The sequence below is a fragment of the Numida meleagris genome, chromosome 7 (assembly GCF_002078875.1).
Source record: "Numida meleagris isolate 19003 breed g44 Domestic line chromosome 7, NumMel1.0, whole genome shotgun sequence".
Classification (NCBI taxonomy): domain Eukaryota; kingdom Metazoa; phylum Chordata; class Aves; order Galliformes; family Numididae; genus Numida; species Numida meleagris.
The window spans coordinates 2,286,480-2,863,195 of NC_034415.1; the positions used below are offsets into that span (position 1 = coordinate 2,286,480).

At 39.9% G+C, this 576,716-nt stretch overlaps 11 protein-coding genes and 1 long non-coding RNA gene across 27 annotated transcripts in view; 6 read left to right on the forward strand and 6 right to left on the reverse strand.

Moving 5' to 3' along the window:
• NEK7 (NIMA related kinase 7) lies at positions 3,593-67,765 on the reverse strand. Of its 3 annotated transcripts, none has more exons than XM_021405150.1 (10): positions 67,626-67,765; positions 55,529-55,613; positions 51,497-51,637; positions 42,216-42,278; positions 41,557-41,667; positions 27,872-27,980; positions 25,490-25,597; positions 17,046-17,140; positions 12,382-12,495; positions 3,593-6,469 (listed from the first exon to the last, which is right to left on the reverse strand). In XM_021405150.1, exons 2-10 carry the CDS (start codon positions 55,583-55,585, stop codon positions 6,359-6,361), a joined length of 909 nt encoding a protein of 302 aa, XP_021260825.1. In that variant the 5' UTR covers positions 55,586-55,613; positions 67,626-67,765; the 3' UTR covers positions 3,593-6,358. The 3 variants fall into 3 exon arrangements, with proteins under 3 accessions (XP_021260825.1, XP_021260826.1, XP_021260827.1); XM_021405151.1 differs by lacking the exon at positions 67,626-67,765 and adding an exon at positions 67,036-67,165; XM_021405152.1 differs by lacking the exon at positions 12,382-12,495.
• On the reverse strand, positions 98,072-100,138 carry LOC110402748. Of its 2 annotated transcripts, XR_002441284.1 has the most exons (4): positions 100,042-100,138; positions 98,650-98,807; positions 98,364-98,557; positions 98,072-98,270 (listed from the first exon to the last, which is right to left on the reverse strand). It is a non-coding gene; the product is annotated as an uncharacterized LOC110402748 (long non-coding RNA). The 2 variants fall into 2 exon arrangements; XR_002441283.1 differs by having other exon boundaries at positions 98,072-98,557; positions 100,042-100,137.
• Positions 102,957-107,151, forward strand: LOC110402746 (heat shock transcription factor, Y-linked-like). Its single transcript, XM_021405154.1, has 2 exons — positions 102,957-104,270; positions 105,185-107,151. The coding sequence occupies exons 1-2, from the start codon at positions 103,758-103,760 to the stop codon at positions 105,545-105,547; spliced, it is 876 nt and encodes a 291-aa protein (XP_021260829.1). The 5' UTR covers positions 102,957-103,757; the 3' UTR covers positions 105,548-107,151.
• Positions 115,041-129,534, reverse strand: LHX9 (LIM homeobox 9). 2 transcript variants are annotated; one of them, XM_021405484.1, is made up of 5 exons: positions 128,777-129,534; positions 127,046-127,248; positions 125,906-126,261; positions 120,795-120,997; positions 115,041-116,439 (listed from the first exon to the last, which is right to left on the reverse strand). In XM_021405484.1, exons 1-5 carry the CDS (start codon positions 128,948-128,950, stop codon positions 116,383-116,385), a joined length of 993 nt encoding a protein of 330 aa, XP_021261159.1. In that variant the 5' UTR covers positions 128,951-129,534; the 3' UTR covers positions 115,041-116,382. The 2 variants fall into 2 exon arrangements, with proteins under 2 accessions (XP_021261159.1, XP_021261158.1); XM_021405483.1 differs by lacking the exon at positions 115,041-116,439 and adding an exon at positions 119,415-119,674.
• Positions 136,679-139,236, reverse strand: C7H1orf53 (chromosome 7 C1orf53 homolog; the record flags this gene model as incomplete). Its single annotated transcript, XM_021404937.1, has 3 exons — positions 136,679-136,913; positions 138,209-138,310; positions 138,889-139,236. Coding segments are annotated over 3 exons (522 nt in total), but the record flags the coding sequence as incomplete, so codon positions are not given.
• DENND1B (DENN domain containing 1B) lies at positions 171,441-323,130 on the forward strand. 3 transcript variants are annotated; one of them, XM_021404161.1, is made up of 23 exons: positions 171,441-171,781; positions 174,106-174,170; positions 207,176-207,219; positions 223,244-223,293; positions 231,328-231,447; positions 237,949-238,018; positions 239,558-239,638; positions 242,361-242,420; positions 244,165-244,218; positions 247,254-247,364; positions 260,932-261,032; positions 266,958-267,003; positions 268,450-268,551; positions 277,174-277,299; positions 286,301-286,402; positions 291,180-291,270; positions 295,189-295,229; positions 295,917-295,985; positions 298,425-298,481; positions 299,283-299,393; positions 313,338-313,417; positions 314,276-314,492; positions 315,617-323,130. In XM_021404161.1, exons 1-23 carry the CDS (start codon positions 171,765-171,767, stop codon positions 316,163-316,165), a joined length of 2,364 nt encoding a protein of 787 aa, XP_021259836.1. In that variant the 5' UTR covers positions 171,441-171,764; the 3' UTR covers positions 316,166-323,130. The 3 variants fall into 3 exon arrangements, with proteins under 3 accessions (XP_021259836.1, XP_021259837.1, XP_021259838.1); XM_021404162.1 differs by lacking the exon at positions 242,361-242,420; XM_021404163.1 differs by lacking the exons at positions 171,441-171,781; positions 174,106-174,170; positions 207,176-207,219; positions 223,244-223,293 and adding an exon at positions 227,462-227,607.
• On the reverse strand, positions 329,351-423,238 carry CRB1 (crumbs 1, cell polarity complex component). 5 transcript variants are annotated; one of them, XR_002441019.1, is made up of 13 exons: positions 422,828-423,236; positions 397,863-398,447; positions 391,624-391,819; positions 389,995-390,134; positions 389,390-389,569; positions 365,066-366,019; positions 361,365-361,915; positions 360,782-360,947; positions 357,593-358,496; positions 356,496-356,624; positions 353,371-353,497; positions 333,862-334,048; positions 329,351-331,238 (listed from the first exon to the last, which is right to left on the reverse strand). XR_002441019.1 is itself a non-coding variant. In XM_021404152.1 (12 exons), the coding sequence occupies exons 1-12, from the start codon at positions 422,901-422,903 to the stop codon at positions 333,929-333,931; spliced, it is 4,128 nt and encodes a 1,375-aa protein (XP_021259827.1). In that variant the 5' UTR covers positions 422,904-423,236; the 3' UTR covers positions 329,351-333,928. The 5 variants fall into 5 exon arrangements, 3 of the variants coding, with proteins under 3 accessions (XP_021259827.1, XP_021259826.1, XP_021259828.1); XR_002441018.1 differs by having other exon boundaries at positions 333,862-334,127; positions 422,828-423,235; XM_021404152.1 differs by having other exon boundaries at positions 329,351-334,048.
• ZBTB41 (zinc finger and BTB domain containing 41) lies at positions 435,647-454,349 on the forward strand. 2 transcript variants are annotated; one of them, XM_021404159.1, is made up of 11 exons: positions 435,647-436,220; positions 436,877-438,112; positions 439,397-439,604; positions 440,313-440,382; positions 442,503-442,650; positions 443,305-443,434; positions 445,305-445,400; positions 445,955-446,061; positions 447,513-447,618; positions 448,676-448,764; positions 449,432-454,349. In XM_021404159.1, exons 2-11 carry the CDS (start codon positions 436,993-436,995, stop codon positions 450,073-450,075), a joined length of 2,718 nt encoding a protein of 905 aa, XP_021259834.1. In that variant the 5' UTR covers positions 435,647-436,220; positions 436,877-436,992; the 3' UTR covers positions 450,076-454,349. The 2 variants fall into 2 exon arrangements, with proteins under 2 accessions (XP_021259834.1, XP_021259835.1); XM_021404160.1 differs by lacking the exon at positions 435,647-436,220 and adding an exon at positions 436,413-436,431.
• On the forward strand, positions 454,489-487,761 carry ASPM (abnormal spindle microtubule assembly). Its single transcript, XM_021404150.1, has 29 exons — positions 454,489-455,266; positions 457,710-457,853; positions 458,931-460,284; positions 462,624-462,725; positions 463,466-463,612; positions 463,791-464,036; positions 464,193-464,260; positions 464,796-464,937; positions 465,015-465,145; positions 465,697-465,872; positions 465,972-466,117; positions 466,194-466,279; positions 468,587-468,805; positions 469,770-469,986; positions 470,073-470,218; positions 470,305-470,433; positions 471,861-472,055; positions 472,959-477,584; positions 478,399-478,548; positions 478,890-479,056; positions 480,578-480,737; positions 481,255-481,464; positions 481,851-482,000; positions 483,608-483,799; positions 484,228-484,420; positions 485,158-485,312; positions 486,068-486,244; positions 487,218-487,390; positions 487,470-487,761. Exons 1-29 carry the CDS (start codon positions 454,955-454,957, stop codon positions 487,573-487,575), a joined length of 10,419 nt encoding a protein of 3,472 aa, XP_021259825.1. The 5' UTR covers positions 454,489-454,954; the 3' UTR covers positions 487,576-487,761.
• LOC110402272 (coagulation factor XIII B chain-like) lies at positions 487,897-533,175 on the forward strand. 3 transcript variants are annotated; one of them, XR_002441020.1, is made up of 12 exons: positions 490,757-490,948; positions 491,418-491,603; positions 492,031-492,207; positions 492,326-492,502; positions 494,125-494,304; positions 494,652-494,741; positions 495,419-495,601; positions 496,086-496,289; positions 496,783-496,965; positions 497,315-497,526; positions 530,628-530,790; positions 531,470-533,175. XR_002441020.1 is itself a non-coding variant. In XM_021404165.1 (11 exons), exons 1-11 carry the CDS (start codon positions 488,906-488,908, stop codon positions 497,524-497,526), a joined length of 1,875 nt encoding a protein of 624 aa, XP_021259840.1. In that variant the 5' UTR covers positions 487,897-488,905; the 3' UTR covers positions 497,527-498,708. The 3 variants fall into 3 exon arrangements, 2 of the variants coding, with proteins under 2 accessions (XP_021259840.1, XP_021259839.1); XM_021404165.1 differs by lacking the exons at positions 530,628-530,790; positions 531,470-533,175 and adding an exon at positions 487,897-488,987 and having other exon boundaries at positions 490,748-490,948; positions 497,315-498,708; XM_021404164.1 differs by lacking the exon at positions 531,470-533,175 and having other exon boundaries at positions 530,628-531,410.
• CFH (complement factor H) lies at positions 498,844-543,317 on the reverse strand. Of its 3 annotated transcripts, none has more exons than XM_021404156.1 (24): positions 543,193-543,317; positions 527,972-528,154; positions 525,994-526,099; positions 524,617-524,693; positions 523,334-523,528; positions 521,947-522,117; positions 520,357-520,536; positions 518,635-518,826; positions 517,214-517,393; positions 516,519-516,695; positions 515,579-515,758; positions 514,210-514,383; positions 512,622-512,804; positions 511,172-511,354; positions 509,125-509,301; positions 507,652-507,828; positions 505,632-505,838; positions 504,955-505,131; positions 504,119-504,295; positions 502,946-503,122; positions 502,179-502,361; positions 501,250-501,450; positions 500,257-500,451; positions 498,844-499,986 (listed from the first exon to the last, which is right to left on the reverse strand). In XM_021404156.1, coding segments are annotated over exons 1-24 (3,903 nt in total). In that variant the 5' UTR covers positions 543,242-543,317; the 3' UTR covers positions 498,844-499,984. The 3 variants fall into 3 exon arrangements, with proteins under 3 accessions (XP_021259831.1, XP_021259830.1, XP_021259829.1); XM_021404155.1 differs by lacking the exon at positions 543,193-543,317 and adding an exon at positions 535,436-535,501; XM_021404154.1 differs by lacking the exon at positions 543,193-543,317 and adding an exon at positions 533,186-533,400.
• KCNT2 (potassium sodium-activated channel subfamily T member 2) overlaps positions 544,129-576,716 on the forward strand; it is a gene marked incomplete in the record, with an annotated part of 121,230 nt that continues 88,642 nt past the window's right edge. Inside the window, 3 exon segments of the mRNA XM_021404158.1 lie at positions 544,129-544,361; positions 568,484-568,563; positions 573,759-573,858. Coding sequence (XP_021259833.1) covers positions 544,267-544,361; positions 568,484-568,563; positions 573,759-573,858 — 275 coding nt within the window.

The following is a 576,716-nucleotide window of genomic DNA, read 5'->3' on the forward strand; positions in this document are numbered from 1 at the left end:
TCTCAACAGATGTGTAAGGATAAAACAACCAGAAGTAATCAAAGGTCAGACAATGCGATCATCGGTGCATCTCTGCAAATATAGTCTTCCAAATCTGAAAGCCTGTTACAGCTGGGAAGGCTAACAGTATATGCGCACAGAAAAAAATGCACTGCACTGCAGACACATCTGATTTGACACTAAATTAGGGTCACGTGGATACAGAATTAGCACAGCACAGAGGCTCCGTTCCATCCCTACAGGGCAAACAGAATTTTGGCTTTTGGTAAGAACTTGCAGTACTGCAAGCAACCTCATTTGCAGCTGCCTCAATTTTATGTACACTAACCTGCAGTGCAACACAGTGTATCTGCAGTTAGGCACAATACTGAGAACAGCAAGTAAGAGAAACCACTGCAAGGGAGGGACAGTACCAAAGAGGAGCATCGTGCCATACACTCTGGACCCAGCCAGTGAAGCTGTGAAGTACATCCTTACTTGAAAAACAAAGATAAATGCACTGCAATCAGGTTGCTGTAACACAAGAAAATTGCTGTTAGATGTATGCGCAGAAATAGAACCGGACGAAGTTAGATAAGGTAGAGAAATGAAAGATAAAACCTGCAGTTGAAGTGGTAGAAAATTAACTCATGGCCCAAATTCAAAAAACCTTTCAAGTGCTGGAGAAATGGTATCTACTCCAGCTCTGAAGTGGTAACTTTGAGGAACTGAACTGTCTTAAAAACACAAAACGGTCAGTAATTCGATGGAGTTCCTTCTTCAGCACACGAAACAGCTAAAGGCCAAAGACCACTGTTTACTCTTGTCGATTTTGATACTTTGAAGGGAGGAAAAGAAGTGAAAAATGACACAGAAGTTACAACGGTAAAGATAAAAGAAAGAACACGGACAGTGAAGAGGCGTGGAATCTGGTATTGCTGACTTTAGAGACATATGACTGGCAGACATCTCAGAGAGAGAAAGGTTGTGGCCCTGGAAAATCAAGAGGCGAGTAAAATCACCAGGGATGCTGGAAAAAGTCTAGAGGGAGTTTAGAATGAAAATTAGATCTTTGAATCAACAAGTTAAAAACTGGCCAAAAAGTCAAGAAATCATCCAGAGATAGAACTATAGGAGAACCAAACTGGGGAAGGGAGCACTGGATCTTTGGGGCACCTGAATTACAGGGCAAAACAAAAGACACGAATACAAAGAGAGAGGACCTTCTGGTACACAAACTAAGGGGATGCTAAATGAGGAATAAAGGGCAAAGTATCAAACCAGTTAAAATGAGGGGAGCCACCCTCTTCAAGACAGGAGGAAAAGAGAAATTTGGTTGCTAGTGAAGGAGTCATTCGTGAAAGTAATTCTAGAAAAGAGTAAGAGATGCGCAAGAGCTGCAGAAATTTAAGGGACAGACTCACACAGGTGAGAGGCAGAGGCCTGGTTCAGAAACAAATTCTAAGGAAGTAGAACAATTCGGGGAAGAAAAAAAACCAACACCTAAAACCTAAAATGAAAAGCAAACCCAGAAGCAAACTCACCAAGAAAAAAGACACGATAGAAGTGGTTAAAAAGTCCATTTGGAAGGAAAATTAAAACAGGTAAGGCAGAGCTGAGTCCAAAGCTTTGTTGTGTTGACATTCTTCAGAGATATTCAGAAAAGGAGGAACAGAAATTAAGAAATTACATGAAAAGATGTCTAGGGAGGGTAAAAGAGACAGGGCACTGTGAGAAGCAACCAAAGAAACCACATACAGAGAAGCAGACAGAGATGAAAATAAAGACCAGCGAGTAAAAGGAGGTAAGGCCAGTGAAGGAAGGAGGCAGCTGAGAAGAGTAAGAGTCAGAAAGGTTAATAGACTGGAGATCCCAAAAGGAGTGAGTGACAGGGTAAAGGAGAGAGAAAGACAGATATGCTGAAAGAGAGCAGGTAGTGATCAGAGAAAGGGAATTTAAAAATTAGAGATAATAAAGCACACAGCATTTAGTACAGATGAGGTCGTGGGAATGATTGAGGCAGTGAAAACATCTGTCTAAAACCAGAAATTAAAGTGGCAGCTAGAAAAACTGAATGAAGAACAGTGGATCTAAGTAGTGATCAGAACAAAACAAAAATAGGGCTTGCCTATGGTGAGGGATAAAATACGAGAAGGCAGGAATGGGTGGATTTTAGCAACGTCATAAATAAAGAACGGAACTATTGGCCATTTGGAAAATAAGAACTTCGAGTTAGAAAGAGGGAAGAAGAGACAACAGGGAAGATGAAGCAGAGGCAATGGAAGAATATGAAAATCAGGAAAGAAAGATCTGAAGAGCAAGGCTTCGGGAAAGGAGTGAAGAGTGGAAAAGATCCTTTAAAATCTGTATTTGAATCACATTTGGAAATTAAGTAACACATCACCGGGTATGCCCAACGCCTCTATTTTCCCCCTTCAGTGATCTCAGCAGGAAGATTTAGTTATTCACCCAGACCAAACCAAAGATCAGAATCCAGAAGATCAGCACGGTCAATGGCTATTAGCTGATTATGGGTTTGTGGCAGGGTTGGAAAAACTTCAGATTGCTAAAATGGTATTAAAATGACGGAAAAAAGACCACATGAACTCTGCTATTCAGCACCTTTAATTCCAGACCGAACTAAGTCCCCACAAAACACAACCTGAAGGCCTTCGCTGCCTTCCCCTCACATAAACCTCCTATTCCTAAAAGCACAAATGCCTGACGCAGCATTTGCCACGGGCATTCAAATTCGGCCATTAAGATTCTCTTCTTTGGCTAACTGTCAAGATAGAGACCAAGTGGACGGTTCGTTGAAAACAAACGTCACTGCAATTTTGGGTCCCATTCAGAGATAACTGAGAACCGCTGGCAAACAGAAGTCCTTTTCCATTTCCAAGACTCTGTCAACAATTTCACTCTTTATGGCTTTCTTAATCGTGTGCATGAATAAAACACTAGCATGCTCAGACACATCTAATACTGTATTTCATCTTCCTGTATATTGGCATGTTTTTAAAGTTTCTGCTTTATTACCAGAACACATACTTCTACTGCCTGCTCTTACAATGAGTAACTGGATCATTAAAGTTGAACAGAAGTGGGAAAAATACATTAGTCTGTCCTACCAAAACAATGACATACAAAAATACAAAAAAAAAAGAGCAGTGTACATCATTTACAGATACCCTACCGATCCCTATTAATTCATTGTGTGCGCAAACAAGGTTCACTCGAAATTACAGAAATTCCTTAAAAAAAAAAAAAAACACTACCTGTCAGCAAGAGCTGACAGGAGCTCACAAAAGCTGGGGTCATAAATAGAAACTCTTCCTTATTCTTAGGTCTTTTAGATATTTTCATATTGCTTCAGAGTAATTTTATATAAAAGCACAGTTTATAATTAATTGTGAACATATCTAGTGTAGTATTTTTGATACAATTTTTGACAAATGATAGGAAAAAGATTTTTTTATGTACTTTCTGTCATTACTGTCTAGAACACTCACCTATAATTAAATACTGGAAACAGTAAACTGACCGCAAGACAGGCAGCAACTACTGTAGCATATCTGTAATAAGAAAAGTTTGAAAAAATATAATAGAAGCACTGTTATTTTTACACTATACTTAATATCTGTATGCTTTATTTTTATTAGGCTACTGCACAGCAGGGGAGCTTTCAAGATAGTAGACAAGATTTTAATGCAATGGCCTTCAAAGCATAAAGTTCAGTCATGAAACAATTTAATACCGTAGTACTACTGAAATAAAAGGGGGTGCAAGTCAGACCATTTTGCTTAGAAATATAACAGGTTCATTTTAAAGAAAACAAACATGTAATGCCATAATTTTAAATAAATAGTGCCAAATATCACCATCAACAACATATGAAAAATAGAATGGTGTTTCTATAACAGGAAACATTTTATAAAATGCATAGCACAGCACATATGGAATTATTACAACAGACATTATCATTTTCATACGTTACTAGGTGCTTTTACTTATGGGATAGATTCTAGAACCTCAGTTATGCAAGTAGTTCCATTAACCCATAGAGGCTACTCAAATACAAACTTTGGTACCCAAGTCATCTGTACCACTCATTCTACAGATTTTGAAGTAGAAACAACTACTACTTTTACTCAGCACAGAATTTAATCAGCAATACAAAAAAACCACCCACACCAATGAATTACACATCTGCTAACTTGTAACTCGTTATTTCTTTACTCCAAGTATCCTTCCAGAAAAGAAAAAACCTAATATTGGTTTCTTTTAGGAAAAGTAATAATAGTTGATGCATTAGATGCACATAGCCCAATTATGTTGGCTTTTTTTCAGTGATGTTTAATAGTCTAGTCCATTTCAGGGAACAATGATTTGAGTACTTGTGCATATTAGAAACTAATAGCAGCAATCAAACAAGTACCGTGCTGCCTTTTCCAATAAAAGCCATTTCACTCCGGCATCTGAACTAGAATGTAACCATCATTTGTTTAAAATACAGTTATCAGATAACACGTGAATGCAAATACAGAGGTTGTTAAACACAAACCAAGGTTTCTCAAGCACTTCCTTCCTATACCTTGTTCCACTGGAGTCCTACAAGACTAGATCAAGTAAACACGGCAGCAAGAAGGAAAATTAAGGACTTGTCCTACAAAGTCTGAAAATTAAAACAAAACAACAGAAAAACAATGTACTAAGATGAAGATCTGGCACAGACTGTTTAAAAGCCCCTGCATTTTGCTAGATAGAATTTCCATGGTGTTTCTAATTTAAAAAAGAAAAACAGAGACAAAAAAAACACACCTACCCAAAACACAACTGATTTGACTTGATATTTCCCACATTTGGACTTTTATTCTTTGAGCATTGCATCTAATAAAAAGCTGCACGGAGAAGAAAAGAAACAACAAAAGAGTGCAGGGAGCTGACCGCATACAGAACCTACACGTGGATGTATATATTGCTGATTTTCTCTAAACTAACTTCTTTTTACCCATATAATGAAAAGATTTAACTGACAGTAACAGCTTCTTAGCAATCTCACTGGTAAGAATTCTGTTTTGATAGTTCTGTGTGTTCTCTAAAGAAGTTCCATCCTGATATTCAAGAAATTTGAGTCCTATCTCCATTTTTAAATACCCTTTTTCCCTTAACAATGAAAACATTATTAAGCATACCAGAGAGGTCTTAAGATTTAACCAGAATATTGTGAATTTCCTTTTTAATAATAAAGTATCTGTAAGACATTTTGCATCAACACTTGTTTCGAAAATGAAAGTGGCAACTTTCTCTTAAACATAAATGCACAAATATACTTTTGCTAAATATAAAGATACTTCTTAGGATACAATACACAAAATCTGATATTCGTGAAGAATACATTTTGTGCTTTAGTACACAATCTTTTCCAAAAGATTTTGGTATTTTAAAAGCATCTTGAAATATAGTATTATAAGGTCAAATTATTTTAAATACAAAAATCTACAAATAGTGACATTTACAGAAACAGTCAGAAATTTGTAACTTAAAGATAACATCTTTTAATCAGATCTTCTCATACGTGCTAGCCCCAAAAGAACCCCATTCGCTACAAGAAGCATCTGCATGGTTTTAACACTCAGCTATGCAGACTCACATTGCCCCGGGGCAGTGCTGCACAAGGCTATTGAAAATGATCAAACTGCAGAATCAACACCTTAAATTTTCCCATAAAACCACCGACAAATGTTTTATGTGCATTATGACAGAATAGCAAAATGAAAAGGGACATTAAAGTAATTTCAGTGTAAGGCTTTTTTCCACTATTTTCCCATCACATTTGGCAAGCACAGAACTAATCGTGTCATCTGTCTACTCACGTGCTGAGAACTGCAAACTATAATTTGGTATAAAATACAATAACCTTCTATAATAATTATACCCCTTTTAAAACTAAGATTAAAATAAACATAACTGTGCTGATTCCTACTTCCTATAAATTACTAAAAAGGTGTGAGATTCAGACATTTTGCTTCTACATAAGCTTAACATCTGTATCCTGTGCAAAAGTGCAACTGTGTTTTAAAACTGAGGCCCAACTGAACACATTTTGTTAGTAAAGAAAATATACTTGAATTCAAAACATGGAAAACAGTGGTTCTCAGTATCTTTTAAAGTTATGCTTTACATACTTAAATCCGCTAAAACTGCAAGTTGGTAAAAAGTAAAAAAATAAAAATAAACAGAAAACATTGAAGTTTGTATATAAATGAGTTTACAAAGCACAACAGTAAGCTTCAAATAATTACATTTCTGCAAAACAAGGAGGTGGGATGATTTATTTAAAATACTTGAATATTTCTGATCTTCAGGATCTGATGTCTGTTTAGCTGCTCGCAGTGTGTGCATGCATACGTTTCGCTACATCATAGACATAGGTTATGTCTGGTCGCTTCTCCGGATCCGGGTTGATGCACATATTAACTAATTGTCGCAGCTAGGAGAGGAAAATAACATGTAAGAAAGCCAACAATCCTGCCAAGTAGTATTTGTGCATTCTCAAATTCAAACTGAAAAGACTGGCAACAATTAGCCCAGCACAGCAACTCTGCATAAACACACGCTCAGCACTCTCTCTCTCTCTCTCTCTCTCTCTCTCTCTTTCCACGTGTACTGCACACAGTTTTATGTAAGCACATATGCAACACTCACACGATTTTTTTTTACACTCTATACTATCACCAGAAAAAATGGTAAGCAGAAAAAGTAACGAGGAGACCTAAGTTCTAATCCGTCCTACACAAAACTTCAAACGTGCGTGTAACTTCATTATACGTCATTTAAATGGCAACTCCTATCAAACCCACTGAGGACTTCTAAAAATAAAAGCTCTACCTTTGACTTAGTAAAATTCTCAACTCAAAAATGGACGTTGGGAAAGTAGTCTGGGGAAGCATCACATTATGTTGGCCTTGGAAACATGATTCTGGAGTAAATAACCTTTGGTCTACATCCTAGTTTTTATTTGTAGGGTTAGGTCATTATTTTTCCTTTACAGAAAGAAACAAATAATTCACAAATATGTTCGCAGAAGCATTCTTAGGTGTGATTACTGAGAAAACCTAGTTCCTGCAACTAACACAGAGTGACCTCATCACCACGATTATTCAAAGGCAACACAGACAGCATATTCAAATGTGCCATCAGAGAGTTCTCTTCCTGCTTTGTATAACAAGATCAAGAACGATTTTAAATTCTAATTATACTCTTAGTTTTTCAGAAGATGAATTTCAATGCACTAGAGTAGGATGTCCAGAAGTTGAAGAAACAAACATTATACATAAAACTATTTATAATTTTGTTTGCACAAATTGTAAATGGTACACATTATACAGGTTTCCTCCACATTTAATAATACAGAAACTGTCACTAAAAAATTCTGCTTCCTTACTAAAGAGAAATTAATACTTAAATATGAGGTGATGAATTCTGAAGACAGCGATCAGATTGCTGGATCTGACCATCAATCAAAAAGGGAAACATAAAAGCAAAATGATGAGCAACAGACCTGCTGTTTGAATCTCAAATACATTAAGTTTATCTAATGGATTTTTAAAAGCTACCACATTCCTTCTGGCAGGCAATAAATAAAAATATCATACCACAGACAGGAAAAACTATGAGTCCGTAGAAACACCCAATTATTTCAAGAACAGAATGCTGGAAATTATGAACTACCATAAGAAATAACTACCAGAATGTAATAGAAAAGGTAAAATAAGCTCCCGTAGAAGCAGCAGCTGGGACATGGAGTAACTAATAGACACGGCGTGTTAGCAGAGAGCAACAGCTTGCTGTGCAACAGCTTATACAGCCTGCACGGCAAAGAGGAAACACTTAGGAACATCCCAAAACCCCAATCCTGAAATTACAACCAAATATGTAAACATTTTATAAAGAGAATACAAATGGAATTTATCTGGGGAATACAACATCGAATCTTGTACATATACATCTGTCTTTATCTGCGAAGAGTTCCATCTGTTCAGTAGAACTGAGTAAATAAAGTCTTAGTAAAAGATCTTGAAGGATTGACACCTATAAAGCTATCATTGAAGGAAAAACAGAGGATTCTTTCTCTTTCTATGAGTAAATTTGCTGTAGGTAGAACAGCAAATAGTAGATCTTCTAATAAATTTACCTGTGAAAAGCTTGAGAAGCTGTCTTTAGCTCCACCAGTCTACTTCATGTTTTTCAAATGCTGGCCTGTGGTAACTGATTTTGTTTTCTAAACTGAACTTTTCCATTAAAAAAAATAAATCCAATAAACAATTTGAGTTTGAAATTAAGTCATTAAACAGAACGCCTTCCTTTAGAGTTGCTTTGTTACTTCTGTTACAGTATATTACAGTTCAGAGCTTCAAAGATGGCCATAGAGATTCAATGGTTACAAAGACACTTTAGCAAAATGGCATCACTACCTTAGGTAAGACTTTCTCACCCTACTCATCCTTCTAACTACACCCAGAAAAACCCATCCATCCACACGATGTCTTGGCTGTCCGCAACTTATTCAGTTATTTACTAACCCTAACCAAAACGATTACGTAGCCACTACTACCCAGATGAGAGAAAAGGTTTACAAGAATATGTTAATAATAAGGGACAATCATGAATCAGTTTATTTAGAAATTTTTGTCTCAACACAGTGCAAGAGATGAACTCAGTCAGTGGTAACGATTCTTTGCAATTATCACAGTAAAATAAACCCTAGTCATCAACACCTTTTGGCTATGAGACTTACTACTTAAATGCTGGTGGTTGCTAGCACTGCTAAATCTCTTTCTCCCCCAAAATTTCAGTTGTAAACCAAGAGAGCTGAGCAGAATGAAAATAGTTTATGTACGGAGACAGTCCTCAACTGAAAATGGGTCCATGCTGGCTGCTAATACTTCACCATAGTATTACTTCTTAACCACCTACACGGGTGTCTATTTGAATGAACCTGAGATCCACTTGTCAGCCCCTGAAGTATTAATAAAATTCTCATGAAGCAGAAGAGCCTGACAGTACCACAGGAAGAGGCACTGGGGTTCTCAAGTCAGACTACTGCTAGAAACAAAGTAATGTTTTTTATTATTATCTGGCACAGACTGGCCAACCGGCAGAACAGACTTACGACTGAGCTGGAGGGACCTTCAGTTGCATCCCCAAGCTGCAAACTTCTTCGGCTGCTTACTGTTCTTAACCTCCTCTGTGCACTTAGCACAATGACTGTGTTTAGCCTGGAGCTTAGCCTGACACCGGAGCAGTGGGATACACTTTCTTTAACTTTAGCAGGTTTTTCAGCCATGAAATAAACAATTATCGCGCAAGTCAGGAGAAGGGGAGGGGGGAATACTAAGGACTGTGACAGGCAAGAACTTGGCACTGTCAGCCAACCGAAAAACTTTTCGTATAGGAAATTTTGGATGATTGAAATAATAATAACAAACTCACAAACCTTACTCTGAATAGGAGACCTTCCTGAAACTCAGTGTTGGAAGGAATGCTGGCAACCCACACTGCAATTCTAGACCTTCTGGCGCATTCAGCCTTCACATCTGGGCAGGGGACTGGCTATGGACTTGTGAGGGAATACACCCCAGAGGGAAGGCTGAAAGACTTCACCTACCACAAAAGCAATGTGATGCTAATATTGGCTGACAGGATTTTTATGAGTATTGACGGGGGGTAGCAAGGGAGCCCCAGCTTCCAAATCCCTCAAGTAAAACATTTTTCTGTAAATACTGAGTACTTACCCTGAACACCAGGGTTTCTTAAGGAATATTCAAGAACTGAGATACCTGAAGTTGTTAAAGATTTCAAAATCTTGCATTGTGACTCTTACTGCTCAACAAAGTTTGTGAAAACACAACTTAGACTACTAGGATTTCTAATCAAAGATTTAAAAATATATATATCCATCCATTCATCCTGGGGTGCATCTTTTTGTCACATTGTTTTCTGATGACATGAATGTGACACATTACAGAAAGTCTTACAGGGAGTTTAACATTTAGAGAAACTCGTTAAAATTTACTTATGTTTCTCCAAAAAAGCAATCGCCTTGCACTTTGTTATGAAAGTACTTACACTCCTACATCACAGGATGCAGCGATGAATGCTCAAATGAAATTATTCTTTCAGAAAATCCTTCGCTATAGAATACGTGTATTTGCGTGTTCAGAAACCCCTGAACTTTACTGCTCAGAATGTGCTCCGAACATGGTTAAAGAGTAGATAGCTAACTTTCCAATACTGATCATTCAGGAGACAAAAATAGGCAACGTTTGTTTGTTCCTGTTTTTTACAGTTTGTACCTGTACAGCATTTTTCAAACAAGATTTTGGTTTTTTTTTAAATTCTACTTTGGTGCAGTAACTAACAAACGCACATAGGCATTTTTTGTATACACCGTAGATAATGCAAGTTTTCACACGGGAACAAAAGAAGTGCTCTCAGTGCAATCTTGACAGTTCTGTTGATTACTTCTTTTAAGTTACTATTTCCACGTCTGTGACAGCTCTGAATCTCTCACTGTATTTTAAAGTAACTGGTGTATTTTATAACTACCTGGCTCACCCAAAGCGTAGAAGTAAATGTACACTTCCAAATGAAGAAAATGTAACTTGTGCTTGGCATCTGCTTCCGACACTGGAAACTACGCAGAGGTAAGCAAAAGGTGGAACATCTTTCCCTGTCCCAACTCTAAGACCTTCTATCTGGGCCAGGCTTTGATATTTGCCCCTTGGCTGGGAATCCGCATATCCAACTTCACACTTAGCTGCAGCGAAGTAGCCCCGCAGGCAGGCCAACTTCAACGAACCACTAGTGGTATCATCATTAAAATCCTGCTGAAGGTCACCATGGAAACCGCCTGCTGAGGCTTCACTGCTGCACTCGGCATCTCCTAATCAGCTACCATGTGAAATGCAAATGCAGACAGTCTGAAAATTAGTCAAGAAGAATAGAGGATGAGGATGCAGATATGTGAAATATTCATGCGCTTCATGGAAAAAGGAAGACAGCATGAATGACACAACAAAGAACGGCCCCTGACATTCTTGCTATCATTTTGCATTATTGTTCACACCCTACTGTATTTCTAGGCCTCCAGTTCTCGAGTTGGAGATATGAACTGCCATATCTATAGCCTACAATAAATAGTAATTAAGAACGGTCAAGGAAAAATGACTAATTGGTAAACCCACAAAGAGTTTTATTGCATAAATTACACAATAGATCAAAATTCTGTCCTTTGCAAAGTCACGGAATTATCCTTTTAAGTCTAGTTTTTGCCTCCATGAAGAGGAAAAATTGTCACTGTAAATACAACAAAACAAAACACTGGGCAGTTATCTTTTATTAACTGTCCAATCACTGTCTTTGAATGCAAAAAATTCAAGGTTAAGAATTACAATCCCTATTCTATAAATGAAAATGCAAAAAACCCTATGTTTATTAAAGGTATTTCAGTGATGGTCTTTATTTGTGTTTTCCAAGTAATCTTTAATTCATGTAGGCTGAATTCAATTAGAATTGGTTACTAATACGCATCCTTTGCTTTACAGCTTCTATCAGTTCACCCCATTCTTTTTCAAAGCGGGAAAGTTATTTCAAAACTAGCATTTTAGATCATTAACAAGCAAGCATTTATTTTTTTTTATCCTGTTACTTTAAGAAAAATATTTAGTTTCTTTTCATTTTATAGCTCAAAAAAAAAAGGAAGTATGCCCCTTGCATTAATGACAGTAAAGAACAGCTATATACCAACTTAAAACATACCCCACTGTGATGTGCAATTATATTATGTCTTTCCACATTTCTCTGAAATTTACTGTTTGTGTCCACCCTTTCTTGTAAAAGAACTGCCATTCAGTTGTATCAAACAGTACTTGGTAGTTGTATAATGCAGATAAATGGGAACTAAACAATTCATTTTTACTAGTGAGCTACATTATAATCTATTTTAATGCAGGCCTCTAGAGAAACAAGGGTAGTGCACTAATTTATTGTGAAGCGTAAACTTGTATAGTTGTGCTTTTAGGAAAGCATAATACATAGTTAAGACTCAATCCCACTATGACATGTAGTACATATCATTGCGTATTCTGGGAAAGCTTTTGTCATACTTGCAAAGAAGCTCAATGAAATTAATAAGATAACAGGATGAAGTTTCCATCTTTAATCGCCCCAAAATTTTAAACCGTATCAGGAAAATGTTTTGACAGAAACACTTGAGCAAGTTCAACTAGAAAACACAGCCATCATCTGCAAATAACACAAAACTACACAAGTGCATTACTTCACTGGAAGCGTGCCAGCACTAAAATGAGGATCTAGCCTATGAAAAGGAAAATTACTTACTTCTTCTGAATAGTGATCTGAAGGGAGAGGTGGATAGTCACACTGCTCTATCTTCTTGCACAGCGAGTACAAGTTCATTTTATCACCATAAAAGGGACTCTGCAGTGCAGCCATCTGTTTAAGGAAAATGTACAGTTTTCTTTTGTGTGTTTAAGTACACTTTTTTTGCCATAAAACCTCCAGCTCTAGCAAATCAAAAGCAAATTTTAACTACTTGTGATTCCCTGTCACAGTGCTAAAATCAGAAGTTCCTTAACTATCAGCATAACGGGTTTGTGTAGTTATTGTGTGCTGTACCTGTCACAATCCTTATACTGCAATGCTTCATTGTATACTGTAACAATTATATCAGTACAGTACGTGGAAAATTTGGGTACTTTCAGCTACCGCTGTGAGTTAGGACAGTCTCTGCACCACAGAAGGGGGACAAAAAATCCCACAAAGTAATTTTCCTCTCAAGAGCTTTTGGAAGAAAGCTTATCATTTATTTGAAAACACCATCGGATCTAAGCAATACTGTCTGATAAAAACTCTGGCTAACAGTAGCAGATTTTGTAGTTCGACTTGGATAAAGTGGTGCAGGGTTTTGGTGTTGTTTTGTGTGGTGTTTTTTTTTTTTTTTTTAATTAAAAGAGGTAACAAAGGTTAGAGAAACACACCCTCATAATTCAACCTGCTATTCCACATTATTTCCAAAATTAATATGGCCTCCCAAAACATCATCAGAAGTGCAGAACTGACATCCGTAACTATAACTTACAATGGCAATAGAAGAATGCAGGAACAGCTACTGGAGAACACTTACATAAACAGCCATCTTCTAGGCAGTATTAGTAAGCCTAGGCTTGACTTCCAGACAATGTTAAAACTTGACGTTTAAGGTGAAAACAAATGCAATGGCTAGCAGGATTACAAATTTTAAAATTCATTTAAAATCTCTCCATTCTGTTCAAAGCCTTCCAAGTCTTTGAACCGCAGCAGCACGAACGCTGCTTTGAGTGCAGCGCTGCCCCAAAGTCAGTCACCCTTTTCTACATGTGCTAATAAGTTTGATTTTGGAAGGACAATGTGTACATTCCCCAGACAGGCAGAGTGTGTGTGAAACACGCTAGTCCATGCTGTGCTACTCAGTGAGCTTCAGCAGGGACAGGACAAGCTGAAAATGGCTCTCATCTGTCTTCTGGTCTTCCAGATATCAGCTTAACTCTTTCGTGTCTAAGCATCAACATTGCTGGGAAAAACATATGAAAAAAATTTCCCCAATTCTCTTACATTCACTTAATACCTGGTTAAAAAAAAAAAATCTCTCAAGTATTTAGTACTTTTTCATATAAACTTCAAGTAAGAATAAATCATTTTAAAGCTTCCCAAATGGATACAATGCTACAGTTCAATTCTACACTCCTCCCAAACATTCCATAACCGCATTACCAAAACGCTGTTAATTTTGGGATTTGCATGCTATTGTCTCTTACCTTAAAAAGAATGTTAAAAATGCAAGCTAAAGACCAAAAAAAAAAAAGAAAAGAAAGAAAAGAAAAAAGAAAAGAAAAATCAACTGCAAGGTCTGTACGCATGCAGAAATTCTAAATAAATGCACAGATACTCATTTTTGTACTCTAGGTGTTCATTAAAAAGTACTTTTGTTTGAATGCTGCAGTGTTAAAAAAATTTCTGAATGTCCCCTAAGGAGTTAAAACAGGAATACTATATTTTCATGCATCTCCTGCTTTGACAGATGAAAAATGTCAACTGTCCTGTTTTTATTTTCAAGCTTTTGCACTATTCATCTGGTTCATTAGTGCATCTCGCTGCTGCCCCTGACAGCTGCTCGCCCTCTCCTCCCAGCAGCTGAATTTTTCAGGCTAATTTGATCCTCCACACTGAGACGATCGCTAGAATGATTGACTTGCTCCCTGACCTCCAGGGTCTGACTTCCCTGATTAGTATTCTGGGGGTGTCTGAGGGACGAAAGCCCACTGTCTGTCTTCAGGGCTGGTGGCAGCTCTCTCTCCTCTCTTTTTTTTTTTCCTCCCTTTTTTTTTTTTTTTTTGAACTGTAAGCCACCAACCTACAACCCTGTAAGGATGCAATTGCTACGCTGAACAATAAAAGGAAATGTGTAAAACCTACTTTTCCATGTAAAGGTCCATGTAGCAAAAGCACAGCATCTTGATTTTAATTAGTAAAGTCTACTTTGTTGCATATCAATTAAAACTCCAGTGGAAGTGTTTTTGAGGCTTCAGAACTACCAGGGGCTCTAAAATTCAGTCTACAATATACTTTTTAATGTTCCCATAGTTAGCATTGAATAACGTACTATTATGTAGGTTAGAAATAATGCTTTTAAAAGAAAAAATATACGTTATAGCAAATTAGTCTAAACTCAAATGAAAACATAACTGAAAAAAGTTTATCAGCAATTAAGCATTTATTGAGAGGTGATAAACATGCCACAGCTTTACTCCAATTAGCTAGAGAAAATCCAGAGCACATCGCCAAATAAAATCAATAGAATAGAACACGTTAAAATGCAAGCAGTAGACATAACATGCATTGCAAAAAGATAACCAGCACAAAACCACACCGATAATAAATATCCTATGTATTAGGCCATGCGTGACTGAAGAACCTTAAGCATCTTCTTCCAAATAATCAAAAAAAAGTTAAGCACATATTGAGTTTAGTATACTTGAATTTCAAAATTACACCTCAATGATAAACACCAAAACAAAATAAATAAAATCTGGTGTACTGTATAATTAACTAAACGGGATAAATGTGTCCCAAAAAAGAAAAAAATCATATTAAAAATCTGTAGGTTTAGACATTGCCACATACTACAGTTATGCAATACATATCAACCGTAAGAACCCTAACTGTTTCACTCTAAAAGAAAAAAAGTACCATACCAACTTAAATATCATCCTGATAAAACATCAAAAAATAAAAAGAGAAAGGTATTTTGAAATGTTGAGGTAGTAAATAGAACTAGGATAAGGATATTTAGCCATTTTTAAATTATTCTCTAGAACAAAGAAAAATTTCATTTTTACAGAGGTTTTTAACACAGTCTATCCAGAATCAAACAAGCAATCTGGGAAAAATAAAAAGAAACTTTAGAAAATGACTACTGACTCTGTCCAGCAATTTCATAAAATTTCATAAAATGTAGAAGAAAATAATAACCTTAAAACATGCTTATTTTATCTAATTAATTCGTTGAGGTTTTTGCTTGTTTCCAGATTTAAAAAATATCCTCAGTAAAACAAATGAGGGGAAAAACTAGCAATACTAAAAAAATCTTCATTCACCTTTGTGCTACCTTTAGTCTTCTATTTGTGCAAGTGTGCAAACCGGAACGTTAAAATGGCACTTGCCACCACCAGTACCAGTGAACCTGAAGGAGTTTTGCATCTGTTCAGGATTTAAACTCACAAATATTTGAGCAAGGGTCACACTTAACTCTTCCACATTGTCCCGAAGATTCACAGGCAACAGCTACACATGGATCTGTAAACTCTTCAGGACTCCAATATGGCTACTCGCCCTTTTAATATTTACAGCAACATGTAATAGCCCTTTTAATATTTACTGATATGAAATAAACTAGTACTACGGGACACAATTCACCTAGTAGTAACACACTACCTTAATAGGATGACAATGCTTCTTCTACAAAATCCTAGTAAAAACGGAGGTGTGGAGTATGTGTTAAGCTAAGCTGAATCACTGAGGAAAACCTCACAGAAGAGGGAGGGAGTTCAGAATTTAAGTTTTTACCTGAAACTTTAAAGATTTTACTGCCTGTACTCTGATGGAAAGAATTCTTTCCAGCATCCTTCAACACAAGTGTTTAGCCTTTTGATCAACAAACGATACGCTAGAACTTTGAAGATGTAGTTGCCTTAGAAGCCTACCTGTTCTTCATGCCTTTCTTTGCCTCTATTTGAATTTGTCCCATATATTTATTTTCTCAGAATGTAATGAATATAATGCTATTTATAATTATTGGAGTGCCACCTACCAACCTCAACTGTATTAATAGAGGAATTACCCCGTACTTGTACTTTAGCCATGTGGGAAAAAGTAGTAGACAAAGTACTTATTTTTGCACAGCCTAAATTAACTCAAAAGTTAATCCAAGTTAGCAGAGATAACTACAGCAGTCTATGTGATTTTTCATTTCTTTACTTAGGTTTCCAACAATTTTTAAGAAATTGTGGATTAGATTTCAAAAGCATTAGTTGCATAGTCAAGTCAATCCTACTATTATTCAAAGCATTATTACCAAGATCATAAAATCCACACAGGCCACTGAAAGCATCTAGAAGAATTTTTCCATCTGCTTGTCATTATTCACTTCTTAACCCTTCAGTTATGTCCAGTCTTCCAACAAATGGTTGTAAAATCTTTGTAGCAAGCCCAGTAAAAGGACAGTCTCTAGTAACACGCAAATCAAGTCTTTCATATGTAGGAGTTACCTTAAGAATTCTCATTGCTAAGTCAGGTATCTAATAGCTGACAAACATCTTTTCTACAGTGCTACATACTTTCCTCAGCACCAAGAATATAGACATAGATCCTATAACAGTACTCAGTATACTGGGGAAGGGCACGGGGGGGGAATGGTGTTATTAGGTTTGTTCTATTATCAATATTACCTCATACAGCAGACAGCCCAGAGACCAGATGTCAGATTTGAAGTTGTAACCATTTTCATGTATTCTCTCTGGAGACATATAATAAGGTGTACCAACTGCAATAAATAAACAAGTATTTTTAAATCAAAATTTGTTATTTAACAGTAAATAGTTTTCCTGAAAAACATTTTTTTTTAAATATCTTCCACAGTTTTCATTTTCCTACACGTGCAATTTCAATTCATACTTACAACTCTCCAGTTTGGTGGGAATACCCGTGAATTAGATTCATATTTCATCCAGCAGAGCTTTATTTTCACTACAGATATCTAATTATCAGAGTTGTTCAGTTGCAGAATACTTCCAAGATTTACTTTTAAAGAAGCACGAAAGGTTTCCAGAGTGAGGATTTTCTCCCAAAAAGATCCACACCACACACACCTCCCTGCCTCGCTCCCCTCTAACCCGTTGGCACTGGCTGGAAATGAGAGCAGCTAGAAATTCTCGTCCATGGGCTTAGATTTTTTTTTTTTTTCCTTTTGAGAAAATATAAATCAGAAAAGGCTGCTTTTGAAACCAATAAGCACAGTTCAGTTTGAATATCTGAAACTGAGCCTTGAAATCGAGATCTCCAGCTTCCCAAAAAGGAAGGCTGGAAAACCTGGGGGGCCAGCAGAAGCTGAGGGGCTGAGAAGCGACTTGGCCACCTGCCACAGAAGCAGGCTCTGCAAGGCATTTCTATCTCCTGAACCCGCGGCTGCCCTGGCATAATCCTGCCTCAGAGCTGCGGGCTCCGGGGGCACCCAGCCTGCTCTTGAAAAGCAGCATTTCCTCAGACTGTCTCAGAACGCACTAACGTTAGATGCTGCAGGACGGCTCTCCTCCTGATTTTAATCAGACCCCACCCAGCTGTGCCACAAGTTAGTTGATAAATGCTGAGAAATGTTTCAGCTCTCAAAAAAAAAAAAAAAATATGAGCTATGGGTTCCTACATGACAGATCAATACAAAAATAATTTTTAAAAAGTTGTTGTGAAAACCAATCTGGGTGGCAGCTTTCATGCACCATCTCTAAACATTCTCCCTATATCCCTTATAATATTTCCGTAAGCATCAAATCTTGATGATGAAATCAGCACAATTTGACCTTTTTTCCAAATTAACCACCTAGCAATGCAGCCAGTGATTAACATCAACACTCTTACTGCAACCTACAAAAACAAACGCTATAACCTCACACTGTTTTATTTAACACACGTTCTCAAATCTCTTCACATTCCTGAATTAGCCTCATCTAGCCAGAATTTAACTCTACGTGAATGAGATGTAATGAATCTGTAATTCCAAACCTGAATGAACTGACCAGAGTTTTAATCAGATTAATTATTTTATTCTAATCATTTCCTAAAGATCATGGTTTCAACAACGTGCCCTGTCATTTATAAAGGCTGACATCTCAAAGCATACTACACTTTCTCAGGGGAAACACAATTGAAATCTAAAAAGCAAACAAATAAGCAAGAAGAACTTTCTCCAGCTCAGCCTGGGAAACGCAGGGCCATCTTCCCACAGGCCCGGCCACTGCTGCTGGAAACCTGCAACTCCAACTGACACCCCTCGCAGCACACTGGTGAAAGAGCCACTGAGAACTGATGCTGTGGCAGAAAGGCAGGGACAGAGCTCACGCACCGCACTGCAGTGCGGAATTGGCCCCGTAAACCTTTATGGGGAGAGGCTGTCAGTCTCAGGAGAGCAGGGGTGCCACAGCCCCGAGTGCAGGGAGGCCAAGCTAAAGAGCTGCTGGCTGAGACCGAGGAACATCAAGAGCTTAAAACAAGAAAGAGTGGGAACGGCAACTCAAACTGAGGGAGCGCTGCAAAACCATCCACTCTCGTGGGATTATGGCATTTATCCACAGGGGAACAGCCTAGAGAGATGGTCTTCTCCCCATGACAGAACAGCCATTGCGATGGGTGGAATGCAACACTATAATAGCTGTAGAGCATCTAGAAGCAAAACAAAGCACTCTGCTATTCCAAGATAACAACAATGGGATCTTAATAGATGTTTAATGACAGCTACCTTTAAACTGGAAACTGTAATTAAATCTCACTTGGCTTCGTACAGCTTTCACAGTTTTGTGGTCCATACTGTACCTCTCCCTTGAAACCTTGCTTTTCCTCCCCCAGGGACTTGTAAGCTTGGGCACCTTTGAAAATTTTTAGCTGTATTCTGCATCTATTAATTAATGCATGGTTTAGCGTATTCAGACACTTTCCTGGCAGAATTCCTCTAATAGAAATCAAATGTAACAGTAATCTGGTTCTTAACTGGTTACAGAAGCAGCGCCTTCCTTGCACTGAGCCATCAGCCAGGAACTGGCAGTGAGTAATGTGCCAGAAAGAGGCTTCACACAATCCACAGGGGGCAGCTGAAAACACAGAGGTTTGAAGGTTCAGAGCTTACCAAAAGCAAAGGTAATTTTAACCAGTAGCTCTGGGAAGCCTGCTGATACATTAGGGGTCTGATCTGACTGTGAAAGATTGATGATAGTGAAAAGGCAGAACAAATGCTATCATTTTACAGCGTTTAGCCTAGTGTAACACCTTAACTGCAACACAACCTGAAGCCCCCAATGACCAACAAGTGAAAGGAATAGCAATCGCAGTTATGTAGTCACTGAAACCACAAAAACAACCTGAAGATCTAGACATCATTACTACTTGTGAACTGTTTTCAAGAGAACATGGCACAAAAGATTCGTTACTCAGACAGTCAGGAATTACTGAAGGCATTACAACACATCGCAACAGCGAGCAATCTCAGTACAAAGTGCAAGCAACTGCTTCATTCATTTCATTACATGCTATTTTTCTTCCCTCGATCATGGTTTCTTTTTTTCCTGTTAAGTGAAATACAATATCACAATACAGTAAAGACATGCAATTTTCTTTACTGATCTGAAGAAACAAGCGGGATCACAGACAAAAAAAAAGACTTAACAAATTAAGGTGTTGGTGCTTCTAAAGAAAGCAATTTCTAATTTTAATACTCTGTTTACTGCATTTCCGCATCTCAAGTAAACCACAGCTTTTAAAGGTAATCTTGAAAATGGCCAGATAAACTGCTTCCTCAGACCCTGCAGCTGCTCTGCAGCTCCCTGCCCTTAAAGATGCTGCAAAACTCAAGAAACGTTTCTTGATGTAAGCTGTTATCGAGATGGGGAACAGAAATAATGCAAACAGCAGTTATGAAGGAGAAGGAAGTCGGATATGAGTGATCAGAGACAAATAAACATTTATGAAAAAGGGAATTACGACAAACAGTCCATCTTATTGCTTGCATAAATGCTTCACGCTAACAGCTGAGCTAGAGGAGAGCGTGTTCACTTGAAAAGTGAACGCATTGCGGAGGTGAAGCAAATACAGCTGACTCCAAGTACTATCAAACTTTTTTACCTGGGAGAAAAATCTGTCTGATACACTTTAATACTATTTATACAAAGCAATGTTGTTGGGGCGCAGTTTTCCCAACACAATGTAATAGTTGATTCAGAAGGTGTTCAGTAGACTAGCTTTAATATCCTTAATAATGAAATTCTGCTCATTGGAGTACATATCTGAGTTCAGGAAGGGGGCTGAAAACCACCAGAGTTACTGCAGTGATTTGATAGAACTGCAAAACAAGACTTCAGTTAAATGAATAAAAAAGCCTAATTTAAGTAATCAAAACATAAGGTTTATGAAAAACTTCATGCCCTGGAAATCGCAGGTATTTCATAATACAAAGTTCAACACAACACACAAGTGCTTAACAAGATAAACAGTGGATGCTGAATTATAGACTAACTAGGCTAGAAAAGCTGCAGTTACTGAACAGTGAGGGTAAACAAACAATGGAACAATTTTGATGACAAAAATTCTCATTAACTACAGGCTTTTTTTTTTTTTTTTAAATAAATGTAGCTGTAGTAGGTTTCTAAGCGTTAAGCTCTTTTTCAACCACAGATATGAAGTCTAAAATAGTACACTAATCCAAAGCAGTTTTGCAACCTAGCCTATATTATGCAAATAATCCAACTGTACAAATCTATCTAGAATTATTGGATTGCTTTATAATGTAGCACTGCAACATCACAATAATTCCTCTGCAGCTTTCATGTTACAGTAGGAGACCTCAGGTTTTTGTACACAAAGGCTGTTTTAATTCAGCTTCTTTGAAGAATGTGAGGCTTCAGCTGGAGATGTCCCCTGCTAGCACTCCTGCACAATGATGGTGCAAGTGGTCAGAACAGTTTGGCTGAGAATATGAAATCGAGCTTCACAGCTGAATGGTGCTGCGTAACACCACCTCAGTACTGGCTCTGACCCCTTTGCTGATTTAAAGATCCTTATATACAAGGAAAGGGAGAGTATTCACAAGTATTTTTACAAGGCAGTCGGTTTGTTGTTTTCTTTTATTCCCAAAATCTTGCTTGAGTTTACAATGAAATTTTTCATAACATACGAGGGCTGCTCCAAAAGTAATGCCTGCTTGTTTATTATATTGGCCCACAATGTCAGAAGCGGATGTTGGTGGTATGGCAGGAGAGGTCGGACCTTCCCGCCAATATCCCGTTACACGCTGTTGCTGTGTGACAGGCAGGAGCAGAGGGGCAGTCTGGCAAAATGGTGTCTGACATGAAAGTGTGTATGAAAAAAAAAGCGTCACTGAATTTCCTGTGTGGCAAAAATGGCACCCACTGGCATTCACTGACAATTGCTGAACATTTCTGGAGACCAAACAGGGGATGGGAGCACAGTGAGGCAGTAAGTGGAGAGTTTCAGCAGTAGGACAGCTATAAATAGGAGGAATTACTTTCAGAGTGACCTACGTAGTTCTGTGCTAGTGACACACTACTATAAAAATGACAAGTTGCCAACCCACTGAAGAATCACCAGAATGCAATACAAATGATGATTTGTTCTCAAAAATGTTAAGAGGATTACACAGCTGTTCCTCTGCCCTGCAAGAAGGTATTCACATCATGGCAGCAGTGACAGCATACTGTGCAGTCACCTAACACAATCGCACTGGAAAACTTTTTTTTTTCTTTCCCCCCCTAAGGTGAACCACTGAAACACGGGCTATCAATTTTTAGATGCCCTGAACAATTAACAAAATTATAAGCCCACATTTTTTCAAGTAATTCCATGAACTGGTCTCAGGACTGCCATTTCGAAGAGCATAAGGCCTGGCATTCAGCCACAAAAGAAAAAAACAACAAAAACCCACAACCATGGAGATCGTGATAAGAGCATTTCTTACTGTATGTTTCTTTCTTACTTGGATTCTCTTCCTGACGCTACTTTCCAATGTAGCATTTTCTGAAGCTAAGTAATCTGTCCAGCTCATATCAAATTGACAACACTAAATGTCTTCATTTCCTTTCCATTTTCATAGGATTTGTTATTGTTGTTGTCAATAAGGTGTGTACAAGCCATAACAGAACATTATACTGTTTTCATAGGCTGTACACAAAGAGTTAAGAACATTAACAGACATTGCCCAGTTCAGGTTTTATTTTTAACTCATTTGAATCAAATAGATCACCAGCAAGTATTTGAATTAACCCAGTACTATTCATAATTAGCAGTTAGAAGATGTAGCTAATGAAAATTTTAGTACATTTCTTTATTTCTGCAAGCCTGAATCTAGTTTGCTACTGAAATTTTTATAAAGCCTGTAAACAAGTATAAAGCGCTACACATGTTTGTAATTCACTATTTTCTGTGCACCAAAGGTTTATGGAATCATAAAAAGATGCAGCTTTGAAAGACAATTCAGGAAAAGCAGCATCAGAAACTGCATGAGAAATTAATTTGAAAGAACAGTCTCTGCAAAAGACTAATAAATCAGAGTGTGACTGCATCCATTGTAACCCAAGTAAGTAGCTAAACAAAACCTTTCTTCTAGCCTGAATTCTTACACTGGGTCATAATTAGGGGGAAAATGGGAAAAGAGATGGGGAAGGGAGGGGAACACAACAGTCCCTCTACCAAGACACAGCATTCAACATTAGAAACAATGGCTTTTGTTGTTGTTAGCTCCTTTCTCCCGCCTCCCTCCCTCTATGAATGCTTCCTGTATTTTTAAGAGATGAGTTTTAACACACTTGGGTGGTTTTAGATTGTTTTTAACAACCTGTCTTCACCCTGCTTTGCAACCATTCCCCTGCAACAGGCCAAAATAACCCAAGGTTGAAGCAGAAGTTTCCTCTTTAACTTCCTGACTTCTGCCTCAGAACAAGTCTAGCACTCCTACCTCACTGACTTCTACCTTCCTCAGGTGCTCCTATCTCAGTTAGGATTTACAGGTGCCTGCAAATGCAATACAGGAGCAGTTCCCTCTTCATGTCACTCATTAATGACCATGTTTCATCAACAGGCAATAGAAGGAGCCAAACTATGACTAATAAGAATTACTGCCAGAGATAGACACCAACCTGTCCAAGCAGCACAAACAGCAGCACCACTTTCTCCATCATGCACTGTGCCACAAATTCATATAAAATCTTCAGGGTTACATCTGAACTTTTATGTGAAACCCAAGCATGTTTCCAGTTTAGGCTCAATGCTGCTTCTCTGCCTCTTTACCTCTTCTCTAATTAACACAAGATTACACATCTGTGTCACAGTTTCACCTCAGTCCTATTCAGACCTTGTTTAGACTACAGTAATATCAGAACGCACCACATAAAGAGAAAAACTGGAAGGCACAAAGGCATGCCCAAAGACTTTCTGAGAGACAGGGAAGTAGGAAATACATTTTTTTTTTCCTTTATAAAATAGTTGCTGTGGTTGTTAACATAAGCATCACCCACAACTGAGATGTGCTACAAACATGGTGAACTTCGATCCTCTTTTTTTCCATGTTGTATTGATAACTTGGACTAGCTGAATAATATTATACTAAGTGGTGAGGATAAAAATGGTACATTTTAATTCAAGAAATGCAACATCGCATAGTGTAATTAGAACCATCAGCATCTGAGCAAACAATTCTTTGTGGGTCCTCTCATGGACTTAAGACAGAGACTGTAATTATTACCTAATGTTTATGAAAGCCAAGTATGGTTATCTTCCTTACCTTGGATATTTTTGTTTCACTAAAGTGCATAAGCACCTCCATTTGTTAAAAATTCTCACTGAGCTGTATCTGATTTGATTTTACCTATCTGTACTCCACTACTGATAAGGTCCTCTGTCTGCCTCAGTGCCCTTTAAAACAAACTGGAAATAATTTCAGGTGTTACGACCCACAGTCCTGCTCTTCCTGGGTCTGGAAGTTCATTTCACACCCTTTGCAGTTAGTGACCAAGTTTGAATTCAGCAACCACTAAGCAGCCATTTCAGGGACAAGATTCTGCCACTTGTCCATTCACTGCATTAAATTTGAAGTATCTGCCAGATTTTTTTTTTCCCTCTGAAATCATTCCAGATTCCAAATGCCCTCATGCATTACTCAAAAGATGCAACTTCAATTAAAATTGTGTTTGGAAAGTATACAAGGTTTTTTTTGTCTGTTTGTGTGTGTGTGTGTGTGTGTGTGTGTGTGTGTGTGTGTGTGTGCGCGCACGCGCACGTTAACAAAGAATAAATTTGGCATTTCAGAAACTTTCTGGATATCTATAAAAATTATATTTCTCCCTTTTAAAAAAAATCTTTACAGTTCATAAAGCTCAATTCAGCTCTCTCCTCAACTTATTTAGCATAAATTGAGAAACTCTATCTTAAAATATTTTTAAGAATTATCATAATAAAAATAATAACATATAGCACCTGTCAAAATTAGAATAGTAGTCCTTCCACACGTCAATCTTAAGTTTGTAAGGATAAGAAGGAATAAAGTAAGAAGTCATTATGCACTAGACCTTTTTACAAGCTGATCAGTAAATATTCAATCAATTTCTACAGCCATTTGGAAGCTGATACTATATACCTATATATCAAATTTATACATATATATGTTTTAGGTTAGCAGGCACTCCTCTTTCAGATTTTTCCAATCACATCATCAACATGCCTTCAGTGCTATCCATACAATATACAAGCATAAGCAATTACTACATTCTTTGCATCACAGATTCAAGTTCACTCAAATTGAAAAAGCACGTCAGTATTACTGATTTTATTTTCTGCTAACATCTCTAGAAAACACTACTGAAATGGACTTGTTTGGAGGCAGGAATGTACATTAAATGATTCAAAGAAGAAAATATACAAATAACTTTTTGCCTGAAAGTGACAGTGGCTCAGTGTTACAGCTTTCCTGTATTTAACATGTCTCTGACCATTCCAGTTTTTTTTTTTTAGATAGCATTAGCTGCATCTAACACCTTTTTTGCCTCCCCTCAAATGAATGGCCACAGTATTTTCACTATGTAAAAATCCACCTTCCCTTCACCTGCCCCTCAGAAAAGCTTACCTAAAGAATGAGCAGCTGTGGTTTTGGAACTGAAAAATCGGCCAAGACCGAGGTCTCCAAGCTTTACTACTCCCGTAGCTGTAATGAACACATTAGCTGGCTTTATGTCTGAAATAAATAAATAGAAATAATATTTTAAAACGATGAAGTTGCATAGAAAGCTACAGATCTATCAGTAAAAAGCTGAAAGATATTTTTAATTATGGACAACACTATCAATGTTTGACAGTGCTGTTCAGAAAAGTGAATCTCTTATTGCAAATTTCACAGTAACCATTTTAATTGTCCAAACAGCACTCAAGCTAAACATTCAAGAAAATGAAAAATATTAAAAATGAAAACAAAGCATAATATGACCCACCTGATAACCACCAAAACATATACAGGAAAGTTCATTACTACTTTATGTAAACTCTATACAATGAATTCCATTAGAACCAGAAAACCTCTCAATATGCTTAAAATAACAGATGAAAATGTTTCCATTAACAGTAAATTGCATTTTTCATCACTTTCGCCAATCAGATTATCTGCAGTGGCAAGATGTTATTTAATTGAATTGGGGAACTGACTGATTCTCCTTAACAGCCAGCATTAAAAATAAATAAATAAATAAAAATATGTACTCCGGAGAATGTTTATTTGAACTCTTCAATGGAATCAGGCTAATCAAGTAGAAACAAAGAAAAATAATGATGTATACCCCAGATAGTTATTTTTCACAAGTAATATTCTGCTTAAGTTTTAATCTAATCCTCTAGAGATGAGAGCAAAGATTTTTATATTATGATTTTTTCACCGAATGCCTAACCTGTCAGTCTTCTAAATAAGCTGACCTCATACTTGTTTGGCAAGCGTCCCCAGCTCTTACTGAGCTTATAGGCACAACACACTGTGGCTCAAATCTTAAAAGGAAATCATGGAAGTGTGAGGAGATTGCAGTTTGCATAAGATATAGGTATGGTTAAAGTGACTGTTAATAACCCTCCAAATGCCAGCACTCCCACGTTAGTAACGTTGTGAAGTTACAAGCTTTAGAAAGGAAGATAGAGGAAACGTTCTTTAATTCCCTAACCTAGTTTTCAGGACTTCGGACCATCATTGGCACAACAGGTCAATACAGACCTCTTACAACTCAATACAAACACCAGCTCAATTTAAAAACCCTTGTCATTGGTTTTGGTGTGTAACCATAACGGATTTGCAAGAAAATTTGGAGATACTATTTCAGTTTAAGGAATTTAAACTCTTGAATTTTGAGCCAAAATAAACTGAAATATACTATTTCAGTCACAAAAGCATTAGAGAAAGATAACTGTATTTTATAGAAAGAATCTACAGTTTTACATCCCCCTTCGTATAATTTGCACGTGCAGATACCGACACAAATGCATAGGGAAGAACAGAAGAATCACAAGGAAAAGTCATATAGGGAGGGGGTTACTGTGGATCTAAGTTTATCTTGCTGAAAGGTACAGCAACATTGGCTGCAAGTGACACAACTCAGCAGAGACAGAGGGACTTGGCTTTTAGGCAGCTATTTGCATCCCAGGAGAAGGAAGCCACCAAGCAGAGACACGTAATTTCACCTCAAGTCCATATACAACTTGTAAGTCACAGACAGAAGGACTTCCAAGGCTAAGAAAAAACTGCACATCTGAGAAACAGCTATACTACAATCTGTTTTCTTTGACTCAGAGTTATAAAGCAAAATGATGACAACATACGGAGGAGACAGCCATACAGAGACTTACAATGGGTAAAAGAGATTAAGTACCTGACAGGGATAGTTGGCAACTACAGGGGCTGCTGGGACACACTACTTGACACAGAGTGCGGAAAGAGCAGAGAGGAGCAGAGAAGGGGGGAAAATGCTCATGCCTGCACGTAATCCAGCAGGTAAGAGAGAAAGGCCAATACATCACTGGAAGGATGCACGGCAGGAGGTAAGTACTTGTGGAAGAAAAAAAGGTGGAAAAGGTGAAAAAAAAGGATGAATAGCTGTTTGAGAATGCAGGTAAGTATACTTAGGAGGCAATGGGCAAACAGAGGAGAAGAGGACAGAAAACAAGAGCCAAAAAAATGAACTGAGCAAGAGAAAAGGCAGCAGCCGCAGGGTTTCCATTAGTTGCAGAACTAGCACCAATTTCGAACGCTGAGTATCACAAGCTGCTGCTGCAAACAAATGCCTACCACAGCCAAGTGAATGAACGACTTCTGTCACACTTGGCTGTTCCTTACAAAACATAACAAAAACATACATTGTGTCAGCTGCTGAAAACGATTCCATTGTGATTTTATTCGGTGTAATTTGCATTGAACCAGCTTAATTCCCCACGCTGTAAAAGGTTTAGTAAAGACAAATCTTTGATCCTGTATTACCTCTATGCATAACGCGACGAGAATGCATATGTTCCAATGCACTGCAAAGCTGAACAAAGTACTTCCAAACTGTTCTTTCAGGAATCAACCTCTTCTGTTTCTTAAAATGCTTAAAGAAAAAATGATAGCGAATAAATAGCAAAATTTAAGACGTGCATAAAGTAGCTGAACAAAGGAAAACAGAAAATCCTTTAGCTAAAAATCAAGTACAGGAGGCTCCCAAACTAATTTAAAAGGTTTACTGAAAATTTATTGACACAGAAAGATTTTTCCCTAAGTATTAAAGCATCTTTCATCAATCTACGAGTTTAAAATCAGCAAACACATATAACCGTAATTGCCATCAGCAGAATGAAACTGCTATTCCCCCAGCCCTCCACACTCAGCACCCATTAAAGAACGTATTTACGTGGCATGCAACAATTCTTAGTGCAGAACGAAATGTGTCCAGCCTAGGGCTGAGTAAGTGACCATAGAACAAAGGTCTGATACAAAGGTGTGTGCACAGAACTTCCTGTACCTCCCTAACAGAAAAAAAACGGTGGCACACAATCACAGGAAGATCACATCAGAGTGAATGAGATTATCTATTGCAGAGGTTTCTGAGACTAAAGGAGTACCGATCATTTCTGAAAATTTCACGCCAATCAAACGCTTGTTCAAATGTTTTCCATTCCATATGAACAACCATCACCAATAACTGGTAACAGTACAACAGCCTGCTAGAACTTATGTGAAGTGTAATTACGCTCTGCCACACACATCTTCAAATCTAATGCTCAGCAACTGAAATAATACAGACCTCCAGAAATACCTACTGAAAACCTGGAATTCAGCCAACGCTAGAACATGCAAGTTCGATCACTATAAATTTTGCAGCTAAAGGTGAGAAGATTGAATAACTGCTGCTCGTTTTTTGTTGTTTTTCTGAAGAATTCCTATTCTGACAGATTTTAAACAGATGAAGAAAATATATGAATGGTATTAGTTAATTCACATAGAAAGTAAAATACTCAGACGTATTTTAATAGCTCGTATACACACGTACGCACACATCACAATCATGCACACCCTAAGTTCATACAACAAATGCTCGTTACCCTAGGAAAATAGAAATATTTTCATATTCCATGTTAAAACGTGCCACTGAGAAGTTGACAGCTGCATCTACACATTACGGAGACGCGCAGGAGTACAAGCAAAATGTTTTTAAACTAGCTATTGCAAAATGCATCAGTCGTACAAAGGATCACAAAATTTCACCAAAGTGATTTTAGTTACAGGGATTATTTCAAAATGCATTTTCATTTAAATGAGACAAAGAATATAAATCACTTGTTTAAATATAATTTTCGCAGTCTTGGACTGAATCCAAACAAGCCCTGTGTATCTGTTCTCCCCATTGCAGGATTTGCATATCAGAGGATTGTTTGATGTCAACAGGAAGATGGAGACCAGGTTTCTTTTCATTTAAAAACAAATACACAATACATGCAAGTATATGCACATGAAAGCATAGTTCCTTGATTTGAAATGCATTCTGAAATTACCATAATTATAACTAGGTATTTTATTTAAACATTCCGATTTTATTTATTTATTTTGACTTAAATCTAAGTAAAAGCGGTGATGAAACACCATTCACAACGTGACTGAAACGGAAAGATCTTCCATTATGAATTGCCCTATCTATGTACTTAAAAAGAAGAAATACACTCATGGCTTCCAGGACAAGTAGGTGTGCCAACTGTAACACCATAGCTGACTGTACACCACAGAATCTGCTTCCATCCTCACAGCACAGATGTGCAGCAACAGCTTTTAAGATGCAATCTCACTCTACAGAAGCATTTCAGATTTTGCACAACTGTAATAACTTCTCTTTCTGAAAGCACCAACAACATTAATTTATTAGCCCTGTAGATTGAGTCTCTATCAATGTAAAGATATCACCAGTGTTAAACAATACGAAGTAATAGGTATCTTCACTTGCAGATATTGAAAAATAATCCCGTGCCTTTAAGACAAACTCACTGAACATTATCTTGCATAGTAATTGCAACGTTCCCAACGAAACACATATTTTCACTGGTATCTTGGGCTGCTGTCCACCAACAAGCGAAACACCGATGAAAAGACTCAGTTACTGAGAAGTCAGATCTTACGAAACTAGCAACTGAAGCACATTTTCCCAGATCTGTATCCTGAAGATTTACAAGGAATCCCATTTGGAACTTTACCTTCTAACAAGAAATGTAAATTGATGGAAAACATGGTCAAATTTAGGAGTATTTATAGCAAACAGCATAATGAAATTCATATTGCACATATTATCTGTCATCAAAGTAGGATCCGTTGCTCTACTTTATTTTAAAATAGTATGAAATGAAAAAAGCAGTTCTAATAGTTGTGTGCTCAGCCATCCTCTAAAGGGAAGTCAAAATGCAGAAGACACGACAGCAAAAGATTAACATCCTTTATTGTAGCACCATAAGCAGTTCAGTATTAAAACTAGTTCCATGTCTAGCGCTGTCGTTTCTTAAGTAGTCTAAGGTCCAAATATACAAATAAATCTAAATGTTTTCCCTCACAGCACACACGCTGCTGTGACCTGCCCCAACTTCACCTCAAAGGAACACACCCCGTCATAAAGCCTTCACAAAAGCGCTCTTGCCATCAACAGTTTACTATTCTGGCTTTTTGTCACACCTAAGGCTCAAAGGGCAGTCCTGTTGCCTCTCCAACCTCTGATCTTCTAGGGTGTGACATAAAAAACAAAAAAGGAAAAAAAACACAACACAAAACCCGTTTGAGGTGAAAGATCATTCTCAATACAGCAGGAACAGGGCAAAATAAGAACTGGTGGTGCGCGCGCAAAGATAACCAGATTATTTTTTCTGGTCACAGATCTGTTACTCAAATGCCTAAAAAGAGCTTTAAGGTAGGCATTTACATCACCAGTTTGCCTTTTAGTCACTTTCCCACGCCACTCAACCCCACTCCCTCCCTTTTCTTATTTTCTATTTTTTTTTTTTTTTTTTAAAACCAGTCTTACTGAGCAATTTCATTATAGGAAAATGGAACTCTCTAGGTTTTCCTTAATTAATTGCTAAAAGAAAAATGAAATACTCTCCAAATGTTTCCACCCTAGTAATGTTAAATATAGCTACCTTGCACATAAACAGCGTATGCCATTCAGTTTCTTGGAGACAAAAAAAAATTAAGTGAAGCATTGAAGGGGAATAAAAGATTGAAGTCAGTACAAAAGCATGAAAGTATATTATACCGAGTTTCTAAACGACAATGCTTTAAAGGTCACATTCCAAAAGCAAAAGCGACAGCAACTAGCAAATGGTCTTAGCTAGGCTCAATGAGGGCAATTGAGAGAATAATCCTTAAGGAAGGGTGCTCGACTATGTTTGCTTTTTGGAAGGAAACTAAGAATTTCCTGCAGATGAACAAAGACAAGTGAGAACAGATGATATCAACAAAAGTGCAGATTTCAGGTATAACTGCTTACATCTCAGTTCATTTCACTTTGGAAAAAAAATTGGTATTCGGTTCTGACGTTAGTGTGACTGAGAATTTTAAGGTGTGATTTAGGTTGCTTCAGACCTCACTAAACAGGAGGATTTAAGATCCCAATTAGACCGAACTAGAAATCAAGAGGTTTGTGAACACATCTTGTAGAAAGACAAACTGATTAGGTGAACAGTTTTTGCAAAGTCAGTACTAAGAAGAAGTTTTTTGGTCCTAAATTACTGTGAAACTAGCTTCCAAGACCATTCGCTGCTCTTCTGCTGCGCATGCTGTAGGCTGGAGTTGCCTTCTGGAAGAAAGGATCTGGGTAAAAGTAAAATGAGAATGACCATCTCCTTGCCTTACAGAGATACCTTATTCCTTCTTTCACACTTCGATAAGGATTTTCACAGCAACTGGAAGCACTGTTTGTTCTCATGTCTTCAATGGCAGCTTACAAAATCAAGAAGTTATTTTTTTTATATTTGATTACATAGGCTTATTTGAACACAGTGAATCAATAACCACATACTCGTGACAAAAGATGTGAATTTCATCAAGATGAAAAGGATGCAGGAAGGATTATTACAGGGAATCACTAAGTAACACACAACAATGTTCTTAGCAACTTCTGCTTGTGTTTCTCAGTGATTGTTTTAAAATGTAGAAGCATCTAGGTTGGAAAAGACCTTCAAGATCACCACATCCAACCATCAACCTGATTTACCAAGTCCCATCACTAAACCACGTCCTTTAGTACCATATCCACCGATCTCTTAAATACCTCCAAGGATGGCAGCTCTACCACTTTCCTGGTACCAATGTTTGAACACCCTCTCCATGAAGAATTTCCTCCTAATGTCCCATCTAAGCTCCCCCTGTTGCAACTTGAGACTATTTCCTTGTATCCTGTCACTTGTCATTTGAGAAGAGGGACCAACACCCTTCGTCCTGCAACCTGCTGTGTGGTAGGTGTAAGGAATGATTAGGCCTCCCCTAGCCCCAGTTCTCTCAGTTTCTCCCTTCCCCAGTTTCCAAGCTCTTCTGCATACCAGCGCTTCGTGGCACTGAGTGACATGGTTTAGTGGGCATGGAGCTGATGGGCTGATGGTTGGACCAAATGATCTTAGTGGTCTTTACCAATCTTAATGATTCTATGCTTTAGCATCTCCATATCCTTCGCGTAGTGAGGGACCCAAAAAGGAACACCATGTTCAAGGTGCAGTCTCACCTGTGCCACACACAAGGGTACAATCACTTCCCTAGGCTTGCTGGCCCCTCTAGTTCTGATGCAGGCCAGGATGCCACTGGCCTTTTTGGCCACCTGGGCACCCTGCCAGCTCCCAGAGAACAGAGGAAGGAGCAGGTTAGACAGCTGTGATAGGAAATTATGTAAGTACGGGCAGAAGTCTCACTGAGTGAATACAATAGAGACAAACCAGAACTAGCCAGGGCTTGCTGGGTCACAACAGAAGGGTAAAGATGGATTCCAACAGCTACATGCTTCTGAGAGACTCACGTTTTCAGAAATGGAGATTCTACTTAAGTTATTTTCTATTTAAAAGGTCATATCATTCTAGCAGGAAAGCAGTGTTCCGAAACCTATGTTTGGGTCTGCTCACCAGAATGCCAGACTACACAGGTCCTTCTTCTCAAAGAAATAACAATATCAGACAAAAAAAAAAAAAAAACCCACACAACTGAGAAACTTCTTCTCAAACACATTCTCCTTTCAAACACAATCAAAATAAAGACAACTACTTAAAGAAACAAATCTTGCAAGAAAAACACGAGTCAAAACTCAGGTATTTCCACATTTAGTGTATATTTTTATGCTAATCATCTATTAATTAGGCTGCTAATACAATTCCTGATTAAATTCCCTAAGAAATTTTGGACAAAAGTCACTACAAACCCATATTTATACCCACCCAATCCTTTTCAAGGATTCATTTCATGTTTCCTTATCGTCTATCAATAAACACTGTGCTCCACCTAACATTATTGCTCTTGCAAAAAAAAAAAAAATCAAGAACCTGCAGCATTCAGAGATAAAGATCACCTACCATAAGCAGATCTACTTGCAGAGCCACTAAAATAAATTTCCAGCACTGAACCACTTTCATTGTCTCTGCAGTTACTGCTGAGCAGGGCCTTCTTGAAACACATAGCTGCATGTTTAAATCCAGCAGTATTTGTTTACATGCATTTCTCTTCAATAAATACCCTTGGGAAAACTGGTACTGCATGAAGAAGTGAAATTTGTGTTTGAATCATTAACTCTACTTCCTAATAAAAAGCAATGGCATGACACAGTAAATACAAAGGTTTCCATTTTAGCGTTTTTCTTTTTTTCATTTTACTACAAATAAGGCAGACAAGTCTGAAATCTTCGCATGCTCAGCAAGTTAATTACGCAGCACAAACACTGACACTGCAAATTTTGCAAATAAACTCGCTGAAAACCTAAAAAAATGAATAAGCCTCTAAATATTGTTTGCAGGACATCAAACAAGAAGAGCACTAAAACCTATTAGCTATCACCTTCCAATTCTCCCTTCTCTCACAAGAACAGTCAGGCAGCCAGGCAATTCTGATAGCAGTGGGCAAAGGCAGAGACAAAATACCCCTAGCACTTGGACCTACTTGAATAGTTACATGACGTTTGATACCAAGTTCACTTTTTATGGATGACTGACACCATCACGCTCCTTGAGAAGACCACCAGCATACACAACAGCTTCAGACGCGTGGCGTCTGTGAAGGGGACCATCGCGAAGAGAGAACAGTGCTGATAGAGTAATCAGTTTAGCAGAAAATCTGCCCAGTCACTGTCCCAGTGGCAGACACCGACAACAGCTCTCCCTGCGCAGTGCTCACATGCAGGCTGCTTGCAGGTAGCACGCTGCTGCTCCTCTTCCTGCCGCCTCAGCACCTGCCAGACTGCCCCACAACACACGCATATGGGGAGTGGGAGCTTACCAAAAGTAACAGCCTTCCTACCTCATCAGGGCTCTGCCTTTTCTTTTGCCCCTACTTTTTAAAAATACTTATAAAAAAGAATGGACAAAAGAACCAAAAAAACAAAGAACAAAAGTGACACAATGTTAAAGAACATTGAGAAAATAATACGGAGATATTTGAGGCTTTTATCAATGACATAATTTCAGGAGAATGCTAATCTGTTCTCTAATATAAAACAAAAACAGGTGCTAAACAAAAATACAAGCCCAGAGTCACTTTTTAAAACTCCTGCTTGCCCATCTTAATAAATCAGTACGATGAAAAGGAAATACACAAACATGCAAAAAAACCCCAACTTATAGAAATGCTCTGTCCAAATCATGACGTCAAGCATTTGGAAGTAAACACGTGTACACAAAGCCCTTGGAATTAAAGCCAGCATACTTTCTCCTCCTCAAGAACATGTGCAGTTGTCAGTTTTTGTGTTGTTTGGTTTTTAATTATTATTTCAAAAGACCATTTTCTCATTCATTCATGACACTCAGTTAACGAGCAGGTTCAATATGTCTCTAGGCTTCATTTAGTGCACTATTCAAAACCTGTTGTTAAGTACAAGTTGGGAAGGAAAGCTTCCTGCTATACATCCTCGGCGTATCAAATTAATAAACTTTGTGAAGTTTATCTTCACAAATGGCCTTCAAAGATTATGAGATGGTAATATCCCTATTTTACAGATTAGAATAGGGAGCAAAGAATTAAGATCAAACGTGTTAATTACTTTTAGCACCAATCTTAAGCACCTCCTTTTCGACATACTTTGCTTTATGAAACAGTTCATCATCAAAGCACAGTTTCTGCTCAGATCAGATAGAGCTGTGAACACTCAGTACTTCTACAAATCAAACCCCAGTTCTACCTCGATTATCAGAAGTACAAGAACAAGCAATTACAGTTCCCATCAAAAAAGCAGCTCAGGTAGTTTATACAGTATCCCTTATGAACAGCAGCATGAGAAAGAACTGTCTTTGGAAAGCATTCAGCTGCATTAACCACAAAAACCTCAGTCTTCCTTGAATTCCCTGCCTTGGAAACTATCACTACAGCACAGAAGGCAGCACAAATTACAGCACACACTGCACAACCACAGTTCTCTCCCACAGTAGCTGCATCCTTAACACTGAATGGTGGTTCATCAAGGAAAAGCTAAACCTGTAAATTGCTGGAGCATAAGATACTCAGTAATATTATTTTCTAGCTTTGATTGCTTGATTTTGCAGATTCTACATTGCTTCCTTAGGTTATATGCAATTCCCTAGACTTAGAAAAAACAAAAACAAAACATAAAAGTAACAACAAATGCAGGCTCTCCATCACACAGCAGCTTACCAGAGTTGGTACTTTTACAGCCACAGCTAGTGCTGGAGCTGACCAAGCAACTTGCAGAGCAAGTATCATCACTCAAACAGGGAACATCTGGGCACCACCAGCGGTTGTCTGCATTTGCCAACAGCAGCAGAACAGCCAGGCTCCTCACCTCAAAGCCCAGTCCACCCCCCAGGTGGCAGTGCCCGGCAGAACAGGTTCCTCGTGCCCCCCTTACATTTGGACTACCTGTAACCCCTGCACAACCCGCCTCTTCTCTGCATCCCTCTCAGACCTGTCTCCTGATTTCTGTCTGTTCATCCCATTTTCTCTGCTGTATGCAATTGCAGCCTGTCCCCAGCCAGGCCACGTGGCCAAGTTATCATAGCCAGGCTCTCTGCCTGCTGACAGCTCGTTAGCCTCCCCGAGGCCCCTGCCCTGCCTGTCCTACTCTCTGGCAACACACTGCTCCTTCACTCAGCTCACTGGGTTCAACACTGGACTCCCATTTCTCCCAGTGCATCACTCTTACTCTCACTGACATACTCACCAGTCTTTAATGCCTTGTGCCTTAACTTCCTAGTCTGCCTTTTCCCAAGGACTGCTCACCAGCTGCTCCCGGTTCACTTATCTTCCCCCAGTCCCAGTCCTACTTGCTCTCCCCACTTCAGGAGAACTTGGTTGCTTGTCCGAACCAACTCTCCTCTCCACCTGATCTTTTGTCTTTTCTGCATTAAGCTCAGATTACTCTTCTCTATGTTATGAGAAAGAATAAGTACCCTCTGAGAAACTGGAAAGTTTAAGCCCATCCAAAACATCTGGAAAAAAGCTATTTCTGGCAAAGCAATTTCACTTCAGTCACCCGTGCTATAGGTTGAAGCATTCAGTCACTCATGTGGTATGCAATGCTGTCAGCACTAGGAGATGCAAGAGGTTTGTGCAGCAATCCATGGAGGAACGTCACTGCCTTGGCTGCTGTGACCCAGACATTTTTCTGAAGCACATACGAAGTCTTCTGTTAGAAGCATTCAATTCAGGTGAGTTTTCACAACCATCGTGGTAAAAAAAAAAAAAAGAAATCCACTTCGCAAGTTTTACATCTGCTCCAATACACAGGGGGCTACAGCATTTCAGACAAAACGGTGACTAGATTTTAAAACAAACAAACAAAAATCACATCTTGGCAGAATCATGGATTTTTCCTTAGCCACGTACTAAATCATGCTTTCTGGAAACACACCGAAGTGGTCAGCTGGCACGGAACATTTTAGTATGAACTTGTTTTGTTCTGACAAACCAAAGATGTGTTCTTGCACAGCTGAATCTCCACCAGCCCTAACAGCGAGTGCAGCTCCTGCCCTGCTACAGCACAGCTGAGTGTGCAGCAGATCGCAGCAGCTGCAGCACTGCCACCCAAACTATACTGGAAACAGCACGGTTGTCTCATCAGCCTGCCAAACATGGAGGCCAACAATGTCCTACAGCTGCTTCAACTCTAAATCAATACTTTGTAAAACCAACAGATAGCCAACCCATCTAGTCAGTGCATAGTCAATAGTTTCCTGAGACACTAGGTCATGCCCTGGGAAGAGTTAACGCCTGACCTGCTCCATTCTGATACTGCATCTCTTCCTTACCCAACTACTACCCTAACTTCATACTACTCCCCCAAATCCTCCAATTAGCACAGCAAAAGAGATTTGTCACTCTTGCAATTAAGAAAAGTCAACTTATCTCTAGCGTGTGCTATCAACATTCACCATTATCTACCCTGGTACAACACACCATACAGTACTGGGGTAGCAGTCATGAGGAGTCTGCAGTAGATTTGCAGCAGCTTCCCATTAGCAAGAACAGCACTCTGGGCTGAAAGAGCTGTCCATCACTGAAGCAGAAATTCCACTCCTCACACTCTCAAGAAACAAAAGCTGTCCCATAATGCAGTAGAAGCAAAGTAGCAGACCAGCTCTGTTCTGAAGTGCACCAAAAAGCCAGAGGTACACCCTTAGCGCTGCAAATATGCTCCCAAGAAGTTCACTCCTAACATATTTTGGCATGAGGAGAGGGTGCGCATCCCACTTGCCTGACGCAATTTCATGTAGCAAAGTCCCAAATAACCAGCACAGGTGAAACGTCAAAATGACAGTAAGACAATAAGAAGTCTAAACAGAGGACAAGCTACAACTACTCCACAACCAGCAATTTAGATGTGCTACCTATGAGTAGCACTGTTTTGATTGTCCTATTAAATATATAAATGCACACACACCTTTGGTCAAGGACAGAGTACACTGTTTCCAACTACAGAAACCTGAGAAACCAGTATGAAGCTCATACTGCTTTAAAATATTTCATTAAGTTTGAAAATACTTGCTTATTTTATTTAGATAGCTGTGCTTGTTTTTTCTAATTATAACAGTGAAAAAAAAAAAGATTCCCTGAATAATGGGTGAAGTGCATAGGTGACATTTTGTAGAATTCGTCTCTTACTGTCTCTTGAGAAAGCTGCTAATATGTTTTCAGCTTTTAGATGAAAGCTTTCATGCTTGTTCCCAAAACAAGATTAACTTCCAGAAGATCAGCATGACATATTCAGTTTAAAGTTTGCATTTTTTTCTGGTGCGCTAAGATTATTTGCCAGAAAAAAAAGCTAAAAATATCTACAGAAGGGAAACAGACCTAGAAGTTTTTTGCTTTAATCTTAAATAAAATATCCTAATTATTCTTCAATGTAGTTCCAGTACTATCATTTTAGCATCTTCAGCACAGATTTTACTCACTAGTTTTGGTTATTTTCGTATTATTATTTATATTGTTTACTGAACCATTCTGATGCATTTTCTTGGATAATGCCATCAGGTTCCTACTTGTTTATGGTATTTTCCTTATCCAATATGTATCAGTTGTCGCTTTAAGAAAAATAAATTTGAAATCACTAAGTCCGTAGTTTTGCAACCACAAAACAATCTTCACTCTGTGCTGGAAGAGAACAGTCACTAACAGGATAGGAGATCAAGCCCCAAACCTGCTTTACAACACACTTTATATCGTAACAGAAGGCAGCGTTACACAGCAATACCAGGACTCTGTCTACCCTTAATCCTAGGAGCAGTATTATCTTAACATCACCACATTCCCCAGTAGAGATCACAGGCTCTGACAGTCAGTAGATCGCGAGGAAGTGGAAGCAGGGACAGCAGTTAATAATTATTTACTTGTAAAGTCTTCAACGCAATGCCATCCAGCAGTAGTTTTACAGACACAGAAGATCGGGACTTCTTCCTCCTTTCACCATCCCTACACAAGGCTTACTCAGTTTAGAGCCGTACACGTTGTAGTGCGAAGTCAAACAACTGTTTCCCAGACTGATGAGGTTTGGTTTTCTTTCCGCATTACTAACATGATACTTTCAAGAATGTGGCTATAAAGAATAAGATGAAAAAATTCTCACTTTTGGACATTCTGCTTTTGAGAAGTGAGGCTGTACAGAAATGTATCTGAGTGACAGAGAAAACAAGAGCGGGGAGGATAAAGTGAGATTCTTCATGAATCCAGGACTAAATTGGAGTGGGTGGGGGAGGAGGTGCAGGGAGAAAAGAGAATGCGCATGAGATGCTCCTGATTTCATTACGAGATTCGTAAATGCCAATACACAGCTTCTTTTTCCCCCCTCCATACATCAAATTCTATGAATTCTATTAGAATCCATTATTGGTCCCCAGTATGAATGCATCAAGTGATTTTCCTCAGTTGTCTACTCAATGGGGACAAAGAGAGTATTATTCACAGGTAACAAGAGGGACAGTACAAAAGCTGGACTGGGAGGACGTGGTTCATTAAAGGAAGAACTAAAGAATTCATTAAGGTGCACTGTGAGGCACCACAGCTTTGCAAGTGTTCTCTGATGTGCCAATAATGTCATAACAAATACCCAAGTAAACCAGTTAAGTAGTTTTCCTTGACGTTAACACTAGTTTCAGCGTCATTCAAGCCATGGTCATTTTTAATTTCAAAAACACGTTCCATCCTTGTTTCTACAAATCACCCAGCAGCCAAATACCCAAACGCTCCTCTGGGGGTGCCTTTACATCCTCCAGCAGACTTAGAGCAACAGTCTAGCAATACAGGAAACCGAAGCATGGCTCGCTTGCTTAATAACACAATGTACTTACTTACCTTAGTAACGTGACAGGCAGACATCATGCTAGGAAGTTTTCCACACCACTACCTATTATTTATTTTTCAGGCAATTTTTAAAATGCTTTGTTCAGAAGACGTTGTAACTGATGCCCCTACACTTCCACTGATATCATCCAAACAGTCTACCAAATCATTTTCTCCACAAGCAATATGAAGACTGAGCACATTGTGACACCTCATACATATTTAATAATAGCCTGATAGGTTGTCATTAACATCAAACAGCAATCTAAGTTTGCTACATTAAACATGATCCCTGTGTTAAGAGGACAATCACAAACTGCCTCCAAGATCGAGTCTGTAAGAAATACCCACCGACTTAGACAAGGTGTAATGAGGCCAACTGCACTGAAGGAGCCATTATTCACACCTTGGATTTAAACAAAAAAAAGTGAAGGGGGAGAAAAAGCTTCAATGGGTCATGAGACCAGACATGCCATAAGGCAATCTCTCACGGAATACTCATATTAATAACTGTTGTGTCAAAACTGAACATTCAGAAGACAAGACAAACCTTCCTTTATGTTTTATGAAATGTAAGCCCACAAATTAATAATTCATGAGATGAAGAAAAATATCGGATTTGGATATAAATATTAACAAAACAATGTCAGTCTGTTTAGAACCAATTTTTGACTGTCTTGCTGTACAGTTATCAATCTAGAAGGCAACATTCTTCAGGAGTTCAAAGGAAAAAAAAATCAGTAACAAAGTCATTAATGAAGAAATTACAATTCTCCATTTATGTAGGTCCTCAATGAAATAACGGAACACTGTCCTGTACCCAGCTGTTGCTGAGAGAAAGTTAACTGACTGGTGTTTTTCATTCCCAGAGTTATGCCATGTTGACAACAATAATGTTGGTGCACAGACAAGAAAGTACACCAAAGGACATAATAAAACTGAGACCCACTGGAAAACAGGTAGGGAAACAGAGGAGATGATTGTCAAATGACAAACAGATAAAAAAGGTGGTTAAAAGTTAATGTAAGCTTCAGCATGTGAAGTTCAAAAAACAGCTCTTCTATAAACATTCCCAATCAGGTGAAGAGCTGGCGTTTAAGTAGTACAAAAGAAAGCACTTAACCCATAACCCACAACCACATATCAAAAAGCACTATACATGACTTCAAGCAAATCATGAAATACATTTTCTAAACATGTGTTAGTCTCAAGATAAAGAAGTATTTAAAAAGACCTAGAACATGATGCAGTCATTTCCATTCAAATCATTATTTTGTTTGCTAAAGTGACTGGCAGTCAGAGTTCAAAATAAAGAAGCAACCACTTCCTCCTTTTGACACCAGCCCTTTCTGCTTTCAGGGCTATTATAAAGTAAAGAAAAATGCAACTGTGCCAAAAATCAGGAAAGCCAGGCTGGTGGTGACAGTGCTTTTCGTTAGGTTTTTCCTCTCCCTAGTTCTAATACACGCCAAGTCTAGTTAAGTCCCCCATCTACGCTTACATTGTGAGCAATAGTGTTAAAAAACAATACTTCCAAGCAAATCAATATTGGGCATACATTAAAAAAAAAAAATCCCACTTTTCTCTACACATTCAACCCAGCAATAATCAGGCAGAACGAATAAAGATGTTGAGTATTAATATATTTTAGTAATGAAAAACAAGTTAATTCCTACCTTTATCATTCTTGAGAGATCTCCAGCATCAGCTAATTCCAACACTATGTTCAGTTCGTTGTCTTCAATGAATGATGCATAGTATTTAATTACATTTGCATGATTCAGTTGCTAAGAAAGCAGATTTATAATGCACATCTTAGTGTCATGTCTTATCTTTTATGAATGTAACATTCTTATTTAGGCAAACAAAACACCTTGAAATTTACTACAGTAAGATACAAAACATTTGTGCTTAAAAGAAGCATTTACAGATGAACATTTTGCAAGAACATGAAAGACTGCAAGAGCATTGTGGCCATTTTAGGTAGAAGTTGCACTGAAAGAAAAAAAGACTTATAATTGCATCTATGGAATAGCATGCTAAACTTAGCTGAAACAGTAAAATCAATTTTTAAAAATCAGTACTGCACTGTACACAAGACACTTATCTAGAATACGGTATTTTTAGTAGCTTCTACTTGAAAAGTTACACCGTTTTCTAGGATTCACTTCTTGATGTTAACTTTTAAAGCAATTAAAGATTCCTGAAGTGAGGCTTATAAAAGCTCTACACAAGTAGCAGTGGACACTTTCAAATGTATCTGTGGAAAATAAAAAAAAAATGAGGTACTTCAATGATAGCTGCAAATTTTTTTTTTTTTCAACAAATCTTTTACCTTAAGAAGATCTATTTCTTTGATGCAATCAGCACGGGCTTTGGCATCCATTAAATCAAATATCTGTGCACAAGAGATAAGACACATTTATTAACTGATAAAATAGGACATTGAGTGACCATTTTTCTTACCTCATAGCATCTATTCAGCAACTGAAGTTACACACTACATACATGGCAAAACTTAACACTGTAATAAGAGAGACACGTAATGCTCTTTGTGCAATTGTAAACATTGCACCCTCCAAGTACTGGTTTGCTGCTCCACCAATTCTTTTAGGCCCTTTGTAGGAAACAGGTACATTGAAAGTACAAGTTCTCTGCCTGGCACTTCTGCTTATCTGTTCAAATACATGGAAATAATTCAGCACCTATCCTTCAAGTCAGTTCCAATCCGGATGTCAGCTTCCTCTCCCATACCTGCCACACTGTTATCAGAAACTGATTCTTTCTAGGGCTAAGCTTGCCCTTCTCTCCCAGTCTCTCACTACAGCCCTCCGTTTCCATTTTAAAGATGGCATACGCTTCTATTCCCTCAGGATCAAAACTTCACTGTCACCTCTGATTCCTCCTCTCCCATTTCTTGCCCTTCAGCAAGGGAAGAAGTGATTTGAGTTCTGTAATTTGTTTACTGCAGCGCTTTTTTCTAAACCCTCATCTGTCACCTTGACTCTTACAGCCTTTTACAGTTCACCATCTCTGCTCTTCATTTTTTTTCCACCTCCCATCTGCTCCAAATTACTTTGCAATGTATCTCATCTTTGCCTCTTGCACAGTTAACCACATTACCCTCCACTAATTTAAATTTTTGTTCACAGTATTTTTTTTCCAGCCATTTAAGAGTCCTTGTGTTCATAATACACACTTACATTTGACCTACATTCCTTCCCTTTTTACACCTGAAAACTTCCATGTAATCTCTTACCACTAACCCCAGATACAAAGACAGGGAGTAACCGTCCTTTGAGTACCAAATGTGCACACAAAGGCACTATGCTAGGAACTGAAATGTCAAACCTGGAGATGGGAAAGAAGAAACAAGAGAGAAGGAAAGATAGGAAAACAGAACTACCTAGAAAGAAAGGGAATAAAACATTTCACATCTACTTGTATATTAACGCCATGACGATAGGCAATAAACATACTGAGCTACACGTAATTATTCAAGGAGGAGGGTCTGGAGGCCATAACAGAAACAGCAGGGTAAGTCGCAAGAAAGCAACGCTAACACTAAGAAATAAAGCAATTTCAGATGTAACAGAAAAGATTACTGCACATTAAGTTATAGGTGCAAGTATTAAAAGATAAACAACACTGATGGAAAAGACAGCAGAGAGTTTACTTATTAAGGTTGGGATCACATTTAGCCTAGGAGATAAAACAGCCTGCATCGGCTATAGATCTAAACTCTGAATGAAAAAACATTGCTCTTTTAATCATCTTGAAATACTCTAACAGTCCTACTATTTGCTACAGTCATGAAGGACTGTAATAATTTTCCCAGGAAACACTCGGGAAGCTTCTAAATACTAGGGGCAGCACATTAACAGAGAGTCACCAGGAAGGCATGAGCTCATAAATGGCTTTCCCAGCAAACTAAGAGACTAGCAAATGGAAAAATGTACACCTCTCCCAAAAACAATCAATGAAAGTGTACCCTGAGTAGCAGGGAATATAGAAGAGGATCAGTACAGGTACACGCCTTCAAGATTCACGCTTCTGCTAAGTTCTAGATAATGAGTTAAGAACATTTCTTATGAGTGATGCAGAGATCCAAATGCAGGCATGGCGAACTCAAGCACACCGGGGAATCAAATCAAAGCTGCAAACAGAATTTGAGACTGAAAACCGTACACAAACGAGATCTACTCATAATGCTTAGAGAAATTATTCAAAGCACAATTTCAAGATTTAAAACCCAAAGATCGTCACTGCATGAATAAAAAGATAAAAAAGGCAGTCTGCACCGCTAACGACTCTCCCAATTCAATCTCAATTCGTCACTTAATTCGTTATCTGGCATTTCTGCTCCTTTTACCATGAGCAAGTTTCATTAACTCTTCTCAGGGTGCAGAGTATCTCTAAGTGACTAAGCATTTTTATTCTCTACTGAGTCTACACTGGAAATATACACTTCAATTTCCAGTTCATGAACACAAGATAATTAGCCCTAAGCCAAACCTCTGCATGCTGCTATTCAACATTACAAGCCCAGACATAACCTCAAAGGACAACAAAAGTCACCTCCCAGAAGCCAAGTATTCCAGTTTCAAAGATGTTAACTGTCTCCAATGAGGAGATTAAGAACAAAAATCAAGCCAACAAAAGCCCACCAAACCCACGGCCTCTGAAGACCCCCTGCCCCACCATACCCACCAGCTGGCAGAGACCTTCTGAACACACTGCCCTTCCCTTCCACCAGGCTGCTCAGAGCAAGAGGCCCCCGCTGCACTAAGCCAGGTCAGCTCACAAGGAGCCTTACGTGAGCACAGCAAAAGCCTTCTTCATTTCAACATCAGGCGATTCAGCAATGAAGAACATCTCACACCAAAAAACAGAAGCCCCAGTGAAAGAGTTTAAAAGCTTAAGAACACCCTTTCAAGTGTAGGTCGAAATTAATGCGTGGCACCTGGTAGCAATCAGAGCACCTGTTCTACAGGAATTGCAGGAGACAGATTACCATGCAGGAGTAGCACTTCCCTCAGCTCTTATTTTTTTAGCTCTCTTTTAGTTACAGTAGCACACACCCAGCAGGCGAGTGACTGGTCTTACCTGTACCTACATTGTTCCAGCAAGGTGACCTATTTGTGCAATACAGATCGAACAAAACCAAAGCGATTAAACTTTTGGACCACCAGAAAGCATTAGCAGCAGGCAGCCTGGAAGCACCCAGCACAACGCGAAGCGGAGACGTGCTGAGGAGAAAGGAGCTGCCAGCCATCCTCTTCCTCCCAGCAAGGAGCTCTGGGCATTTGCGGTGGAAGCCCGTGAGAAGAAGGTTTGCACAGCGACTGCTGGGAAGCAGCAGTAATTACAGCAATGCTCACACACGCAGTCTAACTGACCAGTAATAAAACTTGCTGCACACCGATGAGATTGTTAGGACATTCATCAGGCTAACAATAAATTCTAACTCTTGACTCCACTTACAACACCCAGGATTAGGGTAATTCAGGCTGTGGGCGTGTTCTCACTAGCCTGCACAAATTGTACAAAGTGTAATGCAATCATACCTAAAATTTGTATTATTTTACTCTAATTTTTAAGGACTATGATAAGATTAACATTTCTACAAAGTAACTATGTTTGCCGAGGAAAACCTATTAGTATGCAAAAATTACATTTAACATTTTTACGGTGCGCCAGTTTTCACAAAATGTCATCAAATATCTCATTCTGACAGGGCTGTACCCTATCTAGCAATTACCAGGAAACTCCTGAAAGCAGCTCAACAGAGCTGGAGAGATCTAAGAGGAGCTTTTAAAGCCCTTACCAAAACTGTTCTTTCAGCATTCTGGAAGCATCAGCTGTAGGCGCTGTCAGGAGATACCAGTACTTACAAAACCACTTGTAATCTATTTTAAGGCACAGAACACAAACTGTTCCCTACGCAGATGTGTAAACTAAACAAAAAGGCTGCAATACATGAAATCAGCTTCCTGAGTAAACTTCTTGCATGCAGGCTCACACACGCACCTACTGCTCCTCAAAACTCCGTGCGCAGCAGAAGGCTAAAAACAGCCACCAGATGGAAAACATCAAGCCGTAGCTTCTAAGCGTAGACTGCATTTGCCCAATCATCAACTACCAATTTAACTTCAAGTAAAATGAATGTGTCAGTGTTAATTTCAAATAGTACCGCTTTCAAAATATTCTAAGGTGGGAGCCTACTTCATCCCCACTGCTCTAAAGAGGAATGCTTGCTCCTCCACCACTTTTGCAAGAATTCCTCTTCAGTACTAAGGTCTTTTTAATCTCACTATTTAAATGACAGTTTAACCTATTTGTTTAAAATTTGGTGTAAAACAAAAATACCTTAACAAAAATATTTCTAAAGCAGAACACAAACATTTCTACTGCAACATAAACCTACAGACAAATAAGCAAAATGAAGACTTGAATGCACATAAAAATTAGGAGAGAATACTGAACAGCAACAATGAGTATTACAGTATTTTGCCACCGCTGTGCCAAGACAATAGTGCTTCATAAAGTGTGAAATTACAAGCGCTTTCCTATGATTAATTATCTCTAATTCAGGCCTCAAGTACCAATCCACTGACAATGCACAATGAATAATGAATGTTAAGTGCTGGATAAAAGGATGCATTGTTTAGATCTCTACCATAGAGGTCTCCGATTTTTGAATGAAAGGGAAGAAAAGGTGGAACAATGTGAGGCAGAGATGTGACAAATCCGCAATTCTGTTGAAATATGCCATTTCACAAGATATTTTGAGTAGCTAAAGTTTATTTTAAAAATACCACATCAAGCAAATATAGCCTTACAGTCACTGACCAGATATTTACATTCTTAAAATACACTATTTTAAGCAGCTTGTATTTAAGTTCATGCCAGATTCACAGTTCACATCCCCATATAACAAAACCAACTGTCCATTCACAGACTTGCCTGTACTGTAATGATTCACCAGTTATCAAAAGACAACTGACATGCTATTCTAAGGACAGAGACTTAGTCTGATAGCAAAGGCGGGGGGGGTTGTAGACAAGCAAAGGTTTTCAGACACACAGATCTTTCCTTTAGGTCTGAAATAGCTGGAACATTTTACTAAGCCCAGTACCACTGAGAACTGTTCAAAAAGTTGGTCCAGCCTAACACCTTTGAAGGAAAAGGTGGTATGTCAAACAGCGGGGAAAATGAAAGTGGAAGAGGTGACTAACTAATCTAACTGATCGTGAATGTACTCTGTGGGACAAAGACCGGGTTTGTTATGTGCCATAAAACCCATCTCCTCACTGACTCCCATCTTTGGCATTCTGTAGCATTCTAGAATTTAATTTCCAGTCTTGGCTCTGGAGCATATTTTGTAGGCTCCTCGCGAGAATCAAGACAAAGAGATCAGAGATAAAACAAGTATAACTGTAGAACGTCATCTGTAGACCACTGACAGCTGAGAAGGTTTTGTCCTTTAAGGGTGATTTGTCAAGATTTCTTCCAGAATCCAGCAGTTGCTTCCTTCCCTCTTCTAAGGGACTGCTGGAGTTCTTACTGCCCAGAATGGCACGTAGCACCTAAGAGAACTGATGGTTCTCTTGCCAGGATTATTTACAGCAGTAGACACGTACTGCTTCTTCACCAGGCATGGCCTGTTCAGTCCGTTTTGAACATCACACTTAAGGAACTTATCTATAAGCTCTTCAAATTTAGAGTGCTTTGTTCAAAACTTACCTGTGGTTGATCTTTTCCGATATTTCCTTGGCTCAAAGTGTTACTTAAACATTAAAGAAAGTGAAGCAATAAAGTTAAGTCTTTTAATTCTGGTTTTACTTCGGTAATACTTCAACAGCATCTCAAAAATAGGGTTCCATTGAAAAAGACAGAACCAAATTACTACATACACCATTTCTCTAATTATGAGGAGGCTAAACACACACCAAGAGATGAAACACAAAAGGGATCAACTAGAGGAAAGCACTCAACATTTTGTGTTTTCTGTTTAAATTACTAGAAAGCAATTGCAAGTTAAATAGTTTTCACACTGCTACATATTCAACTGGAAACCAAACCAAGATTACTATTCCTCCGTATCATCTGGACTCCGAAGCAACGACAAATTCAGTAAGAGTGGGTTTTGTCACCATCTGCTTGTCCTTCCTCCCACAGCATCTTACCGCCACTTGCATCTGCGCACACTGAGTTCCACAAACATGCATTTTGCACACATTAATATAACATTTATCAATATTGTGCATATTTCAGCCAAATAAAATTTTTATAGCAGAAAATAAACATTCTCGTTGGAAAGCTTCATTAAAAATAAATAAATAAAAATCAAAACTGGCAATCTTTTTGGAACAAATAACGGCCTGAGATCCAGTAACTCTAAGAAAGGAAAAGAAGAATAAGTTACAGCAGACCTTGTGGGCTAAGAGGAACAGGGGGAACCACAGAAAGGGATTAACTACAGGCTCAACCTTGCCAGGAAAATGAAGCAGGGGTGGAGGTCTAAGACTTGCAAAATCAGAAAGGCACACATGCAGTACGTAAGATGCAAGATACTTAAGGAAAAAGAATGGGAAAAGAAGAAGGCAGCACCGATCTCCATTTGATTTGTTTCTTTGTTTTCCTAAACACAAAGTACAGGATTTAAGAGATACTGTCTCAATGGCGAAAAGTGGAAAATCAAGCACAGGTCTAAAATACGGAGAATACAGTATGCCTCTCATGATAAAAAGAAGCACTTCTCCCACTTTGTCTATGCTAAGCTTCCATTAATGAAACACCAAACAAACAAAAAAAAGGTGGTGTTTTAATTAAAAAACATGACTGAAATTAAAAGCAAGAAGCACCACTGTAGAGTAGACCCAGGATCTCTTCTAAAAAGTAATCACTTCTCACTAGAAGAGAACATCTATTGAAACAAATTTCATAGCAAATAGACAGTGATTATATAAAACAGCATTTCTAGGAAAATCTTAAGGAAGGCCACAGAAGGAGAGTAAGAAGTTGGTATCTAAAGCTGTTCCATTTGGACAGGAGACCAACTATTCAAGCTGAAACAGCCATGCCAAATGGTCAGTGACACAACTGACATACCATGACACATTTGAATTCCCAGTAATATTCCATGATAGTTAATATTTATTTTTCTTCCCCCATAGGTTACCCAAATCACACCTTCCATTCATATAACAGTCTTCTACACGGACCCAGCCTTCGTAAGGAAAGCCGTTTTACAGATAACACATCATCATCCCTCCTGAGGCACACTAGTCAGGAACATTCACAAGAAAAAAACTACCGCTTACACTGGATACTTATAATACTACGATGAAGCCCTTCGAACGAGCCACAACACTTTATTCTTATTTCCTACTAACCACCAATTCTATTTTTAGATATTTATTACATGATTTCTATAGCAGAGAAGCTACAAAGGCTGCTCTCTAAGTAATGCCTTCTATTTTATTGTGCTGGCCCAAGCCATGATAGGAAGATGTTGGTTGGATGGCGGTAGAGGCTGAACCTTCGCAACAATATTCTATTCCATGTTGTTGCTGTGTGACAGATGGCACCAGAGGGACACTCTCACAATGGCATCTGACATGGAAGTGCATATGAAACAGAGGTGCGTCACAGAATTCCTCCACATGGAAAAAACTGCACCCACTGACATTTATTGATGCTCGCTGACCATTTATGGAGACCCAACAGTGGAAGCAGCAAAGTCAGGTGGTGGATGGTGTGCCTCCGGAGTACAGACAGAGGGTCACCTCTGCTGGTGCAGGCTGTTGGTCATCACCGGTGAACATGCATGGGTCGTGGTGATGACTGTACTGAAAAGAGTGTTTTGTAGCTCTATCAAGCAGTATAGTTGTGCTCTCGTCGTTTCCATGGAAATTGATAGGAGGCATTACTTTCAGAGCAACCTCATTGCTCAATCATCAGCTGTGTATGGACAGCATGATGTCTTCTTCATAGACGAAAAATCTTTTTTTTCCTGACATGGAAATTCAGCTTCACAAACTGACTTGAAATATCATTAATAGTACACATTATAATGCCTCTGTATTCTTAACACAAACATTGTTATAAAAATTTCATAGTTAACAGTGAAAGGCTGGATTTTATGACTGTCTTCAAGCACCAAGGCATTCATATCCACCTTAATTGACATGCATTTCGAGTCACATTTGACCTTTTTGGTTTCTCATGCACTGAAAATGAACGAAGAATTAGCCTAATGTTTTAAGACTGTTGATCAAAGTTCTTAGAATATATTTCAGCTTTTGAAGTGGTATATATCTGGCAGTCTTCCCAGAAGGGGGAACCAAGCCTTTTTTTTTTTACCCTCTAAATGACTGCCCATTCTCGCCCTGCCTCCTAGTTCTGCAGAGCAGAGGAAATGATGGAAATGGAACAGCAAGTCAAGACACGGCAGAGAAGCTTACAGCACATGCATTAGCACAGCAAAATGAAAATAATTACAATCCAGAAACACTAGAAAATGGTCTATGAAACCTGACACATTGTTTCGCAATAAACTAGCATAACTAAACACCCTTCAGGATTGATCGCAAGCCTCCCTCAAGTAATAAGCTAGGTATCTCTCAAGAGATGGGAACTGAAGTGACATTTTAAGTTTCAATTTCAAAATTACACAAATTGTCAATGAATTTTCAAAGAAAATCCAGTCAAGTATTTTTAAAAGGTAAGAGTCTTAGAACAAAAACCAATAAGCAACTCCAAGCAAAACAAACAAGATTAGAAATAACTCTGAACAGAGACTCAGGACAGTCTTTTGCTTGCATGACAATTAAAAAAGCAAGACTTTTTCACTTAAATCATCAGTTTGGGTTAAATTAATTAAAAAAAATACGAACTGCAATGAACAATCAATCAGTCCTACCAATGCCTTATGCTAAAACTTACAGGGACATCACGTTTCCTGGCATCAATGACTTCATCAGTCTGCTGCCCTTTCATCTTTTCCAACAGAACTGCTGTTTCACTACCATTTCAGCATTTAATCATGGAAACATTTGGGGCCCTCAAGAACACACAAATTTTGACCCATGTAATTCACTTAATTCCAATTTGCAGTTGCATTTAATTATTATCTAGGGTCCTGAACATACATTTATTATTCATGAAAAGAGTAGTATGAACTCAGCTGTATCCTGAAGAAAGCACTGAGCTATGACTTGAAGCAGTTTTGGTTCATTTTCGTTCTAGGTAATACTCAAGTCTTCTGAAACAAGAATTCGCTTCTATTATGACAAGGTTGACTACACATACACCTCATTTTATTTATGCACTTTTGGAGCATATTTGCTACCTGAAAATGACTTTCAAACATTATCAGCTCCCAACAACACTGAATTACAATTTCAGAACATTAGTTTGAATGGTTCTATACAAAGTCATGTCATAAATTTTGAAAGCTGTTAATTTCTTACTGTCTAGATGTTAAGCATTTAGAAATTCATTAAAGTCACATCCAAACAATGTATGTCTTTCAAATTTAACTGTACCCTTTTGAATATCTATAAATTACTGCTAAGCTTCTACTTCACATGTGCTAAAGCAAATCCTTACCTGAACCTTCTTCAGTGCTACCGGTACCCCATCCAACAGGCAGGTTGCTCTGTAAACTTCACTGAACTGGCCACGGCCAATCTTCTTCTCTATTCGGAAATTGGCAAGCGTATTATAGCCCATGTCAGGTCGCAAGGCTTTCTAGAACCAAACACGTTACAAACAAGTTTCCATCACTAGCAGAACCAGAAACTAGCTACACACAGATCCCAATCCTAAAAAGCACACAGAGTTGTAATTCAGTAAGACTAATCATATAAGGGTGTAAAGAGTTGTTTGAAAACATACAGTTTAAATAATTAAATTTGCTTTATCCAATTATAATTAAAACCTAAACTGTTCCAAAGTAATAATATGTTCTAATGAAAGCATCCATTATACTATTTTCTTTGATGAGAATTAAAAATTACGAAGTGTTGTAATGTATTTAAAGAGGTAATAGAAGCAATAAAGTATCAGTTTGCATAAGAGGATACTTATGTAGATACTTACGTAACTACACAATATGTTTTTTTTATATACTTCTGTTGCTCGAGGAATCAAAATATTAAGACTCTCATTTTGACAAAAGTGATGTAGCATTAATGCAAGAATGCATTCTACAACAAAAGACCTAGCTTAATGAGATATTTATACTGCTTTTAGGGAAAACGTCTCAAATTGCACATCGCTAAGATTTAAAATTCTCTACACAGTTCTGTAAGCCAGTTAAAATAGGCTATGTTTGAAAAGTATTGTGTACCTCCCATTTGAACTGGGAGTTGCAGCCTCTGTCTGCACAGTAACATGACAAATATTAGCGTGAACCACTAAGGCAGTGTGACAACCGCATGCTGAGAGCAAAGTCTCACTAATGTGTTTTGGCATGCAGGTTTGTAATCACACATTTACATATGCAATGACCTACATTTGCATGTCAGATCACACACTGTCTTGCTTTATTAAGACCGGGCACCTCCCTGTGCTTGGCGGCCAGAGTGGCGAGAGAGGGCCAGAGGGCCGTGTTTTTTGGCAGTTGAGGGATGAACTGCCACCAAGGATTAGGCTGATATGGCCTGAGCATTAGACACTTCATTAGAGGTAATCTGTTTAACAGTGGGCAGTGTATGTAAACTTCACAGCCCATTTGCGGCACCTTTTCCCCCCCATGGCCTTTCTTCAAAGGGCAGCGTGGCTGAGTGACAGCTTGTCTCATCTGCTCCCTTGTCCTGTCACACAATTTAGATGTGGAGAGCTGACATGAGAAGCAACATAGCTGCACATCTCCAACCACCACTGGGTCTCGCCCAGACCCAGCGCAATTTGTAGAGAAATGAGCCTGTGCAGGGGGAAGACTTCTTTCGGTCCAAGACCATAACAGAACAGATTATATACACTTCACTAATGATCACATTACATTTTATTCACTGAGTAAATCAGTGGGTGCTCAGAATATCACAACTCCCATGCAAGAGATAATCTATCATACAGTATTCAAATAATCAATGAGTTGCTTCCTCATCTCCAGTTCATTTTCAAACTTCAAGCCAGTGTACTAAAACTGCAAGAATATATATATATTTTTTTTCTGTTCTGAGTACCCCTCTGTACGTTTCATTTCTCAGCTACATATTTTATTGTAATCTTACGCAAGGAAGAAGTAGCAGGCAGGGAGAATATCAGTTTAAAATTTTCAGCTATGAAGAATTAAGAAAAACAAAGCAATACGCTAATTACTCAAGGCCTGAAGAGCTCATCTGTAGGACAAGTAGTAGAAGACAATCTTCAGCAGATAACATAGCACTCAGACTGGTTTCAGCCTCAGATAAGTGCCAGTACACAATTTAGCAGACCGCTGCCAGCAAGGCAAAGCATACTTGCGTAAAGGCCACTGTAACATAAGGCATTCACTTAACTTCAACACTATGCTAGAAAGGAGCTCTCAAAGAGATGTGCTATACAGTGTTTTTGTTTTTTTTCAAAACTTTCGATTTGCATGCAATTATCATCTCAAAGATTCAAAAGCATCTAACATCCCATAAGGTATCATCAAACTCCAGCAGTGATCAAGGGAGGCAGACAATAGGATAGCATATGCCAAAAATCTAAGACCACTGAAGAAACCAGTCAAGTCTTTATTCACCAAACTCTCCTATCATACAGTGTTCCCAGAGAACAACCCACACCGGTTCCTCTGCTGTGCAAGCCTCTGCAGGAGGTTCTCAACCTCCTTCAGGAAAGAGGAAGCTCGGGGAGACCTAATTGTTCTCTAGAATTCCCTGAAGGGAGGCTGTGGCGAGGCAGGGGATGGCCTCTTCTCCAAGCTAACAGCAACAGGACTAGAGGGGATGGGCTTAAGATATGCCAGGGGAGGTTCAGGCGGTATATTATGAAAAACTTCTCCCAAAGTGAGTCAGGCGCTGGAATGAGCTGCCCAGGGAGGTGGTGGAGTCACCATACCTGGAGGTGTTCAAGAAGCATTTAGACATTGTGTTGAGAGACATGGTTTAGTGGGGTTATTGGTCGTAGGTGGATGGTTGGACTGGATGACCTTGTAGGTCTTTTCCAACCTAGCTAATTCTATGATTCTATGAAAGAGTGATGGGGCACTGGAACGGGCTGCACGGTGAGGTGGTGGAGTCACTGTCCAGTCACTGTACCTGGAGGTATTCAAGAAACACTTCGATGTTATACTAAGGGTCATGGTTTAGTGGGCAATATTGGTAGTAGGTGGACAACTGGACTGGGTGATCTTGGAGGTCTTTTCCAACCTTGGTGATTCTATGACTACTACAAGCTCCTCAGAATTGTTCCATTACTGTGTGTGGCAGTGCACTAATAACAAGTCAAAGGCTGATCTGGATCAAACAATAAATACACAAATTCTAAAAGACTTACTAGTATTTGCAGATTTAGCTTAAATGCTAAAAAATAATTACGTTACAGCAATTCAAATATTCTAGTGATCAAGTAAGAAGGAAACTACTTCACGTAGATGAACTACACTCCTTTTAACAGTAAAACTGGAAGGATATTCTACTATCATGAATTCCTAAACTGAATTTGTAGTCAAGAGTAATATTTCCACATTCAGCCAGTCCTCAAAAAGCTGATGCTGGTGTTCAAACATGATATCTGTTACAATCAGGAAGCGTAAAACATCGGAAAGTTTCCCAGAAATACAGAAACCATGACCACCTGTGTTCTATTTTCTATTTTGTCAGGAAAAAAACCAATAGTAATAATAGGGACCCTTTATGATATCCGTAATGCGAATTTTCAATATTCTCTCATTCTTTTTTGATTTGAAGTTACAAATGTATTTTCACAGGAATATCTGTAGGCATAGGGTAATTTGTGTACTTCATTAGCTATGCTGGTAACAAGAACTACAGAACACAGGCTTCAGCTTTGGAATGAACAGTACAGCTTTTACTTCCTGAATGGTTGCTGCAGTAAATACTACAGGGTACACCACCACAGGTTCTTGCATTCTCGTACAAATGTTACCTCCTAAAACTGTCAAACAGCAATATCCCAGTATAATCTGTCAACAGATCAGCTTTATCCTCCTTTCTACCAACAAATATTCCAAGACTAAATTTCCTACACAACTTCTTTCTAATACAACTACATCTGCTGAGAATTTCTCCTGCCTGGTTTCAACAGGGAAAGGCTCTAATTCACATCACTGGGAGGTTTAAGAAGAGCAAGTTGAAGATAAGCCTGAAGTAAGCAAGGTAATTCTGTTATAATTTTGAAACATGGAGCGTTTAACACTTCACCATCTCTCAGGAAAACTACTGCCTTTATCTTTTCCTCTTTCTCCCACTGTACTCCAGTTCTTCCCAGGTGGTAATGCAGAAGACAGAAAATGTGGTGTTTTTTTTTTGTCCCTTCTATCAAATATATTTCAAGATCATATTACGCATTACAGTATACCTCTTCAAAGCTTCTTTCCCTCTCTGTACGAAATAATGTTTTCTAATTTCTCTATTTAAGAAATACTAGTCTCTATTCCTGATTAACTGTTCGGAAAAAAAAAAAAGATACCTGTGGCTGAAATGGCGGAGCTGTGGGCCCCTGCATGCCTTGTGACTGCTCATCCATTCTATCAGGCAAAAGTGTCCTTTAAGGCCTGAAAAGAGAAACATAAACAATCATTATGCTGTAATCCAATTATGCTGTAATTTACAAACAACAAACACCAGCAGTGAAATTGAAGAACTAATATTCTCATTAGCATTCTTGAGTTTACTAACATCTAACTTTTCCTGTTCTGCTGTTTGGAGAAAGAAATTCTCCTATTTCCAGCTGTTCTATAAAATTAAACAAATCTCCACGGACATATGTGAACTTACCGGACAGGCTTCAAACACTCAGAAGACCAGAGCCACACAAATGGCTCTGCCTCATGGAAGCTGCAACAACTCACCACTCTTAGGAGGCATCAGGCCCCTATCAAACTACAAACACCTGGGGCCTGCGGTTCAGACCTCTAGGAAGAGTGGGAGACACCAGATCAGCAGAAGAGTTACAACTGCACGCATACTGTTTGTGCTCTATTCATTTATCTGCAGATTTTAGGGGGTAGGCAAGCAGGGACTGGGGAGCAGGTGCAGCACCCTGCTTTACTGGTGCCCACAAAGAGCACCATGCTGTGTTCAACTGAGCAGAGACAAGAGAAACCTCACCAGCAGCCTTGAATCCAAACAACGTAATCAAGCTTTATATAAGAGGAACCCCACAACTGTTTCAACACATACAAAAACACAAAGCACCTCTATCTGCCACTTGGTCAAACTTGGCAAGGCCTCCAGATGAACAAGAGTTATGTCTGACTGCAAAACTATTCCAGCTTTTCAGTGTTTGACTGATTTACTTCCTGTTTCCAATCCTAGAAGTTCTCAAGACAGTTTGAAATAAATACTCTTCTGGTAACTCTTAAATCTTTACCACCAGGAAATTTCCTAAGATAATTTTGTTCAGATAAATCTGTATACTTCAAACACTGCAGGTGCACCCTCCTGCACACAGAGCTATTCATGTTCCACAAACCTTTCTCTACAATGATCACGCAGAAGTTTTTCATCTACAATTTAATTGAAGTTCGGCATGAAAGCATGCAAGCTACTATCTCTGTTAAAACACAGACACAAAATAAATCTTCCCAGTAATTCCTTTCGACACTATTATAACGGTTGAAATAGCTCCCAAGAGAAAGCAGTGAACCTCAGACAAAGTTTTTTAGAGCTCACTGCAAAACATTTAAGAAATTCTAACAAACCGCCTGTGTTCACAGTAACATCATTCTTACAGCATCACTGTGTTAACATAACTAATGGATAAAATAAACTTTGCAGCTTTGCAAAGTTTCTCGCCATGCTGCACCAGGGAGCTGCGCAGTGGGCAGGACGGGACACACGCAGCCAACCACTATTTGCCCTCACTCCCAACAAAGCAGGCATCCCGTCCATCTCAGTACCACTAACCACTCCCAACGCCACAGCACATATATCCTCCAGAGGGACTGGGGCCCTCAGCAGCCTACTCTTCCTATCCTTAGTATTTCTGCACAGAGAATACAGTGTGGGACTTGGGTTTTCTCTATTAGCTGTAATTAATCCAAAGATAAAAGAGATCCAAAAAAGCAATTTCAGGCAGGTCAGCAGAAAACATGTGATCAAACCGATGCAAGAGGCAAAGCAAATGAGGTAAAAATCGCAAAGATTTCTAAAAATATTAGACAGAGCAGGGAGAAATGAAAACAGCTGGTGGACAGATGCTGCACAACTCCTGCAACTTGCAACTTCCCAGCCAGCTGAAGGACGCCAGCGCTGACAACTTCCTCCAGGCTCCGCCACATCCCCCCTGCAGCCTCCGTGCCAAAGGGCAGAAATCCTAACGCAACCATGCTGAAAACCAAACTTAGCACAAGGCTGCACCTCGTGGCTTGCTTTTAGAATGAAATAAAGAAAGCTGAAGAGGTAACAAATATGTTCTACCACAGTAAGCAAGGAAGACGCATTAACTTCTGGTGTTTTTTGCTGCTTCTGCACAGGAAAGGTAGAGATCAACGGTTTAAGTCCATACATGGAAGTGCTATTATTTCTTTTACTAGATTTTGTCTTTGAAGACTGCATGAGAGATTTGTATTTTAGAGTAATTTGGCATTGTCATTATACAAAATGGCAAGGGTGCAAAAAAATGCCAAGGATGCAAAATCCATCCTTGTACTGTTTGTCAGCATAGGCAAGAATTAGATTTTGCTGCTTGAAGACTGTTTTCACAGAGAGGCATGCCTCTCAGCTCGACAGGAAACTCCAGAGGTCAAAATATAGCAGAGTACTACTTATCTTCAATTTAAATTCAAATAATAATTACTATTCTTCCAAAGATGTTTTTCATGTTCTAATTTACCAGTGAAACGTCACTAAAAATGCTGCCGTTATCACTCACTCAAAACTAAAAAGCAAACAAATACAAGTATTTAAATGTAACAATGTTCTCCTCTTGAAACAACTCCTAGGAGTACCTCCTCCTGCAAATCCAGAACCTCCCTACACAGCGGCTCATGGCAAACCGCCAACAGATCAAGTGAGAGGCAAGGCAACCTCCCCACCAGCACCCAAAATGCCAAATCCGACTAATATTTTCAAACGCGCTTACACTAATCATGTAGGAGGAAAGGCCTCCTTGCCTTCACCACACGACTTATGAAGACGTAGCCAATTGAAGAGTCTTTGTTCCTCTCAAAAAGCGATTTTCGTCATTCTGAAAATTCAAGTAACATGGATTCAGAGCAAGCGCATACAAGCGATGACTGGCTACCAGAACACAAGCATATACACTTAATCTTATCTTTCAGTTAGTGTTGCTAACACTTCGCAAGTCTGAGATGATTTTTGGCTCGCTACCAACGCTTCACATCCTTGTCTTTCCAGATGTTTTAAAACCTGGGTATACAGACAGGAAAACCATTTTTTTCCCCATTTGAAATTGCAATTGCATAGCAACTTCCTTAACCAACACTGTTTTCTCCACACATTGAGTCCACATAACAAGAAAACTGAGTCTTCATTAGTACATTAGATTATGCAAAAAATACAAAGTAGCCCAAAATGCAATTCTCATTCCTATGCCCCAAGCAGAAAGCTCAAATCACATCATCAACACTACTGTTTTTTTTTTTTTAAACAGAAGTCTAGAAATTGTGAAATTTCCACCTGAGACACTTATAAGTGCAGGAGCTGGGAGGGGAGGGAGGAAGCGGGGATGGGGGTGATAGAGCACTGGTGAACGCCATGCAGCGCAGCAAAGAGGTGAATGCTGTGCGGTGCAGTAGAGTGACATACCTGCGATCGGGAAAGCTGATTCACATTAAAATGATGTAATCGCAGGAAAACAGCGTAGGGGAGACAAAGAGGGAGACTACGACAGAATTTTGGTTTTAAAAATACTCTAGAGTTCCTGAGAAATTAAACAAAACTGCAGGCAAGTAATAGCTGGAGTAGGAGGAAGGCAGACATACAGCCTCACCTTCCACTTGAGCAGTACGTGCTTTCTGCTGTACAGCACTGCTAGTCTTCCAGTTGGTGCGCGCTGGCCTCTAACTAGCAGAGGAGACTACCAACGACTCCTATGGAAACCAAAGCAGACAGCCTGCTCCTCAGCAGGAACCAGAGTTCTTTGCTACATTACCCTGGAGGATTTTGTTTAAATAACATTTTTAGAAAAGAAAAAGGTATTGAGAAAAACATGAAATCCCTGCAACTTTTTTCTTCTCCACAACTAAGTCTTTATAAGCAGGGAAAAGTTATCTCAGGAGAGCAAGTGTAACGCACTGCCTAATTGCATGAAACGCAATTTTTCAAACGCTATCTTCACAGCTCAAAGTCCATTAAAGAAATGAAACATATTTCCCAGAATTCAGACTAACGTTTTTCTTTTAACAGATAGCAGTTCTACAACACAAAAATACAGTGCATTCCTGTAGAAAACATCACCAACAGACTCAACAATTTGCGGCTTCTGTACTACGTGCTACGGACCATGATTTTTCAGTTTCGGACCTTAGCTGGAGACATTCAGTAATCGATGTTACAGAATAGACAACGGCTACACTTTAAAAATATAAATAGACTTAAATCAAAGGATTATCGAGTGTTGAAAACGCTAGCCTTCTTTCTGCAGAACATAGATTTAACAACTCCACACAACTGCTAACACCGCAACACAAATTTACACTGCTCAGAAAATGCTGGAGAGGTACATGGTTACTTTAGTTCATTTTCGAAGAGGATGGAATGTCCTTTGCTTAGTTCTGGATTGTGCTGTCAACTAAGGCAGCTATTTAGGGCTTTTTTAGTTTTTACGTTTCTTTAGTTTTACTTTTCGTTTGGTTTTATTTGCTTGTTTTTCTAGAGGACCTCAGCCCTCCATAAGCAACCATCCATTTATCACCTTAAGGTCACGAAGTTGGATTCCTTCGCATCTAGCAAGCATTTTAAATGGCAAACTGTAGTTGCCTAATCTAGTCACCCTGGTTAAAACCAAAGAACAGCGCTCTGGAAACAATGGTTTAAGATTTCCAAACACCTACACATTGCCAGGCCAGCCACACAGGCCCACCTTCCTCAGCACCCGCCTACTTCTGACAGCATCAGAGGACAGAGCACAGCAGCACACAGGCAGTACTCCCACAAGCTGCTCTTAGAATGATGCTATGTCCAAAGCCCTCGTGTCCTTGCTCCATCCACGCATCTCCAAAAGGCACAAGAAAAAAAAACCTACCTAAAATTCTGTTCCCTTATTTCAATTTGGGTAGGTTTTGGGGTTCTTTTTCCCTCTCTTCCAAAACGTAATTGGAAGATGAAACTTGACTCAACTGTGTTAACATACATTTCAAGAAGTTATTCATCCACCTCCACGCCACCGGGATTCAAAGACTCATAATTAATATGCGTCTATTTAACACGAACGGCAGGAGATTTTCATTAATTTTCATGTGTCTTTTCAGTAAATTATTCCTAGTATAGATAAAGAAAATGAAATTCAGTTATATATGCACACGCTGCTACACGATCTATTCACAGAGTTGCACAGTCAGCATTACAAATGATTAAATATGCTGAAACAATTCAAATGTTTGGAAAAAAAAAAAAGGGAAAAAAGCCTATCAATGCTGTTCTACTGCAACTGGTTACGCTTGAGGCTTACGAACAAAATACAATCAAAAAAGCATCTCCTGTTTCCTGCTCACAGGCTCCTGGACAGTGGCCAAGGCTTGCAACACTTGCGCAAGGCATCTGATACCAGGCTCACACAGATTGTAACCCCCTGTGCCAAAACTGAAAACACAGGGCTGCTGCCACAGGAGCAAGACGTTTCAGCATTATCTCCAGCACCAGAAGAACCAGGTGTGATAGCACTGAGCAGCAGCGCTCCCACAGCCCAACCTGGGGGCTACGAGGCGGGCAGGCGCTTGCGGTACAGAAGGGCTGTTAAACAGCACCAAGGACTCTGCAGTTTCTCTTATAAAGACCAAAATGCACAACATGAGTACATGAAAATCCACATTATAGACAATATTTGCAATAAACCCATCAGGCTTCTGGACCAATTCATACCTAGACAGGTTCAGCAAAGAGCACATTTTCCAAGGCTGTCAGTCTAACCTGCAAACAATGACACTGAACACATCCATTGGGAACTAATTCTCCCCAGGGTCTTTTTCATACGTCGCTACTGCTTTAAGAGGCATCTTTTAAAAAGGATTAAAAGCATTTACAACAACTAAAATGTGAAAGAATTAACCATAAACAATTCGACCATCATCCTTGCCCCTTCTCCAGGTCCTCTGCCCTGCCCAGCTCACACTGCTCATTTCTCAAACGCACTACACTTACCACTGGTTTGCTGCTATTAACAGATTACGACATACAGTCTGCAACATGCTTATTCTGTGCTTATTATTTATTTTATTGCTTACTGCAATGTTTGTTGCTGATTATTTAAACTACTCATTCACTTGATTAATAAAGATTTGACCACACCGATTTCTTTTCTTCGCGTTCCCTAAACAGCTAAGTTAGATAAATGCATTAATAAAGCAAAATCCATTTAAGTTCACACTCATTCAAACTCTGCCAAGAAGATCAAGACCTTAATTGGCAAGGGATAAAGTAAACTCCAGACTGGAAGGGCAAGTTAATCATTAGCACAGGGAAGTCTGTAATTTATCCCAATTAGCATATATTATATACTTGAACACATACATGTAGACACGCATTATACATATGCATAATAATATAGAAATATACACATATACACGTCTATCCATAATTATTTATAAATTATGCATATACACACACACAATTACTATTATTAGTTGACTATTACCACTATTATCAGTGGTTAAAATGAAACATTTGTTTCACATTTATAAAAAATGCCTACAATGTGGCAAATACATATCCATTGGTAAATTCTATGCAGAAGCACCAGTATCAGAGAAAAAAAATATTTGTGATGTCTTAAGTGGTAAATATGATTTAATATAGATGTATATACACAAGTAGGATTACCTTAATTTTGGAAAGTGCTTCTAAAAGCATTCTATTTTGAATATACTATCAGCTGAATTTTCTCTGAAGGATGGCAGCTCTGTGAGGACAATCTTGAATTTGGAGGACAAAACAAATTCTCAGCATTTGTTGAGATAAAAGTGGTTATTATCTACCTATATGGAAGTAACTACTCTTCGTTTTTATTGAAAACAAAAATTAACAAAAAATTTACATCCAAATTCCCTGCTCATGAGCTGTGCACTCCAAGCTCTGCAGAAGCAGCCAAATACGCACAGATAGTTAAGCTGAGTTAACTGCTGGTTTAGCAAGAGCAATTTTAGCAGAAGTGTACAAATTAAATTACTTTTTAATTACTTTTTTAAAAAGTAAACGAACACAGTAAGAGTTCACATACAGTTCTGTCATCCATCCACCCACACAGATTCATCAGGCACCCTCTTTATTCTGACCCTGGAAGCACAGGTTCCAGCCACTGCCCATTTCCTAGGAGCCCCCTGTCGATACTGGCTAACAGGAGAAGAAAGGCCACACCTCACAGGTCCATCTCTCTTCCTCTTCACCTGCACAACGTAACAAGTTGTATTTTGTTTTCTCCTCCTCCTCCTCCTCTCCAGTTTCGTCACGCAGGTAGACTCCTTATCTTTCCAGATGCTCCTGAAGGGCTGTGCCTGCACTGACTCGTCCTTGTTCCAACTGTTGGCTATCTCATGGAAACCGATGCAGGATGTGTCCCTGTTTTCACTTTGCTTCTGCTCACCTGGTAAGAAATCTGATTGCCATTTCCTCATACCCAGTAGCAAGTTACATAGGAAATACTTCATTCCCTGCAAATGTTTTCCCTGTGATGCAATCTTGATTCACACATGGCACCTGACCACACTACTACCAGCAGAACAAGCCCTCGGCCGATGCAAGGACAGCAGCCATCCCTGGGGCACCACCACCTCCCTTCCTCCAGCCACATGCACCGGGCCCTGCTCCCTGCCCTGGGAGGAACCCTCGTTCCCTTACTGGAACCAGCCAGAAACCAACCCTGTCAGGAGGCTCCGTTTTTTTCTCCAGATCAGTTCCTCAAATCTTTCCATTTGCAGAGACAGGGATGGAACTGTGATGACAGAAAAGAGAGGGGAAGATGCAGCTGCAGACAGAGCAGCCCTAACTTACATCAGTTAAATCTCTGGTCAAATTATACCTCAAGCGTGAAGTTAGACAAGCCAATCTAACAGCTCACCAGCACCTAAGGTCTCCCTTTCTCGACCACATGATCCTCCTTAGCCATCCTGACCTCCCCAGAACTTCTGCTGAGCTGGTTCAACCCGGAACGCAGACAGGCCTGCGCTCCACAAGCAGCACAAGCTGAGCAAGGCACAGGGGAGGCTGCGAGAGCCTTCGGTCTGCTGAGCAAGGGCAGAAGTGGGAGACAAGGGAGGCATCAGAGGGAACTGAACACCTCCCTAATGGCAACAGTGAGTTACTGCATTAGCTCGCATTTCATTTTACTTCAGCCTTAGGTAGGGATGATAAAAAGTACCTAAATCCAATGACAAAAATGCAGCCAACAGAGAGAGAAAACAATTTACTCAATACAAAGCCAAGAGTTTTGTCAACAGAATACTGCGCGGGTATGTAGAAGTGGGAAACAAAACATACGGCAACAAGTCAAATTACAAAAAAAAAAAAAAGAAAAAAAACCCAAGATTTTCAGAGAAAGGAAGATAAGATGTGATTCGGAAACCCTTACAAACCAAACTCGCCCCAGGCCAACACATGGGCAGAGTGACGAGATGCCCTTTCCCTCGTAAAGGAATAGTTTTAAAACATAACTTCAAAACGTAATTTAAAACCTGAGCTACCCCAAAGATGATGAAATGAAGCAGCACACAGGATCTGAGCAGGAATACCAGCCAGCTTCCAGAAGCTTTCCAGGATCCTTTCACACTACCTCCTAGTCCCACAGCTATCCATGGCCACGGTGAGTGGTGCGGGATCCCTGGGCCCAGAAGCAGAGCACCGGCAGCCAGCACGCTCACCTCTGCAGGCCAATGCACAGCTTCACAGCTGTTTCTGTACTTTGCATTTAACCTCTGCCAGCAAAAGCCTGCAAGATCCACTGCTGTTTTTGGAGTATCCTCAATGACTAATTGTTCGTGCACCGCGGTGTGCGGAGGCTGCTCACGGCTCCTGCTCCCAAGCCCCGATTATCTCCATGAACCTCGCAAGCAGCCCACACACCTAACACACAGTTCTGAATTTCACTCGGGGCAAGTATTGGAAATTCACTGCTGCAAAGACAACTCCTTTTTTGGATCTGCTTTCAGATGAGGAAGAAAAGGGTACAGAAGAAGGGCCTCTACAGGCCAAAATGCTATACATTTTCACACTGTAAGCTTTTACTTATTTTAGAATGAATATTAAGTTTACCTGTGATACTTTTGAGTTCTAGATTTCAAGGAATCAATAGCTTCGTAAACATCATATACTGACAACAGAAATGAACTGAAAATGACTGGTTCATCAACACTGCAGCAGCTCGCTCCGCTTCTCCCGAAGACTTCAGCAAGCATCTAAGCTACAAGCTGTACTCTCATGACATTGTAAAGCAATTAATCTGGTCCTGCTACTAAATATAACAGTAATAACTGTGTTATAAGTCATCCCAAACAGATTAAAGCGAAGAGCCTTGACTGTAAGTTCCCAAATGCCATATGAAGTAAATAGTCTATTTAAATTGCTACCCATAATCAACAGTGAAGTCATTGGTATCAGAAAATTAAACTATGCACAGTAAGATTCTAATGTGTACTACTTCCTTACAAATTTCTCTTTTCTGTGTCTTGTTTAAATTTTTCTAACAAGCATCCTTGCATAAGCATATGTGTTCTGCCTGCCCAAAAGGCAATAATGGCACTTGAAAAACACTGTTTTCTAGCTACTGAAATGGAAGCTGAATTGCAGTTACATTCCAGACACAAAAACACAGGATTACCTTTACTAGAGAAGCAACTTTCTTTAGGAGTATTGCTTTTCTTCAGCTTTTTAGATAGCCTGACAAAAACAATCCTTTTGGTACTTTCTTAAGAAGGCAATGGAGAGTGATGTCGTACTGCACTGCAAAGCTGAAGTACTTCCTACATGGCCAGTGGGGTTCAAATCACAATAAACACAGCAAATGAGTGCTCTAAAGGTTGCCCTTATCACCACTTGGGATTTTGGCCATTTGTTTTCATCTCTGTTGCACAGTGTATGCAACATAGCTTAACTGAACAAGTTTTCTGGAACTTAATCACCAGTAAACTCCTATGACTATTCACAGCTTTAACCTAGATCTCCCTTTCCATGTCAGTCCTAAGCACTACTTCCTGGCAATCAGGAGGGATGTCTGGATAAGCCCCAAACAATCAAAAGATTCCCTTGAACGTACAGAAGTTATTGCAGCTTGATTTTTCCCAGAAGACTTCAAGATAACATGAATTCATCCGTTCAGCACAGATGTTTGGAAGACTGTAAATCTTCAGAAGAAGATTTCAAGATTTCAGAATGCTGACTGCGTTCAGCTCAACTTTGGCACAAAAAAAGAAAAGTACAGGTGGGCCTCACTGCTCCTACGATTCAGGGTTATAGCAAAGCCACAGGTTATAGCAAAGCCTCTGACTGACTTCATGTACTCTGTTTTGACTGTCTTTGGACACCCCTTTCACATGAGTTTCTCATACACTCACATGTCTTCAGCTGAACAACTCTAAAACAGTACTTTTCCCTCCTTCTTTGGAAGGAATTTCTACGACAGGGGTGAAAATCCATTTGTCTAATTCTTGTAGACCCTGGAATGCACTACAGTAAGTCAATCAAAAACAAATTTTCAGTTGATTAAAATTCCTTTTTTTATTTTACACTTCAATGACTAGTTTTTATGTTGAATACAAGGTATCTATAATAGAGGCAGTATCTCTACCCTTTCACTGAAAGTCTCTGAGCATGCTTTGAAAATTCATCTACCCAAACATCAGATATTTCTAAATAAAACACCCCGAGTATTTCAAAATTAAAGAATGTGCAAGTGTTCCTTTGTGCTATTTTCTTCCACTATCAAATATAGGTAAGTGTATATATATATATGTATATATACACACACACACTCACTGCAAGGCTTTAAGTTCTTACTTTAAAGCTGATTGATGCTACTTGCAAGCTTCCCTCTTTCCACAAGAAAAAACAAGTTACCCTTCTGTTTTCAGAGCCCAAGAACTAATTAGGGATTTCTGCTGCATTTCACCCCTTTTGCAGCATGAGTCCAAAACTTCAAATGCAGACACCTCTACAGTACTGCAACTCTGAATTGTTTCCAAAGCAGCAACAAATGGAACGTTTTAAAATTTCACTCTTATGATTCAGTGGAGTTGCAAAAATTCATGTGACATTTAACTATCTGAAGTGTCTGCCTTATGGAGCAATACGTTGTCCACTGTAACTTCTGCATCCCAGCCTTGTCATATAACTATACAGGAAAGACATCAGGTACATCAGTGAAGCTACTATGTATGCATGACCTGAGAAGTAATGCTACTGTTCCAATCTGAGAAAATTGCTTAACAGTTATATTGTGCAAGTAGTTTTATCATTTAAGAACTGATGGCTCTCATGAAACACAAAGCAAAAGCTCAAGTTCCAAAGAAAACTATCCATCCCAAAGGGTCAGTTTGCAGGGGCACGACATGATAGGCAGCACAGGTACATGCAGAACAGAGATCAGATACTATGTAACGTAAGCATGGAGCTTCTGGGATAAATACATACACTGACCTATCTGTCTATTTTTTTTTTTTTTTTTTTTTTTTGATCGTTGGAGGATACCCTGCTCCCAGCGCTTCTCAGTAGGCCTCAGTTCCTCCCGACCTCACGCGCTCGGGAGCCTCAGCACAGCGCGGCCAACCCAAGGCGGAGCTGGCAGGCCAACAGCGGCACCGCACCTACCCCGGGCAGCCAGGTGAGAGGAGCCGGGCACGTGCACGAAGACACCGAGCAGCACCACGAGCAGCAGCCCTTCCCGCAGCACGACCCCAAGGAGCCGAGCCCGAGACAGGCGCGCAACGAGCGGCCAGGCCGCGCCACCCGGGGCGGACCGCCCGCCGCTGGGCATGGCCCGGCCCCCCGTCGCTCCCCGGCTCCCTAGGGAACCGCCAGCCGCCGCGGGCCCAAGGGCCTCCGCGACCCCGGGGAGCCGCTTCCCCAACAGCCGCCGCGACGCCCCAACCCCTCGCTGCCCCGCGGAACGCCGGCTGAGCGGAGGCAGTCCCGCGCCGGGCACCCGCCGACGCCATCCCGCCCCCGCTCGCAGAAAGTTTCTCTCTCCGGCCCGCACCGCTCCCTCCCCTTCAGGCGGGCGGAGCGGCACCCGAGCCGCCCAATGGCGCCGCGAGAACGAGCCCCACCGACCAACGAGCGGCGGCGGGAGGCGGGATCCCGCGGTCCGCCCGCGCGGCGCAGCGGGGGGAGCGCCTCCAGGCGGGCGGGTACAGCCCCGCGCCCCCGGCCCCGCCGCGCCCCGCTCACCGGGAACCCACCTCCGCCTCCGCCCGCTCCCGCCGCGGGGCCTCGGGCGGACGTCGCCTCCTCCGCCCGCCGGCTTCTCCGCGGCCGGGGCCGGGCCGCGGCTCGCGGCAGAGAGCCTAGCGAGGCTGCTAGCCGGCGGCTCGGGCACCCGCTACGGCCCCGACCTCCTCCCCGCTCCCCGCCGCTCCTGCCGGGCCCGTAAACATCCCGGCATCCCCGCGGATAGAGGCGGGGCGGCCGCCGGGCCCCGCCTCGCCCCGCCGCCCCCCTGCCGCCCGTGGCCCTGGGGCGCCCGGCGGCGGCTCGGCGGGGCGGGCTGCGTTCCGCGGGCGGCCGCTTCCGTCGGGCTCCTCGGAGCCGGCCGGGCCCCGGGCGGACGGCCCTGCACCGCCGGCACCCGTGCGGGGCGGCTCGGCCCGGCTCAGCGGTAACGAGCTCGCGAAGGTTCTGCGGCAGGCACCGCTCCCCGCTGCGTCCTCGTCCTGTCGGGCACGCTCGGACCGGGGTGGGCAGCGGCGCTGAAGGCACGGCGCTCGCCGCGTAGCAGAGCAGTAGCAGCACACGCTCAGGCCCCGGGAAGTCAGGGCGCCGGTTCTGCAGTCTGCCAACAGCACACGCCTGAGGCTTTGGCCCAGGCTGCTTTGGAGCACGGCGATGTCAAACAACCTGCTTTTTATTTTCGTTTTGTGGTAGTATTGTCATACTCAAACCATGAGAAGTTGGGTACCGACTGGGCATGCCAGCAGCCAGTGATCAAACCCCTTTTGCTGTCCTTGGAGAAATAAAAGCATTGCAAACAGCGCAGCCCAGGCTGTCCACGTATCCTGGCTGTACTTCACATGAGCACTGTGCCGGGGTTACTTAGGAGGAAGTCGCTGACTTCCAGAACACCACTACTTTGTCAGGTTCCTGGAAGTTTATCCTGCTTAAGAATGAGGAAAAGCAATTTGTTTCCCACGGCAGAGATCGTAAGAACCAACGATGGGAAGAAATAAAGCACAAAGGATACCCACACAATTTCTCAAGGAAGGTTACACAGCACTGTAATGAAATAGCTCTTCCTAAGGTGAAGAAACTTTATGTAAAGGACAACTATTTTTTTTTCTTGTAACAGTTAAAGTTGTACTTACCTAAGTCTCTTGCAGAATAAATAAGGTACAGGCCGGTGTGTCTAGAAAAAGTCCATTCATCTCTCTGTGCAAAACTGCAGCCTGCTTCTGAGGCAGACATGAGCATTCAGATATCTGTGGGGTACGCACTGATAGAAACTCTCACAGATCAAAAAGAAATTATTTTTTGCTGTCTCTCATTTCTCTGGTGTTAATACATTTATTGACAATTCCACACATTTTCTCTTTATTGAAGCACTATGTCATTTGATGCTTTTAGCCAAAGGGGTTTTTTGTTTGGTTTGCATTTGTGCAAGATGTTATTTTTATACCCACGGCACTTAGTTTCATTTTTATTCCTCAGTTTTTCTCCATTTGTTATTTCACTGTAGCTACCATTACTGCATTTCTACAGTGTTCTGACGTCTCTGTTCAGCTGCCCGAACCCAACGGCTGCTTTAGCCTGATACTACCAACTGCTGCAGCATCTTCTCTTTCCTGTATTCCAGCCTCACTTGGTTAAAGAATGGTTGCTTCCATTTTCTTTTTGGTGCTTTGAGAAACCAAAGATCTAAATCTGAATACACTGCTTCATTTAACCAGCCATCATCACAATCATCAGAAAGAGCCTTACCAAAAAAAAAAAAAAAGGCTTTAATAAAATACTGGGCTAATTTTAAATAAAATACAAATTTAAAATTTGTAGGGTGACAAATCTGCCACGTGCTATGGAAGTCGGTCTTCAGACCTGTGCTGTACAAAGGTTTACTTATAAAGGGATATTTTCCTTTGCTTTTCAGTGCACATTTTCACTTTAATAAATCCATCTAGCATTCCTGGTAATGGAGCCTTCACATCAGACAGAATCAGAAAGGCAGAAAAGGCTCTGGAAGACTAGCCTAAGGGGTTGTTAAGGAGCAGCCTTATCTCTGGCAAGTGCTTCTCTTGGAGGCTGCAGGGGACACTGACTAACCGGCTAGCAAAGACTTAGAGAAAACAGATGAAGACATGCTGGAGTTCGGGATCAGAGAGGAAGAACACAGCTCTTGGGCTAAGTCTTACCAGCTGCTGGAGGTGTGGCAAACACTCCACACCTGGAATCAAACAGGCCAGGGGCAGAAGGAAGGAGTTAAGCGTACAATTCCCCATACTGGAGCTTGTTGACAAGTTTGATCCCTGTGGTTACCCTTAGGTAATGTTTGTGGAGATAGAGGGCTCTCATAGGACTCACTGACATTCCCATTTTGGTGACTGCTCGTATCATCTCATTCCACCTCTTTTTGAAATACCTGTTGGTTATATTTGCAGGGTAAGTGGACTAGTTTTGCATACTGAGAAAAGGGTCACTAGGTAAGGGAGAATGTAGAGATGGCAGAGAAAGATCCCGTGAATTACAGAAGGATCCTAAATAATCAACCATATTTTCCCTAGGTATTATACTAGATGTGAGTTCTCATGCATGCAATATATATGGGAGAGTTATAGCTGTCCCCCACTAATTCTAATTTGGGAGTTGATTTTGATCGTCCTTAACAGTCGACTAATGATACTGTAGCAACGCACAGACATGCATAATTTACTGTCAAATTTGGTAAACAAATATGTAGCAATGTTGAACAGCTGGTAACTACAGATACTCATTTACAGGTGTTTCCTAAGCTCTACTGGCTGATGTCACTGTCACTGATGCTGCACTTCACCAGCCTTGCTACAGTCAATTAGTTAATCAATTTAAGAAAGCTCCATGAGTCTTTCTCTGGTCACTGAAATCTATTGATATATATTACCTATAAATATGGCTACCATTCAGGATATCTGAAATATCAAATGATGACAGAAGATATTATTTGCAGTGGCAGTGTTGTGTGTTATTATCACTGAACCAGAAACTGGTGGTCTTTGCCAGGACTTGGGTTACCACACTTGAAAGCAGTTAGAGACTGTTAGGCAATGACATTTAAGGCAAGCAAAGACTCAGACATTTAGACCTATTCCCCAGGTGATTCCTAATGTGCTTCCTGCTACACCTATTATCTAGGACTCTGTGCATCTAGCTTCCTGAGATGTTCATTAACAGCATAAACTTAAGACTCAAGAAAAATATAGATTTCAAAACTTTAACGGTTTCAGGCAAAAGAGCTCACTAGGACAGAGAAGCATGGGAATAGATGTCATTGGGGTCACAGACGTAAGCGTGTAACAGAACAGCTCACTGGTTTGCAATTCTTCATGTTCTTCAAATCAATAAACTGCAGGAAATTAATCAAAAGGAACAACTGTTCGCTATAAAACCTTGAAGCCTGAATTTTCAGGCTTAAAGTTTCCCTCTGTCCCGGTTCTTTGTTACTAACAGTAAAAAAGCTCACATATCTACCTGTTACATGGAGGGGAAATTAGAAAGGTGTGATGGCCGAAGTGAAGAGAGATCAGTTCTCTCTGGGCTTGATAAATATTACAATAGGATATTATGCCAAATTTAAACTCAGTTCATTAGAGGAGCTCAGAGACCTCTCGCTTTGAATGAAGCAGGGCACCAGGCCTTCTTCAGAGCTTCTTTATCAAAGAACCATTCCAGAATTTTGATCACAATACACTCAAATTCAACACCCTTGTAGAAGTGAAAGGGATAAATAAATTTACCAGAGAAAGAGTGAACTTTGAAAAGAGGGCTACAAGACGTCAATGAAGCTTGTCAGAAGCAAATTAAAAGGAAGAGCCAGAGGGGAAAGTGACCTGCATTAGGATCGTTGAGCAAGTGTAGGTCACCTATCGAAGATTCTAGAACTCCGGAAGACCAGCAGAGCTCTGCGGGAGAGTAATGGATAGTAGCAAATAAGGACTCTTAAAAATATTGCGTTCAGATGAAGGAAACAGAAAGTAGCAAAAGCTCTGGCAATCTAAGCATAAAACTGTAAAAGGCAGGCCAAAAGCATTTTAAGGAAAATGTTGGTAATGGTATAAAAAGTTATTGTGAAACCTCTTCCAAAAACATCAGAAGCAGGAAACCTGCTGTGGTAGACTCTGTGAAGCCAAGTAATGACTGTGATTTAAAGACAAAGTTTTAACAGAGATAAGGCCAGAAAAAAAAAAACCTGATAGCTTCAGTAGGTCTCATGAGACATTCCTAGTGGGGAGTCTCACACACCACACAAACCTGCCAGAGTTTTTGGAAAGGTACCTGGAGAAAATATAACAAGATGAACAAGACTGCCAGTGATACAAGATTGTACAGGAGGTAATGTAGAAACGCAGGTACTTCAGAGGATCATGGACGTGATCGCTAACTGCTTTTTGCTCCAAATCCTATTAGCATTCAGACAATAAATACTGATGAATCAAACTGCTTTTTATTTTTTTTCTGGAGCCATTTTTTTTTGCTCACCATTTTGAAAAGATGAATTCCATTCTAATCAAAATGGAGTTCTTCCTTTTCATATACCCATTACAGTTTTTAAAAATGAGGGAGATGGAATATGCAATTATAAATTTAAAACCTGCAGGCTGACAACTCAGTTTTAAGGGCCACCAGAGAGGCCTGAACTCTTAGCAGTATCGCTGTGCAGGGCTGTAAAGACAAGTGTGAGAAATACTGAGCTTAAGGAACCTAAAACTATGGTGAAATTTCACTGAGAAAAAGGAAATACAGTGCTGTCAGTGAACAAATGCAATACCAAAATGTGCCTATTTTACGCCCAGACATACAAAAAATATATTGTTCTAAATTTTAAATGCAGTAATTTGGAAGATTTTAGTCCTTCTTTTATTTAGAATCCCAAAGCATTATTAATGCAATGTACCGTTTCTGATTTCTCCATAATAGTCACATGCAGAAAACTTTTGCCATACACAAAAAGCAGAGTAAGTACGCTAAAAGTAGCAGTAAACTGGAACTTATATTCTACTTTCAGATTGAAAACTACCCAAGACGGTGCATCTAAAACATATCCATCCAGTCAAAAATCACAGAATTATTTTGTGAAATATCACAAAAATAAAGCTTTGGTATAGGAGATTCAAACGACAAAGCATAAAGGGGGATTTTTTTTAAGCAGGCACTGGAGAGCATGGCAAGGCCTGACAGGGAGCCTAAAAGGCATTGTTTGGATAAGAATTGCTGTAGTAAATAACGCTTTCTTGGAATACCTGTTCCTATTTAACAAATAATCATATATGCTCTGACATATCAAGCTATTGTTGTTTGTTGGGTTTTTTTCCTCTGTTTTGAATCTCACTAATATGTTGGCCTCAGGAATTCTGTGGCAATGAACCTCTCATCAATGACGAGGTCATATTCCTTTTATATATGTTTAAGTTTTTACCTTGGAAATTGACTGATTGCCCTGCTCTGAATGCCAGGGCCTGGCTGCTAGTACTTTTTGCAGCAGCAGAAATGACTTAACTCATGTCCAGCAGTGGCCCTGCATGCATGAAGTTCTTTCACTGAAAACCAGAAACTTGTGTTATTCATATAAAAGGAACTCTTACAGAAGTTGTTAAGCCTTATAACTTTCAAATAATTGTTATGTCTGTTTTTCTGAGGCAGTAGTGTTTACGATACGACACAGGATTAGAAACTGTCCTAAAGTCTATAAACATGCACTTGCCAATAAAAACTATAAACAATATACTTGATGTCACTGAGGCCCAGATTCTTAGTTAGTTTAAGTCAGTATAGCTGCTCTGACTTTGGTGAAGTCACACTGCTTTGCGCAGCTGAAGACCTGGGCCTTGGCTGTTGGATCTGGGAATGTTCTTTTAACCAGAAAAGAAAAAAATCACCTAAGTTTGTCCTTTCCTTCACTAAGTCACAGATGCCACAAACTGTGTTCTGCTTGAGTCATTATTACCATGAAGTTATAGTAAATTATTGAAGAAAATCTAGATCTGCAACATTTTATGCCAAATAAAATAAATACCCAAGTGCTGAATCACATTAGCTTCATTGGTGCCTAAAAATTAAGATATTGTGTCTAGAGAATGTACTGACATCTCAACCTTAACTTTCGTTTCTCCTTCCACCTGACTAAATTCTTAGGTACGACAGACATCCTCACCATTGTACCAGTGTCAAAGCCCTGAGGAGTTCATGGAAGATATTTATGAATATGGTAATACAGGTAAAATTTAGAACAAAGTTTGTAAAACATGTGGGATTTCCCAGTGGAAAATGATTGATAGGATGAAGCATTTCCTGGTTGGTTAACACACGAGTAAATCATGAAGCCACTGACCTCATGGAAGCTTTGCTGTTCTCCTCAGGGAGGTCACAACGTCATCCCAAATGTCCACCTGTAAAGCTGGCAAAATCAGACTGATGTTAGTGAGTTTGGTTTGGGTTGCTTTTTTTTTAGCTTTTTTTGTTTCATCGGGTAATATACTCAGCATGGGATTGGGGTATTGCACCAGACACTCCTCTGTCATGGCTATTTAAAAAGCAGGATGGGTTATTAAGGGGAATATTCAGAGTTACTGTTAACTGGTGGTACAATAGGACAGCTATTCAAAATACACATTGATATCTTTTTTCCTACTAGAATTTAACAAAATGTACACCTTTAGAGAAAGGCAGCCTAAGGTTTGAAATTACTTAAACACCATTTGTTTTTCATATTTAGTACCAAATATTTAGTATTTACAAGATAAAAAGGTTTCTGTGTTGCTTGGAGGCTCTTTCCCCAGAAACTAAACTAAATCTTTGCAAATGTTCTGAACTGCAGTGTTAATTGATAAGCTTTCTTCAAATAGCTTTATTCACTCTTTCCATACAAGCTTGATCAAATTTTGCATTTCAGCTAGAAATAAAATGAAGAGAAAACAGCATTTGTTCTCCTAGCATCCTTTCTCTCAGCCTTTGTCACAACTAGTTAGAGTGTAACTTTTCCAAACAGGAATTGTCTCTCACCATGTCTTTGCACTTTGCCTAGCGGAATGGAGCCTACGCCTGCGCTGCAAAGTAAATGAATAATAATTTATGATGATGTTGGAAGGGTGTTGACAGAAGCAGAGCTAAAGGCACTAGTGGGGAATAACCGCATTTATAGTAAAAATAACTATTGTCAGTCAAAAAAAAGCAAACTTAAGTTCCAGCATTTAATCTTTATTAGCCAGAACTCTCAGTGGAGAGGAAATGATTTTCTATGGTAATTTTGCTAGAATAAGGACTACAGATTTTTCCCACCGACTTCAGCAGACTTTTGAGTCAGATTCAGAAGAAAAAAAAATCCACAGAACAAGTGAAATAAATATTGTTGGCATTTTACAATAAAATGTAAGTGCATTTTATAGGTGGCTAGCAGCTTGTAATTACCCTTAGTAAAACTAATCCTTTCCCTGTGCTTATTAAAATGTTTTGTGTTTCAACAAGCCGTGAAAAGGACTCGCTACCAATCTCTTAACTTGCAGTGAAGCTGAGAAACTTCCACCAGAGTCACGGTTCCCAGTGCCAGTCCTGCTTCTGTGCCTGCCGTTGGAATTCAAAGCCTCTAAGGGAATTAAAACTAACATATTAGTTCCTAATTAAATCCAAAAGGGGTGTGAAATGTAACCGAATAACTTTACGGTATTTCTTGGGAATACAGTCTCAGGAGAATAAGGAGAAGTGGCTTTCAATTAATAATTTTCTCTTCTAACACGCAGAAAGTATCTGTAATGCTCTCTTGACCCCTTTTAACTTCTTCAAGGGGAGCATTTGACTCTTCAATCTTCCTCTTACAAATGTATTTAAAGAGTTGCTGCAGGTTTGTAATAATTTAGTAGGATAAAGAAGTACAGTCATCACTATTGCAGTCCTTTTTTCTTCAATTAGTATTTCTAATCACATTAGACGTGTTTTCAGTATCCAGAGAGGATGCCTGATCCCTACAGCTATCGTGAACCATTAGCTTTAATTAAAATTTACAAGTCTAATGTTGTTACATCTGCTAAAAGCATTAACTGCCATGTTAATTACCAAAATGTTAATGTTGCGTTAAAATATGAATGTTCCCTTTTGACAGTTCATCTGTGGTTTAATTATTTATTTTTGATAGAATATGTCCTAAAAAAAGGAAAAGGCATAAAAGCATAAATGCAGGCTGAAATAACGAGACATAATGGGAAAACTTCATCTAAATGGAAAACTTAATACTTCAGTATACCAACTGTCAGCAGAAAATGAGCTGTATCTTTGCTAAGTGTCTCAAATAAATACGTAGCGCTCGTGTCACGTCTGAGATGTTATTTATAATTGCAGCGTATTCTTGTGCTATTACTTTATAGGGATGTGTAATCTGTGAGACATGGATCTTAAGTCCCTGCAGCTGAGCAGCATCATTGTTGCAGCCCTAGAGTAGAAGCTTCCCCCTAAACAAGATCTTAGGGTTTCACATCAAAAACTTACAGAATTGCTGAAGTTTCCACATATAATTTATTTCAAAATACTCATCAATTTACAAAGGAGCTGTGTAGAATCTAGTCCCCAAGTTGCTGTATTCCCTCTCCCAAGAATGCCGGATCACAGTGTAAGACTTCTAAAATTACTGTATTTAATAACAGATACAGCAAAACACTTGCAGTGATTCATTTAAAGAAAACAAGCAGAGCTGTCACTTGCTATATTTTATGGTAAGTTACTCCTCTATTGTAATATTCTCACAGACATACATCGTCACTGAAATGAATAAATGAGAAAATTGTGGCAAACCAATGTCTTTAAAATCTTTATCGGTGACACAGGTGATGGGATCGAGTGCACCTTCAGCAAGTTTGCAGATAACACCAAGCTGTGTGGTACAGCTGACACCCCAGAAGGAAGGGACGCCATCCAGAGGGAGCTGGACAGACTTGAAAAGCGGGCACACGAGAAACCAATGAGGTTCAACAAGGCCAAGTAGAAGGTGCTACACTTGGGTTGGGGCAATCCCACGTATGTGTGCAGACTGGGAGAAGAACTCCTTGAGAGCAGCCCTGCAGAGAGGGACCTGGGGGTCCTGGTGGATGAAAAGCTGGACATGATCCAGCAGTGTGCTCTTGCAGCCCAGAAGGCCAACTATATCCTGGGCTGCATCAACAGATTAGGTTGCGTTAGATGTCAGGAAAAAATTCTTTACTCCGAGGGTGGTGCTCAGAATAAAATATTTCAAATTATTATCCATTATTAACAGGTTTGGGGGCTTTTTTTTGGTTTTGAGTTGTTTTTTGTTGTTGCTGTGGTTTTGTTTCAAACAGAAGAAACTAGATATACAGTTCCTTCTTAAAACATGAAAAGGCCAGATTTGGATAGAACACTGCAAGTTCCCAGTGGATTGCCAGCTGGCAAGACAGCAAGTGTGGAGCCACCCCTCTTGCTTCCCCCCAGCTTGCCTTTTTCTAAGGACTGGATTTTCTCAGCTGTATGGGGAGGTCAGTAGTTCCACTCACGGAACAAGAATTTTCCTATAATATACTTGGAGCTCTTCTTTTTAAGAGGTAGGCATTGTACCATTATTATTGGCTTCTCATAACAGAAAAGTTGCATTCAGTGATCTTTTTTCAAGTTAACATGTAGGAAAAAGCTTACAATGTTTGGAGAAGTACCTTGCTGTCCCCTTGCAGGGCCGCAGAACGTAACAGCATGCGGCAGAGAAGCTCTGTGGTGCCCTGGGAGCTCAGGTTGGGCTGGGAGCACTTGAAATCTGTTCTCCAGCTACCCTCCAAACAATAAACAAAAAACCCTTTCAAGCTCTGAAAAGTGTTGTTCAAAATTATTCTTTGGGTTACATTTTTTTCACTCCTAAAGATTCTTTAGTGTCCCAAGTGATCATAGCACAGCTGACTGATCCCCAAAGGACTCCTTCTCTGCACATCTCTGTGGCTGAAATGCAGCCAGGGCCCTCCTGCACCTACTGCTTCTGCCTGCTGGGGTCCTGCCCCATGAGGAAGGGGAGCTCTCGGAGCACATCGAGAGTGGCTCTGCTGCAGCAAGCAATCTAGCACGGAGAAGCTTCACTCCTTTTCGGTTTGGTTTGGCGGTGGTGTGTTTTGTTTTTTCCCCTCTGGCATCCTAATGATCCCAAGGAATCCTATATAAATATTGCTAACTAAAGCACTTTGCATCTTTAATTTTGTTTTCCTGTAAGAAGCAGCGGAGTGTGACCAGGTTGATAGCACTACTTTGCACAAGGCTTAAACAGTACCAAACCCAAGCAACAGCTGATTCCGTTCCCATAGGCGTGAGTCATATGGCACTCACATACAGCAGGACTAGAGATAGGAGATACTCTGATCCCAAGGCTTTTCAAAACACTAGTTCAAACAGAAAATATTCCCAGATAAAAATAATAGTTGTTATTATTTTGAAGAATTGCAAGTTTGGAAGAAAATGCTTTCTAGTAGTCTGCCAGAAGGCAACCTACCTCCTGGGCTTTGTTTGCTTGTATAGATTTCACTGCCTGCAGCAATACTTCTTAAAGTCAAGTTTACAGAAACTTCTGTTTCTCTTGGGGAGATGAATACCTTCCCAAGCTCGTTATTTAGGAGCATTCAAACACCTCAGAAGAGACGACATATTTCAAACTATTGATTTGCAATTAATCTGATATTAACTGCTGTCTGGCAGGGCTCTAACAAAGAACTTCTTGCAAAGTTATGCATTACTACAATCCTGGAACATGAAAGTCACCCCTCTTTTTTGGAGTCTTCCAGTCCTTAACACTTACGAAAACTCCTTAACTCCTTTTTTTTTTTTCCTGAGAAAAAACTAGAAACACATTTTTTATTTGGTTGCTTGTCATTATAAAGCAGAATGTGAAAGACTGCTGTACAACCATGGAAACGCATGGACTGACAAGGAGGTGCCCTGCTCATGTCTGCAGTAATAATAAATCCTCCTTACGAAATGAAAGTTAATCCCACAGTATGATGGCCAGTCACAGCTCCAGCAAAAGGGTTGCCTTTTCTCAGGGAACACAGGACTTTTTTCAGGGATGGGACATTAAAAAAATAGTGTCTGTATTCACCAGGTTCTGATTTGTCACAAAAGGCACATCCCCCCAAATTAGTAATATTTTATGTTTAATAACAATCACTACCTTAAAATTTGCACATCTTCTTTCCGTACCTTTTTTTTTTTAACCTTTCTTTAATAGTGCATGTACTACTAGTTAAATGGAAACTAAAGGATTTCTCTTGCTTCCTGCAGTTCCCTTTAGGTGGAGGATGCTTGTTAGAATGTGCTATAATAGTGGCAACCAGCCCAGTGCACCATCCACTGAAAAACTGTGTTATTGAACTGTAAAAGCAGCAGAGTTTTAGTCATAGCTAATTAAAAAGCCAATGTAAGGGCATTATTTTATGGTCTCTTTCAAGATATGTTCACAACAGTTTTTCATCAGACCAAACATCAAAAGGCAAGCTGCACTGTTTTGCTGGGCATAGCTTTTTTGATACAAGTATCTAAAAAAGCAGTGACAGACTCGGCTTCAACAATAAACCTTTTGTTGACCTTTCTTGTGAACATGCATGCGTTCTCGAATAAACACAGTGCAAAGCACTGCACTTGTAGTTACAATGGAATTCTTAAAATCTATCCGTTGCAAAGTCACTTACTGTAAATCTAGATTTATTTTAATGAGAGCAAGATTGACCAACACATCGATTCTGTCCACAGAGGAGTTCCAATTTATGGGTATGTATGTCCATCCCTAGCATTCAAGTCCTGATTTACGTGGGAGCGTACAATTCACATGTTTAATTTGGGCACAGGATTTATATGTCTTCCAGAACAGTATCTGTGTCTGGTTTGTTATAGGCATGCGTTGTGTATAAATGTGGATCCCGTCCGCATGTATATGTCTGCTTATATTTATGTACAATATTCTGTATGTAATTCTAATTAGCATATCCAAATTAAATATAATGAAAGTATTCGATCAGGTCAAGGGATACTGAAAACAAAACTAACTAACATGTAAGCTAATGGGAATTTTCATTCATTTCTGTATGAGCAGAGTTTCCCTTCCAAGACTTATTCTCACCTAGCACCATCTTTTCTGTTCTAATTACTTATTCTCCTGCAATTACCTGAAATAACGTTCTAGTGATGGAACATGAACACTGTTTACATGACATCGAGCAGACACTTCCATCATTCCTCAGATCTATAGTTCATGCAACTCCATTGTAATTCTCAACTCTTGCGGAAACGTAGCATCACCTGCACAAGGCAGTGCTTTATTGTTTGGTAAACAAATCTTTTAGATCTTAAACAAATCTTTGTTCTCCAGATCACAAACACCGAAATGTTTAAAGCATCTCCTTATCTGCTCTAAAGTTCACAGCTTCTCAAAGCTAATGTGCAGGAATCATTTTACTTCTCAGGTAGAGCATACAAGAGTATTAATCATTCCTCTATAACTCTTCTACTCCCTGCATTCCGAAATGCTTCTTATTATTTCAAGGATTCCTGTGAGCTATTTCATTCTCAAAAACTAAGTATTTAAGATTATTGTCCTATACTATTTTAGAGTATATATTTGTTTTAATTATTGCTTCCTATATAGCTGACTGTAAGGTCACAGACTGCTACATACTATGTACTGAATTTCTAGACTTCCCAGAGCAAACGCTCCTGCAAGGACTTATAGTAGCTCTGACATCAGTGCTTCTCGTAAGGTAAGAAAATAACCGCATGTCCCGTTTTAAAACTAAATGTTGTTTTCCACATTTTACATATACTGAAGTACCTGCATAGTGACAATGTAACCAAACACATTATGGAAACAGCAGACAGGAACGCAATTCATACACAATTATGGCAGTCACTTACAGTGGGGTTTAACGATGACATTGAAACTGGATGCTCTTTTAAAGAGTCACGCACATCTGTACATGTATAATCTTTGTCATTTACTAATGACAGGATTAAAGTAGCACAATGCTGCTACACTTGCAGTGCTATTAGATGAGCCTGCACACACAAGCTTATCACAAATCGAAGGTTGATTTTTAGAACATGCATGTTACTGAATATTCTAATTAAACATTCAAAACGCACCATCCTTTGTTATATCAATGTCACCCCGATGGATGGACAAACATATTCAAGACCCAACTCTAAATGCCTTATGTTTCTTTTATCTAACAGGTTTCCCATCACTTGGTTGTTTCAATGGGTGGAAAACAGCTATCTCTGGTGGGTTTTCCTTTGTGAGGGAAAAATGGATCTATAGTTTTATTCCCGATATTTCCACAGACTGCTTTATCTGGCATGATACTACAGCTGAAAATGGATTCAGAGGCTTTCTGGTCCACTCTCCCTATTAAAACATATATTTATGAATGGAAACTTCACTCCAGAATATCCAATTCACATTAAACCAACCGTGTTTTTCCTACTCCTGTTGCCACTCACTTGCCTTTTTTCCCTAGTAAAAGTCATTTCAATTAGACCCAAGCAGCAGAACGAAATGCATACAGGTAGGCTGAGTATCCCCTGCTGTTCACTAATGACATAATGTTCACGAAGCATGTTGTTCTTCTTTAACACCTTGTTCCATCTGATTTCCTAAAGCCTGACAATTAAGTATTCTAAAAAACCTAGGTCTCCAAAGATAATTATTGTAGCCTATTGAATTACTAAATATGGCTTTAAATATATGGACCAAACCTTAATTATACAAACATCAAAGGATAGAACTCCAAAGAAATCAAACAAGGTACATTAATCTGCCCAGAAGAAAAAATATTCTCTATTGTCAGTATTTCACACAAGTGAGGACAAATAGCTGTCAATTCAGAAAAAAAATAAAAATCTGTTGTTCATTTTTTTCTTATGAAAACATGGCTTGGCATCAGTATCACAGCTGTTCTATTATTTTCTATATCTGGTCCTTCCCCTATCATTCCTTTCTAACTATAGCCAGACTACATCATAAAAAGCTGCCTAATTCCTCACTCCTGCTGAAACCGGGGAAACAGGTCAGATTTTTTATTTGACCGAAACTAAACAGAAGACACCCACATTCCCAGAACGACGTTTTGCAACAGTTCAGGTAAGCAAGTAGCTCAAAAACATTGAAGCGTGGAAGAATTGGCCTCACTTTCAGCTTGCATGTTCTCCTGTAACAATAAAATGAAAGGAAGACAATTTTGCACTGAAAATCTGATATTCCTGACTCAGTCCTGATTGTCAGTGAAAAGGACAGCATACAAGGCCTTTAATAAAATGTTTTATAGAAGTGTGGGACACAGAATAGAATTTTGTTCCCTCTAATGATCTTTTGGTTATTTCCCCCCACACAAACTTCAGTTTGCTGCTTATTTTCTTCGTAAGAAAATATATGAAAACTTTTTGTTCTGTTAAAAATTTACAAATGCTCAGCAAAAAGGGGATAAATCTCAGTAGTGTGGAATGGGAGGTGATAAACATCAGGAATAACAACAAAATCTTTAGGAGCCTTGGTGGCTGCTAATGTCTGAGGAGGAAAAGGACTCCAGTTTGCTCCTTGGCTCCAGAATGGCAATCTCCCAATACAATGGGATGATGCAGCACAGGAGGGTTGTAAGGCAGTCTGAATGCAGGGGAACAGCGCATTCAGAGATGGTAACAATAACCTTTTAATAAGTTAATACAGCCTCAGGTAGAACATTGCAAGCTATTCCTTGTCATCCACATTGAAGGAAGATTCATGGACCCAGATCAAGAGCGGCCACCAGCGTTACTAGGAGAGTAAATGCCTGGATTAAAGGGAGCACAAGAAGTGAAAATATCTCAAATACCTGAATAAATGGCTTCTTGTCCTGAGAGTTAAGTCTGGAAATCACAGCGAGGTAGGACTCTACTTAGAGTAATGGCAACATAAAGTAACAATTTAAAATATAGGAGTTGTGAGGGTTTTTAAAGCAACTGTGTGCTGTGATGCCATCAGGTCACTGAACCCAGACTCAGTGGCTCTTGAAAACTTCAGTACTCACACTCCCTCAGTTTAGCAGACCCATGACAGAATCAGATTGAAATCCACTACTGGAATCCTAAGTCGATCTTGCAGTTGCAGTTATTAACCTTAGTGTTAATTAAAACGGCCCTCAATGTTAGTAGTAGGCTGATCCTGCAACATAGGCCAAACTCTATAATTCTTCACAAAAATCCTCTCAATTGGTAGGACGATATTAGAGACAAAGAATACCAAGAGAGTTTAGGATCAGAAATGGTTATTAAATCATCTTTCTTAGCCTGTATAACAAGGCAAAAGAGAATGAGTTTCTTCCTTTTGGGCTGCTGGCTCCAAACCCCCCTCTCCAGTCATCTTGAACCCTTGCCACTGCCTTAATAAATCCCAGAGACCACTGGGAGCAAGGTTTGGAAACACTTCAGCAGATGAACCGCTTTCTAAAAATTGAAACCTTTGTTTCAAGAACATTCACTCCGATCTGACTCACGGAAGGGCTGAAATCAGAGCCCCGTTCTCTCTTTCCTGGACTCAGTTCAAGTAGAGAAAAGTTGGAGAGAAAAGGTTGTTTTAGTGGTCGAGGTACAAATCAACAAAACGTGTGTGGAACATTGGTATGCATCTGCACAGATACAAGAAAAGAATTAACATTCATTCAAAGCTTCTTCTACTTTCTGACAGGTAATAATGATTGTTAATGGGACTGACATTTCCACTGTACAATCAAAACATATTCTTCAAAACCTATTGCATAATTAACATTACTTACACACATTTCACATCAAATAACATCAAATTAGAAAGACTTATGAGGCTAGAGAATAGCATCCTGAAAACATCTCGTCCAGGTGTTAGAAGTGAGTGCTCATAATGTACCCAGGAGCACCGTGGGTTACGTTTCTCAGGCAGAGGTCCTCTCTGTGCTCTGCCACTGCTAACAGCAAAAGGCTGAACACAAGAGCACAGGAGTTACAGGGACGTTTCCTTTCTGGGCCTTTGCCCAACAGGAATATTGAGTGCGCACACAGGGAACATGTTGCTATGTTGGCCACCCGCAGGGATGGCAGGAGAGGCAGGAGCAGGGTTCGTTCGCATTACTTTTAGTATGGAATTCCATCACTTGGTGATCATTACATCATGGGACAACGAGCCTCAGCCTTCTTGGCAAACCCGAAGGAACGTGCGTAGCTCTAGGGCTAGGGGGCAGGGAGGCTGCCATCAAATAGTTGCTGGTATGCTAAATAAAAGATCTAAATACGAAGATGAACCTTCTTCTTGGAAACTTTGATGTTTCCAAACATCGATTGTGAATTAAACAAGGAAAAAAAAATAAAAGCAAGCTGAAAATATGCTGTCAGGACTTTTATAGCACCAAGCTTTTTTATGATTTTTTAATGCTCCGATGACAGATATATGAAAATGAGCGCAAACTGCACAGAAGAAAAAAATAAAAACTCACTGCAGAATTTGCACAGACAAAGAAAAAAGTATAATTTCACAGCACTGACGACAGCATAAGCACAGAGTAACTTTCAGGAGAATTATTTTCACAAAACACCAGCATGTTTCACATGCTTCAGTTTCTAATATGTCATCGCTAAATCAAAGAGTATTTTTTATTTTTTTTCGAGCATGTAGAAATGTTAAGGAATGTGAAGCAAATTATAACAGTACCAGCAAGGCTTGTAAAAAATATTAAATAACTTGCTTACGTTATTTCTCTTTATCAAGCCAACAGATAAAATAGCCTATAGATTTCCACTACAGTACACAGCCATACACAGAACGTGGTGATTGAATCTTGCATTGAAGTTTATATAAAGTGTACTTATATCTGACATTTCGGTTTATCACCTTGTGAGGATTTATGCAGATGGGTAGTAAACAGCCATATCTTCTTACAGAATCTGAGCTGGACTAAATTTCACTTCATTTCTTCTTTGATTCCTCTTCTTATTTTGCATTCCAAACATTAAAAAGCTCACACTAAATTTTAGGAGCTTCGTATACTCACAGGTTTTTTTTTTTGTTTTCTTTTTTAATGCTGAGGGCTTTTCTACAGGATGTTATTCCAGACTAGCTATAGAGTGTGATCCATGCAGGGATCTCAAGAATAAAAACACTGTGTTAGGAAACTATTTAGGATTTTGCTTATTTAAAATACTGCATTTGTATTGCATGGAAAGGGATCTCGACATATGGTTTTATTTGGATTTCTGCAATTAAATTGAAATTAAAGCCACTTTTTCTAAAGATCAAAATATTGCAATAATTTTCACATATATCAAATAGTTTTAAATTATAAGCTGCACGTCATCTAGGTAGCAGTTGGTGCAGCGTACTGTCCCTTGCCATCATTTATCCATACACTGTTATGAGCACTGTAGTAAAAACAAAAATACAGTACTCAGAATTAAACGTTAAAATCATATAGAAGCAGATTGATTTCATGGAGTGAAGCTGGAATGCCTTACATTAGAAGAACCGCATTTTCTTTGTTTTTAGAGTGGCAATATAAACACGCACCCTATTTTCCTCTGCATCTTATTATATTCACTTTCAAGTCTTCTCCACGAAGTACTTTCCTTGTAGTACCATAGCGCATAGCAATACATTACTAGGCTGCCTCTGCTCTGGATTTGACAATATTTGAAAATGTTCTTAGTAGATTAGCTGCATATGGGTAAAAATTGTGAAGACAGGCAGTAACATGAAGCTCACGTGCAAGCAGCTTCGATGACTTTCTGAGTGGGACACAGCCAAGTGAGAAATAAACAGTTTGCTAGGGTGAGGAATAGAGGGGAACAACTCCTGCATATGGTAAAAGAAAAAAATACGCTTCTGCTGATACAAAGAGTAATTTCCTACTTTTCTCATTTCCTTCCTGCTTCACCGTGGCTCTGCCTCTTCCATACAAGTTTCTCTTTTCTCCCATTACTCAGCACCAGAATTAAGGAACTTCCTATTCCTTTCAACTTTCTGCTACATGTTACCGAACAGCTACATTGTCCATTTCAGACTCAGGGGCATGATGCGTGCTTCCAGGGAACTCTTGCTTTTCGTATTTTTCATAAATTCCCGCTTAATTTATCCAATCAGATCCAACCTGCACCATCCCGTTGGAAATCCAAGAATGAACTAGTGATTATCACACAAGTGGGTTGATGGCTAACAGAAGTAAAAGACAAAAGAGTGCTCTCCAAGCAAGGAAACCTCCATTAAGTTGTTACAACGTTTTTTAAGTCACACTTTTTAGACTGCCATATTCTTTGATGGCTATTATGTTGCCATGGCAACTGGGAGTACTTGTTGTGGACCGCTGTGCAAGAAACTACACAAAACAGAAATGCTCCTCGCTGTAAATTAAAGAATACTGAAAGGGAGATGAATAATTGGAAGACAAAGCACAGGCAGATTATTGATCCACAGGACAGTACACGATATCACTGTATCAGACTAATAACTGGCAGATGTATTGTAGATATCAGAACAAAGGAGAGATTTGAAGAAGGGATGGAGCCTAAGGGCACAAAAATGATTGTTTGAATATATTAGCTGGTGTCTGAACATGCAAGTAGGGTTGTCAGAAGGCAGGACTGCCATTTTTTAGTGATTAATAGATTGATAGGATTGAACAGTTTTCTAAAAATCTGTGGCTAATGCTGAATATTTGCATTGTCCCAACACAATTAATTCATCATTGGTTGTGTTTCATTAAGTCCTTAAAAATGCTACTTCCTTAACAACTTTTTTTTTTAAACTTTGCAACACTACAATCAAAACAATATCAGAAAGAATTCTTCTACCATACACCGTACAATTTGCATGCTAGGCACCACATTTACCTAATTTCAGGTATTGATTTTGGGTGCACTGCTCTTGCAGTTCAACGGTTGTCACTGCTTTTCTGAATTTAAATTTGAGACTACAAAAAATCTGTCATTAAATTTTTAGATGTGCTTAGATTATTCAATTTCAAAACCAAGCAGGAAGTGAATTAAGTGCTTGAAAAAAAACTAGATCTGTCAGAATCAGAATTGTCAAATGCATCACTAGAAAGCACTGTTTTTGCCATTTTCCTGTTTGCCTTTAATAACTTCTTTGAATAATGTTCAACTACATTTTTGCTCTTTGCTTTGTTTTTCTGAGAGACAAATTAATCTTTTATCTTGAATTTATGGGCACAAATCAAACAAATCTGTTTGTGCAAGCATGGTACAGACAGAGAGGGGGTTCTCAGCATTCTACCACTGTACCCTGCAAGTGACAACTCTCCACTCTTCTGATGCTTCAATACCATTCAGATACTTGTTTCTGTATTTTCTGGCCCTATTCTATTATTATGTAGAGAGCAGCCACACTTTCAGTTTTTTGAAAGTTGTGTTACAATAGCTGCTTTACTAATTTGCACAACTATTTTAAATATCTGATTTTTCAGAGGTAAATATGACAGTTGCCATGGTAGAAGAGAAATCCATTTTCAAAAGCAGGCTTATTGAGAGTTTCTTATGGTTAATCAGCCCTAACGTCTTCCTTTTTTTCTGAATACCATCAAGATAATCAACCTCTGCTAACAGGCGATCTATTCGTACTTATAAATTCACTGTTTACACTGAGAATTTGGTGGGATTTTTTGTTGCTGGGGTGGAGTTTTTATTGGCAAATATACACATTTAAGAATTGAATGCGCAGTGGTTAATTATTGTCTTCCTGAAGAAAGTTGATCACGTTCTCCCAGTTGTCATGAATTTATCATACTAACTCCAGCCAGAAAAAAACATTGAGTTGGAACCACTCTTGCAGGCAGTGTGCAGCTATTTTGCAGCAATGCCATTTGCAAGATTAGAATAAGTCTGATTTTGTTTTCAGCAAGTATGAATATTAATATTTCTTAAGGAAAAAATGGCAATATATCCTATTCGAAAATCATTCCTTCCAGGAATACAGTGAGGAATACACAGATCAAGTTGCAAAGTAGACCAAGAGGATTAATTTAGATTCTTAGACAGCTTCTACATACCTTCCACCAAATCATTCTTGATAAATGCAGTTTTCATGAAGTGCCTTAAATTCCTCCGAAATCCTATCCAGTAAGAAGGCTTAAATAAAAGCCTAAGCTGAAGAATTATACTGCAGAACCTCTGGGTAAGAAGTTTCTACACGTACTGGTTTCATTTTATAAGGGGCATTTACATTAACCACAAAAGTCTCCTCAACACCGGTTCTTTCAAACACTCATACTCCCAAACAATGTACGCAGAAAATACACAGTTTTGCAGGTTACTTATTCTTCCAGGACATAAAAGTTATTTTTCTTTCTAATGAGAAAAAAAAAGTTAATTTAGAATGTGAGTAGATAACACAGGTATACAATAAAACATAGTTCCCACAAACCAGAGGATATACTGGATCATTCAAAAAAAACAGCAGCAAAATTTCCTTCTTGGCAAAAGGCTTAGGCATACGTCTACGACCGTGATTTGTCTGTTTTTTCCCGGCACTTAACAACATACGGGTGGCAGACTGCTAGCATTCAAATCTCTGGTTGCTCCTTCAGCATCTCAATACACACACTAGTAAGTGCAAAATACTTGCCTATGTCCTCTAATTTCTTAAATTCCAACGTTTTTTCACTACCTGGTATCCTAGTGATTCTAATCATCTCTTCACATAACTAACTGCAAGTTTTGAGTGCCTCACTCATGTTCCATCCTTTCTCTCATTATTCCACCCGCCCTGATTGAAGACTATCATGTAGCAAAACAACAGAGTTCCAAGAAACGTGACTCTGGATAAAAATTTAAAATAAATGCCAAGAAAAGGTACATATATTTATTTACATGGAATTGACAGGCTGCTTTTGTAATAGGAAATAATTACATGATATCCTATGATGCTGAGAACTATTCAACCAAACACGAGGTTAGACAGTGAAAGAACTTTAAAACGGTGGAAGTAGTTTGTATGTAATATAGAGGAAAATTGGAAATTAGATGAGTTTAAAGAACTGAGCAATAAGTTAAGAATCATGTGAATGAAAAGCATGTTTAGCAGCACTTTGGACAGATATAAGCAAGGCAGAATTTAAACAAATACTGACATAATCAAGGAATTTAACTGCAAGTTTCAGTTGTGTGAATGAAGAAAGAAAGAAATTTCAATTAGTTATGAAAAGATGTGCAAGATTTGTTCATCACAAAGGTGCTAGCATAGGAACACTGAGACGATTGCTGTGCAACAGTAAATGACAGGCCAAAGGTTAATTTTTTCACAATCACTGAGAAGTGGAGAGAATAACAGTATGATTAAAATACTAAGGGTATTATTTTAGCCACCTGACACAAACTAAAATCCAAATACCTATGAGATTGTGTTCGAAAAGGTAACACTTGAGTTTGGCTGAAGGGAAACAGCTGTGAAGTTGGAAGACATACCTGCTTGTCATCTGCAAAGCAGGTATTGTTAGAATACAGGTCCCCCAGTTACAAAAAGAGCTCAGAAAGAACAAAACCAAGGAGGCTACGTGGAACAAGTTTTAAAGGAAGCAATAACAACCAGGAGATTTTGCTTGAAGAAAGCTTGGCAAATGCATTTCAATTATGGTTAAGTTATAGAAGCGTACTGGAGAGGAACTAGGATGAGACAGGTATCTTGTTCACATCTTCTCCATAAAGAGAAAGAAAACCAACAAAAAAAAAACCGCTTGAGTATCCTTCCACATGAGAAGCTAATCAGTCTCACTGGCTGTATCTCAGCTGCCTTAATCCTACAACATTACATTGGTGTTTAAGGAACCAAGACTGATTATTGTTCAGTCCTATAATTTGAGAGCATTCATAATGAGCACCGAAGCCCAATAGTTAACATAGAACTATTTTCAGTGGGAGCACAGATGTGACAACTAAATGTGCCCTAAGACTTTTACTACAGGTTTTAATTTCTAATACTGTTCATGTGCTCATTTGCAGGTCTAGACCTATAATGCTTTGTTAGCTTGAACAGCTGTGTTTTTATGGCTGGACTAGATCTGAATGAAAGTTTAAAGGCTTGTGTGCAGTTATTGTATATGTCCAATTAATCTTCACTCTGCTAGAAAACAGTTTTCCCTTACTTTTTGCTACCTCACAGTTCCTATGCTTGCTTTGGACTGCAGACCTGGCTCACACTTGAAGTTAACAAGGTTGAGGTACTGCACTAATAATCCCTAACATGTTTAAACAGATGTTTATAGCTGCTGGGGAGCATAAGCTCTTGTTTTAATTCATGAAGTTATTTGTTAAACTTGAGTAAGATATGTGGTTTCTGGTGATGAAGTATGATATTTGCTACATTTGATTGCTGGAATAAAAATGCCAACACCTGAAGTGTCTCAAGCTATTTAAAACGAATGACTGGCACAGATAAACAGGATTTAAAAATTCATAGCAATAAAGCAGAACAACTACCTTGTTCATGTTATATGTCCAGAAAAGAGATCAGGACTTTGTGTCAGGTACTATACATGTTAGAACAAGGCGTTTTCTACAGCAATGGACTAACAGACAATGCAGATCCAAAGCCTCCTCCCATTATCAGGCAATAACTGAGATGTGGGCAGACTACTTGTCTCATGCTGCAGCCCATAGCTGAGTGCAGACAGAATACAGCCCTGGGCATATCCCAGACCATTTCATCTTTCTGCTGCTCTGCCACATTTGCTGCAGTATTTCCATTGCTCTTGAAAGCACAATTTATGCCAATAGACTTTAGATTTGTATCTTTGCTACCTAATGCGTACTCAGTATAGATGTTCACAGGTTGCACGCTCTAAGTGGATCAATATCTTCTGATAAATCACAGCACAGTTGCCGTAGTTAACACGGGGCAGCAGACTAGCACATCTGCATTTCTTCCATCAGATGACTTGTGTAAGCTCACATCGGTATTTTTACAATTTTATTTCAAATACTTGGGGTATCTATGTATATCAAATTAGAACAAAGCATCAGAAAGGAATGTCTACCAAAGATTGTCACCATGTAACAACTAATTTTTTAATAAATTTTCAGGGTAGAGATATTAAAAAAATCCAATGTTGGATTTATAAAATCCTTATGAACCTGCTTATTCAAAAAGGGCCAACAAAAGATTTAAGTAACTCATTTAATTCATCAGATTGCTCTGCAGATGGCGATAACATTTATTTTCCATTTAAAGAGTGTCTCGCCTCATCAGAATACTACACGCTCCAACTTAACCAAAAACTTGGCAAGGAGAAAACGCTGCTCTAGCACCAAGTAATCCCATATGAAAAGCCTGTCTCCCATCTTTCTGGTTTTTGCTATGCCAGAAATATTTTTAAAAGATCACAAAGTAGACTTTCTGTATTTTACTACGAAACACTCGCTCGCTTTGGACACATGTGCCTGGAGACTACAGCAGCCTGCTCAGCCTGTGCAGCAGCAACCAGAGCCCCAGCAGTGGCTGTGTCCCTGCCCACCAGCGGGTCCCTGGGAGGTGGGATGCGTGCAGCTTACACTGCAGCCTGCAGTGCCACGGGAACACAAAGACATGTTCCACACCTGTAGATACAACTGCTTCTAAAGGATGTGATGGCCGGTGGACAGAAGACCCGAGGCATCTCCCAGGGGACAGCAGGGAGCCGCAGATGGGCAGGCAGCCTGCGTGAGTGGCCTAAGCAGAAAGGTGAGCTGCCTCAACGCGAGGACATGGCTGCCCTTTCCTGGAAGCTCCTCTGAGCAGAACTGTAGGCAACACAGAACCACAAGCAGGTGGCACTCAGGCTTTGCAAGTTTGCTTCCCAGCTGTGTTCCTAGGGGTGAGAGGTTCACTGAGGTATGGTTTTTGTTGGTGCTCATATGTTGTTCCTGTGACAGCAAATTCAGGACAACCATCCTTACAGTGTTTTAGCAAAGCTGCAACTCCAGCTCTATTACCCTTGCTTGGAGCCCAAAAAAGGAACTACCTTTGCTTATTTTTTTTGTGAAGCTCTCACTTCCCAAAAGCATTCTCTACACAAACATTTTCACAGTAAAAATTAATGAGGATTCAACTAGCCTTCCCAAAATTCAAAATGTGTGCTGCTGCTGAGAACAAACCTCTTTGCAGGACAGAGCACAGGGGATGAGAGGTTAAAAATTAAACAAGCATATGCTTGGAATGGAGTTCACTAAGTTTTCCCCTTCCCGAGGAAGGAACCTGAGGATAGCAACCTAGATTATACGCTATTTTGAAGTCTAACTGTAAATTTTTATAATGCACCAAAGCCTTACTTAACACGAGCGCTGGGTGCCAGCAGCTGGCAGCTCTCCTTGGCTGGGCTTCTCTTCTAATTCAGTTGCTAAACAAACACAAAATGACAATCCTTAAAACAAAACTGCGATTACAGATGAAACTATTCTTTCGTTAAGGGTCTAGACAATACTAAGTCTTCTTTGTTTAAAATATCTTGAGAGATCATAGAAGCTTATGCCTGAGGCGGCAAAGAATAACAAAACTAAACATGAGTCCTTCCTGTAAGGGCACTGGTGCAGTGCACCAGCGATGCCTCCCTGGGACTGTTTGTCATCAAATATACATGCAAGAGCAAGCCCCCTACTTGACTATACACGGCGATCTAACATTGCCTCTTCCACCGCAGTGACATGATCATAAACAGATTATCAAGTCCTACGGTGTGATCAACAACAGATGTAAAATTAAGAGGTGACATTTTTAGCAGGTAGCTGAGCCTTACGGATCTTCTGCCAAACTTAATTTTCACTCCCAAAAACCTTCCAAACAAGTGTTTTTTTTTTTTTTTTAAAGATTTCAGCAAGTTCTTTTTTCTATTCCTGCAGTTAGTACTTGTGTTCTGAAAAGGAAGTATTCAGATGTTGTTTCATTTAGGACGATTTGCCATTCATTTTCCCTTACTTTTATTTTGCACAGAAAAATAGATCCAGGAAGCAGGTCGCCTTTATTCATAGTCGCAGCCTGATATTCGACGCATTGCATGAACAAAGGCAAACACTTAAAACAGTAAATGAGCTATTGTAACGCTCCCTTTTAGGAAATGTACCAGGAACAAAGATGTGCCCTAAGGGAACATTAAGGTCAAGAACCAGCTGCACAAGAAAGTGCAAGGGGAAAATCACAGCTAAGGCCTATCTGGTAGTAAAAGACATGTCACAGTGACTTAGTCCCCAGCTAATACCCAGGTAGCCTAACCAAGCTATTAGCACGGAGAGGATGCTGCATGCAGCTCTTAATCTTGGAGAAGCTCATTTAGTTTCACAGCACTGAATGATGAGAAGAGAAAGTAAGCTGAGCATGAAATCAAACTGCCTCAATCACAATGCTAGGCAGGCCAATTTAAATCTGTACCAAACAAATGCCCATCTAATCGCCCTTGGTATGAAATAATACCAATCTAGACCCCTAACAAAGCAAGAGGGATTGTGCGTGACTGTAAGGTGCCTGTCAGCCCTTGAAGGCTTCTGTGCTGCAGGAAATCTCACAATTCTTCCAATTCTTGCTCCTTCTCCACCTGTACCAGATAGTCATATTTAAATTGGTTCTTGACATTATATTCTGAAGACTATTTTGTCCCCCAAGTTTAGAAGCATAAGGGGCTCAGATACTGTTTGTGAATAATTCCAATTTGTGTAAAATAGACATAATAATTAAGCAGTAAGCCATGACAGGTGATGCACCCATTATGCTGTGATGGCTAACTGTTGTGGCTTTATAAAGCATAAGGTACCAATGAATGTACCTATTCCCTTTGGGTATAATTATATTTCGTAAGCCACATCCTGGAGTTGCTGGTATAGTTTCCCTTCAGATAAATGTTTCTCTATCTTCCATGGATTACAGCTGTATTTTTCTTGGAAAAAAAAGGAGTATACTATGATTGACAAGCATTGATCTGAGGATTTAGTTGTGCAATGTCAAGCTTCAAGTTTAGAGTTCAATCTATATGGCTTAATCATGACATTATTATATTGAAACATGACCATCAATCCTCCAAACCAAATTTTTATCTTAAGATTCTTTGCAACATTCATACCTGACAGCTAGATCTGTTAAAAACATATCTGTTCATTAAATTCTCTATAGGGAGCAGAGAGTAAATCCATGTAAAACCCATGTTAGTATGATAGAAATAAAGGTGGTACAGTACCACATCTGTGTGATTTGTTGAATATCTTTACTATGTCCAGTATCAGGGTAAACTTGTTTCAAAAAAAAATAGCTAAAAATGCCAAATCACAAGCATGGGAAAAATGAAAGAAGGGCCAGAGAAAAGTAGAAAAAGTGAACAGTAATAAGGTGCACTCGAAAGTGACGGGAATATTGAGCCCTAGGCATTGTTGTGGCCAAAGCTTGATAGAAAAGTAAAGTTTTGATAATTTTAGTGTTTGGAACATGTAAGGTAAAAAGGGGTTTTACCTTAAAGGGAAAAATATGTAGTACCGTTGCAGCTAAATAGCATCTTTAGTGAAGTCACCTTCTCTCAATAACACTGAACTTCCACATCATTGCATGGCCAAGAAGCGAGTAACAGAGCCACGCTGACAGCATGATCATGTCAACCATATGAACCTATAATACTACTTGACTTTTTTTAAAGCATTTAATTATCTTGCCTGCATTGTCCTAATATCTTTATAGATTTTTTTTTGGCTTTAGATGGAAAAACTATTGTTTAGGATTATTTGATTAGGATTCTGTGTTCAAGCATATTCTCCTTAAAATTTATCTTTATAATCTTGTGCCAGTCACTCCTCCGTACACACCTTTATAAATCTATTTTTCAATCTTGAAAAATCCTTGGATTTAACTACAGTTGAAGACTGCTCATGAAATGGGCCATAAAGTGCAATGAATGTTTAGATCATTTAAGTAAAAAAAATCAGGAGCTTGAAAACAAAACAGTTTCTCTGTAAGGAAAAATAATTATGGTTGTGTTATATAGTACAGTTAGTCAAGTACCAAAGCAGATCAAAAGGTTATAAAATCAACCATTATAAAAAGGTAGTGATAACTATAGGCAACTAGGAGAGAATATTGGAATGAAAAGGTGATAATCCTTTTTAATATGCTTGGAACAAAAACTGGGAATTGCAATTAATGAATAAAACAGAATTGAGGGGAAAGGGGGAAGGCATAGCCATAAAAATCACTTAACATGAGTTTGTCGTTTCCTCTAGTGAATGATGGGGACCCAGACAGAAAGTGTTAGGTTTGATCTGTTTTGCTATACTTTTTCTTTGCAAAAACAAAAACAGAAATCTTGCTGACAGATTCAGGGCACACTTTGCAGCAGTTGAAAGTGGTGATTGCTCTACTACTATTCCTTCCCATTTTGTTCTATTCAGTTATGACTTCCATGACCTCTGTCTACACCTCCCCAAAAACGATTCCAGGACACCTTGCGCAGGAAGGCAGACCTATCCAAACTTATTTCCAGTTATTAAATAGCAGATACTCTAAAGCTTCCACAATATTTCTTTTACAGTGCTTTTATACATTCATGCGCCTTATCTGTTTGCTTCTTATTTTTTTTAATTAACCATTTCTTGAATCACCTTCCATTCATCTCTTATATCTACTGTACCTCAGTCACTCGATTTTACTTTGGTAAGCCACAGCAGAAAGCTGAGACTAACCTTCTAATTTTCCGAGACATTTTACTCAGCATAAATTAAATCATTTGTGCTTCTTCACTCATTAACAATTCTGTGCAATGGCTGCCTACTAACATTTATGCAGTAGTCTCCCTTCTCCAACCAGACTGAAGTCACTCTCAAAGATCGCACCTCCGTTTTCATTATGAAACTGTTCTCTTAGAAAGCATTTTTCAAACTTCATCACCATTAATTGCTAAATTTCAACTGTTTCAAAACATTTAATATTACTTAAATGACAGTTTTGACTCAGTTCACATTTCCAAAAGTCAAAACTACAAAATGCCTATATTTGGTAGAAGAGCGTTACCAAATGGAATGAATCATAGATAAAAATGAAAACAACTAATTGAATTACTACTTCGTTATCTTTAGGTCTCCCCAGTTGTTATGGAAAAGAGTATACTAATTCCAGATCTCATGATCTGCCAATGGCTTTTATTTATAATTCTCATATTCTGTGCAGCATAAAGGAACAGCATGCTTTGCAGCTCATCTGCACGTAAGGAGCTCTGTGCACTGAAGCAATGTATATGCAGACCATCTTCTTTCAAGCTTGAACACATTTAAATACAAGTTTAGAAAAACACACTAGAAAAAACTCTTAATACTTTTACACAGAATAAATTTATTCCAAGACTTGCACTGAACACTTGAAAATCATTTTAAAAATCTCTTTCTCAACACACTGAAAAAGGCATCTCATTTAAATGATCGATTTAGTTTCACATTAAGGTATCAAGCAACGTTCTCTCCAGACTTGCTGTCTGGCATTAATAAGATTGAACAACCTAGTTCGCATCTCTAGGGCTGGAGACTTAACCATGTTGATGTTTTGGCCCAGTTCCCTCAGTTTGTCATGACAGAGATGCAGCACTCTGCCCTTCCTTCCTGCCATCTGCCCCTAGCTGTTGCAGGCCTTGCTACCTCTCATGCACAGGAGACAAACAAGTCATTGATTCTGATGAAAAATAGGTCAAAGTTGTCATCATAGAAAGGCAATAGCTGGCCCTAGCTCTTAGGAAGCTCCAAGGCTAAACTGCAGACAAGTCTTGTAACACCTCCTGTAATGCAGCTGGAGACAGAGCCACCCACCACTCCTGCCCAGCTGCTCCAACACCACACACTGCACTCCGGTACCACTCAGCTGGGTCCAGTCCTCACAGCTGCGACTGCACCTTCTGTTGTCCTTCATGTGCCTGCTAAATAGTAACAGACTAGAGCTTCATCATCCCTGCATTGCTAGCAGAGACTGCCTTTGTTAATGAAGAGCTACCACAGCTTCTTGTCAAAAAACTCCTTAGGAACCACAAAGGATTCATGGAATTAGAGTGCTTGGGGTGAGCTGGGTAACAAGCAAGATTTCACTTGCCTGCCTGCTCCCTCCTAACTTCTGTATACATTGCCTGGCAGAAAATAGTCTTCAATCTTGCTAATAACATGTAAATGCTGTAAAAATGGGTTGTTGAGTGGATGCCTCCCTCATGGAAAAAGCAGCCTGTGTGACCTCCATCTTTCTATATCTACATATCAGGTATTCACAGCCTGTTTATCCACATTCCTTAATTTCTTACATCATACCTGTACTCATATGCAAGCTGGGTAAAAGACTCCTCCAAGTGCAACAGCATTACATCAGTCAGTGATAACATTTCAGCCAGCGCCTGCTTCCTGCTAAAAGCTCTAAAATACTTGAATAGCACACATTCAATTCCAAGAATGCAGAGTGCAACACTATGTTGAATAAATATTTTGTTTCCGATACGCACATATTGTGATGTTGCATGCTATCAGGAATTTCAACAACCTGGATGTTGATACATCAGTATTTTATCTATTTGGTAAGGATAGACCTCAGACATTCAGCAAGGTTCTAAGCTAGGATGACTTTTAGTCTGTCTTGTAGAAGTCATCTTTCTACCGTACTGTCTTTTAACAAAGAGAATTTTAGCTTCTTTTCCCTAAAGTAAGCAAGAAGTGCCAATACAACTTGGCCGTCTGCAGTTGTAACATTTTTCACCTTTGAGTTTAGCTTGCACAGTAGATGGTTCCCTGTGAACAATTCAGTAAAAGAAACAGGCCCTTACATGCATTTTCATTTTTTTTAACTTACTAATCCTTTGTTTTATCTTTATGCACAAAATTTGTTGCTCAAGACATTCTCCCCTCTTAGTCTCGAAGTGTCAGAGTCAACAGTTTACTGATTTGTGGAAAAGGCATTACGTCTAAATTTTTTTTTTTTGAAAGCAGAGAAGTTGCCCAGATTCAGAGTGGTGAGTTTCCCCTCCGGAAACTTTTTACCTGCTGAACTATCTATTTAAATCTTTCTTCTACCTAGATATGGCAGGAATAAAACAGAATGAGAGTGGAAAATTGGTCTGTTGGGCTTCAGCGTCATGCCGCAAAAGAACAAACAAATGAGTAGAAATAGATTTTGAAGTTCCCATTGCCAGTTCATCATGTATAACTATTGGTGGGAATTTGGCCTACTCCTTTATCATCTATTTGCTTCTGGCAGTTGCATAAATCAGTGACTAAAACACATTTTGAGACTATTAATATGTGCACAATCTTTGTAATGTTATAACACAACCCAAAAATATGTGATAAATTCATAACTAAGGATTGAAGTTCTCCCCTCCTCCCTCCCCCAGCTTGTCTGATTCTTCCTGTCCCAGTTATTATCTTCTTATTTCTGAGACTTCTCTGCCGCCCCCGAGCTCTTAGAAATTTCATAGCTGCTGGATAGATGCTATTACCATATGACACACTCAACCTTTAAAACAAATAATTTACTTTGAAAGTTGAAAACTGTTAGAATGATTAATTAAAGTGTTTACCTCCAAGTTCTTCAAGCTTAAAAACACTGTCATACTCTAAAACATGCAAGTGTAACAAAATTATGCTTATTTGCACGGTCTCCGTAATGGACAGTATGGTTTTTCTGGCTTCTCAGTCCTGTAGTAGCCTGTCTGGATGGGTAGTTTGTAAAACAGCCTTCTCAGTTTTTTATCTGACAACCACATCTGAAACAAATAACTGAAAACCACTATGCTGTTACCTACCATTCCCATTCACTTTTCCGTGGACAAGAATGTCCGATCAGCAAACTCTGGTGGCCAAGCCACGCAGGCAGAAGAGAAGCAGGCCAGACAGGGTAAGAAGAGTTCCCCAAGCAACAGAGCAGGGAAGTGGCACCAAAGCAGCAGCCCTTCTGTTCCGAGTCAGCTTGAGGAACTGCTCTGCGTGGTGGGGGATGCTGGATGATGAAGGGAAAAAGAGTGTTCAAACAGCTGTTCTTTCCTGGATGCAACAGTGTTACCCAAAACCATATAAACAGCTCTAGTTTACCAGCTTGAAGCAGGCTGGAAAAAGGTAGAACTTTATGGCTCAGTCAGGCACGCCCCGGGTGAGAAGATGCCTTCAGTCGGAGCCGGTCTTGGGGAGATCATTTCCTCTTCTGGAGCCCCAAAGCCCCTCCACCACTCATCCATATGAGCAGAGCTCTACTGCAGCACCAGAACAAGTAGACAAATAATACCAAACTTAGATCATGAGAATGAGCCGTGCCTGAGCACTCCTCTCTCTCCTGGGTCCTTTTTCTTTTAGGAATTTTATTTCCATTTTTCTGCTAATCAACTTAAATACCACCAGCCCTCTCCTAACACCATTTTCAGGCATCAAACAAGAAAGAATGTCTTACAGCCTCAGGTGTTTTCATTATAGGAGAGATAAAGACAAAAAAAGCAATGCCTTAAAAATTGGAACGAAGACCAGGCTTTTTAACCCTGTTTTTTTTCTTTAATATCAAGTCACAACTCCTGCCTCTCAACTGAAAAGGCCTTTCTGTTAACAGCATTTTGTGATTGAATTTGATAGTAAGTTTTCATGTCATTTAATTTGGCATCAGGCCTGGCTCTGAGCCTTAGAAACCAGTAGGCAGCTAATGTCTAGTATTGGTGCTACAACAATTTGAGTTTAAAGCAAGAGAGACTTGCAATTTTCCAAGCTAGAACAGCTATGCTCCACTGTCAAAATAAAATAAGTAAAATAATTGGTATGGTATACATTCTTGCAGCACATTTAAATACCTACAAATTTTTCAGATCTTGCTAAGATACTAAATACTACACGGAATAAGAAACTGTGTTAAATATACTAGTGTTGGAAATAAGAAAACCACTTTTTTTTTTAGCACTTCATACTTTATGTAATATCCTGAGTAGCAAAACAATGTTCTAGCTGATTGTTCCATGTGATTAAATGTCTACCTCCCAGTAAAGGTTGAAGATAGGTTTGGGGTTCGAAATCTCTTCTGAAATGAAGGAAGCAGTCACTGCCTCAAACTATAAACGCTCTATTACTTCTCTGGTATTTAGGACACTAAAAGAAAAGAGCCCATAGTAAAGGGCCAGGGTTTTTTAATGTCAGCACAAGAGACCATCATCATTTGTTTCACTTAAAATCTTTGAAAAATTAAGAATAGCAAACTTAAACTCAATTATATATACCTTAAAAAAAAAAAGGAAATTTATTCTGTACTTTCTCTAAAATTATGTAAATATTGTGCAAAAATCACAAGTAAACCAATATATAAAAAACAGAGCAAGTTTCTATTTAACTTGAGCTTACTAGCGATATTTACTTCGAGAAGATCCAACAAGGGCTAGTGTAGCAACCAGAAGGACTAATGCAAAGGAAATAGCACTACAAAAGGTGGAAAGAAAAAAAAACAGCACTCACCTAGATCAGAAGATTTCAGGCTCACAGGCAAAGGCTCCCACCAAGAAGGGATCTCCAGGAAAATGATCCTTCCTTAAGGGCAGTCAGCCCTTAAATGAGGCCTAAGAGGGGTGGAGCCAGGCTCCACCCTTTCTGGTTGCACAGGCGAATTGCCTTCACCTGTGCTCCCAGGGCTGACTGGGTCCTTCCTCCAGGTGCTCACTCAGTGGTTCAGGCCATGACTCAGCAGTTCCCATACAGCTAGTTTTATGCCATAAGCATGCAGCCAACAAAATTGGGGCAGGGAGCAAAGCCAGGGCACGATAAGATTTCAGGCTAGAAAAATTCAAAATCCAGCATGTAACTTCACAAACTCACCAGTTAATTTCCCTAAAATTTAAATGCTGAGGATAATCACACCAAAAAAAAAAGTTTACAATAAATTTCTGATCCATCTGCAGCATGGAACTGTAATTACCTAAACAAAGATGGATGCTGCCCTTTTCTGACTAGAACTAGCATCTTGAAACTTCAGTGTAATTCTTGTCACAGCTATCTTTCATTTAACATAAGATGAACTACTAAAGTCTCCCAGGCAATAGTTTAGAACTGCCTACAGTATTCTTTGATTTTGTCTCTTTTACTACTGCTTAAAACGACTCTTAGTTTTGTTTCTCCTGACCCCACACTAAGCTCTTGTGGTGTGTTTTACAAGGTCAATATCAAAGTCTTTCTTCAGGAAAGAAAGGAGGCTGAATTGGACCTTCACTTTGCTAAAGAAGCAACAGCATAGTAGCAAGACACAGCACTGTCAAAACATTTAAAGTTTGAACTCTTCAGAGATCTTTGTAAGAGTGAAAAAAGAACAATAACTTGAAGTTACTGTACCCTGTGGGACTTCATTTTTGTTTTAAATCAGAAAATATTGTTCCTGAAGAAACAGCATATTGATTTGTATAATCCCTGATTGATCAATCTCTTTTATCAGTTGAAAGTGAATGGCATACTTTTTGTGTCAGTTAGGGAAGCCTTCAGAGAAAAGGATCTTCTGAGAGACTGCAGACATCAAAACTTACGTATAAAATGTTTTGTCAAGAAACATAGGGCATGTAGCAGGAACTAGTTACAGTTTTTTTGCCAGGACTACAAAACATGTGGCCGTACTTAACTACACAAAACAGAAAGATTTTGGAAGGTACACAGGGCAACTGCATCAGACCGTCTCGAAGTGATAAAAAAAAAAGTACTGCAGAAGTCAAACTGCAAGAAAACAACTATGAAAGCCTTCAGCATAGACAGTATTGATCAAAGGGAACTAGGCAGAGACCTGTTTTTCAGATTTTTGACTACAAGGGAGGGAGACATTCTAAGCCAAAAGTAGTTCTTTCTTGAAGCAGAAGAGTTGATTCAACACTTGAATCAAGATCAGAATTTATTTTTGTAACTCTGCCTCCCAAGACCCAAAATCTATAGTCTAGACAGTAAGTTTTGTTCCATTGTTGTTCATTATCACAGATTGTTCCCATATTTCTTTTCAGCACTGGATTGAAGCATATGAAATCAACAAAAAAATACTTACTCTGACCAAAGTATGCATCTTTCTTTCTGAAAATGAATATCCAAGGTAACGCCTGTGGTACTGTCCGTGTGTTAACTTACGTTTGTATCCTCTTCAGAAAGGACTTAGGCTTCAGTATTTGGTTTGTAGTTGTCTCACCCTCTAGTGGCAGAGAGGCCTTAGTTCTCATGGAGTGAGAAATGAGAGATTTTTTTTTTCCTACAAGTCAACTGTGCTCAATTGCCTATTTACAGCAAAGAAAATAGAAATTGTTTTATTTTTTTTTATAAAGCTGCAGATTGTTGTCTTCAATATGTGTCCGTCACTTATAATGGAGCAATGCAAAATTCGCTGTCCTGCAGGCATTGAGATGATTAAAAAGGTGTTAATGAAGGGTAGCTGTGTGCTCAGATGTACTCCTTCAGTTATGAGAATGACTGTTATTAAAACCTTCCTAGGCAACCATGATTAGTAATAATATTATGCCACTGCCTGAAGAGTCTAATAGAGAGGGAAGCTCTGCTTTCCTCTAAAAACTCAAATTCCTTATCAAATTATCATTTAATAACAGGAGACATTATTTTATTTTGATCCTCAAGAAAATAAAGTACATTTTTTAATGAAAATAGAATGCTGGCCAGATGTTAGATGAAAATTTAATATATTCTATCCTGCTTTTGGGAAAAAAAAAAAAAAAAACACCACAATTTTGAATAGCTTTAGCTCCTACAGTAATTGATCTGGAACTTTACAGGATTAGACTCTTTAAAAAGAATGAATTCAATCTTTACTGATTTCAGTTGGAAATAGTTTTTAATGCTATTTTATGTGTATGGTCAGACCAAAAGAGAACTGATAAGACTTTAGCTTTTTCAAAGAAAATATGTGGCATTGCCAATATTTAGTTACATGCAGCCACTGACAGAATGGAGAACTCTGGAGATGACTCATCAGTTCATGATTAGTTCCAAGCATAATTCATTCTATTAAGAATCACAGAATCGTTAAGGTTGGAAAAAAAAAAAAAAAGATCATCTAGTCCAACCATCAACTCATCACCACCATGCCCACTAAGCTGTGTCCCCCAGTGCCACATTTACAATTTCCTTGAACACCTCCAGGGGCAGTGACTCCACCACCTCCCTGGGCAGCCTGTTCCAATGCCTAAGCACTCCTTCTGAGAAGAAATTTTTCCTAACATCCAACCTGAACCTCCCCTGGAACAACTTGAGGCCACTACCTCTTATCCTATCTCTAGTCACCTGGGAAAAGAGGCCAACCCCCATTTCACTACCTGCTCCTTTCAGGGAGCTGCAGGCTGCAGGGAGTGATAACGTCTCCCTTGAGCCTCCTCCAGACTGAAAGATCCCAGTTCCCTCAGGGAGAATGTCTTTTGTCTGTTTGGCTTCAGCTCAGGAGAGCCAAGGGCCCCAGTCACCAGTGCTCCATTCAGTAAAACAGAGAGAAGGCAATCTGTGGCTAACACAAGAGCTCCACCAGCAGCAAAGACTACTCAGCAGCACATTGCAGTGCAGTCTGGTAATGGAACATTAGATCCTAGGATAAGACATCTGATCATACTTCTCAAATCAAATGTCCATATGCCAAGATGAAGATGGAAACATCCTGTTAAACCTGAACCAGAAATCAGCAAGCATTCTGGTTACTTTCAAAGAGGTATTGCTGAATCAATGGCTTAGACTACAGAAATTAGAGATCTTCGATAAAATTTGAAAGCTTTTCAAGTTTGCATAGAGTTGTCTAGAAGCAGATCAAAGTGGGAACACTAGTTCTAGTAAGGTTCACAGACAGAAACAAACTTCCTACAGAAATGTGCCCAGCAAAGTAACTAATGAAGAAGTCTTCCCCGAGGAAATTATAGATATCTTTTTGCCTATTGGTTTAGGTAGCATAAACATCTGGGATCATATTTGCCTACATATTTCTTTAATTAATAAGTATGTCGCTGCCACATTTTGCCAGGAAACAGTCACCGGTCTGTGATGTTACTGTGACGCAGCGCAGTCACCGTGGTGACGTTTGTGAATGTCCCAGCCCACTCCTCTCTCCCCACACCACGGGAGCTATTGCACATCATACTGCTGCTGCCAGGATAAACCTCATCAGCTAGAGAAACGTGGACAGAAATTTCTGTCGGAGTGGAAAATTAATAATTAAAATGGAGATATCTTTATCAGAAACATCAAATGGTTCTGTTTTGGACATGGACTCAGCAGTCTCAGCTTCTCCTGTCCTTCAAATACGTGGTAAAAGGGTAGCTCAGGATGCTGCCTCAGGATCTACAAAAGCAGAAAACGCTTCTCAAGGTTCACGTGAGGAACCCTGCACAAAAAGACTACGTCTTAATCGGTCTGAGAAGTGCTCTGGCAAAGCCAATGACCTGTCACCCTGCTCCTTTCTGAAAAAACTCTGGGAAATTGTTGAAAGCAACCACTTTCAGTCCATTTGGTGGGCCGATGATGGAAACTCTATAGTGATTGAGGAAACGTTCTTCAAAACGGAAGTGCTGGCAAGGACAAGACCTCTGCAAATTTTTGACATTGCCAGCATGAAAACTTTCATTCATCAGCTTCATCATCATGGATTCTTCATTGTGGAAGGAGATTTACCGAGATCTGCTTCACATGCTAAATTCCTAGCAGATGAAGCAGAAGTTTCCATGTTTAGCGAGGTACGTAGTCCTCCTACCCATGAAATACCTCTTGGGACTAGTGGGATTGGTGGTCAGTCAGTCCAAACTAAGATGTCTGAAAGTTGGTGGTATTTGGATTTCTAAACCAACTTTTATGCTTTTGAAAATCTTAAACCTCTCTGCTGCTCCCAAATGGCAAGAATGAAAGTAAGGGTGCTTACTACAAGGGCTGCTCTGAAAGTAATGTCTCCTATTTCATTACATTGGCCCACAATGCCAGAGGTGGGTTTTGGTGGTGTGGCAGTAGAGGCTGAACCTCCTTCCCTGATATTCCATTAAACTTTTTTGCTGTGAGACACGTGGCAGTAGATGGGTAGTCTGACAAAACAGCATCTGACATGGACGTGCATATGAAGCAAAGGTGTGTCATTAAATTCTTCCATGCTGAACAAATGGCTCCCATTAACATCCATGGACACTTGCTGAACATATTTACAGAGACCAAACAGTGGATGTGAGGACAGTGGAGTGGTGCGTGGTGTGTTTCAGCAGTGGCAACAGAGACGTGAATGACAAGCCAGGTTCTGGACAGCTGTGCAGAATTTTGTAAGTGCAGCGTGCAGGCTCTTGTTCATCCCTCGCAAAAATGCACAGATAGTGGTGATGGGTGTGTTTAATAAGAGTGTTTTGTAGCTGAGAATTTATCAAATAGTTTTATTGTGCTCTTTATATGTGTTGTGGTTTCCACTGAAATAAATAGGAGGCATTACTTTCAGAGACCGATGAACTTAACAGAGCCTTACTATAACATTTTATTCACATGTAATCATGTCTAAAATGTCCCTGAGAGTCCTCTCTGCTTGCCTTTGAGATTCTAATTACTAGTTATTGTATCTTTGTCTTTTCCAATCTTGAAAAGGTGGTGACTACATTTTCTCATTTGTATTTTGTAGTTTCTCTACTACTACAACCCCTATTTCAAGAGGGATTGTCCCCATCTGCTGAGAAGATTCAGGCGAAGTGCTGGTATAAAAAAGAGAGTACCAAGTGCATTCTCACTGGGCCCGCATTTGAAGGAGGGCCACCTGAGAAGAAGCCCTCTGATGAAACGATCGGGCTCTGCTGCGTCAGTGTGCAGTGAGCTCCCTGGCAGCATCCAGGATGCTGCTCCTGCTGGATCTGCTGCTTCTCCGTATCACATTGCATCTTCTGTACCAAATGGTCCTTTTCCACCGGGGCTGGGACCAGATAGCAGAGCTGCAGGTGACAGGGTTGGACTTCAACACAATTTATACTACAGAAAGTATAGATGCTAAGTATCAAGTGAATATAGTAGTTCCAAAAATAAATTTTGAAATTCGCAATTTTCAAATTGCAAATGAGCAGCTTCCAGCTGTGGGCAGCTCTTTGGTGCGAACATGGGTTTAATCCTGCTCCAACATAAGAGAGGCGAGCTCAGATACCATGCAGATGGGTGCTTTAGAAATATCCACACTAAAATGAATTAATCAAGGGCATCTGAGCTGCTCGTGTAAAAACTTCCAACATTCAGAGGCCCAATCACCATACTTCCAGCTGACCTAAAATATACCAAAACTAGCCTGTAGCCAAACTAATACTTGCTGTGCATTCCTCAGAGCCACATTGCTGAGCACAGCCAAGTGTGGCCAGAGACCAAGACAGTTCAGCAACTGCTAATCAAATGAGCCAAAGGCCTTTGGCCATATTTTAGAGGAGGATGTATGAAGTACAAAACCACGGGGAGCAGTAGCTTACTTGTCAGTGTGCTAGCACATTTGCTAAAGCAGTTGTTTTACTATTCTTAAAAATCTCTTAAAAATCTTAATTCTTACTTACACAGTGATGCTGATATTCAGATACAGTTCTACCATGTCACATGAAAATGTGATTTTTCGATTAGGTATAGATAACTGTGCATTTTTCTAACTGCCCTCATTGCAACTCTTCATTTCCTTTGTTCTTTGCAACTTGGCCAGGCCTTGGCCAATTGGAGTTCTTTCTCCACACCAATACAACATAAATATTTCTGAAGATAAAACTACAAAAAACTACAGCATTTTTTATACATCCTGAAATTCTGCTGACAAATGAGAAGTCTTTCTAGTGGAGCAAAAAAAAATTTGCGTCTGTCACAGCTATAGGACTGTGAAGCACCCATAAGAAGCATGACACTTTTTATGGCTGCTCCAGACGCCCAAATCAGAGCAACTATGCAGAAATTTGAACAACTTGAAGACTCACTAAATGTAGAGAGCCCATGTTGTAGAGTTAGGAGGAAAAATGGATTTAACAGCCCATGCAGTGCATGATGCCAACACTGCTATTCTAATTCCACATACACTGTAGCATGTATACAGCGACCAGCCAGGTCTTGAGAAACACCTTCTGGGCGAAGCAAGCCTTCAGAGCATAACTGAAGGTCACAGAACCCAAAGTTTAGGCTCTGACTGTATCTTTGACTTCCAAGTCAAAGTTTAACCTATTACCACACAGCTGGACGCAGTCGTTTCTGGCTAAGTCTGAAATTGTGCAGCCACATTTTCACACCATGTGATCTAGGGTGCAAATGCTGCCTTAGGTAAAACTAGTTCACTTAACCTACTGCCCTACTTACTGAATACTTTCTCAATTTTCCTGTGTAGTTTAAAAGTGTCTAATAAAAATGTTTTACTTAATGTTTCCTCACATATAAGTCTCAAAGCTTAGATAATGAGAACCAGATGACAATAGCACATACAAGCAAACTCATTTTGTAGATATGAAGTAGCTTTTGGAAAAGGGATTGAATTCTTGTGAGTGGGATGGGTTTAATTACACCACAGACTTTGATCCTGTTCGCAATTCCAGTGTGAATTTGGGCAAAGCTTCACTGAAGCGATTTGGTTACTGGCAAATTTAAAATAGGAAAAAGTGTTTCAAGATTCACAGCTGCAGCTGGAAGTCTCTGAGGAAAGAAGATGCTATTAGATAGGTGGTTAGAGCACACGTGTTGTACCTGTGTACCAGACTCCTACCTACAGTCTACACAGTGAGTATTCCAGTCAAATAAGTCCATTAGAGAACAGCAGTGCAGTATCAGTGCACAGGGAACAAGCCATTACATAAGAGCTCAATCTTATGCACTAATTTTAAGCATCTTTGGTACATTTGCTATCATATTAAGCACGTAAGAAACTTTGGATTCCTGTTTCCCAGCACCATATACTGGATTTCACTTTCAATAATGCCAAATTAATGATAATAAATGAACTGTAGCAACAGGACAGAAACACCCACATGCACAGGAGGGCTCTCCCACCATCAGTGAGAGAACTGCAACCACTCCCTGCTCTTAAGGGCAATAGACAGACACTTGGTTAATGCCTGTTGCACTACTGCCTTTCACGAGCTACTGAACTTGAGGGTTGCTGCAAGCAATGTTGAATAATTCCAATCATTTTCTTTATCTGTGTAACAGCAGACACTCACCTATGATCCTATTTCCCCTCCAAACAATACGTAGAGCGAAACCAGGGCACATGGATGAGGATCTGCTGGTTGGAGTCTATAGGCCTGCTTGTCTTGAAAGTTGCTCCAGTGTAATCATTGCCTAACTTGATTAACGACAGGAGTAGCACTGGTATGTGCAAGGTCATAGTTAGCTGACATTCACCACAAAGGAATTTGCACACTGGATGAGACTACCTTCTGCAGAGCTGAGCCTCTGAATTCTTCTGCTCATTACATGCCATCACCTGAATTCAAACATATAGCACTTCCTCCTGGGGAAGTCAGATATTTACCTGTTTGAATCACCTGTCACTATCATACTAAATCATGGAGGATTCAATTTTACACTGGATTAAGGTCAGAATAATTCTGCACGTATTCTGAATTTCATCTGTATGAGACAGCATAAATAGAACATTACAAAATATACCCTCCATGGCCACAGCTTCTGACATGAGTAACTGGTCAGTTATCCAAATAGTGTTACACGGGGGAAAAACAAAGGCTTTCTGGAAGATCTGAAAAGAAGCCTCTCTGAACAGGACTGCCATTAGCACTACAGGTGAAGAAGCACCTTAGGACACACTCTCCTATTAGCCAGGGAGGAGATGGTAGCCAGCATCCTGACACATGTCAGCATCAACGTTGTGCAGGGAAGCAGTGATGCGGATATCAGCATGTGTTCCCACCACTGTTTGCTCTCACTGCATTTTACAGTCAGAGTCAATTGACAGTCACCACACAAGGGAATTCATGCTCTGGGCAAACCATTATCCTTCTGAGGTGACCATGTGGAACTGCACAAGGAGGGTGGAACAGCGCTTTACATGCTGTTAGCGTAGTTGTGAAAAGATTGTTGGATGCTGCTTTCCTTCAGAAGCCTTGAGTTGCCTGAATGTGTTTACCTAAAGGGAAAGAGCATGAAGCTCCCTTCACTTGTGCGGAAGGAAATGAGGATTAAAAAACCACAGAAATATTGGCTTGACTTTGAAACCACAACCTTTCTGTACAGTATTCAAAAAGCTGCCAAGGCTGGTGATTGCCCATTCTTTAAAAGGCTCAGACAAAATGAATAAATAAATAAATATATAATCCTGTGCTTTTTATTCATACATTAGCAATAAATCCCAAAATCTATGCTTTCTTTTATCACTATCTGTCTCATATAGAGCTACTTTAAAGTTGTGTTGAGTGTTAAGTAACATCATTTGGAAGCATAGATGAAATAACATCTGCTGTAACCTGGAATACCAGAATTAGGCCTTTTCATTCCATGCCAGTCAGAAAAATAAGAACGTATGTACAGAATGCACTTCACATATATGACAGTGACATATTTGCAAAATATTCAGGTTATAGTCTCCTCTTGCAACTATTTGTACTCTTGAACATTTATACAACAGCTTCCAACTATTCTAATGCTAATTCCTAAGCAAATTTAAGCAACTGATAACAAAGCAAAATTCACACAGATACACAGCTATTTCACCAGTACTCTAGCAATGTGACAGAGAGTTTTTCTTTTAGAAAGAAATAGGGTTGATAAAAACTATACATTAAACTGATTTTTCAGGTTTATGCCTCTGTTCAGCCTTAGTTCTGCAAATAATTCCATTTAAATAAATTTCAGTAGTATCACACAGAACAAGGAAGTTAAAGATATGCATAAATGTTTCCAGGACTGGGGTCATAGCATGTGGATGCAAGTTGGAAGCAGAAGGAGGAAGTTAAGCTAGTTTTTCCATACCAGGGTTCTGCTGTATGTTAGTATTATAGAGTGATCCACAGAGCTGCACAAGGCTAGCAACTTTACCCAGATCCCACAACAAGCCTTCCAAAGGTTTAGAACAGAAAGAAAGCTTCACCTCCACATTTTTTGTCTGTTAATATTAGTAGAATGTGAACTTCAAAAATCCATTTTTAATATACATCAGGCTTAGGTTTTCCTGTGTTTGAGTGACACCAAGAAAGAAACATGGCCCTGGCCTTGGAAAATACATTTAGTGTGTGAACACAGCCGAGAATGCTGTGAGCACCATGTCAGGGCTCTCCCTGAGTCTGCTGGAAGTGCTTTTCTCCCACACAAATAGACTCAGATAACACCGGGTGAAGAAAATGTGTGTTACTTATTGCAAGTAATTTTAAATTGCCACTGTTCAGTTTGCAAAATGTTTACTCAGTTGGGCATAATCCCACAAACTGTTTAGCAAAGTCCACTGAACAACACCTCTGTGTGTTCCAGCATTCTTCATTTAGCATCTGACTTGTATTTCCTTATCTCCTGGGCAATTATGACGTTTTAAGCAGAAAGTTATTGACAAAGGCTTGCAGAAAATAAGACTTTTTCTTCTATTAGCATGTCTTTGCTTTTTTAATCTCGACTGAATAATTTTTTCCTCACTATATAAAACCCAAAATACTTCATACCTTTGAAATTGCTTGTTTTCTTTTGTGTTGTGTTTTACATGAAGACGAATTAGTTCATCAGAGAAATACCAGGAGAGAGACCCCAAGTGACACAGGCCGGCCTCAGCAGTGACTGGCCCAGTGCCACACCACGAACAGCCAGGGGCAGCCAGCAGCACGCCGAGGGACCTAGGGGGCCAGGAATCTTTTTTAGCATTTCCTCTTGAAGCAGCTTTCATCAGCTTCATTAGAGCTGCCCTGAGAGGAAAGGTGAGGGGACTCTAGCTGCAGAAAGGAGCCATGAAGCAAAAAGAACTGACCAAACCATTAAGCCTGCCTTCTCTTACCTAAAGTCTGCCTTGCCCCGCCGTCACCAGGCAGCAGCCGTGCTGGAGGCAGAGACACAGGCAGGCTGAAGTGCAGCGCAGCCCACAGGGAGCAGTGAGGTGGCAGGCCGCACTAAAATGGCGCCCAGGCTGTGGGTGGTGAGGGCCCGGGCGGGGCTGCTCACAGCCCCTCAGGTGGCACCACACAGGCCACGCACACCCTTCTTTCTTGTGTTCCGGTAACCCTGCGCAGCCTACAAAGAGATGTTGGTCTTTGCCCAGTGTATGAAATTTGGCTTAATTCATAGTTACGCCTCCCAACAGCTCTGATTGACTTGGAAACAGGGAAAGGAAGATGGATGCAGTGGGCGTTGGTTTGTGTGAGAAGGCGGAATAAGAGCCAGAGATATGACTCAGGAGTGTTTCATTTTCTACTCTCTACCATTGTGGAGCTTCTTTTTTTTTTTATCCTACAGAAGGGACAAGGCTGTGTGAGGAAAGCAGCTGGGAAAAGGTAAGCTCCGTTCTAGAGTGTATAGCTGGTAACGGCTCTCACAAACCTGTTGTGCTGAAGAGGCCGTCTGTGGGATCCTGTACAGACAGGTTTACTTGTGCAAAAATAGAACAGAAGCACAAATGCTCAAGTATACTGGAAAAAAAAAAAAAAAAAGAAAGAAAGAAACTGGAGGATTCAACCAACTCGAGGTAAATTTTTTTGTAAAAAAATATTTTACAGCAAAATTCTTCAGAGGCTCAAGGGAGAGGCCTGTCAGAACTGGTTGCTGGAGAGCCTAGTATCCTCTGGTACTTTTTGTTCTTAAAAAAATTGCAAGCAAATAAAACATAACAAACAAACAAAACCTTTGGGCATTTTTAGAACTGTTCTGAACTGAATCTGAGTTCTGTAAAACTGTTCTTTTCACTTCATTTTTCAGTTTTGCTAGAGACTAAAATGTGCATTAAAAGACTCTATGAGGAAATCCAAGCAAATTAATCAAAATGCTCTTGATTACATCAGATTTCATAAGTCAATTCTTGAAATCATACTGAATTTAAGACAGTTTGAAATAAGTTCAAGAACAGAAGCCAATTTGTAAGTTTTTTACATTTGCACCTATGATGTGATCAGACAAGAGGATCTCACTGTCTGGATGGTATTTATAAATGATCTAAGCAATCCAAGTCATACTGTCTTTTAACACTTCCATTTTAGTGGTAAGTTGTGATTTCGAGAGCTTGTCAGTTTGGGTCCATCCACAACAATTGCAGTAGTTTTAGGTTAGTGCTTTGAAGAACTAACTTCTGATTACTACATATTTAGCATCACATTAGTGCTCTCCTGGCCAAATGATAACCTCTTTCTAATAGTTCATAATAAACAGTAGCAGCAACTTCTTAATTTGTTCCAACATAATTCACAAAAAAATAAATAAATAAATAAATAAATAAAAATACCAGGGTTTGATTATTAAGAAAAAGTGTTACCAAATAGGGTAAAAAATTATTTCAGTTAGCATAGTTAAGGCTCATGTAGTCTGACACTGAAGAAGAAAGGAATCTTCAAATAAAAAAAAATAAGAAGCAGCAGCAGAAAGAAAGCAGTAGCTTCTTTAAAACTGACATTAAGAGCCTAAACTGTGCAGTATTTTATATCAAATATGCTTGCAGGCGCACAATCACATTCATCCACTTTAGAGTGTCCATTTCACTTCCTTTTCAAAAGCCCACTTTTTTTCATCAAGTCAAATAATACTCCACTGGATAACCAGAAAAGAAGATGTGAGATATAGTCTGTTCACTTGCAGCTGCTGCATGACCAGTAATTATGCAAGTATCTTTGCAGATGAAAAGTATTCACCTGTGAGCTGCCAAGTTGGCTAGTTTCTAAGTTTATCTTGCCTCTCCTGCTAACACTGCATGCTTCCTTGGTGTGATGGGATATGATTTGTTTGGTAAAATTATCATATTAAGATGTGATAGTGATGTCAGTTTTCCTGCTGTCATGTTTTATTTTACTGATATTAGGATATTGGATAACATAGTGTTATTTTGCTGAGATAATTATTCATGAAAATTTCTTGGTATGGATTGTTCCCTACTGCTTCTCAGTCATAGGGTCGAGTTAAATGTGGCCACAGAAAGTTAGTTGATCATTTATACTCAGCTGAGTACAAATTCCTGAAGGAAAATGGTGAAGTAAGGATTCATAGGATGATAAATCACCACATTTCCCTCCATGACTGCTTATATTTCTAGTCCGATAACCATTTCTTAGGCTGTTCACTCCTGTGTTCTTTATTTGCTATATGCAGCAGTCCCATAGACTCAAAACACCGTGCATCTGTTCAGACTCAGAAGTCTATACTGACGTGTGTAACTGAAGTACAAAAGAAAAAATCTCAGTTTTATTTTCTACCACTAAAATAATTACTGACATTATTCTCAGCCTCAGTTAAAGTCCAGTTTGAAACGAGAGCAGAACAGAAAATAGCGCTGATTTTTGTCAAGCTAAATTAGGACTTCAGTCTAGCCCTCTGTTTCTAGCAGCAGCAAATATCAGAAATTTCAAAGGACGCTTGCTCACAATTCCATTTCCAAAAGCAGAAACACACTTGTTCCAAAACTGAGTGCAGCCAAGAAGGTATCATTTGTAATATTTATCACATTAGAAAAAATAGAATGCATTTAATATCATTTTTTACGATTAAAACTATTTGTAGACTAGAACACTTTTAGAGAAACATGTAAGCCACAAATTCCAGTAAGTCTGCTTTTTGGGTAATACAGGAAAAGCTGTAGAGCACAATATTCTGTAAATGTTGATGTTTCAAGCACTACATTTTTTTGGACCAAAGCTATGGGAAGGAAAAAAAGAGCATACAAAAGTACAAATTCATAAACTAAAACTGCTTCCAATAAAATATTTTACTTTGGAGGAGCAACAAAGCAGAAATTATGACAACTGCTTTAGCTAGAAAGCCTGGAGAGTTACTTCCTGTAGGTTTGAGTGACTTAAATAGATATGAAAGTACTAGTTATCTGAAGGCAAGACAAGGATATGTATATAGGTATGTGTCAAGATAAGTCTTTGTCAAGTGAGAAGCGCAGAAGAATTGTTCAACACTGCAGAATAACTGAATAAAGTCTCCAACACTATAATAGCTTCTGGAATTTCCAGTAGTATAATTTGTGTCCTGTATTTGGTGAAGGAGGAAGAAATATTTTGAAGTCAATTTAATGCATGTGCCAGGTGCTTGGATTAGCAGCTCTGAAGAATGAAATCTAAAGAACAGAGCAGCATTGCTGTCCTATATATTCTGTCTCATTCTGAAGGTTATGTTTTCATAAGAGACAAGAGAATAATTTAGTCTCTATGTTCATTCAGCTCCTGGCTCAAAGCCCATGGGATCGGGGAGAGAAATTCACCGATTCCGTTGGGCTTTGGTGTCAGCCTTCTGTCATTTGACCCAGTCCTGCAAACCATTCCTCTGGTGAATAATTCTGACTCAGATGTTCTAGGAGTGCACAATTTGGCTTCTTTTTCAAGACCAGAAGTGAAAAGAAATGCTGCATCTAGGTGTGGACATGCATCCACTAGGAAGAACTCTAATGCATTTCACTTCTGACAAGTGAAAACCGAGGTTTGTCTGCATTCTCTCAAATCTTGCCTGAAATTATTCCTTACTTTTCTTTCTGGTATAGTGCTGCCCTTTCGACGTGTTTACTCTCTAAATGCAAGGGACAGATATTGTTATCTTGTGAAAAACCTTGGAATGGCAAATGCTTCTACTCACACGAATCAGAGCATTATGTGCAGGACTATCTCCAGACAAACAATAGCACTGTTAAGAAAATGAAACCTTGATACCACTAATCATGCAAGAAGACACAAAATTCCCCTGGTTGCACTTTAGTCAGTTAATTTAATTTTACCATTTACTTCAGCGGAGCTTGTTTTTCATCAGGAGTATTTAATTCATTTATTTTTCTAATTTAAATCGGATGAGAAAAGCAGCACATGGACAATAATTTAGGCTAGAAATATGTCTGTAAGTATTGCATTGGTAGAGAAGGAATCCAACTTACTAAAGAATGCAGTGATTTACATAAGAAAAATGATCATAAGTTTTCTCAGTGCCCTAAACACCACTCTGGATCTTTACTGATTTTAATAATTAATGTTCATAGTATTTTCTTGCGGACAACACAGCAAAACCACATTATGGCTGTGATATGAATAATCACTTTCCTGCATTTACTTATTTTCTGCAGAAATAAATGCACATAAGGCTCGGTTTAAGAATTTCACAGTATACTTAAATTTCTGATCAAGCTGATTTGAATTAAGTCCTCCGTGCTAACCTTTTTCAACAGAACTTTACAACAGACTATAAAACTGTTGTTTAAACAATACTTCCCATAATTGCCACCAATAAATGATACCTTTTTATTGCCGTTAGAACGCTCTTGGTTACCAGTTTCCAGAGATCGCTGCAGTAATCTGTATATAACTTTGTGTTACGTTGTTAATAATTGTAGGGTTTTCTTTTTAGAATTCAGAAACTGGAAGAGTTTAAGAAAACATGCAAAATGCTGAGGATACACGTAAGTGAAATATTTAATGTCCATCATTCATAAAAGTTACATTGTTTACATAGGGTTCATTAGTATATAATAAAAATGTCATCTTAATGAAAGATTTTCTGGCAAGTTTTTATATGTTAATTTGTTTAACACACGCTTTGGCTCTACAGCTAAATAGGAATATATTTTAAAAAATCTTTCTGCAAATAGTTGCTCAATGCTTACAAAACCTCATTACTAATAATTGGTTATTGTCGCACTTGCTTGCCGGCTTGTAAAAATCATCTGCGTTTTAGATTGGGAATCTTAGGAGCAGCTATTCGTAATGTACTTGCTCGTTGCATAGTGACCTTGTAAACAGCTCAGGGATCCGCAAATTATATCCACATATTCTTAAAGTCATTGAAAGTTTTACATACTGCTTATGTTTTCATATATTGATGAAGAATTTGGGGGTTGTTTTACTGCTGATGCTGATGCTGATGGGATTTTTTTTAAAAACATGTCGGTTTTATGCAGCAGGTTAAAAAAATAAAAAGTAAACACCAAAGGAAATACTTTTCGCTGTGTAACAGTATCGCTGCCTCATTCTTTTTGATTTTATATATATAACATGTTGGAACTGCACTGTACTGCTTCTTTTCAAAAGAAAAGTTTAAATTAGCTGGAACAATTAGCTAAGTGTTTACATAAAGTTAACTATGTTTGCATCAAATAAAATGTTTATTAATGAAAGCTATTATACAAGAAACATCAAAGAGAAATTCATCATACAGAAATTTACACTATATGTGACAGATGGAAAAGTGCATGCAGATTTGTCTCATTTAAAAAAAAAGGATTCAGAAACAATAGTACTAAAGTTACTGGGTTTTGATTCCTATGATTTTGAATGAGTGAAAAGTTCTCTTTGAATTTACAAAAATCCATTTAACAGATATGACTAGTACACATTAGCAAGCAAGTGGAATGAATGCACTCAGATTTTATTTTACAAGTACTTGTGCTTGACAAATGTGATATTTTTAAAGAAAAGTTTTCTTCAAATATGGGCTGGGTAGATTGCTGCCAGGTTGCTCTGGTTTTATACATAGTTTCTCTAAATTTGTTTTTAATACCACACAATTTGTTGAAGCCTTCAGTTCTGTTAATTAGACACCATAAAATAACATATGTTTTGTTAACATTCAGGAAATGACATCAAGTCTTTTATTTTTATTTTTTGGCTCGATAGATTTTTAAATGTATGATTATCATAACCTAATATTGTCTTTGTCTTCACTGCAGTGGATTTCCGATCAAACTTTTCCCCTTCTTTTAATACTTTAGGGAATTTTCAAACGTCGGGATGTTTGGCTGTAATGCCCCATGATTTGTTCTCCCTGAAAGAAATCATAGTGACAATTTATTAAACTACAGAGCAACCTGGCTTTTCGGGGTCTGCAATTCTAGTTTGTGTTCAATATACCTAGCATTAAATCTTGCTTCATTTCATCATATTATTTAGGTTATATTTGTCATGCAATTACTTTAGCCGCTAGCTTTCTGACTTTTTTAGAAGTCTATGATGGGGTTTCCTTATCAAATCAGTGGGGCATTACTTGGCATGTTCAAAAAAGGGGGATAAGAGGCTAACATCTAAATTGCACCAGCAGTAGCATATACATAGAATAGTGAGAAATTGAAAGCCTAAGAAGGAACCGTACTTTAGAATATTTAAAAGGCCGTGTTTCCATGTTTAATACCAATTGTTCGCAGGCACCGTAAAAGCAAAGAGACACACCGGAACATGTAGGCTTTAAATTAAAAAATAATAATAATAATAAAAACTGATGGGAAATAATACTCCTTAGATTCAAAATGGTTTATTCACACAAATTTAATAGGATATATCACAATTGTTTGGTCCATAAATATTTAGGGGAAATAGTTTCTATACAATGCATTTATCAATAAACAAAGAAACATGGACAATTTTGCTAGACCACTTACTGTACTATAAACACGAAGCTCAATATATAAGATTATTGGATTTATCAACTATATCTGAAAGAGTGCACAACTGCTTTCTATGACATGTTTGTCCCCTCTAACAGGATACACCATAAAAAGAGTTTCAGAAATAAGAGGTAAAACAGTACAAAACTAGTGAGGTGTCAAAAGGGCTTAAAACAGTTAATTTAACAAACAACACATATATCCTGATTTTTCACAAACTTACTCCCAAGGTATATCATAAGGCACATAGTAGAACTGAGTTTTAATTAGTCTACTTAATAAAGTAGATCTCTAGTACCATATATTGTTCTGTCAAAGAACAAAATTTATAAGTATCAATATTTTTACCTGTAAAAGTGTATTAATAAAGATCTCAGCCTTACCAAGGTTGTTTGGTCTGGTTAGTGGTAAATGCCCATAAGATAATAGAAATAGGAAAAGTCAAGATTTAATATCCGTAGAAGATGATAACCATACTTGCTAAATATATAATGGCAAACACACCTTTCTTCTATTACAGTGTTAACATCTCTCCCATCATCTTTTTTTAAAAATAAGCTACTTTTCTGTGCTAATTTTCTAAAAACCCTGAGCAAAAATTACAATAATGCACTTTAATGTGGGCAGTGAACTGTCAATATGTAACCACACATTTATACAGCCAAAAAGGACACCTTTAAAATATATTAAATAGCCACTTCAACCACCAAAAAAGAGATTTGATGGTGTCTAAAAAGTGGGGTATATGTGCAAAGTTATTCTTAACAATCCACTAAAAGCAAGACATAGATCTTGACTGGTTTTTGTTCAGTTTTGTTTCTGAGACTCTCCACAATCTAATTGGTGTTCAACTACGATAAAAGGATACAAATGAACATTCACCACTGCCCAGACCATTCAGACTTTTAGCTTAAATAAAATTAAAAAAAGAAAGTTTGCTATTGTAAACTAAGAAATGTATTGAGATCAGCATCCACGAGGCTTCTGAGTTTATCTGCTTTAAAATTATTTGCTGCCAATTCCCAATTTCGTAAGAATTTTTGCTAACATTTTTTTCCTTTTATACAAAGTTAAAAAAAGGTAAAGCATATGTTAAAGATAGCAAGGAACTAAAGATTTTAAGTTCGTGTGTTAAACAAAGAGTCTGATACAATCTCAGGAAACGGCTACCGTAAATTCAAAATAGTAATGAATAGATTGTACTAAAATCACGTTCCTTAAACACCTTAATAAATTATATTTTGCTTATTTCCATTTCCCTGAAAAACTGTGATTTATCAAAAGCTTCTTTTAACAGTGCACGTGCTTGTGCATCGTTGGAAATCGTTTTTGTGCTCGCTAATGTAGCTGGACGACCCCTTGTTTGCTTTAATAGTGTGGCATCGAGGCCGAGTAGCAAACTGCCCTCTTTTTTTTTATTTAATTCCAAATCAGTGCTGTTTGACTGCAGAATAGAACCCCTCCCTGTGCAATATGTCAGATCAGAGGGACTCCCACCTTGAGCTGTTGCTCTGCTTTAACGATACCCTTACAGCAGCAAGCTCATTCTGGAGGACATTTCCCACCCTTGCCCTCCGTAATTCGCAGAGGTGAACTCGGGGACCCACAGCCTCGGCTGCTCTCGATGGGTCCCACTCCAGGCCCCCACCAGGTGCAGCCCTAGGTGTGGGCCAGGCACAGGGCTGAGTGTGGGACTGCAGGGCAGCGCTCGGCCTCACAGGGCTCCCAGCGTGCCCGGGGGGTCGGCCTTGGCACTAGCGTGTTAGAAAGAAGCACTGGGACTTGCAGTCTGACTACGTCAACGATTTAATCCACGTTGTATTTATTTGTCTACATTTAAAAAATAAATCGTACAAAACTTTTAGATGCATTATAAAAATAAAAGGAAATCTTGGGTTCTGGAAGTGAACATACAATCGTGAAAGCAGCATTCTTTTGTCTATAATTATACTCATTTTATCTGGTTATCGGGGAGGGAAAAGAAACTTCTGGGCTTTGTAGTAGTAGTGGTAATTGGTTTTTTTTCAAGATTGTGGAAATAAGTAACATACAATTTTAAGAGGCACTTATTAGAATGATTCAGAACTTCTCTTCGGTTGTCTGATGAATTAAAAAAAATTTGCGTACAATTTATCAACAATAGATGTTCATTTATTATAGCAACATATTACTTCAAACTCATTTGCCAAGTGGCTGCAGATGCTACACATCAAGCTGTTTATTTTCCCAAATATTTTGTGGGTTTGTTATTTTGTTTTAAAAAAAAAAAGGCTTGAAAATAATCGAAATAATAATAATAATAATAATAATAAAGAAGAAGAGTAAGAATAATAATAATAATAAAAAAAAAAAACGGCAATGTTAGAAAAGGTTCGTTAAGGTAGTTTGTGAGGGGCTCCCGGGTTCGTGGCTGTCCAAGTTAGAGGTCACTGATGTCACTACAGTGATAGTGGGATTGGTCAGGTCTGTTAAAGTGGTCGCAGTGCCGGGTGGAGTGAGAGCGCCGCTGTCTGCGGAGGGCGGTGCCGGAAGTGAGGTGCCGTCCGCTTTATCGACACCCCCATTCTCCTGCCGCAAAAGGTTCCTTCTGAATTTGGCTCTTGCGTTTTGAAACCAAACCTGCAAACCAATCCCAATTGATTTCTTTACCGATGCTTGTTTGTTTGTTTGTTTGTCTTTGTTCTTGCTTTTACGTCATCTTTTTGATGTTTGATTAGCGTGGCAAGTTGCCCACGTCACTCTACAGCCTCGCTTGCTACTGGTGGTACCGGCTCACAGGCAGGTCCTGCGCAAGGCCCGGGGCTCAGTGCCAAGCCTTGGGAAATCTGCTCGCTCACTCACCCAACAGAAGGAACTCTTTGGATGGCCACTGGTGTTCACTTCGGTTGGGGAAGTTTACGATCGAGACTCAAAGACGAAGGCAAAGGGTGAATGAGCAGATTTTTGCCAAGGCTTAAAGTTTATTTTAATCATTTTAAAAGACTGACAAGGAAGGAGGGGAAATTACACCGTCCCTGTCATACAGCTTGTTGATGTGGGTTACCTAGTCTTTCTTTTCTGCAGGGTTCACTGAAAGTGTTTTAGGTGATTTGTAACACAGACAAGCAATCACTGCTAATAGATTCTCTTTGTCCCTCGATCGCTGCCCTTCTCTGCGCACAGCGTACAACACGTACCTCACTTTAACTTCACTGAGCTAGCACATACATTTACACACATTTTATTAATGTCATTTGCTGGGCTCTTTCACGGGGAAGTGACTTTGCTATGGAGGCCCTTGGTAATAACAGGGAATAGGCCTGTCCTGGAAGATTGTATTTGTCCGAGTTTGCCTCCTGTATACTGAGGATATGCTCACTGAGGGGCCACGTTAACGGCCTCACAGGAGCCCAAGGGCTTCACTCAGTACATGTAAAATGAGTAGATTTGCTACCTCTGTCCTTAATAAGGTCAGCACATAGAGACTACAGATCCCAGGATATCTCCCAGGTTGGTAGACTCTGGAGACAGTTTCCTCATCTTGAGGATGCAACTACTTATAAATTGCGCTTCAGTATTTGGCTGCCTTCAGGTATACATTTGGCACTCCTGTCGTGTAATACCATACCCCTCTGCACACCCACTAGGGACACAGCTAGCAAAAGTATTTATATATTGCTCTTGTTACACATATGGGAAATGCTATTGACTGGCAGCAGTAGGGGAAAATTCTGTCAAGCCTGTGATGGTGGCTTCTTACCTGCAGAACTCTCTTGGTCAGGCCTGTTTTCTGGGCAAGCTGCTTGAGGTCCTTGGCATCTGGGTTGTGGTTGATAGCAAAGTAGGACTTCATGGTACGAAGCTGGTGGTGTTTGAAGGAGGTGCGCATGCGCTTTGTCTTCTGGGATGGGGGATAAGGCTGTTGGTCTCTGTCCATGTGATCTGCCTCGTTCTCATTACAACCTGTTCGATAAACCAAGCAGTGAGTTAGTGGCCGTGCCTCATGCAGGATAAATTAATCAAGGCAACAGTTGTGGCTAATGTACAATTTGGAGGGAAGGAAGCAAGCTAGAGAGCAAGAAAGGAAGGAAGAGCTAACGTGGTGCAAGACTAAGTATAAATGTGATCATTAGATGAGACAAAAAAGAACTAGAAGATGACCTTTTCCTTCTTAAAACATGCTATGTCCCCTAGGCCTTTACCTAGTAAGGGCGGGCATAGAAAGTTATCTCTCCTTTGGCATTTATTTTCAAACAAGTCTTTTCCCTGTGGTGATGGTTTTGCTTTGGGCATCCAAAGAGTCATTTGAAATCTCATTCAGATTTTGAAATCTCACTCATTGAAACACTCTTAGCTTGAGAGAAGAATAAAGGTCAAGCCAGTATTCTGAATGTTCCTAAGCCTTCCTCCAAATCACAAGTACCTTTAGAAAAGATTTACAGCAGGAAAGTTTGTTATGACAGTTGATCAGGAAAGCAGAAAATCTGGACTTTTTTGCTGATAAAATAAATGCTTTTGGACTCTGCCTGAGAGTTTAAGTGAACTGCTTGGAAACTTTTCCTCTGTAAAGCACCTCTAGAAAGCAATTGATCAAGGCTTCATTCAGGCCCTCCATCTCAATCCCAACCAGCAGCAGCTCTTTGCTGGTACTGATTTATGAGATTTCTGCAAGCAACCAGGTAAATAGTGGCTCCAAAATTTAAAAGACTTTCCCCGATTTCTCTGATTCCAGATTTCCAAAGCATCTGTGAATGATTATTTTGTTCCAGACTACACTTCTAAGGGTGTGACTTGTACCCTAGTGCTGCAGCTGTTCGTGGACTTGTGGCATCACCTCTTCGCACTGGGGAAAAACATGACAATATTGGCAAAAAGAAGAAGAAGAGGAAGAAGAAGAGAAGACGAAGAAGGAGAAGAAGGAGAAGAAGGAGAAGAAGAAGAAGAAGAAGAGGAAGAAGAAAACCACCTGTATTTTTCTTTTTGGCTTAAAAACAATTGGATTTCCTTTAGGATACCATTTTGTAATGATAGCTAACTTACACGGGAGAAAATTGAACACGTAATCATAGCAAGGAGTGCTAATGACTGAACAGATAATTGAAAAGATTTCAGAATATGTGTAAACTAGACGAAGTTTCATTAGTTGCTCATTTTAATTTTTGAACAGCTCTTGGATCTCAGATAGTTAGTGGATCATTTACTAGGCCAAGGTGATCCTGATTTCTCAGAAAAAAAGAGGAGAGAAAGAGAAAGCAGACAATAGAGAGAGACTGATGTTGACAGAGCTAAAAACAGAGGCAAAACAACTTGAAACCAAGAGAAAATAGAAAGCTTCTTGAAGGTGTTTTCTCTTTTGAATTATAAGGCAAGTCAGCGTGAACAGATGCCGTTAAGACACTTTGACAGAAAATCAGGTGAATATTTAATTATAGTTAGGTTTGCTTCTAGTCTTGGTAAGAAGCATATTGGCACTTTCAAACAAAGTAAAGTGACACTTCTGAAAACACCACGAGTTGAAATTTACCTTAAAAACAATTTCAGGCTAGATTTGGATTGTATTTACTCCTTGTTTTCACAGGCAGTCACACTGCCTTCAGTCAAACTGTGTGGGCAGTAACTCATCAGCTGCCATAAAGCAGAATTACCAGAATTCAGCCCTCCAGTTTTCCATCAGACAGTTGTAAGCTGCTTGTGTGTTTCCTTTTCCTTGGATCATTCTGGTGTGCAGCAAAGCAAACTTCCTCACACTCCTCTGTCCTGCTTGCTGCTTTATTTATTTATTTCATTTTTTACATCTGTCATCTACTTGGTTTGGGCTTTATTTTCATGAGAAAGTGAGAACGGGGCTTGGAGCATCCTCAGAGAACCCTTGTTCGTACAGTGATCAGATCCATCTCTGTTTTACCTGGGTGAAACAGCACTGTGTGGCTTTGCCACATCATCCTGCAGAACTTTATACGATTGCCTGGAGAACCAGGAGAAAGCAGAAAATTAGGCAAGATATTGTTGCTTATTTCTTTGCAATGGGATCAGGGAGTTGCTAATTTAATTTTGCTTTGGAAAGAACTAGAACAGTTTGCTTTCTACTGCCAAGAATTTTTCAAGTGAAGTCTTCTTAGTTTTTCACACACACGTACTTATAACGAAGTAAAGTAAGCAGCTCTTTGAGCAACAGCTGTGCAAAATATTTTCCTAGGTAAATCTTCTTCACCATCTCATTTCTGTATCCTGTGAGCTGTAAGTCAACACAGTTCCCTCAAAATATATATTAATTCTATGATATAAGAGGTAATATAGAGAAAGCTTTGAATGTTCTAAGTACTTTTGAATAGTTTCTTCCATTTTTTTCCACATTAATTCCAGACAGTTCACAAGCATGAATGGCTTTAGCTCACAACATTTTGAGTTATTTATTGTTGTGTTTCCACTTTACAGCTGAGAAGCAGAAATCAAACTGCTAAACAGCATGCAAAATAGAAAAGCTGTTGTAGATGCGGCAGCAGAAGCCCGTTTCCCACCCTGGCCCCGTGCTTGGCTCCTTCAAAACAAAATGCATGCACAGATCCGAGCCTGATACTGGAGGCTGTTTGTGAATACACGGATTTGTGCACACAGCTCAGTGAGGTTGTTCGCTTAATCAGGGTCAGCTGCACCGGTTCACTTTAGAAGTCTGATTTGCTTCTGTAACAGCCTGCCGTACCAACACGGCCAGCTTCGCCAGGCCCGTTCTGCCTCACTTTACTAGGGGAGGGAAGTGCTCGGTTCCCAGGAAGCAGGGAGCAGTAGGAGCACACTCGGTATGAGCGGAGTCTGCCAGCATGGAGCACTCAGTCCCAGCCGGACACGCTGGGGGCTGCAGGGCGTTAGGCTGCGTGGGGCCGTGCGGGCGTGCAGCACGCTGGTACCCCGGGGACACAGGGATGTGCAAGGACAGCTGCCGGAGCGCGAGGCAAGGGATGGAAGGAAGTGGCTGCCAATTACTGAGAGACTTGTTTCTTTCTCCTCTTTTGAGAAACAGTTTCATCAATTGCAACTCATTTCATAACTGTCAGAGGCTTGTTTTCCTCTCCTTGGATCTGCAGCACAGAGGGTCAATGGGCTGGAGTCGTTTGCACCAGATGCACGCTTTGGCTGCAGGCTGTATTTTTTCGAGACTGTGTGTCAACACTGGACATTGCTAGATAATGCTTAGAGCAAAAAATATAGCCCAACCGGATCGAATTCCTCAGCCATCTACATTAAGTGCAAGGCATCAAATCAGAGCAGTTTTCTTTGTTTGTTTGTTCTCAATTATGTGAGATCTCGATGAAGTGGGCTATATCTTCATAGTGGGCAGTGGGTTTTAATCTCACTTCGCAGTCAGTGAGTCTTTCATCCCCCGTGGGTGTAATGAAGGAGATTTTCAGGACTCGCACCCGAAAACTATGACCGCGTTCACAAATAATATCTCTCTGGTGTACTTAAGGGGTGTCTTATCATATCCACAACTTTTCTGATCCTAATTCTAACGGTAACTTGTCCCTAGAAATATTTCCGTTCGGGGACCTGGGGAATTCGGGTGGCCGAGTAAGAATTCGAGAGAGTGCAGACCACAAAGCAGGCAGATGGGGACCCCCCCGCCAGGGGCCGGCACTGAATGAACCGGGGCTGTGCCACAGGTTCGCTTTTCTTTAGCAGCTTTCAGGATTGATTGGAAACCGCTCCGTAGCCAGGGATTCCAATGTCATCTTCAATTAACAAGGAACAATTAGCGCAGTGATTACCCCTGCTCCGAGGTCTACGCATCAGAGGAAATGAAATAGCCTCGCACAGCCACCCCGTTCCCAGCCGCGGCCCGTCTCACAGCAGCCCCAGAGGACGTGCCGGGGCGGGCTGCAGGCTGCGCGGGGGGAGCCGGGGGCTGCTCACGGATCTCCGAGCAGCGGCCCGAACTGGGGCGGAGGGAGGGGGCTGAGGCCGGCGCGGAGCTTCCCCGGCCGCCTCGCCTGGGGCGGCCGCTGCCCGCTCTCTGCCCGCTGCCTCCGCTGGGGCTGCAGCTCCGCCCCAAGCTTTTGGGGCGGCGGGGGCTTTACGTTCGGATTTGTCCTCGCTACTTTCGGCTTCCGTCTAACGAAACTCCTCTTAAAACGCCTGATAGCACGTAAAGCTCCCTTCCGTCCAGCATCTAGCACGGGGTGTTCGGGAACGGCGTGGGTACAGAAGTGGCCGGAGTTAGGGAGGAAATTTAATAGAGGCCAACACTTGTTTCTTTCCTACCGTTAAGAGAGCAGAAACCGTTCCTGTTAATTGCATTTGTTAAGGCTTAGTTACGGGGAACAACATTTATTCGTTGGCCTCTTGTGCAGTTTGATTGTTTATGTGCCAGTAAACCGGGATTGTTTAGCCTGGAGAGTTCAGTGCTTTGAATCGGAGACCTGCTCTGATTGCCTGCACACCGCGCTGGCCATATACTATACTTTTTGTCCTCTAAATTTTTTTTTTTTTTTTTGCCGATCTTTTTGGGCACTTACAATTTGAAGTCTAAATGATGAAGTGTTTTCGTTAATGAAACACAAATAATGGGAACGATATCTCCGAGGTTTCTATAGAGAAAGAACGGCGAGGTTTTCTCTGCTTTTTCTGTTGTTTTTGTCTTTACCCTGGGAAGTGGCTAAGTTTGGGTATTTGACATTAATGGGCAAAGACAGCCTTCGAGGAGGGCTGCTGTTAGCTTTCCTGCAAACGCTCCAGCCCTCAGAGGGCTGCTGGTTTCATTTGCCAATGGTTACGCGAGACGGGGCCCGGCTGAGCTCCCCTCGCACCGCCCGGCCCAGGGGAAGCCCGAGAGCGCTCCGTGCCGAGGGGCGGGGGGAGGCCGGGTGCGCTGCCCACCTGAGTTGTAGTTGACGATGTCCACTCCCAGGGCAGGGCTCTTTCGTTTCCTGGGCCTCCCCTTCTGCACGGTGCCCGTGCCGTTGAAGTAGGGCAGGGCCAGCCCTCCGCTCTTGGCTGCCAACTCGGTGTAGCTCAGCTGAGGGGGGTATTCTCCTTGCAAAAGGGACTCGAAGTGGGCCCTGCAGTAAACCAGGTTGTCCTTCATGCCAAAGTGATCGCCTGTGGTCAGAGTCTTGTTGCAGGTGGTGCAGGTGAAGCAGCTCAGGTGATAAACCGACTCCCTGGCTCTCATGACCATTTCAGAGGCTGAGATCCCAAGGTGGCAGCGGGCACATCTCTGCACGGAGAACCTTCTGAGGGAAACAAACGGTGGGCATCAACTAGAAGGGTCAAGGAAGACCTCTCCCCGGCGCTGGCCGCCTCGCTCCGGCCGCGGGAAGTCGGCAAGGAGCCCGGGGCCGCGCGCGTCCCTCCCCGTCCCGGGACGGCTCCCGCTGTCCCCGCAGGCACCCGGAACCGCGGCCGTCGGGTAAACGCCTTGCGTTTTCCGCCCGGTTGACCTATTCGCTTTGGTCGTGCGGCGTGCGAAAGCTCCCCGCCGCCAGTGCGCGGAGAGAAACGTAGGCAGAGAGAAAACGAGATGCCCCCCTCCTTTCGTTCGTTTAGAGACCAGAAAGGCCGCGAAGGAGAGGAGGCGGGGTCCCGAGCCCTGTGGAAGCCGAACCGTTCGAGCAAACGGTGCCCGCTCGGCCCCGGCAGGGCCCCGCACGGTGCGGGCTTCGCCGCTGCCCGCCGCCCTCCGGGAAGCAGAGCGCCGGGGAAGCAGAGCGCGGCGATTGAAGGGAAAATTTCCGCCGGGCCGCAAGCTGCATTCCTGCGCTTACCCTGAGCAGCGGGAGCCCGAGGCTCGGCTCCTTTGCCCCTTCCCGTACCGCCACGTGCTCGGCTCCCCGTGGCCGCCCGCCCGGTGGGTAATCGTGCGAAACTTTTCCGATGGGACGCGTGTATACAGTGAGGGAGTAGCTGGCCGCAAAAAAGCTACTTTGCGAGATTTCCGTGTGGAAGAAAAGAGCGGTTCGGTTCGTAATGCTTGGGGAGGGGACGTGATTTTGAACCCGTGAGGACTGATTGCTGTACCTGTAGTAATCCTCCTTGCAGTAAATGCTGCCGTCCTTGGCAAAGCAGGTGAGTTCTGACTCCAAAGCCAGTTTACATTCACAGCACTTAAGACACCTGAGGTGCCATTGTTTGTCAACAGCCAGCAGGTAATATCTGTCTGAGATCTTCCCTCCACACCCAGCGCACAAAGCAGGCTTCTCGGGGCTCATGGGGGGCATGTTCTGCAAAACAACCACAGTGCAGGGATCAGGCACGGAGCGAGGCGGCCGTGGGGCTGCACGAAGGGACCCGCCCGGGCCCGGGCCGCAAAGTTCTGCTCACCGGGATTCGGCTTTCGCATTTATCCCATCGCACCACTCCTGACCGCCTCGTGTCTTTGCAATACGTGAAAGCTGCTGATTAGGCCGCAGCGGGGGGAGGAAAGCCGATTCTTTGAGTTTCTGAAGTTAAAGTCTGTAGTTTCCCCATCACTTTCACGTTTTGATATTAGAACGCTCCCGAAGAATGGCGTTTTCAAGTAGAGAAACACCATTTTGCCGCACTGGAAGTTTATGGCAGAGGGTGCACGCTTGCATCAATTTTTTGGTAAATTTTCCCCATGCTTAGAACAGCCTAACCCCGTGCTAGACAAAACCAGGCCCTTTAAAGCAGAAATCAGAGAAAGGAGACAGGTGGCGATGCGAGGGGCAGTGGTGGCGGACGCTCAGCACCCTGCCGGGCAGGGACACGGATTGGGATCACCCCCACCGCGCGTCTCTCAGCCCGAAGCGGCGCGGGTTCCCGGGCAGCCCCGGGAGCGCCGCTCGGGACAAAGGCGGGTGGAGGAACCGCGGAAACAAAAGCTCGGCCGGGAGGCTCCGAGCGGCGCCTGCTGAGAAAGGGACGGGAAAACGGCCCCGAAGTTCTTGTTCTAAAGTCGCAACTGTTTTAAAGTTGCAACTCCGCGTTCATTTTTTAATTCGAAGTCGTTTTCCTCGCCTCCTTTTACAGCAATTGAAAAAGCGAATGGAATTTACATTGCAAATTCTCATAGAACAAAGCGGGAGCTATCTAAGAGAAGGGGGAAGATCCCACGGCCGAAGCGGTAAGGCGGGCTGCAGGCCGCTACTCTGTGCGCTGTTCCGCGTGCGCAGTGGGCGGAAGCCCTACAAAGTTGGGGAGAAAGGGATGCCGTTCTCCATCGGCCGTGACATTAATGAAAACCTCGGACCTGGCACTAGAAGGGAGACGTGCTGCTAAGTGGAATAACCGGCCGGCGCTGCATTCGGAAAGAGCGGTGCCTCCGTACCGGTCCCGCACTCGAGACCAAAAATGGTTACGAGCAGCGCGCGGCCGCGGGTTGCGGGTCCGTCCGAAGGTGCCGGGGGGCACGGAGCGCGCACAGCCCCGCAGCCCATCTGCAGCCCCGCTCCCACGGGCACGGCGGCAGGACCGGGGCCGCTGCTGCAGCGGCTTTACAAGCGTCCCCGCTGCGATTTCAGACATTGCCCCCTTACTCCAGACAGCACACGCGGCAGCAGTTGTAAGACAAATGTCTAACGGAGCCCCGCAGACACTGCACCCAGCGCTACAGCAACAGCGGCGGGACTCCACAAGCGGGGCAGGGGCAGGGGCAGGGGCAGGGCAGGACAGGGCAGGGCAGGACAGGACGGGGGTAGGCAGTTTCTCCCTTCCCCGAGGCCGGACTGTGCCCCATGTGGGCCCACGCTCGCAGGGATCCCTCTCCAGGGGGGCCGGCTGTTTTCTTACCGTTTCTCGGCCGTTCATTTGTCCCGCTTTGGCCAGGCGGGACTCGGTCTTGGATCGCCTCTCCATCTCCTCCATGATTCCTTGGATGTGGCCTCCGGAGATCCCGTGGAAAAGCATGGCTGGGGGACGGAAAGGACAAGTATTTTCTTCTGCTCTGCACCCCACTATTTCCATATACAGACCCCAGAGTCTTTAGATCATCCAAAATGTTTACACCGAGGCGCACGGCACAGGGAGGGAGGTTTCAATAGGAGCTTCTCTTTGCTCAAGCACCGAGGGCTTCCTGAAGGTGTGCGGAAAACAAACAAGGGGAAGAAAACGTAATAATAATTAGTTTGAAAAATCAAAGAAGAAAAGCGAGCTAAAGGATCTGTTACTGTTCTGGAAAGCCGGGGCTCCTGACCGGAGAGACTCGAACCTGGGGCAGCAGAACCGGTCGGGAGAGGATATAGTTTTGAACACAAAGAAAGCAAAAAGAAGTGCTATTTTCAAGCGGTCCCTGGTTGCTTTAAAGTTCCCAGTGCCTGTAGGTTGGATTTGGGACTGCTGCCTTCCGGAGCTCTGTCCAATTTGTTAAGAGACTAAAGCCAGCCCATTTTTGATAATTTAGTAGGAGGAGTTCTCTCCCTTGAGCTGCCACTGATTTTTATTCAGACAACAAAGACCTGTCATACTCCTCTCAACCCCTAGTGATGGGCAAGCAGTGACAAACATCGCAGCCGGGCCTGTGGGTGGGGTGGGCTTTACTACCTCCCCCAAACGCCGAGTCCCGCGAGGCAGCGGCGGGGCCGGGCTCCCCGGGCCGCTCGGTACCGCAGGGACTCCGCGCTCCCGGGACCGGGGCTCCGGGGGCGGCGGGAGACGGGCGCTGCTTGGGTTCCGGACGGTCCTCGGTACCGCCCGCCCCGCCAGACGCCAGACCCCCGCCCTCAGCCGAAACGGGACCTCGCCTCCCCCCGTCCCTCGCCCCTCCGGCTGCGAGCGGTCATTGTGCGCAGGGGTCCGGGCGGCGCATTCCTTCCTGGCTAATCTCTCTCCTGCTCCCCCTCCCCTCCTCTCCCCTTTTTCCTACTTACTTTTCACACCACTCTTCCTTGCCTTTCCCTGGAACAGCTGCCGGCTGTTTCCTGACACCTCGATCCCTACCGAAGGATCTTCCTGGCGGCAGCTCCGCGCTCCCCGCTCCCTGGGGGACGCTCCGCACCGAGCCCCAGCGCGGCTGCTGGAAGGAGTGCCCCAGCCCCCACTTCCTCTGCAAAGCATCCCAGAGCCATCCTCGGGGGCTCCTCGAGTCACCTCTTCCATGTAACCCAAGATGCAGGCAGCCAGTTTCCCCCCTTCTCTTTCCCCTTAAGTAGCTAAAATTAATGTTATTTGCAGATTGAATGTTGCTACATTCCTCCGAGTGCCAGAATACAGCTCATAAAACACAATTTCACACAAAGATGAAGTCAATCAAGTGAAATAAGCCGGGATTTTTTTTACTCTGTTGGCACACTAGACCCCGGACAGCAGGGCTGCTATTTACTGTAAGTAATGTAATTAGCCCTTTTGGATGGAAATCAATGCGTTGTATGCGTGTGTGTGTTTTAATAAGAGAGTAATAGCTATAAAATCGACGAAGCTCAAAGGGGTGAGGGAATCTCCCTTAAAACGGGCAGAAACCCCCACGAGCCGTGGAGTCCTGCGGAGCAGTCCCGGTCAAAGATGAAAAGGGAAGAAAAAAAAAAGAAGACAAAAAAAGGAGAAGGAAAAGAAAGAGGAAAAAAATGCGCGGAGGGGGAAGGAGGGGGGAAAGACGGGCTTTCCTTGGAGAAAACAAGTCAATTAGCACAACGAGCCATCAGGAAAAAATAAAGGAGGTGATTCGATCCGGGGCCGGGAGCTGTTCCGGGCCCCCTCCCTCGCGGTGCCCCGCTGCCCGGCGGCCGAGCCGAGTCGAGCCGGGCCGGCTCGGGCCGCGCAGTCACTTCGTGAAGCGGTGGCGGCCCGGGGGGAAGGAGGGAGCGGGGAGCGCAGGCGGCCAGCGCCGGGGAGAGGGCTGGGAGCCCTCGGCAGGAGCGCTCTCCCCGCGCACGGCGTCCGGCTGCGCACAGCCCTGCGCCTGCCCGGCGATGCCTGCCTGCCGTGCTCGCAACATCTCTTCTAGAGACGAGTTTAGTTTTAGTCATTGCGGTGAAATCTTTCCACTGTGGTGGCACGTTCTGGGTTTGGGTTGGTTTGCTGCTAGTGGGTTTTTGTTTGTTTGTTTGTTTGTTTCCTCCGACTGAAATGTTCCTTTATTCCCGTCCAGCTGTTTTGCAGGGGATCGCTGCCCCCGCCCCAGAGCAGAGAGCGGCTTCGCGTTGGCTCCGCTCTTCCCCCCGCGCCGTACAGCACAAGCAGTGCTCGCGGGTACCGGACACGGGCACCCCGAACCCCGTCCTCCCTGCGCGGTCCCTCCGTGTCCCTGCCGGGCCGGGCGCTCGGGGCAGCGATGTGCTGCAGGTGCGGGGCCGAGCGCCGCTCCCTGCCAGCACCGAGCCCGTCGGTGCGGCACTGCCACCTCTGCCAGGGCTCGGCGGCGCCTTTAGGAATAATTGGGCAGGCTCATAAGCAAAGTCAGGAACGACGGAACCTCCTCCAGGCGGGCGCGCTTAATTAATGAGAGGGCCCTTCCCTTCTGCTCCATCAGGTAGCGTTAGGGATCCGTCGCTCCGCTAACGGAGGCCGGAGGTTTCTAAAGCGCTTACTGATTAACGTGCTGCTTACCTAAAGGGACACCAAAAGTTTGTCGTTAGCATCGGATGTGAGTTCTCCGTTTCCGAAGGCCCGCGGCAGCTCACGGTATACCCGGCTCGCTGTCCTGGCGCGTCTCCTCTACGGGCACGTTGTGGGGGTGCCTCGGGCCGGGCTCTGCCGGGACCACTGCCCTTCGAGCAGCGGATGAGAGCCCGCAAAGGGGCATCTAAAGCCCAAATCGAGCTCTTCATCCCCTGTGAAGCCGTTCGCATTAGCACTTGGCCTCCGAACGCAGTTTCTCGTTGCGGGGTGCCGCAGCACTTTGGGAAGGCATCAGATGGGCAACGTTCGAGGCGTTTCAGGCAGTGCCGGCTTTCTCCTTTCCTTACACGCTCGGCCTTTGCAGAACTCCCGAACAGTGGGGCCGTGGGACCCTGCAGCCCTGGGCAGCCCGCGGCGGCCCGGCCCGCCCTCCCCGGCCTGGCTTTGCCATCAGCCGCCCCCCCGCAGTCCCCATGCGCTCCGGGCGGGCTGCGGCACGCGATGCCGGGACCGCTCCGCTTTAGAGCTCTCATTCTTCTCGGCCACGGGCTCCAGGCTAAAGCCTATTACAGCGTGAACGATCCTGCGCTCAGATCGGGGGATTTAGGACAACGTCTACATGCAAATTAATAATTGACCAGCAATAATTAGAAGAGAGGGGAGGGCACTGCGGCAGGGAGGGAGCAGGGGGCAGAAGGAGTTTGATTCAGCCCCCCCTGCTGCGAGCAGCGCCAGGAGCACGGCCGCGGGGGGGCACCGGGCTCGGCCCCGCTCGGACACTCGGACACCTGAGCCCTGCGGGCACTGCCCGGCTCATCGCGTTCGGAGGGTCCGAGCGCACAAACAGCGACAGCGGACGGCGGTGCCGCTGCCCGAGCCGGGCGCTCGGAGCCGGGCCTGGCTTCGCACCCTATCGCTATTTTCTGCTCTGCCAGCTCATTGCGGGGCACGGGGGCTGCTGCCGCTCGGCCTCATCGCTCTGTGCAGTTCGCGGCTGGGACAAGAGTCTGGGCACAGAGACAGAGAATTTGAGTCGAGTCGCATCTCTCTGTGGCGGGACCAAATGTAGCCAAGGTTGCTTTCTGCATTTAAATTGATCGCTTTATGTATATGTATAAATGTTTAATCTCGGTATCGTTTTAAATTCCACTCTGGTTTTTACCGCCACCGCCTCTCTCTAGCGCCGCACCCCCGGGGCAGAGCCGCTCGGGGTCACCGCCCCGACACCCTGCACCGCTGCCCCCGGCCGGGCCGGAGCTGCTCGGGCACGTGCGGGGCTGCGCTACCCGCACGGAGCATCGCACCTAGAAAAGCAAAGCTCGGAGCGCGCGGTAGTCTGAAAACCTGTGCATTAAGCCGCGTATTCATTCGCAGAAGGAGATGATATTGAAATTACCGACCGCGATGTGCTTAGCGTGGCACTGCCAGGGACACGTCCCCACGGTCAGGCGGCAGCGAGCAGGGCGGCGGATCGCCGTGTGCGCACAGCGGCTCTGCTCACCGCGACGGAGCGCAGCCGGGAGCTCCTCGGCGGTTTGACGGTAACCCCCGTCGAACGCGCGCTCCGGGTGTGATTTAGCCGTCGGAAAGTACCGTATTTTGCTGCTTTGAGGAAGGATGCTCCTAAAGCCTAGGTTTACAGACGGGTGAGGGGAGCCCTTCCGTGGGAAGGAAAAAAAAAAAAAGATGAGAAAGAAAAAGAAAGAAAGAACACACCTCCGTATTTATTAAACAGAATGGCTCGGACTTCCCAGGCTGCTGTTTTTCCAGATTAAAACACCCGCACCGAATGCTGACTGCGAATACACCTGGGGGAACGACCATTCTGGGCTGTTGGCTTTTTAAAAAACAACGCCACGGCAAAGAAACACCCGCAAATGGCATCGTGAGGTCTGAATCGCCGCACCGCTTACAGAGGATCACGCAGGACCTTACCTTGCGACCTTAGGAGCTTCTTCCCAAATTGTGCACTCCTTTATGAGCGCCGAAGGCTGGGGTCTGGGTGGGGAGAGGCGCGGTGCTCAGCCGGGAGATGGAGGTGGGTCCTTGTTCCTGGCGGAGGATCCCTATGTTAATTAAAATAAACAAGCTGCTGCGTGGAAGGATTGTTTCCCTCTCCCCCTCTCGCCTCTCTCCCCCTCGCTACATCACCTCTGATACGGAATTGACGCGAATTTCTCACCTCTGACCCCCGCAGCACACCCGTATTACCGGCCTTTTCTTTGCTGCCTGCTTCAAAATATTTATTTCGAAACAAAGCAAACAAATATTAATAAAAAGAACGAATGCAAACAAAAGCGGCTCCCACCTCTCAGCTCTGGCCGCTTTGCTGGGTTTTCCTGCTTAGCTGTCTCAGCTTCTCAGTAATCAGGTGAGGTGTTAATGGGAGCTGGTTGTAAATAAAACTAATAAAGCAAAGAGCATATTAGGAAATTAAAAAAAGGCGAGGGCTGGGAGGCTGCTAAAAATATTGCAGCGAGCGGAGCGGTTCCCCATCATGTCGCTTGGATCGTTCTGTGCTTATTCACAGCTGAGCAGCGAACCCCGTGTTGTTGCCATCTCTCCGCATTTTTTTTTTCCCGAATCGTGCTGAACCAGCCGCGGACTGCAGCAACCCTTCCCACTTCTACAAAAAGCCTCGCAAATGGAGTCGCTAAACAGCAAACTTCAGCCTGATCTGATGTGATATGATATACGTACTCGCGGAGCAACCTCGCTTTGCCAAACCCGATGAAATTGTGAGTTGTCATGCAATACTACGCAGTCAAACCTGGGATAATTGAAAAAGTGAACCCAATTTAACCCATTAGAATAAAATCAGATGCCAAGTTGAATCGGAATCATTGCTTCTTAGGTGACAGGACTGATGACAATTGATCCACCGACTCAAAACAACAGAAAAATAGAGGCTCCAGGCTCGCGTTTGACACCCGGAGCCGCTCTCCCCGCGGTCTGATGCCTGCCCGGCTGCGGGCGGCTCCCACCCGGCCTTCCCCGGGGCTTTCTCTGAGCGCCCGTGACAGTCTCAGCTCCTCTCCCCTGAGCCGTGTCACCGTCAGGTCGACGTGGCCAGCTTGGTGATCTATTCATACAAAAGGAAAGGGAAAAAAAAAGAAAGAAGGAAAGCCGGCAAGGGATGCTAATGATCTGCCCGTGGAAGGGAATCGGGCGGCGGGCGGAGGCAGAGCTCCAAGCAGCGAGCGGGGCCCCGCCGGGAGCCGCGCCCGGAGCCCGCTCCGCCCCGCGGGCAGTAGAAGGGTTCCGCGGAGAGGCAGCGCGCCCGGAGAAGCGCTCGGGGAGGTGTCGGGAGATGGGGGCTGTTCTGCTGGCGGAAGGAGAGCGGAGAAAGCCCCGCAGGGCGGGCTCTGTGAACAGGTGACACAGGGTGTGCCGTGCCGGCCGCTGGGCCGGGCCGGTTTGATCCCCCGGGTGGCGGTCAATCGCTCCTCAGCGGGAAGTTTAAGCCGGGGCGGCCCTGGGGATGGAGCAGCCCGGGCTGGCGGCGGGGCGGCTGTTGCGTGGCGGCTCGGCGCCCTGCCCCGCTCCCTACCGCGCCCGAGGCGTTGCCTCTCTCCCGGCTGCAGGGACACGGGCCGGGCTCCAGGACAGCCACCTGCTGCCAGCGCTGTGCCCGCGGTTACAAAGTCCCTCGCCGGAAGGTCCCGCAGGCGACAGGAAGCGGGTCGGGGGGACCGAGGGCCGCGGTCTGTCCCCGCTGCCCACTGCGGGCACGGCCCGGGCTGCGCCGGACCCACGTTCGAGAACAGCCTCCAGTGCCCCCGGGACTCCGGGCTCGCCCTGCCCGGCGTGTGGCCCCGCTGCTAACAGGGCCGGGGGAGACTTCAGCTCTAAAATGAGCTTCTTTCCCTTCTGATGGACGTTAATATACAAACGAAATCCATTTGGATGTGTTCTGTTACCAGAAGGCTGCGCTGACGTTCAAATGATCTAAATCTTAGCATCTGGAAGCCTGTACGAGCATCTTTTTGGAATAGGCTTCGAGACATTTCGTTCAACCGGAGCCGAGGAGGGAGAAAAATGGGACACCGAGCAACCGACAATAGTTTCCAGCCCAAACGAAACCGCGTGCTTCATCTGAAAGTAGGCAGATGAAAAACTCCTCCCCGCGTAGCGCGGCCCCTCGTGCCCCCTGTCCCGTCCCGCGGCGGCCCTGGACGCCGCCGCCAGGTCGGGGCAGCGGGCCGGGGACGCTCGGGGCCGGGCTCCTCCGCGGCTTTCTGGGCGCCGCCGCCCATCAACAACGCGGCGGGACGCGTCCGGGTGCCGCTCGGTCTGGGAGCTGATGCGGGGGAGATGCTGTGCCAGGCAGTAGGCGCAACAGCGCCGATAGCAGTGGCTGCAGTAAGAAATAGAGGGGCTGGCGTGTGTACGGAACAAAGGCGGAGGAGCTCCCGCTGAGGGTCCGTCTAATGCGAAGGAGGGCTCGGCACCTCCCGGCTGCTCGTAGATTTCTGTAGCGTACTTTACACTTCGTAGTATGCTTGAAAACAGAACATTTTTGTCTTCCAAAGCCTTTTACAAACTTGGACACCGATCAGATCGACGTTCAATCAAATACTAAGAACGTAAATTATTCAGGAGCCCAGGCCAATCTGCCCAGCCGATCCTCCTCCCACCCCCATCTCAGGGCAGGCGCTCAGAGCAGCGCGGATGTGTGGGAAAGCCCCGGGGCTGCTCCGGGTCACACCCAGCTGGGAGCACGGCCAGGCCCGGTCTGCTCCCCGGCACCCGGCAGGGACACGGCACCCCCGGGAGAGCTGCGGGTCGGGCTCAGCCCTCGGGGCAGATTGCCCCGGGCGGCAGCTGTCTGTGGGAGCACTGCCCGCATGCAGCACAGCACACAGCACAGTATCGTCGTCCCCTGAGCCCTCCAAAAACAACCAAAACTCCAGAATGTACCCAAATAAGCAATATTTCTTACATGTTGCACCGCATGCAACAGTGAAGTTAAATACACCTGAAGGATGTAAACTATTGCATACACCTGCTTTCTCGGCTTCTTTCCAAGTGAAATTCATCGTATGACCAGATACAATCTAATAATCGATAAACCCGTTACTTGTAGCGCAAAAGAAAGGGGAGGGGTGATGAATAACGCTGCGCCCAAACACACGCACACACGGTTCAGTTTGTGCTTTATTACAATGGAAGCGCATTCACCGTGTGCCGGCGGCAGGCACAGCACAGCGCCCGGCAGCGTCCTGGCGGTGGCAGCCACACGGAGCTACGGGGTGCGCGCAGGTCTCGCAGCCGTTCTTGCAGAGTGCAAAGGCATTCATGGTCACACATAGAAAAAAGAGTTGAAGCGCTTCTTTCTCGACTGGTCTTTTACGTTAACTTGCTCATATGGACACTGCAGAAGAAATAAAACAAGCCATTATTGCATCACTTAGTAATCAGTATGGAAAAGCCCGGCCCTGCTTATGGTTAACAGGAATTGTTAATGATATATAAATCATTTGATCTATTGTGCCCTCCAGACTAAAAGGAAAATAACGGCAACCCCAAGCAAATGGTCCTAATTAGCGTCCAAGAAACCACTTCCTAAATGTATCCTTCCAACTCATTCCAGTTTGACTGTCCAGAACGATCTTTTGTTCTTAAACTTCTTTATTTTGTACGTAAGTGCAGAAATGCTGTGCATACCGGAGCTCCCAGAATAGCTCAGCTGAGAACACAGCACGGCACCAGGAGCAGAGGGGGGACAGTAGGATCCCAGGCTCTCAGTACATCTGTAACTATGTCCTGATCAATTGAAATTCTTTGTCCCCCAGAGCCTTGCGTCCTCACAGCTCCCTTACAGGACGAGAGAGATCTCAGTGAAGAAACAAGTCTTTGCCACTCGGGCCACTTTAAAAATGAAAAGCTAAAAGAGGAGCCACAATCAGCTGTGCATATTTGAACTGTGTATCACGTGTGCTCACCTCCTTTTTCCACCGCTTTCAGCGGGATCTCTAGGTGAAATGGACCATGGCTGGCCCCGTATATACTGCACCCTGCGTGGTACCCACATGAAGCTTCAGGCACAGCTGTAATGAGAGCCTGGCTGGGGGATGACTATGGCCTTGGCCTTGTCTGCACTGGAAGCGACAGAACTGGTGCTCCTTGGGAATATGGAGCACAAATCAGCAGTTCTCATCAGCACTGGATCCAATTGCTTAATGACATTCACCCACTGTTCTATCAGATCCTGCGTCTTATGTCACTTCTACATCTTGCTGCAAAACATAACTTTTAAAGTTTTAAACACTGTTCTGGAAAACTGAGCTATCTTTGAGACAAATCCCACCTCCTGCCTCTGAAAAGGGAACGCTTGCTGGACACAGGCTTTGTGACACACTGTTTTTTTTTCCTTGGCTGATGGACTTGTGAAAGTGAACAGACCTTCCACAAACCAACAGTCAGTTAAATAACTCCTGTGCAGTACTCTTCATGCTATTTCTAAGAGATAAAGTTAATGGAAAATGCTCCAATATTTTAAGAAAATCCGGCAGTGACCTTCCCTGGACTTAACATCTTTGAGACCCACTCCAAGGCAGGGCAGGACACGCAAGACGTGCTGCCAACTCTTGCTGCCCCAGCACCGAGAACGTACAAGTCATAGTGACGGCGCCCAGGTGGGGCTGGGGGGCACGGCTTCGTACTCACGTGTCTGCACGCAGAGCCACAGCATTTACCTCTCCGCAAGTGGGCGGCTTCGGTGAGCACCTGGTAGCCTGTGCCTGGGTCCACGTAGGTCTGCCGGCCTGCCTGGGGACAGAAACACAGCTCAGCCTGGAGGGCGTCCAAATCCCCGAGGTCCCACACCGCACGCGGGCTGGATACCGAGAGAGCTTCCACTTCGGCTGCTTTCCCTTTCTGCGCTATTTCCTCTTCCCTTTCCGAATTCCAGCTTCTCGCATTTTACTTGTAAACGATCTCACGCAGTTATCGGACAGCATCTGACATCTTTCACCGCTTAAGATCTCCTCGATCCGCAGCAACGCCCGCCCCGCTCCGAGCCCCGGGCCCCGTGCCGCACGCTCCCGCGGGCAGAGCTCCCGGAGCCGGCTGCCGCTGCCGGACGGGCCGCACGCGGGAGGCCCCGGAGCGGCGCGGGGCGGGCGAGGACCCCCGCGGCGTCTGCGCGGCGCTGCCGGGAGGGCGGCTCCTTCCCGGGGGCAGCGATCAGCTCGGGCCCGGTGTTCCGCGCGGCTCCGCCGCGGCCTCCCTCGGCCCCAGCGCCGCCCGCCCGGAGCCCCAGACTGAGAAGGGACCCGCGAGTCCCTCCCGCGCGCCTCGGCGAGGCCCGGGCCCGACGGAGAGGCCCGGAGCGGCCCCGTTCTCACCGCAGTCGCCTCTCGGTGCAGTTCCACGATGCGCCTCTCCAGCGGCGTCAGCTGCGGGGCCGAGGGCTGCCCCGGAGGCGGCGGGCGGGCCGCGGCGGCCGCGGCGCTACGAGCGGCTCCCGTGGCGGCTCCCGGCCGGGCCGGGCCCTCTGGAGCGGCCGCCGCGCGCTTCCGGGCTCGGAGAGGGCGGGCGGGAGGAGAGCGGGGGCCGGGCCCGAGCCCTCGCTGTGCCCGGCGGGCGGCAGCTGCGAGGGACGCGCGGAGGAGCTCGTCGGGCACAGCACGGGCAGCGCTGGCAGCAGTGTGTCTTTGTGCCCCTGTGTCTGGGTAACTTTTAGAGATGGACGGTCACATCGTTCCCGTTCCGTGTTTCAGCACGGTCTCAGGTTGCATGCGGTGTTTGAGCTCAGTGACGCGCACTCGCCTTTCACACCCCTCTTCGTGCTTTCAGCCCAGCCACCACCAAGCACTTGCAGTTTCCGTGGTCCCTGTGCTGGGTTCTTTGGCTCTGACCCCACGGCTCTGGTTTTCACCGAGCTCCTTTCCTCTGGCCACTGTCACCAAAGGGCAGAGCGCAAACCGGAGGGAGCCTGGTGCTGCTTCCCCCCTTGCACCTTTTGCTCAGCCTTCTCCATTCCTACGTGCTTTGTCCCTCTTCTCCAGTCTCGAGGTGCCCCAGGTCCCCTCCTGCTTCCTCACCCATTGCCTTTCCAGGCAGCGCTTGCCTCTTTGCTCCCTTTTTTGGCCTTTCTAGACATTAGAGTTCTAGGGGCACCCCAACACAAACTGTTCGGAAGAAAAACTGGGGATAAAGTCTTGTATCACCCTGAATCTGAGCAGTCCTACTGAAATACAGCCGCCAGAGAGTCTGGCTGCACCTACACAGCTGGCACAGCAGGTTCTACAGGTACCTGTAAACAGGGTTTGTTACCGTTTATGACTTGGCTGGTTCTAGATATGTTCTCCCCTGTGTGGCACAAGGCGTATGCCCAAAGCACGTTGCTTCCAGCGTGTTGACTCCCTGCCAAACACGCTGCTGCTGCAGAGCAAGGGACACAAGTGCTTCCTGAAGTCACTGCAACTACTAATGTGATGCAACAAAATATTTTTCTCATATTCTTATCTACCTATCTAAAAAAGGCTACGTCTTTATTGGCTGAAATTCTTTATTGGCTAAAATTTTGCAACCCTAAAACAAAGAGGAGCCTGGAAAATAGGGGGTGAATTTTCTCAAAGTGGAGCATTTCCCAGGAGCTGAAGACAAGGGAGACATAGGCCAGCTTTAAAGACAGTGCACTACTAGCTCCACCTTTGCGTTTATGAAAAATGTATTTTTGAGCAGTAGTAAATAATTCTAAGTAATTATCTTTAGGATTGAGTAGCTGCGTTAGATCAAAATTTAATTTTATTTGTAAGTGCATGCAATGTTCAGTGGGTGCTTTTCAGGATCCGGCAGTATACACAAACATAGTGCCCAGTCCAGGAGCTTGTTTTCTTTCCTAGGACTGCCTTACATTCCATACAATAACTCCCTTATCATTCAACTCAAGAAAAACAATTCAGGAAGCCAGCAGCCAAACAATGCCATAATCTTAGTGTGGCGAAGGTTTAAATCTTTGTGAATGTGCCGCCACTGCGTTTAAGAGCCCAGTGACCTCACCAAGCTCAGTTTCACGTACCATGACAGAAGAAGAGACGTCACAGCTCTGCAGCAGCCTTTGGGCATCCAGCATGCCTGCTTCCTGATGGCTGTGGAGATGCGGGCTTCCCACTAACTGGAAATCTAAGCCCTACATTTCCTATTATTTGAATTATCCGAAAAAAAAAATAATAGTGGTATTCAGAATAGGTATTTCAGTTGGGTTTGGATGATGACTGAGAAGGAACTGTGTACAGGGAGTGTAGGTGGGGTGATGAATGACAGCCACTTACTTTGTTCTTACAGACTGAGTTGGTGGACTATGCAGTTTAGCACTTCTGAACATAAAAACAAATACTAATTTAAGGGAATCTGTATTTACTAAAATGTCAGAAATGGAAGATGTGTTGTTTCCCAGCTGAGCAGCCCATTTCACAGCTGGGTGAGCTGTACACTTCAGTTAACCAGTGCAATGAAACCAGGCTTGTTTTGCAGATGTTGGTTCCAGTTCTATAATCCTAGTATCGTGTAACTTCAGTAGCAGCTTGACAATATCTCATTTTTCAAGGAAAAAAAAAAACATTTTTGAAATCAGCAATCGGTGTTATTCATTTATTCAATACCACCAAACCCCTACATTCTGAGTGAGTAATGAGGGACTGGTGGGCAAGGCCCGTGTTGTCCACTTGGCCTGAAACGTCTGCAGCTGGCAGCACGCTGCTCTGCTGTCACAGAACAGCCAGTGACAGCGCGGCTGAGATACAGAGCTTCAGACAGGCAGTGGCGGCTGCTCACTCCCAACATGTGGCCCAGGGCCCCTTACAGCAGGAAGGTCCCACCAGCTGCTTGAGGGCTGGCTGGGAAACCCTGCGTGGGATGGGGCTTCTGCAATGAGGGCCGTAAAATCAGCTTTAGCGACTGAATTCAAGATGATGCATCACAACCAGATCTGAAATATGTATTTCAGTGGGAAGGTGTTGCCTGAGTTTGTTCTCACCTGGTAGTACCTCCTGCTGGCTTTGCGTAACTGTGCACGTGTATGGGAACTGCTGAGTCACAGGCTGAACCACTGATTGAGCACCTGGAGAAAAGACCCAGTCAGCCCTGGGAGCACAGGTGAAGGCAATTCACTGTGTGACAGGAAGCCTGGCTCCACCCATCTTAGGCCTCATTTAAGGGCTGACTGCCACTCTGAAAGGCTTTTTTTCTGGAAATCCCACCTTGTTGGAAGCTTTTCCTTGTGAACCTAGAGTCTTCTGATGTGGGTGAGTGATCTCCTTCCCTTTCTTTGTAGCATTTTGCTATCATGTTGGTCCTTCCACCTCTTTTGCAGCGCCTTTTCTGTTGTGTTGATCTTTCTGATCACTACAGTGTTGTGATGCATAGTGTGGTGGGAAGAGGACCATACCAGCGGTCACATTTGCAGTTGAGCATCTGGAGACTGTCAGCCTATAAACTCATTGCAGTGTAATGGTTCCTCAAGATGATTGGAAGCTTTGAGGAGACCGTGGGGAATTACATTCTCAGAGCTTTGGTATACATAAAGATCTTGAGCTTATTTAGATGCATTGCAGAATGCACTGTCTTTAGAGTGCATTTTGGGGGGGACTAGAAATGAGCATCACCTGTCAAGAATTATGTCCTTTGTATGGTTTCTTTTGTGGCATTTTAGTGGAAATATGTCTTTGTTTGGCACTTGGTCCTTTCACACACAGGGCTTCTCTTACAGGTGACTTGCAAGCCCCAGTGCTAAGCATTTTTACCTCCTGTTTGTTGTTTCCCTTTCAGCTGGTAGCCCCCCCCCTGCAGTCCCCAGATAAAGCCATGGTGACATCTTTCACATCACTCCATCCTCTTTGTGGGGCTACTCAGAGAGTTTCAGCCACAAGTAATAAGAGTGCTCCCTGCAGCTCTGCAGTTTGCTTGCTGGAGCCTGTTCCCTTCTAGTAGCTGGCACTAATTTCTTTATTTTTTCATGTATTCTGTGGAACATAGATCAGTATTTTTTCAAATCACTGTTACAGACAGAAAGCCATCTGTGACAGACATTTGGAGAATATGCAACATATAGAGTTTATTGCACATCTTTTAATAGACTCTGAATTTTGTTATGAACTAACCTTTCTTTGAAGAGAATAAGAAAGTTTAGTGAAGTTCTTTAGTGAACCTTCTCACAATACTGGCTCTCTGTGCTAGACAACACAGGGGAGCATCATGGGGGGCTGAGAAGTTGTCACTGCAGCGCCGAGTCCTCCCACTGCTAGTTTTGCAGGCAGCAATTGAGAAAAGGAAAGAGCATGAAGGGAGATGCCGCTCAGTACATGCTCGCTCACTGCTGCTCTTTTTTGCTCTCCTTATTTTTCCTTGTGTTATGTGAGCTTGCTGCCCGTGTCACTTAAATTAATGCACATTTGTGGTGCTTAGCTGCTAATCGGAAAATACAGCGCTAGATCAAAGAGCTAATGAATAAGAGGCACTTATTCAACAGTTGCTGATTGCAGTAATTTGTTATGTATGTGTGTGCAGTCACCAACAGACAAAAATCATAGTATCAATACAAATTGAAATGCTGTATGCAGTAGCATCCGGTGTGAAAGATGACTTGCTTCAGCCTTTGCTTTCTCCTGTGATTCATTGCTTTTTACCTAGAACATATGGAGAGAGACCATTACAACCTGTTTCTTTGCAAGGAGTCGTCAGTATTTTTTTTAGTATAAGGAAGTCAGGAATGCAGAGAGCTCCACTTTAGAGGAGCGACTCCTTTGCAAGTTGGATAAAGATTCTATTCCCTAACTGAAAAAAAAAAATCTTTACTTTTTAAGACTATTTCTTTAAAGATAGCAAATGAGAAAAATAATAATCTGGGGGCACTTGCGGAAGATTTACAGATACCACATAATTTTGGTTCCAGTAAGGATAATTTGCAGTACTTAATAGGTTTCTAGGACAATTTATAGGACTAAATTAAGCTAGTAAAATAATAAAGAATAAACTAATCTACTAAAAATCTAATTCCGTCTACTTCAAACTAGCATCAAACTTGTTATTCTCCCAATCCATAGCCTGAAGTAACATAAACCTGTTTTCTTCTATATGCAGATACATAAAATGATGCAACTGTGCTTATCGGATAGAGTAATTCTGATAGCGCTGACTTCTGCCAGGCCGGGAATATCATTTAGTGATACATACATCAGAGATATTATCCAGGTAACCTGGTGTTTGTTGGCTGAGGTCACCCTCTTAGAGGCTATGAGAGTGTGTAAGTTTGTCTGTTGAGCCCTTTAACCTCTCCAAAGCAGACAGGACTGTTCTATCACACGTAAAATCTCTTGGATCTCAGCTGCTCCCTCCAGCAGTAGGTTTAGGTGTGGTAGCAGTTTGTGCAAACCTCTCCAGCACTTTCGAGATCTTCCTGCTTTGAAAAATGAGTACTCTAATAGATTGTATGGAGTTAGGTCTCTTTTAATGGGTGTATACCTTACCTTCCCCTTAATGCATCTTGGTTACCCTTGTTGAAGCCCTCAATCTCTGCTGGTAGTAGAAAGGAAAAAGGGTAGAAGATGCATGAGTCAGGTCAGCTCTTCCATGTGAGCTGCTGCCACCGCCTGCAGATGGCACAAACATGTGCTGTGCCCAACTGAGCAGCACCCCTTGCTGCTCTTTCCCAGTGTGGAGCAGACACTCCTGGACCCACCAGGGAGCCTCTGCACTTGCATTACCTTTCCAATAGTATCTGTGCTTTCTTATCATGTGGAGTTAAGAATGGTTGCATTTAGGTCATTTTCAAGCATTCACTGATAATATGATGATTGATTTTTTTTTTCATAGCATTCTTCTGAAGGAGATGTCACTCTTGAAGCCTAAGGAATTATGAAACATAACTGTGGAGCCTTTCATGTACTTCTCTTTGCTCAGCCCGTGCTGAGCAGCAGTCCTGTGCTTCCATAATCTGCTGCGGAGCAGCTTCCTTTCAGCCCTCGTTTGTTATGGCTTGGCAAGAGCTGGAAGCAGTCCTTTTTGTGGGATTTAAATGATTAGGGTAAACATTAATAGACTCAGATATTTATTGCTTACACCTGGCAATAGTATATTAAGGAAAGTAGAGCTCTGATTTTTTTTTTCCCTGAACTTACTCAAACTGGAAAAAAAAAAAGCTTTGTATTCCTGTGCTCTTCAGGGATTTCCACCACTGTTGGTGGGAAGAGGTTTTTTTGAGGTCCACGGACTCCTTTTCCTATTTCTGTGGCAGTTCTGGTGATGTTTTCCCATTTGTACTCATGTGTGACTTGGGAGATCCACGATCTAAAATTTGCCTCTTCCCTGAATTCTACCTATGTCTGGCATGAGCGTTGCACAGCAGTTTAGTAACAAAAATCCCTTTTAGCCTGGCTAATCCAGTGCCTTGTCTTCCTAACCTCTGCAGCTCCTGTGCTGGACCTTGTCTCTAGAGAACTTTTCTCCCCTTCTGTGTTGCCAACGGGATGATAAGCCACCTGCCTGCCTGGATCAGTGAAATTCACTTAGTTCTCACTCAGAGGGATCAATATGTGCTAGTGGTGTATGGATTTAATGTGAAAACTGCCAGCTTGATACAGAAATATTTTTTTCCTTGGGGTAGTGCTCCAGGGTAGTATGCATCATGAGCTCTTTTGCTGGCTGTGTATATGGGGGGAAAAAAGCCAACAATATTTTTGTGTAGCAATAGTATTGTGTAACATAGGAAAGAAAAGTCTGTAATCACAAGGTAAATATTGTTTTCCTAAGAAGCACGGAGTGCATCTGACCTTTTTCCTGCCTCTAACTGTATGAAGACCTTACACTCTAGGTAAGGTGTAAGATTTGATTTAAATGGATACCAAGGAGCAGTATTTCATTTATAACTATCTGTGACCTTCCTGCTTGCTTTTTTTCTGTCAATACAAAAACAGAAAAGAATCAATTAAATAGGAATAAATGATTATTATCTTAACATGTGGCAGATTAGGTGTCCTACAAAACTATCTTCCCATGTGCCTTAGAACTGCAGCAGTGGCTAGGGCAGTGCAAAATTGCTTAAACACTAAAAGCACAGTAGAATAAGTAAGGCGGAAGTCTTAGTCTCAGTTCAATTAAAATTGCATAAGGAACTGTAAGGAAAAAAACACCCGAGTGATTTTCATAAGTGAAATGTCTTTTGCTAGGAAGATGCCTTGTTGTGCTTGGGTTTTAACAGGGATAAAGGCTAACAGTATCATGTAGGTGAATAGGAGAAATGGAATATCCTTACTCTTGTCTGGGCTTTGTACATACAGTGATACAAGTGGAAGGGAATAACTTTCCTAAGCACCCTCTTCCCTTTCCAGGCAAAGGGAGACCTCTAGGGCATAGAGCACTTGGAGCAGTGCAGTCAAATCCTGCTAGTGCCAAGGGTTTGGATGGGGTCACTTGCTGGGCTTTTTGTACAGGTGCTGGACAGTTGTATGGGAACTGCAGAGTCATGGCCTGAACCACTGATTGAGCACCTAGAGGAAAGACCCAGTCAGCCCTGGGAGCACAGGTGAAGGCAATTCGCCTGTGCAACCAGAAAGGGTGGAGCCTGGCTAGGCTCCACCCCTCTTAGGCCTTATTTAAGGGCTGACTGCCTCTGAGGAAGGTTCATCATGGAAAAAGCTATGTTACCCTGTCAAAGTTAGCTTATAAGGAGTGATTTTAAAATACCATGAAAAATACAGCTGCTGCAGCCAAGTATAGGATTTCTTGCTATGTAAGGGAGTCTTCCATGCTACATTGGAACTGCTTTAAATGATAGCCTGGGTACTGTGTGTGTAGGGGCTCCTGTAGGCTGTAGTGATGGGACTGATGTGAGATGGAGGAGGAGTGTACGGATTTAAAAGTATTCTTGTTTCTGGAATTCAAGCCCAGCCTCTGGGCCGTATGGCTAGGACTTGAGAATGGTTTGACAGTCATATAGGATGAAGAAAAACAATGAATCAATGCTTACACACTCTAGTTTTACATTATTGAATCTGCTGACAGTAGTGGGATTGGTCCTAAATTTTTGTTATGTAGCATCAGGATTAAGAGGAGTTTGTGCTTGAAATCTGGGCTTCTATACACTGTCAATTTGTATCACGAAGACTGTATTCAGGCATGAGTTTTCACATTTAATATCATGTTACATATGTCCCTTGATACACTAAGGACTGTAATGTAATTGGGTTCAACCATCAGGTTAAACCCTGAAGAGAACAGAGTTCAAGCTGTTAATAAATTGCTCCTGAATTCCAGCATAAAATTGAAGGTTGGCGATTCCATCTGTTGTTTTAATAGACATAGAGAATGATTACTTAAATATTTTAAAAGCTCAGCTGAGTAATGACTATAGAGATGCTGTGGGACATGATTATCTCCAAACCTCAGAACTACTAACTTACTGTGATGGCATGGTAAGACAAAAATGATGGGAGTGATTAAAAAAACTTGGCTTTCTTTTTCCTGTCTACTTCCAATCTTCCCCAGAAATCCTTCATTCTGGAACGATAAAAACCTGTGTGCTGGACAGAGCCTCTGCTTCATGTATGGAGGCATTATTGCTAAGATGTGGCGAGGCCCAGCCATGAGCTGGGCTCATCTCAAACATCCCGCTCGGAGAAAGGTTATTTCAGAGCTTCCCTGGGCGTAGAGATGGGTGCACTTGAAGTAGTGGTGGGATGAAGGAAAGGTAACTTTTCTTGAAGGCAGATGGTAGGAGAAGGGACGAATAATTGGATAGGCAAGGAGAACTTGTGCAGTAGGTGAAGTTCTTTAATCAGAAATATTTTCTTGTGTTGTAGGCATTTTTCTTCATTTTAGTTATTTTTTTTAGTTCATTTTGAGAATCAACTTGTGCTCAACTAAGCTCTTAGAATGTAAAACTGCTTAGGTATGCAGTGTGGAAAGTACAACTGCTGTGCTTGAAGCTGTAGTGTAGGTGAAGGCTGAGGGAGGCAGGTGATGCTCTTTTTCACACTGTTTTCCTTTTGCTGTGGGAGTGACAGGAGCACTGAGCACAGACCGTGATTCCCCTTCATGCTTTTCCTTCTGGTGGCAATACCAGTGACTCAGCTGCCCTGGAGGAATGCTGGCTGTGATGCCCATGAGCCATTTGCGTTTCGGCCACAGCCGAGGAGCCTCTGCTTGCTGCAGGACTAAAGCTCAGGCAGGCAGCAGAGGATACCAGCCACATGCTGCCTGCGTTACGAAGTACAAGCCTGCTTCCTGGGTGAGAGGGTGGCAGGATTTCTTTCAATTAAAATTGAATTTGTGTTTTTGTGCCAGGATGTACAACGTTTTTGCATAACAGAAGGCTTCTTTGTTCAAGTGTATTCAAAGATGTTGCAGTGTGAGGTTTAAAAATACATCGTATTGAATTTTCTAAAACCCCTGCATTTTTGTAACTGGGTCATCTATCCATTAATTCATACCCTTTATTGCAGAGATATTAGTATGGATTTTTTTGTAGCGTTAATCTCCTGTAATGGGAATCTTTTTGCTTCTAAAATAAAAACCCATTAAGCATATTTTGGTTCATCCAAAAACACAATAATGTGATAGCCTGATTAGAAGTTATTAAATCTGCTAATGGTGCACAGTGGCTAGGGGAGGACTGCAAGATAAATGAGGGAGAATTTCTGTTAAATAACAATTAATTTATCCCCCCGAATCTACCCTTAAACAGACCTCCCACTTCCTTGGCACCATTTTTGGAACAGATTAATGAAATCTGGGGAATGATTTACATATGCGAATTGCACATGTAATTATTTTTTTGTAGTCACAGCAGACGTAGGTGACAACACAACTGCCTTCAAGTTTCTGCCAAAATGTAAATATATCCTGTTGCATTTAGTAAGTTAATGTGCATCTGGAGGGAACGAGCAAGGATGGCAGAGAAGTTCAGCTGTGGTTTTTATACAGCCCCCCACCTTATCTGGTTGAACTGTTGGTTCCTGTGTCTCTATTTTCTCCCTCAAGTGTTCCCAGAGCTGCAGATAAACCCAGGCTGCACCTCAGCCACAGGTGCGGACCACAAATAAAAGGAATAAAGTATATTTTTGACATGTCTTTTGCCATTTGAAATTTTCCTATTCTGATGAGGTTCCAGCAACTGTCCCTTAAAGCATGCTGAGTTGCGGTCAGCCCTGGGTGCAGCTCTGCTGGCTGGGTGGGAGGTGGCATGGAGCAGCAGGGCTGTGGTGGCCTGGGCTGGCAGGGCGATGTCCTGACCCAGGGCTGCACACCTGCAGTGCTGAGCGTCTGGGGGGAAGTGCTGCAGCTTTGTGCTGAATGGGAGAAGTGATCTCAGCTCAGGAGCTCTGAGAGGTGTCAGGACAGCTTCTGACTACAGCTGTAGCTTTCTCTCTGCAGAGAGAATTACTGCTGCAGGAGGAAGTGGGGCTGGTATTTGTCACCTGTGGGTGGTACCGTCCCAGTGATAGAGATGGTGAATCTTCTCACATCGCTTTAGGCTTCCTACGGAAAGCAGAGCCTGTGTGTCCGTATGCGTTGCCATACCGTGCTGGGGTCCCTTGCTGGGGCGCAGCGTGCTCTGCTGATCTCTACAGCAAATTCGATGTGCTTCAGTGGCGTTGCTCCAATTTATGCCTGAACAGAATTAGGCCTTCTACATGGGTTGGATTCAAATTATTGCTTGTCACAGCCACTGCGCAAAGTCATCTGATGTTAATTCATTGGAATACTGGGGATTGTCTGTGCTCTCATCTTGTCTTTTACTGTCAAAGAAATATCCCAAACTGAAATGTATCCAGAGCCCTTGTGTAGCCGTTGCAACCTCTTTGCAGAATTCAGAGAAAAGGAGAATCTCATAGTAAACACTGAGCAGAAACTAGGCTGGAAAAAGAATATGAGCTGTAGAATGCTTAAAACTAATTCTGAGCAAAAGAAATAGCTTATGAATGCTTTGAAGATAATATTTGCGACCAGTTTGTGGGAGTTGTGGGGCTTAGGCAACTGGAAAGTATTGTTTACAGATATGTTTTCCATTGACTAATTACCCTTCCTGTAAGTATCTTTTCATACTTGGTTTGCTGCTGCGTTACTTCTTACACCATGTTAGGGACCCTTCTTCTCTGTTTTGTTTTTTTTCTTGGTCACTCATGGGTGAAAATCTTAAGGAAAATGGTAACATGAGACTGACTTGGCTCGTAGATCTATGGGGCTCTCCACAGAAAGAAAGATGGGAGGTGGAATAGGGCTTGCAAGTTCAGCTTGATGGCTGAATCCTGGGTATGACTCCTATCATTCACTTTGACAAACAAATGTGACTTGAGTGGCACTTCAGATAGTTATCTTAGTGGAAAATGATGTTGATGCTTTTCCTTCATTATCAGATGGTGTAATACCAGGAGGGTTATATACACACTAGCAGTTACAAACTCATGCTTTTAAAAGTTGATGAAAATTCTGGAGAAATCTTGTATTTGAGTCTTTTCAGACCTTCCCTATGTTTGCGTTATCATTCACATGCCCCTGGCCTGCTTTAAGGGACAGTTGCTCGAATCTCACAAGAGCAGGAACTTTTTAAATGGTAAAAGACATGTCAAAAATACACTTTTTCATTTCATAATGGAGTAATTTGTTTAAGATTTGTACATAGTGTAAAATGTATTTACCAGAATACATTGCTAGCTAATGGTAAAAATGTAAGGTTTTTGTATTCTCTGTAAGAATCTCTGCTTTTCTGATCCAACAATCTTAACAGTTTCTCACAATTAGAGAAGAAAACAGATATTCCAGGTGGCTTTCTCATGCCCTTATTGTTTGTTTCAGCCATGTTGTCCTGGGGCGTGGGCAGGTCTGTAAGCCGTGCTGATGTTAAAACAATGGTGAGTGATGAAGGGCATGGACTTTGGCAGGTGATCTTTTCTATAAATGTTTGTAAAATTACACATGTGCCAGGAGTTGAAGCTTTATGAAGGCTGGTCAGCTTTTGTGAAGTGCTTTCAGATTCTTCAGCATAACACACTGTAAAGATGCCTAGCATTCAGCAAACATCTCACAAAATCTAGTGTAGTAACTGAAATGACTCTAAAAATTCCGAAGTTACCTTTGTCATTAATGTTGTGTGGAGAGAACTCCAGTGGGATCGTTTGTGGGATGTGAACTTCTCTCTTTGGTCTACTGAATCTGAAACTTCTATTGAAGGTACTTTTCCTGGTAGATTGTTTATGCCTACAGGAAGCACTAGTGGATAGGATCACATATTTTGGGAGTTGATGCTTATTTACAGCCTGTTCCAGTCATCACCCCATTGACTCTCACCAGCCGTTCTGTCATGGATCTCCCGGGTTTTGTGGAGCAGTTAGTCATCCTGAATTAGCTAACTCTGGCTTGCTTCGCTGGCTGAGGTAATGATACTCAAGTTTCCCTAGTCCCCACTAACATGCTCGTAGGGAATCTTTGCCACTGGTGGAAAAAGTGAATCAAGAAGCTGACCTCCTCCTCTTTCTCCTCTTTTTTTCATTCTGTGGGCCTTTGGCTTTTTCCGTGGGAAATGCAGGTAGAGCCTGCACTGAGCTCAAGAGCTATAGTAACTGAGAAATTGAATGCCTCCAGATTTGGAGTATTTTGACTAGTAAATTCAAGGCTGGAGTCAAATCAGAAGCTTGCCTTGGGAGTGATAAAAGGTAAGGGAACTTCTGCTGTTTAGAAAAACAAACACAACAGTGTTACATGATATTCTACAGCAGTGATGATCAAGGAAATAAGTACTTTCTTAAGAGCCTGTTTAGATGTGCTCTCTGGAACTGCGGAGCAGTTACCTGTGCATGGAGGCAGCTAAGTGCCTTGAAAAACTGGACGCTGTGTATACATGAGTGCTTTTATTCTCATCTCTGAAATGATCTGGCAAAATCTGTTCAGTACTGGAACTGACAAGCTTTGAAGCTTTTTGAAGCATTTAAGTTAACTTTGGGTTGGAAGACAGAGAAAGTTTGATATAGGGCTGTTGTTGTTTAGATTAAACTAAGGTTGAGACACCAGTATTCATCTAAAAGGTGATGTTCCCATGCCATCTGGAATTAATGAATGCTACAGAATGATTGACAAAAATGTATTTTATCCAGCATCACTGGATTTTAGCACTATTTATAAAAATAGAAGTCCTCTGTTTCCTTTGAAATAGGTACTTGAGAGTGTAGAGGGCTCCCTGCTTCTGGTAAGCGTCTCTTCTGAATGGGGAGTGGACAGGGCACCTTCTCCTGTGTCCATGAGAAGGGCAGATCAAGCACAGCCTGCCAGTGGCCCAGCTTTAAGGTTAGAAGCAATGGGGATTATTCTGCTTCAACTCATGGATGAGTTGAAGATCATCTAGGGGAAAAAAGTTTAGTTGCAAAAGAAAATGAAAAGAAAAATGAAAAAGCAAAACACCAGTGCTAGAATCCTCCCTGGACCTCTGCTAAGTCTTTTAAAACTAAAGCAAATGTTATGGAAACGAGACAGCCCAAAACAGAACCCAGAGTTTTAAGGCACACCCAGCCCTGGGCAAAACTGAGTACAGCCTCAGCATCCGTTACACATTGCAGGGTGCTCACTCTTATGGCTGCAGGTGATCTAGGCACTCTATAGCAACAACCTTGAAGCATTTTAATTAAATGTAGCACTATTAAAAAGTAGTAGTTGCAGAATCTCTTCAAACACAAATGTAATTTGACAAACTATTTCAAATTTGAGAACTCAATTTTTTTGCTGTTAGACACTTGCATGACAGATTTTTTTTTTGGCAGGAAACATTTTTCCCGAGGTCGAGCTCCCAGCTGAAGGAGACAAGGGGCAGTGGCTTCCTTGCAGTGCTCCCAGGAAAACAGCCACTCTGCACTGCAGCGGTTGGCAGCTGAACGTTGGCATGAGGGGAGCTGCCCAGCCTGGTAGAGCGCTCGGAGTCCAGATACGAAAATTGAATTAGAGCTTATTAGATGTCAAATTAAGAATTTAGGGAGAAATCTCAACTGAAATTAGCAGCTCTGACAGTATTTTCCATTTTGGAAAAAAAAAAATGCTACTTAGATCATTATTAAAACAGCTGGCACTCGATAGGACCAGTTACACCTCCAGTGCTAGTGGTACTGAGCACCCTTTGTAGCCACCTCGATGACATGGCAGCAGGAGGTTCGTCCCACAGCTGTGCCCGGCCTGCCATGATGGGATTCTGGTGCCCGGTGACATGCAGGCACTGCCCCGAGGGCAGCTCCGCGGCTCATGGCTCCTCAGTCTGTCAGCCAGCGTGTAGGAAACTGACTGTGACATTTCTGCACTGGAACAGAATTAAGCAATGAAACTTCAAAGCCGCCTGTGAAATACAGTATTTTTGAGCTTTGCTGTGTTATATGTGAAATTTGCCCTCCCTTTGGCTGGCTCTTGGTGGGCTCCTCCTGTGGCTAGGCTGAGCCTGGCACAGCCAAGTCTATGCTGTGCCCAGCCTGGCAGCACAAGCATCTCTGATTTTTCTCCAGAGCTCAGCAGGACTCAGGAGGCTGGTTTGGAAGTTGATGGCAAAGTGGGGCTCTGGTGGGGCTTTGGGGTGATGCCACCAGGCCTTTTCCTTGCTGCAAGTGCCCGGGCGGGCTCCTCTCTCTGAGGACTATTCTAGTCAAATGCAAAATAAGGTGTTCTTGAAACAGTAGATCAGCTACTGATGGGACACTGTAATTAAACTATTTTATGAAGACACTGCTGAGGGAACTATCCTTTAGTCTCAATCCCACAGTTCTCAGCGGTGATGTTGAGTCCCTTCCAGCTCCTGTGGAAAACGCTCCTCACTGCTGTGAGAGGTGATCTTGTTGCTCCTCTGCCAGCACTGGAAACTGGCTGGCTGGGTGCTGGCTATGTTAAACAAGCAAACAAAAACCCTCTTGTTTTTATAAGCTGCTTCCACATGAGCATGCTCATTCGCTACCAGGAAAGCTGGAGTTTCCCTTCCTCCTTACCAGAACACCAGTGCCAGCACAAGGCTGCCAGGCTCCTCTCTCCTCCTCTCAAACCTCATGCGTGGTACAGGTGTGAGCAAACAAATTCATGATGCTTTGAGCTCTCTTCTTACTAAAGATCCTGGTTGGTAAGCATTAAGGCTTTTCAAAACTTTGTTTATTGGAGAATATGCCAGCACTCATCAAAATATCTATAGTCCAAAGCAAGATAGAAATCCTTACCAACTCGATGTGTAAGGATGCTGGCCTGCAATGTATGTGTAGGTGTGCTAAAAATCCTTGGGAATAAGGAAAATGAAATCTGGGCCTCTAAATCAGTGGAAGAATCTGCTGAGTGCAATGCAGACCTTTCACCATAAAATCAGAGGCATGCATTAAACTGTCAGGCTTTTGACACCTGGAGTTCGTAAGAATTAACAGCAATTTGCTGGTGCAGACTTTTTGGTTTTTATTCCTGATTTCTGGGGGCCTGGAGAAATACCAAGCCACATAAGCTAGGTAGGTGCCTTTTTCCTTCTTAACCAATGGAAGATTTTGGAATCTGATTTCTCTGTCTAGTGACAAGGAAGTCATCACTCAGACACTGAAATGCTAAGACAAAAAGTAAATGATGACTTAAAGGAAGATTAAAATCATGTAGTTCTCAAACAAGGTGGAAATCTGCATCTGTTGTAGTGGTAACAACCCCATGCTCCTCCAAGCTGCTTCCTTTCAAAATCTAAGGAGTCTATCTCTGGTTCTCCTCTCAGACCCTGGGATAAAAAGTGCTTACCCATGTCAGTTTTGTATTTACTTGCCTATGTTGCAATCTAGAAAGTGTGGCTTTGTTTCTAGTTTCTGAGCCTGAAATCCCAAGCTTGATCTTTCAGCTGGGCGGGCTGGCGTGCCTCATAACCGCAGGCACCGCAGTCAGCTTCACAGAGCCCCCCGTGACAACGCAAATGTGAAAACCTTTTGCAAGATTTGAAATGTTGATTGCGTTGTTATTATATAGGACACTGGAGACGTAGGAGTCATTTGGCATTGGCTTCATACTGGCATATTTGTATTCACATTTCTCTATTTATGATTATTTAGGAATAGGATCAGGAAATGGATATTGAAACATACTTGCCAAGAGCAAAGATGACTGAAACAGATGATGTGATTCTTCAGAGTCATTTTGTACAGTCGGGGAAGTAAAGGAGAAAAACAGTTTATATGTCAGTTATGTGAATATGGGGATAGAAAGGCCAGAAAGCAGAGTGACAAACAGGCTAACCCAGTCAGCAGCACTAGTGTGCTGTGAGAGGTGACGATGATAAACTTGGCTATGGAGACCATAAAAAAAATTCTGCAGTGTAAAAGATGACGATTCAGAGTTACCAGGTTACTGGACTGAAATCAGAACTGAAGCTGGATGCCAGTAGGATCAGACACTTTGGCTCCACAGAAGAAAACTGGGCAAGAATAAAGAGATTTTCATCCAAATGCCATGGCTTCAGTCCCTGGCTGGAAAAAAAAACCATGCACGAGAGCTCGGTTATTGTTTTCCCTGAAGACGTATTGTACAACTTGGTAAAGTGCAATAAAGTGTATTTACTTATTAGGGTATTTAAATATGGCAGAGCAATAGGCTAAAGATAGGAGCCTGGGATGGAGGTCTGGAATGACCCTTCTGTCACTGTTTGATGCCTTGTCTAACCCAGGCAGTGACAGTTGTTATCCTTTCATAGTTGATTACAGCACTAGTTAGGTGTTTGCTCCCTCTACCCCTATGGGGAGGGTGCTTCAAAACTCTTCAAGAAAACTTACTGCCTCTCTAAACCTACATGAAGCCTGTTTATTTTTAACCTGTCTGCTTTTGTTGCTGGTGTTATAACTTAAGGTAACAGCTGTTGTTGCTAACAATTTCCAGAGTAGTTGGGAAATTTTGATCAACTGTCCTCACAACCTTTGTTTTGCTAAACTAGATGAACCACTGGCCTGTCTCTAGTGGAAGGGCCTCACCTGGTGTGAGACCACCTGTATTGGTGCTGGTTGTTTTGTTTTATTTTTCACGGCTGTGTCAGCCTTACCAGTTTGTGTTAGCTTCCATGCTTACTCCTCAAATTCTTTTGGAAATTGCTATCATCTGACTACTTATAAAACCCCTACCCAAACTTTCCCTGCTTACAGGTTCCAGTCAGATTTCGCACATTTGATTTAAACTAATTCTAAAATTCTTTAGTGTGCATGTTTTTGCTTTCTTCAGGACATTTTACTCAGCTTCTCTTCCTTATAGTTTGCCCCCTTGAAATAGAAGTCATAGGTCTACATTTGTTTCCTTTTCCACTTAACCATAGTTAACGTCTGATTACTTAATTCAAAATTGTTATACAAGAGTTGCACATGTGAAACATCATTTCTAATGCAAAGTTGGAAATAACCTTGTTTGCCAGTTCAATAATGATTTCATAAAGAAATCACTCAGCTGCCATGTTCAGGAATAACTTTGACAAGCAATTGGTAGGAAGCAACGGTTCTTATAAGCTAAGATTGCATGTTACAGGATTCTGTTGGTATCTGCTTTCTAATAACAAGAGTGGATTTCAATAGCAGGTTATCACGGTCATCTCTCTAGAACTTCTCATACTTCCATGTTATTGTAAACGAAACTTTCAGTTTCCATTATGTTATCCTTTCCTATTTCTTTATGGTCTATTTCAGCATTGGGAGATAATTCTACCTCTTAATACTGTTCTTTGTTAAACACCATCTGTAGGTATGTGGCTGTGAGTTAGGGTGACACATTCCCTAGGTTTTGAGTAACTGCATATCACGTGTATCATCAGGAGGGGCAGCACTGATCTTTGCTCTCTGGTGACAGTGACATGAAGCTGTGGAGGGGAGAGTCAGATGGGGGTTAGAGTAAGGTTCTGCCCCAGAGAGCAGTGGGAATGGAGCTGCTGAGGGCGGTGGTCACAGCCCCAAGCTGCCGGAGTTCAAGGGGCATTTGAATAGTGCTCTCAGACATAGGGTTTGCATTTTGGGTGGCCCTGTGTGGAGCCAGGGACTGGATTCAAGAATCCTTGTAGGTCCCTTCCAACTTGGGATTTTCTATGACTCTGTGTTTAGTCACATTTTAACAAGTTTTACTTTATGTTTCTTCTGTTCAAGTTACTTGCATCATATAAATGACAGTAAAGGCAGGCATCCATTTAAGCCACTCAGAAACTTGATTTACAACCTGAGTGTTTAGTGTCTGTTAAGCAGTTAAGCTTGATTGCAGTGCTTCTATGCATGGCAATCAAGTGGGTCCATCAGACGTGCGGCCCCGCTGACTGCAAAGTGGATATGTGCTGCCAGAAGCTATCTATGCAAGTGAAGTCATTGGGCTAGGGCTCCAGCTAGCACCCTTAATCTCATCGTGTTATCTGAGGTGGCTTTAAAGTGCCTTAAAATCTATCAGTGTTAATTAACTATTTCTTAGCACTGACCTTCTGGGAAGACCTACTAAACACTGAGAAGCTTACAGAAGGAGCTGCCTAAGTAGTCATCTAAATTCTGTTCAATTGGAAGAAGCTGTTTTTTGGACAAAATAAAGCAGTTGTTTGTGATGGAGTTTGATGCTGACCTGAAACACCAGGGCAGAAATGGCATCAGTATGGTCTGCAGCTGCCCTGCAGCCCTTGCCCTGTTCTGTACAATGAATTGTTTAACCTCCCTGTTTTAGTTTTTCTTCTTGATGAGTAGAGTGTAATATTTGCTATCTGATAAAGGTAGCATGTTGGGATTAGTTTCTGTAGGCGGTGGAATTCAGCAGATGAAGAGCTTAATAAATTGGGCGATCTAGACATGAATTGCAATCTGGACTCCTCCTTTGGGACTGCTTTGAAAGGCATGTACATTGAGACATTTTCTCTTGGCTTATGGTACAGCAAAACTGCCGTACAAATATTAGCTGGTCTAACTTCTTTAGCATTTTTAATGCACCCATCTCTTACAGAGACTGTTATTGCTAACAAGATGATCAGAATGTTGGGCTCTGAAGCGTAGAATGGATGTTCCCTACTGCTGTTGCCCAGGGTTAGTACTGACTTGTTGTGATTGTGTACACGGAAACCCAGCCGCAGGTTTACAGTGGAGCTTCTGTACACTGGTAGAAATCTCTTGGAAAATACCTAATATATTAGTTTATATCAAACAGTGAGGACTGCTATTGGTGCTGCTTGTGGTCTTCATTGTGGCTGTCAGCCTGATATCTATTCAAATCAGCTGGGTAGAAAGGGCTCACAGCCTCAGGCATGCAGATGAAGCAGAGAAAGCCAGGCTCGGAGGCTTCCTGGCAGGACTGGGCTTCTCTGTGCGCTCACTGGGGAGCGGGAGCAAAGGCAGGGCTGCTGAGTGGATATCACGTCCAGGTTGCCAGTCTTATTGGTATTTTCTCATGGGCTTAAGGAAAAAGAAAGGTAGTGCCATAGCCTTTGCCTATGTTTAGTTTCGCTTAATAAAGCTCTGCAAACCCATAGCGTACCTCCTTCTCCATAACCTGTATGGGCAAGCTGAGATGCTCCAAACTTGCCCCTGTGGATGGTTTGTGTATGACCGCATTGCTCTGGTCCACTTTGAAAAAGTTTTTAATTAGTGTGACTAATTGGAGCCAATCTCTCGATGATCTCTTGAGGCAAGCTAAATGCTGAAGCTAAGATTTTAAATGTGTAGCTGTTTAGATAAATGGGATACTGGAGATATTCCTGAAAATACTTATGCATGTACTTATCTTAAGCTTGTGCATAATTCCATTAACTTCAGTGGGACTGTATGTATTTCTAAAGTGAACCACCTGTGTGTTTGAGAGGACCCAACTATTAAGCTTTTCTGCGTGCGGAATTTTATCCTGTGACTAAGTCTTTGTGTATCATGTTGTAAATTTACCCCGAAGCTTGCCATAAACTCAGTGCTTTTAAAGAGTATATTTGAAGAGCTCTAGTTGAGTCTCAAGGCAGTTATAATAGTGTGCATTTGATTTACAGCATGCCATTGAATTAGAAGGGTATTTGAAAAGGGATTTATGTTAAAATAATGTAGACAGTGATTTAGAGCGTGGATTGTGGCCATAAGTATGGGCAAAACAGGAGAGTTTATTGCAGAAAACAGCTCGTTGCCTTCTGCGGGAAAAACACAAGTAGAAAATGTGGAGATTGTCAGCTTGGCTAAGTATATCTGTCAACTAAAAATACTGGTCAACACATGGCTTTTCAAAGGAAAGATGATTTTCAGCAACATTCTGTGTAACCAGCACTGGATAGAATCATCAATGAGCTGGAACAGTGATTTGGAAGGGTGAACCATGGAATCAATAAACCAGTTTGGACAGCGAGTCCAAGAAATACACTCTTCTTGGAAAATGACAGAGTAGTCTGGCAAGAAGAGCTATAATCTAGAGTAGAGCTGAGAATTTTGCCAAATTCTTTAACAATACTGATGGCTCCTGAGTAGGCGCATGCCTTGACCCGATTAGTAAACATTTGGGTTTGGTACAAAAATGCACAAATGAAATCTTAAAATAATTCAAAATCTACTAGATCACTGTCAGAATTGATTTTTTTAGTTTCTTGTTGGAAGCTTAAAATGCAGAGCCAAAACATCAGCTGGCATAAATCACCTGACTCCTGGGAAGATAGACTGATGGTAGCGATCTGGGGCAGAACCTGTCTCCTTGGGCATTTCTCTGTCCTGCCTCTAAGTACAGTCTGTTATATTGGACTTAAGGTGATTTAAATGAAAACCACGAGGCTGTTCTGAGAAATGGAAAAATGTTATCAATGTAGCAGTGGTTGTAATGTTATCAGTGTTACAAGTGGATGTAAAAACATGTTCATGTGTGCAAAATGAAAACTATGAAAACAGCAAACAAATATAAACTGGTGTCAGGAGGGAGAGAGGAAGGCCACAGTGACTCATTTGGTAACAAAGCGCATCTGACTGAACACAAACTGTTTCCTGTTACTGCACAAACACCCTTTGGTGTCAGAAGGTGCAGCAGATGGGAATAGTGTAACCACGTACAACTTCCTGGTTTGGAATTCTCTCTCTCTGGTGCGAACAGCTAATTTTGGGGTTTGCCAAACTTAACAGTTGACCCTAGTTTTGGGTTTTTTTTATTTGTGCTAATGCTTAGAAAACAAACCATTAATGATCTTCGACAGGAATTTAGGCTATGATTGCCTGCTGACAGAATCTGGTAAGACAGCGTCGCCCACAAAAAGATCAGATTAATGCTTACAGCCCCAAGTTGCAGCTTAAATTCCACCGGATTCACTGGGGAAGGCAGCCCTGCTGTGTAACAGCAGTCTCACGGGTGAAGTGATTCACTCCCCAGGACTACTCTGCAAGGATACAGTGTGTAAAAACTGATAACAGACAAAAACTGAGGACAGAAAGCTCTGTGCAGTGGAATGATACATGGAGTATGAAGGGGGTGGGGGTTTGGCAGCCGTTGTTAGGAGGCCAGGGGAAGCATTCTGAGCACCAAGAAGGGGTAAAGGCAACTGTCTTTTGGAAACTTGACAAAGAGACCTTTGTGTTCTCCTCTCCTGTGCCCAGAAGGAGTTGATGGCAGGAGCACGGATGGCAGATTGAGGACAGGAATGGTCTGCCAGCAGTAGAATATGGAAGAAATAAACACACTGAGGAAAACTGTCAGTATTTGGGAAAAATATTCCCAAATGGGATATTTTGGGTAAGGTTGAATGGAATGGAGTCAGATCAAGATTCCTTCTGAGTGTTAAGATTGCATAAGAAGTTTAGTAATATACATTTCTTACTGCAAAATGATTGCACAGTTTATGAACATCAAGATAATATTCTGTGAAATGTAAAATGCCGATTGGCATTCTCAGGGTAATTTATTAACATGACAGGCAGCGACAACATTTACAGACTCTGAGTATTCCTTAGGTAGAGATGAATAGTGAAATCTGAAGGCATGCTAAGGACAGAGTAGTTCTTTTAAAAAAAAAAAAAAATCAAATGTACCAAATTTTTCTACTTCTGCATGTATTACTATTGTTTCTTGTCATATAAAAGCATACTGACTCTATTTTTGTCAGAGAGCTTTGATGAATTCCCCCCCACTAGTACTTGTTCTTTAGGATAGTCTGTTTTTTCCCAAGCACCCATTTGCTCGGCGATGTTTCTGCAAATCCGTTCTGTTAGGGGAGGGAGACAGCAGATGAGCAGTGAAGGAAGCAAGGCAGCAGAGAGAACTCGCGAGCAGGTCGCAGGTCAGCCATGCTGTCCCGGTTGCTCAGTATCTTATTTGCCTTGGAGTACTGCTGTAGGACATATGTTTTCAATACAGCTTCTTCTAAAGCTGGGAGGAGATTGCAGATTGGTTTTTACAGCATCGAGGAAAAGACTCTCTGTTGGCAGATATTTCCGTGGCCCGGTTCTGCAAATACTTACTCTTGGATGCTTGATTGTGGAAACAGTTGCCAGGAAATGGGGGAGGGAATTATCTGAAGCCCCTCGCTCATCCTCAGTTTGTTGGCTGGTGTCAGCATGGGTGACTGTGTAACGTTAGGAGAGGTCAGCAGAAATGCAGCTGTAGCAGCAGAGCCCTCATTGCCGTACCCCCATGGCTGTGCTGAGCTACACGTGTTTCTAGAGCAGCAGATGGTCTGGGGGACGGGGATCTGTTGTGCATGTTAAAGGTAGCCTGCATTGGTTCTTCTGCTAATGCCCAGATCTGTCAAATATGGGTTGGCTTCCTTAGCAGGCCTGGGTTACTGCTGTTACAAGTTGGTAACCACAGGATAAGAAATGCAAATTGCTTACTGATAACACGTAACAGGCAGTCTTGCAAAAGCAGCAGAAGGGATCTGTGGGCACTTGGATTGTTTTATGGACACCACTGAGTATTTCAAGCACCTCCTGCCATGTCCGGTATAAAATAGCTTATGTGACATGAGCGACTGATAACAGAACATTTTGCACTGCATGTAGTTTTAATATACTCTATAGATTACAAAACTGAAAACAAGCTGTGTTGCATCAGGATTACGGTATACTGTGTTTTCAGGCAAAGCCAGAGGCTCTTTAAAGAGATCTTGCAGTTCCAAATGTGTGTTATTCACTTAACTAGTGCCTGGGAGTATCCTCAAGTTTTACTATGGAACAAAAGATGAAGGCATTTATTCAGGTTTTAAAATTTTTTTTTTTTGCTAACCATATTGCATGATAGATGAGACCTAATTGCTATCCCAAGTTTATAATTTGAGGGAAAAAATTGTTTTGCAAGATTCCGCCTGCATTTTATAACATATTTGAGGAACTCATATGGATTAGATCTCGTGAGTCTGCTAGTGGCTGATGTGTTCTTCGAGAAAGAAAAATGACATATTGTTTTGCAAAACTATTCCCTGTGTCTTCCCACTTGCCAAGCATAGTATGTTACTTTAGGAAAAAATGGAGTGCAAAATAGTTGGTAATTTAATAGGAAAAGTGGAATGAATGATTGAAATTGTGGTGACGTGAATCATTAATGTATATGCTTATGTTAAGTGTAAATGATGGTACCGGGAATATTTATTAAGCTATCAAAAATATTTTCACTTGGCAAATTTCAGATCAACTGATCTATGCTCTGTGGAACAGGCCCAGCCCTGGTGAACATATACAAACTGAATGTTAATAATCAGTGCCAGATGAGATGAGCAAACTGTGAAGCCCTGAATGATGACAGCTTTCACAGTGCTTTTTGAAATGCTCATAAATAATTCTTTGACGTAGAAGTAAGGTAAAGCCCAGACACAAAACTCTGTGTTGAACAGCTAGCATCAAAGAAGCCTAGGCAATGGTGGAGAGGTAAGAACATGCTGTTGGACTATTTGATTCAGTGCAGTGGTAATACAGACAAAATCCTTGGGTGATATTGCTGCTTTGTCTTTTAAGATATTGCAACAGAACAAAAAATTGATTCTTGTAAATGAGCATTTTAAGATGATACTTTAATGTAGCCCATCATTTCTCATGCATTGCTGAAGCAGGTTTTGGATAGTACATTCAGAAATGAACTGCTTTGAGGATGGTAGTGATGAGAAGGTATGTGGTGACCCTACTTGTTCAGAGCCAGAACCTCATGCAGGACTTAAAAGGGTGCTGTTTTCTTGCTTGACATCTCAACATCTTGCCTTGAAGTCTTGGTCTCGCTGTGTCAGTCCCCACTGACATGCCAACTGCAGCTGCGCAACAGTTTTAGCTGCATTTCCTGCTCTGTGCTGCTGGGTGATGCTATAGCGTGCGCAATGAGTTCCGTCGTCTTTCTCCTGAAGTGTTTGTGGGGCGATGCGAGGCCTGAACGTGCAGCCTGTATCCCAGCTTCACCCAGGATGCAAACCCCAAGCCCTGCACTTGTGTGACCTCAGGAATGGGCAGATGGGCTGTGCTGGGGAAGGCCAGCTGGGAGCGGAGGTGGCAGCAAGGGGCAGGGCAGTGGTCTCAGTGACAGGGAGCAGGACATCAAGTCTGTGTCAGGGTCTGGATCAGGCCTGGAAGCAGTGACCAGCATCCACCTCCAAACTGGTCAGCAGAGCAGGTGTGGCAGGGACATGTGTTGGTGCAGTATCAGAGTGTAAGCGTTAGGAGAGGTTCGCGCTCAGTAGTACTTCTAACTGTCCCAGGAACGCATATGCATTCTACTCCAACATCTGTTAATAATATAGTAGAGTATGAAGAAAATGACATTCTAATTGAATGATTGAGAAAAGCAACAGATGGAGAATTTTGTGCAGAATAAGTAAGAACAGTATGATTTAATTTCTATGCTTGTCTGGGACTCTAAGAACAAAATGGCCTGATTCTGTGGCAGCCTTTCAGTGACACTTGAGAAGTGCTGAGTAGCCTGTATTCCCATCAGTGAGGGCTGAAGCCCTACAAGATGGTGAGCAGGCTGGCTGCACTGAGGTAGCTGCTGCCATCTTTCTGAATTCCCTCAAGTGCATCTTCCCAAAAGCCAAGTAGTGTGGAATCTTACCACTCTTCTGCTTTTAAATAGGACCCACAGCTCCAGTGGTTAGAGTGGGCAGCTGGACTAGTTCCAGTAATTAATATCATAAGCTGTACAATGCATGGCCATACTACCCAAGATCAGTCCATTGGCCTTGGTTTTCTTGAGCTGTCATGCCCTTCTGCCCATCTTATTATAGCTAGTAACCTTAGTCATCAGTAAGTATCCAGATAATCATGGCAGTTTACTGTGTTCATTAACTACTGGAGATTATGCTCACATCTGCTGTGCTTAGAATCTCTCAATCAGTTTTGTGCCTTCATGGTCTATCTGATCCAGTGGAGACTCAGTGTCAGCCAAAATAGATACGTAGGGATCTAAAACCATCTGTGTGAACTGTTTGTATTTATTTAGCACAAAGATAACCAGTACAGTTGTCCTAATAACTTTGTATGAAGAAAACTGCAAAAGATGTGTGCGACATTCCAGTGATTTGTGATCCAATTGCATAACTAAGAGTTACAGTAACAGAAGTGCAGAAAGTCTTCCACAGAAAGTTTGCTATACCCCTACATTACAATTCACACATTACACAGTGTCATTATTTTGTGTTCATAGAAACAGCATCCATGATTTTTACGTTATTAGAGGAAAGGTTCCTTTTCCTAAGAAGAAACCTCGCTGCTAAATTATCTGATGCAATTAATTATGAGTAAAACACGCAAAGTGAAACAAATTTGACATGAAACACGGGCGCCGTGGGCTCTGTGTTCTGTCTGCCACAACACTAGCATGTAGGCTGGAGAAGCTGCAGGACATCATGATGGGTAAACTTCACAGTGCTTTAAAATTCTTTGTAAGCAAATAAATATAACAGTTTGCCACCTCTGTAGGGTATTTTAAAGTCAAATGTTGCCTGTAGGCCTGGAAAACAGGCTTTTTTTGGTGTAACAAATTTCCATACAAAACATAAGTTGGTATATTGGTTTTCATAATGATACCACTGCTTACGGAGGGCCTGATCCATGATAAACAAGCAGCTGGAAACTGTTCTTTTAATATATAGTATTGCCTGATTTACTGAGTGTGTTTTTGGTAGATATAACAGTTTCCAAAACATCTTACACACTTAGACACACACATTTTATTAAAACTCAGTTCCTAATTTTATGTAAATTTGGCTTCAGTGCAAGAAGCCACATTCAAATTACAACAGTATGCATTTTTTATGGCTGATAGGAGAAATCAGTTTCACAAAATCCCAGAATCGTAGGGGTTGGAAGGGACCTCTGGAGATTGAGTCCAACCCCCTGCTGAAGCAAGTTTCCTACAGCAGGCTACACAGGAAAGCATCTAGGTGGGTTTTGAATACCTCCTGAGAAGGAGACTCCACAACTTCTCTGGGCAGCCTGTTTGAGTGCCTTGTCACCCTTACCATGAATAAGCTCTTCCTCATGTTCATAAGGAGCTTCCTATGTTCCAGTTTGTGCTGGTTGCCCCTTGTCTGGTCGCTGGGCACTGCTGAAAAGAGCCTGGCCCCATCCGCTTGACTCCTGTCCATTACATATTTATAAGCACTGACAAGATCCTCTCTGACTCTTGCCTTCTCCAGACTGAACAGTCCCAGGTCTCTCAGCCTTTCCTTAGAAGGAAGATGCTCCAGGCCCCTGATCATCTTTGTGACCCTCCACTGGAGTCTCACTAGAAGTTTCCTGTATTTATTGAACTGAGGAGCCCAGAACTGCCCACAGCACTCTAGATAGATGTGGGCTCACCAGGGCAGACTAGAGGGGGAAGATCACCTCCCTCGACCTGCTGACCACACTCCTTTTAATGCACTGCCGGATCCCCTTCACCTTCATGGTCACAAAGGCATACTGCTGACTCATGGCCAATCCGCTGACCAGCAGGACACCCAGGTCCTTCTCTGCAAAGGTCTTTTCCAGCAGGTCAGCCCCCAGCCTGTTCTGATGCATGCATTTATTCCTCCCAAGGTGTAGGACTACAGGAGCTCTTGTGGGACCTCATCAGATTCAGCTCTGCCTAACTCTCCAGTCTGTCCAGGTCTTGTTGAATGGCAGCACAGCCTTCTGTTGTGTCAGCCACTTCTGCCAGGTTCATGTATCATAGAACTTGCTGAGGATCCATTCTATCCTTTCACTCAGGTCATTGATGAAGATGTTGAGCAAGACCAGGCCCAGTACTGACCCCAGGGGAACACCACTAGTTACAGTCCTCCAACTAGACTCTACACTGCTGATCACAACTCACTGAGCTGTGCCAGTCAGCCAGTTCTCAATCCACCTCACCATCTACTCAGCTATCCCACGCTTCCTGAGCTAACCTACAAGGATGTTATGGGAGACAGTGTTTTCAGGCTTACTGAAGTGAAGGGACGCAATACCCATTGCTCTCCCCTCATCTATCCATCTGTCCCCATCATGACATCGTAGAAGGCTACTAGGTTGGTTGAGTATGATTTCTCCCTGGTGAATTCCTACTGACTACTCCTGATACCTTTCTCTTCCACTTGCTTGGAGGTGACCTACAGAATAAGCTGTTTCATCATCTTCCCAGAGAAGGAGTTGAGGCTGACTGGCCTGTAGTTTTGTGGATCCCCCTAGTCCTTTGGGAAGAGTGGAGTGATGCTGGCTTTCCACCAGTCCTCAGGTACCTCTCCTACTCTCCATGACCTTTCAAAGGTGATAGAAAGTAGTTCAGCAATTGCTTCTTTCAACTCCCTCGGCACTTGTGGGTGCATCCCATTGGGGCCCACGGATTTGTGTGCATTGAGTGCATTGGTCTCTAGCCAGATCTTCCACAGCCAAGGGGAAGTGTGCCTTTCTTGAATAGTACTTTTAATAAACAATTTTCAAATATGGCAAAAAAAAATCTTGCTCCGTGGTAGTTTTAATGAGTGCCAGATTCATCAGGTAGTGAACAACCCACAGCATTTAAAATATACCTATGAGAAGTGTGAGGAGTATATTCTTGCCTAAAGAGAAGAACTGAATTTATTCAGCAAGAATACGTTCAAGCTGGTAAGAAACTTTCACTTGCAAATGACCAGAATGAGTGATTTCCTTCTACAGCATATATGCATGTTGAAAAGTACTGTCTGACCCTACTGCTCCACTAAAACATTCATGCTTTACTAGACATGCACTTGACATCTTCTGTAGACTATGGGGCTAATAACAAAAGGTAGTAAGGATCAGACTGTGAGGATTTACAAATATTATCTGCGAACAAATCCTCAGTTAATACCGCTATATTTAACCTTTTGAGCATCTTAGCTCTGTAAACTCTAGTCTGAGTGTACATTAATGCAAATTTCCCCAGCCTCTTTGTTAAACTTACAGTGTGAAGTTTTGCTAATTACAATTGAAGCATCAGCTTCATGTTTCAAAATCAAAAGAAATGACAGTGACACTTGCTTTACAGAAAATGCATAGAAGTCAGGTGGTTTCTAAGCAATGATTTGGTCTGTAACTGATCATGGCAAAAGCACTCATTTTAAACTGGCCTACATGGTGAGTTTGACAGCGAGATCAGTTGGCCTGATTAAGAAGACTTGCTTTCTTGGGCTCTGTGCTAGGACATATTGATTACAAAGCAGGGAGTCATTATTCCTATCTAAGCAGTGATCTCTCCCTGGGTGCTCACTGGTTAATTAATGACTGCGTTTACCTGGGCAGCATGTTTGAGCAGACTGGCTTTGCACGTAGCATTGTTGAGGGATGCTGTCAGATACTAGGTTTTGGCATCCCTGTCTTTAAAGAAACTGTATCATGAAATGACTCAATGTATATTTCTGGTTCTTCTTAAGTATTTTCTTTTAATTACTGTCTCATGCTAGTATTGTGACTAAGAAGTTTAATCAGTTTGTGAATTTGTAGGTTTTAAGGGTTTTGCATAAGGAGATTACATTGTCTCTGCGTTTACAATTTGGGGTGGGTATGCATAAGATTCAGGCAGAGGGGTGAGAAAATAACCTGATTGCATTAAATAAAAAGCAAACTCTCTCTGAGGTCAGGACTTCACTCTAAAAGATGTTTTCCAAGTCTGTGAGGTCTCATCAGATGATGACATCCTTAGGAGATGCACTGGTAGCACATGAGATAGCATTAAAAAGAGTCAGTGTTTGTGGGGGCATGAAGACTAAAAGTGATCCCTGCATAGGCAGACTCTGTGGCAAATGAAGAAGTAATTAATTCTTGGTGCAAGATGTATACTGTTCATCATACAGTATGTTCCAGGAAATGTTTTGGTAAACCATACAATGGGAAATGTCATCTTTTCTGTTTTGCCACTTTTGACAAACCTGTTGATGTTCTCAGGGGGACATCTTTTTTTTTTTTTTTCCACAAGCTCTGCTAATAGTGTTCTGCAGGAAATCCCTTTATTGGTTTCAGTAGCATTTAAGAGGAAAACTTTTTTCTTTCTCAGTAGTAGTATGTTTTACTGTTGAATGAAATGCACCTGACCAAGGAAGACTTCTGTAATACTTCAGATCCCTTAAGTCATGAAACATGTGTTCTGGCTTATGGAGGTGATAAGAGATGATGAATTAAAAGAGCTCTCTTTTAACTCAGAGCAGGATGGGAAAAAAACAACAAAACTTTGATGAAGCCATTTGAGGCGAGGGATCTGACCTAATGCTGGATTCATGCAGTGATCCCTACACCCCTCCCTGTCGTTTTACAGTACTGCTGCCATTTGTAGGGTGAATCCTTTTCCCTGCGTTCCCTGCAAGCTCCTCCCATGAAGCACACTTGCTTGCAGTTCATGTTGGGAGGATTCAAATGCACCCCATGCTAAATGCTGAACAGAGAGCTTGTTGTTTCCTTAGGCTGTGATCTGTTCCCTTCTCTCTGTCCCCTGTACCCTGTCAAAATCACCATCTGTGTGTATGTAGTGGTTTCCACTTAAAAAAAAAAAAAAAAAAGTGGTGGGGTTCTCACATAGCTCTTCTCGCTTGCTCCACCATCCCCAAGTGGCGCGATGTGTGGCCGTTCCTTGTCTGTTTCTCATATCCCTTTTTGAGATCCAAGCTGCACTCTGCACAACTTTTATAGACCCAAAGCCATGTGGTTTTGATTTGGCAGAGAATGGCAGAGTGCTCCATGCTAGAAAGGATGTGGATGCTTGTTTTTGAATTCTGCTTGGTGTTTTTCAACTACATCTCCGTTGTTTCCATATTGAATTTGGCCGTAAACTAGAATATATGCTGTAAGTTGGGGTATGTTGATCCTTGAGCAGGAGCTGCCCTGACTCATTTCCATCCTCTTCTTATCTGATGTGGATGAATCAGGCTTCTGTCTGTTTTTCATGGAAGCTCCTACTTAGTGAGATGCGTTAATTAGTTTGGGAGAAAACTGAGTCTTGTAGGTCCAAACTGATTTACATCAACACCTCTTTTACTGAGGGCATAGAAGAGCTGAATCATGGTTATGTATACCTCCATGATCTTTGTGGCTCCTTCCCATTATTGCAGTGCTGTGAAGATGAATAATTAGTATTCACTACTAGGTTGCTATAGTTAAGGTTGAGTAGGAATCTGTATCTTTAAATCACATAGTACTTAGTTGCTCATACCTATGAAATCAGTGCTCATCCTCCCCCACCCTCTGCAAATCCTCCTACAGCAAGCAGTCCCTGCGCTGACCTTTTAAGGAGAACTTAGGCAGAGCTCAGCCATTTTAGAGTTATACGAAGTATAAAGAAAAATGCTTTGTATCTTCTGGGTTACCTGGTAGAGTGCTAACTCTGAAAAGCCCAAATATCACAGGTTTTGAGTTCTAATTTGGAAAGGGGGGTGGGGGGAAAATGTAAAGAAAGGTAAATGGGGTGTTCACAACTTCAGAGCACACTGCGGTCATACATTGTCTGCGTAGCTATTAGAATTTTCTTTCGGTTTCTCCTTCTGCCTTAACCCCTTCCCAGGGTTCAAACAAGGCAGGAAGAGGTGGTTTTGAACAGCAGCACTTCTCCTAAAACATGGTCTTTCATTAAAAAACAGTAATAAAGTAACTCTCTAGCTGCTGTGCCTGTAAGACAGTCTGAAAATATGACCTAAATGTAACCTGCGCATAGCCACCTCCTTCAGCTTCCACAGAGCCTGAAACAGTGGCTTGGAGAGTAGTGAGACTCATCTTCACAGTGGTCTGAGTCGTGTGCCCTCTCTTTTACAGGTGAACTTTGCTCTCCCCACTCCTGCAGGCAGGCAGGGTGTGAGGCAGCATGGTGCCTGCTGAAGGTGCAGTCATTTTCCTCTTAGTGCCAAGGAGCCTATTTACTCTGGGAAAGAAACCCTACCTATTTTGTTCCCAATTATGGTAAAACGCATTCTGAGGGGTCTGATCATCTCTGCCCAGACAGGCACCCATCCTATGGTTGGTGGGACCTTGCTGCAGATGTCCAGTAGGCCTTCAGGCTCTTCTGTTGGAAGCAGTGGCAGCGTAGGAGGAGAGAGAAACAACAGTCTTGTAAAATATTTAATGTCATCCAAAATACTGATTTACCAAAATCCTGGAACACAGTGTGGTGTCGTCCTTCTGGTACTGTTCAAAACTGAGTTACTCTGTGAATAAAATGTCTCACTGTTTGGATAATCCCCCAGCCCAAACTCTGTCTAGCTAAATTGTTGGCCATTCTGGGCAGCAGTAAATTCTAAATTCTGCATGCCTTGTGGCACACAATAGGGACAGAGATGGAGGGTGGAAAGGAGGCAGGAGATACATGCAGCGAGGTTCGGGTCCTCTCCATCACCACCTCCCTCCGGGCAGGATGTGGCTGCCCTTTGCCTCTGCACACAGGTCCCAGCCTCCTGAGTCCCGTCTCCCTGCCTGTGAGTCCAGACTGATCCTAGCAGAGAAGTTAAATTTTACAGCCATGTGCCAAAGCCACCTGCTGCAAGGGCCTCTCCTCCTGTGCTCTGGCGGAGTGATGTTTGTTCTAAAAACAACATGCGACATGGAATGCATGGTGATGTGTTAAGGACACAAAGCCCTGGACCCCTTTACGTACTTCAAGGGGTGTTGCAAATGCTGTCTGTTAAAGGTAGCCAAGAATTAATGTTAAATGAAGGCTGGTAAAGTAAGTGCTTGATTTTCAAGAAAATCCCAATGCTGAGATTTCTGCTGTAACCTCCCCTTGGTTTTACTGCACATTCTCTACGTTTTATTATTATTTAATCTATGTCCTGTGAGGTGTGTAGGAAGTGTAACGAAGCCAAGACAATATTGCTTTGGAAAATCCAGTATTTGTAATTTCCTGGCTTTTGGTTATTTGATTATTTTTTTTTCAACCACAGTAATGCATTAATGCTGTTTTATAAGTTTAATATAGAATTGGCCTGCATTTTCCCTGTTTCCTAACTGTTGATGCTGGGACTGGTTTTGGGGGAGCAGTGCAGTGAGCGGCACTGTGGCTCTGGCCGGGCTGGTGGTGATGTGCAGCTCGGTGCTGTGCTGGTGGGGGAGCGGTGCCAGTGGGAGTTTGGCTCTCAGAGCATCACAGGCAGACGCGGCTTGGAACGTGCTCAAGGAGAATGTTATTTTTTTCTCCCTTTCCAAATTCACTTGGAATACTCAGGGTAATAAAGCTCCACATGTGTGTTTCCCTCCAACACTTTTTCCCACTGCGTTACTTCTTCAGCAGTTTGGGAGAGCGTTTAGAACTTGGTAAAAAGCAAGGCCAAACGAATTACCGCGGGTTAAATTAAAAATTATGACCTTTAACATGGAGAAAATAATTTTTCCTTTGAGTGGAGTGAATTCAAAGGGACGGAGAAGGAAGGGAAGGCAGCCGGGCGGGAGCGGAGCGGGACCCCGAGCTCCCCTCGGGCCGCTGCCGTCCGCCGCGACACGGGCGCGTGTTGCCCACGGGGGCGCAGAGGCCGCGAGAGCACGGGGCCGCGTTCCAGCGCGCGGCGGCTCCGCGCGGGGCCTGCCCCACACACCTGCCCGCAGCCGGGGCCGGGCAGCAGCGAGCCCAGGCGGGCGCTGAGGCGGCCGCACGCCCGGCTGACAGCGGCCCGGGCGGCCGCGGAGCTTCCTGGTTCCCAGAGGGTGCCGGAGCCGCGGCAACAGGAACTGAGAGACGGGGGGAGGAGGCGGTGCCGCCGCTCCGTGCAGTCGCGGCCCGAGCCGGGGGAGCGGAGCAGCCATGGGCCGCCGCCCGCCGCCGCGGCAGCGCTGAGCCGGCCCGGGCCGCAGGGAGAGGGCCCTCTCCTCCCCGCCGGGCGCGGGGCTTCTCCCTCGGGGGTGCCGGAGCGGTCGCCCGGGCCCGCGATGTGACCATGGACAGCAGGTTCAAGTGAGTGGGGGCGGAGGCGGGGGGCTCGGCGCGGCGGGTAGGCCTCGCGGGCCGCCGGGCGGGGGGAGGAGGCGCGGGGAGCCCACCCGGCGGCGCGCGAGGGGCCGGGCGCGGCGCGGCCGCTGAGTGACAGCCGCGCGGGCGCGAGGCGGCGGGGCCGGGAGCGGGACTGCCCGCGGGGGGCGAGGGGAGCGGGGCTGAGGGGAGCCCCCGGCCCTCAGCGGCTCGGGGGGGAGGCGGCGGCCGCGGCCCCGCTGCCGCTCCCCGCCCCTCCGGCGGCCCCGCGCCTGCCCCCGGCTCGCCCCGCCGCGGCTGCCGAGGGGAAGCGGCGCTGGGACGGGCGGGCGGGCGCCGGGGGCGGGTCGCGCCCTCGGGAGCCTCCCGCCGTAAGCGGCCGTGAAATGGTGGCGGGGCGGCGTGCCGCCGCGCGGGCACAAAGGCTCCTCAAGCTGCCCGAGATCGATCTGCTCTGCGGCTCCAGCCTTTGTGCTGGCACTGCGCTGCGGCAGGTGTATGCGGCGGGTGAGAAACTGGCCGAGGCTGCCGTGCTGCTGCTCCGCTCCCTGCCCGGGAGCCGTCTCCTCGAAGAGCGGGAGCTGAGAGATGTTACACGCGTTTTTCTGAGTTGACAAAAATCTGGATGTGGGGGGGATGATGAATGAGTGGGTACAGAGTAGTAGCGGCAAAGACTGTCTGACAATTCTCAGATTACTCTTAACACATTTTTAACACTTCTGAGCATAGTGGGATGTGAAGAACAAACTTAGCAGCAGCTTTCTGGGGAGGCTGAGCTGGTGTGGTGTGAGATGGGGAGTGCAGCTGCTGGTGCATCCCTCAGGCTGTGCTCCTCACAGCAGTGCTGGCCTGCCTCCTGCACCTGGCACGCTGTGGTGAGGACACCTGGAAACAGGGAAGGAGTAAATAACCTCAGCTTGGGTAACGTCGTGGGGAAATGTCACTTCTCTTAAAGCAACGGTCTTATGGCTGCTTTTCCAGACAGCCAGGCCTCCTCAGTTCCATCCCCAACCTGCAGGGCTAAGAGCTGGCTGTAGTACTGGGGTACAGCTCTGAGATCCCAGGCTTGAGTTTCTGTAACTCAGAGCAGAATCTGTTCTCCTGCCTGCAGGATTTTCACAACTAAATACTTTAAAATATGATGCAAGGAAAGACTGTGGCATGGGTGGCTTACGTCTCTGTAACCTGAGTTAGACTCTGATTGTGTATCCCAGTAGATGATAATGCTGAGATCAGTAAAAGCGTGGCCTGAATCCATTAATTTTTGACAGCTGAGGTTTTCTCCTGCTCAGCTCCTGCATTTCACTCAGAATTCCCTTTAAAGAAACAACAGGGTATTAATTCACTGCGCCCTTCTCTTTAAGTTCCAGAAACCTGGGGCTAAATCCTGGAGTTTTCACCTACTTACAACCCTAGCTGACTTCAGTGGGGCGTTACTCACAGAGGGAGCTCATGTGTGAGCCTTTTATGTGGTTAAATAGCTAATTGATATGGGTGCGGTTATACCACTTGTTTTTAATATAAATAGCAGTACGCTTGGTAGACAGAGAGCTCAGTGGTATGGTAATGCCAGTTTGAGCTATTCCAATAAATACTTGGTTTGGGATTATGTTGGGCGTTCCTTGCAATTAGCACTGCAGTTGTTACTGTCAGGTGCGTGCTGCTGAAAGGCACCGGTGGGTGGGTGGCTGCTGCAGGGCTGAGTGGGGGCTGGGTCTAACCCTGGTTCCTGCAGCAGTGCTTCCTCACTCCTTGAATCATGTTTGCGACTCAACCTGCAAAGCTGTGGCTGATGGGGGTCAGCCTCTTAAGAAAGAGGAAGCTGGGAGAATCTCTGCCTTGTGGTGGTGATCAAGTGCATTAAAGACAGCAGCAAAATGAGTGGGATTGAAATAGAAGTGCCTGTTAGGTAGAAACCAAAGTTAGGAGAGGCTTCCTGGAACTCTGTTAATGTTTCAAATTGATCAATTGATAAGGATTTTATGAGTCCTTTTTTTTCCCCTTCACCTGTGAAGTATGGTACGATGTCAACTCCAAAAAAAACTATCTTGATGTTTAAGGCGGTGGCAACATCAGTTAGACAAGCGAAACAGTGCATTTATCTGCCTTACTGTTTTTTCTAAGGCTGTAGATGGAAGTGTGACTTCTTATTTCTAAGGAAGAACCACTGTGATTTCTAATTTCATTTTAATGGATTTTTAATTTATTTTAATGTATTCTGGACAAGTAGAATAGAAAAGATGTAACACCGTGGAAAACGATTTATGTTGTCTGAAGCATCTATATGATTAATTGTTTGCTTTTTCTAGGGAAAATCCAGAACGTACCTTTGATTTGGTACTGAAGGTGAAATGCCAAGCATCTGAAAATGAAGGTAATAATGTACTGTGTTTGCCAGTATCATAGAAATGAGAGATGGAAAAGGCTTGTTTGTATCCTTCTCTAGCTTTATTTAGTATTATGGATTGCTTTTGCATTTGGATTGCGTTAGAAAATGTGTGGACACGTCATTATTTTTTAAAATCTCCTAATGTTTTCATCGTTGTCATTTTTTTTTATTGTTGTGCTTTTATTTTTGGTTGTTTAGCTGTAAAATATTTTTGTTGTGACAGAGTAACTTGCAAAGCTTGGGCTTGAAATGGAGCTGCTACAGTTATTAAGAAAATGTTGATGTTATGTAAGATTTCATTTTATCAGAACAATTGACCTCTGCCTGTCAGTGGACTCTTCATTTAATCAGTGCCGCAGCAGGGAAGAAAGTTTCTCTGCTGGACAACAGGAAGAAACCTTTTTTGTAGCTTGTGTTTGGCAGATGCTTTGGCACGATACATGACGCAAGCGGCAGTGAGCACTGATGCGTGCTCCTGTTAGCCACTGGTTTTGCATCTCTGCAGGTGTGCGCTATGGAGCTCTCATACTGCGGGAGTTATCCGAGACAGGCTTTTTGCATCTCCTGTTAAGAGGTTGCTAGCGCTGAAATTGAAGTGACCTCTATAACTTGCTTTGGGGGAGCTCTGTTCATGCTATCATCCAAGGTTGTTGGCCTTTTAGAAACACAGGGAGCGAAGTCTTGTTGGGGTCATGCTGTAGTCCTGTTAGCCTGTGACAGTTGCGTCTTAATCACAGTTGTAAGAACAATCAATTACACTTTCAAATTGAGTGTATTTCTTATCCTGCTGTGCTAATGGATGCTATTTCCTGAGTTTACTTTGCTGAGTTAGAAGCCAACAGAAGCCCTTATACACGTACATAACCCCAAAGTACCCTTTTTTTTTTTCCCCCTTAAGCCAACATTTCCATTAGTGGTGTAAAGGGTACCTGCCTAACATGTCTATAAAGACTGTTTCTGTTGAAGCTAAACTATCGGAGCTATTTAGGTCTTTTCTTGGCAGTCCCAACAGGCTTTTCTGTACCTGCTATATTGTATGCTATCCATTACCGATGTCTCAGGTTCTTCTGCTCTTTGTTTCATTTTCTGTTCCTCATAACACTGTTCTCATTCAGCTGTAGAATAACATCTTCGTCCTGCTGCAACCCTTGGTTATTTTCTTTTTTTTTTTTTTTGTGACCAGCAGCATCCTTCCACTTAATGCCCACCTTTCTGATTTGCTGTTGGTACAGTCATGGTTTGGGGAATCGAGCTGGCTTCCCTAGCTTGGGTCATTGCTGTGCTGTGTTTTGTATCATGGTGCACACCATCTTCTGCTTGCTCCCTCCTGCAGTTTTTACCTTGGCAAATTCATAGATAGAGACTGTGAGAGCAAACTAGCACTCCTGATAATGTTGTTCCTTGCAGAGTGCCTTTAGCCAACATCTTTCCTTGGAGACTCACTCAGGCCCAGCCTCTCCCTGCAGGCTTTATTTAACTTCTCTTTCATCCTTTCCCTCCTGAGAGCCAGACTGCTGATAACCCTCTGCCTCAATGGCTGTATGGAGCTGCCTTGTGTTACCTGTGAGCTCTGGGCTGGCTCGCTTCTACCTGCCCAGGTGGCCACGTTGTGCTAGTTGTGAGCTGCCCTGTATGGAACAACTTTGGCTTGCGTGCAGCCGTGGCCGTGAGCTGAGGTGACACGGGGCTGCCTTTGTGGTTGTTCTGTAAGTGCTTCCTGTCCTACTCCACCTCTGACTGCCATCCTCTCAGCCCCGCTGGTCACCTGTGGTGGGGGGGACCATGAGGAGGGATGCCAACAGCATCTGTGTCATGTGCCCAGAGAGAGGTTTGTAGAGGTTGCAGCAGCCTGGAGGTTGTGTTGGTTCTTGTAAGAGTCCTCTAATGAGGACCTATGTACAGTTTCCTTTTGCCAACAAGATTGTGCTGGTGGAATGTTCTGGTTACCATCCTCCTGTACTTTGTGAGCCACGTGGGAGTCTTCTTAATTTCTTTTATTTTATATCTAATTCAGATAGTAAACTTTCCAGTGAAGGCTTGACGTTTTATTTACGCACGGTAGTGTGAGCACAGTAATGTATCAAATTAATATATCCAAACATTGAAGTTATTGAAGGGAAAGGCATAAGGGATACAAGTGCATTGTCTGCATGGCCCCTTTGGAAACAGAGCACTGTGGTCATGCTAAACAGGGAGCTTTCAGGGCTGGTTTATTATAAGGCCTAACAAATTTGACAGTTACCCTGCATTGTAGGTCTTGCCTTTAAATAGATTTTCATGCTAGGATAATCTTTTGAATATCTCATACTTGAAGATGTGATCCAGTCACCTGTTTCTTTGCTCGAGCCTTTCTTTCTTATGAAAGAGATTTGTGTTTAAATAGGGGCTTTCTCCCTCGCATCCCATCTGCTCTTGTACTTGATCCTGGAGCTATGTCAGGGCTGAATTTGCGACATCACTGTCATCAGTGTTGCCGTGGAAATATCACAGCCACGAAATGATGATCTCCCCACATGAGCGAGCAGCAGGGGAAGCCGACTTAGCGGAGGGGAAGACCTTAACATGACCTGTGCATCTTTGAGCCTTTTCTGCTCAAGCTTTGCTGTAATATGCGTTCTCCTGAATTTTAATTTCTCTTTGCCAGTGTATAACTGTTCTAACAAATAAAAATGGAGGTAGCTCTCCTGACTGTGTGACTGTTAATAAGATGATGATTTTATTAGCATGCTACACACCTGTGCTAATTTGATATGAGGAAAAATTTTGCAGTTAAAATTAGTATGCTCTTTGGAGAAGTTATTTAAGGTAACTTCTTAATTAAAGCAGAACTCTCAAAGAATGTTAATTTTTCCAGATCTGACAGCGTCCCAGGGCTTTTCCGGCTCTAAAGGATCGTGCATACATGAAATGTTGTAGGGTTTATTTTTATTATCAAATTTGATCTTAAATCATTCCACTAATGATTTGCAGTGTTTTCTATTTGGAGAAGACTGTTGAGAGCTTGCAGGTAGGTTAATATAAATGTATCACTCCACACATGGTAGATAGCTCCTCAGTGGCCATAGGCTTAATGGTGCTAGCGTGGCATTAGTTACAGCTGGACCTATTGTTAGTATTTTTGTGTTGGATGTCTGTTTTCTGCAACGTAAGTGTTGCTTAGTTGAGTATGTATTTCTCAGTACCTTGTTGTTGGCTGAGAGGATGATGCTTTGCGACTGCTCTCTCTTGCTCTTTCTTTTTAAGCTGTGGGGCAACACAATAATATCGCTAGACTTACACCATTTTACTACTTCTAAGCTTTTCTCATTTGTGGAGCTGGAGATAGGGATTCTTAAATCCATGTTCCTCTAACTGAGGGCTCCATTGAAGTAGTAGCGTGGGTTTTGACATTGTTGCTCTTGTTGATAATCTTTGTTCTTTGCTTGGGTTGCAGTAAAAAAAAAAATAAATCAGTTTATTAGAAGAGCTTAATGCTTTCTACTAGCACAAAGCAGAACATGGTTCCCTTACCAGCTTAGGAGATGCTGCTTACTCTGTTTTCACTTTTGATATTACTCCTCTTCTAAGAATCTTAAAGTTGCATTTCATCTTTAAGTTGAAGCGTGCATTCCGAAGAGGGGAAATAAGACTTCGGGAAAGTCACATTGTAGCCAATGTCAAAACTGCGAGTCCTCTGCAGCTGGTCAGAATTGTAATCCTCAATGTCATGGCATGTTGAAACATAGTAACTGAGCAGCGTGGCGGCTGCTGCTTTGGAAAATCTGTAAGGCAGCTCGGGCAGAATTTAGGGAAGTGCTGACCTCTGCTCACCTTGGTTTGCTGTGTGACAGCGAGGTGAGCGCCCGGCTGCTCTAACAGCCCGCTGCTTCAGCCGCAGATGTGGCTGGCAGCGTCGGTAGCACCGTGTAGCAGAAGGTCTGACATCGTCTCCCAGGCACCTGCAAGTTTTCATTAATTCTTTCCTTTGCTTCTCTTTGGGGAGCAACAAGCAAAATGACAGCAAAAATATCTGTGTGTTCTAACATCAGCAGTTGGCCTTCTGTGTTCAGGCTCGGAAACAGATATTATAGAAACTGTAGGGTTGTTTTAAAGACTAACATTGCTCTCTAGGCTGGGGTAAAAAGTTACATGATCTTTGCTCTTTGGGCTGAATCAGAAATAATAAACTAGAAATCAGAAATAATGCACTCTTATAGTCTTCTTGAGTGCGTAGCCTTGCGTAAGGCTCTTGGTCCAAGATGGTACGGCAGCATAAAGCAGGGTCATTCTGTCACTGCCCTGTCTCTTGGATGTTTTTTACTGTACCTGAGCATTCACATTGCTAACCAAAGCAGCCTTCAGCTTCTTTTTCCTCTTTTGTCATTATATTTTCAATGCATGTCCTTCCATGGTGGAAAGTAAACAATTTCTGGGGAAATGATGTTTCTGAGTTCTGAACATTGGATGTGCCCAGAGTAATAATTCCAGTGTCATCTTTTTGAGTGTTGTATATTTATGCATATGTAAACATATAAATGTTGATGCATGCGTACAACTGAACTTTCGATTTTGGTTAAATACATAAAGAAAAAGTTGATAATACAACTAATTTTATACACTGTACTCTCTCTGCTGATTTCATTGAAGCTGGATTGCAGAAGCCCAACACAGAGGCAATGCAAGTAGAGCAGCTAGAAGCAGAGAGGTGGCTCTATGCAACAGCTGCTCTGAACAGAAGGTCTTCTGCATTTTTGTCCACAGCTTCCCAAGAAGGAGTGACTCAAACTGCTTTTGGTTTGTGTGGTTAAGAGCACAGTTTGCTGCACCATTTTCTTCAATTATAGCACGTACGCAGAACAGCAGAGAGAATTCTAGGCTTGAAAAGGCTCCGCTGTGAATGTGCTGTTAGATTAAGGGAATTAAAGCACTGATAGTCTCAGTCTGAGTCCAGGACTCATTAAACCTGACTGAAGCTGTTCAAGTTTTACATGAAAACCCCTTAGAAATAGCAGTTTGTTTTCTGTTAAAGGAAAGAATGATTGGGTTGGAACAAGGTTTTGAGATTTGATTGCTTTTCTTCTATTTCCTCTTTAAATACTGCGGTGCCTCCTACACCCCTAGGGCTAGATGCATGATTTTTGGAGAAGGTGCTTTAAATAGTTGGTGGTGAATTGCATGAATAACTCCCGCAGCTTGCCTTGCCTGTACCAGAATGACAATAAATATTAGTGATGCAAGATCTTTAAATTCTTTTTCTTTAAAAGTTCTCCTTTTTTCTTGTGTGTGTGGGATTTGGTTCTTATCTATAAGGCACTAATAGGACAGATACTTCTAGGAAGGTCCCAGCTCTTGAAAAGAAGTTTAATGCAGTAGGCAGTTGGGTTCATAGGCAACCTGTCTTGCTTTGGTAGGATTTTCATTAAGCATCTTCCAAAACTGATTGCAGGATTGTGGTAGAGCAAGCTCTGTTTTAGTTTTTTTTTTTTTTAGTAATTGTTTTCTTCACTGTTGAGAAGTGCTTATTAACCACAAACACTGTGAGCCTGTGGGTGTAACGTTCTGATCAGATAACTCTTTTCCTCTGCTGTATTTCTTTTTTTTCAGAGCATCACTTGAACCTGATTACAAAGATAATTCTATCAGTGTAACGCATGAAGAAGCCTGCAGTATTTTTTTTAAAGAGTGACTAAACTTTTAATACAGTCTTTCTGCATTGCCAACCCTTTTCACTGCTTTGGCCTACCAAAATTTAGGCCTCCCTAATGTTTTCAAGTATGCTTTTCAGGTGACTATGGAGAGCAAACGTACGTTGCTATGAATTTGATGAACTTACTTACAAGTCTCGTATTTACTTGTAGACTTTCATTTTGAAATTTTCATAACACATTGGAGTTCATTTTACTCATTGGAGTTAAAGATGTTTTCTTAATTTGTACAACACCATTTCCCAACATGGACTATCTGGTGATAGTCCTAAATGCAGCTTTTGTATGTAGAAACTGAGGGCTTCCTTTCTGTGCTCGTTAGATGTTTCATTACATGTAACCACCCCGGCGACCCTCGTAACCTCGTGTGCTGGATTTTTGGGTTAGTGCCACTTCCACATAATGCTTTCTTAATTTTGCTGTTGCCTTTCAAATTTTCCAGTGGTGGTGCCCAAGAGGCTTGGAAGTAGCCACTTCATCTAGTCTGCTTTATCCACAGGATTATTGACTGACCAGAGTGTTGCTCAGTCCGTCGTTCAGGATGATGCATGCGTTTTGAGAGCGAATGCAGGTGTAGTGCTGGAGTTCGTGTGTTGTTTTCATCCGTGTTAACAAAACCGAAGCGTGTAAGCCTGAGTGTGGCTCAAGCTCTCTCATGTACGAGCTCCAAATGTAACTGTAAAAGTTTAATAACTGACAGTCTTCTGTATAATTTAAAGCTCTCCGCTTCTGTCTAAATAAGTGTATTTGTTAGATTCAAGTTTCTTCCTTTTAAGTTGAAGATTCTTCAGGGTATGAACAATGTCTTCCCGTATGCTTGGACTGTCACTAGCGAAGAGTGGGTGTTGTAGAATTATGAGCAAAAGCAATTAAAGCAACTATGGTATTGTATCTATGGTAAAGATGGGTGTTTTGATGTCTTTTCCACTTTTCTTTCATTCCTCAGACACAGAGAAAGGGAGGGTTAGTTATTCTAGCTTTTGGCTTCTCCTCCCAGAAGCAAAAATGTGGAGGAAAGTCAATGCTTTTCTGTGCTTTATTTCCTATAGATTTTTTTTGCCGACCTAAAGAGATTCTTGGATGTGTGTGTAATGTGGAGGTGGGCGCAGATATGGGCGGGTGGGCGGAGGAATGGTGAGTGAGGCAGCAGGTCAGGGGCGGGCTCCTCCTGCCTGCCTGCGTGCCTCGCCGAGGAGAGGAGCCCTCAGAGCGGGTGGGTGGGTGGGGGGCGCAGGCAGCGCTGGGGGAGCTGACCCCAGCTGCAGCAGCACGGGGCAGGCAGAGCCCGCTGACTGCCCTGCAGGCCTCTGCCCGGCTGTACCATTGTGTGACGTGGTGCTGCGTGCCGCTTCCAGCAGTGCGGTCTGCTTTGGGGCAGTGGAATGGGAAGGGAAAAATCTGAGAAGTTAACTAATACAAATCGTAATCTGCTGTAAGAACTTTGTATAGAACTCAGTAGAATTGACATTTAGTATTGAAAGTAAACATGAGCCCCAAATGACAAATCGTATTATGCGATGCAGTCCATCAGTATAAAAGCTGAAACTCCTCTGCATTTTTCAATTTTGATTTTTGTTTCATTTCGGTACTTAACTACTTGAGACGGCTGCCTGGGGGGCAGTTTGCAGGCTTTCAAACTGCCTGCATTCACAAGTGTTAAGAGTTCACAAATTTTTCTGGGCTCATGTCAGCATGCTTCTGCCCTCCCACGTGCCGAGCAGTCCCACTTGCACCAAAGTTTGTCATTTTTTGAGAAGCTGTGCTCTGCTGATAGCTGTCCTTGTACAGAGTTAAGTGGCTTGTCTTCTGTGTGTGTGGGGGGGATTTGAAATCTGTCTAAAAAACTTTGCAAACTTGTTAAGCTTTCAAGGTTTGTAATGTTTTTCGCAAGGCCGTACGACACCTCTCTCTAGCACTGACTTGTCAAGGCTGAAGTGTGGAGTTTCTGTTCTGATTCACAGCTATGTTCTTTTTAGTTCTTTTTCCTCTCCCACTTGTAACACTGGCAGAGGGATGCAGTACACACATGCTCATCTTGTAGTTTGGTATAGGTCATTCTGTTTGTAAATACAGTAAAACACGGTCAGGCCAACAAAGACAACTGCTACATGGACTACTAGTAGAAAGCTTGAAAACAAGCAAACCCTGAACAAAGCAAACTCCCTGAAACCAAAGTAAGTTTTCCCAGGGAAGTGCTAGTTTTATTCTTTGAAATAACTCCGTGTAGTAAGGCAATTTGCGCGTAGCACCTCTTTGCAATCAGTGTGTTAATAAAATCTATTTTTATAGTAGGCTGCCTTGCGATTACTCCAGGATCCAGGGAAAAGCATGATATTTACCGGCACGTACTTGAAATGGGAGATTCTGAGTGACAGGAAATATTAAAAAGCTGTAAACAGTAACTTATATCTGCTCTTGACATTTTCTCTGTATTTTGGAACTGTGGTTCTACAGTTGGAACTAAATAAATTGTGTAGAAGAAGGCTTCAGATATCTTATGGTTCTGGTTTAGGAGAATAGATTAAAACTTGATGCTGAACTTCATGTAGATGGAGAAGAGAAAAAGCAGAAGCGGTGGGGGGGTAGGGGAATGTCTGAACAAGATTTGGGGTGTGGTGTTGGATTTCCTGAGCTCGGGAAGCCAAAGCAGTGCCTCAGTCACACTGTCTTCCTCTGCGGAGCTTGCAATCCTCATGTGAATGGTGCTGTCCAAGTCTGAAACTCTTAATTAGAAATGAGACTTGAAGAACACCCTTGGTTGACATTTGTTGCAGTTTGAACACAGATCTGATTTCTTTTCACATTTGGGTGGGTATTCAGATGTAGATTATAATCTGGCTCAAAGTGCAAATTTGTGTCTGAAAAGAGCACGTTGGTTTCTGTGTTTACTTCAGATGTACTTTACAAGCTTGCAAGGTTAATGTCAAGTTTTAGTCATTACGGAGGAATAATCATCATAGCTGAAGTATTTTGCTGTAGACGTAACAGTTCACCGTTGCGTTTTTCCTTAAACTCAGAAGGGGAAAGAGTGACACAGAATGATTAATTCTGCTTGCATTCTAATAGAGAGCAAGAAATTCTTATTTGAGTTCAAATGCTGATCACATCAAGGATTTATTTTTTGTGCCAACTGAATCTGTGTGCGAACACACACCCAGCAACTGGCGCAGCACGAGCAGGAAGCTGCTCACATGTGTTGGGAAGCAGGAGCTGCTGGGATTTTCAGGCTATCCAATGGCTGTGGTTTCATCTCCCAGCGCTCATTCAAAGTGGTTGAGTTTGTTTATTTATTTCAAGTAAGTATGTTACCAGATCTAGAAACAAAATAAAACCCCTGAGATGCTGCTACTGTTGCCTGCCAGCTTCCCATGGCGTGCTTCTCTGATGGCTTTTGGACCCGTGCTTGCTTCAGAGTGGAGTTGTCTCTGGGTTAACTAACTCGGCTAAACTGCTGTCCCTTACTTGAGGAAATGGATTCAGCAATCTAGCTGGAGTCTTCCAGTTTTCTGTTCATGCAGTAAAGCTTAGCTCTTTGGGGAGAAACAGAACTGAAAGGTAGATCCCTATAATTTGTGGGGATTTTAAGGCATAGTGCATTTGGACATAGACTATATATTTGTGTTGCATATACAAGATCCTGTGTAACGATACTAGATAGGTATCATGCATTAACTTATAGAACTGAAAGCAGTTGATGATATCACGACATAATATGGGGCATTCTGAAAAAACTTTGTCCAGGAAAGAGTTTATCTTCTACGTATCCTCTCCCTGCTGAGGACACTGCCTGACAAGATGGGACTTTCCTTCCCTAGGACAGGTGAATTGTTTGCTCCTTCAGCTGAACTGAATGAGCTTTTTGTCATGTCACAGGTAGCTGTGATGAAAAAGTGCTTGTGCGCCAGGACAGATAAAACTTAATTGGTAAGGTGCTGAGTATTCAGTTGCTAATTCAGTTGAGCACTTTTAACTGGTGTATCTGAGTAGTCTGGGAATGGGCCTGCCTCATGCAATGAAGGTACGTGCTCACATCTGCTTCTGTGTGCTGCATGGGGTCAGAGCCCCGCGGTGCCTTGTAAGAGCTGCCCTAACCATGCCTATGTGGGTGTCAGCTGGGGAGAAAAGTCAGCTCAGGTGACAAGTATAACTAGTAAGGAAGCTGCTGAAAAAGCATTGCCTTTCTCGGTCTTGGTAGAATACGCTGTATTTTATAGAAAATAATTTGTAATGTATTTGCTTTCATACTGGTTATTGTGATAGAAATCAGTGCTATGGAAACTCAATACAAATTAAAAAAAAAAGCAAAAAAGACTTTGGGTTAGCTGCCTCTAAATGCCTGGCTGAAAAACATGTATTGCTGGCTGAAAGCATTTTCCACTGTCAATTTAAAAAAAAAAAATAAAAAAAAAAAATAAAAATTCAGCATGCCTTAAGTTCTCTGGCAACCAGCGATGGTGACTATCTTCCTCTGCAATAAACAATTCTGTGTGACGATGCTGGATGCTGGCAGATCCAGCAAAACACTTTGTCTTACGATATTTGTCAGGCCTTGCAGTCCTTGGAGGAAATCTGCATTATTTATTCAACGGTGAACAAAACAAAAATCCTTTCAGCTCCAATTATTGGAGAGAACGAAGGGCTCAACCAGATAAAACAATACTAAAAGTAAGCTCCCGGGAGTTCCAGTGCCCCTGGAATTGGCTGCAGGAGGTGAGCTGGTGCTGGCTGCTGGGGACTGCTCTCTGCAGCTCCCCTCCAGTGACAACCGTGCTCTCACAGAGCTGCCTGTGGGCTGCTATGCCTGGATTGGGCTGGCACTGCTTTCCTGTGCGTTGCAGAATGCTCTGTGTGCTATCCTACGTCCTGATGGAGATGTTCTGTGATGAACATTCTCTTCAGAAGTGTTACCCAGCAGATGCGTTGATGTGTCTGATGCTTAAGATGCCCAGTTGTTCAGTTGCAGGGAGTCAGAGTGCTCAGGATAAAAGCTTGCCCGTGTCTGAGGTCACCTCAGAAGAGTGTGGCCTGGAGAGTCCTTGTGGCTGCATGGTAACCTGGCTGTGGGGGCTGAGGAAAGTAAAGGCGGCTTCTCTGTGCAGGAGCTGCATGGTCTTAGGACGGGCATTCTGGTTTCTTGCAGGAACGTAACTGGGGAGTGTAGGAGTCAGATCAGAGTGGCTCACGTTGTGCCTTCAAAGCCAGCAGAAGTGCATCCTGTACATTCCTCTTGTATCTTAATATAACAGCAACGTGGTGCTTATGTATGTTACTTCTGCTCCCGGGCCCATCAGCCCTAGGAGTTACCCAGCTGAGCACAAGCAGTGTGCTTTAGTTGTCAGCACGTCTTGAAGCGTTCGTTGCTCAGCAAGTGAGACGCAAAGTCCTGCTAGGACAAAATGTGCCAGAACAGCGCAAACAATGGCTGCAAATGAAGCGATGTTTTGAAATGCTCTGCATGCAGTGAGACCAAAATGTTTTGGATGTTTTCTTCCTTTTTTTAAAAAAAATATATTTATATATATATGCACACACATATATACGTATATATATATTTATACACATATATATATTTAGACCTATGTTTAGTTAATGTTGCTTTGGAAATGTGGAGGAGGAGTGTATCTTAGCACAGCAGTTACTGCAGGTCCTCCATGCCTGAGGGTCAGAACACAACATGAGTCATGGAGCAGATACAGACAGCCTGACTTGAGATAAATGAGGAAGCAGCTAAGTGTTAGGGGAAGTGAGGAAGTACCTTTATTGATGGATGTTCCAGAACCCCAATATTTTTTTTTTTGAAGTCCCAGCAGTATGAATGCAATTAATCTATTTCACGGGGATATTAAAAGTCATGTCACGTATGAAAAGCAAATAGAAATTATGGTGTTTGCTCTGTGTTATCCTCAACTAATAATCCTGTGGCAGAACGCTAGTGATCCATTACAACAACATAATACATCTTAGAAGCCAAAGAAAGCACGTTTGAAATATAAATCAATAGTTCTAAAGTTTAATTACCCCATAATATTTGTGTTTTATTCACCAAGATTTCTGGAGGTTTTTCTAACTCTACACTGTATCAGCTAGACATAGCAGGATAATGTGGGCATTGCAGCTGTGCATGCTCAGGCTGAAAGCCAGACTCTGTTCTCAGATCCGCTCTGAACACCAGTAGCCAAAAGATTAATTTGAAATCAATATTTTCAACTTCAATTAAGCTCTTCTTAAGAGAATGTTTACTATATAGCACTGATGAGAAAGGGGTTTGTTCACCAATTGAATCTGAAGTTCTCAGATGTCATAATAGAATAATTATCTTCAAATGCAATACATAGCAGTGAAACAATGATGCATTTGCGTTTATAAACCTGTTAGAAGTTATTGGTGTCAATTTAATGAACAGGTATATGGGTAAAATCTGCTTTATGTATCACAAGCTGCAGTCCTTGCTATGGGAAATAGCGAGTGATTCCTGTGCCCAGGGAAGCTGATCACATATCCCCAAGGCACAGTGGTGCAGAACACTGTGTAATCCAGGGCATTAGCCACCTTTGCTTTTGAAGGGTATTAAGTAAATGAAGAAGTGTTTTGTAAACAGTAGATGAAATACCTTCCTAACTTGGGTTAGATGGCTGAGTAGATATTAATAGGATACAAAATCTTCCAGCTCTGGAATATGTTTACAGAGCTGGCTCTGATTGGTTTTTCTTTTTTTTTCCTTTTGAGCGTCCTGTTATTGTCCATGTTTCCTCCTTGCGTGTGTAAGGTTGACGTTTTTGTTTGACTTAGCAACACCGAAGGAAAAGGATCAAAACACTCACTGTGAGGGCCAGGCATAACCCCAGGTCTCTGCTGAACTTTGCTGATGTTGAGCTTCAGCCAAAGTGGGGCAATAAAAAAAAAAAAAAAAAATTGCAGAAAGGTAAAATGCATGCTATGTGTTATTGGGTGGTACAAGCACCAGTGACCCCAGGAGGGGAGCAAAGATTAGATATAAGAAAAATTTTTTTGCAGTAAGAATGGTGAGGCACTGAAACAGGTTGTCCAGGGCTGTGGTGAATGGCCTATCCTTGGAGACACTCAAGCTCAAGTTGGATGAGGCTCTGAGCCCCTGATGGAGCTGTAGGTGTCCCTGTTCAATGCAGAGGGATTGGACTAGATGGCCTTTAAGGGTCCCTTCCAACTCAAATGATTCTATGAAAGAAAGCCAGCATCGCATTACTGAGAGTCAAAAACCAATGAGCTTCCCTCGTAGCATGCATCCAGGGGCCAATTTCAGAAGAAAAGGGGGAAAAACGGTGCCACATCTTGGAATAGCATTTTCCAGGAAATAGGTGCTTTGAGTTTGCACTGAGTTGCACTGAGTGACTAATAACACAGAAACAATGTGTTTCTTGCCAGTAGATCTCTGGGGCCGGCAGCACGCGTTCCTGTGCTCCACTCTCTCTCTGCCAGCTAGCAGAAAGCAGCTGTTGGCATGGTTGCTGCCCGTGCATTGTGCTGGGGCAGCAGAGTCACACTGCGGGCAAGAGCTCCTGAAACTGGTCTTGAGTTTGGGCTGGTTCTTGTAGCTGGAAACTGAGATACGAGTGCGTGACAGGGAAACTCCAGGTGTTCAGGTCTTACTGGAGAATTGTATTCAGTAACCTTTTTCTTAAATTTAGCTACAGGGCTTTGCAATGCTTGGAATGACTCATGTGTTGTACCAGAGCTTAAAGTATTCCTTCTTTGTAAATTTAGAATTCTAACTTCTGTTTTTATAAGCAGTTTTAGAGGGTATAAACGACTAATTGAGATAAAAATGATTGAAGAGCCCCAAAAGGGATGGTAGATAAGTAATACTCGATACATCTGTCAATCTTGAGAGGGATTTTGGAGGTAAGACAATGAAATACACCTAAATGTACCTGTGATTTTTATAGCATGGTACGTGTATAATTGCAGATAAGTTGATTATGTGCTTGCACATGACAGATGAACTACAACTGAAGTAATTTTAGCTCTGAAGATAAGCATAGCCAACACTTCTCAACATATAGACAAAGAAGGGGACAAAGTAGGCCGACCAAATCATGTGTGCAGGGTGGCTCTTCAGTAAGAGTTCTGATATGTTTGACTTGTAACTTTCTGTTGAAGAAATGTTCTTACCACATCAGAAATGAGGTTTCAGCATTTTGCTCACAGCTTGGTGGAGTGCCCCCGTATCTTAGTGCAGCTGGTTCCTCGTTTTGCTGTCTTCTCATTTTTGGTTTTAATTTTGGGTGCAAGAGAATGTGGGAGGAAGTTGTGACTGAGGCTTTTCGTTAGAGATGCTGTATAATTAGATTTCTGTTTTCCTTCAATTCTTAAATTCTGCTTCTGTTTTAGCCCTGCTTAAAGATGAGTCTTAACTGTGAATTTTACTTATATCCAACCTAAATCTCCCTTGTTTTAGTTTGAAAGCATTTCCCCTTGTCCTATCACAGCAGACCCTGCTAAAGAGTCTGTCCTCTTCTTTCTTAAAGCCCCCTTTTAGATACTGACAGGTGCTGCTCCACATCACCCAAACAAGTAAAGGTTTTGTTTTTCATTGTGTACCAGTTCTGTGGGCCTTTCTTGTTCCTTAATGTACAAACGGTCGCTCTATGAATGTGCTTGCCCGCTTTCTTGCAATTATTATAATGCCAGTTGATAAAAGCAGCTGAAGCCAAGCAGCTGTTGCAATTCAGTGGTTTAGAGATGCTGGGTAGTATGACTCCAATTTGACAGAATCTTCTAGAAAACCTCTCCCAGGACATGCTGATCTCTGCACTCCAGAAGTGGCAGTTAAACCGGGTCGGACACTGCTGCTCCAACCTCTGTGAGCCCTCTTTGCAGGCAGGACTCCCTGCTTGCAGCAAGGTGCCTGCGTCCCCAGCAGAGGGTACCAGCCCTCTCCTGCCCTGCTCCTCGCTGCCGTGCTCGTGGTACCTGGGCCTTTTTGCTCCGCGTTCCTGCAGCAGCAGTGTGATGATGTATGATTTTTTGCCCTGTACTTGAAAGCAAGTGTTCCATCAGTCTTACCCAAGGGAAAAATGGGAGCTGCTGTTTAGTGGCACCCCTCTTTCTCATAGCAAGGTGATCAATGTACAGGGCCGTGAAACAAGCACCACCAACCACGAACCACAACTTTTTGGTTCTGTGTCTGTTTTTAAAGCTTCAGGTGGGTCGTTCATCTTGTTGGCTATAGTTTGTATAGCCATCTTATTGGCTATAGCAGGTTTCCAGAACATTTTTTGCCTGTTTGGAGTCAGGCTATGGTGCTAAAAGTGAGGTGAGAAAAGAGAACATAAAAATGGCTCAAAATGTCTTTTCAGTTTAGGGTGAAGAATTTCTGATCTTTAGATCTAGCTGCAGGGAGAATTTCAAAGTGTTTTGATTTTTACCATCTAATCTCCCTTCTAGAAACAAATTTGGCCAACCTATTTAAAAGTAAATAGGTGTTGATGTGTCAAGTTGAGCACTCAGTGCCGTTGTGCCCGGAGAAGTTCTTCTCTGTGCAGAACCGGAGTGCAGTGGATGCGGGGCAGAAGGCGTTTCCCATCCATGGTGTGGAGGGCAAGAATTTTCCTTTGCAGTTTTAATCACAGCAAATGCCCCTTTGTTACTATTTGTGTATATCGGTTCTGGAGATGAGTGATAATGTGATGGGGTTTATGTACGATCACTGCAGGCAGAAGCAGTTCAGTATGAGCCTGAGGGTGTTTGTGCCCCCGTGTTGGCACAGGGGCACTGCTGCTGCCGTGTGTGGAACAGCTGTGGGAAGCAGTGTGGGGATAGGGCTGGGGGAAGGTCCCGGCTCCCACAGCACACCAAAGGCTGCGTGTTTTTATTGCTAGAGGCATCGGCAGCTGTCCCACCTAGCAGCCTGTAGGTCTGGCAGCAGCTATCCTGTGTGTGATTCATGGTTCTCCATGAAAACAGAGAACATTACCGTTCCCGTTTTCTGCCTCCTTCCCAATTCTTCTGCCTTCTGAGGCAATTGAGGCTCCTGCCATTCCTTTCCTGTGGCAGTGCTGTGGTTTTTGTTCCCAGGTTCTCTAGTCCTGCTGCTTTCCACACATGGATGCTGTGACCAGGCAATATGGGGTAGGTGGTAAGGGATAAAAGTGACTACTTTTTTTCTGTTATGATTTCACAGTTTCTTGTTTTATCAGAAACACACATTAAAAAGCAAACATATGTAAAACAAGCAAACACCTTCATGCTCCCCCATCAAACAACGTGTACCAGGCAGCAATCCATATGCCTCTTATTTTGGGGCACTCTGACTCTTTCCAGAATAGGTTACTAAGACTGGTCAAACAGATGTGTATCGTGTCGCCTGTTCTCCTAGCAAAGTGCAGGAAATTCTTTCCAGAATACATGTTCAAGAGAGGCTATAGGAGATCCACAAAGATGTAAAAAAACAAAAAAACAAAAAACCAAAAAAACACCAATTTGTCTGCAGTAATAAATTCTTTCCAGTATTCAAGAATCATACATTCAAACACTGAAATGCTATACAGAAATAGCTGCTTTTTTTTTTCTCCTGGCCTGCTTGTATGTTTTTTTTCTTAAGAATGTGTTTTTATTTTAGTCCACTCCAGTAGACTTTCTTGCCTCCATGTGCTATTTGTGCAATAGAAATGAAAGAGTTATGAAGAAACAAAATATGAAAAAACACCACAACTATTTCCCAGAAAATGCCATGGTTTATTTGTACTCTATGGATTTTCTTTCTTGCTCAGAGTTCCCTTTTTTGATGGCAAGTAGCGCTGAGTGCTGTTCTACACAGCAAAGTGCAAGTATTTCTGTTGTCTTAATTGCTGAAGAGAACTGAGACCGTGGGCAATACTGATGCAGTGCTTTCGGTCCAGTCTAGAAGACACGCTTGTTTTCCTATGTCTTAAGCTTTGCCTTAGAGTGCCGTTAGTGAATATAAAGTTAGGCTCTGTAGATATCCAGAATGCTAGGTGCTGGGTATAATTTAATAATCTGTGTATTATTTTAAAGACACGCATAAGCAATAGCTCCTTGCTAATAAAATGCATTTACTGACCCATGAGCGAATTGATCCCTACAACTGTTTAAAGCTTAAGGCTCAAAGTTTTTCTCTTATCTTTCTGTTAAACAATGGAAAGTTTTACCGTATGTTCAAATAACGTCTTCATCAGGTTCTCCGCAGGATACCATAGTTAATTTTCAGTTGAGTGCTTTATAGGATTTTCTTTTTGCTGGCTGGTTGGGTGAAAGTCTAGACGCTGCGAGCCGGGGCGTTGGAGGCTTCACAATATAGTTATTGTGAATGGGAAGCAGGAGCAGCTTCCTCTGATGTACGGACTCGGTGCCCAAACCGGCTGTACAAAGGCACGGCTTTTGTTCCGGGGGATAGGGGCTAATCCGAGTGCTGCACACTGTGAAAAACCTTTTATAGAAGGGGGGAAAACTTGCCTTGGAGGTGAGAGGTCAGCAGTTTAACCTCTGACCATAGAATAAGAGACTGGGGAAGAATGGGATGAACAAGAGGGAAAAGTACTTGAAGTACTCTATTCTTTGTTTATCAAAAATGGGTCAAGCAAATGAGTGTCAGGAATGGTTACATGAGTTCTAATGGGACACGAGTGATTGTGGAGATGTGCACCAGCTTAGCTGCGTCTTGCTGCAGTTTGTCGCTGGCATCTGTTCTCAGATGCCTGATCAAGACATCCCCACGTGGAAAATCTAATCCACCAGCAAAGCTTAAAAGCACCACTATTCTGCTCTCCAGCATTTCTCCTTTTGACCATTTTCTCTGCCTATGGGCTGTCCTGGAGTTGATGAAGCAGCACAGCACTTCTGCCCCTTCATGCTCGAGGTGCGATGCCTGCAGGTCAGGTCGTGACCGCAGGGCCTGGTGGGCAGCGGGGGAGCTGGTTCCCATCTCCACGCGAAGGGAGCGTGCAGGCTTTCCCCTCTGATCTCATGTTGGTATTATCAGTGCTGGGACTTTAGTCACAATCCAATTAGAAATGATGGGATTCATGTTAACTAATGGTTAAGCCCTGTGTATTCCCAGCTCCACCAGTTGGGACCAATTGGTTCCGCTGCTCTTTAGTCGGGCTGGCAGAGATACCGGCAGTGATCGGGTGCCTTAATGCTCCCTGCCTGCTGCACAGCCATTCCTTGTGCTTCACTACGTCCAGCCTGTTGGGAAGCACGGCTTCCCTCCCTCTTGTCTCTCCCAGCATGCCAAAAAGCAGGGAGGACATAATGCCTTGCTGAGGGAAGTTTTATACTTCACTGGCCAGAGATGTGTTTTATATATGAGGTAAATTCCAATTCCTGCTTCACACAAAGGGATTAAAGCTCAGCTTTGTTGTTGACCATCTTCATGTGTCACGTCTTCAAACATCTGCTTATGACCTGGATAGCTTTGGGCTCCCACACTAAAGGAGGAGACCAGCAAGGCCCAGCATTCCTGGCCAGCAGCCGCCTTCCCAGCTCCCTGAGCTGCGTGGTGGTGCGTGTCGGATGTCACTTATGCTCGGGCACAGCTTCCTCTGACCCTTAGCAAGGCTCAGCCCTTTGTTTCTCCGTGTCACTGGCATCCTTCTTTCTTTTTATTTATATTGGAGTAAATGCCTCGGAAAGGTATTTCTTTCAGTGATCTTACACATCTTCGAATAAGAGAGATTTGATTCTCTTTACATTCTTTAGAAACCCTTTGGGTTCACCAGTATCAAACAACAGCGCTTGTCAAATATGCAGAACAGTTTAATAACTCAATTTTAAAGGAAGTACTTTGGGCTGTAGCTATTGCTGGGCATACCTTTCCAGACTATTTCTATAGCTAGTAAGCAAAAGTAAAACAAATAACCCATTGTTCTGTGCTCTTTGTCTTGCTATGATTAGTTCTGTGACTTTTTCAGCAAGTGGCCTATGATATGATTTGCTGTTACCTAGGCTTTTTGTATCTGATAGACTAAAATGATGTTCTCAGCCAAAATGACTGACATTTTTGCCTTTACAAAAGCAGCAGAAGTTAAAAGGTTTGTGCATTTGAGAGCAGGTGGCCTTCCAGTGTTTTGTATTTGAGTTTGGCAAACGAGGTGCAGATTATTTTCCTGTAGTTAATTCTTCTGGAATTATTAACAGCAATTTAAGCCTCTCCTGTACCTTAGGAAAGGTGACTGGTGTAATGCCCTATGCAGCGTAATGCATTTTAGCTCCTTGTGCATTCTGTGCGTCGATGGCTATTATTGCTATGCAGATGCGTAGATGCATTCTGAAATATTATCATCGGATTTATTGGGTAAATTGATAGTTTTGTTTGAGACATAACCTTAATATTTGCTGTTATTGATTGATGAAGTCATTCCTTATTCTTTCACATTAATAATAATATTAATATTATTGTATTTTTTCCTTTGCTAGAATTTTGAGTAGTAGATATCTGGTGTATATTTATGTATTATGTATGTTTTGCCCTTTCTCGCGTCACTTCTTTTTTTTAACTGAAATACTCTTTGGAAAGTAAAATAAAGGCCTCCGTTACTTAGGATGCAGAAATAGCCCCAACAGGTCGATGTTTGTCTTCCTGTAGTCAGTGCTTCCCCATGTGCACAGTTCTGAGCGGCTTTGGGCGCTGCTTTGCTCTGTGGCCAGCCCTGAATTCCTGCTCAGTGAGGGCCAGCTGTGCGCTTGGCAGGCTGCCTGGGCTCGAGTAGCTTCTTCCAACGCGTGTTCTTGTACTTTTAGAAAGCTAGTTTTAATGCAAACTGCTCAAAGCAGAGACTTCTGATGCTGCCTTCTGGAAAAGCCCAATTTACAGAGGAGGTGTTGGGCTCTGACCCCACGTGGGACAAGCGTGTTATTATTTTGAACTAGAGCTCTTTCTGTTCCCTGGGCTGCCGAGTGCCAGTGCCCCGGTGCTGCTCCTCGCATGGAGCCAGATTTGTGCGCAGCCGCTGGCTGGGCAACTTCTACGGAGAGCCTTTCTTAACATGCCATGTTTTTATGGAAAAAACAAGGGTTGGTAATTCTCTGTAAGTGGCTGGTACATGGCTAGTGTATCTTCAGTAGCTGTGCACATTGATACTGGAGGAGACCTGTAGCTTCAATGCTGGCAGGAAGGGGTTTTCATTTTTCGTTTGTTTGTTTTTCCTGGCCATTTCTACAGCATGCTAAGCCACCAGTGCTTCACGGCAGAGTGAGATCTCAGCTGACTGCAGGACTGTTAGCTGCGGGAGTAGCGCTGATCTCCCCGTAAGCAACCCCTTAACCTGCTTTTTGTGTTGTGTTGTTCTCCGAAGTTCAGTGTTGACTTTTAAAGATTGGTATGTGGAAGATGTCAAAACATTGATTTTCAGCGGCATGCTGCCTGTCATAGAGCAGGGCTGAGTGCACATGGGCCAGCCCTTGCATTTTTGCTGTTGTTGCTTCTTGCTTGCACGGGGGCCCATGGGACAGACGGCCCCTCGCTGTTGATGGTTCGATTACAGTGCTCACCCACAGCTTCTGAGGAGTGCGAAGAAAAGAAATTGCTTTCTTAGGCAAGGTGTTTTCAATTCAATTCTCACCCATTAGCTCTGTTTGGTTAAGTTTTGAATTACTCCATCAGGTGACTGATGAGTTTATTTTTTTTCTCGCAATGGTATTAAAATGGATTTGGTATAAGATTGAGAGGGAAGGAAAAAAATAGAAAGATAGATACTTATCAGTGCTCCTTTGTGTTTTTTTTTAAATGAATACTGAATCAGAAGGGCCTAACAAACAGCTATTTGACTATTTTGTATCTGTGAGCTGCTTGCATACAACACGCAGGCTGTGGTTAAACAGCACGATTCTTGTGATTTTAGAGCTTTGTGCAGATTGAGAATGTTTGATTGTTTTAATTTAACTTCTAGCATGACTGCCTTGTAGAATTATGAGATGGCTGAAGTAATGGAAGCTGCCATCCTTGGACATGTTTGGAGTCACATACCCAGGCGTGTGAGGAGCGGGGCACTGGCAGCTCTGAGCTGTGGGTTCTGCACTGCCCTGCTCTGCCCTGCCTGCTCCTCACCAGGAACACGTGGGATGAACCTCGCTGTGCTGCTCAGGCAGGAAGTAACGCAAATAGTAACAGAAGTAGGTGCTCATGACACCTTCTCCTGTCGTGAGGGAGTTCCCCAGCCACATTTGTTTTTTCTTGAAGGAACAAGAGAACTGGACTAATGTCTGCTTTGAAAAAAGAAAATGGAAGCACTGAGCTTTTGGTTAAATTCTTTGCTAATGTAATTTTTTTTGAGTGAACTTCAGTGCAATATATATATTTTTTTTTTGGGGGGGGGGGATAAAAATGATTAAAAACTCCAACCAGGGAGTTTAGTTTGAGATTGTGTATTATATCCTCAGCTTCATCTCCAGGCTGTTGTTAATAAGATCTGTGCTTGAAGGGAGGTAGGAAGCAGTAGCCCAGGCATCTGTAAGCTACTAGAGATGTGGTTGACTGAAGTACCAGAAGTGTTTTGTTGTTTTTTTTCCCTGTATGCACTCTTTATAGGTTCCATACAGCAAGTCTTATGTGAGGCAAACTGTGTGTGCCTGGCCAGCCAGCAGTGATGGAGCTGAGCAGTGTGACTGCTGTGCTGGGGCTTGCTGCTGCCTAGCTCGCTGAGTGAGTTTGTTGCTTAGTGAGAATGAATGCACTGGGTCTTTGCTAGATCTTTCTCAAAATTGAGCTTGCAGCAGTAAGTTAGGAAAACACCACATAGCCCACAATATTTTCAAGTTCTTTGCCTTCATTTAAAATAAGCAAGATGCAGCGTAAGGCGTTTGTTTCCAAAGGGGGTGCAGAGGGTTAGTTTCAAATCTGAGCTGGATATAAAACTTGGATTTGCTTCCAAACGTGAATGCCCTGAACCTAACTGTTTCCAGCTATTGCTCATCTCATTAGCTCACTGCGCCGCCTCTCTCACTGTCAAACTTTGAACAACAGACTCTATGACAGAAGAACAGAAACACCTTTTGTAAACTTCCCTTGAATGTTAGCAGTGACTTAAGGCAAACGTGGTGCACACTTTCTTGTTCTTTTGCTACCACATCAGTAAGTTCTTAGATCCTCAATGACATGAGCTGCAATTCACTCAGAATACAAGGGAAAAAATGGGAAAACGAAAAATAACGCTGCAGGTCCAAGTGGCATCCAGTTGTTCCCATGATTCCAAGGACTTAACAGGTGAAAGAAACCCCTGCTTATTTTGCAAAAAGGCCAAAAGGAGGCTGGACATACTCACTTGATCTGTGCGCTGTCTGTGCAGTGAACTCTCACCCTGATTAAGGTTTTACCCTGAAGCATGGCTAATAGCATTGCGGCCCTAAGGACCCTTCCTTTCTGTCCCTGGTAGCTGAAATAACTTTCTGCTCTGTCCTTCGGGGGTAACAAATTCTTGGGCAAAAAGGGACTGACCTGCAGCTCTGAAGGAAGCGTGAGCTGTAGCCAGAGGTTTTGACCATCTACCTGCTCATGAATGGGGAAAAAAACATTCCTGCTTCCTGCTTTGAGTACTGATGGGGAGCACTGTGAAAATACCGAGGCAGGTGCTTTGCAGCGTGGAGTGGGTGTGCATTGCTTTTTTGTTTTCCCATCCATTAGAAACAAGATTCTGAATTCCCACAAATGTGAGTGCTCCTGTCCTGAAGCCATGTTGTAAGATACTTACTTGTCTGAAAGAAGATCCTGTTAAATGCTGAGCTATTTGTGAAATCCATGAGTAATTTGGTGCACTTGTAGTCTGGGGTGTGTTGCAAGCTCAAGTCCTACAGAAACTATTGTAAATCATGATACAATTTTCAGCTTACTTGCAAGCCTACGTAACCCATGCTCGGCTGCAGTTAAAAGCAGCTTCTTTAGGAAAAGCTCCCCACCGGGAGGAAGGGATTTCCATCTTATCCACTCTGTAATTGCGTGTCTGAGAGTCACTGGTACCAAACTGTGCTGGCAAGGGCTTACAGGCACAACTGCTGGGAGGCAGCTGCAGGAGGCTGCTGGGTTCTTCTCCTGCGTTCCCTCAGGACAGCACTTAGTGTTTGTTTGTTAACGTTATTTTCAGTTAGTAAACGCTTCCGTTTGGTGTGAGAGAAGTTGAAAGGAACTACCAGAAGTGAGCTTTGAACATGTCTTCTTTGGCTCCAGTGGGAGCAAGGTACCCGCACTGCCTGCGCAGCTCTGAGGATGGCAGCCTGTGGTCAGCGGGAGGCAAGGTGGGGGCTGCTGGGGGGCAGAGCCGAGGTGCTGCTCTGGGGCCAGGCCTCGTGTGTCAGGGCAAGGCAGAACTCGGCACCTTGCAGAACGTGCTGCTGAGAGCACGGCCTGGGCGCTTAAACACCTGGAAAAATCTCCATATATTAACATGCAGGTGCAAAAGGCGGCAAGCACAGTGTCTGGAAGCGTGTTGTCTCATGAGTGAGCTGGGTGTGCCGTGTAGGCACCTGGCTCGTGGCCGCCCGCTGCAGCGCTGGGCACTGCTGTGGGGCCGCCGTGCTCTGTGTCTGGTGGCCGCTTGCTGGGGTGGTGGCCGTGGGGCACCGCATTGGCAGTTTGGGAATGAAGATCAGTAGCTAGAAGCAGGGTAAAATTTGATACAACTTCATAAATATGTTTTCTTTTGACTTTTTGAAAAGATGCTATGGGTGTGGTTGCCTTCTGTAAGAAGTTTTCTGTGAAAGAGAATAAGAAGAAACGGCATTCCTATAGAAGTCCCCTCCCCCAGTATTTCTTTGATAAGCAAAAAATACCCAGACTATGAGGTTTGAATAGAAGCATACTTTCAAGTATTTTCTAGTGGCGCCTTCATTTGCATGCTGTCTTTAATCTGTCAGGTTTCAACTGCTGGCGAAGCTAGCGAGTGTTCCTTAGTTCTACTCCTCTATGAAGTTTCCTCAGTGCATGTTGTCCTTGTTCTTTCTTTTGATGGCTGAGGCTTGGAAAACACCGCAGCTCCCTCACCGTGTCTGCAGCGTCTCCCTGCTCCCCGGCTGCAGCTGCTGGCTCCAGCTGGCCCCGAGCAGCGGGGGCTGAGCGCTGCTGCCCCGTACCCTCCTCAAGCTGCGCCCCGTGCTTCCGCTACCCTCCGGCCCAGTGCTTGCAGAGCTCCTGGTGGGCGGATTCTAAGCTGCTGTGTGGGAGTTGTCTTTTCCAGAAGTGATCTCTCCATGTGAATGCTCTTTTTCCATCAGGTTTTGTCTGTGGGAAGGCTTGCATTGCACCTTATGTTCATCTCCTATTTTGTTTCTGAGTAACTTGTAGTCGTGAGATACTGTATTGATACAAAAGCATCATTGGAATTCCGCAGCTTTCTGTCAAACTGTTCTAAGCATGTGGCAGCCTTTTGAATTTGAACAGTCACGGCATTATAAGTTTAGGAAACTTTTTATTACTGAGAACTACGTTTTCTGTCAAAATCAGTTCTGCTTATAGCTCAGATATGTTTATAAAGCAGTTCCCTGAGATGATGATTTCAGCTTTATTAAATGCATTCCTGTGTTGATGTAAGAACCGCAACCCGGAACTTCTTTTTTAGACCAAAAAGAACAACTATCTGCTATAAGCTTTGCTTTGCTGCCTGCCTTTTCCTCTCTGAGTTTTTTTTCCACAGCCCCATACCTCTTGACCCCATCTCTTCTTTCCCCTGTCCACTGGTGGTTTTTTTTTTCCCAATGTTTCTTTACAGTATCAGAGAAAATACAGCTGGAGAGATGCTGAGCAGTCATCTAGCCTATCCCTCTGTCCCAAGACAGGACAATTTTTGCCTATCCTGCTCTGCAAAACCCACAGGGATGAAGGTTGCACCTCTCCAGGCAGAATATTGAACTGCTTAATTAATCTGTTTCATTTTTACCTCCGCTCTGTTTTTCTGTCTCAAATTATTCTGGGTTGCTATCAAGAGAATTACCTGAGATGATGTTTCTCAGCGTGTGTTTGTAGTTTATGTTCCATTACCAAAAAGAATGTGTGCTAATTAGCTTACCGTGTTGTATTTTTGGATGGTGCTTATAATCTATGATCTTAATGATGTTGAAGGGCATTCTTTAGATTATATTAACTGCTGAAATCTTGGGAAAATTACCACTTGGTAAGCTTTGCCTCTTTTTATTTATTGTGGTTCTGAGCACACTACGTTTCTAATTTATTCAGCCATAGAAACATTACTTATATCTTTTCTAAGATTTGTTACAGAAATTAAAATGTATTAAAAATGGCTTCTCTAATTACAAGGATCATCTAAAAATAGTTTTTTCTTCCAAAAAGCGGGGGGAGGCTTAGCTGTTTCTCACTTTGCTCATGCTGCACGTCTGCTTACTCGGGGATCTCTCTTTAAGCTGGCAAAGGTATGTTATCATCAAAATTGGATTAGATTTAATTTCAATGGAAGAGAGAATTTAAAGCGGCGTTCATTTGAACGGAGGGAAGGATTTGGATTAGAAAGAAAATGCCGCAGTGTTTGCAGAACTGTTGCTTTTCCTTCGTTTGCTGTTCCAGGCTGAGGAGCACACTCCCTGCCCCCATCTCCTCTCTGTGCCACCCTTACAGGCCTCAGAGAGGAGAGGAGTAGCAGGACTGTGATGCGCTGCCGTTAGAGGCTTGTGTCCATCAGGGGCCCAATGCGCTCCAACTGATGAGTGCTAAATTTGAAAACTCACTATGTTTGTTTTTGACTTAGATCTGTTGGGAAAGACATAGGAATTAATGTGATCAAAAGAGAAAGTCTTCTGTACCACTAGATACTACGAGGTTAGGGAGCAAAATGATACTTCCTACTGTCTGCGATGGCCTTTGCATGCTTACTGACAAGGATACTTCACATTGCTTTGTGTATCTTCTCATGGGTATCTGTGTAACCATATAGGATCCCTCAAGCTCAGCTGCAGGCATCCGCTCTCTGGTCTAGCAGTGCTGTAGTATGGAGGACTTTGCCACACCTGCCCTGCATTGTCTGTAACTTACCCGTTTCCGTAGCTTCTTCGTTTTGTAAGGAGACAGTGGAGGTGCAGTGTACCAAACTGTTTTGGCAATCTAGGCTGAATTCCTTTCTGAAAGTCGGGAGCTCTGTGTCTTACCTGGCCATATCTAAAATATGTTTGTTTTCAGGGCTGAGCGTGAGGTACTGTAACTAGTACTGTGCTGAGTGCTTGGTGAGCTCACTCTTCCCTTCATTACTGCTAAGCATGTTCTGTTCCTCTGCCTTCCAGGATTCAGAAAAATTCTTTCTGCATTTCAGGAGAAGTATAGCAGAGGAACAGACTGGTGATTTAACCCATATCGCATTTCCTTCTGTAACATTAAAGCTTACTGGAGATTACAGGGATGCTGGAGAGTGTATTGATAATTCAAAAAGACGGAGAAATTGGGGGACTGCATTTAGGATGTAATGCTGTTCTGCTGGGACAAATATGAGGTACTGCACTTCAACAGAAATAATGAGTATGAGAAGCAGAACAACTCATGGTGCAACAGTTATCAGTAAGGAAATGTAACAAATTACAGCTGACCACAAATGAGGAATATCATGCTTATTAAAAAAAAAAACAACAACATAATGCTGCAATTTATTTAGATAACACAGAAAAAAACAAAAGACAATGTATCCTAGAATAGCTGTGATTAATCCAGCTGTTCTATTCATTGCTGATAGAAACCCTGGGTGAAAAGGTTCTGGAAAGCTGTGAGATGGCATTTGGAAGCAGTGCAGAGAAGGGCAAGAGTGATAGCTTATGGGGGAGAAAAGAGTGTTGTATGCAGACAGAGTAAAGGAATCTGTGGTTGCTTAGCAATGGAAAGGAAGACTGTGGAAGAGAGAGATTAACAAGTGTGTGAAAGATCTCTGGAAGGAGAAAGAGCATAGTGTTCTTCATGAGGAATAATGGCCTTAAGTTGCACCTGGAAAGATTCTGGTTAGATTTTACAGAGAATTTTGAGTACTCAAGAGGAAGCTTTGTAACGGATTGCCTGGGAAAGCAGAGGGGTTTAAAATAATAGGTAATCCTCAATGTCCCTTTTAATGCTAAATTTTTAAATGCAGGACTGCATGACTTTAAACACCTACTGACCAGATACCCAGTGTGGGTCAAAGAACCATAGAATATCCCACGTGGAACAGATCCACTAGGGTGGTAGAGTCCAACTCCTGGCTCCAAGCGGTGTGCGGTGTCCATGTATCTGAGAGCGGTGTCCAAATGCTCTTTGAACTCTGGCAGCTCGGGGCCGTGCCCACTGCCCTGGGCAGCCTGTTCAGTGCCCATTGCCCTCTGGTGCAGAACCTTTCCCTAACCCCTGCCTGACTGTCCATTCACAGCTCCATGCTGTTCCTTCTGTCCCTGTCGCTGTCACCAGAGAGCAGAGCTCAGTGCTGGCCCTCTGCTCCCTGTGAGGAGCTGCAGCCGCCTTGAGGCCTCCCCTCATCTCCTCTGCTTTGGGCTGATAAAACCCAGGGGCCTCAGCTGCTCCTCATACACCTTGTACTCCAGGCCCTTCCCCATCTTTGTAGCCCTCCTTTGGATGTTCTCTAATAGTTTTACGTCCTTTTTGCGTTGTGGTACCCAAACTGAACTCAGTGCTTGAGGTGAGGCTGCACGGAGCACAGTGGGACAGCCCCTTCCTTCACCCGGTGGCAGTGCTGGGCCTGGTGCTGCCCAAAGTACAGTGGGCCCTTTGGCTCAGATGTCCCTTTGGCAGGGACATGCTGCTGGCTCAGATGCAACTTTCTGTCATCCAGAACCCCCAGATCCCTTTCTGTGGTCTCAGTGATATTGGACCTGTCCTGTCTTCCCCTGCAGGGGCTGGCAGTGCCGTGCTTACAGACATTCACACTGCTTTCCCTTGTGGCACTCTTACCGGCTTTGGACAGCTGCTGGGCTGTGGACCACATTCTCCTGGATAATGTGCTTGTAGAGATGGAAAAAACATTTATTTTATGCATCTGCATGCAGATATATTGCTAAGTTACAGTTATTTGCATGAGGTTTATTAAGAGCCCTCTGGAGGCTTCTGAAAGAAAAACTTTTCTTTTTCTGAAGAGGGCAAAATAGTTCTGTTGGGAATAGTAATGCTGTGTGAGAGAGTGCTAAGCATGCTTCCTTGCCCCAGACATGGGGCTTCATTTAAAGACAGGCAAATTCTGGCGCTTAGAGGGCCTTGCAGCCCTGCTGCTGCAGAGGACCCTGAGAGAACCCCTGGTGATTCTGCCCTCATCCAGCCTCCTGCTGAAGCCTCCCGCTCTCCCTGCCTGAGCTGCGTCTTGCTTCCTGCACCACTCTTCCCCAAATCCTTTACTCTAACCTGTCCTTGCACAACCTCAGGTAGCGTTTCTCCCTTGTATTCCCCCTCCACCCTCATTCCCAAACACCACCCTTTCTGCTCTTCCTGGCTGATGTCCTCTGGAGGGCCGAAGCTCTGGTTCTCCAGTGGGAACTGCACTTACCAGCTCCACCTTGGCAGAGTGGAGAAGGAAGACTTGTCTGGTAAGAACAGGGGGTGATAAGGAGACACAGGGTGTGATCCACTCCCCTAATTCACTATATGTAGTGAACTCACAGTACGTAAAATATTTATCACCTATTTTTATATTTGTCAGTTAAAATGCCTTCTGTTAAGTTTCTAAGATAGGAATTAATCAACTTCTGATTTATTTATAAACTTTGACCCAAATTCACCCACGAAAACGATTTATTTATATGCGTAGGTGTTTGTGGAGGGAGGTTATTCTGCAGTTATTATTCAGCATATGTACTTTAACTGATGGAAGCCTCATTTGGTGCTTAAAGTGAATTCACTGTAAATCTTCTGTAGTTGTGTCCTTATTGTACGAGAACAGGGTTTTTCCTGAAACTTGCTGTAGAAACTGTAGTTCAGTGGTTTCTTTCTCATGTTTTTAAAGATTTTAAGTTATTTTTTTGAAATTGATCCCTTTTTCTCACATTTTTAAACTAAACCTGAAGGTATGGCACACTTGTGAAATGAGTTTCCAAATTAAATGGTTTTTTCAGAAGCCAAAACAATGTGCCTGCATTTCTTCTTATTCTCCTCTTAAACGTAGATAATGATTATATGTAATGTTACTCTGGCATCACTGTCCTAGAAATGTTATGACAGCAAAATTTTAATTAAAACTCATGACCTTTAATTAAAAGCTTCATTTTAGAAATTAGAGTGTGTCATGTCACTTCCTGCAGCCTTGCTGCAGTGGTCTTCCCCCTTGATGAAGGGCTGGGGCCAGAGCTCTCCTCTCAGCAGATACATAAAGGTTCCATGAGATGCTTACGATATGTGAAGTAGCTTGGAATGAGCGAATGCAGTGTGCAGCTGTATGGGCCCTGGTACCAAAGCATGCACTGCGTGGCTGCTCCATACACCAGGTGATGCACTTACAAGGCCCCACCGGGGAGTGGGTGGTGCAAATGAAGTATGCTCGGGTGTTTCTGGCTTGTGCTGAGTGTGTACTGGTGTAAGAAATGTCAGCCTGGGTGCAGCAGGCCTAGGAGGAAGTTGTGTGTATATACTTCTGTATACTTAAACATGCAGCACACGTACATTTAATGTGTGCAGCCAGCTCTTTCTTCTTCTTACCAGCAAACTTACTCAGAAGTGGTGCAAAGCGCTTCTCCTGGAAAGTCTGTCAGAAGGGGGAAACAAGGAGAAGTTCGCACTTCTCGGCTGGCTACAGCAACAGCTATTTCTGAGTGATTCTCCTCCTCTCACCCATAAAATCAGCATAAAATTGACCTAACATTGCCAGATCAGATGGGGTATCTGGAAAGTAATCCTCAGGGAAATGAAAATTCCATCTTTGTAAACCTGCAGAATCGGGTTATGTTTTCTCTTTTTATTTCTAAATCAGTACCCTTCTGTTTGTTCCTCTGAAGCGCTTGTGCGAAGTTGATGCAGAGATGTCAGATGCTGTCTGAGTCCTGTTCCAGAAGCAGAAACTAACATAATTTTCTGAAACAAGCCCAGTCCCTGACTCAAAAAATTATCATAAAATCCCGAGGCTTTTTAGATGTTCTGTGGTTTCAGAGGGTCAAGGAACAGACAGAATGCAGTCAGTTTAATTTTGAGGCACAGGCCACACCGGATTTTCTAAAAATAAGTATTATGTATACTCACTAAAATAACCAGCTAAAAGCCAGTAATAACAGCCGCAAAACTCTGCTTGGGGCAGGTGGCAAAGCCTTGGAGCACAGCTTTTTCTGTATGTGTAGCACTGAACGCTCTTCTTGAATTCAGATAGGACTGTTTTCTTGAATGTTGCCTGTTTTGTGCTTTCAGAAAGTATTCAGAACCTCGTTCTCTCTGTTTTGGCTTACCCAAATTTAATTGTCCTCCCACGATGTATAATGCCTTTTTGCCTTAAAGTAAAAGAAAAACACAGAATGAAAATAAACACTGTACTTCAGTTCGGTGAAGTAGAATATACTTTAAGGTACTTGTTTTTACTACTTCAAGTAGCATTAGAGAGCCCTCCTGTGAAATGAAGGCTGCGGAAGGAGAGGGACAGAGAGCTCTGGCTGCGGCTTTCACGTCTGTTAGCAATTAGGGCTCCCTAAGTGACAACCGGAGGCGTTGCCCTTTCTGCCACCATGCAGAGGGTGCTCCAGTGTGGTGCTGCTCGCTCCGTGGGCATGTCCTTACGATGTGGAGGCATTACCCCTCTTTCTGACCAAAAAAAAAATAGTTACTTAGATCCAAGTTTTGCTGAATTCTGAGGTTGTTCCTGATTGTGACCTTTTTAAAATTAAGCGGAGAGGTTTTACTTTTGTGATTACTTCCTTTTCTGAAGATTGACCTTATACTTCCCCTGAGAGCAGCGAAAGAAAGAAATTGCCAAATTTCTCTTAAAGTTTATACAATAACTGTTTTGCAAACTGAAAGTATTAAAAATCCCACACAACTCAGCTTTGGTTTTGTTATGATGTTGCTAAAATATTCAATAACTGTTGATTATGGAAACGCTGTTAACACCTGCCAAAACAATCTGCTTCATGCCTAAGAAACAGTGCTTTCAGCTGGCCACATTTCCGCAGCCGTGCTCCCTGCGAGATGCTCAGCACACCTTTTGGCTGAGAACAGCTCAGCCTTTCTCTAAAGGAGCTCTTGTAGGTAGTAGAGCAAAAGCTGGGCAGAAGGAACGGCTAAGAAGCAGCAGGACTAGCCACAGACCAATCTGGATTTCCATGGCTGCACCTTTCTCTCCCCTGTAATGCTCCATCTCCCGCTTTTCCTTCTTCATCCTGGACCCAAATGGAAGTTTTGGGGATAGTGGTTTATTTGGTGCAGACTGACCTGAAAAGCTCTGACTGGCTGGCGTGAGCTTGGGGGGTTCCCTGGCCTGGTTTGCTGTGGGAGCAAGGCAATGGCATGGGGTCGGGAGCAAGGAGCTGGTTTACCTCTAATGACTTTCTTTTTCGTGATGCTAAATCAGAATAAAAATGAGCTCACTAACACTGAGGCCCTCAGCCTGGTCATTATCCAGACATGTCTGTGAGTTATTTACGTATACAAAAAGTATGGGGAAAAGTTTTCTACTCTAAGTGAGAACTGTATTTATTAGCTCTTTTTTAGTATACTTTTAGACAGGGCACTCCTCAATTTTTCTCTTGTTTCCAATCTGCCTCCGGAAGTTCTTGTTCCCCATTGTATATGGAAGAAAATTAATTGTCCAAAGTATATGAATTTTCATAAAGAACAGCTGTAGAACCCTCCCCACTTGTTCGTAGGATCAAAAATCTGGCCACTTGACTGTGTATTGCAGAAACAGTTTTTTGTCCAAAATCAAATCAAAATTGTCTAAATAAGGTTGAGATGATTGATGAGATGAGCTTTGTGACGTGCTCAAGTGCATTTTGTGCCGTTGGTTCAGCGCCTGGCCCGGAGCAAAGTGGGGATGCTTGCAGCCTGCCCCTCCTCTGCGGCTGGCCAGTGCAGGTGCTGCAGCTGCATGTGGGGCAGTGGGATGTGAATTCAGCAACTGGGAGTGAAAATAGCATCAAGGATGTTTCTCTTCTTTTAAAGCCTCAATTTGCAGCAGCAACCCTATGTGTGTAGATGAAGATGAGTAGAAACCTCTGTACTTTGCCAGAAGTGGAGGAGTCTCCAGTTCTGAAATGAAGTGCGGCACTTGGAAGGATTCTGTTTGATCAGGCAGTGCTAGCTGTAGAGTCTGATGTGAGAAATGGAATTCCTGATGTCTCAAAGACCTCAGCTTCTCCAAAGATAGGAATCCTACAGCCCTCCCGCTGTAGCCCAAGGGCAGCAGTTCTCACTAGGTAGTTTCCCTGGCTCTTGCTCACTGCTTGCCCTGGTTTCTTGCCCCCGGGCATCTGGGGCTGCTGCCCACAGCACAGCAAGGGTCTGGAGTGCTCACCCAGCTTGGGTGGGGGCACTGGTGAGAGCTGCAGAACTTGCCCAGTTTCCAGGTGTTGCCATGGCTTGTGCCACGCTGTTAGGAAGACAGGTAATTTCACTGAGCGTGGGAACAGTCAGTTCTGCTAATGGAAGCACTGTGATGCTTCCTGAGCGTGGTGCACTTCAACGGGAGGATGCCGGAAAGACGCTGTATTGCAGGAGATGAGCAGCGTCTGGAGGATGAAGTGTATGTATAATTCAGTTGTTGTTGAAAAGTTGTGGTTCAGATTGGTGGTTAGGTGCATTCACAATAATATTAATTATTGAATAATGAATAGCCTAACCAGCGAGTGATTGTTTTGATAATTAATGGTAAATCTATAACAATCATAGTAGATTAATGAAAGCTTTAAGGTATAATCAAAATGCTGATTTTTAAATGGCTCAGAACGGACAAATATTCAAATGTGTCATCTCTTCAACCTCTTCTTTGAGTCCTGGGTATACTGGCACTATCTTTAGCATTCCAAAGATTCCATTTCTGTACCTCATAGAGATTTTTGTTTTCCTCTCTGTAGCACTTCATATCATTATTTTTTCCCCGCGGATGAGAGATTTTATGTAATTTCACTTCTTGATTAAATTAAAATGTGAAAATTGAGTATAGGCTTAATAAAAATGTAGTAGTCAGGTTAAAAAGAAGAGTTAAATATGGAAACAGTTCAGTACATCATACAACCTACTCACCTGTGTGAAACAATAAACATAGTTTCATAAATATGAAATTCCTTGTTAATAATCCAGTGTCTTCCATAGTTTTTACCTACGTTTTTGTACTTGCCTCAGAGCTTGAAGCTAAGCTGACCCTCTCTTTAATATTAATGTACTCTGACTGTAATACTCTGTTCCTTTGCCTCTGATTAATGCTGTCTGTCAATTATTTACAGATCCAGTGGTACTGTGGAAGTTCCCGGAGGACTTTGGAGACCAGGTTGGAAACACGAGATTGAACTTTTTTTTTAATGTTAGAATAATGATAAAAATGCTCTCCTATTCAGCTACAGAAAGGCAGATGCTAATGATAGCGGTAAGGAAGTCTTCACCCAACTGGTGGCTTGGTGATTAGAATGCCTTTGTGACTGGAATGCTTAATAGCAGGCTCCTGCTTCTATATATCATACTTCTTCTGTCACCCTGGTTTTTATATACATCATTTTATAAGCTGTTTCTGTTGAGTGCGTGCACTTGTTTAATCTGTTCTAAAATAGAAAATGTGGAAAATCTACCAGACAAACTTTGTTGTTAATATCAAGAAGCCAAACGTTGCTATGAATTGTGTCAAAAAACATCAAAACAAACAAAAAAGCTGAAGGTCCTCCACAAGATTTGTTTTGTCATTTTAATGTCAGAATCTATGTTCTGTTCCTTTAATCCTTTACAATGCAAAATTGTGTGTATTTATTTAATGTTATTGTAGAGATGTTGTAATTATTTGCTTAGGAAAAAAAATTGTCAGACCCCTGTAAGAGCCAATGCTCTACACCACTTACTGAATTGAATAGCACAGGAGCCCCAGTTTTTGGCTATAAATTAATCCTTAATGGAAAGTTTATACATGCAGTGCTGATGCATTATTTCACTCTTTTAATAATGGCTGAGCTGTTAACTGGGATTATTTTGCTTAGACTATTAAGATTATTAGTATTTAAAAAAATGAAGCTCAAGTTTCTGCGTGTTCCGTGCTCTAAATTTTTGTTTCTGTTGCGATTAAATTATTCAAAGCTCTTTTTGTTATTTCAAAAACTTGGAGATGAGATTCTTCAGTGGAAGCACTTCTCTTTTTCTGAAGAAAAACATATAAAAATAATTAGCAGAATAAATGTCTTTGCACTTCTTTTTAGACTGATACCAAATCCAACATATTCTTCATTGCTAGTATCCCTACAACAGATAATCTGGAAATAATTTTTTACACGAGGTCTTGATAAATTGTTAATTTTTTTTGTTTGTTTTTAGAATCAATAATACAAGATTCTATAAAGACAGCAATACAGTGATTCATGATGAAAGGAATAAATATACAAGCATAGGAGGTAGAATGTCTGGTTAGGGAATAGCATCAGTCAGAAACGTGCAGCTTGTAAGATAGTGATAAATGGTATGTGAGGAAAGTGTGCTGTTGTATGTTCTTAGCTTGACATTCAGCGAGTTTTGATAATTTTCCTAGCTGCAGGAGGATTATCTTCGTTCTGATTTAAATTCTTCTTTTCTGGTTTGTTTTGTTCTTTTTATGTTTCATAAGATAGACTTGATCTTAAAAAAAGAAAAACGGGGAAAAAAAAAGAAATTATTTATGAAGAAAAATGGAGCTTATTCAGTGAGTCGAAGGTTATTCAAAGAACAGCTGGTGTAGAACTATGATTGGGAGATGAAGCCCACTGAAGACTGGAAGGGAATCATATGGAGATGCGATAGACGTACCTAATCTGAAAAAAAACAAGAGTCCTCAGGCAGTGATTTGCCTTTGAGCTCTGAAAAGCCTGCTCTTGCATGCTGTCTCAGTGGTGTAGGGAATCCAATATTTCAGGTAAATTGCTTCTGTTCTTGGAAAACAGTATGTTTTAGTCGTCTTCCTTGCAAAGGAGATTTTCCTGTTGGAATCGCTGGATTTGAACAGAATACATTGCAGTTTCTGTAGCAAACCCCTGAGCCAAAAGATTGAGTGCAGTCAGCAGAGTCTACTGTGTGCATGTGTGCCTGTGCATATTGAACTCGGTAGGTTTGGTCTGGAGGTCTGTGCATCTACCAGATACTTATTTCATTTTTTAAAATGAGCTGTCAGTAAGACTATCAAGATTAATATCAATGAAAATTTGTTGGGAGAATATTAAAAAAAAAAATGTTCTCAACCCTATTTTGCTGCCATTTCTATTTTAAATGTAAAACGCGTGAGTTAGTTTTTGGATGTATCCCAAAGAATCATCTTTCCTAAATCCAAGGGCTGTCTGTTTGCACAGTGGTGTGATAACAGTGGGCAAAATATTTTCCTGTCTTCCTGCATTTTTCTGCAGTTTATCATGTCACCTTTTTGTTGCTTTCATATTGCAAACAAAACTTGTCTATGCCACTTTGATTTGTTCCTCCTCTTTTCACATTCTTGCTCTCAGTATGCCTCTCAGAACTTCCCAGTGCTTCCTTGTTCCTATACCTCTGTCTTATTCTTGTGGCTAACATACAGCAGATCTTGATAAACTGTCGTACTCCAAAAGCTGGATGAACGATGGAGTTGCAGGTGACCATTGCGCATGTTAAACGCGAGCTTGACGGTGTTGTAGGAATCCTGATTAATCTTATCGTTGAAGGAAAAATGGAGGATTCCTGATTTGAGTGTATACAGGTCTTCAGTTTGAACATTTACTCCTCACCCTGATGTGAGGTTGGGTAGTAGCTGTTTAATGGAGCACTTTTTATGTAAAATATATTTCCAACGTGTATGCCTACGGGCTTAATCTTGTGTGTTCAGAACTCCTCTTGGGCTCAGTGACATTTTCATGATAAGATGCGTTTTAGTCTTCAAATTCTTCTTTTGTTTATTCAGTCAGGTTAGACTGGTGTTGAATTTCAACGTTGCAAGCTCACTTTCTTAATAAGGCTTATGTAGAGAAAATTATAATGCTATAATTTCTGGAAGACAAAAATCAGTTCTTAGAAATGAAGTTGAAGTGCTTTTTCACGTTTTAGAGAAGCAGACCAAATTAAAGGAAAAGCAAAACAAAAAAAAAGAACCCTTTGCTTCCTGAATGAAATACTTCATAGCTGTTTAAAAATCAAGCATGTTTCCATGCAGAAAATGTCAACCCAACACAGCTGAGATCTACTAATGCAGCTGCATTCACCTGGCAGTGGAGGTGATAGCAAATGCCTTATTGATGTCAGATGTGCCCAGACACTGCCAGTATGCCTCTGTTCATAGCTCTTCTGGGAATAAAAATACTTAAGCTCCTGGTAACTTCATTAGGTTGAAACATTTCTGGGGAAAGCATAGTACTGGCACCAGGAAAGGTCAATGGGAGAGTGCTAAAAGTGCCAGGAGGTGCTAGGGGCCCTTTCATTGGCAGTGGAGGTTTCTGGTAGGTAAACAGCGTGTGCAGCTGTGGCTGTAGCCACCAATGGGGGGGACCAATCCTTTACCATAAGGCAGGCGAGGGCAGTTTGTACACATGCATGGTGCGTTTGATAGTACCAGAAATAGCATGCTGACAAGCTGTTGTAATGATGAATCCAGTTCACTATTGTCATGTGTGAGGCTTTTCAAGCTTCTGTGTGTAATTTTTTTTTTAAAAAAAGGTTTGTATTTATGAAAGGTGGGACAAAGATTAAGGAATGTCTGTACACCAGGGTTTTCTGCCTCCTACACTAGGCTTCATCCTTATGTTTTACCTTGTCTTAACCTTTGAGGCATTTGAGGTTTAATGTTTCTTAGCAGCATTAGCACTTACAACTGTTTTGGATATTATGTTTTAGCTGTGTAAGAATTCAGTAGCGTTTTTAACCTTGCTGGTTACTTTGCCAAAACGATGTCCATCTGCAGTAAGTCCCAGAGTCTGTAAATGGTTTTTAGAAAAACTAATTTACTGAGTAGCTTTTTTTCTTAATCAATCTTTATAGTAGCACAGTAGTTTATTTGTTTGGTCTGCTGCTTCTATGTTGGTGAAGAAGTGTCGCACCTAGGAAGACGATGCTCATAGCTAATGTAGCAGGAAACCAGAACCCACTTTAGTAATAGGAGATACGGCAAGGATGGTTGATTAATGAAGAAATGAGGCTCTGCATTAGATTGTTGTGTTGTAGACTTCATCCTGTCTTCTACCTCTTTGCTTTCTCAGGTAAGGGAACTGAAACTGCTTTTTTGTGTCAGGCCTTTCCCATAGCCTGCAGATGAGTATCTGGGTTAGGAATATTCCATCCCATGTGAGGCATCTCTACTGTTTCCTACCAAGTAACTCTCCTTGCATTGTTATCTCATATTTTATATCATAATGTCTGGTTTTTATTTTCATTGTAGCAGATTATGTAAAAGCCATTGCTGAAATGTGAGTAACAAGCCTTACTCCTTATCCTGTGGTGAACCAGCTACTGAAGCCCGATATTTGCGTTTACGTACATGGAGATCTGTCAGTTTCAAGTGTAAATCATCAGTTCATACATGCAAATTGCATGTATAAATAAACAGATGTGTGTCTGTAAATACCAGTTATTGAAGGGCTATATCCTGCAAAGTCATACTTTAGCCTTCCCTCAGCAGCAGGAATCTCACGCTTTACTTTGAGTGTGTGTGAACTACTGAAAGTTAAGCCTAGTTTGAATGAATGTGTGATTGGAGCCCGAGTGCTCAGTTTCTTGCAGGACTGAAAATTTCATTGCATGGATCATGATAGAAATTATATGAGTGAGGTCATCATGAAAGAGATTGTATTATTCTTTTAAATATATAAAGAATAGCACAGGTTTTATTACAAAAAAAAAAAAAATATCTCAGCAAGTCTTGTTGTCTGGGCCAAAATAAAGTGTGGAAGTGAGTTGTAATGACTTTGCGTTCCTGTGTGCTCTCCTGAGAGAGCAGCACGAACCCAGGAGGTAGGAGGCTGTTTACATTCTTTTCAAGGCTGCGGGCATGCTGTTAAGGGACACATCTCACAGTCTCCTTGCATTTGATGACTTTGTTCTGTTATTCTGATGAGGCATTAAATACAAGTTTCAAATGTTTATGTTAATTAGTTAGGTGCTTGCTTTTTTTTTATTAGGAAATCTTAAGAAGAGTTTTGGGATTTTGTTGCCTGTGTATTAATAAGCAATTAATATTTGGGTACACTGGTATGAGAAAGGAGGAATCAACTAGACTGCTAATTTTCAAAAGAATTTTTGTCTAAATGTTACAAGTCATTGCTTATTTAAGAATATCTAGGTACTTGAATCCACCTGTCAATATCAGGAAAATGATTAACCCAGCTGATGGCAACTTTGTGTGTTGCAAGTAAGGTTAAGGTAAGGTTAAGATAGTTTCCTGTGATTTCCTATTGTTAATTCTTCACGTTTGAAAAATACATTGTTCTTCTCTAAGTATATTGTGTCTGTATGGCATCAATGATTTCTGTATACGCAAATCAGTGGATAGACTACTAGCAGAAAAACATTGTGTATTTAGAATACAAGTGAATCGCTAAATTGTTTGAACAGAAAATGTATATCTTGTTCTGATGAATATTCGTTGGAATAACAACTCATCTAGGTGCGCTGGGAACATACGGAGTTGCTGATACTTCACCATCTCTCAAGCTGTAAATATTCCAAGATACGTTCTCAGTGACTTTTTTTAATTCATCCCAACAGACACACTAAGTCTTTACTGTGAGACTTTAGTTTTTAAAAGCATAGCAGCCCAGCACAGACAACTTGAACTTTCTTGAAATTCTGAGAACAGGTGGCAACGTCAAGTATACTTGTTGTCAGGATTGTAGCAGTTTTGTTTTATAGAGCTTTTAAGTTAAAGATGTTGATCAGCATATGGTACTGGCTAGCCGCATCTCTACCAGCTCTTTTGTTATCTTGTTATTGTTATAGGTCTTAATGACAGTTGTAAGCCATAGTTCGGGATGCAGGGGTTAGTCCACCCTGGGGAGGAGAGGGAGAAACAGCAGTGTGGATTATGGAAATATGAATTGATCTAAAAAGCAGCTCTCTTGTAACAGAATGGGACTCAAAGAAAGACTCGGGAGAAGCTGGTGAAAGGACGATGGAATATGATGTGAAAATGATCATTTGAATGCTTTCCTTTTCATTCCCAGCTGCTGTGTTCTGGTGAAAAGGCATGCATTTGTATATCTTAAGGCTGGGTGAAAAAGGGCCAGATGAATGGAATTACTTGTTAGATATGTTTTCATTTTGAGTCAAATTATGTGCATTTTAATAGACTGTATGCATATGTTAGCCATTTTTGATCATACAGCTGTGATGTTGGGGGACTACGTTTTATAAAAAAAAAAAAAAATGTTCCTTTCTGTTTGCTCAAATAAGTACAGTATTAATATTTGACTGTCCTTCAGATACAGCTTATCGGCCCACTGAAAATAACTGTTAGTGATTTGGCTTATTCCTGCATTCTTCAGTGATGTGCCAAACCAAAGAAGAAAAGATTAATTGATGGCTGAAACAGTGATGACAATCATTTGGAACAGCTTCCAAAAAGACTGCCAAACTGTCATGTGTGATGTCATTGTTGACTGACCTCAGTTGCCCTCAGAATATTCCAGTCTCGTGTCACCTTATTCTGTATTATGTGCTTCCTTATACTGTCTCATCTACTTGCTTAGTTCCTTCGGTACATTTTAGTCTTCCTTATGGCGCTTCAGTTATACTTCCAGCATTGTTTTTGTGTCTCAGGCTTACTGCTGTTCTTTGAGGAATATCCTAACAATCTCAGTCTCTTTTCATAGTAGGTACTAGATGTAATGTTCCTGAATCCAGTATTTACTTCTTAACGCTTAAGCTAATTGGTTTATATTTTGTCAAATGAAATAACTTTCTTTTACATAGTGCTTATATTAGGAAGGCGTCTGAGTCAAATATCTTGACCTAAGTGTGACGAAATCCAGGAACCAGGACACTCTGGTCCCAAAGAAGGAGGGTGGTAACTGGTTTTGTCTACAGCAAGACCAAGGGGAGGGTCATTTCTGGGCAGCTGTGGAGGGGTCCAGGCTGCAGCTCTTGGGGCCTTGGGCAAGGAATGAGAGAAGGTGAAGCAGCTCCAGGTGGGTGATCAGGATGGAAATACAACAATTATTGTTTTTATCTTTTATGAGAATCGTTTCTCATACTCATTTCTTCTGTATATGTTTTTCAAGGCTTTGTGAAATATTGCACTTGGACTAGTAAACTCCTTATTTGCTTTTTCTTAGCTGGATTTCTATTTCATCTGAGTCAGTCTGTGTATACAATCAGTAGCAGAAGTACATTTGGTAACAGAAGATCACATCTGAGAAATAATCATCTTTGAAGTCATAGTGCTTCTTGATGTCTGTCCTGTGTCCTTCAGTGGGTATGGCCACTGTTAGAGAAAACACTGAGCAATGCAGTGCAGCTCCTGTGTGTTAGAGCAGTTAAGGTCAGGAGCTGGGGAGACCTCCTTCGGTTCATAGAGAAGTCCTGGAGCAGGAACAAGACCTTTGTTCACTTTCAGTAAGTGTGGTTAATATTTGGGTTAGGTCTGTGAGTGTATTCCCTGTGCATCGGTAATTCTGTCCTGCATGTAAGGGAAGCAGGTAGTGACCTTCCTGCATGGGACAGCCTGTGCTTCCTGGCCTGCTACTGGACGTGGCTGCCTTCTCCTCAGAGCTGCTGGTGTTCTGCTGTGCTGCAGGCCTCGGCTGAGCTGACCACTTTGTGTGCACTTGCGGAAGCAGCGACCTAATGATGCTGCAGAATGAACCCTAGCAAAGGTGCAGCAGCCCAGGGTCCAACAGTCCAGATGCATTCAGCCATAAGTGAAGTGAATGTATGTTGCCCATTTCCTTGAGGAAAAATCACATGTAATTTTGTGTCTGTTGCTTTTATTTCTATGTGATGGCCATCTATTTGTATCTGGTGCCACAAGAGAGATGCTGCAGCTTGGTTGCTTTTTCTCTGTTCCTCCTTGGTGGTCTTGCTGTTGTTTCTTCTCTTTTGCTTTTTAATGATGTTAATGGTATTCAAATTTGTACTCAATAACACTTTCTTCCAATTGTCTTGTATTGCTACAAGTGATTTTTGTTGAGCCGTTTTATAGTAAGGCTTAGAATTTGACCTGTAAAATGAGACGTATGTTTGCTTTATAAAAATATCTTGCATAATTGTAATTATGAAACTATACTTCCAGCAGGTTCCTTAGAAACTGACTTTGTTTCCCAGTTCCTTTTCTTTTGGCTGTAGGTCCTTCTAGCCTAAGAAGTTCAGCCCATGCGTCAAACAGGTTTCACTACCCTTCAAACTGCAGTGTGTGGTTAATCTACTTCCTCTACTACTGATACAAACCAGTATGCGCTCCACTGCGCTGTAAATTTAGAGCCCACTCAAGTGTTTGGTTTTTAGAACATCTCATTTATCAGCATAAGTCACTACTACAGATATTCTGTTTAGATGCTATGCCAAGATAATTCGTTAACTTATGTAATATTTGGTTTATATTAACGGCTTCTAAGTTTCTGAAAATGATAATTTCATTATAGCTTGTGCTGTTCAGTCATTTTTTTTGGAAAAAAAAAAATGATGGAGAGTTCTGATCCTGGAAGAGCATCACCTGTTTGCTGTAACTCTAAGACAACATCTCTACTGAGTTTCCGGATAATGATGATGTCATTGAAATTGTGTATTAATAAAATGTCACACTTCTTTTTCCCAGCTACATGATGATATAAAATTTTCTGTCATACTTTGTGTCATCTTTGTACAAAATGCAGTGAACTTAAAGAGGATGAATGCTATCTTAAAAGTTAAATACATCCTCCATAGTATTTCATCTCAAGAGTGGAGATAGAAGAGCATATTTCTTTCCACCTTTTCCCAGCTCTCCCTGACCATGCATTTTATTGATGCATGCCATACCAACGTTATTTGTTTGCTAGGTCTGTATGCAGAAGTATTATTTCTTAAGCTCATTTTCATCACCAGTTGTATAGGTAGATGATAGTATTTTAATCTATGCTTATACTAATGAGAACTACTGTTGGGAAGAAGAACGGTGTTGATTTTTATGTTTTTAATCAGAGTTCCTGAAAAATCAAAGGTTCTTTTAGTTGTAAATTCATCTGTGCTGAAGTTCTTATTGCCTTGGCTATTCTGTTATTGGTGACTGGACTTTGGGTCACTGTACGCTACAGAAGACATTAAGATGTGATTTGTTTTTAACTGGTTACATGCTGAGATTCAGGAATGGTTAGACAAGTGGAGAATCCAAGATTTTGTAATTCAGTAAAAATCTCAATTTTGAAACCTTAGGAAGCCTCATTCTTCAGTCCCTCAGCATGGTAACAATGTCTTTTGCAGTACTCAGAGTTAGTTAATGAATTTGTTCTTCTCTCCTTCTAAAGTGCCTTTGAGGGATGCTCTGAAGCCACTAGAGTCCCATACAGATCAGTTGTGTCAGGATTCAATTAGGTGACCAGAAATATAACACTACCCACAACTTAATCTAAAAATCATCAGGTGAAAAAACAGGTTTGTTCTGAGAGATTGCCCATTATGGTTTTTGTTTGTTTGTTTTTTAACGTGGCACAGGAACTCCAGTGTCATGCAGTTGAGCTACCTCACCATTTTAAAACAGAGTTTCATTCGTCCTTGGTATTATGCTGCAAATGAAATGAATGAAATGGTAGTATATGACAAGTGACTTTCATGGGACTATCCTGTAATTACAACTAGCAAGCCAATTAGTAATAGCTATTAATTATTAAAATCTCTCTTACACAATTTCAGAGAATTCTTCATAATTTGCCTTTAGACCTAGAGGAAAATTTGAAAAATCTGAAGGCGAAAACCAGTAAGGTTAACTGCTTTGATCTTTCCAATGTACGAAGTGGGACTCATTTCTAAGCCTGGAAAATTTTGTTTCAAAAGATTTGTAAAAGTTGGAGTGATACTGCTTGTTTCAGAGATCGTGCACAAATCATACAGTGCTTTCCAATCTCTTTTTCACAAGAAACTTTGAAGTCCTGTAAATTCTAAGCCATATTTACACTTTATTTAACAAATGTAGAAATGGTAGCTAAATTACTTCAAACTGGAGATTTCTGAGTTTCATAATATAATACTTTCAAAAAAGAAACAAAAAAACATCCATGTAGTTTAGTCCAACAGTGAAGTGCTATACTTCATATATATGTATTTTTTCAATTATTTCTCAAAGAGATTTTGCATCTCCACCCTAAACCGTTTGCATTTGATTTCTGTATTCTTTGCTTTATGTGGGTAAGAGGAATGTTCCGAAAGCAGCTGATAAATTTCTTTTACCCTACAAAATTACTGGATAGTCAACAGAATGATGCGTATTGGAGGGAGGCACATAAAGGATAAAAATAGTTATGGAGGCCTTATAATGATTTCCATACTTTAAACTTTCGGATTTCCATGAACGTGATTTAAGATTAAATTTTTTTTGTTATTCAAACAGTTTGGGCCTTTCTTTATTGTAGCTACTATTTTTTTGATGAGATTTTTAGCAGAGGTAACATCTAGGTCTTTGAAATATAACTACTGCTGCTAGCTTCGCATGGGTCCCTGCTGTGGGTGTGTGCAACTTCAGAGAAAGAAAAAGGAAAAGTCAGCAGTGAGGACAGAGCAGCTTGCCTTTTCATGGACTGTTTTATGTAGGAGCATTAGAATTTCACCTTAGTAGAGCCGTAATGATGAAGGGCTCAATGCTGCAAGATGCTAAGCAGTCTGGCTTTGATTTAAGAATGAATCTAAATCTGTGCTTAACTTGAAGCATTTAAATATTCTCACTGAAGTGGCTGCTTTGAGTCAGAAATATCTGTCATGACAGTCTTAAATCTCAGGTAGTTTTCTTGTTTGTATGTGAACTGACATAGGATGACTAAAACCTGTGGTACAAAATGGTGAGAAAAAGTCTCTGAGAGTAGGTTGGGTTAAAAGTGAGGACAAGGACGCTAGAAGTTGAACATGGAGATTTCAGTATGGGAAACTGGTAAGAGAGACCTTCGCTGTTGGATAGGAGACATTTAAAGAGAGGTGAATAGGGATAGGAAATTCTTGGAAGAAGAAGATGGAAGTTTTGAAGGACAATTACATGAAATACTGAAGTAGAATAGCAAGCAGCTTTTGTCAACAAGAAAAAAATGAAAAAATTGTTTAATAAAGTGTATGCTACAAAGAAGACAAGAAAGAAGTTCCCCTTTTGGCGGGGGTGGAGGAGGGTCTTTACAGAAATAAGGTAGAGAAATAAGGAGGCAAGAACTAGGAAGCTAGGAAGAAAACATTTGAAGAAAAAGGATATTGGGGGGGAAAAGGCACAAAAATGTTTTATCTAGGTTGATGACTATTTGACATCTTATAATTCAAGATAATAGAGATAAGGATAAGTAAGTAGTTATTTGAGCACTGATTAATGTGAATGTTTTTGGCAGTCTTACCTGGATTGTGTCATTAAATAATTCAAATTCTGTTGCATTCTGCCTGTTTTATTTAGGCCTTTTCTTCCTGGGTACGCTCATATGTCTATGGAATGAACACAGCCTGACGGTATCTTAGGGAGAGACTGTTCCCTTCTTGAGAGGTGCTGTTTCCATATGTAGAACAGACTTAGGTGGGGATCTACCTGTTTGGGGATTGGTGTTATACTGAGGAGAAATACAGGAATGTTTGGAAGGAGGCAGAACTTCTAAAAAACAGTGTCTAAATTGCCATTTATGAAGTGATTCAGCATTCTGGATATCTTAAAATATTCCTATTGGAGAATATTTTCAATCTCTTAACAAAGGTGTGCTTGAATTTTTTCAAGTTTTCTCTCCTCTTCTCTTAAATGTGAACTGCGGAATATTAGAAGAACAAAAAAAATTGCTAGGGAGGATAGAGAGGGTCCAGAGGATTGCCACAAAGATGATCAGAGTGCTGAAGCACCTCCCGTATGAAGACAGGCTGAGGGAGCTGAGCTTGTTCATCCTGAAGAGAAGGCTGCGGGGTGACCTCACTGCAGCCTTCCAGTACCTAAAGGGAGCCTACAAACAGGAGGGGAGTCAACTCTTTACAAGAGTAGATAATGGCAGGAAAAGGGGAAATGGTTTTAAGTTGAAGGAGGGAAGATTTAGGTTGGATATCAGGGGGAAGTTCTTTACTATTAGAGTGGTGAGGTGCTGGAACAGGCTGTACAGAGACGCTGTGGATGCTCCATTGCTGGAAGTGTTCAAGAGCAGGTTGGATGGGGCCCTGGGCAGCCTGGTCTACTATTAGATGTAGATGTTGGCAGCCCTGCCTGTGACAGGGGGGCTGGAGCTTGATGATCCTTGGGGTCCCTTCCAACCCAAGCCATTCTATGATTCTTCTAACTTTAATCAGATAAAACTTCAATACTTAAATGTTTCAACAGTACAATATCAAGTGGTCAGCTTAATTTCTGTTGATTCATCAAGCTTTGTCTACATTAAAAGAAGTAACCTGTTGAAGGGCATAACTTAAAGTGGGAAAAAAAACCACATACTCACTCATAATTTGTAGAGATACATTAAATATGATGATTCTGTAACACACATATCAGAGCTGGTGAAGTCTTCCCATAGAGACAGCTCTTCCATTTTTCTCGCAGTTGCAGTGAGATACCCTCCAAAAATCACTGTGCTTTACAGTGTACACAGCTCAATGTTTGCAAATGAACCTGGCTGAGGTATCTATTTCCATTTCCACTTAGCAAGTTACAGTCAGAACCACGTATGTGCTTGCTTCCCTAACCTGACACAAGTTGTGTGTGTGTGTGTACCCTGTTCTAAATCATCACTGCTTCGTGGGATGGAAACATAAAAAGGGAAACACGTGGAGACTGTGGCTTCACTGAGATAAGCAAGGCCTGTTGTGGGGGGTCAGAATTCCTGCTATTGCCCCACAGTGTTAAGGGTGCCAAGTTTTGAAATTGCAGTGCTTTGAAATTCCAGCCAGGGGAAGGTGAATTTGTTCTTAGCTGATGATTGTAAAGCATGAAACAAATAATTGCTTGCAGTTCTGATTACAGACTTCTGAACAGCCATTGAAAATTTCCTATCAATTGAATGTGATATGAGAAAATATCTGATTTTTATTTATTTTTAATAATTAGTGAGGAATAAGTTGCATATCTGGAACCTACCCAGCACATCTACCCATTAATTTCACATAGGGGTAAGACTGAGTTGTTAGGACCTTTTTTCCAGGAAAATGGTGTGTGATTTCAGAAATGTTTTCTACTACCTTTTCCATTGCTTCTAAAATGATGATACACAGAACTTGCTTTCTGGGTATAAAACCAACCAAGGAACGCTGAATAATTCTTACATTTTAAGTCTCCGTATTATCTCTGTGTATAATCAGTGGGTAGGACCAGGCTGGAACTGTGTAGTGCATTTGGTGCAGTAATTAATAAACCCACTGGACCGTGAATGTGTGAGAGGGCAGCTTGCTACTGATACGCTATAGATATAAATATTTTCTTAAATACAATTTCCATTTTTGTTTAAGCTTTGCATGAGGGTAGCAGCGTGCTATAGTTTGTATGATACTGATTTTGTGGTTTTATTCTTTCAGTTAGAATTTGAGTAAGGAGTGAGATAGCAGTTCTTTGACTTAGCAATTAAAGCCAAATGTGTATGTGACTGTATTAGTTTATTCGGTGTTTCTAAGCAAATATGTGCTCTTTAACTTGTTTTTTTTTACAGCATCTTTTTAGTTTCCCCTGTGCACACACTTTATTTCCTTTCTGAAACAGCGACTGTTTCTGAATCTGTAATGCTGTGAGAGCCCAAAGTGGTGCTAATCGTGAGGCGGTGTGAATGAAGGATAGCTTGCTTTCTGAAGACTTGTGCAACCTTTTGTGTTCAGAAATAAACTTGTGCTTTTATGAAGCTTTTAAAATAAAAGATAATAAATGCATTATGCTTTTTCTGAGGATGTGCCTTTTGACTTGAGTGGAAGTCCTTGCTGAGTTGTGGATCGGTGAAAACGATGACCTGTTAGGAAGCAGGGCTCAATTTTGCTCAATAGAAAGGTTATTGACTTGAACTGTACGCTGATAGTGACTGCTTATGTGGATGTGTGAATAACAGCCATTTGCATTTTAAATCTGTCTAGAAACATCTTGGGGGCATCTTGTTTTCCTCCATTTTAAAAATCTGACTAACACCTGTAATTAAGAGAGAAAGAGGAGCCCTGGAAGCGAGGCAGGACTTGCAGCCATTGATCTGCGTAAACCCGGCTTACGCTGTCAGGGGAAAAGCAGTCAACTGCTGAGCTGCTTTGTCACTGACATAAGCTGGGAGAGGATTTTTTTTTTTGTCTATACTGTTTATACACCAGTCTATAGACCTGCTGGCTGCTTGAATTTTAAAGAGTGGAGAGGTTTAAAGACCGCTCCCTGAGGGATGCTGCCGCCAGTTGGGAAGCGAGCGGGGCTGCCCCGCAGGAGCTGAGCGTGTGCCGGGGGCGGCGCGGGGCCTCGCTGTCCTGCGGCCGGAGGCACGCGTCGTCCCCAGGTCACTGGCTGGGCTGCTGAGCTACCCCTTGTCTTGGGGCTGCCTCTTCCTGCGGGATCATTTATTCTGAGAGGATGCAGTGTGGGGGCTGGAGTGAATGCGTTTCCATACCCTGTTCTAAATCAGTCCTGAGCTCAACAGGCAGCAAGCCCAACCCTCTGTAGTTTGGAGAAAAGGACTTCCTATAGTTTGGTAATAGGTGCGGATTTGGAAGGAGTGTTTGAGTATGAGATCTTGAGGCCTCTTCCCAAAGCACAGCACGGTGCTCTCAGACTCCTCTCCATCTGTGCTGGGAAAGTTGGATTCCGAAAGATTTCTTGTCAACTCTCTTATATGACTTAGAAATTTGGGAAAATTGACTTCTTTATTCTGTACTGCTTGTTGACCTAGCGGGGCACATCATATACCTTTAAGATGTTGCAACTAATAGATTGTGTTGCATTTAGAGGATTCATTTTTGTTTTTTTTTCTTTCCCTGGCATATTCAGCCATCACTGATTAACTTGCATGGGTTCTTCGTGTTTTACACTTCAACTGATCCAGGCAGATGTTTGGAGCAAATAGTCATTATGGTGTGTAGGAATTTCAATACTTAACTTCCCCTAATGGGAACTGGTGGCTCAACACACAGTTAAACAGTGTTCAAGCAGGAGGGTGCTAGCATCTTTGATCCAGTTCTTAACCCCATCTGCATCTCTGCAATCCGTGTGCATTTTCCTGAGAGCACGCACCTTGCAGGATGCCTCGTGTGCCCCAGTATAGCCAGTATAGTCTTTTTGTTGTTCTCATACAAGGAGAGCATCCTGTAGCCGTGCTGACCAACAGCAGTGCCATAGCTTGTCCCTTCTTAGCTGATGTGTGCCACAGAAGATTTGTTTTCCCAGTTGGGAGTAACTGTTGGAAATAACTGTTTTTCTGGGATCCTGTAAGATCACTTTGATATTTTCTGCTAATAAATCTGGTAAATCACTTTTTTAATCTAATGGAAAATGTTGACTAGCTTGAGCGCATTTTCGTATTTTAATTCATACACTTTATTTGTCACTATACAACTTCTTAAATAAAATGCTGTGAGAAAGAGCAACATTATCCTTTTATATTATGGTACAAATGTAGCTCAGTCGGATTCCCTCCCTCCCCCTTTATGAATAGAGATGGTTGCTTGTGAAAACCAAAGGGTTAATCATATAAATATCTCCCTTGGACCAGCAGAAGATTTCCATCATTTTCAGCGTTTGACCATGAGACATGTATAGAGTCGTTATACCTCTCTGTAATTCATTCTGCTGCCAACTTCATTCCCTTTTCTCTGCCTGCATTTTAATTGAAACAACATTTGTATTTTTGAGCCAGGATCTGTCAGAAGTCCCTGTGGCTAGTCTGTGGTACAAGTAGCAGCAGACGTGGCTTACCCATATGGTGTGGTGCTTCTTGTAAAATCCATATGGCCTTGTTGAGGGGAATCCCAGCGGGGATGTGAAGGGTGTTAATACCCTTCAGGCCAGGCCTTTCCCTCCTGGGGCTTCTACGGCATTGTCTTTGCAATCTGCCGAAGCACAAACTTAATTCCTTTTTAATAATCAATTATTTCAGTCCAAGAACATGTACTGTATTTTTTTGCCGTCTTATATTCCTCGAGTTTATTATTTGCTATGAATATTTTTGGATATTTCTAAAAACCAATCTTTAAGGTAATTGCTAGCAAACAGAGAGAAGCCTTTTCAAACCTTAACCCTCTTTCACTTGCATTTACAGGAAGTGCTGAACAGCGTTCCAAAGTTCTGCTTTCCTTTTGACGTCGAAAGGTATGTGGCACAGTTATTGTTTATTTAAATATTTTTAATATGAAATGATATTTAGTATGATAACGAGGAAATTTTTAAAGAACAAGAAAAAACATAGTACAGAAGTGTGAACCCGTGGATGAGAAGAGCATCACAGCAAAACGCAACTTTTCCAGAATTTTCAGGGTATGCCTTTCAGGATAGAGCAATATCCTGCCTCTTGATTTTGTCCTGTATGATTGTAAACAGCATCCACATTAATTTCAGCATATAATACAGTTTTGTTCAAGCAGCAAGCAACATAAAAAATGTTATGGGCACTGGGATATAAATAGTCACTGACCGGCACTGAAAATGTGTTGTTTGAGAGTAAAGAAATTAAGACTTGAATTGCGTGAAAGTAACTGAATACGCAGTTGATTTTTCTGAGTAGAATTAAGATTATTATTTATAATTAATTAGCTCTTACCTTTCTGGTATCCGTTACGGTGTGGCATCCATGTAATGATGCAATAATTTAAATGGTTCATGTAAAACATTTTTATCAATTAAAATATTTATTTGAGCTTGTCAAAATGATTAATGGTAATTAATTTAATCAATCACACTCAGTTTCTAAAACTCACATTGTCCAAATCAGCCAAGATTGAGTTAAAAGCGTAATTTGCATAAGGAATGGAAGATGCAGGCGGTAGCGTGCAGGCTGAGCCGGCTTCAGGGCAGCGTTGGCATCGCTGTGTGCGAGAGCCCCGCAGCAGCGGCTGGCAGCGCAGTGACAGTAGCGTGGTGTGAGGCAGGGACGGAGGCTTTGCAGGGAAACGTGGCAAATACAGACTGTCATAAACACAACTTCTCTGAAGTAAGCCATGTTTGTTCAGCCATTTACAGATTAGTTAGTTGTTTGCATTTTGAACTGGTTGTGCTCGCTGCCCTTTAGGCTGTTTTGATGACTTAAGTAGTACTGTTGTTCATGTTGGCTGTAAAGCACTGAAGTCCTTAATGTGCTTGAGATGTATGCAGAATTCTGTTTAAAACTGATAATAAAGATGAATAATGGAAATTAAAATTGAGGATAACAGAAAAAGGTGAGGTTCTGCTGCTGCCATCCAGTGGCAAGAACACCATCAGTGGCAGCAAATAATTATTTTCAAATGACTACTTTTGTGTTGACTGCTTCTGTCCATTCAGAAGGCACTTAGTTGCTTATATGAGGCTGATAAACTTAATCAGAAAGCTGAAAGTGGGAATATACTACTTTGTTTTAACTTAGTATCCAAATGATGGGGGAAAAAGTGATGGAAGTTATGGGATGTTTGTTGTTTGCACGCCCTTTGTCCCCCTGACCCAACGTACTTTTTGACCTCTGTATTTGACTGAAGAGCAGTGCTCTCACAGACAGGAAATTTCTACAAAATCCACAGAGCTTGGCAGTTGGACAGAAGCTGGGGCAATTCTTGGAAGCTGAGATGCACTGTTGAGGAGCTGTGTGTTCCATCTGACCGCTGACTGCTCAGCCTGCACACGGCTGCTTCTGAAGCCAGCTGCTGCATGGGCGGCTCCTGCTTGGCTGGGGCTGGGAGCTGGGCTGTAGGGACTGGTGGGGGAGCAGAGGCAGCGTGGGGTCATGGAGAGTGAAGGAGCACGGGCCGGGAGGTGGGCAGAGCTGTCCTGGGCAAAGAGACAGAAGTACCGGAAGCCCATGTATAAGGGTGTGCTGCTCCTTACTAGCAACTGTATGTGAGAACAACTTATGGCTGTGCGGTGTTTAAACTACTCAGCTCAGGCATTTTCCACAGTAAAGACATGTTACCACTTTAAAACAAAGAAACAAAACAGAAACTGTATAGTTGTCTTCTGTTTTCCCAGAGTTTTTTTTTTTTTGAAAAGTATGGGACTGATACAGGCGAGTGGTGAGAAATATGTTGCTATAACTCCTTTTCATGTTTGTTTTGTTTTAATTTTTTTAAAGAATGTTGTAGATGTGACAAACACCAAGTTTTTGTCTAGCCATAAACGCTTTTCACTTGTCTCCTCAATATTTGTTTATTTTCTTGTCGAGAGGACCACCACAGACCGTTTACTGAGTGCCCCTAAGTATTTTACAGCCAGTTTCGATGGCAAGTTCTGCACAGAAAGCTTTCATTGAAGTGAAAAGCCAAGTTTCTATTTCACAGATTGTGCACATTGTACTTTAGGGAACACAGTTTCTCAAACTGTATTGTGTGAACTATCTGTATATAAACCACTGAGAGCACTGTCTGATCCTTGTAAGAGGTAGGAATTATCAGAGCAGAAGTGGAATTTCCACTGATGCTACTGATCAAGATACCTGGAATGAAAAAACGATGCCTTTGTTCTATAGATTGCTTCTGGGCTTTCTTGCATGCAGCAGAGTTTCAGGCAACAGTGTCCCTTTTATTAAATAGATAAATAAAACTCATTTAAGTAGTAAATCTGTGTTCATTAAATTATGAAAATAACGAAGTTAAAGCCCTGTCAAAGCACAGTGGTAAGTCCATCATCCTCCACTTTCCTCCACCTCACCTGTAGTTAATTAGTGAATGAATTGATAAGTGGATTAAGTGAGAATTTGTTTGATTTTGTTCTGTTCACTATGCTGCAATGATTGTGGACTAAGACCTAGATTTGATTCTATGTGATACTGCTTACATGATCTCACCAGAAATACTGACTTGATCTTTTGTTTGGGTATACTGAGTAGCTGTACGCTATTTGTTCTAATTATCAAAATGAGATACTGTCAATGGTGATTAAAATCTGTAGGTAACTCCCATTAAATTTAACCTGTAAGTCAAGCCAAAAAAGCACAATGAATGGTGTGATGACCATTACGTAAACTTAAAGTTTTATACATACATATATATATATATGAAAATTGATATATATACCTATATATATATCAATATATATATGAAAATGGATAGCAAACACATAATTTTGTTACTACCCAGGATAGCTTACATTTTATGTTGAAGGGGATTAAGAAATGAATTCTGTCATAGAAGTTCTTGAGCATTTATCCTAAGAACCTACATCTTTTTTGCAACTAAATTATTTTAGTCTTAATTAACATTTTTATATACCTTGTATACCTTTTTAACTGTTCGTTTGTAGATAGTTATGAATAAGCTCTCTTTTTGTCTGCTATGGAATTGCTTTCTCTGTTTCTCTTCATATGAAATAGGAGGATTGTGCCATTAAGGAATGTAGAGATTTTTCTTTTCCTTCCAATATTTGTTAAGCTAATTTTTATGTGTCAGAGAAAAACCTCATCTTCTGTCTTGTTCCTTGCAACCTTCATGCAAACTCTACATGATTTTCTTCACTTCCTTCCCCCACACCTCACTCTCTAGCTATGTTGGTTGTTTTGCTGGATGATTGAGTGAGGATGCAGATGTTCTTGTTCTTTTCGGTCACAACTCAAAATTAGTCCTAAATTGCACTATGTCACTGCTTGACTCCTCACTTTTTCTGCACTTTGAATCTCTTCTCCTTTGTCCCCTCCTCCATAAATACTTTTGCTCTCCCGTTCTGCTCTTCGGTTTTTCCCCTTCAGGTTGTATTTCTTCTATTGTGTGTACAGCACGTGTGCCTTTTTAGCATGGAGATGATGTTAAGAGCCTTATTGATTTCACCTACGGTGCCCACCCAATCGCATGGGAAGGGCTATGTTGCAGAGCGTAAAAAGTGGCTCTGCTGCACATGCTGTAGGAAGATTTCTCATTAGCTGTAGAATGTTGCTCCAGTATGTGAACTACTGTGCCTACTATTTAGCTCACAAACTATTACAGTCAATGAGTAATGACAGCAGAAATGATATCACTTTCAGTGTCCTGTTCCTGGCTAAACCATTTCTGTTGGTGTTTTGAGTAGCAGTCTCTGGCTGTGGAGATGATTGGATTTGTGGCTTACACAAAAATTTTTACTTTGAAAATAGATGAGAATAGAAAGTACATAGCTAAGAATATATTTAATACATTTCAAGCTGTATAGATAAAGATAAATCTATAACATTTCCTGAGAGCTTCAGTCATTCTGGTCAATTTGTAGGATGAGTTACAAACTCTGAAATAAAGTAGTAATTTTGTACAACTGAGTTCTTTCCACTCATGATCTCATTGTATTATGCATGTGTATATAATATAAAATGTAGGCATATGAGAAAAATCTGAGTAACTACAGGAGGAACCCAAGTGGTGGATCATGGATCACAGAGTGAGCGTGGAAACAATGGTTGCCTGTTGGGGATAGTAATCAGTGGAAGAAGATGGCTCAACCTGGAGTTGCTGAGTCCCCACTCCTCTCCATCAGCTGGTACCTCCACCTTGACATCAATTCCATCTTGAATCTATCTCTAATCTTTTCTCTGATTTGGGGAGAATTAGGGTCAATGTCTGGTGTGGTTTACTTTTCAGTGTTAGATTTGGAGACAAAATACACTTAAAATTTTCAGTTTACAGTAGCAGCTGCCTGTAAGCAGGAACTGAGTAAGCTGAATTAATGAGTTGGGTAAGAATTGGGCTTCATTGGCTGGTCAAGCATATGTGCACGACACCTTAAAATTAATGACACTGCTAACTTTGTTTTGTTTAAAAAATAATTTATTAAAATCTTTTCCCCATGCATGGTTTTCCATTGTTTTGAAACAACAAAATCTCTCTGAAATTCAGAGCCCTTTAGAAATTCCAAAATTTGAAGGATGGCACATATCAAACATACTTTGTTTCCTAAGCAGATAAAATTTCTCGTCTTCCAAGTTAAATTGAGAATTAGGGGTAAATGTGATGGTTAGACATCTAGTTTTTCATTGGAAGAGATTTAATTCCTGCCTTAATCAGCTCTCTCAAGGCAGCCTTAAAATTCAGCCTGCACAATGGCTATAGTGTAAACAGCAATCTTTAAAACAGCTCTTTACCTGCTCTGTGTGTACCAAAGAGCCTTTTCTGTATTCTGCAGATATTAGAAAATTTTCAAAACTACTTTTATTCATATAGTAAACTGTAATAGCCTTGAAAGAGCCCATTGTAGTCTGCAGAGTTAATAAGTGTTTTTACACACATTCTTTGCTATTGGTGATTTATTGTTGTTAAACTAAGATTAAATGTAAGCAGGCCATGCAGGAGCTGAAAGGAAGGGGAAAAAAAAAAATCAAGACACAGGAATGAGGGAGGAGGAGGTCAGCGACAGTTTGAGGCAGCTTGCCTATGCTGTCTCCCTGCAAGTGAGCAGGTCAGTCGTTTTGAAGTAACCCACAGGCCTGAGTTCTGCAAAAGGTGTTCTGAAGTTCAGTCAGTAATCCTGTGCTCCATTAGAAAGTACAGATAACACTTTGGTTAGAAAATCCTGGTAGGTAATAATTGCATTTTACCTATGTTGATTTTCATGTTAAGGAAAACTGGTAGAGGCATTTTGCTGTGGTTTGGTAGTGGGGCCAAAGTCAAGACTTGGCTTCAGAGGCACAAGCCCCAGTTGTCATAGCCAAAACCTGTCCACATAAATATACGCAACAGGTATATTAAAACTATAGTGCCAGCGCTTCTTGAAAGTTTTGTGTTGAGTTTATACATTGGGGCTATCTATCAGTGTATGGAAATATCAGCCATCGTTAGCTTGTTTTTCTAAGGTTTGCGCACAGTCAGTTTCAATTCTGCTGAAGAGGGGCAAAAAAGCAGGCATCCTTGCCACCCCCAGGTCCTGCATAGAGCTCTCAAATTAGCAACCTAGAATTAATTCAGTATTTGAAACTGATCAGAAAAGGTGCTGATGATGGTTGGTCGCTGGCTTTTGTTAGCTGTTCTTCTGAAGCAAGTGGGATCAAATGCAAACTTCTGGATTGTTTGTGGAGATTCAGCCTTGGAGTTTTTCTCAGCTTGAGCATCCAGAAAATGCTGCTTGCAGCTCCTCCTGAAGGCTGCAGGATGCAGCTTTCAAGCTGGGCTGTTCTCACACTGACTGTGAAAATGTAGCGTAGTGTCTCTTGAGGAAGCGAAGGGAAAGTTGGAGGTGGTGAGATGGCATGGGGATTGCCTCCTGCTAGACTGCCATAACTTGCCTGAGCTATTTTTAATAGATTCTCAGAATTTAAATCTTATTTGGTCTCGTGCAATGACATTTTTACATATGCTTAAATTGCAGTACAGTATATTCTCCTTTGTCTTATTCCACAGTTGGGAAGGGAGGAGATAAATGAAAAGAAAGGCTCCTTACTGTTGTCAGATTCTTTGGGCTGTGGAATTGTTTCTAAGCAGCAGTGGAGCAGAGTCATCCGGCATACGTGTACGCAGTACACAAACAGCAAAGACTGCATAGTTGGGCATTTATTAAGAGCAGCTTTTGTAAATCACTGATCACCTGTTTGGGTGAAGGACCGTAGCCTGGGCAGAGCACAGGGTGCTGGCAGTGCTGCTGCTGGGGGACTTGGCAACACCCCGCAGTGCCCTGACCTGAGGGTTTCGAGGAAGATTTGCCTCTTTATTCCTGAGAGCAGTGCAGAGGCTTGGATAGAAAACTGCATCATTGGCAGGGGAGTAATGACATACTGTCATTGATGGCACTGTTGTGTCAGCTGTAATACACAGGCAGCATCCTAGTTATCCAAAAGAACCTGAAAAAATTAAATGTGAGTGAAAGACATCAAGCATTTACTAAGAGTGAAGAGTGTACTACGTTGCTCCAATTTACTGAAGATAATTGAGGAAAATACTTGTAATGAATTGAGCTTAAAAACCTAACTTTTAAGAATGAGAAAGTCCATTAATGATCACGGATTTCTAATGATCGTTAATGGACTAAAGATATATTGTCCTGTTATTTATACTCAGCACAGGCTTTTATTTCAGGCTAGTTGCTGTACTCAGAAGGGATGGGACCAAATGGAAATGAGTGGGATATTGTAGAGTCTGGGCAGTAGCATCACTTGGCTAATCTTTAAGCTGTTTTCATCACGTATTAAGCATTTGCATGTGTCCCATTATAACTTCTTCATGCCTTTGATCTCCTACTTGTTTTCCTTCCCATGGGAAAATTTTTGTGTTGTGTTTTGGTGGAGGTTTTATAAAGATAGACATATTGCAGGGGACAAATGGGGAAAAAAAAGTGTGGTTAGTGGGAGATGAAAGATGGTTCTCAGCTTCTGCAGGAATACTTTCTCAGCCACAGATGACATATGTTAACCATATCACTCACTAGCAGGTGCTTAGGTATTCTGCTGAAGAAGATGATGCAAGAATGAGAAAATAAGAGGACAGCAGAATTACTGGCAGAACAGCTGCATGTTACCTTTTCAGATCTCCCTACGCTGCCCATTAAAACTTTGCTTTAATTCACTTCTGTCTATACCATACATTACCTGTCCCAGTTGAAAATGCTGAGTCTACCTAAAGCCAATTTTCACTGGAAGTTGTTGAGAAAGTGCAATATGTATTTCTGTGAGTAAAGTTAAGATGCAGTTTGTGTTCTGAAACGCTTACATTGAATGCATTTCATGATTTCTATGAAAATCACCAAAGTTTGACCAGACCAGTTTTAGAGCTTGCAATATATGCTTTGTTGTATGAAGCAATTATCTTCCCACTGTCTCTGTGATCTTGTAATATTAATTATATTCCCTCTTGGTCTTTTCCTCCCCAAACTGAAGTCCAACCTTTTTAAGTCTCTCCTTGTAATTCAGCAGCTGCCTCCCCTCATCCTTACCTTCCCTGCTCTGTGCTTTCTGTAACTCCTTTACCTTCTTTTCTGTGTTGTGGGGGTCTGACATGCACAAGGCCTTGAGGTGTGGGCTCACTGAGGTGCAGGTGGCCAGGTCTGTGTGGTGCAAAGATGGCAGCAGGAGGCATGGATGAATGAGGGAATGGGGCTCTTCAGTGCTCAAGGGAGGTGGAGTGAAGGAGGCAGCCTGGAGAGAAGGAGGGAAGAAAAGGGTAGTTTGAGAGGAAATACGGTGAGGTTTGAGTGTGAAAATGCTGGAGACCAGTGACTTTTATGCGAGTATTTTTCATCATTTGGTGTTCTTATGCTCTGTATCTTATTTTTCAGGGTGTCCCAAAACCAAGTAGGACAGCATTTTACCTTTGTTCTCACCGACATTGAAAGTAAGCAGCGGTTTGGATTTTGCCGTTTGACGTCAGGAGGCAAAGTCTGCCTCTGTATTCTGAGGTAAGCTGCATATGAAAAATTGAGAAGTGAATGTAGAAAAAATATAATATCTCTTGAAATCTGTTAATATTTTGTTATCGTCAGTTATTAACAATGAATATTTACTGTTGTTAGTACACCATTTCTGTACAATGGTGCTACCATTGATTTCAGATGAAAACTGGTCCCAAGTCCCATCCGATGGTTTCAATTTGGGTAACATGAGAACTTTACAAAGTAGCTTTTACAGGCTTTGAGCGTTGCATGGATATTTTTTATTTCTAATGAAATCTTTGACAAGTATCCAGTCAACTTAATGATGAAATCCACTATTCTGTATTCCTGTACTTGGAAGCATGATTTTCAGATGTCTTCCATCTTTGTCTTGTAAGAAACTCCAGAGTGAGATTAATCATCAGTGTACAGCATGCCACCGTGGTGCAGAACCGACACTGAAGATTAAAAAAAAAAAAAAAAAAATTGGCTTCAGTTAAATACTTTGTTTTTCTTTCTGGTTTTTCTTTATTCTCCTGTAAAATAATAGGTTTAGTAATGAAGGCGGAAAAATAAGTTTAGCTAAAGCCTTTTTGTATTGTGCTTTATTATAAGGCAAAATTGCCAGTTCAAGTAATAGCCTAGCAGCATGTAAGATCTATGGAGGAAATGGGGGCATCTTGTTTGGGATCCTCCTGACATCCAGGGTTTTAAGCAGATTCCAAGCTATTGTTGAGAGCTTGTGCAGTGGTATTCTGTGGCAAATGGAAGAAGATTCTCTTGGATATTAGTTGTCTCTCTGTGATGCCAATAATATTTCTGTAATAATACTGCATAAAGATTTAGTTCAGGATGTTGGAGGATATAATACTTAGCCCTTTTTGCTGTGATATCTTTTGTTGATATGTTTTGTTAAGGACCATAGAGAATGTATGCATATGCTTTTAGCTCGTTTTTTCTGAGTTAATTTTTTCTTCCTCCATCAAGCTAGAAACAAAATTTATTATTCTTACTCCTAATGCTGCCTGTCTAGCTTCTAATGCTGCAGTAACAAATGCTTAATCAATAACACGTACTCAAGTATGCATGTTTAAGTACTGCGTATAGTACTGCAAAGCAAAAGATGCACGTTCTCAGCTGGTGTAAACTAAGATATTTCTATTAACATTTCCACAGAGACATACATTCGTTAAAGGTTAGCCAATGGTCTGTTACTTGACAGGAATAACTAGGTAAATGAAAAGTGGCAAGCTATAATTTTTCACCAAACCATAATCAAAACATTGCCTGTATTGCTTTTATGGTGACAATTTCAAATTTACAATCCCTCACTGAATGCATAACAGCATTATCTGCATGGAATTGTACTTCTAGGTTGGTAGCCCTTTTCTCTCTAGTTTATATGTTAGTTTGAAATAGTGCATAGCTTGGATAGAAAGAATGCATCGATGTTTTCATTAAAGTGTTTTCATATCTGGTCTGGTTTCTGCTCTGAATCCAAGATTCATTAGGAATGACCAAATGAAAGAAGACCCACTAGCAGATTTCTATAGGCATTTATTCTGTCTCTCCCTTGTTCATATTTGTTTATCTTAAGCTAACCAATATGGAAGACATTTTAATGAAGGGTTGCTGTCTTTATGGATAAAGATTTTGTACGCATGTGCACAGTTGCTTTCTTTTCTTCCACATTTCAAAATACCATCAAGTACATTCACTACATATATACACATAAACACACTTCTGTATCGTGGAATCATAGAATGGCCTGGGTTGAAAAGGACCTCAAAGATCATCTAGTTTCAACACCCCTGCTGAGTGCAGGGTTGCCAACCACTAGATGAACAGCTTGTACGAACAGTTCAAACTACATGTGTCTGTCAGATATATAATTATACACAGATATAAGCTCCATAACTATTAATTATATATAAACACACAAATGCGGGCTTACAGAAATGCCATGTCTAACTACTGCACGTCTACATATGCACATACTTGTGTAACTCCGCTAAGAAGAGGACCACATTCAGCCTGCAGGCTGAGACTTAACACAGACTAGTGACTGTCGAGTATAAAAGACTTAACTGAATGAAATAGTAGTAGATAACTAAAATCTAAGTAAAAACATCTGAAAGGAAGAGCAGGAACAAGCCAATCACAGTGATGAGAATGAAATTCTATAAAAATTTGGGTAGGCTGATGAGAATAGAATACAGCTTCCATCTTGTGAATATCTTTTGTGGGTGGTATCAGTTCAGTGTTAACCTTTGCCAGACTGACAAAGTACTGGGTTTTGAACTGAAACGTGAAGAAAAGTCTACTCATCCTTAAACTTCACACAACCAGTGTAAAGCTGCTTATGAGATTAGGTCTTGTAGCTTATCTCTCTATAATTCATTCTTTTCTTTTACTCTTATCTGAAATGCTAATTAAAGGAAATCATCTTTGAATTTTCAGGCATGTAGTGCAGTGTTAAACTGGAGAATTTAAAGCACAAAATACACTCGGGTTGTACATAGAAAAATCCTCTAGATGTTTCGTGGTTTTGTATATCTTACATACACAGAATGAGAACAGAATTCTCTCCAAGGTCAGAATGTTTTGTACAAATTCTCTGTAAACGCTAATACAGTGAAATAATTACACCCGATGTCGCAATCCCAGGTGTTTTCATCTGAAGAACTTACTCGTGCTACAGTGTGGTCTAAAGTGATCATGCGGGATTTGACTGCATTTGCCAAATTCAATGTCCAAATGAGTGCAAAATCATAGTAAGAGGAGAGAGCAAATCTTGGATAGTTTTTCAGAAATGCAGTGCGATCCCTTTGCAATTCTTTTTCTTGTTTTTCTCTATTTTTAAATGACAAGGCTACTTTGTGTGAAGCTCTAGGTGTGAGTCCTGCTGTGTCACTTCCTTCTCCACAAACCATTGAGCTCATGTAGCCCCTAAAAACCCGGGTACCACAGGAGGAGTATTGTAACCTATTTTTGTTCTCATGTACTATACTGGATCTTTTCTTCTAGTTCAATTTTCTGTATGTTAATTTAAGTAACAATTTTGGCAGCTCAGAATTGAAGTGGTACAATAGAAATGTTAATGTTCACTTTGGAATAATAGAAGGAGACTTAATTCGTTTGAGTATTGTTTCTATACATCTCTGCTGTTTGTAGTAGGAATAATGCTTTGAGTTTACATTAAACTTTTTTTGAATTACCTGGATGGTTTTAATATGAAGTTCGAATAATTTGACTGAACTTTGTGTTGTTAAAAATCTTGAAACTGTGATGGAATGCGAGGTTGACCTTATGTATCTAGGAAATGCAAAATGCATCATTAAAATTTTCAGTCTTAGATTTCATTAATTTTATGACTGTAAAATTGTCACCTACGTTTCCAAATGAAATGCTATAATAAGGAAGACAGGTTTATGTGGTAAGTCTTTGTAGTTCTTCAGTTAAGGCCATGCTTGAAGCTTTCTCTCTCTTCCTTTAGGCAAATCCCTTAGAAGCAGAATGTTTCAATTTTACACATTTTGTGTCAATTTTCCAGACAGAAAAGTAGCCCCTAGACATTAGACATTTAGCTACGGAAAGGCAGTTTCCTTAGTTTTATTTGATTACTAGAAGTTAGATTCCTGCTGATAGTTCAGGACTGTTAGTGGTTACCTGACTATTTGACAGAAAACATTTCCTTTCCTTTATTTAACCTTTGACTCATGAATGTAAAAGTTTTATCAGAGCTATAGCAGAAGCACAAGTGAGGTGGAAGTCTACTTACTGCAACAAGGGTTATGCACGACTTTGAATAACGTCTGAGCTCCTGCCTTGTGGCTCATTTGGATTAAAAGAAAATGCTAAGTATGTTTCTAATTAGCCGTGAAATATCTTGTGCTTGTGTTTTCATGACAGGCAGTGGCTGTACTCTTTAAGACCACTGTATTCTAAAACAGGAAATACATATCTTTAAAAACAGTCTTGTATGTGTTTTGATATTCTTCTTTACTGTGCGAAGAATCTCTTGTGGCAACTTTATGGGAATAGGAGGTTGTGTGTTTGTCTCCTTTGTTTGTTTCTCCGAGGAGTATTGGTTGTAACATGCAGTCTGCAAAGGCAGTGTGTACAATTAAAGAAAAATGAGAAACCAATGATGGTCTCATTATTTAAGAACCTACATATCACTTTCGTGCCGCAGATGTTTTGATTTGTCTTAATTTTTTAGGTTCAAGTAGCATGCTGAAATTAGATTAACCTTGTGTCTATGGTGCTTAAAGGTTTAAAGCAATTCTTTATCCAGTTTTTCAGCTCAGAAGGAAGCTGACATTTTTAAACTATGTTCAAATAGTCTGTTTTTACAACATGTTTATGTGTGGTTTTGTTACGCATAGACGGGTTGTGCATCATCAACCTCATCTTGCAAAGCAAGCAAGCTCATGTAAGAGCAATCTGGTCAACATGCCTTACCCTGTGAAAGAAAAATCTTCCCTGGCTTTGCGCTTGGGTTCATTAATTTTAAATAATGAATTTTACCTCGTGTATATTCAAAAATTAAATTAAATTTTGGTTTTCACTATGAGAGGGGAGCTGAGATCATAGATATGAGAGAAATATTGTTAATATTTTATTGAAGTAGGAACACTTATAGCATGCTGTTCATAAATGTTCATTATGAAAAACAAATGATCAGACAAGATTTTAGAATATTCTACAGCAAAAAATAATATGCTTGGGTGATGTAGCCTGCTACTGCTGAGATGATGGCAAAACACTGGAAGGGCTTTAAATGTTGCAGACTACTCCTGTGTCCAGGCTTATAAGAGTATTTTGCAGTTTGCACCTTGTAGCTTGACTTGGATGAAATGGTTGAGCCGTGCTCTGACCTCTGCTGCAGCTGGAGGCTGGCAGAGCTTCTTTGGTGGCTGCAATGTCTGCAGGCCCCCTGGAGATTGTGCCCAGCAGTTTTGTTTTCCTGTCCAGAATGACGGTAATGTGATTTCAGAAGGTTATGGGACAGAAGTTCCGAATGGAATAAAAGTCCAAGACCAGTAGGTTTAGGAACTGCTGCAGTGAGTGTTTTACAGGGGTGTGCAGCGTTCAGGCCCAGAAGCAGTGAGTGGCTCTATGGAGGTGTAATTGTGTACACTTTTTCTTCACCCTGAGAACTGGAGTCTATTTCTAAAGCCTTACCAGCTACTTACTGAGAACAGAGGTATTGCAAAGGAAATGTAACCTCTTGCTCTGCTCGCTGGGCAAAAGTAGCCTTGGCTTCTGAACCAACCAAGATTTCCACTAGCGGCTTCTGCTTCCCTGTTAGGGAAAGCATAGGTATAAAATGAAATAAAAATGTCTCAGTCTTTACTTCCTCTCCTGTCCCTATCAAAATATGAACAACTAATATTAATCATACTTGTCATTTTAGTAATGTCTTTTTTTGTGATAAAATTCTAGAAAAGAAACAAGAGAAGGTATGTAATTTTATAAATAAGTTCTAAATAAATACAACTTATACTTGTAATATGTACTTTACCAGACATTACATCTGTGTCATAAGCTTAAATAGTGAGCACGGAAAGCTCTGACGATATCAGAGCTAAAGGTAACTATTCTGTAAATAGATGACCGAAAGAAAAAAAGGAAATAATGACACTATGTTTCTGTGTTTGTGCTTCTTTTCTCGTACCCTTCAGTTATGTCACATTTATCTTGGATTCTATTTAACTGGTTGAGAATATTGCACAAATATGGGTCGCAGACTTTTGTTAGGAGCTTTTGAAATATGTGTTAGTGTGTTGTGTGCTTATAATGTTGGTCAGTGCTCAGCTGTTTTTAGTAAGTACTTCTGTATAGAAATGACTTTAGAAATGACTAGAAAGAGACCAGTATTCTTGCATATATGTGACATCTGTGCTATTCTACAGCAGTGCACAGCTTGTTAGATATGGGTACTGGCTCTGCCCAGGTAAAAGGTTTTCAGGCTTCAGGAAAGCAGCCGTTGTGGCAGTTTGCCCAGGCACCGCAGAGTGTAGAATATCAAAATGGCAAGTAAAATTGCCAACACAGCTACTGAAAGCTGTAACGTTAAAAGACTATGGGAACGTGACTTAAAGCTGTTTGACAGTGCTTAAAGTGATTTTTCTGGTGCATTTGGAATAATGAGAAGCAAAAATATTAAGCTTATCTACATGTGCATGGGACTTCAAGTAGGGTTCCACCTTACTGTGTAAAGTGAATTGGTATACATAATGGATCTGAAGTACTGAGATTTCGGCTTTGTAATAAATAAAGCAAAACCAAAGCCTTACAAATAGGTATTGTTAGTAGATACAGTGTAAAGAAATAGAGCTTTGATACAACTTATCATTGATTTACCATCAAACTGAAATTTGTGAGGAACAGTTTTATAAGCGTTTTATTTATATGTAGAAATATAAAAATGTTCTGGTCAGTTTAATATGGCAGTATTTCATAAACAGTAGAAAAATGCACTTGTATCTTATTCAGTTTTCTTTTTTTCCTCTCCTTCTTTAGTTACCTACCCTGGTTTGAAGTATACTATAAGCTCTTAAATACCCTGGCAGATTATTTGGCTAAAGAACAGGTAATTTTACATTTTACATATTCTGTTTCTTTGTGTAAAAGATTTTCCTTGAAATAATGGTCGCTACTCAAGTGCTTTGAAGTGATTCTACCCTCTTTAATTTTTTTTTTAGTAAAATTAAGAAGAAAGTCATTAAATTTGTTGTACTGGAATTCAATCAATGCAAATGTAGGGCCACCGCTATCACTTGAATATCATGTTAATCTTAGAAAGCTGCTGAGAATCTACCTTTCTGAAGTGTCAGTCTTGGTATAAACAGTTCCTGGGTGAAGTGTGAGCAAAGTGTTACATCACTGGAGAACTCTATGATGCATTGATTGTAAACTGTAGATTTCTGGAACTATCTGATTATCAGTTAGAAACACTTTTTTTTTCAGAACTGCATAAAATATGATGTACTGTTTCACCCTTCACATTAACTAAAAACTACCTCTCGTAATTCTGTCATCTCAACTAGCAAGACAAAATTGCTTGCAACATTTGGTGAAGAATCATGATAGTTTAGTTTGCATATTCATGAGCAATTAGACATATTCCAGGATTATGCAGGGAAGGAAATACTGGCATCTGTCTTTATGGAGAACATTGAAGCCATATCTTTCTGCTTTAACTATATTAGACTACTAGATGGAAATTTAAAAAAGAAAAGGCATCAATGGATGGCCGTATGTTGCAGACTGGAAAAGCTGATGTTTCAAGAATATACAAACTATAGTTGCAGTTATTATGTGCAATAGTAAATGGACTACATGATGATACTTCATGTAATAAATATAAGCAGTAGGAAAGCTAGGTGTTGAGTTAGTTAACTGTATGTTAAGTGTACTCTGTATTTGTAGTCTCATCACTAGTACTCTGAATCTTTAAAATGAGCTCTTATTTCACTATAGCAGTAAAATTATTAAGGTTATATTTGACCTTAATAAGAGTAGGAAGGTAGGATTCGTTTTCTCCTCTGCTTACTGTTTGTTAGTTTTCGCATTGTACAGTCACTTTAAGATGCCAGATTAAGCTTGTTGTGCTGCATACTGAGGAATCTGTTTTGATGATCAGAAAGTTTTAGCAGTGTATGGAATATGTATGTTATTGTACTGCCTCATGCCATATACATTGCTGGGGAGGCTGTTAGAGGAACATTGCTGTCTCCCTTTCCCAGGCACTCTGTGACCAAGAGTGTACAAGTCAAGCATAGCTGCTTATTTAACAAAGCTTTCAGAAGGTGAATATCACGGCCAAGTGTTTTAGGAAGGTGATACCCAAGGTGTACAGCATAAATAACCATTTTCATGCTGTTTTCAGTTGCAAATAATGTAATTAATTTATGGAGTATATGGGGAAAATATAAGACTTTTACTTACATAAATAAATAAATTTGGCCTGACTTTAATACTTCGTATTTAAATACTTCATGGCAAATTGCAATTGTCTTTCTCATTAAATATATACATATATATATATATAAATTGTGTGCCATGTAGTAAATTGTAATAATTCTTTTTTTATGTAATAATTAATTGCTTTTAAAAATATTCCCTATAGGAAGATGACTCGAATGATTTGTTAAAATCGTTGTATAGCCATCCTGTGCCAAAGGCAAACGCTTTAGTCAGTTTAAGTGTGGTAAGTATTCTCTCTATTATTCCTACCTTTATTGCCTAATACAAAATGCTAACTATGGTAAAAACAAAAAATCTTTTGTAAACAGTAAACCTATATTGCTTTCCATCATTAACTGGCTTGGACAATCTTTTTAACCTTTCTTTTTTTTTTTTTCCTGTGCAGAATAGTTTGTCTCTATCTGGAGCTCTCTTAAATTCAATCAAAAAGGAACAGAAATTGGATTTTTGCTCTATGAATGAAAAAGTAAACTGCAGTGGGATCTAGCATTGCTAGAACAACTTTTTTTGTGCTTCTGGCTGTTTGTTGTAGATAATTCTTGTTTCTCCAACTGTGAATCAGGATACACTGACTCTATTTTGTTGCTTCTTATGTCCGAGTAGGTAGACTTACAGAACTGGAAACAAGTTTGTGTATGCTTTCCCATCTTCCTACCCCTTTTTCCTAGATTTGCTTGATCATGCAAAAATGCTCTAGGAAAGCTGATGGGAAAAGTGCTCTGCATTACATAAAACTTACAGCGGAGATAGAGATGAAAGAATGTGTCTGTGCCACTATGCTTGGTGCACTGACGCTTTGGGATGTGGCACTGGATGCTCTCAGTTTGGCAAGTTGGTTTTGCCATAGAAAGATCAAACTTGTTGCTGTAACAATTCATGATGATGTTAACAGAAAAAGCATATGAAAATGTGTTTGTATACACCTGTAGAGGCCATATGAAATGTAAAGCCATTTTTCACGTCCATAGCTTCCGTAGAAGTAAATGTATGCAAATAAAATCTTAGTTGGACTATCAGTTTGCAAGGCACAGAAAGAAGTGATAGAAAGTCTTCCCTTATGTACTGAAGGTTCGCTAAATTATTTATCTTGACCTTGCTTGTGACATTTCCTGTTATTTTTAACCCATTTATTTTGGAATTGAGCCCTGTACTTCAAGTAAAATAAGAGCAGATTCTGAAAAAACATCTAGCCCTCTTAGGAGGGCATACAGAAATAGAGAGACAACCACTGCCCACAGTTAATCTTGCTCCTTAAAATAATGCTGCCTTCATATTGGTTATTTTTTCAGATTTCACTTTCATTGTTATACTTTTTTTCAATAGTCTATAGAACCCTAATATTTTTATTCTTTGAACAATACTAATCCACTGTGTTTGGAAGGCCTTTCAGACTTGCATCGTCTTTTTCACTGGAACATATTGCTGGTTTTGGAGGCTATGGTTTGATTTTTTTTTTCTGTTGCTTTGCTGTGTGTGTATGTATATGTACATGTATGTTTGTTTAATTGTTTATTTGCTGTTGTCATTATAATGTACATAATTCTTCAGTAAGTAACAGAAATTAAAATTATTTTTTCAGAATGACATAATATTCCATTCTATCAGCCTATAGTTGTACCCTCTTGTATAAGAAATAATATTTTGCCACTGCTAACTGCAGTACTATAACCAATTCTAATTTGGCAACCCTAAAACACTTTGTAATATCCTTTAAAAATCCTCCTGTGTTTCAGTAGGACATCAATAAATTTTTAAGATTTTTTTTTCCTTTTGTTTCCTGGAAAGTGTTGCTGTCTATTGCTGTCAGTGCTGTGTTTCATCTTGTACAGAGCTTTCCTATCTTAAAATGAATGTTGTGGTGAACCTTGGAGTGGAGGATACAACCAGCAACATTGGGATGACAAATTGCTTGCAATTAAGTTGATGCTTGCTGGTTTTATTTCAATATTAGTTGACGTTTGAATTTATTTTTTTCTCAGCTGTCTCTTGTTCCCAGTAGTTTGTTCCATGAAAGAGTTTTGTTATCTTTTTAGCTGAACAATGATTATCCAAATGCAGGCTGCTTGCCAAATGCTTGGCTGCAGGCACAGTTGAGCAAGTACTGTGGGTTCAGGCAGGGAAGAACAGGATGGAGTAGGTTCCCTTGAATCAGAATGTGTTTTGTATCTTCAGGCATCTATTTTGATAAGCTCAGTGCTGCAGGGAGCAGGGAAATGTTTATGGCCACTTTCAACTTTAACTCTGTGTGTCAAGCTTTTTATATCCGTGTCTCTTACTGGCTTCTTGTGTATTGTAAATAGGCTAGAGTGGAACTGTCAGTGGTCATAGACTTAAGAAGTAGCTAGTCTGAAAAATAATGGTAAGACTAACAGCATGAGGTTGCCTTTCATTGTGCCAGGATGAGTCTAGTTCAAATTTCATGATGCAGAATTAAAAAGATTCATCTCCCCATTTACTCAGATATGCAGAGTAAGGTTCACAGGCGTTGAATTGGGGTTTAAATAGCAGGCCACAATGGTACTTTCGATTATAAGTATATAATCACGCTTAAATTATGCTTGTATCCAGATACATGGTATTTCACAGTAATCCTTGTTAAGTAGGACACCAAAATGCCTTGATCCAGTTAAGGACCACGTTCTCTTCTTACACCTCTGTCCCAGTAACAAATAATCCATGGCTGAAATTTGTGATGAGTAATCATTGGTTCTATGAAACCTAAGCTTTCTATCACTTCCATTTTACCCATGGAGGGCCAACGAAAGTGCTTTTTCTTTTGTTGGAAAAGTTAGCTGAGTCAAGACTGAACTCAGATGGGGATGAAACATAGAGAATGAAGCATATTTTCAGATTGTATTTTAGACATGGGAAGCATTGGAATCATCTTTGCTTTATTGGTTGAAAAGCTAAAAAATCAATTCAATCTTTCTCTCATATTGCATAAGAACCAAGAGATGATTTTTGCAAGTAAGCAAGTTTTGAAAAAACAGCCTTGCCTTGTATCGGTGAGTTTAAAAGGCACTATCTAAAACCTGTTGTAATTAAAGCAGTAATTACTTCTTATGGGATATATCTTCTGATTTCAGGCTTATTTATACTTATCCTTTTGGAAATTCTGCTATTGTCTATACCCTAAAAGAGCAGTATTAACCTACCTATTCTGTTTAAACCAATCTAATTTCAGAGCATAACCAAAATCAAACTCTTCAACTAAACAAAACTTTCTAGTTTTCTAGTTTTCCTTTTTTACAGAAGACTTTATACAGGACAGCAACTATAAATTTAGTATGTCTTTCAAGGTCGTATACATCTTCCTAAGGGAGTTCGCAAAGACGTGCAAGGACTGGATACCATGTCATTTTTGCTGCTTTACGGTTCTTAATGGGTGCAGTAATGTGTCTTTGCTTCTCAGAGTTCTAACTTCCTTTTCTGTTCAGTGAGTGAAATATTACTACTTCATAAATTATGAATGATTATTACTCCAAGTTACTAAATTCATTAATCAGAAAGTCTGTTGTTAAATTTTCTGCAACCTTGTTACATATGGAAAACAATTTTCTCATCATACTCTTTAAGAATGCGTTGCATTAACCTGAATATTCTCCTATTCCTCACTAGAGAAAAGACTTAACTTTTTTCTGTTGATGCAAAACAATATCCTGAAAAATGTATTGTGCAAATGCAACGATGTCTGTTTTTAAACCAGTGATGGTTTTTGTTTTTTTGTTCTTTTTTTAAACTACTGCCAAACGACCTAATATGTAGAGAATATTTTCTATTAAATGTATCAAGCTGGTTTAATAAGAACTTTCTATGCAGATTATATAATATTAATATATTTTTTTGCTTGAACACAAGACAAAATATCTTAGAGACTTCCTTCTTGTTTTGTTGTATCTTTTTTAAGTTTTGTCTTAAAAACTGTTTTTGTTTTGCTAATAATAATAAAAATATACTGTATAAAAGCAGACGTCTTAAGAAAAATGAAGAAAACTTAAAAAGTAACAAAAGCTAAAAATTAAATAATTATCACATTTAATATGCACTTCAAGGCTTTTTGTCCTTCAAGATTTAGACTCATTACGCAAAAATATCTTAAAATTACTGAGTTAAATCTGTATTTGACTGTTAAAAGCACTGGATTAAGGAGAATAATTTAAACTACATCTGTTTTCAGTTTAGTGCATTTTATATTTACTTTCTAAATGCCCTCAAACATAAGATTATAAAATTGTGAATGTTTTTCATAAATGATTGTGGAATGTCAAGCTGTCAGACCTTGGATTTCTGTTAGCACATTTTTGATTCAAAGATGTTTGGAAAGAGACAAGGCTGTAAATTAAGTAATAATATTTCTGTTCTCATTAATTTTCGTGTAAATGATTTTTCTTTACTCATTCTAAATTTACATTTTGTCCTTTAAAATTTATTTTTGTGCTTGAAACTTTAAAATCAATGCTGAAGCCTATGAATGCTACTCTGACATGAGACAACATTTAAAACTGGCTTAATTTCATTTTAACTGCAGTATGGTGTTTTGTTCGTTTGGTTTGTGTGCTGTGCTAAGCCAGAAATTGTGATTTCATCGTGTGTTCTGCTTAGTTCTTTGTCTGGTAATGGTAAGAATCCTATTGGAAACATGGGTATTTGCTTAAATGAAGATGGGGCTGGAAATCCTAAATGTTGGATATTAAAAAAAATAATTGTAGTTGCCGTGTACATAATTTATTATTTTTTCCCATTGATTAGCACTCGTATTTCATTACTCCTGATATAACTGGATTGCCAACAATCCCTGAAAGTGTAAGTATACAGTTTCTTTTTAAGAAATTTAGAAGTATAAGCCTCATTCTGTGAGTAGGGCTGTACTCTGCTTTTACCAATAGATTTTTTTTCCGTGACTGTTTTTAGAATATGATTGATGTCTATTATTATAACCTTTAGCTAGTAAAGTTACTGTTGCATGCATTGTTAGAGCATTATACAGGGCATTTCCAAGCACTGTTGTCTTTCTTTTGTTCATAATTACTCTGTTTGTTTGCATTTATGGGGGTTATATATGCAAAACATATTCTACTTACGCAGCTAGTATTGTTTGAATACCTGCCTTTTAAACACTGCTTCACTAAGCTGCAAATTTAGCTATCAAGATAGGCAGTTAATTCTTGTGTAAGAAGGCATTGTTTCAGGCTTTCTAAAACATACTGTACCTGCTCGCATTTAGATGGTAACCGTGCACCAGAAATGATTATTGTTATTTTTTAATGAAGGCTTTCGTTCTGTAGAAGCTACATTCTTGATAGTGCTGCAGTGCAAACGCAAAATGTCAGATCATGTCCTCTATGATGTGTTTAGATAGAAGCTATTTAATTGGTTGTTATCTAACTTTCTGCTTTCCAGTTCTGCATTAAATCTGGAATTGAACAAAGCTTTATAGGTTTGCATTTTTACACTTCCACATGACAACTTTCTTCTGAAAGTTAGATGTTTTGGCAGCTGTGGTGGGCTCACCGCAGTACAAACATACCATCCCTGGGGTGCAGGGAGGGATGGGGGGCAAGGCAACAGCCACGAAAGAGCAGGCTGAGAAGCCCAAACCTGTGAGGAGAGGGAGTGTGCTCCTAGCAGGGCTGCAGCCTGGTCCTGAGCTGGTGACAGGGGACCCAGGGGAAATGCTGGGGCCTTGGAGTGACTCAGAAATCCTCACAAAGTTGCTGGATTGAGATGAGAGGGCCCATAGTGGGGGTGGCTCTTTGGTCAGGACAAGGATTAGATTTTAGATGTTTATTTTCATCTGTTTCACCCTATAGATTGAATTCCGCTGTTTGTAAGAAATCTTCTGTTCTAATTTATTATTTGGGCTCCTACTAAAGCATAGCTTTGGAGCTTAGAAGGTATTTAGTATGCTCATCTTGAAGAAAATGAGGGGAGGTTTCATTCTGAGTCTCTGGCTGATTGAGTTCTTGCAATGGTGCTGCTGTGCATGTGCTCTACTGATTCTGGGGGAAGAAATGAAAAGTAATTGTTAAGGGGCCTTTCTATACTTTTTTTTTTTACTCTGCTTATGAAATTCTCAACCTTGCAGTTTGATCAAAATGGCAGAGGGTAGAATATGTAGGAGTTGAGATAGTTACAGTAAGTCAATAATAAAGTGACTTGTTCTTTGCTCTAAGTTTCACAAACTTCAGGAGCAGTATCTTTTCAGCTCTAATGCAGACATAACCATGACTGTCTCCCAGAGAGATGTTGTTCTCTACAGGATGGCAAACTTTTTTACCGTGGCTTTTGCAGTACAGACTCAGCATGTCATTATCAACTAAATTGTAAAGGCTGTCCTAGATAAGTAGGACTCAGATTACCATTGCACATCAGCCTCTGACAACCCGCTAATGGGAATGCTTGAAGGACCATTACTAAATGCTGTATTTGTGGTCTTAAAGCTCTCACTTTAGTTTCCAAATATCTAAGGAGCATGGACCAAGAGTAACTCCATGCTCCGTGTCTTTGAATTAATAATGCCTTTGTGAACTTATGTAAAACTGTTGAATTCATTGGATCTTCTGTCATTACTTTTCATAAACTTTTTTATTTAATATTGAAATGTATCCAAAAAGGAGGGCAACCTTCTGGTCACCATCCAGACTTTCCTTCAGGTTAGGTTTCCCCAGTTATGGCCTGCAAGGAGCTGGAAGAGCAGCTGCTCAGCAGCAGTGGCTCTGGACCACACTGTGTTCCTTGGCTGTCCGCCAGCCTCAGATGCTGCTGGTGGCAGCCATGTTCCACCCCCCGTGGCTCAGGAGCACGTGCTGTCCTCGGGCCTTCACCCCTTTGTCATGCACTCACTGTCTTTTTGGGCTAAATGCCCTTGCTGTCTGTGCTGACCCCACATCTAGTGTAGGCTGAGTTTCACTGCTCAGGATCCTGTCCTTGGGATGGTATGTGCCGCTGGTGGGCTCCTGCGTTAGCATTCAGGTTTATGCTGTTCCTGAGAGGTCAGTGGAGATTCTGGTTGCAGGTGTGATAATGAACGTGTGAAGTTAAAAAATCAGATATAGCTTTTGTATGTTTTGAGACAAATTGGTATATTTTTGTACATATTCCCCAGCAGTTAAGAAAATGTGCTGTTTTTCTAGGCATTTTTGCTGATGGCTCTTCTCACTAAATCAGAACCTGTATTTCTCTATCAGTCTGCCACTGTTAAGCTCACCTGGCACACAGAGATCCACCTGCCTGACAAACACCCTTTTTTTTCCCTGTTTCCCCCACTTCTGTATTACCTGACCTATGAATAAGAGGTGCTCGTTGCTTTGCTTTTCATTCAATCCTACAGAGGTACACTCACAGCCTTCTATGACAGCTTCTGGCTGTTTTGGGGTTTTTTTTCTTCCCAACAAGCTGCTTTGCTATTCTTGAAATGGGCTAAAATGTGCTCACTTTGGGACAGCCTGGCAAAACATTGTGGCTTTATTGTCATAATTATGGCAGAACAGTTATTGTGGTGCTGGGGGATCTGTTCCTGGGTTTGGAAGTTATAGTTAATAGCATACATTGGTATTGATATACCATGTTTCTTAGTTTTTCAGATTTGTAAAGTATGCAAATCTAAATTCGGAAGCATAATCAAATAAGCAAAATAATTACTTGCACCAGTTAGATCATCACTGGCTTTAAAACTCAATTGATTGTTTTTAGAGCTTACGTACTTTAATGCCGACAGATTTCTTTAATACTTTTTTTCCCCACCTATTAATTGGTCAAAATTTTTGGTATACAGTGTGTTCATGTTCCTCTTAGCTACCATTGTCACTATATTGTTAACATCTTATTTATTTAAACAGAGAAACCTCACTGAGTATTTTGTTGCTGTGGATGTGAACAACATGCTGCAACTTTATGCCAGTATGTTGCATGAGAGAAGAATCATTATTACCTCAAGCAAACTAAGCACTGTAAGTACTTCACACATCTCCTTTTCAGTAGAATATATTGAATGTTTCACAAAACGACCTACAGACCTTTGTGGTTTTGGATATGTTCCATGTGTACTTATAAGACAATATCTACATACTTTTCTGATATATGGTTTTAGTCTGGCTCTTGAAGTACAAAAGTCTGATTTATATAAGACCTACTCAGATACATTAAGTCAGGTTAATTATTTTCCTTATCAGTAGATGAGAGTTCTTTAACTCTCCTGAGTTCATTTCTGTGCCTTCTAGCCTAAAAAGAATTCTTAAGGGCTATTATAAGATCTTTATTATTCACTTGTGGCTTATTCCATTGGAGCTACTTGAAAGAAATCAAGGGGCCATAATAATAGCTGCTATCCTAACCTGGTAATAGGTAGATTCATCTTTCTTAGAGTGGCTTGGGAGTGCACACTGTAATAGCTCTGATTTGGAGCAGCTCTTCAGACTTATAATAGCATACAACTCAAAATAGCATTTTATTATTAATAAAGGTTTTAGTCTACTGCCACATTAAAATGTTTTTTCTTTTTTTTCCTTTTACCTGCTTAGACTGCTAATAAAAGAATGATGCATTTCATTTTGAAACTATATATAAAATATTCAGGTGTTAATTTTGTTTTAATATTTGCCGAATCTTATGAGCTTTTAAAATCCCCTGTATTTTGATTATATACCAAAGATTAATTTTGCATCACTATGAAACTGTCACTTTGTAACCTACTTTTGTCATGGATTTCATTTGCTACACACAGTCTTTGGCTTGTTAAGCTCAGTCTTTAAAAATATCTTCGTTTGTATTTTTCAAAAGTACCCCATAAAACATTTTGTTTTACATTGTTTCTATGGTGGAAAATCAGAGTTATATTTCTGAACACTGCTAATTCTACTACCCAATAATTGAGCAATTATTTTCAAGTAAATTTGACGTAGAGGGTTCAGAACCATCATAGAAGGCTGACAGTTTTTACAGTTCTAGTAGTAATTGAATAACAGACTTATATATACATAAAGAATTTTTTATGTATTATATTCAGTGTGATTCTTAAAATCACGTATCTAAAAATATTTAATATATATAATATACGTAGTATATACAGTATACATAATATGTAAACTGTATACGATATGTATATTACATATAATATAAATAAAATGCATACTACATTATCTTATATATAGTGATGATTTGCAGAATGTGGAAATAAATATGTCTATGTTACTTAGGGAATGAAGGAAAACTGAGGTCATATAAGCGGAAGCCAAATGAACAACTGTAAAACCTGAAAAATAAGCAGTGAATGAATATATTCAGTCTTGAAATTACTGGACTATGATATATTTTTAGGCACCAAAGATTTTACTCTATCTTATGAAATATCTATATTCTTTCTATTATTTCCTGTGGAGCTGGCCAGGGGAAGACTTGGGCATTGCAATAGAGTAATAAGATGAGCCTAGTGGGCACAGAGAATTTCAAGGGAAAGCCTTTTCGAAGAACCTGACTTAGTACAAGTTCAGACAATGCGGCAAAGGGAAACATGGAATCGATTGTATTTTATTATTATTTTGTCAATTTGCCAGTTTAGGACACATCTTGGTATGAAAAAATGAAAGAAAAAAATACACCGTTAAAAAAAAAAGAAAAAAAACCCTCAACTGTAATGGTACCCCAGTGAAACCTTTTTTACTGCTCCAGTGGTGAGAAAATAGGAATCATGATGGCAGGTCTGTGCCTGTGGAAGAGGGTTCTGCAGGTGGACACATGTCAGTCTGCCTTGCAGGATTTGCAATTGTACTCTCAGCCTATGTTTGGATCCTCTTAAGGCTTGTTTATGTTTGGCTCAGTATCTCGGCTGGTCTCTGTTTCTGTGAATTGACAACAGGAGTGATAGTATCAGGATTACACTGTGTTCATCTAGACCACCTTATTTCCACTTTCAGGTTCCAAACTACTTGAAAACAATGGCAGGGCAGATCAACGGGTAAAATGCAGTGTTTGTGAGAAACTTTTATTTTGTTTAAAGTTCACTTGTTTATTCTAAACCTTTTCAGGAAGTAATAGTAATCTTAGTGGTGTCTCCTGGACAAGGATTGTTAGTTGTATGTAGTGGAATTTGGATGTCCTGAGGGATGTCACCAAGCAGTGAATGTGAGCAGTAGGAATGCAGATCAGGTGTGAAAGGAGAATGCACACCAATGCTACTTCCTTCGGGTTATTTTTTCGGTCTCCTAATATTATGTAAGTTGTAGTGAAATGTAATTACTGCTACGTTATGTAGCACTTCGAATACAGGACTAGTTATATTTTCTCTTACACAAGTGAGAGATGATAGGTGAATAGTGCTGGCTTATCAAGAATTTCAGTGAGAACCTGCTTAACTCTTTCATAAACAGAATAAGAGCGATGCTAGGCTTCCTTCTTTACAGAACAATAGAATTTAAAAATCAAATTAAACACTTCTCAGTATCTCCTGGAAGAACTCAGTTGAATAGCCAAGAATAATTAAATACGTTTTTTACATGTTTCTTCTTTGAAGTGTTGGAATGCTTTATGTAATACAAGTAAGCACATGGTGTGTATGCTAGCTTTATGCTGTTTTGCAATTGTGTGTACAAAATACAGAAGACTAGTATGTTATGTTGCAAGAGTTACACTATAGTATTCCTAAATTACGGCTTGATACTTATAGAAGATAATTCATTCAAAAACAGTGCCTTAAGTAGAACTTTCTGTTAAGGGAGTTGTGCTTTATCTTTGAGGTTAACTGAATACCAAGTGTTTATGTCAGTTCATGAGGACTGAGTTGTGATGTCACCTCCCAGTTATCAGCTCTGCTTTGGTTCACTATCTCAGGGCAGTGACTGATTTAAAAAAAAAAAAGCATAATTCAAGGCCATGCTTAGTTTTTCTCATCCTTGTTGGGGGGAGGAGGGAAGTGTGGGGAGAAGAATAGAAAACTACTCCATAAGTTTAGCATTGCTGGTCCTTGAATTTCATGCTTTCATTATTCGAGTAAAGGATCAGTCCTGGAAAAAGACAAAAGAGAAAAAGAGGGATGCATGTTTAAAAAGGTTTACTTCAGTGGAAAAGGGAAAAACAGAAAAAGTTTCTTGCATTAAGCTGTTGAATAGCATTTAAAATTAAAAAAAAAAAAAGATAATTACCAATTTATCTGGCGAGGTTTTGAATCGGTTGTCAGCTTTTATTTTATTTCAGCCAAGCGTTCTTTCTTTTATAAACGTTTCATATTTACAACTGCTAAGTATTTTTTGCATCTGTCTTTAAACTGTTTATATCCCTTTGAGTACTCCTTTGATGGATATATTTGTCTACTTGCCATACCAATTACTACAAAGATATAAGTGGAAACTTCCCACTGCTCCTTTCTGTCATAGCTTCTGGGTCATTATTTGCCCTAACTGTTGATTCTTTTATTAGCTTGACTTTCCAGCCACTTTAATAATGTGATTATCACCAACCTCACAGCTTGCTTCAGGCTTAGTGTTAGAGTGGGATAGATTCAGCTAGCCTGAGGATCATGCTCTGTAAGATACGTTTGCGGCAAAAATTGCCATTTCTGGCTTTTGAGGGGTAGACTCTAAAAGAGAAACAAATTATCTGGCTTTGAAACATATGAAAGAACGAATGAAACAAAGGAATTGATTTATTCACAGAGCTGACTGTTGTTTCACTTCAACTGTAAAAGGAAAACCTTTCCTAAATGTCATACTGCATATTCTTGCACAGCACCATTTCCTCACACATCACAACATCTGCATGTGTTCATGTTAGTTGCGTGGAGCTGTAAGAGTTTCGGTACAAATAAGCTTTTAATTTAATCTCACTATAAATTATTAAAGTGCTGGGAAAGACTTTTCTAGGAAGGCTGAGCTACAACATTGATTTTATGCATGCTGGAGGCAGGCCCTAGATGTTGAGGCCCCAAGTGCACCTGCTGTGGTAGTCTACCAGAACATCATACCATACTCTCATGTATTCAAAGCAAAGGAATAAATCATGATTTTACAACAGTGCATCAGTTGACTTATTGCTGTTTTGTGACCGGAGGTAGGAAGAATTGCTGTTTAAAGCCATGTCATCGGTTCTCAAGTCACTCAAGCATGAAAGCTTGTCATATGCCTCTGTAATTGTACCTCACCAGCCTTTCTCTAACTAGTCAGCTGGGGCTGCGCGTTTTGTCTCAAACACCCGGCTGGCCAGTGTCTGACAGGAGCTTTCTCATCATCCTGTCAGTAATATGTTAACTAGAGTGTATCTTCTGCGGCCTACAGTGGCAGGTGGAAAGAATGCTACACTTAGCAAATGTCTAAGCGTTATCTCCATTTTGACCAGTATTTGTTTTAGGTAATATGAATCTGATGTGTCAGAGCTCTGTGGCTGCAGTGTTCTGCTTTGTGCTGGCTTCACTGATGCTCCCTGTAAGAAGGAATGTATATGTCAATAAAAGATTTTTTTAATGTGCTGAAAGAGCACTGAAAAAAAATCTACAGACAAGGCACATTTGTGAAAGTATTTTTACTGTTGCTTATATATAAAGAGAGCTTTCTGCAGTTCACTTGGTTGTGCTAGTATATCAGAGTGGTAGCTGCGTGTTCTTTGCCTCCATTGCCTTCTTGAGTACAGTTGTGTTCTCTGCGGCCGCTCAGGCACTGGAAAGTTGAGGATACTCCTTGGAGAATGCAGAAGAACAGCTGAGTGGGAGGACAAGCACTTCTCACTTCAACACATTATTTTTGTGAATCACTTCACTCCTTTTAGATCTGACTCTATAGAATCCAAGATTCTTGAGTTGATTCTGAAGTCCGTATGTCCCAAAACAGTAATACTATCAACTGATTCAGAAAACAACTGCAGTGCTTGTCTATTTCTTGCACTTCATTTAAATTTCTTTGTGGTGCATGCAGTGCAGATTGCTGGGTATACTCAGAAAATGAGCCAAGCAGTGCTTTGTGACTGGGCCAGATAGCTGAGGTGTGGTCTTGGAATGCAGTGCACGTTATTGTGGAGCCTAGAAAGATAGACAGTTCTTGTTTTGGATTTTTTATTTGAGTACAAAGCTGGCTATTTGTGGAGCTGCTTCTCTGCTGCAAACTGAAGAGCCAAAACAGGGGAAGAATTGGCTCTGTACAAGCCCTCTAGGTTGGGGAAAAAAATGGCATTGCATTAGGAGCTGTCATACAGCTGAGGGACAGCGTCATGTTGCCTTATGCTGGGGTGATACTCCCAGTTCTGATTCAACCACCTATAGCAACAATTTGTTTTTTCATTCTGCCCTGCAATGTAGTTGCAATTTTATCTAAAAATGTACTGAGTGTTTCATAGATTTCAAATAATGCTGTCCCAGTAATTAAGAAATTATAGACTTGAAGAGAAATTCTTATCTCAAATTCCTGTGAGGAAGTACATTGTGGGCAGAAATGTGTTAAGGACTAAATTTAGTTCTTGGAAAATATAAATGAATAGGAATTTATCATTAACTTGCAAAGCAGCACAGATATTCTGCTGATACTCACTGAGCTCCCAGAAGTATTGTTAGAATTCATTTTGAAACGTTAGGTCAATTAGATCATTTGGTCTGTGCACAGAAGAAGGGTGGTGGCATTTAGTAATTAAGAGTTCAGGTATAAGCAGTGTAAGATGAACTGGCCAGAGGTGAGGTAAGTTGGCCAGAGGTGGGTGCTGTGAGTGCAGCTGAGGTTCTATCAGGATGCATGCCCAGAATGTGCTGCTAGCAGTGGAGTTATGGGAGCAGGGATGGGAGATGTCAATATGGCATCAAAACTTGGCTAGGATTCGCAGCCAGACTTGGGAACTGGAAAACTCTGTCTGGAAGTTCAGAAAATCTGCAGATTGCCGTTACTTGTCACCTTGTGTAAAACATGCAGCACTGTATTATGAGTTTTCATTTAAACACAAATTCTGTGAAAGGAAAGCATTTTGACATACAGACTGATCTCCACATTCATTCCAAAAAAAGATTTTCACTTATCATCACTTTCAGGGAAAAAAAGAACAAATCCAAGATTAAGATATAGGCAAGAGTGGCTTTTTCTTTCACTTCATATAAACTTTGGCAATTCAGTAAATGCTAATAAAGTGTTGTGTAGAGCTGTGGGCATTGGCCCTCCAAAGGAAGCCTCCAAGTACTAGATATTTTGGGTTAGGCTGCATGAGAATGAGAAGTGAAGGGGACCGTATGCTGCTATGGATGACCAGCACTGTGCCATGTGGGAATTGTAAATGTGAAGAGGAGTTACAGAAGAGTATGTGAATGTAATGCTAGCTCTCTGTTCAGGTACGCCATTATGGCAAGATTTCTTCTTTTTCATAAACTACTGCCTTATCACTTTTTTTCTAAAATTCACCAATGGTGAGATGAATTATAACATAGTCAGTGGTTATCTCTAGTCTTGCTTGCAGTAAATAAGTTGTCTGTCAGCTATTCACAAGGAAGCTGTTCCCTGCTGCTTCTTAATTAGTGTATGGCAGAAGAACATACCATGGAGTTACTCTGGGGGAGGAAATGCTAATAAAAACTATTTTCCTGGAAACTTTCCTTTCAGAAGCAAGAAACATTTGCAGAGCTCTCTTATTTTATGAGAGGGTAGCTCTTCCTCCATAGAGACAGAGTCATAAAATAGAGGAGGAAAGAGAAGGGAGGGTTATGAGATGGTCAGGAAAAGGACATAAAGATGTATAGGCTCATGTTCTGTCTGTGTGGTTTTTTTTTTTTGTGAGAGGGAGAGATAAAGCAGCTAGGAAATAAATGAATGTCAAAACACGAATAAACAAGTTATTAAGAATATACAAAGATACAATGAAAAAAAAGGGGAAACTGAAATTATTAACATGGTGAAAAGAAGCATAATTAGATTGCTATAGAGTAAATGAATATCAGTAGGAGGCGTGTCAGTTAACCTAACCTGTAATGTGGTAGTAATAAAAGCTGATTTGACCAACTTGTAAACATTTCATTTTCTACATAAGTTGTTAGAAACCTTCGTTGGAATGCTGAAATTGAGTAGAAGTGCTTGTAGGTCCTTAGTGCAAGCACAGTATGCCAGCGATATTCCTGAGTGCTCACCTGTCTACTACCACTTCAATTTTATTTTCTGCTCAGCTTCCATTATTGAGAAACATGTCATTCTTGGAGCCATAGGCAAGGAACAAAACTGTGTCTTCAGTCTTTTCCTTTCCAAACTAATGTACAGGAATGATGCCATAATGCTGCTTTGTGAATCAAGAACTGCAAGAAAAGAATGAAATTGATTGTATATGAAGTGCTGTCAAATTCATGAACAACACTCTTCTCTTTCTCTTCTCCGGAATAAGGATAGAAGGAAGTGAATAACAAAAAAAAACAAGAGAAGTTTTTTTTATAATAGAACTTTCTTTTTCATATTTCATTTTCACAATGGATAAAGTTAAAATTTTTTATCTGTGGACTGGAAATATATTTCCCTTTTCCTTATGTGAGGAAGAAGTGCTGGGGGCCGAATCTTGCCAACAGGAGGAAAATACATTATGGCTCACTTAAGGCCCTCCCTTTTCTCTTCTTTGAGGTTATGGGGATGGCAGATGGGAAACTATTAGCCAGGAGCTAAGTTGAGGGAATGCATGAAAAGTGGCTTTTGTTATCATGGCTTGGATAGTATACTCTGGTCTCTGCTGTTGCTTAATTTTTTATCGGTGGCTTCTGTCTTCTTTCCAATGCCAGCAGAGTAGACTAAGGGTATGATTTAGTCCGACTATTTGTTCTTTAGAGCTGGGGAGGGTTATATGTTCTACCATAAAATGGCCAAAGCAAAGGCTCCCTTCCCATTTTTAATCCCCAGCAGCCTTCACCTGCCCATTCAATAAATGGATGAGAAGACTGGTCTTAGCAGGCGTTAAGTATCTGTTAGAGGTTTGGGGCCTGATTTTGTTCATGACCAAATAAGATTTAGATTTGGAAGTCTCCTGTGACAAAGCTGATAATCTTAGGAATTGTAATAATATAGAGGAGAGGCTTCCTTTCACCTTTATGAAGGCTTCTCCTTCAGGAAGCGGCTAGTGCTTTCACAGCAATTCTTAGAAGCTGGGACTGCAGGGGTAAGTGCAGTAAGAGTTGGTCCAGGTTGGTGGTAGCTGCTGAATAGGGATGGTGACCCTCTACAACTTATTGCTATAGGTATTACTAAGTAGATGAGTTAACAGAATCTTTGGCATCTTTCAACATATGTGTGGTCAAGGCAGTGGGAGGGAAACAGTTCTTTAGCCCAGTGGCACTGCGAGGGAGGAAGGAAAGAGCACACCAGTACATGTTTCTGGACATGGTGTTGACAGAGATTGACAGCGTTCGAAGGCTTTTCAGGAAATGGTTTTATCACAGTAATTCTTTAGTTACTTACTGTAGATTTTCAAAGGTTGTTTGGTGCTATGGGTTAATTTTACTTCAGCGTTTTGTCTAACTTCTGTTGCCATTTTTGGCTTTCAGACAAGATTCTGCTAATCAAATTCCATATTTCTAGCTTTTGCGCTGCAATGTGTGCAAGTCTTGTCACCTGTGCTCTGCATCTCTTTCTACCTTGGGTTATTGAATCTGCTTTAAATAAAAATATTTTTATATAAAGTAAGAGCTAGATGAGAAATAATACTTTTATACAGGCTATAAAATAATTGTTTTTATATTACTCATTGAAACTGTATGAATAATAGGTATCAAATAAACATAATATGTTAGCCTGTGGAAAATCTTTGTTCTAAATATATTGCTGTGATTTTAGAAAAACAAACAAATAAAAAAAAGACTACTCATTTTAAAATCCACAGTAGAAAGGTTCATTGATAAATTGAATAATGGAGTAGCAGATACACACATTAGAATTATTACAGATGCATGGGAGGGGAAGTGGTGCTGCCTGGGAGTGGGTAAGCTTGCTTTGATCAAGTCTTGAACTAAAGCTGTTCAGGCTGTTCCTGTTCAGCACGATGTAAATTTTGAACAGTCTCTCCTGAGCGGCAGCTCAGTGCTGTGAGGTGGAAGGGAACTCCTTGGTCTCTTTGGAATATGTACATCATCTCTGCCTTGCTGGAAGTTGGTATTAATCAATTTACTGTCATCCAATAATGAAGTTTGCTTACAAACTCTTTAATGTGTTCTTCTACTGTTTGGAGAGACCGCATTATCTGCTCATGCATAGTTCTGACTTTTTTTAATGGGGAGAAACAGAAAATTATTGTGCTGGAATCACTACAAAACTTTGGCAAAAACACTGCTTCCTTTCCTCTCCATGTGATGAAAGCTGAGATCGTGACACTGACCAGACTTATCAGAAGAGACCAGAAACAAGCTGAAACTTTCAGTTGTACTCTAATGTTAATAAATACATTAACTGATAAAATGGGACAAGATTTTTTTTCATGTCCTAGCAAAATGCTGGACATTTGAAATTAAATTTGTATTGACTCAAGTTCTTTATGAAATTTAAAACCCCTTTGTTTCAACACATTTTTAAAATTAGATTGAATAAAAATTTTAATCTGGAAGAAATTGTTTGAAATGAAGAAATATGCTCTAAAAAAATCAACAGTTGTTGGAGACATATTGAAAGTTCTGTTTAATATGGGGTTCAAAAGACAAAAGCTTTATTTAAAAATCTCCAGCCCATTTTATAATGGACAGTAACACAATGCTGGTAGTGTTCTCCAATGCAGTGGACTGTATATCCCAACGTCATTCACCGCTTCAAACCATGCAGTAAACTATCAAATTTGCAATAGATAGGCCCAGCAAGAAACATTCTACTTTATTAAAAATTTAAGAATGTTTAACAAATTGCAGAGTTGAGCACTGATGTGTTTGTGTGCACGTATAAAAATAGAGCAAATTTTATACAAGTTTTTCTGTGAAAGGAATCTGAGTTCCCTGATGATGTAACCTCCAGAAGTCTCGGGCAAAATAGAAAAGGTTTTACGAAGCTTTGAAGGCAACCTCATGATTTAGGATAATAAATGCCTGCCCTGAAGAAGAGATTTTTCAAATCTATGCCGTTACTCTGAAAATTTGTTTAAAAGTGGATCATGAACACACAGGCTCCGTGCAAATACCTTTTCCTATAAACAGTGCAAAGGATTGTTTTCTGCAAAAGATCTCACCAGTCACAGTTCTCTCCACTTGGTCAAGCAACAGATGCTGGTTTCTCCTCTTGGAGCTCTCTGCCTTCCCCTCTTCTCTGCCAGCTCCCTGCAGGTGCCTGTTCCTGCTTTCACTCCCTCTTCTCCCAAGCACAGCTACCATCAGATGTCCCCTCCTCAAATCCAGTGGTCACCTCTGTAGACCTCCAAGGACTGATACAAGCAGTTGAGCTTTGCTTGCTCTCTGTGCATTTACTTGAACGGGTTACTTTGGACTTGCAGCATTATTCTGAGATTTGCAGTATTGTGCAACTCCTTCTCTTTATATGTGGGAGTATGATAGTTAAAAAGATAGGTTGTTTAAATAGCTAGTGCCTTTCACTGTTGAAACACTGAAAAAGAAAATTTGCCAGAAAGTGCGAGTGTTTTGATGCGAAATCCATAATTATCGTATCAGTATTTGCTTAAAGACAGAGTTGGCACGGTATTAAAAATGTCACACGGTTTGAAGAGTAGCAGAATCCCATAGCTACTTGTGTTGCAGGCTGCGTACAGCAGGAAACTCTGAAACGTATTCCTGCCATGTTAAAATGTTTGGAAATCTACTGCAGTAGCATAAATGGAAATACTGAGATAAGATGCTTGATTGAAAATTATTTAAAATAAAAGCAAGGGCCAGTAGAGCAAAATGTTGATACGTAAGTAATCTTTACTTTTCCTGCTAGAAATGCTAACATTTAATTTTTTTTTAGTTAAATGTCAATCTGAGTGCAACACGAAAATACAGATTATGAAACAACAGTTAATAAAACTTCAGATGTTTTTAATGGAATTGTACCCTTCCTCTGTTAAAACAAGAGCTAAAATATAACACAGACATATGCCTAAGACAGAAAAATATTTCTTTATTCAAATTGTATCGTCATGTTAATTCATAATTTAAGAATACTTATTAAGAGAAGGAGGACGACGTATACATTGGGGGGTCGCCCATGTAAGTGTGTGCTCAGCTTTATTTCAGTCTGTGATTGAATTACATGCTGGTTTTTGTATAGGTAGTTGTGATTTGAAATTTATATACTATAAAGACTGGTATGTGGACATTATGATTACTCAGAGTGAATATGGAATTATTAAAGGACCAAAGCCCATAATATTGAGCTTGATTTGCACTATTAGTAGTAGTAGCTAAACATAGGAGGGAGGGAATATGAAAATAAAACTCATAAATCCCACTGCAGAGAAGAGGGGTAAGTGTTCATTTACTTCATCCCTCAAATCAATTAATTCTTAGTAACCAAACACTAATTATTAATACAGCCTTTTTTGCGAGTCTGAACTGAGAGTAATTGCAGCTGTTTGCCATGAAGCTAGGAAACGAAATGTTAATATGAACTGACCAGTTTAAGTAGGGGATGATGATATCCTTGGCTTCCTGCAGCAGAGCTGTCAGGCGCGGGCCGCGTGCCGGTCAATGGTGACATCCCGCGTGTCAGCGAGCAGCCTCCCGTCGCCTTAACCCGCAGCTCACACCGTGCTGAAGCTCCAACTGTCGAACGCTCAGGTCCCTTGGTACTGCTGCAGCTTCCAGCTCTCCTGACTGGCTCATGTTTCATTCTTTGGCAATTTGCCCTAATGATATCCCTCAGGAGCTTTCAGACCCTCTTCTTTTCCATATTTAATCATGTTATATTAATCTGAGTGCTGAGCAAACTATGCTGCACAAATTGTAATTGTCCCTGATTTCTGCTGCGGTGTTCTTGTAATGAATTTTTTCCCTTTTTAGTGTAAAAATATATATACAAAATTACAGCATAATTTTTATTTACAAGAGTAACTGTCTAAGGCAGCCTGGGTGTGAAAGCTTTAACTGCTGATCTGTTTCATCGACAGGGACTTTTTTTTATAAAATCCGTATTATTTTAGCACTTGCTATATGGGCAGGATTTACATTTTTTTTTTTTAGCTCTTCATTTTCTTACTGCAAAAGTACATGTCTAATAAAAGGCAGCAATAATCAAGTTAACCTCAGACAGTAATTTTGTTGTGATGTAAAACATGAGGACAGTCTTGTCGTCTTCCATAAGCTTGGAGTCTTCTTTGTGGGGCATTCCTTTTGTGTGTGCTTCTATGCTCAGCCTTCATTAGGTGATGCTGGCAAGTAAAGCAGAAAAGCAGAAGGACAACATAACATCAGTAGCAGAAATTGCTCTCTGGGTGTGACCTGCCAAACCTGTAAGAGATTGCGTTAAATCTTATGGCTGAGTTTCTTAAATTTTGTTTTGAGCACAGTTCTCATCCCAATTGATCTCAAGTGTGGGTTTTTATGTATATATATGTATACATATATAAAATATATATACATATAAATTTCTTTATATATATAATTTTTATAAGGTTTGTGGTATTTTATGTGCTGGTTTTTGGCTGCCTTATTTTTAACATGGACTTGGTATTTTCTCATTCTGTGGACTCTGTGGATGCCTAGTAACATAAATAAAATGGACTGATTCCCTAATAGTAATGCAGTATTTGAGAGATCAAATCTGAGTTCTTGATGTATTGCAAATTATTTTGTTCACTCAAGAAGCGAACAAGACCTAGCTAGTGATCAGTTCTGTAGCGATGCTTTGTTTAAAAATTAACTGGAAAATAAGCAAAAAAACCCAAACTAAAAGTGCACAGAAACCAACAAAGGCCAGCCATATCCACGTGTCCATTTTGAATGGTAAGCAGATTGTCGCACCTTCTTTCTTGCCCAGGGAGTTCTTCATCTTCTGGTGGTGTTGGCTGCCAGACTTGCCAGTTTCTGTTTTAGGGACTAGGGGAGAGAGGCAGGAGGTTTTGGAAAGTTGCAACATGGTTACGTTACTGTCACAGGGAACGTTCACTGTAGATTTATTTTATTTTTGCAAAGGTAGTTTGGAAACGGAGTGACAGAAATAGAACTGAATCCTGAGTGCAGTGCACTTGTGCGGCTTCATGCACGATCGGCTCCCCTTGTTCCAAAGAGGAACGTGGGCGAGTCCCTGTGCTGCCTTTCCTGCCTGGCCCAGCTGGTGCGGCAGGGCTGTGCTCAGGCTCTGCATCTATGTGACAGCACCTGCAACTGTTGACCATGACTAACATCAACAACTGCATGCTTGTTTTCTTCAGATGAGCTGAGCAGGGCTGACTTTTAATTGACTCATCAGTCCGACTTCTAGCAAAAGTTGTGTGCATATATTCGGTTTTTTCATATATATATATTTAAGGAGATAAAAGTAATAAAATGCTATCAAAGTGGTTTGAAGAGGTGAAGTTTCTTACAAATACAAAAGTTATTTTAAGATTTTGTATTTTTTGTTTATTCTTCATCTTATGTTTTGTTGCTAATTCTGTGTATACATCTTTTTTTTTTCTTTTTAGTTAACTGCTTGTGTTCATGCATCAGCTGCATTGTTGTATCCAATGTACTGGCAACACATTTACATCCCAGTGCTTCCTCCGCATCTCCTGGACTACGTCTGGTAAGATACAATCTGTTATCCTCGCTCCTGAGATTCTTACCTGTCTTAGAATTCTAAGTAACTCATGAAAACAAGATCTACTTATGCGACTAAATGCGCAGGATTTGATTCATAAAAACACTTCAGTCAACGCTTAAATAATGTCTTCAACAGAGATATTTCAACATGCCTTTACGTGTTTTTTTTAATTACCGTCCTGATTACTATCATCAAAGCATCTAAGAATCATATTTATAGTAACAGTTCATGTTTCATGGGTAGAGTTTTAATGTTCAGTAAGTTAAATGCAACAGTTTTACAGTTTTTGTTTCTTTAATGTTTACATTAACTTGTGGTAGATGATACTGATAGGAGCATTCAAAAAACACTGACTTTGCCAAATTTGCTTTAAATTTCCTTTTTGTACTTAGAAAATTTTTACTGTAGGAACTCTGATAACAATTACTTCTCCTGATGTGTTTCTGTCCACATAACAGACTTTATCTGTTTGCTAAATTTTTGAACTGCAAAAGGTCACTTTTTGAGTGACTTCTGATCCTTCAAGGGATGATGTTTCCTTTCTGAAGGTCATTACTCATTATACCAGGCTAATTTGAGGTAATTTTCAATTCCAGGTACCTGATTTTTAAGATTTCAGGTTAAGAAAAGATTTACTTCTTTTGGCAGCAATGCCAGTGTTACCAAATGAGCTTCCGTTAGGGAACTAATACAAGAGTATCTGTCCCTGGAGGCTTTCACTTCAGGTAGATACCACAAATCTGTGGTGGATAAATGAACCATTTAAAGCCATTTTAGAGATCACGAATTATTATATATAAAACCCAAGTCCAAGTCAGATGTGTAGCAGCCTAATTCTTGTATTTCTGTTATTATCATTTTTGCTTCACAGAAATAAATTATGTTTATGTGCTTGCAGGGCTTTATTATTTTTTTTCTGGAACCTATAAATATTGATGTTCCATTGCACTCCGCCCGCTCCACTGAACTTTTTGTTTTGAAAGAAATTCTCATTAAATTTCCTTGAGTCTTTGATATTTTTTCCTCAAGTTTACAATATTTGCCCATGGTGTAACTTTGTCTAGGATGATTCCTATACTTCATCTGTATATTCTTTTTTGTTTTTAAAAACATCTCTTCACTCTTGCTTTCAACAGTAGCTAAGCCTTTCATCTTTAATGGTAGTTTTCTTCTGGAGAAACTCTGTCCCATTTTTTTCCTCCTAGCTTTGATAAAATGCACCAAGATGGGAGTATAGCTTGGATGTATTTGTTTAGTTTTTGTATTAGTTGAACTTACTGCCAGAAGCTTTTTATATTCTTCAGTATCATCCGTAAGTGCTGTCCTCAGAAGGTAGATCAACACTCCTATTTAGGCTGTGCCCTGCAGAGTGCATCCTGAATACTACAGGATTTTTATTTGCCCTCCTAAGCGCAGATAATGTTTTGAGAAATAATTACGTTAGATGCTGTACACAGCTCCTTGTGATGATGATAATACTTGAGATTCTAGGTCATTATGACATGACCTGAGAATTTTTTTACTCATTAAAAAGAAGCATGGAGTTTCTTAAACTTGTAAAACTCATATCTCCTTTTCTCTTTTACTGCATGACAATAGAAGGGAAAAAAGTTTCCTTTTCTTCATGTTGTTCAAATGGAAACATAACCTTCCCAGAAGGAAATGCACAACTGATGAATTTACCACAGTAACTATAATTCAGACTTTTATTGGATTGTCATGTGTTTATGATTCTTTGTCTGATCACGTTTGGTTTGAATGGTTCTTTTCAGAGATAGATTGGAATAGTGTAATAAAAGCATAAAATACCTTTCTTCATACTTTGCTGTCTAACAGTGAATAAATGTTTTCCTTTTAGCTGTATAGTATGCGAGGTTAGAAAAACTTGATGAATTTATAGGGTCAAAGTATATGTTAGACCAAACCTAGTGTGTGGTTCAAGAAGATTTTGTCAATTAAAAGTGAATGAAATAATTTTCTAAATGTTTTTTGTATATTTTCATTTTGATATTTTTGACAGAATAATTACTTTTGAAAACAGTTTTTTTCTCTTAAACATCATGTATTTTCATGCTTAAAAACTATATTGTTTAACTTGCACTTTGTTGAGATGTCTCCCACTAACTCATTTTCTTCGCATTGTTCTGGAATGGTAGTAAAACAAACAAAGTAGGGGATTATCAGTTTGATAATGTTGGCCATTCAAAGGGAGCTGGAACATGTTTAAACAAAGATAAAATACATTTAAATTTACTGCTTTAAGTACAGGTCCTGATCCTGCAACGTACTTTGCACATTAATCATTCAACATGTTTTGTGAGAAATCCACCTTTTTTTGTTTTTGATGAGTTGAACTATACATTTTTTTTAAAATTTCCTAAAGATAAATGATATAATTCTATAGGGATTAGAATTTAAAAAAATGAACTGCTTGGCTGGTACATTTTGTGGGCATGAGAAAAGCAAAGTGCATCTTTGAGTTAAATCTGTACTAAAACACTTAAATTCATCGACTTTCCTTTGTAATCAAAAAACCTCTTTGGTTCTATCAAGCAATTTTATGTGAAGACAGGTTTTAAATGTAATGACAGTCCACCAGTGTGGACTGTAGTGCCATCAGGGTTGGTTATGAATACGTACAGAATCCTGTGTGGGAGCAGTACTATTAACTTGAGAGGATTTTCTTTCCCCATGTAACTTACATTGGCCTTAAATTCTGGTGACAGCTCCAATGTGAGAATTGGAACAATCATGTGGAAAAAAAGGAGATATCAATTCCTTTTTCTAAAGAACAGCAAAATATTAGACAGTGAAATGACTTATTCATTTTAGCTCTAGAAGAAGAGAACAGAGAGAAATAAGTTTCCTACAACATATTCTTGAACAGCATATTTTCTAAACACAGTTTTCTAAGTATTTTTAAAGATAACTTACTGAAGCGTACAGAAGAAAAGATCTTCTGTGGCCTCCCAACACAAGAAAGGTATGGAGCTTTTGGAGAGAGTCCAGAGGAGGGCTGCAAAGATGCTCAGAGGGCTGGAGCACCTCTCCTATGAAGACAAGGCTGAAGGAGCTGGTCTTGTTCAGTCTGGAGAAGAGAAGGCTGTGGGGAGACCTCATTGTGGCCTTCCAGTATTTAAAGGGAGATTATAAAAAGGAGAGATACCGACTTTTTACATGGGTAGATAGTGAAAGGGCTAGGGGAAATGGTTTTAGACTAAGGGAGAGGAGATTAAGATTAGATGTCAGGGGGAAGTTTTTCACTGAGAGGGTGGTGAGGTGCTGGAACAGGCTGCCTGGTGAGGTTTTGGATGCCCCATCCATGGAGGTGTTTAAGGCCAGGTTGGATAGGGCCCTGGGCAACTTGATTTAGTACTTGATCCAGTGGCTGGCAACTCTGCCTCTGGCAGGGGCACTGGAACCTGATGATCACTGAGATCCCTTCCAACCCAAGCCATTCTATGATATGGTTGCATTCATGCTGTTAGGGACTGGCTTTCAAGAGAGCTTTTAGAGAAATTAAGTTTGAGCATTCTTGTAGTAATTATATTTGAATAAAATCAATTTTTCTAAAGGGTAAAGCACATTTTATCGAATTTCTGTGTAATTTCTTGGCAAACTAAGTTGCTGATATAAGAGTATGTGACAGTTTAGTCTGTAGATGATAAAGCATCTGTTCTACTGATGCTGTGTTAAGAATATAATGCAATTAGAAAATTCAAGTTAGGATTGTAGTATGTCTTTTTATGAGATTTGATCTCTCCTGAATTGGGATATATGCAAGCCTGTTTTCATGAGAATAGGACAATTATTTTCCAATTAACATGCATGTTTTGCATAACATAGTAATTATTTTACGAAATGATGCTGTGGATTAGTAACATTTTTTCTAATAACATGCATAAGCAAATGAAAAACTGTATAGCAGCTCCCAGTAGTATCGCAATAACCAACTTTATGTACATTTTACAAAGATCTGTTGTTAGGGCTTCGGAGTCCAGCAGTAATAAAACTAATTCTTTGCTGAAAATCAAATTGACTTCCCATACCTGCATTTTTTATTTCACGCGTTTTCAAGATATGTTTATCTAATTAGCTTTGTTCTGTTAACTTTAAAAATGGAAAGATGTAGCTATTGCTTTGTTCTGCACACTATCCTTTCTAATGACAGATTTATTCATGGAGCAAATCAGCAAGTCAGTACAGGCCTGGTGAAGCTGCTAGAAAAGTGTGCATGAAACACATAGGTGATATAGCACTTCTTTTCATTGTAGTTTCTCCAGTTTTTGTGACTTGTAGCACTGAGGTGCTCTGATGTGATGAACCTGGGAAGGATCTCTTCTGCTCATCATTCAGCAGAAGAATCTGCACTTACGTGCCAGCCACGGTCGTTCACATTTGTTCACTCAAATATATTGCCTAGTGTCAGACACTCTTGAAATTATAGTGTCTTCAAGCTGTCTCATTCCTCACTGCGTATGAATGTATGTGCATCTGCTCTGCAGGCACATTCTTGGAGAGAAACCCGTTTGTGTTTTCATGTAATTTGTGTTTAGTCTGGAAGGCATAAGGCCCTAGCCTGGCTGAAGTGGTCATAGATTTTCAGTAGTTGGCTAAGAATAAGACATTGTGAAGATGGGGGGGGGGTGGTGGTTTCTGTTTCCCTTTTTGGAAGTCTGCACCCCACTGCCTAGAAGCTACAAGAATTTGCAGTCTCTCCAAACCTTTGATTTTTAATAGTGTAGACATATTGAAAACTTGTTTTGATCTGTCAGTTATTTCTTAGATGTATTTGTTTTCATTTGTTTTAGTCAATATTCTCAGGTGGGACATTCCTAATGAGAACAATTGGATAATCCATAGCATGCCCAGATTTTTCTACAGTATCTGTGGCTGTAGCCAGCTGCGTTTGCTCCTCTCACATAGCTGTGCCCACACTGCTGAGGCCATTGGAAGCAGCCCAGGGAAGCTCGTCCTGGATCTGAGCAAGTGGTTCCCTGAGCGGTCAGAGCCTTGTTAAGATCAGCTAGGTGACTGAATTGATGCACTGTTCATATAAGAGGTCTTGCCTTCAATTTATTTTTCAGTCCTTAATTTTATTTGATTTTTCTCTCGGCTCTCTTAGTATTTCATTTCCCATGGAGTTGCTTGAACTGATCTATCTATTGCTCACTTCTTTGGAGAAAATATTTTTAGTAATTTCACAGCACAAAAAAGCATAATGTTGATTTTTAGATTTTTTTCTTTAAAACTGGACGGTGAATATATTCTTCATCAGATCAGTGGAAGAAAGAGAACATTATAGAAAACCGTGAAAATTACTCTAACTAATTGACTTTCTTGCTTGCCTACTCCAGGAGGTCTCACTGTGGAGGCTCTGTGGATAACTGTTTCATGTTGAGAATGATTCCTTGTCTCATGCGAATTGGAAATGCGAAGCTTGCTATCTTGGGCCAAATATGATATTATATGAGATATTACACGAGCACTGCAGAAGCTCACTGACACCTCATTCTCCAGAATGGCATTTTAAAATTGTTGTACTTCTGGAGATTGACAATTTTTTCTCTCGGATAGGATAGGATTGCTTTCACTAGTGTAGCTCTGCCATATAGTACACACTGAAGTTAGATATGTGGGAGATTAGGAAGCCTTACACATCATTTCACTCGTATTTCCTTAGTTAGGATCGGTGTCCTTTATTTTGTGGTCATCTTTACTACATTGTAATAATGACGGTAATTTCTCTCAGCTAGTAATAGTTTCAAGACCACCTGCATACATTTAATACAAACTCACACAGTAAATGTTACCTGGAGACCATATAAGCCAACTTTTTAAAAGTTTTGATTTACAAATGCTGCTGTAGTTAAAAGATAATTTGATTGTTTCCTCTTTTTTCTTTAGTGCACCCATGCCTTATCTAATTGGTGTTCACTTAAGCTTAATAGAGGTAAGTTTCCTATACGCTTCTGAGTAGTCAAAAGCATGTGATATGTGTATCTAAGTAATAGTTTCAATGGAAATGCTTCAGAAAAAAATCCACGGTTATTAGCTCAGAATTACGAAAGTTAAGCTTCAGTGTTTTAAAAAGTAAAATTGTCTCTGTTTGAGATGATACTTCTGAAATGCTTTCTTGAAAGATACAAGCTCTACATGATGATTTATTTGTGTGTATTAAATAGCTCAATGATGTTTTTTTTAATGCTTTTCTAGAGGTTCAACAGCATTTCAGATCTTTCCAGTAATAGTAATTAAATTCATTTCTGGGTCATCATCAAGTGAAAGTCAGCATCTGCCTGATTTCCCAGCTGACTTGCATTCCTCTTCCACTGAAAATCAGTCTGACATTCATCCAATAAAATGTATAACTTTTATTTTAGAAAACAGTACATTTTGTTAAAAATCAAAAGCCTTTCCGTACTTAAACATACAACAAAACAATGGATTTCACCTGAGTGATAAGTAGCAGCAGTGTCATAAAATAAATTGTTTTGTCTCTTTCTATTACTGTTTGATGACACAGGTAGGTCTACATGTGTAGTACAATTATCATGCAGAGTAGGTAATTGATTCAGGAGCTGTTTTATTCTTCTACTAGAAGAATTCTCATCTGCAAAACCAGTGAGGTTCTCCCTGAGTCTGAACCCCTAGCACTTCTATGTTTCCAAAAAACAGCCTTCTGTCATGTACGTTTCCTAACTGTAGGCAAAATATTCTTTTCTCATCAACCAAGCTCTTATAATATATGTACACTGATTGTCATATCTAGACTAGGATCTTCATTTAGTCAGAAAATGACAAAAACAAGTTCACTTTGTAAATGAAACCACTGATATTCATTCTGAAATTATTTTCTGACCCATAATATTGCGTATTATTGTAGGACCATACACAAAGACTTCTATCTTCTTTTTTTTTAATCTTTCTCTCAAAGGAATAAATTGTTTAATTCTTAGCTGCTAATCAAGTCCAGTGACAAAAGGGTTTCTTCTGAAATACTAGTAGACATCACATGATCACATGCCTGGGACTTACATAAATCTGAAAATAATTACTTTGCTCAATTTTCTTCTGGTTATATGATTAGTATCTAATTTTCACAAATATGAAACAGTGCTTAACTGTTTTAAATAATTCTTAGTTTTAAGGAATTTATTGAATACTTGTGTATTTCAGAGCTATTAATAAAACTGTAGTGTTTGATGAGAAGAAAGTGTTCTAATAATCTTTGACTCCTGTGTCTAATTCACGGATCCTACATGCAAAAGCTCAACCTTGTTGTTGCCAGCATTATTCTTCATAAAATCATAATTTCTAATCTATCCATTATAGTAAAAAGACACTTCAAGGAGGATGCCATAGTAAAATTCTTTTCACTATTTTTTTGTCGTTGCAGAGAGTAAAAAACAGATCACTGGAAGATGTGGTTTTGCTAAACGTTGACACAAATAATCTAGAAAACCCTTTTAATGACCTGAACAACCTACCTGGTGAAGTGGTGAGTCTTAAATACATTTCTTGGGTTTTCTCTCTTATGTAGATGCTATTTTTGCCTGGTTTTGCTAGCTGCTGTAAAAGAAATAAGGGGGTAAAAAGCAGCAAATGTAGCCCCCTGTATTTGATATTTTACATTTCTGACAGTTGAGGAGATGTTGAATGGAACATCATATTTCTTATTGTAAAAGTAGGATCATAATTATAAAGCTAGCTGCATTCATTAGGCATAGCTGCTCTAAACGCAAGAGTCTCTTCATCTCATCTTAATCATTATATTACAAAGTAGGCATTTCTGTCTGCCTAGTGGCATGTCTTGCAAAAGAACGAGAGAGTTTTTGAAGGCAAAAAGAAGAAGGGGGCCAATTATCGGCTTCTCCTTCCCTGCCACCTGCCAGCGTTTTCCTTTTAATTAATGATCTGATGGCACTGGTCAATATAATAAGAAATGCTTGTACAGTTGGGGTCAGAAAATTCAGGCTTTGATCTTCTTCAACTTTCTGAAACATTTATTTGTTTTCGCTAAATTATTTCAGTTTTATTTTAATCTCTTCTATCCTGCTGAGGGCTGCAGGAATGAAAACCTATACTGTTTGTCATTTGCTTTGGCAGAGCAAAGACTGCTTACTTAGAATTCTATTTGTAAATTAAACTGCAAACCCAGTTTGTCATAAAAGACATCTGATCCTTTTGAAATGACGAAAACTGTCTTTTGTCTGTAAAGGATGATAAATTAAGTGCCAGTTCTTTCTGGACTTTGATCTTGCAGAGGGTCTCCCCCTCCTTTTTTTTCCTATTGCCTATAGGGGAACATGTTCTGTATATCATTTTAACTAGTCACAAAATTCACTTACCTCGTTTTTCCCAATAGAGCTCTGAAATAATTTTATTTTGAAATCACTGTTTTGATTATTTAGTTATAGATGCACAAACTGTTGTCAGCACAAAGAATTTTATATCAAAATTTGAAATCAAAGAGCTACCTTTTCTGAAATTGTAAATCGTAAAAACAAACTGTCATAAGCAAAGAAAGGCACTGAAGTGACATACTATTTCTGTCACTACATACGTTGTTTTTGCTGATAATTTGTATGTATTTGAAACAACAGAAATCAAACTCTTGATGATTATATTAATATGTTTCCTTTGATTATTATAATGTTTAAACCTAGGCTTTTTGTAGCTCATCTGGTCAGTCTTCCTCTTGATTCAGTATCAACTATAGTTCAGTAATGTATTAGAAACTGATGATATAAAAAATATTTTGATGTTATGCAGTTTTATGTTGGTGTATTAAAAAATATATACACATGCAGATTCACAGTAATTTTTCCATTGTGCTGGTAATTTTACTTGACCTTGTACTCAGTGTAAAAGGTTGAGGTTATAATGTCATGGAGGTACATGCCTCTTGTCAAATAATAGCTAGATGTAGAATTGAGAATTAGGCATCATCGTTTGGTCACATACTAGAGTAGCTGGAGGTCCTCTGGACCAGTGGAAATGAATCTGCAATGAAAGTAACCTCTCACATATTATACAGATCGGTAACAAAATGGTCTCTAAATGAATAGGGTAGTATGTAAGAAAAGTAGAAGTTACAGTTCTTCATACTTTTAGGAGTGTATTCTCCCTCAGGATATATATATGTATGTTACTATTCTTAGTGAAGTTTATCTAATGTGCAGACTATACAATAGACTTCACTGAGGTCTATTCTTCACTGAAGAAAATTGAAAAAAAAGCCGAACAAAACAACAACACCGTGTTTTACGCAAAATATACTCACAGAAGTTATTTTAGGATTTTATAATGAAGCTTTTGAATAATTTAATCTCCTTCTATACTTTAATATATAAAACAATTTAATCAAAAATTAATGGAAAACATAAAAATTATAGTTAGAAAACAAAAGACAGTCGAGGCTTGGCACAAAAAATGGCAGAATGCTAATCCTTCTGCGTTCATCAGAGACAATGCAACTGCCAACATCTGCATTAAAACTGTAAGAGGTAAGACTGTAGAGCCAAAATGGTATGTTAGACTTGAAACATTAGAGCAAATGTCAGATGCTATGTATGTGAAATATTTTGGCCTGTATAAATAAGACTCATAAGCTTATGTACAAAGGTGGTAAAACTTCTGATGAAAAAATATAATAAGCAGGAGTACCACTGAAGGGTGTTAAAATAGGATGAAGAACTACCCATGCCTTTGAAAAAATTGATTCCAGATAGATTATCAGCCTAACAAAAGGAACACAATATTCTCAAAGATTTTTCTAAAACTGTTTCTTGTCTCTGATGAAAACTGGATATTTATTTTCTTGATCACTATGCCCGAAGATGTCATTGTGGCATAGATATTTAATAGTATACCATAGTAAGGTGTCTATAAAGTGCTCCCATTCTTAATTTTTTCAAGATAAATTTAAGATTGAAAAATATTACTATATGACATTGTCTAATAAACTGCATAATAAATTAACTGAGATTTAAAGGCATTTTTAAATCATTCTTTTAAGTATTTAAATTATAGTTACAGGCTGGATGACTTTCTATGCATGTGAACTCTATTATTCTGTCAGACTGACCAGTGGTCTTGACTGTGCAAAGGTCAGCGGTCACAGTTGTCCTGAATTACCAGTCCTTTTTTCATGTGGACCCTCTGCTGTGTTGCATGCTGTAATCTTCTTAATGGCTTCATTCCAATATTCACACATAATATTTTAGATTTATTGACTGTTAGAAATACTACCATGCCAGTAGCAGTTCCGCTACTCCTAAGGTATTTAAAATTGGAAAAATAAATCAGTGCAAGACTTTCAGGAATCCTTTGTTTTCTTAGAAGGGGGAAAGACCCTCTTTTTCCTCTCTTCTGACAAGAACACTTGTTTTTAAATTTTATCATTTCACTGTGAATTTGTCTATTATTTTTTAATTAAAAAAAAGATGAAAATAAGTAGCTACTTCTGCAGGAGTAAATTTCCTAATGCAATAATTCTTTGATCACCACTTTAACAGTGTAAGAAGGTAGCAAAAAAACATTTGTGATGTATGGAAATTAATGTAGACTATAGATGCTTAGCTGTTTATAAACCTTGGGCCTGATTATGTAATACCTGCTTGCAGTTAACTCTATATGAGTCTTTTGCTCAAGTTAAGCTCTTTCAGAAAAAGCTGGGAGAATGGAGGATAGCCCGTTTAGCAACTAAGTCTTACTGAAATCACTACAGACTTTCAGCACAGCTTTTATAAATATCATCTTTGGAAGACAATAGGCTTCATAGGATTATTGGATCTTCTGCATTTGTTAAATATTGTTGACTGTAAAATGTACAGAGCTGTTGAAAAACGCACAGGCTTTATATCTTGTTGGACATACGCACTATGATACGATACAGAATTCAATTTTTTTCTCAGTTTTGGTTTTGAGGTAAGTCACAGTATTTTTACACCATAACGGAGGCGATGAACATCTCTGTTTTAAAGGTAGCATTTGAGAAGTAGGCTGTAATTCACATAGAAAATTTAACAGTTGTTTTTTAAAATAGTTACTGAGACTGAAAATTATTTCTGAAAATACAGTGTTTAAAAAAAAAAAAGCTTCAATGCTTCAATGTTTAATAGTGCAATAAAAAAGATTTTTTTTACATGTAAGTATCATAATTATGTTTTTCCATGAAAAAATAGGCAAAATGTTTCTACCGTCTATTAAAAGAGCAGTAAGCAATATTTGCAGTAGTATGAAATAGATATTTATGTTGAATCTCCAATGTGGTGCTTGAGATTCTGCTGAACCTAGATCTAATATTAGAAGCTAGACTATCAGATTGAAAAATGCAATTATTTTGGAAAACGTTTGCATTTAAATAGAGTATTTTTGATTAAATGCTGGAGGACTGTCTGAGATGCTGTGTATGTAGATAAGTATGCAGAAGCCCTTTCATTAACATTATTGATAAAAATAAACTCAGATTCCATTTTCTTTTAAAATTTTTGTTTTGTTTCTCTTCTCCACCATCTTCTTACTTTCTTGCTACAGAAAGTGTATTTTTACTTTTACAGTCACCTGATCTGATGGAACACTGAAAAATGATGTGCAGCCTGACAAATGTCACACACTAAAGAAATACCCGTGTATCTCTTTTTCAGAGTGTGATAGTCATTGGGAAGTATAGTGCATGGTTCTGCATTCCTTAGGGCACAAATCTTTCAAATACTTCCATACGTGCTTAAATTTATATGCATGCTTAAGCTTTTGCAGGAGGAAGGGATTGATTAATAGTTATATCCGTTTGTGATTCTTTTTAACTTTTTTTGTGCAGTTCCATTATTCTACTCACGTGAATATTGAAGAGATATTAGTCATGACTTATTTCTGATCAGGTTACTGTCTTTGGAAACATGAAGGATATACAGTGACTTTTTTTTTTAAAGAGGGCTTCTTTTCAGCGAGCAACACAATATGTTTTGGCATTTTTTAGTTACTTCATATGTATGAGAGCAAAACCACATACCAACCTTATGACTTCCTAATCTCTGAAAAACTATTCTATTGATTTAAACCTTCTGAAAGCTCTGATTGCTTTTCATTGGTACTGTTTAACAGCCCAGTGAAGTCACTTTCCTTTGAGAAGCAGTTGCTAGGAGAAGATAAAAACAGTTTGCTTCTAGTGTAAATTAATAATACTATTTCTGAGACAGATCATTAAGTGACTCCCAGAAAAAAATCTAACAGCATTCTAACTCTGTGGTTTTTTAAAAACTTTTTTAAAGGCTATTTCTGTTTAAGTCATGGAAAGAAGCGGAGAAAAAAAGTCTGGCATTCTTAATCATAGGTAAAAGGATTAAAGCATATATAAGAAAAAAAAAGATTGGTAAAGTTGCCACTGAGGCGTATTTTGGCTTCTTACCAGTGCCGTGTATCTCCTTTGAAATTTCCGGAGTGATTTATTCTGTCATGATTGGCATCACCCAAAGGAGTTTTAGGTTTTAAGTGATCATAGACCTGCTGTGCACCAAATCTTTACAAGGAGTTCAAAGTACCCATTCTCATGTATGTAACTGTGGTACTGAGTGCAGTAACTGCTCTGTCATTGTCTGTCTGGTTAAGCTGTGGAACTGGGAGGATTTGCAGCTAACCTACCCAAAGGGGCAGCCTGGCTTTGTGGTCACCTGGTATTTTGATAGCACACCGATGCTTGATGACTTCAGCTTGCAGGAAACCTGGGCAAGCAGGCAGTGAGGGTGCTTAGGAGTGCTTCAGCAAGGACTCCAGCTGTGCTGCTTGAGAAATCAGAGTTGGAGACACATTTAGAACTCCAGTATAATTGCTCTGAGGCCAGAACTCCCTCCAGGATGGCAGCCTGGTATTGCACTCCTCTCAGTGCAGTGTTCTTGCACATTTTTGTGCTGGAACCCTCTGCCTTCAAGCCCAGTCCATTGGAATATTCTTAGTGTTGTTAAACTAGTAATGTACTAATAACTCAGTGAAGTGGGAGATGTTTTGCTCTCTGGTATTCTTTTAAATATGTATTTGCCTAAAGCATCCTGATATTGTTTTATTTTAGGGTACGTGGATCCTGCCAGAAATGAAAAAAACTGACAATCTTTTCCCTCACTTGGTTATATATTTCCCCTCCTCTACACGCTCTTTTCCACCTTTCTTTTCTTCCTTTCTCTTATCACCTGCTGAAATTTTCCCAAACTCATCGCTTTCAGTGTCCGGTGTAGGACCTCTTTTCATTGAGTTGAAATACGCCCGTTCCTTCTGCTTGGTTTTTGTTAATCACGTTCCCTGTGCCCCAACCTCCAAGAATGACACAAAGAAGAGTGTTCAGCTATTTATCCATTTGGAGGGAAATAAACAAAATGCTGATTAACATACAAACAAGTGATCGCACACAAGTTGGAGTGATGACGCCTATTTTCTGACTGTTTTATTTTTGCTGTTTCCATTAATCCATCAGAAGATTCTTTGCTGACACAGTGTCACCAACCAGCAGTATGTTACCTATTGTGTGTCAATGTACATATGCATAGGTATAGCCTATGCTGAGGCTAGACTTGCCAGAATGGCAATTTAGAGTGATTTGATTTAGTCATTGTTGATACTGAAACTAAACTGCTACAGATGTGTTGCTGCAAAATTCAGGTGAAGAGGACTTTTGTGCCTCTTCTGTTTGAGTGTCCCTGTAGCTGAGTTATAAGAAAGGTCATGAGTTCCCAGTTCACCATTGCACTGTATGATGGAGCAGTTTTTTTCACTTGATTTGAGAACAGTCCTAAAAATGATAGTTAGGCCTTGTTCAATACAACATATGGACTCATGACTACTTAGAACAGTATTGCTGTACGTATGCGGTAACTTGAACACAAGATAGAGCTCTGAAACTCTTTATCATTTGATCGCGGCACACCATGTCACATATGCCTTTGGGAAATATGTGGTTTGGTAGCTGAAAAGTATTTTCCAATGCATTAGCTGAATTAAATTTCAGTTTTTGATTTATTCCTTGTATGTTTGAACAGATAGCATTGAATTAATTTTGTTTTAAAAAATAAAACTAAATGTTTCCTGTTTTAAAAAAAACCAACTATTGAATTCTAATTACTGTTTCACAATAATTATTTAATGCAACTATACCAGATTTAGTACATTCTACTGGAGTGGCTGTTTTTTTTTTTTTTTTTTTACAAGACACAAACTCCTGGTGTAAGTTAAGTAACAGTGTAAGGCTTGTTTTAAAACATGCCTTTTTTTCACATCAATGTATGCAAGATATAATTTAGAATAGCATAGATTTCCAAGAAAGTAGACGGTAAAGGAAATTTTCACATATTTAAGATGCTTTGTTCATCATGACAGAGATAGCATTCTAAGGCTGAGAATTCTTTTTTTTTTTTTTTTGCTATTGGTGAAACTGAGCTAACACTGATGGATAGATTTCCCTTCAACAAAGTACATGCCCCATTTATTTGCGCCAAAATTAAATAAACGTAATTTTTAACAATTTTAATAAAATCGTACAGCATTAAACAAAGAAAATAAAATAACATGCATTTGTTTTTCCAACCTTGACCTCCCTGTTTTTTGTACTAGGGATTGTACTCTTTTTTTTTTTTTTCTTTCTTTTGAGGTGTAAGAGAAAAACATAAATGAGCCTTGGTGTATGCTTTCCATGGGCTAAACGAAGCAGGCTCTAAACTTTTATCTAGATCTATGGAGCTTGGATATAAATTGAAAAGATCACAGCTATGGGGAAAAGACCTATACTGTAAAGGCCTTTCTGCATAGATTATGAACATCATAACTCAATAATTCTTTTTTCAAAACTATAGTTATAATTGGACCCAATGGGGGTCTCTCTCTTTGATCAGATCACAGTAACTGTGACTTTACACTGGAAAATGTCACTACTGTGAAGGTTTATCACCTGTAGAGCTGGTCTTTTCTCTGATGCCATGTTCAGTTCTCATTAGCATTATTCAAAGTTTAGTTGTTAATTAGGTTGACACTTCAATTACAATCATCATCTACAAGAACAGTCATGACTGCTTGCATAAAGAAACAAAAAGATACTCATTCTTGCATACATTTCTGAAAGCATGAAAGATGTTTTGCTGATGGTATGTGCTCATAATGTTCTGGTTAAAGAGTAACGGTACATGTTACTTCGTATAGCGTTCAGTGACATAAATATTGCTGTTATGGTTATGTCATAATGCAAAGGGAGGCGGAAACTTCTATTTATGGCATAATTGAAGTTGGCTCATTTCTCCAGATATCCCTCATGGTTATAATTAGGAGAATAAAACTATAACTGGGTGTAATTCCACATACCTTTAAGGAATACTGCAACAATTCCACACCGATAGGATTTTTTTTCCTGAAATATGTCCAAGTAATGGCCATCTATGCTAAGAAAAGAAAAGATAGATCTTAAAATAAAAAATTAAAAAATTCAAGCACAAAAATAAATGTGCATTTTTTTCCTTCCTTCTTTTTATTTCAAGCTACAAGTGCCTCATCTGACAGTTGTTTTTTTTTTCTTCTTTCACATGTTTTATCCTCAAGAACAATTTAAAAGACAATGTACCACTGAACTTATGCAAACTGTTCCCATTGTTAGATACTGGTAGCAGCTACTCCTATGGTGCATGAGAAATGCTGTAAGATAGTAATTTGATATTTAAAGAAATATCCCTATAACTGAGTTGAAGGTGAGCATCAGGAGTCCTTAAGAACAAACCTTTGAAATATAAATTTAAAAAATCTGTCTTTATTCAAAATGAGAAGACAAATTTTATGATTGAAAAAAGAGCTGCAGAAAAGTGGCTCACATGCTGTTTACTGTAAAATAATTAAGCTTATTTATGTCAAGAGGCCTTGGGAAAAAAAAGAGAGCGTAACCAATTTGCATTAGCACTCTACCATCATCCCCTGCCTTCATTTCAATTAACAGACCAGCAGGTGCTCTTTGCAGTTAAAAAGATAAGCTATCAAGGAGGAGGATGAATTTTTGGCTGACCTGTAGACACCATGGTTTGCCTGCTGATTGGGTTCATACCTCGCTGTACCAATTTCTGAGGTGTTAATTTAACTGTTCCACTCTGTCATGCAGGTCTCGGCCTTGAAAAATAAACTGAAAAAGCAGTCTACAGCTACGGGTGATGGAGTAGCCAAGGCGTTTCTTCGGGCACAGGCATCACTGTTTGGATCCTACAGAGATGCCCTAAGATACAAACCAGTAAGACAACTTTTTTCCATTAATGTACAAGAGCAGAGGCTCATACTTTTGCAAGGAAAATGTGAAATATTATCTCAATCTGAAACATTTCAAATCAACTGTTTTAAACCTTACTCTGAGCACACAGTGTGTTGGCAATTTAGAAGACAGTACTACCTCCTCATGGTGAATTGTACTGAAAAGTGAATACTTGTCCTGAGTCAACTATTTTTTATTTGTGTCACTTCTATAACTTATTTAGTATAAAATTTGATTACATTAACAAAAGTGTTTACAACTCACCTTATTTAATGTACTGAAGAACTGAAGAGGTTGTGCCTTTCAGAGACTGTCATTTTTCACTGTACAAGTCCAGAGACTTTGTTGTGTCTGAGACCAGAAGTTCTTTATTTCCTATCAGATGCCAGATGTGATGATTCAAACATGTATCTCTACATCTATACGCTTATCTTGATTCCACTGAGAAGATAGGAAAAATGAAAAAATCCAGTTCATCCCATGAGAGCTTCAGAACTTGTATTTCTGAGGTTTTGCTGGCACTTGGTTAATGTGTTTCAGGTGTTCATCCTTTCTGGTGTATGTAGCTGGCACACACTGAGCCTATTAGATGATAAAGTAATTTATCAGAAAAAACATGTGGATTAATTTCAGATTATTTTCCTATGATATTTATGAACTCCTGACAGTAGTTCCATTTGGTAAAAGTGCATTGAGATGACATTGACTGAATCAGTCTCAGAATGTGGCTTTTTTTGCTGTTCTTTTAAAAATAAAGACTGGTCTAAGTTCAGAATGATTCCAACAAATACTGAGATTTGGCAGGAGAAAAATCATCCTTAAGGCACTAAATAGGGTCAGTCTCTTACCCAAGTGGTTTTCTAGCAGGTAGTCTTTATTGCCATGAGCATTTTGCACCCCTGCTGCCTGTGCCTCTAAAAAGCATTAGACAACTATTGAGTTTAAAATAACCCATGTAGAAATGTTTAAGAGTTTAGTGTAAGTATTTGTGTTGACAGACATTATAGTTTTCTTTTGATATGGAAACTCAGTTTGCATATGATATTGAAATTATTCTACCTGTTTTCAAAATCGCTGAAGGACAACACAATATGAATTACATTAAAATAGATCTTTTCAATGAAACAGTTGCAGTTTATTTCATACTGGCATTACCTGACATTGCACTGGAAGAGGTTAACTAATTCGTCACTTAGTCCAAAGGTGAAGACACTGGCCATTATCAACCTATGTCAGCTTATATTACAAGCAGTTGTGTCAAAAATTGTCTTAAACTACAGTCAGTATATCCAAGCAAAATGATGTCAGTCTGTCTGATGTTCTTAACCTTTCTTGTGATCAGAAATAGGATGGAGTCAGTCCTTTATGTTATGGTAAGTTTGTTGAATGGAACGTAAGTTCTTCAGCATTCTGATTTGCATCTCTGTTGAATTCAGCTCTGCTTTCCATTTTATTTTAGTTCATCTGTCGCTGTATCTGAGATGTCTGCATTTGCATTGTATTGGAAGTAGTGCACCATACATCGCTTCTGCTGGCACACATGTCTAAATGACCTTTACCATGTTTAGTTTTGCATCATTCTTTTTTGCATATTATTTTTTTTAGCTCACCAACTGCATACAAGAGAAGATATTTATGAAATTGTTGTAGCCTGATTTTTTTTATATTTTATTTTTATGTTATTTCAAAATATTTTAACAGTCGGAAGTCTGCTGGCAAGTGTCAGCATATCTTAGACTGGCATCAATTTGTCCAAAGACCAAGTGTATATATATATATTTTTTTAAAAAAATGTTTTAAAAAATTGAGCTGTGTTCACGTTGTTAACTAATATAGTTTCTTATGGAATTTTTATTGTGATTTGTGAAAAAAGTTACTAGGAGCTGAACTTGTTCATGATTAGTAGAGACTAAGAGGAGTTGTTCCGTGATAGTTCAGCTCGTTTTACATGAGCCTTTTGATCTAAGTTTAGTGCCTTATGAATTAGGAAGTTCAAGAAATCCAGTCGCATTTGACTATATTAGGACCATTTGTCAGGAGTCTGAGGACATGTGAATTGTTATTGCAAAGAAAATACCATCCTTTGTCTTGGAGTCTGTGATGCTAGATCTCATAAAGAAAATCTAAACCAGAGTTAGGGAGTTTATTTATTCTCTTTCAGAGTTTAACTAGTATTCTAACAGAAACTTTATAAAGGGGTATTACTTAAAATATTTCCTAGATAGTTTTGAAATACTTTTGCTGTAAGTAAGCTTTTTGTATTTTCGGAAGCAAGAAGTGGGAGGCTTTAGGATACCATTTTTGGGATTGTAAACATCCTAATGAAAAATAAAATAATGTTTGGATAGTTATCATTTGCCTGTAAGTTTAAAAATGTGTTCAAGTGAACTACTTTACTTGCAGCAGAGCATTCTGTATGATTTTAACTTGAAACGCGAAACAACTGTCATTAATATTCACTTTGAGTAAAGAACAGCTTTGATAGTGTCTGTACTCATCCAACACTTCTCTTCATTCCAAATGCTGTTCATCGCACTGAACACTCATTCTGTGCAACTGTTTGTTTTCAGCATAGGACAGATTCTCCTTGGTATAGCAATATGTCTTGAACAAACGTCTAGCAATTATTGAAAATAATGTGGTTGGTGAAAGGGAAAATGGGAAGCTTCAGGGGTCTTGAAAGGAGTTCATGGGACTCCGAAAGACCATATGGAAAATTTGACTACTCTAATACTGGCAAGAAATATGACATGCAATAGATATAGGTGATAATATTTTTGTGTGTGTAATAAATGATAAGAAAAACATGAATCCAGTAAAGTTTTCAAGAAAATAGAAATAGGTGTTTGTTTGACTTAATCGTGACACTGATTTAAAAAAAAAAAATCAGTCAAATCTGATATTACTGCCAAAATTATTTTTTATAATATGTTGCAATTTACTTTAGCAACTATTGCATAATAGGAGTGTAGAGAAAATCAGTACAGTTGGTGATAAGGACCTGGCATCCACAGTGTGCATTTCTAGCTTTATGTGATGCTTATATATTTATTCTTCTTCATTCTTCTTATTTATTTTAGTGTTGACTACTAATTGTCTACAGTAGCTGAAGGTTGTTTTCTGGTTTACTTTAATACAGAAGGTATCTACTTCATGCATGGTTGTTGAGGAGTGACTGAATATATTGCTTTTATAGCCTATTTTAACATCTCATCACCATTCCAAGATTTTGATAGGGAAGAGAAAAAGAAAATAAAACAGATTTTCATCTTCATTGACTTCCTTATCATTTGAGAAATTACCCCAAAATAATCCATGTATTCAAAAGAAAATCTCCTCAGTGGAATATCAGTGTATTGTTGTGCTAGTCCTGGTAGCAGTTGCAATAGTATCCATTGTGTGATCTGCAGTGTCAGTAACCGTGAACAGTTTTGATCACAAGAGTCTGTCCCTGCTGTGACATTGCAAGGATCAGAGTATTGTGATGAATCCTTAAACCATGTAGATGCATATACAAATAGAAATTATTTGTATTTTGTCTAGTCACAACTTAGCCTTGAACCTTTTGTTGCTCCTATTTTCTTTAGGTGGTCCAACATTTGGGAACTTATTACAAAACAGTATTGCATGTTTCAGAATGTGCAAAGGTGGGAGTTAAACACAACGATTGCAATTATGCAGCTTATTTCACTTTATCAATCAGTGCACATGCAATACTATGTTCCTTTCTAGCTATTTTACTTTGCATATTCTTCATGGGTATTTTTCAGGCAGCCTTCTCAGATGTAAACCATGGGAATAAAACATTTTAGCAGTGCAATGGTGGCTAGGAAAAATGGACTTTATGCATGAACTTATGCAAACCTTGTAGATGATAGCAAAGAGTAGATTTTTTTTTCCCATTAAGTATATGCAATATAGTCAAATAATGAAATACTGAGTGGTGTAAAAATTTCTTAAACAGTCAGTGTTTCACTGACTATGTCTAGAAAGGAAAAGGTAGGTGAGATTTTAGGGGTAGAATAGGAAAAATAATAATAATAATAGAGATTAATTTTATCATTGGGAAAAGGAGAAACCGGCTTTCCTGCTTTGCTTATAACTAGCAAACATCAGGAAGAATTGTAGGTGTGATTTTTCAAAAGAAAAATGTAGTCCATCATGACAAGACAATTACATTTCAAATTTATTTCAAATAAACAAATCCTCTTTGAGATGTACCTATTAGAATGCTAGGGGGCATAAGCAACAATAAGTTATTTTCTGCTTTTGAAGAATTGGCTTTTCTTCAAGAATGAGCAAACGAAAGATGGTCATTGAGGAAAATCACCTCCCGTTTTGGGGGAAAAAATCATCGAAGCCATTGATGTTAAGCCAAAAAGAAATAAACCCAGGATAACTTTGTTTTAAGTTATGATGACTGTAACATAATTCATCAGAAATTAGGAAAAGAAGAGCAAAGACTAATGGCGTGACTTGGAGTTCTTGCCAGCAGGAGTTCTTAGTCTGGTTGGCATTCCGAGGGGACGGGCTCACCTCCGTATTGGAGGTAGCACAACCTGTCAGGCCTTCCTTTAATTGAATGTTTCTGGAGTGCTTTGGGCCTGTTTGTTTTTGAGTACACTTTTTAAAGTAGTTACATTAACTTTCAAACAGACACAGGTCTTGTATTTAAAATGCAAGAAAGCAAAATGGTGCAATTAAGTGTTATGTTAGGGAAAGGAAAGGATATTTTAAGGTTCGGAATGAACCTGAATGCATGAGAATGCTTAAGCAATGATTGCTTATAATCGAGTTTCAAAGTGAAACCTTTTGAGGACACAACTATCTTTAGAAATGGACATTGATTTGTTTGCCTTTTTCCCAAGTTAGTTGTAAAAGTTAAAGGAGACTAGAGAAACAGAGAGTAATAAAATGCCAGAACGTAGCTTGTGTTTATATACAGAACCACCCTGTATTATACCTGTTATGTCTCTTTGTTGTCACTTCTCAGAGAACTTAAATGTTAAACGCCATACTGTTACATTTATATTAAGAACTGTAATGGTTCTTTATTGAATATAGATGCTAACAGCAGTTTTAGAAGGGCTTGATTGTTACTGCAAGAAATATCAGGTCATCCGAATCTTTGATTATGTGGATGGTAAGAAATGGGCGAATTTTGCAGTAATTTATTTGTAATTTTAAATGGTACCTTCATGAGACGAACATGTAGTTAAGTCATACTCAGTTATTTCCTGGATGGTTGTCTTTCAATGTCAGGCCAACAGCTGAAATTTCATCACTTCCTTGATTTTTAAACAGAGGGATTTTCATATAGAAGTAAGAATGATGTTTAGAAATGGACTTTTTTTGATAAATGATACAATACTGAGGAATTTATATGTATCTTACACTCATTTTGTAATGAGCAAGAGTTGCCATGTGAAACTATACCGGTTATAGCAATAATACAAACAGTGTAAGAGTCATCTCATGTTGGAAAGATATGACTGTTTCCTGAAATAATTAAAATCTAGTACTTCTTGTTAAACTCACCTTCTAATCTACACTACTTTTCCTTTTAAAACCATCACACAGTTTTAGATCACTACTTTCCTGTTCTGTTGAGGTCTGCATAAATAGCTTTCTTAAACTGCGAATGTAGCTTGGAGTGAAAAATGCCTGCTGTGTGTGGTAAGCTATGAAAGGGGAGGAAAATTCTATAGCAACTGTTGTTAAAAGGACAGATAGCTTGTTTGGGCATAGGCTGTTTGGTCTGAGTATTAGCTGTCTACTTTTCAGTTTGGAGTCCCTACTGGGTTTTGATCGAACTTGTTTTGAAAGTACATTGTAGATCAATACGGAAGGGGCCATTTGATGGTGAAGTAGTTAAATATCAGCGGAGCATTCTTCCAAAACTCAGTCTCTAAAGGTACCCTGCTGTATTTGCAGAAACAAGAATGTTACAAGCTTCATGTCCAGAAACTTCTGGAGCTTTTTTGTTTATATTAGAGAAATAGCTTCATTTTTAAATAGCAGTCCAAAACCTGTCATGTTTACAGTAACGATCTTGAAGATTTGGCAAAGTTTTGTTAGGAAAACAATGTATTTGTTCAGAGTATGAAACAAATAAAGGAAAGAAGCATTAATAGTGTTTGTTATTTAATGCAATTTCAGTAAAGTTACAGCAGATACTCAAAAACTTGTCTGAAATTCCTACAAGTTTCAATAGATTTTCTCCCTTTCATGTGAGGAACAGGTAGGAGTGTTGAGCCTACTCAAATTTTTAATGCAACCTTACTATCAGTAGATTGCAATAATTGGATGGCTTTTGGATGTGAACCAAATTAGATCTAAATACATCTTCAGCCGAGGTATAGCTTTGGCTATTCTGTTTCTGAACTTTATTGATAAGGCAATAGATGCACCAGTGCGTGAGCGCTTACTAAATATCTGAAGTATCCAGTGATAAAGGGAAATATTTAGGAGAATAGCACAGCCATACACTAAAAATATGCGTTGAACTGCCATTTCCTGGCATTCTGCTACATGGCTCAGGCCAGAGAGGTACTGTCAAGTACAACTCTCACTGCTCTCTCTTCCTAGGCTTATATGAAGGGGAGAGCTGGAATACCTATTTTCTCTTTTACTGGGAGATAACCTCTCCTTTCTGTCTTTCATCTTTCCCACAACATTTGGGAAAGTGGCAGCAAAGGCTTTGCTTACTTTTAATTTTTCCAAAGAGTATGTCTTGAAAATAATACCCTTTTCTTTCTTTGGTCCTAAATTTAAGGTTTCATAGTGTGTTGTGAGTCATCTAGTCAGTTCTGCACTCCCACATAGCCTCTGTATTTTCAGAAATCATTTGTTGTGTAAAGAAATAAATAAATAAGGATTTTTTTCTAATTTGCTGCCTTGAAATTTTTTGGAAGAACGACAGAACTGAGAAGAGAGTCTGCCCTCAGGAACACCATGTCTTGTACCACCATATCTCACTGGAGACTGCTTCATTTGTTTTGAAGCACTTTGAATTTGCTAAGTAGCTTGAGGTCATCTTCTTAAGACAAGGGTCTTCAGGAGCTCAAGAAAAGCTAACGCAAAGTGGGTCAGGAAGGCAGTGCTATTTAAAGTACCACAAACAGTTCAAGCTCTTTGACAGATTCAGCGTGTCCTGCATGTGTACAGTGTTCACCAGTTATCTCTGGATAAGCAGTAGGTGGAGTAACTAGAATGCTCATCTTGGAGGTGTGATGGAGATACTGTGTTGAGATGGTTTTGCGTATCATTGCATTCCAGGTAGTTTGTGAAAGGGGAAGGATTGTGTTAAGTAAATTTGCTTAAATATTGCTTCTAACTCTTCCTGGGAGAATTCTTTTCTAAAATCAGGGTTTCCTTAGAGATGTCAGAATGTAAAACTTAAAAAGCAAGTTAAGCATGAACTTATGTGCTTTGCTGAATGGGATTGGACCTCTCTACAGTTTTTAGATACTTTGAATTTAGATGCTGTGATAAGATATCCAAAATTTGATTTCAGCTATGACAAGACGCCCCTGCAAATTGAAAAAGAGGGAAGCTTTGGGAGCATCAGGATAGGATTTTAAAAGGGTATAAGGGTGGTTTTAGTGCTAGATTTCATTCAGTCATACTTACGTCATTTGAAAACAAAATGCAAGGTATAAAAAGCATTTGAAAATGATTTAGAGCTGCGCTGACAAACTCACAAAGGTCACGTGCCAAGAATGCCTTGCTGTATTCTGGTAGCGTAGAAGGTCCCAGAAAGCCAGGAAAGTGTATGAAGTACCATGCACAATTAAAGTTAACCAGGGTACAGAGGAGAAGGCAGTGGTGTGGTGGTCATAGGCATGAATACATTTGTCTTCAAAGTGGCTAACAGTTGGAGCCTGACAGGACTCCTGTTTTAGTATCAGGAAGATCAATATAGGAGGTGCCTTTGATCTTTTTTTCTTCTGAGTGGCTGAGGTGTGTTAGTCTGTTGAGGGTATTTAGTTTTGGGGCAGTAAAACATCCTAGGGGCAGATTTAGGTGTGGAATTTTGCTGGATTCCAGTTTTTCATCTTCAAGTCCTTTGCTAATAGTTTCTAAGCTGATGACTTTTTTTGTTCTGTATGCTTGGATGGGAGGCATCTTGGATTTGTGATGAAATCAGTTAATGTCTCCATCACGACACAAACTTTTAATGTATGTATTATTTATTCATTTAAATCTAACAGCTTCAAATATTTATCACAAAGTATTGACAAGAATAACAATTTGAGAGAATGCCTGTCAGTAACTTCCAGTGCTCTGTGCACACTGAGGATAGCAAATTATAAATCAAATTAAGGGATAACATAGGAGCCACTTCAACTGTTTGTAAATCATCTTCATAAGGATGCTGTTTTCAGTTAATATGTTTTCAACTAATACTTCCTTTTCTATGAATACTCATTTTTTTAATCATTAAAATGTTTGTTTTTGTGGAGTTCTTGGTAAACTGTAGACTATGTGCTTTTCTTGTGCTGGGATAATATTTTGTTTTACCAAATGTTAATCTGGTCCATTTAGATTTTTCCCAAAAGCCAACATTTGTGGCTTTTGTTTTTGTGGAAATAACGTCAAAATAAATTTAAATTTATTGCAGTGTTTTTCTGTTAAATGAGAGTAATGCGTGTTGAACTGTTCAAAGCAAAGGACTTGCTATCCCTCAATCTTTGAACCACTTCCTTGAAATATTTAATGGAGAGTACTTTAGAGGTAATATGAGCCAACTGTAAACCACTTACTTTTCCTTGCAAAGTGTTTTTTGTAGACTGGTGTTAAAGCTTCATAAATGAGAGGTTCAACTGCAACTTGTATTTTGAGAGCTATTTAAAATGTATGAGGATTTCATTGCTGTTGTCTGTGTGTTTTTATTTTATGCGTGTATAGTGAGATGTTAAATAAATCAACACATTTGTATACTGTATTTAACATCCAGTGTTTTCCATTTAAACTCTTTTAGGGAGAACCTATAACTTTCTGTGAGAATAGTTTTGTGAAGCATCGTTCCAGTACTACTAAACAGTTCCTGGAAACTGCTGTTAATCTTCAACTGTTTAAACAGGTATGAGATGGTAAAAGACCCAAATTTAATGATTTTCTTTGGAAATACATCCATATTTAAATATATATCTCTTTCTGGCATCTTATGAAACTCCAGGATAAAACACAAGTATTTGTGTACAGGCAGTCATCCAAGTGTTGTTCTATTATTAAGATTTCAATTATAGTTAAAAAAAAAAAAAAAAAGAGCTGGAAAAAAAAGGTGAAAATAACTCCAGGGTGCAGAGCTAGTGCAGCACCTCTTAAGAGCCCGGCAGCAACTCATCTAGACAAGAAAAATCGTGGATCTCCCAGCTTGATGGTGGAACCTCATTTTCAGCTCCCTTGGCTTGTGACCAAAGAACCTAAACAGTGCGGTGCTTGCTTAAATTGGAGTTCAGTGGCATTTTATTTAAAAACTGGATTCATACTGCAATTACAGCTTTCAATGCTAGGGTTTCTGAAGTAGGCGTACAGAGAATGTTGCCAACCCAAGCCATAGGGGTACTCTGAAGTATATTGCAGCCAATTAAGGAAAACCTGCGACTGAAAGTAGTTATTTTCCTGCAAATATCTGGAATGATTGAGGCATGAGAGTTCATGTTCAAGTAATCTAATGGACCCCTTTGAAGATATACTACCATGAAAGATAAGGGTAATTCATTATATATAGGATTTTCTAATTTTCAAAAAATGTTTGGTGCTAATCAGAAGTTAATGTCTGAAGTCAAGATTTATGTAAGGATGATAGTTTGTATAAGTTCTCTGAAAACATGTTTTTCTTATTTGTTAAGGAAATATTGATCACAGAATTGGGCTCCTTCAATTTTACTGCTATATAATACAGTTACAAAATGTAAATAAAAATAAAAAATAAGGTATCTGAAACCTGTGGGAGTATCTGGGACAAGTGATTGAAATGGAAAGAAGTAAGGGAGCAAGCTGTTTACAGCTGTTTAAGACTTGAAACTTTGTTAGCAAGAAAGATGCTTACAAAGGAGGCTTCCAAATTGTTGTGCTGTTACTAAGCAAGGTCTTCAGTTGTAAGGAAAAGGTTTAACTTCACTGAAATTATGGGCTTGTCAGTATGGCTCTGAACTTACTCGTTATGTTTTAATATGTTCAGCTAAAAATAATCAGTTTATAGTTTGTTTATAGCTTGTTTTTAATTTTATTCACACTAAAGGAAATAATATATTACAAAGGATTAGGAAATAGTAACAATTTTGATGATGTGTGTGGTTTATAGTAAACATTTTTTTTTCCTACTTTGTTGTGATTGTTACTCCCACTTCAGCTAATCCTCAGCCCAGCTGCATCTTTTATAGCTTTTCCCACTGACAAATGAACTGTTTTCAAGGTTCTTATAAACAGAATAAACTGTATTCTATTGTGTTCCAGAAAATGACTAATTGTTAAGCAGAAAATAATTTTTAGAAGGAGTAAATGGGTATGCAAAGTATGTTTGGGTTTTTTTTTTTTTTTGCCTTGACTGATAAGTAAGCTTAACTCGTGCCATTTTCGAGAATTGTGGCTGTGTTTTTTTGTTTTTGTTTTTGGTGGGACTATTTTTTAAAATTTTCTCTCTTCCCTCCCCCTCCATTCTTCTTGGAAGTTCATCAGAGTACCAGGAAATCACCATAGGATGATATCTAGCTTCCACTGAAAGTGGGGAATCCATTCTTTGTGTTCTTCACATTCCAGTTATTTTCATCTTCAGCATCACCCATTTTAACCTTCTGTTATATTTTTACCTTCTATTAAACTTTGATGTGTTTTCTGTTAATACCAAGTGTATTGGCACATGCCAGTCTTTTGTATGAAAATCAGTAACTATCCTGTAAATAGGATCAGTCCCAACATTTGTCTTTAAATACCATTTCTGCTGACGCTTGCAGTCTGGTGCTTTCCTTTTCATAATAAGCTGTTTTCTTTTGTGAGCAAGTCCTCATCTGACTAATGTTCAGGTGCTGTTCAGATATTCTGCTTTTACTTCATCTGAACTAATATTCTAAGGTAGATGCTGTAGACTTTTCTCAGGTAGTTAAACTGCATTTCCTTTATCAAGAAAACTGTCAAAGAATATGTGAGAACTTGCTTTTTGATAATTCATGTGGTACATCATTCCATTTTCCCTTTCTTGCCCCCTCCAAATCTACTTGAAACATCATCAGACTGCTAAGGGCAAACCAACAGACCAGCATTTACCACATCCTTTGTTTTTCAAGTAACTTGTTAATTGCTTCCGCTGTGTTTCAGGCTTCAAGTGTAAGCAATTAATAGTAGCATCCCATGTTTCAAATAGTTCTTTCAAATGTCCATGGAAACTAGTGCTCATGCTAATTCTAAGAATGAATTAATAATGTTACAATACTTCATTAAAGAATAAAATTGTATGAATAATATAATTTGAGCTGCTATTGCGTGGAAATTCTTTGCTCCCACTAAATTCTTGTTCTTAGTAACTGATGTTTCACTTGGAATTTTTACTGCTCCCTGCATTCATTTATATGTTTGGGTTTGACTTGCAAACAGCATCCTCTGCATTCCCTCTTTAGCAGTTGTGCCACAAAGCCTTCTGAGTTTCGTATGGTCTATTCTTTACCTTTAGAATTCAAAAATATTTAAGGGGTGTAATAGGTCTCTTTAGTCTGATAAAATCCAAGAGTAGCATCAGAGTTAGTATTTTTCATTAAAAGTGGTAGTTAAGCATGACATCTCTGGATCTGTTTGAGAATGCTTTACTTGAACTGATTTTCCAGACACCATGGCTTTAAAATTGGGAGAAGAAAATGATGCAAGGCATGCATGATTCCAAATGCTACTTTTTTAGTGATTTAAATTTAGTGATTTAAATGCGACTCATGATAGTAAATTACTCAAAAGTAATGATTACTAATACAGCTAGTAATATTAACACTTCCTTCAAATAACTTCAGGGACTTTTTTTTTGACAGATCTATTTTTCAGTATTTACATTAAGTACTCCATTGAATTAATCTTCTGAAAACTAAAATTCAGCCAGTGTCTCAGCTTGCTGTTAATAGAATTTTACCAAATGTTGAGTATGTCCATAAATCTTTTGCTAGTTTATGGTATGGAATGAATTCATAACTTTCCCAAAGAGATAACACCTTACAGTTCAAAGGATGGCTGTTTTTTTTCTTTTCACAGCACTAGCTAAAGATTGTTCTTATCTCTCTTCTCACTGTGAAATAATCCAGTGATTCCAAAGAGGTATGACCATGAACCCAACCTGTTTGGAAAAAGGCCAATTTGGAGTAAAATGGAAAAACAAGGAGTTGAGACAAGAGGGAAAGGACTGGTTATCTTTATGCTTGTCTCATTATTGCCGCTGGAATTTTTCCATTCTTAGAATGTGATTTGTTTCATGACAATATTGTCAAGCATTAGATTGTCAGTGACATTGTTTGGATAATCTGTAGTAATATATGACATAACCAAACAATTAATTTTGGTCTATTTCTATGTACTGTTTAGTACCAGTGAATAACTCATATTTCTTGTTAGAAGATGAGCTGTGTATAATTACAAAAGTGCTTTCTCCCTTTATCTCTCAGATTTGAGTTAGCCTTTTCAAAATAAATAAGGAGGGGGTGCTCCTGGAAGGAATTTTAAACTTTTAAAAATACACTCATTGAAATTCTTTGAAGCTTGTTAATTCCTGGAAAGAATGGACCCATTTCTTCTGAGAGGTTTAATCATTAGTTATCTTGTTTTGGCTCTTTCTGACCTATTTGAGTCATTTCATTCTTTATGTACGCATGCAGATAGATTCAAATCCACATACTGATGCAACTGCAACAGGTACATAAGGATGATTACTGCAGTATGCACCTGTAGATACAACTAAATAAGTGTAACTTGCATTAGAACTTAAAAATCCAGTGGTGTCAAGCTTGAACTGTGCTCAGTCAGATGGAGAGTCTGCCTTGGCATCATGCCCCACTTCATTTTTGCACTTGAGTGAAATGTTCTTCAAGTTAGTTTGCTGCTCAAAATCCACTGCTGATCAAATCCACGCTGCTAATGCCGCCATTTCAGAAAAAAAGCCACAGTGATTCTCTTCTGTTTCAGTACAGGCAGTTTTGCTACGATTTCCCCACACTTACTGTCCTCGTAATGTCACTTCATGTAAAACATATCCATTGGATTTTTAATGGAGCTTGATTAGACATTGTAGCTTATCATTTCTTTGAAGTGCATGTGGTGAAATGTTTCCAGCTGTTTGTTCTATGTACTTCAACAAGTTCTACTTTGGACCCATTGATATGTAAAGCAGAAAAGGAAATTTGTTCGTCATTTTCTGTTTACGATAAGGAGGAACCTTAGGACTTCCCAACGTAAATCAAGGAATTCTTTGGCTATCTTTAATTGATTATGATAATGCAGAGTTAGCATAAATATACGCTAAAATATTTTAATGCCATTAGGAAAGCAGGAAGAGCTTGAAAAGTATTGAAAGTAACTCTGAACAAACTGTTGTAAGTTTATTGGCTATAAAATTTTACAGATTTTTTGGTAAATTTTGCATCATACGTGTCATTTACTCAATACACACACAAGCAGCAGAAACTCCAAGGAAGTACCGGTTATATTTTTGTACAATATTTTGACATTTCTGCTGTTCTTTATTGAAAAGTTCACCTAAAATAATGTACTATCCTTAAGCCATATGTTATCTTGAACATATATATTCCATCATAACGTACATATACATACGATTACAGTGCTGTAAAGAAATAGAGGGACCAACAAAATGTGACTTTCTTTTTCAGTTTATTGATGGTCGACTGTCAAAATTAAATGCAGGAAGGGGATTCTCTGATGTTTTTGAAGAAGAAATCACAGCGGGAGGATTTTGTGGAGGTACAGAATTAATTTGTGTTTTACTTGATGCTTTTTCTCTGAGGGCAGTTTAACATGATCATGTCCTCATACATTTTAGAAGTCACACGTATCTGTACAGTTTCAGTGTTTCCATTCATTCTTGGAAAGGCTTTAGCCTTTAACAATTGACTGCTCGTATGAATAATTGTATGTACCTAGTTACATCAATTTAACAAATTAAGGTATTTTGTTTTAATCCAGTAAAACAATACTTAGATATTAAGATGTCATGAAATATGCCACTATGTCACTTGCATTCTATCTGCATGCTTATACTACCTGTTAAATGCTATGCTAAGTTTTTAAAACTAATCTTCAAATCTGTGCTGCTCATTGTTTTCTGGATAGTTGGGTTTTCAAAAACTCTCCTAACTTTTTCACATCTAATTATTTCTGCAGTGCAGAAAACAGTGGTTTCTGTTTAGATAAGTTTATTATCTCTAGTGAACGTACTACTGAGGAAAAAAAAAATTGAACCTTGATATTGAATGACTATATATCATCTGAGAAGGAATATTGAAATACTTGCCTCCTTCATTAAAAAAAAAAAAGTATTATTCCTTGTGACATTTCCAACAGTTATATTCACTGACAATTATTTTAACACTTTTCACATTAGTTAGCTTACAAAGTGAACTCTTATGGAAGAGTGTGGGCTGAATCAATTTCTGATTATTGCAGGATTATTGAATGGTTTCCTGTTAGACAATTATATGCTGTGTCTGCTATATTGCTTTTTGAGGCACTATATCAGCTCTCAAAGTCTTGGATCACAGCATGCATGACAGAGCACAAGCACTACTTTATGAAAGCAGGGTAGAAGCTTCCTCAGTAAATTGAGGTTCTATGGTTTGACCAAATCCACCGAGTTGCAGATGGCAGTGACAGATGGACTTCCTTTGCAGGACCTCTCTTACAGGAGCATGTTCCCAGGGCAGAGAACCTGAGATCGTGGAGTGGTGCAGAGCCATCCTCACCTTCTGCAAAATGCCCTTGTTACACTCAGAATACCTTAGTCCTTTGAAAGGTTTTCACTGCCTTCTCCCACCCTCTGTGTCTTGTGCTACGATCTAGCACATCATTTATTTCTTGATTAAAGTGTGATTAAGTTAAACAGAGATTTGCTTCTTTTCTGCCATTACAGCGTAGCTTATGTTGCTCTGTATACAAATTTTAGCCATTGAGCATCTGTTAGTCAGATAGGTACTGTCAGTATTTAGAGTCTGTTTCCTCACTGCAGTTAAGGGGTCAAGAGTCCTCAATAAAACTGTATTAGAACTGAGATAAAGTTTGATTTTTGGTCATGTACTGGTAGCTTGTGAACCACGTCTCATCTGGGAGGGAGTGCTCGGCCTCAGGAGCCCTTCTCACTTGGATTGCACTGGATGCTGACTTTTCAAGTCTCACGAGCTGTATATTGCCAGGCTGTGGACAAATTGCTTAGGGCACATATTCAGTATTTACATAACTGCTGTCTCATTATCATTATGAAGTGCAGGGCTAACAATATGTATGCAATTGAAGGTGACATTTTTGACGCTAATGGTGTAGAACTATGATCTTTTTGCACAGTTAAATCCCATCCATTTTATCAAGTGGTCCAAAGTTTTAAACGTATAAACAAACAAAACAACAGAAAAGCAAATCAACCAGTCACAACTACCACCAACAAAAAAGCCCCACAGATGAAAACCCGGTTTTCAGAAAAGACAGAGCTATAGATAGCTATAAGCTGTTAAAAGGAGAGTTGAATGTATTCTAGAGTAGAGAATGCGTAATTTAAAAATTGCAGATTCAAATGGAAAGTATTTCTTTAAGTAATCTCTCCTTTTTTAATTTGCATTTTCCCACATACGCCACCATAATTAAACCAGTAGAGAAAATTACACTGGAAATTGGACAGTATTTTTATAAATAATTTTTGTTTCAGTAAGCCGAACAAGTTTTATTCCCCTAAACGTGAAAAGACCTTTGTTGTCTATCTTCTTTACGCTTACATTTTCTGATGACTTTTTACTTTCTGTTACATGTATTATTCTGCAGAAATAAGTAATAGTTCTGAAGAGTTTTAAGCAATTTTCAATCTGTATTGATTGTTTGACTAGTTCAGCACTTAGATTTCTTGTGGACTATATGGAGTAAAGTAACTTGTAATTACATGAATTTTACTGCAGCATTCATTTTCTTCTACCTGGTCCTAATGTCACTAATGGTAGCACAAGGAAAACAGTGGAAAAGTGAAAACCTTTTCACCTCTGTATTAGAAATCATTTATTATAAAGAAACAACATTTTCTTGGCTTTCATATCTGGCTTAGAGAATGCAGCGTTAACGTTGCCTTTCTGTAGATGATTGTGTGTTTTACTTTTTTATTGACTTCTCTTAAGTCTCTCTACGCAATTAGGAGACAGGCTCCTTGGTGTTTTTCTGTGCTCTCATTTACTGTCTCCCATAACTGCTGAAGTCATGGGCCATGAAGGAAACAGCTTGGATGTGGCAAGAGCGCAGCATAGTGTGGGCTAGATAAAAGATTAAAGTTATAAAATAGCATGTTAGAGAAAGCTCTTATAGTTCACTGCATTCATTTCCTTAACGTACAAGCAGCGTTTAAGTTTTACGTTATTACATGCTCTTTCACACTACCTTCTCTGGTAGTTCTAGAGAGCCAAATAGAGGAAGTAAAAACTTAGTAGTATTTGCTTTTGGTTTCTCTTTGATGTTCTTACTGAAGTTTAGATCATAATAGTCATGAATTTCTCTCCTTTCTAAGCAGGCATTGCTTTCACTCATGCTATCCTGCATGAGTGTCTGTCTCAAAATGGCTTACGTGGATTTTAGAGACATGGGTGAAACTTGTACTGCCCGGTACAACTGCATACAGCTCAGTTTCTTCACTGCACTTGGCCAAGACTTGGGAATACTTTTTACACTGATCCAGTTAGTTCTCAGTCATGTTCTAGGAACTGAGCGTGATTTGGTTTTCCATTATCTCATGCAATAAATCTACCCAGGCTTTAGTTTATTGATTTATTGCAAAGCTGAAGTTTTGCAATCTCATTTTAAAAGTCTGTATCATCAAGGATGTATCAATTTGCTCCTTGCAAAACTGATCAAGTCTCCAAAATTTCATCGTGTCAACATTCATGACTTGGTTGGGGTAGCTCACTGTACCAGAGTATTCAAGTGATTGATCTGCTCTAAAACTGTCTCAGAGTGGGGTCCAGTCTTTGGTGTTCAGCCGAAGCACATTTTGGAAATAGCATTCATTTCTTCATCAAGACCTTGATAGAATTTAACCCTGTGTTTGGTGGCATGGTAGCCCTACATAAGCCGGTAGCTATCACTTGCCTTATAGATATTCTTTTTGCCCTATAGAAAAAAAGTAGATACAGTTAGCATGTTGCAGTGATTTCTCCTATGCACGAGTCCATGATGATGACATAATCTTCAGACTTATCTCGAGTGCTTTTTCCTTGGGATGGAACCATCTACAGTCCATGTCATTGTCTTACTTGAAAGGTTACCCGGTGGGATCATCGTTCTTGAGCACAATTCATTTAGATATTCGTTAAGTCGATGTTTTCTTTTCAGAATTTTTAACACTATGTTATGCTACTGTAGTTTTAATTTCTCTTTGCACTTCAATTGGAGTTTAAAAAAAAATGTTGTGAAAAGATAGGAATTCACTAAGAAAGAAAACATTAAATAAGATTTTTTTTTCTTCCTATGTATATATTCTTATCTTTAAGTTCTTTGTCTCTCTAGGAAGAGTAAAATTAATGAATAATCCTCTAAGAGAATTTTTAATGCAGACTTTGAAGAGAGCTGAAACATTTAAGGTGTTGAATATATATGTTTGATTTTGTTTTTTTTTCTTTTTTTACATTTTTATTTCAGGAAATTCAAGATCCTATCAGCAATGGATGTATACCGTGAAGGTATAAATATTTTGTTGGCTAAGCAATTGCTTTTTGCCAAAAAATCTATATTCTTGACAGCTTTTTTTCTTTAAAACTTTGTCCTCTTCCTTATATGTATGTAATAGAAAATGTTTATTTGCAAAGAAAATATATAAATATAGCACGTTTACTGTGGGTGTGAGGGGGGAGACACAGCACAATGTGACATGGAGCTTATCACTTCTTGTATACATGCAATATAGCTAATATGGGTTTGTGCAGTTTTACTAATGGAAGACGCTTGGTATAACCTTGTTATTCTGCAAGATTCGTAAAATATATTATTTTAGAATTAATAGAATTCTTAGGTGATTAAACATGATAGTCATTTATTTCAAGTTGAAGTATTTTGAAGTTACATAATTTAGGATAGGAACACAAGATAAATAGTCATAACTTCTGAATTGATTTTGATATGGTAGCAGTGAATGAAGAATGAAAATACATCATCCTGTTAGAATGCATTGATAAAAGCGTCAGCTCTGATAATGACATACTGTAACCCTTGTGTGTCTGCGGACAGTAGGTTGTGGAAGAAACACAGCTGTGGCTGTTCTTGCCACTTTAAGCTGCTAATTCTTTTCAGCACACTCAAATTTTCCTGTTGTCTTAACTTTTGACTTAGGTTATAAATGTTATTAAAATGCTTTGCTTTGTGTGTTGCAGAAGGGTGGTGCACTGATCAACACAGCAATGACCAAAGCCACTCCGGCTGTGAAAACAGCGTACAAATTTGTAAGATATCTATTTCAAATAACTTATATCTAAAAATGCCATAACTACCTATCTTCTCTGATTCTTCCTGAATACTTAAAAACTTAAATGCTTTGTAAATATATTGCAGACAAACACTTCAGCCTGCCCAACACTTGCAGCTTCATTCATTTTCTCAGTGAGCACTAGGGTTTAGAACTGATTTGGTATCTCCCAGATAGTGCCGTAACAACAGACTTTTTCAAAGAGTCACTGTGCTGTTGTCTCAATCATAATGCTTATTTGAATATAATTTAGGTAGTTGATACGCAGCTCTGAAGTCATTGTAACATGATGAGAACGTCATCAAAATATGGACTCTGAAAACCGAAATTCTCATTTGCACTATGGTCTGGTGACATAGCTTGTGCATTGCAAAGTTAACAAGAGTCTAAAACATTTTGTAAATGTTACATTTAATTGTTAAGAAATTGTTACAGTATGTAGTTATATAGTATGTAGTCTTAACATGTGGTAGAAAGTCTTTTCTATTGAGAATATCATTCAGGACAAATGGAGTCCTCTCTTACACAGATGTGATTTCTCTTTGGCAGTATGTGCTGCACTATTGTAAAGACGTGGTAGAGCATCAGTAATGTGTGCAGCAAGTCTTTTGTATCATCTGCTGTTCTAAAAATTATGTCAGAACAGTCACATTTAGCTGGATTTATTGCTTATACCTTTGAGCTTTAAAATATCTCATTTTAAAAACCTGCCTAACCAACAGAGCATGTGAATTGTTAAGGTATAGCCAGTATGAAAAATCCCACAGAATGAAACAAAGCAAAGCAATAGTTTAAAACGAAATGGGAAGTATTTAGGGGTTAGATTTTAAACACGTGAGAAAAGACTTTTGGCTTCTTTTTTACTTTTCCAAATGTTTCATTAGTCGAATGCATAATAAGTAGTCCTGAATAAATCAGGCGATCAGTCTAAGGCAGCGTATTTTAAGTAAAGTTTTCAAAGAGAATTTTTAATTTACATTGGTTGAAAAACAGTAGTCATGAAGAGAGAAACAGGTAAATAAATTAAATATACTTCATATCTTGAACTCATTCATAATTTAAGAAATGGTTCATTAACAGATTATCTGGAAATTATTCTTCTTTGGTTTGCATTAGCTTAGACTGTGGTTACATGATCTTATCCCAGCATTCAATTTTCTTAATTGCCCTTGATAATTAAGATTTTTCAAATCGATCTTCTGGTCATTCCAAGGAACACTGGTAAATTTTTTGAGGATGTGTGTGCCTACGGTATTCTCATTTATTTTCTCACACACTTGCACTTTGTGGAGCCTACCACCAGAGAAATGGTATATGCATGTCTTAGTTGCTAGATAACTGTCCTTGAGTAAATAATGTGACTGGTGCCATCCCTCAGAGTTAGAACAAAGCACTCCTAAATGCATCCAAATCTGCAAATGTGAGCTGGAAAGTTTAAAGTGACTCTCGGGTTAGCATCTGCTACATGGTATCCCTCTGTGCTCTTACTGGGCTTGTAGATATGTATGATTTAAAGATGAAAGCAACTCTCCAACCTCTTGAATCAAGAAAATGTTTTTTTCTTCCAAATTTCCATGTACTGAAAAACATAGAAAAATAGATGATTTCTGCATATTTAGGCCACTAACTATATTTTAAAATGTTATATTTTCAAGACAACCATGAAAACTTTTCTAGCTTTTTCCTGTACTAGCTATATCCATCTAAGAAAAACACACTTTCTATTAGGCTTAGTTTTTCTTTGTTGTTTTGTTCCCTTCACCTCTCCTTCTCTCCCTTTTTTTCCTCTCTCCATCTTCCTCCCTCCCTCCTTCTCTCTCTTTTTACCACATAATTCATTTCTCTATTGAAGAACATTCTTGGTTCTGTTTTCTATGCAGCAGTGATCCTTAGCTGCCTATTTTAATACATACACAATTCTGCCCTAAATAGCAGCACTATTCTGTTCAGCAACACTGGGCAAAATCTCCATCTGCATATGAAATCACTTCATTTCTCTTAAGATTGATGTTGCCCTGCAAGTTGCCAGACTGGAACACGGTAGCAGTCATCTTGAAAAATCTTAACGTTTTTCCAACGTGCCTTACTGCTAAAACAGCCTTTCAAATTTAAAGGACCGTTTCAAATAAAGGAGTGATGTTAAAGACCATTTTCAGCCTGTCTTTAGTAATAGTGAAGAATTTTTGAGCACGTATGTTTTCACTGCATAGACACGCATGTACTGCAAGGACCCTATATATACCGACAAAGCATGAATATATCAAATATCCTGATGAACACGTACTAAATTTGTGATACAGGTCGTTGTCCTTCTTTATAGCACCATGTGTGAAAAAAGGAAATAAGTAAAATAAGTGTGGCATCATAAAGCATGTTGCATGACTATGGAGTTACATACGGCCTTTTAATTTTCTAGGCAAAAAACCACGCAAGGCAAGGAATAAAAGAAGTGAGGAGTAAGTTGAAACATAAGGTACGTAGTACACTTTCTACTTCTTACCTTGCTTCATGTATGCTTGAAGCTTATACTTTACAAATCACATGAGATTTGTGTTTTTAATGACTTTTGAAATATGCTTAGCCCTTTGTTCAACAATACATTTTTCATAACGAGCCCTCTGGCAACTATCTGTCATTCTATGCATCCACTGAATAATCTCTTTATTGTTTGCATATTTTATCATAGAACAACAGAGGTTTTCAAAGATGCATTAACAGGATGTATGTTTTCATAAAGTTGATTGCTTTGATATCACAATTGTAGCCTTTGCTTCAAGCTGAGAATTTGAGATGGAAGAGCCTTGCAGTGCAATGTATTTCAGAAGATGTAGTTCTCTGGATTTCATAGGATATGTGAACAATTGCGATGTTTAAAAATGAATGAACAGTTTCATTTTACAAAAGTAACGTTGCAGAAATATCAGAAAAGATTCTTTAGGCATTTTGCGGCTGCTTTTCCCATTGAAGATTTTGTTTCCACTTGAGATTTTTCTGTAGAGGGAAGGAACCATTTTTAAAATATATTTTATTCTATTTTAAGAAAACTTTGAAAAATATTTCCTAGACACTTGAACAATCCATCTTTTAAATGACAATGTTGATGATTTGGCTTCTCGAATAGCTAAATTTGATTTTCTTACTACAGATGGTATTTTCATGACAGTAATAGATTGTGGCAAGATAATTTTGAATGCTTTCTGCATGCATAATATGGAGGATACATTTGCAGATAATGATTATAAATGAAGGAATTTGAATCTGTTTTGTTGCATAGGAGAGTGAGGAAGATCATCGAACTTGCGGTGCTGTTGCAGTACAGAGTGCCCCGGTCTACACAGTGCATAGTGAGAAAAGAGGGAACTCAGAAAAGCGAAGACTTGCACAGGTAAGACCCCTGAAATGTCTGTCCTACTTCACATGGACGTGAGGAAATTTCTTCCAGTTAGAGTAAGGCATCAGTGAATCTAAGATGATTTTACTGTCTGTGTTTGAATAGCGTGATTAAATCACGATGTTTAAAGCAATACTTCTGTCACAGTATACTGCTATATACAGTATAATGCTCAGAAGGAGAAAAAATGCTATTCGTACTTCATCTCTGCTGAGAGGGGAAAACCCAGGAGATTTATCAGTATAGATCTGAGATTTAATTTGTCTTAAATCTGTTTCTGATAAAGGTTTCTCACAGCAAATACACTCTGCTCTATTCACAGACCTGTGTTAAGCTATCTATTTTAGTTTCTGGTAATGGAATACATCAATATTGTATTTGTCATAAATCGATTTGGCAGTCGTATGACTTTTAGCCCTGTTCAGATAGTTACAATTTGTTATTTTATTAATAAGCCAAGTAATTAATACGATGTCAATCCCATCCTTTTGTTCTCCAGTCTGTTGTAGTCCTGAATTGCAGTAACAGGTGTAGCGTCCCAACTTTGGCAAGTCTTTTAATGTCTCTGCGTTCATTTTGACAATTTTATTCCAGGGGTATTAATAAAATAGTTTTTGTGATACTTTTTTACTTGCAAGGAATGTGCATTTGTATGCGTTTTAATGCTTGGGTATAAATTTTGCATTATATTGTTATTGCATGTTTTTAATGAATGCAATGATTTTTTATGTGTGGGTTTTTAACACATCTATCCTCCTCAGATACAAAGTAAAGAAATTCAATCTAGCTGATTGTAATAACGTTTTCTTTTTGTACTTTAGTCCAATGATAAAAACTGAATTGCCTATATAATCAATTTAGTTTTGAATTAGCTTTATTTTATCCATAGTAAATACAAAGCTGGTGAAGTTCAACATAGAATTGATGCAGATAATTGCTAAATAATGTTGAAAGTGTACGTTAGCATTAAGTCATTATTTTTAGTAGGGTTATAAATAATACAATGATTTTCGGCGTTTAATTATTTAGGCAGTTTTTAGTTTGTGCATGTTTTCATGATCCCTTTAAAGCTAGTGATAAAGTGTCAAACTGTGTGCCCTCGCCATATTTTTACATCCAGGCAACTGGGGTGCCTCCGTTCTTTCAGAAACTTGCCTACAGCAGATTTTCTTCACTCCCTATCAGAACCGAAGATATTCTGTGCTATATGCGTGACTCTGGTGCTGTAATGCTAAAAACAAGAACGGGTTCTTAAAATATTTATTGCTAATGGATAACTCATTTTAATATATAGCAACTTCTTTCCCCTGCACCAAAATAATTTGATAACGTGAGGTAGTAAAAAGCTTTTTATGCAGTATAAGGAAATATACGCAGATTAGTGTAAGTGAATCTAAAATTGTATGTATCTGTGTAAATATGTAACAAAATGTACTCTTGCAGACATTGAATTCTCATGGGCTGTTTTTATTAAAGAAATGTGCAGTAATTTGCTGGTGTGGTCGCCCTGCCTACTGCTAAGTGCAGGAGGCGAGGGATTACTTTATCTCCGTGCAATTTAGCATTTCTTTTGAGGGCCTGTTCTGACAGGACAATTAAACCTATGTGTGTGTGATTGCTCATACAGCTGCACACTGCTAAAACCCTCAATATTATTGTTGCTATTCGAATCAGGCATTTTCTAGTTTTGTGAGCAAGACAGAGGGCATGCCATTCCATAGATTTCTATGCATATGCAGTTATACACGCATGTAAATATCTGCAGACATACAGAGGTACATAAAGGGTTTGTTTACTGGCAATGCATGGTAACTAATGGCCTCACATTCTTGCCCTGCTGCAACCAGAATGTCCCAGGTCTTCTTCCCAGATGCTGCCCGAGCCCAAGAATAGGGAAAGAGCAAGCAGCGCTCGCTCCGAAGTACTCTGATCTTGCACTGTTGCCTTCGCCTCTTGTTTACACTATTCCCCTTTTCTTCTTCCCCAAAAGAAGTAAAGATTTCTAAAATGCTACCTGTGAGTGTCAGCAGCAGTATAGTGGCACTGCTAATGTGGCAGTTCATGCACTTTGATAGGTAATTAATATAGGGACCAGGTATTGATTAAGTTGCGACATCAATCTGTTTGAATATCCACCCAAAACCTAAACAAATAACAAGCAGAAGAGAGAGAGCTTTTTAATAATCTTCTTGATTGCAAAGAAGAGGAACCTCTGCGCTTTCTTGCTCTCTCTTCCATATTACAACATTTAAAAACTTAAGTATAAAGAATTTGTTGTTACATTTAGTCCTGTCAGATGCATGCTTTGAGCTATTCATTCTCTGCTGCTTGGAAAGAATAAACGTGCAAGCCATGTAATAGTTGCCTGACATACTGTACAATATATTTCATTTGGATCATTGCGTATGATGCAAAAGTTTCCTTCATTGCAACAGACCGTTTAAAATGTTGGTTCACAACAGGATTTTGGGGACTGGGGGTTGTTTCCTTTACAATGTAAAATGAATCTACTTTTACCCCAATAAATAGTAGTTTGTACGTGGGTCTGCTAATTAGTATGGTTACTTCCTGTTTTGTTGATGAGGCTTTAATAAATGTCAAGAGTACATCCACGAAGATCTCCCAATTAGGCTTTGCGTTTGTAAAACCCAGCCCCTTTGCTTTTGTGTGAAGATGACAGTTCCAACTGCAGCCTCAGCCTAACAGGGCTCCAGGGAAAGGATACTTCTCTGGTTTTATTGAAAACAAGGCCAGTTTGGCCCGGGGAGAATACCAGCACTGGTCACAGTGCAGAGCCGTTTTTAACAATGAATATTTACTAAGCTTTATCACTGCTCTCACAGTGCTCTTATAATATTCTTTTTTGCCAGATCAGCAATAGGCTATCAGGAAAATAACAGTAAATCAAAACAAATTGTAGCATGTAAAATAGCTGTCAAAATCTAATCGGAGGACAAATAATTAAATGTGTTATTGCAAACGCTCGTGATCAGCTTGCCCTCCTCTAATTGGCATTTTGAAAGTCCTTCCTAAAAAATGAAATAACAGGAGCACGCTCGTATGTGCCTGCGTGCACGCGTGCGCACATACACACAATTAATCTTTGCCTAGGATGAATTGTTCTATCTCTGTAATATCCATTTGAGCTTACTCTTGCTTAGGTTAGCTGTTCTACACTTTTTATACGTGTACAAGATTAACTATATTGCAAGTCAACATTAACAGATGGATTGCCCTAAGCAAGGGAAAACCACAACAAAATCTAGGGAAAGTGGAGGATTGAAGCTTTTTATTGTTAAGCCTTATTAAAACCTTGGCATGTGCACTGCTGTTAACTGTTTCATGCCTTGATTGAATAAGTCTCTGTTTTATCTGGTACTTTAATTAGATATAAAAGGATATCTAAGAAATTACTGGCTATAAATTTTTAAAATAAAAATTAATGCAAGCATGAGATCTCTTCAACTCAGCTTGCAGCGTCTTGCTGATGATGTTGCTGAGTTCCTTTAAGTATTGATGAGGAGGGTATTAGGGCGCTGAGCGTTCCGTTTTTGCAGAATCTATTTTAATTCTGTTCCATTACCTACACGCAGGTAATGCTGATTTCTGGGTAGACAAGGGCCTAAATGCAGCAAGATCTCCACAGAATTGCTAAAAATAAGTAAATAATTGAAAAGACAACGTGCCTATTATGAGCCCAGAAGATCTGTTTGATTTCATGAATAAGGTCTTTGTAATTTTACTGTTTTATCAGGTGATAGGGTAGCTTATTAAAAAAGGAGCATTTGAGGATGTAAATAGTACTAATGTATTTAGTGGCTAATAAAATATCCTTGCAGATTTGCAGAAAACCAAGTAACAAGAAGGGGTTCATGTTATAATGAGTAAGTTAGCAATACCCCCTTGTCTCTAAGGAAAGGTATGTAATACCTGGGCCGTTAGGCACGCACCGGCTTGCAGACGTAATGGAAACCTGGACGTTTGGGTTCGAAGGGTGGATTTACCAGGAATCCCGGAGTGTCAGCGCTACTTTGAATGCTCGTATATTGAGAAGCCAGGCAAACGACTTCTCATGACTTAGCAAGATTTAAATGCAGTGTCTAAAAAGGTTTTAATAACACTTTTGCGTGAGGTAATAAAAGCCATGTTAGTCTGAACTTCTTTCTTAGTATTCTTGAGCAGAATTACCTTTTTTTTTTAAACATATCAAAATGTAGCTTTTACAGTTTTATTGTAGTGTATTAACTAGAAAGTATGTAATTAAGATTGGAGTAGGTACTTGGCTTCAGTTCAACAGAGACAGCGAGTGTCAGGGAAGATGTGTTCAGAAAAACCTCACCTTCAGGAGTGCCACATTTGTCAATACCCCTACAATGACCAGGAAAATAAATGACATCATCGTTAGCTACAGAGGGCCCCCAGTAAGTGATTACCCCCCTAACCTGAAAAAAGATGGTAAGAGTGGGCTGTTCTGAGGCGCTGTTTTTTTCCAAGAGCGTAAAAGACGAGAGAAAATGCTTGTGACAATGCAGTACTGAATATAAGTATTGTATATTAGGAGGCTGAATGCTGAGACTGAACTTAAAAGAAAAAGAAAAAAAGAGGAAAAAAACCCTCACAGACAGCCCAATAATAATTTCAGAACTATAATAACTCTGATTATGGAACTTCATCTATATTTGTACTCAGTTAATGTACTTGAGATCATATCCATGCCTTATGTCCATGGAAAATACTGGCTGTATAGCTGGAGGTATCTTTAACTCTCATTGACTAAAATATTAAAAATAGATTTCATAACCAGCAACAGTGAGTTTTTAATGGAAATTACATTTTGTTTCTGAGAAATATGGTTTTGAAGTAAGCTTCAGATGGTTAGTAAATTTTGTTTCTTCAGCTAAAATGGTATAATTTTAAAATGCCGTAAATATCATGAGCTTCCGTAATTTGGAGAAAAATCTTTTGTCTTGGTGCGTCAAATAAGATCTCTTCATTCTGTGAAACAGATTTCCTTTTAATTAAAAATGAAAACCTAGGCAGCAAAAATTCAAATTGCAGATTACGAGACTGCCCTCTCGTGGCTCCAAGAGTGTATCCTTTGCCTTGTAAAAGCCTCGCGTTTTGTGATGGCAGATCATTTAAAAATCAAGCACCATTTCCTTGCATCATTATTATTATTATTATTATTATTATTATTTAACTAAAAGATTAGCAGGGTTTAATGTAACCTAAAGATTTAGGTGCTTTCATGTATCGTGCATACGTTTATTGGCAGGAATGCACAGCACCAAGCAGAGCTGCTGTTCCCCCGTTGCTCAGAGCTTCCCCTCACCAGGTGATAGCAGACACTGCCTCTGCTGCAATGGTGGCTGATTTTCATTTTATCAGGGAATGCATTTAAATTAAAAAGAAGCAATATGGCTTTGTAAAGTGTTTCTCAGTGTTTTTGTTAGTGAGGGTCCTGCCCTCCTCTGTGCCCGCTCTCTTCTCTCCACGGATTTCAGCAAAGGGCTGTTGCACATCTCTGGCAGGGCTCTGTCCATTGCTCACCCATAAAACAAAGTAATCCTTGCCTGTCCTTCTTTGGGTTTTGCAGTGAAAACATCATTCAAGAAATCTCTCCACTAATTACCATGATTCCAATGTTATTAAAAAACGAAAAAAAAGAGTGGAAAGATAGTTTAATGGTCAGGAAATTGCTCTGGAATTTTTTGTTGCCTGGTGGGACATTTAATGGAACACTTATTTTTTCAGGGCAATATCACCAGTGCATCTAACTTTGATCTATCTAAGAGAGAAATTCAGGCAGTAAAAAGCTTGCAGATGCTTTTCCTGGCTATCAGGTCTGACTACTAGATTTTACTTTGTTAGCAAATGCAAGAGCAGCTTTTCCGAGGGCCTTTCTACAAACAAATGAAAGTATCTGAAACAAAAATGCTCTTTCACAAACAGGAGAGCTTGTGGACATCTTAATGTGACAATGCTATCTTCTGTTTAAATTACTGTTTCTTCTGTCTTCCTGAGGATCAGTCACAGGCAGTGTTCTGACCTCCCCTGTCCAAAGCAGGGGGCCCAGGGGTCAGTCCACCCATGTCCCTTCCAGATTGCTTTTGCCTTCTGGCCTGAAAGTTCAGAGAGCACAACGTTGTATCTAAAGCTTCAGCTCTGTCACTGTCTGTTCCCAAAACTTTTCTTTCTCTCTCTAATCCTGTAACTGAGTGGGGAAAAAAAAAATGAATAAAAAAGTTCAATTAAAAGTAAAGTTTGCCCTGGGGGCAGAAGGAGGGAGAAGTAGAAGAAACAGAAAGAGCCTTTCCTGCAGGGATCTCAGTGTCCCTGAATGTGAACGCCAGGATTCAACCCAGATAATTTTAGACACTTCACTGAAATGTCAAAGTTACTTGCAGTGGTATCTTGTGCTTTTTCCACAGTGGGTGGAATGAGAGAGGCGAGACCAAAGGGCAATTCAGCCCACCTAGGGTCTAGATTACATCCCAGTAATGCTGCTTTCCTGCTGTTTGTTGTGTAATCTAGGTGTGAGGGTAGCTGGAATTAGTGCAGGGTACCCAACTCAGAGTGCCATCCATATTCCGAGGTGCCGTGTGAAGACCCTTTGTGTCAAGCAGAATAGCCTTACTCGTGCCAGACGGGCGAGTGGACTGCTCTAACTGCCTAATTCTTCTGGTTGAGAGCATCGGGCAGAAGTGTATTTTGAATCAATCTTTCTGTTTTAGGGCACAACCACTTTTCTTTGTAAATGTGTCTGGTATTTATTGGTTCTTCTATTGTCCAGAGGTTTGATGGTCAGAGTACAGTGCTGTTCAGGTTTCACCTTATGTAATTTTTTGTAATATTTGAGCTTCCCATTAAATTTTGAAGTCTAAAAACATGTGACTTTTGTGTTTAGGATCACATCTGCTTAATGCATTTTACCTTCAGCCATTTCTGTTATTCACTTAACATGTTTGTGCATTTGGTAATTTTTTCTTTGAGAAAGGTTGCGTGTGATCTGCCATCGCTAATTCTAGGAGGGATTTTGCCGTGTGATAGTTCTGCTGATGTAAGACTATGTCATACATTTTAACTAAAAGATTGGCTTAACCAGTAATCTTGGTTTTACCTGCATAGGAATGATATCAAATAGATAACATATTCCAACCAGGTGAACTGGGTTTGCAACTCTTCTGAATCACTGAAGCTACACTCTGTGCTACGTTCTGGTCTGTGGGCTTTCATGCTACCTCAGAAACATCCTCTTTCCTGCCTTTCACATACCTTTGCACATACGGACATGGATTAATTTTTCCTTTCTGTTGTGTACTCCTCTCAGCCCTCCGTGCTGCTGCTTCCCTTTGCTCAAATAATTGAAAAAACCTAAGGTATTACTAACAATTAAAAAAAAAAAAGAACAAAATAAGCAGAATTTTTTTTTTAGTTTTCGTAACTAAAATTTCTGCCAGGTGAATCCAATAAATAAAATCGCCCATAAAATAACCCCGACCAAACCATAAAGAATTCTTGTTTATAAAATAGCTGCTGCCTTTAGTTGCAAATAGCACTGGAAATCTCAGATGTCCTATTTTAAAAGGCTAACACTTCTGCTTGCTGCCAACAGAAATGCAGCTCTGTGCAGCCAGGCTGCAGCGTGGCGTGGTGCCACAGCGTGTCAGCTGGAAGTGGCCGGTTCTGCTAAGAATGGCCCCTGTGCCACGGGGAGGGATGAGCGCAGGCTGGCTGTGCAGGACCATGCTGGCTGTGGGCAGTGCGCAGCCACGTTAACACAGAGGGGTGGGAGATGTCACAGGCTTCCCGAGAGAAACAGCTCTGATTCGTCAGAGAAAAGGAGATTTCTTGTTGTTTTGAAGAAAAACAACTGTGTCTGAAAAATGTGACTGCAGAAGCGTGATTAATCTGCAAAAATCCAAAGCAGTATTGTAAAATCCTCAAATAACATCTGTGTTCAGGAGTATGAATGTAGAAAGCATGGAGTTTGTTAATTTGTCACCACCCTAATTTGGAACAGAAATAGTTAGAATGTGCTTTCCATGACCAAGTACCTCAAGAAATGATCACTGCTGTGACAAATCCTGCCTCAGCCCTGATGTTCATGTTACCTTGAGCTTTACTGAGGTCAGTGGAGGTTTCTGTTGTGTTATAGCTCATTTCAAGTATCTCTGCCCATACTCTTATCTACAAAGTTTTGGTTGCCTTTATCTTTAAACATATTTTGGGAACTTTCCTGCTCTGGCAGACTCTTTATTGCCGCAGAAAGGATTTCTTTCTCTCATTGCAGACCTACTTCTTTGTGGATCTCCTCTTCTGTATAATTTCAGTTATCAAGATCTCAGAATCAAGGACATTTTTGTCTCATGGCATACAGTTTTGTGTTATCCAGCCACTTCATGCTCTTTCAAATACATCATCTGTGCATCTGAATTTGTTAAAGCAGAGAAGGTCTCTATCCTAGGAAAGATGAAGCTGTTTTTATATTGCATTAATACTTTGTAAAATTATCCATAGGTCCCATGTAATTCTACTACCTCTATTAATAAAAGGATATATGGCATCTTAGGTGGTGTCCATTTAGCTTATATTCAAGGCAACTTCTGTGATATCACACATTGTGGCATCATTACGTTACTTTAAGTGAGTAAAAACTTGCAAGGAATTTTTGAAGAGACCACTTCTAGAAATTCATCTGGAATTTCATTTTGCATCTGTCCTGGTCTGGTGCTGGTGTAGCTAATTGGTATTCCAAGCACTACTTTAAGCTTGTCGTTGGTTATTTGTACCATATCCTTGAAAAAGGAAAGGCAACGAGGAAGAGAAACGTTAGTATCTGTACTTATGTTTTATCTCTGTTCTTTCCCTCTTCCCTATCAGTCTTGGCTCTAGTGGAGTGCAAGGTGAAATACGTTTCCTGTGATCTCGTTACCCATTGCTTCAGTTCAGTCTTTAACTGGAAAGAAAGGCAGTGGGTTGTGGTTAACTAGAAAGTTGGACAGGGTCTGGTCTTTTGCCTCCCTACTGAAGGTGAAGCTGTAATTACTTCTGTTATTGTGTCGTAGAGGATAAATGAAATAAAAAACTGAAGCACAAGTAATAGTGGATTTCTGTTTATTTTGCTTTCTCATACTGAATGAATTATCTTTAAATTATTAAGAAAAAGCAAACACTACTTCGTGTATTTGAAGTGTAGTAGATATTTTTCTTTACTTGAAATTCTACACGTGTTGATATATTGAGTAGGCAGTAAATGTGAAGTTATATATGTGCTGCCATTACTCAAAAGATTATTTGTTTCTTACGTTGAGGACAATTAATGGCAGCAGCCTGGTTAAACTTCCTGCCTCGCTGCTGATCAATAAGCACTCGTTCCAGAAAGTCGTGCTTCTGAAAGGTCTGGTATTAAATAAAAAACTGACATTTCAAAGATTGACTTTCATGCCTAATCAAGAATGTAACCATCTTAAATTTAAACCCTTTAGCATTCCCGTATTTTGTCTGCATTTTTATGCCGAAGTAGTACATTTTGTGAGGCTACCAGGGAGCAGAGAAGAACAGTATAAAGACTCCTTCTCACTTTGTTTGGTTCTACCCATATTTATCCTGTCATCACTTTCTTTTTCTGGTTTCAGTGATCAGCATTTGTCACAGCTGTATAGTTAACAAACCACTTGCAGAAAGAGATTTTGAAGTCAGAAGTCAGGCAGAAACCGAAGATTTGAACCCTTAGCCAAATGCATCACCTTTATTATTGAAAGAATATATTTGGGATTAAAGGCAATTGCTTGCAGCCAGTGAAAAATGGAATGTACGGCAACAACGCATCTAGTCAGGAGCTTATCAGCTGCAGTCGTATGCTCCCACCAGAATGAATGAATGCCACTTCCAAACATAACTAGCACGAACCATTGCTCTCCACGGAGCTGGGTTGTCGGAACATATCCTCGCACTGACTGCAGTTGATCCTTTGCTCTATTTTTCGTGCAGGCTTGGGAGATGGTTCAACAGTGGCTTGTGGCGAGTGTGAGCTCACTGTGTGATAAATAGCATAGAATATGTTGAACTCTGCTATATTCTGAGAGAGGTGAGAGATGGTTTTTTGTTGTGCAGGGTGCTTGAAGATGGAAAAATATAAAATACCCAAGGCTGAATCCTAGCTAATGTTTAGATATAAAGTAGATATATCAAATAATAGATTTATTATGTAAGCAGAACTAGTTGAAATAAGCAAAATAGTTGAGTAGTTTTTAAGAAATTTGTTTCTTTAGTTGGTAGAGAAAACATGACAGCAGTCTATTAAGACTTTATAAAGTTCTGGTGCAGCAAGAAAGGAGTGTTACAATATCATTTCTTGCAGTAATAAATTTAAATGGTCTGGTTGTTATTAGAATGCTGATCAGGAAGGAAACAGAAGTCTGTCCTTTTTTCATAAAATGGGATAAAAAGGTTACACACTTCAAAATGCAGAAAAGACAAATTAAAAGCTTAAATAACTGCAAACAGCAGGGTACGTCAGTAATGGAAGGACTTCTTAAATGACTTTGACAGCTTTTGCAGGTGCACATACTATGTCACTTTACCTAGTGGAGCACTGAAAAAGATTTATGGATCTCCTTTTGCAATTTATTAAGAGTTTCTTTTTTTCTTTTTCTTTCTTTGCGAAGTAGTCTGGACATACCCCTCCCTTGCAGTCATTTTTATTACAGCTCCTAGAGGAAAGTCACCTATTCAAAAACATGTGTTGCTTGTTGTCTCAGTGGCGAGCTTGCAGAGCTGTAAACTCTGGACAATGTTGATATTTACAGCCAGATATTTTCCTTTCCTTCTCCTCTTTCTTTCTGTATATGGGTCTGATTTAATTTGGTTTAATTCTTGAATTTTTTTCTTGTTTAAACCCTAAACATCTAATTTGATAGCAAAAATCTTTTCAGAGTCTGACCATCAGGAACTAGAAGTTTTCTGGTTGTTTTTTTTTTTAAGGTTTGTTGATGTATGCTATGTTATACTCTTTTTATACGTTATTCTTGCTTTCACTAACTTCCTTCCAAAATACTATCTGAAGATGCCCCAAGGGGCCAAATATGTGTAACTGCTGTGACTGTGCTGTTTGCTGATTTTAACTAAGTTCATTCAGTTCCTGTTTCTCAAAGACGTGACTTTTTTTTTTTTTATTTTTTAACTTTCTGACTATGTTCTTTGAAAAATTACTTATTGCATTGGCAAATCACAGAGTTATCTTGTGGGAATTTATTCAGTTGACAGAGTTAACCCATCTGAGAATAAACAAGGATTTGGTTTGGTTTTGTTTTTTGGAAATTTTCAACATTTTTAAAGATTCTTCTTTCCTGAAAAATCTTGTCTTTATGTTAATAGAGGTAAAGATGGCAGCATTTAATTCTGATGCAAATTTCAAGTGAAAGAGGGTTTTGCCCTCCAAATGTCAGTTCCGGGGTTAGAGCTTTAATGGAAGTGAATGTCATGTCAGTCAGAATTTTCCAGACCAGGTAGTGAATTTCCCGTCTTACAGAAGTAAACTATTTTAATTGCTGCAGTGAAGACAAATTCAAAAAATTTAAATCACTAAGGTAGCCAATTAACAGTATCAATTAAGGTAAAGTAGTTAACCTTCCTTGTAGTTACTTGCAGTAATGTGATTGATTTTGGTAATGATGGGAATAATTCAAAGAACTCTCAGAGCCTGGAAATAACTTGAATTTGCAAAGGAAATTTAATTGACTACTGCTAATGAAAGGAATAGATAAAATGCTTTTACTTCGCATGGTGTGGTACAACTGCAGGTAACTACCCCGGTGTGTAGCCACAAAAATGGGCCATCTTCTAGTAATTTGCTTTCTTGACAGTCTATGCTGTATTTAATAGATCTTGGTTGCCTTCAATAAGTTTCTTGTTTCTATTTCAAATTTCTATTTCTAAATGTTTTTTTACATATTTTGATTCTTTGCAATAAAATAATAATAGTAAAACCATTTCTGTTCAAAGTTTTAAAAATATTCCTATTTCTGTTGTGCTAACAAATAATGAAGTACTATTTTGTTACTATTTTGTAAGATAAGTCATATCTTATGATGACTTACTTATTCAGAACTGTTTTACCTGATTTATCTGTTATATTTCCTATAACCCAGCTTCATATTTAATAAATAGTGCTTCATAAAATGGTCCAAACTTCTTAATATTGCATTTGAGCACTCTTTGTTTGTTCTGCTAAGCTAAGTCAATCTAGAGAGTATGCTCTGTAAGGCATTTATCTGTAAAATACGTAGGTCACTCTGAAAGTAATGCCTCCTATTTATTTCCATGGAAACTACAATGGATACGTAGAACACAATAACACTCTCTGATAGAGCAAATTCTCAGCTACAACACATTGTTTCAACATAGTCACCACCAGTAGCTGTGCGTTTTCACCAGCAGGGAACAAGAGCCTGCATGCTGTGCTCATAACAGTCTGCACCAGAGAAGCTGATACGGTGTCATAGTACTCTAACTGTGCTCACATCCACTGTTTGGTCTCCATCAACATTCAGGAAGCATCGATGAATGTCAGTGGGTGCCGTTTTTTCCACATGGAGGAATTCAGTGTCACACCTTTGCTTCATACGCACTTCCATGTCAGACGCCATTTTGTCAGAATGCCTCTCTGCTGCTGTCTGTCACACAGCAACAACATGTGATGGAATATTGGCGGGAAGGTTCAACCTCTACCGCCACACTGCTAACATCCATCTCTGGTGTTGTGGGCCGACATAATGAAATAGGAGGCATTAGTTTCAGAGCAGTCCTTGTACATTAGAAATATTAATAGCATGTTTGTTCCTCTGTGTTCCATCCTATATCTTTTGCTCAGTGTGAAGCTTAGTTTGGGTTCTTTCTTTGTTTGTAATACTGTAATATTTTTTATTATTATTTTTTAATCAGCTGTTACTTGGTTTAACACGTTAAGAACCACATTTCTTTTCTGCAGACAAAGAAGTATAGAAAGTGCTTGATCTCTTGCTGGAACAGAAAAAATATGTGTCAGACTGTAAAGAACATACATTGAGTCATTCCTGATGATAATGGAGAAAAAAAGTATAGTATGTGTTCTGGTACATGTAGAACACTGACAACATCTGTAACAGGCGACATATTGAAATCCTCACAATACAAGATCTCTAAGCTCCTTCTAGCCTGAAATCAAGGCCGTATTTCCTTCCCCTCAGAGGCTTGTTGTAGGCTTAGGCATTTGGTGAACTGTATGATGAGATGTGGGCAGTAGCACTTCTTTATACTTGTGTATGATTTTCTTTTAAGTTAGCTAACACTGTTTTTCCTTTGCACAAATTCCATCCATATGTCTTTAAATTATGGCCAGTCTTAGAAAGCTGGGAATCGCTTCTGTGGATGGATTGTTCTCACAGTTAATTTCTTGTGGGTTTTGATATGAAACGATTGTAAGAGATGCACAGGCCTTCAGACTATCACTTGTGTATCACAAATTTCTAACTTAAATGTTCTGGTCAAGATAAGAGATTTTTTTTTCCAAGTATAGTAAGAATCTTCAACCTGGTTACGTTTGCTAAATAGGAATGTGATTAAACAGTTTTATGTTTATAAGGCTTGAGTGATGCTTTACCTTGTATAGGCGGCCTTCTGCTAATCAAGGCTTTGCATAAATAATAATGCACTCCATAGACCATGAGGAAAAATGGTTTTCTAGCTCTTTAACTGGTTACGTCTGTGAATTTTGTGTTCCCTTATAACAATCTTTAGAAGACTGGATCAATATGTGCCTTTCCTCATCAGGTGCTTTGAACATCTTAATGAGTATAGTAGCAGCTAGATTTCAAATAATGCTGACATGCGTTTGGGTTTTGGTTTGTTTGTTTAAAAAAGACAAAAAATGTGTAATATTAGTTTTCTGTCCTCCAGACACGTTTCAACCAGCACCTCAATAATCAGGATTTTACCTTGGATGAAGATGATGATGATGAAATAGAGAGAACAAGCAAGTAAGAGGCCTGTTGGGATATATGTGTATGCATGGGAGAAAGAGTAAATAGCATCATTCAGCAAAGTTAAGTTCAAGTGGTCAAATAATTTAGGATTAAATCCCCTTTTGAAAGAGAGGCAGGCTACTATTCATTTTAATTACTTATGGTGGTTAGGAGAGTTTGATATAATCCTGAATTTTTACGCATTCAGGATACAAAGAAGCAGTGAAATTATATTTGTCAACGTGATGACTTCAGCTAACCTGGTCCTTAAGTTTTTGGTGTTATCACAACAATGCAAAGTTTTCTGAAGGGACGGAAAGGGAATTATTGCCTGGTGAGTTTTATGTGAAGGACTTGGTATGTATGAATTAAATAAAAATCTGAAATTGAGGATTTAGGTTTGTTGAGGTATTCTCTGAATTTTGGAAGATGATGTTTGATAATGAATATATGGATATTAGCCATCAAGGACACTGATGTAAAGTCAAGCAGCTAAGGCATGATGCGGTAGAAAGAATGGAGCTAGAAGTGTTTGAAGGATATGATTAAAACAATGAGCCATGGAAACAGCTTTTCTAGTAGTATTCCAGAGAGACAAGGGTAGGGAAAGACTGCAGTAGTATGGGAGTCAGAAGTAAAGTTATTGCAATGAGTGAAAGAGAAAAAAAGAGACAAAAACACCAATTAGCATTGCAGATAGGTAGTACTTGGGGTAAATCTGCTCAGGTGACAGAAGAAGAGTTGCAGGATGAGAGAAAAGTGGGGTTCATGTTCATTTTAAGTCTTTGAATGTATTCTGCTACTTACTTTCAGCAGTTTCTATAATAACGTGGATTTTATGCTCCCAACTGATGTAAAAGATTTTGTCTTTAGGTTATCATCAGAAGACAGTGAGGAAGCTTCTGCTTGCTTTTATGATAGTGATGATTCCGGGGACACTGGAATAACTTCTCAGCAACAAGGAGAAATGGACTTGCTTGGGGAGATTTTGGACACGCTGAGCACACACAGTTCTGATCAAGGAAAGCTTTCAGGAGCAAAGAGCCTGGACTTCTTTAGGTCAATGGATGACATTGATTACAAGACTACGGTTAGTCTCCTGCTTTCACTTGAAAAATAACCACAGTCCTTTTATACTGGAATCCTGCACTACTGAAATCAACAACATACAGACCAGTCACTACTGAATAGTCCTTAGAATTGCTAGCATGTCATTCTGCTGCTGCAAAACAGCACACCCATGCTGGCAACTTTGTGATGGATTTTCATGAGTCAAGATATTGGTTACACTTCAGTTTACCAAGTCATCTGGGGAACAGTATTTTTCCCTTTTAACAGTAACCACATACAGAACTGTGAATAATGTAATAATTTACTTAATCAGATAATTTAGTATTATATTTAGCTGTCCAATCTTGAATTCCCAGAGCTAGTTTTAGTCTATGTTGTGCGGTTTAGAAGGTATTTCCATTTTCACATTGCGTCATTACACTAGTCATATTGAGACAAAGACATTTCCATCTGAAGTCCTGGAATCCACAAGCAAACTGCTTTATTGGTCAGAGCTCTTGCCTACAATTTTATAAACCCTCCCCGACTCGCTGCCATGTTGTTAGCTGAAAAAATATTGGTGTTTTTGAATCCTGGCTTATATCAGCTGTCCAACATTTACTTTTGCTGAAAGGAATCCGATAGTCAGAGATTTGTCACTGGAACAACGAATTCTGACAAATGTTTAAAAAGCTTGTAAAATTTGATATTATGAATGTCACGCAGGGGTCACATTAATAAAACGCCCATTTTTGTTTGTTTAGCTAAAAGTTGGTATAATTAATTACTGAAGCAAAGAGGAAATACCATCTGGTTTTAGTTTTAGTCCAACTTCTTCTCATATTGTGGTACAAACCAGCTAAGTGTCTTTGTTCACTGTCAAAACTGCTTGTGCAGAGACTGAACGGGCGGGGGATGCGGAATCTTTGTACAAAAGGTGATCCCTAGGATAAAAGACAGTGTTCTGGCAAGAGAGCTTAAAAAAAAAAAAGAAAGAAAAAACCCACAACCTTGCTCTTATGTTGTTTCTGGAACTGTTGCTTTGTAATATTGAAACCCAAAAGCGATCCATGATTTAGGAGCCCACAAAATCCATTACAGTATTTGTTTCAAAAATGCTAGTGTTTCTTGTGACATGAAATATAAACACATTCTTTCTTTCAGAACAAGTCGAATGCACCTAGTGAGAGCAACCTTACCCTGCTGTGCAGCAGTGCTAACGACCAAGCAGACTGGAATCTCGGTCAGGATGACAGTGTTCTCCACGGGAAACAACTCCCTCCATCACCAAGGAAACAAGTTTCTTCCGGTGGCCATAGAGAGTCTCTCTCCAACCTGGAAGAGGAAAATAGTGAGAAAACCGTTATTACTGACAAGATGGATACCACTTGTGGCTGTATAGCTTCCCCATCTCCAGTACTATCAAGTGACCGTTTTGCTTCTCTAGAAAGTTTCAAAGTGGGCTATAAGTATGCAAAGCAGAATGAAACACTAAGCAATACCTCAGAAGATCTGCTCCCAGCAAATCTTGCTCAACATCCATCCATTCTGGTCCCTTGGGAGAAAGATAGGAAGGAAGGAAATGAAACTCCAGATGAGGGAGGGCTTCTTCAGGAAGTGGTATCTTTATGTAAGCTGAGTTCTGCTTTTCACTATGGTTTAAATATTTCAAAGGATAGCTTATCCAGCAGTAGCAGCGGAAATAAAACGTAAGAAAACTATGAGAAGAGAAACTTGACTCCCATAAGAAGTTTAAAGGGAGACTACTCAGGACTCCATATAACATGATAACCAAAATATGAAGAAGAAATAAGAGATTTTCCATCATAAAAAACAATTCTCTTCAATTCAGTATGCATCTTCTGCCATTGGGACATTTGCTTCTATGTTTACCCAGTTCATTTGTTGGCTGTAGTTAGGTCCACAAAATGGAACTAAATATATAAATGCACTCTTAAATCAGGTACTAGTTAGTCTCTGTGCTACAAATACAGCAGGTGTACGGTGCTTCCTAGCGTTTACTTCCTCTAAGCAGCAGGAAAGGTATCACCTAATAGGTAACCAGGTTTTGAAGGTACTGTATTAATCCCATTTAGCAGGAAATGAACCAAACAGTCTAGATTTGTCTGCAATGTACAAGTGTTGATACTTATAATTAATAATAATTGCCTTAATCTTTTGAGAAGAGGTTTAACTATCTTAGAAGATAAATGCAAATGTACGAAACAGCAATAATAATATTCCATGACAAGATTTTTTTTCAGCAAAGGGAGGGAAAAGGAAGTTTTTTTAGATTAAGGAATCACTAGTGAATATAACTTGGAACTTACTGCAAACTTAAACTGTGGCTCTGTCTTCCAGACATCAAAAAGGTAGCACGTGCTTTTCTCTTTTCTGCAAGGTACATGAAGTGCTGAATTATAATGTGAAGTTTGTTAACTTCTGTTTACAACTAAGACACTTTAAAGACATGTTATCCAGCTTCCCTACACAGACTATTTCATCTGCAAAATTTCAGAACGGAAAGTGTAAGTGGAATTGATAGATTCCTTTTTTATTATTATTATTTTCTACAATCTTTTAGTGTTTGGAAACTGATTTGTGCCTCTTCTGTGATATTTTCTTTTGATTAGTAGATACTTTTTGAAGGTAGTTTGAGTTACTGTTATTTGGAAGTCATTTTTAGTTAAATTATTAAATACTCATCACTGGGAATGTCATGTAACACTAGAAAATTAAAATTACTGATCAGTGTAAGACAGCTTATATCCAACTCTCATCTGAGCCATTTTCAACATCTAAAAATCTCTTTCCAAATTTTGTGACAGAGAATAAATGGACTTATTGTACATTGTATTTAGAATAAGCATTTGTCCTCCTTCTGGCAGCATTCCTGAAGAATATTTACATATTTAAAATCCAAAAATTACTACTCCTGCTCTATGGAGCAACTCCCTCATTTTCCTTTTCCTTTTTTTTTTTTTTTTTTTTAAATTCCCCACTTTCCTTTTTCCACCTCTCCACCTTACCATACATGCATTCCTTTCTCCAGAATAGCTCAGAATTGGAAAGGTGTGAAGTCGGTTTCAGTAGATTACCATTGTCAGCTTTGAAGGGTATTTGTGATGTAGTTAGCAGAAGTAACACGTGGGTTTAAAATGAACCGTGCCTGAGAGGAATGTTCTCCTGCTCTTCTAAACTGATGCCAGAAATGTTTTTTTCTTTCTCGTTTTGGCATGAATGTTTAGTCATAGCCTCAGTGTAGGCCTGAGTGAGCAACTTAATGAGGTCAGGAGTTGGATCAGATTGCGCTTTAATATCTTTCTAGTAGTTTGTAGCAAAATTTAATATCAGTCTCCGCGCTGAGATTTATGAATGACTTTTCCTTCTAGCCAGCACAAATGGAAAGGGTTTTCTTGACTGCTTTATTACAAGGCAGCTGACCTAAGGGAATGGATCGGTATCATTAGACAGGCAACGTTTGATGCTTTACTGAAGAGATGCAAAGGCATCTCTGCGTAAGGCTTTAAAGCAAAAGTTTCAACTATGTCTTCCAAAATTTTGGTCTGTTTGTGGAGAAGGGGAGGCTTAGTACTTGTCATTGAGGATAAGGCTCCAGAATTAACTTTTTCAATCAGTGCAAGGAAGGTAAAAGGTTGTAAAGGTAAAAGTGGAAATCTTAGGGAAACGTCTGTGTCTGATTAGAGCATGAGCATTCCTGAGGGCATCTGCAATCTGTATTGCTGGAGAATCTCAGTGTTTCTGAGTTAGAGGTTTTATGTGCTGAGCTCTGTACTCTGTCCTTTGGTTTCCAGTAATGTGTTACAACATGCTGCATAAGCTGGAAGTGGATTTTTTAAATTAATGTAAAAATGTTATTTGGCAAAATGTTTTACGCAATCAGAAATAGCAAAGATTTTAAATAATTTTTGTCGTAACCTTTCCAGCAGGGTCAGAATGTTTGACTCAGATTCTGTTCAGATTAGAATGGCAGGGAAACTGCATAGATGCTTGTGGTGACGTGATGATAATGACACAGTTGAGGGCATTCTTTGCTGGTACTAAAGATTATCCAAAAGTAGTGCTTCTAAGTGCATCTAAGGGAAGACAGCCGATACAAAGGTCTGCGTTCTTGTAGAACTTCTCACTTGTTCTCATCCTTGTCCTTGCAATTTGCTAAATGGAGTTGCAAAATTTGCCTTTTCTTTTCCTTTGTATCCAACACAGCGCTTCTGTCCACAGCTCTATCTAAGATGATCAAGTTATCTTTGTTTATTAAAGATAATATTGATATCTTATGCAGAAAAATGGAACAATTTCAGAACTTCTGGCCATTGTTCCTTTCAAATCCATCAAACATGCAAGTCCAGGAATGCTGCCAGAAAATGGTTTTCAAAAATGTCTATCTGATAGAATAAATCCTACTGGCTTTATATAAGAGTTAGGCACTGAACTCCTATTATCACATAGATTGTCCCATTCTCACCTTTGTGGAAAAAATATGGAAGCTATATGAGGCTGGTAATATTCATGTAGTTACTATATGGAAAATAACATTGAAAACTTGCTAGTGGAATTGCTCAGAATTGCTGTGTCACAGTAATAATTCGCTGTTACACTGAGTGAAAATACAAGCTAAAAAGAAATAGACAGCTGAGTTACAATAGATGGGAGATAAAATTCAACTTAGAATTATTTTTTATTTCAGTTGCCATCAAAATATTTCTGCTTTCTTTCCTTACTATTTATAAAGCCTGCAGAGTGTTTATAGTCACTAAGTGGTATGTCTTTTTGGTTTTGAACCCTGTATATGCTCAAAAAACTCAGTCTTATATCTGCATTGAATTTAACTGTAGGTACCTTTTTAAATGTGTAATGTTAAATAATCTTTTCCACTTACTATCAGTGATCTTTTAAAAAGGCTAATATTTGTGCCTTATTGAAATGCCATTACCAGTCACCAAATAGACAAAAGTCCAAAATAATATTTTTGATTCAACACTGTTCTCCTCTGTCCTTGTGCTAGTATAAAACTGTCTATTGGCTACATATGCAGTATTTTTATTACCACATTGGGTTCTATATTGAGATAAATTGTCCAGATCTGGTACTTTTTACAAGTTTTATACTTGTATGCTTCTTATTTGTGGAAATTCTTCTAATGTCTTTGAAAATCATCAGCGTTCCTCACCAGCTTCTGGTGAGAAGTGAATTCTGTTTGGTCAGAGCTCCTGTGGTGGTCGTCAGAGTCCTCTTTTTTCTAACTCATCAAGATCTCAAAAACCTCCCCATTCCTCCTGTTTTAGGGAGTTATCAGGTTATTTGATTAAGCTTTGTAGTCTGTTACTTACACTTAGGAACAAATTTCTGACATAAACAGACAGTTCATTTAACACAGATATCTGCCTGAAATGAGCTGTATTGTTTTGAAGGAAAAAGTAGAGTCGGTAGAAAGAGATTGCTGAATTGTTCCAATGAGATAGTGAAGCAGAGCCTGGGAGTCCCCAAGAAGGGGCTTTAAGGGAATCCAGGTTTCAGGATCTTGTTTAATATTCTAGCTCAGTTGTAGTGATTCCAACTGAATCATATAGGCAATAGTAGTACTGCCTATGGCATAAATCCCCTCTGGGATTCATGGAACGGATAATACGTTGTCCCAGTCAAAGCCTTCCCATCCATGCATACAGCATTGCAACGCTGTGGAAAACAGCATGGATATTCAGGGAAGAACAGTACTGTGGGCACTAATGTGATCCTTGCCTACCCTCTATGCATGCAGAGGGAAGGCAGTGGTGTGCTCTCCCATCCCACATTTTTGGGGATCATGCAGCTCCTAAAACTAGACTTGTTTTGAGGAAAAAATGTTGTTGTAGAAGTTCTCATATAACATTTTGACTGAAATCTCCATTGTCATTTAGCATTTCATTAGTAGTGCTGCTGTTTGGCGGAAGATGGGGTCCTCAGAAACCCCATCAGTAGCTGAAGTCTCACTCAGGCATGGTAACACAGACTTCAGATGGAATTTTTTTAGACACGCTGGGAGCTTCTGAAAATCTAACCCAATCTGTTAATGTTATAGATCTCAAAAATCTGTTTTAGATGTCTTTTTGGGCTTTAGAATGAGCGTGTTATAACCTTGTGTTCTTGTAAACTGTGTAAAGTTTTAGGCAAAAGAAAGGCTAAGCCAGGTTTTTAAAGCAGCTTCTATTTTTCCACCTACAATCAGTTATATTCAGTCCTACAGAACAATCTTTCTTCGGTGCAGCTGTCTAATTGAATTGCTAGGAGCATCTCAAAGCTTTTCTCTATGCATGTAATTTGAAGAAACATTTCATGCAATTAACAAAGTGCCAGTGTGAGGCCCTTTTGCAAACACACCCCTGTGAAATCCTGCCTGTGGTACCCTGCCCAGCAGAAAGCCTCTGAATTGCTGCCCTCTCCAACTGCGGGGAGGGGCTGGGCTGCCCTTTGTTCCCAAGGGTGATGGCTTCTCATCTCTTGGTGCCAGGCCTCCGTCCAGGTGCTGTGAGACTTCAGTCACCTTGCACCCAGCAGGCTAGAGCTTCAGCCTAAATAACTGGGGCTACCAAAAATGGTGTCCAAGGTAAGCAGCTTCTTTATTGCAAAGATCAGACTGGTAAAGGCTGCCTGTTCCCGGAGAGAATCTTTGCAGTGTGAATGTAGGAAAGCACCAGCAAAACCAGTGTGGATGGATACGTGACTTGTCTTCTGTAATGTCTTTGCTGCTATTAGATGTGTGCGTCTGCCAAGCACTGCTCACCTACTAACAGAATCTGGGCTGGACAGAATATGTCCTTGTCCCCACCCCAAGGGTGTGGGCCATGTCATGTTCTTCAGGGTGGATGAGAACAAAGGAATGAAAAAGTGATGGTATTTATTTACATGTAAAACCTTCCTTGATTTGCTTTGTAATGTCTGTTTCACAGCTTCATCTGGGGGCCGGCTGAAAGTACTTGTTAAGACTTTCCTGGAGGCTGCTAAACTTCCTCTAAATAGAGTTGTCAGAAGAGTCCATGGCCAGTGTAGTGTGGAGCGCCTGGTAGTTGGCAGGGTCGTCGTCATTTTCAGCTGGGTTGGAGTAAGAAGCAGGTAACACAGCTGAAAGGCATCCCAAGTTTTACTGTAGTAAAGGGTACTCAAATCCACTTATACTATTCCCAAGGTCAATACTAAAAATATTAGTATTTAGAATCCAGTAACAGTATTAGCATTTGAAAATTGAGTTGGGTTCAAGTTTGTTATGGTTCTATGTGAATTGATATTCTGTTTCTGTTAAAAATAAGGGAGCTACTTGGTTTCAGGGGGAATGTGTTGACTTTCAAATCTTCAGTGAATTTTGTGCAATATTTCTCCTTGTTTCAAAGTAATTTAGTAGTTTTGAATGTGCACATCTGCTTTTCAAGCAGATCTTCAAAATTGTATTTTTAGAAAATGTGTAAAATTACATGTAGCACTGAAATATGGTTGTAAGATAAAAACATGAAGAATATATTCTAATGAGGCAAATGTATATTTCCTATGACCAGGAATAATTATGGATGTCACATTCTACAGAAATAATGAAGCCTGAGCCAATGTTCATGTACAAATGAGTAATTTTAAAACTGTAACCCACTTCAGTTGAAGTAGGATTAAATATTAGAATTTGTAATCTCTAGTTATAATTTGATCATTTTTTCCTTTCGTTGTTACAAATAAATAAATAAGGAGTTAGGCACTGCTTTTCATTAGCACTGATGAGGGGACAGTTCAGGGTGATGACCTTATGGTTATTATCAATTTAGTTTGTGACATCCCTAATTATCATAAGTCATTACTTAAAAGATGAACTGATGTTTGCCAGTATCCTTTTAATTTTCTGTAAATTAATATCTTTGTATATTGATGTACATTTTGTTTTAACCTTTGGTTTTCCCTGGAGAGCTTCTTTAAATTAATTTACTTGAATGAGGCAATAAAGCACTGTGGAACAGCTAGTCTTGGTGCAGCTAATGCACAAGAGCATCGCATCTGTTACTTCATGGCTTTTGAGAAGGAAGAGAAATTTTAAATACCCAGATGTTTAGCAAACTGGTCATTTGTGTTTGTCTACTTTTTTAAGACCTGTCTCAGTTATGATGAGAAATCATCAACGTGGAACAAAGACATATTATATATCCAATCACTTCTAATTTTTTTCAGAACATTTTATTAGTGACTTTTGAAATCAATGTTAATGTCCTTATGTTTTTTAATACCTGTAGGAAAGGTATAAAATACAGGACATTTTGAGGTTTTATTGACCATTTTAATAATTTTGCAGACTTAAAGAAACCTAACGAGCATCATGCTAACAGGTTTAGCAATTTAGTTAATCACTGGCCTTTAATACCACTGGAACCACATCTAAAAATTTATTCCATGCTTTTGCACCCTCTGGACTACTGTTCAAAGTCATCTCAAGAATTGTATTTCAGACCTTAGACTACTCTTGGTAGTGCACTGTGTAATATGTAGTAAACGAGCTGAGGGTTTGTTTGGTTTTGTTTTATTTGGAGGGGTGGGGGTGGGTTTTTTCCTTCCAAGTTTATGGTTGTCAGTAGAAGTTGTTGGTGAACTCCACATTGCCATAAAGTGCCCAACACTGTATTATAAAATAAAACCTATCGATATTTAAATATCCTGGATGATCTTGTTTGATGGGTTGGCATTGATAGTGTTTTCATACTTACCAGGTATATAGAATAATAGAAAAGTACTATGTTTTATTGGGAGCTTTTATCTGTTGTTTATTTCAGTTTCTCAAATACAGAGAAAATTGCGTTTTCTCATTAAGTACAGTTTAGACAGTATATAAGTGAAACGCCGATGTCCTTTGTAATTCTAATGGTAGCTTTGCATCCTTTAAAGAGTGGTTTGTGATTCACTCTTCTGAATTAAGAGCAAATCACAATTAAGGGCAAATTGATGTCTTGTGCAAAAAAACCTTGGAGGCTGTGATTTCAGTACTGATATGCTCAATCTGCAGCTGATGGAAAAAAAATACAAATCACATTCATAGAAGGCAGTGAGGCTGTGGTTTTAACACATGGTACTAGACTTGCACCAGCTCCCTCTAGCTAGCAGAGTGATGCAAGCTGTGAGTAATGGTAACGCAGGATTCGTCACAGCTTGGTAAAGCATGGCACATCTTTCAGTCATTTTTTCATTTTCCCAATAGGTGTGCACACGTATTTATTCAATTCTGAAAGCAGATGGCCAAGGAAAGGAGCTTCTTCTCAAAGGTCCAAATTACGAGCCAATGGAGGAAGTGATGAAAAATTAAAGCCTTTCATTTTTCTAGAGAAAAACAAGTAAGCAGAGTGAGTGAGCATGTATGCATCACTGTGTTTCAGGTTAAGTTTGCACACTTTCCTTAGTCTGTTATCTCAGTGCTCTGAGAATGTATTTGCAGCTAGCTTTCGATGAGAGTAACGGTTCAAGTTCAGTTCCGAAACTGAGCATCACAGAGGATCGAAAAAGAGCAGGTAATGAGACAAGCTAGTCGTAAGTTGGCAAATTTTACACAGGTGTTGCAGCAGGACTCTATTCCTGTCCGTAAAACTATATCAAATGTCTGTCAATGAAAAATGAATTATTTCAGAGGGCTTTTTGGTGTAAGTCACGCAGTACCACCCCGAGTATGAAAGTTGGCATAATACAAAGAATTGTGGCACTTGGGGGAAAAACGCAGCTCCAAGTATTGTCATGTTTGGGACTGGATTAAGAGAAGAAGTCATAAACACTTCTCTCCAGTAGTGACTTCTCTGTTGCTTATGCTCCAAAGATAGCATTTGCAAGATACATTTATGCAGTAGAGCTGCAGTCATACCTGGATGATAGACAAAGCATTTCATTTTCTTTCCCAAACTCACTATATGTTAGCTTCATGTTCATGAAAGAGAAAGTAACTTTATCAAATTCATGAATTTAGATCTTTATTTGATGTGACAAGCGATAACAACAACAAAACCTTTTCAGTGCCTGAAGTTATGTTGTGGGTTCACTGGTAGCCAGCTAAAACAAAGTAGAGTCAGTCTGTAGATTTTCATCAATCAGAAAAGAATGCCAGCAGCTTCCTTCTTAAGCTTTAAAACCCAAATCCTGTTACAAATTCTGCATGAAACGTAAACAAGTACTTGTTCTTAAAGGAAAGTCTGGGAACTACATTTGGAGAATGCTATGGGTGTATATCATTTCCTTTCCATTGCTGCCTATTTTTCACATTTCCTCTAGAAGCTGGAGGACTAGAGTCCTGGCAGCGTACTGCTTCTCTCATTTTCTTTTTCAGGTCTACCCGCAGGTAATTGTCACAAGTCTGGGAACAATGCAACAGCAAAACCCAACAAACAATACTGAAAATCAAAGGAAAAACATGGGCTACAAAATACCTACTGAATTCAGGCTTTTTCCTTTCAGCTCCATTATCTATTTTTAACTGCTAAGTCCTGCAAAGTACTCAGTATCACTGATAACTTGTAAAGCCCAAACATTTGTCAGCAGAAGTTTATTCTTCAGGTGTGCACTGTTCCAGGAAGAGCTCAACTCATACAATTTCCAAGGTTATTGTTTTTACTGTGGCATTAAATCACCTCATTTGGTTTGTCTTAATGCATTTCCTGAATGATAAAGAGGAACATTTGTGTGTGCTCATGTGCATCTGTGAGTGCAAGAGTACTGCTTGAAGTTCAGACATTCATTTAAAACAAACAAACAAACAAAATTGAGGTAGACACGTTGAGTGATATGAGGGACTTGTGTGATCAGAGTGGCCAGCTGACCTCTTGAGTCTCAACAGCTCAGAAGGAGAAAACGTGGTGGAAATGCTGAAGAATGACCGTGGAGCACCAGATTGAGCAGCTGGCGGAGTGCAGATGTGAGCATGGAGAGGGAGTGCAGATGAAGGCAGTGAGGAGCAGTAGGACAACCTGGGCAATGAGGAAGTGTTGTGGGCTGAGATCTGCAGCACCAGGTGAGGAAGTCCACTGCAGAGCCATGAACGTGGGCAAGCACTGTGAGGAGAGGAGGAGGGATGTGGGCTGTATGTGTTTCACGTGGGTGCTCTGTGGGGCAGACCCCGTCTAAGGGCAAATAACTGTGCTAATGTAGGCAATGAAAGAGAAAGTAAAACAGGGTGGCAGAGCAGGCTTAAACTCTCCTGGGTTATGAGCATGAGAGGATACAATGCTGAAGCTTGATTCTGTGCATCATGATAGGAAGGGGTGTTTTTGTTAGCCTGGATGGCTCAAAGGCCAAAATGGAGACCAGATTTTTTTAGAGAGCATTTCAGTTTTGGTGACTGAAATTAAATTGTGGTAGATGACTTCTGAGACTGTGTAAAAATGGCTTGCAGTGCACCTTAAAAGTCAGATAGATACAGTAGAAAATTGCAGATCCCTGCAATCCTCAGTTCAGCTCTCTACTAGCACTGGCTTTGCATTCAGTAGTATAACATTTTGTAGCATCAGCAATTCTCTATTCACTGCTCCTTTTGAGAAAATTACCCGTTAACATAGTACCACCTGTTTAGCAATGGGAAAGATTATGTACTTAAGATGTTCAGCTGAATAATACATACAAACACCTGACATTTGGCCTGATCTGAGAATAGGCGACATGCTTATTTAACAATTTTGAAAATGTTAAAATGGCGAGGTAGAGCTAAAATGTCATTTTAATATATTTGTATTTAACTTATCTGATTCAGCCCTTTCCTGCTTTTCCCCTTGGCATATTTGAAGTGGGGGTCACGGCAGCAGTGTGACACTGTGGATACTTTGAACGATGCCCTGAACATTGTTGGCATTTCAGCCTAATTAGTTGCATCCTATTCTGTGATTTGTCTTTGGTCCTTTGGGTTGCTGGCCAAGGATTTTTTTTTTCAATTTCTTTATGCTCATCAGTGTCTCATTTTAAATGTCAGCAGACCAGTACTTGTGTAATTGGTTTATTTTCTCCTTATTTCCTTTTTTCCCTGGTGTCAGAAAATTTGAAGATCCATTTCTGGATCTCAGAAAGGCTACGTGAGAAAAATCCATCTCAGGAATGAGTGACAAATAGGACTTGATCTTGTCAGTGCAGATCCTGGGCACAGTCATGTATTTTCCTGTACAGTATCCACCATTACCCAGAGATTTGAAGTGGGACAATCTTGTCTTGGGCTGGTTTATTCACTTTTGCAGGCAATGGGCCATAGTGCAGACAGTAACGTAGCTAAAGGACAGATCTGCATCTTCCCTCTTGGGTACGCTTCTCAAGCAGAAAGCCCTGACCGCCTTCTCCTTGCTGGGGTTCCTGTTGAGCATGTTTATGTGACGCTGGGGTAGCTCATTCTGTAAATGCTTGCTGAGTTCAACCACGCATGGAAGGCTTAGGCATATAGTAAGGGAGGTGTCACTGGGCCTAGTTAGAGAAAGGCTGCCAGGCCTGGTGGGCGCGCCGAGACAAGATGGCCGCATGGAGCCACCATGTCGGTTTGCTCTTACTCCTCCCATGCTTACGTTGTGGTCACTGTTTTTGGATTTCTGCCGCAAAGTAAAGCCAAGCACCAGGTGCCAAATGAAACTAAGTGCCTTTAAATTGGAAACACACATTTTTGTCATCACTATTTATTACAATACATGCCAATGAAAATTGTGCTTTTGCTGAAACTACAGGGGAAATCGGAAAGGTCATGCACAATATTGAGCTAAGAAAAATGTCATGCTTTAAACAGCGCCGGGAAGAGCATAAAACCAGATGAAGGCCTGTGTAGTTGTTCTCTGATCAAAAAAGATGATTTAAAGTTATGACTGGGACGTGCCAGTCTTGCTGGTATCTGACACTGTTAGATGAACTGCTTATAAATGTAATTGCTTTGCCAAACAATCTCAGGGAAAGAAAACTTTCAGCCCAATAAAGGCAGAACTGAAAAGCAACTTCTGTGAAACCAAGCAAAAATACACCCAAAAGTTGCTCAAATTGGTTACAGTATAAAATCTCCAATACATTTTTATTCCATAAATATAATTTGAAAGAACCTAAACCCAGGAAAAATCACCACTAAGGTGAGAACTCTGTTTGGCCTTTAGGACTCCACCTGTGCCTTGATTCATAATTCATACTCTTCTCAATGTGCAAGAGGCCTTCACACCTCATGGCATGCATTATAGATGGAGGTACTTTAGGTTAAAGCATGCTTTTACTGTGAGGCATAGGGTATCAGCCATTCTCCACATCAAATTCATGTGTGCAATTTCAACAAGACCTTACTCTGCTCCCTGTAAATACGCACCAGATGTATCTTTTATAAATGTTAGGTTTTGCAGCATCTTTACACATGCCAGTAGTTTGAAGCCTATGCGTGCTTCACTGGGGTATGGAAGCCCCATCCACTCATCCATCTGTGATGTTTTGCAATAGGCAAAATTTCAGTGTTGTCAGCTACTTCTCGTTCAACTTTATTGACTTATGATGTCCAATCCGGTGCTCTGGTTTCGAGTTGTTTTCAAAGGTGTCAGTTTTCTTCAGCTGTGAGGTGACTGAATAGAATAGGAAAAGGAACTTTGCCAAAATTCTGATTCATGATTCCTGACATTATGTGACACCACAAATGTAAGATTTGTCCTGCACTGAGACTTGCAGGAGACTTGGGGCTTAAGTTATATGAAACATAGCTCAGAAATTTTTGGCTGGAAAAAGGACTTGGCTGTCTCATGTCTGGAGACAAGCTTTCTGCTATGGGCCTGCACTATTAAGGTTGTTTTAAAAGTGTATCACTTAAGTTCTTTAATTAAAACTATAACTTAGATTATCTTCATTATCAATTGGCCTATGCTTGAACAACAGTCACTAGCCAGACTTCAGCACCACTTCACTTGGTGGTGGTGTTTGTTTTCAAGAAAGCACAGAAAAGTAGTGCTTCCTGTGTGAAAGCCTGAAGGCTTGGTTATGGTTAACAGTGTTAACTGTTTTGGAGAACAAAGTTTTTCAGTGCCCAGTTACTAAAATAGTGGCAAAGCATGAATTTCATGGCTCTGAGAGATTCTCAGGTTCAGGCTTTAAGGGATACTGCTGATTTAAACTTCTCAACTTGACACGCTTGAGTACTCACTCTCACAGTAACTTGTGCATTTGAACAATAAATACAGTTTTATTTAAACTCCTGAAAAACAAAATATTTTCAGTTATTTATAAACAAGTAGTGGTGCTTAACATAGCCCAAGGAACAGAGCGGAGGGATTGCAGCCACTGCAGGTTTGGCTGCAGGGGAGCTTGAGGTGCAGTGAGAAACCTTACTATAGCCAAAAACATCCAAGGGGACCCTTTCAGTTGCCACTAGTTGCTGTCTTTGAGACAATAAGAATCTTGGTTTCTGAGGTCATTGGTCTTTATGGGAAGAGCAACAGAGAAAATGTTCAAGTGAGCAGATTGCTTGTTGTAAAAATGAAATTTGCTTTAAGTCAAGATGCTTGTTGCTGCTCTGCTGTTTTTCTACCTGCCCTTGTCCACAGTGCTGTAAGGTCTGCAGTAATGTGGGAAAAAAACAGAGCATGAGAGTCTTGGCTTGTATAAATTAGCTCCATGGTAGCTGTTCTGACCCACACCACCCTGGGCTGTGGCACAGTGCCTCTCCCTGGGATGAGCACAATGCTGGCAGTGATGCAGATGCCGGCACAGAATGGGGCAGTTCCTGTGCTCTGAGACACAAAACACGTTCCCCTCATTTCCATGCAGGGAAAATGTTTCTTGATCACTTGATTCTAATCTGCAAATTGGACATTTTAAATTGCAAATGCATTTCTGGTGTGAGAATAATTTCCTTTGTAAGTGCATGATTAAATAACCTCATAAAGCAAAAAAATATAGGTCACATGGGGCTCCATATAATCCTTATTTATTGGTCATTTTTATACTGTACACAGAAAATAGTAACATACACCATCAAAGCTATAAACATACTACGTACACGCAGAGAAGGAACAGTTAATTTTACATTAGATGGAGAAGGCACATAACACAGTGATACACAATGGTAATTTGGAGCTGGCCAAATTGTTGCAGCCACAATATTTATATTCTTGCTAATGTAAACTTTCCTCTAACTGTCTGAAGGCTCTCCTTGCTGCTTCACAGGCTGGGTGTCACCTCTTTCCAAAAGAAAAGGGAAGGGACTGTGAAAGGAGGGGGAGTCAATTGCTTACTCCTCTCCATGCTTCTGTGCATCTTCAGAGGGATATGGCACAGAGCAGGTCGTGTGCTTTAATTCAGCACCTTCTTATTTGCAAAGACTGGTAGACATAAAGAGAAAATTCAAATGTGTAAGGTTTGGGGCCATACTGTGCATTTGTTTCCTGAAAGGATAGGCTGCAAGTGATTATGAACAAATTCTTTTACTTTTGTCTTTTGAGTCAAATAAAGAGAGAGATTTAGAAATCGCATTTTCAGAGTATTTTAGGTCTTCTGCATGGAGTTACAGGTGCTCTCCACAACTCATAGATGTAATTGCTCCTCCTTGTGTGCTTCACTTTGTATTTAATTATAAACACAGTCTGAGAAACAGTAAATAGCTTGCCCACCTGCTTAATCCTTGGTTGAAATTTCAGTAAAGATGGTATTGGACGCTCTATATGATGTATTCCCCTTTGTTTTAACTGTTTTTTCTTGGCTGAGATATGGCCCAAAATGGTCAAGCTTCTTCACTATGGTCACTACAGCTTGCTAAGTAGCCACAGCTTTGGGATTTTTTTGTGCTTCTCCAGGTGCTGTGAGGCTTTTCCAACTGCAGAGTCTGACTCCCTGCCTTCTTGGGATGATGTTTCTTTAATTCAACTTTTCAGGAAGTATATTTGGAACAGAATTTGTGCCTTTGGGGCTTTTTCTTGTTTGTTTCCCATAAGATTGTAAATAGCAATTAAAATATTTCACATTTTAATCTCCACTTGCAATAAAAGTCACTCCCTCAAAGTTATCCTACACAAATCTGCCTCAATAGGCAGACCTCATTTCCTGACTTGCTACCATCCTCTCTATCTCTTTTCCATGACCTCACTGTTATGAATGCCCAGCTTTACCCTTGCTGCATTCAAAAGACCGTAATCCAGCTTTTGCCTCCACTCTCCACAAGTGTCATCTGCTTTCATCCCCTTTTCTCCTCTTACTTTTGCAAGAATTTTCATCACTCCTATTTTCACCATTTATCCTCCACTGAGACAGACATCAGTCACACCTGACTTATTCTAATCCTAGTTTAAGGGTTTTTCCCCTTGCTTTCTCTCTTCTTGACTTTCCTTCTACAAACCGCATTCATGTTTCACTGTGAGAATTTTCCATGTTTTGTGCTTTTATGGGTGTCTTTTTAATTCTTTTGTAGTGTATTCCTCCAGAGCTCTCTTTGGTCTTTATGAAAACTCTTCAGACTTTCATCTTCGTCTCTTTCTCTCTCTGTACCTTTTGCTGTGTATCTTTCTCAGCCCTGGAGATTCTCTATGTGACAACACTTTCCTGAATGTGTTATTACAGATTGTTTTCCCACTGTTTCCAAGATTTCATCCAGAAAGTCCATCCCCCAAGCAGGGCAGAATGAGTTTCGAGCCACTTCTTCCTCCTTGCTGTGTCTTTCACTGTGAACAATAAAACTTCCTTCACATTAGCTCTCCATGGAGACTGACCTCCATCTTCAGCTGCTTTCTCTCTGTTGTCCTTTTTCTTTGAATCATATAACAATTTAGGCTGGAAGAAGCCTCCTGAGGTCATCTACTCCAACCTCCTGCTCAAAGAAGGGTTGATTTCAAAGTTAGATCTTTATTACATCCTTCCACTGCTTTCACGTTTATTTTCTTTTGCCATCTCTGCTATTCACTTGAAATCTTTATCATTTTTTTCCTCCTTTTAGCCTATACAACCATTATCATTGAGCAAAAATGCAGGAATATAAAGCAGATATGTGGAAGCACATTCTCTGCATCTGCTTTACTGTTCCAAAGCCACTGCTGCTCTTTCCTTCCAGTTCCTGCTTCTAGATTCCCGCTCACTTTCCAAGCTCTCTTTCCCCAGGCCCTTCCCAGCCTGCAGCCTTCCATCTCCTCTTGTCCTCTTTTTGTTCACTCTCTTGGTCTCACAGCTTATGTGGTGCATCTTTGCCATCTGGAAAGCTGCCTTGACTTTGCATCCCTTGTATCTTTTTTGGTGAGCCTCAAGTCACATGTGTAAGAAACTGTACGAAACATTCCCACTTCACTACTCATCCTCACACGCAGTTCTTTGCTGTCTTTCTTGCTGAGAAGTATCTACCTCAAACTCAAGCTGTACACTCTTAGAATCAAGCTCTTTTTTTTTTTCCAAATATATATCCATTTCAAGAAATTATAATGCCTAACAAACTTTATAGCCTTCTTTATTATTCCTTAGCAGTGGGCAAATGTTGGGCTAAATGAGTTTTGACTAAAAGCTTTACAGCCATTGCTATGTAATGCCATATTTCAAAAGAACTTCCTTGAATCTCTCTCTTTTACCACCATATTTTTGTTAACTTCTTTCTTTCTTTCCTTAGTTGCCATTTGCACTCAGGATTTAAACTGCAACTGTACAACAATGACTGCGTTCAAAATCTTAAGCTTCAGTAGTAAAGCTGTAGACTGGGCTCAAGTAAAATCTGTTGTGCATTCACGCTGTGATGGCATTCCACCCTTAACGTCCTGCTCTTTTAACTCAGTCTGAATCCCACCATCCGGTCTCATTTACTATAGTGTCTTGTTTTGAAAGATATCTGTTCAGATTGCAAAAAGAACCAGAATGTGCTTACTATCAGAATTACTGATAATCAGCTAATAAGGAAATAAATGTGATTGACATCAATATTCAGTAGTCCACTTAGAAGTTCATTCAAAATGAATTATGAATTGATCTTTAAAATTAAAATGTTAAAATGAGTTAAAATGATCACTTAAAACTCTTGGATGCTGAGTGTGCATGCTCTATTATGCAACTCCTAGAATAGCCACTGAAGGTTTGATGCATGCATCTGGGATGTTTCACAATGGCAGGAACAGATAACCTGAGCCGCAGGAAAAACAAAATGCCCTAAAGAACTTTCCACTCTCTTGCCTCTTTATTGTTGGCTCAATTTGTGTGGGAGGAATGTGTTATTGCTTTCATTTTTTCACTGCATGTGAAAGTTAGCTGGATGAATTACTGCGATAATCTGCCCCTGCAGTTCAAGAAAACCTTAACCTAAGTATATTTTGGGCACGTTCTTTCCTCTCTACAACTAATCATTAAATGCTCTTGAAGATTCTCAAGTCTCTTTCATTACAGTATCTTTTCCAAACATTTGCAGTTATTCCACTCCTTTTTACACATTTGTTTCTTTTTCAACAAACAGTTGCAATCATTTTGCTACTGAGGGTTACAGTAGTATTACTGCTGTTTTGAAAGAGGAACATTCAGACACAAAAATTTATTTTCTCATGTTAACGTGAAAGTCTGAACTCCACGAGAAGCGCCGATGCTGTTGTCAGAGCTGAGTCACTCTTTCATCATTTCCAAGTTGGTGCATTACCTGTAAGCTGCTGCTTGTATTTTCTGTGAGCTTTGGAAAACTTTTTTAGCACGCTTGCCTTTTTGGCAGCCAATGTATTTTGGTAAAGTGAGATGCAATAATTTTATAAAATGAAGCATCAAGTAATATCATAATGAGAAAATGGCAGCATATAGCTTTGCAGAATTTGTTTAGGATGTTTTGGTTTTATGTCTTCTGTAAGGTCAGGTTCTGTCTGCTGGGTATTTTAAGACATAGTCTTTATATTCAGAGAAACGTGGATTTGTCAGAGGGGTAAACTGGAATTCTTTTCAGTGGAAGGTATTAGTGGCAGCAGGGAAAATGAAAGAATTGAAGGAAAGGAAACCAACTAAACAGGAAACATTTATTTTGGAGAGTTTTTGCAAGCTTCCTTTTAATCCCCGATTAACAGATGAATATGCTGAAACACAGTTCTAGTGATAAACCCTTAGATAACAGAATTATGTCTTTATTGTACAGGGTTGTTTGATTTGTCTGCATTGTCTTCTGCAGCGATTGCTGGGCAGGTAAAGGAAACACAAACGAGAAGCTGTTCCTCATGTTGTGTCTGAGACAGGCACTTATAAGTATCCCAGAAGCCATTACTGTCTGTAATGCTTACTGCAGATTACCAAGGCTGAAGTTTTCAGTGCAAATAAAAATTGTCCTTGGACAAATTGGCCCAAAATAATGATAAATGGCATTGGTTCACTTAAATTCTAGAAGATTTTAAATGTTATTGTACTTAAAAGGAAAATATTCAAAGTTCAAAGTCACTGTAATCTTGACAACTGGTGCTCCCAGTAGCAGAATGTGAATGAACATATCTAACCTGTGTACATTGTCCACATCCATTCATCTTCCAGGATGGAGGAAAGCTTTCCTCTAAATGAGTCTCTCTATTGGCGGTGGCTGCACCATGCTCCACATCTCGACGCGGGCGCCCTCCTTCTCTTGGCGGCTGGGGCTGTAGGTCCCTTGGGTCGACCTTTTATTGGCAGCAATGACCAAAACCACAACTGCCAAGAAGAGGATCAATAAGGCCAGCGTTACTGAGCCAAGGGAGGTGAATATGTTCGAGATCAAGTCAGTTGTCAACTGGAAGGATTGAAATAATTGCAATATAATTTATGTCAAGGGAGTACTGAGACACACTTGAGCTACTATCATGGAAGGAAAACAAAAACCCTCCTATGGCTAGAACTCTGCATAAAGGAGCTACTGCTGAAGCACAGTTTATTGGAAGATAAGTAAATTAGCCCCTCCAGAGTTTGTTCATTGGACTCTGGAAAATTACACACACACTGCGGGATATTTAACATATAAGGCAGAACTGGGTGAATTTAGCGTAATGACCCATTTTATTTGACAGCTTTCTGCTTGAAAATAGTCTATGAGGTAAAGTTTTGTGGACTTTAGTAGTAATTCAGAAATTATTTGCTTAATCACTTCAATAATAATTCATCTTCCTTATTTTGTTGTGAACATATTACTGCTAGTTTTTGGTACTGTGAGTTAAACATGAGATACTCTGGCTGGTTATATAGACAGTCATTTCTGTTTCTCTTGCTGGAGAAGACAAGTTTCTACCAATACTTGCATATAGAAAATTTGCTTACTGTAAATATTTGTGTAAATTGTAACTATTCTACAGCCATTCCTGCCAGTAAATTTTTCTACTAGCATGTTTGCATGAAATAAGCATATAGAGACTGCACTTGAGCACAACTGCAATCTACTCAGTGAGAAATGAATATCAGTATATTCTCACAAATGTTTTCAAATATTCATCTCGTTCTTTTTCTACACATACGTTTTGCAGAAACACAAGCAGTACAGCATAAGATGAATGTAAGGCTGCTATGACTTTTCTTCTGTCTTCATGTGGCAGTAGGAAATGTGATAATGTCAGAAGGTACAGTGCACATAAACAAATCTGCCAGCTAAAATGCTTTAGACCAGATAAATTTTATAGAAGATGAATGTTATATATACATCTACATATGTGGGTTTAGTTTATTAAAAAAAAAATAGTTTGTGGTGAGGAAAGCCAGTGAAGAGATGCAGATGCTGTAGGTAAGTGGTCACTGTGGACAGAATGATCCTGGAAGGAATGGAACTTCTGGGCAGATTCTGCCATCCATCATTCTGTGATTTCTATTACAAGTGACAGCTGAACTGCCATAGATGAACGTGTGCTTGAGGCTGAACTTTCAAATCCCCAAATATTTAGAAATAGAAAATAGCAGGTCAAAGCCCATTTTCCAGTTAGATGCTGTGTGTTACAGGATATTTCAGTGACCTTCTTACTCATCAATTTCTAAGGAAGTGCCATTATCGTCCTGAGAATGACTGTGTGTTCAGTGACGGACCTGCTGTCCATACGTGCTGTTTGTGTGGCAATACCCTGTGTGCAGTGCTCAGTTCGGCACTGCCAGAGGATGAACCATAAAACAATCCTGCCTCTTTTCTCTCCACCTCCACGCTGATGTAAAAGGTCCTGCTATAATAATGAAAGCAAGTTTGGCTCAGGGAATCTCTCTAGGGAATACATGACCGGTTGGGCTATTATTTTTCTCTGTCCTTGATGATTCCATATACAATTCCAATGATTTTAAAAACATTTTTTTGCAACAGAAATAATTCAGTGCCAGTGACAGACTATACGAGTCTGACCCTAAAATAAGGTGACATGAAACATTTTGGTCCTTTAAGCTGTGCTAGATTGAGAAAGTCATTCCATCCTAAAATAATGTTGCAGATATGTTTGAGATATGAGAATTTCTCTGCTCTCCTAGGTGGTATGACCCTCATTCCTGTTGTTTCAGAAAGACTGCAAATTTTTAATGGAAATTTTATTCTCAGAGGCTGTTTATTAAATATTTTCAATTTATGCTCAGGGAAATTGAAGAACAAGAGGCTAACTCTCATCCTAAAGCTGAACGTGTTGGTTATGAAAGAAATGTACTAAAATAGGCTGATGGATGGCATTATTGTAGTATTTGATACATGAACATTCTGCAATTATCTGTCTATTTTCTAGTCCATGCTCTTTTAATTTGTTGTAAATATGTTTATATCCATGCAGATGCTTTCATTTATGGTATGTTTCAAATACACTTTATTTCTTAAGGGTAAGTTTAGTGCAAAGGAGTTGGAGAGGAAAAAAAGCTGAAATGCAATCATGTATATAAGCCTCATTCTTAAGTTAAAATCATCCTAACAGGACTCCTTTTCCTTCCCCCATCAGTTGCTTACTGCAGAAACCTTACTCATAGCACCTTGCAACAGTCCACTAGACATTTTTTGCAGTCCTTATTTCTGTTTCATTTATGTTGAGTTCATCGCCTTTGGATTGGTCTGCCAGTAATTTGAACTTGAAAAAATTACTGAAAAGTGCACATATTGCCTATAACTGGCTAGACAAAATTCTTCCTCTTGAGCCAGTATGTTAGGAATAAATTAATATACTCCACTTTTTAAAATATGTTGAGGTGTTTTTTTTTTTTTTTTTACCATAATCAGGTACTTAGTCTAACCTTATTTCTGTGTTTATGTTGCTTCTAATTTCCAAATATGAAGAAGTTGACTTTTATGCATTCACTTGGGTAGCTTCAATTAATCCAAAAATTCTACTGTCCAAGTGCTGTGCCTTGGTTTATCAGCCTGCAGATCACTGCCCAAGTGTACAATGTAAGTAGACCCCTTAGCAAAGCAGGGAACTGATAGAGTTGCCAGAAGGCTCTGCAGTCTGGTCCCATCAAAATCAACTGCTTCTTTAGTAACTGATGACTGAGCAATTAATTTGGAAAATGAACTGAATGGTCTGGAAAAAGCATCAGAAAAGTTCTGTCTCTGATAGTTCAAGATCTGCTCATCACAGTATTTGGTGGTGATGTCAGACTGAACTGATGGTAACTGGTGGTCCCACAAAAGAATAATGCACAGAGCAGCATTTTCAGAAACATACTGCTGCTAAGACCTCTTGAGGGCTCTTCCAAATTGAGTGATGCTATGAGCCATGTTAAAAGGTAACCAATGAATGACAGTTGTGAGAGTTCACCTGCTCCCAGTATGCAGCAGCTGTTGGTAAAAGCTGTATTCTTAATGGTAATGGATACGGATGGCAAGATGGTGTCCTGTGTCATGGTAACACTGATAAACTGAAGTTGGCTAACATTAGAAGGCCAGTCTGCTTCTCTATAGGTATTTTATGTACCATGTTCTATACGTCTTTGGATGTCAGCAAGAGCAAGGTGAATCAATTACTGAAATTTTTAAGTTTAAGAAAGAAAGTTTTTAAAAAAACTTCTTTACTGTTGATTAAATTTTAAAGTTTATCTATTTTTCAAGTTTTTAAATTGTTTATCAGAGTTATTTTAAATATTTAGATAAAATTATTGGATACAGTTAAAATCCATTATAGCGCTAATATTTTCTTTTCATTTGGTGATTGAGATAGACTGATTGTTAAGCTTGGTTCCTTGATTTGTTTTGTAGATGAACTGTTTAGATAAAAAATGCCCAGTTCATGAGTCAAAGCTCAGTAGTGCGTATCAATCTCATGTACGTGTGGTTACCTTTAAACAAGATGTCTTCCAAACAGTTATTTTATGAGCAAAACATTAGAGATTTGCTATATATGAACTTTTTCACATGTGCCAAATGTCAAAGGCAAGTGGAATGGCACAAGGGAACCAGCAAAACACATAGTGCCTCTTCTTCTTGAGTGTTTTACATCAGCATAACTCAGCTGATCTAATACTGCTTTCTGTATGGGGGATGAGACTTATGGTCCCAGACACAAGCGCTGAGCCAGAGCCAGACAGGGAGGAGATAGCTCTGCTGCCAGAGAAGCAGCTGTCACGTGCCTAAGAGAAAAAGCACAAGATGCTTGGGACACCGCGGCATGGGCATGAGCTTGGCATAGAAAGTGTGACTGGGGCCACAGGTATCTGTCTTCAGGTGGTAAAAGGAATGGCGCAATGTGCACTGAAAGCAGATGTATGTCTCTGCTGCTGGGCATTAAGAATTAATCAGCCTCATTCCAGCATGGATTCTGGATGCTTTGCAATACAGAGACATCAACATAAACTTTAAAACATAGGAGCTGCCCAGCCTTGGAGAATTCCCTTCTCTGCCATGTGCAGTCCTTTCTGGGAATTCTGCAATTGCTCGTGTGCAGTAGAGCTCTCACTGGCGACGTCTCCAGATCTCAAGTCCTGACACCAGCCATGAGGTTATCACTTCATTTGCAGTAAAAACATCTGATCCAAGACATCGAGATTTACTGCTCCCAAATCAAAACCATTTGCTAAAGTAACTAAGAATGACTGGTTGAATGATGCTAGCCCATTTCAAAACTACTTTGGAAGGTTTTAGAAGTAAATAGGGATTATACTGTGTAGCCAAAGAAAAGCCATTATCACTCTTAGAAAGCCCACAGATATGCTGAATTTGTTTCAGTAAGGATTTACCATCATCTTATCAGCAAATCATCCTGTTAAAGGCTGATTTCAAATAAGAATCCCAGTAGCTCTAGAAGAAATTCAATGAGTCATATACGATCAATTATAATAAGATGCATTGATAACCTCAGCTTGGGGGACTACAATGTTTCAACAGCTATAAAGTGGCCATAAATCCATAGACTGACTTTCTTCCAATTTAAGTACTTTAAATGATGGTGCATTCAGACTGTTTTCCCGTTATTTGCTTTCCAGTTTCACAAGCAAGTGTCTAGTGTTCTGCCTAGAATCGCGTTAGAAGCAGCTGCTCTGCCTACGCTAAGCAGTAGCCACTATGTCTTGTGAGCTGTGCTGTCCTGATTGTTAGGCTGCAAAATTGAATCAGTAATCCATTTTGGACTCAAACACAGCAAGTTCATGTTTAGTTAAGCCAAACACTGCACTGGCCGTTGGGAATGACAAACTATTTTTTAAATTCTGTACCCATTAGCTACTTCCTTTAACTGCTTTATCCTCTTTATCCTGGCTTTCTTTGTGCTGCTGTCCATATGGGCACTCATCTCCGTTGAGAGTGCTTGTAACTGTTTCTGACCAGGTACGTGAATAATTTTGTACCTATGGTAACAAAGGAGGCAGCACCTAGAGTGTTTGGGTTGCACTTGGGCTGATCTTCCACTGTTAATCCCTGGCTACTTCTTCCAACTCCTTTTCCTTCTGCCCACTTTACTTGTCTTCAGTTTATCTTATCAGCTTCAAAAATGCATTTTCTATGGCTGTCACATTAGATAGCCATTCTTCTCTGTGTGAAGAAAGTCATTTGCTTTAAATGTATAATACTTGATGTACTTTAAAATTGGTGCCTAACAAGCTTCAGGAATATTTGATAGGAAAAGTATTTGATTTCTCTGTAACTGAGAAGCAGGAAGGAAGAGAAAAAACTGACCTAGAAACACTGCTGCAGAGTTGCTTGCTAGTTTTGCTTTCTTAGTGAATAAGAACAAGAAGACGGTAGAAGGCTCAGATTCAGACTTGGAGCTATAAACATCTGTTCAAGGTCTCCATTGCCAAAGGTGTGACTGCTTTCCTCTGCAACCACCCAGCTCATAGCTCCAGATTAGGCTGCCCTCATTGTCCCCTGCGCTTGGTCGCATTTAGCTCTGCCTTCTGCGTGCAGATGATACGTACATCATGCCAGGTAACCCCAAGGAGAGTGTAACTTTTTCTCTCAGATCTTGGGATTTTCTCCCTCTGACACCACATCCACTGGGAGGAGACCATCTATACTGCACATAGAGTCGTAGAAATTCTTGAATTTTCATAGATTATTGTTGTTTTTTCTGCAACCAATGTCTGAGATATTTTTTGGAGGAAAAGGCAATCCCATTGCTATAGGGCCTGAATGAGACCCCCATGTCTTGTTTGTAGCAGAATGGCCATTTCTGAATAAAGAACTTGGATGAGCGCCTTGGATATACACAACAGATCCACAGTACAGACAGCTCACCTTGAAGATGAATGTTTGTAGGTAAGCAACTTTTTAAATTCTATTTCTTCATTTTCTGGTGGATATTTATGTCTGAATATTTTTTTAACAAACAAACAAAAAGCCACAACCACCGATCTATTATACGTTTGCTAATGAACTGTAGTTTGAGTAGTTTGTCATAATTGAAATATGACAGACTGAATGAATTCCTTCCTGAAAAATATCAGCTTTTAGTTGTCTGACAACTCTTCATGAAATCAAGGCACGAATGTAGAGAGAATTAATTTTAGCAGCTATAATGATAAATTGATCATCTGGATTGTGCAGTTATGGATCAGGAAAAAATGCAATCTGTTTTATTAAGGAATAATTACTTCTCTGGTGTCCTGTGAGAAAATGAAGAAGTCAGAGATGATTGAAATCTGTGATATAGCTTCACTCGCAGGGATTTATGTGCCTCTTAAGAAATTCTGACAGCCTCCCTCCTGACACATGAAGTCTCACTGCTGTGACTGCTGTGACTCTACAGAAGGTAGTGACAAAGTTTATATTCTAGTTATAGTGGAACAAGAAATTGGAAAGTGACAGTGGAGCTCTCAAAAATGTTGCAACTAATTGTAAAGCAGCCTTTGGTTAAAACAAGGGTATCACATGGGCCTCGATATTCCAGTCCGATCAGCATGCAGAGACCTCCTCCTTCTCACATCACTACAAGATCATTCCTGGATCACTTACAGACAGCGCTGCATTTAGACCAGAACAACTCACCCTCTACACAGATGCTATCATGAATGGCCAGCTCACGTAGCCTTCTATTTATAGTATTAGCTTTTTGGATGTAGCTCTTCCAACTCAAATGCCCACTTTTAGGAATTCATCTCTGAAGAACAGGCTACGTACAGAAATTACAATTTCTTTAACTGCTTGGCATCTTGATGCCAACTGTTTAATGGAGGTGGCCCAGACACAAAAATGATGGCCTTTAAAAGGTCTGGGATGGTCTGTCTTAAGTAGAAGAAAAAAATACTTCTTTCACCACTGTACTTGATGTGAGCTGAGCTATGGATACAAGAAAGCCCTTAAGTGCCTAGGTAGTGCCTTAAAATCACCATTAGATATTTTGGTGGATCAGCATCATGTGAGACAGAGTATTAAATGCCTTTTCTCTTAGACATCTGAGCATTGGTTACACACAGAGAAGTGATTTGGCTGGCAGTTTGGGAGGTAAGCTGTCATTAAGCTGCGGGCTTTCAGAAGACTCCCTGATTGCATTTCTGCAGCAACTGACAGTGCTAATTTTGTAGGTGTACTCCAGATCTTTTTAAGATCATCTTGCTGGTGAAGCACAGATTAAATGTGCAGCTCCAATGTGTTGTTATGAGATGTCTTTTAAAATTCTACTGACAGCCTCTGGTGTAGAAACTTAGCCATCTGCTGCCGTCTGAAAGGATAGGAGGGAAAATCTATAGCTGGTTTAAATCCAGGCAAATCTTGCTGAGGAGGAGTTTGTCCCAAAGCTGCTAAACTGCAGACTAGACAAATACTATTACAGTGTTTTTGTAAAGGTATCAGTCTCTGGGGTGCAACATCCCTTTCCAGCTTGGGAAGTGCTTCGGGGTGTCATATATAATTATTTTTGTACATAGTTAACAGTGCAGTATATCAGGTGTTGTTTCTCCATAGGGGATATCTGCATTACAACTTCAAGATAGCAGATTCTATATGAATAAATCTTGGTGATAGATTAAAGCCTTGCCAGGCAAGCATCTTGCAGGAAGGACTAGGATAATATTTAAAATCAAAAGACTATTGCTGAAAACAGTAACTTTCTGTCATTGTCCTGCATCTAGCTGGTTTGAGTTCACTGCATCCGTATAGTTGCCACAGTAGAAATGACTCCTGAAAAGAGATTTGGAACTATGAGCAATAGTGGCCTTTTGAGGACCGTGCCTGCTGTCATGAGAGAATGAGGTGGATGAAGGGGACCCAAAAGCAGAGAAAAAAGAAAAGATGCTACAGTGCTGAAGATGAGGGCAGGACAGTTCTAGGGGAAAAGAGATGAGGTTGTTTTGACTAGGCACGATTCAGTTGTGTTCTGCATTATCGATTTCAGTTACCTTTAATGGATTTGCAGAATCTGAACTGCAAACACAGAACTACTTGCTCAAAACCTCTGCTTCTCAGTTCACAACAGCTAAGGTAAAAGAACTCTTCTTTAATGAGCAAAGCTAGTGGCAGATGCTCTTTTATTTCTGAAATCAAACCTCTGAGATCATCAGCACTTAGCAACTGTCAAAGACTAGTGTCTCACACAGGGCAGCCACCTGCCATGGGCTCTGGACCCAATTGCTGTGATGTGAAGCAGGATCATCTAGCCCAACTCCTGGCTCTTGCGAGGAACTGGTGCAAACTGTGCTGATCGTGGCAGTCTTGCCTCTTCCCACTTTCTGTGGGAATAAGAAACTGCTCTGTCCGATGGTACACAGTAAGGAGGTCAATAGAGTGCAGCAAAGCAGAAACAGAGTCAGGATTCCTGTCATAGTGGATAATTCCCAGATACTCTCCATCTCTACTTTTCTGCTACACAGCTAGGCCTACAATCTCCAAAGCATTCGGTGAATTTCTTCTCCCTATTTGGTACTAAGCTTCTGCAAAACAGCCATGTGTTGCTACCTAGCATTAATATTATGCTGTCAAGTGGTGATGAAGTAAGTAGTGATGTGAGTGTTTCACACTGTCAGACAAGAAGGTATCAAGTCAACAACAAGCCTTTGTTGGGTGCAGCACTTAGATTGCAGCCATCTCATGCTTCCAACTGTAAATATTAATGGTATAAGTTAGACCTTTATTGGCTACATAATACTTGCCTTAGCACACACTGTCACATTACTTAGTTAATTATATTCCTTGATAAAAAGTTTGAGTATGTTTATATCCTAGTGTTTGTTCTTTTTTTCTACCAGATGATGATTAGAGAGGACTGACGTCAGTACGTTTTATATTCAAGAAAGACTTTGGAAGAGATGCATACGTGGAAAGTGTAAGTGAAATTCTTATAAAAATCTGTAGACATGAGCATCAACAATCACTCCTTGAAATCCTATTTTAATCTTGATTCAAATGTTTGACAGTTTATTTACCATTTTCTTATAGCTTTTTTTTTCTTTTTAGTGTAATTCTTTCTCGTTGACAGGAGTGTTCGAGTCTGTCTCTACCCACAAACTTAAATTCTGATCTCAGGGTCTCCTGGATCAGTACTGCACACCTAGTGAAATATGTGGCCATTGTACTAATAGTGCCAGCATTCAACACTGAATGCGATTTGGATTAAGCTGAATCTACTCATCGCTTTTTGGTTTTCTGCTGAAGATGCAAGAAGTTTATGAAGTCTCTTTACGTGTAATAGCCAGCACAGTACATGTGGAAAAGGTCTCTAGAAGTACATTAGAGATTTCTCTTAACTTTCTGCTCCGTGCTTTTACCTTACTGCCACCTAAGGATAAGTAACAGAAAATACATTGTAGTTCACATTAGAGAAATTTACTTTAACATGTTGCAATTTAATGGCAGCCTTCTTAATGTCTTTCTTTTAAGATTTCCGACACTTTCAGAAGATTTTCTTGAAGTTCTTACTTCTTAGGAAACAATATGCTGGCTCACCTAATTGCATTTATCTCTGGTCCTCTAAGGCAAGGCATATTGTCTGTGAGTAACTCGGCTCTATTTCAGTCAGATGATTAATTTGGATCTGTGGGCTCCTCAGAACAGGCTGAATGTAAGCATTTTCTACAGTCTGTGGAGTCAGATCAAATTCACCTTTATCTGCAGATGCAAGCTCTTTCCAGTACAGCAGCCCCTTGCTGTAATAACCGTATCAGGGCTCTCATCCTACCCTGTCCTAAAACTACCACCAAGAGCAAGACATAGTAAAGTCTGGCTAGGACTTATCCCCAGGTCTCCACCTTTGGCCATCTGTCATTTGCTGCTGTTCGTACAGCCCTGAACAAGAAAGCTTGAGTCTGATGGGTATTCTTCTTGCTCATATAATGGATATTGTGGAGCTGTTGCAAGCTGGCATTGTTCCTGTACAGGATTTATTTTGGAGGGGAGTATGATGTTCTCCAGGGACAGAGCAGGTGCCACTGTCCATCCTCAGGCAGCTGAGCTCAGTTTGAAGTCTACAATGTTGTTATCTTAAGGCGGGGAATTAATCACGCTCAGATATAAGCAAAGGATATCTAACAACTACCGAGCTTAAATTATGGAGTTGAAGACTTCCTCAGACTTTAGCTTGCTTATAGGGAGTTACTGGTTTTGTTTTGAGCATTGGAATAACCAGGAGTTTGTACAAATGGGATACTCAGGAGTTCATTCCTGAATGCCAATATGTGACTTGTTAAGCACTAAAGCATCTATCTTCATGGATGATTTTTATGTGCTTTATTCAAACAGTGCAGTTAACTTTCCACATTAACATACTGCATTAATAGAATCTGTTGTAATTTAATCTGTTCTCACATAAAATGGGTCTCAAGTTCATTCTCCTCTGGAATTTAATGGTATAGAATTTGTTACACTTTTAACTAAAGTAACTAAGTTAGGTCTAGTAACACTGAGCAGCTAAGAAAAGGCAATACACTAACTTTATTTTTAAAGTTTCAGTGTACTACACCCAAGAAAGGCAGAACACATCGCCAAACAGATAACAGGTTATCCTGCTCATATAGTGCGTGAGATCATCATCTTAACACTACAGTTTCCCCCCCTTTTTTTTCCAGTATTCAATTCACATTGTGAACCTAAGGCCAAGTTCCAGAACAAGAAAGGTAGCACACCAGTCTGCTGTAGAGGATTTCTAGTAACTATGGGTGTTTTCTTCATGGCTCCAAGAGGAGTTAACTTTTTCACTTCAAATCATCTTTCTACTTAGTCACAGCCTCGCTTCAGCTGAATACAGGACAAAAGGGCTGAGCAGGGGGGGCCATGGCCAACAAGATAAAGCAAACAAGAGCCATGTAGTTCTTGGTGTGGGCCATGGAAAGTCCAGGTCATTTAAACTCCTTCCTTCATGACAGTGATATGGCTAACAAAACCAGGGCCACCTGTGAGCTGGCTGCACCACAGTGGAGCTGTGCAGGCACCTGAGTTGTGCCAAAGTCCCACACACCAGCAGCTTTGTTCTCTGTCTACTTTTTATACTACAAACTCTTTAATTCTTTAATGTGCTTGAGAATCTCTCAAATCCTTGCCCTAGCACTTCACAGGGCCTACCAACAACCAAAGCAGTCTGCGGTGGTGCAAAAGCTGCTCTAGCTAAATAATTTCAAAGGTTTGTAAAGGGCACAGTTGCTGATTCCCCTGTTCTTTCCACTGTAGTACAGCAGTATCACAGCAGTTCTTATTCTTCTTGAAAAGAGAACAATCTATTTTATCAAATAGTATTTGAATAAATTTGAGAGCTGTTGTTTTTACTGAGCAGTTTGGTACGCAGAATTTCAAATATTTAAGTAACAAGCTCTGCTTCCCATGTAAATGGCTCTGTTTTGAAACGTAAGTGTTTCTGATCATTTGAACACAAAATATTTTTCAGATCTTCAATAATAGGAATTTTTTTATTGCTTTTTAGTAGATATTCTAGAAGTCTAGTAAAGTGTGCAAAATACTTTCAGACACTATTAGGAATGGAGTTTCATAACAAGAACTGAAAAGCACTCTGCACAAGAATGTACTTCACAGGCAGAGCTCACCAAGAGATGCATAGGCAGATGAGCATGCCACCCTTGCTTTATCTACAAACATCATAATTCCATGGACCTTTCAATCTTAATTGTAAGCATATGATTCATTTCTGAGGCATTAGCACTATTCTGCCAGATGTATTTGTTATGCTGAGCTAGTATGCAGATAGGAGTAATGAACAGTCTAAATAAAGTAGTGGTTGCAGCCAAGGACTGTGGTTCCTATTTAAGCACCTGAATAAAAGTGAGTAGATTTTTTTAAAGTTGTTAATCTGTCATACCTGGAAAATATTCCTATTTCCCCTTTAGCTGGCATCCTTTATATACAAATGCATCTTAAATGCAGGTATCTTCAGATCTTTCTAATTGTCATGATGGTGGACAGGCTTCCTCTGAAGCCACCTTCTAATCTGGCAATAAATCCCATTTAGAGCTTTGCACTCATCTTTCAATTCTGTTCATTTCAGTGAAGAGGACAAACACTGAATCCCAAGAGGTTACTGCCAACTCCATGTAAGTTATCTTTTCCATCATGAACTCCTCATCTTCTGCCCAGTTTATTTTTCTTTTTAAAAGCATTCAAGAATAAGCCCAGGCTATATTTTTCAGTTTGAAGGCAAGGCTGGATTTTTATTTCTTTTTAGAGAAACTTTTGGTTAATTAAGTAATTTTGATTTAAGGAATTAAAACATATTTATGATCTGATTTCAGTCTGCTTTTGGCCAGCTTGCCCAGTGACATAAAGCATAATTGTGTGAAAGTCACTGGAAGACAGAATTATTTGTTTCAGCTTTAACAACAACAAAAAAAAAGTAGATAAAGATATTTCTGAGTTGATTGTTATAAAGCTCTGAAACAACTTCCCATGTTGCTAAACCTGCTGCATTACTGGAAGCCAGAAAAAAAAAAAAGAGAAAAATAAAAAAAGAACATTAATTCTCATGAACCATGTGAGAAAAAACATGTAAAATTTAGTATCTGAACAATGCAGGGATGGAGTGCTCAAATGTGTTATGAAGTGAGCAATGACTGAAGTAAATGCCCATGTGATGTGACTGTGAGTCTACAAGGAAAACATCAGAAGGTGAGAAAAGGAAAACAATGCTTTTGCAACATAAAGGATGGTGTACAGACAAAACATGTTAGTGTGAATACTAAATGTGTTATGTGAATACCCTACTTGAGCCGATTCCTATACTGTGGAGTGTTATGCTGTCATATGTCATCTGGGCTCCCTTTGCTGCTTATATTTACCACACACATTAAATATTCAGCTGCTTTGCACTGATGCGTGCAGTAATGCTGGCCTTGTGAGGAGTGTTCTTGTCTTTCCCAGCTAAGACACATCAGATAACCTTACCGTCTTTGCAACCTAATGCTTTTGTACCTTACGTTACGACACAAATTAAATATGTTTCTTGCAATACTCTTTTAGAAGTTTTAGTTCAATCCTGTGTTTTGAAAACAGACTAATAGAAAATAGCAGAGGATATTAAGGAGCTGCTCTGCTCTGAAAAAACAGCCATAAAAATGGCAATGTGACATTTGCAATGACTTTCAGAGCAAAACTGCTCATTTTACAAATCTAAAGATGTTTGTTCTTACTCCGCATCTGACCTGGCACAGGAATAAAGCTGAGCCCCCCTACCATCAGCAGCAGCAAGTCTGCCTTTGCGGCTGACCTACAGCCATGCAAATGACACAAACACGAATACATGCCAGCTTGTTTCCTGCTCAGTTGTGCTAACTCTGCTAAGCTAATAAAAATAGCAAAAAGTTACTTCCGTTGATGAACTACTGTTTCACCAACCAATCACGAGACTGCAGTGAGTTTACCTGCGCTGTGCTGCGTTCCTCTCCAAGGAGTCGGCGTGCCCAGCTGGTCTGTAAGGCACGGCAGTGATAACGCATCAGCAGCCCATCTCCTGCTGCTGCTTGCCCGTCCGGGCCCCACGAGCAACAGGAAAGCGGGCAGGAGCACAGGGGAAGACAAAATCCCCAGCAGGTGCCCTCGTGCTCGCTGGCTGAGGCCTCGCCCCCACCGCGCTGCCAGCTGGCCGCGGGGCCTCGCGCGCCGTGAGGGAGCGCGGAGCGGGCGCCTGAGGCGGGAAAGTGCCGTGTGCTGCCTGCAGGTCAGAGGCTGAGGGGAGCTGTGCGGTGAGCCGGGGCGCCAGCAGGCAGAGTTGAGGAGCAGTAGGTGGGTGCTGCTCCTCAGTGAGGGCGGCAGCACTTTCCAGTTTTGGTTGACTTTCCCGGCTGTGCTTCGTTTTACTACATCCCTGGACTAGCTGGTGAGCAGTACTGTCCTAGTGCTGAGCATTCGAACTTAGGCTGAGAACAAAAACGATAGTGCTGCCTTAAAATAATTGCATGTGAATATGATTTAAAAACAAAACAGAACCTGTCTTGTATTTCCGGTGTTATGTGGCTCTTTGGACCTTCTTGAAGCCTGGGAGAGCTCCCAGCTTACCTTGTACCACAGAGGCTGAAATCTGTGTGTCGGAGGGCAAAGGAGAGCCATCTGGGGCAGAACCGCTTGTTCAGATTAAAGGTGTTAACAACATGGCTGTCCTGCTTTCATAAATAAACAAGTTTTTAAGTATGGAAATGCCCTAACCATTCACAATATGAAAGAGTAAAATCCAGGGCAGGAGCAAATCCATACTGATCTCGAGGAGAACAAAGTAATTTCACCAAATCTTTTTTTGGTGAAAGAAGGTGATTTTTTTTTTTTAAATCATCTCAAAGAACATCTTAAAATTCTTCTAAATTGTTTTTTAACTGATGAGAGTACTGACTGAGAACTGATGCAGTGTGAGAACTAACCAGCACGGCTCTGTTTGTCACAGTATTGCTCTTTAGTTCTTGAAAATACTTTCCATCTCTGTGTGGGTACTGGCAAGACAGAAGTATATAAGAGCATGACATACCGGTAAAGCTCTGGTGAGACTGAGAAAAACTAGTCTCAATATTACATTCCTGATGTCTATGTCTTTTATTCGAATGATCATTATCCATTAATAGCTTCAGAAGTATGAATAAGTAAATAGGGAATGCATTATTCATGAATCACTAGACATTAATTATTGTAATTTAGTATCATTTGCTACGTTCACATTACTAACCCTTGCAGTTAATGAATACATTAGCTAATTGCTGTAGTGCAGATTCAATCAAAATTCTGTGTGCCTATGCTATGGAAGCCTGAGAGAGTTTTACTGAATTCACATTCAATATTGAACATATCTTACATGCTTATCGGTGTATTTTTAATGACACTAAATGTGAATTGTACCCTCCAGTGCATGATGCTTGTCCTTGTGCCCTGGAGGATCAAATGATACCAGCTGGAAGTGGGTACGCAAGCAACAGCAGTGCGCATCAGAGAGCACAGCAGTTGCTACCTTAAGCAGAACTTGTATTCTGGGATACGAAATGTACCGCTGCTTTCAAGTTTCATGTATATTCACATGTACAATAGGAGAGGGTATGCTTTGTGAGGAAGTGCTGTCCCAAAGGTACAGCTGATAATAATGCTCAAGAAACAATTTTAAAGCACATCCTGACCTGTTTGCTAGTCAGCGTAGGGATTACATTTGCCTTTTGCTATGCACAGCACAGGCAAAATGGGCTCTGGTGCCTAATGGGACCTCAGAGCACTCTTGAAACACAAAGTAAAAGGATCAACCAGACTTTGCATTTATTTTATTTTACTTACTGGAGATGTATTGCAGCTAATAGTTGTTGAAGTGTTACACAATGATGACCTGCTGGAGTTTTTTGGGGGCTATTTTTTTAGGCTATAGTAACCAGTGGTTCTTGAGGTAATATTTTGAAGAACTTTTCATTGCAAACATTTATAGGGAAAATCACTATATCAAACTACAGAAGTTCAAGTTCAAGTGCTAAAAGATGATTTACACAAGTAGAGTGCCCTTCCAGCTGGACCTTTGGGTGTAAGGCCAGGAAAAATATTTGCAATGAAAAAAAAAAGGAAACCTGATTTAATCGCTGTGAGTTCAAAGCAGTTTTCTTGATATTTTTTGTTTCACTAACATTCTGTAGTCACATGCACTGAGTAAACTCAGTATTGGATCTAGTTTCTTAAAAATTAAATGATCTGGGACTAAGAGAATTCAAATAAGTATTCAGCATCCAGGATTCTTTCACAAACACATGGGTTCTTTGTAGCTAAGACTGTGATAGAATGCTGCTGGCAGAGCTTGAATTGCACCAGTGGAGGAGCATCACTCAGAACCGGTTTTTTAAGGGTCAGAAGTAGGAACTATTGTCAATACAGCAACCTTATGTTTTCCATTCTCTGTGTACACTTCCCCAGTGCAATACCACTCCTTTGTTTCCCACACTCACCCTTTTGTTCATCCCACAGCTCATTCAGATCCCTTTGCTCTCCCTTTTAGTTCCTCCACCACTGCTGTATTTCCCCTCCTTTCAGAAATCATTTCTTCTTCTTCAAGCCCTGTCAGTGCTACTTCTCATTGCCTATATTTATGAATGACAGCTACTGACGTGAAAAAATATTTGAACCTTGGTGTCAAAATACAGAGGGATCCATTACTGCTAGTATCAGTGTTCATATCATCACAAGCCATACCTCCCAAGATCATGAACTTGCTTGTTTGCTTCCATTTGTCTGTGAAGATCTTGCTGCTATATCTCAATTTTAAACAATAAAGTCTTTAACCTCTTAGTTCCTAAAAAATCTTTGCAATTGGATGTATTTACAAAAACTAGTGCTTAGCAAAGTTTTTTTTTCATGTTTGCTTCTAAGGCTGTTTCCTTTAAAATGGCTTATCTTTCTTTGAAAATACATATTCAAGGAAGCAATTTTAGTTAATCTGGAATTTTTTCTTTTCTCTGTTTAACGTTACACACTAGAAATATGAAGTCTGTTCTCAACTGGAGATCTGTGCACAGGTCAGAAGCAGCCTATGGGCTAAGATGTAACTCAAAGGGAAGAAATGACCCATCACAATGCTAGCAGAGGCTTCCTAACACCCAACAGTTTTGTAAGTATTGACAGTACAAAAGGAGAAAGCAGGTAGTAAGAGTCACTTTGAGCCCTGCAGACCCTTTAAGCCCTTCTTCTTTGAGCTGCTGGTTTGGCTCTTGCCTGTTGGGTTGTACTATGCAACTGCCCTTGGCCACATGACAGACCTGCAGCTGGGGAGACTGCAGCAGCTGAACCGCTGCCTCGGGCACTGCCAGCAATGCAGAGCAATGGGGAGATGCAGCCTCTGCTGGTGTGTGTAAAGTGGTAATATCAGAAAACACGGCACACTTGAAGCAAATGGACAGAGCTGTCAGCAGGAAATGAGGAGCAGACAGAAAGACAAAGGCAGAAGGTTTATTTTGTGCAAAGACAGGAAAGTTCTGTACACGTACACGATGTAGTTGAACATATGGAAATACAGAGGGGAGAGGAATGCAGCTGAAGTCAGGAGATGTTTCATGATGACAAGGCATTAGAGAAAGGAAAGAATTAAACTGCAAGAACAGACAATATTTTTGTAGTGTGTACTTAAAGACTGAATTGCTGTTCTGCAGGATGTATGTGAATAACTCACATTCCTTTAAATCCATACAAAACTGTTTGTGCAGTCATCATATTTCTAGTCTTGAATAGAAAGCGTTTTGGAATCCATACAGATGTGTTTGTTGGTTTGCATGCTATTGCTTGTCAGGCATACTGCTAATACACATATTAATTTCTAGCTTTCTTCAATATGAATTACTTGCTTATAAAGAGGGAAGGAACTTTCACAGGAATAGTACTTTTTTTTTTTCTTGAGCAATCAACAAAAAAACTACCCAAATCACTTTTTAAGATAAATATAACAAAGATATTATCCTAATAAATGTAGCGATTACCTTAATAATTGTATTGTGCTTAACTTTTCATACTAAGGCAAGTGCTCAATACAGGAATGTGTGACATTTCACAGGGATGAATCATGGTATTTTCCACAAATGCACAAAAGAATGTGAGGGTTTTCTTCTGAAAATAGGAACCTTATTTAGTAATACCAGTGTTGCTGCAATCGTGCTCTGAATGATGTTCAAAAATAAAACCTGATTTGGGGACACTTCTGAAAGATGAGAAATAAGAAAAACTTGATTCTCAGGCAGTGATTTCTGCTGCATCTTGCTGTAGCAAAATGGGAACCTAAACATCTTACTTATCACTCGCTGGAGACATAAAACCTAATTTAAATAACTGTATTTAGTCTTTCCTGTAACTCTGCTACATGCCACTGTCATTCAAGAACTCAATTTTAAATGGCTAAAAGGAGTGTAGAATCTGTGCAAATACAGTATGATCATCAATGCCCAGAGAAATGTTTGCACAGTTCACAACTGGTTTTTTTTTCATTAAAGCATTGTTCAGAAAAAATCACTTTTCACTGTTGTTTTATGTTTAACAATGTCCTTCATTTGTGTCTACTCTCCCAAAGGCATCCATAAATTCAGATATTTTACATTTCTTACATTTTTCTTTGCCTTTTTTTCTAAATTTCCCGGTATTCATAATTTCCATTATTTAAAGAATCCATGTACAACCGGTCAACTGAACTACCTTGATTTTTTTCTAAGAAGGAACAAAAGGTTGCACTTTTGTCTGCTGATTCTATCTACTGATGAATAAGAGAGACTTACTGAAATTTGAAGGAATCTTTGAAAAAATACAGCAAACTGATGATTTCAAAATCTAATGTACTTACTGGGCTTTTCTTGGCAGAGGAATTGTAACGAAAATTGAGACAGCTGCACTTTACCTCAGAGTGATGCACTGGAGGTGTAGAGGCTAATGGAGCAGAGGTACAGGATTGCCACTAATCCAAATGGATGTACAAAGGGCCTCAGTGTGCTGCCAGTTGCTAATCCATACCATTATTTATCCAAAAGCACCGTACTTGATTTCACCAGTGGGAGACGAAACGGCCAAAAACTAGCAATAAATGTTGTATGTGGTGCAGAGATAGTGACAACAGTAAGATTTAATGGTAAAATTAACCTCTCTGAAGGCAGCAAACCTTTGCCAGCCATTGCATAGGGCTTGAATGCTACCATAGGTGTATCTTAAAGTTCTTCTTAAATGCCTTGTTTCCTGATCTCCTCCAGTGTTTGTGCTGATAGTGTGCACGTGGTGAAATGCTCATTTGAGTTAGGATGAGACAATTTTTAGGATTTGTTAGCATTTGTTCTAACATGAAATGAAAGCGCTAACACAGACCCAAAGTGGTTCATCAAACAGGCAAGAACTTCGACTGAGCATTGCATCACAAAGTTCTCATCATTCACTTTCGTATATCTTATAAAGTAACATGATGTTACCTGAAACGTTACAACCAGAGCTGAAGAACAATTGTATAAAACTGAATGTTTCACATAAGTTCAAAAAATATATAAAATGATTTTTCAAACTCAGATGCTTGCATTGCTTTGCTAAGCTCTTTGGTCAAGGCATCTTCTGTTTTGCTAAACCAAGAGTCAGAGGAGTGCTAATAGTCTTCCTGGTCACCCCACTCGACTGCTGGATCATCATCCATTCTCAAAATAAGATAGGAGAGAAGCTGAAAGAGATTCTGCCATAACAGTAAAGAGACAAAAAAGGAGAGGTCGCTTACATCGATCTCACAGCGGTCCCCAGCATAGTTCACATCGCAGAGGCAGTGGAATTTGTTGAGCAGGTTCTGGCAGAGGCCTCCATTCAGGCAGGGATCAGAGCTGCACTCGTCAATGTCCTTTTCACACCTACAGGGAAGAGTGCAAAAAGTGAAATCCTGAAATCAAGTACAAAATGCATGAAACTGGCACATTTTTAATTCAGAAACTTTTCGGGAGGAGGCAGCTCCATTTAAAATCTGTAGTATATTTCCACATGTGTTCATGGTCTTCAGAGAATCTTATTAACTACTTGATAGCCTCACTTAAATCTTGAACTTCCTGTGCTGCTTTCAAACATAGATAGTTAGGCCAGAAATTTAATTTCTGTGAAGCATTTCCTGGTTAATGTTGCTTAGCAAAGTGAAATGAAAGCTGGTGTGTGGTTTTAGAGCTGGATACAGTGCAAGTCCTGCTGAACGCTTGCTTGTCCATGTTCATCGTTACTGCAAGCCGAGGGCACAATTTCCTTCTCAATAATTCAGATCTAAGTCAAACAAAAGCATATTTTTTCACAACTAAGTGCCCCTGGGAATATTCACCCGTTTCTTTTCTCTATTTGAAGTGTCAGTGGATGTTCAGCGCTCCTATAAGGCCTCTCTGAGGGTGCAAGCACTGAGAATGTTAAGAAAGGCAGTTGCAGTACAAGGTTTTAAAAGCTTAAATTTATATCATTATATGCTTTTCAGTATTTCTGATGAGAAAAGAACTTTGAGCTCTAATAATTGCTCAAGGCAACCAACTGAACATTAATGAAAAGAAAGTGCAATTGTTTAAAAATCAGTGATTCTCTGTTCTGAGAATTCTTCCCCTGAATTCCCTGCCTCCTTTTTTCAAATACTGATAATGGTCAATCCTGTTTTTTCCAGATAAAGGATCATATTTACCATTGAAGCAGAATGTGTGAAATTCACTCCAAATTATAAGAAATTGTTTTGTTTAATCGTATCCATAACCACTCGATACATTGTTAGTGTTACATTAGAGAAGTGCTGTTCTTAGCATTAAACATTCTAAGCTGGTTTTCTTTATTAACCCATGAAAAAGTTTCAACCATTTCCTCCAATGATAAATTATACTTGCATACTTAAGAAAGCTGAAAATTATGTATTAATTCAATCTGTAAATATTATAGAGCTATGAACTTCCCTATGCAAAACTGAGAAACAAAATAGCGCAGGGAATTAGATACCTGAGTCTACCTGAACATCAGGAAGACTTGTAAGCTTAACTCCCTTTGGTAATTTTGAAAAGTGCATGAATTCAGTGAAATAAATGTTTTCAAGAGACAGCTACGTCTTCTTTTATTCAGAGTAATCTTTTCAAGTTTTCCTTTCCACCTATTATTTGCTCTTTCTTTTTTTCCTTGTAATCCCAAGTCAGTTGATTGACATAGAAAGACACCTTTTCTTTTTTTTGTTACACTGTACATCATTGGTTTTCTTAGGGATGAAATACTGTCTTGAAGCAAAATGCCTGCTTTACTATTCTAATCAATAAATAGACTGAAGGGTTTTGTTTTGAATTTTCTTGTTAACCAATACATTTGAAATTGTTCTGAAAAAAAGAAATGTCAAGTGTTTGGGGTGAAATTTTCTTTTTTGGTGTACTAAGTTCTGCAAACACAGAAATACTCCTGGTTTATGGTGTGTCAGCCTGGAGGAAAAGCGGACAAATAGTCAATTTTAGACATTTGAGAAGAATGCCTTACTTTGATAGTCAGTTATAGTGCAGTATGCTTGGTGCAAGGCTGCTGCTCAATATGAGGATCACGGGAACCATAAAACAGAGATTATTGCCAGCCAGTGGGGTGGATGTAAGCAAGGCTCATTCCCAAAGCTGCAGTTAGCAAGTTGCCTGGCAGGGGAAGGAAGAAGGAAAAAGCACTTTGCCTTATCTGGAAGTCCTGAAAAAAATACGCACTGAAGAACTGCCTGAGAATATGCTTTTACTTTATTATTATTTTATTTCTTAACCTTTTTTTGTGGTGTGGCACACAGGCCTTCTGGCTGAGTTAAACAGTACAGTGCAGATGTGTCAGCCAACTAAACTGCGCACCGGGTGGGTGGAAATTTTCATTTCATCTGTCCTTTATGTTTTACTGTACAGGTTCCACAAAGTCGGTGAGTTAATCAGTTTTTGAAAGAATGAAAACTGTTTGTTGAAATCTGCTTTGTGTTTGTAAAGCCAGCGCAGCTGGGTCCTGTTGAATGTCTGGATATTACACTCTGATGTAATGTTAATTGCACTGCAGCAAAAGTCATTAGTTTTCTGTTTATGTTCTGTGTTCCTTTTCTTACTATTCAGAAATTTGCCATCACTTCAGGCTGTATTATGACTGGGATGATGTCCTCCTATGTTTTTACAGCACCTGATGCACTGAGACTTTCAGACCTCCCTGCTCCGGAGCTGTTTGTAGAGAATCAACAAGTGGTAAGTGACATGCGGCAACCTGCTACAAGGTACAAATTGGGAAGGATGATGTCCCTTTCTCTTTCATACTATAATATGAAAGAAGTATTTCTCAACTTTAATTTTAAATAATAATTCTGTTTTTGTATTTTGGCATTCAGTAAAAAAAATAACATCACCACATATTTCGTGTCATGTCATCTTTGTAGGAGAATAGATTGTGTATTCGCAATAGATATGTGTGAAAATAGAACAGGTTGGCATATTTATGTGTCAGTGTATTGTGGCTGATTTTATACATATATGAAGAGGATATGCGTGTTTGTGTGTGCCTGTATATAGAAAAATAACATTCTAGTTTGCCGTATACAACATTGGCATTGAATCCAAAGAGCGGGCATGTAAAAGGAGGTGTACAACTCTGACTAAGAAATAAAGGCTTGTTCTGGCATTAGTGGTGCTGTACTGGACTGACCCTTGCTGAGTTAATTTGTAATTCTTGCCTAAGACTGCTATACTTTCAGGCCCTGAAAGGCTCTTTCGCAAAGAACTGCTACACTTGAAAACCAGCTTTTTCTGTATTTCTGCAGGAGGGTAATTTCCCTAAAGGTGGCACACCCTAGACCCTTCTGGAATGACTTTTGGAAGAGCTGTTCCGTACAACGAAGCATCTCACCGTTCTCCAGCAAATCCTGGCAGGCACGCACAGGCCAGCTTGCCTCCAAGATCAGTACAGTTGCCATAATTGTAACAGGTGAGATTTCTATCTTCATTCCCACAAACTGTATAGGGTAATCTTCGATATCTAGATAAATAGAAAGGTAATGACAGCTGTTATTTGCTCTTTCCTTGTTCACTTCTGGCTGTCTTGTGTTCTCACTTTTTACTTGAGTCCAGCCCATTGCTTTAGTGGAAAATGTTTAGATCTACCTTGCAAATTTCTTGTTTCAGTGCAGAACTTATCATTGCTAGTCTCTGAACAGTGAGAGCCGTGCTCCTGTTGGCAAATGCCATCCAATACAAACAGCAGAGGCATCATATTTTACCCATGGATGACCATACAGTTCTGGAGCTGCACACACAACTTTTGCCTCCATGGTTCTTTCCCTGGCAGGGAAACCCCACGCCTGTGTGCACTCACAGGCCAGGTGCTTGGGGCTGGCCATGCCTGCGCAGCAAGGGATGGACTGGGGAGGGAGTGGTGCCAGCACTCCACAAGGGCAGAGCTGGTGTTTGGTGTTCGGGACTGCACAGTGTGTGCTTGGGTCCACTTACTTAGGTGCCTGAATTTGAGGTTGCTTTGTCCAGGATGCGCTAAGATCTGCCCACTAAGACTTTCACTGGTTTGTTGTTATTCTAGTAAAATATAGTTCCAGAGATTCAAAAACTTTTCAAAATCCTTGCAATGCATCAGTCTCAGCTGTCCAGCTGACTTGCAACGCTGCCACTGAGGAGCTGTGTGACCTGAGCTGGCAGCAGAGCTCTGCCTTGCTCCCCACCTCTCCGCACTGTCTCATCTGTCTCTGTCTCAGCTGCTGCCTCTCCACTGTCTTTGTCCATATCTAACTGATCTCTACAGCTTTCTGTACTGCAGGCTCTTTACACATCAATTCTACAGCCACAATTAATACATAAGTAGATGCATATTTTATAAAATACAGGTCTGTAATGTACAGTTTATTAGATGTGCATTTAAGTGGAAGCATCAGTGGTGTAATAATCTCTAAGATGAGACCTGGAAAAAATCATATGGACCTACCTAGTCTGCATTACCTGCAAAGCTTTCCAGTAAAGTTACCAGCACACAGGCATGAATATCCATTAATCCCATCTATGCAGGTGGCCCCGTTTGCACACTGGTGACCACGGCAGTAGTCTATGTCCTCTTCACAGTTTAACCCTGTGTAGCCGGGTTCACAAACGCACTCGTAAGAGGTGATCCCGTCTGTGCAGTTTCCATGAATGCAGGGGTTGGAGAAGCACTCATCGATGTTGGTCTCACAATGGGTGCCCGCCCACCCTGGGGGACACATGCAGCGATAGGAGGTGTACAGGTCTTCACATGTCCCCTCGTGCATGCAGGGCTCTGAGCTGCAGGCATCCTCCTGCAAGCAGCCAGTAAGAGCAGGGTTTGCAGATATTTTGAGAAATTGTTCCTCTTGAGGTTTTTTAGTAAGGACGTCAGCATTTTCAAAGTAGGAGAGATAAATGCCACTGATTTCTATGGTGCTCATGCATCCTCGCAGGCCATCCAAATTGTCAAAAGCCTTGTCAGCCACATGGATGTCTGTCTCTTCCCGTAGAAAGTTGAGGCTTCCTGTAGCAGTTGTACTGGTTGTAGTGTCCTTGTTATCAATATCCATGTGCCACCTCGAGAACTGAGACAGGGGCTCCACCATGGAGACCATGACTTGGTGCCACTTCCCATCGCTCACGGGCAGCAAGCTAGTGAGGGTCAGCATGTAAAAGTTGTTGCCGCTTTGCAGTTGAAAGACCAGTTTGGAGTTGTGAATGCTGATGATAACAAACTCAGGCTCCTTCTCCGCATACAGCAGTATCACATTTGTGTCCCTAGTTCGAAAGCCAAACACGATATTGGTGAGGTCTCTGCTGATTTTCCCATTGCTTCTGTAAAATACAGCGCTGCTTCGGCCTCTAAACACTGCGTTAGCAAGACCTGTGCAAAGATAGTAATTGAGAAACCAGGCCAGCTTTAAACCAGTCTGTGTGGACAGTATCTCTTCAGTGCCCCATGTTCCCCATCATTTACGTCCTTTCGTTTCTGCTGAAAAGCAGTCCAATTCCTTCAGTGTCCCAGTTATCCTTGCTTGCCTCTTACAGCTGCAAAGATTACAGGGCAGTGCTACCTGAAACTCTAATCCTAAAGCTTCCAGCTCATTTCCCTTTAAGGTGAGAAGGGGGACAGTAACCCTGACCCAATGACTCTGGCCTTATTTACTGTAATGTAAATCAGAAGTAGGTCTACTAAAACCAGTGAGCTAATCTAAGTACGCAAGTGTAGATAAGAGTTGAACGTTGCTTCTTCTCATGAGGATAGCCCGGAATCAGCACTTAGCAAAGAAATAATAGTTAAAGACCAGGTTACCGTAGCCAGTGGTGCCGCACTGGTTTGCCTGAGGTGCTGAAGGGGCTTAATAGCTTTGTACAGGCTTATGGATGTAGCCAAATTTGACTGATGTAACTGTACCGTTGTTTTCTAAATGGTATTTGGGAAGAGGCTTTTACTGTCACTTGTGCTCCTGGGTGTAAGTTTTTGCTGTTACTTGAGTCTCCCTGCATCGGCTTCTTGTATACGCTTTCTCTCTCTCTGTTTTTTTTTGTGATTTTGTGCGTGTGTGTGGGAGGGGGGGGGGTGTTGTGCGTGTGTTTTTTATGATTAGGTTTTGGTTTACTGTGTTGATTTTTTTTTTTTGTACAGTTGGAGTTCACATTTTCCTAAAGTTCAAAAGTGAATTTTGAGAGAACATATTTGATGTTATCATTAAATATGTGTATTAGAGAGAGCACAATTATTTTAATTTCAGTGGTAAATATTTACAAGTGCTGCAGTACTGACTCTAACAATCTCAATGAAAACAGCACCATATTGATCAGCATGCAAACTGCCTATGATAGAAATCTTCTGTTGATGAACCTTCTCATTCCTAAGAATCAGCCATTCTAACAGACTGTATATTTATCTTCCTTCGTAGCATTGTTAGGGCTTTTATTTGGTAGCAAAAAGAGAAAATATTGCTTCAAAATCCTTACATCTTATATTTGGTTCCCATTCAGGGTGGTAAGGAGAACGAGAAGGAAAGATGTGCAGGGTGGCTAATGTTCAGTCAGTTAATGGCTATCAGTTTTCAAATGAATTGACAACTTGGCGTGCACGTGCTTCTTGCCAAGATACCAGTTTAATAACTGTACAGCTGGTATTTAGGTGACTTTCTACAAAGATACTTAACATTGAAGAAGATCAAGTGATGCAATGTGTGCCCCGTAGCTTGTATCTTCAAGAGGATGGAGAACATCCTAAGGTTGATCCGACACTGGATATCTTCTTATCTCTTTGCAGTGGAGGAGTGTGGGGTACACTTGCAGTCTGGCAATGTAGCGATCTATTCTATAACTTTGACATGCTCTCTTGGATAAGTCCAAAGCAAAGGTTACGTAAACAGTGGTGCCTACATCATGGGGTCTAGCTGAAAATTTCTGAGGTTGATATGGCAGGATCTTCTCATTAATATTACTTACAATTGATATTATTATGATTTCTGTTATTACACGGGGATGCTCCGAAAGTAATGCATCCTATTTTATTACCTTGGCCAGTGATGTCAGAGGCAGATGTTGGTGGTATGACAGTAGAGGTTGAACCTTCCTGCCCATATTCTGTTACATTTTGTTGCTGTGTGACAGACAGCAGCAGAGGGGCGTTCTGACAAAATGGCGTCTGACACAGAAGCATGTAGGAAGCAAAGGTGTGTCACTGAATTCCTCTGTGCAGGGAAAAAATGGCACCCACTGACATTCACTGATGCTTGCTGAACAGTTATGGAGACCAAGCAGTGCATGCGAGGACAGTGAGACAGTGGGTGGTGCATTCCAGCAGCGGTGACAGCGACAGTGGGTCACCTCCACTGTTGCAGTTTTTTACAAGCGCAGCATGCAGGCTCTTGTTCATCGCTGGTGAAAATGCACAGCTACTGGTGGTGACTGTGTTGAAGAAGGGTGCTTTGTAGATGAGAATTGGCTCTCTCAAATAGTGTTACTGTCCTCTTTGTAGCTGTTGTCATTTCCATGAAAATAAAATAGGAGACATTACATTTGGAGCAACCTACATAATATAGAAATAGCATTGAATTTTTAAAGTGAATATTTAGTTTTAAGGAAATATTGATGAAAATTCCAATTGTTTCTAACTTCCAAAGATGACAGGAATAACTGAAATTTACCTACATTCAAATCCTTGGTGCACCAGCTTGCATTGTGCTTCATGAGGACAGGGCCCAAGCTCACACCACTTAACTTCCTCACAAGCTTTCCCTGCTGTGTTGGGGGGGCATGTGCAAGTGAAGTCATCCCAGATTGAATAGCATACACCACCGTTGTGGCAAGGACTGGACTATGGGGAAAGAGAAGAGACAACCAAAGTATGAATAAATCTTGGTGGACTCACAACTCTAAGAATGTAGGACTTTTTGGCAAAAGAGGAAAATTCTATTTATATCTGATGGAAAGCAATAGAGATTAGTACTAAGACTGCACAGAATGTTTTAATAATTCATGAACAATAGTATTGTAACCTTAAAATATTTTCATTCTCTTCTACGCCAATACATTTTGCTGATGATATGCGTCATAATAATCAGAACTTTGCTATATCAAAACATAACAAAATCTGTTCTTTCAAGCATTTTTACACTTTTTGCTAAGATGTTGTTATCATGATATATTGTACAAAAAGATACTTTTTTTTTTTTTTTTTTTTAAATTCCCCGTAATAAACACATGAAAATGCTACAAAAAATGTCGTTCTTACCTTGCAGAGGTTGTCACCACTGCAGCCTTGGGTGACATTGATCAGGGTTCGGTTGATAAAAGAATTCATTGAATTGGTGATGGGGAAGAATTCCAGTGGCTGGTTGTTCACTCTTACATCCTGGATGCAGCCTTTGAAATACCCGCCATTTCTATCAGTTTCTCTGTTATCTGGCAGGCCTCCGATGTAAAGAAAGTCCTTACTTTTGGTAGTTAGTACTGGAGTAGAAATAAAGCCTAAGTATTGAGAGGACTGGAATAATTCCAGCATATTTGGTTCTATTTTTATTGTTATTAAGTAGAAATTTCCATCATTTATAGAATGTTTCCCTAATAACTTTATGGAATTTGAAGCTAGCATTGCGAGTTTCCCACCTTCTAGGTAGACTCTTATGTAGAGACAGGTACTGTTTCTCAAAGCCAGTAACAAGCCAGAAGCTTTGCGTGTTCGGACAAACATTGATATATTCAGATTTTCATTCTCAGTAGCATCAACAGAAAAAGCAGCATAGCCTGGGGAGTCCTCAGATCCAAACCGGCCTGGAATATACTCTTGGGATTAGCAACACGAGAAAAGGTAAAAAGGGAAAGAAGGAAGAAAATTAAAATAGTTAGGGCTAAATCACAGGGAAGCCAGTACAATGATCAAATAGCTACTTCTGATAATATACTTATGGTAGTAAGATGTGCTGGTATTTATGGATGAATAAAGACTTGATCCGGCCATAAATAGCTTTTATTCCAAAACTCCTGTCAGCTTCCATGGCCATAATATTAGGCCCCAGTACAGGACCAGATGTCCTATTATTGTGCAGTTTTCCCCTTTATCATGCTCTGTGTGATACTGTGTTTGCAAATGGTTAAAGAAGGACAAATTTCTACATTTTCCTGGATTGGTCATCAGAAAGATCATTTTGAAAAGAAGCTAGTTGCTTTGATCCTCTGATGACCAGGGAAGTTAACATAATTCTTGAACTTCATTGATTTTTTTGTGTTGCGTTGTCAGAAGCTGCTTAGCAAAACCCCCTTGTGTAAAGCTTCCAGGTAGCACACCTATTTTGCCTTGCATGGGATTTTCAACAGACTCAGTAAGTTCTAATATGGGTTCTGCTCATTCCTGAGTGCTTCTAATGCTACTGTGTCATGTGGGAAAAATGAGCTAGGATTGGGTGAGCCTTTTTATTTTTTGTGCTTATCAATTAAAATGATTAAACCAAAACCATCTGTCTCTCTGCCTTACTCTTTATTTTCAGTAATGATTTTCAGACTTGTAAGGATATAAAATATGTAGTCCAAAGCGTATTTTATTCTGATGAATCATCTCGTTAAAACACAACAAAGTGTTTCTATTTTTACACTTCAAGTTTCATGATCTTGTCCTCGGTATTATAGACTTCCTGCCTAAACACTTTCAAGAGCTATTTTTTAATATATCAAATTCATAGAAAGAACAAACCAAGCATTTGTTTTAAATGCTCACATAGCTGAAGAGTCAGTCTCCTTTTGCACAGTAAAACTCCTAGAGTGAGACCTCATAGGCCAAGTTCCTGCCTGCAGCACTACATTTTTAATTGACTATGTTAAAAAAAGCAATGAAAATAGGGTGCTGACTGTGAAGCCCCTAGCAGACCTTTAATAATCATACTGCACTACTATGTGGCACAGTAGTATTATTTGGCAACAGGAATAAATCCCTTCATTGTTCTTAAACAGTTTGATAAATTAAATTTCAAAAATTTTAGTGCTAAGAGTAAGATTACCTCTGTTTCTAAATCTGCTTGTTGAAAAGTCTGGTGTGTAGAAATAATTATTTGTTGAAACGGGTGTTTTGAGGCATGAAACCTCTTCTGATAGTACCTTCTCAGTAAGGGAGTACTACGGACTGAAGCATATTTTCACGTGGGTAAAAGTAAAATTTCTGCTGGAATTAGTTGCTATTAGCTCTCAAAAACGTATTTCATGTTTACAATTATTTTGTTCTATTTCTATTTATAAATATGTATATATACACATGATATACATATCATCAGTCTGATCTTCTGCTTGATGAGATGGCTAGCATCACCTTGGTCAGTATTAACCTCTTGGGTCACAACATCTGGATGTTGATCAAAATGAGTCAACATCTGTTTGTTATTTTGTATATGTAGAGAAGATATTGCCTCTTGTCAATTAAATACTTGGCAGCAACTTTTCTTCAAAAAGACACTAGCATTTCTTATGTTATCCTTTGCCACAAGTCTCCTCCACTCTGCCTTTTAAGCAACCTGCCACAGTCTTTTAAATATGGCATATATCTAGAACCTATGTATCGAAATGGCACGGTGCCATGATTTGCTAGGAATATTGTGGTCAGGAGAGAGAAAAAAAAAAGCAAAAAAAAAAAAAGCTTGCTTTCTAATCATTCTCAACAGTTGTAATGCCAGTATAAGCCTCTCCTGGCCCTGACTGGTTTTAATTTCACTTCATATAAGGAGGCCAACATATTTACCAGATGTTGTCCTATACTCCAAAGTTGCTTTCCAAACCTTTGGATAAATTACAGCTAGACTTCAAAGAAGTCTGTTACAATTACCTCTCAGACTTTGTCATTTTGCAATAAGGGAAAAAAACGCTATTGAAAAGTATTGATACCTATCAAGTATAGCATACAAAATGAAACTGTCTTTAAACATTTTGAAGTGCATTTCAAGCCACAGCTTTCTGCAGCAGTGCCTCCGGCAAGCCCCTGGGCCCAGCCATTCAGCTGCTGTAAGGCAGCGGATTGTCCTGGCCGCAGTGTGGCCGTGCCAGCCCACGCCAGTGCAGTTTGCCTCTTCTCATCTGACCACAGTGCTGTTGGTGCTGCTGAGATGTGCTTTATTCAGCTCCAGAGGCTTGCTGCTGCTCCAGCACGGATGTGGGACAGCAGGGGACCTCCTGGTGTCCTCTCACTTTGTCTCAGCCTGCGCTTAGAACGATCACTTGTAGCAGGGAATGCGCTACAGGCACTGGCAGCTACTGAATCCCTGCTTCGCTGCCAAAGAGGCTGTGTTCTGACATGTGCTCTTCTGCTCACTAAGACATGGGCACGTCTCCCTCTGGCCCCCAGCAGCTATCTGGTAGCACAGCCTTCATTAGCCGCTGCCCAGAGCTGTGTGGGACCCGGCTGAGAGGAACTGCCTCTGAGGCCCTGGCTTCTCCTCGGGCTAATCAGATTAAGTTAATAGGATAATCTCGTTCATTTTGTAAAATTGGAATCTGTATTTTTTTTTTTTTTAACTTGCAGTGCTTTGCTGGCCTTTCATGGCCTTAAAATGAGTTTCTTTATATCAGCCTAGAGAGGATAAAATTCTGAAAGAATGCTTTGAGAATAAGACTTGACTCCAAGTGACTTAGTTGCTTTCTAAATTTTACTCAGAGTGCATAACCTCCTGTGAACTGCAGTTTTCCAGAGTTTATGGAGTGCTAAGAGTGCTAAGAAGATTTAAAAACTGGATGAGTAGAATCCCCCAGTTCGGCCAGACTTTTTGTCAGGCTGAAAAGCAGCCTTCCTGGAAAATAACTAGAAAATAATGAGCATGTGCTACTACTAACCTCTCGTGCCTTCTTACTGGTGGGCAATAAGTTCCAGAGATCCCTAGGGTCATGCTGGTTCATCACTGAGGCCAAGTTATGTTTTCAACACCCCCTGACAGCTCTGACAGGATCGCATGCCCTTACCTGCTGCGCAGCTTGGCCCTGCGTACGGCCGGTAGCAGTCACAGTGGTAACTCAGCCACAGGTTGGAACAGCGGCCCCTGTTCTGGCAGGGGTCGTTTTCACACCAGTCCTTCTTCCTGCATCCTGTCTCGACATTTAAAGAGGATTCAGGTGATGCATTCTCTGGAGTAATAACATTCAAGTCTATTTCAATATCCTGCAGACAGCCTACAAATGAAGGTGTAGAATGTATATTACTGGTGTTAAGCAGAGAGCTGCTGCTAATGTTCCCCACTGGTAAGCTGCCCAAAAATGTGCTCTGAAATGCAAGCCTCACGTGATCATTATCTATCATAGCAGAAGTTTTATTGACACATGATTCTGCACAAGAGCTGTCAAGTAAATTAAGTGTAACAGCTCTTGCCAAGGTTACCTCCACTGAATGCCATTCTCCATCACTGACATTATGTGAAATATGCAAAAGAGCCCGTGGCTGGTTTTTGACTTGCACAGACAAATGTAAGTAGCCATTCAGCAACTCCAGCTTCACAAATGTGTCTTTCTCCCCTCGGTAAAACAGAAAGGCTGTTGGTTGCACAGTCTGAAACCTCAGGTTTATATTATAGGAAGATTCCTCTTTAGTGGTTGTGGGATTCTTCAACCAAAGGAAACCATTTCCTTGAAAAGAAAATGTAGTTACAGTTTCACAGTGTATTCCAGTATATCCAGGTGAGCATATGCAGCTGAATCCATGATGGCCATTTTTTAAATGTGGGATACATATTCCATTATTTTGGCATTGTTGATCAGTACAGCCATAGAGGATTTCTGTACAGTTCCAGCCGCCGTAAAAAATCCCTTCTTTGTCTGCAGGTGGGCAATGGCAAGTGTAATTCCCAGGAAAATTCTCACAGATGCCACCATTTTGGCAAGGGTTCGTGTAACATTCGTTGATGTCTTCATCACAGTGAATACCTGAAGAACAAAGAATTAGACATTCTGGATTGAACAACCAGAGGCCAGAATGGTGTTTTTAAGAGTATGTGCTCTGTTAAATTATCTTTAACTTAAGAATGAAATTCACAGATTGAGCAGGGAGCTGCTGGAGCTTAACCCGGCATCCTATCAGAGATCTGGCTGAGATGCAGTGAGATGCAGCACATCCACAACAAATGTGCAGTTGTCTCATTTCAGGAGTAGCTGCATACTGCAGTTCTTCACCAATGAACAACAGATCTCACATCTCCTAAAAAAATGGAAAGCAGAGGTGACTTCTGGCCCATCAGCTATGATCTCAGACTGAGACAAGAATTTACATGAGGATGTGAGAGAAGCAGTTGGAGAGATCTGAACCCATGTGATCCAGAAAAATATTCCTGGTACTGTGTATCTACGATGGAATGTTCTTTACCTGTACTATTTTCAAACTATAAAGTAAGAACGGAGGAACAGAGCATCTTCCCAAATACCCCAGGGTTGGTGGTTAAAGCATCAGTGACACGGGCTCTTATTTCCTTTTCTCCCACATAGAGCTTGGTTTCTGGTATACTGGGTAAAAGGAGAGCTCCTCATCTCACCTTCACTTCAGTTGGATAGGTGTGACCCAAGTACGTATACTGAGTCAGGCTGCACAAAGGAAGACAAATCTGTTCACCTTATAAAACTCATCAGCTTATCTCTCTGGACTATTGACCACCTACAAAATGCTAATTATAGTAACTTTTCTCAGGATCACTCAAGTGACCAATAGGCATGAAGTGGATCAGGGAAAACATGTTTCTTATCTTGAAAGCATTCAAAATATCCAACTGCTTTTTTGAAACTATATGCAAAGTACAACCCTTAATATTTGCACTGTTCCAGAGAAGAATATGAAATAGTACTTTGAAAGATAACTGCAAATTATCATCAGCACAAAGAAATTTATAGATATAATGATGCCTGTCCCTGCAGCAAAATTGCCTTCAGCAGCTCCTTGCTGGCTCACCATGTCAGGTGCCTGCAAGTTAGATCAGTGGGTAAGACGAGACTCATGGAGCCACAGCCAAGTACTAGGCACAACACCTAGTTTTATATACGAATTCACATAGAGCTTTGTTTTTGTAGCAAAATCCAGTCATTTTTCACGGAAAATTACAGAGCAGCATTCAGCTACAATGAATAGCTTCAGATAGCAGCAGATAAATGTATCTACTCAGGCTAGTTCCCTGCCTGTCCGCTTTATTCAATCACAGCTGTAACTAGACCCATCTCAGAGAGAGGTAAGTTATGAGAGAGCCAGAAGGGAACTCGGAGTTGGCTGAGATTGTTTTAAGGATTAGGCAAAGTGAAGTGGTCATAGCGCGTATGTAAAAGGCCCTCTTAGCAGTGATCCTCCTCATTACAGTGTGCTCCTTTATTACAGCACACTCGTTCCGCTTGAAGCCTCAAACACCACTGTGCTCTCCCAGGTCTGACAGTGGGGTTGTACTGCAGCAGTCTCTCTGCTTTCCAGCCAGGCTTATATTTATTCCAACATGAGATGTCTGTATACCTTAATGTGTAGTGGCATCTGGCAGAAATATGAATCATCAGGACTGACTTTCCCAGAGTGATGTGCACTTCCCAAACCTGTACTGACTGGGGGCCGGAACAATGCCTGCTCTGCCCAGTTTGTGGCAATTTCTGTGTTAGCGAATTGTCCTGCTTTTACCGCTCTGGTATATGAAAAGTGAAGTCACTGTGAGCTGTTTCCTGTTTCAGTCAATGTTTTAGTACATCTCCTGCTTTGACATCCAGAGCAATGCGTCCACAGGTCTTACGGACAGCTCGGTCTTACTGTGACAGCTGTAGAAATATGGGTCTCACTGGGTTTTTGTGTCAGAGAGAAAAATTAATTCAGCCTAAAAGCATTAGGATCAGGTTTGTACTTAGCTTTGCTACTGAGCCTCAGTGATCAGGGCAAACGTAAGGATTTATAGTCTGGGGGCTCCTATTAAACCTTTCATAGAAAAAAATAGAAACCCACCATTTAAAAAGATCAACCAACTGAATGGCATGCAATGGCGCCTGCCCAGATACTCTGCTGCTGTGTGTTCCGCTCTGTGCACATTTCTTTAGCAACCCAAGCCCCTGTGAGGCAGCGCCTCTGCCTGGCAGCCCGTGCTCTGAACTGCGCGTTGCAGGAGGGACTTGTACACAGACAGCTGAAACATGCATGGATTGAGTCCATCTTCTCAACACAGTGTTCAGTGTCTGTGTTGTTAACCTCACCAAATTAGAAGTAAAATTAACGAAAAGTTTTCATGAATGTGCTAAACTTGTGTGGGAATCATCTACATTTCTGTCTAACAAAGACGTAGCAGCTGTTTTTAAAGCAGAGGCATACTATTTTTGATGTATTCTTTTCTCATAGAATGTAAATTATATCAGCTTCTAACTGCAAAGTGACTATCACCGCGTGACTTAAGCGTTTCAGTGTCAGAATACAAATGCTTATTTTTTAAGTAATTACATTAATAATGTGTTGTGAAATAATGATTTTGGAGGTACCTATATATGTACTTGTTTGTATATACATATAAACACAGATTCAAACAGCTGATATTTTACAATAGGATTAGCAGAAACATAAATATAGGTCGCAGCAAAAGACAAGCAATAAACCATTTTTTCATATCAGGAATAAATAAATCAGCTGTTGTTACAAGTGGGTGGTTGATACTGCTTGTTATCTGCCAACTGCTATGCAAGCAAAGACCACTGTCACTCAAGATAAAAGCACTCTAGATAAAAGGTTTAGCCAATATTTATAGAACTGTATAAGCAGTTCAAATAGCTCAGGTTGGAGGAGAAGCTAGCATGTAAAAAAATGAACTCTGAAAAGCAACTGTAAGGAACTGTTTTTTTCAGGGTTGCGTACATTCGCTCAGCTAACCATATTTGTATTTTTAAAGTGAAATCATTCACCATTTTCTCTTCTAAATAAATTACATGCCTACCTAAAATTTCAGGAAAAGATATTGTGAATATTTTTTATCCTATTTCTATAGGTAATTATTATTTTTTCCTCCTACGAAGTTTCATTCAAAACAGAGATGAAGCAGCCCCTTTGACTCTGTTTGAAAACCCCATTCATAGCTTTGTCGCTTTTTTTCACTCACTACTACTACAGGGTAGCTATTCTCTACCCATTAATCTCTCAAACTATCCATTTCAAATTTAGCAGAAAAGCTTTTCTAACAGAAGTGGAATGACAAAAGCAATTTTTCAAGCATACTTCTGCTAAATGCCTCTAATTTTCATTTCTACTAAACCAATATAAAAGTGATACCCAAATTACACTTTTCGTACACACCTTTAGTTAGAAATCTCTTTCCCATTCCTTGACACTTAATCAATACCGTGCAAATACAAGCAAGCAGTCTGGACAGATAGATGTGATGTGTTCAATACAGCCTAAGTTAAGTGCACATATAAGTACACAAAAAGAAAATATTTACCTGTAAACATTGTCATTAAAGTGATGTAAACCTGTATCCTAGTTGCAACCATCTTTTTCTGAAGTAAAAAGATTTTGGTTAGCATTTACGCAGTCCACAAAGTAAGTTTCTGCAAAATTCAAAGCAGTTCTTGATATAAAGGCGTCTGTTCCAGGATTAGCTTGCTCCACTTCTGTACCTGCTGATGTAGTCTGATGGTGTATTTTGCCCAAGCCAGATCAACAAGGCTTAAAGTAAGACTCATTAAAGTGCTTACGCAATAGATATGTATTCTACTTACATTCTCTTTCAGAACGTTCCGTCCAAGTGTGCTCACACTAAACTTTGTTGGTGTTTCACCGAGAGGCGTATTTCTAGGTTCTATTGAACATTCGTCACTTTTTATTCTTCGATAGGATTTTTCTTTTAAGGGCCATATTTTCTTTGGTTTTCAGGAGGTTTATTAAATCAGACCAATCTTTTTGCAGTCACTGTCACTCAGAAATCTGTATATGTCAATAAGGAAACAGAAAAGACCTACGGTTGTGTCTGGTTTCTTTGTTTTATAAAGTGTTTTTGTTCCACTGGCTTTCATTGTACCACTTACTGGAAATTAACATCTGCGGGTTTTTGAGTGTGCTGAAGACAGAAAAAAAACATTTATTGAAACAGTTTTCTTCTTCCACTCTTGAGCAAGACATTTTGATTTGGCCCTAATTTAATGAATGAAAAATAATTATAGAGCTCTGAAGATTGAAGCACTTATGTCTGTGACAAAATAAATAGCAGACTTTCATATCACTTTATTTATATTATGAATTGCATAAAATATTGCTGGAGCAGTAACCCTGTGCAGTTACTGAAATACTTACAAAGCAAGACAGCTTTTGCCCAGGTCGCTATTTATACCATCCAACTGACATATGACAAACTGTTCATTCAGATCTGTTTTTTTGGTAATTACCCATTTTAAAACTTCAACAATGGATCCTGAAGTCTCTTTCAGACTGTCTTATTTACTCCACAATATAAAAATAATTTTATCACTGAGTGAGAAATTATCTCTGTGGTCCAGATCTTTGTTCACAAAGGTTTGATCGAGTTGTGAAAGTTCCCAGGAAAATGTTGATTTTTTTTGCAAACAGATATTCTTCAACTCCTACCCCTCCCTCAACTCATTTCTTCATTAATTAGGACATTCCTGACTTTGTGTTAAATGTGGTTTTAGGTTCACCAGAAGACCTGCACACAAGATACAATTTTGGATTCAATTAATCGACAGTGCATGGTTATTTCCATTGCGGTGCCCAGAAAACTGCTTTTTCATCCAGCCTATGATACAGAGTGATTATTCCTATTATGAACTCAAATATCATGGAGTAGGAATGTCATCCAGACTCTTTGAAAGGTAAGTAACTAAATTTTAAGCAAAAGGAAGCAAATGTTGAGAAGTTGTTATGCAGGTACTTATCAGATGTCTTGTGTTGCAGCTCCAGCTGTAGCACTAACAATGCTTTTTTATTTTGGAAATAACAAGAAAAATTTGGAGGTTCTCAGCCTCCTTTTAAAACATGACACTGACAAATGTTCTGAGGTAAGATTATGAACATATGCTTTGTCACCAGGTTGGGGTAGACATACATTACCACAGCTCAGTGACAACACTGAGTTGCTGACACTCCAAGAATGAAAAACCTCATATCAGGGTATTTAGCAAACTGCCCGAAGCAATGTCAGAACCATTAGCAGGTTATTTTGAACAAGTGTCATGAAAAAGTGAGTTATGGAAGATGGTGGTTACACTAATTACTGCTAAGTCTTTAATAACAGTAATGAATACAGTATTTTCTTTGATAAAATTTTCATATATAAAACAAGAAAACTGATCTATATAAAGCCACTATAAATTGGGCATAACAATGTGTAATCCCGACCAGAAATTAATTGTTAGGAGTTCACTGTTGTTCTGCTGAGTATGGTTTGAGACTGTCCTGCATTTGCTCTAGTTATTTTCATAAAAGATGTGGATGACGGAATAGAAAGTTTGCTTATTAAGTTGTCTGTTAATGTGGAGTTATGAGAAAATTTGAGCATTTTAAAGAAAAGGATTAGCTTTTTGCAGATGAATTTAAGAAATTGCAGTGATGGTCTGAAAAGTGCTGGATTAGATTCTGGAAGGACTAACTCAGTTTGTATAGTCTTCGGCCAGAATAGTCACCAGTAAGGTGGAATAATCACACTTGTTTACAAAGTCTTGATCATAGCTTAGCAGGAACATCAAGTTCACTTGTAGTTCTACGCTGCAAGGAAGGTTTGGATCAATTGGGAAGAGTTCAGAAAAGAGCAATGGGAATAATCATGGGTTTAGAAAATATAACTTGTGAGTAGAGACTGAAAAAGTGCTATTTGAGACAAGAGGAGCAAAGGGGACATGGTTACAGTCATTCAGCACAAAAAAAAAAAAACCATACTGTTGCCTGTGATCATCATAAACAAGCGGGAAGTGACACTGCATCAAGGGGATTCAAGTCAGACATTAGGAAAATATTGCTAATGGTGATAAGGTAACAAAGCTCTGGCGCAGGATATTCTGTCATGGCCGTAGCATCTAGTTTGGATCCTTTAAAATGGGTTAGTTGACAGAAGCACACAGTGTGACACAGGTCTGCTTGTCTTATTCTAGACAGATAGGCTGAACAATGTCTGCCCATCTATTCCTTCCCACTCTTTGTTTTCCTTAACTCTGTGATTTTCTTAAATAAAACAAATCCCAGCAACTGAGTTGTAGGTCTGTCAAACTATATATAAATACAGATGTATGTATACACATCTAGGTGTAGGATACAAGCGGGAGTACGTGCTTGAGAAACAAACTGTAGCATACCCTTTAGAATATGCTTCCTGGAAGACGAAGACAAAGAGTCTGCAAAAACACTTCCTCCACCTACATTTTACAGTTTTGGAAGTGCTTGTTACAAAATCCTACTTTAGGCAGAAACAACTATTTTACAGGGGGCTCATTAACACTGAACCCAGTGGAAAGATCTAGCAGTGCATATATTCTTCAGGCCTCCAGGTCTTAGCAGACAATCATGGAAATTCTAACTTCACCACACCTGTGCTGATAATTGTGAAGAGATAATTACTCTTTCCTGGAAGGAGGGAATGCACATTCATCAGTGAGTAAGCACAAGGAAATAAATTGACCATCTCTATGTCATCATAATTAAAATTCATGCTTCTGGGCATAAATCAGTTGTCATGGAGGTCAGGAAGGAGGTTTTTCTCTTACGTACATCATGATAGAGAAAGTGAGGGATATTTAAACGGATTGTATTCTCCTTCAGTAAAAACTGGCTTATGTTGGATACTGAACTTAATGTGACCAGTAATCTGACCTAGTATGGCAATTTCTGTTACTGTCTTAGCAGGAAAAGCTCATTTGAAACGAAGGGCAGAATACAGGGCAGAGTTGGAGCATATGGAAAACTGGATACTTTAAAACAGGAGGATAATAGGCATCCTAACATTGGGATAATTTGCGCATGATAACTTTCACACAAACCTCTAGTTTTGTAAAGTTGTAAGACCTTGCTAGTTATTCCTTTATTGCAGACAAATTCACTATTCTGCTATTTTTCTTCTTGCCATTTGAAATGTACATATGAAGTTAATACTGGTTAGGAAAAAAATATTAAAATAGAAATAGAGTGCAGTGACTTGGCTTAATCATTAAATATGTCACTCTAGCTGAGGAATATGGAATTCATAATGTGCCACATTCAGTATGGCATGCTGTAACTTAATCCTTTCAAATTTGCTGGCTTGAAGCTTCATAGACTAGTTTGAATTTTCAGTAAAAATGCTTTTCTTTTTAAAGCTGTTAAAAAGCCCAATCCCTTAATCTCTTCAATCATTAAAGTTTCTTTGAGAGCAAAAGTACTTGGAAATGTTTTTCCACTTGTTTCACATGTTTTGTCACACCTAAAACAATTTTCATTCAAAAAAAAAAAAAGAAAAGCCATGTCCATGATGCCGTAGGTGATTAGTTGTTTAGTGAGATTTGGAGTGTTTATTTTATTTTATAAATATTGGAAACAGCTGACTGATTTAAGCATTGGCTTTGGTTTCTGGGTAGATCAGGCAGCCTTTTCCACGTGCCTGCTTTGCAGTGCTCCATACGCAAGGTTGTGTGAGCGGCACAGCCAGAGGTCAGAAAAATATCGCCTGCAAATGGCATGGGGCCGTGTCCTAGACGGGCAGCATGGCAAAACTGCTGCTTGTAGCCTACACCTTTGTCCCATATTTCGATTAACACAGCCAGCCATGTGGATCCAATTGTAGGATTAGGGTCTGAATCTGGAGTAAAGAGAAACGTGGTGAAGAAATATGTCCCTGCATGGCACTCATTTTCCTTTAATTTCCCTATTTTTAGTCAGCGTTATATATTAGTAGAAGAAGCAGCTGCTGTTGTGGTTGACTGATGGAGGGAGGAATGAAAATGGAACAGTGGCAGCCTGGTTTTCCCAGGCAGCATCCTTCTTGAGTGGGCTTTCTGGCTGCACTAACGCGCATGCAGCTCATTGACATGAGCTAGGAAGGGCTGATGAGAGGAAGGAGAGCAGTGACAGACAGAGTGAGCACAGGGTGTGACAGATGACAGTGGAGAAAAGTGATAGATTAAAAAAGAAGGAAGAATAAAAGGAAGAAAAATTTCAGTGGAGAAAGATTATAGGGGATAATACTAAGAAATAAATTTCTTACTTAGCAAGTAAGATTTTGGAGATTGAATGGCTGAGAAGGCTGGACATCTGGTCCAGCCTTCCACTCAAAGCATGGTCAGGACATAATTCAGAAAATAAACTGGAATGGTTACTGGGTTTCATAGAATTTGATGAATTTATACCTGATTATGTAGTAGGTATTTGGAAATGAAGAAAGTTATTTCTTGTTCTGCTTCCAGACTATTTTCTGTGCATTCTGTTCAGGCATTTTTCATGCTTTACCTTACAGAAGACAACCGCTGCAGTAAGATTTCTGAATTCAAATCATTAATTACCTGATTTGCATTTTTTGTAGATTTATGAGCTTGTACATTCAAATGATGTGTGTGCGTTTGAACTGAAGTGTATCCAGAGGGATCTTAGAGCAACCAATACCTTTGAGTTGTTTAATTAGATCATACAAGGTCATGTTTCATTGACTTAAAAATCTGTTTGGAGCATGTGATTCACTCTGGAATTGGAGAACAAATGAATTTTCACCTCTACAAACACATAAGGGCTTTAAAAGAGTGCTTGCTGTTGATGAACGCTTCCATTGAGTAATGTGACTAGTCTCCCCTAAGAGAGATTTTCTGCTTTGTCTCTTGTTTGCTGCTTCTTGCTTGCTTTAACTGAGCTGGGCAAGCACAGCCACTGCGCTGCCTGGTGTGGTATGTCCTCTGCTTTGAAAATAGTCAGCCATCTGCAAGGTTTTTCATATTGCTAAAACCAATGCGAGTCTCCACAATGCACAAGAGTGATTGTATTTATATAACTTCATTGTCAGTCAATATTAAGAGAATCTGAAAAAGCCAGCAGGCTAGAAAATCATAGTTTTAATTGGGCCTGTAGAACTTAACTGGAGATGGAGACCTGAGAACAGAAAAACATAAAATATGTATTTGTGAACATACATAGCATGTGCATACTGTGTGCATTTGAAGCTGTGTACAGAATAGCTATATAAATTGTACAAAGATAATTTTGTTTATAGTTTGTAAAATTATGTTTCTCTGTTCCTATAGGATGTATTTGTACATCCTTTCTTGTCATTTTAAATGCAGAAAAGCAAGTATTTTACCTCAAACTATCCACTTCTACAATTTTTTATAAGGCAATTAATCTTCCTGATTGGTTTTCTTTCCTGTGTAAATAGCTGTGGCTTGCTATAGACTAGTTGTAGATGCAGAAGATCTTGGATTGTAGGCTGTCATCAAATTCAATAGCAATGGAAATGGCAGGAGATCATACTCTTTTGACTTTTTCATTTCTCTCATTCCCTTCAATGTTAGTTCTTTCGCAGTGTGAAAACTCGCCTAAACATTGTTTAAGTGAAATTGTTTATCCAAGACTTATATATGTTTAATACATCCTGAAGCTGGGAAGCAAGACACCTAAACAAGCGTCATTTTCACTAGGTCACATAACCATCCTTCTGGGAATGTGATGGACTTCAGCTAAAATTGCATGAGTATGCTGGTTCATGCTAGAGGTATGTGATTTAGCTAGTCTTCCTATTCTTGTGCAGACATACATCAGTTAAATCATTTTCTCTATTTGTTACTATAGCTAGTGACTGAACACAATGTTCTGGCCTTATGCACAGGCCTAGTAACAGATTTTTAATCCTCTCTGTTAAGAAAAAATTGTGCCCATACAACAGTGACTACAGTGAATACATAATAGTATTGGTCATTATGATACTCTGTAATAGCCTTGTGTTTTTAACACACCCAGACTCTAAGAATCACAGCAGTGGGAGAGCAATCAGAATCAGATCCACCGAATCTACTTCTGGCAATTAATTATCAGCACACATTAGCTGTCTGTACTAGGTTTCTTTTCTTTTATGAGACTGTTTATGAAGAGTGCAAAGTTCAGAGTCAGCCATGGAAAGCGTGCTTTCCTCAATCCATTTATTTCAAAAAATCAGCAGAAGTCCTTTTCTAAGTAAATTATTTTTTTTTTCTAAATATATAGGCACCCAGATAATCAGTAAAAGGCTTGCTTATATTCTTTGAACTTCACGTACCTATCGGTCGGAGTACCTAAACAGAAATGGTTTGTGCCTTATTTTAGCCAGCTCAGAGTTTATTTGAAACAGTGCAGGTGAGCAGACATAAGAATATTAGGTTTTATCACTTCTTTTCCTCCTGCTGGCAAGCCCTGAATAATTAAGAGCTAATGACTACAGGGAACAATTTATATAAAAGAGCTTTCATGTAGTATATCACATAAAATTAATTTTGGTGTTCACTTTACCAGCTTATTTTGATTATTCATTGTCCAAACATACTTTTATTTCCCTGAGAAGACAGTAGACCTGGGACTCATCAGTGATAATTAATTGCCAGCAAAGTATAATTCTCCCAAATCTGATCAAAGAAAAAGCATTAGCGATCAGTTTTTATTTGGTGATGGATTAAAATTGGCATATATACATACATACATATACACATATGTACACATATATAAAATTGGGAAGAGTGGTAGAGACATCAGATGGTTGTGTTCCCATTCAGAGGAACCTCAAACTCAAGAAATGGGTAACCTTCAAAACCTCTAGAAGTTCAACAAGGGGAAGGGAAGTACAACGCCCTGTGCTTGGTGAGGAGCTGCCTCATGCACCAAGCCATGCATCAGGCTGAGCGGCTGCAGTGCTGGCTAACAAGTTGAATGGGATTCAGCAATGTGCTCTTGCAACAAAGAGGACCAACAGCCTCCTGGGCTGAATTAGGACAAGAGTTGCCAGCAGGTAATGGAGATGGCCCATTGCCTCTACTCAGTAGAGAGATCACATCAGGCTCCCCAGATAAAGAAACATATTGTAGCAAGTACAGTAAAGGACGACAGTGATTAATGGTTTGGAAAATATGTCTGTGAGAAAAGGTTGAGAGAGTTAGGGTTGTTCATCCTGGAGAGGAGAAGGCTCAGGCGGATCTTCTCAGTGCATATAAATACCTGAAGGGAAGGGAGAAGACTTCACAGTAGAGCCCAGTGAAGACATAGTGTGCCTAAGCTTATCCTGCTTTGAGGAAGGGGTTTGCACAAAATGATTTCAAGAAGTGTCTTCCAGTTTCAACAGTCTTCTGATTATGTGGTATATGCATATTTAAGTATACAGAAGATATATATATATACATATATCGCATATCACATATATATATATATACTTATAAACCTAAGCATTCAAGAAAGGATGGTATTACAAGTCCACATCTTCACTGAGGAGAGTTGAAAAAAAGTAAATTTTAAAGGTGTGAAATAGCTTTTCGAAATAAAAAAAAAAAGAAGAAAAAAATTAAAGCTTCTCCCAAAACTTCACATGGCTTTTATCCTTGAAGAACCATCTATTGCTTGATCTTGCTAGCATGACTGCCAGCAATACAAGTCTACTTAAGACCAGACCACATATACGTGAGACCCAGCTACAGTGATAACCTGCTTTTAAATGTAAAATGTTGTATATTGTATACAACAGGAATAGTTGAGAAATCTGAGATGTAGCCATACTGTAAAGATTAAGAATGTTTGGATTCTTTAATCCCTTCACCCTGTATGTAGGCTTGGCTGAGTTAAGTCAAGAAGGTTTAGAAGATTATATGTGCATGACAGCCCTGAGGATTTCCATCATTGTGATTTTCCTCCCGACTATTCTTTTTTTTGAAGAGCGTAATGACCTATGACAACCAAGCTTTATTCTCTGTGGAGTCTGGCATTGCTTCTTTTTAATGGATCAGACAGTTTGTGATACATCAGTACAAGACACTTTCTTTCCCGTGTCAACCTTGGGTATCTCTTCAATATTTCCCATCTGTGCTGACCTGTGTGATCAAGGGGTCGTGTCCTGAAGTCAAACCCAAAACCAAAACACTCACTTCTACCATGGGCCAGACTATTAATGTAACCCATTTAATTTACGTCAAGTTGGAACTTGACATTCAATTTCTCAGTCCAGAAGCAATTACTTTTAAAGGAACATGCCAACAATATAGCTTGGCTTAGAATAGTGAAAGTTCAAAAGGGTAAAAAACATTTCACACCATAAATAAAGAATTGATTATACTTGGAAACAAAGTTTGTAATTACTACTGACATTTCTGAGCCTAGATGAGGTGCCTTTTATGCCTTAAAAACTGATTTCATTTATGCCACTGGCATTATGGGAACCTTATGTAAGGGTCTTTAAGTCTTTTGCTGGTGTTTGAAGGATAAAGAAGAAAATATTTTGCACAACACTTGGGTAAAATGTACTTTTTGTCAAAGGAGGGTGCAAAATTCATGGTGGGCATTTAACCTTTAGCAGGAGAGGAATTCCTCTGCCTCCTTTCACCTAAATAGATCCATCAGCAGAACCACTACCACAATCAGCAAAACCCAGAACTTTGGGATGAAAAATTATGTAGTTATTCTTGTGTGAAAGCCAACCTTCCAAGATGCTGACAGTTTTTAAGTAAGAGTAGCCCTGATCTCGATTACCAAATTACTTTTCTGTACTTAATACCTGGGTGCTTGTTCTTTCCCTAACTCTTACAGCTCTGAGTGGACTTTGTGTGATAGGCTGAAGACCAGTATCTTCAAACTCCATAAGAAGGTTCTGCTAACCAAACTGCATAGTGTGACAGCTGAAAACTGACAGTAAGAATTAGGTCTAGCAAACGGGGTTCATCACAAATACTTTGAGCAATAGCATCTCTCAGAGTGGGCTCTCATGAGTGTGTTGAAACACCGACTAAAACCAGTTTTTTGTTAATGCATAGCAGATGCTACATGTATGCAGTGTTTCATGCTCTCTCTACAGACTAAGAGGTACAGGCAGTGTACAGAGAACAGCGCTGGTACTAAAATGCTGATACTAGTTCAAATAAACTGTGTACTTTCACATACTAGGGCAACTTACACATTTTGTGGGAAGTACAAAGAGCAGTTTACGAAATAAAGCCCTCTGCTGAGGTAGACCAGAATGCCATCCCCCTGCTATGGGTTATCTGGAGATGTTAACATGTAAGAAATGGTATTTCAAAGGCATGTAAAATAAGCATGTAAACAGAAAAGCTAAGCTGTATAAAACCTGTGACCTTGACAAGAATTAAGTGATGAATGGTTTTACACCATTTATATTTAATGCCCTAGCAAGACAACAGCAGCCTGCATACTTCAATCTGAAATAAATTTACTCAAGCATCTTGACTTTTTTCCTGAATATAGGCCAATATTGCTGGCATATCAAGTATATACTGGTTTGGCATGCAAACGTTACACATTTCCCACTGTCAGAAACCATGCAGTTAAAATAATTAATTAGCGATGAAGACCAGCGTAAACTCTGCTTGTTATAAACGTATACATTGCATGCTGCAAATCTTGATGAAAGGAATAAAGACAAATCTTTCATTCTTGCCACAAAACAAACCAGCCAGAAAACTTTACACTTCAAAATCGAAAAGATGAAAGTTGTGGACCTTTTAAATTAGTGATCAAAGAAAGGCTTGCTATAAGCAGAGCAACAAAGTAGCCTGAAGAGCTGTAATGTATGTCTACAGATTTTTATGTCTGTGTACTAGTGCATACGTGCATGTGTACATGCATATATTGTTACATGTACAAGCATATGATTCAGAATTACTTGCCCATGTGCTATTTCTGAAGGAAGTCCTTCAGCTTCTTTAATGTCATTCTTGATTTCCTCTGTTATGGGGGAAAGAGAAGTAATGCCTTTTAAATGTTTGGCTGTATAATTTACCGTATTTCCAATAAAGTAGATTTTAATGGGCTTCACAGTGGTGAAATAATTAAGGCTGTTTTCAAAATCGTCTATTGAGTAAAACATTGAACTATTAAATTGGGTCATTTTGTTTATCGCTTGACATTTGACCTTAAGTATTCTTTTAATTACAATATAATGAGGAAGTAAAATATATTAGTCCCATAGCACAGATCTTCTCTTTACTATATACTCATTGAACACTTTCTCCAGGTTAGTGAGGACAGTACGTGTAGATTTAGAGTTTGTTTCAGTTTGAAGAACAAGTTGTGCATCTGCTTGACTTTGTAGCTTGATTGTAATTTGACCAGAATGATGTTGCTCTATAGGACACAGTGCTGAAAAGTAGTTCCTGAGATGGAGAATCAAATTTTTAGGAGGTTGAACAAAGTTCTGCTGTCAGTTTAGTATGCTGAATTCCTTTGGTTTCACCAGGTTTTGTGCACTGTTACAACTCAGAGCACAGTTTAAGCTCTGCTTTCAGTAGTGGTTGTGTTTTTCTCCAGTCTGCATACATCCAAAGGGGAGCTATGTGTATGTGCAGGAACCACCACATTTGAGGAAGTGTATAGGGTTATCTGTAATGCCATGATGTGCGAGACACATAGAACATTCTACATTCTGTCAGCACACAGAGCAGGAGATGCATGGCAGTTTCTGTTTATAACAGGGAAATGATATTACTGTGTTTTCAGTACTAGAAAGGGTATGGCAAAAGGAATACTATGTTTGGTTCCAGGCTGCAGAAGATATTGCCTGTTACGCTCAGGCCAAGCAGGCAAGAAATGAAAAGGCTGGAGAGACTTAGGGACTTCAGCAGGGAAAGATGGAACTGAGCGGGTTCTTAAGCTCAGCCAAGAGGTGGCTAAACTGGATTGTAGGTGACTTTAAGTATCAGAGATGTACCAATTAAACAGGCTAGGAAGAGTTTATTCACAGTATTCAGAAAGAAGAAAGTAAGTAGGCACAAAGCCCCAGAAGGAAAATTCTCACTGAATATTTGGACTATTTTTAGCAAGTAGTCAGTCCTATAATAGAATGACCCATTAGGAATGAATGCCACAAAAATAATGAGTGCTTGAAAAGCATTATTCCTGCTGCCAAATAATATACAACTGTCTTTTTCTCTTTACCTATATATATATATTTAAACAAGAGCACTTTCTGCAATTATTCCTTCAATCTAAGGATGCTTTTGCAAGACCTGGGAGCTTATGGCTGAAAATCCATTCATCCCCTCCTCCTCGCCTTCAAGGAAGAAAGCTCTTCATGCTAAAAATTGTTTATGTGCAACAATGTTTAACACAGAGAGATGTGCCAGATTTCAAAATATCCACTGCTCCCAGGCTCTGTCAGTCATGTCGAACTACATTATACAGTTTAACATATCGGTGTAACCAGAGAAAATAGATCATAGTAATGAAGGGTCAGCTGTGAGATTTTAAGGCATAAAATTCTATACATGTTCTGAAAATAACATTGGTAGATGCTTTCTAGCACTTTCTTTTCTATATTTCTAACTGAAAACAAACAAACAAACCCTTGATGTTTGTGCATTCTTTTGGTGCTGAATAATGCAGTGATACTTCTGCATTTCCAATGCAACTTGGAACAAGGAGAGTTATTTCTGAGAGTCATTTTCATTCCTCGTGAAAAAATATACTATATTAGGGCGCTAAGTATGATTCTCGGAGTTGCAAACAAATTGTCAGGTCTTGGGGCTAGTTCTGGAAATTTTTGCCATGAAGTTTTCCAGAGCTCCTTTCTTAATGACCATAGTTCAGCTTTAACATTTTGGGAGGTTCAGGGTGGATATTAGGAAAAATGTATTCTCTGAAAGAGTGGTTGGGCACTGGCAGGCTGCCTGGGGAGGTGGTGGAGTCACCATCCCTGGAGGTGTTCAAGAAAAGGGCAGATGTGGCACTGAGGGATATGGATTAGTGGGTGTGGTGGGGATGGGTTGACAGTTGATGATTTTAGTGGTCTTCCCATCCTTTATAGTTCGGTGATTATTTATTAATAGATCATCACAGTCAGTAGATTACTCTTCCATCAAAAGGTTCCTTCCTACAGCAGGAAGAATAGGAACAAGCTGAAGCTTGCAACAAAGCTTCATTTTATTTTCAAAGGCATCCTCTGCATAGCTGGTGCCCATGGTAAGTTCACAGTGTGTATCTAGGATCTGATACTATTTCAGTCTCAATTTGGAGAGGATAAAATATGGTAGCTGGATCTGATACTGATACACAAATACATCCTTAATGCATTGTTTGAATGCTTATGATCATATTGGACTGTAGCCTTTTTTAAATAATTCTAAAGTGGAGATAATACTTATGCACTTCACGGAAATTGTATGAATGGATTTGCTTGTGTTCATGAACTGTTCAGATTTCAGTGAGGTGAAACCCAAGTTGCAGATTATGGAGGTAAATACAGAAAGATGATCGAGTGATAGCAACATGATGCACAGACTTACACAATCTGTTTTCTGCAAAGTCTTCCACTAAATCAGAATTCTTTTACCCATGACAGTCTCTGGGTAGCCATCACAAAAACTCTTGCATTTAAACAGTTGCTCAGTCTGCTACCATGCAGAGAGGCAAAGTAAGTCATAAAATTAATTTTTGGAAAAAAAAGTGGTACTTCACAAAGTATCTCAAGATCTAGGTCTATAATGAAAGGGCTGATAAGAGTAAACAAGTCAGTCTTAGCTGCTTTGGTGGTTTATGTGGCTGAAGCATGTGAAAATTATACTTGCTTGCCCTAAATGGTATTTCTCGCAGATGTTTAAGAGCAGCACTAGCTGCAGGTAGGAATATCCCATGAGTTCTGGATGGAAACTGGTAGGAGAATGGCAAACTCATAACTTTCTCCAGTTATAACCAAACTTCCAGTATGCTGTGGATGTTTTGAAGTATGCTTCCTTCTTACAGCCATTATGGTGCAGTGTGCAATCTGCAAGTGCAGCCTCAGCCTTCTTTTTGGGGGCTATCCAGGGAGAGGCTGATCACACCACATGTGCAATGAGTTGAGTCTGGGAGCAAAGCACATGAGAAGTGAACAGTGCATATTGCAAAGAGAACAGCTTGATGAATAGAGAGTGACGGTGTTGCAAGAACACTGTGAGTGCGCTGCGTCCTGGATTCTGAAACTGCTTGCAAAGCTCTGCATCTTTCCCTAGAGTTGTGCACAGGCCAGGGCTAAAGAATACACACTGTGATTCAAGAGAATATCCTGACCAGTTCCAAACACCAAGAAGAAAGGGGAGATGGAAGAACTCAGTGACAAAAGTAGAGGAGGAGAGGGGAAACTCAAAAGGATCAGTTCTGATGAAAATGAGAACAACTCCTTACCAGGATGCTGTAGATTGAAGAAAGGTTAAAAAGTATTAGAGGACAGGATCATTAAAGCCTGTCCAAATGTTCTTTCAAGATCAGAGACTTTAGGAGAGATTGAAAAAGTACTTTAAAGTGCTAATTGTCTTTTTCCCTGTAGGGTTTTTACAGGCAGCGAGTGCCTGCCGGGCCCTGAGGGCATCCTGTGTTGATACAGCGTTGCTACACTGGTCCTGCAGTGCTGGGGCTGCAGGGGTTGATGGGAGCAGAGAGGGGGAGTCGCCCCTCCGCAGAGTTCTGAGCACAGGAGTGTAGGAAGAAGCTCACAGTCCAGAACAGGGATAGACAGGACAGAGCTGCAGAGGCAGCTCTAGGAAAACAGGAATTTCTTTCCCATGCTCAGAAAATGGCAACGCATTTCCCCTGTTTTGGTGCACAGCTGCACAATGCCAGCAAGCCCCGTAAACGTCTCACTTTTTAGGGATCCTTTCACAGCAGCCTAACAGTGTAGTGATGAATGAATTGAATCTGGATGGAAAAGATGGATGTTTGCGCTCCCTTTACAGCCTCTCTACAGTTCCAGGATGTTAAAAAGCTGATGCATACATCAAACCCTAATTCTTTATTTCTGTTTCATGTGTTGTACTTGTATTTGGAATTTCTCCTTAAACCAGCTACTTCCAAATGAGTGCTTGATAGTAGCAACATTTGCCTTCATGAACCTTTGTTTGTACAGGAATAATCACGAACCTCTTGACCTGCTGATACTGAACTGGGCCTAAGCCCCACCGAGACAGTGAGAGGGCTCTGGGCACCTCCCTGACTTGTACTGGAGATGAGATCATGATTGCAGTACACAGAACTCATGTGCCGACCATCACTTTCTCACTTTGGAAGAAATGGATGCTGCCGTGACCCACCCTACCACAGCAGTCTATAAACATGTATGCACAGCCATCATCTCCATCAGCGCTTCTGGCTGCACTTCTGCTTTGCCAAGCCCGCTGCCAAGCCATTCTGAGACACATGAGAGAAGTGCCACCTTGGACTCCTGGACCATTTATTTGTTTGGCAAGCCATAAAGCAAAGTTGGTGTGACCAGACATACTGATCACAGCACGGGTGGGATTCTGACCTAACCTGCTGTAGTGCCAGCAAGTTTGACTAACTGTTCTCATCCATTTTTGGCCCACAAAATACCGGGAGAAGGTGCATCCCTCAGCTTTCCTTCCTGATCAGTGGAAAAGCCCTCTCAGAGACAAAGAACCTCTGCACTAATCAGGAAGGACGTCTCCTTTCCTGTAGGACCTTGAGGAATTTTGCATTAGGAGGGATCCTAACCATTATTTTCACAAAGGAGCACTGGGAAGGGAGAAGAAAAAGCCTTCCAGCTCAAGCCAGCCCAGCTTCTCTCTTCTTTTGTCTCCTTGCAGTGAAAAAAGAGTCGTTTTTTCTTTGTATCTTCTTTTTTCTCCTGATCCTTTCCTTGGGCATAGAGAAAGAAAGCCGGTGAATGCCCCTTGAATAGCCTTGTCTTCTGTCTTCAGAATGAAGAGAAAATAACCTTTTAAACTGTGATGATGGCCCATGAAACACAGTTAATTAAACTGCTGTGATGGAGGAAGGCTTGACTGCTGTGGTGTGAACAGCTGAAGGATAGATGAGGAAATAGAGAAAAATGTTGGAGTTTGGGGACAAGATGAGAACACAGCTATTTATCTGCTTGATTTCCTTTTTGGAAGACTCAAATCACTTATGTTTTGTGTAGTACTGTCACACATAGAAAGGAGGCTAGAGGAGAGAAGTATGTCTGACTGAGACACAGGCAGCCCTGTCACCTGCTGAGTGCTCTGTCTGCAGCAGCATCTGAAGATGTGCAGGGAAATGGAAGCCCAGTGCTCTGTGTATGCCTGTGCTTCTTACATCCTGGCTGTGCAGAATGAGAGTCTAAATGAACCATTTTTAAGACCAGTCCCATGTATCCAGGTTGAGGTTTTCTTTGGTTAGTTGAGTGTTCAGTACTTTCCTGTACTGGCTGGCCATTTATCTGCCTCATCTTCTGGCTCCAGGAGACAGTTTCTTTCCCCCATGCATATGCCAGAAATTCAACACACATACGACTCCAGTCTGATCATATCATTTTCTCTTGCAGCAGTCCAACATGCTGGGAAAAGGGCCAAGGAGATTTAAAAGGGAAAAACAGAAAACACGACAAATAAAAAGGCCAGAAAACCCACTTAGGACCTCACGATGCCAAAGTGAGCAGCAGTGCTGCTGGCACAGCTGGCCCACAGTGGATAACAAGACACCAGAAGTGATCAGAACCTCGTCAGCCAGCACTTGTCTGCGTGTCAGCAGGCAGTAGACCCTGCCTACAGACTGGCTGGTGGCTTTGCTCCTTCACACTCCTACTGCAGCCACACGGACAGCCCCATCCCTGCTGGTGGCACGTCTCCTGGCAGCTCACAGCCACATAGGCTGCCCCATCCCTGCTGGTGGCACGTCTCCTGGCAGCTCACAGCCACATAGGCTGCCCCATTCCTGCTGGTGGCACGTCCCCTGGCAGCTCACAGCCACACAGGCAGCCTCATCCCTGCTGGTGGCACGTCCCCTGGCAGCCCATGCTACTCCCTCTCCCTCCTCAGGTTCCAGTCAGCGCTGGAATGTGGCACTTGACAGAGCCTGCAGGTTCAAGACTCCTTAATTCTGACATGGTGTTAAGTTTATTACAACCTGGTGAAATGTGTCACTGCCAAATTCATAGCTCTGCTCTCCTCCTTTCCCACATGTTTTCATGAGGAAAGTGAGAAGCTGAACCTTTCAAATAAAACTCTGTTTTTAAAAAGTGTGATGCTGGCAATACAATATATGCACAATATGAAAGGATGAAGTTCCAGGATAACCGCTGCCTGTAGCTAGCAGTAACAAATCATAAGACGTTTAAACGAAAGCCCAGTCTATTAAAAGTGCTTCTGTACTAGGGGGCCAGCAGACCAAGGTAATATCAAAAATGCTGGGCTTACTACTGCACAGTACTGAGACCTCTTGAAATCCGAGCGTCCCCAGACTCTCTGACTTAGAAGGGAGCTGGAGAACTTTAACCCTTTGTAGAACCTGCTCACAAATTTTCTGTCTTTGATATGGGACAAGGCAAGTGTCTAATGGGCTCCAAAAATTCCTGGCTGGGAAAAAATCACCATACCAGGATTTTTATTCCTTAGAATCAAATTGCATGAATAAGTCAGTTATTTGATTTACCAAATGGGGCAGATTTGATCCTCTCAAGACTTCTAGTAGTCTACTGATTATTTTTCAATTCAGCTAAATAATCACCATCAAGTGAATAGCGGACGGTATTTCTTCCCCTCTCCCAGCTGGGTGGGGCAATACTTTATCCTGACATAGGCTCCATTATCTCCTGCCTTTGGGTTGAAAACTGTAGCCCACTTTTTCAACTGACTTAACAGCAATGTGCCATCTTATCCAGTAAGGCAACGATGCCATTTTATACTCATTACAAAATCGACAAATGTCCCCAGATGTCATGACACCATTCTGCTGACTGCAATGGCTTTTGGATCTGGCCCTCACAATACAGGGTACATGGATTATTGTTTCTTCACAATACCCGGAACAGCGAAGTATGCTTAAAATCTTCTGCTAATCATTTCCTGAGGAAAGAGACATAATAAAATATTGAATGTGATATATTAAAGAAAATCTTTGTCCTGTTTCAGCAGGAACCTGAGGTTTTGCACCTAAAACACACAGACATTCAGATGTGGAGGCCAGAAGAACTGGCCCTCAGCTGCAGAAACGCAAGACTTTGGCATCAGTGAGATGTGCTGACACCCAGATGAAAGGATCTAACGTTTTGCCTTGCAGAAGGGCAGTTGGCATAGTTCACATACATGAGATAAGCACCCATAAACCCAGCGACCCTGATCAGGGATTCATCTGCTACCCAGAATCATACTACTGCAGTCAACTCTAGTCCTGTGTATTCCTTAGCTCCCATTAAAATGTGGTTAATTGATCATGAATTTGGCTGTAATTGGAGAAAGTGGACTTTCCAGCATCAGAAGTGAGTGCTTCCATTCCACCTTACAGGCTCTTTGTGTCAACGCTTAGAAATAGAAGAGCTAAATTGGAAGGGACTTACAAAGACCCTGTAGTCCACCTGTGTGACCATTTCAGGGATACCCACAAGTTCAAGCCGCAGCTCCAGCAGCCAGGTCGTGTCCAGTTGTTGGAGCACAGCCCAGAGCGCCAAGGATGCTCACCGCCTACTAGAGCAGTGCTGCTGTTTTCTCTGCAGATATCTGTTAACCGAGTGCCTTGTACTTCACACAGGCCAGGAAGAAAACAGTTTAAAATCTAACCCATACAGATGCATGCGGGCAGTGAGTGAGCCAACGAGCAGCACATTACCCCTGTCCTGACATCAGTTTGCAGCCAGGTGATGAAAGGCACTTCACCAGCAGCTTTAAGAGCCACCCCTATTAAAGGTTGCTCCTGACCCCAGGTGTCTGAGTGCGCTGTTTGCTAAGAATAATTATTTTGGAGTTATTTTGTTTGGTTGTTTTTTGTTGTTGTTTTTTTCCTAATTAAATGTACATCTAGCATCCAACAGGGATGTCAATAACTGAACTTACACAAAGGCTTCAGGTAAAATCATTTGCACACAGCGTTAGCAGGAGTGTCAGAGTCCCCAAGACCTGGAGCAATGCTGTCTCCAAAGAGCTCTGCAGTTTGATTTAGGAGGTTAGCTATTGAAAAAAATGGATTTAAGATTAATGGATTTAATAGATTCTGGCACTTGTTTGTCTTTCAGACTGATCAGAGCCTGCCTGCATGTGGGCCCATTGACTTCTGGGGAGCGAGGGAGTTCCCAGCGTGACTGAAAGCAGCAGAACCCTGACCCTGACGAGAACGATGCAGGTGAGGGCAATAGTTGGGGCAGTGGGAGGACAAAGGACTGAGCCTAACGAAGGGCCCGGCTCCTCAGCTGTCTCATAGAGCACGGGAGTTGTTAAGGAAGGGCAGGAGGGGGAGAAAAAGAAGCCCGACAGCTGGGTATCGCTGGAAAGAAGCGGAGAGCATGAAGCAGCGTCGGAAGGGGAATGTGTGGAGGTAAGGGCTGTAACCGGCCCGGCTGGGAGCCCCGCGCTGAGCTGCGCAGAACAGCGATACAACAGCAGCGCGCAGTGACGGGACGGGGAAGGGCAGCTGGGGGGGGTGGAACGGAGCCAACTGCTCCGCTGCCACTCCGCAGGGAAAGCCCTGGGGATTTCAGAGTGCGAGTTGTGCTCTCCGTATGCTGCTGAGTCTGCTGAGCTGCAGCGATCAGTGATGCGACCCAGCGGGACGCAGAGGGGTTGGAGCTGTGCAGACAGTGAATGAGGAAGGGAAGTCTGGTTCCGTGAGTCCAGCTACAGATGTTTTTTGCACAGAGAGAAAGGGCACGGAGTGGCAGGACCAGACTTTAGGCGGAGTTGCACAACCCAAAGCCAACGCGTTTAGTGGCTGTGCTGAACAGTACAGCTGTGTTAGACGCAGACCTCAGCAAGTCTTCTTTCATAGGATTATGATTCTCTCTTCTTAGGAGCACGGCTGTACACAGCACTTATTTTTAGTTCCAGCTATACAATCTCACCACACACCAGACTGCATTAATAACAAATTGGGCATCGTGCTCCCAGGGAGAAGCGATCCTTGCAGTCCCAGTGCATCTCTGGAGGATGCTGGGAGGAGTGCAGGGATGAGAACAGTGGGTCCGGGCACGGCTGCTCGGTGAAAACGATCTCTGGTTATTGCTTGTTTCTTTGTTTTTCATTCGTACAACTCAACACTTGCGGACAGTGAGTTCCAAACTCGTGGCGCTAACACAAGTTTATGCTTTAACCCAAACGTGGTTACAAACGACCATCCCACAGCCCCACGGAACGGCCGCCAGAGGGACCCCCGTGCCGTCCGGACACGCGCCCCCGTCCCAGAACCCGCAGTCCCGCAGCGCTCACCGCGGATGCCCGGCGGGCAGGCGCACACGTAGCCCTCGGCGCGGTCGTGGCGGAAGGGCGGCGGCAGCGCGGGCTCGTGGCCGTAGCGGGCGGCCCAGGAGCGCTCCAGGCAGCGGCCCGCGGCGCACGGCGCGCTGCTGCACTCGTTGATGTCAGTCTCGCAGCGGGAGCCGGTATAGCCTGGAAGGGCGAGTAGAGAACGAAAAGACCTGTAGGATCATCGTGTCCAACCACCAGCCCATCCCCACCATGTCACTAACCACGTCCCTCAGTGCCGCTTCTCCACGGTTCTTGAACACCTCCAGGCACAGTGACTCCACTACCTCCCTAGGCAGCCTGTGCCAATGCACCACCACTCTTTCTGAGAAGAAATGTTTCCTAATATGCAACCTGAACACCCCCCAGCTGGCGCTGTGCGGGGTCTCCAGCTGGGCAGAGTGAGCACTCCCCCCAGGCTCCTGGTGAGGAACAGAGCCCAGAGGGCACTGAGCTCCTGGACCACTTCTAGGGCCATGTGGCTTCATGCTTTCACTGTATCAGCAAAAAAAGGTGACCTTATCTAACCCAGACGGATAGGGAATGTTACAGGAGAACCTGGGGCTTACCTGGCCAGCAGTGGCAGGTGTATCCATCAGCACGGTCCTCACACGTGGCATTGTTGTAGCATGGCTGTGACCAGCACGGGGGTACGAGGGTGTCGCAGTGCAGGCCCATGAACCCGGTGCCGGTGCAGTTGCAGGTGTACCTGTACGCAGGATAAAGCGGTCACTGCAGGAGCACAGGCTCTGTTCCCAAACACACAGAGCTCCCACGCTTTTGTTAGGTTTCAATACAGAAATGTCAATTACTCGTGTAGTTCCAATAGTAACAGTAACGTTAGCTTCTCTTCGATAGCACTGCCATTGTTATGGGTTTAGACCTGAACAAACTGGGTAGTATATACAAATACAAGAAACTCTGCATCTGAAATCATGGGGATGAGCAATAGGTAAGTACACTTTGGTAATTTCTGTGTTTTATACCTCAATCTCAGACCTGGAGTAAATAAATGGAAGGAGCTGCATGCTGGACGTGAGGGAATGCCAGAGAACTGCTGACCCCTGGGTCTGGCAGACAAGTACAAAGTTTTCAGTGTTCTGTTTAAGTGTAAGTAAGCAAAAACGTATGGCAGGGCAGTGTGTTACTTGAGTATGAATTGTTCTTAAATTCAGAGAGAATGCAGTCCAGGTGCCATTTGGATTTAAGATATAAAATGTAAAGATGAAGATGTAAATCAGAAAAATAATTTTCATATTGGTATATTTTCAGACTTTAAAAATCTTGTGCTGATCTCAGTGAACAAATGACACCAGAGCTCTGGCTGCCTGGGCTGTGCTGGACCTCTGGGTACTGCTGTTCATGTTGGGTGGAGCATCTTCCTTGCCCTGAATTCTCTTTGTTTACTCTTTTTGGTTTTTTTTTTTTTTTTTTTTTGAATGGGCTGCAGGTAGTTTTGCATCGGGAGCTGTAGCTCTGTATGCCTGTAAAGTACCAGACAGGTTCCTAATGGAATCTATCGCTATGGTTACTCTTGTTAGTTTTCCTCTGCCTCTTTTCCAATGTTTCTGCATATCTACGGTTGGAAGATTACATTTTGTCCTGGTTTCAGCTGGGACGGAATTGATTTTTTTCTTCATAGTGCCAGGTATGATGCTGTGTTGTGGCTTTAGGAGAACATCACTGTTGGGAGCACACAGGTGTTTTAGCTGTTGCTGAGCAGCGCTGCACAGAGCCCAGGGCATTTCCGTTCTCAGCTTCTTGCTGCCCTGCCGGTGAGGGGCTCAGGGGCACAAGGAGCTGAGGCAAGACAGAACCAGGACAGCTGACCTAAATGGCCAAAGGGATATTCCGTACGGCATGGCGGCATGTGGGAAAAGCTATAAAACTGAGGGGAGTTCGGTGGGCAGTTGCTGCTGGGGGACTGGATGGGCATTGGCTGGCGGGGGGTGAGAGATTTAGTGCATTGCTTGGTTTGTAAATATACATATGAATCGTTAGTGTTATCTCTCTTAGTTTTATCTCAACCTGCAAGTTCCACTTCCCCCCCCCCTCCCCAATTCTCTCCCCCATCCCTCCGGGAGGAGACAGTGATCAAAAGGCTGTGCGGTGCTGAGCTGCCCGCCTACCCCTTCTCCTCCCCCCAACCCCCCCCACCCCGGCCGCTCTCCGGCGCTGCCCCTTGGCCCCACGCGCACCCCCCGGGCCGGTCGGCGCAGCGCGCTCCGTGCAGGCAGGGGCCGCTGGCGCACTCGTCCACGTCCGTCTGGCAGAAGGCGCCGCGGAAGCCGGGAGCGCAGGAGCAGGAGAAGGCGGCCGGCGCGTCGCGGCAGGTGGCGCCGTTCTGGCACGGCCGCGACTGGCACTCGTCCACCTCCAGCTCGCAGTTGGCACCTGCGGGGGAGAGGGCGAGCACAGGCTTAGCACGAGGCTCACGTGCTGGTTTGTTGTTTGGTGTGCGTTTGGTTGGTTGTTTCTCCCAAGCAACGGCGAGTTTCAAGTGGAAGTGCCTCAATGCGCAGCACTGCGTTGGTTTGTTTTGCAAAGCTTAGGAGCATTCACCAAAGGCCCGAACAACAACAACAAAAGTTTATCTACTTATTTTGTGCTTTGGGTAATAAACACTGATATTTCTTTTTAAAAAACTTTTACCTGCCAAGCCAGCTTGTTTTAGCAGCCATGGTATCAGCCCCAAAACACTCTGGCACATCGTAGTACAGAAGGTGCTTTTAGGCAGACCTCCCTGTCTGTTCTTTGGTGGCCAAAGGAGCGGTGATATTGTAAACAGTTCTCGAGGGCATTTCCTGATTGAAAGGGCATCTTCAGTAGGGGAGAAGCCGCAGGGATTTTTGGCCCTTTTTGGGGGCTGAGAACATCATCCCTCTCAGGTGATGGGGTAGACTTTCAAAAGATGGAATGAACACATGTTGCTTATTGGGATTATCTTAGCAGTTCATTTAAGAGCTCATCTCTATCTCTTTCCTGGTGCTGCTTTTCCATTTCTGTTCTGAAATTTGTACATTTTAACTAGGAACTTTTTTTTTCTTCTGAAAACACTGAGAATGCTGTTATTTAGCTCTGTTCCTTGATCCCTGGTTTATTTCAACCCTCTGAATGTGGCATGCTTGACTAAAGAAGAATAGAAATCCATAGAATGGATAAATATCTGGAAATATCTTGAAATATCAAAACAAAATGGGAAGGTGTTAGCTCATAACTATTTTCACTGCATTTAAACTTAATTCTCCTGAAAATACATGCACTTTTTTCATCTTCCTGGTAGTTATGAAGCACAGTTAGCGTAATTTTAGGGAATATATTCTTATAACTTCTTGAGTCCACACATAAAGCATGAGATGGGTAAGGCCACCAGTCTGTGTCCCTGGTCTGTGCCTTGGGGATTTGGCCGCCAGTGGGAGCACTGCAGTGATCCCGTGTGGATTTATGGTAATGTGCATTGCATCCAGACGTAGTGAGCGATCCCTCTGCAGTCGTTGCCCTGTGAATCCGCTGTAATTGTAAGCAATGTGTTTGCAGAAGTGTGTCTAGTGACCGTAAATCTGCCAGAGCGTGTTAACAGCTCACGGCAAGCGCTGCGAGCCATGTGACAAAACAAGCCCCGCTCAGCTGAGCCTCGGCCCGGCCGGCTTTCAGACCGTGGCGATTAGCAGGAGAGCTCAGCGCTGTTTTGTGCTTCACGTCTTTAATCTATCAGCCCAGCAACCTGCCTTCGGCAATGCTGCCTTAGAAGAAAACTTCCCTCCCTGATGTGCCCAGCCGATGTGATGTGCCGCATGAACGGGGATTCCTTCCCAGCCGCAGCGAGTCTGCTGTCAGGTTTTCTCAGATGCAAGGAAGGGAGATGAGAAGATTGGATCTGCATTTGCACCTCAGTCTCATGTTCTGTCATGAATATGCTGAGCGCCAAACATCGTGTGCCAGAAGGCAGGAAAGGAGGGCAGTGCCAGGCACTCCTTGGCCACTCCACAGGGCCTGGAGTCAGGGAGGTGTGGCAGTGCCATGCATACCTAGCCACACTGGTGCTCGGGATTGGGAAGATGGATGTAAGTGATGTTTATAACTTTTGTGGTTTCTTGGGAGACTACTTATACTGCTTGCTTTCCAGATGAGTCTCACTGTGCTCTTCTTTGACAATAAAAGGTAAATGCAGGTGAGGATGAAAGGCATGCGGCACCTACTTCCAACTTGCTGCCTCTAGGTAGGGTTGGACAAAGGAATGCGTGGGACCTGTGCACCCTGAAGGAGGGAATCCAGGCCCCCTCCCCTCCTGCACTGCAGTGTGGAGCTCAGGCACCCTGGGAATGGAAGAGCCTCCTAGAATTCCTCTGTCTGTGTGGAGTGAGGTTGTGCCCTACTACACCAGATGGAGTGTGTTGGATAGCCTTTCTGTTTTTCTTAATCACCAGATTTAAAAGAACAGGCAAAGAGCTTCTTTCTTCCCTCCACCAGAACTCATGGAAGAATCCCCAGTTTGGAAGGAAGAGCTCAGCTTCTTGGGGCAAGATGAAGTGATGTTTGGGCACAATGAGGCCAAGCACAGGCAGTCACAAGGACAGCAGCAGTGGCATTTTGATTCAATAAGATTTTTTGCCACTTAGCAGTTTTCCTGTATTTTTTGGCATGGCACCATTTTGAATAGCAGTGTGACAGTTTGTACCAACTACCAGCTTAGATGTTCCATGCTCGTAGCCTGACAACTGGGTGACTGAAGGCTGTGGGAATGTTCCTTTTAGTGCCTAAGGCATACAGTGCATCTGCTGTAAATATTTGCATGGCATGTATTTACTGGAAGGATACTGAGTGAGAACTGGGATTCATCAGATTATAATTTTCTCCTATTGTACAGAGTCCGCTTCAGTTACATCATAGTAAAAGGTATTGCATAAAGAATGGATGTAGCCCGTTGTACCTATCTCATCTGACCCTGAAGCACTTTCCCTATGCAAAAGGAATGCTGCTGTCTTGGGCTCGGGCTGGTTTTTGGCGCAGTCACATGTCCTGTGTAGTTCACAGCAAAGCGTTTGAGAGGACTGGCTTCCTTTGGAGGAGTGCAGCGCGGTAATTAGCATCCCCGGCTGTGGGCAGCCAACAGGCGCCATCGCCCGGCTCTGCTGGGGTGAATTAAAGCAAGTGTAATTAGGCCAATGGAGGGAAAGAGGCATTTGATTAAGGTAGCCGGCAAAACTTCGACGAGGCAATTGGGCTTCATTATTTAACAGCTGCATGACACATGTCTTGTAAATAATTTCACACATGTAGAACATTATCATAGAAACTGCAGATTTCATGCTAAATTTTCCAGTCTTGGGCTCTTGGTGTGTTCTAACCTCTTCCATTTGTGTAAGAATTACGTGTGACATTTCTCAGCTATTTTAGGAAGTGCTGCAGCGTAGCAATTGTACAGAATACCAGTCGTAGTGCGCGAAGCAAGTAGCAACGGCAGCCTGTAACTCAGGCATTTGGTTAATGTTACTGCCGTAGAATTTACTGTGCATTCTCTACCTCCATATTGGGAGATATCACCTTTTTAACATGTTAGGGAAATGAGATGAGGCTGGATGACTTCCCGCAGTAATTCATGGTGTCAGGCCGGGATACTAATGGTTGGCAAGATCCCCTGATGGAGTAAATGAGGGTTTTTATTACCAGTAGGGACACCTTGGGGCTTTAATCCAGTAATCCCCCTGGCTTGTGCATTTAACACAACTCGCAGCAAGGTGCAGAAAGCAACAAAAAAGAATGCTTCTGATAAATCATTTGGTTAAGTAGCCTTTAAAAGCTGCTGTTTTACTGCTGAAGGAACAGCCTGCCACTCCTGTACAGAGCAGTGATGATTCATCTCTGTGCTGCTGAGAGCGGCGTCGGAGCCGTGTGTCAAAGCACTGCAGCTCCTTCTCCTTTGTGTTTTAGACATCTTTTCCTTCCTTGGCTCTCTCATCTCCTAACTCTGCTTGTTCTGAGTGCTCTGCACTTGGAGTGACTCTGCTTGTTTTTGGCAAGACCTAACAGCATCCACCTGGAAACCTGCAGAATTTCGTGATGAAAGCAGGGCGACTCCAGCAGGGTGAGCTCCCTCCAGCAGTTTATTTTGGTCTAAATCTTCACTTCTCTGTCTGGGCTTTTATTATTTTATTATGTTTTCTCCCTCTGTCTCTAAGGTGTAGGTTCTGTCTCTCAAGCTGTGTTCTTGGTCTATGAATCCAGGTCCGGGCCTCACTGACAGCACAGGTTAAACAAATACAGTTTCCTGGATACCACAGGAGGTCTGGGCTGAGTCTAATCATTGCAGAGTAGCCATGCTGCTTGTTAATAGGCTTCTCCTTCCTCCTGCTTTCCCCTGGTTGTGCAGTTTCCCCCTCGCCTGGCCCTGGCTCAGACACCCGCTGGTAGCAGCGGGGTGGCAGGAAGGTAACAAGCTTCCTTCAAACGATGTTCACCCTGCTCACGAGGGATGCTAACTGAGGGCTGGCTTCCAACAAGAGCTGCAACAGAGCTGGAAAGCTGCTTTTTACCTCTGACTTCCCTTCCTGCATGGGGATTTTGGGATGGAGCTGCAAACCGCATCTCTAATTTCTTATTCATTAGAATCACTTGAAGCAATAGCTGTTTTTTTTTTCCCCTTCTTTTGTTGTGTGATTCTTCTTTTTCTTTGTTTACCTGGTTGGCAATTTATCACTATAACGCATCCCGTTTTCACTTTTTAATGATTCAGTGTGCACTCTCTTGCTATCCTATCTATTAATTCAGCTTTGAAATTTGAAGGGAACAGCCCCCTGCAGTGATTCTGTGCTCTCCAGTAGAGGAAGTAGGCAAGAAAAATCACACTTAAACCTTAAAAATGGGACCAGATAAAATGGAAGTTTATCCCCAAATGGGCAGTTTGGGAATCTGATCACACTTTTCCTTCTATGTAACTTACATGATGTTCTAGTTCCACGTGAATCCTCTGTTTCTGGTAGAGCAGGGGCAAGAAAGTCAAAACATTAGTCAAAGTTAAATCTACGCAAGGTAGGCGGTGAATTCAGGATATGTATGACTTCTGGGCAGGGGAAGGGCTGGCTTTTCCAGATCTTGTGGCACTTTTTTGATTTTCCTGATTCTGTTTGGAAAGCTAAAATTTGGCTGTAAAATGTCTATTTTTCTCTGTCAGCAGGACGTTTTTTCCCTAGTCCTCACTTTCTTACTCTTTTCTGGGCCTGAAAATCTTTCTTTCTAGGCTTTCGTTCTACACTTTTTGTTGCTGTTGTTGTTGCTGTAGCAGAGTTCCTAGTTCACATTGATACCAAACCTTCTAACTCAACTGGGAAGGCTACTAAATGGCAGTGTAAAATTTCATCAACTTTGAACTTCTAAAAACCTGAATAATAATAATAAGTCTAAGGATAATTGTTTCTGACATGGTTTTATGATTCAAACTGATAACCTTCCTTCTTGACAAATGTCCATTCTTCTAGAATGTCCAGCTGTAATCTTCTATATCATATGAAGTGGTCGGCAGATTTACTCTCTAGAGGAAGGCACACCTTTATGAATCCCTGGATCCCACTGCAATTTTGCTGCTTTCCCTCCCAGAAAAGAAGCCTGAAATGAGTTTTGGAAGCTTTTCCTCTGGCAAAAAGAAAAGAAATCTAACTGTGGATTCAGCCAGACTAAATCAGAAAACTAATAAAAGGGGAAAATTTGAGTTATAATATATGACATCAGTAGGACATATAGCTTAGAAAAACTTACCAGAATGAAACCAGAAAGGCATAGCCATTCTGAGAATTGATGTTGAGGAAAAGTGATAGAATAATCTATTTGGCCTTAAGGTCCAGTAAAATAGAAGAGAAGAAAGAGACCTGTTAGTGAGGCTGGATAAGGGAAATCCGTTAGAAGAGAAAGAAAGTCTGAATGGGATGTTTTGACAACCATTGAACAAGATACCTTTGCTCAGAAAAGGGGGGGAAATGAAAGAAGAATGTTTTAAAAGAAAAGGCTCCTGAAAAACAAATGCCTAGGTTTAAGAACACCCTTTGCTGTGATTAGCAAATCAACCAAGTCTGAGTGTAATTTTATCACGGTCAAAAGTTTTGTCTGTAGACCAAAAACTGCATATAGCACTCTAGGGGCATGCATTTTGAGGATGTTTCTATTAAAAGGAAAGTTAACCTGGGCCTGTGACACAGCTTGATGTTTGTTAAAGTGCTTTGTAGCTTCTGGAAGACGTGAAATTTCTCTGTGCAGGATCACTAGTCAACTGTGATAAAGTGTAACGCCTATTGTACCAACAGCTGCTGGTGCTGAGGCCAAAGGCCATGTAGTAATATAGGTATGACTAAATGTGTGTGCGCGTTTGTATGGGAGTAGATCTTGGATCATGGAATATGGTAGTTCTCCATAACACAAAGAAAAGGTTGTTTAAAACAGTGCTTACCTGTGTAGCCAAGTGGACAGATGCAGTAATACCTCCCTATGAGGTTGAGACACGTTGCTCCGTTCAGGCATGGGTCTGACACGCATTCATTCACCTCCAGGTCGCAGTGCTTGCCTTGGTAGCCTGGGACGCAGTAGCAGGAGTATTCATCAACCCCATCCCTGCACACCGCTCCGTTGTGGCATGGTTCCGAAATGCACTCATCAACATCCATTTCGCAGTGTGTACCTGTGTATCCTGCACGACAGAGGCAGGTGGGCCCAGCCAGGCCGTCAAGGCACGTGCCTCCGTGTTCGCAGGAGTTGGAGTCACACATACTGATGGCTATTTCACAAGTGGTCCCGTTGTACCCAGCTGGGCACTCGCAAGTGAAATTGAGGTTTCCAGCAGAACTTAAACAGGTAGCATTTTGAAGACAAGGGTTTGAGGAGCAAGGATCAGAGGTTCTGTTGCAGAGTTCCTCCATAGTGTCAAGTGACATGTCCATACAGCGGCAGATATCGTCTCTGTGACCAGTAATGCATGTAGAGTTCTTTGGGCAGGAGTTTGACAGGCACCTGGAATCATTTCTCATGGGAAGTGACTCTAGGAAGGAAACAAAAAAAATTCCTGAGGACTTCCCCAGCACTTGAAGTAAACCAGAAAGAAATGCAAGTCTTACCGCAAATCTGAATCTTGAAGAGGTGGTCATTAAAGGCTACACAGTTATCAGACTGAGGTTATTGAGTGATGCGAAGTTTACCAGGACATCGTATGATGATGATTTTTTTTTATCAAAAGTCACATTCCCAGATCACATGTGTGCTTCAGAAAATCCTTTGAGCTTGGATTCATAGTTTGAGAATCTATTTTCCACCTGTTTTCCCACCTATGTGAAACAAGTTGTTTATAGCACCTCCCTGTCTCCCCTGTGGACACTCAGTTTCCTTGCTGCTGTGGAACAGTGTGGAAGGATGGATTTGGAAACCTACTGCTGTTGAGAGCTACATGGAAACAGCAGAGGAAGAAGATGAGAGCATGTGGAAACAGAAACCCCCATGCTCTATGATGTAATGTGGCAGGGTGTGATGGTGTCTGATGGCAAAGTCTTGACTTTGTCTGAGCAAATGATTAAAGAGTATTTTATACTGCATTTGCAGAAAGGGTTATAAGGGAAATAAATGTTTTGGTGGTTTTGGTAGAGGCTTGGTTTTTAGTAAACTTGCACAGGGTTAATCAGGAAAGGCCTCCTGTGAAGGCTCTGGTAGGCAGAAGAGTTGTTTCCGTTCTTATGCATTTAAGATCACTTTGGCAGTGACTTGTTCTGACAGACATTCTTAAAACTTGTATGTTGCATCAGAAAAATGGAAACAAAACGCTGATCACTTTGGATTTACGTTGACTGACACTTGAGTTAATTATCAGTCTCTTTATAAACATTGATACATTAACCTAATTACTAGAGGAATTTGTGCCAAGCATTTTTACTCTGTGGTTAAATCCTTTTCGTGTAGCTGAGGTGTTTGGCAGTAAAATTCCTCGCAGTAAAGCTTGCCATCTACTGGGAAGTCGCCAGTACTGCCAGAAACGTGTCAGTATTCTTCCTCTTTTCAGAAGTGCTGAGAAAGATAAAGTCGTTTTTTTTTTTTTTCTCCTGGTAAGCTTACTTAAGTTAGTGATGCACTTGATTATATAATCTCAATTTTTCATATACCAGTCAGTACATAAAATGCACGATTTTTATTTTTTATTTTTTTGCAGCTCTCTCCTTAAACATCAGAAACTGTTGAAATCATAGAATCACTGAGGTTGGAAAAGACCTCCACGATCATCCAGTCCAACCATCCACCTACCACTCACTAAACCATGTCCCTTAGTGCAACATCTAAATGTTTCTTGAGCACCTCCAGGGGCGATGACTCGATGTAGTACAGATTGGTTTGGGATGCTGGAACTGCATGAACGTAGCATGACAAAATTAAGTTAATGGGAAATGTAACATAAGTAGGGTTGGAGTTCTGAGAAAGCTGAAACTGTTTGGCACAGGTCTCCTCACTCCTGTCAGGGAAACTAGCTCTCTTCAGTCAAGCAAGTGATATTGAGGAGCCTGATCTCAAATCTTTGCTGAGGATTGGATGGATTTTTTCTAGGTTCTGTTTGAATCAGAGCTAGAAGCTTCTTGCGTGCTTTTCAAAATATTCTGCTTTCTTAAATTGGTACAATTTAAAGTAGATTGCCAATTCCCCCATTCTGCGAATCGGATTAGCAATCAGCCATTCAGCGTCCACAAACAAAACCTCGCAAACCTTGCAAATTGTGTTGGGCTGTTTTTGGCAGAAATGTCTTTCAGCAAAGATCTGTTCTTCCTGTACGCGACTCTTCCCACAAGTTGGTGAAATGTTAATCGGCAGCATCATTTAAAATCAAATTTCAATCACCGCCAATCACATTGGTATGAGTTTGGGTTCACTTCAGTGCAGTTATGCCTCCACTTTGCTAATCATCACTAATCAGCTCATCATGCCTGGGGGCTCCTTGTGATTTGCAAGGCTGTTCTTCAAATGTGCCTTTTCTTCGCTGAAGGGAGGACTCTAAGCTTTACAGAGGCTCTCAGCACTAATGGTTTCAGGGCCTTTTTTACCTACACAGCGGAGATTTTTCTGAGCTTCTCAACAGAGGCAGTCCATTTTCTAAGGAGGAAAACAAAAATACTATGAGGAGATGCTAACTTCTTGATGCCCATAGTCATCAAGAATAGTTTTACTGTGCTTTGAGCTTTGAGGAGGGCTTTTTTTAAAAAAGAACTTTTGAATATAACATGAGGGTAGCAAGGGCTCAGGTAATCCAATGTCTAGAGTTAGAAATGAGCATATTTGTATTCTTTTCTTGTTTAAAATTTGCCCCTGAGATTTTAAAACTAATCTGTTGATGAAATATCAAGATCTGCAACTTCAGCATGATGTTGAAATAGTTAGCATTTAACTGGAAATATTCAAACGTATCTCAAAGCATCGAGCGCTGCATAGAAGAGCGCTTGGCTCTGGTGTAACTCAGCATATCTCTGTTTATCTACAGTGTGCTGTAACATGGAAAATACAGTTCATTGCTATGACAATAACTTCCTTGCAAGGGTAGTCTTAGAAAATTATGGATGCACATATATATTACATCTTGAAGAACTAACAAAGAGATGAATGCATTTGCATAATCTGAAGGGTAAGAGATTGCGATCAGATACCTTCATCATGGACTGGAAGGCAGAGATGCCATTCAAGGATCGGCATTTGGCAGATGTTGAAGAAAAGGACGTAAAAACATGCCATTCTGGATTAAACATTGCCAGGTAAGGGGCTGTCTTAGCCCTCAAAATAGCATTTCCACTGAGATTGTCTGTGAAGGCATCACTTAATTTTTTTCCACGCAGTTCTGATTTACAGACTGAAATCTCGAACTTCCAAACCGTCGCACTGACGCTATTTCATCCCTACTCAGCCCATCTCCCAATACGCTTGTGCACTGTCCTAATTATTGAAAGCAGTGAGCAGCTTATAGATACTGTGATGCGGTTTCTCCTTGTCAGACTTCACTGGGGACGGAAATGCCACTCCCCAGGACCTGCCCTGTGCTGTCCATTGTCGGAATTATTGCTCCATCTGCTCAGTGAGAAAGTGCACCTTGGGAAGGTAGGAGGGAACCTGTAACAAACAAACAGGAGCTTGTCATTGTGGTCTTAAAGAGTTAATCCCGAATCCCTAACTTCAGCTGTGTGTCCAAAATGTCCCAGCATGTTGTTATAGAAACCGCTTTCAGGCTTTAAATCTTGAATCATGGTTATAACCATAGTAACCGCCACCACACTCAGGCACAAAGGAAAAAGGGCAGTTAATTGAAATATCCTATTTATATTGAAAATGCTTTCAAATACATTTGTATCCAAAAACCAAGACAAGTAAATTAATAACATATCTGAAGGAGAGGTATTGCATATTGGCATAAGAATAACAACCAAATAGCATTACGGTTTTAAAATGTTGTTTAGGAAACACTTTAAGATTGAAGCTAATTGTGATTCAAATTACAGAGCAGGTTATTACGTGAGTGTCTCCCTGCCGATCATTTCTGCAAGCTCATGCTAACTTGTGCTGCTCCTCAGGAACGAAGGATGCTACCATTTCCTGTCATTTTGTCTTGCCATCTTCTTCTCGTTGTGTCACCTCAGACTTGCTTGTCTGTTTGATGTATGTTCTAGTGGGCTGTTCTGCCACAGCAAGGTGTGCTCGCTCAAAGGCACTCGCTTGGCACACTGTCCAGCTAGTGCAAGGGAGGGGTGGCTGCAGCCCATTAACTGGTGAGCTCTGTTGTCAGCAGCAGGCAAATGAAACATCTCCAAAATGAGGTAAATGCTTTCTTCCCAAAGCCCCTCTTCACTTCTATCCTCAGTGATATTAGCATTGATTAGAATCTGAGATAATTGCTGCTATGCAATCTCCGCTGCTGTATGCACTCACTCTATTGGAATATAACATTCCTCTTCCATGGTTTCAAGGTATATGTCTGTATGTCCTTATCTACTAAGTCTGGAGAAGAGTAAAGACAGGAGTGCAATTTGAGGCTGTGACAAAGTGATGAAAATAATTTTCAGTTTAATTCATGCAGCAGAATTTATTTTTAACACAACAGAGCTGGATTCCTCCACACAGGGACATGGGGGATAAGTGGGCAGGTGACGAACAACTGCAGTACACAATGGAGGGAATCCAGTGGCCAGCTTAAGATCAGCTCTTCTGTTATTTCCTCTGAGGCAAAAAAACAGAGGTAATCAGGTGTGCTCAAAATCTGAAACAAGTTTAACTAGGTACTAAGGATGCAATCCATGCCTTTCCTGCCTGCAGTGCTTTTGGATCTTCAGTAAAGCTGGAGGCATCCTCAGCATATAGCTCAGGATACAAAACCATATGTTTTCAAACCTCTTGTGAACCCAGAGAAAAATGAGAGCAATGCTTGCAGTTGGTGAGGTACCACCTGCATTCACAGCTTCCTAAAAAGGAAGGGAAAAGCATACACCTTGGAAGCAGGCATGTAGCAAACTAATGAGGGAAACAGCACCAGAGCCCAGAGCGGCTGCAGGAAGCATGGTCACACTTCTCTGCAAAACACAGACTGCAAAATTGACTTCAGGTTCAAATTCTGTCCCTGTGTGTTTGATTTTGAAAGCCACTAGAAGGCACCTTCTTTACCTTTGGTTCTACCATCCACTCTATTGCCTCATTCTTTTTTTTATTATTATTATTTTTAATATGAGAAATGCATACAGCAGTGATTTTGATGCACATTAGCAAATACAGGTGCTGTGATTTTAAAAAGTAACTGCAAATGTTTGTAACAGTGATGCAGGTGTAGTTTCTTTCTCTAAGTCAAAATTAGATATGTTTAAGGCCCTTGGTGTTAGAAATGCATCAGAACAATCTGTAACATGGGGCAAGAATTTCTTTTCATGCAAGCAACATTTTCACATCCACTTTGTTAGTCACAAATTCAGAATCTTAGATTTTCACTTCTGTACATTGTGGTTAAATTTTGGCTTCAAGAAGACGTGTATAAGCTCATTAGTCAATGAGCTGGTAAATCACGGGGAAAATGGTGTAGTCAGGTGTATTGCATAGGCATATGCTGATGATTCCCAGTTCAGCATGGTCTCCCTAAGCACTTGTCTTACAGTGTCTGGATAACCAGGAGATGCCATCAAGGCACGTTATATCAGATGCACCACATCCTTCCTGCACAGCAAAACCTCCAGCTACAAAATGCATATTTAGAAAATGATGTTTTTTAACATACACTAGAACAGGGGCGAAAACCATGACAAAACACATAAGGATTTCATAGATCTGTTCCTTTCTCCAGCTGGCTTACTGTGCTCCGCTTTGAAGTCTGTAAGGAAGCAAATGTTTTAAAGTTTGTAAGTGCAAAGCTGTGTAGTGATGTGTGCAGATGCTGGGATCGCCTCCAGTAGGTTCTCAGTAACACAGCTGAGGACTAAACTTTGCTGAAGCCAGCAAAATGCAGCAGAACAGCAAGATCAGCTCCAACTTTTGACTAGCGTCGCACTGATGACATAGCCACTGGAGTGCATGCTGTCCCTCTGGGCTCACTGTGTGCATAGTCCTTTTCTCACACAATTTGTTTCATACAATGTAGCAGTACTGTTGTATCAAAATCATGATGCTGCTTCTCCAGTCTCCCCAGACTTTAAAAAAACAATAAGCCCTGTGGCAGATTAGCATTATTTTGCTGGATATATAGTGCACTGTGATTTCAATGCTACATGAATCAGAAGAAAGCTTCAGTGCAGTTATGATGCGCAGAGTACGGGGAAATTGGTCCATCTTTATCATAGTGGTGAACTTTGTAGAGGAGTTCACGTTCCTGTCCTTTCTGTTATTTACTAAATTACACTTTGATTTAGAAATCAGCTATGATTTCTTCCCTGTGTGAGTTCATCGCCAACAGGGATGTAGAAACTGTGTGGGGAAGGTGGCAGCTCCTGTACCACTGACCAGGCTAGAGCCAGTTGTGTAAAAGGTGCAACCAGAGGCTCCACCTGCTCTCCATCTGCAATGCCCCAATGCTAAGGGCTGCTACCGGTGGAGCCAAAGCCACAACAGTGAGATCGGTGAAGGACAACAATGTGGTCATCATCTGCACCGGCTGCCCTCACTGACCTCTCACAGGTAAAACTCAGTCATAGACCCAATAGAAGGATGCTATAATGGGGTTTCCAGTGGGTGAGAACGCTACAGTTTCACATTATGATTGTCATGGTTTTATGATTTTCGGTGATTGGTATTCCACATCATAACATCATGTAGTGTATGTACCTGGTTCTCAGAAGAGAAGGACTACTACATTCCCCAGGGGACTTTGTGACCCTATTACTGTTTTCCAGCCAGAGGGAAAGATAAAAACTTGCAGATCACAAGACCTCTTTCTCTTTCTGCCCATCTCTCGTCGTGGCAGCATCTCTCTCTCGCTGTATTGGATTTTTCAGCTTAAATTGCAATTATATTGTATTATAGTGTGTTGTTTTGCATTCCAATATCTTATTTAGTAAATTAGTTTGTTTCTCCTCAGATTGTTGTCACTGTTTTTGCTCTCAGGTCCATCTCCCTACCCTTTTTTCCCTTTTTCCCTTTCCCGGGGTGTGGGTCCGTGGGTCCCCCGTCCCATTCATCACGGAACTGAGCCGAACGCCCGTAAACCGTTGACAATGATGAAGCTCCACCACGGGTGCTGCACCATGGCAGCTTCCCTCGCCTGCAAGAGCAACAGACTGCAGATGTGTCATGGCATCCTAAAAATCTTCTGATTTGTAACAGAGGAAGGATTTTTGGTTCATGGTTTTATATGAGGAGGAATATTTCAATCTGAGAGTAGGTTCAGAAACAGATCCTAAGAAGGCTTTAAGCTACGTGAAATGAAAGTTCAGGTCAGTTTAGGTCTGCAGACTACCATGGATTCCTCTCTGATTTCAAGAACTGTTTGCTGATTAATGTACATGGACCCACAACACACTGCGTAGTCTGCAGGGCTGTTGTTCCAGCTTTCTCTAAGAGTTACCACCCTCTCCTTGTTCATACTACGGTCCTGGAGAGTTCTGGCCAGGCTCTTTCTTGATGAAGAACCAGGTCTTAATAGGACCAGATAGCAAGGCAATGTAAACAAATTAAATTTTAAAAAATGATGTAAATTAAATAAAACTCATATTGTGTTTGAGGGACAACTGGAACTGCTTTCCTGTGGAGAGAGATGCATGAGACTTTGGAGGCTGTGAGGAAAATTAGAATTCTTAGATCAAGTCCCTGATTTGACATCTTCTATCCCATACAGATAAAGAGCTGGCTTTATCCCATGGCTATTTGTGCGGCTCTTTATTCTTCCTTTCACTCCAGAGCAGAGCATGATGACTGCTCTCAAAGCAAAGCGCACTGAGCTTGTGCTGCTGCCAGGCCAGTCAGGGCCTCTGCTCTCATTGGCTCTGGCTTGTTCCCTGTGGTAGCACTTGCCTGGCTGGCTGAGTCACCTGATGTTATCTCAGAGTTCATGGCTGTGTATGTCACACTACTCCAGATACTCTACTGAGGGGACAGTTCTCCTGCCTTGACTCCTACACAGTAACAGACAATGCAGGTCCAGGATGTTTTCTGCCACTTGTTGCCTGCTGGGCCCCAAGCTTACACTCCCAGCTGGAAATCTGGCTGCTGGGGCTCAGGGCTCACGTGCACAGGAGGAGCCTGAGCCAGAGCAGTAGCAAGGATAGGAACTGAAAATTCTCTCAGCAATTAGGGATGTCTCTGTGAAACCTTTGTGAGATGCTGCATTGTAGAAGTAAGGAAAAACAGAAGATTCATCAGTGCCAGGGCATGCCCAGGAGCCTTCTGTGGGGAACTCTAAGCAGTAAGCCTCTCACATTGGAGAAATATCACCAGAAGGCAAATTGTTTCAATAAGCCTAATGTGGTGGTGTGTTTTAGAATAAAAGAGCTGCCTAGGAAAAAAAAAAAAAGACAGATTTGATGGCAATAATTGTGATAAATATCTAGTGACTGGATATCTGCTCTCACCAGGAGTGTTTTTGGCAGAGAGCTCCATGACAGGACTTGTTTTATGATCCCAGAGGGCACCGTACAGCGTACTGTGCTGAGAGGCTGCAGAACAGATTGGAAAGTAATTCTCAGTACTTAGCACCTGGGGATTCTCAAAAGCCATTTTCTCTCAGGATCGCGTTTCCTTTGATCAATGAGATTATTAATTATGGACAGCCTTGAACAGAACAAGGCACTGTTACTGTGCTCCTAAAACAGCGTCTCATTTAAAATGAATAAAATATATTAATTAGAGGGTCAACTGTGGTGTCTTTTCAAGACACTTTGATATTGGTTGGACCACGGTAGCCTACTGTAACAAATATCTTTCCGTTAATAATTAAGGGAGTTTGTAAGCATAACAGTGTAGGAAGGAAGCACTAAAATGTTTATCCTTCAGCTTGCCAGGGCATTTGGACCATCACCATCCATATAGACTATGGATCGTATAGTTCAAAAGTGGTTGTGTTTGTGTGGAGCTATCTCCTTTGTGCCATATTTCTTTATTGGACACATCCGTAGTTAAGCCATCTCAGTTAAGTGATCTTGTTCACTTAACTAAGTGAACAACTGCATTTCAAGCTGAATTTTACTTCTGGATAAATGGAAGCATATTGTTCTTGCTAATAACTATTTAGACTAATTTTGCCTCTGTCCTGTTTTTGTCTGATCTGTACTTTATTCATTGTGTTTGAACATATGCGAATAGCCACAAAATTGCTGGCACTGGTGGCAATTAAGCACAAACTTAGGATCATCAGTTTGTAGCAGTGAATGCCCAGTTTACTCTTAGCATGGAATTTCTCTAAGTACATGTACTGATTTGTTTCTGTCAGCTACTATCAAAAGAAATTATATTTGTTGACTGGAGGAGGTTTGTTTCTGTAAATTCTGTTGCAAGTACCTTGTACTAACATTTACCTTCTCCTGTAACATTAAATATTCTTGCTATAGTTTGATGCAGTAATTGCTGTATTTTCCATGTACAGCATTTATGGATTATGTTTGAGAAACAGAAAGTTTAGTCCATTAGCAAGGTAGGGTAGGTTCCTGTTGGGGTGGTTACACAGAGCCAGCTGCTGGGCAGTCAGCAGATTACTAATTAGCACCTTTGCTCCCTTGCTCCTCCTTGGTTCCTTAGGGAGCTAATGAGGTGGAGGCTGAGCTTTCTTCTAGTTCTGGAGCCTAAGCCTGTATCAGATCACTCAGGCATCCATTGTCAGCCTAGTCCTGTAGTTTGGGATGCTTTGGTCAAGCACCGATGCTCTGTAAGAAGTCAGTGCCCATCTGCCAGCTCTGCTGTCCTCATGGTTGTAGTGCTCTTCTCTACATACGGCTGCTACTGGTTCACCTGGACTGACAGGCACACTGCTTCTCTGGGAAAGGCCTGGGGCTCTGCTGCAAAGGGAATGGTGCTTCAGACTGCTTTCCCTCCCTTGTTACCTTAGGGTGAGACTGCAAGATGCAGTAATGGAACAGAAGGCAGAGAGCTCTGCTCTTCCTTGAGCACTAGTACACGTCTGCCCTGCAGGAAGCACAGTGCATCACCTGCAAAGTGATGCAGTCTGCCCTGCTGACGAGCTGAGCTCTGCTCTGCTTTGCAGTGGACATGCTTTCACTACACTTTTCAGGTAAGAGTCAAACTGAATGCGTGCAAGTATAATATTGATTTACAAAGTGATTTTTATATTACCTGGGTGGTGTTCTTTTAAGAATGAAGACTTTGAATTGGTATCAAATTTGCACACGTGCAGAGATTTTTTTTGGGGGGGGGATGGGAGGAATAATGTGGTTCCTCATGATCAGAATTCCCATTCATATCAGTAGCTATTTTGTCAAATATCTGAAACACAAAGCTTTAGTTGCCAAACACATGCATGGACTCTAAGTACCTCAAGTGTGTTCCTACTACCTCTGAAGCAGTTAACAAATTGCTCTGAAGCTCAACTGAAGGAGCACTAGTGTTTTGCAGGTGCCTGTGGCAGCTGACCTATCCGTGCCGTGGTTCTTGAGTGAGCTGGCAGAAGTCAGTTAATATTCTCTACATCTGGAGTTGCTACAGTGACATAATTTATTTATTTTTTAAGTGTGTAGACTAGGCATTGGCTTCTGTGGGCGCTGAGGGCTTTGTGAGTACAAGAGATGCTGATACACTGGATGCTGAGACACTGGAGGGCTTGTTGTACACCTGCCCTTCAAATTTTTTTTTCTTTTCTTTGCACAAAGTTTCAGTAAAAGCAGAGATTGCTTTTCTTCTCCTCTCCTAGGTTATTCAGTATGTAACACTTACTGAACCTAACTCCATGCATGTTGATATCCTGCTACCACAGTATTCAGCATTTGTTAGATCAATGCTAGGTGATGCTTGCTTTCTAGGCTACTTCTATAAGTTGTGAAATAACAATGTGTATTTCTGCTTTACTATTAGCAAAGGGCAATAACACTCCAGGCACTCTGCCGCCTTTCTTTCCTGACTGTCCCAAAAAGGGCTGCAAATTAGTTTCTGGGGGGTTCCTCATGTCAACACCTTGCAGCGCTCAGCACGCTGCACTCGCCAGGCAGTGATGTGGCACTGCTTCTCAAAGGACTTGAGCTCTCAGCACCGAGAGGGCTGTCACTGGAACCCCGGAACTTCAGCTGCAGAATCCAGGCTTCTTTGGGCTGGTTTTTGCCAGTCTTGGCTGAAGTTTTTATAAAGCAGCTTTTATTAAAACCTACTTGGAATATGAATTTGAAAAAGCAAGGTCTTGTTTTCACTAGTCTGCTGTCCTTCACAGTTCTTAAACAATCTTCATAAGCCTTCTCTGCATTGTCTTGGCAGTTTGCTACAGTGATTGAGTTTTCATAAGTGTCAGAACGATGTCAAGACGATGTGAATACAGCGTCAAGGCAAATATATAAGGGTGATGCTTTGAAGGAAGGAAAGCACTGTCAGTGCTCCACAGAGACAAATATTTGGTAATAAAACCATTGTCACCATGAGCAAAAGCAAGTGGAGATATCTAGGTTATTGCACTATGAACGTGTCTGGTTGACAGCTTGCAGTTAGGCTGAAAAAAACAATTTGCAAGGATGCCTTTCCTGCCTAATTCTTATTCCAGGTCTTCTAGACTGCATTCCAGTTCCTAATACCCTATCAGTAGAACACGGTTCTGATCTAAGTGTGTGGTGCGCTAATTTGTAACAAGCACATTTTCTCAGAAGTCAAAGAACAGGAATTCCAGAAGGCTCTTTCAGGCTCTTTTCACCTTCAGAGCAGTTTCCAAATTGAGCACTGATCTCACAGTGAGCCCGTGAATTTGTTGTGTGTGTGTACTGTGCTTTTTCTCATTTCACTTCTGGGGCGGGGAACACTTTCAGTGATTTCTCAATGTCTTCATAAATCCCACTGATGAAATCCCACTGATTTTGAAAAATGAAAACAACTCCTTAGTAGCTCTCGGGGAATAATGTACTACAAACCCCTCAAAATACTTTGGGTGGTGTTTTCAGATATAAGAGTTAGGAGTGAACTATTTAAAGGTAAAAATGCTCGGTACTTCCTAAATAGGACATTCACATACATGCTATTATTTTATTTCAATAGAGGAGGTTGAATAGTTAGATTTTTGACCGGTATCCTGTGAAATAACTGAAAATAGTCATGGAAAAACTTTCTATTTTAATATCATGCTATTTCTGTATTGTCTATTTGCTTTGTGTAACAGCTTTTAATCTATAAACATCAACCTTGTGTGACTTTATTGAGATGAATTGCAAATTTTGCCATAGTTGCAGAAGCAATGCTCTAGGTAAGCTGTTTATGCTGCTTTTAGCCTAAGTTACATGCTGCTGAAGGTTGGCTCTTCCCCCTTGCCCGTGCAAGTTTCTTTAACCTGAAAATAATCTGCCATCTTGAATTGAGCATCAGCTAGAAGAGGTTTTCTTGCCTAAGGCTCAGATGCCTTCTCCTACTGGTGCTCACACCTCAGCCATTGTGTGCCTCTAGAAATTGCTGCGTCTCACCAGTTCTCCCAGAGCAAAGACTATAGGATGACATGTTAGTGACTACAGAGTGTGTTGATCCCTTTGTGGAAGAAGGCTGAGCGTTATCAAATGAAGTGATGTACAAAAGAAGTCCTTCCAGTTAACAACTGAAATCCTACTCTAGGTTTGCCTGTATTTATTGCAAGAATGAATAAATAATCATTATATATATATATATAATATATGCATAACATTGCTGTGGATGTCTCAGGCTCCTTACAAATCTGGAAAAGTGTGTCTCCCCTCTATATGTATAGGCGTATGTGTGTATAACATGAAGTGAAAAATGTAAGGTCTACATTAGTAGAGCATGGAACAGGGAGATTGTACTCAGCTCTCCCACTGCAGGAGAGGTATTTGCCTTGCCCTTCTCTAACTCAGCTTTTTCATCCCTAAAACTGAGATGTTTCCACGCAGTGGCACTCAATCTGCTTATACTTTGAAAAACACGTGAAACATGAGGAGAAGGCTGAAGGTGCTTTTTTGGAAAAAATAAAATTCAGCACATTTGCAAGGAGAAGCAAGGAACCTATTCCTCTGCCCTCACGTGAATGTGTTGGCTTTTGGCATGTTCACAACTTCAGTAACTTGAAAGTCAGTAAAATTCTTTGAGAGAGTCTAAGCTAAAACTCAGTGTACAGCTGCAAATGCTGGGAGCACAAATGAGTTTTACAGGGTTAAATGGCAGTCCAACCTTGAACATGAAAGCAAAGCCCTTGCTATTAGCACAGGAAAACATTAAGATTCCAAGATTTCACTTGAGAAGCAGAACTAATTAGAGAAGATTAACAGAAATGAGGCATGTAATAGCTGGAATAGGGCATGACTGCACTATGAGAGGCTGAATCACTGGACCTCTCATCAAGGTTAAGATCTGAAAAACACTAGACTTTTTTTTAAAGGCAAGTGGCAAGTTTTGCAGATGTTCCTGGGGCAGCTGAACAGTCATTGCCCTGTTCTGTACTTCCCCTGTCTCGATTCTGCCAGCCTTGATGTCAGGATATGTTTCTGTCTGTGGGGATTGTTTTCAGGAGTACATTTGCATTCCCATTGCTCTCCAGTGGATCTGAAGAGGTATTGTCACCAAGTCTGTACTAGATTGGTAACACAGCGGAGATCTGGGATTTTTGTATGAAGCTAGTAACTGATTTTTCTTGCACACTTTTTTTTTTCAGTTGGGATCTGAAATATACTTTGCAGTCTTCTTTTCCCATCTTACTTTCCATCTTTCAAACTTTCTGTCACTAACTGGCTTCCTACAAGGTCTAATAATCTCTTAATTACTGAATGGTAATTGTCATTCCAGAACTGGTTGGACACATTTTCTGATGTAGTCTTGTAGATGACTGCAACAGCAGCACTGTAGTTACAGGCTCGCTCAGATAAACTGAGAACGTTTCGCAGAACAGAATCATGGAAGAGGTGAGATTGGAAGGGGCTTCTGGAGGTCATCTGGTTCAACCCACTTGCTCAAGGAAGTATCAACTAGAGCAGAAAGCTCACCACACAATTTTTGTAGTGATTTCTTTTAAAATCCCTTGTTTTCCGGAAGCCAGATTTACTGTAAGCATGCATAACCTCATGCCTGTGGTTAATGGAAGTGCTGGTGCTCATGAGTGATTGAAGAAAAGATGCAGTCATCCATGAGGAACCAGCATTCCTTGGCTTGATTCAGAGACACAGTATAAAAGATGTTCAGGGCTAAAAGAAGACAGAGAAATCTGTCACTCAGTTTCTGAATGTTTATAATTAATAAAAGTAAGGAAAGAGTTCCTCTGCCTGTAGTAAAGATGACACCACAAGTCTCACTGAGGCATAATTAAATAGCATTGGTAAGTCGTCCTGTGGGTTTCCGCTAGAACAGCATGTTTCTATGCAAACCCAAAGAAGAAATGACACAACTCAGGATGCAAACATGTTTCCAACTGGTTGCTGTGTATGCTATACAGAAATCCTTGTGAAGTGCAATAACAGTGTCCTTTTGATTTTAGTAGTAATGAAGATTTTTCCCTCAAAGTTAAATTTAAGAGCTGAGATATAATGAACAAAGGTCATTGTCACAAGCCAGCTGAACCTTAGTAAAGACTAAAGAATATAGTCCTATTTATGATCTCCAGTATCTCAAAGAACATTGTTCTCAGTCAGCTTGAAATGAAACTGCTCTTGACAGCAACCACAAATTCCCTGGTGCTGTAAAGCAGAGCCATGCTGGCCCTACTAGACAGCACAGCACCATCTACACCGAAACCAGCAGGCTTTTAAAGTTAAGCCAGAATAATTAAAACTGGAATCGGCTCTGTTGGATGCTGTACGTGGAATATCAGAAGTACTGAGAACGTAGGCATCTCTTACTGCAGCAAGACAACCAGGAGGTGGGGATGAAGGTTGGGGATACAGCAGGTCCACTGTCAGCCATTTTCACAGGTCAGTGTGCAGTGAGAATGCTTACAGAGGTCTTCAAGAACAGAAAGTGCCCATGTGAATGTCATCAGGCATTTCCCCAAACAAAGTGCAGTATCTGAAGGATCTCATATGGCTTGCAGACTATAGTGATGCATTTGGTCTTATTTTGTTAGGTGTGTAGAATTACAACCTCTTCCTTCTTTCCGTTGCTTGCTGGATCGCTCGGTCAGTCTGCTGGAAAGATTCCTCAAAGGAGTTTAGTGCCAATTCTTCCTTCTGTTTAATCCTATAAAAGATTTACCCCTAAATACCTCTGATTGTTCACTAGCATGGACAAAGGCAGAAAGTCTGGAATGTCTACCTTTTCTTTGGGAAATTCAGTCTTCATTGGAAACAGCCATTTGAATACAGAAATAGCAATTGATTTTAGTCATCTTACTCTTCTTGCACTTGTCCATGCGCTCCAGAATGGGTAGATGTTAGACTAAATTGAATCAGACATTTAAGACATACTCAAGAGAGAACAGTACAGATAGTTCTTGTTACATCAAGCAGAGGGCGTTTTTTACACAGACCGAGTCTTGCAAAATGTTCGATACCATTAGTAGTGAATAAAGAACTACAAATGTCAGTTGTGTTTAATGTGAGTGAATGGATGCATTCAGCTAGAAAGTCTGAAATGGTGGCTCCTGCAAAATGTTGGCCAGATATTTTCTTTTTGCAGTTGCATTTTAGAGGTACTTATTTTCTTCCTGCTCCCATGAGATACGCTGTTTGAAATAACTACACTGGTAGTGAGCAAAGAGTTGGGTTATTGCTCCCACCAACATGTTTCTCATATTTTCCCACTATTTTAGGATAGGAATAAAGTGGAGCTTTACTTTCAACTTTAACTACTGTTTTGTAGGCTAAACAGGAACAGAGCCTACAGGAGCCATGCACATCTTCTAATCTCAGATATATTGATGTCATTCTCTGGCTTGGTGCATCCTTTCTCCGCACCACAGCTATCCAAGGAAGGTAAGGGCCTGCTGGAGAAAAGCAGTTACAGTTTGCACTGCTGTACATTATATCAGACATCTCCAGTGTTTTTGCCCTTCTTGCAATTCTGGGAGTCAGCAGACTCTAAGGGGAACTGTGTGCCACATGGCCTGTAGACTCAGTTTCTTGGCCACTGCAATTGAATTGTATCTCATGTGGCTCATAATCATCATTGCCAGAACTATGCATGTAATCCTCAGCTCTGCTAGACTCCTTTATCCCATCAAGAGAATTACATGCATAGTTCTGCTGACTTCTTGCTGATAACAGACCCTGCTCTCTTCTTTCTGCAGTGTGGGCACTTGACTGCGTTCAGCTGAGGTTCATGGATGGCCAGCCATAGCAAAGGCAGTGCTACAGTTGTGCCTACAAATTGTAACAAAGCTTAGCAAAATACATTTCAAGGTACTACTGCATACAGATGTCTTCTCAAGGGCAGGCTACTCTAATGGGAGTTTTGGATTCCCTGCTGTGATTAATCGCTCAGTGGAGGTTCCTTAACTTGCAGTCACTAGATCCTTACAGGCTGATGGCTGTCTAGCTCTCTCCATCCTTGCCTTGACTGTCAAACTGTTGTTTTCAAAGTTTTTGAGCTCACATTCAAAAAAGGAGGAAATGTGTCACAGTCAAATTCTGGGGCTTCCTTGTGGAAGGAAGAGCTAATGAAGTGCTGTGTACTATGCCTGCTAGAAATCCCAGCAAGGGAGAATGGGAGCTGTCAAGGACAGAGTGTGAGCAATGTACATTGCCTTTCATCTACTCCTTTAGCTCCCTGGGCAGCCTGGATGTGAATCAGAGCAGCTCTGAGCTTAACTACTTTGGAGAGCAGTCAGCTTTGGCATTCCCACAACAGAGAAAACACAGCAGTACCTCCGAGAAATGAGGTAAGGGGAATTTCAAGCCATCCTGTCCCTAGCTGAGTCCTTAGGCTGGGCTATGCCATTTAGTGTGCTTCTCACAGTCTTGCTCTCAATCACTGTGATTGAGGGTACTTTAAAGGAATGCATCCTGTTTTCAGACACCCTGACTAATGTAATTGAAGATGCTTTGTCTGTCTCTGTTACTCCAGGAAAGGTTAAGGGAATAGGATCCCGGTATTGTGAGCCTTGGGCATCCAAGCAAGAGCAGTGAAAAGAAGCAAGGACTTCTCCCCTAAGCATCCATCTAGGCCACAATTATTCCAGCACAGCATTTCCCAGCAAAGGCTGTACCAGGCAAGCGCCCTGCCTGGACACTGCCTCTGAGCCTTGTCTGCTGGAGCAGGGACATCGCACACAGCGGGTTAGCAGCCCATGCCCCTTTTCTACCCACAGAAATATTTAGCCCTAGAAATATTTTGCTTTCTGTCCCCGCTGATGAGATTTCAGGCAGGCGGAAGCTGCCCTAACCCTGAAGTTGCAGCAGCCACTGCCGCAGACTTGCTTTGTTGATGCCTGGAGAGGACCGTGTGCTGCCTCGGCCCCCAGGAGCCCCGTGGAGCTGCAGTGGCAGCTGTGTGGTGCGTCACCGCCTGCCAGGCTGCCCGCAGAGAGCCTTGTCACTTGGTGTCTTTGTCAAAGGGCAGGAGCAGTTTCTGCTGACCCATTTTATGGGTGAACAAAATATAATCAATATGAAAGTAAACAGAAGAGTCTCATTGGGAAAAGGCTTATCTGAGTGTTTTGCTGTTTGCTGGTCTGTCAACTTTCATGTATTATCACACTGTGAATGGCTGAAAAAACAACAAAAAAGTACAGTGGGAACTGATTGGTGAAACGTGTTGGTCTCTAAAACCAACAAATTAATCTGTAATGTCAATCTAGAAAACAATATCCGTACCTTGTCTGCTTGCTACCTACTCTCTGTGACTTAGTCACAGAGAGTCAATTAGGTTTAAAGGTTTCCTGTAGAAAGTAATGTTAATACCAGGCCCTTTCCTTCCTCTTCTGAGCCACCACAAAGAGTAAAAGGAATAATTAGGGTTGCTTGGAGATTGAGGCAATCTAAATGTTTTTTGTTTTTTTTTTTTTCATATTGGGATGTGAATTATAAAGAAAACAAAAAGAAATATTCTTGAGAGGTCCCTGGCCACACTCCCCTGTAGTAGGATCAAAGGCACTTAGACTGCTATTTCTCAAATGTGTTACTGGAAGGAATATGCTGCGTATCTGGGGTTGAGGGGAATAGGCTAATGTGTATTGCTTGGTAGTTGACACAGTAGATAGATTTGATTGTGTTTTTTTTTTTCCAAACTTCAGATTTTTAAAATATGAATTTATTGTCTAAACATTAAGCTTCTCTTACATGAAACATCAGAGTAAAGAATGATTATCTATTAATGCATGTCAGGAAATGTTATTTGAGTTTCCTAGGAGTATTCCTGGTATCTGTTTTGCTGCAGTAGGTTCCAATCTTGAATCCTGTATTTATAAGGAATGAGGAGCTGGCTGCAAAATTAAGGTTCAGAGGGCAATCAGTTTTCTGTTCCTCTTTAGGCTTTTTGCCACAAAAAATGTTCTGTTGGTAATCCATTTATTAGTCGTTCCTTGCATTGTATTGTGAATTTATTCAGTGTACTTAAATTGCAAGTAAAAGGATAAATAATTTGACTCAAAAATCTGGAAGTCACAGCATATGGTTTCTAGCACCGAGGCTATCTATCCCCATAGAAATGAGTGCCTTCGATACTTGAAGTGCCTATTTAAATACCAGAAAATTAAGAGTGGATACTTGCTATCTCAAAGGCTGGGAGTGAACTATTTCCTTGCTGAAATTTCAGCAGTAATGTTGTGGACTGTGCACCGAGCAAGGCTGGCACAGGGCTGCTTCTGCTTGGAGCAGCACTAATCCTCAGTGCGGTGCCATCTGCTCGCCCTGCCCAGGAGTTATGAACGGCTGGGCCTGGCCCTCGCATGGCCTGCGTGTCTCGGGGCTCCAGCACACTGGTTCCCTATAGACACCCAAGTTGGTGCTGACTGCCCCATCTGCGTCACACCAGCTGTAATCAGCAGTCTGGACACTCTCTGGCAGATATTTATCTAATCTATTCATCAGGGAGCTCTGATGTAGAGATTTGATTATCCTGCAATTGGAAAAGTTCACTTCAATCTCGCCACTGCTTGTGGAATCTATGGCTGGAGAGTGCCTGCCCTTCAGAAGGTCGTGGCAGCAGCCGATGGATGTTGATTGCTATTCTCTTTGGCATAGGAAATGCTGTAATCACACCGTCCCCTAGGCTTCTTTTGCTGCGACCCTTTCTTATAGGTCACATCTTTGTAAATATCGCCCTACTTCTGCTGACCCTCTTCAGCATTTCCCTAATTGCCTTTCTTTCTTACAAAGCTGGATGTAGTCAATACTGAAGGGTGCATTGATTGCTCACCCCTGTCTTGCCTATCATTTTCCTGTTACCACGCAGCAGTAATATATTTTGCCTTTTCATACAGCTTTTCAATAGAAAAGTATTTGATTTGGTCAAACAGACTGCTTGTTCAAACAATTCAGTTCTGCAGTACTTTAAAGAAAGACAATCACTACAGATATAGAAAAGTTCCAAAGTCTAACAGAAATTAATGACTGCAGATTCCTGTTTCTTGGTTCTGTAACTGAGACAAGGTAATAGGCAGGAAAGAAGCAATCCATCTATATCAAAAACATGCACTTTAACCCCAAAAGTAACTAATAAAACTAATACATTTTAGAAAATTGGGTTCCTTGACACTGATGTCGGCCCACACTCTCGCCCCCAATGAGATAAGAGATGGCAGCAGAGCCATCTTAAAAAAAAAAAAAAAGGAAAACAACTTTTTAAAAAAATGTTAAAGCTACATTTGTTTAGGCCTCCCATGACTGAATAGAGTATGGGGAGTTGCCCCCTTTTTTGTTGTTTTTTTTTTATTTTTTTTAAAGCAGCAAGTCTTACAGAAAGGTAAATCTTTGCGGATGGGCTCGAAGCTCATTCTAGACTTTTTGGCTTATGTGGGAGAGGCATGCATTTGCAGGTGGCTGATCAGATTGCGCTGCTGGGTGAATTTCCCACCACACAGTTGACATTCGTAGGGTTTTTCTCCTGAGTGGACACGCATATGCCCTGTCAGTTGGTACTGCCAGGTAAAGTGCATCCCGCATTCCTCACAAGCAAAGGGCTTGAGCCCCAAGTGGCTGCGCATGTGCCGTGTCATGGTGCCCCGTTGCGTGAACATCTTGCCGCAGATGTTGCAAGGGAAAGGCCGCGTCAGCCAGTGAGGGCAGCTGTGGGCAGCTGTGCTCTGGCTGTGGCTAAAGATCTGTCCTCATGTGTCTATGGTAACTTTGGGTCTTGAGTCATGTACATCTCTTAAGGACATTTTTTTTTTTCCCTTAAGAAATGACAACAAAACAACACCTGGGCCATCTGTATAATGAATCATAGAATGGATTGGGTTGGAAGGTACTTCAAAGATCACCTTGTTCCAACCCCTTGCTGTGGGCTGGTTGCCAACCATCAAATCAGTCTGCCCAGGGTCCCATCCAACCCGGCCTTGGGCACCTCCAGGATGGGGCAGCTACAGCTCTCCAGGCAGCAGTGCCAGGGCTTCACCGCCCTCTCTTTGGAAAAACTTACCCAACATCTAATCTGAATCTCCATCCTTAATGAGCTTTCCAAATTGTCCAAAAAAACCTGAGAACCAAGGGCCACCAAATCTCCTTACCAACGCTCCTGTGGCTAACTAGCTGTAGCTGTAAGCTTTGGCTGGGCGCATCTTTTGAATAGTTTATCTATTAAATCATTAAGTTTATGTCTTCTGTTCATATGGCACTTTAAGTACTCGACATCAGTTTCTTCTGTACACAGTGATGCCGCACTGTATCAGTATTTCAAGATCAGCTGTGGGGTCTGTGCAGCTAGCTGAGCACAAGTGACATGCACCCTTTTGCCCAAGCTCTTTAGTTTCCCATCAAACTCTTCCCTAGCTGATCATCTGTCACAGGCAGCATCCAACTTGGTAGTTGTTCTGTTGTTGAAATGGTAGACGTAGCCTTAAGGATGCTTGTAAGAGCTGGGATTAAAAGGCTCAAATACAAGCGTGGTTGGGATGTTTTTAATGTCACTTTTATGCAAGTGGAACAAGGTTGAAGTTACTTCCCTGTTTAAAAATGATAGGGCTTTCATCTCACTTAGGATGCTAGCAGGTTTCTAAATAAGATTTCATTTTTGATGCAATGTGGGAGCAAGGTACAATGGCTAGGACAGAGAGAAAGCTGTAGGGCTCCTGGTGCTCAGATGCTAGTGGCTGCAGCCCTGGTGCAACACTCATCAGTGCACTAATGAGGACCTGCAGAAGTACAGCGTCTGCTATGAATGCATCAAATGCATCTTAACGGTACTCTGTTGGAAAGCTACTTGCATCATTGATCGTTCAGGAAGGACTAGTGGTATGAGCAAAACCACAAATCTCTTTATCTGAAGAGCGCTATTCCTGATGCAGTAATTAAGCATTAACTGGAAGTTTAGTGAGTAATGGGAATAGTTGCAGGAAACTAAAAGAGTTTGTCCACAGGGAAAAATTGCATAGTGCCAGCATCTCAGAGGAGCAGAAAAGGAGTGCAGAGAAAGCTTGGATGTTTTGTTCACATTAACAGCAATCATAGATGAAATTCCATTCCTAATTTATGAACATTTTGGGGAAAAATTATTAACATATATTGAAGGCTTACATCCAGAACGACAGTACTCATAACCATGGTCACAAGGCACAAATGAATTTACAGGACTGTAGCACTATTCTCACACTAAGGGAATGGGAAAGACTACTTCACAGTTTTACAATAGCCATTTTAGACATCACCTCAAAGTAAAGTCTTTCCAGTTATTGCACTAATCAATATACCAACAAAGATAAGGGCTGCTTGAGAACCTTAACTTCCACAGTCATAAAAACCTACATCCAGATGCGATTTCAGTCTTGGGTTTTAACAGAACTATGCATACTTCAGAGCTCTTCTATAATAAAACAAAAACAAGTAATACCTGAAACTTTCTTCTTACTGTATTTCTTAGAACATGGTGCTTTCCGTTTTTGATTACGTCACTTGGAGGAATGGGTTTGGCTTTAGTTCCATCCCTGAAAAGCTCTTTTTTGTCAAGCACAAGTATTTCTGAGCACTCATATTTGTGCAGGTGTTGCACCTGACAGCATCGTGCTGGGGCTCTGGTAGACTAAATTAAATGAGTGGTCTTTCTAAAAGCACTTTAGATAATTAGAATTAAAGAAAAAAAATAATATTGCTTGTTGGAGGACTGATTTACAGGTTGAAATCCTGTTGCTGTTCAGTTTGATGTTGTGTCGCTACTAGTGATAATAAATGTAAAATATTTTTACAGAACCTGTGGTTTCAAAAGGAACCATGTATGACAGGGCTGTTATATAATACCTTCAGCTTTACAAAAGCATTGTTTGCAACTGGAAGTCTCTAATAAAAGCTTATCACCTATTTCATGCTTAGTATTGTACAGAAATTAAATAATATTTTCTCATCTAAGTACACAGAAACTATTCTACAAATAAGAGAGAACATATTTTAATAAGATTGAACAATTTGTTTAAATTTCTTTAGTTCAACCTATTCATTTTTTGCTATATTACTTAGAATATTTTGGTTTCATGTAAGAACTTTCCTGAAAAATGTGTTAATTTCATTTCAACTGTTATGAAAAGTCCCAGTACCCTGTAGTGTCCTATCTGTATGGGACACTTTTCAGTTACGCATACCATTCTTCATCTCAGGAGTGTGGATGAGCAGGAAGAAATGTTATAAACCAATATGTTTTAGATAGTCTCGCCTTCTAAATACTATTTATTTCCTGAGTCATTTAAAATAGGTAACTATGAGAGACTTTAAGCAGCACCTATGATTAGAATACTTTGGGGAAAAAACTATTGCAGTCAATTGACTTGGAAAAAACAATCTAAAAAATAGCAGTTGATACGATGTTTATACACATCAAAAAACATCTCTGTTTTGCTTCACATCCTTCTGTCTCAGTCTTTCTCAGCTTTTCAAATACTATTTTTCAAATAAGTAATTACAATCAGTTCTTCTGCATAGACCTGCTTTGCCTGCTCCCAATTAAGTTTTTATTAACAGAAACTCTCAGCGGTTTCAAGTGACATACAGACTCTTGATACCCAACAAGGTTATGACATGCACTGCCCCGATACAGATGCTCCTGAGCGTGATTCTGGCTGCTGCTGTAGCTGCTCTGTGCTGGTGTATCAAGTTGTATTGCATCAGTTTGTAACAGCCACAAATCTACCTAGGGAAAAGTGAGTCCACAAGAGTGAAAAGCCTGTAGCTGGAGACTGGCCATATGGCCATATCCCAGAGAAAAAACTCACACCACCTGAAATGTCACCCAGCCAGCTTCTGTGTTAAGGAAAAGGTGTAAGACAACATATCATTACTTTCTCTCCTTTGACATCCTATGTTGAGCAAAGTGCAACCAAAGCCAAGACCTGTAGTTACCATTTTTTGTTTACTGGTTCCTGGGGGGCTTTTTTCTTGTTTACATCCTAGCAATGTTTTCTTTGTGTGTGATGTTTTCAATGTGACCTTTTCAATTTTATAAACATCTAATTTGTTACCTCCCTTCCCATGGCATTTATTTTGTTCGAAATTCCATGCCTTGTGTATAAATGAAATTTAATTATCACCATTCCTGCTACTTCCTTGTAATTAGGCAGCAGAATCTGTTTCAGACTTTGCAGTTGTTCATCTTATATTACACAGATTTTTAAAATTGCTATTTATAAGTGGAAGATCTATTCTCTCTTTTCCAGAAAATATCCTCTTGTGAGATAACTCAGAACATTTTGGCTTAACGGATCCATGTCAGTATATCCCTAAAGAAAAGTGCAAGAATAAAACCATTTTTCTGTGACATCCTGTATGTCATTTTTACTACATTTTAAAGTAGGTATTTCTTCAGTGCCTGTTGATCAAACTGCATCTGTTTGCTTTTCAGCCTCTAATTTAGCCCGGGCTGTAAACTGTCCAAGTAACAATTTGAGTGATGCAGCAACAGAAGGTGACCCAGATTACACAACACTGTACGCTAATGCCAAGTCGTCTTGTTTAATGGCAGCTGCTCAAAGCTTTGTCTTATTGCAATTCACATTCAGCATACACAAATCAAACAGCCTCCTCAGACAGACATGCATCCTGCCTGTCTTCATTTTAAGCGTGTTTAAGAGCTGCTGCTTTACATAAACATACACCAGCTGAGGCCACTTAGCCTCTTTGGCTTGGATTTAGCCAAGATCTCTCAGCCCTCTGAGAAAATTGCCAAGGAAACCCACTGCCATTTCCAGCGCTTTGCGTACTTCTCTTTTTGTGGAAGTTTGCTGTAAATATTTTCTCTATTAAGAGTAGTTGAGTTTTTATACTCTCTCAAATATATGAGCTGTTTAACAACTGATTCCTTTTGAGTTTTAATCAAAAAGTCAGTGTTTACAAGATAAAGCAATGTGTACTGCTAAAATACATAACTTGTACAGATGCTGTAAAATATTATATATTTAAAACAGCTAAGTTTAAGTTTACTGGATGAACGGTATCAAAATGCAGACTTCATAGCTAGAATTTTATCAGAACATTTTACTGCCGTACTTCCAATATGTGAAACAAAATAATAAAAATGCCTTCATTCTTCTTTTAAGACAAAATGTAAGTATAAGGATGAGGATAGCTATCGCACAGTGGATTTATGCAACTTAGTCTCCTAGAACCAAATCTTTTTGGCGTCTCCATCAAATGTTTAAAGCTGTCTGACAACACAAGCTTCCTGCTGGAAGCGCGCATCTCCCAGTCTACCCAGAGGACATGTCAGAACAATAAGAAAAAGAACTAATCTTACTTCTTAAATGGAGGAGCAGCAAAAAACTGAGGTAGAAGATGAATAGAGAGTTAATTCTTGAATGAGCCATATTCATCCAGATAGGACATCCTCCGACAAGTTCTCTCTTCTCCGAAGGGCTGGTGCTGATCCTCACGGCTTTCTCCTTATCTCTAGCACTAAGGTGCTACCAGCAGCACCGAGCCCACCACGGCCCATCGTTGCCTGTGGCCCTCACCAGCCGGCTCCCTGCAGATTTTGATTCGGAAGGCAGTTGTTCTTGTTAAGGTTTTACTTCAGCAGGTCCGAGTGATTTTTCAAACCTGGTGCAGATTTGTGTGCGAGCCGGACTGGAGTCTTCCCTGACTGTCGGCAGTGGGAGCGTCACATACAGCGTGCGGTGTCTGGCTGACGGCAGGGCAGGCAGTGCACTGTGCTTTGAAAAATAAAGAGCCTCATGCATCTTCTGTTAAAGCTCCATTACATCGCGTTCCTTCTGATTCGGAGTATGAACCCTTTGTGCCTTTTTGCATAAAGTCTGCTAACAAACGCTTCATGTTTTTTTTTTTTTTTTTTAAATGAAAAAGCATAAAAACTGGGAGCTGCTATCAGGACCTGTTCTCTCATTGCAATTTTCAAGTAGGGAGGCCTTTAATTAGCGAAGTCGGGGAAAGACAGAGTTAGATGGATAAGAGAAGGGGATGTTGCCAGGGGCCAGACCACTTCTTTCTGGCCACAGCTGCCTTTAGTCAGCCCAGTGATGCACTGCCTGTGCTGGAAGGAGCCTCCCCTGGGCTGCTATTCCTTCCCTGTTGCACTGCATAGGCACAGGCGATGCCCTGTCTGCCCAAAGGTACCTCTGAGTCTGATGCTCATCAGCTGACTGCACCTTTGTTCACAGAATGCAACTATATTGTGTAAAAGTGTCCGCTGATGTTTCAGTTAAATAATCTGAGTTGCCTTCACGATAGCCGAAAGAGGATGCCGAAAGAGCTGCTTTTTCATCCTGTTCGAAACTTAGCTCTGCCTCTCACAATGCCTATTTCAAATTTTTCTTCTTTCGTGTGAGCAATTCGTATCCCACCATTTAACGATGAGCAAACTAAATTAACTTTCCACTGCTCCAGTTCCTAGATGTTGCTGACAGATGAGGGCTTGAATTTCTGCAGTGTTGGTACTTTGTGAACATCGTTCGTATGCAGTGAAATGTAACATCTGAATGTACTTTTGATAGTTTCTCAATATATCTTCATTTTGATGAGATTCTGCAGTTTAATAAGTTGTAGGCTTTGCCATTTTCTCAGAGAAAAGATTCTGTTCTGATTGCTTCTTTGCAATAATTGCAGTGCAGAGTGGTATCAGACTGTACTTGCCGGAGTCATGTCCTCTAAAATATTTTGCTGCATCTCTTAACAGGCAAACTTCATCATCTAATATCTTTTGTTGCCTGATACAAGCACAATTTTCAACTTTCAGATGACAGCAGCACTAATTAATGGTGTCTCTTTTGCCTGTCACTACTAGGTGGTGAGATTGTTTACTGCTCCAAATTTTATTAATGTGATTCCATGCCTTCTAGGTCAAATACAATTACAGGTGATTTTCTTAAGTAATTGATCTTCTCCAGTCTGCAAAATGCTACAGTATTTTTAATCTAAACTCTAAAGTGAACAGGCCTAGTGAAGTTAAATATTTCATATAAAATGTAAAATTCCCTTGAAAGGAGGTGAGGCAAGTTTACAAACCATTTGTTGCTGATTAACCTGAACTTGTTTTTAGTAGATCCTTTTTGGTCACTGGCAGTGAAAACACTGGTAATTAGTCAGAAGCAGATGGGTGATTTCATGGAAGAGTGAAACAATAATGAAGACAACGTTGCCTAGAGAGACTGTGGATATGCAAAACTCATTGGCACAAGGTCCTTTCCCGGCAAACTGTTTGAACTGGAGCTACTTTGAGCAAGTAGGAGGTCCCTTCCCACCCATGTCATCCTGTGATTCTCTCAATACAGGATTAGATTTTCTGCTCAAGCTCCAGCCTGCTTTAGATCAGTTCCCAGTTTTATATTCCTAATGTGGAAAACCTTCTGCTTTATAATACATTCTTGCGGTTGGATTTTTTTTGTTTTACTAGGATCTTTGGTTTTCTTCCTAGTATTCAGCCGTGCTCCGTGCTTTTATCTTCTGTTAAGTACTTGACAAATTTCATCACAGTTATATACCACTGTTCACTGCTGGTAGAATTTCACTTTCTGAAAAACCCATGAAACATGAGGGCATGAAATCACTCAGTCATGATGTCCCTTGGGCCTTCTAACCACTAGCAGACTTCTCAGCCTGTACTGGTTCTCTCATTCAAGCTGTCCTGTTGAATTCAGATAAAGATATGGAAGATGCTTTGAGGCTCGTATGAGAAAAATGAGCAGAATTTGATCTGTAGAACTATGGCTATGTCTAAGGTATGTTATGACAGATTAATTTTAAACCATACATTTCTAAGAGAAAAGCAGTAGAATTATATTTATCTCCAGGTAAATGCTGCTGCCCCCTGTAAGAATTTAAGAGCATGTATAGTTACCGTCACCATGTTTGAGGCACTAGGATGTGTTTCTTATTCTTCTTATTCTCTATTCTGAGTTCTTGGGAACTCAGGATAATATAGCCTGTTAGAACAGTGGATATGACCAGACCATCTTCCTGTTCATGATAGTTGCTTTAATAATCATGATATATGCTTTAATAAGCATAGCTTACATAATGTTTAGATTGCAGTTCTTAAGTTAATTATGAGTGGACAAACCAATATGAATAAGGCTAGAAAGAGAGTTGTATTGTAATAGAAAGTTGTTTTACTTCATTAACAAAACTGCTATAGATCCATTTTCGTTTTAGTTAGGCATCTTGCAACAAGAACAATGATATGTGCCTGGATTTCACACAACAGTTGCAAAGTTTACTGTCTTTAGGACACATGAGGAAATTTCTTTGGCCATAGATGCTTTTCCACAGAAAAATTCTTTATAATTGCATTTAACTTAGGTTAGTCTGTGAATATTATCTTTGAGCTTCCCTTTCTTTGTTATTAGCATGTGCAATTATTTTTTATCCTCTTTGTGAAGTCTTGCTTTGCTCTTTTGCTCCTCCTTGGCCTGAGCAGCACTTCAGAGCAGAACACACCCTACCAGAAGACCCAGACAGAGCATGGGCTTTCAGTTTTACCAATCTGCAGATTGGTTTGCTGAAACTAAAGGGTTATATTTTACAGTGCACAATTATTTTGCAAGACCTGCCAAGCCTTTTGCTTCCTTAAACACAATATACATTTTGACGTTATGAGTACTTTATTGCTTTTCTGTTTTCCACATCGCCATGTTCCAGCAAAGTAGTCTGAGTTTTCTACCTGTTAATGTAAAACATCAATGAACCAGAGATTACAGAATTGTTAAGCCAGTTCACTCAGATAAATCTTATTTGGGATGTGACAGAAATGGTGGGAGCAATGATCCAGCTACTGCTCCAATGGTGTATTCAGCCACAGAACTACAAGCTGCGATTGCTGGCAGCCAGTACATGCTCCTGATCAGCCACTAGTCCAGGTGCTGCTGTTCAGATCATTGCATTTCTGGAGAGAATTTTAAGCTGCTTTGTTTGAGTTTGATTGTTTGTTTTCAAACAGAGGCCTCCTGAGTATTTTACACTAAGTCAAAACAAATGATTCTGTATGGTACTGCAGGATTCCCCTGGGACTTGCAGGGCTCTGGAGCATGTCATTCACTTACCTCTATCTTTGATGAAATTTGCCAAATAACATCTATTTATTGTATAGCGTGTGGCTGATACCACCAGGGAAGCGGTTCCACTGGCAGATGAATGCTAGGTCAGGCACTGTCAGCGCAGATGAAAATTTGCAATTAGTATTCTGTATCTTACTGCTACCAAGCCATCTAATCAGGAAGTTTGTCAGTACCAGTAATCTTTCTGTGACCTCCAAGGTTACACGCGTGCTTGACAAAATGAAGCAAATGGTGTTTTTACAACAGCACTGATGTGGTAAGTGCTAAATAGGTTGCAAATTTATATTTTACCTCTATGCTTTTCACTCCAGCAGAATAGATATGGTGACTTCTGCAATTTGCAGTGGAAATGCAGAACGCAGTACTCATCAAAGAGAAACAATTCTAACAGGAAAATAGAGAAGTTTCTTAATTTTTCCCGATCTCTAATATCATTTTTTTCCCTTTTTCTATTCATTTATTGTATTGTGTATTTGCAGCAAGGTTTTCAAAAACATCTGATGATATGAGGCTCTTTAATTTACAGGTTACCAGTTGAAGGATGTGACTTCCAGAAAGTGCAAAGCAAAACCTCCCTGCAGGCATCTCTGAAGTCTCTCAGCATGGGTCTTGGCAAGTATTAAATTCCTCTTGAAAATCTTGGCCTCTGTGCTAAAGCATTAGACTACATTATAGTAACAATAGGTAGTAAAGTGCCCCAAAGGGATATCAAGTCCTTACTAAGTATTGGTTAAGACAGCATTCGTCTTAATGCCAATGCATTTCTTATAGGCTGCACTTCTGTACCAAACTACATCCTGAAAGACTGTCAGTTTGAATTATATTGTTCACAAGGTAAAATGAAATATTCTGGCTTCCAAACTTGTGTTGATTTAGAATATTTCACACATATTTTGTTCATTAAGGATGACACTGACTTCAGTGACAATGACGTACGTATAGGTGACATGATGTCACCGTGTTCCCATGCCAGTCGAAGGAAAATGTCCCCTGGATGGAGATGGCACAGCTGGACCTCTGAGCATCATGTTAGATGTGTTGGGGCAAAGAGTGGGTATTACTCTTTTAATTTATTTATGTTCTCGTAGTAGCCAGAGGCCCCCTTATGTCACCAGGTGGTTTCCTGCTGAATTCAGTCCCTTAACTGCATCTTAAATTTTCTGGGAGGATGGGAAGATATGCTGACATCTTTGCACATGCTGAACTTTATCTTTTCTTAGGTATCAAGATTTATTTTAGTAAAAAAAAAAAAAAAGGCATTTTTAATAGTAACTTCCTCCAGTACAGCTGTGGTTACTGTGGTTGTTTGTGCACCAATAGCTGCTGAGAGATTTTTTCTCTTAGCATCCATGACTTAAGCAGCTGTGTTCACCACGCACTACTTTGTGAGAAACAGACTTCTCCCTACAGGACTTTTGAAGACTTTTGCCTCAGGTCCTCAGCTAACCTACAGGAATAGCTCACAAGCTTGAAGAATGGTAGGTGCTGAGCTCTTCTGAAGATGTAGTCCTGAATGTTGCTAAACAGTAGAAATGAACTGTAGTTTAAAGACACAGCTCATACAACTCTCTCTTTTCTTAAATAAGATTAATCAGAATGAATGAAGCAGTCTGTGGCAGAATCTGACCTCTGAAGAAAGGGTCAAATGAGCCATGTCAACCTTGACCAACTCCACTCAAGTCAGACTTCAGTATTAATTTAGTGAAGAAGATTATTAAAATATGTCTGTATATAATGCTCTCTTTAAGTAAGGCAAGATATCAATATCTCAAAGTAAATTATTACCCCAAATTTCATTTTGATATGATCATCACAACTGGCTAACTTGTTAAGATATGGAATTAACTTTCTGGGGGCCGTGCATGCAGAACTTAATGTACATGCTGTCCATTGCCTTAGCAGCTGTGGAGACTAGTAGTCATCATTTGTGACCGATTAACCCAATTCTGTAACAGATTCTGTAACAATTTGGCATTTATTTAGGACCATATTGTTCTATGTTTCCGAAGTCCCACTGATTCTGAAAGTAGTTGTTGCACTTGTAATTCAAAATGGGAAAAAAAAGGTTTTGTACCTGGACAAAATTGATGTAAATCTCACAGGTTCTCTACTGATAGTAAGTAAAATGTATCCACCCATATTGATGCACAAAAGTAAGTGCACGTAGTTTGGACTCTCTGCTACTGTAAATGGGAATCGTTTTCCAAAAACTGAGCAAGAATATGAACATAGATGGTCATCTCTCTCAACAGTACAGTCTTTGTAGCAGAGCTGATGAGGGATTTTTGGAGCCTTTTAGAAGGAAGAGGTGGGTTTGTTTGTTTGTTTTAATGGTCTTTAAGAATGGCTGGAAAAATGTTTTGGCAATTTTAAAAATATAAACTTCTAGCTGATTTTTTCCCCCTTTGGGCAAGTAAAATAATTTTTCAAGTGTTTTCAAAAATTTGAAAACTAACTTAAGATTCCTCCAACCAAACCTTTCAACTAATCCAAGCCACTTCTTATGTGAAGTATTTTCAAGGTTATAAAGATTTCACTCTTTGGTTTAGGAACAGGAAAGTATTTCCAGAAAGAAAGAGAAGCATCTTGCTTTTACTTGGAGGTCTCTTCTCCCTGCCTGGATTCAATTCAAATGCACTACTGTAAGCTGAATTTCAAAAACGTTTGCAAGAAGGCATTAGCTGTGGGTCTTGAAGAAAGGCATTAGCTCTGGGTCTTTAAGAAAGGCACGCAGGCATCTGTCAGCCCTTTCACCACCAGGACAGCATCCACAGTCATTGTGGGTGAGACTGGTGAAGCTGCACTACTGTTAACAACAGATGTGTTGCTCAGAATTTTGCACTTCAGAGTGATCTGAGAGAATTCACATTCACTCTTCCAGAAGAATGCTGCTAGCCTTTTGTTTAGAAGTGATACAGGTGCTGTGTGAATTTTTCCTAGTAAAATAAAACTAAAACCTGGTTGTCTCCTTCAGCTATTTTTACTGGAGAAGTATACTTTCTAAAATGAAATAACATCAACCTTGGAAAACTAAGTAGCCACAGCAAAAGAGACATGTATAACTGTCCTGAATGCTGGAATGCACTGAAATTGATCTAGATCCATCAGGATCCCAGGCAGCATGTTGTGTTGGTTCTTTTTTGTTTGTTTCTTTTTTTTTTTTTTTTTTTTTTAATTTTGGAAGGCCATTGTAACAAGGGGATTCTTACAGAACTATTCCATAGCGTTGCACTTCGGAATGACAGAAAGATGGCATTATACTGCTATTGCATTTACGCTGACATTTTACAAACTGTTGTCATTTAATTGTTGTTACGGTTTTTGTTTTGGTTAGTATGATTTTGTTTAAATACCTGTTCTGTAGAGATTTCTTGTGCAAGCTGCTTTGGCTGTTGATGCATATTGGATCAGTACCTAAGCAGAATTAATTCAGTATTTCCAGTTCTTTTTAGTTATAACATTTTTCTTCTATACTGCTTGCTTGCACAGTGCATATGGCAGCTACTCCTTTTTTGACTTAAAGCAGGTTTGCTTTGCTTCAGGTCCTCACTTATACCATAGTGATGCTTCAGAAACAAACGTAATACATTCATTATGTGGCATTTTTTTTATCATAATGAGTAGAGTAATACATGACATAAGGTTTCTAACAGCAGCCTTTCATCCTGACTGTAAGTGCACTGGCAGTGCATCATAGCATATGCAAGTTGGGCTCGGGTAAATGAACACATGCAGCTAAAAACACTCATATAACCCTAAAATGTTCTTCAGTTTTTAGAACTGGGTATCATGGGAGGGGGAGGGAGGGGAATCTATTGTAAATCATACATACCCTTAACTTTATAATTCAGTGCAAAGACAATCTAAAAATTATATGGATTGTGATTAGGGAGAGTAGAGAATAGCATTGTAATCTCCTTCTACACCTTGAAACACCATGCTTCTATAACAGAGATGGATCTGGATTGCCTGACAACTGTAACCATGTGAGAGTTCAACACAAAGGAAAGGAGAAGGGCTCTGAAAAGCCCCAATGAACACTGAGCTGATAGGCCTATCTGACTACATTTTACCCCTAGCTGTCCTTGTAATTACATGTTGGATATTATCAGAGGACACAAAGGCTTAAATGCTGTTGGTAATTTGTCAGCTTTACATGCTATGCTTCTAACAAAATGCCACTGTCGTCCTTCTTATTTTTTATACCCCAAATTCTGTTTTCTGCTGGGCAGTGCAAGTGTGGTGCAACTGCGTGTCTGAATGGTTCAAATACCACAAAGCATCTGTCACATCCAGACCAAGCAGCCACAAGCTGGCTCTCATTGCACAACAGGTGCTGCGTTGCTTGTATAGCGAAGGTCTTTTTGGAGCTCGTAAAGGAATTCTGTTTGATAGCATGGAGAGGCATGTGAAAGAGCTGCTTTGTGGAAAGAAGCATTACTATTTTATGTGTAATTCAACAAGTTGTTTATGTCCAGGCATAAATAAACTAGATGCATTGCTACATACTCTAAACAAGCAATGCTGGATAACAGTTGTGGGGTATTTAGCTCACGTGAAACTTAGCAAAACATAGATGGACTTCTTATAACATTAAAAACGGACCTAGTTTAATCTTATTATAAACTTGGTAATTCAAAATGAACTAGTTCTGTACCTTTTCCTTTTGCTATCACAAGCAGTGCATTCCTTAGACCTTGGAGGGCCATGACTCAATACTAACTTGAACAGGAATTGGCCTTGGCACACTCAATGCCTCATTTATTCAGCTCTGCTGAATCCTTACAGTAAACTATTCAATCCCTCAGTGCATCAGTCTAATTCTATGTTAGATATGCCCTCAAGTTTCAAAGTAACATAAGAGCTGAAAACCCCCCATATCTTTTCAAGAGTACTAGATAAAAGAGTGTAAGTCAGCACAAGGCCTTCACGTGAGGCTTTTCATGACAGAACTCCTAACTTCATGTTCTCTATAAACCTGAAGAGCTAGTCTGACCTTAAAGTTTTCTGCAGTGACAGAGAATATATATTAAAAGATTACAAATTTTAAAAGAAAAAGCAACTACTTTTCTTAGGGGTGAAAAGCAATGTCCATGGACAGCATGGAGAGACACGGGTCAGAAAAGCTCTGACTCTTACTCTGTGGCCCAACAAACACCACCAGGTCTGACTGTGAATAAAAAAACCTCCAATTACTTAGTACTTCCTTCTACCCAATGATTTAATTGGGCCTGTCAAGTAGGGATAATTGGTTTCTGGTTGACTGAAAAAAGTGACAGTGACAACAGCTCTCTGCTTCCCTTCATTATTGAAATTCTTGTATTGTAGCAGGGCCTCGGCACACGGGGCACTCCTGTGGCACTTACAGGTCCCTCGTTGTGCAGGGCAATGGAAATGCAGCAATGTAAGACATGCAGAAAACATTTCAAGCTGTTTACCACATAGTTTTTCATGATGCAAGGATTTTTGAGCCAAGGTAATTTCTGTAGAATGAAGTCTGGTTTTGCTAGTTTTACTGGAAATTTGATAGTACTGTTGCAGCTGTGACAGTCCAAGGCTATAAACAAAGCAAGGTTTATAGGGAGAGGCGCTACCTTTTATTAATCCAGCTAATATGACTGGAAAAATAAAGATAATTTGGGGCCCATTAACTCTTCTTGAGGTCATGTACCCAAAGCTGGTCTGGTTTTACTTCAGATGGTCACATATGCTGTCTGAACTAATACAAGTGGTTACATTTCTCCCTGATTCTTGCCTTGCTTATAGGAAAATGCCTCTTTGATGCTAGCAGTGTATTACCACAGAAGCTTTAATTTGTTCTTTTGAAGCATGGATTAAAACAACTGATGTAAATCCTTGCTTCTTTGCACAGCTTCAGAATGGGGAGCACAGCTTTAAATGACAGCAATTTTTGTAGCAGTGCTTGAATTTTTACATCAGTAGAGGAGAAGACCAGGTATTTCTTCCATGGTTATTTTCTCTCTCTCAGCTTTTATCCCACTCTTCTCCTTTCCTGTAGGTTGTCAGGCACCAGAGGAACTAGTGGAGAAGAGAGAGATGGCAGTGCTACAAGCGCGTACACAGGTAATTTCTCTCTATCTTAAAGCTTCTATGGCTGGTATATTTTCAAAGTGCAAATGGAATGCAGCTCATCCGTAAATCTTCCTGTAGACTTTGAATCCATTGGTTGTTCAGTTTTCCAGTGGGCTGACTTTAGCTTTTCTCAGTTTCATAGTTCCTCATGCAAATCTTAAGTGTAAACAGCAGTGGAGCTATGACGACGGTGAGTCCTCATCATGCATCGATGTATACAACTACCATGTTTCCACAACAGAGCTCTAAGCAGAAACTGAGAACAAGCCTAGTATTGAGAAACAGTTCAGTACAGACTTTAAACTTCTGCCTTATTCTGTCAGCTCTGAGTTTCTTGTTCCTTTTCTGTAATAACTTTACCTAAAGTCTGTACTGGAGCAGAGTTCCAGGAGGAAATCTGCTTGGTGGGCTCTACAGTAGCTTTCTGCTGTGTCCATGCTGCATTGACCCCTCAGAAAAAAAAAAAAAGAAAGAAAAAAAAAAAGAAAAGGCCAAGATAATTGTTATTCAATCCATACCCCAATAACACGTTTGAGAGTGAAGTCCCCATCCTCAGCAGAATCTGGAGAGAGCCCAAGCAGGGGTACTGTTCTGCCCTTCTCAGATTCAGCTCCTTAGATGGAGTGAGGAAGGCTGATAGAGTAGGAGGCAAATCTGACCTCCTTCTCTACACATTTCAGTTGTTGCTCTTTAAAGAGGAGATGCAGAGGAGCCTGATCAACTGGATTTGCGTGCCAAACATCTCTAACAATATGATAAGCCTCCAGTTGATTAGTGCCCCACAGAGACCTGGATTGAAAGACTGGGGTGGTCATTTCATGGCCTACCTGAAATAATTTCTTGGCAATGGTTCCAGCTTTAGTCAGCACTGCTGGCTAGAAAAATTGTTGTAGACTCTATAGACAATCTTATAACCCTTTCGCTTGAAGACTAATTTAAAACATTTGTGTGTATGTGGTAGCTGTCAATAAAATACAGAAATATTTCAGACTAGAGGAAATATAGGTTTTGTGGGTTTCCCGTAGCCCACACATTACTGCTGAAAGGAAGAGAGCAAAGACACACAAAAGGATACAAAAAGTATGACTGACAGTCTGGGTCATGTTTCAGTAATGTCACAGGAAGTGAACCCACTGCAAAGTAGCTCTAAAATTCCTAGAGAAATAGGCACTTGCCTTAGATAAATGTCATAGCCAAAGTGAAGGCGGCAGTTCAGAATGTTTATGCTGCTAGATTTATAACTGGGTACTTGCAGTGGACAGCTGTTGGAAATAAATGGCAATGACTTAGCTAGGTCTTAAAACTTGCATGCTTTTTTTTGTGCAATTTTGTTTGTTTGGCAGCTACATGCTTAAAATTGGAGGTGATTCTCTTTATGCTTGTTGTTTAAATTGTTCCTGATTCAAGTATCTGTCATAGTCTCATATCTTAGAAAAAGATTTTGAGCTGAAGAGCAGATATTTCAAGATGAAATTTCCTCTTCTAACATCAAACTCTCTGCACAAAGCTACTTCATAATTTCCAATATTTTAAGAATATTATGTGATAAAAATACTGTTTTCTTGGAAAAATCTAAAATGTGTATTTGCAAATTACAGCCTCACAGACACGAGCAAGTCCTTATTCTTTGATGCCGTTTCTCTTTATTAAACATAAAAGTCAGTTTTTTTGTCTATGTGAATATTCTATTAAGTAGCAACAACATTCAGCACGAATAGGTATTGGAACAAAAAGGATTACTACAGTTAAATTTTGTCCGTACCATTTTAACCGCAAAAGAATTCATGCTGAAAGTACCATGATGACCTGAGAGTTCAAGAACATTTTGTTTCTAGAGGATAATTATCGTAGCAATGCCAGCCACTGTAATGGATCACTTAGCATTGTGTAATTTTCTTTGAACTAAATCCTTCAGGTAACATAAAACTGGAAAAAAGAAAAAGTGTTACCTATGTTTCAGCTAAGTCAGAGCGCGTGCTGAACTTGCAGGCTTTGACAATTAGACAGATGTGGATGCTTTGCAGACTTCCAAGAACCCATTTCGTGTTCAGCACGAAGTAAATAATGTTAACAACAAATATCTGAAAAGGTAGTTATCTAGAGGAAAAACAAGACAGAAACAAATGGCGTGGTAAAAGGCATTGAATTTAATTCTTAAAGTGGAATGGGAAGAAAATTCTGACTTTAGGCCGAAGTCAGAGGTGCAGCTTCTGCTTTGTTTAAGGAGAATGCTGGAAGCCAACTCTGAATTCTGCTGGTGAAAGGAATTATGCCCAGAATATTTTTGGTTGGCCATAGTACTTCATATGAGTACTATGAGTATGAGTTTATATGAGTTTATATGAGTATATGAGTACATAGTACTCTGAGGCCAGGCACTACTTTTGCTTTCAAATGAGACCGCTAATGTAAATATCTTCCAGTAGCAATCTGACTCTTTGCTGTTGAAACATCTCCCAGGAATATGCAGAAATACAAAATCTTACGTAGAAATAAGGACGTTGACTATCTGCATGAATTTTTCCATGCACAACAACAGGAATTGAAAATTCTGGTCCTTGACAATGCAGTAAAGACTGAAAAAGGCCTGAATCCCACTACCACAGACAGTGACAACCAAGCACAGCTCAGACCTGCTCTGCACAAGACTCCTGGCTTGGTTACTTCTGCTGGCAAAACAGCTCTCCTCAAGGAAACGTACTGCTGTTGGCTGCTCTTATGACTTGACGATGCTTATTTTTTTTCACTTCAGAAGCAACCATTGAAAGAACTGGCAGCCTAAAATGAAATAATTAAACTACTGACTTTAACTGACAGTGAGAAGTGAATTTAAGTGTTAAATAATTCTAAACTTCAGTTACAAAGCAGAAGGGTTATGAGTACAGCATAGAAACAGTCATGAGGTGACGAATACTTTGAGAATTTTCGGTATTTTTATGGGAAGAAAGAAAGCAATACGCTGCTGCCGGGTGGCAGCCACGGCTGACGTACACCTGCTGCGGAGCGGGACAGCTGCTACGCCGCAGGTTCGGATCCCGCGCCGCCTCCTCCCTCGTAGTAGCGGCGCCACCCCCGCAAGCTGCGGCCAGTCGCTGCCCGCTGCTTCTGCTCCACGAGAACGGCGAAGGAGCGCTTCGGAGCGCGTGGGAGACGCTGTACACGCCAAATGACGTTACGGAGAAAAGCTATTTGTAGTGTGGAAGTTTCAAGTCATGTGCCCCCGGCAGCTGTTGAAGCAGAATGCCACTCGCTTTTTCACGGTAGTTGAACGTTGGGGCTCTGCCGTCGGCACAGCTGTTTGAAATGTCACCGCGCCCGCAGCGGCCCGGCCTCCGGGGGGCGCTTCGCGAGAGATAGCATCGGCGCATGCTCAGTAGCGACAGCGTCACCGCCTCCTGCCCGCTGGCGCGGGGAGCGCGGCTGCGCGCTGCGCCGGGACCCGGAAGCGACGGAAGCGGTCGCGGAGCGGTGCGGGTGCAGCGGCGTTCAGCGGCCGAGCGGGTCCAGGGAGCGCCCGGCGCCGCGCAGGTGTGCGCGGCCGCGGCAGCGCGGGGGGGCGCGCCTGAGGGCGGGGGAGGGCGCGGCCATTTTGTGTCTCGCTCGGCGGGGTTGGGGGGAGCCGGCGAGGGGGGCGGGCCCGAGGCGCCCGCTTTGCCCCCGAGCGCGGTGCCTTGCGGTGCCTTACGGCCCCGCCGCCGTCCTTCGGGCGAGGGCCCTCGGCCCGGCCCCGGGCTCCGCGGTGGGTCTGCCGGAGGGGAACAAAGGCAGCGGGCCGGGCGGGGCCGAGCGAGACGGGGAGCGGCCTGGCATTGGTGGTGACAGGCGCGGGGACGGGGCCGCGCCCGGCGGGAGAGTCGTGGGGCTGTCCTCCGTGCGGGGCTGTAGTAATAATAGCGCGCTTCGGGGCAGTAATAATAGCGCGCTGCCGTCGCGCAGTATTTCACGGGCTATATGTGTCTGCGAGGACAGCAGAGCCGGCCGCGTCGCCTCCTCGTTCTAATAATAGGCGGCAGCAGCGCGCTCGCTCGGAGCCGTGCTGTGTGGCGGCCTGGAATGGGACGAGGATCTCGGAGCTCGATAAGTGCTTGAAGTGTTGGTAGAACTAAGGGCAACGCAGAAAGCATGAATCAAAAGGAAGTTCCGGCTAAGTGCTAAATGCTGCTGTTGTCGTAATTCTTTTGTAGATTATGAAATTGCTGTTAGGTATTTTCTCAAGGAGCTCTGGAGCGGAAGCAAGTCTCCATTGGAATTCTTCGTCAGTCACCTATGAAGCTCCTGGTTTTAAAGCTGCGCTTCTGCAATGAAGAAAAGGAGACGGCTCGCTGCAAATGTAAACGAAAAGGTTCACCTTGGCCATGAGAAAGTTGCTTCGGATCAGATTCTCGTAGTAGACTGTGCCCAAGAAATTGTCTCAAAGTCTGCAGAAATAGCTCCTGCAGATCAGCTTGAATCTGCCCCAGAACTTTCACCCTCGTCGGAGCAAAGGAAGCTGCTAAGCTCCTTACAGTACAACAAAAACCTGCTGAAGTACCTAAATGATGATAGACAGAAGCGTCCATCATTTTGTGATTTACTCATAATAGTAGAAGGAAAAGAATTCAGTGCTCACAAAGTTGTAGTGGCTGTTGGGAGTAGTTACTTTCATGCCTGTTTAAGCAAAAATCCAAGCACTGATGTTGTCACGTTAGATCACGTAACTCATTCTGTCTTTCAGCATTTGTTGGAGTTTCTGTACACATCTGAGTTCTTTGTATATAAAAATGAAATTCCGCTGGTGCTGGAAGCAGCCAAATTTTTAGATATTATAGATGCAGTGAAGTTACTAAATAACGAAAGTGTTTCTAGCATACAGTCTGATGTGGTAACTGACACGCCTACACCAGCAGAAACGCTAAATGAACTGACTGGTAAACTGTTGAATTGTCACCAGTGCTCTTTCTGCGGTCGAAGTTTCTGTTACAAGAAGTCTTTAGAAAATCATTTGGCTAAAGCCCACAGATCCCTTTCACTGGAAAGAAAACATGGGCTAAAAATGGTTGAGAAAGCAGGCTTTTCCACTCGACGGTCCACGAGAAACCGTAAGTGTCCAGTTAAATTTGATGACAGTGATAGCGAAAGTGATGATGCATCTGACAGCAACTTGGAAAAAGTCAGTTCTGACAAGGAGATATCTGATAGAAGTGAGTTTGAAGACAGTGGAAGTGAATGCAATGCTGATGAAGAAGGACAGGAGGAAGAAATGTCAGGTGAAGATTCAGACACTGAAGAGCAAAGTGAAAAAGAACACGATACTGAGGAGGGTTCCGAGGTAGCTGATTCGGTGGGAAGTATTCCTGAAGGCTTGGCTCCGGTCATCATTCAAAGCAGTAACAAAAAACTGCTGCAGTGTCCCAAGTGTGACAAAAAGTTTGATCGAATAGGTAAGAAAGAGCAAGTTCGGTAGCTCTCTCTCCTTTATTCCATGTGGTGGTGCTTATTGTATGGGAGATAAGTGGGGCTGTTTCTCTGAGGGTGAAGATCAGAATTTCTGGGTGGCACCCTTTAGATCACAGTAACTGGGAAAAAAACTGTTCCTCATGGTATTGGGACTTTTTTTTCTTATAATAGCTGCATTATTTCTTTCATCATTTTGAACGTTTATAAAATGAGAGGTTTGTGGTGTGTATTAGTTCCTACTTATGACTGTGTTTAGCTTGCTCTTGTTCAAAAAGTTGTTTAATATGACTTTTAGAACTGTTTTGTGTTCCTGTTGTGTTTTTTTTTTTAACTTGACTATAATGTAAAAAACATACTTGTGAATTTGTTTAACTTTTCTATACAGCTTTTCATTTTGAGAGTACTTTGGTTAGTTGAGTTGATAAACAGTGTTATCTTTAGTGTTATCCATATTTTATAGATGGGGATACTGCAACTGAGGTGAAATTAATTTTCCAAATCCCATGTTATGTAATAATAGCTATTCAGCATTAGAACAGTGGGGCTTATCTGTACTTTAAATGCCGTGTCTTAAAATTAAAGAAAATCAGGAAAATTGCTTAATATGACAACGGTGTTTTCAATATTGAAAGGCTGTTGTGCAGAAATGAATGGCTTGTGAAGATACAGTGTTTTAGTGGTGTGTTCTGAACTTTCCTGCATTTAAGTCTCTTTTTTCCATTTTCTGACTAAGAATTCTAGGTTTTCTGCTCGAAAAAGCATGAGAAATAGCATTAAATCAAGTGATATATACAGTAATTTTTTTTAAGCTTGTATTACCTTCGGTTTTGTTGCTTGAAAATACCTTTCTTTAAAAATACCAGTTTGCTGCAAAGCTGTTTGCTTTTCTGAAAAGGCACTTCAAAGTCAGTGTAATTAAAGTACTTAGTACTTCCAGTGCTTGGAGAGTAAAGCAGGCTGTAGGGTTGAACAAGAGGGATTCAAAACTCTTGCACGTATTTAACAGTAATACAGAGCAATTGTATTTTTACTCTTAATTTTACAAATAGCTATGCTGGAAGTGTACGGAGGAACCTTACATGAAATACATAAGCGATCATCGTGCAGCTTTCAGTGGTGTAAACCAATAGAGATCTGTAGATGTGTGTGGAATGCGCCTAGACCGTGCCTGAATTATTTTAGAATTTAGAATCGGATCCCAAATGTGTATTGTAGGTGATATCTGTGACAGTTTACGCTAACAGATACTTTTTTCTGTTGTTACGTAGGCAAATATGAGAGCCATACACGTGTACACACGGGTGAGAAGCCTTTTGAGTGTGATATATGTCATCAGCGCTATTCAACGAAGTCCAACCTGACGGTGCACAGAAAGAAACACTCTAGCGATACGGACTTTCATAAAAAGGAACACAAATGTCCCTACTGCAATAAGCTACATGCAAGCAAGAAGACGTTAGCAAAACATGTGAAGAGGCAAGTATGAGCTAATTTGACTCATGTTTCTGAGGAATCATTTATGCAAACAGCGTTCTTTGGCTCTATATATATAATTGGTTATAAGTATCCTTTCAGAGGACCTAGGGATTAGCAGTGTCAAACTAACTTGCCATGTAGAGTGCACAAGAGCTGACTAAATAGCAAATCCACAGCAGTTCTGTTGTAGTTCTACTGTAGGTTTTTACTGTAAATTTTAGAATGCTCAGATTAGCAATTAGAGTCAGTCAGAACGCAAGTCTTAATAATTACTTGTTTGTGTTTTTTTAATTTGAAGGAAGAATGAAAGACCTTTGGCTTTATATGTTGATACTATACTGTTGGTGATAATAGATAAACAGTTTCCCTCCAGATTCATTTAGGTGAATAAACTATTTATGACAAGTCGAATTATAAGGTATTCATATTTACATACCACTTTTTTCCTCTGTCTTTGTAAATATCCATAAAGCATTCTAATTTGAGCTGTCCTTTGTCTCACCAGTTTTCATGTGAGGTTCTAAAGGAGTCTGTAGTGAACACTGTTTTCTACTTACTTGTGCCTTTAGAATTGCTTAACTCTAAGTGTCCTGTTCTGCTATTTGATCAACTTTTATGACATACGAAGTTCAGAAGTGGATATTTCGTATTTGGGTGATCTTCATCTTAGAAAGTTAAGAATACTTTCAGCTGCTGTCCTTCCCCTAGGTTTCATCCAGAGAATGTACAAGAATTTCTTTCTATTAAAAAGACAAAGAGTGAAGGTTGGAAATGCGATGTAAGTAGTACTTCGGGAGTTCTGTTTTTTTCATGTAGATACTAAGCTGTTTTGTGACCTGAATGCTAAAGTGAAAATAAGGTATATGTTTCTGTGAAATTTCTGCAAGCTTTAGAAGTATAAATTTCTTGTTTATGCGTGGGTTTAGAGGCTGAATTTCTTTCTCTGTGTTCAGTTTGTGACTAAGTAGAGCACCAAGCTGAATTCTAAAGCAGTTTGAAGGGCCTATTTTTTTCATGTGATTAGCTATTACTTTTATTGAAGTACATCAATTTGCAGATGATTGAACTTGAGACTTATGAATACTTTATCAATGGAGTATTTGTTCTTCTATTAATTACACACTTCAAGCACTGACCGTGAAGTATATGTTTTGGGAAGGCTTTGAAGGTGTATGTTAAGTATGAGATGTTTTCTCATTTAGCTGCATATACACGTCAACAGAATTGTAAATCTGTATGAAATCTATCTCTAGATTTAAAATTATAGAATACTTTCCATTGTTTTCTGCAAAAGTGTGTGTGTGTATGTGAAATTATATCTACTGTAAAAAGAAGAGTGCAGAATTTCCATTCATTATCTGTCTGCTGCCAAGTACTGTGTTAAGGTTTTAAATGTGGTTTCCTGTTTTTAAGGTAATCAGTATGCATTTATTTTTTGATCGGGACAGTTGTTTTGTTTAGCTAACTGCTATATGTGCCTAATTGTCTAATGCTAGGTGCTGTAACATGATATAATTACTAGTTCTGCTTTGTTTCTGAACATGAACTTTGGCTTATAAGCGATACAGGAGGAGGTTGGGAGATATTGACTGTAGGGATCAGTAGTGTTCATTCTGCTGGTGGTTGCAGCATGGTTGGAGGTACTGTATGGCTGCCTAAGGGTGTTGTCTCCCAGATGAAGTTATGTTGTATGAACATACTACAGATTCCATTTGCTACTAAATAAGAAACATTTTAGGAGCAGGAATGAATCATACAACTACTTACAGGGAGGTGACTGTCCCTCTCTGCTCTGGCCTTGTGAGGCCCTGTCTGGAGAACTGCAGCCAGGTCTGGGGCCCCCAGCACAGGAAAGATGTGGAGCTGCTGGAGGGGGTCCAGGGGAGGGTCCTGGAGGTGATCAGAGGGCTGGAGCACCTCCCCGAAGAAGACAGGCTGAGGGACCTGGGCTTGTTCAGTCTGGAGAAGATAAGGCTGCAGGGAGACCTCATTGCATCCTTCCAGTATTTAAAAAGGGATTCTAAAAAGGAAGGGAACCAACCTTTTACAAGGGTGTACAGTGATAGGACAAGGGGGAATGGTTTTAACCTCGAGGAGGGAAGGTGTAGATTAGATGTCAGGGGAAGTTCTTTGCAGAGGGAGTGGTGAGGTGCTGGAACAGGCTGCCCAGAGAGGCTGTGGATGCTCCATCGCTGGAGGTGTTCAAGAGCAGGTTGGATGGGGCCCTGGGCAGCCCGGTCTAGTGCCAGGTCTGGAGGTTGGTGGCCCTGTCTGTAGCAGGGCGGCTGGAACTTGATGATCCTTGGGGTTCCTTCCAACCCAAGCCATTCTGTGATTCTTACTTCAGTAACAACTAATAATTCTTATTCCTTTAGGCTTTGATTATTTTAAAGTTGCAAATATTCTGTATCTCTAATGTATATTTTGGGGTTATATTTCTTTGTTGGCATTTGCATTTGCTCTTTAAAAACATGCTATTTCCAGACAATTTCCCAGTCAAAATAAGGGACGGGTACGACACTAGTTCTGCAGTGGCTTATACTGCAGAAGAAGCTTTTATCGCTGTCCCACAGAGGTGTTCTACCGTCTGAAAACAAACCCGAACTGTTTGCTTTTTTTTCTGGGTTGAGTTGATTTCTTTTCAGGAAAAGAGTGCTAAGCATTAGAGTTGGTAGAAAGAAGGGAGGATGGAGCGTGTGGCAGTTTACAGGATGCCAATTCAAACTGACATATCGATTTGATCTATGTCCTGATTTGCATAGCATAATACATTAGGGTTTATGTAGACTCAGGTTTTTCTCTGCAGAGAGCAGGTGAAGTAAATGGGTAAAGCTGATAAATAGGGAAAAAATCTGATTGTAGTGGAAGTTTTTTTGACAAAATATATTATCGTTTTAGATTTGTAAGAAGTCCTTCACTCGCAGACCTCATTTAGAAGAGCATATGATCCTTCACTCTCAGGATAAACCATTTAAGTGTACCTACTGTGAAGAGCACTTTAAATCCCGATTTGCAAGACTGAAACATCAAGAAAAATTCCATCTCGGTATAGAAACCTCCTTCTGACATGTAAACAATAGATTTAAAGTAAAACTTCCTCCACCATTGTATGTCCTGATCAGTTTGGTTTCTACCTCATCTACCCCTTCTTTTCCAATTCCTTCTCTTTTGGATTTTTTTTTTAACTTTCCCTTCAGCTGTCTTTTTGAGACATTGTATCATATCTACGTAAATAAAAAAATTGGGGGGTTGGGGGGAGAATTAAGTTTATTTCTGTTTTAAAAGTGTTTTATGTATATTGGTTCTCAGCAGTTGAGTCAGATTTTCCCTGAAGTTTTCCAGAGCCCTTTTTTTAATACCAAATGTTTACAGCAGTTCGGAACTGGGGAGTAGATCGGTGATAGTAATGGGAATTTGGGTTTTGAAACAGTTGAAGTGGGTGTGAATATTGTGACTAGTAATTCTCATTTTTGCTTCACGATCATGATACTTGCCACAATAACTGCTATTAGGAATAAATTAAGGGGAAATTGAAGGAATTTTAATTAAACTATACTAACTGTACTAAACATCAATCATTTATTAGAAGTTTTTTTTATTGCTTTGTAAATTGGTGAGGGTTTTTACGAGTCACTAATGCTTGTATCTTGTTTGGTTTAACCAACAGTTAATAATATTATGCGTGTCTGTTTACCTGTAGGGCCTTTTCCCTGTGACATTTGTGGGCGACAATTTAACGATACAGGAAATCTGAAACGTCATATCGAATGTACTCATGGAGGAAAGAGAAAATGGACGTGTTTCATCTGTGGGAAATCTGTTAGGGAACGGTAAGGAGGTGCATAACTGCTTGAACTTCAGCGTAGCAGAAATACTTAGTACGATTCTAAATATGTTCTAGCTTTGGCTTTTTAATGTAAAGGAAGCCATTTCAGAGCGCTAGTATATAAAAAAAATTAGTGTAAGAGGCACAGGTAACACATAATTTTCTGATGACCAGTAACAACTGTATGTAATGTAGTTGTGAGGCAGAATTTTATTAAAGATGTCTTACCTCTCCTCCACTCTAGTTAGGGTTCCTGTATTTGCCAGAACATCTCGCATTTGTGTGGGAGAGAGTTTTCTGCTGTAGATACCTTGATAAATATACTGATTAGGAAAGGAAGACGAACACTGGTGAGAGTGGCTAAGGAGTTGGAATTTTACAGTTTCATGGAAGATGGAATAATACTGTAAAACCTTTGCTGCTGTTTCTCTGAATGGAGAAGATTGGTGTTAATTTGGCTGTTTGAAAAACTGAAGTTCTGAATGTTGACAAATAAATTATATTTTTGTCCACATATGTAAGTGTTATGTAGTAGCAAATGCCATACGCTTTTAAATGCAGCTCGGTCCCTCAGTGCCTAGTTTCCCTTAGGAAACTGTAGAAATTAAACACGCTTTTCTATTCCAGGTTTATGAATTAAAAAATGTAAATTTTAAATAATCAATACCTTCAGTGCAGGTATTGATCAGTGCAGTGCTCCATAAATGATATCATTGAAGTGTTCCAAGTAGTGACTTATTTGGGTTCTGAAACAGTTATCAGATATTTTTTTCATTTGAAAAAAGAGAGCTTAATGTCAGTGAATGACAGATTCTAGTGAGTTTTCCTTAGAGAATATGTATTAAAAAGATCTGAGTTTATCTATATTGCAGCCTGTTTTCTTGATATTTTTTTTTATTTTTTATTTTTTATCTCAATGTCTTGACAAAATTGCCTGGAGTAATTACAAGAAGATGATTTGTCCCTAACAGATTTTTGTGATGGTGTGCCTGCTAGTTTGATCAATAGGGTATTTGTGTGTTAAAACATACTAGTGCAATAATGAAATAGTAAAGAAACAGTAAAAGACAGTCTTATAATTTCATAAAGCTCACTTTGAAGTGCAAGAATTTGTTTTTAAAGAAGTCAGTGTTTATGCATTTCAAGTTTAATTTATGTAATGCAGTTGAATATTGAAACGTTACTGCTTTAATTAGAAATAACGTTTTTTTTGTGTATAACATAGAATATCCTTGACTAATAATGTTTTTAATAGGAACTGGTAATAGAGTGAAGAATTTCCTTTTTTGTTTAGTTCATACACATACCTGTTCTGTGTCCACTGAATTTTATTTTCCAGTTCCTTTGCTTGAGAAGGATTGTTACCGGCGTGCACTTCTTTTTTTTTTTTTTTTTTTTGCATATTGCAAAAGCAGTAGTAAAATAAATTTGCAAACGTACGTACTTACCTACATACACAAGGTGGCTCTATATGTTTAAACAAGCTGTGTGAGGAATTAAGGTAATAGACTTCCATGATCTGGATTTCCTTCGAATTTGACATTAAAGCTTAGAGATATGTAGTGACCTGTTACATAGAAGATACTGTCAAAATTGATGTTTTCTTTAAGGTATGTTGTCCAAGTGTATGTTGGCACGATGTTTTGTTTCTTTGATGATATTGTGTCTAGACTCAGCTGGTTCAGTAAATAGTAGATGTTTGGGGTACTACCTTTTGAATGTATGCATGTGTGTGTATATGCATAAATTGAGACAGTTATTTGGAGACGCTGTGATCTGTCAGAATTAAAGAAACTGAGAACATGATGATCTATTTTACATCCAAGTGGCAGTGACACTGCTTAAAATTGAATTCTGTTGCCTTTTTAAAACAGAACAACTTTGAAAGAGCATCTGAGAATTCACAGTGGAGAGAAGCCTCATCTTTGCAGTATTTGTGGGCAGAGTTTTCGTCATGGAAGCTCTTACAGGTACAAATTTTCGTCAGATACAATGTTGAAGTGTCTCATTTGGTTATTTATTCTCTTTGTCAACATAATACTTTATAATCTCTGTTTTCATGTATTCTTACTGAGAGCATTAGTAGATGTTTTAATAAATGCTTAAATTTTGAATATATATTAATAAAATTCATTTTTGTTTTAATATAAAACATTAGTGGTTTCAACACAGAATCCCACAGGAATTTTGCATCAAAGTTAAGTTTCTTGCACTTGTAAAAACGCTTGAATCTTTGTTAATCAGAGGGAAATTAAGTGGAGGACTAACATACTGTGTTAAATTAATTTCAGATGTAAGAGTTTAGCTCTGTCCTCTGTTGCTTTTTAAGAGCCATTAAGAATATTTCATCTAAATGTTACTTCCTGATGTTTGTGAGAAGCATTAAGAAATGAATTTTCTGCTATTCTGCATTGAAATGGCAGTACAGATTATATTAACAAAGTTGTGTTTTGTGGCCGTTTGACTATACGTTTGCTATGTTGAGCGGTGATACGGAAGTAAATTTGCCTCCATTCTAACACAGACTTCATCTAAGAGTCCACCACGATGACAAGAGATATGAATGTGAAGAATGTGGGAAAACGTTTATTCGGCATGACCATCTGACAAAACACAAAAAAATACACTCAGGTAGGCGTGTTCTTTGAAAATTGTCTCAGAAACAGCTATTTTGAAATAAGAGCAAATAAATGCATTACGAATTTTCTTCAGCATATATCTGTGTGATGGTTTTGGCCAAGTACTTTTAAGGTCTGCTTCAGTAGGGTTAACCTTACGTGTTTTCAAATTTTATATGCTAAATGTTTCCTCCATGTTAACCTAGAAAGCCAAGGGACAGTCAAAAACATGTAACAGCGAATTGCTTTAAAAGATAATAATAATTAAAAAGCAAGAGTGAAAAAGGAGGATTTTTTTTAATGGGTTCAGATTTCTTTTTTTTCATAGCAATTTTGTGAAAATTTAATACCACAACACAGAAGAAGCTGTCACGGTCTCTGTCGTAGTTTGTACACTGATCACTTTAAAGTAAAAGCATCAAAGAGGTGTTTCTGAAGTTCTCTGTTACGGAGAAGGAGGAAGAAAGGTGGTTGTCAGCCTTCAGAACAGCCAGATAGAGATTATCAGAAGGAAGAAAAAGAAATTATAAAAACGTCTTCCTATTGCACTGAGTCTGGAAAGGTTACAAAATGTATAAGTAGAGTGAAGATTCACTAGGGACTTTCTTAAAAAAGGGTCCAAAGGGAACACAGCCTTCTACTAGGCAAAATTGTTTATAGGCAGCATGAAAATACGAAAGTGATCAGAGTCCAAGCTTCCCGAGCCTTTACTTTGAAGGACAGCTTCTTTTTTAGTGTTCAACATCATAATGTCTGCTATAAAATAAAGAAATCTTTTTGAAAACTCGAGTACAAAAAAAAAAAAAAATCCTCTTTTCTACTCTATTTGCTTTTTCCCCCTCTAGAAAGTTACATTCTTTGACTGTCCACACTCCTCCTACTTACATGAGAAGAAACATTCTGCCACTATTTGGAAGATCTCAAGATGACTAAAAAGAATCAAGATACTTTTAAGCAGCAGAATAAAAGAAAAAGGTAACTATGTAAAACAGGATAATAAGAAAAGATAAATGCTGTGGAGTGATTTTGAGTTCTAAAAATTAGTGGCTGAAAATAATTTGCTGTGTTTAAATAAGCTTCTCTTTTTTAGCTTCTGAATTATTGAATGTACTACATTTCAGGTTGTAAAGAAGAGAGTAGATTCCTAGTCATTCATTTGTGCCTCTTATACTGTGGGGGTCTGGTGAAGTGTCCCTTAACTCATGAAAATGAATTTGTATGTAGGAATGAGGATGAGGTCAGTTATGCTGATGAACAAGAAATGGTAAAAATCTTTACTCTGATAGAAATACCCTACTTCTTGAATTTTGTTCGTTGATAACAGAGAATCCTTTGGTATAAAGATCAAGTAAGGTATTGAAGACCCTTATGTGGATCTAGTTTATGTGTTACGATTAACAACTCTTAGACAGTTGACAAGTTCCAGAAGATTTAACCAAAATGTATTGAATTTTGCCTTTAAAGGTGAAAAAGCACATCAGTGTGAAGAATGTGGAAAATGTTTTGGCCGTAGAGATCACCTCACTGTTCATTATAAAAGTGTTCATCTAGGAGAAAAGGTTTGGCAGAAGTAAGTGTTGGCAACTCTGATAACTGCATAAACACATCTGTGACGTAACTGGTTTTGTTAAGACTTGCATCTTCATGCAGAGTTGTAGTCATCTATGTGTGTGTCATGTCCAGTACCTTTGTCCTCGATAAAGATACTGTTATGGTTTGAAATGGACATCAGAAAATTGCCTTTCCAGTTGAAGCAAGTTCTTTTCTTTGTAGTGTAATAAACTAAATAAAAAAAAATCAAATTATCCTACAGGACTCTATCAAATAATAGCTGTTGCAGTGTTGTTATAAGTGAATAGTTTGTTGTAATATTTCTTACTATCATTGCATACTATTTAAGACTGAATTATTAGACATTATTTAAGCACTGTAATAACTCTTGCACTCTTACCTATTTAAGAAGCTGGAAGTAGATTGTCAGTTCTGAAAGGAGGTAAATACTTTGAAAATATAGGTATGCCTATAAATTTAAAATGCAACAGGGTTTTTAAATTATTGAGTTCCAAAACTGAGCCTTTCAGAGATTTTCAAGTAAATTGAGACATTATTTTTCAAATAGTGTACTTCAGCTGCTTGTACTCAACACTGGGTGGAAGCCATTATTAACTTGTCTATGTTGGAAGCACAGTATATTGTCCTTTTATTTTATGCTTTTTTTGTGGGGAGTTTTTTTGGTCTTTTTTCGCTTTTCTTGGTAGCCAGTAGGCTAAACCATTCCTAATACTTAATTTGTGGCATAATTGTACCAGAGTAAAAGCCTTTTAAGGATGTTAGTCAAAAGTGTTACTGAAGGATATATCTGGGAAAGGGAAAAAAGTTTTAGTTGTCTTTGCTCCTTGAATGCTAGTTGTCAATCCCAGCAGAGAATATAAGTTTTAGTTTACAAGTGAAACTAATTGGCTTTATTGTTATGCAGATGATGGAAAATATGAACGTAAGAGAGGAAGTTGGGAAACTTCGATTTTCCACTGTTTTGCAGTTAAAGTCCTCAGAAAGGACTGTGCGCATAGTTTTTTCTTTTTTAGTAGTAAAGCTATCTAACATGAAGTATGTTTTCTTCTTTAAAGATATAAAGCAACTTTTCACCAGTGTGAAGTCTGTAAGAAAGTTTTTAAAGGGAAATCAAGTTTGGAAATGCATTTTAGGACACATTCAGGTGAGAAACAAAAATGCATGGGAACTTATTTTTATACTTCAAAATTGATGGTATTACTTGATTTATTACAGTTGTTAAGCATTCACAGTAAGAGTAGCAAGATGCTGCCAGGCTTATTCTTAGACTTGTGTGTTGGCTTTTCCCGAGCACTCCCTTCGGAATGTGCGTAACTTGAAATGTTCAGAATCCTCAGCGAAGGCTTGTGGCATATCTCCACACCCAGACCACCTGATCAGTTTAGTGGTACAGAGAATACTATATTTCTATTGGTAATCTGAACAAGGATTTGAAACCCATTTGGGAAGGTTTATGTCCTCAGAGAAAGTCATTGTCCTTTCAAAATGTGAAGTACAAACTAAGCTTATTTAATAGTGGTGTCTTAACTGTTGAAAGACTGTTGTGTTTTCTATTTTTAATTTGCTTTATGTTCTGATGATCTTTATGACAGAAATACAAATATTGGGAGAAGGGTTTGCCAGTATAACTTCTAAACTTTCAAGGGCTCCCTTGATTCCTAAATTGTTTCTGAACATATGCGCTTTGTTTTCAGTACGCTCATTTTATGCTGGTTCCGATGCCATATACCATTTACCATTTATCTATTTATGTATGTGGTGGTGTTGCTCAGAACAAATTACCTTCACATCTTTTCTCTGCTTCTTTATAGGTGAGAAACCATACAAATGTCAAATCTGTAATCAGTCTTTTAGAATTAAGAAGACATTAACAAAGCACATGGTTATTCATTCAGATGCTCGACCATTTAATTGCCAACACTGCAATGCAACATTTAAACGGAAAGACAAGCTGAAATACCATATTGATCACGTTCACGGGACAAAGGCTGCAGAGGAGGCATTGACATCTTCTTCGGAGGAAAAACTAGTCTCCTTACCAGTACAGTATACTTCTGATGACAAAGTTTATCAAACTGAGCCTAAACAGTATGTGGAACAGTCCAAAACATATCAATCAGAAGCCAAAACTTTGTTACAGAATGTATCTACAGAAGTATGCGTGCCTGTGACTTTGGTACCAGTTCAGATGTCTGATCCTCAAGCTGATCTAGTGCAACATACTACTCAGTCACATGGCATTCTTCCTCCACAGCATGAGCAGGCAGATTATCAACGTGCAACAGATCTATCATTTCTAGAGAAATATACTCTTACTCCACAACCTGCAAATATTGTTCATCCTGTAAGGCCTGAGCAAATGTTGGATCCTAGAGACCAGTCATATCTTGGAACTTTATTGGGGCTGGATACAGCTCCTACTGTACAGAACATTTCAAACAATGAACATTCGTGATCAGAGCATAACATTCCACCTGATTTACTAAGCCATTAGCCAACAGGAGGCTGATATGGCAATTAAGATTTATATTTTATATTTTATTTGGACTCGTGAGTCTTCTGCATAGTTTTGGAAAAACAGGTTTGTTTACATGATATTTGAACATTTAGGCACACTGATGTATACAGAGAGTGTTTCTTGTGATTTTAAGAGTTTATAAAATATTATAGATGGTCTTTTAAAAATTATGCTCTGAAGTATCTTTTAAGGATAATTGCTGAGAAAATGTAATTACATACCTGGCTATTAATTTAAATTTTTTTTTGCCTTTCAGCATCTCACTGAGTTAATGTTATAAGTGTAATAGAAAGCATACTGGAAGAAAAAGGACTGTATCAAATTCATTAGAAATGGTAAGCGTAGACAGTAATGCAAAACACAAACTTCAAATTATGTTTCATGTATAAATTAAAACTGAATCCTCAGGCATTTGTGGAGAGCTTTTAAGTTTCTAAAGACTCTGGAGCCAAGTTAATGGAAATGGGAACTAGGTAATTCTGAAAAGTGATTTAGATATTTAGTGAACACAAAATAGGGAACTGTAAAGAACACCAGAAGTATAATTAGGCTACCTGCATTTGGTCTGTTACTTTTTTCTTGGACTTAATATTGACTTATGTGTGAAGATGTAGACAGTACCATTGTCTAATTTACTACAGATAGCCGTATACAATTTCAGTATGCGTTTTTCGTTTTCAGTCATGTTTGTTTTCTAAAGTGTGCCCCACACTCTTTAACTTGGAAAGAAATGTCAGGTAGCCTATGAACAGTCATAAAGAATTGGCATGATTTATTCTTGCTAGAGCATCAGTTGTACCAGGATCCCCCTTAGTGTGTTCGTTTTCAAATTATCTGTAATGAAGAAATTTAAAGGCAGTTATTTCCAGAACAGCATTCAACTGTTTTCTTTAAAAAAAAAAATCAGTAATTATAAATCTTTTGTGAGTTGCTAGCGATTTTTTTTTTTCACTGTCTTGTGTTGTTTATAAAGCAAAGTCAAGCTCTAGAGAGTATTCCATGTCTTTAGTTATTTTTAGCTTTTTCTTTACTAGAAGTAAGGGTAAAAAAAAAAGACTATTTTGAACTATAAAGTCTAGTGTAATTTACCCCAAAATCTAGTATAATTTAAGATCATTAAGCTTTCTATTTTAAGACTAATTTAAAAGTTATTCTCTTTTCTTTGTATTGTGAAAATTATGCCAAAGAAGATTTTTGGATATCATTTTATAACCTTCATTATTACTCACAAGAATTACAGTCTGAGGTAAAATTTTCCCCAGTCTCTTCAGAAATCTGCTATTATTAAATTATTATATTAAAGTATCTTTAAAATGGGAAACTGGATGTATATGTATTACTTTAACTGTTGAATTTATCCAGTGACCTGAACACAACTAATCTGTGTGGAAAAGCTCTTTTATCACCCCTGTTCTGTAAACTCCAAACACTGAACCTTTTAAGTCCTATTTAAATACTTTGGTGTGAGATTCTTTTAATTCCCATTTACTTCAGTGTTCAGCAGTTTGCAGAAGAGGGGCCAGAGCTGCCTGAATGTTCATATTTTGAAGCTTGTGCCCTGTTGGATTCTTAACACACCAAAGATTTCTGTTAGCTGTTAAGTAGTGGCAGAGTTATAGTATTTTAAGTGTTACCGATATATAAATAGGACTTAGCCAAAGAAGCACAATAAAAGTCCTAAACTTTAAAAGTTCAGTTTTTGAAACAGGACTACATACGTTTAACTGTTCTATGTTTGTATCTCTGAAGTAAAATTTAGAGCTGTGCTCTGCGAATGTTCAGACTGACATGCTGTAAATGTATTCAGCTTCTTACCAGATATTAGCAAATATACAGCAATAATGAGGCCTTTGAATGCCACCTTCTGAAAGGACACTATCAAGTACTATCCTTCCTGCTTTCTAACTCCATCTTTATCTCCTTTCATAAACAAACCATTTGTCATCTTTACACTCCATGACTTGAAAACTGCTGTTTTATCTGTAGTTTTCAAGTTAGTGTGTACATGTCGTATTACCACATGATGTGAAACGTGAGTTCCATCATTTCTATTTGTATGATTAAAAGTAAACTGACATCAATGGGGTCAGTGCAGTTCTCAGAATAAGAAGCCTAACCCGTTTATTGTTTCTTGTCTCTTGTGGCCTACAGTAGAAGTAGGTATTGTAGGATTTTGATAAAGCAGTGACTTAAAATTAGTTGGTAACTATTTTTCTTTTGAAGTCCAGTCCTTTTGCAAGGCACTCTAGTAAAATACTAGAACAGAATTTAGAGCACATTTACTTGATAATGTCCTTCTAATTTTTTTTTGTGATCGTGCCTTTTACATATATTCTGAATAATGGCTTTTTCTGTACTTAGTTGATTATTCAGAAAGAGTTAAGGTCAATATCTTCCGAAGGGCTTCATGTTTTTGGATGCCCAACAAGGAACAGACTGTAAAAAGGACTTATTTTTCAGGAAAAAAAATGAGCTCGATCTTCACTGTTTAGAAGGCCAGAATTAGTAGTCATTCCTGGAAAAAAAGGATATACTAGTTCTTTGATGTTCTTTTATTTGCAGATAATCAGGCTAGTTAATGTTTTAACCTGCTGGTCAGGCTGATCATTGCCAGTTGACAGTGAAAGAAAATAGGAAAGCTTACATGCTAGATATGTAGTTTTTTATTTTTAATATCATGAGCTATAACACTTATGGCTTTACACCTATTCATGTATAAGCTAAGTAAATTTTCATGGACTGGTACTTCATTTGGTGGGTGGAAGTAGCTGATGTCTAGTGACAGATGGTTCCTTTTGAGAGTTCTGGAGTTCAAGGACAGAGCTCTGAACCTCACATCTGCCTGGGTCGAAACTCCTTAGGTGTCTAGTACCTCCATTTTAATATGTGTGCATACTCATATCCTGTTAACCTGGAGGGCATTTTTACAATACAAGCTATATTGTATCTGGCAGTAATTGATTCAGTTGACTGTTAATTGCCAAAGAAGGAAGAAGCAGGTCTCTCAAAATGTCTAAAGAATGATAAGTGACACGTTGAAAGATGTCAATCTTTTCCACATGCTGACCTTTGGGCAGAAGCATGGGCTCTGTGTTGGTGCTCCAAACTGCTGCGTAGTTCTGAGAACTTACTGCACTCATTCTGTAAACACTGAATTCTGTGGGTTTTGCTACACAAATTTAGTAATTTCTAACTGTTGACTGGATTACTGTCCTTTCCTTAAATGGTTTTTCTATTCAATTTTATTTATTTATATTGGAATTTACTCCTTGAGCACTGACACTTTTCCTACAGAGGTATGGCTGTCCTGGCTTCCTTTTATTCTGAACATCAGTAATTGTAATGGTGATATATCTTCTGTAAGGTGGTTTCCTTAAAACGTATAGTGCTACTTCAGTCTGGATTATAATTTGGGTAGTTATTTTTAAAGATGGGTCAGGCCAAAACACTATGGCGAAAGATGGGCTTGCCATCATCGAAGAGCTAAACTTATTTTCATAGTAATAAATATGAGAGTATTCAGGATGCTGAGGAATGACTCTTCAGTTCAATTAAAAAATGATTATTATTGTATCAGTGTAGAAACTCATACAATGAAAAAGGACTGAATTCTGAGATTATTGCTGATGATTTTTTTTCCCTTGAAAACAACAACAAATTGTTTTTTTTCTGTGTTGAGCACACATGCGTACTAGATTCCGCTCTGCACGTAGTACATTTATCATAGTGCATTAGTACATTGTCACCTGTAATTTTTTTTTAACAATATCATCTCACAGTGATTCCGTTGTTTCACTGTATGCATCAAAGAATAAAACTTGCAGAACATAGTGCAGGGCAGTCATTGTGTTAAGCCTATCTAATCCTTTGCATAGTTTGTAAGAAATGTTACAGTATAAAGGGATTTGAAGCATTAAATGACGCTTTTTTTTTAATCCCCTGGTACCATTTTGGTCGTGTTTAAATGTTGGTCTTTTTATATGAAACAATAAGGTGAAAGAAGCTCAATATTTTGTCACTGGTATATGAAATACTGTGTTTTAAATGTGGTCTGTATAGGTTGATATTTTAGATGGAAGTCTTTGAAGTTGTCTTTTTAGGAGAAATTATTTGCTGTAAGGAAAAGTTAGGAAGTGTACTGTAAATGTAGGGGTGCTCAGTCCAACGTGTAATTTTGTTTGTTATGGAAAAGTAAAGTTCTTTTGTCTTAACATTGCTCGCTTCACCGGGCTTCTTGCAGTGGTGCTTGGTCTGCTTCAGTTTCAGCCTTTTCACTTTGAACAGTATAGGAACACACTATGGAAACACAGTGCTCTGTGTGTCTTTTTACTCTGATAACTCCTGAAAGATAGACAAAGATGAAGCAACATTTTCGTCACTCTTGTGTGTGTTACTTTTTATTTTAAAATATTTTGTAAATTAAATTTATTTTAAAAAAAAAGTCTTTACTTCAATTGATTTTTATTTATTTATTTATTTATTTTTTGTGAAAAGGGGGAGACTTTAACGCCATGTTTTGTTGATTTATTTCTTTGCCTCACTTTTAATTAACACCTGGCGCTGGGCACGCTTCGCCCCCCTGTGGCGCCGCCGTAAGGGGCCTCGCTCGCGGGGCGGCGCGCGGCGCCGTCGACCGTTTAAATAAAACGCCCGGCGCTCATTGGCGGCGCGGCTGGAAGGGCGGGGATTGGCTGAGGCGCTGGATTTGAACCGGCGGGAGGAGGTGCGGCGGTTGGGGCGGTGGTGCAGCGTTGCATCCCGTCCCTGGTTGCGAGGGGAGCTCGAGCCCGGTCCCGCTGCGTGACCCTCGCAGGGCATGGCGGCGGGCTCGTTCCCCGGAGCGGCGGCGGCGGCGGCCTGGGAGCTGAGCCCCGCCGGGAGCCCCGGGAGGCGGCGCTGGGCCGTGCCGCGGCCCGAGGATGACTCGGACGAGGAGCCCGCCGTGCTGGTCCTCAGCCACTTTTCGCGGCCGCCGTACCTCAGCTTCGGCAGCCTGCGCGTCGGCGCCTCGCGCACTCGGCTACTGGGGATCGACAACCCCAACGCGGAGGATGCCGAGGTGGTCGTCGATCGCTTCCCGGCCTCTGCCAGGGGCTTCAGCCTCGAGCGCCGCCGCTTCTCTGTGGAGGTACGGGGCGGCGGGAAGCTGCGGCGGGCACGCGGGGGCTCCGAACCGTGCTCGCGGGCGGCTGCCGGGCTGGAGGCGGAGGGCGGCCGGGCCTCTCGTCACGGGAGCCTTCTCCGGTCGCCGTGAGGCGCGCCTGCACGTTGTGCTGTCATGCTGCCCAGAGAGGAGCTTCTTTTCCAACTCGGGATATTCTGGGATCATAGAATAGCTTGGGTTGGAAGGGGCCTTTAAGAGCGTCTAGCTCCAATCTTCCTGCCGTCTGCAGGGTTGTCAGCCACTAGCTCAGGCTGCCCGGGGCCCCGTCGCACCTTGAACCCCTCTAGGGATGGGACATCCACAGCTTCTCTAGGCAGCTTGTGCCAGGGCCTCACCGTAATTCTCTGAATGTCGGAATCCAGGATGAAGGTCTCTGAGATGTAAAAATAGTTGTTTTCTGAGATTGCGGTTTTAAAGACAGAAAAAATAATCATCGAATCACCAGGGTTGGAAAAGACCTCCAAGGTCATCAAGTCCAACTGTCCACCTACCACCGATGTTTCCCCATTAAACCATGCTCCTTACTGCCACATCTAACTGCTTCTTGAACACCTGCAGGGATGGTGACTCCACCACCTCCCTGAGCAACCTGTTCCAGCACCTGACTACTCTTTTGGAGAACAAATTTTTCCTAATATCCAATCTGAACCTCCCTTGTGCAACTTGAGGCCATTCCCTCTAGCTAATTACATGGGAGAAGAGACCTACCCCCACCTTGCCACAACCTGCTTTCAGGTAGTTGTAGAGAACTATAAGGTATGTACAAGAAATATTTTAATAAGTGAACTTTCAAAGAGTTGGAAGGCAACAGTCCAGTTTAGAAAAAAGTATGAAGAAGCTTGTGAATAGAACGCTAATTCATAATCCTGCATGTTAACAATAGAATAGATATAAAAGCGGGCATAATCCAGTAATGAATCTTCCGAAGGAAATACATTCTTAAGGAAAAATGTAATTCCTAAGGAAATATAAATTATGGTTAATTGAATCTGTGTCTGTCAGTTAAATGACAGTTGAGACAAGTGTGTATCTATTGCCATCTAGAGTTTATAGAATCCAATACAAGAGAAACAGGGACCTGTTGGAGTACATTCAGAGGAGGGCCAAAAAAATGACTCAAGGAATGGAACACCTTTCCCTACGAGGACAGACTGAGCTGGAAGTGTTCAGCCTGGAGAAGAGAAGGCTCCAGGGAGACCTGAGAGTGGACTTTGAGTATCTAAAGAGGGGCTGTAAGAAAGAGGGAGACAGACTCTTTAGCAGGATCTGTTGAGATAGGAAAAGGGAAATGTTTTCAAATTAAGAGGTGGAAATTTAGATTGGATGTAAGGAAAAAATATTTTTTTATGATAAGGATGGTAAAGCACTGGAATAGGCTGCCTAGAGATGTTATGGATGCCCCATCTCTGAATGGGACCCTGCACAGCCTGACCTAATGGCTGGCAACCCTATCCATGGCAGGAGGACTGGAGCTAGGTGATCTTTAAGGTCTCTTCCAACCTAAGTCGTTCCATTTTTGTGAGAGAAGGAGGTAGCTCTCTGAAGATCACATGCAACAAGGAGCTTGCAAAAGCAGACTGAACTGCTGCTGTGACGTATTTAAATTAAAAAGAACCTGTTGTAATTAATAAATATTAACTATTGTTGACAGGTCTTGCAGTATAAGAATGTGCTGAATTAGTGTGTTTTTAGGAAATGGATCTGCTCAAGGAGGCAGAACTCCTTGTTCAAATGCTCTAAAGATTGCTAGTTTTCACACTGTTTTTGAATTTGCCTATGGTATAAACGTTGTTTGATTTGTTAGTATTGACACCTGCAGGGCATGAATGTGATTTGGTAGGTCACTCTGCATGAAGAGTATTTATAGTATACGCAGAGCTCTGTGACTTTCGTTTTTATTTGCAGATCAGATCCTCAATTCTATTCAATGAACTTGTCTGTGAAATCCTACCTCTGCAGATCATTTGACTAAAAAAATTGATGTTTGTGTTTACATTCAGCTAAGGTCCTGAAACTTAGCTTCTGATTACAAGTCCAAATACCATTCTCTCAAAATGACCTTTTTTGATAAGTATGTGCAAAAAAATCATGTAATTTCTTCTACCTACCTTTATCCCAATCTTATCCTTTCTATTGTGTGTTACATTTATGTGTTCTTGCTTGCTTTCCATTATAACTTCATGAAGAATTATATGGCTCTTAAATAAAATGACATTTTTGATAGTTTGCTTAAATTAATATAATGAAGGTGGAGGAACTGACGTTTAGTGATGGGTTATCATTTCATAGTGTCAAAATATGCATTTCTTCTGTATACTGCTTCCAATTTGGCTTGATTACTCTTATCTTTGATGATAGAAAAGTTTACATAAGTGCTATACAATAAACATTTCTTCCTCTCCATTAGTCAGGACAAAGAATCTTTGTTTATGTAACGTGGACCCCATTAGAAGAAGGCAAGGTCAGAGAACTGGTAACGTTTGTTATCAATGGCATTGTAAAGCATCAGGCTGTGCTCTTGGGTGTTGCTGAACAGCCTCGGAAAAAAAAGGTGAGTACGTCTTACCTAATTTCATTACTTTAATATAGCTGAAACATACTGTTCTTATTAGTAAAAATTCAGTGAAAAGGGATTAAAAATTAGTAATTGTTGTTTGTGGAAGGGCACTTGGTATATAATTTCTTCAGCAGGCTTGAAAAATAGATACTAGTGTATTACTGTTTAGGGAATAAAATGTGACACCCCCCCCCAGAAAAACCCTATTTTCAATCATGGAAATAAGTTATAGTGAATTTTGGACTAGATGTGTTGGCTTTACCTTCTATTTTTGTCTATCAATTGTCTTGTTGGTACTTTTAGTACAGTGATGGATTTAGATGTCTATTTTATGGCAATCACAAAAAGGTTTTGATTGGAAGTGGTGTCTGAAAATTATTTGATCCAACCTTCTGCTGAAAGAAGGGCTTTAGACTAGCTTGTGCAATGCCTTGCCAAGTCGAGCCTTGATTGTTTGCAGTGAGGGAAATTTTAGCTCTACTGTGGACACCCTATTCCTATGTTTAACTTTCCTCACGGTGAAGATGTATGTTTTTCCTGTAGATGTGTATATATATATCTATATGTATGTATATATATAGATATATATATACACACACACACATACATACATACAGATTCAATCTTCCTCATAAGCAACTTTTGCCTGCTACCTCTTGCTGTACTACCGTAGGTTCTTACCACAGAATCACAGAAACGTCTTGAGATGAAAGGGGCCTTAAAAAGCACCTCGCTCCAATTTGCCCACCATGTGCAGGGTTGCCAGCCACTGGCTAAGGCTACCCTGGTCCCCATCCAACCTGGCCTCGAAAGCTTCCAGGGATGGGGCATTCATGGCTTCTCTAATACCTACTTCTTAGGTGTTAGAGAACTGCAAGTAGCTCCCTCAAGCTTTCTCCTTGCTAACCTAAACGTTCCCCATTCCATTAACCTCTGATCATGTCTGTGTTATATGCCTAGGTATTCTTTTTTAGCATTTTAGACTTTGAAAGAATGTACTAATGTTCACTTCTACGCATAAATGTATGCAGAAAGTCAGCATACTAAATATTATTTCTGGTTCTTTTTCAGAAGAGTCTTTGGGATACTATAAAAAAGAAAAACATTTCAGAAACATCAGTTTCAAGAAAAATTAATAAAAGAAATTCAAAAGTTAAAAATGTTAATAAAACCTTTCAAGTTTCCCAGAAGGCAGATAGACTAAGAAGCCCACTTCAATCATGTGAAAATCAGAATGCAATGCAAAATAGTACATCGCCAGTAAATGAATCTCTTGTTGGCTCAGAAAATAAATTACCTATCTCTCCTATTGCACCGGTGCTAGAGGAACTTCGTACTACTGCTTGCACGCCACTTTCAATGAGGAGATCTACTACATTCTCGGATATTGCTGCTGCCGTAAATGAGGGGTTATTGCCTGTAATGGACAGCCATAACTTCAATAAATTAGCCGATGACCACAATGAATTGAAATCTGGAAGTGCATACAGTTCTTCTGGATTAGAAAAACCACCGATTTCAGATAATGAAGTAATTCTCAATTGCACGCTCTCACCTGTTTGCACTCCAGAACATTCATCGTCTGTGCCCTTTTTAAGTACAAGGAGATTTTTAAGTCCAGATACTTTTGTAAATGACAATTATCAAGTTGATGGAGATACAGTAGAGCCACCCGTTCCAATTCTGTCACCTGATCAGTTTGTGAAAGACATGCAATCATATATGCAATCAAAGACTCCCAAACCTGAGGTAGCTTTAGTATCTTCTACTACAGAGACTTATGTGATGAAGGAATGTGTCCCCTCAAAATGGAAAAAAAATGGAGGCAGACAGACAAAAACACAGGTTCACGTAGAACACGTGTTAAATGAAGCCTTTGAGCTGCATAGCGTAGATTCACAAGTGATTCGTTATAACAAACCCAAAGAAAATCACTTCAGTTGTCCTGCTGTAGAGGAATTTCAAACACGTTCTTCTCGGATAGAGCAATCAAAAAAGCGCCCAGTTCTTTCTGCCACTGTTGTCAAAAATAAACCCAATGCCGATGAAAGAAAAAAATTGGAAATGCTTCAGCCCAAATCTAAAAAATGCCTTAATAGCGCAATAATGGCATGTGAAAATGTGGCGCCAGTATGCACAAAGGCTGAAATGTCTAAGCAGCTTCCAGTCATAGGTCCAATTTCAGCTGGAAATAAGTGTCCCAATGACAAAGTAAGCTCATCTACTGAATCAACTTCTTTGTGTCGTAAGAGGAAAAATGAAGTATATATGGAAAAAAATAGAGTTGTAGGCCCAGTGCACGTGGAAGAAGTGGAAAGAAAAAGAGCTCTTACGTCTAGCATGGATGATAAAATGCATGCTACCATGGGACCATCAGCCTTCAAACATACAACCCGAGAGAGAGTAGGGCAGAAAAAGAAAGCTGGTGAGCTGTACTTTCACTTAACACTTTTGGAAAATGCCTTTGTTTATAAAATTTGTGTAGCAGACTGAACTGTCTAACAACAGTCAAGGATATTTCATATCCCTGAAATGTGGGTGTTTGTAATTTCTTTTTTAGGTGTTATCTGCATTGTACAAATTTGAAAACTAGATCTAAGTTTTGATTATATTATTGGACTCAAATTTATTTCATTCTTTTGTAAATCTTGGTAATGACAGAAACAGGAAAGTTATCTGGCAATTCCTGAGCACGGTAATTCAAATTTATTAGAAGCTTGCTCACTGCGCAATGTTTCTGTTAGCTGTACACTTACCAGTGTGGATATTTGAATCCCTTGCTACTGCCATGCATTTTCAAATATGTTCCTAAGTCTCATTTGCATTGCTTGCTTTTTTACTGTCTGTAGTGAGTGTGACATCAGCATTCTGTAGATCTTTCTACCTGTGCAGTTTACCAGTACTTAGTTGCTTGAAGATCAGAGCAAGCTGACTTCTTGTATTTCAGTGTGCTTTTATGATTTCAAAAGGTTCCACTCCCAAATATGCTTAGGAATACAAGAGGAGTGGTAACTAAAAGAAGCATTTCATTTGAGAATCTTCCTGCTGTCTCTGTAATATAACTACCAGAAAAAAATTATCATGGCTTTGAAATTAAAATAGCATATGCTCCTTTCTTCCGTTCTTCAGATGACCTATTCTGTGATCTGGATTTGATGTGGGGCTTTCAGTAATGCAGTCTGAGTTCAGGCTCTGTGAGACACTTTACATAAAAATTCACCAGGTCCATGTCCAGGAGGAAGAAGCAGTGTTACCCACCAGGTTATTTCTGTTCATCCACAAGTGTAATTGTAGATGACATCATTTTTTAATTAATCATTTTTTAATTACGTTCTTTTTATCACTGTTTCTTTCAAAATATAACCTGTTATTTTAATAGCGCATGTAAATAATGTAGTACGTGCTGTTTATAGGCTTCACAACGAAAAATCATATTCCACTATAAAAAGTTACCTTTGCAACCTCCAGCCTCAGAATAATCCACATTAAACCCAACTTTCTTATTAACGCTCAAAATATACTTAAAACTTATGAGAATAACAGGAGAGGTTGGAATAAGCACGAAAAAACCACTTTAGCTGAACACATTAATGTAATCTGTAAATTACAATCTCTTATCTTTTTTGCTTCTGAAATAACATATCATCATTGGGTATAAGCCAGGAACCAAAGTCCATTTGCAACATCATACTTTTTTTAATCCTTCATTTGATGTCAGTGTGACAAAGCATTTGCTCTGGAAGAGTTTGTTTTTACACGTTCAGAAAGCCTAGGTCTATTTTTCATTGTGTTTTAAGTAGATAAAACTTACTAGATCATGCCTTGATGCTTTAACTAACATAATCGGGCTGCTTTGAAAGGAGCATTGATGTAGCATGCAATCTAACTGTGGGAAGAGGGAATCAAGCCCTAAAAAGCCATACCTTTTGGGCCAGGTATTCATGCAGTACACACTTTCATGTGTTCAAATGAATGTTTCTGGGCCTATGATAATAAACATAAAAACCTTTAAATGAATGTATTTACAAATGATGGTAGAGCACACTTTTATTAAAAACAACAAAAAAAAACAAACCGTAATATCTAAGGCCACCCTATGATTATCTCCAGATTACAGAGAATTTTCTGACTATTAACTTGTTTCGTTATGGTTCATTGTTTGAGTTGGCTGAAATCAAGATGCAAGCTGTGCAGTAGCTGAGGTTATATTATAGTAAGATTTATATTGTCACTGCATTTTAACTCAGCAACACCCACCCATCAATTTGTAACTGCTGGTAACTAGCCTTCCGTTAGCCTTCTGAGGAGGATTTGAGCCTCAGTGTGACTCGCCTTGGGGTTGTACAGAAACCATGCAGAGCAGAGAATTTATCTCTGCAAACTAAATGTGGCATTATCTTTCCTAGATATTAACCCAGGAATTCCTCCTCCTCCTCCTCTTTTTTTTTTTTTTTTTTTTTAATTCTTAAATTACAGCACTCAATCTGTCAAAGTTCTATCAGGATACATTAGGATCAATTTTAACAATACATTTCTTTGATGTGCTGAAGAACCGTGAAATAAAATAACTCTTACTTGCTCTTAACTGTTTTTCCTCTATTGATTATAGATGAGAAAGTCTGCTTAACTTTCATTATCAAGAGATTACTGCTATCTTATAAGGGTTCATAGGAAAGCACTCCAGTTCTCTGCTGTTACAAGAATTATGAATCCTAGTAAGTTTCACTGACATTTGTTATTAATATTTGTGGGTTTTCTTTTTAGGTTCTTCCCTTCAGAAAGCATCAAAAACTACCAATAGAAATAGTAAGCCCATTGCTGGATTGGCTCAGTCTCACCTGACGTTTGTGAAACCACTGAAAACAGGTGAGCAGAATTCTGATATTCAGTAAGTCAATATCCAATAACTGAACTTATTGCTCTATTACTGTTGCTTGTAGTTGAGACCTAACTGGGTAGAGTTGGGATGAAATAGAAGATTGTACCCGCAGTTAAATGACTAGTAGAAAAATGTGTACCTTTTGTGATGCATCTCGTAAGAAACCTGTTGTAACACATAGTCCTTTCCTCCAGTTTTGCATGCAAGAAGTAAGTGCAGAAAGGTACTTCACAGGTGTGTTCCCCACCAAATGGTGCTTATCGGTGAAATGCTTCTATATCTGATAAAATTTTAATACAACAGCATACCTAAGAAGAGAAATCTTCCCACTAAGCATGTATTGATTTAGCAAATCTGGTACTAGCAAGTTGATCTGATAAGAAAAAATGTGCGTATAAAATGGTTGTTCCTGGAGGTAATATAACTCAACTGGATTTTGTCCTAAGATACGTGTCAAAAATGGCCTGTGTTCCAGAAATGTCTTGTCTTTGTCCTAGTGTTCTAACTTTATCCATGTTTTGTGACTGAAATTTATCTAATGGTGGCTGATTCACAAGTCACTGGAGATTCTAAAAACCTAGATTTTTTTCTGTTCTAGTGCTAGATGGAGTGTCAGACATTAATCTTTTCCACAATTTACTTGTCATGCATTTCAAGGGCTGCTATTCTTTAAATATTGATTGAAGAAGGAGAGACTGAGTTTTTGATTTTGTTTATTTCTTTCAAGCCATTCCTAGGCACCCAATGCCTTTTGCTGCTAAAAACATGTTTTATGATGAACGTTGGAAGGAGAAGCAACAACGAGGTTTCACTTGGTGGTTAAATTTTGTACTTACCCCTGACGACTTCAGTGTAAAAACAAACACATCGCAAGGTAGGGTGCAAGATTTTCACTTTTTTCAGTTACAATGTTCTTAAATGTTTTATTCATGTTAATGAATATCTTAACACTAGTCCTATTTGTCATTTTACTTTGTGTAACAGTAAGCTCTTATATAACGAGTAGATCTGTTTATTTCACAGTTCTTACATTTTACATGCATTTTAAACAGTAAATGCAGCTGCTCTTATCTTGGGAGAAGAGAACCATCATAAAACCAGTGTTCCTAAAGCACCAACGAAAGAGGAAGCGTCTCTAAAAGCATATACTGCTCGTCGTAGACTGAATAAGTTACGTCGGGATGCTTGTCGTTTGTTTACATCTGAAACAATGGTTAAAGCTATTAAGAAGCTGGAAGTTGAGATTGAAACTCGTCGTTTGCTAGTTCGTCGAGACAGGCATCTCTGGAAAGATGTAGGTAAGAATACTAAAAGTTTTCGTACTCTCCTTTCTTGTGAGTAGGAAAAGGATTGCTCATACACTTGGTGGCTTTAATCTAAAATCAATTGTTAGAACATTTTTCTATAATATGAAGTATTTGCCAAATGTATTATCACAAAATGCTCTTTTGCAGGAGAGAGGCAGAAAGTCCTTAACTGGCTTTTATCTTACAACCCTTTGTGGCTGCGTATAGGTCTGGAGGTAAGTGCAAAACTTATTGTCTATAATCAACATTTTAAGAAAATCTAGCAAACTTTCTAGTAGAGAATGTTTCAGGTTTCTGTTTTATTTTCTATTTTATTAATCCAAGTAGCTTTGATTAAGCTATAGCGTGTTTACTTTCCTTTTGCTTTATTATAACTGACTTGCATTAAAAATTGTTTATTTAAAAAGGAAAATATTTAATCAAGGAAAGTTGGACTAATTACAGAAGAGCAGGCTGCAGGTAGCTTCACACCTCACTGAGCTATAGGAAAATGCTTCTTTTTAAGGGAGCTCCTGATCGATTCATCAGACGCAGATTATCAAACATGTTTTTACATGAAACAATATTCTGAAATTTCCTTTGGTTTTATCCTTTAGTCACTGTTTTAATAAATGATTTTTAGAGACTAAATACCACTTGCTATTACAGAATTTCAGTACTATTTCCTTAGTGTATGATATTTACAAAAACACAGAGTGTTTAAGGTCATTTTTAATGGTTCTGCTTTTTTTCTTCTTTCCTTCATGTTAGACTGTTTATGGGGAGCTGATAACTTTGGAGAGCAATAGTGATTTTATGGGTTTGGCAGTATTTATTCTTAATCGCTTGCTTTGGAACCCTGACATTGCAGCTGAATATAGACATCCCACTGTGCCTCACCTTTACCGAGAAGGTAACTAGTATTTTCAAAAATAGGCCACTTCAGCAATTAATTTTTGAACTGCCACTTAATTGGTTCTGTCATTTTAGGTCACGAAGAAGCCTTGTCAAAATTTACGCTGAAAAAATTGCTATTGTTAGTTTGCTTTCTGGATCGTGCCAAACAGTCCAGGTTAATTGGCCATGACCCTTGCCTCTTTTGTAAGGATGCAGAATTCAAGGTAAGAGAGATGTGATTTGATGTCTCTGTCTAATATTGTTCTACATGTGAACATACTGTGACTGAATGTAGGACTTTTTTCTTTTTTAATATCATGATGTATTTTTCTGTAATAAGTCTTGGCTGCTTGTGCTCGTGCTTTTACTTTAACATTCTCAGTACATGACCTCATGGTTATGAAAAAGATTTCCCAAGAACATTTGGTGTTGGTTCTTTTGGAAGGATTCTGCTATGTTGCATTACTTTGCTTCCCTTTCTAAAGCTAAGCTTTTGCACAGTTCTTACATATCATTCTAGCATACTGTACTGCAGCTGATCTTAAACTGCAGGCCAGTTTGATGGGTTTTCTACTTTTTTTCCTCTTATTTTGCTGTTATAAGAGAGTATGCAACATCTGTCATATAAACGCTTTAACTAACAAATGTATTTACTATATTGAAGGAAAATTTCCTGTACTTCTTGTATTGTGCAGACAAACTGAAAGGCATTTATCTTTTTAAATATTTGTATTTAATGTATATGTGTTTTTGTTTGTATGTTTGTTTGTTTAAGACAAGTAAAGACATACTGCTGGCAATTTCTCGTGACTTCCTGAGTGGTGAAGGTGATCTTTCCCGCCATCTTGGTTTCCTGGGACTACCTGTCAGTCATATTCAAACTCCACTTGATGAATTTGATTTTGCTGTAACAAATCTGGCTGTGGACTTACAATGTGGCATTCGTCTTGTGTACGTTGATACAGAATTATTTAGAACTCTTCATTTTCTTTATAAAATATTTAATATTAACTAAGTTAAGGTATTAAACTGTGAAATTCCCCTTGTTAGGAGAGCAATGGAACTTCTAACCAAAGACTGGAATCTTTCAAAACAGCTGAGAGTTCCTGCAATAAGTCGTCTACAGAAGATGCATAATGTTGATATTGTTCTCAATGTTCTTAAAGAGCGAGGAATTCACTTGAAAGATGACAGTGGTAAGGCCTAGAAATCAGTTTTTTTAAGCCCACTGCAGGATTAGTGCATGTTTTATCTCTTTGTTTTATTTAATAGGTGCTTCAATTGACTGTAGGGATATTGTGGACAGACACAGGGAACGAACGTTGGCTCTGCTGTGGAAAATTGTCTTTGCTTTCCAGGTATTACTTTTTTGTTTCTGTTTTTTTTTTTTTTTTTTCTAATTACAAGTGAAAGGTAATGAAAATGTCAGTCCTTCAGTAACTATTTGTTGTCTATGTAGGCGGACTGTAGAACAATTTACTTTGTAAATTCTAAGTGCCTTAGAAATTTTACCTAATACTTTTAACAGTATATTTTATCATTTTTAACCATGCTTTTTTTCTTGTATACAGTCATAAAAGTTTTTGAAGAAAAAAAAACCCACGCAAATACTTCTGAACGTATCCTGTTAAGCTATCAGAATTCATGGCTAGAAAAAAATAACTTTGGTTTCCAAAAGCTTGTAAGAGCTTATTAACTGAGAAGTGAAATTGGCAAATCAAATTTTGAATTGGCTTGTGAGGTAACTGACAGACGGTATTGAGTAAGCTCTGTAGGTGTGTCCTGTTTTCCATTTATATTGAAGCAATTAACTTAAACATTCTAGAAGTAAGATTGAAGGTTTCATAGGAGTTATTGTAAGGAGTTGCAAAGCCACTGGATAAATTCAGTAGAGAAAGCAAAAATAGTTTTCTTGACACTGTTTTCAAAGTTTACTTGAATGAGACAAAGATATTCTTTTTGACAAAGAATATCCAGCTGACAAACTATTTAGAAAGAACATAAAGGTAAAGAAAGATGTATGCCGAGGTGAAATTGACTGTGTAGTCAAAGAACATAAGCGAATTTAAGTACATCTAAATCAAGAATTCCAAAGACTAGCCACAAAACTACCAGAGAGCTGGAAGAACATAATAAAAATCAAATGTACTTATTTTCTTACTGAACTACTATGACAGTGTTGAGTAGTTAACTTCTTCCAGTTGCGCCTCCTGTATTCATGTGCCATACTTGCAGGAAGTGTCGATCTGCCTGGGGGTAGAGAGGCCCTGCAGAGAGATCTAGACAGGCTGGATCTCTGGGCTGAAGCCAATGGGATGAGGTTCAACAAGACCAAGTGCCGGGTTCTGCACTTTGGCCGCAACAACCCCAGGCAACGCTACAGGCTTGGGGCAGAGTGGCTGGAAGACTGTGTAGAGGAAATGGACCTGGGGGTATTGGTCGACGCTCGGCTGAGCGTGAGCCAGCAGTGTGTCCAGGTGGCCAAGAAGGCCAATGGCATCCTGGCTTGTATCAGAAACAGTGTTGCCAGTAGGAGTAGGGAAGTCATTGTCCCTCTGTACTCAGCCCTAGTGAGGCCCCACCTCGAGTACTGTGTCCAATTTTGGGCCCCTCACTTCAAGAAAGACATTGAGGCCCTGGAGCGTGTTCAGAGGAGGGCGACGAAGCCGGTGAGGGGTCTGGAGCACAGGCCTTATGAGGAGCGTCAGAGGGAGCTGGGATTGTTCAGTCTGGAGAAGAGGAGGCTCAGGGGAGACCTTATCGCTTTCTATAACTACCTGAAGGGAGGTTGTAGCGAGCTGGAGTCGGCCTCTTCTCTCTTGTAACTAGTGACGGGACGTGGGGGAATGGCCTCAAGTTGCACCAGGGGAGATTTAGGCTGGACGTTAGGAAATACTACTTTTCTGAAAGAGTGGTCAGGCGCTGGAATGGGCTGCCCAGGGAGGTGGTGGAGTCACCGTCCCTGGAGGTGTTCAAGAAACATTTAGATATAGCGTTGAGAGACATGGTTTAGTGGGGTTATTGGTGGTAGGTGGATGGTTGGACTGGATGATCTTGTAGGTCTTTTCCAACATAGCTAATTCTATGATTCTATAATTGCATTACTTTTGATTAAAGAAATTATTTCAGTGAACAGTGGCTCTGTCCAAGCCCTGTGGATCTGTTAATTGTTATCTGAATCTTCCCACACTATCACAACCCCAGCTCACATACTGCCAATGCATAATCTGGTGAGTGGTAGAAATGCAGAACTCAGTAGAAATGACGGCAAGAAATTGTTTCCTCAGGAAGTAAGGTAAAAATATAGTCTGTTTGAGGAAATTTCCCTTCCCTCCAGCTACTTATTTATGACATTATAAACATTCTTCGCTACTGTCTTCTGCCTGCCTCATTGCCCAGCTTCAGCACAGACTTCCCCTGGTAAACTTCTCTCTAACCTTTTCCCATGAAACAGGGATAGTGTGGGTTTAAGTTCTTTGCTTGAAGCAGTTTGTAGTGGGTGCTGCCACCTGTGATGGCAAGTCCATATTAATCTCTATTGACTTAGTGTGGCAGGTAGTGAGAGTAATTTCTCTTTCTTTAAAAGGCAATACCTAAAGCTTCTGCATCTAGCTGCTCTAATGATGACATAAATAAAATCTTTTTTTTTTTGTCTTCCTTAATAGGTGGATATTCTTCTTAATGTGGAACAGTTAAAAGAAGAAATCATATTTTTAAAAAATGCACATAAGATAAAAATGCAACTGGGTGCTCTCAAGCTTTTTTCAAGTTGTTGTAGAATACAAGAAGACAACAGTAGTAGCCCCTCACCTCAAAATCATAGTGAAAATGTGAAGCTGCTGATGGCGTGGGTTAATGCTGTTTGTGGATTTTACAATATCAAGGTAAAATGCTTATTCTTTAAAAGAGCGGAATTCTTCAAGCTATCAAATAATGGTGTTACAGGCAATGCTAATTAGTTTTAAGTGTCCTTCTCAACTTTATATAATCTGATTTGGAATAACCATCTTCCTGTGGATTGATCTGCAGCATTCCTTTTAAACAAACTTGAGCAAAAGGGTATTGCCTTCTAGTTAGTCTCATGCATAAAAATGCCTTTTAGGAAGATGACATTTTATTTGAAGTGGGCTTTTTTGATGTTGTTTTGTTTTTTAAATGAGTATTCATCCTAAAAGTATTTGTGTATAAGTTTTTCACCGTTCATAGTAACTGTGAGAATGAAACTAGTGTTTAGACCAAGGAGGATTCTTCTCCTCAGAGATGTCTGTTTAGAAGGATTATGTTGTCAGTTATTCTCTCTGAGAAGCCCTGTTAAGAAACTTGTCTTCTGTCAGAACACTGTCACACCTGATAACTTTTCTGAGGGGCAAAATATAGTCTTTGAAACTCATGCAAGTTCAGACCTTATTTCTGCACTGAAGACCTACTTGAGAGCAATCTGTAGAAGTTTCTAGAGATCCTTATGTAGAAACACTGCTTTCTTTTTTAAGTGTTTCCCTTGAAGTTTCATTGTACAGTAATTCACACTTGTTGCAGGTTTCTTACAGCTATATGCCAATGTATAGTCAATGTTCAAAGGAAGCAATAGTTTTGCAACGCTTTTGTTCAAAATAAATGATCAGAATTCATATCTGATCTAGAGCCTGATAATACTGGTTGGCAACTCTGCCCACAGCAAAGAGTTGGAGCCAGAGGATCTTTAAGGTCCCTTCCAATCCAGGCCATTCTATGATTCTGTGACCGGTCACTTTCAAAGGTGTAAGGTATAAACTAGGTATAGAATTGTCTACCAATTAACTGGTATCAAAAAATGAAGGGAATTTTATCTTATTGTATTTTATTAAATAGGTGGAAAATTTCACAGTCTGTTTCTCAGATGGTAGAGTACTGTGTCATTTAATTCATCACTACCACCCATGTTATGTGCCTTTGGAAGCTGTGTGTCAGCGTACAACTCAAACAGTAGAGTGCTCAAGAACTCATAAGGTGGGACTAAACTGTTCCTCCTCATCCTCTTCAGAGTCTGATATTTCTCTAAATGTTATGGACGGAACATTTGACCAAAGTAAGTTACTCAGTGTTCGGAAGCACTTGTTAAACCCACTACTCTTATGCTCGATCTAATTTGACAAATATTTTCTCTTTGCAAAGCTGTAACTGCTTCAGTCTTGTACAAGGAACTGTTAGAAAATGAAAAGAAGAACTTCCAGCTGATCAATAACGCAGTTTCTGACCTAGGTGGAATACCAGCAATGATTCATCACTCAGACATGTCAAATACAATTCCAGATGAGAAGGTGAGATAGCTGACTTGAGAGTTGATGTAAATGTATTCAGCTGTCTTGTGTGGTCCTTAACTTGGCTATATTCTATGTTTAAATAGGTTGTTATTACCTACCTATCGTTTCTGTGCTCACGGCTTCTAGATCTACGGCAAGAAACTCGAGCTGCTCGTTTAATTCAGTCTGCTTGGAGGAAATATAGGTTGAAAATGGAACTGAAACTTTCTCAGGTACTCTATCTGTGCAATACTTGGAGCTCCTACTTTGAGAAATACTAAGTAAAGAGTACAAATTTACTGTTTATACAGGTTTATTAGAATAATATTGGCATTTAAATTAATACAAGTAATACTATTATCAAATTGTACGGACTTGTTGGTAGCATAATCTACTAAAAGCTGGTTATAAACCATTCTAAAGTAATTACGTTTTTTAAAACGTGAATGCTCTTTAAAGGTTAGTGTTCTTGAGGGATTATTTTGTGTTCTAACTAAAATGTAGCTCCCCTCAAATCCTTTTCCCAAGTCAGGTATGAAGTTGCTGCACTGCTTCCTGAACTGAAAAGAGCTGTTCCTTTTAAATTCCTATTAATTATTTTTTTATTTAATTGCATTTTGTAGCTTGTAAAATTAAACTTTCATGTGGATTTACTATTTTAGTTTAGGTGCTAAGCTGCTAAACTTCTCCATAGTGTTTTGAGTCAAGTTGCATATTATTTTGTTTCTTGCTTTTCTAGTAGTTATGCCAGAACTTGTGATGATTGTAAAGCTGTGATACCATTAAGGTTGATAAACACCATAACTCCATCTGAGATTTATATTAGAAACTTGAACAGTGTCCAAGTGAAATATTTTAAGAATCTGTGGCATACAAAGGGGAATTTTTCATCTCCTGTTTATTTATCTGATGAAAAGAATACAGTCTTGATGCTAAGATAAAAGTGTTTCCTTTATAAATAACCTTTAAAATACTTAATAAAAAAGCTGACTGTAGGAGAATGGTGTCAAAAACAAAACCAACAGGCACTGCAAATGTTATTTTGGATTTAATCTTGCAATGTGAGTAACTCTGCTGTGCTGTATTGCAGTATGGATAGACTACTAGTTAGGATTCTGACTAGGTGAGCCTTTTACTTAGGTACTACATCTACAAGTTGCTTTTCTTGTTGCCCTGATGTATATCAGTCTGTTACTGCAGTCTTTGGGATGCTGTAAAAATCTTGGTTGGTCTATGCAGACGAAACTCTGGCTAGATGGACATGATCTGGTGTGGCTGTCTTTGTGTTTTTACGTTACCTCAGTATAGCTGGAAAATGTTCTGGTGTGTACCATTATTACGGATATCTTAAACTCTTGTGAATGAGAACTAAAATTGAGGCTTAAAAGTAGATTACTTGAGGAGCACTAAAAAACTGTAACAGAGAGGAAGTACTGTCAAGGCAGGAAGATGCAGATTTAGGTGATACCATACTTTTACAAAAAACTTAGTGCCAAAGTAAGCATTCTGTTTCAGAAAAGTTATTGAAATAGGATAAAGAAAAGCAATGGTATCGACAAGCCTAATTTTTATAAGATTGCTTTAGATAGTTATTTAATATACCAAAAATATGAACAGCAATCTCAATCCTGACTGTTCAGTTCAAATTCACTCTTTGTAGGAAAGAGACAGAGCTGCTCGGATAATTCAAAAATACGCAATAAACTTCTTGTCTTATCGACGCCTCATGAAGAAACACAATGCAGCAGTCATCATCCAGAAGCACTGGAGAAGATACATAGCTAGGATGAATTTTTTAAACCTAAAAAAGACAAAATGGGAGGAAGCCAGAAGTAAATCTGCCACACTAATTCAGGTAATTTGATTTGAGGTGAGATTACGCAGAGGGGAACCCTCTGAAACCTGGAAGAAACAGTATTGCTCAGGGTCATTTGTTCTGCTTACAGCAACAGATGTCTATTCAGAGAGAAATGGTAATATGGTTTTAAATCTGTAATTGTTCTTTCCTAGTAAATATTGTTTACCGGTATCCCACAAATATTAAAACACTGGGCCTTAAACCAGTCAGGACTAATCAGATCATTCTGCCTTGCTTCTCTGCAGCTGTTGAAGCTAGAGATGATTTCTCTCCTAATGTTATGACACTTGCTATTGGCACTTTCAGAATAGCAGAAATTAGTTACCAGTTTATAGCTAGTAATTCGATAGTTAATTTAAAAAAAAAAATTCAAAAAAAGATATTTTCCCCACTGTTAACCAAAGCATTCTTAAGATTCTTTGGAATGGATATTAAAGAATCACTGATTTAACACATATTTTAATAGGTCTTCTGTTGACAGGGCAATCCTTTTTTTTTTTCCCAAAATCTAAAGTGGTTAAAATGGCAAAGATTCAAGTAATGGGCTTTTAAAAATTGTTTGTTTGTTTCTAATATAGATATCTGGGCATTACAGAATCATAGGGTTAGGAAGTGACCTCTGGAGATTCCCCAGTCTGATCCTGCAGTCCAACTGCCCTGCTAAGGCATGCTCCCTAGAGTAGGTTGCACAGAAAAGCATCCAGGTGGATTTTGAATATCTCCAAAGAGGGCAACTCCACAGTGTTTCTGAGCAGCTTGTTCCCGTGCTTTGTGGATTAAGTAGGAATACAGAAACTTTAAGATGTCTGAGGTCAATAGTCATCAAATTTAGACTTAACTCAAGCTAACTTATTATACTGATATACTAAGAAAATACTAAATTTTCTGTTTTTCCTGTAGGCTTATTGGAGGAGATACTCTGCAAGGAAAAGTTATTTACAGCTAAGATACTATGTTATCTTTGTACAAGCAAGGATAAGGATGTTGTTATCTGTTGCAGCATATAAGCGAATTCTTTGGGCTACCATTACAATTCAGAATCGCCTGCGTGCATCTAAACTGGCAAAAGAACAGCGGCAAAGATATGAACTCTTAAGGTCTTCAGCACTTACTATACAGTCCGCATTCAGAAAATGGAGAAAACACAACATTCAAAAGAAAATTAGAGCTACTTTAGTGCTCCAGCACTATTTCAGAAAATGGCAATCTTCAAAACTGGCTAAAAGAAAGAGAGCTGCCCTTGTCATTCAGTCTTGGTATAGGATGCACAGAGATATGAAACGGTATCTATGTATTAAGCAAAGCGTTATCAAGATTCAGGCTTGGTACAGGTGTCAGACAGCTAGGCGTATTTACCAGGAATATAGGGCACAGATAGTGACCATTCAGCAGTATTACAGAGCTTATAAATTAGGAAAAAATGAGAGAGAAAACTATTTGCAAAAGCGTGCAGCAGTAGTAGTTCTCCAAGCTGCTTTTAGAGGCAAGAAAGCACGTAAACTATACAGGCAAACAAAAGCAGCTTGTGTTGTTCAGTCACTGTGGAGAACGAGACAAGCGAGACTAAGATTTCTACTATTAAAAAAATCTGTTACTATATTGCAATCGCATGTGAGAAAATACCAACAGGTAAAAAGATACAAAGAGATGAAAAATGCTGCTTCTGTAATTCAATCTTGGTATAGGGCACGTGTCACTTCTAAGAAAGCAGCCTCATCTTTCCAGAGGATGCGTCTGGCTGCCGTTGTCCTACAGTCTGCCTACAGAGGAAGGAAAGCTAGGAAAGAAGCTCGCATATTGAGATCTGTGATAAAAATTCAGTCAAGTTACCGTGCTTATGTCATCCGAAAGAGATTTAAAAACTTGAGAAATGCAACAGTGAGAATTCAAGCTTTAGTAAAGATGAAACTAGCACGTAGGTATTACTGTGCCTTAAGGGAAGCAACGCTTTATGTCCAGCGAAGGTATCGGTCTCATAGATATGCTCTTCAACTTAAAGAAGATTATAGGAAATTGAAGGGAGCCTGCATAAGAATTCAAGCTGCAGTTCGAGGTTATCTTGTCAGGAAACAAATAAAACGGTGGAGGGAGACTGCAATATTTCTCCAGGCACAGTACAGAATGAGGAGGACCAGGGCACGTTATTTAACTATCTACTGTGCTGCTGTTGTCATTCAGAGACACTATCGTGCATACCACAAGCAACTGTGTCAGAGGCAGGAGTTCCTGCAAGTTAAAAAAGCAGCTGTGTGCATACAGGCAGCCTACAGGGGTTATAAAGCACGCAAAAAGCTTGAGCTTGAACGTAGAGCCGCTGTCAAAATTCAGACGGCTTTTAGAGCTCATGCTGCAAGAACAAAATATCAGGCAGTGATTCAAGCTTCTATTGTAATTCAGAGGTGGTACAGAACTTGCAAGACTAGTAACAGGCAGAGACTGACCTTCTTAATAACAAGAGCAGCTGTGCTTACTTTACAAGCAGCTTTTCGTGGTTACCGGGTTCGAAAGCAAATTCGAAGACAGTGTGCTGCTGCAACTGCAATACAATCTGCCTTCAGAAAATTCATGGCTGTGAAAACATTCAGACTTATGAACCATGCTGCGCTCACTATCCAAAGGCGTTACAGAGCCAGTGTCATAAGCCGAAAACAACGGCGAGAGTATGTTGAGCTGCGGAACTGCGTAGTATGTCTTCAGGCGATATGGAGGGGAAAAACAGTGAGAAAAAAAATTCAAAAGAAGCACAGTCTTGCAACAATTATTCAGTCCTATTACAGAATGCATGTAAATCAATTAAAATTTAAAAAACTAAGGCAATCCGCTCTAGTGATTCAAAGATACTTCAGAGCTTACTGTATGAAAAAAAAACAGCGTGCGCTTTATCTAAAGACAAAGGCGGCTGTGCTAGTCTTGCAGTCTGCGTACCGTGGGATGACTGTGAGGAAACAACTGAGGGAACTAAGCAAAGCTGCTACAACAATACAAGCAGCCTTCAAATCATACCTGGTAAGAAAGGACTATGTAAGACTTAGATCTGCAGCAGTAGTAATTCAAAGGCACTATCGTGCAGTTATTCACACTAAACGGCAAAGGCAAAAATACTTATCTTTGAAAACAGCTGCAATCAAAATGCAAGCAATTTACAGAGGCGTAAAAGTCAGACGGCAAATTCATTCTATGCACCAAGCAGCTATTTGTATTCAAGCCATGTTTAAGATGCATCACATAAACATTAGATACCAGGCAATTAAAATGGCAGCAATTATAATTCAGAGACAGTACAGAGCATTTTGTTTAGGCAGAGTACAACGTAAAAAGTACTTGGAGCTCAGGAAGTCTTCCATTGTCCTTCAGGCTGCCTTTAGAGGCATGAAAGTTCGACAAGACTTAAAAATGATGCATCAGTCAGCAGCACTGATACAGTCTTATTATCGAATGCACAAACAACAGAGGGCTTTCAGAAACTTGTTGCTGGCAACCAGAAAGATTCAGCAGTGGTATCGTGCTTGTAAGGAGCGAAACACGCAAGTTCACAACTATCTGATTGTGAGAAGTGCTACGCTTTGTCTCCAGGCTGCATTTCGTGGCATGAAAACAAGAAGACTTTTAAGAACTATGAATGAATCTGCTGAGCTTATTCAAAGAAGATTCAGAACTTTTCTCAAAAGAAAACATTTTATTTCCCTTAGGACAGCCACTATTGTAATTCAGAGAAAATACCGAGCAACAAAACTCGCAAAAATTCAACGTCAGAAATATCTCTTGTTGTTTAATGCTGCTGTTATCATCCAGTCTGTCTATAGAGGCTTTGTGGTAAGGCGAAAAATGCGGCAAATGCATCAAGCTGCTACGGTCATCCAAGCAACACTAAGAATGCGTAAAATTTACATTTCTTACCAAGCTCTCAGACTTGCTTCGGTAATCATACAGCAACGTTATCGTGCTTACCGGGAAGGGAAGCGTGTCAGAGAAATGTACTTAAAATGGTACAATTCTGTTTTAGTTCTTCAGGCTGCCTATAGAGGAATGAAAACAAGATGTTTCTTGAAGAAAAGGCATGAGGCAGCACTTTTAATACAGAGAAACTACCGAATGTACAGGCAGTACCACCACTACAGGCGAGTTCAGTGGGCAACCCAGCTAATACAGAGGAGGTACAGAGCGAATAGCCTAAGGAATATTGCAGTACAGCGTTACTCTTCATTTAAGAAAGCAGCTGTTTGTATTCAGAGGGCTTTTCGGGGCATGCGCTTGAAAAAACAACGTCAAGAAATGCACCGTGCTGCTACTGTTGTTCAGAAAAATTATAAAGCTTTTCGAGAACATCAAAGATATCTCTCTCTTAAAGCAGCTGCTCTTGTCTTTCAGAGAAGATACAGAGCTTTGATTCTGTCTAGGCAGCATACTCAGGAGTATCTTTATCTTCGCAGAGCAACTATTCGTATACAGGCTGCTTACAGAGGTATCAGAGTACGCAAGAGCATTGAGCATATGCATTTAGCTGCTCGTACAATACAATCAGCCTATAAAATGCACAGGAATAGAAGGGACTATCAGAAGATGAGAACTGCAGCTACTGTTATACAAAACTACTACCGTTCATACGTTAAAGCAAAGGATCAACGGAAGAAATATCTGATGATTAAGAAATCTGTTCTTCTTATTCAGGCATCTTACAGAGGCGTGAAGGAACGACAGAAACTAAAAAAGATGCATGCTTCAGCAACTGTAATACAATCTAGTTATCGGATGCACGTACAATGTAAATATTATAAACAGTTGTGCTGGGCCGTCAGAGTTACACAGCAAAGGTTCAGAGCCAAAATAGCAAAAGAAGCTGACATGGAAAACTATGCAAAAATAAGAAAGGCCATCATTTGCCTTCAATCTGCTTTTCGTGCTAAGAAGGCAAGGCAGTTCCGTAAAACCAATGCTGCTGCGCTGTGCATCCAATCGTTCTTACGAATGCATGTGGAAAGGAAGCGTTTTCTTGTGAAAAAAGCAGCAGTGATAATGATCCAGTCAGCATTTCGATGCCAGAGAGCAAGGACCCGCTATAAATCCATTCAGAATGCAATAGTTACTATTCAGAGGTGGTATAGAGCATGTCACAGGGCTCGTTTACAGAAAGCTGAGTATTCTCTTCAAAGGCAAGCAATAATAATTATTCAGTCTGCCTACCGTGGCACGAAAGCAAGAAAACTAGCAAGACAGATAAGAGCTACAAGGAAGATTCAGTCTTTTCTTCAGATGGCTGTGCAACGTAGAAAATTTATTCAACTTAAAAGAGCAGCTATTACATTACAAGCTTATTACTTAATGCATAAAGCTAAATCACAGTATGCAAGCTATAAAAAAGCAGCTGTTGTCTTACAGCGATGGTACCGATCCCACTTGATTGTAAAATACCAAAGAATGACCTACTTGCAAACCCAGAAAAAAATTATCATTGTGCAGTCTGTAGTCAGAAGATTCATTGTAAAGAAGAGGTTCCAGAACATTAAAGAAAGTGCAATAAAAATTCAGGTACTTCTTATAAATGTTGAATTTAAATGTTGTTTGTTGTTCTTTGTTGTTATTTGTTTGTTTGGAGAACTGCTACTATTTCAAACAATGGTTCAAAGACATCTATCTTGAAACAGAATTAAGTTGCGCGGTATATTATGTTAAGCATGTAATGTTTACTACAGCGAGGCGCAGAAATGAGTATGGCTCTGTTTTGTCTTTCCTTGCTGAGGCATTCATCTTAAAGGTCATATTCCTTTTTTTCTTACCTTTCCCCTAAAATTTTACTATTTAAAATTTGATCTCTGGTATTTCTGTGTGTTTCTCTTGTCCTTTTAAGAACATTTTTGTCCTAACTGGGTTCCACCTGCTTAAATATTAATAGCTTAATGAATATTTTCTTTGGAATGCAAATGAAAGCTGTTTAGATGTGCTGAAATAAGTGAGCTCTTGTACTGGATATAAGGTGAAGTAAAGGCAGGAAAGGTATGACTGCTGCATTCGTTAAGACTGATTTACTTGTGCCTTCCTAAATATGCCACATTAAGCTGTGCCTTCGTTACCTCCCATTTTGGAGAGAGGGTGGAAGTGGCAGCTTTTTAGTTATTATTTGAATGTTTAGCTTTGTATATCCTAAAAAAGGTGAGTGTCATGATTTTGCTTGAAAGGGAAAAGTAAGAATTAACTGGGGAATCAGAACTGTTTCAAAATTTATTATGTTGTTGATTTTAAGACCAAGTTAGTGACTATAGCAGTACTTAAAAATATGCAGTTAGGTTCCTTGCCAGTACTGTGCAAGTGGGGAAATATTCCAAGATTGTCTTTGTCTTTCAAGGCATTTTTTCGTGGATTTACTCAGAGACAACAATACCTTCGGTGCAAGTTTGCTGCTGTAGTAATACAGCAGCACTACAGAGCGTATCAGATGCGAAATGTTGAACAACAAAGATTCAACCGAAAGAAAAGAGCTGCTATCAAAATTCAGGTAATCCGAGAAGGTGTTTTGTTTTGGGGTTTTTTTTGGAGGAGGAGCAGTTGGTTGTGTTTCTGTTCTGTTTTTTTTTCTTTTTCTTCATGTTTCTTGTACTTATTTTTTTTTATGACATTATTTTTACAGGTGTTAGTGGTATTTGTAGCATTTCCCTAGCTGCTTTTTCAGTTGTTTTAGAAAACAACTTCCAGATATGAGAAACTCATAGATACTTATAATACTATACAGACAGGAATCCTAACCGCCTTTCATGCTGAAGCGACTTTGTCTTTTATTTGGCTTGTTCCATTATAAAAGAAACAGAGGTGATGTTTTTGTTTTTTTATATTTAACAGGCCTCATATAGAGGATTTAAAGCCAGGCAGTTGGCTAACAAAGAGAGAGCAGCACAAGTAATTCAAGCCTGGTTTCGAGGCTGCAAAGCGCGAAAGGAATATGCATCTATGGTCGAAGCTGTGTGTATTATTAAGAGTCACTTCAGGACAAAACGGCAGAGGACCTGGTAATGCTGAATTTGACATAGACTCTCTCCTTCTAAAAGCTTTTGTTGTATAATTACTTTGTACTGCTTTGCACTCTGGCAAATACCTATAGATTCTCAGACTTTGTCCCTCAAGCATGTATATAATATGCTTGAGTGTAATCATGTTGATTTCAGTGGAATTATTCTTTTGCACATGATTTTTCTTACGTTTAAATATTTTTCTGGACTAGAAGCTACTGCACAATCTTAAATTTATGTATTAGGGATTGGGATAGAGTAGGGCTTGATCTTTTTTATTTATCTTTTTATTGTTTATTTGTTTTTATCATTAAAATGGTGCTGGAATGCCCAGGGAGGTGGTGGAGTCACTGTTCCTGGAAGTGTTCAAGAAACATTTAGATGTTGTTCTGAGGGACATGGTTTAGTGGGAAATATTGGTGATAGGTGAGCGGTTGGACTGGATGATTCTATGACTTGGTGATTCTATGATTCTATGAATTCCAGCATGAAGATAATAGGATGACACACTATTTCTTTATAATGCATATTGAAATAGTTAAATGAGCATCCGTTTACTTTATGGAAATGGCTTTACAAGAAATGCTCTACTAGATCAGACAACAGTCTGATCTAGTTTTGTCCCATTCAGATCCGTGTCCTGTCAGAAGCAGTAAAAAATGCTGTTTGGGGAGAGTACATGAACCTGAGCAGTTACTGAGACCTCCCTCAGCATCAGCGTTCTTTAGATTATGAATGTTAACGCTTATATCTTTGCTCATTCCCTTTATTATCATTCTTTGGACCTATTGGGTGTCAACTTGTGTAGTGCCTTTTTAAATCTACTGCTGCCTCCACAGCCTCATTTGGCCGCAAGTTCTGGGAGTACCTACTGTGGGAAAACAGAAAGTACCTATCTATTCTAAACCAGTCATTTTTGTATTGCAGGATTAGGCTGAAAACAGATTTGCCTTCAGCATATCTATCTAAATGATTTTGTAAGCCTGCTCTAGGCCTCTCTCTCATCCGAAGCACCCAGTTCTTCTAAGTTTTACTGTCTAATTCCATTGCTCTATCTTCTCTGTTTTAGTCATTCTTCCCTGACTTTTCTGCATCCTATCTGAGATGTAGAGATCAGAACTGCGTATTGTCCTTACGATTATTTTAAATAGCAGCAAAATTATGTCCTCTGAACTGTTCTTGGTGTTCTTCATCATGATGCCCTGGCAGGTTTTTGACTTCCATTGTTCGCTGGACATAAAATGAAAAGATTTGACCTGATGAAAGTAACATCTTTTTTCTCTTCCATTTAGTGTTTCTATTTTTTCTCAGACTATTCTTAATATTTCAGTGATTGCTGTTTAGCTATTGGATTTTTTTTAAAAGAGATTGCATATACGTATTCTATGGATATAATGACTTATCCAAGCTGTCACTTTCATTGCCTCACTTCCTGTCTCCAGAAGCTTCATGTTGCACTTAAACTTAAAAATCTAAATGGTCTCAACTTTTAGAAAAACCTAAAATGGATTTTCTTGTCAGGTTTTTGAAAATGAAGTTCTGTGCGCTTACTATTCAAAGAAGATGGAGGGCAACCCTTACAGCAAGAATGGTTCGGCTTCAGTTTCTGGCAACTAAGAACGCAGTAGTTAAGATTCAGTTGGCATATAGACAGTACAGGGCTAGAAGACTTTTAAGAAAGGTATGTTTTCACTTGCACTCTAATGTCATGGCTGTATTAAGTTCTCAGTGCTTTTGAGTGAGTTTTGTCATCAATATGTGGAAGTATAGAAAAGAAAAAGTGGGGCCAGAGCAAAGATTGCTCAAATCAAAATTGTTTTATCTTCAAAATATTCCAATTCCTTTTGTTTTGTGCAACTAGGTTGATATTTTCGAGTAATTCCAATTACTGCATTGCCCCAGTTATGCCAATAAGGCAAAAAGTATAAATGATCTATTGGATTTCTTGCTTACAAACGATTAAGTTGTGCCAGTATTTTGACTCCATTTAGGTAAGGGAAAAGACCTTCAAAGTTGTGAAAGTGGATTTTTATACAAACTAGTGTGATGGTTGTTTGCTTGTACTTCCTATTTTATTTTTGTACTTTTAAGTTTCAATTCTAGAAAAAAGTTTCCATCTTAAGAAAAAGACGTATATTGATTGCGACAGGAATGAACACCACTTCAATTATCAATGAACTCTTTAAAATCTTTTTTAGAAGCACGAAGCTGCATGTTTGATCCAAACAACTTATAGATGTTTTAAGGAGAGGAAGAAACTTAATCAACAAAAAGCTGCTGCTGTGACTATCCAAAAACATTTGAGGGCTTGGCAGGAGGGCAGGCTTCAATTTATGAAATACAACAAAATCAGAAGAGCTATCATTAAACTGCAAGCATTTATACGGGGTTATTTAGTCAGAAAAAAGGTTGGTATACTTCACTTTAAAACTACTCTTGTTCTAAAGTATCTCCAGAGCAATTTTAGCATTAATTTTGGCTGGCAAGAAAAGAACTCAAATCATTGAATGCTGATTCCTGTTGACTGCTTTGAGAATTGTCTGGGTCAGAGGTCAGATTACTGTTGCTTACAATGAAACTGTTCTTCCAATCACTTCGCTGTCTATTTGTTCAGATTAGAGATCTAGGACTGAAGAAAGGTAGCGTACTTAGTTCTGAGGTAATGACTTTGGAGGTCATTCTTCAGCATCTTGTTGAAGAATACATTGCTGTGTGCTGTGTTCTTCGCATAAATGATCAGCTGTCTCTGGGTATGAAAATTAATGATATTCTTTGATCGGTTTTCTTCTGACAGATTTCAGAACAGAAACAAAAGAAGAGTCTACTTTGTTTTATAGCAGCTGCATATCATCATGTTTCTGCAATTAAAATTCAAAGGGCTTATAGGATGCACCTCACCTATAAGCTTGCAGAAAAACACATCTCATCGGTTCTTATAATACAGGTTAGTCTATGTAACATAGTCTAATTTATTTTGTCTGCTGAGCTGTAGTACTAAGACACTGTAGTTCCTTAATTTGTAAAAACAAAGCGAACATAGAGATGACAGTTTATTAAAAAATGCTGCTTATACTCAGCTAAGCTTAATGGAGTGGGTGTTAACAGACAATGGAGGCTTAAGCAGCTCAAAGCTGAGGGTGGATGGGAAAGTTTGTTTTCTTTCATCCCTCAGTCTTGCTAAAGTAATCTAAGTGCTGTCTTAGCGTAGTGGAAGTAGGAAAGATCAGACACAACAACCTGTAATGCTCATGAGATGAAGTGCATCTACTGAAAGAAATAGCCCTTGGGATGAATTTGCAAATCCATATAGCACGGCTGAAATTACAAGGGACTTCTGGAGGTGAGCTGGTCCAACTCCACCTAGTAGGTCCACCCAGGATCACGTCTAGTTGGCTTTTGGTGATCTCCAAGGAGGGAGATCTACAACCTCTTAGGGCAACCTGTTCCAATGATTAGTCACCTGCACAGTAGTGTTTCATGATATTCAGAGTGAAGCTCTTTTGTTCCACTTTGTGCCCGTTTTCTCTTGTCCTGTCATTGGGCACCACAGAAAAGAGCCTGGCTCTGTCTTCTTTGCACCCTACCTTCAGCTTTATATTGACATTGATAAGATCTCCCCTGAGCCTCCACTTCTCTTAGGCTGAACAGTCCCAGCTCACTAAGCCTCCTCTCGCAGGACATGTGCTCCGGTTCCTTGATCATCTTGGTGGCCCTGAGGTGGACTCTCCAGTACGTCTGGGACTCTCTGTTACTGGGGGGTGCAGAACTGGACACAGTAGTCCTGGTGGGGGCTTGCCAATGCTGAGCAGAGAGGAAGGATCCTCCTACTGGTCTGCTTTGCCTAATGCAGCCAGCAATGCTATTAGCTTTCTTAGCAACAAGGGCACACTGCTGAATGATTTGAGTGAATGACAGCTAGGTGTCCTGCAGGACTCCTAGGTCCTTTTCTGCAAAGCTGCTTTTCACTTTGGTGGCTCTCAGCATGTACTGGTGCCTGGAATTGCTCCTCCCCAAGTCCAGGACTTCGCACTTCTTATTGAACTTCATGAGGTTCCTGTCAGCCCACATCCCCAGCCTGTCCAAGTTTGTTTGACCGGCAGCATGGCCCTCTGGTGAATTGACCACTCCCAATCAGTTTTGTGTCATCTACAGTGTTTTGTATGGTTGGATTTTTCTGATTTGTCAGTGGCAACTAAACATGGCTAAGTTGCAGCTGGGAAGTAGGAGGTAGAGTGGTGCTTTTTCCTGAAAATCAGCTGAGAGAAAATTGAATGCTTCCCTAACTGCTCCTCGTTCAGATTTCATTCTGCAGTCACACATTTCAGCTACCACTAGGCCAATCACAGCTGAGACATGATGGTTGTGTGAGCGCTAGGGATATTTAGAGCCTGTATCTGTCATAAGTTATGTTAAAATAGTTCTTCAGTTTTTATCAGTGCTTGTTTAGGGGGGGGCATGGAAGCTTAGGGAGAGGTCTTAAGTAAATATAAAGCTACTTTAATTTAATTAAATAAAATAAATATAAAGCTAATTTAATTTAATTTTAAACAGAGATGGTTCCGAGCAAAAATGCAACAGAAAAGATTTCAAAGAGATTATCAAAGAATCATTCAGTTGCAGCGTATGATCCGACACTGGCTAAATCACAGAAATGATGCAGTGACCATAATCCAACGAAATGTACGAAGATTCCTTGCCTGCAGACGTAAGAGAAAAATCGCAGCTGGAATAATTAAATTTCAGGTGAACACCTCTTACAAGAAAACTGCACTTCTCTTTGTTGTTTTTTTTTTTTTTTCCTCAGAAAAGTTTACTTTGGTTTGTGAATTTGTTAGTTATATTACAAGCCAAATCAGTTTCAATTCAATTAAATGCAAACAGATCGTGAAGTAATATTCAGCAGATACTGTTTGAGGTGGCTTATGAGGTAGAGTTTTTTAGAGGGTGTATGTATACATGCATGTATGTTTTGATCTCCCATCTTGCAGATCTAGTGTTTGGAAGATTAAACACTGAATGTGATTATTAGGCAGTTAGCTAAAAATGAAGAACCAAAGTATTTAAATTCTTGATTAGACTTCTGTAACATTGATTTGGAACGCTAGTGGAAGTTCCATTATCTGTTCTACTTACAACTCTTTTTTTCTCTTTCTGAAATTCCTTTTCTGTAGGCATTATGGAGAGGATATTCTTGGAGAAAGAGTAATGACACAGCAAAAACTAAAGCTTTAAGGCGCAGTTTGGAAAAGGCTAACAAAAAGAGCAAAGAAGAAAACAAGCTGTGCAACAGGACCTCAATCGCTATTGAATACCTTCTAAAATACAAACATCTTTCTTACATTCTTGCAGCATTAAAGCATCTAGGTTAGTATTTCGCTTCTTTACGGAATCATAGAATGGTTTAGGTTGGAAGTGAACTTCAAAATTTCAATCCCACTGCTGTGGGCAGGGTCATCTTCCACTAGATTAGGTGGCTCACAGTCCCATCCAGTCTGGCCTTGAACACTTTCGGTGATCCACATCTCTGGGCAGCTAGTTCCATTGCCTCACAGCCCACACTGTTCTTCCTTACTTCTAATGTAAATCTATTCACTTTTAGTTTGAAACTGTTATTCTCTTGTCCTATCACTACAGCCTCTGATGTAACCAATAGGTTTCTTGGATGACCGTAGGAATTACTCAGCTGGGAAAAGTTCATAATGACATTTATGCTTTCTGTATGATTTTGAAAAGTGAGTTAGATATGATAAAATAGATATGATTTGTTTTTCAAGACTAAAGTTAGATAATTGTGTTAAGAACAATATTAAAAGGCTTATGTAGAGAAAGGAAGTCCTGTATGATTGCTCTGATTTACAGGCAGTCCTTGTAATGTGTTACATTAAAGTCAGATGTATTTACTGTCAGTAAATGTTCTGTTTTGTGTGCTTAAATTTTAGTTGGGAATACTATAATTGTTCATTTAGAAATACTTGCTTAAGTCAAAATTGTGGTTATTACCTCTTTGTAAGTTCTATGTAAACATAAAAGAAAGCCCAGTTATTTTGAAAATAAATTGCTTGTGCTTCAGAATCTTTTGCAAGTTTTTCTCTTTGTTATAGAGGTGGTTACCAGGCTCTCCCCTCTCTGCTGTGAAAATATGGCCCAGAGCAGAGCAATCTTCACTATTTTTGTTCTGATTCGAAGCTGCAACCGGAGTGTTCCATGTATGGATGTGATCAGATATTCAGTTCAAGTTCTACTTAATGTTTCAAAGGTAATTTTAATGTTTTCTTTAGCAGATCTATAAGCAGCAGACTACTTTACTTTACTGCAATTTTTACTTATCCACAAAATTTCTGAACAAATTTAAAAGAAATATTATAATTTTGAAGAACAAAATAATTTCTGAGTTTTAATTAAGTTACTGAGAAAATTAACTCATTATATTTGGTAAAAGAAAATGCTTTCACGGGCAGGATTTGTATACAATTAGCATAAACTGTGAAATTTTTGAAGTAAAAACGTACATGTTGCTGAAAATACATTACTTTACCAAATTTGTGTCATAGAATTGATAATTTACTCAATTGATTATTTTCATAAATAATTAAAGCTGGAGTTGTTTTGATTTTGAAATTAAAAATGAACTTGTTAAACGTTGGTTTTCAATCTTATATCCATCCTACAAACATCTATGTTCAAATTCTTTTTTATTTCAGGAAAAAATAGAATATCGAGACTAAATTTATTCCTATATTATTCTATACCCATTCTAATTTATTATTATTTTTTTAAAATGTAGAATCTAGTTCTGGGGATCTTTACTTAAGTGGCTGCGGAGCAAAAAGGGTAGCTTTTTGTGACCTGCTTGTATAGTGTAATGTGCAAAAGTGGTTTTTGTCACTTGGATGCCAGACCAGCCACAAACTTAATCAAGGGAAGAATATAGATTTTGTTTTTTCCTCTAGTCAGAAAGTTAATTTGAGGATCGGTTTATATAAGACCTCTTATTTCTTTCTGATATAACAGTATGAAAGAACCACTCAAGCAGTATATGAAGTAGATAATTCTATAGATACTTTACTAGACCTGCTGCAAATGTACAGAGGGAAAGCTGGGGACAAAATTTCGGAAAAAGGAGGAAGTATTTTCACGAAGACCTGTTGTTTGTTGGCCATCCTTTCAAAGGACTCCAAGAGAGCTTTGGTAAGACCTAGTGTCTTCTTTTTGACGATTTGATTTATCCTTGTTTTTTGCTTTTCTTGTATGTTTTGGTGTTACATGTGTTTGTGGGTTTTTCCTCTCCTTCTTGCCTAACACCTATCACCTGTTATAACTAAACTTTGTTGGTGGGAAAATGCAATTCCAAGGTGGTGAAAACAGTCATTAGCTAGTGCTCTGTATGCCTTCATCAGAGTAGGTATGACACCGAGTTTTTGGTCCTGCAATATCTGCAAGATTATGATGTTGCATTTGCTGCTTTCAAAAGGGTTCTGATGAATTTTTATCAGTTACTTAGCATTACATAAAGTTTAGTTGCTGCTTAATTTACTTTTTTTCCCCTATTTCTGAGAGCTTACATTACTTTTCAGATAACGTTAAAATCTTTACTGTCAATAAAAACTAGCAATATAATTGTTTATGCCTCTGTGTAACATACTTTATTGTAACAGAGACATAGCCTGTTTTTGGAAAAAAAGAGTTTATTTGTTCGTACTTATTGATAGAATTGCCAACAGCTAGAGCAGCGTGGGTTCTGTGCTATATTAGGCATCATCAGATTTATCCAAGTTTATCCATCAGATGTGAGCACTTTTGGTTATTCAGTTACTTCTGACCACGGTGTTAATCTGTGATATGAAGATGCACAAAAACAATAAGTTGTCTCTCTGTACTGCTTTTTAGAGACATACACCAGTGACATAATAAAATTGCCTCAAATTGAGAAATTAGTAAAATTTGAATTGTGCTTCTAGAATTTTCTGAAGTCTCAGGTAGTGTTCCATGTATGTATTTTGATAGCAATAGTAGTGTGCTGGTTTTAAAACGCTTTCACTTTTGGGTAGAAGTTCAGCGTATGTTAAAAATGTTCAATTTTAATTGAACAAAACAGATTTCTTGGTTTAAGTTACTTTTGAATTTGTAGTATTAACCATGTATTGTTTTCGCCTTTTCTCAGGAAATCCGAAGCATGCCAAGAGTTGTTACATGCATTCAAAGCCTCTATAAGCTTACAGCTCGTAAGTGCAAAATGGATGCAGAGAGAACGCTTGTGAAACAGAAGACAAACTTTTTAATTAGTGGCACTTCCTTTATTCCAGTAACTCCTCTAAGAATAAAAACAGTTTCAAGGTACGTGCCTAAAAATTAGTCTGCAGTTTTTACAGTGATAATACACTATTTTAATGATAAACCACTATTATTTCCACAGAATTAAACCAGACTGGGTATTGAGAAAAGATAACATGCAAGAAATTGTGGATCCTCTACAAGCAATTGTTATGGTGATGGATACACTTGGCATTGCCTGCTACTGAAATGTAAATTAGTGTATTTGTACAGTATGTATGCAGCAGGCAACTAAATGATTTTAAAATGAAACAAATAATTGTCAAGCTGCCCTTGAAAATGTTTTTGTAATTAACTTTTTTGTATTGTATACAGCTTTTGAAATCCTGCCAGAATCAATTGTACAATAAAATCATATGTCCTTGTCTATTTTACTGTCGCATTAACGTGTTGTTCTTATACGGCTCTGAATCTTACCAATATCATGGTATTTCTCACTCTGACCAAGTGTTGCATTGTTGTTCGTGTGCGGCAGTTGTGTTGGCTTGTCTGATGTGGAGAGGTGTGAGAAAGAGGGATAATCTACTGACTTTAAATCTGGCTTGTGACTTCATGAGGCTTGAGATCACTTTCTAGTGAACTTTGAGGGATCATGCGTGACTTTAGGAAACTTTTAAAGTTAGTTTTTTAAAACTGCAAACTTATGAAGGAACAAAGGGTTCTTGTAGGGATGAATTATCTGACCTGCTATTTTAAGGGAGGTAATTTTGTGAGATTTCTTACTTTCATGTCATCAATACATACGAGCGTGCATCTCATCCAGCTGAATAGATGGTGTTCATCACAGCATCTCCCTGAAATTCTGTTCTGCTGTGCCTTGGAATTGTTTTCCTAGAGCAATGTCAAGAAAACCAAACCCATAAACCGATACCCTTCCGCTCTCTGTTTTGGAGATTATGCTTCCCAAGGTTGGAATATGATACCAAATCAACTGGTAGCCATTAATCTGTTAGTTAAGAATTTAATCTAACTCTTTTAGACAGTAGTGTTGTTCCATTTTTCTTTGCTTCAAAAAAGGTGAATAGCTATGCTACAGAACAAGGAGAGGAAAGAACAGTGGCTATGTGGCTATGTTCTCCTTAATGTAAGAGCTTCCAGAATGAATTATAGATCAAATGCAAAGGAGTGTGTGGGAGGGAAATTTTTATTTCCTCTTGCTGTAGCCAAGGTAAATAGTAACCTGATAACAGAGTGCCCTTTAAACTTGGAACTCAAGAGGTTCTAATGGGGACAGTGTTCAATTAGTTAAAATTGTTGCATTCAGTTTGTTGCCTCGTTTTGCTGTTATATAATAAATTCAATCCTCTTTACTGATATAAAGTATGTCCAGTGGAAGTAGAGTTCTGCAAGTCTAGTTGTAGTTTGTGGAGAATTAAAACAAAAATAAAGTTTTCGGTGAAGTATCTTGTGTTACAAAATACTCTGGGCATCAGAGCATTTGTGAATACCTTTGAAAATTCAGTTAATCATTTACAGAAGTAATAGTTGGGGTGTTTTTGCAGATGGTGGAAAGTATTGATGGAGACAGTAATGAAGATGAGATTTAAAAGCTGTTTTTTCTTCCTAGTTATGATGAATTCAGGCAAACTCTTTGCAGAAGGTAAAAACACTGAATTCTTTTACTAATAAATATGCATCGAATCTAGAACATGCAGTTTGGGTACCTTAGGTGGGGTGTTTTTCATTTCTTGACCAAGAGTAAACACCGCTTTTAAATACAGTTTTGTTGTGAGATGGCTGATAATCGTGGTTCAGTTGTTGCTGCTTATCTGAGCTGCAGATTCACACGTGAACTTTGAAGCTGTATAACGGAAAGGTTCAGATTTGTATTCTGAAGAGTTTTCTCGGGAAATGTATCTGAGATATTTTGGGGCATTGTACAAATGGAAATTTGCACTCCTAGACATTACGTACACTGACATGTCTCAGTAATTGGAGTGTTCTGGCCAACCACTGAGCAAAAGAGCAGAAGTTAAATGGTGCTTGCAGAAGTTAGCCTTGAGTGGTATTTTACATTTCCTATCCCTGTTTTCAGTCTATATAGTATGCGTACTTCTTGAACTGTGACTTCTCAATGCTGTGAACTGTTCCTAATTTAAAAGATTTCCCCCCTTTTTTTCATTTCCTTTTGTATTAGCTTGTATGTGTTTAACTCCAATATATTTGTTGCTACTACTTCTGTCTTCAATGGTTTTGTCCTCATGCAAAGCTATTGAAATGTCCCTGGTACCTTTTCAAAAATCAAACCAAAGTTGTGTAGGTATCAACGATTTCTGATTTTTTAACTACGTAAAAATCTTAATGGCTAGCATTTTTTATGTAGATATGATACAGTAGCTGTGTGAGGAAGGGATATATAAAACTAGATTATGGTGGTACTTTATTAAGTAAACATGAAGTGCAGGAAATTCTGGTGACTTTATGGAGGAAAGGAGAAATAGATTTTGTTCCAGTATATGTAGGCTGAATGCAGCCATGCCAACCTGTGTGAAAATTCTGCACAATTACATAGAGATTCATAAACCGTGACTTAGTTTCGGAATTTTGGCTCTTTGGGTTAAATTGCCTTGCTATGGCATGGTGAGAGTTTGAAATAACTGTGTAAGTAATCCAAACATTGCTGGTTCTTTTTTGTTTGTTTTTGATACTTTATTGTAACATTCAGCACTGCTACTTTTAAATGTTCTCTCCTATTACTGCTTTTTTTAAAAAATAAAAATTAAATAATTGCAGTTCTGCTTGTCTTTCCTTAGCTTCCATTTCTTCTCTCTTTTCCCTTACCGCTGTTCTTAGACCTGTTCTTAAACTGTCTTCCTTCAGCAAGTTGTCTGCTATATTACCTCATGATGGTTTGTCATGCTGAATGAGCAGCAATTGCATAGCTAATTCTTGACACTGTTTCCACTTTATTTTAGTCAGTGCATCAGAATGGCTTTTCAGTAGAAGGTGCTTATGCTTACATCTTCTAGGCTATAAAGAGTCAAATAAGCGTGCCCTGCATCCATTTTGCCCTGCTTGTATTAGGAAGTTTCGTTCTACAGATTGTATCCCTGTGAACCTAAAGAACCTAAGCAGATATATTTTTGATATATCGTAATTTCGGTGAGTGTTATAAGACACTTCAGGCCAAGGATGAGATTTAATAAAAAAAGATATAATAAGTATGATAACTTTAGAATATTTTTTTTTCATTTAACAGTAACTGCCAAGTACACTAACTTTGACCCGGTAAGCAGAATTTCATTCACTTTGTTTGAAAGCCTGACTCAATCCAACTGTTTTTAAACAAATTAATGCAAAAAGAAATTCTTATATGGGATGAGATTTTTAGTGAGAAATACATGTATTGTGTCTTTGCAGATAAACTTTGTGATTTGCCACATGTAGAAAATGGAAGGATTGCTCCATATTATTACAGTTTCAAAAGTTACTATTTCCCTATGCTTAAAGGAAAAAAACTTTCCTATTCTTGCGTGGCTGGTTATACAACTGAAACCGGGACTCAAGATGGAAGAATAACTTGTACAGCAAAGGGATGGTCTCCAGTGCCACAGTGCTACAGTGAGTTAGCTTCTTTATTTCATTATTGCTTCTCGCAGAAAACTTCTTTAGCTCAATTTCCTTAAGCGTATAGGGACAAAAGGTGCAGAATAATAGGGATAAAATGCATAAGTTAGGACAAGGTGAAATCCATTATGTATGTTCATATGTTGAATATTTTGACACTAGTATATATTCTAAGGACTCTTACCATATATGTTTTTTTAAGAGTTTCAAGAAAGCTGCTCAGTGTAACTTATTTTGGGAAAAATAATTGACATTTTAGTCCCAGATGTGCATCTGAGCCTCCTTAGCTCCGGATTCCTTGGTTGACATATTCCATGGTACTACTACCTGTTTAATGATTGTAGCATTTCAGTAAAACAAGAAAATAATATCGAGAGGAGATAAAAGCTCCCATTTTCTTGCCTATCAGAGAAAATATTACATTAATTTTTTCTTCCTAACCAAACTGTCTCTTTTCATTTAGAAAAATGTAAAAAGCCTCTTCTGGAACATGGCATTTTTTATAGTACAGAAACGTACTTCAAAATACATGAGAAACTACAATACAAATGTAATCAAGGCTACTACACTCCCAGTGGTGATACTGAAGATACAGTACACTGTCAATCAAGTGGATGGTCTTCCCAGCCAAACTGTACCAAGAAAGTTGGTAGGATTGTGTTTCTCTCTTTATAATTTCGTATATGTATATACAGTTCTGCTCTCTTTCCTGTACCTGTCGGGTCCAACTGCCTTTGTTAGGCTATTTCAGTATTCCTGAAGTAAGTTCCCAGCTGTAACTCATGCGATGAAATTGTCATATGTTTCACACTGCTTGTTTTGTGAATTGGTGTAGATGATAAAGTTGTGGAATCAGTATAGGTGAGATAATTTTGTTTCAAATAAACCCATTTCTGCCCAAATTTTGCTCCCAAATGAACACTAGAAAACCTATGTAAACTGTTGCATTTTTAATTTTTCATTATTTCCAAAGACTCCCTCAGATACAATCACTGCTTTTGAGGAAAATGTTAGATAAGTAAGTTTAAAGGAAAACAAAAAAATACAATATTACACATATGTCTTATTCATTTAAGAGTCATGCCAAGTACCCGAGTTACATCATGGCAACTATTTCACAACCCAGCGAGAGTTCCGAGTAAATGACGCGCTGCTATATAAATGTGATGAGGGATACCACACGGCAGGAGGAAACACTACAGAAGAAGCAGTTTGTCTCACACATGGATGGTCCCTTACTCCAAACTGCATGAGTATGTAGTGGGCTTGAAATGAATTCTCTTTGGAATGTGACATATTCCACAAGTGAATAAAACATCTGTATGTTTTATAAACTGTTGGGATAAAAAACTTTTTATGTTTTCTCCCTAGAAAAATCCTGCCCCTCTTTGGGTGGAATAGAACATGGAGGTTTCTATCCTGTGAAGAAAATCTATGAAGAAGGAGATGTTGTTCATTTTTTCTGCGAGGAAAATTATTCTTTCCGTGAATTCGACCTAATTCAATGTTATTACTTTGGATGGTATCCAGATCCTCCAGTGTGTGAAGGTACCTTATTTTTACATTTGTAATGTGTAAAATTCTCTAGCACTTTCTTGAAATGAAATGCTTTCTTTATGATTACAAAATGAAAATATGCTTTTGTACCAGTTTACAACCTGAGTAGAAATGAAGTGTTAGCAGAAGAGCATGAAGCCTAAATAGTTGGGAAGAAGAAATGGTGACTGGAATTAGGCTGCTTCTGCCTGTTCTAGGTGGAATCTAACAATTGAGCAGATACTGTTACCTACTGTTGCTTCCATGGGTTGTTTCCTGGAAAAGCAGGAAGAAGCAATAGCAGGGAAGTTCAAGGTAAACCATGTTCAGATTATGTGAAGGATTACTCAAGCATTTGTCGAAGCTTCATGAGGTGGGAGCATGCCTCTTGAGGTACTAAGAACAATTGTTTTACAGCGTTTCTGTCTGATGATTGAGGAGGAAAAAATATATATTTATTTCTCCTTTAAAAAAAACATGAATATTTTAAAAGTGCAGTTTTAAGTAAAATTGATGATTTTGAATCATTTATGTTGGAAGAAAGACCCTTAAGGTCACTGAGTCCAACCATCCACATAACACTACGCGTCCACCCATGTCCCTAAGCCCCACACCCACACATCTTTTAAATACTTTCAGGGGCTGTGACTCCACCACCTCCCTGGGCAGCGTCTTCCAAGGCCTTTCTGCTCTTTCCATGAAGAAATTATTCCTAATGTCCAATCTAAACCACCCCTTGTGCAACTCGAGTCTGTTTTCTCACATTCCACCACTTGTCATCTGAGAAGAGAAACTGACAATGCCCTTGCTGCAGCCTCCTCTCAGGCAGTTGTAGAGAGTGATGAAGTATTCCCTCAGCCTCCTTTTCTCCAGAGAACAACCTCAATTCCATCAGCCATTTCTCATATGTCTTGTTTTCCAGTCTCTTTTACCAGCTTTCAAGTAGCTCAGTATCCTTCTTGTGGTGATGAGCTCAAAACTGAGAGCAGTACTCCTTTGTAGCTAATGTTGTAGAAAATAACGCGATTGGTACAAAGACGAAATTTATGTTCCTTTCCTAGAAGATATGCTTGGGTTTAAAATGCACTAAAATCTCTCAAAAAAAATGACATTAGTATGTTTCTCAGGCCTGCATTTGTTCGGATTTTTTACCTAGGTGAGTGCAAAGAAAGAGTGGTGCTCAGGAGAAGTGAAAATGTGGCCTAAATCTAGTTTTGAAGTAATACTGATTACAAACTTCTTCTAAGGATAGGAAATGGGTTACTGCTTTCACTGCTTGTGTGGTATTAGAGTTGATACATAAGCTGTGCTAAATATTGTATAAATGGATGGTGTGGAAAATCTCTGTTACCTGAATACTTTGAAAGAACATCATTTTACTGAGTACATGAGAAATTATCAGTTTGTTTATAACAGTGCAATATCATAATACCTCTCTTTTATATCTGTTGACAGTAAAATCTCATTTTTGTTCTAAGTCTTCATTTGAATAAGTGAGGTGTGGAGGTAAGAGATTCCTCTGGATAAACCAGAAATGCCTTCTGAAAGCAAAGAGTTGCACACTGTATGGTAAAATGAATTGCTCTGCTTACAGTTTTGCTTAGTGAGAAAAAGAATGCATTTTTTATTTTCAGATGTAAGAAATAAATGTCCTCCACCACCACTTCCTCCTCATGCCCATATCATCGCAGTTAGGAGAACATACCACAGTGGCGACAGAGTTCGTATACAGTGTCAGAGTGCATTTGAAATAAGAGGATCTGGGGAAATCCAGTGTGAAAAGGGAAAATGGACATCACCCCCAATTTGTATGGGTTAGTACCTCTGGCCGCTGAATAGAAATAATTCTTCAAACAGTATCTTAATATTCCTAATAGCTGCAGTTTCCATATCTGCAAAGCTATTTGTCCTCTGATAAATGCTTGAGAGAGAAAGTGCTGCAGACAATCCATTGTTCACAACTTAAGAGAGAGGATGAGCTAGATCAGTTCAACTGGAATCCACGTTATATTGTTCTCCCCTGGAATGCTGATTTTACTACATCTTACAAAGCATCAATATCTAATTTGGGGTGTTTCTTAGTGTTTTTTTTTTTTTATATTTGAAAATGAATTATTTTTGTGAAATCTGGTTCTAAGTACGTTTGTGCTGCGACTTTTAGGATCTACGGATAAAAAGCAATCTGAGGCGCCAGCACTCGAGGCAGCTGGTTCAATAAGGGCAAGCAAAACATATCACAGTGAAGAAATGAGTAGGTGAACCTTGCTTTTCTATTTAATAGGAAATTCAGCGCTCTCTAATCCTGTTACAGGCATTTTATGAGTAGCCTTATTACTCTTTTGCTACACTGCAATTCCTTACTCTTGAAGATGTTTGCATATGCTTCGTGTATCAATGTAGCAGTATGACTGAATGAAAGACCATTTTTTCTTTTTTCTAGAGACTGTGAACTAAACCTATTTTTCAGTGCTGTATATGGAATTTTCTTACATGCATAAGGATTTAACTCCAATCATTTTGTATTGCTTGTTACTATTGTCTGAATGTGCAAATTCAGGAGTATTTTGCTGATCCCTTGTTTAATAGTTCACTGAGGTTTATTTTGAACTCCATACTGGTTTAACATTTCAAGCAACAAATTAAGACAGTCTCAGCACAGCCAAACAGCTAGATCATGTTGACTGTAAACCAGCAGGAGTCAAGACTGGACATAGATGAGAAGTGTAGAGGGAATAGAAATAGCCTGCACTTCAGTAGGGTAATTGTAGACTATCTGAAACTGAAACTTCAAAAAAAATAAAAAAATCAATTGTCAGACACTTTATTTGTATGTAAATTTTGGATCAAACACCGTTGCTATTCAAGCACTTTCACCAGCGTTAACATAATTTTAAAGATTTAATTATGTATTTTCTTACCTTTTATTAGAAATACAGCAAAATTGTACCTCTCCACCAGTGATTAAAAATGGTGTTCTTCTCAGCCCTTTATTGCCAAGTTACAAAAATGGTAACTCAGTAGAATATGGTTGCCAGCGTTACCATTTTTTGGATGGATCCAGTACTGTTTACTGCAAACAAGGAAACTGGACAGAACAGCCTACTTGCTTGGGTAAGCCTTACAAAAAAAAATGCAATAAATGTGTCTTCTTTCCTTCCTGTAAAGAAATGATAATGTTCCCACTGACATCCTTTTTGATGATCTTGAAGGTCTTTTCCAGCCTGAGCAATTCTATGATTCTGTGTAATTTACTTTAAGTTTTTAATCTACTGTGATAATGCAAATAACTATCTAAGCTTTAATTATTTATTTCAAAATGAAATATGCCCTATGTTTACAAATATTTGTAGAAAACATTGCATCAGAAGTTTGTGTTTTCTGGGAATTACTGTTCTGAGTTTATTCTTTTTTGCATATTACTTTTGTTATTTTAGTCCATTTCTTTACCTTTGTATCTTTTCTTTTTTGTAATATATTCAAAATGTTATTTCTCACAAAATTCCAAAACATTTTAGTACTGTTGGTTTTTATTTCCTTTTTTTCCAACTCCTACAAAAGAGAGTTAAGAAATCACTTGATTGCTTTTATTTCCTAGAGCCGTGCATTCTTAATGTAACTGATATGAACAGTAACAACATAGAATTGAGATGGATACAGGAAGAATTCGTCTTCCTACATGGTGATCTCATTGAGTTTGAATGTAAGCAAGGATACAAATTTGCCCACACTACCATGCCATCTCCTGGGAGGACACAGTGTAACCGTGGAAGACTGAAATACCCCAAATGTGTTTTTCAAGGTAAAACAGTACTTTCCATTCGTCCTTTTGATTTCATCAATCTAAGACCTATTTAGAAACATTTGCTTCAGCAGTAGAGGCCTAGAATGTCATGTAAATGGTAATAAAATGTTAGTTTCTGACAGATATCCTTACACAATACAGATATATTGTTAAATATGTGTTGAATATATAATTGTTAACTCTATATGTGCATAATAAAAATAATACACCTTCATCTGGTGGGAAGGCAATAGAAAGGAGGGATGAGCTGTTCTCCAAGCCGAGGGAACTCAAAGCTCTGTAGCAGGACAGCTGTAAACACTGAAATGCATACACGAGGTTTCTTGTGGTTTAGAATTACACAGATTTCACTCTGATTTGAGACGTAATGTAGAAGTATTGAGAATAAACTGAGAGCTGATATTTATGTAGTGTTGACAGGAATTTAAAGCTGCTGCTTTGATAGTTTCTTACGTTGAATGTTTCACAAAGATTTTTGACATTATTCCAGTTCCCATGGAAAAATGTGACTCTCCACCATCTATTGCAAATGGAGCTCTTACTCTCCCACCTCTGACCCAGTATGACAATGGTTCTTCAGTTCAGTATAGCTGCTCTGATTATTATTTCTTGCAAGGATCTGAGAGAATTTACTGTTCTGAGGGCCAGTGGACTTCACCACCACTTTGTATAGGTAGGCACAAGAAGATAGATATATAAGCATTTATTTCTGTTTGTAATTCAAATGCTTAATATTTATAGATAGAGTATTGTCAACTGGAACATCATTAAGATCTCAACTGCATTTTTCAGTTAGAGAGGAATGTATGTTTTAATAGAAGCATGTATAACCTTGTTTGGCTTTTTTATTAAGTAAGTAAGTAAATCTTACATGCTGGCTACGTGCAAAAATAAAGTGATTTCATGTATAATATCTTAAGAGAATGGGGAATAACCTGCATTTTGAGCGTCAACTATAGTCACAATAATCTGATTTCAAAAATAATTGATGTATTAACATTGAATATGTCTCTATTCTTTAGAGCCGTGCACTTTGTCAAAAAATGAAATGGAAAAAAATAATGTGCTGGTGGAAAGTTTTTATGAGAACCAAGTTTACTTTTACCATGGAGATTATGTTGGATTTTACTGCAAACAGAACCATTTTGGAGCAGAATCTGGTACAACTTTATTTCAAGTGCAGTGCAAGAGAGGACAGCTAGCATATCCAAGATGTGTTGAAAGAGGAAAATAAGTAAGTATGACTTCAGAAAATGTATAGGAAAGGCATGTATGTGTTCCTTATCTGGTATTAACAGATGCATTAGAATGGCCTCGTATCTTCACTATGACTGCAGTTGACTTTGAGAAATGTGTGTTCAGTGGTGTTGTTGAATCTGAATTGAAGAGGGAGGGAAATGAAAAAATTTTCTGTGGAATGGGGACTGAGTATGCAGCAGCACAATGCAATATGGGCAGATGTTATGTGGAAATTTTAGGAAGAAGAAGAGTTCTGTAAGGCTTATAGTGCTTCTGCCAGTGCATCTGTGCAAGAGATGCAAATATTCCTTTTGACATTTGTGGAACTTGGATTTTAGTTACTTTGTGTTGGCAGTACAGGTGATGAATTGTTTATCACTGCATTCAGCTTATCACTGCATTTTCACTAGGACTGTATTCATAATATTGGTTACTATTATTAATGTTGCTTATATATTGTTGAGAATTCCTCTCATTCTGTTGCTGTCATTGCATTCAACATTATGCATTTGTTTTTGCACCAGACCTTCAGCTCTGGCTGAAGCTGGGGGGGAGGGAGGGGTCCCCTTTGGCAACAGTAGAAGGCAGATGATGTCGTTTCTAAGGCTGTGAAGATGAGCACATAAAGTAAATAACAATGCACTGCAGTAGCCTATTGCTTTGCATTGAAAGTTATGGCAGTACTTTTCCTGTCATCTGGGTAAGGTTTTGCAACAAGAAACTTCACCAAAGTTGAAAAACAAACAAACAAGCCCAACACACACTTCTTCTCAATATGAACATTTAAAATACACTGTCTACGTCTCTTTCACTCCCCCAGTCCAGACAGCTAAATGGAACCCCACTGCAATATGGAGCACCAGCTCTTCCCCCAGGACACTTCAGTGCCTTATATGACCCAGGGTCCTCTGCCACAGAGACCGAGTGAGAGCACCACTGTCAAATCTGTATATTAAATGGCATTAAAGCTCAATTTCTTTTTTTTTTTTTGGTAGTATAAACAGAAGTTTTAATAGTTTCTTGCTACGATAAGCAATGGATTATCTTGTGCAGTTACTTGCACCCTACCCTGGAGCCCTGCTGTTCTAGTCTATGTTCAGCATTGATTCATCCCAGTCTTCAGCTGAAAGATTCCCTCTTCTCCAAGTTCCTGCTATGAATGACCTGTCTGTGCAAAGGGAGCCGGCAGGCCTTTGTTCTCTTGAGATCTTATTCCAAGAAATTATGTCAAATTATTTGGTTATGGAGTGACTAAAGCAAGCCTTTAGCTGTCCTGAAATTTCTCTTATCAGCAAAAGCAAGAACAGAAAAACAGGTACTACTTGCTTTATTTTCTTAGAACTCAACTCATATTAATACCTCGCATGAATACTGAGACAGATTGATAGACTCCAGTAACATTAACAGTACACAAATGCAGCGTATTGCTTTGATTCATTTTCATGAGCTTGGCTGAATTAATTACATGAAGTTAAAGAAAAATCTCTCTTTGCTGCAGGCATCTCAAGGTCACAGAATCATCCCCTGCTGCACAGAGCTGCGTGTGCTGTCCACACTAGCTTTCAAAAAATTCTTAGAAAAGCAAAGAGCATATCTTCTACAAACCTCTATCAAGTAGGGCAGTAAAACCCCTCCACAACTAGCAATACACCAATAGTACGTAGACACATTAGCTGTTCCTATTCATCAGCTGCAATATGTCACCATTGGATCAACTACCAGAAAAATAAAGCACAAGTGTCCCAGATCCAGCAAGATAGCCATGCAGGCTCACCTAAAAATGAAAAGGCTGGCAGGTCCCATTCCAGGAGCTGGACCAAAGGAGTTGTGCCTACCTACATTCAGAAATACTAGTTAGTTACCTGCAGCCCAGCATCTTGCCTTTCCACCAAATACCACGGAAGCTCAAGTCCTGCATAGGAATCAGGTTCTGTGATCCAGAGTCTCCCCTGAGTTGTTTAAAGGAGACTCACCCTGCCTCTGCCATGATCCCAGCCTAAGTTCCAGGCACGCTCACGGAGAAAAAGCTAGAAGCAGACAAGGCCAAACACACTCATTACTTGCTGATAATCAAATTACCTACAAGCTTTTTAATTCTTGACTCAGTATGCCACCAACGTCAGCCTACTTCAGGATGCAAATGTAAATAAAAATAACAGTGATCTATGCAGAATAGGCAAGAATTAAGTGAGTACAATCATTCGGATGGATAAAATGTAAACACAGTTACAGAATGTAAATAAATTTACAAAAAATGGTTAAATTTAAAGAAAATCATCCAATAATATAAAGAAAATGAATTAGCAAATTCCAACAGAGAACACTGTCTAAGCTAGAAAGCACAATAAAGCAGGAAACTCCAGGAAAACTTGAGCTCAGATCACTGGATTTGTTGAAGGAGCGTTCATTTCTCCAGCTGGACTCAGTCATGTTATTTCTGTCTATCCTAATGCTCCTGCAGTGTAAAGAGACAGAAGAGGAAATGGAGAAAATTAAGGCTGACATATTGCCGTGTTTCTTGAAAGCAGTGAAAAACAGTTGCCAACCATGCCCATTGCTTCAATTCAATTCCCCAGGACCCTTGGAACAGGAGCAGCTCTGTGACAGACACAGACTGGTATAGGATTAAGGGAAGGCCCCTGAATCTGACCCTCCTTTTACAATCCTTGGCTGTTGCCCACAGTTCTTTTACAGCTCACTGAGCCCTCCCACATGAACCACTTACATGCACATTGAGGATACTGAATTACTCCATCCAGACACTGTGGGTTAAATTCCTGTGTTCCTGAAACTGGCTTATAAAGCCATTGGCATGTAAAGGAAATATATTCCTTTGAGCGATAGGTGTAACGTTTATTCCAGAACGATTTCATTTTAATGTTCTTCTTATCCATTTCTGAGTCAAGCACTGTGCAGTCCCCTGGAAAACACAAACCACCACTAACAATGTGAAGTACTTCAATGTTTTGCCTGTAGATCTCACAGTGGATGGACAGACAAGTCTCTGAAGATGTCCAACTGAGTGCCTGAAACACTTGTTCTGCTTTGCTGCTTCCCTTTTGCAACTGTATGCTCCTGTATCAAAACATAGTGCAGACTAGGAAGGATAAAAGCTCATTTCTTTGGCAATGATCCAGTAAGCGCTGCTCAAGGAAACTGTAGAAGGAGGCAAGCACAGATTTCCTTTCTGAAAAGCCTATGAAGGCCTGCAATGGGCATCAGCTGCTGCCTACATACATATCAGAACATGGTATGAGCAGTGAGGAGCTGGAAAGGCCACAGAGGTACAAAGGGGGTACAGCATGGCAGCAACGGAGACTCAGGAGAGAGCTCACTGGGGCAAAACCCTGCCTAAACAGGCAGGCTTGGGAGAGACTGCAATGAAATGGTGTCCTGTCCTGACATGGGCGGGGAAACAATTTCAGAGATATAATTTTCAGGGAACTCACAAGCTCTTCAGTCGTGTTTGGAATTAGACAGGCAGTCACAGAACAAACAACCCTAGCATGAGGCTGGGTGATCCCTTTCCTCTCAGGTACTCCTGTCAGCAGCATCTTGGGGACACCACCTGTCATGTCCTACAGCCTTACAGGATTTCCCACACCCTGATGCTCTATTATTACTTCCCCAGGCACACTTGCTAAAGGGTTTCCTCTCAGCTTCTGCACTAAAAATGCAAAAAACAGCAGCCAAGCAATGACAAATGGAGAAAACTTACTTCCTGGGTTGCACAGTGGATATTCTAATGTGCCATTAATACATTGTACTCTGAACGGAGAAGATGCTGGGTCTCGCACATTTCCTATTTTACAATCAAATTCGATAAAATCACCCGATTTGGAATACAGCTTTCTTTCTCCCCTCCATTTCAGCTCAATGTTGTTTATGTTCATATCTTCTTCAGATGCTGTACAGGCCGCTTGGAAAAGGCAAGAGAACAGTGTCATCAGTTCATATTGATGCATCATGTGTAATTTTTTCCCCCTACAAAGGTTGTTCACATCATAAAATGCTTCCAGAACTTTGCTCTGAGCCTCTGCTTTTTGCAACAGGAAAGATATTTTCATCAAAACTGAAGGGAAAAAAGATGATGGCTGAGTCACCGTGCAGTGCTACGGAGAGGCCATTTCACTCTAAGAGTAACACGGGGCAAGGGGGAAGCAGGCCCTGGGGTAGGGGAACTCAGCAGGCAGCATTCAACTTCCCTGTATCTTTTTTGAGAATTCTCCTTTCCCTTGTCCCAGCACTTCTTTAAATTCATTTCCTCGTGGCCACGTCACCCCTGGATTTACTGCATTCAGACAGACCCAACCTCCCCATCACAGCCTGCAGACCATGACAGTGTCCTGAACTCAGGAGCCCAACACGCCGATAGAGATCTTCTCATATAGGCAGTTCAGCCAAACTCCCTTCCTCCCGGATCTGTTGGTGAGAGGAGGCAGGGAGAGACTGCAGGCAGCAGAGGGGGTACACAAGCTGACATCTGGAAGAAATTCCTTCTGGGCAAAAGAATTACTCATTGGTGTCAGCCACAGCACAGGTGCTGCTTCACAAGTGAAGCACACTGGAAACACCTTCAGGATCTAAGAAAAAGTCAGCGTGAGCAGTCACATAGCTCTTGGCCATGCAGCACATGCTTTAACCTACCTAAGCAAACTGGTGGATTTGTCCACTGCCCATTAATACATGTGATCTGCTGAGATCCTTCCAGAATGTAGAGACTTGGGCATTTATAATTCAAAGTTGTACCTCGTTGATATTCTTGCAATGGGAAGGAAAGAATTTCTCCATTTTCAATATCTGGAGGTGGGCCACATTTTCCACTCTTTCCTAGAAGAACGTTAACACTTAGAGAGAAAGCCATCAGAGTTTAATTGCAATGGTGGTCTAGCCTCAAATACTTTGGGACACTACCTTGCCTGTACTTAGACTCAGAGGAAAGCAGAAGAAATTGCCACCTTGACACCAAATATCTGGCAGATGGAGAAGAGTAAGTGTTTCTCATTTTTCCACTGCTGGGACTCATAATTACCAGTTCATCCATCTGTCATTTCTGGAGTGTTTTCTGCTTTCTGCAAGACTTTTGCTGGTTCTACATAATAGTGTAGGGTGTTTGGCACAGCTCTTTCTGAAGAAGAACTGTATGCCCACCAGCTCCCTGCACTGCCTGAGCAGAGACAACTGGATCTGTTTGCAAACTTGAACAAATGACACTGGACCAAACAATTTCAGTTACTAATGGGACAGACCTTGGGCCTTTTGGATCACTTATGGCCTCTGGGGAGTCCATATGAGCCAGAAGCATTGCACTTGCTTGCAGTCCGGAGACTGAAATTTGTAGAAGTAAATACCATGGAGCCAGCTTGATGGTAGTGTCACTGACAGGCAACTGGATGGAGAGACAGAAAAATTACCTTTGCACGTGGGCAGCTCTGTCCAGGTCCCATTCTGACAACTTACAGTGGAAGCTCCAGTCATCTGAAAACCTTGCCAGCACTGATAATTAGCTGTCTCCCCAGGCAAATACCTTGACTTTTTAACACCTTGAACTTTACCACCAGCAATTTCTGGAGGAGGTCCACATCTCATATCTGAAAAGAGTTATGTCTGTGGTCACAGTTACAGTGATTGAGGTGTTCCCTTATACCTATTCTAGGTAAAGGAATCAATCTTGTTACTCCCCAGCTCACACAATTTCTTTCCTCCTGGCCATGACAGTGTACTGGGGTAAAACACCATGAACACCAGGAATGTGAACAGGAACGTGAATTAGAATGACAGTGGCAGCAGAACACTTTTTGGGGGGTCCTCAGGAGATGGCAGTGTCAGTGGAAGAGTCTAAAAAAAGCCAGCATTTCTGTAGCTACACCTTATGGCACAAAAATCCTTTTAGTGAGGCCACAGCCCTCCCCAGAGAACCCTGGCATTTCTGAAAAATCACAGATGTAGCAGCCAAGCTGGCCCTCTGATGAACCGCAGAGCTGTGGAAGAAGTCATCAGCCTGCACTGTTCATGGACAGGTATGTGCAGTCTACTCCATGGAAGTATGTGAAAGCTAAGTAGCATTAGTTCACCCTCCAGCCATGCAGGTAGAGGAGGACAGCGCCTTGTCTTTTCATAGGAACACTTGTCATTTCAAAACTCTAGCAGATCTGCAATTTTTACATCCTGAGACTCTTCTGGAATCTCTATCAGTTAGAGCTGACCCTCAGAAAAAACGGCCGGATCTCTCCCCCACTAGCTCCATTCAGATATTCTCTGAGATGGTTCAAGAGAGCTGAGAAACCCTTACATTTTTCTAGAGAAGGCCAATAAAATGGTGCATTCTGGAGAATAACTAGCATCATAGTGGAGAATGAAAAATCATCACATTTTATGCCCTTTTTCTTTAAGATGTTTTTGCTTTTGATGAAAATATACGTAGTATTTCCAGAAGCAATAAGCTAAAGTGCTGTGCAAGAAAGCAGTAGTAGGTACAAAGCTGCAGTACAAAATTAACAAAATTAAAATATAAAGTTTTTCAAGTATTTAGGTAAACAAACGGACTCCTCTGTGCTACGGGGTAAGATGAAAGCACAAACTCCTACCTTTGCAAGTTGGTGTTTGTGACCATCGTCCATCTGAACAAGTGATATAATTTACACCTGTAATCTGAAAATTGCTGTCACATTCATACTGCACTTGAGCACCAGGCAGATACCTCTGCTGTTGAGTGCTGGTAATATAAGCATCGTGAACTTCAGGTGGGGCTCCACAGCTAACATCTGAAAGAGAGGTGCATTTAAGAATACTCGGACAGTAATGTGATGACCATAGAATACTGCATTCAGAAGCAGTATTATTCATGATGCGGACAGGTGGTTTGGATAAGGCAGGTTGTTTTCCACAGGTAGGAAAGGAAGATACCATGGTCTTTATTCTGCAGTGCTTCACCAGACAATATTCTTTTTGCCTAAAGTGACTGAAAAGCAGAAAGGAGTTGTAGAGATCAGCTGAACATGCAGGCTGGTGCAGCATAGCATTGTGCTCCAAAGGACTGGAGAGTGTTTTCTTTACTATTTGAAGGTAACTTTAATAATGAAAATCACATTCCTGGTGATGTGAAAATAAATACGTTAGCCTACTCAGTTATCCCTTTGCAGTTAGCACCCCTCCCTCCATGACCTTCCATCTGCTTGATCTAAGAAGCGAGTTAAGTTGTGGCTGCTAGCTTCAGCCCAGAAGGGGAAAAGCTTTCTTTGCTAGTCAGTTCTGCTTGATGATTCTGAGGAACCAGACAAAAGGTGTTGTAGCAGCCCATTCAAGTCAATCCAATGATCGTCTCTATTAATTTGACTCGCTTGCATGCATGGGTGGGTATTATTTTAGTGAATGTCTTAAAAGACTGAGAAGGATCATAGACTAGTAGAAGTAGAACACATACCTTCACAGAACGGTGGTGTTGACCAATTTCCTCTTCTGCAAATAATTTCTGGGAGACCAACAGCCTCGAATCCTTCATTACACTGGTAGCGAATTGTTTCACCAGGCTCATACACTTCCTTGTTTCTGCCTTCAATTGCAGAATCAGGAACATTTGGAATACTTCCGCATGACATTTCTGAAAAGATATGCAAACCTGATACTTGTGGTAATATGATACGCATAGAATGAGATTATTTTTCCCACAAAAAAGATGCTTCTTCTATCTGGCACAGTCAACACTACCAGCAGATTTTGTATAAAAGAGAGCATGCAGAAACGTACATGTTAGTCCCCTAAATAGACATAAACTTTAGTCACTGTAAAGATTTAGATCCTCTTTCTAGCAATGCCAGGAAAGTTTGGTAAAGGCTTCTGTCCCTTACTACACAGAAGTGATATCCATCGCTGAAGCGTCAAAGCAACTCGCAGTCACTAGTGGACTCTGTAGAAAACAGATCCTTGGATGATAAGGATGTGCTCATGGCTCATCTGGTAGAAACAAACACTGAACAAAGATTGCAAAAATACCACAGGAATATTTAAAATACTAAACTGTTGTTACCAGTCAACTCCAGTTTAAAATTATTTCAAATTCATTGCTAAGCACTTTTCAGGAAAATTATTGTTTGACATTACCTGTGCATGTAGGAGATGAACTCCAGTTTCCCATAGAACAACTTATCTCTGATGGTCCGTCTAACTCAAATCCAGAATGACAAGTGAACTTCATTACAGCACCAGCCAGATAAACCGTTTTCCCTTCTTTTTCTATTTTTAAGTGCTCATTTACCAGCCTGAGATCATCAGCGTGTTCTACAGGTTGTGGTGGCAAACAGGGTTTTTCTTTAAAACACAAAGATAAACAGTAGAAGAAAACAATTAATATTCCAAAACCTAATGCAGTCTAAAACTGAAAAGAGGAGAAAATCCAAACAAAAATGAAGTGTCTTGAAAGTAGGATAAAGAAATATATATGATTCACAAAGCAAAACTCCTTTCCTTTCTTACATTACTGTAGAGTGAACATAAATTATTCATTTTTAGTTACCGGTAAATAAGATTTATTAATTGACACATCAAGTTGAAAGCATATGTTCCCACTCAATTCTACAAGACAAAAGATCTAATTACAATCAAACTTCGTGTTCAGCAACTGGGACTGAAAATTTTATTGCATTAATATTTATTTTATGAACAGCTCAAACACTTTTCTCATTCTTCTCTATGTCTGCCACTTATCAGCAGAAGTGGAGACCCACAAGCAAGAAAGAGAAAAGAAACCACAAATCACCAGAATTTTTTAGTTTAAAGATACAGACTCACTTGGCATGTTGTGCACACGAGTCACCATCTTGCACCTCATTTGTCCTGTGCCTCCATTTCCTATCCAGTTCTGAAGACACTTTCTTCTATCTCTTAATGAACTCCTGCTTACAAGAGATTATCTGTATTGATAATCTTTTAACTGTTGGCCAACAGATTCCTCAGCATATGAAGCACAAATACAGGCTAAGTGGAGAATGGATTGAGAGCCACCCTGGAGAGATGTGTTGGAGGTGCTAATTAATGAAGAACTTGGCAATGTGTGGTTGAAGCCCAGAAAGCCTAAAGTGTCCTGGGCTGCATCAAAAGAGCAGCCAGCAGGGTGAGGGAGGTGATTGTCCCGCTCTACTCTGCTATTCTGAGACCCCACCTGGAGCACTGCATTCTGCTCTGAGGCCCCCAGCACTAAAAGGACTTGGACATGTTGGAACAGGTGCAGAGGAGGCCCTGAGGATAATCAGAGGGCTGCAGCATCTCCTGTGAAGACAGGCTAAGGGAATTGGGCTTGTTCAGCCTGGAGAGGAGAAGGCTCTGGGGAGTCCTCATTGTGGCCTTCCAGTTCTTAGAGGGGGCTACAGGAGAGCTGGGAAAGGGCTCTTTATCAGAGAACGTAGAGATAAGAGTGGTAATGGCTTTAAGCTAAAAGAGGGGAGATTTAGATCAGGTATTAGGAAAAAATTCTTTGTGATGGAGAAGAGGTATTGTACATTGCTTAGAGAAACGGTGGATGCCCTATCCCTGGTAATGTTGAAGGCTGGGCTGGATGTGGCTTTGGGGAACCTGATTTAGTGGGTGGTGTCTCTGCCCAGGGCAGAGAGTTAAAACTAGATGATTGTTAAGGTCCCTTCCAACAGAAAACATTCTATGATTCCTTTGAACAGATGTACAAAGTTATGTCATCTTATTTACACTTGTTTTACAAGAAGTCGTCGCAAAAAATAGAAGAAAAAAACAAGAAAGAATAAAGACAGAAAAAAACCTAAGTGCTACCACTCCATCCAAAATACTCAATTTATTTACCAGGATACTATTCAAAAGCCCCTGCTCAAAACTGAGACTCCACTCTGAAATAAACTACACGAATAAACACACAGCTCTAGAGGAACTGCCTGAAAGTTTTATGTGCCATCCCAGGTATATCTGCCTGAATAAAAAGGCCTGCTGCTTAACTGCACCTTTTTTTTTAACCAAGTTACATTCCATTGCTTATTCGCACCATTACCTGTTTGTGACACTCTTAACAAAAATAACAGCATCCTTTTTCTAATAATGACTGCAAGTGTGTAACACAGAAGTTCATAATATAATAAATAGAAAAACAAACACTACTGACCAACACAGTATGGTGGTGACTGCCATTTCCCATCTACACATGTTATTTCATTTGCTCCAATGAGATGGAAACCCTCCAGACATGAAAAAGCTATTTTACTCCCATTCTTGTAATTTCTTCTGATTGTTATCTTGTTAGCATTAGGCAGCTGAGGTGGAAGCGGGCATGTACTCTCACCTAAAAAAAAGTATTCATTTCATAACAGAACAGAAGATAAAATGTAACAATTCATCAAAGACTGCAATGCTAACAAACAGCAAAGAAAACACTGGCATTAGACAATTCTTCATGAGCTATCTCAAGCTTTAGTTAGTACCGTGATCATTTTGTTCCACCTGAAAAACACTAGAGCTGCTCTCAGATGCTTATAATGCTTTCAACATGTTTTCACAGAAAGCATGGTCAGAAGAATATACACCATCAATGTCTTTTTCTATCTCAAAATTGCCTTCCTATCATAAACTGGTAGTCTTTCTTTTTGCCTTACGCAGCTGCAGTAGCTTGTGCGCTTTTCCTAACTCTCTGTATGGTGAGCTACTTAAGGAAAACTGTCTGAGCTTCTGGGGGTTTCTGGGTTAAGTGTGGTTGGTTGGTTTTGTCTGATTTGGATTTTTTTTTTTATTGTTTGTTTTGTTGTTATTGCTGTTGTCTTCCCAGACTTAGCTAATAGTAATGTGAATTTTGCCACTCAAGGAATGAGAGGCAGCTTCTGCTATAGGAGAGCAAAACGAAGGGAAAGAGAGAGATCTCGGGAGGAGGAAACCTCAAAAGCTTGGTTAGTTGCTTCTCATGGTTCCAAAACACTCGGAGGGTAGGGACTTATTTTGAAAGGGAATGCTGTGTTGAATGCTAACCACCTGATATACTTTTCCCACCTCCATACATAATTTCCCATGCATCTGGCTTATTGAAATCAGGCAATTAAGCCATAATTGTTTTTACTCTTTTGCAAGCATTATCCTGCTCTGCCTATACTTTAAAGGCAGTCCTGCAGGCATCTGACCTTTGACACATATTAGATAACGGCAGTCTCCTCTAGGTCTGTGCTTTGTGTTGACCAACTCAGTTTTTTTCTCGTTGTTTCACTAGAAAATTATTGGGGGAGGGGGGAAGAACTTTGGCCAGAGCTTGAGCTATCTGTTACTCTCATTTCCGTCAAGGTACAGACCTTTTGGGGAATCAGGCTTACATTTATCCTTGCATCTTTTCTCACATCAGATGTGACAGTGACAATGGTTCCAATGTCAGAGTAGATACTATTAAGTCAGCGTTACTAACTAGAATCTCTATATTTAATTCGCTATTCAAATGATTCCCTTAATTAGTTCACATGACTATGTAATTATGTATGTATACAAGAATGTAAGTATTTCTATTTCAGATTAGTGGCACAGAGATGCTAAGAAACTTTAATAATGAGCATTTATCATTCTTACATAAAAGAAGAAATTGTATGCAAATCTAAAATCATACCTTTACATTGAATCTCTGGAGACCATTTTCCAGACACACAAGTTGCCTGTTTAAATTGGTTGTCAGCTGGTTTACATTTATACCTTATACGCAGCCCAGTCTCCTTTCCTTGCCTGGGAGAAGAACTAGTGCGTTCAAGCACAATATCCTTTGGAGGTACGCACTGATGAAATGTGTCTGAAGAAAATCAACACAAGCAGCTAAAGAATAGATTTGGTTCAGATAATATGTATGTATGCATTCAATAATGAAGAAGTCATCATTTTCCTAACACATATCCATATGAAAGCGTTTTCTTTCTTTTTTTTTTTTTAAACTATTGTGGTTTGAAGTAACTCTTAAGATTCCTTAAGAGCTGGAGCACCTCTCCTATGAAGAAAGGTTGAGGGAACCGGGCTTGTTTAGCTTGGAGAGGAGAAGGCTCCGGGGAGACCTCACAGTGGCCTTCCAGTACTTGAAGGGAGCGTATAAACAGGAGGAGGAACAGCTGTTTACATGTGTTGATAGTGATAGGGGAATGGTTTTAAACTAAGATGGGAGGTTTAGGTTAGATGTTAGCAGGAAGTTTTTTACACAGAGGGTGGTGACGAGCTTGAACAGGTTGCCCAGAGAAGCTGTGGATGCCCCGTCCCTGGAGGCATTCAAGGCCAGGCTGGGTGTGGCTCTGGGCAGGCTGGTCTAGTGGTTGGTGACCCTGCCCGTGGCAGGGGGGTTGAAACTACATGATCTTTAAGGTCCTTTTCAACCCAGACCGTTCTATGATTCCTGTATTACAGAAACTAAATGATTTTTTTCCTGCTATCTATTGCAGAGACTGTTACCACTAACAAAACAATTATTATTGTATTAACAAGATCCCCATCGCTGACTGCATTAATAGATAAACTAAGTATTCTTACTTAAAACTACATGAGGCTAGTAAGACGAACAAAAATAGAAAACTTCTGCTTGTAGAAACAGAAGCACAGAGGAAGTACTATTCCACACCAGGTATCAGTCTCCAGGGAAAGCGGAAAAAAGTCATAACCAGATTTTGTGTCCTTTAATGGTGATTCTGAGTCAGAACACAAGCTGTGTGTGAAAGCTAAGCAGATTGTTATAAATAAATAAATATAAATAAAGTTACAATGTATCCAAATCATCAACAAATATAAAATCACTTCTAAAGAAAGGGAGAACCAATAATATAATATCATAAACTAATATAATATCAAATACTATATTACTACTACTAATACAAATAATTTAATATAATTCTATAATACTAATAATACCATATCAATCTTTGTTAAAGTCTCAGAGTAATTTATGACAGGCAAGGCACTTGATTGTACAGTATCACTTTTTATCACTTTTTTCTTGTTTTAAACAAAATCACTGACTCAAATGCATCTTTTCCTCTTAAGGAAGAAGGTTTGTTTTAGATAGTTTGCTTTTAAAAGTTTACACACTGTGAAACTCTATGAGAAGATTAGAAAAAAACCAGAAAACTACTGACCAGAAATGCACTAAGCTACATAAAAATGACAAGGATAAGGTAAAACCAGCACACTGAGGCTATTAATATTATTTCTAATTTCCATTAGGATTTTAAAAAAGCAAAGTAGCTAGAAGAGACATAAATATCCATTTAATTAACACAACAGGCACCTGACTTTTTTGCTGGTATGTCTAAAGCTTTCTGAAGGGTCCTTACTGCTGGGGAACACAGGAGAATGAGTACAATACTGCTGTAGGGTCACTGTACATGGAGGACATGCAGTGCCATAATTGATGTGCTGCCGTATTTGATTTTAACCACTGTGTAACCATCCATTCCCTTCCCCAAACCTACTCAGAGTATTTACAGATTTGTTGCTCCATAGTCTTTTCAGGATAAAGGATATGTTAACGCTTAAAAGAGGAGTAAATGAAAAAAAACCACTTAGTTGAGATGTGTGAAACTACAGTATCTCTGGCTACATATTGTTTCCTGAAGTCCTTGAAACCATGAATATAACTGTTAAACTCATAACTGAAATATTATGGAAATACAGAAAAAGATTACCGTTACAAAGAGGTAAAGGCTTCCATTCTCCATTAAGACATTTTGTTCTCATTCTGCTAGCATTCCCAGAGCCTTGCCTACATCCATAGGTTACTTCATCACCGTGAGAAAACTGGGTTTGATCTTGCCGGTGAAGAACAACATTCAAGATAGAAGAAGGTGATTCACAAGGCATTTTGTCTTCTGTTGAAAAGAACAGAAACATTCCACAAAATATTGATGTCACACATGAATATCCAAAAGAACTTAGATAAAATAATTACATTTGCATTTGGTGAGTAAAACCTACTCCCATTAATTAGAGGAACTAAATAACCTTCTACAAAGCTGGGGTACATCTTACATTTAGTCAGTTTACTAAATTCCTTTCCTTTCCAACACTGAGAATTCCACAGCATACTCCATGAGTCATTTCAGCTAAGGTTAATTTCCCAAACTGTTTTACAAACGTGCATGAATCCTAAAGCGTAAGAATATCTTCAGTTAATCCAACTCATCTGGATCCTTTATTCTGGTCAATCAAAATTACATTCAATTATACACCTACAAATTCGTAATGTACACTTTCAATTAGCATTACCACAAGAACTGACTAATATCACTTAGAATTGATTAGAGGGCTGCAGAATTGTCTCCTCTGTGTGATAACTGTAGTTCCTGCTGTGGGCTGCCATTGTTGCTGTGCTAGGGACAGCAAGGGTTAATGGCTTGCAAAGATGAGTGCAGTGTGTGAGCAATCCTTCTGAGGGAGGAAAAGGGAGTGTAAATAGAATAGGGGCATACAACTGTCTCTCACTGGGGGAAAGGGAAGACCCAGGATAAACTCAAAAATTGGATTTGAACGACTCCGCACTCAAGCTTGAACCACGTTTCTCAGCTTGTGCACAAAAACTGTTCTCTGCAGATCAAGTATTGAAAAGATGGGAGCAGTCATACATTTTAGAATATCAGTGTTGCTCTTAGAAGATGTGTCAGAATCCGGAAAGTCAGAGATGACCAGATTTTCCAAGGCAATCACAAGACTTTTGAGACCTCTGTCAATACTGAAGATGTTTGCTAATAGATTCTAGCTCCATTTCTAAGGAGAGTTATCCACATGATGGCATGTCCCTCTCTGCCTGTTTCCAGACCTCCACCACAGTTAGCTTTAGAATCTCATTAACGGTTCAATAATATAGGGAAGATGATACGTACTTGTGAAAGTGATTAAGTTCTCCTGAGCTCTGTGAAAATTGGGGGCAGCTGTAGCAGAAGAATCCCTTGCTGAAGAAGTTTCCATATGAGCTCTTAGCACAACAGCTACACAAGGTTTTACTTGTTTTCACTGTAAAAGCTTGTTCTTTTTTTTTTTTTTTCCAGTGAACAGGTGGCTATAGCTAATTCACTTCACATTTCATTACCTTTGTATGGCACCACCATAGTTTTATATGCATAGTAGTATGTAGATTACCAATGCAAGAAGGAGGAGATGACCACTGCCCGTCCAAACATTCTATTTCCTTTGATCCAACCAATTTATACTGGATGTCACATTCATATTTCACTGTGTTCCCATGCTGATACTGTTCCAGAAAGCCACCAGTAATATTTCCATTGATGATTTCAGGTGGAGGTCCACAGTCTCTTGGATCCACTGAAATTAAGAGATCAAACATATACACTGCAATCAGGATGATTAGCACACTTACATATTAAACGCAGCAGCAACAACAAAAAAGAATTTATTGCTTAAAATCAAGAAAGAGATATAGAAAAGGTTTAACCGGTCATTATTTCATGCCTTTGACTGCTTAGATACATGCTGGGGTGGAGCTCACAGAGATGAGTTACCCTGGCTCAACCTACTCTCTTACTTCTGTGCATCATCAATTTCCTGCTATGGTAAAATAAGTGGTTCATGAAATCAATCCATTTTTAATAGAAGAAAAGTGTTACGTGGGCATCAACTCCAGTTGCCCATTATACAGTAGTCTCATAAAATAAAAAAAATGAATATTCTGCAAGTAACAATGACATGTTATTCATCCGTACAGTGGTATGTACTGCATATTAAAGGAATTCACCTCTGATGGAGTGAACTCCTGCCAAGAGAGCTTAATATGTTTTGAGCTGAAGAGTCAACTACACAAAATGCGCCTGTTTTCAAATGCAAAAGACAGTGACTGGAAAGAAGGATGAGGGCATGAAAGGCAACAGCATAACTGATTATGCAGGAAAGAAGAGGGATGAGAAATTTGAGATGCCTTTGTCATTTTGATCTTTCCCATGGAAGGCGCAGTCTAAATAAGTTATTTTCAGGTTCCGTTAAGTTGTACTCTGACTTCAGCACGGTGAGAAGAGTAGGGGTATATATCTTCCCTACTGCATGAAGCTGTTAATCCTACAAGATGAAACTGAGGAAATTTCTAGTAAAAAAAACACCACTAAGTTTCTTTCCCTTGGGTTCAGCTGTGTATCATCTCCAAAGTCATTTTTTCCCCCTTAAATTTCAAGTGATCAGAAAAAATAGCATAGAAAAAAATATTTGATGAGTATCAATGTTAGGCAGTGGCAAAAGTTATTTAGGGTACAGTAGGAGATGATTTTACTCAAATCATTTCCGTCTGCCATATCATGCCCTATTTATTCCTTTTTGGATAAGCAATATTTTACACGTAATCTGAGTGAAGTTTTATGTGAACCATCTACCAGCTAACTTTCAGTTATTGGAGACCTCTAGTTCACGTAAGTAAAGCTAACAGAATAAAGCCAACAATTAAAACATTTGGCCTGATTACAGACAGATGTTCTAGATACGTTCCATGTTTTGGCACGCTGAAAAGTGAACACTGAAAATACAGCTGTTCAGTTTCTTTCACATGAAACAGCAGAACACTACCAAATGATCTGAGGAAGACCAGTACTTGCCCTTTTAGAGATGAGAATGCATTAATTGTTCCTGGGTGCAAGACTGGCTTATAGAAGGTGCCTACAAAAGTCTTCAGGACTGAGGTATTTTCCTACATATCCCACCACAGTAAAGTCAACAGATGAATTACCTTTACATGTTGGTGGTGATGGAAACCATCCAAAGTAATAGCACTGAGCAGAGGCAGGGCCCACTCTTACGTAATTTTTTCCGCAGATGAATTTCACGACATCTCCATTGTGATATATGCCCTTCTTGGGAGAAACACGTGTATTGGACGGTACTGGTAGTTCACATTCTATTGCTATAAAGATAGAATATATTTTAGAATCTACAAAAATGTATGTGACTACTGATGGAAAAGGGGGAAGCAAAAAACTAAATATACAGAAACACAGATCTGACAAAAATAACATGGAGACAATGACAAGAAACAAGCTTCCCAGTTACACTGATTGACTGGATATCAGGAAACTACAGGCACCGCTTTTGTGATGATCGATCTAGACTTTGCAGCTGATAAGACTGTGAGCCAGGGGGACCCTGGGTAGGGAGTGGTGTGGAAATCAAAACAGCTATGCAAGTCCATGAAGGGATGTGCGGAGGGAAGTAGGAGCAAAGAAAATAAAAAGTGAGATAAACAGAAAAAGGCATAAAATGCACCAGTCAAGTGTAAAACTTTGCAGATCAGTATGCTCATCTGTCTGAGCCCTGAACCTGATCACCACAGTCTGTCCTATCATCTTTTATCTTCTTATTAAATCATTTCTTGACTATCTTACTGCATACTCCCACTATCTACTCCATGTGTTCGTGTGCAGCAAGGTCTAGGTGCTAGCTACTGGTGAAACATGTATGTGTGTGAGTGAAAAAATGGTGCCAGCTGCTTAAGTCAGACCAAGGAGTAGGCACTCCTGGCTTTGGGTGCCAGCTACTGCAGCCAGTGGGGGTCTTTAAATTCCAGCTACTGTGATGCCCCACAAACGAGCTACTGGAGGAACACTGGTGTGAGGGAGGGGAGTAAAGGCCTTGGGGAATCTATGAATGCATGTCTGCTTGTGAATCTAGAGTGCTGTGCTTGTGCCTTCACTAGTAAAATTCTGTCTCTGTCAGCTGAAGAGGAGGAAGGCATTGTTTTGTGTGAGTCCTGTATTTAATTGCTGTTGAAGGCAGCCCCCTTGTCTATTGCAATCTGCGTGGCTATGTCAGAGCCCTGGGTCTGTGAGCCTTTGGGGTACGTGCTCAGCTTCATTACTAGTTGAACTCACAAAGAGGAAAGTGACAGTTGCAGCCCCTTGGCCTGGGCAGAGACCCTGGATCCCTGGGACACTGGGCTGCACTCCAGCAGCCAGGCAGGAGAGGTACTGGACCAGAGAGGCAGGAAGGGGCAGCCACACTCTTATCATCACTTAACATTGATTAGAACAAAAACACAGGAAGGAATAAAGCGTCACAAAATGCATACAGTTACAACTGTTAGTGAGTACAAATGTATTTACCGACACAGCGGGGTGCTGGTTTCCATTCACCATTTATGTCACACCTTGCAGTACCAGTTGGCATGTTATCTGCAGTGTGAAATTTCTCAGGACATGTATACTCAAGTGTATCTCCAGGCAGGTATATATTTTTCCTTACAGAGCCAGTCAAAAAGTGAATGTGTGACGTTTTACATGATTCTGTAGAATAAAACAAAGTGCATTTTGTCATCCAGAAATTTGCTCTTTGGAACTACCATTTCTGTACAAACACTGGAAGATCAAGTATCTTCTTTTAGTATCCTATGCCCGTGTTCAGGAGAGGAAAGGACTTTTAAGAGAAAGGCAACAAGAATATTGAAGTATTTTCACGAAAAAGCACTCTAGTCTTTTTCAAAAATGTAGTTTCTAGCCTCAGGGTAGAAAGTATAGCCTAATCTTTTTTATGCACAGTAGTAATATCTTTCCAGATAATGAAACATGTTTCTTACTAGTCTGTTCACTTTTGAAGAAAGTTCTTGGCACGATCCCTTGGCTGATAGGCATTTCTTAATAAATTGTCCCTGACAAGTGTGAAAAGTGCTCATCTTCTTGTCAACAGGGTGGAAGAACTGGGATTAAATTTGTGTGTATGCACCTTGTATCATCTAAAAATCACTGGAGAGGTCGGTGACTACATACTTCATACCACTGAGGGTCCAAAAAGATAGCTCACCTAGAAGACAGGAGATAGTTTTTCCTGCTTACTCACTTCCATTTTGCTTTCTCTCTTTATTTATTGGAGCCCCAGAAAAGTTCCTCTCTGGAGGCGCAGTCCTGTTATTGACTCTCCTTTCATTCAGTAAGAAAACTATACCAGTACAGATGAAGAAAATCAGAGTACGTAGGACATCTCATTTTTACCAGTGTCAGCAGCAGGGAATTCAAGCCTGTATGCTACTCACGGATGTATGTTACTCACGGATGCACTTTGGAGGTGGAGACCAGCCATTCTTTTGACACTGTATCTCTCCTATTTCTTGTCCTTCTGGAGTTACAAAGTCATTATAACATCTATAGGTGACTGTTTCCCCTAAATTAAATGTTGCCTGTCTCATCATGAAATAACCATTCATCAGATCAACCTGCTGGCATGTTTCTGAAAGAGAAAGACAGAATTCCTTCCCAGTAAAACATTGCTTTCCTGTTCCTCCCTCCTTCCAGTATGATACCAACTGGAAAGCAAGCAAGAGAAACAGGGATCAAGTGGCATAGCTAGCTACTGAAAGGAGACAAGAAATTACAGAGAGGCTGTACAAAGGCAATGGTTACTATCTATTATATTACTCCACTGGTGTGTTATACAGCACTTCACTAATGAAGACAATGAGGCTCTGATTCCAATTCCAGACCTTACGTTCCGGAATTGTGGAATGAATCTGTTGTGGCCATTTTACAGAGTTAGATTCTGTATGCTTGTATAGCTACCGACTGCAGCAGTGTGCAGGGACTTAAGAGTTGCGTAAGACAGCTGAGACAGTCACAGTATTGTGTTTTAGTTGTAGAGCACCTAGACCGAGAGTTGCACTAAGCAGTGGTGAGGGATTAATGTGGGTGATGTAATCATGGATTTATTGGTTTTAGCTAGAAACTGTGACAAAAAATAAGCACACTCACCTTTACGGATACATCTTGGAGTAGGTGACCAGCCATTCTTTGTGCATGTAATTTCCCCATCTTCATTTTCAGTACGATAGTTTGCAGAGCAGAAAAATTTAGCTCTATCACCTTCTTTGTAAAAGTTTCTCCAGTTAGTTTGGATATTACCATTTTCCAAATTTCTGGCATGACATTTTTCTAAAGAAGAAAAGTAACCACATTTAACCACATGAATTTAAACAGCCAAAACTGTAGTAAAAAAATTCTTAGGAAGGGAGTTACCGAAAAAACCTCCTACTATCCTTGTGTCTATCCCACAATGACATCAGTGTTCAAACCTAAATCAAAGCATGTTTTCTTTCACTGCCCTGTAATCACTGTATCACAGAAATGGGAGTTTCTTAAAGCACTAAGAATTGGCCTAGTAAACCAAAGTCCTTACCGTAGTTCATAAGCAAGGCTGGCTAACTTCACTGCCTCTAGTGTCACGTACAACTGTGCTACGCTCTGCTAAGTCTCTCAAATTTTGATGTCTATGATGAGACGTATTAGCCATTTGATCCCAGGCAGTTTTACTATCAGCCTCTCAAACCAGCTCTAGAGAATTTATCAACAGCTAAGCATGCTGTTCCTACAGCATCCTGTATCCCAAGAGCCTAGACGCATGGAAGGAATGTTGCAGCTGTGTTATTGGAGTAAGTGATTGTTTCCTCTGGGCATGACTCTACTCATTCCCTGCACTGATCTCCTGTCCACCGAGGGCAACAGGAGAAAAATCAACTTTTAGTTGATCCTGCAGGTCCTATTGGTAGGTAGGAACTGTTCTGTGACTGAAGATTTGGGTTATGAGAGAAGTCCTCAGCTCACTGGTTTAAATTTGTTTCCCATAGTTGAATGATTAATTTGGTGTATCTGGATCTTTTATTGCAGACATTCTTACTCTCAGCTTATTTTAAAAGTGTTCCACCTTCCCTCAAATGTTATCCCGAGGGACAGGATAGTGGGTTCCAGAGAATAACCTCTAGGCGATGCATCCAAGCCACTGAAGGAAGAGTATATATAGATGGAAAAGAATTTATCTGTATGTGCCGCTGTGTGTGCAAAACAAAGCAGATACTTGCATGTGATCTAGACACTAGAGAGGAAAAACATGTCCTAATTCTTGCTCTTCTCAATTTTTCTTAATCTCATGGATAGCTGCAGGAGTAAAGAACGTCCCAAATTCAAATGCATCATTTCAGCCTTATTTGCTTGAGTGTCACTTTTTCAAGTGATTTTTTAAGCCAAGAAGATGGGATAACAGTCTAAGTACAGTTACAGAGGTCAACTAAAGCACTTATAATTTAATAAGCTGTTAAACAAGCTATACAGTGCAATTTCTCCTGCACAGACCTTTAATAACCATAACAGAATTAACCATATTTTGGAAATGTACTTACTGAGGCATGCCGGCTCTGGCTTCCAGCCTCCTTGAGAACAGACAATTTGAAAATGGTATTCTCCACTTGGGGTTGAGTAGCCTTCAAGACAGTGGTAGTAAATAGACTGCCCAATCCTCATTGGAAAGTAATTCCATCGCAGATTTTCACTCAACCTGAGATTTTCTATAGCTGGGTAGTCACATGGTTTCTCTTTAAAAAGAATTTAATAGCAACAATATCAACACATGCATGACAAAAAGCTCGGCATACAAAGTTCTAAATATTAGTCCAGATACAATTTCAGTGAGTGCTTCCTGTAACTAACTGAACTGGGACTACACACTCTGGTTGATCCCACCGAGTACAGAATAACTGCACTGTGCTTCTGATTTCTTTCTCAGTGTCTATAGCTATGCTGGTTGCCTGCTTACATTGCAACCAACAGAAAGCCTGTCCATCTTCTCTGTGGACTCCAGGTGCTGATTCTTGAAACCAAATGTAAGTATTTCTTCTATGATGAGATGACACAGTTATGTTAGAGGGCTCCAACTAAATTTACCATATTGACGATGATGAAAGCCCAGGTAGCTGGCTCAGATATAGGCACTGAACCATAGACTCTAAAAATTGCAATGACACCTGTTACCACTTTCTTTTGTCACTTTTAGGATCTTACACCAAAAGCTCTTCCTAGCTATTCTCTTTTTGCTGTTGTTGTTGTTGTTTTAAAACCATTTGTGTGATTTTTATTTTGCTTTCTCGATTCCTCAAAAGAGATTTTCAGGGACAAGTTGGGGATAAAATGGGGAGATTCCTAGCAGCTTTCACCCAGATTTTACCCAGGGTGTCCCATTTGGCCATGGCAGCTAGTTTCCTCCTGAAATGCCCTGACCCAAAGCACAAATGATAGAAGAGGGATCATCCTCTGAACAGACCACCCAACAATGAGTCAAGTGGTATGAGAAAAATAACTCAGTTTCAGAACACACAAATAGAGAAGTAATTAATCTCGATAAGAACAATCTACTTTTCTTGAATAGATCATATCATCTTACCTAAAGGTTCATATACAAGATTGACTTCATCAGTTTCTCTCATCTCCTTCTATTTTCTACCTCTTAATTCTATTTTTAGTGATGAAAGATCAAAGCTCGACAAATTATGAAATTAATTTTTGACTTTTGCACATACTGGGCAAAAGTATAATTGTAGTTATGGGAAATTTAAGCAAAAAAACCAACCTCATAATCAATCAATCGAGAATATTTTGTTTTGCTGCTTGATGGATTATAATGTTTTAGTTTTTCTTTACATACTAACATACAACTGCAAGTAAATAACAAAAGCTATGGTAAACAGGATTAAACATACCTTGTAACCATCGCCTATGCTTTGGTTTAGATATTTTAACATTCATTGTATCCTCTTAACTGATGTGCTACTTCACAGCTGTACCACAAATCTTCAGTCTGGGAGCTCACTATCGCAAATTAACACCATTTCACAGATACAGTAACAGACAATACTCATGTTCATAAACACAGTATGAATTTAGATTATGCCAATGTTTTTTAGTGCTTTTTCCATCATCGCATTAAGCTTTATAGCACTAAGAAACACAATGTATAAGCATTTTTATTTCCTACTTTTCTTAGGATTTTCTCTTGAGTTCTTTTTCACTGAGATATTTCCAAAATAACAATTCTGCATGTTGTGTCTTCGTTTATGAGAGCTACTTACCAACACAACCTGGAGCGGGCACCCAGCCACTGCTGGTGCATTTAGCTATGTTTCTGTCAGTCAGTGTGCTATAGCGATATCCGAAATTACAGTCTATTGTGATTGTAGCTCCTTCTGTGTACCTGTCTTTTTGAGGTCTAAAGTTTCCATTGCGAATTGCTGGAGGAAAGCATACAACTTCTACATGGAAAGAAAAAGATAGGGTTCCGATGTGAAGAATGCCTTTATATTTATTGCCTACGTTCTTATCTTGATAGTACATTGACTAAAACCACATATATTAACAGTGAAATATGGATTTCTTAGGGCAAAGATAAGGTTACACTTCTCTCCTACTCTTAGAAATATACAGCTCTGTAGGAATAGACTACTATGCTGTAGAACAATTTTTGAGAAATCTTATATTTGAATATGGCCTAGGCATCAGAGCCCTCTATGTCGGAGTCTGGAAGAATGGTGGGTTGTTGTTGTTCTGTCACTTCTCGAAGCAGCATGTTGCTAAATCATAGGAACTGCATATTAATTAATATAATTACTAATCTTGAAGCAGAAAGTTCAAGGACTGAGTGATCAATAGGGCTGACTCCTCTTTATTTCTAAAGAAGGCTTTCTGGAAGAGGTCCCAGGAAAGTGGGTGATACATAACATCCCATAACATTGCCCTGCTGCCAATATATTTTTTTCAGTTTAAAGCATCCTTTGACAACTTCCAGAACATTCAAGGCACTAAAGATTTTCCCCAATTTTACATCAAATTAATTCAGCTAGGACATCATGTGCAAATTCCTATTTGTGGAATTTGGAGTTCTAAATCGAATTCTTTAAGTGCTGTAGCCAAATGAAACTAAAGTTTCATTTGGAAATAGCCACTGACTTTCACTAGTTATGCTCATGTTAAACACAGTTAAACTTGGATTTCACTGAAAAAGGTCTTGATGTGAAGAAAGGAGGTCTTCAGTAACCATTATCACTTCTCTGAGAAGCTGGTTTCAAATTTTCCCATGCCAATAAAAATTACAGATTCTTCCTCTAGTTCTAATTTTTCCAATATTACTTATTTTTTTTCGCACCCTGCTTGCTTAAATATTCTTTTTAGTGTCTGATTTTTCAATTCCTTTGCTAAATCATTTTCACTGTATTTTGTAGAGGGTACTGAGATTCAGCATTATCCTTTCTATTTGCTCAAATTAGGAATTCTTTCTAACTCGAGCATATTTGCTATGTTTTCTCCACTAATCCAGATTTTCAGAATAAAAAGGAACATAGTAACTTTCTGCAGCTGCTCATGCTCAAGTATTTCAGCATCAATCAATTTCTGCAGTATACACAAGCAATTCTGTTTTCCTAGTCCCATCCATCTACACTCGAGTAATGAAAGGCTGAATTAACTATTTTTTCTATGTCCCTTCATGAAAAACTAATATCCAGTCATTTGGCCGTTTTAACCCTTAGTCCTGCCAGGTCTTCATGGTGTACTAGTCAGATGTGGATGAAATTATTATTTTTATGAGCAAACCAACATTTGACAGTACTAATCTCAGAAAATACTTCCAACACAACTTTCCAAAACAACTTAAGGAAAAGGCTGACCAATGCAATAGGGGGTTGGATACCATCCAGATTCAGTACATTGTACATCTGCTCTTTCACCATATGTGTATCCTTCGTTACAGGCATAATGCAGTTGTTCAGACTCCCTGTAAGTCTTCTGCGAGGCGCGTACAAATCCATTCGGAATTGGTGGCACATTACAGATAATTTCTGAAGTCGAAAAAACCAAAATCCATAAATTCATATTGTTTTATATGTTTTTATTTGCTGAGAAAAAATCCCTACTGGAATAAAATTTAGCGGAATTTTTTTCCCTTTTGAATTCATAGAAATTATATCAATAAAACACTTGCATTCAGAATCTGTATGGAACTTGACTAAGAACTCTTCAGTGACATGATTGTGAGTGCCAAGTTTGCTGTAGCACAGCAACAGTAGCAAACTGACTCATAAGACAGCTTTCAGGGCTATGATTTGTCTTTTAAAGGCTTTTAGAATTGGTATACAATTCGATATACAAGGTAAAGGATGTTCTAAACTAAACAACTAGGATAGCTAAAATTTAGGATTTTTTTATTTTTCTGATAATTTCATTTCCTTGTAATTTCCAGTAAATCTAAAGCTCTCTCATATTCAATAGATGATCAATAAAATTATGGCATTAACAGGAAAAAAGCATTAAAATATCTGGAGAACTGACACTGGAATACCTAACTATCTATAGAAGAACTCAGCATTCTCAGTTCCTTGCCAAACTCAGAAAACCACTGAGACCTTGCAGTTTCTAAAATCTGAATTCGTAAAGCCAGATAATATTTAAGATTTTGTTTCCTAGGCCATAGAGCAGGACACCAAAAGGGTTATCTTCAATTTCTTTGCTGGATTTACTTTATAATTAGGATAAGATAAATCTCAGTGGAATTGTCTTTGATTAGTAAAATTTACTATATTCTACAAATAGTACTAGCACATATGATTAAGTCCACTTTATCCTTGCCCTCTACTCAGCACTGGTGAGACCACCTCTGGAGTACTCTGTCCAGGTCTGACCTCTCCCGTAAAAGAAAGTCATAGACATTCTGGAGCAGGTCCAGTGATAGGCCAAGAAGATAATTAATTTGGTTAAATGAACACTGAAGTGACTGAATCTTTTATAGATACACACTGAAGTTAGTTTCAAAGAAATCAAGTGCAGCCTGGAAAACCACACAGTTCGTAGTGAAAATATGGAACAAACGTGGTACACTATGACTGTATTAGCATACAATAGTCTCTGATTTTTCTTTCTTATCCTACTTCTGCAAATATACAACAGAGGTTGTTTACAGGCAACCTATGCTTAATTGCTGTGGAATAAAATTAAAGCTTTGTAAGCAGTTCTAGAAGTCTATGAGAATACAGTTTCTTACACATAACAGTGTTTTACCTTGGCACTGAGGTACCTCACTATCCCATTTTCCATTGGAAGAGCAATGTATTGCTTTAGATCCAACAAGCTTGTAATGTTGACTACATTCAAACTCTACAACCTGGCCAAAGGAATACTCTCGGTTTAGCTCAAATGCACCGCTTGTAACTATTCTTCCATTTTCTGGTGCTTTTACAGGTAAACACTTCGCAACTGGAAAACAAAACAAAGCAAAGAAACCGAAGGGAAAAACCATCATTTTGAGGCCTACTCACTAAAAGAAATTAACACACACAACAACTTAAAATATAGATAAATAACTGTGATTACCTTAAACATTTTAAACAAACATACAGACTTGCTATGTATTCCGATACCATTTGATAGCATTCAACCAAATAAAAACTCCTCAGTCATGAGGGAAAAAGTTTATGAGGACTTGGAAATCGCAGTTTCTTGGTGACATAACAAAAAATGTTGGAAACCATTGCTTTGAATTAAGCAGAGAGCTAGCTATATGCCTAAATCTAAGAACACTCAAAATCCTGTAAATTGAATGTGGAATACCTAAGACCAGCTGTTAGGAAACATCAAAACTCACATATCTAATATCACAAATTACTTTTAAAAAGTTAAAAATTATCTCTGAGGAGAAAGGATGATTACTTCCATAATCATACAGGTTTGAAACTGATGAAAAGGTTTCCAAATTCAGTAACTGTGAAGTACCTAAGCCATCCAGTCTATTCAGGTCTGAGGACTGGGTCACTTTTATTCTCTTTATTTTTTTACTAAGGTTGAACTTCTAACAAAATCTTAATGAACAGAATATTCATAAGAATGGATAAGAAAATAAGCTGACGATACACGTATAAATATACATGTGAAATGTGTCATCCCAGCTGACTTTTATAAACATGTTTTGCAGATACCTACTCTCTATAGAGTCTTTACATGAGGTAGAGATTTAAGCTGCTTGGGAGTGACAAGACTCAATTTTGTGAGTGATTTTTGGTAAAAGTTTGAATAATTATTGGATTAAAAAGGCTGAATGGATATTGTACGAGTTTCACTACTCGTACAAATGTCTAAACTCAAGTTATGCACATCTACGCAAATTAATAGTAGGAGTTTAATTATTGAATATTTTTGAGTAGTTATTTACAACATAAGCAATCATAATAGTCACAATAGACAATAGAAGTGCCACAGAGAGTAGTGAGACCACAGACAAGTTCTAGATAGTATCAGACAGATAAAAAGTCAGTTTGATACGAAATGAAACATCAAACTCCATTTACCTTCACAGTGAGGGATGTCATTGCTCCATCCCTCTGCGAGACACTCACGGTAATTTTTTTGGCTAAGCATTTGGTATCTTATAAAAAAAAATAAACAAAAAATTACAGTCTTAGCAGTGCTACCGCTTTGGAAACAAGGGAAGTAGGTTTCAGATATTCTAGCATAGATTAACCAAAATATTATTTAAAAAAAACAAACAGTAGTTTTTCTGCCCGTCTTCCCTATCTTGTTTCTTTTACTTGCATATGGTAAAAATACAAAAAAATAAAATTCATAAAGTAGGAAGTAATTGGTAAAATATTTTCTTCATTACAGAGACATCAAGCTCTGTCTACATAACAAGAAACCTAAGGGTGATTTACACAATCATTAGCAAGTAGAGTAAATCCCTTGTTGTCTATGTTCCAGTATGACTGAAAGCCATGGGACAGCATCAAAATAAGACATAATCCAAGCCATATGCATCCCATGCTTCACTGAATTAATATTATCTTAGGCTCGAGGGCATCATAGACACAATGACACTACTTCTGCTTAGTCTGGAATGTATTCAGAAGATTACAGCTAGTCTAAAATAACAATGTCTGCACTTAAGAGATTAAGGAGAATATTGATTTTGTAACTCATATTTGTACATCTTCTAGCAACACAAAGTCTGCAAAAGCATGGCTAAAACACTGTACTACAGTGGTGGCTGATTTGTATTTCATGAGGAAAGAATCCAGTTACAAGCGTACTTACCTATACACAACACTATACATTTGCCTTGCTGCAGTTTTCATTGGAGAAGATGAACAGAGAGAGATAAGAGAATTTCTTCCAAGCAGTCAGTGAAGAGATGTTACTCAATCTACCAGGAGTGTCTTCCTTCAAACATTTTATTTCATAACTCACAAAATACTTTAAGCAGACTTGATGTGTTGTAGTTTAGAATAGGCAATTCCATTGTACAGCCTAATGACTTCTCCAACATAACTGCATAATGGCTACCTACTGAGAGTACTAATGGCAGTGTGCGAAGCTGCATTTCCATCTGAACTGGCTAGCTTGTCAAGTCACGAAACAACTTTGAGGCAGACAGTTTGTTTTGCTTTCTACTCAGGCAATCATAATTTCAAGTGAGCTACAGCCTTATATGAGACCTGGGATGACAGCTTGAAGTACAGTCATTCCAATACCACTAAACTTCTGACCAGACATAGGAAAGAATTATGTTTAGTATTATTGTGATTACAGTATTTTAAGTTCAACAATGATCTGATATTCTTAAATATGAGCAAGTTGGCAGCTGCTTTACAGGCAACAAATTTATAACCAATACTTCTCAACATTAAAACCTTAAGTTAACTCCTGTATATTGAGTTAAATTATGTTACCCATCATTACATCTGTATTCAACTCTGGCACCAAAGACAAACTCATTTCCAGCAGTGAGCTGAAAGGAACCAAACTCAGTATCTCCAGGATGTCCACAGGGCTTACCTGGTAAGAAAGAAATAGTAAAAAAGCAAGTACTTAACCACACATAGAGGAATGAAAGTATGAAAGATAGCACTTTTTTTTTAATTAGTAGAGGGTGTTTAGAACAGCATACAATTCAAAATGTTTGGCATTAGCTTGATTAACCTTCTTTTCTTTTTAGTCATTTTTTTCAATAAGAACATAGTAGAGTGAGAATTATTATTTTTTTTAATCTAAGTAACAAATTAGGAACCTTTGCTCCTTTACTGATCTAATTTTAAATTTTATGACACATTTTAAGGACAGAATGTAGCTTCGCTTTTACCTTTAACTTCTGACACAGACTGTCCCAAATCTTCCTCTACGGAAGCCATCCATGACTGGCACTTAAATTCTCTCAGTCTGATGGGGATTGTGCTGAATAAAGAGGGATTATCTAAGACCACAGGAGCTGTGTGGCTCCTATAGAGAGCCACAATCCCTAGGATTGTTCTTATGGTCTGGCCCCAACTGGATCTCAAAAAAAAATTGCAAAAAAATGAGTACATATTCTCTGTCGTAAATGACTTGAATGCAGGAGTTGAAGGCATACTGAGTAAGTTTACAAATGACACTAAATTGGGAGGAGCTGTTGACCCTCTTGAGGAAAGAGAGGCCTTGAAGAAAGATCTTGACAAACTGAAGGGTTGAGCAGTCATCAACCACGTGAAGTTTAACAAGAGCAAGTGCTGGCCAGGGCAGTGAACATGGTGCCAAGCTGCCAGAGTTCAAGGAGCTCTGGACACTGCTCTCAGACATAGGGTTTAGATTTTGGGTGGTCCTGCATGGAGCCAGAGGTTGGATTCTGATTTTTGTGGGTCCCTTCCATCTCACTATTCTATGATTCTTTAATTTTCATTCATCTCCTTTAGATATTATAATAAGGACTGTAAAATACAAACTTCATGGCTAAACTTTATTAGGCATCATCAGAAGAAATCCTTCCTGGTCCTTATCAAACAAGGCATTTTCTTTTCTTGGTACACATCAACATCCTTGTTTTTTTTTTTTCCCAAATAAGAGGTGTTTGAGTAGGATCTAAATTTGTTCCAGTGTGATTCAAAGAAAACAGATCTCTCCATGATAGATTTTGCTATCTAGTGTGGTCTCTCATGAAAAAAAAGTGAATACGAACATGTAATCTGTACCAAGTCATCCTCTTTTTCCTTCCATCTGTACCTTACCAGTGCCAGCATCTGTTCACAGGGTGGCAGTATTTACTAAAATTTGTAACTACAAAATGCAAGACTAATTTTTGTATAATTGGAAAGATCTCTGTGCACTAAGTGTTTCTGCAAATACACGTAGAAGTGAGAAGGTAGCTAACAAAAACAAAATAAAACTATAAAAGAAACTAGCAACAACTCAATCTTTACTTACAATTTGTATTAATCTCAGGAACTTAATTTTGTATTATTAAGCAAAGTAGTTGTATTCAAACAGACAATTTTTTTATGCTTAATATTCATTATAGAGAGAAAGTATTTTCTGATTAACGATAATAAAGTCCCACTTCTTCAGTGAATTCAGTATGAGACTGTGAGACACTTCTAAACTCTTAACAGGGTACGCCAGCAATAATAAGTAGGAGCTCTTATCCTCATCTGAATTTTCCTTCATAGATTAAAAGAAAAGCCAGGGAAAAATAATTTTGTATTAAAAAATTAAAAAATTAAGTCCAGTCAACTTCCAAGAAGTTGTGTCCTTAAGAACTAGTTGAGTAAACTGAAGAGGAAAAAAAATATTTTCTTTGACTTGCATTCAGAAGCTAGTTTAGTACTTTATTTTGCTTAGACTCTAAGTTTCATCAACATTAGACTTGTAAAATTTTGGAAGTGATCTCCCAATACTTACTCCTGCATTCTGTGTTGCCTTGTTGCTTCCACACTCCATCAGCACACTCCATCGCAATTCGTCCTATTTTTATATATCCAGGCCGACATTTGTAAGTTACTTGAGTACCATGTGGATAGGGAGGGTTGTTCCATGTTTCAGTAGGCACTTCTTTAACTCTCCTTGGAGGAGATTCTTCGCAAGCTAAAAATTGTAAATGAAACTATTGGTGATTGAGGCACATACTGCAACCTCCAAAATGTTTTTACAGTAGAAAACATAGCAAGAAATCCCGGGTACATTTGTGATCAAATGAGCGTGTATTTTCTGCTTCATTATAAAATGGGAAACTGCAAAGAATCCACATTTTGTAGGAGTATGAACAGACATTTCATAAGATAGGACAGAAAAACAGTCAAGCCAGTGGAAAATACAAACACAACACTGGACATCCATCATTCAAAATAAGTTTCAGTTACAAAGACTGCAACCAGAGATTAGCGCCCCAGTGCAAACCAAAAACATCTGTTACACCTGCATCTGCAGAAGCTCCTCCATGCCAGTCCTTCCACTGTCAGAGAGTACTCTTTTCCAGCTATTTTCTTCTGCAGACACCACCGTCCTTACTGACAGTAAGCTCATGCTCCACTTGGTCAAGTTCTGTCAAATCTCCCCTAAAGATCTGAGATCACCTAAATTTTCTGTTTGGCTAAAGTTATGATTTTCCAAAACATTTAATAAGGTTCTTATGACGTGATACTTCTTACATGGCGTAATTAATTCTGAGTATTCATTTTAATCTTTGTGAGCTTCAAAGTATTTCGACTCAGTTTGGAATGTCGAGTAGGATGTATGTGATGTTTCTCATTAACTCAGTATTACGCAGTCTTCTCCAAAAGCTCCTTATGGGGCCTTCTTTGGTGTCTATGAAATGTACAGCCCATATGAATTTTTAAAAATGGACCCAAATTAATTTTATTAGGAGATTTTTCAACAATTTAAGAATAAGAAAAATGAGACTAAAGGGGGAAATTAAAAAAAAAAATTGGGAAGCTGTTAAGAAACATAACAACTTAATGTCAAGAATGTTAAAAAACATATGCTTTCTGTGTTTATAATCATCAACCTAATTTCAAAGACCTAGTTTCAATCTCTGCCTACGTGACTGAAAAGTACTTCCTTCAAAGACTGAAGCTTTACCTACAGTAACAGACTCCGGACAGCGTAGCTGATTAGTTACAGTGTAGTCCATTTTATATCTGAACATCAAAAGTGAGAACAGATGAAAAGTGATCTCTGAGAAATTAAACCTTAGAAAAGAAATGGGAGATGCCCTCTCGAAAAGGCAGTTTCTTGGTGAGATTCATTGCGAAGTACAGAGCTGGAACCAAAACTTAAACTTAGTTTAATTGTAAGGCCACAGGTCTGAGAAAGCAGCAGCGCTGGTGGTCCAAGTGCTGCCTGAAAGTGGGACTACAGGAAAAACAGTTAGTGACTTCTTCCATGCAAGGAAATCAGAGAATCACAATCAGAGATTAAGTAGTGTGATTTCTAATACAAAGTGAGCACAACAAATCCTCCTTGAGGATTCTCCTTTGACAAATTCTCATTGAGAGCAGCCCTGCGGAGAAGGACTATGGGGTCCTGATGGACAAGAAGCTAAACACGAGCCAGCAGCGTGCGCTTGCAACCCGGAATGCCAACTACGTTCTAGGCTGCATTAAAAGAGGAGTGGCCAGCAGGGAGAGGGAGGGGATTGTCCCCCTCTACTCAGCTCTTGGGAGGCTCCATCTGGAGTACTGCGTCCAGGCCTGGGGCAACCAGCACAAGAAGGATGTGGAGCTCCTGGAGTGGGTCCAGAGGAGGGCCACCAAGATGATCAGAGGGCTGGAGCACCTCTGCTACGAAGAAAGGTTGAGCGAAGTGGGCTTGTTTAGCTTGGAAAAGAGAAGGCTCCAGGGAGACCTCATTGTGGCCTTCCAATACTTGAAGGGAGCGTCTAAACAGGAGGAGGAATGATTGTTTACATGAGTGGATAGCGATAGGACAAGGGGGAATGGTTTTAAACTAAGACAGGGGAGGTTTAGGTTAGATCTTAGGAGGAAGTTTTTCACTCAGAGGGTGGTGACGCACTGGAACAGGTTGCACAAGGAGGTTGTGGATGCCCCATCCCTGGAGGCATTCGAGGCCAAGCTGGTTGTGGCTCTGGGCAGCCTGGTCTAGTGGTTGGCAACCCTGCACACAGCAGGCGGGTTGAAACTAGATGATCATTATGGTCCCTTTCTACCCAGGCCATTCTATGATTCTGTGGTAATTCTTCTATATCAAAGTGTAAAAAAGTAATTCTGTAGCTATTGTATTTTGAAAGTATAAAGAAAAGAACGTTCATTGTGATATCTAATAATTTCTTTTGACTGGCATAAGTAGGTGGGAGAGGTAGGCGAGCTTTGAGGACACTGCTGAGGCGATAAATGAAGTGACAAACCTCCCACAGGTTCATAATTCTCCCAACTATTTCAGTTACTCTAAAAACAATTATGTCCAAACCAATCATTCTGAGAAGATACCTCTGTCCACTAGAGGGTACTACTCTACTATCAAAAGCAGTGGTAGAGACTTCCACTTTTATTAGCGAGATTTGTTCACATTTTAATACCTTTTTCCCCCCAAAATCTAGGAATCAATCAAATGAAGAGTACTTCTCCAGTTGGCACCACCTTGCAAATATGCTCAAAATGGTTGTTTTACCCAAGAAAGATTGTCTGCAGAGGCGAGACAAGGATTTTTTCCAGTTCTGCATATTTTTCATTAAAGCTTGTTGACGCTGGTGCTTTCAGTTTGTAAGTAGAGTCCAAATTCTATGTTTTCGAGAACAGCTTAATGGTTATACATGTAACTAACTTTCCTTATCTTCCAAGCCTGCATCTACTTGTTAGCAACCACAAGAATATTCAGACAACAAATCTCTGCAGCTCAATCATCTCACATCTCAAACCAACACACCATTTTCAGATCCCTTTTATAAAAAGTTTATAGAGAAATTGCACACGGGTGTCTTAGCTATCTCTCATTCAGACATCTGAATGTATTGCTTTCAACCTCATTTGTTAAAAAACATTTTTTTCAGGTTTTATACCTCAGAGTTTGACCTATTAACCTATTTTTCATTTCTTACCTACAATAAATGGTATGTAAGAATTTGGTCTATGAACCAACCTTTTGAATGTACTGTAATGTCCTTCACGGTACATGTAAGAACTTGCTTAAAAAAATCCACACACACAAAAAATCCACTCAGTTTATCATGACACAGAATGTCATGGCCTATTCAATGACATCATTAAATTTGCAGATGCTATGAATTCTTCAAAATGCTAAAAAGTTTTCAAGTTACAGCAAGTCATTCAGGCTTAAGTTGAAGATAGTACAGGGCAATGAATATCCACGCGCTATTCAGCAGAAAGGGAGCTTCTCTGCTGTATTCTCTTATTTCTAATTTATACTTTGTTTGTTGTGCAGGGTGGGGATTCCTTACATCTCCTTGTTTACGGGAAAAAAAAAAACAGACAAAACAAGACAAAAAAGATCTCCTGACAGTCTCTTAACCATTACCATTATGTTTCTCTCCGGATTTCTTTTCAACTCTCTGATTGTTCTTCACTACCACTGCTCTGATATCAGCGTATGTGACAGCAAGTGTTACTGTCAAGTGCGGTAATATGCATATGTATTTCTGACTACAGTTAATTATACTCTTTGTTAATGTGGTTTCTTAGTAGTTTGAGAAAAAGAAATCCCCTGGCAAGATGTACTTCAAAACTGTATTAATTACATCATGCACTTTGATCTGTGTACTCACCAGTACTGGGATTTATTTTTATATTAGTATGTATGGCTTAAATTTATTCCTTCAAATCCTTCAGTGGGAAACCAGAACAGCTGGAATTAATCATTTGTTAAACACGTATGATTTGATCTTGATTAAAAATAGCTCAAATTACTTTCTCACCATTATTACACTGGTAGAAACTTCCAGAAAGCCAAGCACAAACTGCAAATTCAGGTAGAAGTACTCAGGCCCTTGTGCAACAGTCTAGCTCCCCAACAACTCACGCAGTCTTCCAGTATGAAGACTGAAATAAGAAACCTGAAGGACACATCGTAATAGATGCCCCAGAGAAAGCAAATACTGCTACACTGCCATTCCTCTTCAAACTCTTTGAGCTGAAGAAAGCATTGTGAAAAGGAAGTGCAAATTCAGGCGAACTCCCTTTTCCAATTCCAGAATCTTTCTGGAGTACTTTGCAAACAAAACAGGCTTTTGTAGTTGCTTTGGAGCAGTATGTATATACTATAAGTATGTATTAAAAATATACTAAATTTCAATCACATCCTGATTTTTTTTCAGTTTTCAAAGTAAAAGACATCATATTGTTTTGATTAATAAAGTCTTCATAATCTTCACCCAAAGTTAAGAACAACCTGAACTGAGCTAAGACATACTAGCTCAAAACCACATGGTGCCTTTTCCCCAGTCTTTGTAAAAGAAAACAAACAAACAGACAAAGCAAAACAAATTACTAAGTGGATATTAAACAATATGAATACAATATCACTGACAATAAATTCAATGGTAAAGCAGAAAACATCAATGCAGCCTTCTGGAAAGATACCCAAAGTAAAAGCTACCTCTTTAAACAATTCCCTAAGTGTATCTGCATACATTTACCTTATTTAACGGATGAAAAATATCACAGACCACACCTGTCATTTAACAGATATTTTGTAAGCTTTTCAGTCAGTCTAGTAATAATTTCTTTTTCTCAGATTATCTCGCAGACTGTTTCAGACAGACAGAAATACATATTTATGGAATATCATCTATTTTAACCTACCAACTCTTTATAAGTTTTATATTTTAGAATAATTAACAAACAACAAATAACAACTAATTTGTCTAACTGTAGTTTATAGCGGTAATAAACATTAGAAAAAGTTGTGCAACAGTTTAGTAATAGCAGTAGTTATCCAACAAACAGATGAATTAATACCCACGACAAGATACTAAATACTGAAGATGCTAAATACTACCAGAAGAAATCTCAATTATCGTTGTCAGAACTTCATTAAAATAGGCTTCAGTTCAAGCAATTGGTTTACAGATTGTTTTATTAACTGTCTTTCCATACACTTTGTTCTTGGTTTTTTGTTTTTTTTTTTCAGATTAATGCTTACCTCTCTCTGCAGTACAATACATCCAACATAACAGGAGAGCTGCATAGCCCAGGAAAGGCATACTAGTGATTCAGGAACTCAGAAGTAAGTGTATTTAGTATTGTAGCCAACTTTTTTGATTAAACTGTGTTATATGCACTCCAACTTTACTCACAGAATGCCTCCAGGGACTGACCTTGCCCCATTTATACTGAGTGATTTCAGCAGTCACTTCCCCTAATCCTCTTGCAACACACACTAGTTGTTTTTTTTTTTTTCCTCTCCGAACTTTGCTAAATAAATAAATAAATGTCTAGCAAATTGGGGTTACATTGTCGCTCCCTGCAGTCTGCTTATTCTTACATCATGCCTTTTTGTTTTTTATAATATTAATCCCTTCAATGCTCAGCTAAACTTTCTTTTACTATCCAAAAGTAGTTGTACAAATATATTTGTTTTATTTCCGGTGTTTTATATGCTTTGTCAAAAAATCAAATTCACATTAAATGGAGGTAAAAATAAGCTTCTCCACTACACACATATCATTTAAGATCTATGTTGAAAATAATTGAAATAGAAAGGAAATAGAAAGCAGACAAAAATACAAAGTGATTTACTAACCCATTGGTTCATGCATAAAATAGCCAGCCACTCAGAGGAAAGGAAACGTACTTAACCAAATAATCCTGATTATTTGTGCTTCAGCATCACATGAGAAATTATAAGATGTAGAAGATGTGAATTAATATAATAATTGCAATAAGAATGAGAAACTGTCCAAAGAAAAATAATACAAACTGCAAAAAAGGAGAAACTATGTGGCAAACTGGGCTAACAGAGGAAATCTTCATGAATTCACATTAGCAACAGTCTTAGTAATATCTTCCTTAAAATGCCTTGGCTTTAGAAGCATGCTGCAGTGGAAATTTAGATGATATAAGGAGAATTATTTGACATTTGAGAATTTGGGAAAAAATGTTGGAGTATAAAATGTTCTCAGAAGATGGATACAAAACAGCTGACCTCATATTCTGTAGTAGTGGCATCTGACTCATGCAAAATACACAGGTTGATCTTCTATATGCTCCCAAAAGAGCACATAAGATACCCTTAAGATCACTGACTTAGTTAGCCTACTGATGTAGGTTAAAAATGAGTACGTTTAGAAGGCAGATCTCATATCAAACCTGAATTCCAAATCAGTGAATTTTTTTCCTTCTAAAAATATGGCTGGAGTAGGTTTATTTATTTGTTTTTACCTTTTTAGACTGTGTTTGCAGTTACCGCTTCAAAGGAATAGTCTTAGTGAAAACTAGCTTCCAGCTGTTTCACCTACAAGAAATCTGCCAGACAGTAAAACATCTCTTTCCTTTCCCTCCCCTCTTTCTCTTGCCAAATGACTCATAAGTGGAAGATGAACTCTTGCCCTGCTCCATGTCTCTGTGATGAGCGCTCTGAATAAATTTTGCACCTATTAGTACATATTTGATCAGTCAAGATAAATTTTTTTGCACCGAAGTTGAAGTCTATCAAACAACCTCTCGCAGGATGGCACTGAGCAAATCTCTAATTCCTGTTCTTTTGTGATACAGAACCATGTCCTGCAGACAGCAGAGCTCTTAATTGCACCAGGACAGTCCCATTTGTCTTCTCTGCACCAATCTTATTGCTTTCGGGTTACTAGCTAAAACATTATGAGCATGAACCACAGTCAGACAAGGATACTTTGAGCTAGAGCTGAACTGAACTTGGAACTGAACTGAAAATTTACCATAAATTTGTCAACTGCTCTCTATGAACACTGTGGATGTTAAAATATTTAAGCTGAAAGATAAAATCAGATCATAAAAGAAAGGTATAAACTTGCTACAAATACATTTAAACTGAAAATCTGAAGAATCACCTAAGAAGTGAGTCTCTGAAGAGATATTTTCATGTGAAAATGATGTAGGCAAAAGAAACAACACCTGATCACAAAGCAGGGAATGAGACTCAATTCTTTCCAGTCTCGTGCTCATGATCTTTTAAGTTACTGACTAATCTTATCCTAACCAAATGGAAATAAAACTCAGGAACTTAATCCTTTTTCCTTTCCATACCTCCTCCACATCACATCTATCATTGATTTAAAAACAATTTATTTTACCATATCTGACTTACAGAGTCATCTCTGGCCTCTAAGAAATTAGAATTGAATAAGCAAACACACTAAGCAAGAAGTAACAAGAGGACCTGTATGGCAGAGAGAAGCCATCTGTAAAGTACACTTACCTCCTGTTGATAACAAAGGCAGAAACATCCAAGTATTTAGGCAATCAAAGGCAGCTGGATTTTACCTCTAGAAGAAAAGCTATTGCTAGGAGAACTTATATAACTGTGCTCAAGTATTCTCGTGGTTATGGGCAGATAGCCAAGATCTTACCACGTGCTCCCTGTAGTAGCAAAAGCTCATGTCTAGATAAAGGATTATAGGAAAATTCAGGCTAGAAGAGACCTCAGGAAGCAATTTTGTCCAAAACTCCTTCACAGACCAAGTTAGTCAAGACTGTATTTATTCCCTACTCAGTTTGGGGAATTAAAACTACATGTCAGCATGTTTGTACAAACCTGATTTGTTTTGAAAGAACAGACCTGAGAAAGTCAGTCTTCCAGCAGGGAACTTGCAATGTTCAGTAATAGGACCTTAGTTTAGTCACTGCTGGAATAGCACTTCTGACCAGTATAATGTCAGCATGTTCTGACAGCATGCTTGCTATATCACCCAATTCTAATTATATAATTAAAGCCTGCAGCACTCTAGAAGGAGTCATTATTTTGCTCAAAAATCTTCACAAAAGAGCCCTTAATAGTGAAATTATCTTGCTGTTGTTAGCAGTTGTCTCTCCCACTGGCAGAAAACTCCAATTCATAATGACATTACATATCATGTAATATCTACAATTACAACATGTTGGTGTAAAAGGGAAAACATGCCCAGTTCACTGAGCTTAAACCTAATAATAATGAAAATTGTTTATTGATTTATTAATAGCACATAATTAACTAGCAATAAGTGAGCTATACATTCAGGATCAGCGTCATCAATACCACAGATAAGACGCTTAACAGAAAAAATACTAACAAACACCTAACAAATTTAGGTCTTTTCATCGCTAATCCCCCAAATTTATGTTCAAGCAGAGAGTTGTTGCCATCTGCCACCCACAGAAATATATGCACAGTTCCTCTCTCACGTACATCCTGTTGGAGATGTGGGGTCTTAACATGCGCCTGTACTGCTTGTTAAAATCTACTAATACACATACTGTCAAGTAAGTACCACACAAAGTCACGTGCACACACAGGTGCACATTAAGTCCCCACATCTCCAACTGGAGGTATGGGAGAGGAGGGCTCTGCACGTAACTCTTTGTGGGTGGATGCACGTAACTTTGCATGCATGAATAGAATTTTTAGGGTTAGGACTATTACCACACTGTACAGTTTGCACCACATTTTGGATTACTCTTAAGTACCATCTCATTCTCCTAGTTTGAAATTCTGTAGTCAAAAGAAAAGAGAAAATTATTTTTAAAAAAAATGTTCTTCACACACACACGCAAAAACAGGTCTATATATAAATATAAAAGCTGCTGCCACTACCTTTAGTTTTAAACGAAGTCCTCTTACCCACAGCCAAGTGGAGATTTACTGGAAGGCAGTTCAGAGGTTATCACCATTTCCTCCCACATTGCTTTACATTGCTGCAGTGCTGCCACTCCTCTAATTCTCACAGTTGCTTTACCAGTCAACACAGATGTCAGAACACCGGTGTACAAGGGCCAGGGTTAGCCCTGAAATGGATACACCTTCTTTTTGGATATGTGCTATGATGAAAACAAAGATCAGGTCATATTGAGAATGGTGCCTGAAACAGCCTTACAAGGACCTTGCTTGCATCATGCATGCAAAGTATATCTCAGATTCATGTATCTGAGACAGAGCCATACTCAATGAGCTATGGAGAACATGCCTTCTACCTTCAGTTTTATTAGACAATAAAAACCGAAACAACAAAACCAGAACTTTCTCCACCTAATTGATCCTTTCAGAGGAATTATCAAATTTAAAATTTCTCCGTTTTCTCCTTCTACCCTAGCTTACAGTGACCTTAAAACTCTGTTCTCACTTAGGGCTATTTCAGTCTGTTACTGTTTCTGAATCACTATCAAACCTTCCTTTCCTTCAGAACAGTCTGTGTACTTCACAAACATTTTAAAAATGTGGAAAAACAGGAGGACTCCAAGAACACTTTTTCTATGAAGTTTAAATAAACGTTTTCCTTGTAGTTTTTGTATCACACACATTGCAGCATTGTACTCTATTAAGTGTATCAGATAGTAAAAAGAAGATACAGGCAAATTTAACATGCAAAATACACAAAAAAAAGTAAACAGGATCAGTAAAACTTCAAAGATATGTAAGAATAGTCAGGTTTGTCTAGAAATAAATACCTTTTTTTTTTTTTAAATAACCTCCTGGAATAGTCTGGAGCTTATGCTGCTGCCTGTAGTTATGATTAACAGATTTTGTAAAGCTTCATGTTATATTAGTAATATTCCCCAAATGGCTGTGCCTTCTTGAAGGACAGTAAGAACTATCAGCAGCTATTCCCATTTGTTTGTCCAGCATACAAGCCAGCAACCTAGCAAAGACGTGTCACAGGCATATTTATTGTATAAAAATGTAGAAACTTACTGTACAACATAAGGATTATAAAAGCTACGTACATAGACTGTCTTCCTGCTCATCCTCCATACCGTAAGATTTAGAATAAGCCATAAATGGACCTTACATCTAACAGCTAAGAAACTAATAAAACATAACAAATGTACATTTAAACAAAGAAACAAAAGAGATGAAACCAATACGCTCGCGGTGACCTAACTTATCATCAATTTCTTTTTGAGAAAACAATGTGAAAGAGATCAGAGTGGTGTTGCTGAGGTACTTTGCAGAAAGGAGTAGTTAGAAAATGATGATGCTTTCAAATTATAATGTATGGGAACAAAGGCTATTGTTAGGGAAAAATGCAAGACAGAAGTAAATACTGGAATGGAAAATGACAGAATTGAATAAGGAATGGTCCAGGCAGTCCTTGGAAATGAAGTGGAAATAAGTAGTTGATCTTTTAACTAACAGACATGATGTTATGGTGGCAAAACTGGGGAAGGAAATCAGTGCTTAGGAAAAACTACTTAACGGAAAGGGTTGTTAAGCACCGGAACAGGCTCCCCAGGGAGGTGGTTGAGTCACCATTCCTGAATGTGTTTAAAAACCGTTTGGATGTGGTGCTCAGGGACACGATCTAGTTGTGGCTTGTTAGAATTAGGGTAGTATGGTTAGGTTGTGGTTGGACTTGATGATCTTGAAGGTCTTTTCCAACCTGAGCGATTCTATGATTCTATGCTGCCTTTACCTGAACAGCAACTCGCAGGTAAAATGACGGGCCCAAGAAGGAATTCATGCTAGATTATATGAAATAAATGTGCAAGAACCAGATCTAACTTGATCTAAAATTACAGTCTCAGAGTACTGTCGGCCATATAACTGGTACAGTGCTCAGTAACGTGTCATTTGCTTTCCACCAACCACAAGAAGAACAAGTATTGGGTAAAGGGAAAATACAAGGCTTCAACCAACATTTAAAAGTCATTTTATCCTCTTGCTACACAATAAGAATCCACTTAAGGCATTCTGCCCTGAGCTACATCCATCACTAAGTATTACAGTGGTGATATATATGCTTTTTAGACATTTAGTAAAAATTGCAGTCAACAAGCTTAAGTCAGGCCAGAGAAAACAACCTTTCTCTTGCAATGTGATAATGCCAAGCCCCATATCAGTTTGAAGACCATAGAGCACATTGTAAATCTTGGCTGGGCTGTTTTACTAAACCCACCATGAAGTCCAGATTTGGCACCTTCTGACTTCCATCTGATCAGGTCAATGAAAGTCAATGAAAGAGGGACCGCATGGGCAACATTTTCCTAGCTGTCATAACACTGTTATTACTGTTCCTAACACTGTCATAGCAGCCGAAACAGTGGGTCACCTCCGCTTGTGCAGATTTTTGCAAGTGCAGCATACAGACTCTTATTCACCACCAAAGAAAATGCATAGGGAATGGTGATGACTATCCTGAAAAGTAATGTTTTATAGCTGAGAATTTGATCAATCAAACAGTACTATTGTGCTCTTTGTATTACTTGTAGTTTCCATGGAAATAAATAGGAGGCATTACTTTCAGATCAACCTAGTGACTTGCATTGTTCCAGCCTATGTTTTACCTATACTCCACCAAAAGTATGAGTAACATAAAGAGGAGCTTAAACTCTTTATTTATCCTTTCGGTACCTCAGCAAGATCCAAGATTTCTACATAATCACTAGCAAAACACTCAGGAACACAGTTCTTTCTCCCTCTGCCTCCCATAAACTCCAGAGTTAAGTGCTTGGGAAAAGTTACTCTCCTGTATCCAGCCAGTTAATTTTTATTTTATTTTATTTTTTAAAGACACGTTCATTCAGTCTATTTTCAGTCCTCAAGTCAGTGCCACAGATGCTTCTGACACTCCTCAGGGCCAAAATAATTCCTTGAGAGTATGAACCTACATTTGTTCCCTGAAAGAACTGAGAGCAGCTCACAGCTTTTCTTTAACACGTAAGCATTGCAGAAGGAAATCTTAGCTTAAGTGTAGTGACCCAGTACAACATCTTGTGTATAAGAGTGTTTGCCTCCGAGCAAAAGACTCAGTGTCTCTTCAGCTTGAAGACATCCCCTCAGTGTTTTGTGTCACTAATCAAAACATGGAATTCAGCTAACTCAAATCCCATTTCTGCCCAATTTTATGCACCTAAGAGCATTGCAGAGAGACCAGGTCACACGCTGTAAGACATGAAAGAAAACAGTTCTTTTATAATGCAAACCGTTTATATGACTTAGGAGAATAAAATTAAGCTGCTTTATAGATTGCACAACTATAGTTTCAGTTATGAGTTTCCTTTCTGTTTACTCTGCTCAACTATTAACCCAATTGCTAGTTTACCGGGTCAGCTAATGCCATTTTGAAATGCATTTCCACGGCAGAAGTGCTACAGCTTCTATGGCTACTTAGCTCCTCAAGTATGAAAACAAATGCTAGAGTAATCAATTTGGTTGGAAAAATTAATGAGGCAGTTAGAAGAAACAGTAGATACACCATCAATTTCTCATTTGACGTATGATTTCTAGACTTCAGAAAAGGGCTGTAGCTAGCCTAAACCTCATTTCACTTTTGTAGCAAATCATTATAACAGACAGATTCCCCCCTGCCTCTAGTGAAGGAACAAAGACAGAGAACAAGGAAGTTAGGCAGGATGAAAAGATACTGGGGCAGAGTGAAGAAACAGTGTTTTCTAAGAAGAGACATCTTGTTCAACTGTAGAAACAGCTGAGAAAGAAAAAAGCAGCTGCACATAACAAATATTTTAATGGAGAAAGACTGTACTTTTTTTTTTTTTTTGAAGTTTTAGAGAGCTCTAACTTCTGAATGCAGCACAGTAAAACCAGAAAGAATGTGACAGCAGGGTAATTCATTATTTATTTTTTCATACCAGCCAAAGCAGAGAATAACTTACCTTTGAACTTTCGCCACGTATCTGCATCTATTTTGCTTTATCTAACACATGCTTATGAGAAGCACAAAGTAAACTCTGAATGCAACAGGCTCCGAAAGCCACACTTAAAAACCGCACCACTGTCACACTGTGTATGACTTCATTTTCATAAAGGAATTTCTGTTTACCAAAGCTGGTAAACAATGGTATTAGATACCAAGTATGACTATGGTACATATGACAATCTAGATTTTAGTGATTATAAGCAAATAGTTTTTTTTAGATTTCTATTTCCATTTGGACAGGGAATTCAAACAGGTCTTCTTATTGGTAATATATACTTCATCAGCCACTAAGAAATCAAAGCATTTCCAAGAGCATCTCCCAGTTTCAGTCACTGACTACAGAGTTAATCTTTAGGCTTCGGTTTTCCTTGCACCACTCAGAGGCTTTAAAGGAGCATAATCTGGTTTAAGACTAATGTTTGAAACTTCCTGGAGTTCAACAAATGCAACACTCAAATGTCACAGACTGATGTCACTCAGAACAGTCACCAACATAGAGAAGTATTTTGCTTGGAAAAAAAAAACACGAGTAGGACTGGATTTGTATATTTAATCTTGACTCAACCTGCAGGTGGAAGTAAGAGACCTGAACAACAACAACGAAAGGTGAGATGATGAGGAAGGTAAGATAGACTGCTACAGGGAGGAGCTACAGGATAGAAATGTTTTCAGAGCGGAACCAACTCAATTTGAAACCAAGCTTTTAGCTTACATGAGAAGGGAAAAAAGAAAAAAAGGAAAGAAAAAGCAAAATTCTACAATTCTACAGTCACCGTGTAGCCAAATTCTGAAAGAATAACTGGAAGACTACACTGAAAAACTACACAAAACAATGGCAAAGAAAGGTGCAAAAGAACACATATAAGTAAGAAGCATTTGGTTGATGCTGGTTTCCGCAGAAAACGAAACTGTACTTTAGACTCACACAACTCTCTTGCTGAAAGAAGTAGGTCTTCCCTACCTTATGGTTGGTTATGCTGCCTCACTACCGCAGAACAGTAGCTGCATCAATTCTTTTACCAGCACATATGTTGAACTCGGGTTTAGGAAACTTAAGGAAATGAAAACTAACCCAGAAAAGGAGGGGAAAAAAAAAAAAAAAAAAGGTTATTTTTCAGCTGCTTCCAGGCTCTCTGGGGGTGGGAATAAGAAACCAGGGAAATAATAAAAGTACATACGACCCCTTTGATAGCTCTGCCTATCTGCCTATTTGTAAGGCCTATCAAGTTAAGGTCTAGGTAATAAAAGGAAATCATTTTAAAATGGTTTAGCGGATACCAGGCACTACTGAAGAACCTCAGCTACTTCCTGAGTATCCCTGTGAAGGGATTACACCGGAAGTATGAAACGAGTTCATCAGCTTGAGAGGTTTCAGTCTTCGTTTTGTAGATTGACAAGGTCAAACTCATGGGTAGGTGGGCCCCTTCTGTTGGGAGTCAGTCATGTCAGCTGCACAGCTGCGCATCTAAACAACCCAGCTTCCCAAGATATTTATGGGGTGTGCCACCACTCCTGATATTCAAAGCAAAAACTCAAATTATAAACAGTGCAAACCAATCAATGTCTTATCATGTCTGCACCCGAGATTTCAGAGGAACTGACACAAAACAGCATCAGCCACGTATCACAGTACCATAGAACAGCCAAACTCAGAAGGGACACACAAGGATCACTGAGTCCAACTCCCAGTTCCAAACGGAACTGCCTGCACAGCAGTCCACGTATCTGTGAGCAGTGTCCAAATGCTCCTTGAACTCCGGCACTTGGGGCTGTGCCCACCGCCCCGGGCAGCCTGCTCCATGCCCACCGCTCTCTGGGGCAGAACCTTTCCCTAACCCTCACCTGATCCTTCCCTGACACAGCTCCGTGCCATTTCCTCTGTCCCTGTCACTGTCACCAGAGAGCAGAGCTCAGTGCTGCCCCTCCACTCCCTATAGGGAGCTCTAGGCTGCCACGAGACCTCTCCTCAGCTTCTGCTCTGAGCTGAGCAAAGCCAGGGGCCTCAGCTGCTCCTCATATACCTCGTGCTCCATAACCTTCACCTTATTCGTAGCCCTCCTTTGGATGCTCTCTAATATTATGTCCTTTTTACATTGTGGTTCCCAGACTGCAGCCAGTGCTTGAGGTGAGGCCACACGGAGCACAGCAGGACAGCCCCTTCCCTCACCGGTGGCAGTGCTGGGCCTGGTGCTCCCCAGGGCACAGTCAGCCCTTTGGCCATCGGAGCACACTGCTGGCTCAGATCCATCGTGACACCAGCCAGAACTGCAGGTCTCTTTCTTTGGAGCTGCTCTCCAGCCTCTCATTCCCCAGCCTGTATACGTACTCAGCGTTGTCTTGTACCAAGTGCAGCGCTCGCCCCTGTTAAACTTCATGAAGTTGGTGATTACTGAGCTGTCTGGTTTGTCATGCTCTCTTTGCAAGGCCTCTCTCCACCTGAAGGACTCAACAGCTGCTCCCAATTTAGCATCCTTCACATTGATGAAAACATTAAAGAAGACTGGCCCTAAAATGGAGCCCTGTGGAGATCCACCTGTGTCTGAGCACCAGTCTGATGAAGCCCTCCGAGCCTACCTGCCTGCCAGCCAGGTGCACCTGACTGAGCAAAGAGGAGCAGGAGACCAAGCTATGGCAGAACCAAGCAGGCGTGCAGTAACGTGGGGTCTGCACACAGGATCCTTAAAGATCGAGGACGTGAGAAAAGAATGAAATGAAAGAAAGAGAAAGAGCGACCTATCAAAACGCAGCTCCCAGAGATCAAACGCTTAACCTTTATTTCAGTGTTCGGGGCCTACGGAAAGGTACTTCTGAGGCAGCCTCAGCTGGTACCAAACGCGGCAGCTGTCCGTGCAGGCGCCGAGCAACGCCCGGGCCACGAGGGCGCCCGCCCGCTGGGCGAGCCCGGCACAGGCGCGGCGCGGCGCCACCCGGCATCTCCCGCAGCCCGGGGGCGAGCGGCCCCCCGCTCGGCACGCTGCCGGCGGCCCTTCCATCGGCCAGCAGGCAGAGGTTCCCGCACCGTCACCGGAGTACGCTAACCAACGCCCACCCCATCTGCCGGCCGGCCCGCGGCGGCTCCGAACGACGTTTGCGCGGCGCTGGACCGCTCGTTGCCGTCAACCGCGGCGGGCGGGCGGTGCGCGCTCTCGCGTGCTGTGGGTGGGCGCGCGCCGCCGCCGCCGCCCCCTGTCTCCCCCGCGGCGCGAGGCGGAACTTTCAACCCGGCGGCCGTTAACGGCCCCGCGGCGCGTGCAGGGCGCGGCGCGCACCTCAGGCGCCCGCCTCGGGCGTCCGGAGGCGGCGGGGGACAGCTCGCCGCAACCCGGCCCCGGCGCCGCGGGCCGGCGTTCGGGGTCGATCGATCGGCGCTCCGCGGGGCGGTCCGCCTCCTCCGGGCGGGATGGTGGACTTGGACAGCGAGGTGCCCCCGCTGCCGCCGCGGTACCGCTTTCGGGATCTGCTGCTGGGTGACCAGGGCTGGCAGAGCGACGACAGGTGAGCGGGGCGGCGGAGGGACGGAGGGCCGGGCCGGGCCGGCGGGGCGCGGCCGCGCTCCCGGGGCTCCGCGCGCGTCCAAACTTTCCCGGGGAAGAAACGGGGCCGGAGGAGCGGGCCGGCTGCGGGGGGAACGCGCGCCGCGCCGCGCTTTGGCTGCCCCGGGAGCGGCGCTTGCAGCGCGGGGCTCTGCGCGGCGCCGTTGTTCGACACGCGCCTCTTGCCCGGCGTTCTCCTTCCGCGCTGCGATCTCAGGCTGGGGCGGCCGTTCCCTTAATTTCGGTACGAGCTGCTTCGAGGATTGTCAGCAGCTTTAATTACTAGGCGAGTCAGATAATGCCTTAAAAGGAACAAACGGATCGCACGCCGGCGTGTGCTTCGTTTCCAAGCGCTAAGGAGTATTCGCGATGGCCAACATCGCGATGCCGCTAGGTGACCACGCGCCCTGGCGTGCCAGGGAGCAATTAGCGCGCCCCGTCCTGGAGAACCGTGTGCCATCCGCCTCGCAGTAGTAACTCACTACGGTTAAATGGCAGAAAAACAGAAATGTCTGCTTATCTGTAATGGTATGCTGAACTGATTTGAATTCAATACGCTCCTATTGCCAGAATGAGTCACGCTTGAGCTCAGCAGCCGGAAACTTTGATTTTAATGTTGGTCTACACTCTTGCAATTGCAGCTGCTTTCCTAACTTAAAAAAAATAGGCGTTCATTGTTCACTAGCTCACACGGATGCAAAATTTGTCCTTATCTTTGTTTATGAGAATGCGGTATACAGTGAGGTAATGACACCAATCATGTCTACTCACTGAAGAAATGGTGAACGACATCTTACGATAGTCACAAAAATAAATGGTGTTGATTGGAATCGATAGCACTGTATGTTGTATTAGTTTAACATAACGGAGAGGTGCTATGTCTGTCAAAGCATGGCTTTATATTTAAAGTATTAATTATACTATAAGTATATTCTGTATGCATAGTTTATGATGACAGCATTCTTTGAGGACCTTAGAAAAAGTAGATAATATACCTCCATTTTATTTTCTACTGGAGCGGGAACAAAGCCCACAATCTTTCTGCTTTATCGGCTGTTTATTTAGTTAGGGTAGTGATGGCTAACAAAAATAAAACATTCTCTGTGCCGCTCTTTGGACCACGCTCTGGGTTAAAACTTTTGCCGCCTCTAGTTCAAACTTCTGTTTGACTTGCTTTCCTAAACTTTATAACGTTACCTTCTGTGGAAGAAGCATGGGCTGGTCTCACATTGGAAATAATGTATAAGCAACTATAAACCGTAGTATCCGTTTAGCTATGGAAATTTCTACTGCAAGCCCATGTGAGCCTAACTAAATATATATAAATCCTTGGAAAATATTGATAGCAGAACTATAGCATAACAGCATTATGCTATTACAGAGCATGATTATTATTGGAAAACGACACCTACGGACTAGGGGAAAATGAATAGTTCTTTTAATTATTTTGTTAATATTCGTAAATGAAAGAAATACCTTTAGCCCTATCTGAACTATGAAGTGTGAACCCAGGACTGAAAACAGCTAGCAGAAATGGCTTTCCAGAACTCCAGGTGTTGCCCTCTGTTAGGGCTGGACACAGCTGCAGTGTGGTGGGAAGGCTGGGCAGCTGGCTCAGCTTTGCATGAGGCTGGCATAGCAGCACTCTTCTCCTCCTGTGCTGCAAGTTACCATGGCAGTCTCTAGGTACTTGCTTTCTGTTAACTGAACAAAGTCCACTCTTAAGAAAAAGAAAATCTGAGTTTGATTGTTTGCCCACCTTACAACATGATTGTGTTGAGATTCTTTTTGTTTGTTCTCTGTTGGAGGAGATCACTTAATACTGAAATATTAGCACAATCCCTCTGCTGGTATTTTGCTACTACCCATTGTACCAAAAGCATACTCTGTATAAAAATACTGTCATATTTTAATATTAGACACACTTTCAGGAAATATTTGGTTAAAGAGGCTATAGAGCTGGGAGGACTTTAAGAAAGTTTGAAATGATTTGCCACATGATTGATATTACATGAGAATCCCATTGTTCCATTTTATCTTATTTTTTCTTTGCAACCTTACCTAAGTGATCCAAGTTTCTTTTTGATGAAGCACATTTCTTGTATTCTCTTCTAATTCATGTGGAATACAGATATTGCCAAAGGTGGTGCTTTGCACCCTCTTCAGCTTAGTGGACATTAACTATGACTAGAATACCTGAAAACTAGAATGCACTTGAAGTAGCCTTATGGCGTGGCCACACAGTAGTACACGATGAATCAAGATGGTTCATTTTTGGAGGTTACTTGCCCTCGGTCAATATCCTGGAAATAATTGTTTGCATTTTTCCAGTTCACTGCAACTTCATACTTCCAATTGCTTTCAACTCCTGTGCACAGACTGGTATCAACGATTTCCACCTGCGATCGGCAAACTTCTCATCTGCTACCACCTGAACTCTTCTGTTGTAGGCTCATTCCCTTTAAAGGGAGAGTTTGATCAGATAATTATTTTAAATAATTCCATTTGTTTATAAAATGCATGCACAGAGTTCTTAGCTGAATGTAATAGGACTCTGATTAGGGATAATTGTTGTTACCTCTGTCCCTGTTTGCAGATGGACTTCTAAACTTCATTTTCTCCCTAGGATTGCTCTTACAGGGGAGCTTCAGTCTGTTTCTTTTTTCTTCTTTTCAGTTTCTAGTTCAGGGTCCGTTACTTACCTATACCTGTTCCCCAATGAAGTAACAGCCCGCTCGCTGCTTTTGCATTTTTCTCTCAGAAAAAAATAACTCGAATAGCTTAGATTCTTAACCAACCTTATGGTTGGTCTCACCAACAGATACATTTTGTACTGTCATATTCCAAAAGCCACCACATCGTACTGCGTGCTAGTTTCCATAAAAGAAGTATCTGTGTAAACAACAACACAGTGAAACTTTAGCAAATACATTTGTTAAGTAATAAGCTATTTTGCATTATATTCTTAACGTCCTTGAGTTTGTGGAGTAGTTTTTCCTGGAAAAAAAATAATTGTTATGTATGGCAGCTGAAATTTCCACAAAGATCTCCCACTTAAACAGGTATGATTAGATAACGTTAACTTAACAAGGTTACACTTCTGGACTGTGCTGCAACAATTTTTTCATACAGTCCCCATTTGGCTAATCCTATTTCATATGGAAAAAATATTAATTTACTCAGATCTTCTTGTGTAGTTTTCTTATTTAGTAAGTTGAGGCACTCCCGATCCTGTCACTATGTAAAATAATTGAATATTGTGGAAGCTTTTCCCATAGGTCCAGACAGGAGAGCAGGTGAAAGATCAGTCCAGTGGCTGAAGTACGCAGGTGTGACATGGGTATTTCTGCAGTAGGTGCCTTAATTCTTCTGGCCATGTAAATGATCCAGCCACTGGGCTGGGGTAATAGGACTGAATAACTGACTTTATCACTGTTTTTGTAAATATTGCTAATAGCCCTTTGGGAAGTTCACATTTTGCTGTCACTATTGAAAGTAACTGAAACTGAAGTAAATTGATTTACTGGATATTATGAGATGTTTTTCTTGGCCATCTGAATGCAGTCTGGCTGCCTTGGAAGGGAGCAGGAGTAAAGGGGTAACTCAGGGATTAACTCAAGGACAGCCATTTACCCATTAATTCAGTGAGGTTTCACTGAAGTGTGATTGTAACAGTAAGTTGCATAATACAATGTTTCAGCTTTCATAAAGCTACTGATAATCAATTCTCAGTCTTACCAGCTGAGTTGAAGAGCATCAAAAACAAAAGTAGAAAATATCCTTATAAGTGAATCATAGAATCACAGCGAAGACCAAGTGTGTTTAAAATCTGGCAAATAATTTGCTTCAAAGAAGGGAAGAAGAAGATATTAGCTTCAGGCTCCCATGCCAACTTTCAAAAAAGCTGTTTGGAAAACAAAAAACGTTTTGTTTCATATACTTGTGTACATAGATACTCACTATAGACTTCAAAAAAAGCCGATCCAGATGACTAGAAATTAGAAGAATTCTAAGTTAAAAATATATATATATATTTTAAAAGCATGTACATTTTGTTGATATGAGTGCTTTTTTTTTTTTCCATAAGGCCAGTCATAAGTTCAGCATTTAAGTATCTTGCAGAGTCAGGAATGTTACCCACTGCTTAAGTGTGGTTGCTCACACTAGTGACCTATTTGGATTTCTGCTGCATGCTTTTGGCTATCACCAGCTAGCCAAAGCTGTCTGAGCAGTGTCCAGGAGGGATCTGGCATTTAGAATGTCCAAGGAAACACTCCCACACTGTGCGTATATAGGCTGTTGTGTGTCATTTCATGTCAGTGCCTGGGCCCATTATCTTACTGCTAAAGACGTACCCAGAATTGCTCGTTGTCATTTCATGGTGGAAATAACGTCTACCCTTGAACACTGCATGCTTCTTCTCCTATCTGTGCTACTAAATCTTGTTTCTACGGTTCCCTATGTTTCCCACATGGTCACACATTCAGTTTATGTGTATATGGCAGCTCTGTTACATGGAGGTCCAATTATAACTAGCAGACACTCTTCAAACACACGGTGTAGCCTTACGTTTAAGCAGTAAATGTGTTAAAGAACTTGAATTTATTGTCATAACTCCTTTCCCACAGTATTGTAGAGACAGAAAAAGAACACATGTATGGATGTTTTAAAAATGTGCAGCGTGAGATTCTGTTGACCTCAAAATCATATATAACATTTTGTTTTAATGTATCTTTCACACTTCAAAAATCCCTCTGGGTTTGTGTAAGATTACGGAATATGTTGGATTTTCTTTGGGTCTTGCACACTAAGGTAAATTTTATCAATGCTGAATATTTCTAGCCATATTAATGAAGAGACCACAAGTACACGTTGCAGCACTGAATTGATATGGCCTGTCGTATCAACTACAATCCTAGACAAAACATTATACAAATCAAAAACATATATTTTGTATTACTATTAAATTCTACTGCCTGTTGGATTTCCAAGTTACACAGAGAAGCAGCATGTTCTAGGAAGAATCACCATGACTGTGCCACTTCAAAATCACTTACCAAAAATGTAAATAGAAGAGAACTCTAAACGTAACTCTAAACTCTAAACCAAACTCTATGCTTTGTAACCCCCACTCTCAAAGCAACAGATTTCATGACTTTCCATATACTGTTCCAATAAGTGTTTACAACTTCACAGTCAGAGAACCAAAATTTACATTTCTCAGTTCTGCATTTTTCTTCTTTTCTGTACCTAAGTAACAAGAGACATTAGCCAGTACTGGGAACACATTTCAAATACTGCTCCTATACCAAGATGAAGATTTGAGTCATTTTGCTATAGCATAGGCTTTCATAACACAACTATAGAGCCAAGTGTTATCTTTGTGCAAGAACTGTTCTTATATTGCCTACTGAATGGATTACATTAAAATCAGATTTCCCATCTAATCTGCTTACTACTGAAATGGACATTACCACCTATCTGGAAAGGAAAGAGATCCAGACGATAGGCAGCACCTCCACGCACCGCTTGGACAACTGTATGTTGCAGGCTGTCATTTGACTCGTTACTTTCAAGGAACGGCTCCTTCTTGAAAATCTCAGAAGGCACATTAGCAGTCATCTGGCAGAGCGTGTATCACAGAGCAAAGCCCTCCCTTTGCCTTACCTTTTGGAAGTCACCTGAGACTGTTAAACTAAAAGGGGTAAAAAGCCCACCCATTTCTGAATCAAGTGACTTAAGACATCTGAGTCTAGATTCAACTCGCATGAAAATTCTCATTTTTGTCAGAAGACTCCATTACCATTTCTTCAAAATAGACCTCCTCTTTCCTTCAAGAGATACTTCAGTCAATTTGACCTCCTCATTTTGGAAAATGTATTAACTTTTGAGTTCATCCATTTAACAGAGGTTACAAAGTAAAAGGTCTTAAGCAAATACTGCCAAATATATCTTGATTTGTTTTAGAAGTAATTCTTCAAAATAAATTAAGCAATTTAGAAACTGAAATTCTATTTTAGAAGCTTGATTTTGAATGAAACCCCTTAAGATCCCAATGGTCTAATTAACTAAGAAAGTAAATGTTTTCATGGTAACTGTGGTGAGACTGCACAGTAGTAGTTGGAAAGTTTGAGTTGCACCAAAAGCTGAAAAAATTAAGGTGTGTATGAACCAAATCTTCTATTACTGTGCAAAACAATCTAAATAAATATAGAAATAAAGAAAAAATACTAACGTTTCAAAACCACTGCATCAGCCACACCTAGTGCTCTGTACTTCAGGCAGAAGGCTGAGGAGCACAATCTCCATAAGTAAACTCATATCTCAGAACTCACCTTCCTTCTAAACTAGTTTTAGGATCAAGTCCCTTCTATAAGTAATCTTACAGGTAAAAGGAGAAATGTATTTGCTTATGCAGAAGAGAGGAAGAGGAGGCAATACTTCACAAAAGGCGGTTCTGGCAGCTTCACGCTAATGTCTGTTTTAGCATCATTCTTACAACCACAGTGGAAGCAAAAATGTATTGTCTCTATAGTTCACTTAACCTAGCGCAAACTGGAATTGGGGAAAAGACATAAAAAGAAAAGAGAGATAGTTCCATGTTATATCTGTACCTTTTGTAGAAAGACCTCAGTGGCAAACGTCTGCAGAAGTTTTCTTGTGCAGATAAAGTTCAAGTATCTCAGCTTCAAAACTCCAGAAGATCAAGTTGTCTTCCCCTGGCACAACGTGGTGAAGTTTGTAAGCGTACTTGGTATTTCAATCATTACTTACTTATTTATACACTTAATACTCAAAAGCTCTTATTTTTTCCATCTAGAGCCTTATCCATGCTACTTAACATCTGGCAGACACTATAACATTCCATGGGGGAACTGAAGCAGTTCCTTCCCAAATGTTCTCACTCTTAATTTTATGATTATTGTTCTATCACAGCCAATGATTATGATTTGTAACAGTAAACTTCTGTGATGCACTGGGATTACTCTCAGAATGACCCTTTTATAACAAATGGTAGCATTGGTTCCTAGTACCTCCTTCTTATCGTGTAAGTCACTTGGAACATCCAAGATGTCTGCAGCTCCAAAATACTTTTATGATAAATATTTCTTCTAAACATTTCAGTGCTATACATCCAATTTCTAGGCTGTAGTCTAGTAAAGGTGATCTTTTGTACTGAAGGCTATGGTATGTGTAATCCATCCAAGGACTTGTTCTAGTCCATTAAGGCCTTTAAAATTCGATTCCTTGTGGTTGTATTCCCCCCCCTCAAGTAAACGATTAAGTTAAGCCCTTCCCAGAGGCCTGTACATCATGGCCCCTTCATCTCTGTGTCACGGGGGAGACTATCATTCATCTACCGTGAATGTTCTGCAGCACAGAAGATTTGGTACAGAATGCCTTAAAACAGCCGTTAAAGATTTCAGCCTCCCCCATGCAATCATCTGCTAATTATGTTATCAGTCAACTTCCTGGTGGGAAGTAGCAGTAAAACAGAAACACTCATTAAGAGATAAAAACGGTGTTTATACTCACAGATAAAAACAGTGGTATTATTATTTACTGAGAAGTATCCCTTGAGGGACAAATCCTTTTTCCACAAATAGAGATGTCTGTGAGGAAGTGCTGTAGTTTTGTGGTGGAAAGCCTCTTGCTAAGTCTCATATCACTGTGCTTGACTTGCTGAGAATCAAGCCATGGTAGATGAGGGAGGAAGGCGTTAGATTAAGATCGATGAGTGCTGGGCAGGTTATCTACTGAGTTAAGAAAAAGAAAACAACTTCACCTAACTCTCAGAAAGGTCTGCTATCTTTAGCCATTAGTAACTGGAAATGTAACAGCCAGACAAGGAGCCTGGTAGGAGCAATTTACAAGATTTGAGCATCAGTCCGAGCTATAGATTAGCTCTGCCAGGAAAGTCCCTGTCTCCAAGATACTGTGTTCTAAGTCCAACCTCTTTCTGCAAAGAAAAGAGCTTGTGCTTTAGCTTTGTACAGTGTTAAAGCTAGTACCACTTGCATTTCAAGTATGTTTAAGTTACAGAGCTCCTTCAAAGTATAGCGATTACTGAGCTATTTAATAAGGAGTAAACGCTATAAAATAGCCTCTCTGTTATTCCAAATAGCCAGAACTGTTCTAGAAGGTTTTATGTTTTTCTCACTTTGTTTTCTCTTCCCCTTGTGACCAGAAAAGACTTCAGTTCAGATAAAAGCAGTGTTAAACCAAATCTGAAGCAAATACAAATGGGAAAAACGATAAGCTGAGTTGAGAATGGAACACCGTATTATATTTGTTCCTCACATAACAGCATCTGTTAATGCTCAACATTCCCTGACTCTGGAAGGGGTTTGGTTTCCCCTATTCAAATTGAATTCAAAATAAACTGGAGGCACTGGTTACTTATCACTATTGCCCTGTAATTCTCACCGTCAAGCACAGCCAGCTCTAGCAGAGATGGTATGAAGTCCAGCCTCTCTGTATAACTGAATGTACTCTTTTGAAAAGTAAGCAAGCTATGTTTTCACTGTGTACAACAATCTTGTATTTGATTAGCTGTTTAAAGTGTTTTAATCAGTTATATGAACCACTGTTTAAAAGGTGATTTTGTAGATATTACCTGGTTTTTAATTAATGTTTTGTTTGCTCAGTAGTCATTAAAAAAAGACTGTACAGACACACAAAGTGTAGCAGAATATTCTGTAATATACAGACATTGATTAACTGACCACTTTCTGTAAAGACTGTCAAAATCTTAAGTGATTTTTGTCACATTTAAAGTGCACTGAATTTTAAAGGCCCAATTAGTTTTTGTTTCCCATTTTTTCCTCCTCTTTGGCAACATACAGATTACAGGCCAGGGAAAAAAAAACAAAATACCCCACAAAGTAAATTTATAATAGCAGGATTCATCTTAATTGCTACAATTCGTTGTGTTAAATAACTGTTTATGAAAACTCAAGTGATGTCATTTTTGTGTCTAACCAACTCAGCTGGCCATTCAAACTGTTTCAGTGCAACTTTGGCACGGCATTGCATGTTAGGCAATGTGGGCTAGTCTGAGACTGTTGTGGAGTGGAGATGTTGAGGAGCTGGAGTCGTCTACCAATCTGCTGCTACTTGTCTTCAAGCTACGGTGACCTGTGGATATAGAAATTCCTTCCTAGGAATGGCAGTGCCAGTTTACAGGGGCAGAAGTGTTCATATGGAAAGAAGAAAGAGTTGGAAGTACTACTGTGCCTTCTTGTATTACCCTAGACATTTGACAATTCATTATCAGACCTCCTTATGTGAATACAGTTAATTCATAAACACATACCTTTGCTCATTGTATGTAGGTATTCCAGCTGTTACTAACTCCTCTGCCGTAAGATCTATATACAGCATAAGAACAAGATGATGGAACAACATCTCTCCAAATCCGTCTCAGCAGGACAGTTAGCTGAAAAGATCTTTGATAAATTGACCCTCACTAAAGCCATCAAACTCTGAAATTTCTGCCTTCATTTGGGAGGTCACATTTAAAGAAAAGTTAGTCTACATAGAACAAGCCAGTTTTCCAAAGGCACCAGCAAACTCATTTGGTAAAAATACCTGAAGCACGTTATGGAAGTTTGAGAATATTTTGAAAAATAAAATAGTGGGCACAGAATTCTACCAGTTAATCTACTGATGAGCAGCACTTTGGCACCGCAGTGTGTAAACATTGCGCTACTTTGTGAGAGTGCTATTTAACTTGAGCAAAGATTATAGAAATAAACTGCTAAAATAGTGTGAAAACATATTTTCAAGTTTTCTTAATCTAACAAAAAGACAATTAAAAATCATACCTCAAGATTAATCAGAAAGTGTGATAGCTCACTCCAAGGCCAATGAGATTTATATGAAATCCATAATTACACTGTACCTTGTTGGCTGTGAAGAACAGTATCGGACAGGTGACATCTCAAATATTGGTGACTTTCACTTGTTCTGTTATGTGTTCAGAGTTCTTGAATCATTGCAACTCCTTAAAGTATATAAATAAAACCTCTCTTTTTGTGGCCAAAAAGCTATGCAGTAGAATATGGGAAGACCTGAGATTGAAAAGTTATCAATATAGACCTATTTCCTTGCTATAAAGCAATGAGAATGGAAAAGTGAACACAAATCACAGAATTGTGACAACCGCTCTATACCTCATGAGATTCTAGGATGGAATCTCAGCCCACAGTGACAGTAAATAGCAATAGTGTCATTAAATGGTACAGGATTTTGCTTGCGTGTGAGGGGAACGAGGGTCTTTCAAGAAGTAGTAATTGAATTCTTACTTTTTCATTCCCAGTCCTACCCTTTTCAATACTTCTCAAGAATAACGTTTATTGTAACAGCTAACATAATTAAGTCTTTATCTTCTTTTATATACTTAGTAATAAATTCTTAATAGGAAAGACTATTTTCTTCTGTTTTTCTCAGTAAGCTCTATTTGTCTCAATATTTTTCTGAGAAAGCAATATCCTCATCTATTGGAATCCTTAATGTTCTTGTTTTTAAAAGTAAAATAAGCAAATCAAAACAAGCCACAAAAACAATCTAGAAAACATTTCCAGAATCAGGGCCCGAAGAAAACTTTATTCAGATAAACTGAACAACTGATGTTGCACCTTTTTTTGTGAGTAATCAAAGTATTTATTTGGCAGCCTGTTAATTTTATCGGTTCTCTTATGAGCATACCAAGTACTTTGCTTGCTGGTAGGTATATACACACAATTGACAGAGCAGACAAGAATACGTTTAGAATTATCATGCAGGTTAGCTGTGTGTTATTGAAGCAGTATAAAAACCAATATGGAAAACAGAAAAATAAGAGTAAATCATTAGGAATTTTGTTGTGCAGCTACATTTATCTGAACACCTGATATATCTATCTAGGATTATGCAGTGTCCTGATAGCCTGTTCCTACTGCTTTCCCACCTCAGTGCCAAAGTAGCTCATTCTACACCTGAAGTTTATGTCTATCCTGTTAGACTACAAAGGACTTTTATTATTTCTGTGACTGCATGTACATCAGCTAACAGTCTTGTTAATTAACAAGAATGAACACATTTTTGTCTATATAGCATGATGTCACACCACAGGAAGAGAATTATAATTTATGGCTTCTTTGCATTTCTTAGCATTGGAACTGAATACATGTGCTTAAGTTGCAAAATACTTATTCAGCATTACTGATTGCTAGAGTGCGCTTATTTTGATGATTATTCTATCTTGCTTAGGCTGCTTCTACTTTTTAAGTGCAAAAATCCTCTGCTTTGGTAGATCTCTAAGAAGTCACCTGGCTAATTCTATTAGGATTCTCTCAGTTCCAGCTACCGGAACTTAGTTAAATCACCTTCCTCCTCAGTTTTTTCTTTCCTCTTTGATTTTCAACCTATATTACTCCTATTAAAAAAAAAGATGGTATATTTCTGTGCTTCTTTGGCCACGTGGCATTATTATTGTACATTCTTTCCTGAAGAAAATGTCTTCTCTGAGGATAGGCTCTCACTTTATATTACAGCATCCTTTTTTTAAAGAAAAAGGAAAAACAAAACAACCTTTTTGGGTTGTTTACTTTCTTATAAAAATTATTATATTATTCTTACATGCAGTGTCAGTCTCCATAGAGCCTTTCCAAATGACTTACAAAAAATTAAGTACATTATGTTCGCTTCAGACTTCCCCCTTATCTCTTGCAATTATCTCATAATGGAGCAGAGTGCTACAGCTCATATTCTATTTATATCTGTCATTTGCTCTGCTCTCGGTTTGTTCCCAACCTAAATCCAACTTGAAGGTCTTGGCATGGGTGCCATTTGTTCTTTTTCATCTGCTATCAACTTTCCAAGTAGTACTTGTATTTTTATCAATCTTAACATATGTTGCAAACGTTTTTGTTGCTGTTGTTTCATTAGCATTTTGCCATGATTTTATTTAGTTGCCATTTTTAACTCTTTACTTTTCTCACTAATGTTGTGGTTACAACTTTGACTGGTTAAAATTCCAGTTTTCTGTTTACAGACAATTTGTTGTCTATCATTGTGGATATGGCTTATGCAATTCTAAAGAAACTGAAATCACTCCAAGCTGAGAATTATCTCCTGTCCTTTTAAGATATTAAGGCTTTCTTCAACTTGAGTGACTACAGAATAGGATCTTTGAGACTATTATATATCATTATTTTTTTCTTTAAGCAAGGCATTCGTAGAAGTTCATAAAGAGAAGTACAAGAGGCTAAGTACATTGGAAGGACAGCACTGGGATATATAAAAATCTGCTTTTGAACTTCATATACATTTGCCTTGTATTTTTATTATTACAATATAACTAAATACAATTATTAATTGTATTTAGATAAAATCCGGAGACCTTGAATCTAGGACAGACCATTGCAGAAAAGCCCTGTAGGGAAACAGAAGAGCATATGACTCCCATTTCAAGAAGGTGTCAGAGGTCAAGCAATTTGCAGCAACTAGATGGAGCACATGATCAGAGCGTCCTGATCAAATATAGATCAAATAATGAGGAGTTCAGTGTGCTGAACTACCTCGTAATCCTGAAGGCATGCAAAAGACCGATACTGAAGCAGCACTTATAGCATTTGAAGACAAAGATGAAAATGGAAGAATTATTGAAGGAAAGAAGCAAGCTTGCAGTAGTAACTGGAAAGCTGCTTCCCTCCAGACAGCACAGTGGCTCGGCAGCCTTCATGTAGTAGCTATGTATTTGTGTAGATGGAGTAGGATGGGAGGGTTCAGCTCTATGCTGCGGCTAGCTATTACTACTCAGTACCAACTTAATACAAAAAAGATAACCCATAAAACTCTCCTCTTGGGAATACTGTAGTTATGCATCCTCTTTCTTGCACTTCTTTCACAGTTGTAACCATTAATGTCAAGTGATCCATTTTGATTTTAAGAACCCTACAAACTCAAATAGGTAGCTATATCATCGTTTATTTTAGCAAGCTAGCAGATTACGCTGTTGTTTCAGTTAACTATGAATTTATACAGCTGAAATTGAACATTGTAAGCTTTTTACCCTTTTAACAAGAGATAAAAGTTCTCATAACATTAATCTTTTACTGGTCGTATTTGGCTTTGCTCAGCTAGGTTTCTTTTTAAAATCAAAGACTGTCTAGTCCGTTAATAGACGATTAAACCAGTCTGATTGGTCAGTTATTTAGTGGACAGTAGCAAGTGGTAAGAGGAAAGGCTTAAGAACAGAACAACTTAACACACCGAGTCTTGTTCTAAGATCATTCTGGTAGGTCTCCTTCCTGATTCTTCTCCCGATGAACTTACCTCATTCTCATGTATATTTCCATATTCTCTCCATTTTGTCCTTATGATCAATGTAGTTATTGAAACAAACCACAGGTTTTTTCTAATGATTGTCAGTTTCTCTGAACTGCAAACATGCATGCATTTTCCATATTACGTATACACTTGGCTGCTTTCTGATTCAGATAGCTGGAACTGATACTAGTAGAGCTGGATGTGCAGTCCAAGCATAGCCTCACGGCCTAGATGCTCTGCGCTGTCAGGCCTCTGGCAGCAGCCCTTTCTTTGTAGTACAAGCTGGAATCAAAGACCAATGCTTGGGCCTCTCCCCTTTCAGAGGAGCTGCTAATCCCTGCTCTGCAAATTGCAGAAGTAAGGAAATTAAGGTCCCACTCTGTTCCCTCAGTTTGAGCCCCACATTATGTAAAGTAGCTACTAGCTACATTATAGTCCTGAGCATCTGCTTCTATTTGCCACGGCTTTCTCTTGTGTTAATTGTAGTCTGTGCCTCCCTTGTAACAATTGTTCCTCTCTCCTTTTTTCTTAAATTCATAATTGGAGAAGTACTCAGTCCTATCATTTGGCCTTTGTGTATTACTATTACAGTAGTGGTTTAGACCATCACACTTGCATTCAATTGCACTATACAGCACCTGTCAAATAAGGGTTATTTTCCTTAACATGAATATCTTAGCTCAGCAGCCCTACCCTGTTATTTATGTTTACATTACTACATAGGTGTATACACGAATTCACCTTCCACTCAGCATGAAACTCACCCGAACTTCTTTGCTCTGTATAAACTCTTGTGAATGAGCCTGCTACATACCTCCCGGAGAGCAGCGCTGGCACTAACTCCACGCTCAGCCTTTTCTGGAGAGGATTAGGAGGTGACAAACCAAACCGTGTTAACGGCTGGGGGTGGGAAGAGAGAGTTGCGGGGATTAGGGATGAAAGGAAAGGATTAAGTGGCAGTGGTGGTAACAAAGTGACATTGAGCACTTTTCTCCTTTCCCATCTCCCAAGATGAAGAAACGTTCTTTTTTTTTTTGGCTGAAGCAAACATGCAAGGGGTCAATAATCGAAGAATCAAATGCGTCTATCTCACAGGAATACAGAAGTGTACATACATCTACATGTAATGTCAGTTGAGGTTAAAATTACCACCAGATTAATTTTGGTAAAGGTTTAAATATTTGAAGGTTATATTATCTCAAGCATTTCAGTGTTTAGTTTTTTTTTTATGACCTAACCAACAGTTAACTCCTCTATTATATGAAAGTAGAGTTTATACCTGGATTGCGTCTGCAGAATAAGCAAATGTGAATTATAGAGTGTGTGCCAAACTTTCACTGATTGGAGTGAGTTATATCTGCAGAGTTTCTTCCTACTGCAGCCAGGAAATATTTATCGCTATCTATATGGATATAAAAGCATCTTCAGTGTGTTCAGATGCTTTTTTCCTCATGGTTAATAGTTATCTGCACTTCAGATTTCTATTTGTTTTAAAGAAACAGGCTATATTTAATGCTTCGTATCTTCTCCAAATATCATTCATATGGCTATTTTATGAGAAATAAAGCAATATAGTTATGCTTAGTTTTCATCTTGAAGGAAGCAATTTTAGGAGAATGAAAACAAGACAAATCAGGTCTGAATGGCATCAGATAGTTCAGAGTGATTGGAGACATCAATTTGGTGACTAATTAGGAAAATAACTCTAGACCTGAAGTGTAAGATGTACTCACTTTTGGCTTAACGCTTAGAAGGGAAATGGGAAGATTTCCACATTTGAAGGACAAATGCAGTGCCGTTTTCTGAAACTGCACACACTTGCCATTTATCAGATGCTTCTTATAAGGCTTTCTTAGCGTTTTCAGCGAAGATGGCCTTATTTATGCTGTTTTCACTGCAGAGCTCAGTGGGAAGCTGTTGAACAGCTAAGACTCGTTATCATCTCCATGAAGTTATCTAGGAAGCAATTAAGACAACCAAGCTAGAGCAAAGAACTGAGAAGAACATAGCTCCCAAAAGGCTGGACACGGAATATAGATCACATCCCACTAAGCCAGTGTGATAAAAAAAGGCAGCATAATGTCTTGCACAGTAACTGTAGTTTTATGCAGGGAAGAACTTAAGGCTACAAAAACTTACAAGATTTCAGAAGTTTTTTTTTAGAATTGGGTCAGAAAACTCAAACAATGCCAAAAATAAAACCAGAACGAGACTGTTGATCAGCTTATCAAATGCACTTTGCTTGGAAAAAAATCAATAAATTTTCTGCTTAAATAGTGACAAGGGTAATCTAAAGTACAGTTACCTGCTTGAACAAAGCAATTTTCAGAAGAAAAGCAGTAATTTGTCATTTTGACATGACATGCTGATATTTCTACCTTAAAATTCAGAAGTCAGTTTCTGAAACTTCTCTCCTTAAGAAATGCTACTCAGAGAGTAAGACAAAATACAAATATCATTTAAGTTCTGATGCGGACATTGACTGGTGTAGGTAGTTTAAGACAATTTTTTTTTCCCCCATAATGTTATATTTCCTTTTGGGGAGTACAGTTAACTCTTCTGTATAATTTAATATGCCTTATATAAAAATGTAGGTTAAATTATTGAGCCCCCACATTTCATTTTTAGGAAGATCTGCAAGATCTGTTTTTCTGACTTGACATACTGTCCATTTTTCCAGGAAATATTACTGGTTTGAACGGAAAAGTAGCAAGCAGATCAGTACAGTTAAAAAAAACAAAAGCAGGAAAGTCACAGAAGTAATAAGAAATCCAGATGTCAACAATAAAAAGCTGTGGAGTTATATTAGAGAAGAATCAATATATGAGCTCTTCTGAATCTCACAGTGATCTCCAGGCTTACACAGTCTATGTTGTACAAATAAAATAGAAAAAAAATGCCTTTCATTTTGGGAGAAAAATATCAATGAAATACTCGAAGCAGTAAGGGAAGTCCAGTGTGAATATTTTACAATTTGCTTATTTTACTCAACTGTAAGTGGGGAGAATCTTTCCACTCATGTTACTGGGCATTGGGTCTGACCTGGGAAACTGGCAGTGGATTTCTGACACCATATTACTAAGTCATATCGAAAGTTATATTTTACACTTTGTCATGTGATGCTCTAAAAATGACAGATTGGGATTCACCCACAAGGTTTTTCGTTGCTTTTTTTGTATTCCTTTTTTCCCCTTTCGCATATCCATCTGCTCTTTTTGCCTTCTCCTTGTTGCTCCATTTTGAAATAGCTAAATCTTAATTTCCTACTTTTTAAGGAAAAATGTAACAGAGATAAATGATCTAATCTTTGAGGATACCATGCACTAACAGTTCTCAGCTTTGTTCTACTTGCTGCTTTAGAAAAGGTGCAGTTTTGAGAAATGAAGAAAAAGGTAGCTTGAAGAACAACAGAATAGTCAGATAAGTCTATGTTACAGACAGCAAGTGGAGCTTAAGTGATTTGTAATTTGAATGTCACTGTTACTCAGAAGCTAGCCTTAGAGACTTTCAGGGGACCAAATTTAAGAAGAAAGTTTGCTCAGCATTTTCTTAAAAAGTTAAGGCACTTTGGGCTTAATCTCATTAAACAACAGATCTATTCACACACAGTGCTTTCTGCTGTTCCAAATCTTGGGCCACTACAAAAACAAAGACCATGAAGGAAAAAAAGAAAGCCGCTATACCAACAAAGATGACTTGCTTTCTCATTTATAGGAAAAGTGGCCATATCTACAGGGAGCAATGAGACTGACATTCTTACATCTTGAGATGACAGAATCTACCAGGAGAATTTAAGGCTCCTATTTATCTGAATGCCTGTTTCTGTCTCTGTCTAGGTAATATTCATGACAGTGTCCGTCATAGTGTTGAACTGCTAGCTTTGTAAGAAAAATGTGTTCAATTGAGAGCATGGAAATTGTATCCATACTTACAGATTAAAACCTACTGAAAAATAGCATCATATATTAAGTGTGGGAGTAACAATGTTATAACTCCATCGCTGCCATCATCTATTTGGAACATACAATGGATATTATAATACCTGCTTGCCCTTACATTTCTAACTGGCCTGAGAAAGGTATATTTTAGGGGCTATATACCACCAATGGACCTGTCTGGCATTTATACAGTTCTGCAGAATTTATTAAAGCCTTGACACCTTTGGGCTGTCTCTACACGCAATACTGGAAGTAGGCTGAAAATTGATGAAATAATCGATGAGGAGAAGGAAGACAAACATTTCAAAAGACTGAGAGCTCTTAAGGTCATGAAATGATAATATTTCAGTAAGGTACAGAGATACCCATGGCACAGGTGAAGCTTTTGTACATTAAGAATTCAGAAGCAAAGGAATGACTTTCAGATTTATTAAGCTAAACAATAAGATGAGAAGAGGAGATGGATAATGAACAAGTTGCCAGAGGTAACACTAAATTAGTGTCACACCTGGTGACGATGTCATTGTTGACAATGACATAAAAGGAGACCTAGAGAGAAGGCGATGCATTCTGTCATGCCTGTGGTTAGAGCTAGCAGTGGTGGTGCTGTTGTGGTTTAAGCTGGCAGTGGCTGAGCACCACGCAGTTGTTTGCTTACTCCCTCCTCCCAGTGTGACGGGGGAGAGAATCGGGAAAAAATAAAGTAGAACTTCTGGGCTGAGATAAAACTATTTACCAAGAGAGAGAAAGAGAAAAGGATAATGATTATGACACATGTATGTATACGTATATGAACATACATAACAAGATGCACAAACAATTACTCACCGTCCCCTAGCCAATGCCCAGGTAGCCTCTGAGCAGCAGAAGAGAGCACAATGAATTCCCACCCCCCCTCAAAATTCCTTCCGCTTCATGTCATATGGTCTGGAATATCTCTTTGGCCAGTTTAAGTCACCTAATTCTGTTCCCTTGCAGCTCCTTAGGCCCATCACTGAGAATGGCCTTAGCTCTGTACCACACTGCTTAGCAGGCAACTATAATTTTTCTCCTGGAAACAGTTCAATTTCAGCTGAAACTAAGACAGGTGCTGTGGGAGAGAATGAGTTATTTCTGCAAAAGAAAGAGCTGAAGTAAAAATAAGAGAATGAAACACTTTCACCAAAAGAAGTTTCCAAAGGAAAACAGAAAAGGGCTAGGTACTGGGAGGAAGGAAAACAGAGTCCTTAGTTACATGTCCAGGTGATGAGTGTGTAAAGAAGAAGGGTCTATTGATAGTGAAGGTTGATGTAGATAATTAGAGCAAAGTTAAGAAACCATGTTTTCAGGTGGAAAAAATATGAAATTCCATAGTGCAAAGGAAGGCAGGACAAGGTGAGTTCCGCAAGGAACTGGAGATAAAGACAACGTAAGAAGAAATAGGAAAACTTTTACAGTTTGGATAGAGGAATAGAGAGGAGGGGGAGGAGGAATCGGAATGAAATGTAAACTGTCAACTGAGCATGGAGAAGAGAGATCTCAGAGGACCAAAGAAAGAAGTAGGAGCAAGAATGTGAGGAGATATAAGGCTACAAACAATTCTTGAAACAGGCTGCATGGCCAGGGCTGGTGTTTAGTACAGAGCTTTAGCGTAGACACAAGTGTATCTAGTGTACTTACTAAGATTTTTATTTATTTATTTTGAGAGAAAGCAAGAGAATGAGACAATCTTACTGAGGTAACCATTCATTGAAAATATCCTGCAGACAGAGGTTTAATAAACATTGAGAAATATCTTCAAACTGTCTATTTTCAGTATTTAGCAGTAAAATGCTTTGATGGAAAAGCAGAAAATAAGAGCAGTAATTTCCAATTTCTTCATGCAACATATGTGGTTTACCCAGGGAAGCTGCATGACTATGTATGCCTCGCCTAACTCAGAGAGGATAGATTCAGTGAATAGACTGCTGTAGTTGCAGAAATGTCTGCCATCTAACTTCTACTTTAGAATGTCAACAGGTGATAGGAACATTCAGTTGTGAACAGAGGAATAGAGTGTGTTAGGCACATGAATGGTCATCCTCCTAAGACAGTTTCACTCCTCATGAATCACCAGCTGTCCTGTTGGCTTTTGTAGTAAAGTAACTTTGACAGCAAAGAAATAGCAATCTCCAACCATGGAGTTTTAGCACACAGCACTCTCATTTAGCATATTTTAGAGTCATAGAAGCTAATTTACCTGAGACCCCCTAGCATCTGTTCCTTTGATGTTACAGAGTGGCTGTAGACATCCCAGGGGCATAGGAAAAGTCAAAAACCTGAATGTCAAAATAATATGCACAGCTTGAAACTCAGTATTCTACGGGTCTCGACAGGGAAATGAATAGATATAGGCAGTACTGTACAAGACAGTATCATACAAACAGTTCTGCAGAGCTCTTGAATATATTCACTGGTTTATTCATAGCAGACATGTAAAATCCCCTATCAGAATACCTATCAGCTTTAATCATTTCACTCTTGTTAGAAGTATTCTTTAAGAAAATAAGGGACGTTATTGAAAATGTTAGATTTTGTCAGCATAGTGATTTGTAAATAACTTCAGTAAAGATTTAACTTTAAAAACTGTATGCTAAGATGCCCAGAAAAGCATTGAGACACTGATTTCCACAACAATCTCATGTCAGTGTCACACTTCAAGAATGGACTAATAGTAACTGTCTCTCCTATTAGTGGGAGCAAGCAAGCCCCCATTCTCCCCAGATGTTTTGGGTTGCTCTCATTCAGTATGGAGAGGAAAAAAAAAAACAACTCAGAACTTCATCTGACCTGTGCAACTGAAGACTTATTGCTTTCCAGGAACAAAAATAAAAGACCTTCCCAAGCTAAAAATCAGTAATGGAAAATTACTGATCTTGTTGCTATTTCTTTCAACATTGGAAGAGGAGGTAACATTTGAAAAGTCAACTTGATGGGTTGTATTGATTCTGATGTTGTGATGGGGCTGAGGGGACCTGAGGGGAAAAACTGCAATGAATGCTGAAATAAGCCCTGTAATCCCACTGCCTCTTGGGCAGCAGGCCTCAGATTCGGTACCTCTTTAAAGTACTCCCCAGACTGAGCAGGGTCAGGCCACTCCAAATCTTATACATTTGCAGGCCACTCCGAAAGTAATGCCTCCTATTTTTTTCCATGGAAACTACAACAGATGCAAAGAGAACAGCAGCGCTGTTTGGTGGAGCAGGTTCTCTATTTTTCAACATGGCCACCACTGCTGAAGCACACCACCCACTGCCCCACCGTGCTCACATGCAGTTGTGTGTCTATAATCATTTGGCAAGCATCAGTGAATGTCTATATTTTGTATTACATTAAAACGTACTGCTCAAATTACATCTTGACTGAATTAGTAAGGTGTTATGTATACTTGTACTTTGGGTACTTGAAAATGTGTTTCAAAGATTCCGCTGACATCACTATTCTCTGATCTTCCAATAGGGAAGACCACTATTAAGGGTATATAATTTTAAACAGAAGCTTTAAAAAACCAAACAACCACAGTTGCAAAAGCCAACATTGTTTTCAAGAGAAGCAAATGCCTTCAGTTGTTTGTGCCAGAGATACATTATCTTGTTTTTGTGAATTTTCAGTAAAGCCGAACCAAGAGTCAGTAAAGCATTTGACCTGTTCTTTAAGTCCCTACGTCAGGTTTTCGTGGAACATTCAATTCCTACCGCATAGAAAAAGTCAGAAACGACCGAATAGCTATGTACACAAGATTCAACGTTCATTGAACGTTTCTATCTGTCATCAAGGATGAGTGTATCAATCCATCAGCTTGACTTACTTTTTCATCAGGGTGGACTGAACTACAACTGCTTTGGTACAGGGAGATTAAAAACATTAAGAACAGTCCAAACAGAGAACAAAACTAAGCCTATTTCATAGGACAGGTCATCTACATACACAGATACTGCCAGCCTGTACTGCATGTTTCTCATTTCATCAGCACCAGAACCACCCTTCCATTTGCTTGGAACCAAATTCCAACTAGCGTTTCTGCTGCAACACAATAATGTTTCATATAAGTAGTACACTGCAATGAATTTCGCTTACTTGAAACATCCTATCAAGTTTGTAACAGGTCCAGAAAAGCTTCTACAAGGCTTTCCCTCTTAATCGTAACACCACAAGTGAGGATCAGAATTTGTGTTCTATTCCAGAAATACTCATTTTCCAGGTTACACTTTATAGCAGGAAAGAGACAGAAAAGGGCAAATGCATGAGGTAAAACAAGAGCACAACATTGACTTAAGTACAATGAGTATTACCCCTAAAAATAAAAAGCAGAGTATTGAAAAAAAAGAAAGATAGTATCCAGAGGTTCCTGTCCTCATCACTGCCAGTGGCTCCTTCAGCCATTTATTCTCAGTAAATAGCAAACTAAATAAGTGAAATACTCTGTCCAGTAGCCAGAGTATGATGGAATTATATGGTGATTATGTGTGTGATAATGCATTTCCTGCAAACGTAGAAGGCTTACACAGTTTTTACTGAATTTCAAAAATAATCAGAGGAAGAAGGAAGAATTGAGCCATAGGAGTGGTGTTAGCAGCGTTTGTAATACATTTTGCCATGGAAACTACTGCAGGGTGGAATTCCAGTCTGCTGTGAGCACTGGTTGCTAAGGGAAGAGAGGCAGAAGCAGACAGCTGCTAGAGGGCTATCAGAGCAGTTCTTGCAGCAGTGATAGGAGCCTGATTAGCTCCCACATCCTCTTTCCTCAATATCATTAATGCACAGCTTTCTGTTAACATGTTGTTCTTTCATTGTAAGTGATGACTATAATTTTCTTACCTAAAATCTGAGATTAGTTTAAAACGTGTAAAAAAAGATCACCAATACTGTGCTTGCTCCTTTTAAATAACATCTCTCACTTCAGTAGATTATGCCACTTTGTTTACCTACTGAAAAATATCCTTGAAGATTATGTATATATATTTATCATGCCGCAGCTGCCAAATTACAAGAAATGTTTCCCAATAAAAGTGTCACTAATGCAGCGACAGTAAATACCTTGGGAAACGTTCCGTACAAACACAAGGAACAACTTCTTTACTGTTAGAGTGACGAAGCACTGGAACAGGCTGCCCAGAGAGGCTGCGGAGTGTCCTTCTTCAGAAATATTTAAGACCCATCTGGACACCTTCCTAAGCAACACAGTATAGGGAACTATATAAGCCATTTTAAGCAACCCCCCCTGCTTTATCAGGGGGGTTGGACTCTATAACCCCAATAGGTCCCTTCCAACCCCTACAGTTCTGTGATTCTGTGAAAAGAACTGAGGCAAAACTCAGGCCCTCACAAACCCACTCATCTTGCAGTTTACCACTGGACACATTGCCTTAACTTTCCTTAATGTTACCAATAATTTAAGCTGTACTTCTGCTAATGCCAACAACTCCAGCTGTCCTGAACAGCAACAACACTCTGTCTGTGTTTAATGTCAAACAAAGCTCAGAAATAGGCTGTTCATTGGTGGGCTTTTCTTCTAGATTGGTGGGAGCTTTTAGGGCATCCCGATGAGCCGGAACTCTTCTAAATACACAGTTGTGGCAACTCTCAATTTAGAAAGAGGAAGACAGATGCACTCCTTCTCTTTATTACCAACTGTTTAAACATCTTATCTCAAAAGAAGTAGAACCAGATGGGGGAGGAAAGCTATTATGTGGTAGGATTTACTCTTAACTTCATCGAACATTTCACTGCACAGAAGTTAAAAATCCTCTAAGTTACAGAATCTGGTTCCAATACATTAAGATGCTTAGAAATAAAGTTGTCTTCTATCATGCTTTGAATAGGAAGCAGTTTAATTCCCTATTCACTTCTATGCTGTCCCTTTAGGAGTAGTATGGTGGTTTCCAAACCAGGTACTGACTCCTCAAAAAGGAACAGAAATTGTCCTGGGGTCAAATGAATGAGGATTCATCACTGGAGAAGTAAGATTGGTGAGAGAAGTTCAATTGGTTGAATGTAGGACTTCTGTGAAAGCGGAACTTATGCTGCATTTATGTTAGAGTAGGCAGTGCAGCTCTGGAGTTGCTGAGGTTTCACTGTATGATTAGTGTACTCCACAATGCTGTTCTTTGCCTGTGTAGTTGGACCACTGCTGCATTAGTTGTGCTCAGAATGAGCTAAGGAACAGAGGCATGAAAGAGGTCTGGGCAAATTGTGAGGAAGGAAGGGAAAAAAAAATCACTGTTGGTTTAGTAGCATAAATAGGAAGGGGAGTTGTTCTCTGTATAATGTTGGATGACGGTAATATAATTTTACTCTCAGGTCTCAGTATTCTATTGTGACAATAAACAGTGAAGTTCAGAGAGTGGTTTGTTGGGGGCAAGAATATCTGATTAAAGGTGAAGACTCAGATATGAATGCTTAACAAATATATGAATAAGATAGGAAAAAAATCATTACAACGCCAACTTTCCAGAAGTAGTTAAACGGAGATGGAAGGCTTAACCTGAACATCAACGAAATCTTCCTTACATAGATGCAGATACGAGAGTAATCTTGCAGTGAAATTTTAAAAACATAGAAGCTTCCAAGTTCTTCAGTGCAGAGTGTCCAAGTATTAAGAAAATGATTCTGGGTGTGAAGGGGATACATTACATATGTATCTAATTCCAGGTTTTTTTTAAATGTTAAGTCATTCAAATCTGAGTGAGCCTTTGGCTGAACTGTACCTGTTACTCCAGTCATATAGAAATAACAGATTAGGGAAAGTTATTTTGAAAAAATGATCATTTGTTGTCTTCCATATTCAATTCTAATCCTTCTTTTTTTATTTCAGAGTGCAAGTTGAATTCTATATGAATGAAAATACCTTTAAAGAGAGACTAAAGCTCTTCTTCATCAAAAACCAAAGATCAAGTAAGCAGCTGGATTAATTTCTGTTAAGCATAATAGTAATACTTTGATTAGAATCCAATTCCATTGATGGCAACAATGAAGTTATTAATTTTCTTCTCAGCTGAGTTTCTCTGCCCCATAGGTGTCGGTTTTACATTACTTCCATAACACTCAAAAAGTATTTAAATTTAAAACAGATTTTATTGTTTTATAGTAACAAGCGTGATCATAATGGTAATGTCAGCTTCATCAGTGACTGTTGCTTGACCTTACTTCTAAGAAAGCAAAGCACATCAAAGATGTTTGAGTATAAAAACAAAAAACGAGGTGTTTTTGCAGTACTGTTTAGTTTTATGGAGTACTCCTAACCAAGCATCAAACGTAGTACAAAAACAATAAAAGAGTGATTTGTTAAGGGAACTAGCGGAGTACTTATACCAAATTCTCAGTCTTCATGAATATAGTAACTTTTTAGCCTAGTTTAGCAGTGTACTTACATTGACATACACAATTAAATTAATAAGCCATCACAAAAGACAATTATGTGGAGAAACTAAGATATCTGTGTTTACGTATGTCCAGGAAGCTGATCCAAGAGGGTTCTCATAGTGTATAGCAGATTAGCAGACAAGACAGAAAAGCACAGTGAACTAGGAAAGAGTATTGCTCCTGGCTAGAGAAGCCATCTGGGAAGCTGGAAGCAATAAATAGCTTTTTTAATTCCCTGAACTAGTCCACAAAACAGATATTTTTATGTACTCTTGTTTACTTAATAGGAACATCCATGAATAAGACCAAACTCATTATAGAACTCTTCTCACAGACACGATAGAAAAGTTACAAATACCTACTTACTTGAGATAAAGGCAGGTTTTTTTTTCCCCCCCTACTTAGATCTTAACAAAAAATGAAAACAAAAACACGTTTACGAATACATATTTTGATGGAAGAACTAAAGACTGTACATTTAAAAATAGCTATGTTAATCAGCAGCAGCACAAAAATAAAACCTGAAGATAGTTAACTGTTATGAATTCATGGCCACTACTTTGCCAAACACTTAACTTCCATCTAAGAACATTGAGAGACTTGTCATAAGTTACTCTGCTGGGACATCTCCTCACTGTTATGACTGGGTCTAGTTTAAGGAAAAGGATTGTTATGGAAGTTTACTTGAAATAAGGAGTGGGAAGCAACCGCTGATTGATCCTATTGGGGATTATGTTAGGTATCAGGGAACTGATGAAAACAGATATGGCCCTTTAGATCGTAGGTTTCAGTGAGAACACCAAAAACCTTCCTTCACATACTGTGTGTCTAGTTCTTGTCATTACCTATTCTACTAAACTATTTTCAAGTTCTCAGACAGTATTATATCAAATTACAGATGTTCTCCAAATAGCTTTCACTAGTCCAAGACTTCACAAATAGGCTTAGAACATCAGAGAATGAGAAGCAATATCACACGCTCTGGTGATGTTGCTTCAGATTTTATATGATTTTTTGATAGAATACTAACCTAATTAGACCAGAAACAGGCATGAAATATCAACTGCCTCATCCATTATTCCAGTTCTGAACACATTTTTATAAACTAGTAAAAGAAGATCATCTACAACTGATTTCAGCTTAGCTACCACTCAACCTTTTGCAAGGAAGTGTATAAGCAAATTAAAACAGTACACAAAGGACATTTAAAAAAAAGGTGCCAGCCAGCCACAAATAAATAGGTAAAAGACATTCTTATGACTTGCTTGTACTTGCGAAGATCACACACAGCTTTAAATCTCAAAGGAAAAAATAAGTGAATTTTCAATTCAACCGAGACAGTATAAAACAGGTAACTATCATCAGGATATGAATTAGTAACAGTATGTTTTGATCTGACTCCTGAAGCCAGTTGCTACCGAGATGATTGTGCTAAAAGCCATCAGTGTTTGTGATGTATGAGGAAATAAAAATGGAAGGTGATAGTAGAATTTCCAGCTGCTGTCGCTATCACCCCTGCTTTGATGTAGAACAGATTTCCCTACTGGAGGATTAATCTCTGAAAATGCTTCTGAGGGTAGTACCAAGAAGTAATAGTTAAAAAAAGTTTTAAAAAAATCAATTGCATTATACCTGATTGGTACTGATTTTATTACTTCATACTTAAAAAAGCTGGCAAAAAAGATGCAGCTACCTGTTTGTAGGAATTGGAAAGATCAACATGATGGAAAAGACATCACAAATTAGGTGGAATGACCAGCACGACAGAAGGGTGCTAGAAAGGAAAGGAAGAAGGTCACTCACCCGTATTAGAAGATTCTGGCTTCACAAGGAAAAGCTTCCACCAGGGAGAAATCTCTAGAGAAAGATCTTCCTCCGTGGCAGTCAGCCCTTAAATGAGGCCTAAGAGGAGTGGAACCGGGCTCCACCTTCATTGTCTTCACCAATTGCCTTCACAGGTGCTCTCAGGGCTGACTGGGTCTTTCCTCCAGGTGCTCAATCAGTGGTTTAGGCCATGATTCAGCAGTTCCCATACACTGTTTAAATGTTAATGTCTCCTTCTCAGTTTGATATAATTACACTTACTTTGGAAAACAAACAGATTTGAAACTGTTATTACCAATTTCTTCTTCTGAAGAAGACAACACATGTAACATCATGCTTACAGGGACAAGGTAAAATTATAATCTCATTGAACTATTTATAACAGTATGTGATTGGTGTAGCTGAATACAAGTTTTAGGCATCAATGTCAAAGCAGAGATGCGACCCTGCTAGTTGAACAATCTGTCTGTAAATGGAAAAAACGAAAAAGAAAATAAATCAAGCAGTCTATGTAAAATAGAGGACCAAAATAGTCAATCAGCAAATAGAAGTATGAAATACTTCCTTTGTAAGAAAGTAATAAATGAAAAACTATTTTAAATATCAGCCGTCCGGTAACTGCCTCCTCCTCTGATGTGAAATCTTAGATCTCCATAGCAGTGGAACAAACGTGTTTCTTCCAGCTCACAGATGACACCCCTATCTATGAGGCTACAGAGTATTTTGACAACCAAATATTTACTTATGTGAATTATTACAGCTTTGGCAGGAGTGACCAAATGCACTCCCTCTGTCAGGGCATGCTATTTCCACAAGCTGAAGCAGAGGATATCCCTCAAGTCTGTTCTACATTGCTTTTGTAATGCCTGAACCACTCTCACATGATAGACAGATCCTATTGTCTGCCCTGTCCATGTAACCCTGACTACCATATACATTCTATGTCAGTGCCTAGAGCCCTTTCACAAATGTATATAGTAAGTGAAAACCCTGCCTTATTCTGTGGGAAACAACCATTTCAGTTGAGATATCCAGAACCTGAAGCACTCTGAAGTATAGTATGGAGAGATCTGGGGAATTTTTATATTGCATATGTAAGCAGTTTTCAATCTTTCACGACCAAGACTTGAGAGTTAAGATTTAAGGCAGCAGCCAGGAGCATGGGTGCCAGGTACTGATTTGTTTTTGAAATCATAAAAGCACTATTTTCTTCTGGTATTTAGAACAACAATAAATTCAAATGATTATAAGAAGTTAGTCCATTATCGATACAGAAAAGAAGCATTTAACATCAAGGTAAACATTTACAGGGTTAAAGAACAGAAGAAACAAGTGATAAACTTTTGAACAAAGTAACAAAATTAGATAACACAAAATAGGTAGGAAAAAGAATTCTGTGTCTTTTTTTGTTGTTTTCTTTTGTTTTCAGGTTATCTGCTCTTTTTCTAATGGCTTGATTGTTACAGCAACCATTCAGAAGACTTCCATAAACCCGTTAGCATAGACAAATATTTTGTATCTTCTTCACCAGCAATTCACAAATTTACAAGATTATAGCATAGTTAAAAAAAAAAATACTTCCTGGTCATATAGTAGCATAGCAACACACGATAAAAGCTGTGGGACTTCTCATGGTCAAGACCTAAGCATAGGATGTTAACCCTTAGTTTACAGATGATGAGATGCTGTAAAAGTCCGTCTGGTTCTTGTGTGATAACTGTAGCTTCATAGGGCATGTTTGCGCACAGATTTGAGTATGCTTGATGAGACTGTCATTCTCAAACCATAGAAATAGTTATATTGAGTTCAGCAGGTTTGATATCATATTTGCAATTCAAAAATAAAATATACTTGTTGCAAATGAAACCAGGCATATGTGAGACCCAGTCAGTTGGTAATGTTCTGCTTTGGACAGAAGAGCTCAGCTGTACAGAACTGGATGCCTGGTTCAACAAAGCTGAAAAAAAGTAGCTCTTAAGATTGCCTTCCCTCATTAATTTTAAGACTAATTAATAACAAGACTGAGGATTTAAACACTAATCCTCTAATGACTCCAAAACTTCATTAAAATACAGTTAAGTTTTGTTGTAGTAGACAGTGGCTTCTATTAGCACCGAATTAAAATGCCTGTGTGATAGAACCAACTGTCCACGTGGTTTCATTTGGAGGAATCCTGTCTCTGTGCAGCAGACCTGTGTTTGCAAGACATACTGTAATATTCTGTGATAATATTTAGTATTTGAGAACTATTAAATAGAACATTTCAGTATTCGTATGGTCCATAGAAAAAGTTGTTGAATCAGTTGAAGTTGTGCATTCAGCATGACTTTCAGCTATCCTGATTCTTGGATGCATAATTATGCAACTTCAATATTAAATATCTACAGTTTAATATTTTATGTTAGGACAGTATTCTGTATTCTGTATGAGAAGCTACTACATGAAGACTGTCAGATATTAATATTTAAATACTTGCCATCGGATATCCTCTGCCTATGGTTGAAAGTATGTCTTCCTCATGTTACTGTATCTTGCATCTCAAATACTGTATGTCATACTGGTTCCCCTTTTGAGAAGAAATTTGTAAAACTACAAAAGATCCAAGCCTTGGGAACATCAAATGGCATAGAATAGCATTCAAGCAAATAACTGTCTAGGTCTCCACATTAAAAGGGACCAAATCTTAACCCAGAGATTTCTGAAAGTTGGAAAGGTGTATTTTATGTGTATCTGACAGGCATATTCATGTATTCTTCTGCCAAAGGGCAATATCAGATACAGGTTACTGGCTGGATAGACCTTTGCTCTGTTGTATCACGGCTAATTTAGTTCCTTTTAGTTTTATCTTAAAAGTGGATGAAACTATGAAGAGTCTAAATTCCTTTCTGTTCCTTTTAAAATAGGTCTGAGAATACGGTTATTCAATTTTTCGCTCAAGCTACTAAGCTGTTTATTATACATAATTCGTGTGCTCCTGGATGATCCTACACAAGGACATGGATGGTAATATTTGTTTTGTTATTTGTTCTCTCAAAGCGTTGTTTAACGTATATAAAATAAATTAATTTTATGAGGAAATGAATAAGGAACAATATTTTGGTGGGAACTATGAATGGTTTCCCAGAGAATAAATCCACTGCAAAATTTTCTATTTTTTGTGTCTATGAAACATAGGACAGGAGCTATGCAGAATTAGTATCCACATCAGCTGAGATAGTTCAGAGCTGTTAAGAACCACTATTCTTCCTCTTGTAAATGAAATAGCTCTAGATAGCAGCTTTTTTTTTTTTTTTCCTGATGCATCAGCTGGCAGAACAACTACTAATCAATATTAGTTTATTAGAAGCTTAAGTCTCCTGGCAGACAATATTTATGTTGCTATGCAGTAGTTCTCAGACACCTAAATGCAATGTCCTTTCTATATAATTTGGAAATAAGATAGTGTATCATATATAGTTCTGACTTAACCATACCACAGATATTACAATATTAGCTGTCTTACTTAAAATTCTAGATCCTGGAAACAATCAGACAAGTACGTGAAACTAAGCTTTCACACAGACGATGCTGATGATAACTTTCTAGCCTTCTGAGTTCTCTAAACACTTAAGGGAGATGGAGACCAAAAGTACATTATGTACTCATGATGTTCCATCATTTAATGCACAATTTTTTGAATACCCACAGCTGGCAGTATATTCCAAATAGGCTAAAACTATTTATAATTTATGCGATCTTTTGCTCCAACTGTATTTATATCATGGGAATATTGAATATTATCAATTCTGAGTGATAATGAACACCTTTTTCAATTAACTTACTTGCTTTCACTTGATTTGCTTCAGTCAGCCTTAAATATAGAATGAAACAAAGCATGGCTGCAAATACTAAGCTCAGGGTGATAGAACTAGCACTCTTCATACAATGTTAGGCAAAGAACAAAGCATGAATTCTGATTTGTACATCTGAAGACTGATTAAAAGTATTGAGGGTAATGCTCTAGAAAAGCTGATGCACAAAATATCAAGAATCAACTCCAAAGCAAAGTGAGTTAAAGAAAATAGACTTTCCTCAGCAGTACATGAGAGTGGGATGTGTGAACAGGAAGTACAGAAAATTCATTTGAGAATCTTTTGTCAAAACTTGTTGTAAGAAATCAGAACATCTGAAAAAAGGACAGAAAAAATTCTCCCTTGAAAAGCAAGAACTGCAAAGAACTCTATTTTTTGACTCCACATGTATCTCCAAATGTCTCTTCAAGGGGAGGGAGTGTGTCGAGTGGAAACAAGTAGCAGTCTTCAAAACCTTAGCACTGATAGAGAAAAAAAAAATTATCATTGAAATTTAGACACAGCACCACAGCAAATACAGCAAGTCAGGGACTTGAAATTTTCTTCATGCACAGCCTTCTTCAGCTTTCCAGACAACCTTGGACTTTTCTCCTGCTTAGGGGTTAGATTCCTCTCAAATTAGCCTTTCTATTGAAAAGCTAAAGCCATGAAAGTATGTGTCCTTTTACTTCTTTTACCACATTAAGAAGACCTACCACAATAAATGTTAATTTTGCTGAAACTCTACATTCCATCCAAAAAATACCAGTACTTTTGTATCAACTTTTTACAAACATTTTATACTGAGTTGGGAGAAAGAAGGAAGTATTTACAACTAATCATTGTTTCCTCTGTGAATCTGAAAAGCAGAAAGCACTCGTTCTCCCTAACAATAGTTATAGTCTGCATACCCCAAAGTATATCTTAATTCAGTTTGGGCCACCTTTTCAATCACAAAACAAATACCGAGCAGCTGGGATGAACAGTATCTCGCTATCATTAACAATAAAGTGACTTTAAATGACTTCATGATAGTGTGACTGGACCCTACTGTATAACGAGTATGAATTTTACATGAAGATCTACTATCTTTTTATGGAAAAGAGAAGTACAGGACACTTGAGTAGTTCAATGAGAAAAGCTGCTGCTTGTCAGTACCCAGTGGACACAGCTACCTGTCACATATGTATGCACATATGTATGCCCCCTAAATTGTTTCCTTGAAAATGAGTTTCCCAAAACTGTGTTTTAATGTTTCTAATAGGTTACAGCAATCAAATAGGGACCACGTGGATGAAAAATCACAAAGATTGCAGGGGCTTCCTGGGGCACATAGTCTCAAAAGTCAATATGTAATCTGGATCAGGTCCTGTTGATTTTTCTTGTGACCAGCACTGAACAATGTAGTCGATTGTCCCCTCTCAAGATGTTATTTCAGAACATGTGTTATCAATGTGATGTTGTAAGATGTAGCAACTGATATAAATTGATCTGATCTTTAGAGAGAAATCTCAAAGTATTATTCAAGTTGCTGCTTTTAATAGTTTCACTAGGAAAAAAAAATAAATTGAAAAGACACATAATACGAAATGAGGGAGATGTTTGAACATTAAGACGCTGAGAAGTGTGCGCAGGGAACACTTTGATACCTTGTAACAGTACAGAACAGCTGTATTAATTTGCATACAGTTTGCCACAAATACAGCTTAAAAAAAAATCTCAAATCCAAGCACAGAGATGTATAGTTTGATAAATAATTGTAGCTAGAGAAGGGATTTTGCAAAAATTGAAACAATGATATTCTTTATGTTTTTGAATAAATAATGCACTTGTTGAAGTTTGAAGCACAATTGCGTAACAGAAACTGGACTTCATGAATCCAATTTAAAGTAATGCAATTTTCTAGTGGAAAAGAAACCCATACTTCAGATGTTTTTTGTGGCTAATGAGTTTCGGGCATATCGTTTCGTTCTAAGTACTGTAGTGAGCCCAAATGAATGTATTAGACAGCGATGGTGTAGCTGAGTATGT

Coding starts and splice junctions, on each gene's coding strand:
- LOC110402272 (XM_021404165.1), top strand. CDS start 488,906: ATGGAGACAGTAATGAAGATGAGATTTAAAAGCTGTTTTTTCTTCCTA. Junction 491,604..492,030: donor AAACTGTACCAAGAAAGTTG/GTAGGATTGTGT, acceptor TATTCATTTAAG/AGTCATGCCAAGTACCCGAG. Junction 496,290..496,782: donor CCCCAAATGTGTTTTTCAAG/GTAAAACAGTAC, acceptor ACATTATTCCAG/TTCCCATGGAAAAATGTGAC.
- NEK7 (XM_021405150.1), bottom strand. CDS start 55,585: ATGGATGAGCAGTCACAAGGCATGCAGGGGCCCACAGCTCCGCCATTT. Junction 41,668..42,215: donor AAGAAATAGATCTTCTTAAG/GTAAAAGATTTG, acceptor CTGCTTTCTTAG/CAACTGAATCATGCAAATGT. Junction 12,496..17,045: donor TGGGCTGTCTGCTGTATGAG/GTAATATTGATA, acceptor TTCCTTAAACAG/ATGGCTGCACTGCAGAGTCC.
- CRB1 (XM_021404151.1), bottom strand. CDS start 422,903: ATGAATATGGCTCATTCAAGAATTAACTCTCTATTCATCTTCTACCTC. Junction 398,448..422,827: donor GCTGCTCCTCCATTTAAGAA/GTAAGATTAGTT, acceptor TTTCCTTCCTAG/AGTCACTTCCCATGAGAAAT. Junction 358,497..360,781: donor GGTGCACCAAGGATTTGAAT/GTAGGTAAATTT, acceptor ATCTTTGCACAG/GTCTTGCTAACGCAGTGTTT.
- LOC110402746 (XM_021405154.1), top strand. CDS start 103,758: ATGGAGATATCTTTATCAGAAACATCAAATGGTTCTGTTTTGGACATG. Junction 104,271..105,184: donor AAGTTTCCATGTTTAGCGAG/GTACGTAGTCCT, acceptor TGTATTTTGTAG/TTTCTCTACTACTACAACCC.
- DENND1B (XM_021404161.1), top strand. Junction 261,033..266,957: donor CATCTCCTGGACTACGTCTG/GTAAGATACAAT, acceptor TTTTTTCTTTAG/TGCACCCATGCCTTATCTAA. Junction 298,482..299,282: donor GGAGTAAGTTGAAACATAAG/GTACGTAGTACA, acceptor TTTGTTGCATAG/GAGAGTGAGGAAGATCATCG.
- CFH (XM_021404154.1), bottom strand. CDS start 533,246: ATGCCTTTCCTGGGCTATGCAGCTCTCCTGTTATGTTGGATGTATTGT. Junction 523,529..524,616: donor TGACATCCCTCACTGTGAAG/GTAAATGGAGTT, acceptor TTTGTTTTCCAG/TTGCGAAGTGTTTACCTGTA. Junction 501,451..502,178: donor AAATCCACCAGTTTGCTTAG/GTAGGTTAAAGC, acceptor GCCTTTTCCAAG/CGGCCTGTACAGCATCTGAA.
- ZBTB41 (XM_021404159.1), top strand. CDS start 436,993: ATGAAGAAAAGGAGACGGCTCGCTGCAAATGTAAACGAAAAGGTTCAC. Junction 440,383..442,502: donor GTGAAGGTTGGAAATGCGAT/GTAAGTAGTACT, acceptor TTATCGTTTTAG/ATTTGTAAGAAGTCCTTCAC. Junction 445,401..445,954: donor CGTCATGGAAGCTCTTACAG/GTACAAATTTTC, acceptor ATTCTAACACAG/ACTTCATCTAAGAGTCCACC.
- ASPM (XM_021404150.1), top strand. CDS start 454,955: ATGGCGGCGGGCTCGTTCCCCGGAGCGGCGGCGGCGGCGGCCTGGGAG. Junction 457,854..458,930: donor AACAGCCTCGGAAAAAAAAG/GTGAGTACGTCT, acceptor GTTCTTTTTCAG/AAGAGTCTTTGGGATACTAT. Junction 482,001..483,607: donor CATCGGTTCTTATAATACAG/GTTAGTCTATGT, acceptor AATTTTAAACAG/AGATGGTTCCGAGCAAAAAT.
- LHX9 (XM_021405483.1), bottom strand. CDS start 128,950: ATGGAAATAGTGGGGTGCAGAGCAGAAGAAAATACTTGTCCTTTCCGT. Junction 127,249..128,776: donor AAATGAACGGCCGAGAAACG/GTAAGAAAACAG, acceptor GTTGTTTTGCAG/AACATGCCCCCCATGAGCCC. Junction 119,675..120,794: donor TGACCAAGAGAGTTCTGCAG/GTAAGAAGCCAC, acceptor ATTGGTTTGCAG/GTTTGGTTTCAAAACGCAAG.